The 576,716-nt window shown below is 40.8% G+C and overlaps 4 protein-coding genes, 2 long non-coding RNA genes and 3 other non-coding genes across 19 annotated transcripts; 5 read left to right on the top strand and 4 right to left on the bottom strand.

Annotated features, from left to right (window-relative positions):
• The first annotated feature begins 28,899 nt into the window (after positions 1-28,899).
• On the top strand, positions 28,900-56,109 carry LOC122235907. Its single transcript, XR_006214027.1, has 3 exons — positions 28,900-29,048; positions 44,356-44,418; positions 55,956-56,109. It is a non-coding gene; the product is annotated as an uncharacterized LOC122235907 (long non-coding RNA).
• TRNAR-UCG lies at positions 33,303-33,387 on the bottom strand. The gene has a single exon. It is a non-coding gene; the product is annotated as a tRNA-Arg (tRNA).
• On the top strand, positions 51,714-51,817 carry LOC122236082. Its single transcript, XR_006214281.1, has one exon. It is a non-coding gene; the product is annotated as a U6 spliceosomal RNA (small nuclear RNA).
• Positions 56,110-104,972: 48,863 nt separating the features above from the next.
• On the top strand, positions 104,973-105,079 carry LOC122236089. The gene has a single exon (XR_006214288.1). It is a non-coding gene; the product is annotated as a U6 spliceosomal RNA (small nuclear RNA).
• Positions 105,080-164,105: 59,026 nt separating this feature from the next.
• On the bottom strand, positions 164,106-173,602 carry TEX35 (testis expressed 35). Of its 6 annotated transcripts, none has more exons than XM_042976505.1 (9): positions 173,453-173,602; positions 172,588-172,692; positions 171,987-172,055; positions 171,069-171,125; positions 170,319-170,378; positions 165,456-165,517; positions 165,030-165,222; positions 164,619-164,662; positions 164,106-164,369 (listed from the first exon to the last, which is right to left on the bottom strand). In XM_042976505.1, exons 1-9 carry the CDS (start codon positions 173,489-173,491, stop codon positions 164,282-164,284), a joined length of 717 nt encoding a protein of 238 aa, XP_042832439.1. In that variant the 5' UTR covers positions 173,492-173,602; the 3' UTR covers positions 164,106-164,281. The 6 variants fall into 6 exon arrangements, with proteins under 6 accessions (XP_042832439.1, XP_042832441.1, XP_042832438.1 ...); XM_042976507.1 differs by having other exon boundaries at positions 172,642-172,692; XM_042976504.1 differs by having other exon boundaries at positions 172,534-172,692; positions 173,453-173,600.
• Positions 173,603-178,716: 5,114 nt separating this feature from the next.
• LOC122235917 lies at positions 178,717-181,707 on the bottom strand. Its single transcript, XR_006214036.1, has 3 exons — positions 181,503-181,707; positions 180,751-180,911; positions 178,717-178,997 (listed from the first exon to the last, which is right to left on the bottom strand). It is a non-coding gene; the product is annotated as an uncharacterized LOC122235917 (long non-coding RNA).
• Positions 181,708-183,270: 1,563 nt separating this feature from the next.
• Positions 183,271-184,913, top strand: LOC102949467 (60S ribosomal protein L29-like). The gene is made up of 2 exons (XM_042975703.1): positions 183,271-183,334; positions 184,294-184,913. The coding sequence occupies exons 1-2, from the start codon at positions 183,271-183,273 to the stop codon at positions 184,911-184,913; spliced, it is 684 nt and encodes a 227-aa protein (XP_042831637.1).
• Positions 184,914-188,491: 3,578 nt separating this feature from the next.
• Positions 188,492-204,810, top strand: CLEC20A (C-type lectin domain containing 20A). Its single transcript, XM_042975702.1, has 8 exons — positions 188,492-188,531; positions 191,541-191,906; positions 193,428-193,493; positions 195,372-195,737; positions 196,852-196,944; positions 201,634-201,753; positions 202,535-202,620; positions 204,451-204,810. Exons 1-8 carry the CDS (start codon positions 188,492-188,494, stop codon positions 204,529-204,531), a joined length of 1,218 nt encoding a protein of 405 aa, XP_042831636.1. The 3' UTR covers positions 204,532-204,810.
• A 4,989-nt stretch (positions 204,811-209,799) lies between these two features.
• RASAL2 (RAS protein activator like 2) lies at positions 209,800-559,061 on the bottom strand. 6 transcript variants are annotated; one of them, XM_042976554.1, is made up of 19 exons: positions 558,773-559,061; positions 419,116-419,214; positions 382,765-382,892; positions 367,490-367,616; positions 292,327-292,433; positions 268,230-268,339; positions 248,370-248,523; positions 246,509-246,607; positions 245,185-245,739; positions 241,789-241,933; positions 233,794-233,938; positions 232,889-233,125; positions 231,047-231,248; positions 228,732-228,931; positions 227,090-227,951; positions 220,148-220,282; positions 218,103-218,305; positions 216,409-216,496; positions 209,800-211,012 (listed from the first exon to the last, which is right to left on the bottom strand). In XM_042976554.1, exons 1-19 carry the CDS (start codon positions 558,972-558,974, stop codon positions 210,848-210,850), a joined length of 3,963 nt encoding a protein of 1,320 aa, XP_042832488.1. In that variant the 5' UTR covers positions 558,975-559,061; the 3' UTR covers positions 209,800-210,847. The 6 variants fall into 6 exon arrangements, with proteins under 6 accessions (XP_042832488.1, XP_015399287.2, XP_042832490.1 ...); XM_015543801.2 differs by lacking the exon at positions 419,116-419,214; XM_042976556.1 differs by lacking the exon at positions 419,116-419,214 and having other exon boundaries at positions 228,732-228,910.
• Positions 559,062-576,716: the final 17,655 nt, after the last annotated feature.

The raw sequence follows: 576,716 nt of genomic DNA, 5'->3' as shown, positions 1-576,716 counted from the left end.
ACGTGTTTAATTTAAGAATAGTCTTCTCTAGAATTTGGTTATAGAAGCTTGTTCAGGAGTCCCAGGGTAAAACGGCTTTCAAAAACCGAAATACTTTTACAATAATGGGAAAAGTTAAACAGAAAAAAATGGCATTAGGTTGAATTCCTCATTTTATCCACCCAAGTATATTAAAAAATATAACGCAGGAGATAATTTTCTACCATAGTAGCGCAGTTATAGAGTTGGTTATCACATTACAGATGGGAAAAGCTTACTGCAGAAGCCACTGTGTCCACTTTTCTGGAGAGATGCAATTCTATCTGCGGTTTCACATTCCAGAAAGAAATATTCTTACTCCTTCCAGAAATTAGTAACATAAGCATCTTAAAGCACTTTTGTTAGAACAACCAATACATTTTATGTAATTTTTACTGTATTTAATTGAGACTTCATTTAGCAAGACAGATTTTCTTCATTATGACTTAATCCTGCATACACAAATTTGAAACTCACTGTTGAATACTGGCAATTATATCTGTCTTTAAAAGTCACTGTATCTATAACACAGTCATTATTTAAGAGTATTCCACTTGAGAAAGTACATTGGTGGCAAAATTAGTTACAGATGGATTTTCAAAGTGTGACTCCAGTTAGAAAACGTGACTTTAGGGGTGCCTGGGTGGCTCAGTCGGTTGAGCGTCCGACTCCTGATTTCAGTTCAGGTCATGATTCCAGGGTCGTGGGATCAAGCCCCGTGTTAGGCTTGTGCTGAGTGTGAAGCCTGCTTAAGATTCTCTCTCTCTCTCTCTCTCTCTCTCTCTCTCTGCTTCCCTCCCCTACTCAAGCTCTCTCTCTCTCTCTCAAAAAAAAAAAAAAAAGAAAGAAAGAAAAGAAAAAAGAAAATACGACTTCAAAAATAAGAAGAGCCTGATACGTTACTTTTCAAAAAATTGTTTTAAATTTACTGATATGTGCCATAATATAAACATAACCAGCATCCACACTGAAACTAAAATAAAACCACTTCAAAAACTAATGGGCTTTAGGGCTGAGTTATATCTAAACATAAATATTGCTTCTGTTTCCTTATGTTTCAGTATTCTTCTTTCCTTTCAACATTATTAATTTTGAAATATAACCACAAGAGGGGCAGGGCTTCTGATAGATTAAAAACATATTTATTGACCACCTTCTAACCTCGGTAAACTGAATATACATGTTTATAAAATTACAATTTATAAAATTACAATAAAGAATGAAAAGAATGGAAGAGGAGATGATAACAAATAAAAAATTTTGGAAGATAGAAAAGATAAATAGATTTAACCAAGCAGAGAAAAGTAAAATTAACTATTGAGGGGAAAGACAAACACAAGTCAGCTGATTCCCACATCAGAATTCTGGAAAGTTGAAGAACGGAGACACTGGGACTGAGAAAAGTGAGGATGAAAAATGTCTTCTAAAATGGAAAGGGGCGCCTGGGCGGCGCAGTGGGTAAAGCATCTGACTCCGGGTTTTGGCTCAGGTCATGATCGGGTTTGTGAGATCCAGCCCCCTGTCAGGCTCTGTGCTGACAGCACGGAACCTGCTTGGGATCCTCTCTCACCCTCTCTCTCTGTTGCTCCTCCTCCCCACTCTCCCTCTCAAAATAAATAAATAAACATTAAGTTAAAAAAAAATGGAATTGGAGAAAAGTCTGCATAAAAACAGTTGGTTGGACACAGAGCTCCTATCCCCACCGCAAGCTTCCATCTCTTCCCAACACCCCAGAGGGAGAATGGACTTTGGTGTTTTGGGTTTGTTTTTTTGAGATAGAGAGGGCACAACTGAGCGAGGGACAGAGGGAGGGGAGAGAGAGAGAAAGAAGCAGGGCTCACCCAGAGCAGGGCTCAAGCTCACCCCATGCGGGACTTGAACTCACGAACCGTGAGATCATGACCTGAGCTGAAGTCAGATGCTTAACAACTGAGCCACCAAGGCGTCCCGGACTTTTGTTCTATGGAGAATGAAACTAGAAAGATTGAGGAGAGTTATCTGACTTTTAATATGAACAGTCAGTCAAGGACACCAAACATTTTAGGTAAGTCTCTAAAATGAAAGGCAGAAGCAACGGGAAATTTTTTAAAAGCTTAATCAATATGTATAGCAAGATATAATATTGCATTTGTTAAATAAGACTAGGATACCATGAAAAAGTTACAATTTGTAAGAGAAAAGGCTGTTACAAATTAAAAATATTACAGCCAGTATAAAGATGTTAGCAGGAGGTTGGAAGACAAAATTGAGGAAATTCCCCAGCAAGTAAAAGACTCTAGACCTAACCATATCATAACTCTATACTGACCTAAAAGTGTGGGCAAACCAGTGCTATTTGAAACTACTGCTTGGAGGAAAACTGGTACAATTTCTACAGGGGGAAGTTTGGCAGTTTCTTTCAAAATTAAATATATATATAATATATATATATTATATATATATATATTATATATAATATATATATATTATATATTATATATATATATATAATATATATATATAATATATAATATATATATTCCCTTTAATCCAGAAATTCCATTTCTAGGAATTTTATCCTACAGATAAACTCATTTGTATATAAAAAGATGTATGTATATTCAAGGATAGTAATCGCAGAGGCTGGATATATATTAAATGTCATCAGGTGGAAACTGGTCCAAAAAAATTACATTACATCCATACAATAGAATACTACAGAGCCATGAAAAAAATGAGATCATTCTAGATGTACTCAGATGGAATGACTTCTAAAGTATACTGAAAAAAGCATGATGTGGAGCTGTATGTTTATCCACAGTCCAGTAGGATATATCAGAAGGATGCTGGTGGCTAGGGGTACTGTTGAAAGAGAGACTAACTTTACGCTGTTTGCCTTTTTGGGTCTTTTAAATTTTATATCTGTTTTTTTTTTTAATGTTTATTTATTTTTGAGACAGAGAGAGAGAGAGAGAGAGAGAGAGAGAGAGAGAAAGCACAAACAGGGGAGGGGCAGAGAGAGAGGGAGACACAGAATCTGAAGCAGGTCCCAGGCTCTGAGCTGTCAGCACAGAGCCCAACTCGGGGCTTGGACCCAAGGTCCATGAGATTATGACCTGAACTGAAGTCAGATGCTTAACCAACTGAGCCACCCAGGTGCCCCCAAATTTTATATCTGTTTTTAAAATTTGTTTTTAATGTTTATTTACTTTTTGAGGAGAAAGAGACAGAGAGACAGAATGTGAGTGGGGGAGGAGCAGAGAGAGACAGGGAGACACAGAATCCAAAGCAGGCCCCAGGCTCTGAGCTGTCAGCACAGAGCCTGACGCAGGTCTCGAACTCATGAACCATGAGATCAATACCTCAGCTGAAGTCAGACACTTAACCAACCAACTGAGCCACCCAGGCGCCCCTATATCTGTTTTTTGAAAATTACTTTTTACCCTACTGAGACTACGCCTCCATTTATTGTTATCACAAATCTTAATATCCAATCAAAATACATTTTGTAACTCTCCTCTGACTCATTCCTGAATCCATTAGCATTTTTTTGGTTGAAATGCCCTAAATTAGATCCTGTACTACAATAAACAATGCTCTTGAATATAACATTTTATTATAATCAATGACTATACACCCTTTCCTATTTTTGGTTTTCAATTATAGGGCAATGCTGATGGCATATGATATTCTTTCATATTCATAGTGTGTGTGTACCTCTTAACCCATGCTTCTGCCGTCACCCATACCCTCCGCTAAAATGTGACCTCGAGTGACAATGAACCAGAAAATGTTCCTCCCCTGACAACCAGGAGTGAAGACCTAGGCCAGGCTGAACCTTGTGCTTCTCCCAGGAATTTGGAATAAGTTCACAGAAACATTCAATTGGCCTCGGGAGACAAACTGCCAAGTTGTGTAGCACTGAATGTCTGGCCGAACACACACAAGTAAGCAAGGAAAGAAAGCCGGTCTCCAGAACGGAGTACAAAAATGATGAGGACAAGGACAGAAGCCACATGAGAGAGAACTCCTGACTTCACAATACAGGCCCATTGGCCTTGCTTCCCTTTATGATCTGGTGGTTGTCTGCCATATCTGCTTCCTAAGCCACTGGGAGTCTTCTCTACTTCGTATACCTACCATTTCCCAGGTAAAATATGAACAATGAAACGTAGACTATTTTCAAGCCTTCTTACTCACAACTAATCTTTTATTAATACTTCTCAGTGTTTATCTTGGTATAAGTAACATACTGGGGAACTGGGAGTTAGTCACCATTCTCCCAGTAAACCACAATCAACAACTCAACTCTCTATATCCAGTTTCTTTCACTCTAAAAATAGGATGATAGGGGTGCCTGGATGGCTCAGTCGGTTAAGCATCCGACTTTGGCTCAGGTCACGATCTCGTGGTTCGTGAGTTCGGGCCTGTGTCGAGCTCTGTGCTGACAGCTCAGGGCCTGGAGCCTGCTTTGGGTTTTGTGTCTCCCTCTCTCTCTGTGCCTCCCCCGACTCGCACTCTGTCTCTCTCTCTCTCAAAAGTAAATAAACATTAAAAATAAATAAACAAATAAATAAAAATAGGATAACACTATTCACCCTACCTTCTTCATATCATTTTTCTGAAGATTAAATAACATTATAAAGCCCAAAAATAAAAAAGCTTTTTTATTTTTTTATGTTTTTAAATGTCAGCTATTATAAGGAATATTGTCATGTGTTAAAATGTTAGTTTTTTTAAGATTTTTTTTTTGAGAGAGAGAGAGCATAAGTGGGGGAGAGTGGCAGAGGAGGAGAGAGAAAGAAAGAGAAAGAGAGAGAGAGAGAGAGAGAGAGAGAGAATTTCAAGCAGGTTCCATGCTCAGCACAGAGCCCAATGTGGGGTTCAATCCCACAACCCTGGGATCATGGCCTGAGCCAAAATCAAGTCAGACCCTCAACCAACTGAGCCACCCAGGCACCCCTAAAATGTTAATTTCTGAGCATTTCTCCCAAACACTGAAGTTGATTTAAATGTTTGGCTCTAGCTTACAGTCATAGTATCTCCATTTTTTCCCTTTGTTTACAAATTGCTGCCCAGGGTCATCAGGTCAATGCTTAGGTTAGGTTGTGTTTATCTTGTTCCAGACTTGTGCCCTGGCACCGTCTTTCAGATGTCTTCTAATGCTCTGCTTCACCAGCCCCTCTTTGCCTTGCCCTCCCCATGTCAAGGTCAGGCTCCTGGAAAGTGAACTGTGTCTGTGTTGCCTGGAAAAGGAATTCAGACAAATTTACCCGGGCAGCATCTAACCAACACATCTATTCTTTTCAAAGCTATCTACGTGATAAACCCATGTCAGGTTTGAAACTCACATTATAAAATTTCACTCTCCTGTTAAATCCCTGCTGTACCAGGGAGGCAGCCACCTGGTGGTATCCAAAAATTTAATCATCCTTCAATCTCCATCTTTCTTCAGAAGGGACAAAAGCCCTACCCTGTTCTTATAAACATGAGCTCTTACCTAACTTCTTTTCCTTTGATATTTATTTCAATTTGATGTTACTTGCATACATCTATTTCCCATTACTCAAGCTATCAGTGTGATTTTCTCAGGCTTCATGTAACTCCCTAGGGACAACCAAACAGGTTGTCAATGAAATACGAATGAAGGTTTCAAATGAAACCTTAGGTTTCAAATGAAATATGAATCCTATTCAATTAACCATATAAAATGTGTTACATAATCAGAAAACAGAAGTCAAATCTAAAAATAGTATTCAACATCTAGGACAAGAGTTGGAGACAAAAAGTCAGGAAGAAGATGAAATCTTCAGGTAAAGAATTTGACTCCTAAGATAGTAGTATTTGTTTTCTACAGAGAGCCTTCCAACATAACCCATCCTATAGTGGGATTTATAAGAAACTTCCGTTTCCTCCCTGAATGTTATCAGGAAGAAAGTAAAAATGTAGCCAATGTAAAAATGAACCATAAACTTGAAAATTTTAACATGTTAAAAAATCTCTGTTCCTAAAAAAGAAATGTGTTACAAGAGGGAAAAAAAAATGGAAGAAGAGGAGTGGAGAAAGTAATTGTCCAGACACATAAATGCTCATGTAGTTAAAACAGAAATATTCTTAAAGTAGAAAATGTCAGTCTATCTGACTCGCACCAGGCAATCTCTTGCTCTATAATTCACTCCCCAAATGAGTCTTTCTACCAGTAGTGATGAGGGGCAGAGGTGCAGAGAGAAGAATGAGGGGCTGCATTGATGAAAGTTCGGTAGTTTAGCTAGGGAATTTAGAAAATTCTCATTCTGATTCATCTCTTGCCCATTTGGTAGTGTATCCTTAGCCTCTGTATCCTGACTCAATTTCTCATCCCGCAAAGCCCAGGCAGGCCTACTCCTAATACCAATTACAGCCCCAGGAGGCCCTTCCAAGAACAACAAGATCTCCCTCATAGTCATTACATCTGGTATCTGGGTTCCAATGTGCTCCAGACTAACCCAATTTTCTTTTCTTCTCTTTTCTTTTCTTTTCTTTTCTTTTCTTTTCTTTCCTTTCCTTTCCTTTCCTTTCCTCTTTTTTCTTTTCTTCCTCTTTCTTTCTTTCTTTTTTTCTTTCTTTCTTCCTTTCCTCTTTCTTTCATGTACTTAATAGAACTTCTGGAAACCATTGTGTTACCAACTGGCAATGCCTTTTCTATGGCACTTACTACCTTGTATTTTGTTAATATTTAACTTCTTTTAAGAAGACTTTAAGCTCTTTGAGGATGAGATCTGCAAATGTACAGTCCTTCCTTACCAATATCCCAGTGTTTTGCATAGAGAAGGTTATCATTAGTTATATAATGAATCAAGATGAACAATGACAATGGACAAGTCGCTTTTCCAAAGCCTTTGAATTAAAATTTTTGTAGTAAGCCAGAAACTCCTCTAAAATCCCTGTCATCACTCACTTTCTCTTTTACCACCTTTCTTAGTTACTTAACTTTTATTAGTGATACAATGGTGTTTACCACAAGTACAAGAAATGCTTTTATGCTGTAATTTTTCCTAAGATATATTACAAGCAGCTTCTTTCTCTTCCCAGCTGGTTTCTAAATCTCTTGAAAGTGGGGACCGTGCCTTCAATCTCATAACACCATTCATACATCATTCTGTGCACAATATTGATCAATGTTGACCAAGTGCTTTCCACAGACCAGGTACTTCCTAAGCACTTTAATCATTTAATCATTTAACCCTGATGGCAGCCCTACAGAACAGGTGGCTCAGGTGACACAGCTAGAAAGTGACAGCACCAGGATTTGGTTCAAGGCAGTCTTGTTATAGGCACATGGTCTTGACCACTCCACTTTACTGCCTCCTATATAGAAAGCATTACAGTGGCTTCTTGAACAACTGGTTTAATCTAAAATGTTTATTAAAGGCGTGAGTTTTGGTAAACAACACTTTGTAATATGGTCAGGAAGCAGAGATGTTTCTTCTCCATTGGCTGTAACCTTTATATTACGAACACATCCCCTTTCCTATTAACATGCGATTCTGTTTTTCATGGAAATCTCACACTACCACCAAGTTATCCATAACACCACAGCCTTTTTAAACTATGGTTATTTCTGACACTAGTGTACCTCTCAGAATACCAAACCCAAAGTTCCTAGCTGCCTCACACAGGAAAGCAACATAAAACTTAACCTGAAGCTGAGTCTCAGCTCTGCCCCTTACCAACTATGGGACCTCAGGCAAGTCACTGAAATCCTCTCAGCTTCAGCTTCTTACCAGAAACAAAAATTATTTTCTAATAAAATCTCCCCAAGAGAGTTGCCATGAAGTTCAGAGATGATGTAGGAAAGGTGGCTAGCACAGCATTTGGCCCATAATAAAAGCTCAGTTAACATAGTTGTTATTAATCTCTTAGCAATTCACATAATTATTGTTGCATGAGAAAATCAACATAGAGGTATTCTTAAGGATCTGCCCTCTCACTAAGCCTATTGGTGCTGTTATTTCCTTGTGCTGTTGTTAAAACTGATCAGATTATTAATCTCATTGATGTTTATGACCCATTAATCAGTGAGTCAGTTCTCTTTGGATGGAACCACATATCATTGCCTTAGCTCCCTGTCTCACCAGAGAATTTACTGGGAGGTGGCTCACATTTCACCTCTCATGGTTAATCCCACAGCTGTCAAGGAGAGCAGCGTACAATGATATCATTGATCTTGGGGGATTTCTTTCAAATAAGAATAAATAAAAATCTCCCAATCACTCTTCTAATGCATAGTTGCTTATAACGGTGTCTCCCACCTGCTAAATTCCTGGAAATTCAGGGAAGATTGTAAAAACTAATCTTTATCAATGAGGAATCCTTATGATCCAGGTTGTCGTTGCAGCAACTAAAAGGAAAAGGAAAACAAATGATACTTACTAGTCTAAAATCAGGCAGTGTAGAGTAATAGAATCTTGGATTTGGAGGAGACATGAGGATCTCCCCATCTTCCTCCCCTCTTCCACCTCCTCCCACCCGATATTTGGATTCTATTACAAAGAATGCAGGTGGTCATCTAGCCTCTGCCAGAAATGTGGACGTCTAGCGACTTGAACTCTCGTCCTGAGCTGTGTCGCTAGTCCAGACAACTCAGCCACCACAAGCCCCAGTTGCTTCTATTGTGAAACACTGACTCTCTCTCTGACCTGCTGCAACTCCTGCCCTGGCCCCCACCCCATGAAACCGGCAGCCCCCAACTTACACATGGATCCTCTTCCAAAAGATCACTCAAGCCTGTTATTTGGAACTCAGAAAAGATTTCCTGTTGAAACATTATAAATGATGGTTGGGATCTCGGGTTTGTCCACAACACTCTTATTTCATTCATACTGTAGTTAAATCATGACACCAGCCCAAGAGTAAGAGGGAGGAAAAAGAATTTCTGCCCCCTTTTCTAGACACAAGTCAAACTAGACAAGGCTCTGAAAAGTGTGCTATTTATTTTGGCACACTCACTTCCTTTCGTTTCTTCTCTTCCATTTTCTAATATACTTTATTCTAGTGGCCCAAAGACTGCAACTATAGCATCTCATGCAGGCTTACTTCACTCTGCAAAGTCCTTAATGTTTTTTATCCTCTCCATCCCCCCTGTAACTCCTCCCCCTTCCCCGTATTCCTAGCTCCTGCGCATCTAGTCGTCAACCTCTCGCCTTCTCTTCCCTTAATGAAGCATCTACAGCCAGACAACGGAGAATAAGATTTGATTTAAATAATGCGTGAACACCTAAGCACAATAAAGAGCCAACACTTATACAGTGCTTTCCCGTGTGCCTAGCACTATACTTTTTTTTTAATGTTAATTCTTTTTTGAGAGACAGAGAGTGAGTGGGGGAGGGGCAGAGAGAGAGGGAAACACAGAATCCAAAATAGGTCCAGGCTCTGAGCTGTTAGCACAGAGCCCAACGCAGGGCTTGAACTCACGGACCACGAGATCATGACCTGAGCTGAAGTCAGATGCTTAACCGACTGAGGCACCCAGGCGCCCCCCCATAGCGCTATTCTCAGCATGCATCAACTCTTTAGACCCCCAACAATCCTGGGAAAGAGGTGCTATTATTTGCACTCCACAAATGAGGAAATTGAGGCACAGAGAGGTTAAATAACTTGCCCAAGGTCAGTATGCTATAGTCAGTGATGGAGTTGGGTTTTGAATCCAGGCAGTCTAATACTGAAGACTGTGCTCTCATCCCAACCTTCCCAGGGGGGATTGATATCTAAATATGGAGTGCTTCTTAACCCAAATTAATCTCTACATTTCGAGCAGCATAACAGACAAGAGAAAATATTCAAGCAGTGAAGGAGAACACTTCAAGCAATGTGTTGGAGAACACATTCTGGGACAGGCAGACATCAAGCCAGGGTGGCAAATGCTGACGTAGGTGATGAAAATGAATGAAATGGTGAATTCAAAATGGCGACTTAGATTGTATTCTTTACACACAAGCACAACCTGTAGGAATGGTCTTCTCATCCACAGAGAAAAAGCCTCACTCCTGTTTTTTTGTTTTTTGGTTTTTTTGGTTCTCCCTTTCTACCTTCCTCTTCCTAATGTTGGTACAGATAGAGATACTAGAAATAGTTGACATTTCTCATAACATACTTCTAAGAAAGAAGGCAGTATCCTTGTGATGATAAATGGCCGTCAGCCCTGGTCCATGGTGTGCAAGGCTCTCCCTATGGGAGCTGGAGAGTACACGTTTCTTGTAAAGAGGCAGCCCTTCTCAGCCCCAGGTGAAGTTTAGTTTGCAGGGAGGCAAGCAGTTTGACTCCAGAATCTAGGCTCTCAACTGCTTTGTTACACTGCCTGGGTTCAAGGAACACCTGGATCACGTTTTTAATGCACCTTATTGTAGTATATTCATTCTCATGGTGAATGGTTGCATCTATGAATAAATTAGAAAGATGTCTCTGCTTATCAGGACTCCTTCAGTTCCAAGTGCTCTAAACCGAACTCAAATGGTCTTTAAAATATACCCATGTGTGTGGGGATGTGAGACCCCAATGTCGAACCTGAACTAAAGCTAGAGGCTTAAGCAATATCATCAGGCCTCCCCTCCTCACCTCCCAGCACTTCTGTTGGTGTGTGGACCTTGTCTACTCCTACACATGAGAAGGCAGTACTCCAGATGCACATCTTTCCAGCTCCACAGATCTAGCTTTAGTTGAAAAGTCCCAGGAAGGACTTGGATTGGACCACCTTAGGTTGTGTATCCTGACCCAATCGCTTCCCTGGGGGAGTCGGATTACTTTGATTAGCCAGGGCTAGTTTATTTACTAGGCACCATGATAGAGGGAGAGTGGGTGACAGAGTACTATGATTCACAGCCCTGCCAAACTCTGATAAAGTACGAAGGGACAGTTCTCCAAATAAAGGGTGGTTCTGGGCAATCAAAAACTATAGCTGCCCACTATAATGTTCAATGTTATGTCTAGCTTGAAAATTAGGGAAATTAGGGGTGCCTGGTTGGCTCAGTCAGTTAAGCGACTGACTTTGGCTCAGGTCATGATTTCACGGTTTGTAAGTCGAGCCCCGCATCGGGCTCTGTGCTGACAGTTCTGAGCCTGGAGCCTGCTTCAGATTCTGTGTCTCCCTCTCTCTCTACCGTTCCTCCACTCACGCTCACTCTGTCTCTTTCTGAAAAATAAATAAACATTAAAAAACAAAAGAAAAATAGGGAAATTAGAAAGGCAAAAATTAGCTTACATTGGATAACTCAAAAAATCAAAACTAGCTTTATTTAGCGTACATTTAATTAATGAATGTCTTCGAGATTATGATGTCTAAAAAAATGAAAAATTCAGTCAATCCTATAGATGTTTCTAAATGTTTAATTATTTTGCTGTTTTATGAAAAATATGGATAATTAACCAACTCTTTTCTTTATTTTTTATCTTGATGTTTTATTATGTTTTATCTGGATGCTATATAAATTCAGTTGAATGCCATTTAGAATCTAGAACACATAACCCTGTTTTTTTAAATCATGTAGTATTAGATTTTTTCTTTTTTTTAAGCTTATTTATTTATCTTGAGAGAAAGATACAGGAGGGGCAGAGAGAGAGGGAGAGAGAAAGAATCCCAAGCAGGCTCCACACCATCAGCACAGAGCCCCATGTCAGGCTGGAACTCATGAACTGTGAGATCATGACCTGAGCTGAAACCAAGAGTCGAATGCTTAACCAACTGAACCACCCTGGTGCCCCAAGAGTAGGTTGTAATAAGTGATTTAGTGTCTTACCATAACATGTTTACTCTCAGCAAGTTAGAGCTAAACTAAAGAACAAAGATGAGATAAAAATGGAGAAATTGTATTGCCATTACATTTCTATAACTGAGTTGAACGAAGAACTAAAAACAAGATATGCTCGGGGTGCCTGGGTCACTCAGTCAGTTGAGCATCTGACTCTTGGTTTCTGCTCAGGTCATGATCTTGCAGGCTCATGCAATAGAGCCCCATGTCAGGCTCTGTGCCGACAGCTCAGAGCCTGCTTGGGAATTTCTCTCTCCCTCTTTCTGCCCTTTCCCTGCTTGCGCGCGCTCTCTCAAAATAAATACATAAAAATTAAAAAAATAAAATAAAAGCAAGATATACTCTATTTAAAAGTTAGAAAAGCATTTAAGTCTTTGTATATCTTCACCATCCTGTCCTACTGTATTCAATTGGTAATTGGTACAAAGCAATACAAAGATGTCAAGGGAATTTTCTCTTCAAAGTTAATGCCTTTGCCTCCTTCTCTTTTGGATATTTACTATCAGCATATTGTGTTAAATCCCCAAATTCCCAGATGTAACATGGTGCATGAATGTAAAATGAGCATTAATTTTGTATTGTTAAGACAGATTTATTTCCTTCCTTGTTATTTCCCTATCATGAGGCAAGCCCTGGTGCTAAGCAGGTTGTAATCCCTACAACCACTCTGTGAAAAAGAGACCATTTACAGGTGAGGAAACTGGGGTATTCATTTAATCCTCAAAGTAATCCTCTGAGGTAAATATCATTTAAAACTTTTTAAATTTATTTTTGAGACAGAGCACGAGTGGGAGAGAGAAGCAGGCTCCAGGCTCCAGGCTCCAGGCTGTCAGCACAGAGCCCTATGTGAGGCTCGAACTCACAGGCCACAAGATCATGACCTGAGCCGAAGTCAGATGCTTAACCGACTGAGTCACCCAGGCGTCCCTGAGGTAAATATCACTTTAATCCTCTTACTTCTGATGAGGAAACTGAGGCATAGAAAGGTTTTAAAAATTACCCGAGTTCACAGAGCTAATTAGCAGTCTAGCTCTTGGGCTTATGCTCTTAGTCACTATTCCGCATCTCCTCCAATTGCTTAATGGTTAGTCTATTACCAAGCATACAATCTAGGGCTAATGACAGTTCATGCTTAACCAGAAAATACGCACTAAACCTCATTCTTAGTCAAATTCTTCTCTATAGATCTAAAGTTACCATGACACTTTTCCCATATTTCTCTCTTTTTGGAAAAAAGGTGGAAATAACTGGTAGTAACTATCATATACTATTTTCAAGTAAAATACACCAAGAGGCTCCTGAGTGGCTCAGTGAGTTGAGCGTCTGACTCTTGATTTCCACTCAGGTCATGATCCCAGGGTTGTGGGATCAAGCCCCACATTGGTCTCCATGCTGAGCATGGAGCCTGGTTGATATTCTCTTTCTCTCCCCATCTGCCCCCTCCCCCACTTGCACACTGTCTCTCTCCCCCCCTGCCCTGAAATACATAAATAAATACATAAATAATACTTCAGTTGTATGAAATGCGTCTTCAAAATGTACTTCAACACTTCACAGTTTCATTTAAAACAATGAGAGTTATTAACCTATTTAAACCATTTCCCAGTTTGAGATCAATACTGTTTCTGACTTCAAGCTTTACCCTTATCAGAACTCTGTGTAAAACACAGAGGCAGAAAGACCCGTGATGTTTGATTAATCATTAAGGAGGCTTCCTTCACAAACAGCACAGTGCATTCCCAAGACCCATCTCTAAAAATAAAGTAAAATAAAATAAAATAAAATACATCAAGATCTGTGTGCACATTTCTCAAAAAGAAAAGTTTCACAACATTACAATAAAAGAACATGAAATGCTCACTTTTTCTTACAAGAAAGTCCCTGTCCTGCCTTGTGCCCATGTCCTATTTAATGCGACAAGAACAGAGAGGGACCTGCCCACCAGGTAGGTCATTTGAACCTACCTCCAAATGAAAGAGAATTATAACTGGACCTCTCCACAGCCAATCATTTTTGCCCCAAGGAAAAGGTCCTCACCCACCCACCCTTCAAAGCAGAGACCTGTGTGTGAGCAGAACTTTCTTTGCCTGCATGAATCCCTTTCCAAAAAGTAGATGTGGGACCTCTGGTTCTGCCTGCATATATGAGAAAGAGGGACGGGGCAGGGGAGGGAGAAATTCGCACATGCAGAAGCTAAAACCATTGTCACATTGTAGAATTTGTTTAGACCTCTGTGTGACTGTTTGCACTACCCGGAATGACAGTTGGTTTCAGGGAAGCCTCCTTAATGATTAATCAAACATCGTGGATCTTTCTGCCTTTTTAGTTTTACACAGAGTTCTGATAAGGGTAAAGCTTGAAGTTAGAAACAGTATTGATCTCATACTGGGAAATGGTTTAAATTCAAAATATTTGAAGCAGCATATAGGTAAACAATTCTCATTGGGTTTTTTTTTAACGTTTATTTATTTTTGAGACAGAGAGAGACAGAGCATGAACGGGGGAGGGGCAGAGAGAGAGAGGGAGACACAGAATCGGAAGCAGGCTCCAGGCTCCTAGCCATCAGGCCAGAGCCCGACGCGGGGCTCGAACTCACAGACCGTGAGATCGTGACCTGAGTTGAAGTCAGACGCTTAACCGACTGAGCCACCCAGGCGCCCCAATTCTCATTGTTTTAAATGAAACTGTAATGTGTTAAAGCACAACATTCTAAGGACTCGTTTAATACAACTGAAGTGTAAACTTTATATGTGATTTGTTTTTAAATTGGCATGCTTTTCTGATAAGCACACAAATGTATTTCAAGTAGTATATAATCATACCCAAATACATATCAAATATGGTATATCCAAAGCATACCATAAAATCAATTCCAATTTTATCCTTACCTGATTTTAGTTTAAAAAAAAAAAAATATATATATATATATCCTTTTTCTTATTAGCAAGAAATGAATTTTTTAACCTAATGATGCCAATATGACAATAATACATATCAACTTAAATATGTGCAAAATAATACATACTTTTCAAAATTTTCATATGATGTACACAGCTATAAAGTTTGAGGATCATTGTTCTACAAAATTAAATCCCAACCTTTCATAATCTGACCCCCAGCTGTCTTCCTAATTGCAATCCTTGGCTATATTTTGCTGTGAGTTTTTAAGAGTCCTGAGTAAGAGAAATTCATTTTTAATTTATTTTTATTTTTTTATTTATATATATTTTTTTAATATAAAATTTATTGTCAAATTGGTTTCCATACAACACCCAGTGCCCATCCCAACAGGTGCCCTCCTCAATACCCATCACCCACCCTCCCCTCCCTCCCACCTCCCATCAACCCTCAGTTTATTCTCAGTTTTTAAGAGTCTCTTATGGTTTGCCTCCCTCCATCTCTAACTTTGTTTTTCTTCTTCCCCTCCCGCATGGTCTTCTGGTAAGTTTCTCAGGATCCACATAAGAGTGAAAACATATGGTATCTGTCTTTCTCTGTGTGACTTATCTCACTTAGCATAACACTCTCCAGTTCCATCCACGTTGCTACAAAGGGCCATATTTCATTCTTTCTCATTGCCAAGTAGTATTCCATTGTATATATAAATCACAACTTTTTTATCCATTCATCAGTTGATGGACATTTAGGCTCTTTCCACAATTTGGCTATTGTTGAAAGTGCTGCTATAAACATTGGGGTCCAAGTGTCCCTATGCATCAGCACTCCTGTATCCCTTGGGTAAATTCCTAGCAGTGCTATTGCTAGGTCATAGGGTAGATCTATTTTTAATTTTTTGAGGAACCTCTACACTGTTTTCCAAGGTGGCTGCACCAGTTTGCATTCCCACCAACAGTGCAAGAGGGTTCCCATTTCTCCACATCCTCTCCAGCATCTATAGTCTCCTGATTTGTTAATTTTAGCCATTCTGACTGGCATGAGGTGATATCTCAGTGTGGTTTGAGAAATTCTTTTTTTAAAAACCTCATCCTTTGACATATAGTTTGAATGCAAAACAGCAAAGTGAAAAGAGAAGACCTTAAAAGAAGATGGAGAGAAAAAAAAATCTTCAAAGGAATAAAAATTAGATTTTCAGTAAAAGTAGAAGTCAGAAAGTGGTAAAATAATATCTTTGATGAATTGAGAGAAAACAATCAACCAAAAACTATAAGGTTACCAAAAAGTATCTTTCAAGAATTAAGAGGGGTGCCTGGGTGGCTCAGTCGGTTCAGGAGCCGACTTCGGCTCAGGTCATGATCTTGCGGTTTGTGAGTTCGAGCCCCACACGGAGCTCTCTGCTGTCAGTGTGGACCCCGATTTGGATCCTCTGTCTTCCTCTCTCTCTACCCCTCCCCCACTTACACTCTGTCTCTCTCTCTCTCAAAAATAAACAATAAAAAAAGTTAAAAAGAAAGAATTAAGAGAGTTTGCTAATTTACTGAAGGAAATTCTAAAGAATATATTTCAAGCAGAAACAACATAATCTCCAATGGAAAGTCTGAGATGCAAGAAGGGATGAAGAGCAAAAAAAAGTGGTGACATATATGTATTATATATTATTATATCATATTATACTACATTATATTATGTATATAATAAAACATATATAAAATTATATATAAAACAATAACATTGTCTTAGGTTAAAAATTATTATAAAATAAAAGCACATCTGCAGTAGCATATAAGTCAAAAAGTGATTAGGAATAGAATGCTGAAAGTTTCTTATATTATTTGAGAGGAAAATAAAGGTATTGATAAATGTTAGACCTTGATAAGTTAAGGATGCAGGCTAAAATTTCTTCACCAAAAGAATGAAAATAGAGTATATAACTTTCTTTTTTTAAAGTATTTTTTTTTAACATTTATTTATTTTTGAGATAGGGGGAGACAGCATGAACGGGGGAGGGTCAGAGAGAGAGGGAGACACAGAATCTGAAACAGGCTCCAGGCTCTGAGCTGTCAGCACAGAGCCCGACGCGGGGCTTGAACTCACGGACCGCGAGATCATGACCTGAGCCGAAGTCAGACGCTTAACCGACTGAGCCACCCAGGTGCCCCAGAGTATATAACTTTCAAACTATCATAGGCAAAGATGAATGGAATAAGAAAAATATATTCAGTCAGTCCAAAAGAAGGCAAGAAAAGACAGCAAAACAAAAACAAAAACCAAGCAGGGGGGAAGGGACAGAACAAATAGCACTAAATAAGAGAGTAGGGGAAAAAAAGCCAAATATGGTCATAATTAAGATATGTAAATGTATTATACTTACTCGTATTTTATAGGTCTCATTCTCTTTGTACAGTCCAACTAAATTACTAATGGTTATCAAAGAGATTGCTAGAAAACTCTCACACATTTGGAAATTAAGAAACATACTTTGAAGTAGCTCAGGATTAAAGAAGAATAATAGTAAAAATTAGAAAATATTTATAATTGAATCATAATGAATGATAAATGAATCATAATAAATCATAATAAACTCAGAGAAAAGAAGAAAGTTTGAAAGTTAATGAGTTAAATCCAAGTTAATAGCATACCCAAGTTAATAGCATAAATCCAAAATAAGTAGAAAGAAGAAATGATTCAGTTGAGAACAGATATTAATGGGAAAAAATGTTAGATAAAGTCAACAAAGTCCAAGTTGATTTTTGAGAAAACGAGTAAAATCGACAGAATTCTGGTAGACTGACCAAGGAAAAAGATAAAGAGCATTAATAAACATTAGAAACGAAAGGGGCCATGTTATAGATGTTAAGACATAGACATAAAAGGTAGATCACACCATGAGCAGTTACATGCCAATTAAATTGAAAACTTGGGTGAAATGGAAAAATTCCTAGAAAAGTGTAACCTAACAAAACTCCCTCAAGAAGATATTGATGACAACAACAACAAAACCCTGACTCTCAACAAAGTAGGTGTAGAGAGAACATACCTTGACATAATAAAGACCATATGTGACAAACCCACAGCTAACATACTCAGTGGTGAAAAAAAAAGGAGAGCTTTTCCTCTAAGATCGGGAACAAGACAAGGACAGCCACTCTCACCACTTTTATTCAACATAGTACTGGAAGCCTTAGCCTTAGCAATCAGACAAGAAAAACAAGTAAAAGGCACCCAAGTTGGTAAGGAGGGAGTAAAACTTTCACTATTTGCAGGTGATATGATCCTATATATAGAAAACCCTAGAGAATCCACCAAAAGCCTACTAGAACTGACAGGCAAATTTAGTAATGTCACAGGATACAAAATTAATATACAGAAATTGGTTGCATTTCTACACACTAATAATGAAGTAGAAGAAAGAGAAATTAAGGAAACAACCCCATTTACAATTGCACCAAAAATGATGAAATACTTAGGAATAAATTTAACCAAGGAGAAAAAACAAAACAAAAACAAACAACTCCCTCAAACTGAGTATACTCTTAAAAAGAACTTAATTTCTTAAAAACACTCTTAAAAGTGTTTAAAATATTCCACAAAACCAAACCAAAACATTTACCACAATCACTACCCCTACTGGTTTTGCTGCCATTTCTACCAACCATTCAAGAAACACACTATTCCAATCTTTAAAAACTTATTCCAGAGTATAGAGAAAGAGAGAAATTCTCTAACTTATACTATTTGTATAATATAACCTTGGAATCAAAACAAGTTAGGACACAGCAAGAAACAAAAATTAGAACTCACATGTTGGAGGGGCACCTGGGTGGCTCAGTTGGTTAAGCGTCCAACTTTGGCTCAAGTCATGATCTCAGGTTTCATGAGTTCGAGCCCCGCGTTGGGCTCTGCGCTGACAGCCCAGAGTCTGGAGCCTGCTTTGGATTCTGTGTCTCCCTCTCTGCTCCTCCCCCACTTACGCTGTCATTCTCTCTTCGTCTCTCTAAAAAATAAACATTAAAAAAAAAACACTCATACATTAGAATTAAAATTTAAAAAAAATTAGAACTCAGTCTGTTTTAAAAAAAATTTTTTTTTTAACGTTTATTTATTTTTGAGGGAGAGACAGAGCATGAACAGGGGAGGGGCAGAGAGAGAGGGAGACACAGAATCTGGAACAGGCTCCAGGCTCTGAGCTGTCAGCACAGAGCCCGATGTGGGGCTCGAACTCATGGACCGTGAGATCATGACCTGAGCCGAAGTCGGACGCTTAACCGACCGAGCCACCTAGGCGCCCCATGAACTCAGTCTTAATTTTAGATGTAAAGACACAAATACTAAGCAAAATATTTATAACTATATCTGGCAGGTTGGATTTATCCTTGAAATATAAGGTAGTGTAACATTAGAAAATCAACTAATATAATTCACCACATTAACAGATTAAAGGAGAAGAGTTGTATGATTATTCTAAAAGATGAACGAACAAAAAGATTTGGCTAAAATACAGTGTCTCTTAATGATCACAATTCTTAGCAAATCATGAAAAGATGGGTCACTTGGCAGGTTGGAAAAACATGGCCATATACTATTTTGCTGCTCCTGCTCTCGGGAAGTCTATCTTCCTTCCCTCTGAAATGGGGCTTTCCTAATGAGTTGCTCTGACCAACTTTAAGAGGCATGTGGCTTAACTTTTATCCCCTTGGAAGCCCTGAGCTTCCATACAGGGAAGTCAGGCGCTTCTGCTGGATAGGCCTGCCAAAGAGAGAGGTTTTGGAAGAGGTAAGACCATGAGGAACAAGAGACTCCTGTACTCCAGCCATCTCAGCTGTAGTATGCCACCTTACATCTTGTCCAGATGTCAGCCAGCTGTCTCTGCTGATAGTACATAGAATGAGACGTGAGCTGTCCCAGCTGAACCTCACAGCCAACCCACAGAATCATGGAAACTAATAAAATACTTGTCGTTTTGAGCCATTATGTTTTTGAACGATGTGTTACACGGAAATAAACATCTGATATAATTCTCACCAAAAAGCGATAGCAATTGTCATATCTAATGGTGAAATACTGAAAACATTCTTTTTGAAGATCAGGGCAAGACCAGGGGTGCCTCTATCACTTCTGTTTATACTCTTTAACATCACAGGGGGGATCCTGACTGGAACAATGAGATTAAAAAATGAAGAAAATTAAATTAGAAAGATTGGAAAGAAATTAAGCAGTAAATATTGCAAAGAATCTACAGATAAAATTAAAAATTAATTAATAAGAATGTTTAACAAGGTTGATGGGCAAAAAATGGTATTACTACTATATGCCAGAAATAGGCAGAGAAAGTAAAAAAAAAAAAAATTAAGTTTATTTATTTATTTTTGACAGAGAGAGAGCAGGGGAGGGGCAGAGAGAGAGAGGGAGAGAGAGAGTCTCAGGCAGGCTCCACACTGTCAGTGCAGAGCCCCACTCGGGGCTCGATCCCACGACCCTGAGATCATGACCTGAGCCAAAATCAAGTGTTAGACCTTTAACCAACTGAGCCAACCAGGCGTCCCATATTCAATGCAATTTCAATCAAAATTGTTATACGGTTCTTGTTTTCTTTTTTAGTTTGAATAGGTAAATTAAAAATATATATGGAAAGAATGCATGGCTGGCTCAGTAGGTGGAACATGAGTTTGAGCCCCACACTGGGCGAGGAGCCTACCTCATACATACATGCATACATACATACATACATACAGGAAACAACGGGCCAAGAATAGCTTGAAGAAAAGCAAGGTTGGGAGTGAATTGGGGGTAAATGCCTTACAAGATTTCACATTGACTACAAAGCTGTAGTAATTGTGTGGTATTAGTTCAGGAAGAGCCAAAATGACCAATAAAACAGAATAAAGAACCTATAAACAGACTCACACGGATGTGAAAAGTTGAGTTAGGCCTACACTGTCAGCATAGGTCATGGGGAGATGACCAACAAGGGGCTGGGAAAAGGGTTTACCCACAGGAAAATAGCTAATTTGGACCTCTATCTTATTCCATATCCTCTAAATCAATTCCAGGGGGATTAAACACACAAAAGTATAAGGCAAACTATAAAACTTAAAAAGAAATTAATGCAGGAGAGTATCTTCATGATCTCAGGGTAGGGAAGGATTTCTTGAACAAGATTTAGAAAACATAACACCCCCCCCCCCAGAAAAAAAGAAAGAAAACATAAACCCAAAAGATTAATATATTTAACTGCATTTAAATAGAGAACATCTCCAAACTGGTCAGTAAAGACAAGCCATAAAGGTGGAGAAGATATTTGTAAAAATATAACTGGCAGATGATTCATAACCAGACAGAAGATAACTCTCACAAAGAAGAAACACACCATTCAATAGAAAAATGAAGAAAACGGGTCCTAATGGTCATTTCACAGAAGAAACTTACGAAAGGATGCTCAACCTCTTTAGTAATCAGGAAATGCAAATTAAGATCATAATGTGATACCACTGCATAACCAGTGATAACTAGAATGATAAGTGTATTGAGCATGGGAAGAAACTCAGACACCACTGATAAACATATAAATCAGTATAATTTTTGAAAATGATTAGTATTATCTAATCAAAGATAAAGGGGCACATAGCCCATAAGCTAGCAATTCCATTGCTAGATAAATATCTTAGAGAAACTTACACATGTGTGCCAGGAGATTTGTACAAGTCACAGAGCCAAAGAGCAAGGCATAGATGAATACCTACTTATGATCCCATTTATATAGAGATCAAACATATACAAAACCAAACAACCTAGTGTTTAAGGACAACATTTGTGATAAAACCATAAAGGAAGGCAAAGCAATGCTATTTACAAAATTCAAGATAGTCCTTTCTGCTGAGGGGGGAAGGGGAGGGGATTGATTTGTGTTCTAGAAGTATGAGTATCTGACATACAGCTATATATTTTTATATTATATTATATTATATTATATTATATTATATTATATTATTTTTAATCTACTCAATATTTACTAAAGACTTTGTCAAGGGCACCTAGGTGGCTCAGTCGGTTGAATGCCCAATTCTTGATTTTGGCTCGGGTCATGATCCCAGGGTCGAGGGATCAATCCCTGTTTCAGGCTCCACACTGAGCACGGAGCCTGCTTAAGATTCTCTCCCTCTGCCCTTCTCCCCTGCTCGCTTTCTCTCTCTCTCTCTCTCTCTCTCTCTCTCTCTCTCTCTCTCTCTCAAAATAAAAATTAACAACAACAACAAAGACTTTTTGCAGTGTTCAAAAAATCCTCACATTTAATCAGGATGACCTCAGGGAGGCATGACTGGAATGCCATTGTCACCAACAAAGCCTAAACTAACTGACTGGACTGGAGTCTGTAAAAAGAAGGCCCTTTAGAAAGGCCTCTAGAAACCTGGCGAGCAAGAATTTGTGTCTGTCAGTTCCAGCCCCCTCCACATGCACTCAGACACGTACACCTTCCTCTATGCTCCCCTCCCCCACACTTTATTCCCATAATACTTTCACTCCTCCCTGGACACCGTGCTCCATTCATACTGATCTGTCTTCTCAGTATTTTTCACTTCTCCCCAATTTGAGCAGACGACTGTCGGGCCTTTTCATGCTTCCTGGTCCTGGGGATGTTCACCAGACAAAATCTAGCAGATAATGTGACGTCAAAGGCTCCTCCTGTATTGAGTAAAAATCTCAAGTCCTTCGAAGAGCGTATATGGGATGTCCTGGAGAAAAGGGGGAGAGGGCAAAATGCACCAGGAAAGGGGAGCCAGGGGCCCTTCACGCTGCTTGGCAACAGACTCCGGGGAAGTATCAGCAGGGGCTGGCTGCACGTTGTGTTTTCAGAGACAGAACCTGGGCACCGGGGTCCCAGCCTCGCAAAGGTTCCTGGACTTGAGCGCTGGGTGTGCGGAAACAGAACGGTGCCGGTCTGAAGGTGGCCAGCCCTTAAGAGATCAGAGGCTGGGTGCATAAGAGTGGCAGCGGTGACTCTGATGCGCAGGAACTGAGAGACCCTCTGCCATTTTCCAGGCACCGGGAAAGCCTCTCTACATCCGGACAGTTCTGGTAAGAAAACGGCTGGCGTTGGAATTTCCAACCAACCTGCAGTAGTATGGAGACTCAGGGCTGCAATTCAAGTTGGTCTAAAGAAAAGAACTCGATACTTGTTGCATTTCTGAGGCTGTGGGCTGGGAGTCACACTTCCTCTGTGAAGATCTTATCTACTTTCTATAAAGACTGCAACAATGTACCATCTTTGCTGGTTTGCGCCTGAGTCCGCTTCCACTAGAATACAGGCTTGTCCAAGGCAAAGATTGTGTGCAGCTCGTCTCTGCATTCCTGGATCCTAATATGCAGTTGGGCAAATGCCAGCTGCTCAATCAGGAGCAGATCCAAGTTCTGCGGGGCCTGAAACTCTTTAAGAAAAAGAAGACAACAGCGTGCATACGAAACCAGCTACAAAGGCAAATTTTTATTTTGAATGAGAAAATAAATCACCACAAATACAGGTTTTGATGAAAAAATGTTTATTTCATTTTTTTTTAGGGTTCCCTTATGGTACATTTTTTAAGAGATGGTAAATGCCACTCACTCACGAAATTCAGAAAGAAACAACATGCTACCTTCTTGAATTGCCCAGAATACTTCTATAATGCTATTTTTCCTGCACGTTGAAACCTGGATAATCTGTATGGGATAATGATTTTGCTTTATCATTTTATGTAGAGAGAATAGGAGGATAATTCAGTCCCCCACCTTGGTTGATTAGTAAAATTTTAATGTTAATAATTGGGATGCATAAAATATTCAACTTTCCACACAGATGTATTCAGAATTTATAACATTACCCTGCAAACACATGGATTCCGATAAGTTCTGTTTTGCCCCACTGCGATCAAGAACAAAAAAAGCATGACATGTTTACAATCGTATGTTCTGCATAATTAAGTCTATTCCATTTTGAATAGGCGTTAGTGACAATTAAATTTTCTACTTACAATTTCACTTGCGTGAAGACTGGGAGAATTTTTCATGGATTTGCTTCTGAGGTTTGAAACCTCCTTTCTCTCGCACTCTCCACATACTTTCGATGCACTAGGACATGTTCATGTTGTAATGTGACTCCCAGTTCGGTGCTGTCGTGTCTCATTGCGGGACAAGCCAGCCCACTGGGCTGTAGAAGTGTTCCCAGAAGCTATTGTGACACAGGGAAGCCAGCGATGACTACACTATCTCCAGAAGCGACTGCGAACCACTAAACCCAAACAAAAATATATCCCCAAGTCAATTGCCCCTTTGCCAGATCCTAATAATGCCTGCGACAACTCCAGTGCTACTCTCCTCAAGACATGTGCCTGAGAAGTAGGACCGCAGAGAGATCAAGTCTTAACTGAATGCATTGAAAATACCTACTTTCACAAAAATATTACAAAAATGTATGAATGTGTGAACATATTATGAAGGTCCCTCTCACAGTCTTGAGAGAGGCCTTTGCAAGTGAGGGGCCTGGAAACTCAAGCTTTCATAGTCTTAGTAAATTTGCTTGATAAATGTTTGCTGAATGAATAAATGCGGCAAATGTGAGACCCTGGCATTCTAGGAATCTCTCTTGTGGAGCAGGAATTGTCCATCTTATTCAGGGTCCGAGTATGCTACCTTTCATTTACTCCATGCTCATCAACTTCTGATGGGAAGTTTTTCCCCAGATGCCTTGATTCAAGGGAGGTGTTGCCTGCACAGCAGAGCTGAGTCGTCCATGTGGTTAGGATGTCAGTCTCTTGGGAGTTTGACTTGTGTAGCTGGGTCCTGAGACACCGACACCTCGGAGGGCCTTGACAAGATTGAGTTTTATAACACAGAATGGGGGAGGGAGGTACCCCAGTGCACGACCGCTTGCAAACCTTTGTCACAAGCAGCCAAGTTGGACTTTCCCAGGGAGAGGCATCCCCGTCAAGCACACCTCAAAACTGTCGCTCTGGTGACTGGTAATGTGCAATAACATTCACATTGGGGGAGAATTATTCGTTGATATATATTAACTGGATAAATACAGACGAGATTTTAAAATAGGGGATTACTCTTTTCTACTACCTTTCTAAACTTAAAAAAAAGTTAATGCTGTTTTCATAATAACTTAAATGATTTGGGGGGCGCCTGGGTGGCTCAGTTGGTTAAGCATCTGACTCAGGCCATGATCTCACAGTTCGTGGATTCGAGCCCTGGGTGGGGCTCTTGGGCTGACAGCTCAGAGCCTGGAGCCTGTTTCAGATTCTGTGTCTCCCTCTCTCTGCCCCTCCCCTGCTCACCCTCTCTCTCTCTTTGTCAGCATAGAGCCCAATATGGGGCTCACACCCACAAACTGTGAGATTATGACCTGAGCAGAAGTTGGACGCCCAACCAACTTAGGCACCCAGGTGGGACCCCAAAATTTTTTTAAATGATTTTAAAAAAAAATGCATGCCAGTATGTGGGATTAGGAAAGAATTGTTTTGCATCTGTGAGACAGGTAGTTCTTAGACCCTCCAGCACTAAGGCAGCAAAGAGGAGAAACCCCTTAACAGTTGTGCTAGAAATGCAGGGACACATCATTACTTTAAGACCATGCTTAGATTCTTCACTCCCTCAAGTTGCAGGTGCTTTGGGGGAAGTGGAGAAGGGGGGAGAGAAAAGGACTGAGGTAGGATTTACCATTTAACAACTGACTCCATTCTTATGGAAATTGTAGGGTTGACAGCCGAGAGATTGTTGAATCCAGTCCCTCCATTGTACAGATAGGAAACCTAGGACCAAGGGTACATTCATTATTCAAGCAAGGTCACACAACTAGTGATAGATGTGGGGACTCTGGAGTGGGCTTAGGATATTCTTTTTAGGCCTAAGAAATTCCGAATCACAGACGCTGTAAAGGAAGGTATATAGTGAGCCAGCCGCTGTCTCAGATTGTTTGCTGAAGGAGCGTCAGATCCCCACAGCCTAAGCCAAATCAACAGCTGGTAACAGTTGGAGGCAACTGTCAGTTCTTAGAGTTTTGAGCTCCCAAAAATCTTGCAATTAATAATATTAGGGAATGATTGTTCCTCCTGGTCCCATCCATCATTCATTGGGAGGTGACTGGGACAACCACCTGTCACATACAAACTCCTTCCTAGCCAGAGGAGAAACTAGAGTTGTAAAGGGCATAAAACCAGTATCAACCAACTGCAAGTTGGTATTTGAAAGAAAGTTTTCACGGGAGGTCGACCTTGTCTTTTTAAAAAAAAGAAATAGGAAAGGAAGAGAAGAAAGCATTGCAAACTAAGATAAAAAAAAAAAATCTCAAGTACATATCTCCAGGGAAAAGATGTGACAGAAAAAGGGATAATAGACTATCTCTGGAAGGATTAGTAAGGAACTGATAATTGCCTCCTGGGAGGGGTACCAACTGTTGGGGATTTAGGCGTGGGAGAGACTTCACACTGTACAACCTTTCGCACATTTAGGCTTTGGAGTCATGTAAATTTTTAATTTATCCCTTTTTAAAAAGAAAGTAACAAGGGAGTCTCCCTCAAAATTATAGCAGTTTTAATACAATCTCTATGAAACCAGGATCTGATCAGTGGAAAAAAATCCAGCCTTACCCAGGGCCTTTTGTAGACATCCAGATGGTGTGGCCAAGGGCGTGCCACCTCAAGCCTTATTTTGGAGCAGCTGCCTTTGACCGTGGCATCATTTTTTAACATGAGGCCAATGCACGTTCCTCATTCATTTCTAATATTTCTTGTTGTAACTATTAAACACTCCCTGAAACTAAATATTTCCTTTTTTGGAGAAGGATTAAGTATCAACTCTCATTTGAACAGCTATGATCAGGCTATCTAATTCAATGTAACAAAGTTCCTGCCCTGCTGACTGTTCACGCAAGCACGGTTTTGCTCATATTTGTTGGTATATATGGAGGCAACAGTAAATATTTTATATATGCATATATGTATACATATAATTTTTTTTAAAAATGCATATATATATGTTTACATATGTACACTTTAAAAAAAATTTTTTTTAACGTTTATTTATTTTTGAGACAGAGAGAGACAGAGCATGAACGGGGGAGGGGCAGAGAGAGAGGGAGACACAGAATCGGAAGCAGGCTCCAGGCTCTGAGCCGTCAGCCCAGAGCCCGACGCGGGGCTCGAACTCACGGACCGTGAGATCGTGACCTGAGCCGAAGTCGGACGCTTAACCGACTGAGCCACCCAGGCGCCCCTACATATGTACACTTTTTAAGAAAAAGACTTCAGAGGCATAACATTATAAGGAGTCAGATCTACAGAGATGGCGTCAAACAGGATGTGAGGTAATCAATGTAGCTTGCAAGATGTAGCAATAGAGACAGGTGGGCAGCATAGAAAACACACAGCATTCGAGATACAGTATAGCATAACAATTTATTATTTAAAAAAATTTTTTTTAACATTTATTTATTTTTGAGACAGAGAGAGAGCACGAACAGGGGAGGGTCAGAGAAAGAGGGAGACACAGAATCCGAAACAGGCTCCAGGCTCTGAGCGGTCAGCACAGAGCCCGACGCAGGGCTCAAACCCACCGACCTCGAGATCGTGACCTGAGCCGAAGTCGGACGCTCAACCGACTGAACCACCCAGGCGCCCCATAGCATAACAATTTAAAGCATGGACTCTGGAGCAAGGCAACCTACAAATCCGGCATTACCACCTAATTAACCACACAACCTTTAGCAAGTTATTTACTCCCTTTGTGGCTTAGTGTTACCGTCTATAAAATGGAGCTAGTAATAACAAAAATCTCAAAGATATGTTATAAAGATTAGATTAGTTAATACAAGAGTCTGGAATAGCGATTGGCCGCCTGGTAAGCACCACCACATATAAGTATTAGCTATTGTCATTCTGCAAAGAAAAATCTGGCAATGTGAACCTATGCCATGGTCCTTCTGGCCCCTAAATAGGTATTATCACCCACAGGATGATGTTTGACCAAGGATGCCAGGATGTATTTGATCAGGGTCTCGTCATGCCCTTTGTGAAATAGTCCTCAAGCCAATCCACTTTTCAGGGCACCTGGGTGTCTCAGTTGGTTAAGCATCCTGCTCTTGATACTGGTCATGATTCCAGGGTCGGGCTCTGCACTGAGCGTGGAGCCTGCTTGAGATTCTCTTCTCTCTCTCCCTCTGCCCCTCCCCCCTCAAAAAGAAACAAACAAGCAAACAAACAGAAGACAATCTACTTTTAATTCCCTATGCACTCAGCAGTGGTCTTGATTACTAATCTAGCTTCCCGGGTATCTGTCCATAGGAGAGGAGGTGTGGTATGCTGAATGAGATGCAGGTCACCTGTACCGTGCTAAAAAAGTTAGTATCCATATAAAAATTAATGCATTGACATTCTGGTTTACAAGTCCATCTCCCATGTGAGTATTTCACTGAGGGTGCATTTCCAGGGTCCATTCTGAAAGTCCGGTTTGTGGACCCTCCCAAACGAGGCCCAGAATCTGGACCTTTGTGAAACGACCAAGGAAATGTCACCTCGGAGGCCTCTTGGGGATCAATCAGCTGCTTCCTTCCTCAGTGAGACCCCTGATGCTGCTACCTCATTGTAGGCAGCAATCATTCACCATGGTTGGAAAACATTGTGGTCACTCTGCTTGGCAAAATGCTATTTCTTATACCATATTTATGTAGAGTAATTATATTTGAAAACCTGCAGTTTGTTAAATATATATGACAAAATTGCACTAAGAAACGAGTTGGTGATTCTGTTCTTGAAACCTAAAGCAAAAGCAGATGAGAGTGAGCCTTTCTGTAGGAAAGGAATAGAAAGTATATTCTTTGTGCTGTTGTTGTTGTTTCTGACTTTTTATTTAGATTCCACATATAAGTGATCCCATGCAGCATTTATTTTCCTCTGGCTTATTTCACTTAGCACAATGCCCTCAAAGCCTATCCATGTGGTTGCAAATGGCAGGGTGTCCTTCTTAGAAAGTGTATTCTGAAATTCTCTTTTCACCTACAGGGTCCTGGGGGTTCAGTTTTGTGTTATATTTTGGTAAATGGTTTGGTTAAATATCACCAGATATTTTTCTGGTGAGAGTCATTGGAATTGGAATGCTCAAAGTCCTAAAGCAGCCTCAGATTCAGACATAATAATCCAGGCTTCCGAGAGGCTCTCTGTGACCTGCACTGGTCGGTGTCCATCCAGAATGGTGGGTTTTTCCCTGGGAACCTGGTAAGAGGGTTCATTGGGAAACTGGACTTTGTCCAAGGAAGGCGACCATGGGAAAGAGCCATCTCACACCTGTCAGTCAGGAGACTCTAGCTGCTCATCTCTTCAAACAGGACCTCTGAATTAGGTAGGACATGGGCTAGTTAACCGTAAGTAACAAGTGCTCTGTGTTTGAGGTAGAGTGATTCAAAGGAGATTTGGGGAGGTACTTATAAAAGAGTGATAAGGATTTAAGGCATTCAAAAGGAAATGTTGCTTGTTTTTTAAGTTTATTTATTTATTCTGAGAGAGGGAGAGCACTCAAGAGAGAGAGTGAGTGGGGGAGGGGCAGAGAGAGAGGGAAAGAGTATCTCAAGCAGGCTCCGTGATCCCCTGAAACTGTGACCTGAGCTGAAATCAAGAATCGGATGCTTAACCAACTGAGCCACCCAGGTGCCCTGGAAATGTTGTTTGTTAATGGAACAAAAGAACTGTGTACCCACCCACCCCCCCCCCACCCTCCCTGCTTCCCTTAAAACTAGTGCAGTGATGGCAGATGGAATGAGTAATGAGGTAAGGAGAAAAATGGAATTTACTTGAGTGGAGGTGAAGGTCAGTCCAGTCAAAGAGCACCTTGACCCAGACCACAAATGTGGAAGTGAGCAGAACATACAGGGGAGGCAACAGCATTCACTGAGATGGCCAAGGTCCCTCTGACCTCTAAAAGGGCTGGTTTGACTGAATATTAGTTAGTTCTTCCATTTACACACGAATAATTAAATGTATCTCTTGTCTGTTCTGGTCTATTGTCGAAAGAACAGAAAGACACTGTTTAACCTTCTCAAAGTATTTCACAGATGTGTCTGTTCCTCATATAGTAACGAAATAGGAGGTGTCATTTAATATTTCTAGTGTGATCAGAATCATTAGCAAACAAATGAAATATACTAAATTTGCTCTTTCATAGAATACAAGAGTAGTCAAGATGAGATTGGGTCTTGTCCAGTCTAGTAATATATTGACTCTAAAAAAATAATAAATACCATTTATTGAACACCTACTCTATTCCACATTACGCTCAGCACTCAATACACAACTCATTTATGAAGATTTCAGAACGACCCTACAAAGTTGTTAGTATTATCTCCATTTCACAAATGAAAAAAATGAGATCTGGAAAGGTTAAGTAACTTGCTCAAAATCACACAGCTAATAAGTAATTGGGACTAGTTGTATCTGAGTAATCGTATCCCCTGTCTACACAGCCCTGGCTTTACATATATGAGCATGTATACGTGTGTGTGTGTGTGTGTGTGTGTGTGTGTGTGTGTGTGTACAAAGAGCATGTTCATGACACCATGTGGTTAAATATCACGCATGTGTACAGAGCAATCTTGAAATAAAAATTTTAATTTTCTTTCTGTATTTGTTACTCTCAGAAACAAACAAATCTATTCAGAGGAAAAGATCATTACAAAGAAGTAAACATGCCTATCCGATTTTCAGAGGAGCCAAACTCTAAGTTCTTTGGTGCTTAGGTTTATGGGCTGCAAAACAGCCTTATTTTTTCCCCTTTTGTTGTGGCTTTGTTTTTGAATGAGTTGTATAGCAATGACACATTTGATTGTTATTTCTTAGGCTTGTTTTGAAATGTGTATTGAAGCCTTGTGAACTTTGCAGTTCCTATGGTCACACATTTTTTCTTAATGACTGCTAAATGATGTGTTTTTTCCAAAACTCACATGGGAGTATGACCTTCTCCAGCCAGCAGGTCTTAATTTCCACAAAAAAATTCCTTTATCTTTACACTAAGCTAGATATTCATTTTCCTAGTTTCCCTTTCAATTTAGCAATTTAGCAATTCAATTTAGTCCTCAGGAGGACACGGTGGGGGGGGGGGGGGTCGGGTGATTTTTTTCTACTATCGGTTCTTCCGAGGGGCCAGCCTTCATCATCTTAAGCCCACCCCCTTCCCCATGCCTACCCTCATTATCCTCTTATGACATCGTGATGGTTTCTTCTCACAGCTTACGACTGTTTCCTTTATCTGTTTATTGACGGTCGTGCCCACGGGATATAAGCTGGTAGAGGGCAGAGACCTGTCTTCCCCACTGTTGTGTTCCCAGCAACTTAGCACACTGCAGAGGCAGAGGAGCCTCTGAATAAACATTTGATGGCTGACTGAAAGAATGGATGGCTATCTCCAGATCCTAGCAGTGCCTACCACATGATAGTTGCCCCATGAATCTTTTTTCATAATGAATGAATGTGGCCCGAGGTGGTTAAGGAAAAAAGCAGGGTTTGATCTGATCCCATAGAGGTGCATTCCGTGTTTTGTCTGTCCAGAACAGACATTTCTGGGGGACTGCTGTTTACAACCCTGTGGGGCTGTTGATCGTGAAGTGCTTCAGAGGAAAAGCACATGGGCCCAAACTGAGTCCATCACTGTTGTCTATTCCTCTGCACACACTGATCGTCCCTGGATAGGCACAAGGTCCCAGCCAGGTCAATCAGCGTCTTTTTACCCATATTTTTAAAACTCGAACTCCTCTTTCCACTGGTCAGAAAGCTGCAGGATTTGCACCCAAGGCAGCTATTCTCCCGCTGTGGAAGCTGGCTTGAGAGGATGATGCAAACAGGCAGGGATTCAAAGGCCGGAGAAGGCAAGAGAGCCCTGACGGCCAAGGTCCAGCTGACACATCCTTTCCAAGGCTTAACTGTTTAGCTTCAGATCTGTGAGCCGATCCAGTGTTCTCTCATAAATAATCCCCACTAAACAACAACACTCTTGAGCAGCTAGACGGAGTCTGAGAATCCCAAATACACATATTTGAGTAGGTAGACAGGAGTGGGGAGGGGCTTCCGGACAAAAGTGCAGAGGTTAGCTTAAATATGATTTTTTTTTAGGAAAGTTCATAACTAAACACTTACATGATAGATATTTATGATCTTCAGCCAATACATACTGCTGCTCCCTCTAGTATGATCCTGTCTTATATAGTTAGCTTTAGCCATTAAAGTAGGAAGTGAAATGTGTCAACATGAGGAAATACTTTGGATACAAAGTTAAATGGAGAAAGATGCATATGAGTAAATATATAGCAAGAGTACAACCAGAAAACACACTGATGCAGTGAAATTACAACAAACTTTAGAGTCACGCTTTGGGGCGCCTGGGTGGCTCAGTCGGTTAAGTGGCCGACTTCAGCTCAGGTCATGATCTCACGGTCCGTGAGTTCGAGCCCCACGTCAGGCTCTGGGCTGATGGCTCAGAGCCTGGAGCCTGCTTCCAATTCTGTGTGTCCCTCTCTCTCTACCCCTCCCCCGTTCATGCTCTGTCTCTCTCTGTCTCAAAAATAAATAAACGTTAAAAAAAAAAAAATTTAGAGTCACGCTTTGATTTGAAGTCAGACTCAGTTTCCTAGAAGCCAGATGTTGGGCACATTGCTTAACACTTTGAGACTTTGATTTTCTTATCTGTAAACCAGGGATAATATCCCCGAGTATTGTTGCTAGATCAAATGAAAAAAGTATGTAAAACCCTTAACACAGTGTCTGGCATTAAATAAATGTTACTTTTTTTTTTTATGTTAAAAATAACAAAACTCACTGCATTAAAAATTTTAACGCAGGAGAAGAAACACATCTAAATGTTACCAGGACTTGTGCTTAGATTTGTTGATTCATTCAACAAATATTTATGCTGACAGTGGACAGGGACGAGGAATACAAAAATGAGGAAAAGGGAAACTTGTCCTCATGGAACTCAAATTCCTCTGGAGGGATACAGACGATACACAAATAAGTAAATTAAATAGTAGATCTACACCTACTCCTACTAGTAGAAATGCTACACACTGAGTGCCCTGTATTTGTGTGTCAAGGTGGAGGTACAACAATTTGCAGCAATTTTAAACCCACTGTCCTGAAAAGCCTCACTGAGACTGTGATATTTAAGCAAAGACTTAAGGGTGAAGAAGGACAGTAGGACTATGGATGATTTTCCTTTTTTCCCTTATAATCTGTTTTTCTCATTTAAAAAAAAAAAATGTTTATTTACTTTAGAGATAGACAGAGACAGAATGCAAGTGAGTTAGGGGCAGAGAGAGAGGGAGACACAGAATTCGAAGCAGGATCCAGGCTCTGAGCTGTCAGCGCAGAGCCCGACACGGGGCTCGAACTCATGAGCTGTGAGATCATGACCTGAGCCGAAGTCAGAGGCTTAACAGACTGAGCCACCCAGGCGCCCCCTTTCTCATTAAAAAAAAATTTTTTTTAATGTTTATTTTATTTATTTTTGAGAGACAGAGAGAGACAGAATGAGTGGGAGAGGGCAGAGAGAGAGAAAGAGAGGGAGAACCAGAATATGAAGCAGGCTCCAGGCTCTGAGTTGTCAGCACAGAGCCTGACGTGGGGCTCGAACCCACAAGCCACGAGATCATGACCTGAGCCGAAGTCAGACACTCAACCGACTGAGCCACCCAGGCGTCCCTCTCATTTTTAAAATGAGTATTTGGAAACTGATTTTTAAATTAAAAAATTGTAAATGGAAACTAAAATTGGAATCTTGCTAAAAGCATTAATTATTATACCTAATATACCTATGGTATTTTAGCTTTAGAAAATGTGTTTTCTGGGGCACCTGGGTGGCTCAGCTGCTTAAGTGTCTGACTTCGGCTCAGGTCATGATCTCACAGCTTGTGAGTTCGAGTCCTGTGTTGGGTTCTGTGCTGATGGCTCAGAGCCTGGAGCCTGCTTCAGATTCTGTGTCTCCCTCTCTCTCTGCCCCTCCCCTACTCTCTCTCTCTCTCTCTCTCTCTCAAAAAGAAACATTAAAAAAAAAGAAAATGTATTTCCTTATCATTTATTCTCAAAATACCATAAGACTGCTAGAAGGCAAGTAATATTTTTTAGCCCTGTTTTACAAAAGAAAATGAACTTCTGTAAGATCATTTAATTAATACATGTTAGAATGAATTCATGAAATTCATACCGTCACGCTCCAGTCCCACACTCTCTGATAAATGTATATTTCTTACAGCCCATATACACAGGATCATCCATCTTCTCCTAAAATTGACCTATTCATCTATACCTTCAGAGGCACGGGTCAATAACTTCTATCAACCGCTATTTATTGTGATCACGGCGTTGGGAACTGCAACAATATAATAGTCCCGTAACACATAAGGGAATATATGCACAGTTTTGCGTGGGGTTGTATTACTGAATCAGCCATATAGCAATGACCTATGTGTGTTATTTAGTACGATACTTTGTAAAATGTTACCCTAATTTTTAAAATAGATTTAAAGTTTATTTATTTTTAGAGAGAATGTGAGTGGGAGGGGCAGAGAGAGAGGGAGAAACAGGGAATCCCAAGCAGGCTCTGCACTGACAGTGTGGAGCCCGAAGCGGGGCTTGAACTCACAAACCATGAGATCATGACCCAAGCTGAAACCAAGAGTTGGACACTTAACTGACTGAGCCACCTAGGCGTCCTAATGTTACCTTTATTCTAAATGTTCTTTGCAAAATTGTTTTGCCTGGAACGAAAATTCTCAATGAAACACTGTTAACTTTGATCAAGGGTACGTTCTGGAATCATTTACATAAAGCCATTGTGCTCATTGACACTTTTCACCAAGAACGAAAATTGGAAAAGTTGCCTTCAGCTTGTTAGGAATGAGGAGGTGAGTTGAATATTCCATTCTTCTAAGAGCCTGATCTCATCGGTAGGTTTCATCCTGACTTCCTTTTGCAAACTTTCTGCCCACTTCCATAACAGTTTTAGCTCAAACCCAGCATTTGTATTGCAACTCAGAATCAAAACATACAATTAAACTAAATACAGTAGTGACATTCTAACTAAAATGTATAGTTATAATAAAATATAGTTATTAAAATATTGGCTTAGAGTTTGATATAATGAGCTGTATAGTCTTTCAATAGAGCACACTTTTTTCTATTTGTTAGAATACAGAAAAATGTGTCTGAGTCTTAGAATCAGTAGTATTACAATACGGTAAGAATGGCTTTTTATACCTGTACTTCAAAAAAGAAGAGAAAAAGAGAGTGGAGAGGGTAAATTACTTAGCTGAGAATCAAATCATTTGCCTAAGAAGACTTAGTGATTTTCTTTTTTCCTTTTCTTTTTTTTTAGTGATTTTCTTTTTTTTTAATTTTTAAGTTTATTTATTTTTGAAAGAGACAGAGACAACATGAGCAGGGGAGGGGCAGAGAGAGACAGAGAAAGAGAGAGAATCTCAAGCAGACTCTGTGCTGTCAGCCCAGAGCCCGATATGGGGCTCGAACTCACAAAACTGTGAGCCCACAACCTGAGCCGAAACCAAGAGTCAGACGCTTAACCAACTGAGCCACCCAGGGGTCCCTGTGATTTTCTAATCCATGTAGGTAGACGTAAATATGACTGTAATTTAAATGAGATAAAATGTGTAAAAACGCTTAAAATAGTACAAAGTAGGTGTCCAATATCTGTTAGTGGCATCTTCATTTGAAGCTACATTTGCACGGGAGACAGAAGATTGTGAATAATGGCAAACATCATAACTGTCTTTTACAAAATCTCGTTTGTTACTATTTCCTCAATTTCCTTAGTTCAATCATTTAGGTGTTAAATTCAATGGAATAGTGTTTTTAATTAAGCACCCAATATATTCATAGCATTATATTTTTGAAGACTTGTATTAACATTCCTCTGAAATCTTTCTTTTCCTTCTAAACATCAGAGAAGAGTCAGGGTTGGGGTGGAGGCTTTTTCAAGTCAGACTCTATCGGTAAAGAGCATCACGTATTTAAATTTGTGTCATGGTCACAACTTGTACAAAAGGGTTCAAATATTTAAAGAGCAAACTAGCTAGTTGGAAGGGCAAAGAAAAAAATAGCTTTGATCCATAGTAGATTTTACCAGGAGCCGTTTGTGCATTCTGTTTTAGAGCCCAGACATTTATCTGCAGAGCAGAAAGCGTTTTGTGAACACTAGTGCAGAGAATTCCCCAGTGCAGATGATTAATGTAGCTCTCTCGTCCCCCGTTCATTCTACTTCGCAGAATGTCCCTGAGCTGTAATTCTTGATCCTGTGCTTGTTAGATTACATCGTGGGCAAAAATGGACTCTTCCCTCCTCTGGGAGGAGGATCCGAGAACAGAAAAGAATGCAACGCTATCCAAAGGGGCGGTTTCTTAACTTCCCTCTCGCCACAGCGCCTAGGTACTCAGCTGAAGAGGGGTGACGGGAACACTGGCAGAAAAATGCAACTTAGTATTTTTTCCTGACTTTCCTTGTGAGAATTGTGGAAAACAATCGCTGGTGGGAAGGAGAGTGAGGGTGTATAGGGCCGGAGAATGCATGGCAGGAAAGGTTATAGACTAAAAGGGGCTGCTATTTCTCGTACTCCCCAGCCCCTCAGAAAAAATGAAAAACTTCAAACTTGAGTCAAGGGGCTTTGAAACTGATCCTCTGTTGGTTCCGGGATGAGGACCTGGTCTGGTCTGATTCCCTAAGTGGAGCGGATCTACTGAAATTATTTCAAATACAGCAGCAATCCAGCATTACCCATGTCAGATGACTTTTTTTTTTTAACTTTATTTTTTGAGAGAGAGAGAGCAGGAAAGAGGGACAGAGAGAGAGAGAGAGAGAGAGAGAGAGAGAGGGAATCTTAAGCATCCACGCTTAGCACAGAGCCAGACACGGAGCGTGATCCATGAACCTGTGATCATGAAATGAGGCGAAACCAAGAGTCGGACGCTCAACCGACTGAGCCACCCAGGCGCCCCTTTTTACTTTTCTTTGAGTGGCAAAATATACGTACCATAACACTTACTGTTTTAGCTAGTTTAGGTGTACAGGTCAGGGGCATTAATTACATTAATTATATTTAGGAGCAGTTTCATCCATTCAACAAATCTTAACTTAATTGCACACGGTGGGGGCAGGCACCCCCATCAGTGAACAACAACAACAAAAGATCCTTGGCTTTATGGGGATTTCTTCATTCTAGCACAGAGAGACAGAAAACATAATAAATAAAGAGACTGTGTGGCATGTTTAGACCATGATAAACGCTGTGGTTAGATTCAAGGTCACAGTGCTCTGAGCATCTGAAGGCTTTTGTGTCCTTCAAATAGCTCAGAGAACTTTGCTCATCTACCTCTTCCCCAAAAGCTCTGCCTCCCATGATTGCTAGTGATTTTGGAGAGTTCGTTGGTTACCTGATTGGGCAATTAATAAAGAATTTGAACTGATCATTTACTAAATATACACAAAACTCTGATGGCAGTCAGGGCTGTCAACAAAAAAGGGCAAAGGTTTCTGCTACCCATTAATAGTGTACTTTTCCCAACAAAACAGTCTTCGCTTTGAGAATCAGTGCCAAGGCGCAGAATTCAGACAGAAAGGCATACTTTCTTCCCTAGTAATGCGATGATTTTTTTTTTTTAAAGAAGAAGTTATCTGGAAATATTTGCATTTTGAAAATTCTTCCTCCTCAAAATCCTGAAGTGGCCAAGGAGGGAGGGAGTGAGAAAGCGGTTTATCGTGCTCTGTGATGACAATGGAAATGGGATCCTGAAATGCTTGCTTTTGCCAAGTGCAAAGATGCCATCTGATCTTTCCTCTAGAATGTTTCTCTGTCTGCCCTTTGCTCACTTACACCTCCCCTCAATGAATGAATGAATGAATGAATAAACAAATAAAATAAAAATGACAATGTTAAGAAAGATGAAGAAAGGCTGAGGAACTGCTGCAGATCAAAGGAGACTAAGGATTGGGGTTCCTGACCATCCCTGTTTGCAGGACTGAGTGGTTTCCTGGGATGGGGGAGTTTCAGCGCTAAGACCAGAAAGTCAGGCGAGCGGGAGTGAACGGTCACCCTCATGAGGAGACATAATAATTGAATGCAATACATGAAATGCATGATCCTGGACTGGATCCAGGGCTGGAGGGGGAAATGATATAAAAGACATTATTGGGACAATTCATAGAATTTGAACAGGGTCTTAAAAAAATGTAGTAAAATACACATAACATAAAATTTACCATTTTAACCATTTGTAGGCGGACAGTTTAATGACATTAAGTACATTCACATGGATAAAGAAATTGTGGTTTATATACACAATGGAGTACTACGTGGCAATGAGAAAGAATGAAATCTGGCCCTTTGTAGCAACGTGGATGGAACTGGAGAGTGTGATGCTAAGTGAAATAAGCCATAGAGAGAAAGACAGATACCATATGGTTTCACTCTTACGTGGATCCTGAGAAACTTAACAAAAACCCATGGGGGAGGGGAAGGAAAAAAAATGTTAGAAAAGGAAGGAGCCAAAACATAAGAGACCCTTAAAAACTGAGAACAAACTGAGGGTTGATGGGGGGTGGGAGGGAGGGGAGGGTAGGTGATGGGCATTGAGGAGGGCACCTTTTGGGATGAGCACTGGGTGTTGTATGGAAACCAATTTGACAATACATTTCATATATTAAAAAAATAAAATAAAATGTTGAATCCTTTAACATCTAAAAAAAAAAAAAAGAAAAAAAAAGTACATTCACAATGCTGTGCAACCATCATCACTATCCATTTCCAGAGTGTTTTCATCTTTTCCAACAGAAATTCTGTCTCCATTAAACAATAGCTCATTTCCCCCTCCCCCCAGCCTCTGGTAACCACCATTCTACTTTCTCTGTGGTTCAGACTACTTTACCTAACTCATATGCGTGGAATCACAGACTTATTTGTCCTTCTGTGACCAGCTTATTTTGTTTAACATGTCCTCAGGGTTCATCCGTGTTATAATATAAATCCGAATTTCATTCCTTCCTAAGGTTAAATAACATTCCGTTGTATGCGTGTACCATATTTTGTTTGTCCATTCACCTATTCACGGACATTTGGGTTGTTTCTACCTCTTGACTGTTGCGAATACACTGCTAAGAACATTGGCATAGAGACATTCATGGGCTTTGGATTGTATTAAAGTATTACATCAATGTAAAACTTCCTGAATTTGATACCTGTAATGTGATGATGTAGGGAAACATCCTTGTTCTAAGGCAATGCACACGGAAGTATTAAGAGGCAAAGGGATATGATATATGCATCCTATTCTCAATTGCTTCCCAAAAAACTAGAGACAAAGGAAATGTGGCAACATGTTTCAAATGGGTGATTCTGGGTAAAGACTATGGGAGTCCTCCCTGCCGCTCTTGCGACTTTTCCCCAACATAAGAGTTTTAAAAACCCATGGGAGAGTAAGGAAGAGAGAAAACCCATTTATGACAACGAGGCTTCGAGGAGAAAGAGGAATCATGAAAAGCTGGCCCTCGCAGAGCCTGAAATGCAAGCAGGGCAGCGGAAGCTGCCGCAGGATTCACCACACCTCAACCGGGTATCTCGTCCCTCTGAGCACAAGTTGGCCACTGCGCCCTTTCCCACTGCTCTGCTGTTACAGGTTCCCAACTACTCTCTGCTTCTTCAACGGCTCCTGAGCCTACCAACTGATTTCTCCATCCTGTCCTGTCTTCCTGGTCTTCAGCTTGCTCAGAGCTTCGGTTCCCTCGTGGCCTCGACTTCCTCCTCTTCTCTGTGCGGTTTGGCTGCTGCCGCTGCTCCGTCTTCCTCCGGTCCAGGCCGCTGTGCTCGGTGTCACGTGGTGCAGAGCTCGGCAATCTTTTCGTAGAAAGAGCTTCAGCTGTGACGTGGAAGCTCGCTGCTTGGGTAGGCCTGTCCAGGCGCCCGGGTGGCTCAGTGGGTTAAACATCGGACTTTGGCCCCGGTCACGATCTTGCGGTTCGTGGGTTCGAGCCCCGCGTCACGCTCTGTGCTGACATTGCGGAGCCTGGAACCTGATTCAGATTGTGTGTCTCCTTCTCTCTCTGCCCCTCTCCCGCTTGTGCTCTGTCTGTCTGTCTCTCTCAAAAATAAATATTAAAAGAAGTTTTTTTTCTAATCTTAAAAAAAAAAATAAATAAAAGACTGTGCCTGGAATACTCTGTGTGGTTTAGGGAGCTGGTACTGGGGGTACAGTGGGGGAGAAAAAGCAAACCATCCAATCTCACCCCAGGTATTATGATTCATGCTTGATTTGTCAAAAAATAGAAACTATGCATAGAAGTTTCAGAGACTTGGAGGGGACAAGATGTCATTGCAGTGCTGGAGAATATTGATTATCAGAAAATCTCCCTCCCTCCCTCTTTCTGTCCCTCCTTCTCTCTCTCTTTTCCACCAAAGTTCATTATGCAAAAGGCACTATAATGGATGTTATGGGGAATCTAAATTGCTTAACACGTGGTCCCTGCCACAAGAAGTGTACAGTTCAGAACAATGCAAAACTAAAGTTTGTGACCCATCAGGATGCATCTGATGTGCATTTTATTTATTTTATTTTATTTTATTTTATTTTATTTTTTAATGTTTTTATTTATCTTTGAGACAGAGAGAGACAAAGCATGAGCAGGGGAGGGGCAGAGAGAGAGGGAGACACAGAATCTGAAACAGGCTCTAGGCTCTGAGCTGGCAGCACAGAGCCCGACGTGGGGCTCGAACTCACAGACCGTGAGATCATGACCCGAGCTGAAGTCGGACAATTAACTGACTGAGCCACCCAGGCGCCCCTGATGTGCATTTAAAAAAAAAGGAATAAAAAGGACAATTATTAGAGTTCATCACTCTTAGTAATGGTAAATATTGTCCAGTGAATTTTTATGTGTATGTACATGTGCACAGGACTATGAAAGGAAACGTATTTCTGCTGTGGATTATAGGAAAACCATCTGCAAGCCACCGATCCAGTTAAACTGAAACCTACAGCTTTGGTGATAACCCATGTGCTGATTCATATCTCTAACCTTGAACTTGTTCCTGAGCTCAGAACAGGGCTGTCCAACTGCCAGTTAGACATCTCAAACTCAACATATCCAAAATTGCCCATATCATCTGCCCCCCCCCCCACCATCTTTCCCTACATTGTCTATTGGTTAATGACATCTGACATCTATCTCTTAAGTCAAGTTTGAAGCCCAGAAGTTCTTTACAGTCTCTCCTTCTCCACCACTTCTTCACATTCAGTTGACCAGTCAGTCTCCTCCTGTCCACCCTCACCAGAGCTCCTTGGTTAGACCCTAAGTAATTTCTTACCTGACTTCTTTCCATACCTTCCTAACTAGTCTCCCTGTCTCCAGTCTTGTTTTCTGATTCTTCCGCAAGTCTGTGTATCACACTGCTGCCTAAATTATCTTCCCCAAATGCCAATATGATATTTTCGTCCCTGGTTGAAAACACATCGATGGTTCCCCAGTGCTTTCAAATTAATGCCCAGCCATCAGAGCTAGAGTCTTTCACTCCTGACTTTTACTCTTGCCTCAAATTGCTTTGTTTCTTCACGTGTGTCTACATCCCACCCCTCTTTCTGGACACAGCTCTGGTGGTACCTGGTCTCATGACCCTCTCTGACTGCCCTTCAAGTCTTCCCTATCATCCTGGGCATGCCAACATCCCGGCACTGATCAAGCCACCTGGTCATTGCTGCTTGGCTGTCTTGATTATGAGCTAGATGACAGCAAGGACGGTCTCATTCATCTCTATGAAACCATCGACTAGCCCATAGCCTGATACGCTCAGCACTGACCACACATTTGTTGAAAGAATGGATGAGGATGAAGTCTCTTACTCGTCTGTCCTTGGACTGTAATGATAGATCAGTGATAACGTTAAAAAATTCTTGCAGATACTGAAGTTTTCAAAAGTCATTAGAAATAGAGGGTAACCCATTGGCCAGATGTGCTTTGTCTAATTCTGATTCGTTCATTCCCTTTTCTGTCGCCCCTTCTCTGTCTGGTTCCTACAACATTAGAAGAAGAGAACATTGCCATCTGCTCATGGGAACATCCAGAAATTCTCCCACCAACAGATCCCTGTTTTTTAACAAAAAGGAGAAGAAAAGACTAGAAAAGGCAGGAAGGCAATGTGGATCATGTTTATTTTATTTCAAACCCTTTTTGTTCTTCTTACTGTCCATGTGTATTGCTATTTAGGCCTTAGGGAGATAGCCCAGATCTGTTGCTGCTTACTCTGGATGTGAACTTGCTTGGAAGCAGGGGGCCTGGCTCAGAGTGACTTTTGAGGGAACTTCCAGTCCAGACTCTACAATACAAGGACATAAAGTCACTGTATACATTGTCCCCCATAGAACTATCTTGATTTTCTTCCTATTCTGGCCACTGAGGACAGAGTAGCAAAGAAGATGTGGCCCCTGTCTGGAGGAGGAAAGGAATTTTTTTTCTTTGTTCCTGTGTATGTTCATGTTTTGCTTGACATAAGTGAGAGCTAGCCATTTCTAAATCATTTGGCAATTTTGTTTCAAAGGCTTACACCTCTTTGAGACTAGGTAGAGCTATTCTTTTTTTTTTTAATTTTTAATTTTTATTTTTTATTTTTTATTTTTTTTAAATTTTTTTTCAACGTTTTTTATTTATTTTTGGGACAGAGAGAGACAGAGCATGAACGGGGGAGGGGCAGAGAGAGAGGGAGACACAGAATCGGAAACAGGCTCCAGGCTCCGAGCCATCAGCCCAGAGCCTGACGCGGGGCTCGAACTCACAGACCGCGAGATCGTGACCTGGCTGAAGTCGGACGCTTAACCGACTGCGCCACCCAGGCGCCCCTTTTTAATTTTTTAAATGTTTTATTTATTTTTTGGGAATGCAAGCTGGTGCAGCCACTCTGGAAAAGGTTCCTCAAAAAACGAAAAATAGAACTACCCTACGACCCAGCAATTGCACTACTAGGCATTTATCCAAGGGATACAGGTGTGCTGTTTCGAAGGGACACATGCACCCCCATGTTTATAGCAGCACTATCAACAATAGCCAAAGTATGGAAAGAGCCCAAATTTCCATCAATAGATGAACGGAGAAAGAAGATGTGAGATATATATATATATATATATATATATATACACACACACACACACACACACACACACACACACACACAATGGAGCATTACTTGGCAATCAAAAAGAATGAAATCTTGCCATTTGCAACTACGTGGATAGAACTAGAGGGTATTATGCAAAGTGAAATTAGTCAGAGAAGGACAAAAATCATATGACTTCACTCCTATGAGGACTTTAAGAGACAAAACAGATGAACATAAGGGAAGGGAAACAAAAGTAATATAAAAACAGGGAGGGGGACAAAACAGAAGAGACTCATAAATATGGAGAACAAACTGAGGGTTACTGGAGGGGTTGTGGGAAGGGGGATGGGCCTAATGGGTAAGGAGCACTAATGAATCTATTCCTGAAATCACTGTTGCACTATATGCTAACTAATTTGGATGTAAATTTTAAAAAATAAAAAATAAAACAAGTTAAAAAAATAACTGTTTTATTTATTTTTGAGAGAGAGACAGAGACAGAGAGTGTGAGTGGGGTAGGGGCAGAGAGAGAGGGAGACACAGAATCCGAAGTAGGCTCCAGGCTCTGAGCTGTCAACACAGAGCCCGTCACTGGGCTCGAGCTCACAACCTGCAAGATCATGACCTGAGCCGAAGTCGGATGCTTAAGTGATTGAGCCCCCCAGGTGCCCTCTAGGTAGAGCTATTCTTAATGCAAAAGTTTGGAGCTCAGTAATGGGAGCTCCAAGTCAATATATTGCTTACCTGAAATAAGCACACTATGAAGGGGAATTTTCTCTGAGGTTCAACTCTTTAAATAGGTAACCCGGGATGATAGTCCCACCTTCACATGTGAGGATTCACCGAGCTCTGATAGGTGAGGCACACACCAGAGAGGAGGTGTGTATGGAGGTTACCCAGTGATGTAACACTCGCTGGATGTAATTCACCCTCATAGTGCCTCAGAAACCACAGGGGACACTGAGGCTGAACCAGAAAGAGGTGGCACAGGATCATTGTCCCTCCTACCCATGGTGATGCTGTGGTGTATGACACAGTAGAGGCACAGTGGAGGGATTTTTTTTTTTAAAGTTTATTTATTTTTGAGACAGAGAGAGAAAGAGCATGAACGGGGGAGGGGCAGAGAGAGGGAGACACAGAATCTGAAACAGGCTCCAGGCTCTGAGCCATCAGCCCAGAGCCCGACGCAGGGCCTGAACTCACGGACCGCAAGATTGTGACCTGAGCTGAAGTTGGACGCCCAACCGACTGAGCCACCCAGGCGCCCCGAGGGATTTTTTTTTTCAAGTGCAGTAAATGCCCCAGTTATAGGCTTGCATATAAAGTGAGTGCTGAAGCATCCTTCAAAGTGTTGCTTTGGAGCTACAGAATGTGCCTTTCTCATCTTTAGGGGAGGTGGAAGGTGGGGAACTGTAACAGGTGTTACCATCTAATTAGTCGCCTGATCCTATTAGAAAAATGACTGGGTCCTTTGGGTTTTGCTGTACTTATCTAGGTCGTTTCCAACTTTTTGTCACAGGAAATCAACTCTCCACCGCTGTTACAAGAAGCAACATCTGGAATAAATATGATTTCTCAAAAGGTCAGTGTGTGCATCTTTAGGGCCAGGCTGCAAAGCATTAATTTAAATCACAACAGACACTGTTCTTAAGGCAGTTACGGTGAAAGTAGGAAGGGATTCACTGGAAATTCTGCTGTGGTCATTTTTTCAGTTATTAAAAACCTGACATTTTCCCAACAGTATCTCCAATGTGTTTTCAGAAACCCTCTCATCCCCCTGCCTTCACACAAGATCCAATACTTCCTGGATTTTATAGCAATAATAAATGACTCCCTGACCACTGAGTATGTGAGGTCTTCCTGGTGGGACAGATTCTCAGATTCTGCCATGACCTCTTAGTTTCTGGGACACATCCCAAGGGCAAAGGGTCTTCTTCCTGGGATTTTTACATAGGCTATGGGGGAAAGCTCGTTGTAGAAGCCTTTATTTTTTCCCAAGGCTTTGTCTGAGTGTCTTACTGGTGACAAACCTCTCCTTTATTCCCCTTCTCAAGCACTACATGAGGCCACATTCATCACTGACAACTTGCCAGCCCCTTGGAAGAAGTCATGTCACCACCAAATAACCTCTCTATGCAACACATCCAACATTTGCCCTGGTCTCACCCTCTCCTACCCATGCAGCCTCAGCCTCCATTTGCATCTGTCATTTGCTCTCTGCCTCTCTTAGGTCAGTTTCTCTGTATTTTCCCATGAGTACTGTGGCCAAGTCTGGACTTCGTTTGGGCTAATTCCCCGCCTGCTGACCCCTTTCTTCTTTTTTCACCTATATAAATTCTTCTAGCCCTTCAAAACCCAAACAGAATCTGTTTTTCCAGTGTTCTAATACTCATTATGCTTCTGGTTCCCAAAACCCTGTTATTGCTAGCCATTGATATTCATTCATCATTCATTCACTTATTTTTGCAATAAATATATACTAAGAACCCACTATTGAATTATCACCATTCTAGAACTCAGGGCACCATGGTGAATTAGACAAGTCTCTGCTGTCTTGGAGTTTTTTATTCTAGTGTGGGAGACAGACAGTAAGCAAATAAATAAATAAGTAACATAACTTCAGACTGGGACAGGTGCTGTGAGGGAGAGAGAAAAGGCTGGGTAAGTGCTGGAGCATGGCTATGTGAGTGGAGGCTGTTTTCCTTACTGTAATCAGGGAAGACCTCTTTGAAGAGGAGACGTTTGCTATTTGAGCAGAAACTTGAATTATGAGGAGAAATCAGCCATGAGCCAAACCAAGAGCAGAGTGCTCCTGGTACAGAGAAAAGGAAGTGAGATTTTGGAGCCAGGAATGTTCTAGAACAATAGGAAGGCTCACGTGAAGCAGAGTGCAGAAGGAAATAAGGATTGAGAGAAGGCAGAGTGAGAAACTGTAGGGTTTTGAGGGCGACAACAATCAAGGGTGACCTCTTAGTGCTAAGTCTGATACTTGGGAAAGCTTGGGGGAGGAAGTGAATACAGATTTGTGTGGGTAGGGGAGCTGACGGGTTTGGAAATGAGAGTTCATTTTTAGACATGTGAAGTTTAAGATCATTTTAGGCATACACGTGTAGACGTTGAGTAGGTAGTTGGGTATATAAAAGTCTGAAACCCAACAAGAGGTCAGGCTAGAGCTACAAAAAGCCAAGGGCCTAGGCAAGATCACCTGAGAAGAGAGGGTAGATTAGAAAAGGCCAGAGCCCTGGGCCCCACCACCAATTGGAGGTCAGGAAGAAGGTTCCAGAAAGGAGACTGAACTCGTGGCCACTGAGATTCTCCATGTATCCAAACACATCCGTGGTACTCTGTGTTATGCTAATAGTGTCCCGTGTGCCGGACTTGTTACGATCATCAAGATTGCAACTTCTTGTGACTGCTCGTGTCTCTCCACGAGAGTGAGGGTAAAGGTCCACAGTGTTTTGCTCATGCCTTCAGTCTTGGCACAGCCCTTGTTTACCACGTATTTTTCTTACTGTTCCAAACTTACAGAGCAGAGTGAATACTGCCAGGCCAGGGGGGAAAACGTAGCTGCTTCCTTTCTCAAGGATTGAATCTGTGAGTTAGTTGAGAATTCTCAGACTTATTTTACTGGCAGTGAACTGATGCACAGACAGGCTAACTAATTTATGCACAGCCCAAACTGAGTCAGTAGCTAGCCTCAGTCCACACTGCAGCGTTCAGGAAAGCGTGGGTTGAGGAACGGCAGGATGGCAGCCGCCTGGTGTTTTAAAATATTGCTAACATCTACAGGTTGTCTACTAAGTGCTTTACCCATAGCAACTCTTAATCCTCTCAGCAACTCCATGCAATAGGCAATATTGTTCCCATTTTACAGATGGGGAAACTGAGGAATGAGAGAGTTTCATAGGTAAATAAAATTGCACATTAGTCTGGATCCTGAATCCATGCTCTTTTTTTTTTTAAAGGTATTTTAATTTTTTAAAAGAGTTCATTCATTTTTGAGAGAGAGAGAGAGCGAGAGCACATGAGCAGGGGAGGGGCAGAGAGAGGGAGACACAGAATATGAAGCAGGCTCGAACTCACGAAGTGTGAGATCATGACCTGGGCCGAAGCTGGACACTTAACCAACTGAGCCACCCAGGCACCCCTTGAACCCATGCTCTTAACAACTGTGCTACACAACGTGGTGAAGCACAATCTCTGTGACTGTGACCCAAGAACAGTCTGTATTTAGGAAGGTCTCTGGGACATTTTAATACAGATGAAATCTTGAAACCTAAGTTTCATGAGATCTCAAGTTTGTTCTTTGAGTTCACGGATATCTTAATATTTGCTCTACGGGGGGCGCCTGAGTGGCTCACTCAGTTGAATGACCTTTTTTTTTTTTTTTAAGTTGATTTATTTATTTTGAGAGAGACAGAGGCAGTGCAAGTGAGGAGGGTCAGAGAGAGAGGGAGAGAGAGAATCTCCACACTGCCAGCGCAGAGCCCAACATGGGGCTCAAACTCACGAAACTGAGAAATCATGACCTGAGCCGAAACCAAGAGTTGAACACTTAGCCGACTGAGCCACCCGGGTGCCCCTGAGTGTCTGACTCTTGCCCTCGGCTCAGGTCATGATCTCAGGGTTTGTGAGTGTGAGCCCTGCGTCAGGCTCTGTGCTGAGCCTGCTTGGGATTCTGTCTCTCCCTCTCTCTGCCCTTCCCTTGCTCGCTATCTCTGTCAAAATAAATAAATAACCTTAAAAAAATATATTTACTCTACTGAATCATTTAATTTTAACATCTCCAAGAATCCATGTTTAATTTGAGTCTCATAAACTGTTCGGAGTAGTATTTTGTTAAATATAGCTAACAGCTTCCTGCATAGTTTATCATTTCCAGAGAGGTAAAGCACATAATTGTACATTGAATCAGCTTTCATTGTCTAACGTGTTGACAATAATTATTTAACAATTTAAAGTCTCAGGCCACAGAAACTGACGCAGGCTACTCTCAACAAGAAAAATGTCTTTCAGCCACTCGCGAAACAGTGAAACTGGTGAAGCCAGACCACTTTCTTGCACCACACACAAAATAAACTCAAAATGGATTAAAGACGTGCATGTGAGACCTGAAATCATAAAACTCCTTAAAGAAAGCATAGGCAGGAAACCCTTGGACATCACCTTTGGCAACGTATTTATGGATATGTTTCCTTAGGCAAGGGAGACAAAGGCAAAAGCAAGCTATTAGGACTACACCAAAATAAAAAATGCTTTTGCACAGCTAGGGAAACCATCAACAAAATGACAAGGCAATCTACTGAATGGGAGAAGATATTTGCAAATGATTTATTCAATAAGGGGTTAATATCCAAAATTCATAAAGAACTTACACAATTCAACACCAAAAAAAAAAAAAAAATTGAAAAATGGACAGAGGACCGGAATGGACATTTTTCCAAAGAAGACATCCAGATGGCCAACAGACACATGAGAAGATGCTCAACATCACTCATCATCAGGGAAATGCAAATCAAAATAACAATGAGAGATCATGTCACATTAGTCAGAATGCCTAGTAGCAAAAGGACAAGAAATAACAAGTGTTAGCAAAGATGTGGAAAAAAAGAGAACGCTGGTGCACTGTTCGTGGGAATGTAAATGGGTGCAACCACTGTGGAAAATGGTGTGGAGGTTCCTGAAAAAATTAAAAACAGAAACACCATACAATCCAGTAATTTTCCTACTGGGCATTTACACAAAGAAAACAAAAACAGTAATTTGAAAAGATATGTGCACCCTTACATTTGCTGCAACATTATTTACAGTAGCCAAGCTATGGAAGCAGCCGAAGCCCATCGATAGATGAATGGATAAAGATGTGTCATGTTTGTAGAATGGAATATTACTCTGCCATAAAAAAGAATGAGATCTTGCCATTTGGGACAACATGGATGGAGCTAGAGGGTATTACGCTGAGTGAAGCAAGTCAGAGAAAGACAAATACCATATGTGTAGAAATACTTATGTGTGGAATCTAACAAAACTAAACAAATGAACAAACAAACAAAAACCAGACTCTTAAATACAGGGAACGAACTGGTAGTTGCTAGAGAGGAGGTGGGCAGGAGGAAGGGCAGAATAGATAGAGGGGAATAAGAGATAGAGACAAACTTCCAGTTATAAAATAAATCATGATGATGAAAAGTACAGCATAGTCAGCAATCCTGGGAATATAATCAATAATATTGTAATAACTTTGAAAGATGAAAATGTGTTGTACGGTGAAAGATAGGGACTATGCTTATAATGGTGAGCATTGAGTAATACACAGAACTGTCGACTCAAGAAGTAATGTAATGTAAGTAATGTAACATTCTGTTAACTGTACTTCAATTAAAAAATAGAATGAAATGTCTTTTCCCCCTTTATTTGTAATTTGACACATTTGTCTGCTCAGACCCATACACAACAACGAATGAATCAGCCCCACAGGCAGGACAACAGCACGAATGACTCCTCCGTGCTAGCTGAGAGGTGGTGGTTATGCCACACTTCCCAGCTCTGAACTTCCCCGCGGAGTAAAGACAAAGGCTTTTGAGGTATGGGATGGCCCGGAGCCCTCAGAGAAGTCAATCCATGCAGTGTTCTCTGACAACCATCTTGATGGTCTCAAGAGCTTATGGGGTGGAAGGGAAATAGAGTCTAGAGTTATTTTAAAAAAAGGAAATGAATCCAGTTCTCAGGTGAAAAGAAAAAACGTGTTAAATACACAAGGCCTTTAGATGCCTGCTGATAACATTCAGCAAACACATTTCTGTTGACAAGGAATTATGTTTTACTGCCACAGATCTCCACCCAGATTGACCCCGGAGTTTGCAACATTTGAACAGTGAGACTGGTTTCACCTGTTTGCAACTGTTAAACTATTAGTCATCAGCTGAGAAGCTGCTTAAGCCAATTTCTCCAACAGTTTATCCTATGTGTATTTTTTTTATCCCACAGTAGAAATCAACAAGGCTACACACCTGTTACATATTGTCAAAGGGGGAAAAATACAACAACGTGGAATCGAAATGAGGCCATTATACCTGGGAGAACTGAAATCTGAGTGCTTTATCTAAAAGGGAAGAAAGAAAAATAAAATGGGAAAGAGGATGGGGAAGAGGGAGGTTACTGGTGGAAGATGGGCATTGGGATGAACGTCTAAGGTTTATGTCTCAGGTGTAGGGTTGTCAGACTTAGGAGGAAAAAAAGAGAAAAGGGAGAAAGAAAAATACAACATGCTAAAATAAATTTCAATTTCAAATAAACAATTAACAACATTTTAGTATAAGACTACCCCATGTGATATCTGAGACGGACCTATACTAAAAAATAGAATCTGAAATTCGAATTTAGCTGAGTGCCCCGTATTTTATCTGGCAATCCTACTTGAGTAGCGTCTTTTCATCTGAATTTTGAGAAAGATCCTTTTAGAAAACAGATGTCTTCAGGAAACTGGGTCATGGATTGAACAGCATAAATACTTGCTAATTATGCTGTGCAGTGTGGTGGGATTATATATTTATTTAATGTAAGTAAACTAGCAATTGTAATGACCGAAACTTAGTTATTTTGATTTGAAAAACCATCCATGTTACTTACCTATCTGGCATGAGTAGGAAAAAACTAAAACACTAAAAAAAAACCAACAACAACAACAAGAAAAAACAAACTAAGAATTATGCAAGAAAACATCCCATCCATTCATTCATTTACACAATCTGCTTCTTTCTCGTCCGTATAGAGGCTTGTTGGTAGACATGTTTTATTCAATGTTATTTTAATGATCAAAATAATAACCGTATATGAACTCCCTGACCTAGTTTCTTCAATAATCCTGCATGGTAATAATTTAAATGTAAAGAGATAGTAGACCCAGCCAAAGACAGAACAAAACCCAAAAGAAAGGGCTGACTTGCCCCCACCTTGCTACCACTACTCACCACCGTCTGTCCAATCCCAATTTGCCCAGGATGGCAATAAACTAGCACAGTAAACAAATGCAGAGTTTGAAACAGTACAGACTTAGAGTCGGGTGCTAAGGATAGGCCGTGGGAAAAGAAGGAAGGCCTAAGCACGAAGAACAAATAAAGCGTGAGTTGAAGAAGTCCAAATGTGGCGGGCTCTGAGGCGGAGAGACCGTAAGGCAAGGTAGGGGGACAGCCAGGGAAGGGGGTCTGCCCCCGCTTGGTGAGAAAAGGGGAGGATGGCAGAGAGATGAGAAGAGAGCAAGTGTGACAATGAGAGTTTGTAGATCCGGATTTGAAGGGCTATCCAATAAAAGGGAATTTATTTTGCCTAGCTCCGGAGAATGAAACTCAGGCCAATAGATACATGTAGCTGGAAAACAGATTGTTACGCCAGTAGGTAAGAGCTTTCTGAGCGATAGAGCTCATCGCTGGTAGAACGGGCATTGTTGGAAATGGGAAGCAGAGGCCGGCTGAGGGGTGGTCAGAGTGGGTGCGGAGTGGACTAGATGCTCCCCAATGCCCCTTGGCACTTGCGGGGTATGTTTTAACCCGGCAGGGTCTTGTGCCTTTCATTAATTGCCATGTCCTCAGCGCCTAGGACAGTGCCTGACACACAGTAGGGTCGCGGTGGATCTGCAGGGTGAGAGGAGAGTGCTTTGCGGAGGAGGTGGTGCCATTTTGAGCCTTGGTCTTGATGTGAAAAGGAAAGGGCAATTTGCTTAAATCAAATCAACACACTGTGAACATCGACATTAGGAAAGGAACAGGCTATCAGGCTGTATTTTGCAAGAGCTGCAAACACATAATCCATGTTTCCCCAGCCTATACCAGCCTGGAGAGGAAAAAGAGAATAAGATAATAGTCAAAAGCAACATATCTCGTGCTCGCTTTCGCAGCACATATACTAAAATTGGAACGATACAGAGATGAGCATGGCCCCTGCGCAAGGATGACACGCAAATTCGTGAAGCGTTCCATATTTTTTCTGTATCACAGAATAAATCATACATTTAATCCAAATAATAAATGGCTGTTTCTAAAGTTGCCCCGTATATATAAAGTAAAAAACAAACAAAAAAAAACAACAACATATCTCGGGGCACCTGGGTGGCTCAGTCGGTTGGGAGTCCGACTTCTGCTCAGGTCATGATCTCGCAGTCTGTGAGTTCGAGCCCCGCGTCAGGCTCTGTGCTGACCGCTCAGAGCCTGGAGCCTGTTTCGGATTCTGTGTCTCCCTCTCTCTCTGCCCCTCCCCTGCTCATGCTCCGTCTCTCTCTGTCTCAAAAATACACAAACATTTAAAAAAGCAACATATCTCTGGTTCTCCCACTCTCTCCTGCCCACAATATTTTCAGCCCTTCAAATTTCTCCCCAGTTGGTTCCTGGAGCCCCCAGGGAACGGCCCTCGTGCCTTCCGAACTCAGGGCTATAGGAGAGTATTTGATTTCACTACTTTTCTGTCCCCTGGCTTGCCGTTTTCTCTGCTGCTTTGTCATACCGTGGTGACGTCTCTGCATTTCTATCCGCTCCAAGGACGCCACAGCTTTCACACACCCCACCAAGGGCTAACAATGCTGTCCCGGCACTTGGCAAATATACCCTGCCCACCACCACCAGTGGAACTGCTCCCGGAGTACACATGCCGAGAGGATGAATGAAAATCCTGAGGGAGGGGACACGGAGTCAGCTGGCAGCAGCAAGAGAAGGAGACGCCAACCACGGAGTCACTGAGCAACCGCCACAGAGAAGCTCCACAGGGTCTGTCTCCAGGCACAACTGTGCCTCGCGCCTCAGGGAAGAACATGGACTCTGAGCCAGGGAGGCTGAAAGCACTCCTTTACTGCTCTGTACCTCTGTTTCCCACATGTAAGGCAGGGACAAGGACAGCACTTTTTTTTTTTTTAATATTTATTTTTCAGAGAGAGAGAGAGAGAGAGAGAGCATGAGCAGGGGAGGGGCAGAGAGAGATTGGGACAGAGGATCTGAAGTGGGTTCTGTGCCGACAGCAGAGATCCCCATGTGGGGCTCGAACTCACAAACCTCGAGATCATGACCTGAGCCGAAGTCAGATGCTCAACGGACTGAGCCACCCTGGTGCCCCTACGATGGTGCTTCTTATAAACTATTGGGAAGACTAAATAAGTGGGGACAGGCAGCGCTCAGCGCTGTCTGGCCCATGTCAGCTGTCAGCATGTGAGAGCCATTATGACCAGAACTGTCGCTGTGTTCTGAAGTTCCCCTCGGCGGCACTGTCCCTGTTTTCCTCATGCTGCACTGTATGTAGCCTTACAATGAACTCTAACTCTTGACATAAACTGAGCAGGTTTCTGAGGATTTGAATGCATAGTCAGGATATAATAATTCAGAATTTTCACCACTGTCATGTGAAAAGCAATAGAGAACCAGATCAACAGATAGCAGGTACCCACAGTTGTCAAAGTCCACCCGCACACAGCTAGCTTTGTCTTGGGGAACCGAGGCAAAAATTCACTAAGTGATGATGAAATACCGGAATATCTGTTCCTGGCTTCAGCAGAAGAGAAGACACAAGTCCTGAATTCACAGATTGTGGGAACAAACTGCGTTCGCGTCTTGCTGTTAGAGGTTATTCAGCCATTGGAAACATTTGTTTTTAACTTTATAAGAAATGTGAACACTTAAATTTTTCTTTACCCTGAGTGGATTCCACATCTTAGCTGACGCTAGCCTTTTGTTACCTAAATGGCCCTCAAAGAGTGGCCTTCAATTTCAAATGTCTCGGGAAGAAATAACTGGTCACAATTATATTTTGGAAGGGTTTTGGAAGTATCTACAGTGCATCGAGGGAGAAATACGTGCTGGCCGATGGAATTTTAAACCTAGCATTCGAGAGGAAGATGAGGGCTATAGATGTATAGACTTGGAAGTCATTAGCTCTACAGATAATGACAAAAACTTGACAGTAATTAAAGCAAGGGGAAAGGGAGACTATTTAAAGTGGAAAGATGGGGTGCCTGGGTCCTAGTCGATTGGGTGTCTGACTTCGGTCCAGGTCACGATTATGGTTCGTGAGTTCAAGCCCAATGTTGGGCTCTGTGCTGACAGCTCAGAGCCTGCCGCCTGCTTGGGATTCTGTGTCTCCCCCTCTCTCTCCCACTCCCCAACTCATGCTCTGTCTCTCTCAAAAATAAATAAACATTAACAAAATGAAAAAAAAAAGTGGAAAGAGAAAAGGACAAAAGTTACTACTCAGGGCCTTTTAAAGAAAACCCATCCATGGTCATCAGATTCACGTGTGGAGCCTGTTGTTCCCGGTCCTACCCTGGATGCACTCAACCTAAACGGTTGAGGCAGGGGTGACCCCAAGAATCTGAATTTTAAAAAAGCACCCCAGGGGCTCCTGGTGGCTCAGTTGGTTGAGCGTCCAACTTTGGCTCAGGTCATGATCTCGCGGTTTGTGAGTTTGAGCCCTGCATCGGGCTCTGTGCTGACAGCTTGGAGCCTGGAGCCTGCTTCGGGTTCTTTCTCCTTCTCTCTCTGCCCCTCCCCACTTGTGCTCTGTCTCTCTGTCTCTCAAAAATAAATAAATGTAAAAAAAATTTTTTTTAAATAAAAGTAAAAAAATTTTAAAAAAGCACCCCAGGGGCGCCTGGGTGGCTCAGTTGGTTAAGCGTCCGACTTCGGCTCAGGTCATGATCTCACGGTTTGTGAGTTTGAGCCCCGCGTCGGGCTCTGTGCTGACAGCTCGGAGCCTGGAGCCTGCTTCGGATTCTGTGTCTCCCTCTCTCTCTGACCCTCCCCCATTCATGCTCTGTCTCTCTCTCAAAAATAAATAAACATAAAAAAAAATTTTAAAAAGCACCCCAGGTGATCCCGAGGCAAATAAAAGTCTTTAAAATTGAGATATAATTGACAGATAACACTATACTAGCATCAGGTATAAAGCATAATGATCTGATATTTGTATATATTGGAAAATGATCACCATAGTAAATCTAGTTAGCATCCATCACCCCACATAGTTACAACTTTCAAATATACTATATAGTGTTATTAACTATCATCACATTACATCCCCATGACTTATTTATCTTCTACCTGGAAGCTTGTGCCTTTGGACCATCTTCACCCATTTCACCTCTGCCTTTGGCAACCACCAATTCGTTCTCTGTGTCTAGGGGCTCGGCTTTTTGTTTCTGGTTTTGCTTTAGATTCCGCATACAAGTGACATCATACTGTATTTGTCTTTGTCTGTCTGACTTACTTCACTTAGCAAATGCCCTCAAGGTCCATCCAGTGCTTTCAAGGTCCATCCAATGCAAACACAAGTTTGAGCTTCACAGAGCCCAGAGTGGGGTAGATGTGCAACAGGCAAAGAAAAAGAGACCAAGAAAAGGAGGCATAACACATTGTCTCCTGGCTGGTGGCTATGAAGAGGTCTATGCCATAGTAGATTCTTCCGGGGATTTCTTGGTGGTGGCTTTTCCCTTAACTTGGGTACTATATAGGCTTTTCCCTAACTTGGTTACTATGGAGCTAGGGAATTCGAGGCTGTGGCAGATTCAGACACTTTGCAGTCAAAGAACATGGTTCATTTAACACAGCAGTGGTAAATTGTCACCTAACATGCCCTGTGCCCAACCTGGCCTTTGTACTTCTAGTCCCGGAGCAACTTCTGTGTCCTCTGCCTACATCTGTGGCCGCATCTGTACAGGCTGGAACCCAAGTGCTGTGGGAGACTGAGGTACCACAAGCCGCAGTTCTCTGATCCCCATGTTGCCTTTCCAGAGACTGGTGAAGGGGGTCACCCTGGACACCAGAGCCGACTAGAAGTTCCAGAGCGCAGCATTAGTGGTGTCCCACGGGGGGTGGTGAGGAATACCCGGAGAGTGTATCTGAAGACGGCAACCTGTGTGCCACCCAAAAGGATCATTCTGGTGCCCAAAGAGCCGCAGCTGGCCCTGTGCACACCCAGAGGTAAGGAGTCGAGTCAAACCAGTTCTAATGGTGTCACTTAGAACACTTCTGGTGGTGCTTTGCAGTCAACCCTGTAAGATATTTTGATGTTTACCGTGACTATTTTATAAGGAACTATTGCTCTAATCCACAGCATTTTTACTTAAGTAGCCAATCTTTCGCTCAGGATGAATCTCAAGGAGTGACAGAACCTGATGCTGCCTAGGAGTGACCAGTGGCCAACATGCAGGAACAGGTGAGATGTCTGGTCACGGTGCATTGTTTCTGCAGGGAAGTCACTGTGGAGCAGCTATGAAGGTCCTGGAATCGCTATAAATGCATAGGGGTCATTTTGGAATAAAAACGTTTATAACTGGATCCCAGCATTGAACAATTGGGGCTGTTAAATCCAACCATACATCACTGAGATAGAATGTGTTTTTCCCCTTCACCTCCCTGAGGGAGCACGTGTAAATCTTAACTGAAGTATAACTGACACTTTCCCTTAGGAAGGAGGGGGAAGTCGGCCTAGGCAGCTTTAATATAACATTTATAAAAGCTATTGTATATATCGTGGAGGTTAGCATCTTAGAATCGTTTTGCCCTCACAGAGAAAAGCACCGAAGGGAGATGATGAAGCATGATGGGTGGGGGGAGGGTGCGTTTATGAACGCGTTACACGCAAATGTTTATGCTTATTTTTCCTGGTTACACATGCTCATTGGAAATAGTTCCAAGATCATAGAAATATAATCCCATCCTCCATAGACAGGCAGAGTTAACGGCTTAAATATTCTTGAAATTTTAGATATACTGTCACAGGGATGATGAAGAGACTACTTTCCATAAAAGGATAGGGAACATACAAAGCCCTGGGAAAACACATTCCCCGTGGGAGGGAAGAGATAAATGCTTGCAATGGGCTGTCTTAACTATCCTCAGAGAGACAAGATGCAAACACAGTCAAAGGCAACAGTGAACAGGGGCGTGACTGCTGTGGGCAGTTAGACTTCATCCTTGCATGCAAACCAGAAGCCAAGAGATTTACCAAGCTCCGACGCAGGCGCATCTGTCCCTTCTTTAAATCCGATTTTCTTACCATCTGTTCCTTTACTCCAGTCTTAGCTGTAAACAAAGTTTATGCACAGCGATGCGTTGTGTTGCCAGGCAGCTCTCTTCTTGCTCCTCTAAAACAAAGTCAGTTCTGGACTGAAAGACCGTGGGCCCCGTTATCATCCATTTTCCCTAACAATCTAAATTGTGACAGTGTTGAAAGTAATTTTAGAAATGGGATTTTTCAACTGCATTTAGTGAACGTGGTGCAACACAGAGCTATCTGGTTTTAAAAATTCTGTAAGCAAACTTCTAAATGCGTGGGGATGATTTAGCTCGCAGAAAAGGATTTCCGCTCCCCTCCGGAACAGTGAGGACATTGTGGGGGACAGGACTGGTGGAGGAAAAACACACAGCGGCTCTGGTGGAGAATATACTCCCTGCTTCCAAGGTTACCGTTTGACATGGGGGGGGGGGTGGGTGGCGTCTGGAGGTGTCAAAGATGACTTAAAGATGTGTATCTAGGATGTGAGGTTGTGGCTTTGAGAATGCACCAGAAGAGCCAACCATCTGGCAGCTGTGGGGAGGGATCAGCTGACCTCTGGCCTCCAGTTCTGGATTTTATAGCTATATAATATTTATAATGCACTCTTCCTGGGAGAAGCTTGGAGCTCTACAAATCTTTGAATGGATTCAGTTAATCCTGTTACTGTCCCATGAGTAATCAGAGAAGTAGAGAAGAGCAAACAGGAAAAAAAAAAATACCACATTTAAAGTGGTCACTGCCATGGCGAAGAAGAAAATAACATTCACCCTGCTAAGCAACAACGGGAAAAGTCAACCTTGTGATTCTTCTTTATTGATTCTCAGAGTCTAGGCAATGGCAGAGGTGGGCGGAATCCACTCAAAGACTATTAATTCAGATCATGCAAGTCACTGTTGATTAAAGGCCCCCCCAGTGGCAGGGGCAGGGATTTGCCTGCTTCGGGGGCCCATGGTGAGGGGACAAGCTTTTGGCCAGTGCAGCTGGGGGACTAGTGACATACTGGAATTGTTAAACAAATAAGGAAATACTCTGAGGATTTCTTGTCGTCAGAAGGGAATTACAAATATGGAAAGGCGAAGTAAATCCTAGAAAAAATCCTATTGTGTTAGATTGGAGATGCAGAGGTCAATGTGAACTCACAGCTGTACGTGAGTTGTATGTCAATAGACATAGCTATTGATATAGGTATAATGAGTATAGATGTTTATGTGTGCGTGCATACATATATATGCACAGACACGCACGCATACATACATGCATACACACATGCAACATGTAGATATATACGTGTATCTCCTAGTTCTAGCTGCTGAGAGCAAAGATATCCTGGTAGCAATCAGCACACCTAGCTTGCAGGGCTTGGTTTCTAAATATTATTCTCCATTTAAAGGAACCGGGGTTCTTAGAGAAATGGTTGACTCCAGGGATGGGTAGGAAAAATAACAGATGAGACAGGAACATCTTATACTACAAAGTAAGGAAATGCTGAAAGAATGATGGGGACATATCAAAAGGACCTAAGAGTTGCCTTAGATGAGCTCCTACTGGCCAAGTCTGGGACTATTTGAGTATCACAATAAATGATAGTTACCAATGTTAATCCTTTGATTAAAATAGGAATCCATGAGTCTACACCGATAAAAATTAAATGAATAAATGGAGGAAAAGGAAAAGGCTATCTTACAATAGAAGTCTTAAGTCCTCTCCTTGCAAAATACTTAGGAATGACTCAGTGGAAAATCCTATAAGCCTGGATGTTTACCGAAAGTAACAAGAAAACAGTAACGGGACAAATTGACGTTATTTGCCTCCTGCTATGATGCAATGAGAAGACCAAGGCGTTGCTTCTGAGGTATTCTTGCTACAAGTGCATAAATCATAAAGAAACATCAAACCCAAACTGTAGGGCATTCAACAAAGTAATTACAGGCTTCAAAAAATGTCAAGCTCATGAAAGAGAAGGAAAAACTGAGGAATTGTTCCAAAATGAAGGAGATTAAGAGAAATGATACCTATAGAGGACCTGCACCACGTATAATTGGGCTGACAGAGGAAATCTGAATGGGAATTGTATGGTAATGTTGAATCCATGTTAATTTTATTATCCTGACGGTTATATTGTATAAAAGAATGTCCTTGTTTATAGCAAATACGCAAATATATATTGAAGGAGGAGTCAGGGAGTATTAAGTCTGCAACTTTTTCTCAAACGGCTCAGAAAAAACTTTAACATGTGTGTCTATAAAGAACAAGGCAGGGGCGCCTGGGTGGCTCAGTTGGTTAAACGTCCAACTTCGGCTCAGGTTATGATCTCATAGTTTGTGGGTTCAAGCCCCGTGTCAGGCTCTGTGCTGACAGCCTGGAGCTTGCTTTAGATTCTGTGTGTGTGTGTGTCTCTCTCTCTGCCCCTCCCCCACTTGGGTGAGTACTCTCTCTCTCTCTCTCTCTCTGTCTCAAAAAACATAAATAGACATTTTTAAAAAAAGAATAAGGCAGATGTGATAAAGTGGTAACAATCGGTAAACTGAGCAAAAGGTATAGGGTATAGTTTTGCTTTTTGCAACATTTCTATTCATTTCAGATGTCAAAATAAGAAATATAAGCAGCAGGAAAAAAAATGCTACTATGGGTTTCCATGTACACAGAGCACAGTGAACCAAATAGAGCCATGTAGATCCAAATGGAATAACAGTGATGCTTAAGGCACCACCCTCGCCTACTGAGACCCAATTCCTGCCCTCACTGAGGAGTGTTAGGGGTGCAGTGAAATGTGGCAGGGAAGGGCGAAGAGGATGGAAGTGTAAGAGAAATGGCAAACAGTCAAAACGGCTACAGAAATTCAAAGGAGGCCGGAGGCTTCACAGAGGAAGTGGTACATGACGAGACCCTAGGTGGGATCGGGGCAGGAGATCGGTGGTCCTGCTTAGCATGTAACCGCAGGATTTAGGCATTTCCGAGAATTCTGACTCAGTTTTCTCTTTGGTCACCTGCAGGCTGGTCTGTTTCTTACCTGTGCACGCTTGTTCCCTAGGCTGCTCCTGCCTAGAATGGGGGCGGTTCATGAGCTCAGAGAATCCACTGCAACCATTTTTCAAGACTAAGCTCATATCCCCTCTTTCGACTTTCTCCGACTGGCTTTCTTCCCTCCAGATAGAAAAGTCCTTTTCTCTTTTGTGCTTCTCCTGTTCTTAGGATGTGTATTGCTGCACATGGGGCTCTTTAGGGCACTGGTGAGTCTGTCCATCCCTCCCACCCTGAGTCTCCTTGATGCTTTGCATCTTTGTATCTCCAGTGTCTCGCCAGAGCGGGGGCTCAATAATTGTTAAAATAATCAAGTTAATTTGAGACTTTCCCAAATGGCGTTTCTTCTGCTCCTTTTTCATTTTTGCTCCTAGGCCAACTAAAGACTTTCTCTATTCAGTGAAAACATTTCATGGACTTTTCAAATTCAAGTACTATGAATCCGTATTTGAGGGAAACTATTTTCTTTTCAACCCTGAGACCATCAGTGAAGGTGGAGGGAGAGATGGACCAGAATGTTGGTAATAGTAACAAGATCTGTCCCACGGGCGACTTAAGTTCTTGATAAATGACTCAGTGACCAACCCCCTTAGAAATATGTGAACTACTCCTTGGGGTTATGTTAGGCGAGGCACCATAATGACCACAGCCGATTGTAGAAACCAACCAAAATTATGTTAACCACTGATGCTTGGGAGCCTCTTACATCAAAGCAGAGTGTTTATATAAGCTGCTATCTGCTAAAGGCCAACAGACCTATCCACAGTATGATTATAATAATAATTAGCATTCGCCAACATTCCTGCAAGCACGCTTCATCCAGACATCATACAAATGTCACCAACTCTGTGTACACAGGCGTCACCCGACCCATCTATGGAATGAGGCAGCCCCGGGGAGCAGAAGGCAGCTGCTACCTCTGAGGCAGTCACGCTGGAGCCCCTGATTCCAGTTATGTGAATGAGGCTCCAGTTACAAAGCCGCACACCTCCTCCCCTTCTCCATGGTGACTGCAGTTTGAGGTTTGAAAGAACATCTTTTGTTGAGTTGATTTATGACCACGTCCTACTATCTACCACGTATGAGATTGCTTGCTGTTCTCAGGGGCGGCCAGTCATCGATCTGCTGCAGAATGCTGAGTGATTTCTGGCTGGAGAAAGTTTCTCCTTGCCACAGTTAACACGTAAGCACGAAAGCTCTCCCTTGTCTGTTGCCCTCTCGAGTTTTAAACATTCCAGTGCTGTTTCGCCCTCGCGGGAGCAGCCGCCTCACCTCACAGGCAAGCTGGCAGCTGTTGGAAGAGTCTGCAGCACCAGATTATTTTAAGGCATCCGTAAAGTGGGTGAAAATGAATTCTAGTGAAAAATCCTTAAAAAAAACACAAAAAACGAGCCAACAATAAAACTTGCAGAAATAAACCAGAATAACATCCAAGCCCTGCAGAACAGCTGGCCCTTCAAACACCTAGAAAGAACCCTTGTGGTGCCCGGAAGTGTTTGCAAGATCCTATCCTGAAAGCCATGTCATGGGCTGTGCTTAGCAGAGAATAACATGTGTCTCCCATTTTCACCTGCTACTCAGCAGTGACGTCGGACCAATAGCAGAACGGCAGGAGGATTGGTGTAATCACAGTGTCTGGTTTCAGTGATCTCACACTGAAAGGGTAAAACAAAAAAGCTCATTGGCATGTGTTGCATAATTTTTAAGTGTGTACTTAGTAGTAAATATCAGCTTGATTTCATAGCTCGTTGTTATGGCCTTAGAGCAAATAAAACACATTTTTATTCCTACACAGAACGGAACATAGCACATTTCTCTGTCTTCTAATACATACACCAGCGCTGCTTAATATGGCTGGGCCAAAGGAAGTGGAGAAGCTTATGACTATTACCACTATATCTGCAGGGTGGTTTCCAATCAGCCCAGGCTCCCCAGGCCCACAGGAGGAGGGCAGTGCTATTACCTCCCATTTACAGATGGGGAAATGAAGGCCCAGAGAAGCGGCATGGCAACCAGTCCGAGAGTGTGGATCTTATGGTCCTAAATGTAGCCCATTGAGTCATGACCTTGCTCCTGGTTGGGGATTATGGTTTTAAAAACAATTGTTCATGTAGCAATTCATTATTATAAATAATCTAATAATTCATGATGAAGGAACTAGAAAACCAAGGCTAGCAACAAGTGTGTGACAGCTTGAAACTTCACCAGCTGTATCCATTGGCCCCAGGCCAGGATACCATCTGACCTTCAAGCTGGCCAAGCACGTGGGTATTTGTCAGTACTCAGAACCAAAAAGAAAAATCGCTGTGATATTTTAGAGATACAGAATTCTGTAAGGGAGGTTAAAAAGGGTGAAGAAAATAAACATGTGGCATGTTTTGAAATGGACTTTTAATTTCTTCTTGGATATGGCTCTTACGGCTTTTAATCAAGTATTTATTGAGCATTTACTTAGGAGTTTAGCCTTGCATACAGATTCTGAAGAATAAGACAAGGTTAAGACATAATTTTTTTTTTTAGTTTATGTATTTATTTTGAGGGAGTGAGAATGAGTGGGGCAAGGGCAGGGAGAGAGAGGGGGATAGAGGATCTGTGGTGACAGCAGAGAGACCAGTGTGGGGCTCAGACTTATGAACCATGAGATCGTGACCTGAGTTAAGCTGGACGCTTAACCAACTGAGCCACTCAGGCACCCCAAGGTTAAGATATAATTTTATTTATATATACATATTCATATTATATATTATATATAATTATTGATTAATTACATTAGTTAATTATAATTAATAATTTTAAGCTCAATGGTTTTCTGTCTAGTTCTGGACACTATGAATACATAAACTGCCATTCAAGCAGTATCAGCAAACTTTATTTATTTATGTATTTTTAGAATTTTTTATTTTATTTTTGAGAGAGAGAGACAGAGACAGAGCGTGAGCAGGGGAGAGGCAGAGAGAGAGGGAGACACAGAATCCAAAGCAGACTCCAGGCTCTGAGCTGTCAGCACAGAGCCCAACGCGGGGCTAGAACCCACGAACCTTGAGATCATGACCTGAGTCAAAGTCAGAGACTTAACGGACTGAGCCACCCAGGCGCTCCAGTATTAGCAAAATTTAACCCACAGGTCAAATCCAGCCAGCCACCTGTTTAGTGCAGAGCATAAGCTAGGAATAGTTTTCACATTTTGAAATGTTTGGAAAAAAAATCAGAACACAAACAATATTTTGTGAGATGGGAAAATTATATGAGATTAAAATTTCAACATCTGCAGATCAGATTTTATTAAAACACAGCCATGCTCATTCACTCACATCTTGTCTCCGGCTGCTTTCATGCTACAGTGGGCAGCCCAGTTGAGTAGTTGTGACAGAAACCATATGGGCCACAAAGCCCAAAATATTTAGTATCTGGTCCTTTTCAGGAAAAGTTTGCTGACCCTGATGTAGAGAATGATCCAATGGTGCTAAGTGGGGTGGTTTGGAACCAGTTGAAGAACCATAGGAAAAGTGACTTTGAGTGGGAATAGAGCTTCAAGGTGGAAGTGCCTGCATGTGGAGATCAATGAATACAGTTATTGAGTATCGTGGTTGGAGGAAAAGGCCAGCTAGATGTGGCTGTCAGCTTAACTTCCCCTCTGACAGCCGTGTGCTCTTGGTGTGTTCTTTAACTTCTGCACCTCAGTTTCCTCAGCTGTTAAATGAAAGTAATAATACCCACCTCTTAGGACTGTCACAAAGCCCATGGTAAGATCTCAGGCACACAGCACCTTACCTGGTACAGAGCTGTTGTCTCATCAATATTAGTTCTTTTTTTTTTCAATTTAACGTTTATTTTGAGAGAGAGACGGAGCACTAGTGGGGCGCAGAGAGAGATGGAGACACAGAATCCGAAGCAGGCTCCAGGCTCTGAGCTGTCAGCACAGAGCCCAACGTGGGGCTCGAATCCATGAACTGTGAGATCATGACCTGAGCCAAAGTCAGACGCTTAACTGACTGAGCCACCCAGGTGCCCCAATATTAGGTATTAATAGTAATGATTGTCATTAGTCCTCACACTTGGGCATCTATTAATAAAAACAAGTCAACATTTCATTCAAAAATTATGTCTTTCAGAGATTATTAGTGAATAAGCTTTTAAAATTTTTCTTTTTTTTTTTTTTTAATTTTTTTTTTCAACATTTTTTATTTATTTTTGGGACAGAGAGAGACAGAGCATGAACGGGGGAGGGGCAGAGAGAGAGGAAGACACAGAATCGGAAACAGGCTCCAGGCTCCGAGCCATCAGCCCAGAGCCTGACGCGGGGCTCGAACTCACGGACCGCGAGATCGTGACCTGGCTGAAGTCAGATGCTTAACCGACTGCGCCACCCAGGCGCCCCTTTAAAATTTTTCTTAATAGATGAATTTGAGCAATTGAGTCCTATGAAATTGCTGAAATAGTGTTATAAAGAATTATAGCATGGGGAACTATTTCCAGTGTGTTCCGTGAAAGTAAGTCGCATGAGGTCAGAAACCCTATTTTGCAACATATCCAGAGCTGAAACCCTGTATTGACTTCTATACTTGATAAATACACACCTGCCCCCACATGCACGCTTTTGCATGCTGTCTTCAGGCTTAATGGATCCCTTGAAGCCCCTCCTTGATTTCCAGGTTAAGAACTCCTGCTTTTGTTGCTCACTCATACTTATAAGCCCACAAGAGATCGATACGTGAGCCAGAATGGTAAATTATTAATTTACGGGGAAGAAATAATGTCAAGTGGACTAAAGTTCTTGCACTGGCCAATCAGCTCATATCGTACTATACAGAAGCTACATGAACAGCCAAAGCACAATTAAAAATGAGTTTGGAATCATAGCAAAGGGAATTCGAGAATGTTCGTAATGGCTCCTGTCGCCAAGCTACAACAGTCTGATGCATCCATTTTCTCTGGAGAGATATCCCCGCCAAGGATTCTGGAACAACTGAGTCCAGGCCGGTCTTTTGTGGACAGTTCTTGATGTTTGTACTCCCTGCTTGCAGACACAATAAAGGGTAAATCCCCCAGTTAGACCCCCCTTTAGACATGCTAATTTCCTCACACTATGCCTGGTTCATACATATATATGTTTTGTCTCTATATACATATTTATGATGACATATATGTGACTAGATAGATAGATAGATAGATAGATAGATAGATAGATATGATTCCGGTTTAGAGTGGGTTTGTCGGGTTGATTTTGCATAATTTCCTTTTCAGGAGGGACATTTGTCTTCAAATTTAGGAATTGCCTTACTGTCCCCGACTTCTTCCCTACCTATAGTCCATGCTGACTACAGAAAAAAGAATTCATCGCTCCTTTCTTCCATCCCTCCCTCTCTTTCTTCCTTCTTCCTCTCTCTTTCTTTCTAATAACTCTTATTTTGAAATAGTTTTAGACTTACAAGAAGTTTCAAAAGTTGTTCTTTTGGTGTCTCCATGTACCTTTCCCCCAGCTTAACCACAGTCAAAGCCAGGGAATTACACTGGTATGGTATTATTAACTCAGGTACAGACTCAGATTTCACTAGGTTTTACATCCACTCTGTGTGTGTATGTGTGTGTAGGGGTGTGTGTGTGTGTGTGTGTGTGTGTGTGTGTGTATGTGTGTGTGTTGTTCTATGGTATTTTAGCACATGTGTAGATTGAGAAACCAATACCACAATCAGAATACCACAAAGAAACTCCCTCATGTTACTTCTTAACAGCCTTTGATTTCCTTTTATAAATACTTTGTTTTCAGGGGTAGAAGTCTTGGTCCAGCAGACTTCTGCTATTTCAGGCACCTGAAGTTCTTATGCAAATGACCTCAAGGGACAACGGCTGTGACCTTACCAACCCCTTTTCTTGGGGCAGGGGCGTGGGGGGTAAATGCATTCAATATTACCAAGGCCTCAATGGCAATTTTTAGGCTCTAGCTGTCGAGTTTCATTTCTGAGTCTCTGAGTATTTTCTGTCATTGAGCAATTTTTTTTTTTGAATGTATATTCTTGCCGTTGTGTAGAAACAGTCTAGTAGACTTTGAAAAAGTTAGGATTTCTGACCAAAATTTCTTTGACTATGGTTGCATGATAAAAAATTTATCAAAATAAAATCCATGAGATGTATTGATGGATACCTTTGCACACCTCTAGACTTGGTTTGCTTCTCTTTAGCAAAGTCAATGGCTCAGTCAGTTAAGTGTCTGACTTTGGCTTAGGTCATGAACTCATGGTTTGTAGGTTCAAGCCACACATCGGGTTCCACGCTGACAACTTGGAGCCCACTTGGGATTCTTTCTCTCCATCTCTCCGCCCCTCCCCTGCTCAAGCTCATGCTTTAAATAAATAAATAAAATAAATAAATAAATAAATAAAACTTGTTTCCTTTGCGCTCTTAAGGTTTCCTATGTGTAAGGACTTCATATTGGCTTTTTACTTCAGTGAGTTCCATGTGGACAAATACAGGGCTAACGTGATCTTTTAGAAAATATCACCTGAGGTTACATGCTTCTGAAATCTACTTTCAGGGAGTTCAGTTTCCTGATGAATCTTCCAAGTAAGTATGCTATTGTTTGCCTCAGAATTTGCATAAGTACTTTTGCGTGGCCATCCCCCGAGATAGTCGAAAACTAAATGGTTACTGGAGTCAGCCTGATGAACTAAGTGTTTCAATAAATAAATAATGACATACGCATGGGCATATTGAGTGTAACCATCATAAATGTCTCTTTAAGGTCACTATGGAGAACAAAGGATCATTCAACCCAGGACAGCATAGCTGAAACATTCTCAAGGACCTAATTAATTCTTAGGATAAAAAACTGCAAGTTGATCAAAGAGTAGAGGATGCGTGTACCATGACTTGAGGAAGCGCAAGGAACTCATAGTTGCCGGTGGGAACGCAAAATGGTAAAAGCCACTTTGGAAAACTGTTTGACAGCTTGCAGTTAAACAAAAAACTACCTGGAAATTCCAGTCCTAGGTATGTACCTAAGAGAAATGAAAACATCTGTCCACACATGGACTTGCACGCACATTTCCACAACAGCACTGTTCACAGCAGTCAAGAGCTGGAAACGACCTTAATGTCCATCGAGCGGTGAAGGGATACATTACATGTGGTATATCCATACAGTGGCCTACCACTCAGAAATAACAGAGGAATAAACTACTGACAAATTACATCATGGATGACCTTCAAAAACATTATACTCAGTGAAGTAAGTGAGAAACAGGAGACTACATCTTATATGATTCCACTTATCTGAAATATCTAGAAAGGGCAAACGTACATGGACAGAGGGTAAATTAGTGATTGCCTGGGGATGGGAACAGGATGAGGGCATAAGGGATCCTCTTGGGGAGATGGAAACACATTGATTTATAGTGATGGTTATAGCACTTGGTAAATTTATTAAAGATAATTGAAAGATGCACTTGAAATGGGTAAGTTTTCTGATATGTAAAGTATACCTTGATAACACTATTTAAAAAAAAAAAAAAGGGAAAGCAACCTACATTTTTCTATTTTTCTGGAAGACAGAGGATCGGCTGTGGGCAAGCGCTCCAGAAAACCCTGCCCTTAATAAGAGATTTTTCAAATCTCAACTGGCTACTTGCTCCTCTCAGGCCTCAGCCATCCTTACTGTGTTTCTCCTTTAAAAGAAGCTCTTCCTCTCTAGTTTCTAGTTTGGGACTAGAAAACTAGTTCTGGTTGGTATTTGAGTGGGTATTTGCTAGCACTTTTGTTGCCTCTTGTACCCTGGGTTTCCCTGAACAGGAAGGGCCATTTCTGCCGACTGCTGGACAATCTTAGTGGGAGCAACAGAAGCTGATTTGTCAGTCCAGGTAGGGTAAATACGGCCTGAGGAAATGGGGCAGGATGGGGTAAAGACCCAAAGAGAGAGTGCGCTGGAGACACAGGGGAGAGGTGAGGTGAGTTCAGCCTACTTGATTCCCCTGGGGAGAAGCCCGGGGCAGGGGCAGAGGTGCACCCAAGCCTGGAGAGAACCCATTCCCTTGAGAAAGCTTGCACTGAGATGGCGAGCTGCCCATCTTAGCCAGGGACTTCTGCTGCTCTGAATGGTCCTATCTCACCCAGGACATGCTCAAGACAGCTGGGCCAGAGGGAGCTGGGTTGACAAGGAAGGTAGGGGGGATGGGGGTTGGGAGCAAGCATTGTGTTGTAGACCAGGAGAGGAACTTGGGAAGAGGAGACAGTTGTCATGCCCATCCAGTGTTCAGCCATAGCTAGGAAGTTATATAGGCTGAATACAGTTAGAGAGCTTGCATTCATACCTGCCATTTATTAACTCTGGGCTCTTCAGCAACTTAGTCTCTACCAGTTATCTATCACTGTGTGTATCTTATGCTATACCATACTGTATTATACTACAGGTAGACCTTGTTCACTTTATTGCATTTCCCAGATACCGCATTTTTTACAAGTTGAAGGTTTGCATTGAGCAAGTCTATTGGCTCCATTTTTCCCAGGAGCACTTGCTCACTTTGTGTCTCTGTGTCACCTTTTGGTAATTCTTAGAATATTCCAAACTTTTTCATTATGATTATATTTGTTATGGTGATCGGTGATTATGACTTGCTGAAAGCTCAGATGATGGTTAGCATTTTTGAGCAATATTTTTTAACTAAGGCATGTACATTTTAATTTTTTTAATTTATTTTTTTTCTTTTTAATGTTTATATGAATGAGAGAGAGAGAGAGATTGAGAGAGAGAGAGAGAAAGAGAGAAAGAGAGACTGCACGAGCAGGGGAGGGGCAGAGAGAGAGGGAGACACAGAATCCGAAGCAGGCTCCAGGCTCTGAGCTGTCAGCACAGAGCCCAGCAGGGGCTCGAACTCAGGAAGGTGAGATCACTACTTGAGCTAAAGTTGGGCACTTAACTGACTGAGCCAGCCAGGCACCCCAAGACATGTACATTCTTAAAGACATAATGCTATTGCATACTTAATAGACTATAATACAGTGTAAATATAACTTTCACATGTACTGAGAATTCATTTGGCTTGCTTTATTACAATATTTGCTTTACTGCATTGGTCTGGAATTGAACTGAAGTATATCCAAGGTATGCTTGTGTTATGTTATTATATAATTATAATTTGCCTTGGGTGGCTGCAGGGTCAGCTGGGGACCATGCTCAGCGGAGATTAGCCACCTTACCCTGTGGTTCTTTTTATTCATTGGTTAGTTCTGGGATATTTTTTTTAATGTTTATTTTTATTTTTGAGAGAGAGAGAGAGAGAGAGAGAGAGAGAAAGAGAGAGAGAGGGAGAGAGAGGGAGGGAGAAGGGCGACACAGAATCCAAAGCAGGCACCAGGCTCTGAGCTGTCAGCACGGAGCCCGACGTGGGGCTCGAACTCACAAACTGTGAGATCATGACTTGAGCCGAAGTCAGACACTTAACCAACCGAGCCACCCACGCACCCCTAGTTCTGGGATTCTTAAATGGCAACTGGGTTCCAAGAAGAGAAGCTCCTATGTGCAAGAATTTATCAAGCCTCTGCTTAAGTCACGTTAGCTGATGGGCCATTGGCCAAAGCAAATCACCTGAGTGAGCAGAGAATCAACACAGGAGGGGCTACACAAGAAAGGAACACTGGGAAGTCTGATTCACATGGTGGCCAGCTGCATGAGTCTATCACACTTCCTAAGCCTATTTCTTCATCTGAAAAATGGAGTTGATAATATTATTTTATTAGGCTTCTCATCCAGAATAAACAATGGATGTAAAGCACATATCATCATGTCTAACATTTAGTAAGTCATCAATGACTATCTGCTTTTATCATGATCACTGATTTGCTATTGCTATTATTCCTATGATATTTGCCCCTCAGCTTTATCAGAGTATAGGGAGATGTGAGAGAGAAAAACCAGGAGAGCCTGCCCTGATGGAGGAAGTCGGGAAAGACTCTCTTGAGAAAATGGTGTTTCAGCTGAGGTCTGGTAGATAACTTAAAAGTTTAGCAGGCTAAAAGAATAGGTAGGAAAGAGCATTCCAGGAGAGGAAACAGCATGTGCAAGGGCCCTGAGGTTGGGAAAAGTCTGTGGCAACTATCACAGCCATGAAGACATATGTTTATACAATGTTAGCATTGCAAACCTACAGGTATTCCCAGGGTGTTTTAAACCAGCCCACCTTCAACATTTGCGGGGCCAAGGGCAAAAGTACCATAGATTAAATGCCTAAGTATTTAAAATGATAAACTTATCTAACAAACTATTGATAAAATATGTTTTATCCTCCTACCTAATCAGATGTACCCTGGCTCACCCTGTTGGGCTTCCCAACCCCAGCTCCATCCTGTACTCTGAGGGTCAAGTGCACAGGCAACTGGAGCCCCCAGATTGCATCTCCCAGCTTCTCCCCAGCAACAAATAGGCATTTCCCAGTTACCCCCAGCACCCCTTAGGGTGTGTTCACCAGCTGTGCGGTCCACTTTCAGGATGGACCTAGGGAGGAGGACTGTAGGCTGTTCAAGGAGAGCATTCTGGGGTCTTGTGTACCCAGAATGTGGTCCAGGAAGGAGGGCACAGTCTCTGAATGGGCACATCCCCTTGGTCCATGGGTTATTTGTCCCATACGGTGGGGCCAATCAAAAGAAGGGTCTGAGGGGCGCTCCTAAAATATAAGGCCTTCACACCTAGAACAACGCTGGCTATGGGAAACCAGGGAAAATAACAGAGGCCAGAGGAGGTGCCGGGGGGGAGAGGGGGGTCAGGGAAGGCTTTCTGGAAGAGGAAATACCTGAGCCCGATATTTTCCAGGAGGGGAAGCATCTGCTGCAAAACTGAAGTACATGACACAATAAATCTAATGTTCTTTGAAATCAAATATGCGATGCTACCACCAAGTGGCAGATGTTTTGGCTTTGGTTAAGAAGGCATTTCTCTTTTAACCCCTTTATTTGGCAAGATTACAAGTGTTCTGATCACCTGTGATTTCAGTTGGGCAGTCTTACTCTACTGGGCTCAAATACAACTTAGCAGAGAGTAGTTAGGGGTCCATGCACTCATTTCTAAGTTGTTATGAGAAAGATGTTCTTCATGAGGGTTTAACTATGAAAAAAATTTTAATGACTCATACAATTAGATTTAATCACAGTAGTTAGTGTGAAAATACCCATTTGCTAAGAGTAGGGAGGGGGAAAATATGATTGAGTGGATGCAGATGGGAATGCAGCAATGTAAGCATCCGCACCGGCGTTTCCCTTGTAGCACGATGCTGACCGGGGGTCCTGAGGCCATCGTTCACCAACACCCCCTCTCATCCCCAAGGTCAGGGTAGCTGTCCTTGACATTTAAGCGCCAGAATACTTGACACATGAAAGGATTTGTTCTAATATTTTTAAAATTTATCAATTGCACTGCGAAAATGAGAATTGTGCATTTATCTGTAGAAGTCCAAGGGTGGGAAAAGTAAGCTATGGTGGCAAGATTAAATGCACTAAAGGGAGCCAGAAACCTTGCATTTTTTTATAGAATGATCTCAGTCATTTGGCCCAGGGGAAAAAGGCAATGTTAGGAATGAACTGCTATTCACCAGCCACAGCCCAGAAGAGAGACGGGGAGAGTCCATGCCTGGAGGGGCGTGGGAGTAAAGGCCTGTGACCCATCGGCCTAATCTAAGTGTCTTTGCAAGAAAAGGACAGCCTCCCAGGGAATTTTTTCCTAAGTCTCTTTGCCCCACCCAAATCCTACCAAGAAAGAAATAATACAAAGCTAGATGAGGCCAAAATATCTGGAATGGAGGAAAAGGAGAGAGGAGAGAAAAATAAGTCTAGAGTTACCACTTTGGAAGACTGGGAGGAAAGCAAAACCATACACTGATATTCCACTTAGGGAGAGTTTATTATTATTATTACCATGTTACCAAGAATGAATTTTTATTGAGTGCTTACTATGTGCTGCAGTGCTAAAGTTTACAAATCTTGGCTCCCTGAGGAATATATACACAGCCTAGGAGGAAAGTGCTGTTATTTTCTCATTTTACCCATGAAGACAGAGGCTGATGGAGGGTGACTTCAGAGTGTAGGGAACTTGACGGATTTGTTTTGGACAGTGAATTTCTGGCGGCATCGGTTCTGAGAGGGAATCCCAGGACTGTCAAAAATCAGAAATCAAACCCAGTGGGTGGAGGTGGGTCAGGCAGGGAGAGACTTTCACTGCATACTTTTTTGTGTCATTTGAGTTTTGAGCCATATGAATGTGTTATCTGTTCAATAAATAAAGATTTTTTTTTTTAACATCAGAAACTGAAGTTGAGGAAAGGTCAGGACTGAAAAAAGTGGCTTTGGGAGCCAGGCGGTGTTGAAGACAAGGGTGTAGACGCGCACAGGCAACCTCCAGGGATAGGAGCCCAGCAGTAAGCAGTGAACTAAGATGAGAGCGATCCCTGTTTGTCACTTCTAATCAGTCAGGAGCAAACTTAATACTCTCTTGGGTCACAGTTTAGATTCTTAACAGATGAAAGTTAAGTTTGGGTTTGTAGAAGTATCTAGGAGGCACTGGGAGATTCTTACCACCTGAGTAATCCAGGAAATATTTATCCTGAAGAGAAGGCTAAGGTAAACTTTTCTAAGCTAGTGATAGAAACTCGCGGGAAAGATGTACAACCCCATTCCTCCTAGATGCAACTGGCTCCAGCATTTTACCAAGAGGCCAAGGCAGATATGCGAACTTAATTATGTATCACTTGGTTTCTTTAATGTTTCCTGAGCTAAGTAGGATTATTAAATGTTTTATATTTAATCTGTACCTATTGCACGCAGAGGTTGCCCAGGAGAACCATTCCTCCAAAGTTCCAGCCCTTCTGGTTCCCTGGCCAGCCCTTTGTCAGCACCAAATAAATGATGAATAAGCTGGGAGCACGGAGGTGCCCTTTTTGAGAAAGGGTTGTGTTTAGTAGGAGACACAAATGAGAAGCACAAAACATTTTGAGATGCTCAAACCTGAGCATCCCTCAGGATCTCATGGAGGGCTTGTTAATGCATGGCTTCCGTCCCCAGAGTTTCAGATTCTGGTCTGGGGCCTGAGAATTTGGATTTCTAACAGCTTTCCAGATGATGCTATTTTATTTCAGCACATGAGGACCATTGAGCTAATACAACCTCTTCAATTGTACAAATCGGAAACTGAGGCCGAGGGGTTTACATAACTCTCCTGGACACCTTAGCTAATGTCGGAGCTAGGATTAGAATCTCAATCTCTCTCTCTCTCTCTCTCTCTCTTTCTCTCTCTCTGTCTCTTTCTCTCATCTTAAAAATTTTTTTAAATGTTTATTTATTTTTGACAGAGAGAAAGACAGAGCGTGAGCAGGGGAGGGGCAGAGAGAGAGGGAGACACAGAATCTGAAGCAGGCTCCAGGCTTTGAGCTGTCAGCACAGAGCCTGATGTGGAGCTCGAACCCATGAACTGCGAGATCATGACCTGAGCCAAAGTTGGACGCTCAACCGACTGAGCCACCCAGGCACCCCTCCCTCATCTTAAAATATTTCAGCACATAGCTCCTAAAAGTAAGAACACTCTTTTCATAACCCCAGGGCAGTTACAATATCAGGAAAATGATATTCAAATAATACTGTAAACTAATTTAATATAAACTAATAGCAGACCTGATGCAAATTTTGTTACTTGTCCCACTAAGTATCCTTTATCTGGGCCAGGATCCAATCCAGAGTCACACAAATTTAGTTGTGATATCTCTTCAGTTTTCTTTAATCTAGAACAATCCCTCAGTCTTTCTTTGTTTTTATAGGAACTTAACACTTCTGAAGAGTACTGGCCAGTTATTTTGAAGAATGTCCCTAGATGTGAGTTTGTCTCATGTTTTCTTTCATGATTCAATCCAAGTTCTGCATTTTTGGCCCAAATGGGGCCATTCATTGATTGATTCACATCAATGTGGATTCACTCATGGATCCTTTGTTATTCTAGAATCCACATCTTTGCCACGTCAGTTTTCTTTTCACGATATGTCTCTGCTGCTTATAATCCTGTTATTCCAGAGATGATTTTATTAGTTTATCACATCGATTCAAAAACCAAACTGAAAAATTTTTCAGACCATTAACTTCAGGATAGCCCTCCTCTTTCTTGCAGTGCAGGCTCCAAGCTAGAGCCAAGGAATATCAGCAGTCTTAAGGATGCCAGAAGTATTGCTCTGGGTCATATTTTCCAGGGTCATTATAATAATTTTTAAAGATTTTGCCTTAAAGTCAAAGCCTTCATTATTCCCTACCCACCTTCAATTCCTCTTAGACCATGTGAGGAATGGGCATAAGGACCATGTTATGGTGCTTGAGCTAAAGGAGGGTACATCCTTAAACTCAGGCAGAGCCAGTCATGGACACACCTAGGACACTATGCAGGAAGGACACTATGTGGGTAGAAACTGCCCTACTTGGCAAGCTCTCTTCCTCTTTGGTCACCCTCCTACTTCATTTTCCCTGGAGTACCTGAAGGAGGGACATATGGTTTGCACTGGTATTTGGTTGTATGAGTCCAAAGGAAAATGCCAACTCGCAAGTAAATATTTGCCATTTGGGATGGCTAATTACACTGTATGATTTAAAAAGAAATGAGCATTTACCCCATCCTCGATTTCACCATCATGTCCTTGTGCAAGAAAAATAAATCAGCTGTATAGCAGAAGCAAGATGTGACTTTTTAAAAAATCTAAACATTTTTTGTTTTTAGAAACAGATATGGCTGACTCAGAGTCACCAAAAAAAAAAAAAAAAAAGAAAGAAGATTTCAATCTGGGTTCTATACACCTCTGTCCTCTAAGATATATTCCAACGGAAAATTCTCTCAGGGTTTTGGCCATTCCCAGAATTCTCTGGGAATACAACATTAGACTGAAGCAGGTTGGGTTGGAATGTCGAATGCAGAGGTTCTCAAACTGTGGTAATACTGTCCCCCAAGGGGCATCTCGCAATTAATGGGCAGGGACCACCATGTTAAATGTCTTGTCATGCATAGGACAGTTCTATACAGCATGAATTGCCCCACCCCAAACGCCAATAATATGCCATGGAGAAAGAATCGAAGAGTTCCCCCAGTGATTTAGAATTAGCCCAAGATTCTAAGCCGCTATAACTGCTCTGTTGAATTGAAGAGTTGGAAACCTAGGTGCTGTTGGCCATGGCCATTATTTACTTAGTGGATTGAGGAATAGAGAGCCTGTCAGTAGCGAGAGAGGGCTGGCACAGGTATATAGGAAGAAACAGGGAAGAGTGACAGAGTGAGACTCCTGCTCATACTCTTATTTGAGCGCCTGGCTCTTATTACAATTCAAGCCTATCTACAATCCTGTTACTTGCAAACAAGATTCTTAACTTTGGAGAGACTAATTGCCATCTTCTGCCACACAGACTGAGCAACAGAGCAAGCTAGTTTGTCAAGGGAAAGAGGAAACAGAAGCAGAGGGAAGAAGAGGTATACCACTGGATACTGCCCAAAGGCTTCAAGGTTCTTGCTCAGTCCCTGAGGCCCAGGTGCCTCTGGACTGGTCAAAGGTGGCCTGAGACGTGGGTCCTAGGAGATGGGTCTCTCTAGAAACTGCATTATGATTGGAAGGGGTGGGTATTTCCAAAAGAGGAGGAGATCTGGGCAGCAAATTGTATGAGTCCACCACACGTCCAGTAGAAGGTCAGCGCAGACTGAGCCTGGAAATCCTTTCCATAGAAAGGACAAGACTGAGTTTGAATTAGGTGAAGCTGTTTAGTGGGACTTGACCGTCAAGGGGTTGCATCTGTGGATTAGGGGTCAGTTAAGAAAATACCCACGAGCTGAAAAACAAAAAACAAGAAAGCCCCTTTCTTTCAAAGGAAAACAAAACCAAAAATACCCCTCACACTCATTGGAAAATATCTTAAAATATTAGCCTTTTCTTCTTAACTAGCTTTTTATCTGCTTTTGGAGGATACTCAAGTTTGTGCTGAAGACGGTAGGTTTCATTTCTGTTACCAAGAAAGTCGGTTTCGTGGTAGATTTCTGTGGGTGGGTGCTTAATTGCATAGCTGTACCCTCTTTAACTGAAGGGGAGATTAGAAAGGGAGAATATAATTCCAAGAACTTTGTTTTTGCTAGCCAGCAAATCATTTAACAATGACCAAGGTATAGCTTCACAAGAGGTAAATGCCATTTTCACCTGCCATTTGCAGGCAGCAAGTACGGACAGATGAAGGAAATGGGGGGGGGGGTGCCACAGTGTTCTGTGGCATGGCTTGGGTGTGAGGTCTGAAATTCTCCTTGCAGGCCTTCCATCCCAATCTTGCTTTTCTTGGATTTCAGAGATGATGCTGGGATTCCCGTGATTGACCACCAACACTTATCACCCAGGATTGTACCCTTGCTCCTTCCCTACCTATCGCTCCCTTAGCAGAGTCCTCTCATACCTATGGCTCGCAACATTGGATTCGCTTCAGAACTGGCTGTTTTTTAAAACATGGATTATTCCAAAAGCGCATCTCAATTTCAGGACTGGAAACACTTTTTAAAACAAGGCGAAGTCAAGTCTTGTGAAATACCCAGCTGATTAACCCCCTACAGCTAACTAAAGGAAGCGATTTCTTTTGTTAAATGTCTCCCTCGACAGCTTCGCCAATTCAGTCCTTCCTGCTGTTTGACCCTTCCAAGCCTGGAAGGCTCTGGACTCCCAGGCCAGAAACAGTACCTGACACACGGGCAGCATCAGCACATGCTACTTGAATTGAATTGAAGCCGAATTGAAGCTCTGAGCCTATTTGTGTCATCAGTTCTCAGAGTCAGCTGGGCTTTGTTTTTTTTTCTATCTGTTATAGGAAAATTGAAGGAGTGTCTTTATCACTAAGGTCTCTTGCAAGTCTAACATCTGTGAGAAAGAAAATGTTTTGTAGTGCAGTTAGTGTTTGGAGCCACGTCTCAAGGCTTATGCTTAACTTTTTGAGCGTTACTTGCACTAGGGTTCCCCACGCCATTCTTTGGTTCGCGTATTACAGGCCACCCGTGGCCCCCTCTCTGATCCTTGAAAAGGCCACACGGTCCTGCCCCTGAGGAATTGTTCTTGCAGTTCCCTCTGTCTGCAAGGCTGGGTGCTTCTCAGCACTCGGGTCAGCTGAAATGCCACCTTTCGAGAGGTATCTCCTGATAACTTAGAGGAAGCATCCAGTCTGACACTCTCCATTACATCGTCCTATTTATTTCTATGTAGTGCTTATCATAATATATAACATACATTTACTGGCTTATCATAACCTTCTCCCCATAAACTATAAGCTCCATAAGGGTAGAGAATTGTCTATATTCTTTTTCACTCTATCTTCAGAACCAGGCTTCCAGGGACCCAGTTATATGTAATGCTTTTTCCAAAATAGAAAAGTCTGCCTGTTCTCTGAGAAGATCCAACCTCTTGGTGGACACCTGGCTTGGTAAGCCAGGCACGGACTGTATTTCAGCCCCTCCTGGCCCTTTGGCCAGGTACCCTGGTTCAGTGAACAGCCTACACAACTGTGCACTATCTCTCCCCAGCACCATACAAAGTGCCTGCAGATAATAGAAACATAATAACTGGATGAATATATCAACCTTATTGAGGTTTAATTTATTTATAATAAAATGCACCATTTTAAGTGTTCAGTTCAATGAATTTTGGCAGATGCAGGTACCCAGATAACCACTACCACAATCAAGATATAGAGATTCCATTACTCCACAAAGTTTCCTCATGTCCTTTTTGCAGTTGTCTCTCTCCCCATGCACCCCCCGCCCCAAGCCCAGCCTCAAGCAATCACTGAATCTTTTAATTTTATTTAGTTGTATCTCACTTCTTTGCAAAAGAATTTTAAAATGGCCTTAAAAGGGAATAAATGTATCAAAATCAATAAAAGAGGGGAAATAAAGAGGAGAAAGCAAGATTAAGAGGAACGAGGCAGATATCCCAACCATAAGGGTCGATAGAGCATCTGTGATTGAACTTGAAGGCTGAGGCTTGGCCCGCAGCGTCCTTATAGCCAAGGCAAAGAGAGAAAAGTGGTACTTCAATTACTCTCTTTTCAGAGGAAGAGCATTTCATTTGTTTCAGGGGAGACGAAGTTTCCCTGAGATATTCCTCAAACCAATCATCAGACACAAGCTTTCGGAGGATGCTCTGAATGGTGTTTTCGAAGAGTTTCACAGCAAACACAGCGGGACTGGTTACTTGTCTTTTTCCTCCTGACAATCTGCAAACATTCTTACAGCAAATATTAAAGTGTCTTTCATAAATGAGATGATCTTCCTGGGTTTTTCAGGAAAGTGGAATAGTAAACAACTCAACCTTATCTTCTCTAGCGAGGTCTGGGACTCAGAAATCTTTTATTGTCCTGATGGGCAGAGTAAAGTTTGCTTTGAAACCCTGGTGGGCAGGTGGGAGGGTTAATGCTCAGTTGTGAAACTTGAAAGAACCTGGCCAGAATCCCTGTCTAGATGAAAGGGTCCCCAGCCCCCGCCCGGAGCTGCGCTGTGAGTGGGGCGTGCGTCTGAGGAAGAGCCAGGGTTTTCTTGAGGAATCAGTGCTGGAGCTGGGCCAGCGTGAGCCGGGGCTGCGTTGAGATGCCAAACTTCTACACAGTAGAACGTTCAAACACTTGAACATGAAAGATATTGTGGGCAAGTGTTGACAGCCTCTTACCGCACACATAGACATTTCTTAGCGATGTCCCTGGGAGTCCGAGTTCTAAGCCATCTCACCCTTGCTTGACGATGAGTTAGAGAGACCCTGAAATGAATACCCTCTTCCCTGCTGGATTCTGAATCAGTTGAGCAATAAGAAAAATGGGTGAGTTAGCTCACTGCCGGCCCCTGTTTACAACAGCCATTTCTCGGGGCGCCTGGGTGGCTCAGTTGGTTACCCGTCTCTTGATTTTGGCCCACATTCTCACAGTTTGTGAGTTTGAGCCCTGCCTCAGGCTCCAGGCTGAGAGTGCAGAGCCTGCTTGGGATTCTCTCTCTCTCCCCCTCTCTCTCAAAAATAAATAAATAAACTTAAACAACAACAACAATAACAAGACCAGCCATTTCTCTGTGGTGTGGCCTCCTCATCTCCAAAATGAAAGGTGGACCAGTTGGCCCCATTAACTTTCTAAAATCCCCTTCACTCCAGTTTTTCAGCTCCTCTTACTCAGCTTTATCTATGCTTTGTCTTTATTTTTTAATGTTTACTTATTTTTGAGAGAGAGAGAGAGAGACAGAGCGTGAGGATGGGAGGGGCAGAGAGAGAGGGAGACACAGAATCTGAAGCAGGTTCCAGGCTCTGAGCTGTCAGCATAGAGCCCCATGCGGGGCTTGAACCCAGGAATCTTGAGACCATGACCTGAGGCAAAGTCAGAGGCTTAACGGACTGAGCCACCCAGGTGCCCCTAGCTATGCTTTGTCTTAAAAGCTACCTCTGAATTCTGTATGAATCCGTGCATTTCTTACAAGAGGGCAACTTCATAGGAGTGACATTCCTCTCTTTGTTTTCAGACCCTGCCGGCTGGACAAAGAGGATGATTCTGTTTTCTCCTTCAGGTGTCAAACCGAAGAAAACAAACAAACACAAAGGATCTCAAATCATAGTGGGTTGTGTATCCCTTACTGTGGTTAAGACTCCGAAAAGTAACCTGAGGTTCTTCATTAGTTTGGTCTGTTTGCTGAGTTCAAGGTCATTTCAGGTTCAGCAGAATGTCATGCTGTTTTTGCAGCCCTTGAACAGCAAGAGAATGCAAAGCACATTTTGTAGTTTGGTTTTCCCCACACAGGGTTCCAAGATAAACGCAATACATATGTTCTGATTCATTCACACTTTACTCACTAAATAACTATTTGATATCTAAGAAGGCTTCAGAGTTTTAACAAAAAAACTCTTCAAAGTATTCTTTCCTTTGAACCCAACACTCATATTTTCCTAAGAATAAGAATGAATAATGACCAGTAGAGTTTGCAGGTATTTGAAACATTGCCCAAATCCCTGTTTTCTCAACTTCAAAACATGTAATATGCATAGTCATAATTTTGAAAAAAAACCCATATATGGTATGTGGGTGTGTGTGTCTGTGAATTATGTGAGTATGTGCCATGAACTGTGCTAGGCACTTTATGTACATTGCCACTACTATTTAAAACGTTTAAAGTTAGGTTTTACTTCTCTCATTTACAGGCAAGAAAGCTGAGGCTCAGAAGTTTTATGACTCGCCCAAGGCCAGAGCTGACAGGTTGCAGTGCTGAACTCTCTCTGTTTGAATCTTCTTAGTTAATTTTGTTCAATTCAGCAAATATTTATCAAAGGCTTCCATGTGCCAGGTGCTGTCCCAAGTCTGAGGAGAAAAACAAGGAAAGACCTTGAGATGCTCTTAGTGAAGGGCTTCTTATTTTTATCCGTCAGCATGTGACTGGAGATGGCAGGTAAATGTGGGCGTTATGAGGTTGTATCAGGTAGGATGTGTTTCTATTCGGTTGTAACAGGAAATCCAACTGAAACTAACTTAAACAATAAGGAGGACACATCATGCCCGGGAAGGCTATTATCACCTAATATCCATTTCCTCTTCTAGAGGAGCAGAGCCTCCAATTTTTAGCTGGGCATATGGCTGTGTAGACTAAAGAAAACATTTCTCAGACACACCTGAAGCTAGGTGTGGCCATATAACTAAGTTATTGCATATAACCAGAAGAGCTATGTGTACTTTCTGGGAAATGGCTTTCCCTTTTGTCCTTCTTGCTGACTGGATTCAGGTCTGATGGGAGAAGCTGGAGCAGCCATCTTGGGCCACAGGGGAAGAGATTCTGTGTTAAAATGGTAGAGCTACCACACCTAAGGCGATATATCCCTGGACTGTCTGCCTGGACTTGTGTGTTGTTGTTAACCTGAGAAAGAAAGAAATCTTGAACTTGTTCAAGCCACTGTTATTTGGAGTTTTCAGTTACTTGCAACTGGGCCTGATCCTAACTCCCATATTTACATAGCTGGAAGTCCTGGAGGAAGGGGTGGACTTCAGTGTTAGTTTGATTTCGCAGCTCAATGAGAGTATCAAGGAATCAGTTTTGTCCAGAACTTGGTTTTGCCTTTGATGTCAGCTGCATCCTAAGGCTGGCTCTCTTTCAGGGGGCAAGATGACAGCTAACAAAAAAATAAATATATGCTTCCTTATCAACTTTCAGAGAGAGAGAGACAGAGAGAGAGAGAGAGAGAGAGAGAGAGATACAGAAGTGCTCTCGTAAAAACAATGAGGTTCCTTTCCCAGAAACCCGCTGACATCATCTTGCTTTTCACTGACCCACATAAGGTCAAATGCAGCCAGGGGAATGCCATGAACTGATCAGTTTAGTTTCTGATGGAACCAATCACCTTGGCAAAAGAATTGGGCTTACACTCATTGCCTACTGCTGGAGGTGGGGTATTTTTTTCTTTTTAAATTTGGGATAACATACTAATTTAGGGTCAATTTAGGGATGTCAGTTCTTGGCATCAATGAATTCAACCTGCAGTTTGTACTGTCTTTGAAGGGCCCCCACAGTTCACGGTGGAAGAGGCAGCATAACACCTTCCTGTGTATTTGCTAAAAGGATTCAGTGAAATGTGTAGCTGTCCTATTTCAGGGAATTTCTCTCAGTGGGCTAGAAGGAGTCGTTTTGCTGGTGAGTCCAAATGGATCCATGCTGTCCCCAGATCAATCCCCTGGAAATGGACAAAGCTGTCAGTACTACCCCCTCCCAGGGGAGGGCTCCTATCTGAGAATTTCTCCTCTAGCTTGCCCCCAGCCCCCTTCCTCCAAGGCTACCTGAAGTACCTATAATTCCTGGAATTCCTATTCCTTGGGAGTAAACCATCTTTTCAGAAAGTCTCCGTTAACCTTGGAGGAGTGACACATTGAATCTCAGCATGGACGTATTGATCAGGTTAATTAGAATCCTCCCCCATCACCACGTCCTCCAACACCAGGGACATGGGGCCAGTGGGCAGTTGGGGTGTTATAGTAGAGAAGACAAAGCTCCTGGTTTCTGGCTACTCAGAGAGGGCAGGTAGGATATCAAAATGGGGGTCCTGAGTCCCTGGCCAAGATAGGAGGTGGGGATAATAAGAAAGATCAGGAAGTGAGGTAATGGAGAAACATGGAAGCCGATTTCAGCGACTTAATAATTTAGCCAAAGGTAACCCTGTGCAATCTATGCTGAGTGACCAATAGTTATCGTTTGATTTTGTGGCTGCACAACGGCTCTATTACTTCCCATCTTGGGTGCCCCGGTGGCTGCCAGAATCTCTGAAGTTTTGTTTCTTGCCCATCCATCTGGCTTGTGGCTTGCCCACACGGCTCAGGACGCAGCCTTGTTAAAATGACAGGACTCCATGAGTCTCCCCAAAATGGAAAAGAGCAACCAGAAGGAGGGCATCCATTCAGTACAGAAATCACATCAGAGAAGGAGCAAAGCCAGAAACACTGGCTCAAAATAGGATCAGGGGGAGCTGAGCACAGTGGAAAGCAAAAGGTCTTCTCCGTTCTTTTCAACCAACTCTAAAAGCGATTCTACAGTAAATATCTTTTTCTGTAGTAAATCCATCCGGGTACTATGTTCCAACAGCCATCCGTTCATTAGCTTGTGTAAGCTTATCACTTATAGCAATTAGATATTCGGTACCTAATCCAAAACTCTCCACACCTTATTCATTCTTCCCTGGGGCCATTTCTGAAGTTCCTCTGAAGGGCTTCATTTCACTCTCACATCAGCACTTCTCCATCCTCCCTGGACCATTCATATGCAAATCACATGGCCAGGGAAGGGTGGTGGTGAGTGATAAAAATGTGGATCTCAGAGCTCCACCCAGAATCTTCTAAACTAGGCTCTCTCTGTGAGCAGGGCCTAGAAATGAATGTTTTAAGACAGCAAGTCATGTGATTTTAATGCAGTCTAAGGTTTAAGCACACTGATTCCTGGAGAGTGCCAACAATAATACCTCGCGGTTGGGGCAACCGGGTGGCTCAGTCTGGTAAGTGTCTGACTCTTGATCTCATCTCAGGTCATGGTCTCAGGGTTCATGGGCTGAGCCCTGTGTTGGGCTCTGCACTGATGGGGTGGAGCCTGCTTGGGATTCTCTCTCTCCCTCTCTCTCTCTGCCCCTCCCCTCCTGTAATAAATTAAAACAAAAACAAAAACAAAAAAACCTTACAGTTTGATGGGACTCTATGCTTTAACAAAGACTTTTGTATATAACATCTCATTTGAGCCTCACCACAAGCCTCGGGAAGAATGTCAGAGCAGGAATGATTATTTCCATCTTATGAAGGGGAGATCACACTTCTGTGCCTTCAAGTAACTTGCACGAGGTCACACACTCATCAGTGGGGTCGCGTGGACTGCAATTCAGGTCTTATAGTACCGAGTTCAGTGCTCCTGCCATTACCCTGAATGGTAACAACATTTTGATTGACTGAATGTCAATCACTGTCTAAAAGAAAACAGTCTGAGCAGCCACGGGAAGAAGCATCCTTTGTGGAAAGAGAAAATAAAACTATAAGAACTTGGAAAATGTCAATAGCCAGCACACTTACGGTCATCAATGGTCTAATCATAATGTTAAATTTGTTCACTACAAGTATCAGAAGATTCATTTTTATTACATATTGAGATTTGGCCTAGTTGACTCAATTAATTGGTCAGGACCGTCGAATTTTCACAATGGTGAACCACGTGATCAGAAATTCCATTAACTGAATGCTAACTACATTCATTTACTTTCAATGATGATGCTGCTGAAGGAACATCCATGTGACTCAAACCTGAGTCAAGGACAGACGAGGAATTATTCATACCTAATGTTCCTTTGTCAGCAATCCATGGTGTCCCAGTTTCATTCTGAAATTTTAGTGGAATTAAATCTGAGAAGCTGAAAAAATTATATCATGAACTGCAATTTGGTTGAGCTCCAACCATTGGGCAATTCAAGGCCACTAATGGGACACACGCGTTGGCGATTAATTCCACAGCCACAGTGTTAGGCAGATGAGTAATCCCTGCTGAACCCCTACACACCTGTGTGATGGTTAACTTTACGTGTCAATTTGACCGGGTCACCCAGGATGCCCACATATCTCGTTAAAACATCATTTCTGGGTGTGTCTGTGAGAGGGTTTCTGGAAGAGATTAGCATTTGAATGAGACTGAGTAAAGCAGATCCCTAGTGTGGTTGTCATCCAGTCTGTGGAGGAACTGTATAGAATGAAAAAAGTGGAAGAAGGGCCCCTTTGCTCTCTGTCTGACGTTGTCTCCTATGACATTGGTCTTCCCCTGCACAGGGACTGGGACTTAACATCATCTGCTCTCTTGGTTGTCGAGCCTTGGGGCTTGGACTGAAACTACGCTGGTTTTCCTGGGTCTCCAGCTTGCAGAGGACAGTGGAATTTCTCACCTTCCTTATTCATGTGAGCCAATTCCTCCCCACCCTGCCATATATAGAAAGAGAGCGAGGCGGGGTGTGTGCGCGCGCGCGCGCGCGTGTGTGTGTGTGTGTGTGTGTGTGTGTGTGTGTGTATGTCTATCTCCTATTGACTCTATTTCTCTGGAGAATCCCGACTAATATACCATGTACCCCCGTGCTCCCGACTTTTCACCTCAAGATCTCTGTGGCTGCATTGTGCGGTCAGATGAGTCACATTTAGCCTTGCTCCCCGCACCAGCTATTGGATTTACAACCTAACGCTAAGGCAACTTTGGGTTATGGGTTGGGCCCCACATGGAACTGCTAGCTTGGCTTTATTTCGTGCCTTTAGGCTCAGCTCCACGTCACAGGCAGCCACTCGCGCTGTGAGGAGCACAAATGGCCGGTTCATCAGGGTCGGAAAGGCCAGGGCCCTTCCCAGCATTGCCTCAGAAAGCAACTCTGGAAAGACACTGCAGAAGCTGAATCAGTCCTTTGTTAACTTGGGCCCTGCGTGAATTTTTATGTCCCATTTGGTGAAAAATGCAGATTAGGCTGCTGGGTTTACATCACTGTAATTAAAACATTTTGCTAACAGTCACTTATGGATTAATTAGAGCCGACCCTGAGTTAGGATGAATCCAGGCCATTTTGGGGCCATCTGAGTAGCATATGTGATGGTAATTCCCTAAGCACCCGTCGGGCTGTATATGTTTTGGTGACCATTCCATCAAATATTCTTTTTTTTTCTAAAAAACTTTTTTGGTGCCCAGAAATCTATCTGTCCACGAGTGGGATAAATATACTAGCTTGTTTTCTAGTTTTCAAAACAGTTTGTGGTTGTTTAATAATTCTTTGAACCATGTGTGTTTGTCAAATGTATGATGCATGTAATGGGTATGAATTGTTCCACTGGGCTTGAGGCGCAAGAAATATCACTTTACTTTTCCAGCTCAATACCTTCTCCCTGGGCCTGGGCATGGATTATTGAGGGAGGGGGGCCTTGCTCTCCCTAGCTTCTCCCTGGGTTGTGCCAGGCACTCAGGATTCACTCAGTCTAGGAGAACGGGGAGAGAGGCCTCTGTCGGTACCCCATTTGGTCACTGCAGGTGCCCCCTGTGCAAGCCCACACACACCTACCTCCCGAAGGCCATCAGGCCCTGGAGCTACATTCCCTCCTCAGCAGGCCAGACAGCCTGACAGTTGCTCCCCAGCTAAGGAGCTTGATATCTGGCCTCGACAACATCCCAGCAGCCACTCCCCATTCAAGGTCCTGCCACCTCCTGAGTGCTGTGCGGGACCCTCTCCTCAGAGAACCCTCAAACCGGAGATCCAACTGCTTTCGGTCATCAAGCCTCTTCCCAATTCTAGACACTTCATGGCTCCCAATCCCACCCCCACCCCACCCCCAGCCTCCTCCTGCCTGGGAACCAGTGCTCCCAAACAAAGGTTTGGTCCTAACACACAAAATGTGTCCCTTGGGAACCAGGAACACAGAAACACCAAGGCTGGCTGCCTTTTCTGATAGGGGTAAAAGGAAAATTCCCTTCAGTCTTTGCTGATGAATTCACAGCAGGAAAGGAAAAAAAAAGCCACCACAAAACCATAAGCCACAAAAAAGGCAAGACACCAGATACTTTCTCAATAATTCATTCCAAGTATGAGTATACATGTATGTATAATTATTCTCCCATTTTTCCTCCAGTTTTGTTTAAATAATGTTTCCTTTTTAAAATCACTATGCTGCTTAGGGGCGCTTGGGTGGCTCAGTTGGTTAAGCCTCTCTCAACTTCGGCTCAGGTCATAATCTCACGGTTCGTGAGTTTGAGCCCCGAGTCGGGCTCTCCGCTGACAGTGCGGAGCCCGTTTGGGATTCTCTCTGTCTCTCTCTCTCTCCCTTTTTTGCCTTCCCCCTGCTCTCACTCACTGTCAAAATAAATAAACTTAAAAAAAAATGTTAAAAAAAATTATTATACTGCTTGTCTCCCCTTCTCTCCCCTAATATATTTTGTCCCTAAGGCTGTTGAACTATTTCTGAAATAGTCATTTTATTCAATTAGTGCCTTCCCCCTCCTCCTGTTTTTATGTCAATATCATACAATTTTCAAAAAGATTTAGTTGTGTGTTTCAAAATCTAACAGGATGCATCAATAAATTAAAAACAAAGATTTTGTTTTTCTTGACCGCTCTTTGGATTAACTTCACATTATTTGCCAAGTTGTATAAATCATTTTAGGGGAACTTAAATTGCATTAAATTCACATACTAATTTAAAATATATTACCTTAAAAAATAAAATATATTATCTTTGTTTCATTTTCTTTTTAGCCAGAAGCAAGGTAGATTTTGCCTCCTTTTCTCTCCCTTTATTTGGCCTATTATGTGTTTCCCATTTCTTTCAATAAGATAATTTTTTTATCCCAAGTTGAGTCAATATTCAAGAATTTATGTTTTTTGTTACTCTTATAGAATGGAATCACTTTTTCTATGTGTGTCACTAGTATAAAGAATAACACCCAATTTTGAGAATTTGCCTTATACTCCCTAGCTCTCCATTCACCTGTTGAGTTTTGTAAGTTTACAATATCATCTCCCAAAGATATTTTAATTATCCCTTTCCTGTGCAGATGTCTCTGTTTGTCACCCTTCTCAGAATGTTGTCAGCACTACAATGCCACATTGTAATGATGGCAGAGAGCACTCTGGCTTTGTTTCTGCTTTGAAGAGATTCTCATTTTGTAGAATACTGGCTTGTAGTTGTGATTTATTCAAAGAAGAAAGTTTAATACAGAAACCCTTCTTGTTAAAATACTTAAGAGTTTTCAAAAGGAATAAATGTTGGGGCACCTGGGTGGCTTAGTCGGTTAAGCATCCAACTTCAGCTCAGGTCATGATCTCATGGTTCGTGGGTTCGAGCCCCTCATCAGGCTCTGTGCTGACAGCTGGAGCCTGGAGCCTGCTTCGGATTTTGTGTCTCCTTCCCTCTCTGCCCCTCCCCTTTTCATTCTCTCTCTCTCAAAAATAAATAAACATTAAAAATTTTTTAAAGGAATAAATATTTATTTGCATTATTTCTTGGTATTTACTGAGATGATGAAGTCACTTTACAAATTTTTCCCGTTAGCATGATGACTTTAAAACCTATTCCTTGAATGGATATGTGCGCAATGTAGTTATACCTGGATTCAGCTCATAACTCAAAGCTAAAAAGCAAAGAAACAAGCACGTAAACCAACCAACCAACCAACTCCGTAGCTCAGAAAGGCTAGACAGACGTACAGTTTATCTGGGAGTATTTATTCCCAGGAGACCCAACAACCAGCAGTCCTTGGAAACGTGCTCTGCTGATCACCCAGACCACTTCTTGGCCCCTCCTGCTCATCCTGTACTTGACTGTCCAGACTGTGGCCAGGCTTCTGCCGGGCTCTGAGAATGCCCCTCTCGGACAGTCTTCCTTGTTTTCAGTGGAGCTTTGCAACCATGATGGATTCTTTTCCATCATTCGATCACAGGGACAAAAATCTGTCCTTGTACTATTAACTATAGTACTATACATATAGTACTATATATATAGTACAGTAACTATAGTACTGCCTTGTACTATTAACTATAGCAATTTATGTCATAAGATGACTTTCATGTCCTACTATAAATAGGGTTGGCTTTCATTACTACATATATACTGACAATGAACAATAAACAGTAGTTTTGGGGTAAGTGGATGCCAGGGGAAATATTATAACCCCAAGTTGCACAATTTTGATTAAAAGAATTGTGTAATTACCTGGTGTATTTTGGACTGTGACCAATATGCTCTGTATTGGTCAATGGTGGAAACTTTTTCTTTGTAAGTATTTTGTGAAAAAATTCTTACACACACACACACACACACACACACACACACACACACACACATCAAGCTGGAACAGATTGACAAAAGTTTTAACCCATAGTCAGTGAAGGTGAGGGCAATATGGCAGCATATATAAATGTATATGCCCTCCTACCCAGTAATTCCAACTATGAGGTAGTTCTTCTTCATACACAATAAAATGTGTGGGCAATGTATAAGGATATAAACATAGTGTACTTACAATATCAAAAAATCTGGAACTCTTAAATATGTCTAAAAAATGGACTGGATAAGTAAGGTATGATACATCCATTCAGTGGAATGCCATACAACTGCCAGAGAATGAGGTAGATCCCCAGGTCTGGATATGAAAATATGACTAAGACATTTTAAGTGAGAAAACAAGGTGGAGAACAGTAGGTACAGTACACCCTCATTTGTGTTTTTTAAAAGTAGATTTAGCTACACTCTATATAGGAAAATTCTGTAAGAATACTATTTAACTAGTTCACCACGAGAATATACAATTACCATGAAAAAGCATAGATCTCACTTAAAAGTAATGCAATTTCATTGGAGAAATTTTGGAAGATACAGAAGGATATAATGATAACAATAAGAATTGCCCAGATAAAAATAAAAATCACCCAAAACAAAGTGATGTTTTTCCTTTTGGCATTTTTTCAATGCATGTGTGTGTATGTGTGTGTGTGTGTATATATATATATATACACATATACATATATATGTGTGTGTGTGTATACACACACTTTATATATGCGCACACTTTAAAAAAGATTAACACCACAATGCTTAAAGTGGTTTTACAATCAACCTTCTCTCTACCAGTTGGTATACTATGAGTATTTTTCCTTATCATTAGTCAATAATGAAAATATTTTTCCTGAAGTATTCATTCCCTTTCTCTAGATCATAGAGATATGGCCTTTCCATTGCTGTGTAGCTTGGTGCCGTAGACTGAGCATAGACTTTAGAATCAAAAGACCTAAATTCAAGTCATGCTTTTGCTGGTTGGTTGCGTCTTGGGCAAGTTACTTAAGTGAATTGAACCACATTTTCATCTTTAGTAACAAGGGTAAAATAAGAGCTAGCCCTACCTAGGTTGTGATATTGTGAGGATGAGATGAAGTATCACAAGTCAAGTGCTTTTTGAGCTGTAAAGTCTGGTAAGAATCCACCCATTGCCCAGCACAGACCCTCAAGGCCCCTCCCTGAGTCTGCTCACTTTACTTTCTCATTACCTGAGTGACTGAGGTCCTCTAGAAGGAGCCCACGTCACGAACAATGAAGACCAGACTCCGTGTGGTGTATGAAGACTCTCAGAGTCTAGACCAAACCCACATTTCTAGCCCCATGTGCTGGTCCTGCCATCCTGGTACCACTCCAGTCCCATCCATGCACTTTCACAGAGAAACATACTCTCCAAAGACCTTGTTGATCTCGTCTTCCCCTAGAATATCCTTTATTTTCCCTATGCCTGGAAAAATCCTACTCATCCTTTAAGGTCCAGGTCTAATGTCAACTTTTCTGTGTAGACTTTCCTGACAGCCAAGACCGAGATAATGGTTTCCTCCTGGGCTGCTGTGGCACTTGGTATTGCTGATCTACACTTGTTTATCACACGGTTCAAGAATCCTTTGATTCTTGGAGCACAATTGTCACTTTTTGGGGTATCTGCCCGTCCATCCCTTGGTTTATCTCCCTTTTCCCAAGACCTGCCTTCTTAATGCAGCAGATTTGGTCACAGCTGACTGGAACAGGGCAAATTCCTGGAATAAGATTCTCTTTTCTGGGACTTTGGAATTGACATTTAGGATGCTAGTCAGTGTTGTTGCAAGTGAGAACATGTACCTTCAGGATTTAAGCCTGCCTTTGTGGAACGGCCAACTTTAGTTCATCTGGGCAAACAGAGGTGGAGAATGTTGTCTGCCAAGAAGAACCAAAAGTAATGAGGAGAGGCCAGAGGCCATGAAATCCCAACAAGAGAGAGGGACATAGAGGAAGTATCTTGGTCCTGGGCAGCTTTCTAATTCAGGGTTGCAGGGCTCCAGAGGCCTGGATACACTTTTAGCAGCTTTGGGCTCCATGAAGTATCCATATGTAAATAAATGTACATCCTTTGACTTAAGGATAATGAATGCATAACTAGATCACCATAACATAATGTGGATGTTCAGTAACAGAGACATAACCACAGTTTTATGGAGCACCAGGAGGTGAGAGAAAGTGCTGAAGTAGGTAGTCGGGAATGGCTTCCTGTAGAAAGTGAAGTTGGACCAGTAGGGAAGTCATGTTGGGCTGGGGGAAATGCCATGAGCCATGGAGTGGTGGTGGTAACTCCAAGCAGCTCAGTGTTGCTGGAGCATAAAGGCATGGCGAGGCCAGCGGTGAGGCCGGCTGGAGGGATCGGCAGGAGCCTGGTCAGGCAGAGTCTCGGGCTCCATGGGAAGTTGGGACTTCATCCTACAGGTCAGTGGTTCTCAACCTTAGTTGCACATTAGAATTTCCTAGGGAATTAAAAAAAGAAATATGGATGCCTTTTCCCAACTGTTCCAATTAAATAAGAATCTCTGGGGGCGGAAGCTGGGCACTGAGCACTTTAAAAAGCTCCCCAGATGATTCTAGTGGGCATACAGCATGGGGACCCTGACAGGAGAGCGTTGAAGGAGTTTAAGCCAGAGATAGACCTGGTTTCAGAAAACTTGTCTTGGTAGTTGGACTGAACATGAGGAGGAAGGCAGAAGACCATCCCCGCGTCGCAGTACGCAGGTGAGAGCCGGAGAGGGCCTGGTGTCGGGCAAAGGCTGTGAGAATGGAGAGGAGGAGGATTTCAGGAGATCAAAGTTTTTAGTTTAAGAAGGGAGAGGAAGGGAAGGTCGTTGGGGCTGACCTGAGGGTCCTAGCTTGGGTAGCGGGAGATGCCTCCCACAGGCAGACAGGAGGAAAGGGTCTGGGGGAGGCTGGCGAACTCTGCCGTGGACATTCGGAACGTGAGGTGGTGCTGGGGCGTGCAGGGAGAGAGCAGGCAAATGGGCAGATTAGCCTCCTGCTGCGGGCCTAGACCAGGTGGGAACTGCACTTTGTCGGCTGATGGAGGCTTGTTTTTTATTTTTACCATTTATTGAGAGGAGCCTCCCCCAAAGTCACTTTTCTAGCTCACAAAGGTGTGATGGGTGCTAAAACGAGGAGTGGGCCCCACCTAGATCACCTCCTGAGATAGGGTGTGATGTGTGTCTCTGAAGTGCCTTGAAGTCAGGTGGCTTCTCAGAGTTCTAAAATTAGCAGAGCAGCTGCGCCTGGTGGGTGGCGAGGCCACGGCTCACTCACTCGGGGAGAACTGGGCCTTCCTGCCGTGGGCTCTGTTTGTGTGAGTAGGTCAGGGATCAAGCAAGAATCTGTTTCTTTGAAGAATTCCCCCAGGAGCCACGTGTCATGCCAGTGTGCTGCAAGAGGACAGAACATGTCTTCTGTTGCCAGGTGTAAGGGAAAGAACAGGAGGGGCACCAGAAAGGAGCCTCATGAGAGGGCGATTGTTCGAGAAAATTCACCGTAGAAACGACACTCTTAAAGACAGGCGAGGAAACAGTTCACACTAGAGGAGTCAGAATTAGGTTTGAAACTGAAAACCTGCTTTGGGGCTCTGCGTTTTTGCACAGACGAGTGCTATGGAAATACTTTCTGGTTGCGGTTTTGAATCTCTAGGGTGGTTCAACCTCTCCAGATTAGGGCTCTGATGCCAGCTCCACCAACAGGAGGCATTTGGGGAGGGGGGCCAAGAGGTGGGTGGAAGTAAAGGAATCTTCTCAGTGCATTTCTTTATTGAAAAGACGTATAGGGGCGCCTGGGTGGCTCAGTCGGTCAGGAGTCCAACTTCGGCTCAGGCCATGATCTCACAGTTTGTGGGTTCGAGCCCCACGTCAGGCTCTGTGCTGACACCTCAGAGCCTGGAGCCTGCTTCAGATTCTGTGTCTCCCTCTCTCTCTGCTCCTCCCCCACTCATGCTTTCTCTGTCTCTCAAATATAAAATAAAACATTAAAAAAAAGAAGTATATACACACATTAAAAATATATATACATATACATATATGTATACACATGTACATATATACATGTATATGTATATATGTAAAACCATGTATGTATATGTGTGTGTATATGTGTGTGTGTGTGTGTGCATATATATATATATATATATATATATATATATATATATATATGTAAAAACCAAACCTCAAAACAGCTAAATGGCTAGGGAGGAGATTGGGAGAGGAAGGGGAGTAAATAACGAAATATTTCATTGTGGTGCCATCATGCTGGACCCTCCCCTCCTTGAGCTTTTGCCTGCTGATATTACACATGCAGAGGAAAGGGAGAAAAAAAATGAGTGACACGGTATAGAACTCACTGCCTAACTAAAGGCTACTGGAAAAATGAACCAGCAACCAGTTGTAGGGGGATTCTAAATCCAGCAGTATCAGGTTATGTAGCGTTTAACTCGGGATGCTTTTTCTACAAATACCACCATAATCCCAGAATAATCCCAGAAGATTTTTAGCAGCAAGATTTTAAGGAGTAATCTCGATTTGTCCTCTGGGTTAATGTCCTTCATTAGCACAAGGAATCCCCTTGCTCTGTCCAGAGAGGTGCCCTGAGCTGTCTCCATAACTACTGGGTATTGGTAGGGACACAGGAGTGGCATTAAAAGGGAGGCGGGGTGTGCGAAAGGAGAGGCAGGTGGGATGTGACGGGAACGCCACCCAAGGAAAACTTTCAGTCCGGGTCTCCTGGATTATTGCAGAGCTGAAGAAAAGAAGCTGCCCAAGGGGCTGTGTCAACTGAGCCAGTGTGTGCCCAGAGGTGGGTTATTCTAGGGCAAGGTGTGTCTGTGCTCCGAAACACTTCCCTTGCTTGGAATATTCTCTTTTGTATTCCTGGTTGTATTTCCTAAGTGAGTCTCTGGCTGAATTAGAGGTGCTTCCACAGTTAGGAGAGCAAAGAACAGCGAGTTCCCCCATGAGGGAGGGCAGCCAGAGTCCTGGCCGGGAGGAAAGCTGCAGGTGGAGGTGAACCCTCGAGGGGAGGGTTGGGAAGAAAAGTTGGTGGCAGCTGGGATTGATGATGCCATCCAACCCCTCCTTTTCCTTTATTCCTTTGATCTTTCCTTTTCCTTAATTTTATTCAATATCCAACATTCAGCCCATTCACTTTACTTTTTTAAAAATTTTTAAAAAATGTTTTTATTTATTTTTGAGAGAGAGAGACAGAGAGACACAGTGGGAGTGGGGGAGAGGCAAAGAGAGAGGGAGACACAGAATCCGAATCAGACTTCAGACTCTGAGCTGTCAGCACTGAGCCCGATGTGGGGCTCAAACTCTCGATCTGTCAGATCATGACCTGAGCTGAAGTTGAACGCTTAACCGACTAAGCCACCCAAGCGCCCCATTTTACTTTTATTTTTATAGTTGGCAAAGACTTTTATAATCCTCCTCCAGTGGCCCAGAGCCTCTTCCAGTGGCACAGAGTGGAATCTGTGTCTCCTTTACATCTTTTTTTAAATGTTTATTTATTTTCTGAAAGATAGAGACAGAGTGTGAGCAGGGGAGGGGCAGAGAGAGAGGGAGACACAGAAGAATCCAAAGCAGGCCCCAGGCTCTGAGCTGTCAGCACAGAGCCCGATGTGGGGCTTGAACCCACAGACTGCCAGATCATGACTCCTGTCAAAGTCGGACACTTAACTGACTGAGCTGTCTCCCTCCCATCTAATGAAATGGGCCAGGGCACCCCCAGAGCAGGGCTCAGGCTCTGAAGCCAGGTATCTCCTCCTACTTCTGAACTTCTCCTCCAGCTCTGGTCTTGGGATCTTGGCTACTTCTCTGTGCCTTCCTTCAGGCCCTTTCTCTTACAGTCAGATTTCGGGGGACAGTGTGTGCCCATGGCTGCTTACTTTTCAAAGCTACCTCTGGACAAGGAGAGAGATTTCCAAATATGCAGCAGACCCTGTGAATCATCTAGGGGAGTTCTTTATTTTTAAGTTTATTTATTTTTGAGAGAGAGAGAGAGAGGTAGGGAGGGAGGGAGGGAGGGAGAAAATGCTTGCCTACACACACGTGGGGGAGGAACAGAGACAGAGGGGGACAGAGGATCCAAAGTGGGTCTGTGCTGACAGCAAAGAGCACCATGCTGGGCTTGAACTCATGAACTGTGAGATCATGACTTGAGCCAAAGTCGGTTGACCAAGCCACCCAGGCGCTCCTTACAGGATTCATTATTGGGGATCCCTACAGAGAACCCCATTGCCCACCTTTATCTGTGCTTGTTTTTAATCTATTCAGATGCAGAGGCTAAAACACAAAACCCAATGTAAGTTCTGAAAGGGGATGTATCAGTGTTCTGCATATATTACCCACAAAGCTCCTTATACCTTGACAACTCGAGGGCAAATCTGAATGTCTTTTCTGGGGCATTTCAGGCTCAGTTTACAAAGCCCCTTGAAGTGGTGGACAAGGATATTTTAGTGACAACTTGCTAAAGGGGGGCCAGAAGTGACTGCAATGGAAGCAGAAGAGACAGACCAGGGAGTCCACCCCCTTCCTGTTCCTATTTGGTTAAACATTGGGAGACACTCTCGGGATCTTCCTTTGTTTCTGCACAAGTGGTAAAGGAAACCAACGTTTATTGAGTACTTGCATGCAACACTTTTTACAAATGTATCTATGTAGTTTAATCTTGGAACAGTTCTGTGAGGACGGTGTCTGTGATTTCATCTTACCGAGAACTCTTTACGAGTCACCGCGAGGCCAAATAACCATGCCAGAAGTCTGAGTGCTGGTGAGCAGTAGACCTGGGATTGCAACCCAGCTCCTCTCATGTCAAGCCCTGTGTGGTTGACACTTGAACATGAGCTTGAACTGTGCAGGTCCGCTTATATGCAGATTTTTTTTTTTTTTTTTACAATACTGTACTGTGTGTTTTCTCTTATAATTTTCTTAACATTTTCTCTTCTCTAGCTTACTTGTGAGAATATAGCATATAATACATATAACAAAAAAATGTGTATTAATTGACTGTTATTGGTAAGGCTTCTGGTCGACAGTAGGCTATTAGGGAAGTTTTGGGGGAGTCAAAACTTATTAAATGTGGATTTTGGGGGTGCCTGGGTGGCTCAGTCGGTTAAGTGTCTGACTCTTGGTTTCAGCTCAGGTCAAGATCTCATGGTTTTGTGGATTCAGGCCCCATGTTGGTCTCTGCGCTGGTATCACAGAGCCTGCTTGAGATTCTCCGTCTCCTTTTCTTTTTCTCTCTCTCGTGTTCTCTTTCAAAATTAACTAAAAAATTAAATTATTTTTAAAAATGCGGAGTTTTGACTGTCATGGGGGTGGAGGTTGGCAGCCCTAACTTCTGAGTTTGTTCAAGGGTCAACTGTGTTTTCTTTGTGCCATGCTACCTTCTGGTGAAGAGCTAAATCCCTACTTAAAAAAAAAAAGTGTATTTATTTATTTTGAGAGAGAGAGCATGCAAGCTGGGGAGAGGCAGAGAAAAGGAAAGACAGAATCCCAAGCAGGTTCCCTGCCATCAGCACAGAGCCCGATGCAGGGCTCGAACACGCAAATTTTAAGATCATGGCTTGAGCCAAGATCAAGAGTCAGGTGCCCAACTGACTGAGCCACTCAGGCACTCCAATCCCTATTGTTATAAAGTTTGAGAGAATGAATGAGGAACTACACATAAAAAAGCTTTGATAGTTGTGTATCAAAATACCTGGAAGTCTTAGATTCTTAAGCATGATGGAAAGAAGATCAAAGGGCATCAGTTAAAACCTGGAAAACTCGGGGCACCTGGGTGGCTCAGTCGGTTAAGCACCTGACTTCAGCTCAGGTCATGATCTCGCGGTTTGTGGGTTCGAGCCCCGTGTCAGGTTCTGTGCTGACAGCTCAGAGCCTGGAGCCTGCTTCACATTCTGGGTCTCCCTCTCTCTCTCTCTGACCCTCCCCTGCTCACACTCTGTGTCTCTCTCCTTCAAATATAAATAAACATTAAAAATAATTAAAAAAAAACCTGGCAAACTCAAAACGCATTGCTCAGGAATCCTCAGAATTAGAAATCGTAAATAGAAACATGGACCTCAGCCTTTTCATACAGAGCCTAAGCGACTACTGAGGCTGTTTTGCTGCAGGCTCCAAATTAGTTAATATGTATAAGCACATTGATGGAGCCTTGCAAAGAGCCTTTAGAGTCATTAAAAATGAAGGGTCATGATGACCACAATTTCAAAGAAGGCTATTAGTAAAGGAAATATGGACTTCTGATTGATTAAAACAGATTTCAAAAAAGAATCCATGACTACTCTACAAGCGTCTCGTGTGAGGGAAAAACACGGCGACGTTAGTTTCCATTTTCTGCAAAGGGAGCTTTATCTCCTTTAATTCAAATCAACCCAACAGTCCTCAGGATTGGGAGGCCTAGATTATTCTCCAGATGTGAGCCCCGCCACGGTATAACCTGTACAGGCTTCAGAAGTCTTAAGAAAGTCACATTATTCCAGAGGAAATATAAGGACTTCCCAGAGGCTCTGGGGATTACCTGTGACTTTGATTGTTCTGTAAAGAAAGTGAGACCTTTGAATTGTAATAGTTCTAGCAATGCAGGAATTTACCTCAAATCAACCTAGATTTGGATAGGTGGACCTCAGTGCCTTTGGTTCTGAAGAGATCTAAACAAAGACAAATTTTCCCTGTCTACTCTGGAAAGATACTCAGTCTACTGGTAGACTCCTCTGATGATCAATGGCATAGAAATAGAGAAAATGCCTTCTTGTCACATGCTAACTCTTTGGGATAAGATGATTTTCCCATCTGACTACGTTTTTCATGTTGATTAACTCCAGGTGTAGAATATGTCAGAGCCCTTCGGACTTTTGGCTGAGAGGCTTGGTGGTTGTAGCTTCCTTCTGGGGGAGAAAGAGGAGGAGTCACAGAATCTGAGAGACCTTGAAGATAATCTATGGTAGGCAGCCTCTAACATACCTCCCAGTGATCCCTGCCTTCTGGTAGTCCTGCCTGTGTTACTGCCCTCCCTTGAGTGTGGGCTAGATTTAGTGACTCAGTTCTGAGGAACAGAATACCTCAAAAGTGTGGGCTGTCACAAAGACTCTGACTTCCATCTTGCTGGCCAACTCTTACTCATGCTAAAGAAAGCCTGCCACCATGCTGTGAGCTGCCCTATGGAGACACCCATGTAGCAAGAATCTGAGGGAGGCCTTTGGCCAATAGCCAGCAAGGAACTGGGGCTCTTAACTCCAACCAAGACTCTTACTCTGGGATTCAGAAGACTGCATCCTGCTGACAACCTCTTGAGTGAGCTAGAAAGCAGCTCTCTCCATGCTGAACCCTGAGAGGACTTCAGCCCCAGCTGACACCTTACGAGCAGCCTCAGAGAGAGACCCTGAGTCCGAGGCCTCGGCTACTGGGTTGCTGACTCACAGAATCTGTGAAATAATAGATATTTGTTGTTTTAAGCTGCTAAGGGGTTGTTACGGCACCTTAGGTAACTCATAGTTCGTCTAATCCAACTTCTGTATTCTTCGTGTTGTTCGAGACCTGGAGAAATCAGGTACTTTGTCTGAAATCCCACAGGCTTAGACCACAAGTCAGACTCACGAATTCCCAGAAGGGGCTCTCACCAATTTATGATGTCCTCCTGCAATTTGGCATTATGGAAACTGGCTTAACATGGCCTTGTTTAAACCCCCCTTAAATGAGCCCCCACTTTTTCCTAAAAGGATATCTCCATTTCCAGCTGGCTAGGAAGAGGACAGGACAGTCTGGGGGGCTGGTCTTGAAGCCGATCTGTTTCTTCCATGGCCCTAGGCAGGTGTCCCTACTCCCAGTCAATCCCCATTTCAAGCACTGGACTTTCTCATCTACTCAGAAAAATTGCCAAATCTTCCCAGATAATAAATTCTAGTATTTTACAGCCTTTCGTCCTGCTACAATTTAGAGTTATCTTGTCCTGCTAATTCTCAGTGGGAATGAGCAGCAGTCTCTCCCCATCCCCATTCTCCTCAAGTCACAGATTCATGCTGCGTGCTGCCTTTAGGTCTAGGCCTTCGGAGGTGAGGAAATGTAGCTCTGGGGGGTAGGGTGGGGGCATGACAGTCCCAGAAGCGTGGATAGGATGGGGTGAGATAAGCCTGGGTGAAGCTGGGAGCAGAGGCTAGGGCTGGGCCAGGGAAGTCTGGGCCGAGCAGATGAGGGGACCAATAGGGAGTCTCTGTTGGGTAGGAGGCAGGTGGAATTGTGCAGTGTGGATAGGAACAATGGTGTAAGGGTCAAAACCAGACTGGGGAGCAAGATAGCTACTGGCCTGAAAAGGGCAAGGCCAAGCAGGGGATCGGGAGCTAAGGCCTCAGACACAGGTTATCGGCATCAGGCAGACCTTGATGATACTTGATACGGGGCCTTGATTCTAAAACAGTTATCTGACCAGGTGGCCTGTTTGCTTCCAGTTACAGCAGGAACCAATGCCGGGGCATGGGCAGTCTTCATTTTCAGCAGCTTTCCACCTCAAACCAAGTGCCCTCACACCAGAGGAAGGAGGAAGCAGGGTCAAGGTTGTTTGCCTTTCATGCTCCACGGATTGGCTCCCCAGTGGCCCTGGGTGTGAGGGCGGGTGCTGGGCAGGGGTGCTGGTGGGTTATGGCATGGTCGATTGTCTATTTTTCAAGTTTCCTGGCATATCTGTGTCTGACAATGACAGGAAAAGAGGGAGGTCTCCTCAGGGTTTGGCTGCGTTAGGACTTGGGGAGCAGAAGTTGGTGGGGCCAAGAGGACAGCTGTTCTTTAAGATTCCAGACAGATCCACAGCAATTTTTGACTCTGGAAATATTAGCAAGCAAGAGAGATGGGCTACGTCTTCCTGCCACCTGGTGCGTCCTCTAGCTAATTTGTAGACCATCTCTAAGCCTCTGGTTCCTAAAATGACCTTTATATGGAATGGAGCAGGGGTCACAAAATGGCAGCCCATACTGGATCCTACCCTCTGATAAACTTTATTTGATCCAGCCCAGTATTTCAAAAAAACAATAAAAAAAAATTGGAGCCACTTAAAAATCAGGATACTTTACTCACATCCAGATTTTTGGCTTCTCTGGCCACATTAAGCCTCATCCCTTATGACATATGACACTGAGGCGGGGGCCTCCTTTAGATGGAGAGAGCACCCCCTCCAGGTCCCGGCTTCCAAGGTGCTCGCTCACACACGACACAAGCATGTGTACTAGAACCCTGCCTGTTTCACTCATCTACCTTATATTCCCAGCCCCTGTGGGCATCGGATATTTTACTCCATAAAACTGAAGGATCAGGCATCATAACACAAAGAACAAAATTCCTACACTTCAAATGCATTTTTGATACCTGGGAAAGGATTTTCATAATCTCCCTAATTACATGTCTGCTCCATTTTATTCTTTCTTCTGTGTTGCACTTTCAAGAGCTCTCATAATAGAAATTGCAAGAGCCAACTGCACTTATATAATTAGCATAATATTGGTCAAGATAAATTAGCTTTGCACAAACATCAAATGAACAGAGGGAATCATTTCTCATTAACTGGAAGAGGTCATACAGTGTCGATTATATGCAGTTTGGTCAAAAGTAATCTTCTCTGATTAAAATAGAAATAAAGTAGCTGAATTATAATAACAGAGCAGCTGCTAAGTCACTATTGATTTCTTCAGGAGACAAGGGAGTAATGATCATTCCTGAGTCTTGTCCAAGAAGAGGCACGGTAAATTTTCCATCCAGTGTCAAATTATTTGCTATTTAAGTGAATATTCCTAAATTTGATAAATTGGATTTTTTGCTTCTGCTCCCCATTGTGTTTTTAACGCGAAACTTGTATGATTGCACTTAACTAGAACTGCACAAAACAAATCCCCACACACAGATGTTCAATGTAGTCTAATTTAATTTAAAAATGTGCTTCTCGAAAAGGTCACTTGGAATGAGTGAATTCCGGTTTCTAGTTTGGCTTAATTGCTATTTTGCTCTGTAATAATACTGAGCAGGTAGTTTCCTTTCTGGAAATCCTCTCTGGGAATCATGGACATAAGTGCCTGAGCTCTACTCTACGTCTGCAACAAAGGCCTTTTTAAAAATAAGGCTGAGGCACAGGGAGAAAGACGATGAGAGCATGTTGCCTGTAAACCCCTTTGAAAGTGTTTAGCGTCACAGTCACGTCCGTCCTCAAGGTACTCCTTTGGCTGCCACAAGCGTTTGTGGTTTGTGGAGAATCGCATGAGGAAAGGTAGTTAACTTTAAAAAAGTAGGTGAATTGAAAAAAAAAAAAACCCTGTAAGTATCAAAGCATAAGAAAATAGATCAATGCAGTATTTCTAATTCGAATGAGGGACTGATTTTCTTTTTTCCTTTTTTTTAATTTTTATTTTTAATTTTTTTAATGTTTATTTATATTTGAGAGAGAGAGACAGAGTGTGAATAGGGGAGGGGCAGCGAGAGAGGGAGACCTAGAATCCGAAGCAGGCTCCAGGCTCTTAGCTGTCAGCACAGAGCCCGCAGTGGGGCTGGAACCCACAGACCGGCAGATCACAACCTGAGCCGAAGTCAGACACTTAACTGACTGAGCCACCCAGGCGCCCCTTGAATGAGGAACTAGTTTTAAAAAGGATTTAACCAGGAACTTACCACTTATTTTGTTATTCGAGCATATACCCTGTGGCAGTCTCTGTGGGTAGGCAGGTTATATATATACCACAGTCTCTGTGGTTATATGGCGTGATTTGGGGGTACCAGCAAAATGATTGCCCCCCAGGAATCTAATCCACGTCCACTTGCTGTGATGGTGGCCTGTATTAATTTCATCGAAAGACAAGTAAGGAGTCTGCTGCGATGCAGGGACCCGGCCTAATAAATATTGATAACTCTCAGTCTGAAGTTCTATTTGATGGCTCCGCTGCCTGCCTGCCATAGGGACGGAGACCTCAGTAAGGGTACATTCCACACTGTGTGTGCGAGATGGACGAGCATAGTGAAAACTCAGCAGCTGCACGTGTGCGAAGACCACCCAGGAGACAGCACGCGTGCCTCCTCTCACGCCTCCACCACACTCATCCCACCCGTGTGCAGGAACTGCCTCTCTAATCTCACCCCAAGCATCTGATTTGTTTCTGTTTCTCATGTGATGCGAATTTAAGGGTTTTTTTTTTTTTTCCTTCTTCCTGTTCAGAAGATATCACTGGATACATGCGCTGTGGGACGTGGGAGACGTTAGAATCCTAGCGCTCATCCCTGCAATTCCTGTTATTTTCCCATTCCAAGCATGAACATTTACCTCCAACAGAGCCAAAGTTGCAATGCTCAGTTCTTTATTGTTTTCTTTTAAATAATTCAGACTTGATGAGAGGTGCAGTTTTTAAAAAAGAAAAAAAAAACTCAAAGTAAACAAGGGGAAGACTTATTATTTTTTTGGAAGACTTATTTTTTTGTTGACTTGTTAGCGGGGGCACTTGCGCTGGTGAGGGGGGAGGACCGAGAACCCAGGGGGCTCCCTGGACAGCATCTAGTGGCCGTCAGCCTGCCTCGCCCCTGGGAGCGAAAGCCGGTCGTAGCTGCAGCAAAAAGGGATGTTTCCTCTTCCTCTTCATTCTTTCCTTCTGAAAACAACCTTTTCCTGACCGAGGACTCAGAGAGGGTGGGGCACATTTTCTCTCCTCTGGCTAGAAAAACAAACACACAGTGCACCCCCAGCTACTCCTTTGTGCTTCGTCACAGCCTCCCTTTTCTGTCTCTCTCAGGGGAGGAAGAAGCGGCTACCCCCAGTGTCCTTGACCATCGGGGTCTCACTTCCCAGCCTAGTCGAGTTTCCAGGATACCAGCCCCCCCCCCAGGCTTGGCAGGGAACCCCACCCCTGTTTAGAGCATGGAATCTTGAACCTTGCGGAGCCCCCAGGACTTGCTCTTTATCACTCTAGGGGCATTTTCTTTGAATGCAATCCAGTCTCTCAGATTCCCACGTTCCAAGAAGCTGCTCTCTGTCCGACAGAACATTCTGTTGCTGTTCGCTGTGAACCAGTCTTATTTTGTTCTTTTCATGAGGGAATGTTTCCATCAGGGGCCTGTGAGTCGAAAAGGCTCGCTGCTCAGAATGAGGGTGGCTTTGTCTCTCCCCACTTCGTGACCTCTGTCAGGAGTTCCTTTGAGGCTCCAGACAAGACATAACAGAGAAGTGCCCAGAGCCGTGCTGATGAAATTTGGAGATTTGCAAAGAAACTACTAGCCAGGCTGCCTGGATGTATTAAAATGTCATCTCTACAGTTTGGCCATGACTAGCTTGTTTAGTTAATGCTAGAGGGGAAAACAGAGTTTGTTCTCAAGGGAGAGAAGCAGACGGAGAAAACAGGCACATGAACAGCTGACAGTGTTCCAGCCGCTTTGTCACAAAGAGCTGAATCCACCATTATTAGAACCAAAAATCATCACCCAATTCGAGTCCCTTGGGAATGATGCTGGGCTGGAGCAGAAGTGGCCGAAGCCCCCTCAATATGGAGGCCAAAAGCTAAATTCTATTCTTTTCACTTGGGTTTTTAGGAAGGGAAGTAGAGCTTCCTAATATTTGTTATACATTAAGTGTCAGGCACTAGGCTTGGTGTTTTTATGCATACTATTTAATTCTTAGAGCCACTTGGAAAATAGGTATTATGACTGCTGGGTGTCTATGAAGTTGATTTATATTTATTTACCTTCACATCCTTACTTGGTCAGGTAGCTGTTCAAATGTCTGCTTTGGGTGATGTTCCCAGGGTCCATGGGATCAAGCCCTGCTTTGGGCTCCGTGCTGAGTGTGGAGCCTGCTTAAGATTCTCTCTCTCCCTCTGCGCCTCCCCCCTCCTCTCATGTGCATGCTCTCTTTCTCTAACGGCAGCAGCAGCAACAACAACGACGAAACCAAATGTCTGCTTTGACAAGCCCTTCCTGAGCCCCCAGTCCATAACCACAACACCTGCCATTCTCTCTCTCATTTGTATGGCCCCTTTGATGTTGTAACCTTCTGCATGAATTCCTCCCAATTCCAATTTGTTAATCCTCTCTGTGCAACTACATTTAGTTTGGAAACTACCCTACAGTCTTTAAAATTTTTCAATGGTTATATTTTTCTTCCTAATTTCTAATTTTATATACACCTGTACTTATTTGTCTGTTTTAATGGCATAATAGATCACTGGCATGTATTTTTTGTAAGGATGTAATGCCTTCGTTGATCTCTTCAAGGATTCTAAATGCAAACATATTTTCAAGTCTTTTTCAAAATTTTTTATTATTTTTTTCTGGAAAAACTCATATTACAGTTATTGATTTTATTGGCTGTTTCTTAGTATTAGTTTTATGAATTTTAAAACTGAGTTTACAGGATCATCATATGTAGGAGTGTTTTCTCCCCTGCCTTTCTTTTTCTCTATGTATTTCTCTATGTATTTCTGAACATGGGGTTCTTGTTTGAGCCTGGTTCTCTTAAAAGGCTAAGCTACACCTCAGGCTTCCTTTCACAAGCCAGGGAAGCCCTGCCCCAGTTTCCGGTTGTGAGCTCTGAGCATGACTCTGGTTCCCGTGCCTCCCACAGAGCTCCTTTCCCCTCTGGCGGGCTTTTATCCGCAGAAGCCAAACTCACAGTTCCTGCTACCTACTTCCAGATCCAGAGCCTCAGATCAGCCCCTCTTTGCTTTGCATTTTGATTCTGTTCCAGGACTGAGGACATATATGTATCTCATTTTTGAGTGTGGCTATGACTTGTAAAATTCTCTTTCTCATGTTCATTATCATTGCTATGTGTCGGATCAGAGGGGGCTTCATAGCATTCACTTACAATGCCATTGAGTCTGGTGACCGGGAATAGGAATTGGGAAACATTGATAGAGGGGCAGAATTGGGAGGCAGTTAGGTTGAGGCAATTAGGTACAGGTTGGAAGAGTAAAGAACCTGAAGAAATGATGAGTCCAAGCATCACTCGTGAGTTGATGTGCAGGAACCCTAGTTATTAAGATGGAAAGAAAAACCATGAAATTTAAAGTTGGGTTGAATGGCCATGACTTCCCAGGTCCTCCTTCTCCTTCCTTCCTCTCAAACTCCCTCTCCTTCACCCCCTTTCATGTTGGTGATCATCCCTAGGGTGACCAGCCATTTTAGTTTGCCTAGGGTGGTTTTGGTTTTAGCACTGAAATCTTGCTTCCTAGGGAAGCCTCAGTCCTAGGAATCCGGGATGGTTGGACACCTTAACTCTGTACCATTCACTTTGTGAGCACTAATAGAAGACCTCTAACACCAAAATTAACTTTACGAAGGGGTGAGCTTGAGAGACAATAATGGGAGGGGTAAGAAACAGAAGTAGGCAATGGGCCTCTGTAGTCTTTGCTTGGGTAGAAGAAGCCACAACCCAAGAAATACCTTTCACTCTGAATTCAGTAGAAATAGAGACTAGAAAGGGATGTTTGAAGTCTGTGATTCTCAGAATTTACTTGCTTGGAGAAATTTGAACCACCAATGCAAATGGTGTTTGTAATTCCTTTTATATTGGATTCAGAAATTACTTGCTTTCACAAAGGAAGATTGTATAAGTATTATTTGATTTGCTTTCTCTGTAGTCTTCTTCAATTCAGTAAGTCATGCTGTCATTTTTAAAGTATGTTGTATTGGATAATATTCCATTCCATTGACTCCATATTTATTATCAGTGATCAGAACCAGACCTCATTTTGTGCTCGCTTCAGCAGCACATATACTAAAATTGGAACGATACAGAGAAGATTAGCCTGGCTCCTGCACAGTGATAACACACAAATTTGTGAAAAAACATACATCATTTCACTCTTTTCCAAGTATATTTACCTTAGAAAAGCACCGGTCAGTTCTACAGCCACCATCACTGCAGCTAAAAATAATGCTGCCAAGGTTGCCCTGGACTGTCAGCAGCAGTCATTGCTAACACAACACTAATTCTGTTCGGGTGGTGGTGGAGGTGGGTGGTGTGTAGCAGCAATATCCCTTGACTTGGGGAATGAATTAAGATTGATAAATCCAATCTACTCATGGTTACACGATTTCTCTTTACAAAATGCTCATTGTTCCATCCTCCTTTGCTGCTAGGAGTAAAGTGTTGCAAGCTGGGACCAATGAGGCATAAAGTGAAAGCTGGCTGGGAATTTTCCAGGAACTGTTTGCTTTTCTAATAAAAGGGACAGACTTGCAGAAAAGCTTGCTGTGATCCCTTTCTCCTCCTTCCCATCTGGAATATGGATGTAATGCCTGGAACTAAGGTAGCCACATGAAGTCTGTGAAGCAATACACATTATGAAAAAAAGCAGCATGCCTATTAAGTCAGAGTGTGAAGGAGAGAGAGAGCCTGAGCCTTTGATGATGTGGTTAGACCATCCCTGAGACCATACCTCTGGACTTCTTGTTTAATAAAAACAAATGTCCTTACCACTTAGGCAGCTGTTGATGCATATCCCTTTACTTGCAACTAAAAATCAATTTCATACTGAAAAGCAAGGTGAATAATGCATAGTGATGACACATGGCCATGGACATGGGATAAAAATCGCCAGACTTGTCATGGTTTTTGGTAGATTTTTTTTTTCATTCCATAGCTCTTTATATACTAAATAGGAAAGCAAGAATACTCTTTTTGTCCCTCCTCAGTGCTCAATGATAATTAAGTTTCAGTATAAACAAAATGTGCTATAATGTGCTCTCACTGCAGTGGCTATGGAGGGATGAGACATGTGATTCTGTATGATGCCACATTAAAATCCTTTTGTGCATCTTAGAAATATAATGTCATCTGTGCCATATTGTTTTAGGGCAAAAGGAAATAGACTGATGGCCAGCAGAGCCTCCAGGGCAATGTTTTTGCTAGGAGGCTAGACTAAACCCCCCACAAGAACAAGACAATTGCTGACAGTGGGCTGGGAGGTGTAGCCATGAACCCACTGCCATCTATAGTGCTCAGCCAATGCTCAAGTGGATAGTGAGCCCAACCCAAGGCAGTCCAAATAGCTTCTCTGTTGGTAGGAGGATAGATCCTACCTTGATCAAAAGGATGGGTAAAAGGGCAAAAAATGAATTATGTGGGGAAATGCTGTAGAACAAGGTAAAGGGAACATCATCCCAAAGGCTCAGAGTAAGAATGAGCCTCTGAAAATGATTTATTGCAAGAACCAGAAGATGTGGGGAAATGGACGGTATCCTTACTACACAGGAAAAAAAAGGAGAAAAAAGTCAGAAAGGAAGAAAAAAAAACCACAATAGAAACCCAAAGAGGGGCACCTGGGTGGTTTAGTCGGTTGAGGGTCCAACTTCGGCTCAGGTCACGATCTTGCAGCTTGTGAGTTTGAGCCCTGTGTTGGGCTCTGTGCTGATGGCTCAGAGCCTGGAGTCTGCTTCAGATTCTGTGTCTCCCTCTCTCTCTGCCCCTCCCCTGCTCATGCTCTGTCTGTCTGTCTGTCTCTCTCAAAAATCAATAAACACTAAAAGAAAGAAAGAAAGAAACCCAAGGAAACAAGTCTATTAAGAATGAACCATTAGATTTTTGAACATCCTTAACCTCTGAGTACCTACTGTGGACCAGCACTACCTTGGGGCTCAGTGATGGCTAAAGCATAGCTCCTGACCACCAGAGGTGCCATGATCCCATTCCAACATAGTAACTTATCACAAATTGAATTATAACAGTAAGCCATGATATCATGAGGTCCTACAGTATTTTAAAACGTTTATTTTCTAGACACACTCACTCTATTTTGGAAATAAATGAAATTACCACCCCTGAGTAAGTAAATAAAGCAGGGAATGCACTGAATGTTTTGTTGAGCTCTGGCTGTTCTATGCAAGATACTTTAAGAACATGCATCATTCTTTAGAAGATCTGTTTCTCCTTACTTATATGGAAGTGATGGACGGTGCCCAGGAAGAGAGGGAATTAGAATAACAAAAGCTGCTGTCTCTGTCCAGCCAGCACGTAGCCCCTGGGTTGAGCCATATGCTCTTCAAGGACTCAGATAAATCTTCACACCAGCACAAGGACATGTCAGGAAAGCTCACTCATTGCATCTGATGTTGATAATGCAATTAGATAGTCCAATCCTGGCCACCGTTCTACTTCCAGCCTCCCCCTGCCCTCCTCTGAAAACCAAAATTAAGCCAACACACTCAGAATGTCCTATCCTGTCTCCCTCACCTCCAAGGAAATATCAGTTCACAGCAGAAGGGTGTAGGGAGAAGGAGACCATCATTTCTCAACTTATTATTTAAGCTCTTCTGACAGGACCTTGCCTGCTGGGCACACTGATGGACCAAAAGATGGAAATGAGCCACAACGTGGACCAATTACAGAACACCGCCATGCCCTGGGCACAGCAACTGGGCAAGGGATCAACATCCAATCCAGTGGGACCAATTGCAGTGTATTTTGGAATTCACAACCTAGGGACCACAGAGCACGGTGCTCATTTTCTCTCTGTGGCAGAGACTAGCAGCTCTGAACTCATCAAGATGGCATCTCCTGCCATGTGGAGGAAGCTGGCCTGCAGTAGAAGGGATGATACCCACACCCAGAGGTGCAGCGTGCTGGATCTGTTTCTACCTATTCCTGGGGTCCAGCCATACCACACCTTCCTGCAGCCAAAATAGTCTTCCAGATACATTTTCCTTTGCATCTATGTGGGTTTAAAGTGGGTTTTGACATTTACAACCAAAAAAAATCTGTCACTGATTGTTATGTTTGTGTGTTTTAGTTTTCCAAAAGAAATTTGTTTTCCGGATTATAAGAATGATACTCATAAAAATTCAAATGTTGGATAATACAGTATATAAAATAAAAATTGCTATAATTCCACCATCTAGACATAACCATTGCCTATTAATATTCTTCCAGGCATTTCTTTCTTTTGAAATACAATTTTACAGGAGTACAATTTTTTAACATACCATTTTACCTAAAAACATGTTTTGGATATTTTTGTGGAACATACTCCTAAAATTTACATTTTGAAAATGGTTGCATAGAATTTTATATTAAACTATTTTTTTAAGTTTATTTATTTGTCGGGGCGGGGGAGGTGCACATGTGTGCACATGAGCAGGAGAAGGGCAGACAGAAAGGGAGAGAAAGAATCTCAAGCAGACTCCTTGCTGTCAGTGCAGAGCCTGAAGCGGGGCTCCATCTCATGAAACACAAGATCATGACCTGAGCCTAAATCAAGAGCCGGGCACTCAATTGACTGAGCCACCCAGGTGACCCTATATTAAACTACTTTATTTTTTTTAATTTTTTTTTTAACGTTTATTTATTTTTGAGATAGAGACAGAGACAGAGCATGAATGGGGGAGGGTCAGAGAGAGGGAGACACAGGATCTGAAACAGGCTCCAGGCCTGTCAGCACAGAGCCCGACACGGGGCTCGAACTCACAGACCGTGAGATCATGACCTGAGCCGAAGTCGGCCGCCCAACCGACTGAGCCACCCAGGCGCCCGTAAACTACTTTAATATAGTAGTTTATATAGTTGGTTGAGCATCCAACACTTTTTTTTTTAATATTTATTTATTCTTGAGAGAAAGAGAGAAAGCATGTATGCTGAGCCACCCAAGCTCCCTAAATGTCTTACTCTTGGTTTCAGCTCAGGTCATGATCCCAGGGTTATGAGATCAAGCCCTGTGTCAGGCTCCATGCTGAGCGTGGAGCCTGCTTAAGATTCTCTCCTCTCCCCCCCCACCTCACCCCTCTCCCCGCTCATGTTCTCTCTCTGTAAAATTAAAAATTGAAAATTAAAAAATTAAACTACTTTAATTAATGTACCCAGTCCCCTTTGTTGAACATTTAGGTTATTTCAAAAGTTCCATTATTATAAAGAACACAACAGTGAACATATTTATAGGTACATTTTGGAGCATTTGATAGATTTCTCACTCTTAATTACTAATACTTTTGTTTTGGCAATCTTTCCCATGGCCTATCAATTTCATGTAGGCCCTCTTGATTCACTCCTTATTTATTCATTCATACTGTCAACATTCACTGAGAATATGTTATGTACTAACCATTGTACTAGATTTTGGGAAAACAGACATGGGTAAGTTTAGGGTTTTATCCTTAAGGAGAAAGAAGAAACTAGCATCTATTGAAATCTGACTCTGTGCTAAGTATTCTATAGATTTATTTCATTAATTTTTCATTAAAAAACAAACACCAACCCTGTGCAGTGTATTATCATTTTTATATAAATGAAGAAAGGAAGTTCAGAGAGATTGAGTAGTTTGTCTAAGGTCACAGTTTGTCAATGCAAAGCTGGGACTCGAATCCAGGTCTGACTTCTTTCTATTACACACAGTTTACTTTTAAAAATTTTTTAACGTTTATTTATTTTTGAGACAGAGAGAGAAAGAGCATGGACGGGGGAGGGGCAGAGAGAGAGGGAGACACAGAATCGGAAGCAGGCTCCAGGCTCCGAGCCATCAGCCCAGAGCGGGACGCGGGGCTCGAACTCACGGACAGCGAGATCATGACCTGAGTCGAAGTCGGACGCTTAACCGACTGAGCCACCCAGGCGTCCCTATTACACACAGTTTAGAGAGAGAGAGATGTGAAAACAAATGACAAAACCAAGCTGTAAGTGCTTTGTAAAATCTGAACAAAAGCCTACATTTGGTCCACCAACCTCAATGATCTGCCAAGGCAGACCTTAGACCTGTCTTTTATCTGTAGCAAGCAGCTTTTTAAGAGTCCAGCTTAAAGGGTCAAAACCAAACCTTAAAGGATTTTCCTGACTCTACACAGCTCCAGGAGGCCCTTGGTAAGCCAGAATATTTGCCAGCTGGGAAGCTGGGGAAGAGAAGAAGGCTGTTTCTAAGCAGTTCCATTTGGAGAAGCTAAAACTAGCAGGTGTAATGCAGGGTTCCTGGGAAGATCAGAACAGTGGTCAGAGAGCAGACAGAGCCATGTGAAAGAAGAGCTTGGAAGAAAGGGACAAACTGTTAGGAGGTCTCAGGACTCAGGCTGGTGAGGATGACCCCCTCAGTGGCCTTATACCATGAAGAAGTGACACCCGGAATAAGCCAGCCTTTGGGATCAGCATAGATGTCACTGGAGCCAGCACATGGAGAAGGCTGGAAGTATTGCTTACCAGGCACGGGGCTGTAACAGCTCATTAAACTTAGGTGGCTTGTGACTTAGAGTCTGCTGAGGGCCTTAGATTTGTCTGGATGAGATCCACAAAGCTGACCCTGTGATGTCAAGCCAGAAAGTACCTCCCCAAATTGACAAGCCTCAGCTGTTTCTTTTCCTACGAGAAGATCTGAAGTGCAGGGCCCGGGCGTGCAGGGAGTTTACCCGGGGTGCCGGTATCTCTACCCCCTCCTTTCTTTGTGTGTATTCCAATTGGGCTCCTTGTCCTGTGGCCGAACCTCCCACTGGGGGCATCATGGCAGAGCGCAGTGACTTTTCAATCTATTTTAAACCTTGAATGGAACGCCAACAGATAAAGCAAATGAAATTGGAGCTGTTCCCACCTGAGCAGGAGTCAAGGATGCAAGACTTCCCTTCCTTCCCAAGGATGTTCTGTGAGGTACACAGTTTAAAAGCCATTGCCATCGCTGGAAGAGTCCTGAATTTAAAGTGAGAGCACCCTGGTTCTAATCCAGGTTCTGCCTCTTAGAGTATAGCTTTTGAGAAGTCATTTAACCGCTCTTAGACCACTGTTTTCATTCGCGAAATGAAGGTAATAAGTTTTGTCTCCTTTGGAGGTTGATGCGAGCAGCAAGTGCAACCGTGTGGGTAAAAGCAGCTGTAAAAAGGCCACGCAAGTGTGAAACGTTCCTTTCCTTGGCTCTCCTTCTATTGCCTGACACTCAAGGGGGGTTTTGCAACTGACTGAGGTGACTTGAGTTGTAACTCCATGTTTCCCGATAGTCACCAGCTGTATGCCAAAGGTATATGGTGTGGGTATTATATTAGATTGGATGCACTTAGTTTTCTGGGCAGAAAGTCAGCCAGTGTTGTTATTTGTACTAGTAGAGCAGGTTCAGGTCACCTGAACTAGTAGGGCAGCATGGTCACCTCTCGAGAGCCATTATGGGTGGAGTAGAAATTGGATTTCGGATGGAAGCAATAATTCCGCCCCACATCCCATACACTAATAGAGCTTAACGGCGCAGTTGCTGGTGCAGAAGAGATTTCTTTCTTCCCTTTGTTTCTGTTTTGACATTTCCTACAGGTTCATAGCCCACCTGATTTAAAGAAGCCATAGAGACTCTTTCTGGAACTCCAGTCTAGCTTTGCTTTTTCTTTTGAGCGATAAGTCCAGCGAAGATGAAGAATAAAAAAGGTGAAAGGGGATAGGCCACTAGCAGAGAATTCTAGCCCTGAGATTCCTGGCAGCAAGATCTTCTCTTCTTGCCAGAGGGGCACTTGGGGCTCTCACGGTTTGGCCTGTCCCCGCCACTCAGATCTGCTCCTTGATGTTCCTCTAAAATGTGGTGATCCCTCGGGGCCAGACTTCAGGACTCTAGGGTTCTCCCAGAGCGTGACGTAAAGAGAGACGTTTCTCTGCCTCCTCCACTCTCTCCCCTCCCGCAGCTCATCTCTGTGTCTTTCCTCCTTGCCAGTGAGACAGCACACACGCTCCGTGTCGCTACTACCCAGTTGTCTTCACTGGAAAAGCGTCCTGTCATTCAGCCTGCAGACGGGTCATATGCACAATACCACCTGGTGGCATCAGTCCCAGGGCGGGAGTGGGGGCGGGGGGGGGGGGTGGATCTTGAGCCCTGGGCCCACCAGCTTTCAAGATGAAGACTTGAGAATTCGTAGGCGAATGGGTGTGAAGTGTGTTTTGTGCCTACACCCAACATTTAACTGTGACCCCTGTCTATGTATCAGAAAAGGACCAGAGAGTGTATGGGATCATCAAACTCTCATTCGGTCAATTGGTTTTAACTTTCTTCCCCACCAGATCTTTTACCAGAGCTATTAATTTCCCCATTTTCCTCCTTTCGTTTTCTCTGTGCAACCTCTATTTAGGGAGCTAATCCACCATGACAAGAACAAAAACCTGGCTGCCAGGGGAAGGGGGAACAGGGGCCCAGATCAGCTACAACCTAGACCGTGGACCACTGCACTGGTCAGACCCCATCTCACAGGTGGGTTCTCACCATCCTCCCTGCCTACAACCCAGATCTCAGACCTCCGAGCGGCCCTGCCCCTCCCAGGCCCACTCACAGGGCAGGGGTGCAGGGAGTGCCGCCCGCCCCCAGGGTTGGAGGAGAGGTGGGAGCTGTAGGACGTACCTCACAAGTGCCTGGCGAGGCTGACCAGGCAGCAGGTTGCGCTTTGCACATGACCATAGCAGGCTCAAGTCAGGATCTGCCTCACACTGGGTGGAGGGCCCCGTTTAGCCAGTCCCCACTATTAAGCTGGGGGCCCGCCCATGCTTTGGCCAGCATGGGGTCCAGCTCACCCTTTGGAATTGCAGGCTGGGCTCCAGGCCACCACTGTGCTGGGGTAAACTCAGGGAAAACTCCAACTGCTCTTTGCCTTCCCCACAACCAAGTCTGAACATCTTAGATTTAAGTCAGGCTAAATTTCTGCTCAGATTATGATCTCACGGTTTGTGGGTTTGAGTCCCGCTTCGGGACTCTGCACTGTCAGTGCAGAGCCTGCTTAGGATTCTGTCTATTTCTCTCTCTATTCCTCCCCTGCTCACACACACTCTCAAAATAAACAAACTTTAAAAGTAAACTGTAAATCAGGCGAAAATGGACTGGTCAAGTCTTGTCTAATCTTCTTGATGCTACCAAGTGGGTCTCCCTCTCCGTTCCCCTCCCCTAGACCGAACACACCACTAGATCCCACAAGAGAGCCCCCAGCCCAGTTCTCTCGGGGTCTTCTGAACCATTTCCACTAACCTGTCTCCTACGATGGTACTTGCTGTGCTCAGCAGCCCTCCGACCTCTGACCCCACGATGGGCCTTCCTTTCTGTGGTCTGGCCTCATCCCCCCTTACAGCCCATGCCCAGCTGCTCTTGCCTTCAGTTTGCTACTTTAGCCAGAGTTTGCATGCCTGTTCGCGTAAGCCTCCTTGAGCCCTGTAGGCCCACAGGTATGCAGGACCCAGGCAGCTGGAGGCACCCAAGAGCCCACAGGGAAAGGAGTTTTGCAGGCTGTGTGTGCCAAACGGGGACGCCTGCGCCCTCAGACTTGTCTTCGCCCACAACAGCTCCGGCCTCCTCTCAGCTGTGGGCTCTGAGCAGACCTCCAAAGTCCAGGGGGTATAGGTCAGGGGTAGAGCACTTGACTGCAAAGTCCAGGGAAGGAGATAAGGGCCATATTTGCCACATCCCAGGGGGCACATGTGTTGTACTAAAGGCATGGTGCCTCCACTGTGTCTTTGAAAGACTACACATTAGACAGAGGACATTTTGTTTAGAAAGATGTGGGGGAGGGGAAGGGTAGTGGTTTTAGGCAGGATGTGAGGCATCCAGTCAGGTGCCTGTATCACTGGTTGTCAGGGATGGATGGAGACTTGCCCACAGCAGTCTCGGTGACCCTGTGGTAGCACTGCGGTAGGGAGGGGACTAGATGAGGTGGAGACTGAGCAGCGCTCAGAACCCCAACTGTACCCTAGGCAGCCTGCCCAGACCTGGGGAGGGAGAACACAATCCCTTTTTTGTTCCTAGAGATTAAGGGCTATGTTCTTGTCAGGAGAACACTATAGATTCTAATGCTTCCAAAGCTGAGAGGCTGGTTCTGACTGGAGTCTGGTCACTGGAATAACAGGTGAACAGGACGAGGGGCTGGAGAGGAGGCAGGCAATGTTTGGGAAACAACTTCCCCAAATGCCACTTGGCCTGTTTTTTTCATAGCTCACTGACACTGTTGACCACCCACAGAGCCGGCCACCATGCTGAGCATGTCAGGTGGTGTTCCAGTGACAACAAGAGACATGGAAGGATCTATCCACAAAGAGTTAAACATCGGATAGGCAAGATGAGATAGGACCTAGGAACATAGAGCAGGATCCACATGAACAAATATAATAATTACACGGGGACAGATAGCAAGGGGATAGATATTCCTCAGCGGCCAGTACAGGCCCATCATCACACAACTACGTGGGCCCTTAGGTCCACTTTGGAGATTGACCCACATTTCTCAGATGTCTGAAACCACTCTGATCTGTTTGAAGCTCTCGTTACCATTTCTGTTCAAATATTGTTTCCAGCGGTTTCCTCTGAGAATCACTTGAGACCACATTCCCTCCAGAGACCAGCTATAAACATCAGGCAAAGTGACTCTATGTAGATGGCAGGCCGGGACCTGAGAGAGGAGGACCAGGAATAAGGTTGCCTCAAAAAAATAGCAAAATGCCTGACCCCTCCAAACCTCTACCCTTAAATCAAGCCAGTCATGCAACGGACTTCATGCCTGAGGGATTGTTTTTGCTTGCTTGCCTGTGTGGAAGGAAACAGGTGCTGTGAAAGATAAGTCATAGGAGACTACTACTGCCTTACTCTGATTAACTGGGAAAAGACCCAGAAAATTTTCTTCGTATAGAAGTTAAAGCTGTAGAGAACGAAATCAGGGTTTCTCAACCTGGGAACTATTGGTATTTACGGCCTGGATAATTCTTTCCAATGGCGGCTGTCCTGTGCTCTATACAACGTTTAGTAGCATCCCTGGCCTCCATTGACTAGCCCCCAACTCCAGCTGTGACAATGGAAAGTGTCTCCAAACACTTTCAAATGTCCCCAGGAAGCGAAATTGCCTGCCAATGAGAGTTACTGCTACTTAGGAAAAGGGTTGGATCCCAGGCAGCCTCACACTGGCTCTGGAAAGGGCTTGACTTCCAAAATGGAAACAAAAGTCACAGGAGGGCTGGTGGAGTTCATAGGGTTCAGTGTGGCTTAAACTCAAATAACATGTGGTGCCTTCAAGAAAAAACTTTCTGAGGATTTCCAGTGTTGATATAAATTACTTTTATAAGACTGATAGCTAAGTGTGTATAAACATGAAACTGGGCATACGTCCCATGGGCTTGTAACTTCAATAGTTACTAAATCAAAACAAATTCACAATTTTGACAAACCAAATAGGAAACCAGTAAGAGGTAACAACGTTAACTTAAGGAGGCAGACGGGGTGATTTTTGTGGAGGAAACTGCCCCTTGCTTTGTTACTCGAGTGCCTAGTCCCTTCTTTGGGTCAGGCATTGTCCCATGACTCAAATCTCACACAACATTGTCCCTTCGAACTGTGAAAACTTTGGTTGTGAGCCTTTCATAAGGTCATTTGGCAAATGCAGACTTTACTCATTAAGGTCACCTATGTTTTCTTCTTATTGGCTCAGGACAAAATGGCACATCTGGCCCCAATATAGTCATAAACCCAGAGTGAAGGTAGCACTGTCAGTTCTAAGGCAGACCTACAGATGCCCCAGATGATGCTCATATTCTTCAGATACTTGTCAAAACGAAAAGAATTTCTATAAAAAAAATTTTTTTTTTTAAGTTTCCACAGAGAACTCCCAAGAATATAGTAGGAGACTCTCAGAGGAGTTCTAATCGGGTCTGATCCTCTTTACAGATGAGGAATGAGGCCCAGAGAATTGCCTAGGGAAACAGCTGCTGAGCATCAGGGCTGGCTGGGAGGGGCCTCTGCTCTGGCGGCCAGTGCTCTCGAGATCTCCTCTCTTCCGGCCTGACTTCCCCGCAGGCGTTACAGAATGCTCTTGTGGAACTATGTAGGAAGAGTTGGCTTACTGTTTCAAATGTTCATTCAGCTGAACTTGCACTTAAATTATTTTTTAATACTTAAAGTTTATTTTTTAATGGCATTACATTGAACTCAGGAGTTTCTTTTTTAAAATCCTGATCTTTTAGCATTTAATGGTACAGTTAGAAAGCATTTTGCGTGGCCAGGTGGGTGTGAACTATAACCTACATACATAAAAGTGCATTAAACATCAGTACCCAGTTCAATGCATAATTATAAAGTGAAAATCAGCGGAACCACAGCCAGGTGAAGAAAGAACACTTCTCGTGTGCAGAAGTCTCAATATTCTTGGTCACAATACTTCCCTTCTCGTCAAAGTATCCACTATCTTGACTTTTGTTATAATTATTTCCGTGCTCGTCTTTATACTTTTACTGTCTCTATATGCACCCCTAAACGACAGAGTTTAGTTCTGCCTGTTTAGGAGCCTTCTGCCAATGAACCCTCGCTCTGTGTATTTGTGTCTTGAGATCTGTAAAATTCACTGATACAGTGGCTGTAGCTCTTATTTAGTCTTTCTATGCTGGGTGGACATTTGGGTTCCAGCTTGGCACTATTCTGAGCAATGTCTCTAAAAACATTTTTGCGTATGTCCCGGTGCATAGAATATACAGCCACCTCTAGGGCATTTTCCCATAATGGCATTTCTTCAACAGGGAATGAAGTGTGCGAATCTTCAACCTCAGTTGATATCGGCAACTACTTTCTAAAATCATTGCTTCAATGCCAACTCCCCCTGGCAGTTGCTCTCATTATTCTTCATTCTAATTAGCACTTATTATTTTCTTAAAAAATTTTTTTAAATGTTTATTTTTGAGAGAGACAGAGACAGAGTGCAAGCAGGGGAGGGACAGAGAGAGAGAGAGGGAGACACAGAATCTGACACAGGCTCCAGGCTCTGAGCTGTCAGCACAAAGCCTGACGCGGGGCTCAAACTCACAAACCGTGAGATCATGACCTGAGCTGAAGTCGGACTTGAAAATTTTAACTGGTCAGTGAAACAAAGCACCCTTTGCCACACTTTTTGTCCACATAAATTTCCTCTTATGTTATGTACCTGTTCCAGCCTTTTGCCATCTTTCTACTGTCAAATTTAAATTTTCTTTTTAAACAAATTTAATCTTCATCAAAATTACATTTGACAGGCAAGGGTACCTGTCTTCCAAGCTACCTGTGCTCACCTGAGAGTTGTATATACTTCGAGGCAAATGGTCGAAGATCTGTAAGCTTAGAAGTAATTGTTTTTCAACTCCAAATCATTGAAAAGATAACAATAGAGGTTCACAGAAAAATAGCCATCAAAATCTTTTTTTCTTGTTTCCATTTTCCAAATCTAACATCCTCTTATTGAATTTTGCCCTCTCTTGGTTCCCTACATTTTCATAGAGAACAAACACTCCCCTACACGTCACAGCCCTTTGTTAAAATCACCAAGTGTAGACGAGGTCATCATTCTCTTCTTTATTTCTCAGTGCTGTGTGTTGAGTGCATTGTTATGAGTTAGCTAAATGTCAGTAATAAAGTGGTGCCTCTATTCTATTTACACCTTTGAAGCTGAGATCATATCAAGTAAAATATGTGTACAGGGCTATAATAGCCATACATATCTAATAAAAAAAATAAGCAGCTCACCCAAGCCTGAGCTCTAGCTTTTGCTCACCTTATCTTCTTTAGACATTTGGCCATGAGCTCACTGGCAAAGACTGAAGCTCATACCATGTACCATTAAATAAATTATTCAGTAATCTGTGATGTCCTTGTAACATGAGAATCCCTTATTAAAAAAGAAATAGCTGCACTGCTTACGGAGGCACGTGCCTACTATTTATAGTCTTTAGAGAAGTTGCTTTGCTAGCAAACCCAATTAGGACTCCCTGGTAATTTACAGAATTGATATTTGTTGCAGAGTTTTTATACTAAGCTATTCATTACCTGCATATGTGGGGGTATGTGATGCACACACCTACACACCCAGAGGGCCACAGAGAAAGCCCAAGCAGGTATGGGTTGTTTGTTAGAACAGTCTCATTTTCCCCTAAACACGTTGGATACTCAGATAGGGACAAAGCAACTAAGGCCACCCACAGATTCAATGATCTGTATTCCTGACAGTATCTAGGCAACTGGGTCTCTACTTTTTTCAAAGTAAACGTTTTAGTCTTCTGCTAAAAATGTCAGATTCCCCTCCCAGACAAATAGGAGCCTGAAACACTGGGCCTTCCCCACCTTACCTCTTTTTTCTCTCTGAGGTACAGGTATGATGGCTTTAAAGCTGGGGTAGGACATGGCCTGCACGGAGTAGAGGAATCAGGGAGGCAGCTTAAGTGAATCCTCATTTCGGAAGGGCTGGAAGAGAAATAGCCAGGTGTCTATTTTTTCATAGTTGAAGTTTTTAATTAGAAAAATATTTTATGGGGCGCCTGGATGGCTCAGTCGGTTAAGCGGCTGACTCTTGCCTTCGGCTCAGGTCATGATCTCAAGGTTTGTGAGACTGAGCCCCGCGTTGGACTCTGTGCTAACAGCTTGGAGCCTGCTTGGGATTCTCGCTCACCCCCTGCCCCTCCCCCGCTCACCCTTGCTCTGTCTCATAAATAAGTAAATATATACCTTTAAAAAAAGAAAACTATTTTATATGTACAGAAACATAATTGGTATGTGGACAAAGCAATTCCCTTTATAATAGGCCCACAAAGGCCGGAATAGTCATTTGACTACGTTATTCATACAGTCAGTATATGTCATGTTAACTTTTGAGTTGACAATTGTTGAAAGGGTTTCAATATTGTACACCAAGTCATGTCTGAAAAGCCGGCACTGATAGAATTTTTAGCATATTGAAAAATGTGTGACCAAATGAGTGAAATGAAATTATGTGAAATACTATTTGAAATTTTTCAGTGCTTCACACAATTGTTCAGTTGTAAATAAGCTCCTAAAAAATAAAAATCTATGAAAGCTGTGCAAGTAATCAATAAAAGTTAAAATATTAAATAGATTTTTAGAATTAGATTTTTCACGAGTGAATGAGATTTCACTGTATACCTATTGAATGGCTAAAGTTTTTTAAAAATGTGATAATACCAATTGCTGGCAAGGATGCAGAGAAACTAGATCACTCACACATTGCTGGTAGATACAATCACTCTGGAGAACATTTGGTAGTTTCTTATAAATCTAAACATGCAATTACCACATGACCCAGCAACTGTACTCTTGGGCACTTATCCCAGAGAAATGAAAACATAGGTTTTATGTTCACACAAAAGCCTGTATATGAATGTTCATAGCAGCTTTATTCCAATTAGTCCCAAACTGGAAACCCAGATATCCTGAATATCCCAGATATTCGCTGGATAAACAGTTAAATCAAATGTCCATCTATACCTGGGAATGCTACTCAGGTAGAAACCACTGATATACAGAAAACCTTGGGTGGATCAGAGGGGAATTAGGCTGAGTGAAAAAAGCTAATCCCAAAAGGTTACATATGTTATGAGATCATTTTTTTAATGTTTATTTTTGAAAGAGTGAGAGAGAGAGAGAGAGCGCTTGCGAGCAAGCGTTGTGGGGGCGGGGGGTCAAAGAGAGAGGGAGACACAGAATCCAAAGCAGGCTCCAGTCTGAGTGGTCAGCCTAGAGCCTGACATGGGCTCCAACCCACAAGCCGGGAGACCAAGACCTGAGCCTAAGTTGGATGCTTAACCCACTGGGTCACCCAGTCTCCCCTTATGAGTTCATTTATAAAACACTCCTGAAAACGACAAAATTATAGCGATGGAGAACAAATCAGTGGTTAGGTTGGGGAGCTGAGCAGGGAGTGGGGAGAGGGAGATGGGTGGGGTTATACAAAACTAACATGAGAGATGGTGATTGATAGGCAAACCGCCACTCATGATAAAATAGAACTAAACGTGCACACACAAATGCATACATGTGAGACAGGGGACCTCTGGGTACGATCCGGGGATTATGCCAGTGTCAATATCCTGGCTGCCATTTGTGCCATAGTTTTGCAAGATGTTATATCACTGGGAGAAACCTGGTGAAGAACACATGGTATCTCCCTGTATTATTTCTTACCACTGCATGTGAATCTATAACTATCTCCAAAAAGTGTTTAATTAAATTTTGAAAATTTAATGAAACCTGATGGTCTAGTGATAGACATCTGTTAACCATGTTATACAGAGAAAGAATTCAGGTATACAGCTAAAGAAAGACCAGTGGGGAAGCCTGAGAAAAAGTTCAAAGTAGAGGACAAAGGCAGAGGCTAGAGCTATTCCTGTGAGTGCGTGTGTGTGTGTGTGTGTGTGTGTGCGCGCGCGCGCGTGCGCCTGACTCTGCACATGCATGTGTGTGAAGGGAAGGTCTCAGCAGAGGTTATTTTTGGAGTGTCAGGGAAGGGTGGGGAGGGCGTGCTTAGCAATAGCGATCTGCTGTGTTCTAGTGGGGAAGCCTCCAAAGGCAAAGGAGAGGACAGGCAGCAGCTTCCCATGGGGTTCAAGGTCCAACCAGGAGTTTTTTAACCTCAGTAACCCAAACACACACTATGAGATAAACCTAGAATTATTCCAATTGCTGGAACCAAATCCTTTTTTTCCCTGTCTTTCCTTCTGATGGATTCAAATCACAGGGAACAGTGGATTATCTTTGGGTGGCTGTGAATGGGGCTGTATTAATCACCACAATCTTCCATTGTGCTTCTGTTTGGTTATCAAACTGCAATTCCATTGAGATGCCCTCAGTGAGTGCATCCTCTGTGAGCACCATGAAAATTCATCCGGTTGAACTGAAAACCTGTTGTGAATTTGCAATTACAATATGACCTTATTGAGATCTCAATGAACTCAGCTTTAGGTAATCCAAGGCAAAGAAAAAAAGAGTTGACAAAGAAAGAAAAGAAATGGGTGGGTCAAGGCAGGCACTGGGATCTGTTCTCTTAGACCTTGAGTGGGTGCAATGGAAGCTTATGACCTGGGCTTACTTTGGGCCTTGGCCCATCCAGAGTGGATGTGAATGGAAAGGACTAATACAAACTCCCGACTAGTTGGAGGGGAGCTGGGAGTCCAGGAGATTGGTGGCAGACAAAATGTACTGTTCAAAATTGTAACTCTCAATACTGATTTCTTTTTTTTATTTTAGAGAGAGAGAGAGCACCGGGGGAGAGAGGGGTGGGGAGGGGCAGAGAAAGAGAATCTTTTAATGTTTACTTATTTTTGAGAGAGAGAGAGAAAGAGAAACAGAGAGAAAGGGAGACACAGAATGTGAAGCAGTTTCCAGGCTCTGAACGTCAGCACAGAGCCCGACGCGGGGCTCAAGCTCATGAACTGTGAGATAATGACCTGAGCTGAAATCGGCCACCCAACCTACTGAATCCAGGAGCTCTTGCGAGAAAGAACCTTAAGCAGGCTCCATGCTCAGCATGGAGTCCAGTGTGGGGCTGGATCCCACAACTCTGGGATCATGACCGGAGCCAAAATCAAGATCAGCCTTTCAACTAACTGAGCTACCCAGGTGCCCCAATACTGATTTCCTTTTTTTTTTTTTAAGTTTATTTATTTTGAGAGAGAGAGAGAGAGAGAGAGAGAGAGAGAGAAAGAGAATGAGTGGGGGAGGGGCAGAGAGAGAGAGAATCCCAAGCAGGCTCTGTGCTGTCAATGCTGAGCCTGATGCAGGGCTTGATCCCACAAACCGTGAGATCATGACCTGAGCCAAAAGCAAGAGTTGGATGCTTAACCGACTGAGCCACCCAGGTGCCCCTTGATTTCTTAATAACAATTCACAGCCTGTGCCTTACTGGTTCCCTAATCCCACTTCAGAAAGCAAGCCACCCAGGAGCCCCAACTGTGTGTCATTTTAATGTACACTCCCTCCAGTTCTGTGGTGGCCTTGAAAACCAAGAGTCTCCAATTGTAGTGAAAACTACAAACCTGCCAACCATGGGAGGGGACAAAACAGGATTAGAACACCTTCAAAACCTCACCCCCAGAGAACTGTCATTATTTCATCTGTTTGATTTCCTGACAGGCCCCACTGACAAAACTCTCTTGATTTGGCCTATCTTGGAGCTCACTCAGTGTGAAAAACCTTTTACCGTGGTAGGTTTGTCAACAACTAGAGGCAACTACATCACTTTACGCCTGAGGTAATGGATAATGGCTGGGGTAAACAGTAGGCTAACCAAAAAGTTTCAAAGGCAAATCTGTAGAATGAAACGTATATAGGGCTTTGAAAAACTCCAACACATTCCTTGGAATCCACAGGGTCATACGCGTATGTAGCATTGCGTGAACATGTGTGTACCAACATACGTGTAATTGGGGTTCCAGAAGAAAAAGAAAGGGTAAAAGACTATCTGAAGAAATAATGGCTGAAAACTTCCCAGAGAGGATGAAAAACATTAACCTACATATCAAGAAGCTCAACGAACCTCAAGCACCTTAACCATATCAAAATCAAACTGTCAAAGGAATAACCAGCATTGGCGAAGATGTGGAGAAAAGGAACCCTCGTGCACTGCTGATAGGAATGCAAAGTGGTGCAGCCGCTATGGAAAACGGTGTGGAGGTTCCTCAAAAAGTTAAAAATAGAACTGTCATATGATCCAGCAATTCCAGTTCTAGGTATTTCTGTGAAGAAAACAGAAACACTAATTTGAAAAGATATGTGCACCACTGTGTTCATTGCAGCATTAATTTTTTTTATGTTTATTTTTGAGAGACAGAGCGAGACAGAGCATGAGTGGGGGAGGAGCAGAGAGAGAGGGAGACACAGAATCTGAAGCAGGCTCCAGGCTCCAAGCTGTCAGCACAGAGCCTGACGCAGGGCTCATTCCACAAACCACAAGATCATGACCTGAGCCGAAGTCAGATGCTTAACCAACTGAGCCACCCAGGTGCCCGGTAACATTATATACAATAGCTAAGCCATGGAAACAATTGAAGCTCCATCAGTGGATCAATGGATAAAGAAGATGTCACACACACACACACACACACACACACACACACACACACACACACACATAATACTAATCAGCCATAAAAGAATGAAACTGTGCCATTTGCAACAACATGGATGGACCTCAAGGGCATTATGCTAAGTGAAGTAAGTCAGAGAAAAACAAATGCTGGATGATCTCACTTTTATGTGGAATCTAAAAAACCCACCAAACAAAAGGAAAACCAGCTCAGAGGTACAGAGGACAGACTGGAGATTGGGGGGTGGGGGTGGGCGGGGTATAGGGCTGGTACAATGAATGACTGAAGGCGGCCACAAGGTACAAACTTCCAGTTATAAACTAAATAAGTCATGGTGATATCACGTGAACCAGGGTGACAATAGTTAATAAAACTGTATTGCATATTTGAAAGTTACTAAGTGTACATTTTTAACATCCTCATTACAAGAAAAAAATTTTTTGTAACTATGTTTGGTGACAGTTATTAATTAGACTTATTGTGGGGATCATTTCACAATGTATACAAATATCAAACCATTATGTTTATACCCGAAACTCATATAATGTTATGTGTCAATTACACCTCAATAAAAAAATAATAATTTGACACAAATGGGAGTAGCATTGCCACCCTTTGAGCATGAGTTTCCAAAAGGAGAAAAAATTACCGTAGCATTAAATGAGACCCAGTTATTGGGGTTTATGTATATTTGCCTATATAATCCTCACAATAAATCTACTATTTATGTATTAGATACTGTAAAAAAACCAGAAATAATAAAATTAAATCATATCACCAGATCATTAAAATAGAGTTAAATTAGTGAGAGTTTAATTAGTTTAATTAGTTTGTGCACATAAAAACAGTTTGCAAACTGGGAGCTTTCAAACCAATGGCAGAATGAGGCTCAGAGGATTATTAGTTTAGAACAGCTTATACAGTGAAAATACAGAGGCTGTTAAGTTTTTATAATGATTGGCTATAGCACTAGAGTTTTCCTAGTGACGGAATTGGTTAAAAGTGGTTACTTTATCCAATTTTGGGGAACAGCTTGAGTTTCACCTATGATTTTCAGAGACATAAAAGCTAAACCAAACTAATCAAATTATGAAAAGCCAAAGGCAAAGCGAAAATCTTGAAAATAACAGGAAAGAATCAACTCATCACATAGAAAGGATCCTCAATAAGACCAGCACTTCAACACTCCAGTTAACAGGCAGATATTGGCAGCATGGATGAAAATAATGAACCTGATACAAATGTATGCTTTATGTAAGGGATACACTGTAGATCCAAAGGCATAGCTGGGTTGGAAGTAAAACAATGGAAAGCAATATACCATGTAAACAGAAGGGAGCTGGGGTAACTATATTAATATCAGACAAAATACTATACTAATTAATTTTACTGTATCATACCAGTAAATGGCAAAATTGTTGCTTGAGAAAAAGAAATTCTATGATAAAATGGTCAATCTCAAAAAAGATAAAACAATTACAAACATCTATGCACTTATAAACTGTCTCAAAATCTAAGCAAATTGACAGAATTGAAATAGATAATTCAAAAACAGGTGAAGACTTCAATATCTCGCTTTCAATAATGAATATAAAAACCAGGCAGAAAGTCAACAAGGAAACCAAACACTTGAATAACACCATAACCCAATGAGACAGAATATATCTATCGAATACTTCACCCAATAACAACTGAATACATATTCCTCAAGTGCACACGGATCTTTCTCCAGGAAAGACCACATGTTTCACTGTAAAACAAGTCTCAATTTTTAAATGATTAAAATCATAGGAAGTACATTCTTCAACCACAAGAGAATGAAATTAGAAACCAAGAACAGAAGGTAATTTGGGAAATTTACAAATATATAGAAATTAAATACATTCCTAAATAACCAATGGGTCAAAAAAAGAAATAACAAAGGACATTAGAATAAAAAGTTTGATATAAATGAAAATAAAACACAATATATCAAATCTTGTGGTTTGCAGCAGAAACTGCTTAGAAGCTGTGAATGCCTATATTAAAAAAGAAGAAAGGTCTCAAATCAATTTGCACCTTAAGAAATTAGAAAAGAAAGAGGTGCCTGGGTGGCTCAGTCGGTTGAGTATTCATTCGACTTCGGCTCAGGTCATGATCTCACGGTTTATGGTTTCGAGCCCCGCGTCAGGCTCTGTACTGACAGCTCAGAGCCTTTAGCCTGCTTTGGATTCTGTGTCTCCCTCTCTCTCTGCACCCCCCTCTCCACTGCCTGCACTTTGTCTCTTTCTCTCAAAATTAAACAAACATTAAAAAAAAATTAGGAAGGAAGAACAAAATCCAAAGCAAGCAGAAGAAAGCAAGCAATAAATATTAGTGTGAAAATAAATGGAATAAAGAGGAAAAATAGAAATCAAGAAAACTAAAAGTTGGGTCTTTGAAAAAAGAAAAAGAATTGACAAACTTTCAGTTACATTGACCAGGAGAAAAGAGAGAACACTCAAATTATTAAAATCAGGGAAGACGAAGGGGTCACACTGACCTCACAGGAATAAAAAGGATTATAACAGAATATTATGAACAATGGTTATATCCACAAATTCGATCACCCAGATGAAACGGACAAATTCCTAGAAAGACACAACCACCAATACTGACTCAAGATGAAATAGAAAATCTGGGGCACCTGGATGATTCAGGCTGTTAAGCATCCAACTCTTGATTTCAGCTCAAGTCATGATCTCACAGTTGCGAGATAGAGCCCTGCATGAGGCTCCTCACTTAGCGTGGAACCTGCTTAAGATTCTCTCTCCCTCTGCCCCGGCTGTGTGTGCATGCTGTCTCTCTCAAAAAAAGAAAAGAAAATCTGACTAGACCTGAGCCAAGAAACTGAATTAGTAATAAAAATTTTCCCTACAAGCCCTGTACTGGATGGCTTCATTGGTGAATTCTACTAAAAGTTTATGAAGGATTGTGTTAATTCTTTATCAACTCTTCCAAAAACACAAGAGGGAATACTTCCTGACTCAATCTAAGAGGATTTTGATACCAAAACTAGACCAAGACATCACAAGAAAAAGCTCTCAACAAAACACCAGCAAACTGAATCCAGCAACATATAAAAAGAGATGATATTAAAGTATATTATATACTATAATAAATGCATAATGCCAGCACATAGTAAGTACTCCATAAGTGTTCATCTCTTTCCTGTTTTCCCATGATGAGTGTGACAGAATTTACTACTGTTCAGCAATCTGGTTTCCCTCTTCTATACACAGTCAATGCTCATTATTTGTGGGTTCTACACTTGAAAATGTGCCTACTTGCTACAATTTATTTGTAATGTCCAAATCAATGCTCACCCTGCCTTCATGGTCATTCGTGGACATGTGCGGAGTGGGGACAAATCTGATTTGTACCCCCCCCCCACACACACACTCCCTGCTGAGGTAAAACAAAGGTGTTGTTTTGCCTTCTTGTTTCAGCTCTTATACTATAGACATGTCCTTTTGGGGGGCTAGTTCATGGCATTTTTTTCACATTTTTGTACTTTTTGTTGGTGATTTCATATTTAAATGGCCCCCAAGTGTAATGTTGAAATGTTTTCTAGTGTTCCTAAGCACAAGAAGGCTGTGATGTGTCTTATGGAGAAAATACGTATTAAATACGCTTCATTTAGGCATGAGTTACAGAGCTGTTAGCCATGACTCAACAATATATACTAAATAAGGTGTTAATAAATAGATGCTCACATAAAACAAGGTCATGTATTGATCACTTGATGAAAATGCTGTATCTAGAGGCTCACAGGAACCTAACCCTGTATTCCCTCCTAGAAGCAATGGCTCAATATTCTCTAATTCGGTATTCTCAATGACTTTATAGTACCTAACTACCACAAATAACAAGAAGAGACTGTACACGTTCCCTGCTGAAATGGATCAAAACACATGGCTACAATAACTACAACTCTTTCCATCAAGAGACTATTTCCCCATTCTTTGAATCTGGGCTGACCTTGTAACTGACCTTGACCAACAGAATGTGGCAGAAGTGTTGTGTGGGTTCTGGAGCTCAGGTTTAAGAGACCTTGTAGCTCTTGCCTTTGTCATTTTGGAACACCGTCCTGAGACTATCGTGTAAGGAAGTCAGTTAAGCCTCCTGGAGGATGGGAAACCATGTGGTGAAGAACCGAGGCACCCCAGCCAACAGCCAGCACCAACTGCCAGACACGTGAATCTAGGACATCAATTCAGCCCATCTGATCCTCCAGCCAAAAACAGCTGTATGAGCAAACCCGGGTAAAACCAGCAAAAGAGTTGCCCAGCCTACTTACAGAAACACGAGAAATGATAAGCTGTGTTGTTAAAAACATAAGTTTGGGTGGTTTGTTTTACAGAAACCAGTAAGAGATACACCTGTCTGCCTAGAGTTCGGTGTGGCCATGGGACTTGTTTATGCAGATGAAATGTGACACATGTCACTTCCAGCTGGAAGCACTGACTTGCTCATCCTTGCTGTTTCCCTGTCGTGGCAATCAGGGAAGTGTGTATTGACAAGCAAGAGCAAGAAATCTGGATGGAATGTTGAGTCAACATGTGAGGACAGTTGCCCTGGATAAGTGCCCAAACCTATAGTGAGCTATAAACTTCAGTTGCATAAATCCTAAGATTGGGGGTCTGTTTTTTACTCTAGCATCTCTCGCTGATCTGACTGATACAGTAGGCATAGCAGGAATAGAGATTTCAACAGATTATGTTCTGTGCAAGATATTTTCCCTAGCTGCCCAAGAATCTCTAGACCCATCTGAGAAAAGGAATTTAGGCTGACAGCTCAATGCAAAGTTAGCTTTCTGGGATTAATTTTAAATATTAATCAACTTCTTTGAATCTTACCGGTTAATTGTACAAAAGACATTCTTGGACCATGCTGGTGCTAATCTGATAGTCCTTTGGAGAACAAAGAGGTGATCCTGAACCAGGTCAGTAGATATAGCATGCACAGGAGAACAGAACACTGGTCAGCTGACCTTGCTGTCTTTGCTGAGCTGTGTCCCATTATCACAGTCAAGTTCACCTTACCGCTCAACTAGCTGGCAACAATTTTCTCATGTGTCAAGTGAAATGAGAAAATGTGCCTTGAAATCTAAATGGTAGCTGATAAAAAAAAAAAAAAAAAAACACAAAAAAACAATGGTCCTCAAAAACAGATAGGTTATTGTCATTTAAGACCTAGTTACCTTCCCTGCCTTTGATCTGTAAATGTACAACCTACACATATGTGTATATGGATAAATATTTGCATCTTCATTTTAAAAAACACATACAGCAAAAACCTAGTCACCTTTAGAGGTGGGGGCCCTGTATGGAGGTAGACACTAAGTTTGCAAACTATAGCACTGCTTTGGTCTGTGCCCCTCCCCAGATTCATATGCTAAATCTTAAGGCCCACCTCGATTGTTTTAGGAGGCGGGGTCTCTGGGAAGGGATTAGGTCATGAGGGTTGGGCCCTCACGACACGGGTTAGTGTCCCTCATAATAAAAGGAGCCCACAGAGCTCCCTAGCCCCTTCCACCATGTGAGGATACAATGAGAAGTTTGTGACCTGGAAGAGGTCTTCATCCGAGCACGCTGGCACCCTGACCTCAGACTTTCAGCCTCTAGAACTATAAGAAATTATCTTCTGTTGTTTACAAGCCACCCAGTCCGTGGCATTTTGTTGTAACAGCTGAAAGGACCAAGGCAAGCACTTGGTGTGTTTCCACACACAACACCCTTAGCTTAACGAGAAGGGACTGTGTTTACAAGCAAGGAAGGCTTTCATGCTGAGAAAGTAGGTATGGGCTTAGGTCCGGCCATCACCATAGAGACAGAAGAGGGATTGGCACGTGAGGCAGAATGGGGCAGAGGAGATAAAATGGTGACTGACAAATTCTGGATACATTTGAAATAATGATGAATGCCATTGTTCCATATCGTGGTCAGTGTTGTTGACTCCTTCAGATTGGTGTCACTCAACATCCGAACTTCTACCACGGGAAAAGCCAGGTGTTTCTGGCTTCCCCTATATTCACCGAGTGGGAATCATTCACTAGTTTTCCTACAGAGCAGTAATAGCTGGGCAACAGCCCCAGCCTCTGTAACAGTCTCCTGCATTTTCCACAGCTGGACTCCGGCCACATCTTCCTTCCTCAGCTACTCTGCAGTTCTGGATTTTGTGAGTCAGAGTTTGGTCTGCTGGCAAGGATTTGACTTGAGCCAAACCAAAAGAAATGGACTTAAATTTGAGTTAAAAGAGGAACGATTTGGAATTGATATAAAGGAGGAATTCTTGATAAACATCTATCTTTAGATTCAGAGACTGATGCCCTGATGACGTAGGCCAGCATTTTGTGACCTGCATGTGACTAGGAGCATTTAGGCTGCCCCTGCTTTAATCCCATGCCCAGCTAGTGCCATCCCACTTCTGACACACACACACACACACACACACACACCCAGCTCCTGAAGCACCAGTTAATAACATAAGTCCAACAGAACCTTTCACAAGGAAACAAAAGGAGTAAATGGAAAACATTTCCATCGCCATTGGCATCTCTGCTTTCTCCCAACGTCCTCTCTCAATCTCCTTTCCTGCCTCCCCTTCCATCACCCCCTACTCACTCCACTCCACCCCCCAGACCTCCTCTCAAAATACCACTGCTTTGCACAGCCCCCTCAACCAGAAACCAGCAGAACAACAGCACAATAAAAGACCTGTAGTTACCCAGCCTGGCCATGATGTCTCAGGGGTGAGAGTGGGGCATAGGTACCCCCATCCCAAGGGGAGCCCCAAAACATGAGGTTGAGTTGACAGATACTGAGACCTTTCTTCTGTTCTCAACTGTGGGGCAGGTCATGGCATCCCAAGGGTCCCCCAACCAGCCAGGAAACGTGGTTTAGGCCTCCACCGAGCTAAGGGCAGGAGGCTGGCCTTGTGGTCTTGGGTTGACCCCTCACAGCTGATGGTTCTATGACTGACTTTCTTGGTGAATTAAAGAAATTGTGTTACCCAGAATACAAGCACCTGGTAGGAGCCAGGACACTTTCCCTGCAGAAGGAAGTCGCTGTGAAAATCAAGAATAAAGGGAGTAAGAACAAGCCAAAACAAATAACAGCAGTGTTTAATAGAAAATGCTTGGAACCAGAAGACACAGTTTCTTGTTTTGCCTGGCCTCAGACTGGCTGTTCTGGGCCTTGGGCAAATCAGTCAGTTTTTCTGAACTTCTGCTTCCTCCACTGGAAGATGGAGATGCCCTTTCTTCTTTGTAGGGGTTACTGGGAGCTAAAAGGAGACGATACATAGGAAAGGACATTAAGGGAGACAAAAGGCTTAGCCATGAAATGAACACGCTGACCTTGCTTCTTTTCAGCCTGATGCAAAGGCTCTAGGACACAGGAACACCAGCTTTTCTCATGCAAGCTCTATGGTTCCCGACATGTTGGTACTCGTGGAAAGCTTACTCATTGTTCAAAAGAAAGCTCCTTTTATTGTGAAATTGCGAAATCCTCGCCCTAGCAAAGCATTATAGCTAACAGATCCCTGATATGAATGTCAAGACTCTCCCTAAAAGAATGTCCAGGAGAGGTGGTTTCAAGGGACAGATGAGCTTGAAGGGGCAGAACAGCTGGCGGTCAGAATGGAGGGAGACCTGCTAGACACAAAGCCGGGCCCAAGGTCAGGAGTCCCAGAAAGAAGCCACAAGTGTCTCAAGAGGGATGGTGTGGTGCTGCAGGAAGAAGGGAAGTAAGAATAACAGCTCGTCACCAGATCACACCAGAGTTTTGAAAGAGCTTATACATTCGTTTGTTTCATTGATTTCCCAAAAGGACCCTATGTTGTATGCATTACGTTGACTCCCATGAAATTGCCATATTGTCTCAGAGGTTAAGTGACTTCCACAAGGTCACACAGTAAGTATTAGAGCATGGCACAGAAATGGGATGCGGTGGTTTGCGAAGTGAGGGTATGTGAATTTTTTCCCCCGCTACTTCTCCAGGACTTTCCTTCTCACTGCCATATGTTACTAAAGACAGATGTGAGTCTAGAGGAAGGAATAAGTTGCAAATGGCATTTGGAGGTCTAATGGGGCCACAATTTCAGAGGCAAGACAAAAGAATAACATCCTCTCAAAAATCCCTGACTCCTCGTTTGTCACCGAGCCCGGCTATGGGCATGTATCTCCCAGGACTGCACCCCCCCCCCCCATCCCCTGGCCTCAGCTGCTGTTCCTCATACTCCTGAGTGAACACTGGGCTTCTGTAAGTGTTTTATCATGCCTAACACAAGGCCAAGTCTGAATAAGTGAAACGTGGGACATGAGATCTGGCTTCACCAGGGACTACTGGAAAGGCTAGGTAACACAGCTCCAAACTGGGGAATGAACGAACGCACCCTGGAGAGAACATCGACAAGAGGACAGGAAAGAGCCAGCACATAAATTCCCTTTCCTTTTCTCACACTCTGAAGTGTGAAGGATCCACTTGGCCCATCTGGAAGACATGCTGTGTAATCAAGCAAAAGGCTGCCTTTCTTGGTGACGCTGCGGCTAGGTTGGTAACACACCCCCTTACATGTGCTTTCCTGCCTGCCTGCCTTTTCTTCTCACTCTGGCTGCTTTCATAACTACTGCATGTGCCAATTAAGCCTTAGCACACAAACTTTGCCCCAGATACTTTTTTCTAGGGAGTTCAGATAACCACTTTGACCCAAATCCCCATTTCCTACCTCATCTGTGGAAGGATCTCATAATCTCCATGAAGTCTTTGGGCCGAAGGCTCAGCACCCCTTCCCTTGGACCCCAGACCCACAGTGAGGGTCAGCAGCCCTTCCGAGGTTACCATTGTGGGCGGAGCCCTAAACCAGGTGCTCTGCATGAACACAAAGCCAGCAGAAGGTAGATTTCTCAGGTGAGCTTCTGGGGCAAAATGGTTCTCTAAGGCCCCTGGTATCACCCATGGGGATCGTCTAAAAGGACAACTCTGTAAGCAAAGAGCGGCGTCAATGTAGAATCTCCAAAATTAGGAAGGCATTTAGATCCAGAAATGATCCCTATCTGTAGAACGGACTAATGTTCCTCCGACTTCGTAACGAACAGATGAAAAAGAAAAGTAACTTTTACACTTTTGTGTGCCCATCTGTTGGGTATGTCATTTGAAAAAAAATCTGGGGTCATGAAGCCCATATGGGGTTGAGGCATTTTTAAATCCCCCCAAACAGGAGGGTTGTGGAAACATCAGGTGCTGTTGTTACCACTGAGTGAGTTCAGGGCCTGGGGTCAGCCACGGTTTCTACTTCTGGCTTCCTCCAAAAATGTCACACTTCGAATGTGGTAACTTTATCAGGCAGGGGCCATGGAGAGGCCGCGTTTGCGGCCAAGGCCCGGCTGTAACTCGAGTGTTCCCAGGGAGGGGCCCTGGCTGGTCCCCCAGCGGGGAGCTGCTGGCAGGGGGCAGAACCGGCCAGAGCCCCAGCAGGAGAGGGAGCGGGCCTCCGCTGCAGGTGTGAGAGCCCACACTCTCCTGGGAAAGCACCGGGCCTGCAGTGCGGCTGCCGCCCCCGCCCCCGCCTCCTTTCCTCCCGCATCCAGCAGGAGGCCATCTTCTCAAACCCCGCTCGCTCCTGTTCCTGGGGTCCATCTCCTCCCCTTCCTCTCTCTGGTGCGGCCTGGTGCCTACAGGCCTCTGCCATCCGTCACGCACAGAGCAGCTCACACCAGTCTCGTGACCTCCAGCTTTGCTTCGCCCTAATCCAGTCTAGGGACAGACAGTCGCCGTGTCAGAATCACGGGGGCGGGGCTAGTGCCGGAGTTTGAAATGCAGATTCTCAGGCCCCGCCCTAGTGAATGAGGCCCCGCGGGGTGGGGCCAGGAACAAGTAGTTTTTAACAAGCTCTCCAGGAGATTCTGCTGCAGGCTAAGCCAACCTGTCCTTGGCTGCCCATCTCACCCCGGCTTTAGGTGCTCGGCTGGGAGACCGGCTGGGGGGGGTGGGTGTGTCTAGACGTGCCAGGTGAGCCGGTGAGAATGGCCCACCTGAGGTCTTACCTGAGGGACCCAGACGCTGCCCGGCCTGGGAAAGAACTCTTGGCAGTGACCATGACAGACTGGACTGTGTGAGGAGGACAAGCCTCAGCGACTGGCTGAGCAAAGGCTGGTAGCTGACACCAAACTGAGGCCCGGCGTGACACCTGGACCGGGCGTCTCACGTGAGGGAGCTTGAGTAAGAGCGGGAAGTGCGAGCGCACCAACGCTAACGCGCATGCGCACACGCGGGGGCGCAGCACTTTCTAGAGGCCCCTTGTGGAGGGCGTCTCTCGCGCTTGGCGGAAGGGTGATCCTAGGCCCGCGAGGACTCCGGGGTTCTGTGACGAGACCAGGCTGGCGGAGGCAAAGACCACATGGAAGGGCAGCGGCGCCTGGGAAGGGACGAGGAGCCTCCCTGCCTTCACGTGAAGCGTGCCCCACCTCCTTCCACGTCTCACCTCCGCGACTGCTTCAGGGTCCTCACCCTGTGTGCCCAGGGGCCACCCTGACCTCAGTCATTCCAGACTGAACCTACCCCCTCCACACACACACACACACACACACACACACACACACACCCACCCCGCAGGGGCTGAGGCTGCGACTTCTGTGGCAGACAAGACAGTACGCGGTGGAAGAACTTGAACCCTTGTGGGAAAACCAGAGCCGGGGCTAGAGGGAGGAGAGCAGCTGTGAAAACCTCCCAACATGCCGCATCCACTACGATAAACTAACGAGGACACCATACACAAATACAGACAATATTTGTGAAATTTGTTCATCTTTATTAATTTCCACTAGAATGCGTAGGATGTGTTCAGGATCTTTCCCTAGGTTTTATTTTATTTTTTAATGTTTATTTTGAGAGCGATCAAGCGCATGTGTGAGTGGGGGAGGGGCAGAGAGAGGGATAGAGAATTCCAAGCAGGCTCCATGCTGTCAGCGCAGAGCCCCAAGTGGGGGCCAGACCCAAGAACACAACCAAACCGTGAGATCATGACCCGAGCCAAAATCAAGAGTTTGAGGTTTAACAGATGAGCTACCCAGGTGACCCCATTCCCTACATTTTAAAGGAAATCCTTGCAAATTAATTTTGCTTTGCTCCATATGTTATACACCCTAAGGCACTGTCCTTGTTTTCTCGTTTCTTTCTTTGTTTAAACATCACTCTGATTTTTTTTTTTTTTTTTTTTTTTACAAAGAATGGTTAGCTGCTGTACTGCTCACAGGTCCCACAGCATCGCCTGGGAAAATGAGTAACTTGGATGTTGGGACAGAAAACATGCAATTGTCCTCCTGCCAGGGTCACGGAGTCCTCCCTGCCTGAGAGCCTTGCACCAAAGCTCATGCCATCTCTGCTTGCCTCCTCTTGGGTCCCACCCACGTTCAGATCCAAGGCCGGAGTCTACCCGTCCTCTCTGTGGCTGTTAGAGCTTCCTCGTCCAAGCCCAGAAGGGGAGGGAGAGCTGCTGGGACCTGGCAGCCCCCCTCCCCCGCCCCACCTCCCAGGCCTCGGGGAGTTGGGGTGTGGCCCTGATGCTGCCCACCCCCTTCTCTGGCTCCCCCGGTGGCAGCATGTAGCTCACCTTCACAGAGAGGGGGGCGAGTGTGCCCTTCTCCAACTCTCACAGAGAAAAGCAGTCCACAGATGGGCTTCAGCCCCCCAGCAGGTCACAGAGCCCACTGTCGGACTCATCTCTTGGCCAAGAAGGTGGAGGCCGTGACTAGTCACCGCTTCATTCATCTCCTTACTCTCCTCTTCCTATAACCCCGTCTAGACAGGGTCATATTGGAAAAATGTAAATTGGTCTTCCCGCTTCCCTGCTTAAGACCTTCTGATGACTTCCCGCTCCTCTGGGAAGGTAATCCAATAAATCCGGCCATGGCTTGGAAGGCCACATGACCTGGCCTCTGTGCCTTCTACTCACTCCCCTTCTACAGTTCAGCTATATTGGCACCTTCTTGCTTGTCCTCAAATTCATCCAGCCCCTTCCTGCCCTGGGGCCTTAGCGCTTGATCTACCTGGAGTGCTCTCCCTATGGAGCTTCCCATGGCTGGCTCCTTTCCTACTAAGAGGTCATGACTTCAGAGACGCCTTCCTAATCACCTATTTAAATAGCTCCCCTGCCTCTTCATCACACCCATTCCCCTTACCTTGCTTTATTTTCTTCATAGCACAGATCACCATCTGCCACTCTCACAATTACATACCTCCTTGTTTGCAGACTAGTCCCTCTGACCAGAATGTCAGCTCCAAGAGGCCAAGGACCTGCAATCCTTGTTCATGGGTGTGTCCCCTGACCCAGCCCAGCACCTGGTACAAAATTCCTGTAAAACAAATGCTTACTGTGAACAAATGAATCCAGACCTTGAAGTGAGGTGGCTTGGGGCGTCTGGGCCATGCAGTGGCACACCCGCCTGTGGGCACTTGGAGCCAGCAGATAACCAGAGCTCCCAGCACATGAGCATCGTTTCCTGGTGACAGTGTGGGAGTCAGCCACCAAAGGCGGGTGTTCTCCTCTGCCCCGCTTCCCATTTTCTTTGTCTCCTTCAAGTTTCCAGATTTCCTCAAATTCTCTGCCTTTCTCAGATCCCTTCTCATTCAAACCACTCTCATTCTTTTGGTTTTATAATACCTATCACACAGGTAAAGCCGTGCCCATGCTTTATTGGCAGTTGAAAAAGCAATTAGATCTTAACCTGCCTTGTAATACACGGGTAGTTTCCTTAGTTGTTGTCAAAAGTTGGAAGTCTTTTTCTTTGGGGCTATTTACAAACCTAGTGCAGTTTCTACTTACATGAATTTGTCCTAAAAAACATCTTGTAAAGTGATACAATGCATTTATACAATTCCTTTGTTAAGCAGCTCTCAAACCACGTAAAATGAGAAGTTCAAAGGAAAATAAGCTGACATTTAGATATTTAACCAATTTTCTTTTGCGTTCCCGTTCATGTTCGTCTGCAATATTATGAATTTCACACACACACACAAAATTCCCCTCCACAGTATCAATTCTTAATTAAGTGAACACCATTGCTATAATTTTCTGATAAATAAAATGAGCATTTCCACACAAATTAGAAATGCCAACTTGTTAATAGCTTCCCTGAGGTTTTGTTACAAAATCATCACTGTTCCGGTCATTGTTCAGGCATAATAAATACTACACTACAATCTGGAAACAAGCATTCTCTTTGGGCAGTCGATTCCCAAGTGTGGATTGGGTGTTCCGTAAGACAGTGAGTTTCCCCCTCATTCCTATTAAAATACATGACAATAGTTCATTGGCTAGAAAAATACTTGATACTATTTTAGTGAAGCTTGCCGAATTTGGATCAGCTGGGAGATGAAGCTGGCCTGAACATAATAAAATTAGAAAATGTACAACCTTAAATACTAGACAGTGAACTTTTAAGGGCACAGAGCACATTGCGCCTGTAGCTGGGTAATTTGGGCAAGGTGCCAAGGGCCTCAGTTTCTTCATCTGTGAAATGGCTGCAATACTAGTATCCGGTACTCCATAGGCCTATGGTGAGGGCCAAACATCTGGAAGGCACTCGACCAAGGGCCCACATGTAATAAACACCTAACAGATGTTCCCTGTTGTTTTTAGGCTTAAAAGGACACTGTAATTATTGCCTGATGAGCACGAAATGCAATTTGCTACCTTTCAACAACTCAGAGTGCTCCCCAAGTCCTTCCAAGAAGAGATCCTGTTCTGTCTTCTTCAAAGAACAGATGACTCATTTATAATTCATGGCACATTCACATACCAACAATTATTGTGCTGAAGTCCTTTAAAGAGCTGATTGCTTAATTAAACCTAACATTCCCCTTGTACTCTTGTTTGTTCTCTGAGTTTTCTTAGTAAATCTTTTAAGTGTGTAGAAGAGAGTGACAGTCCAGGCTAACTGTGTGTACCTGCCCACATTTTAATGGGTGGTGCCTAAAAGGATGAAGTTGTGTGCATTTTAAATCACTATAGCAGCATACAGAACACTTACTACACATAACGCACATTTGTTTGAGACGGAGCCTTGGTACGTTCTCAGTTCAGTGTCAGTTGCCTTTCTCTCCTACCTGCCACCCCCCCGCCCCCTTCTTTGCTTTAAACTCCCTCATTTAACATTACTCTCCACCTTGGAACAATCTTTGAATTCATCACAGGGACCTGTAATTTCCACTTTGTTTTTCTTAAGTTACTTATTCAGAACTTCCCCATGGTTTTCCTTTTAAGCTAGGCATTTCATTTCTTTGGAGACACGTTTCTTGGCTCCAGATGGGTTTTAGCCATAGCAAGATGAGGGTTAAACACAGCATTCAGGGGCTGAGCCAGCCGGGACATACCCAAGCTGCCTCCAACATGTGTGGGACCTGGAGGAAGATCTAATGGCAGCCCGCATTCCTCCTGCTGGGAGACCTCTCCCGCCCCTCCCACTCCAAGCCAAGCCCCAGGCAACTGCTGCCCATTGATCTCATTGCCTCTCTCAGAGCAACAGAGGCTGGAAAGTCCAGTTCAAATGTAGAATTCTTGGCCTCTTTGAAACTCCATACTAGAATGTGGTGGCACCGGGAGGCGGTCCCTGGTGCCCGGTCTGCAGCCCAGCCCTCTTTTCTTCCCAGGGGAGAAGAAAGGCTCTGGGGCCATGAAACCTCTCTCGTACAGGTGTGTGGACACCCAGTTCTGCATCGCAGCAGACTCTGCGAGTGGCTGCCCCTGGCCATTCCATGGACTGGCAACATGGTCCACCCAGGGAAGATACACCTGGGACGCCAGGAAGAGGTCCTGGGTACTGGAAAATGTTCTAGAAGGGAGGGTATGAGCTTATCCCTTGAAAGGGATCTCTTGCCTGGATCTAAAGGCAGTGCTTACTAGCATTATCATTTTCACAGAAGATGTAGCCCCTGACCCCACACTGGGTGCTGGAGAACGAAGTTTAAGCAAATATAAGAATGGATTGTTTTGAACACTGTGGAATATTCTACACATTATAAAAACTTTAGATGAGGTCAAAGACAGGAGAGAGCTTCGATGCTAGCGTCGCTACAAGAGCCTGCCTGGAGAAGGTGGGACCTAAACCGGGTCTCAAACAAAGTAGAGGAGTATCTGTTATAGTTTTAATTATAATTTAGGATGGCCTTCTTCTATGTTATTGTCAGTCTCATCATGTATTTTTCTGGGACCTTTTTAAAAGTTTTTGTCTGGAAAACCATTTGGGCAAGACCTCTGCTTTCCGCCCACCTTATTTCCAAAATGTCCAAAATGTCCAAAATGAAGACATCCTCCTTAAAGACCACCACTCCCTGTCTCGCACTACAATGGTTTCTAAAACGTTTAGATCAACTGTGCCACACTTGAGGGCCAAGATGGTTTCAGATGTTTCAGAAGCAAAATGTCTTGCCCGAGACAGGCTGCTTTGAATTGTGCCAACACTACTCGGGTGCTTTCCTCCCGGCCTTTCAAGTGTGGCCCAGAATTGTCCCCTTGGTCATCTGCTTGGTGTTATGACAAGTAACAAAGCAGAGTGGGAATGCTTTGGTTCTCTCTTTCTCTAAAATGCCATTCTGGGAAGCCCCGAAGATGACTTGAGACATAAATCCCAAGGCTTCGTGCAGCTGTCCTGTGGATACTTGCGCCCCCACCAGCCGGGCTTGTCCTCTGGAATGTGTGTTTGTAACTATGGAGTTTATTCTTTAGTTTAGGGCATGACATGATCATTGGCTTACGCAGCTCCAGAATGAAAGCAGAGGAGGTAGGGACACAGATTTCTTGGGTCTCTAGTAAAAAAGCTGAAATCTCCATCGTGGCTTTTCAACTACGGTGGAAAGAATTTGGATCATGAATCACAACGGGCTTGTTCCCCAAACCTGCCTTCTGTCCCTCACTACATGTATACTTACTGAAGCTCTCAATGTCATAGGCACCCAGGCTGCCCAGGTGGGTGGCACCATATTCAGCAGGGGATTGTGACTTGGGGCCAAGTCACTGGCCTCCCGCAGCCTCCAGTTCCTCATCTGTAAGCGGGCAATCACACAGACACCTCTCAAGGATTCTGGGAAATTTAAAGAAGTGGAAATGGGACACCTGGCACTTGGGTGGTCAAAATAAATCCTTAAGAGTCCCTGTCCTGGAACCCAGCGGCTGCCTGGAAGATCTGGGTGTGCACTTCCCTTTGTGTGGTCCGCCACGGGGTGGGGGGGGGGGGGAGAGGGTCCCCAGACCTCTCTGGGCTGTCCCAGAGCAAGCTCTCTGTGAGTAGCAAATAAAAATGAACCACTGTCTCTGTGGCCGTAGCAGAGATGGTTCCAGCAAGTTCAGCATCCTGCCAATGAAGAAGGAAATGCACTCTCTCCCGAAGCCTCATTAAACATTGGCAAAAACATTGCCAAATTTAACTTCAAGGTATAACTCCTGGAAAGTGACTGCAATGGACCTGCCCAGTCTTCTAGAGGGTTCCAGATGCTTGGGGAGCTCCGTTACGACCCTCCCCCAAATTCTCTCATCCCATGCAGACCCCATCAGTACTCTGAGTGTTGAGAGGACATTCACTTTCCTGAACTCTCATGGACAGTTTTGGCCTTGCCCTGACTCTGTGTAATCAGGCAGCCAGGGTCTCCCAAAGTCAGAGGAAATTCTGAGCAAGGCAGGCCCTATATTTGCTGGGAAGGTAAGAGACTATTTTCCACTTCTCACTTCTCTCTCAAAGCACAGACACAATGGGCCTGTCTGGCCTAGCTCCTGCTTTCTGTCTCTGAAGGCTCCCGGCGCCAGCACTCAGCCTCCCACCTTATTAATGTTCTGTGATGATCCCCTTGTGGTGCCGTGTATCCATCCCACAGGGTTATTAGAGGACAGCAGGGAAGGTGCTGTTGACTCACTGTCACAAACATCATCCCTGGTATTATCAGAGCAATTATAAAATATGCCTCTTAACAATACAATATGAAATGCCCAAACGAAGACTTTCAGTATGATTTATTTGTCGCCCAACCTTCTATTTTTATGATGGAAGGCTGAGCTGAGGAAAAAGAAACCCCAAAGAAGTGCACTTATGTCACATTCTTCCAGTAGATAAAGAAATGTGAGCATTTCCTAATTTATTTCAAATACATACAAACATACATACATAAATCTGCCCCCCTAATTCCACGAAGAGTCTAGAAATTAGTCATTGTGATTGACAGCCCTGATATCTGCAGGTCAGGAAGCTCAGAGAATTGCGGGGGGGGAGGAGTGGGGGTGGTTTAGGCTCAGATCAAAACTCCTCCACTTAAGAAAAGAAAATGGGGGTGCCTGGGTGGCTTGGTCAAGTAAGCGTCCGACTTTGAATGATAATTTTTTTTAACGTTTATTTATTTTTTAGACAGAGAGAGACAGAGCATGAATGGGGGAGAGTCAGAGAGAGAGGGAGACACAGAATCCGAAACAGGCTCCAGGCTCCGAGCTGTCAGCACAGAGCCCGACGTGGGGTTCGAACTCACGGACCGCGAGATCGTGACCTGAGTCGAAGTCGGATGCTTAACCGACTGAGCCACCTAGGCGCCCCAAGCGTCCGACTTTGGCTCAGGTCATGATCTCACAGTTTGTGGGTTCGAGTCCCACGTTGGGCTCGGTGCTGACAGCTCAGACCCTGGAGCCTGCTTTGGATTCTGTGTTTCCCTCTCTCTCTCTGCCCCTCTCTCACTTGCGCACATGCTCTCTCTCTCTCTCTCTCTCTCTCTCTCAAAAATAAATAAACGCTAAGAAAATTAAAAAAGAAGAAAAGAAAATGAAGTGGTTGCAGAATGCAGGTTCTAGAAGACTGGGTACAAAAGGAAAACTTCATTTATCATGGAGTTCATCTCACGCTGCACAAGGGTTTTGAAGCGTCCTAAGAGTTCAGGTTGATGCGAATGAAGAGCTTACCTTCTGAAGAAATCAGGTTCAACATTCCAGGGAGGTCAGAAACACAAACAAACAAAAGGAGGCCTGGGAAAACTGAGGGGCAGAGGAGGAGGGGAAGCCACATTAAGCCGGAGGCCAGGCTCAGAAAGGAAGGTGGGACTGCCGACTCCAAGCTTCTCGTGGTACAGTGGTTCCTAAAAGCTTTGGTGATATTTGTCCAAGTGCGGTCATATTCTCGTCACATTCTAGTGCCTCAGAATCCCTGTGCGGGAAAGGTGGCTTGTTAAACATGCAGACTCCTGGGTCCCATCCTCATCTTCCTGAATTAGAACCTTTAAGAATGTATCTGCATTTGACACAACTAGCCCCCGGCCCAGTTGTCCTGATGTGCTCTCCAGCTACCTATTACACTGTCAGACAAAGAGCGTTCACCAGCCCCCTGCGGGTACCGAAGCATCCTAGGTGTTGGGAGGATGTACCAAAGAAGCAGAAGGTGGTTAGTGCCCCAAGGGGTTTACGCTGGAGGAGTCCGTAAATCCCCAGGTACTTACTTGTTCCAGGTCCACTTGCTTGCTGGCTGGTGTTCACAGGAAGCTCCAGTGCCTCAGCTTCAGCGGTTTCTCTTGTCACAAGCTGAAAATCAAGTTCAAACCGGGCAGATGGTTCATTGCCCAGATGTGGAGGAAGGGTCAGGACGGAAGAGGGCCATTTCCCACAGGACTCTGGGAACTCTGGAGAAAATGCCAAGCAAGGACACCTGGGGGAAAGGGGGGGAAGGGGGGGGAAGGGGCCGGCAGACCAGGACCTTACCTGACAAGGTGTGTGGCGCCACTGCTCCCCACCCCCATTTCCCTCCCTCCACCCCCTACATTCTCACTGCCCCCCCACCCCCATTCCAGGTGTGTGTGGCCAAGCCCGTGGCCTTGAAACCTGCTCTGTGAGATGGGAATCCCCCAGGAGTTTCTTCCAAAGGGAAGGCCTTTGTCAGAGCCCGAGGCCTGGTGAGGCCTCAGAGGCCTGCCCGGGTCCGGACTGGGCACCGGGGTCCAGGGTCGCAGATGGGGATCCCGTGGTCGGTCGGGTGCGCGGGCACCCGGCTCCAGACAAAGTGCGGTGCCTGCGCCTCCCAGTGGGCGCTGCGGGAACTGCACGCCCCCGCGATCGCGGCTCCCTCCCACGGCGGGCTGAACACCCAGACAATTAAGAACAATGCCTGGCGCCGAGCAACGCTCGGTATAATGTTGCTATCATTCTGTGCCAGGAACGAATCCACTTTTAGCAAAAGAAGAAACCGGAATGGTAGTAATGCCAACAGTGCAGACGAAGACGGTAACTTCTACTATTTCAATGGCGCTTTAAATTTCCCCAAGTGTGCATATTCTGGGCCACTGGACTTTTACAGCCGGTGGTAGAATCCAGACTATCACCGGTCGGTGTCTTGGAGTCCCGGGCTGAACATGACTGACGAACATGCATTTATTCACTGAACTGCCCCTTCCCTTTACACTTCAGTCCCTGTCACCTGGACGGAAGCCGCCCAGGGCACTGCACCCTCCCCCGGGGCAGGGCGGCTCGCTATGGGTCTCGGTGCCTTCTCTCTTGGCCTCCGAAAAGCGAAGGGGTATTTTCCGCTTAGCTGTGGGAGCAGAGAAGGGCGCAGAGAGGGGAAGGGGGGCTTGGGGAACTGGAAGGTGTTGTGCCTCGTTGCCTTGAGGGTGATGCTTCAAGCCAGGCGCTAAAAAACACCTGAATCCACCGGGCTTGTCCTCGGGCCCACAGGCTCCTCACGCTGCGTCTGGCTGATGTGGGAGGAGGAAGGTGGTCGTCGGCAGCCAGGGCAGAGCCCCTCCAGCGCACCCGTCCATCCCCAGGCCTGAGGCTACCGTAGGACTGTGCTTGCCTCCCCGCGGGGGTGTAGGGGCTGCACCCAGCACCATTTGTAGACAATCAGGTCCCTGCAAAGAAACGTATGCATGCATGCATGCGTGCTCCCCCACACCAGGCGTTTGTATGGCTCTCTCCAACACTTATTCAAGTGTGCCCACATGCCACGTCCTCAGAGGAATTCCCCTCACCCTGAGCGAACAGCCCCTGATTGCCCCTCCTCTACTCTGGAATTGTTCTAGGCAGAGGGGAGCCAAGGGAGGAAGGGAAGTGGTAGGAGGCCAGGCGTGAGAGGTGGGCGAGGGCCAGAGCGGGCAGGGTCCTGTCCGCTGTAATAAGGGGTGTGATGTATGTTCTGAGTCCGCAAAGGTGGGCTATGATCTGATTTACATTTGTAAAAGATCCTTCTGGCTGCCATGTGGGGGGCGCAGGTGGGTTGAATGGGAATAACAGAAGCAGGGCGGCCCTGTGGGAGGGCGGTGGGAGGGCGCTGTGGCTTGGACAAGGCCAGCAGTGATGGAGAAGGACCACATTTCCGATATGGATTTGAAGGCGGAATGGATGGGAATCTCTGATGGATTGGGACGCGATGTGGAAGGGAAAGGAAGAAAGGCTTATTCTTAGGACTTTGGAGCAACTAGAAGAATGACAATTGCTAATATTCATTGTTAAGCAGACACTCCTCTAAACCCTTGACATCTTTGAAAGCCATTTAAATCTCACAACACTCCTATGAACTATGTATTATTATCCCCATTTTATAGAAGAGGAAATTGAGGCACAGAAAGTTTAATCAATATGCATAAAGTCACACAGCAAGTAGAAAAACTGGGATTTGAACCCAGAGTTTAACAGTTCTCCCTCTTTTATTTAAAAAAATTTTTTAAGGTTTAGTTTTGAGACAGAGAGAGACAGAGCATGAATGGGGGAGGGTCAGCGAGGGGGAGACACAGAATCTGAAGCAGGCTCCAGGCTCCAAGCTGTCAGCACAGAGCCCGACGCTGGGCTGGAACTCACAGATTGTGAGATCATGACCTGAGCCAAAGTCGATGCTTAACTGACTGAACCACCCAGGCGCCCCTCCGTCTTTTATTTTAAATGTTTATTTTGAAAGAGACAGCTCCAGCAGGGGAGGGGCTGGGGGGGGGGGGGAGAGAGAGAGAGAGAGAGAGAGAGAGAGAGAGAGAGAGGGAGAGAGAGAGAGAGAATATCCCAAGCAGGCTCCACGCTCCACGATGTCAGGGCAGGAGCCGAACATGGTGCTTGATCCCAGGAACTGCAAGATCATGACCTGAGCTGAAATCAAGAGTCGCTCAACCGACTGATCCACCCAGACACCCCAAAAGTTCTCCCTCTTTATAAAAAAGAAGAATATCACTAACTGTGATAGGGAAGACTGGGGAAGAATGGAGCTTTTAAGTGTGGGGGGGGGGGTGCAACATGAATCGAGAGTTTCAGCTTAGATGTGTTCAGATGAGATGACTTTTCAACATTCAAGTTAGGGTGTGATTCTGGCTCCGGGTGGCAGGGAGGGAGCACCTGGGTCTGGAGTGTTCACTGCAGCCAAGAGTGAGGACAGCAGGAGGCTAGCAGGTGGGATTAAATGCCTGACTTGAAAGGGTGGGATAGAAAGTGATCTTTCAGAGCATCCTATCAGGCCTCAGGGGCATCAGGAAAGTGCTGCGGAAGTATGGTTCTAGAGCAGTCCTTGTTTTCATCTGAGGATCCCATGAAAGATCTGACCTTGCTCCAGAAAAATTACATGTACACACACATGACGTTTTCTACACAATTTCGGGGTGTTCCTGGGCCCTCAGGAGCCACCCACAGACCATTCTGGCATTACCATCAGGCCTCCCTCCCCCAGCAACAACCAGATGTCACCACATCTGGTAGGGCCTGACGGACCTCTGACAAGTCTCCATACATCACCACCCTCTCCGTCTGCATGAAGTAAAAACCGCACCATTGGAAAAGCAAACTCCCTGGAGGGTGAGGTTTGAGTCATTTTTAAATGTCTGTGTAGAGCGGACCTCCCCAGCCACCCACCAGCCCCCCTCCACCCCCCAGTGCTGCACTTGTAAATGTTTGCTTTGAATGTGGCCCCATGTGGAATAGAAGAATATACTCACACAAAGTCGTTTGCTCTTTCGTTCATCCATAGGTGAGGTTATAATCTGGGTATTTTCTAAGTTTAAAGACAAGACGTGCTCAGGCCACTGTTTCCATCAACAAGATTGCTTCTTGTGGATAGTGCACATCTGATGCTGTGCTTGTCTGTTTCTGCTGCCCCCAACTCCCAGGACCCATCCTCTCTGGGGCTAATCACCCTGTGTGGACCCCGGGACGGGGGAGGCAGGACCCATCAGGCCCCCTGGAAGCTGAAGGCACCAGGCACTTTCTCCCCCACCAACCTTGCTCTCCTGGTCCGGCCACCTGGGGGCTCCGACCTGCCAGGGGAAAGGTACACAGACAGGAGAGAACGTATTTACAGTTATGGCACTCGGCCCAGGGACCACCATGAAGGCAGCGATCCATGTCTGGTGGTGGCTGTCTCAGCAGTGGCGTGGCCTTGGCCTGCCACGGGGCCTGCCCGTGTCCCCAGCGTGGCCCCCCCAGCCTCCCCACTGACAGGCGTCTGTGTGGGTCTCCACGTCCACTCGGTGCGTTCCCTCCCTGCTGACATCACACCAGCCTCCGGGCACTCGCGCTGCGTGGCTGTTGCTGGGCTTTCAGCTGTCGTCTCACCCTGCACAGAGTCACAGGGTGGAGATTCTTCTCCTCCCCGTCCCCGACCTTAGCATTCCCGGCCTGTCCAAGTCTTGGCTCTGAGACCCCTGTCAGATCCCCACCGCTGCCTCTGAATGTTCGTGCCTCTATAAAGAGGAGGGCCACACCCAATCACAGGGGTTGTTAACAGCCACCATCACGTTCCAGGGACAATTTTTCTGCTCTGCAGTGAGGTGTGACAAGCCATCAGACCTCCTCATTGTCCTTGAAGTTTTCACGACTTCACAAGACCAACCAAGACTGGAGTCTGACTCCAAGGGGACTGCAAGCCTCTGAGTCAGAGTCGGGCTGTGAGGCTCCCGGCTTCTCTGGGGTGGGGCCTGGGCTGTGCTCGGGTGATGGCTGGGCCAGGCAAGAGACGTCTCAGCCTCCCGAAAGCAGTGGCTGCCCTCTGGGCCCTCTGTGCTACCCTGGGACATAATCCTTTCCAAGAAGGAGGGACAGCTGGTGCTGCTGACTCACAACCGTGTCCTCTGTGGCTAAGGCACCCCATCACAGTGTCTGAGCGCTGAGCTCACATCTCGTGGCTACTGCCCCACACACAGGCTGGGGAGAGCTTCAGTTCAGTCAGTGAACACTACTCACACCCAGCCCCTTCCATCCTGGTTGGTGAGCGGCCGCTGCCCTGAGCCCCCACCCCCAACACAAATGCCACCCGCCCCTCATTACCCCGGTCTTGTCCCAGGAGACCCCAGACTGCACCCCCGCCCCCCACCACCAATCCAGCCACTAGAGGGTCATGGCCGGCTCAGCCATCACTTCCATGCTCTGCTGGGTATACGTTGTGGGTATCATTCTTGCCTGCCCACAAGCGTTCTCAGAGCCCCTTTGCTGCTGACTTTTCTCCCGTCACCGTGTACCGGCTGCCCAGTCCCACCAGTTCTCAGCACAGTTCTAATATCCAGCCTGTCCCCCTTAGCTGGTTCAAGTCCAGCCTCCTCCAGGAAGCCGTTCTAATTGCATAGTCCTCACAAATCACTTTGCCCTCCCCTGGCCTCCTATGGACCCTGCCTCACCAAAGATGGCTTACTTGAAGTTCTTGGAGGGTCTTAAACTTCTTATCGCTCGTTCGATTGCTTACAAATCCGTGCCTTATTGTCGCCTGGTAGCAGGTGACACGGGGACCTCTGGGGCCACGGTCAGAGGGGGGAAGGTCCCGAGGAGACTAGGTGGCACCCAGTAGGTCTGCCGCAGAAGGAAACTTCTTGAGAGGTCAAGAGAGAAGGACCCCAGGCTGGGGGGTGGGGCATGAGCAATGCTGGGCTGGTAACCTCGGGTGGGGCTGAGGCAAAGGGGTCACGCCTGGAGCAGGAGAGTAGGGTAGAAGGTCAACTTAGTCACAGATCCTGGGTGGGGTAGGAGCCTTGCCTCTGGGCTACATGGGCCTGAAAGCGGCAGTCGAGGGCAAGTGGCACTGAGCTGGGGAAGGCTCTGTCCATCCCACCACCACCGGGCAAGGAGCTTGCAGCGGGGGCCTTGCTCAGAGCCCCAGCTAATGCCCGGGAAGGGCACCTAGGAAACTGGAATCACACAGTGTGTCCCGATTGCTTAGAAACTGCCCTCCCCCACCCCCCCTGCCAGGGATCCGCGGCACAGCAGCTGTTTGCCCTTGGGACGTGACAAGCTGCTGGAACCTGCGCCACCCGAGGAGCCAAGCTCTGGCCCACTCGGATCTCAGCCACAGCCCAGAGACCCCAGGGGAGAAGTGACTCAGGTCGGACAGTGGCTCCTAATGACCTCAAGTGACTCACAGCAAACAGAATGAAGTTGACGCCCAGCGTTTCACTCATCACCTTGCTTCGTCATTTAGCCGGCAGTGAGTGGCTGCCACCATTTCCCAGCTGTGGCTAAGCATGTGCGGAAGATCTAAAGTCCCAAGCGTGCCTGGGACACCGAGAGCCTCAACTCCGGCTGCACCTGGGAGTCACCTAGGGAGCACAGCCTCCTGCTGAGAGCCCCTTTAACGGGGGTGGGGGTGGGGGGGGCAGGTTTCCAGAGCTCCGCAGGTGACTGGAATGTGCAGCCACTGGGGAGACCCAGGCTTCTAACACTCGATCCTGTTAGGGAGAAGGATGCTAACCGGACATCCTGTTTCCCTCGCCAGCTCGTGCTCAACATGTCTGCAGCCTGGCTCGAGCCTTCGGTCAGTGGGCTTCTGGTGTGAACTCAGCTCTGCTCATTCCTGACCCCAAATCTTCTGCAATTATTTCTGTATCCAATTCTTTCTCCCCGATTTCGATACATTTTAGGTTTCTGCGGCATCCTCTGAAGGAAGTGATGACGTTATAAAAACTCTAACTACGGGAAAGTAGGCTGAGAATGAGACAAGAAAGATCGTCTTATTCTTACACAGTTTTGGATCCTTGACCTAAAGTCTGTTTTGTTTTGCTTATACTAAGTTTTCAACACTTTGTTATATATCTTTTGTTTGTGTTTTATTTAAAAAAATTTTTTTTAATGTTTATTATTTTTTTGAGAGAAAGAAAGCCAGCATGATCAGGGAAAGGGCAGAGAGAGGGAGACACAGAAGCGGAAGCAGGCTCCAGGCTCTGAGCTGTCAGCCCAGAGCCCGACGCAGGGCTTGAACTCACGGACTGTGAGATCATGACCTGAGCTGAAATTGGACACTTAGCCAGCTGAGTCACCCAGGCGCCCCTGTTTTAGCTTTTTAAATTTTAGAGACTTTTGAACATACACAAAAGTAGACAGAACAGCATCATGAACTGTCACACACCTGATCGCCAGCCCCCCAGGACAACAATGGCCAAACTGGTCCCATACCCTACCCGCATCAATGTAGTCCATCTTCCATTACTTTGAAGCAAATCCCAGATGCGAGACCGTTTCATCTGTAAAAGTTTTAGTAAATCATTCAACAAGAATTCTTTTTGTAACATAACCACAATTCTATCAGACATCAAAACAAATTAACAGTAATCCCTACTGTTCAAATTTCCCGATGTCTCAAAATGACCATAAACAGATTTAAAAAAATAGTTTGAGTATCACTCAGCCATAAAAAAGAGTGACATCTTGCCATTTGTAACAACCTGGACGGACCTAGAGGGTAGTATGCTAAGTGGAATAAGTCAGACAGGGAAGACAAATACCATATGATTACACTTACATGCAGGATCTAAAAATCAAAACAAACAAAACACCAGAAACAGAGTCTTGAAACATACAGAACAAACTGGTAGTTGCCAGGGGGGGAGAAGGGTGGGCAAAATAGGGAAAGAGGATTAAGAGGTTATAAACTTCCAGTTATAAAATAAATAAGTCACAGAAATGAGAAGTGCAGAAGGGGAATATAGTTAATAATATTGTAATAACGATGTGTGGTGACAGATGGTGACCACACTTACCGTGGTGAGCACAGAGTAATAAATAGAATTCTCGAGTCATTATGTTGTACACCTGAGGCTAAAATAACACTGGATATTAACTATAATTCAATAATAAAAAAATTAAAAATAGTTTGAATCAAGGTCCAAATGAGGTTCACATGTTGAAATTGGTTGCTAAAACTTTTAAGGCTATTTTAATCTATTGTCTTTTTTTTTTTCTTCCTTGAAGTTTGCTGAAGACACAGTGTTGTTTATCCAGGAGATTTGTCCACAATCTACTTTGCTGATGCTCTCCTTATGGTGTAATTTAACATGCTCTGTGCCCCTATTTTCCCTGTAAATTGGCACGATCTAGCACTTAATGAGATTCAGGTTTGGTGTTAGTGATGCTCTATTCTTCCAACAGGAGGCACATGATGTCTGGTCGTCTCTTTCCGTGATATTGGATGCTACAGAGGAGCAGTGCTTGAATCTTTTGGTTCATTAAACATTTTAAAATAGCGATTATCTAATTCCAGCATTTCTCCTTCATAGAAGTATTCCAGCTTATCGGTGAAGGAGGGATGACAGATACAATTACCTATTATTTGACACCCAGGATAATTGCTTGATTTCCCCCCTTTATTTACCATTTTCAAAACAATGAGTTGCTTTCCTAGCATCCTGCAACAGTGAACAAAGTTCTGTTTTGCTTTTTTGAGTATTACTATTAATTCATAAGGTTTTAATACATTTGATGTGTTTCAATTCCTTGTAGTCAGTATTGATACTGATGCTCACGTGGCCCTTTGTTGGCCAGTGGGAGTCCCTTCTATTTGGCTCCTGAATCCTTTAGACAGGAGCTGAGAAGTCTCTTAAATTTTGTACAAACCTCCTCTTGTACATTTTCTGCCCAGATCCAGAATCGGCCATTTGTCCAAGGAGCCCTCATTGCTTTCAGTGGGAAATGGTATTTGGAGATCTCACCCTGAATGTCAGGAGTTTACCTATTCTCCTCTCTGACCAAAGTAACCCCAAATTTTAGTCTGTTCTGGTCTCAAAGTCAGAGTAGGCACTGGCTGTATTCTGATGCCACTGAGCATTCTTAGGGGACAACATGTGTGACCTCTGAATCAACAAGTATTTACCATCAGAGAGTCGGTGGAGACAAAGACAGTCTTGAGGCGCTTAAAATCTCTTTTGTTGGCATCAGGAGTGTGGTGGGGGAAGCCGTGCTTCTCAAATTTGAATGTGCATACAGATTACCTGGGTACCTCATTAAAATGCAGAGTAGGCCTGGGGGGCCTAGATGCTGCAGATCTAACTAGTTCCCGAGTGATGCTGGTCCATGCGCCACACTCTGGCCAGGCTCCAAAAATAACAAGTAGTAAGCGGGGTGTTGGCATTAAATGCCGAAGGAACTCAGAGGAGGGAGGCAAGGAGGCCACCACAGAGGAGGCAGCATTTTGGCTAGTGGCTGGGATTTTTTTTATATATAAGTAGGCTTCACGTCCAGAGTGAAGCCCAGCACAGGGCTTGAACTCACAACCCTGAGATCAAGACCTGAGCCGAGATCAAGACCTGAGCCGAGATCAAGAATATGATGCTTCACTGACTGAGCCACCCAGGTGCCCCTGGGATTTTCTTTTGAATCAGGAGCCAGAACAACAGACTAGTGTGGCACCTTCACTTTCAAGGTAAAGTTAGTATTAAGGCATAACACACACAGGGCAAAGGATACAAATCCCAAGTGTACAGCTTGATCAGTTTTTTGTGATGTAATTCACATTGTAAAACTCACCCTTTTCAAGTGTACAATTGGTTAGTTTATAGCATATTCACAGAGTTGGACAACCACTGCCACTATCTAATTCCAGGACATTTTCATCACTTCTCCAAAGAAGTCCCATATCCGCTTCCCCTCCCTCAGCCCCTGGCAATCACCAATCTATTTTCTAGTTCTGTAGATTTAACTATTCTGGACTTTTCATGTAAATGAAATCATACAAAGCGTAGTCTTTTGTGGCTGTCTTCTTTCACTTGGCATAATGTCTTCAAGGCTCACCAATGTTGTAGCGTGTGTCAGTATTTGATCCCTTTTTACGGCTGAATAATGTTGCATTGTATAGACAGACCACGTTTTTGTTTATCCATTCGTTACCAGCTGATGGACATTTGCGTTGTTTCCATCTTTTAGCCATTATGAATAATGCTGCTATTCGCGCACACGTTTTTGTCTGGGCATGTTTTCAGTTCTTTGGGGTATACACTTGGGAGTAGAATTAATGGCATACAGTAAATCCATGTTAAGTTTTGAGGAACTGACAAACTATTTTCCAAAGCAACTGCACCATCTTTCATTTGCAGCTTGATGAGTACTTTTTTTTTTTTTTTTACGCATAGCACACGCATAGCACAGCACCCAGATCAGTAAGCATAATACTACCAGCACTCGAGGACCCTCCCCCGCGCCTCTTCCCTGTCATCCCCCCATCCTGAAGGTAAACTGCTACTTTGACTTCTGTCCCCACTGATGGCTGGGACTCTGAGGGGTAGAACTGGGGTACCTTCGCTCTGGTGGGAGCGGCATCAGCAAAGGCACAATGAACGAGGCGGGGCAATCCCGGCTTTACATTCCGCGGGGGCAGGTGCCCAGACGGTCCTGTTATCCTACCAAGGCCTGGTGAGCAAACTGGCTTTCTCCCTCCTCACCCCGCTTCCTGCACAAGCAGAGGAGGCCCTTTCAGAAAAACAACAAGCAGGTGGGCTTCTCAATCGGAACCCTCTGGCAGGCCTCGGAGGCAGCTGGGGTGGGGAAGCAATGTGCCCAAGGTTCACCATAAAGGACAACTTCAGCGTGAAGTGCCGCGGTCCAGCCCGCTCCGCGGGCTGTGCAATGGCCTTGTCACAGGCTTCGTCCCGGGCCCCTTTAGTCCTGCTTACCTCCCACCTGCAGGCTCTCTCGGCAAGCGGCAGCCCTGGGCCTGAGCTCCCCGCGCAGCTGAAACAGGACCTGCTCTCCCGCCAGCAGGGAGCTGCGCGTGCGCGGTGGGCAATGGGCAGCCCCGTGTTCCGCCGCGCAGGATGCTGGAGAGCCGGGGCGAGGGGCACCTCCCGCTGGTGGCCCTGGGGATAGCCGAGCCTGCAGCTGCCGTGGCAAGGCCCCGAGGTCCTTTCTCGCCTCCGTGGTTCTCCCGCATCCAGCCCTGTGGCTGATCTTTCCCCCTGAGCTGACTTTCTCCCTCTGGCCTCGTCCCAACACACAGAATCACACATGTGAAGTCACTGTCACGCACACTCAAACTGCTCAGAGAGATTTATCCCTGATCTGCGAATCCTTGACTTGCCAATGACCTTTCCCTACCAGCCCCTCCCCCCCAGAGGCCCCTCCTGCCAGATCCTCTCAGACATTGTGTGGGATACCCCCTCCCCCACCTCTAGGCCTGGCTCCCAAAATAAAAGCCCCAACACAAACAGCCTAGAATTGTCATGACCCTCCAGACCACTGTCTGGGAATTTATCAGTGAAAGATGAATTGGGGTGCTCTTTACAAGATGCGCTCGTCCCTGGGACGAGTGTGTCACACAGGGTGTGTTAACGTAATGGACTGCTGTCCTCCCGACACCCAGCTGAGAAGGGCAGGTGTAGGCGAGGAAGGGTGGACGGGAGTGGAGAATAGAAACTCTGCAGCCCGGCAGCCACTGTGGGCAGGCTGGGCTGGGCGGGGCTGTAGGAAGGAGTTCTGGGCGGGCCCCACACAGCCGTGAGGCTCTGGGGAGATGAGGGTCTACACCTGAGTCAGGGTCTAGAAAAGAAAACGAGAGGGTCCTGAAGACAAACTTTTTAAGGTTTAATATTTGATATACACCAGGCAGGGAGTGAAACCCAACTTCCCTTCCTCTTCCCCAGGGTCCTCTGGTTCCTTCCTACTCTTCTCTCCTTCTTCTATTCCCACACTTTCTCTTCTCTTCCACATTGTCCTTCCTCTATTCCTTTTCTCTACCCCAGAACGGAAAATAGTCTAATTCTATTCTCTCTACACTAAAGACTTCAAAGGTTTTGAGGGCTAGCCTCGGAATCTATTGTGACAGCACCACTTTATGGCAAAATGCAGCGGTCTAGCCCTGTGCCTGGATCATAGTAGGTGCTCAACAAATGCTGGGTAAGCAGGTGAAGGAATGAGTGAAGGTCACTTCTTGTGTGTTCCAAACACTGGATTTGGGGGAGGCCTTTTGAAACTGATTCCTTTACATGGGTTACCACTGGCTTTCCTGTAGGCACAAATCACAAGTATCCGTCGTCTTGCGATCCCACAAAATTACAAAGATGAAGCCAGGGTGGGACCCAGGGTCTAGATACCCTCTCTCCCCACCCATCCGGTGTGATTTCTTTTTCTGCGGCTTTGCAGACTTTCCTTTGGGGAATGTCAGCGGGCAGGGACTGATGGGGCTCTAGCGCCCTCTGCTGGTACATTTTCAAGAGTTGGCTTTTGCAGATGGGTTTGCATACACTTGTTTTTTAACTGCTTGGGCAAGGCTAGGAGTGAGATTTCTGGTTTTATTTCAGGCCTCCTGTTCAGTGAATGTCAAGTCTGAACGTGGCTCCTAGTGACAAAAAAATGAGCGCCAGGGTGGGCTCCCAGACATTAATAATTTAATTGAAAGTAGCTTTTGTTTTATTTTAACAACCTGCCTGGACTAAGAGTCAAGTCTGAATAGCTTCTAGTCTTGGCTCAGCCTTACATCTCTGATGTCGGTGGGTTCTGTCACGTGTGTTCAAGAGACACGGGTCTGGTTTTTCCAAAGTGAACTGGGAGGTTTCCTCCAAGAAAGAGAAGAAACACTGTGCCCAACGGGCCTGGCTCCTGAGCAGAGGCGATACTGAGCGTTCACTAATCCACATGAAACTCTGTCTCTCCCCCAGAGGCCCACGGGGTGACTGTAGAGAGAAGCCAAAGGCTTTGCTATCTGCACCAGACCCTTTTGGTATCTCTCCAGGCTTTGCTATCTGTACCAGACCCTTTTCGGTATCTCTCCAGGACTGCGACAGTGGATACTGAAGAGCTCCTGGGTTGGGGCGTAGTGGGCAGGAAAAACAGCCCACAGGAATACAAAACCCAAGGCCAAACTCACCCAGACCGTAGGCACCCCCTTGGTCAGACTGAGGCCCCCTATTTTCCATACACCTGATAGCATAGATTGGAACACCGCTTTTCAGACTTCAGTGGCATGGAGCTACGTGGGAGGCTGGCAGACCCTGATTCGGTAGGTCTGGGATACAACCTGAGACTCTGGATTTCTAACAAGATGATGCGGATGCCGCTGGGCTGGGGGAACCACCTAGTGAGAAGCAAGAGTGTAGAGGAAATAGGGTCTGACATCAGAATGCTCCGATTCCAATTCCAACTCTCCCACTTATGCCATGATTATTTTCACTGCCTCCTCTCTCCCAGCCTGTTTCGTCCAGCATAAGACAGGGAGAATGGCAGTTTGAATGACTTCATGGAATAGAATGACTTCATAGGGTTGTTGTAAGAACAAAGTGAAACCATGTGGGCAAAGCTCTTGGCACAGAGCCTGAAGTGCCCGGGATACGGTAAACAACTTGGTTTGCACATGTCCTTTTAGCAAGTGTTTATTGACCCCATCTTCTGTGTCCGGGACTGCTGTAGGCCCTGGGAGAGAGCAGGGACAGAAACAAAATCTCTGTTCTCGAGGAGCTCACATTGTAGTAGAAGAAGAAAAACCACAAACAAGTAGAATACATACTATGTAAGTTGGTGCTAAGTATACTGGAGAGAAAAATAAAGCAAGAGTATGGACCATAAGGAATGCTGCGGTTGGGGACATTGTTGTTTGTATGGAATAAGAGGGAACGTGTCACTGAGAAGGTACTTTTGAGGTGAGGGAGCCAGGCATGTGGATAGCTGAGGAAATGGGAGGGAATGTTTGTAAGTGCAAAGGCCCTGGGGCATGTCTTCACTGGTCACTCCTAGGAAATAGAAGGGTCAAAGGTGCCTTCCATCAGAAGAAATTTTAGGAGGTCTCTATTGACCTTGCTTCCATCCTAAAGAGTCTTATTTTTTATTATACAAATTATGCAAGTTCCTTGTAGAAACAGAGATTACAGGTAAGCACAAAGAATGACAGAAAAGTTTGTCATAATCCTTCTATGCAGAGAAAACCACTGCTCTTATTCTTGTGTACATCCTTCTAAGTCTTTTCATTCATGCATGCCTCTACGCACATGTGTGGACGGACATACCTCACACACACATTCTTACCAGCAATGGGATTATACTCTAATACCATTTCATAATTTGCTGTTTTTCAATTAACATTATATCATTAATATCTCTTGATGGCATTAATATATTTCAACAATATACTTTTGTTCTTTTTTTAAGTTTATTTTTTTTGAGAGAGAGAGAGCACAAGTAGGGAGGGGCAGAGAGAGAGGAAGAGAGAGAATTCCAAGCAGGCTCTGCACAGTCGGTGCAGAGCCTGATGCAGGGCTCAAACTCATGAAACGGGAGATCACCACCTGAGCCAACATCGGATCCTTAACTAAGCCACCCAGGTGCCCCAACTATATTATTCTTTTTTTTTTTAATGTTTTATTTTTGAGAGAGAGAGAGAAAGAGAGAAAGAGACAGAGTGCGAGCAGGGCAGGGGCAGAGAGAGAAGGAGACAGCAGGCTCCAGGCTCCGAGCTGCCGGCACAGAGCCCACTGCGGGGCTCAAACCCACAAAGTGTGAGATCATGACCTGAACCGAAATCGGGCACTCAACCGACTGAGCCATGCAGGCACCCCATGTTATTCTTAATTTCAGTAGAGCATTCCACTTTATGAGTGCGCCGTAATTTCTTTAACTAGTTGGTATCCATTTATATTGTTTCTGATTTTTTTCTTAAAATTTTTTTTTAACTTTTTTTTAAATTTATTTTTGAGACAGAGAGAGACAGAGCATGAACGGGGGAGGGGCAGAGAGAGAGGGAGACACAGAATCGGAAGCAGGCTCCAGGCTCCAAGCCATCAGCCCAGAGCCCGACGCGGGGCTCGAACTCACAGACTGCAAGATCGTGACCTGAGCTGAAGTCGGACGCTCAACCGACTGAGCCACCCAGGCGCCCCATATTGTTTCTGATTTTTAAGTACATATTATAACTGACTCCATAGGGCGCCTGGGCTCAGTTGGTGTAGCGTATGACTCTTGGTTTTGGCTCAGGTCATGATCCCAGGGTCACGGGACTGAGCCCCCGCATTGGGCTTCTCACTGAGCATGGAGCCTGCTTAAGATTCTCTTTCTCTCTCTCTCCCTCTGCTCATCAACTCTGCTCATGTTCTCTCCGAGAATAAAATAAATGTTAAAAAAAAATAGAATAAGTGACTCCATGATACCCTTGTAGTTAAATCTTGGCACCCTTCCCTATTTTTTTCCTCTTGTCTTTTAAGGCTTCTGATATGTGTCACCAGATTGCCCCTCAGAAATATCATGCCACGTAGACTGTCACTGGAGTTGCTCATCTCCCCACAGACTCATCACTCATAAAAAACACAACAGAACAGAGCCCTTCTTGGCCACCCCTTTGGGAAGCTGATATCCATATTAAAGTGGCACGTGGGCAGAACTGCCATTAAACATCCTTCCATTGCCTGCTGAGGGCGCGCTTCTCCACCTTCTGGGTTTCCTACTGTTGGAATCAGGGTCTGGCATTCGCTCGTTCTTTCATCTCAATTCTGAAGATTGAACGTGCTTTGTTGTGTTTGTTTTAACACGGAGAGAAGTACCAAAGAGTCACCTTGATCACAAACGTAGGAGGACAGATCACCTCTGAAATACTGGGGGGGAGGGGGTGCAGGGAGGCTCTAGGAGCCCCTGGGGCCAGTCAGGGTGGCCCGCTTAGGAAAGCAGGTGGGTAGCCAACCTGCACGGAAATGGGCATAACCAGACCTGGTGAGTCGGAGAGAGACTGCTCTGAGCTCCCAACTGTGGCGGTAGCAGTCAGCGCCGAGCTGGGCCCCACGGCAGGGGTGGGAACGGACGACACGGCCTGGCCTCCTCCTGGGCCCGGCCCCGCCCACCTAATTGCCACCCCATGTCTCAGCCACGGGCCTCTCTGGTGACTGCTCCAGTCGGGGCCTGGGGCCGCGCACCTGTTACCTGTGGGAGTCACACGCTGAGGTTACAGGCCTGACAGGCTGTGTCACAAGGACCTGCCTGTTCTTTCCTCTGGAGGAGCCCGTCCCAACCCCTTACCGTTCTTATATTTCCCTATTGTTTGGCCTCCTAATATACACATCCTTCCTCCTCTCAAAACAGGGTAAGTCATTTGTTTATTTTTTAAATAAATGTAGATCCACATTCATCGTGACCGGAGTCAGTCAAGGTAGCAGGAAACTGGGACTGGGAATTGAAGGCCTTTGAACCTAGGAAAGGCCATTCTGCCGTCACTGTTGTCATTGTCCCTGCAGTTTTTACTGAAAAATTAACTTCTCCTGGGTGACTCAGTCAGTTAAGCATCTGACTCTTGATTTCGGCTCCGGTTATGATCTCACAGTTTGTGAGTTCGAGCCCCGCGTCTGGCTCAGTGCTGACAACAAGGAGCCTGTTTGGGATTCTCTCTCTCCCTCTCCCTATCTCTCAAAATAAATTAAAAAAAAATTTTTTTAAGTTTACTTATTTTTGAGAGAGAGAGACAGAGCACAAGCAGGGGAGGGGCAGAGAGAGAGGGAGACACAGAATCCGAAGCAGGCTCCAGGCTCTGAGCCGTCAACCCAGCCCGACGCGGGGCTCGAACCCACGAACCATGAGATCATGACCTGAGCCAAAGTCGGATGCTTAACCGACTGAGCCACCCAGGCACCTCCCTCAAAATAAATTAAAAAAAAAAAAAACTTAAAAAAATTAACCTTCTACCTATACTCTGATGTAACCCTCACAATGCCCCTGTTAGAGGGGCATCCCAGATGAGACCGTGAGTCTCAGAGAGGGGAAGTGACGGACCCGCAGCCACACCACTGATGCTATCCAGATCTCGTTGACCCCAAGAGCTCTGCTCCTTCTTCCTCACCCCGTCACCCTTGCGAGTGCAACAGGCCCCAGGGAGCCACAGAGCAAAGGGAGCAGAGAGCACTGGACCCCGAGTCAGAAAACTGGGGTGTGGCCCTGGCTTTGCTACAAACTGGCTGTGTGGCTGAGGGCACCTTGCTGCACCTCTCTGGGCCTCAGAGTTCCCACAGTAAGTGGAAGAGATTGGCGCGGATGATCTCTGAGACTGCTAACCGCGGCGGGGGTGGGGGGGGCTAGTTCTGTGGTAACAGGAGACCACTCTGCTGTCACAGCAAAGGGCACCGCGGTCCAAGAGCCCCGGGGGCTATCGCAAAGCTAAAGCGGTGGCTCTGGCAGCCCCTCTTTGGGACCGCATGGCTCTCCCCTTCCCTCAGCTTCTCTGTTGCTTCGCTTTCTGCAAACTGCTTGTCTTTTTCTACAGACCGGCTTTTTCTGCTTCTTGGGCCAACATGCCGGATGCCTCTCCAGCCCCCAGTTAGAAGTCCTCAGTTCTGGGGGCCACTGGAGTCTCCCCCAATTCCCAGATTCGCAGAGAAAGGGCTCTGGCTGGGCAAGTGGAGCTGGAGATCTACCTTGGTCTGATCAACTGGGACCTATTGCACAAAGAAGAGGTTGGGGAGATGCCCCCAAGTTGGGGACAGGAACAGCATCTTTGGGAGAAGAGATGAAGTATAATGACGCTTCAGGTGAGGTGACATTGAGACCTCCAGAGAAAGCACAAGCTCACCAGCAAACCTGGTCCATGTGTGGTGTCAGCAGGAATGACAGCTTGGGCTCCCAGAAGGTCCATTCCCAAGGGCAGATGTGACAGCTGTTTGACAGCCGGGCAAACATGTCCCCTCAGCACACACTGTTGTCCTTCTGCTGCCTCTGCATTGGGTGACATGGAAATGCGGCAGAGGGGAGCTTGGGAAGAGTCAGGGGACAGGGACTGCAGGGCCACCGTCACCAGTCCCCGGGACTTGATCGGCACTGCAGATCATTTGCACAGAGAAGACTCAGCACTTCCGTTACTCCTGGAAGCCCTGTTTCCCTGACGACCTTGCTTTAGTTCTTAAAACTGGCATCTGCTTAGGTTTGAAAACACATTGAGGGGAATTTGGCTGCAAAAGTCAAGTCTCAAGAGGGAACCTTCCCTGTCTTATGAGCCAAACTGAACACAGGGCACAGTCACATAAGTATAGTTCCCGACATGACCTGGGATGGAAATCTGGAGGGAGAGTCCAAAGAGTTCTCTCGGCACCTGCCCAGAGCCTGCTCAGTCTTGGGGGGATCCATGCAGGAGAAGCCCCCCACTGGGGTCATAGGGCCAAGGCTGCAAGTCCTGGAGGGGGTTAAGAAGCCAGCTCAGCCTATGCAGCAAAAGTTGAGGTGACAAACATTTCCTAAGAACCTGACAAGTGCAGGGCTCTGACCTCCATGCTGGGGACGAAGATGAATGAAGACCACATAAGCGCTGGCTCCAGAAACCGACAAACTGCAGGGAGAGGAGACATGCAGGCTGGAACCAGTAAGCAGGTGGGAAAGGTCTCTGAGTGGCTGAGCAGCCTGGTCACTGGGTCCTTGAGGAGCTGAGTGGGGCAGGTCCAGAAGGGACGGCGGGGGCTCATGGAGGTGGGAGAATGAGGTGAGCAAAGGCAGAGGGTGTGAGAGTGGGATGTGCAGGGCCCATGTGGGATCTAGAGTATAGGCTTACAGATGGGAAGGGGGGAGAAAAGTTCAGACACCTAAGATCAGATCAGAAATGCACGGTCAAGGGGCACCTGGGTGGTTCAGTCGGTTGAGCATCTGACTTCAGCTCAGTTCACGATCTCATGTTTCATGGGTTTGAGCCCTGTGTCGGGCTCTGTTCTGACAGCTCAGGCCTGGAGGCTGCTTCGGATTCTGTGTGCTCTCTGTCTCAAAAATAAATAGTAAACATTAATTTTTTTTTTAACAAAATGCAAGGTCTAGAACAACAAGTTGAGGAGTCTGGATATTAATCCCATGAGTAGTGGGCACTGAAGATTTTTGAGCAAGGGACAGTGTTGGAGTAGAAAGCAGTGGCTAAGGACCAAATATCTGGAAATGGTATCCGCACAACGCATTCCAGGTTGGAAGAAACTAGTGGGTCAGAAGCTACTGTAAGTGGTTTAGAATCCAGATGCTAAGAGCCTGGGTTAGAGTATGTATGGGAATTGGAGGATTCTAGAATGGACATTGGAAATGTTAGAAAGATTGCTTTTGGGAATTGGTAGCTCATTTACTATGGGAGGGAGAGAGAGAGAGACAAAGTGTTAAGACTTGAATGACTGAGTGGCACCAATGTCAGAAACAGGGAATGCTAGCCACACGTCCACACACCTGTCACGTGGCCGGGGGTTGGGTAACAAATGAATGCTGGAGTCCCTGCCCCGAAGAAGCCCACACTCTTCTCTCATCCTTAGCTCTCAGAGAAGGTCCTGAGAGCCATCAAAGATATATCATGGAGGGAGTGATCGAGAGCAGGGTAAAGAGGAAAGAAGCCACTGCCCGCCTGTCATAGGGTCTTTGCCCATGTTCTCAGAAATCCTAAAACCGCCAAAAGAGCTTTGGGAAAATAAGCCACAGACATGACTTCTCAGGTAGGGGTTCTGAGCTCTACGGCATGTGAGATTTCCCCCTGGGAAGTCGAGACAGGGTGCCAGGCAGACAGGTAGATGGAAGGGTGGAAGACAACCCTGGTGGGAGAAAAGGTCCATCCCTTGTCTAGAGATCCTCCTGTGCCCCAGGTTCCAGGACACTGAGCAAGGACAAGGACCCCTGTCAGGAAGTCAGGCAGAGAAGGGATTTGGGTGCAGAAGTGAGGATTCTGATTTTGGCTATACTGAGTTTGACACAATGGCCAGGGCTTAGACAGGTAGATCTGAGCTTTGGTGAGAGGTCAGGGCTCAAGTTCAAGCCTTGAGGTTTTCTTCAGTCTAATAAAGCAAATATTTTTTGTTGTCGTTGGGGAAAAAAAGAGGGCGTAAGGTGACCTGCAGGGCACCAGGGATCAGAGAAGGTGTTTACAGACAGGGCAAATGCACAGAGGGCAATGGGGAAAATTGCTTTTACTTAGCCTGTTTAGAGAATCATCTGGGCCACCACTAGGAGAATGGGTAAGTAAATTATGGTGTATTCACAAAATGAAAACCGCAGAGCAATTACAAAATAATGAACAATTGCTACTCACACAACGGTATGCATGAGTTACACAGACATAATTTTGAGCAAAAGAAATAAGAAAATACCTATAGGATTCCATCTATAAATCAAGTTCAAAGACAGGCAAAATAACTTGTGCGGATAAAGATCAGAATAGTGGTAACCTGGGAGCAGGCTGGGTATGGATGGGACAAAGGTGCTGGAGATGTTCTAGAATAATGTCAGTGATGTATACAGATATAAAAATTCATCGAATTGTACATAACCATACGCTTTATGCCTCAATTTTTGAAGTCATTAAAAAATGAACAGGAGGCGGGCGCCTGGGTGGCTCAGTCGGTTCCGACTTCGGCTCAGGTCATGATCTCGTGGTTTGTGGGTTTGAGCCCCGCATCAGGCTCTGTACTGACAGCTCAGAGCCTGGAGCCTATTTCCAATTCTGTGTCTCCTCCTCTCTCTCTGCCCCGCCCCCCCCCCCACCCCGCTCATGCTCTGTCTCTCAATAATAAATAAACGTTAAAAAATAAAAAAAAAAATGAACAGGAGGTATGCACGTGTATGATCATTGCTAACAAATCATCTCAAAACCTAGCAACTTAAACCAACAAGCATTTATTATGTCGCAGTTTCCGCGGGTCAGGAATTTGGAACTGGGTGGTTCTGGCTCAGGGTCTTTTCATAAGGTTGCAGTCAAGATGTTGGTGGGGGCCGCTGCCACCTGAAGGCTCTAGGGCTGCAGCTGACCTCCCCCGTAGCTATTGGCAGCAGGTCTCAGTGCCTTGCCCTGTGGCCCATTCCAGAAGACCACTTGGACATCATTACTACATGACTGCGAGCTTCACCCAGGCTGGGTATCCAAGAGACAGCAAGATGAAGCCACCGGGTCTTTTATGATTGAGTCTTGGAAGTAACACACCGTCACTTCCGCCATATTCTGTTCATTGGGAGTGAGTCACTATGTCCAGCCCTCACTTGAGGGGAGAGGAATTAGGCTCCTCTTGAAAGAGTATCAGAGGATTTGTGGGCCTATTATGACAGCACAGAACTACACAATGCAGTGTTCCCAAGCGTTTGAAGGTTTGGAGGTCAAGGGACAGGGTCTCTGGAGTCCCTTGTGTTGGCAGAATAGCAGCCCCCAAAGATGTGCGTGTTCTAATCCCTAGAACCTGTGAATACGTTATGTTACACAGCAAAGGGGAAGTAAGGTTGTTCATTAGCTGACTTTAACTTATTACTTTAAGGTAATTATTATCCTTATGATTATGATTAGGCAGGCCCAGCATAATCACAAGGGGCCTGAAAAGTGGAAGAGAAGGCAGAAGACGAATCAGGGTCAGAGTGATACGGAATGAGAGAGACGCAGCTGGCCATTGCTGGCTTTGAACATGGAAGGGGCCATGTGCCAAAGGATGCAGGCAGCCCGTAGGAGCCGGAAAAGACAAGCATATTCTCCCCTGGAGCCTCCAGAAGGAATGCAGGCGTGCCAACACCTTGAGGTTAGCCCCGGGAGACCCATTTTGGACCCATCTTGTGTTGTCTCAAGCCATTAACTGTGTGGTAATCTGTTACTGCAGCAGGAAATGGACACGCTCTACATATGCCCTTCTCCTTTTTCCCATTTCTAACTCATTTCTGCTTTCATCACACGCTATAGTTACTGTCCTTGTTGTCATATGGTCTATATTTTTTAATATACATGTTTACTATGTTTAATACACTATGTTTACTTACTAGCTATAAGCTCCTTGAGGGCAAGTCCTAGGCTTTGTTTTGGTTTTTGTTTGTTTGTTAAATATAAGTCAGGAGCCCAACACATCACTCATTACTACGTAGCCATTAACAACTTGGTCAATTATTCACTAGACTGGCTAAAAGTCTAAGCAGCCAGCTTAGCAAAGAGATGAAACAAGAAAGCTGGTGTGAGGGGCCCTCCGGGTGGCTCAGCTGGTTAACCATCTGAACCTGGCTCAGGTCACGATCTTGTGGTTCGTGGGTTTGGGCCCTACATCAGGCTCAGTGCTGACAGCTCAGAGCCTAGAGCCTACTTCGGATTCTGTCTCCCTGTCTTTCTGCCCATCCCCCTGCCTCCTCCAGCTCATGCTCTCTCTTTCAAAAATAAATAAACATTTAAAAAAAGAAGAAAGCAAGCTGGTGTTAAATAAAATACGGAATCCTATTAATTCCTCCTCCATTAAACTAAACCCCAAAAATCACACTCATGACAGGAGAGTTTACTGAGATACTATTTTCTCTGTATCTTTCTTTACTCTCATTTCAAGCTAGTGGCCAAGGGAGGGGATTTGGGGCAGGACAAAGAGGGGAGCAGGTGAAGGTCACTGGCTCCTTTTGAGCCTTTGTGAAGACCTAAGGACTCTGAAGGGATAGGTCTCCTTTTGGGTTGGGGGACAGGAGACCTTCAGGAGGGTAGGAGGGTGGATCCCGAGAGCCCACAAAGGGGACCAAGTTCCTATGAGCAGTGGGGCCCTAGGCTCTGCTCCATGACAAAACCTCAGAGGGAAGCAGAGCAGGCTAGACCCTGGGCTTGGGGTCCCCCACTCACCCAAGACTCTTGGGTCCCACACACACACCACACACACAGTGCAGGAGCTAAGAACACAGGGGGCACAGGTATGTAGGACACTGGAGGTCTCTCCTGCACCCCACAGAATGGCAGCTGTTACCTTTGTGGCCTCCCCCCTCTCTTTTGACCTGAGACCTTTGCAGAACTAGGCAGAGGAAGGGAGGTGGGGGGGGCGGGGGGCGGAGATGACCCTGAGAATGACCAAGATAGAATTTCCCACTAATCCAACAGGAAGCAGGAAGAGGGCTTGGTGTCTGAAATATGGGGATTTAGAAACAAAAAAGTGACATTCTTGCACAATGAAGTCTGGGGCTGATATTCCAAATGACGATACGTGCTTTGGCTTTAAAGTGAGGGTTTTAATCTCCGGGTGGGAGGAGGCCTGGGGCGGGGTGGCGTGTCAGAGGGCCAGCTCAAGGAGTGGAGAGGAAGGGCCGGGGCTGCCGGTGGGCTCTGTGGTGGCTCTAGGTTGGAAGCACACCTTCCCCCGCATAGGGCTTGAAGCACAGATAAATCAGAAAGCAGCTCCAGATGCCAAGGATGAAAAGGGTGCCCAGGAATGGCATGGAAGTTTTCTGCTAGAGGACGAGAAAGGCAGGAACCTGAGGCAGGGTCAGCGAGCTGCTGGCGAGGCTCCCCTCCCCGCAGGAGCCTCTGGGCTGCAGCCTCCAGGCTGGGAGACCCGGGCCCTCCGGCCTCATGCCATGTCCTCTATGACGGAGTGGATGAGGTCGGGGGGCAGCGTCTCACCACCGTCGGGGGGACTGGAGGCAAATGCAGCCTGAGCACACTGCCTCTGGGAGGATGGGGCACCCGACTGGGACAAGGACTTCTCGAATGGGTCTACCTACCCCTGACTGTAGTTGTTCTTTTGGGCACACAACAAACATCTTTCCTGTAGAGGGAAAAAGAAACGGCACAAGAAAGATCATTTTCCCCTGGTCCAAGATGGCCGCCTGCTAGGCACCTCATGGGGTCTTGCTATAGGAAAGGGCGGAGCAAGATGTTGGCGCTTGGCAGTGGGCACCTCCAGGGTTGAGGTTCACTTGGTCACGGCTTAGGACTCTCCCCAGGCTTAGAGGACAAGCCCCCGGAGGGGGCTCTGGGCTAGGGAGGCATCTGGGGCCAGCAGAGGGGTGGAACCCTTCCCTTTAGAGCAGGAGGTAAGGGAGTGAGAGGGCCTAGGACGGTCAGGGCAGGGCAGGAGCCTGGAGGGGCACACCAGCGTGGGGGGGGGGGGGGGGGAGTCAGGCTTCACTTACGCAGCAGGTCCTGCCTTGATGAAGGGAATCCAGTGGGTCCATTTTTGGTTTCTGAAGTGCCATCATCTTCTCGTGGAGAGTGAGTGGCATTCCATCAGCTCCATCCACTTTCTTGAGCCGGAGCTGTGGGTCTGTGTCCGTCTTTGCCGTCAGCCTGAACTCCCGCTGCTCCTCTGGACCTCTTCTAAGGGGACTGGGGGAGGGAGTTAGGGAGGGGCAGAGCTGGGAGGACGATTTCCAACACGACAGGGAGATAACCACAGTGTGGGCGGCCACGGAGGGCCCCGACATCCAAGCCATTGGGGGAAGAGAAAGCAAGACAGGTCCTTGAAGAGTCTGAGGGTCCTCTGAGCCCGAGGACGCTTAGCAAAGTGAAGGGAGGAGATGCCTCAGGGACGAAGAGAGACGGGTGCAGGTCACACTTACTGGCTGCTCTTGTGCATATTTATTAAAACATCCATCTTCTCATCCATATCCTTCTGCATTTCCTTCAGGAGAAAAGTCAAAGCTTAGCCTTATCATCCTGAAGGGCGTCTGAAATCCTTTCTTCTTGCCTCTAGCTGCCAACCACTCAGAGATCACCTCAGCGTCTTCCTTTCTCGGGAATCCTCACCGGCCTTGGGTGACACGTGCCACCTCTCCCTTTCCCCGCCCCCATTCCAGGATGAGGCCAAAGCACAGGCAGGGTCATTAGGGGCTTATCCAAAGTTTCCAGATGAGTCAGAGGACAGGAAGGCTTTGACCTGATCCCACACCTGGATGAGACCCTTATGCCCTGGCTCTGGCTCAAGGCCTATGAAGTGATGGAGGCAAGAAGACGAATCTTGTGACCCTCCCCCGCAAAGGCACTTTTGGCTCCAGTGTTTTGACCCCTGCTGTGCACCCAGATTCTGCACATGCACGTTTGCTTCATCTTTTACCCAATTTCTGGCAGAAATGGTCAGCATAAAATAAAACTGACATTACTTCAACTGGTCCCTCACATTTATTATTTACTAAGAACTGAAAGAATAGTAAAATCTTCTTGGCGAGTTAAGATCTGTAAAGTTTGATCCAGAGACATGGGAATAGAAATAGTGGTCATCAAAGAATGTCTAAGATGACAGATATCATCGTCAACGGTATCTGTTATGGACAAACACAAGGTTGGCTTGAACATTATAAAATACCCATGAAAAATAAATTGCTTCAAGGAAAATAATTCTAATAAAAAATGAAAGATTTGGCAACAGTTTACTGAAGTGTGGTAGAAAACTGATCAAGGAATTATACTGTATGGGTGGAGATGATTTCAAAAAATAGCTTCTTGAAAAGCATTTTTTTTATGTTTATTTTTGAGAGAGAGAATGCGTGAGCAGTATGGGCAGAGAGAGGGGAATGGAAAGTCTGAAGGGGGCTCTGCACTGACACCACAGAGCCTGATGCCGGACCCGAACTCACAAACCATGAGATCATGAGGTAGGACGCTTAACCAACCTAGCCACCAAGGCGCCACCCCCCCCCCCACCTTCTTGAAAAGTATTTTTAAGTGGTGGTATACATTTTGGATAAGACATCTGTATTCATAAATAGAGTGAAAATATCCTTGATGTGAAAAATGCCCCCTGGTTTCGAAAAATCAGAGTCCAAATGTCCCTTATTCTTAGAAGTGTCACTGTTACTTCAAACTCATGTCCTGAAGTGATCTCCTCATTTTCTCTTCTAAATCTGTTTGCCAACTGTCCTTGTCACCGTCACCACTTTCTTCTAACTGTCCAGATTGCCTGTTGGGGTCATGGACACTTGCTTCTCCTTCATTCTCTATGTTGAGTCGATCATCAAAAATGTTATTTTTCCTTCGGTGCATCTTTCAGATTTACCATTTCCCTTCTCTTCCTACACCTAGTCCAGCATTCCTCATCTTGAGTGGGAACGTGGCTTCCTGCCTGATATTCTAGCTCCAGACAGCCCCCAACCCTGCTCTCCCGGCTCCCCCCACCCCCGAGCCCACCTTGCAAACAGCTGCCTGCTCAGCCTTTCTGAAGTGCTGCTTCTAGCATGTTCTTTGATTAAGAATCTCCAGAGGCCTCTTACTGCTTACACAACCAAGTCCCAATCTGTCCGCCTGTCTTTCAAAAGCCTTCATTATCTACCGCCTTTGTGCCCATTCCATTTTATTTCTCACAGTTTTCCCGGATGATCCCACTTTTATGACTGATCTCCCCACTGACCATGATACACTTCACGTTCATCCTGCTTCCATGCTGTGTGCAAGCTGTTCCCGTGCCCAAAATAGCCTCCTTTGTGCCTTTCCATACCCAGTCCTGCCCACTAACAAAACACTTACTGTGTTTGCATTTTAATATAGAGATAATACATGCCCTTTGTAGAAAATTTGGACAATATAGAGGAATAGAAAAGTAAATTAATCTCATCACCTCGCCATAACTGTTATTAACCCCTTTGGTGTATTTCTTTCCAGTCTTTTTTCTAAATATTTACTTTGCTATTTTCCCCCACTTAACTGAGATCAGCCTATATAGATTGCTTGTATCTTGCTTTTCATTATATGCATACTTCTCATTATAAGCATTCTTTTTTTTTAAATAAGCTTTTTATATCAAAATAACTTGGGACTTACTGAGAATTGCAAAGATAGTACAAAGAGTTCCCATATGCCTTTCATTTCATTAAGTTTCCCCTTAATGTTAACATCTAACCCAATCATGGCATTGCTCTTAATTTAAAAAAATTTTTAAGTTTATTTATTTTTGAGAGAGAGATAGAGTGAATGAAGGAGGGGCAGAGACAGAGAGAGAGAGAGAGAGAGAGAGAATCCCAAGAGGGCTCCATAGTGTCAGCGTGCAGCCTGATATGGGGTTTCAACTCACGAACCACGAGATCACGACCTGAGCCGAAACCAAGAGTCAGATGTTTAACTGACTGAGCCACCCAGGTGCCCCAATTTTTTTAAAGTAAGCTCCATGCCCAGTGTGGGCCTTGAACTCATAACCTCTTGATCAAGAGTCACATGTCTACCAACTGAGCCAGCCAGGTGTGCCTATAAACATTTTCTCCAGTAGTTCCTAGTTTTCATTCTGTGGATATACCATAATTTATTTGGCTATTCTTCTACTGTTGAAAATTGTGGTTTCCAAATTTTTGCTATTATATACAATGATCCTGCGATGAATATCTTTTTACAGATACTCATGCTAGTATTTCTGATTATTTTTATAGGCTAAATTCTGGGAAATGGAATTAATAGGTCAAGTGGTTTGATATTTTTTGATTTCTATTTTCTAATTCCTTTCCAGTTTTGCACAAGCCTATACTCTGATCAGCAGCATAAGAGCATTCCTGCCCTGTTCTATAACTGTCATAAATTAAAAGTTCATCTATTTGAATGTGACAATGACTTAAGTATTGTTCCCATTTGGCATTTCATTGATTATTCACGAGGTAAACCTTTTAAATATATTCACTGCATTTTAGTTGTATTCTCTTTTGTGGATTGTTTCCTCATACCCTTTGCCCATTTTCCTATTTGGTTCTTACTGATTTGTGTGAGATTTGTAAGTTATAGATTAAAAAAAACTTTTATCAATGTTTATCATATTTGTGGAAAATTATTTCCTTCAAACTGTTTGCTTCTTAATTCTGTATATGGTGCTTTGCTGTTACCATTTTTAAATTTTTTCTATTGTTAAATATATCAATATTTCCTTAGTGATTTCTTCCATTGTACATCTTTTTAGACCATACAGTTAAATATTCATATATAACTTATTCTTATTGGTTTTTATTATTTAAATTCACTCTATGCACCATTTCAGTTTTTACAGTGTTAACTAAGTTTTTCTTCATATAATCACAGTTCTTAATATATAATCCTTTCCTTCTCACTAACATTTAAAAAATCATCCTTATTGTCTTTGAAATTGTATAGAGCTGTGCTGCCCAACCTTCGGCATACAATGGAATCACCTGGTGATCTTTAAAAACTACTCATGCCTGGACCTCATCATCTCAAGAGGTTTTGATTTCATTGTTATGGGGTGCAGCTGGGTACAAGGTCAAAGCCACAGTACAGGTGACTGCAATGTACAGCCAAGGTTGGTAACTACAGCTACTTAAGATCTGGTTCTTATCCAGGGGAAAGCTCAGAATCACTTTGAGAGTTTGAAGCAACTGTGGCCCAGCCTGGAGATTTTTATTCAGTTCATCTGGACCAGGCCTGGGTATACAGATGTTTAAAATCCTGGCAAGTGATTCTTAGCGTGTCCCTGGCACAGAGGTGGTGACAAGTTTATCTACCCTGGTTTTGTTCATGCGGCTGGTTATCTAGACAAGATTATTGTGGCTTTATGTGAACTTTATATATCTGGTAGGGGTAGTACCCCTTCATAACTCTTAAAAATGTAAAGCTATCTGCTTTTGCCTATTTATGCTTCTACATCAGTGGTTCTCAAATTTTCACTTAGGAAATGTGAGAAAAATTCAAGGGTCCAAGCCTCCTCCAAAAAGGATCTGGGCCCTATTTTCTTTATTTGTGCTCCAGGCAATTCTAAAACACATCAAGGTTTGAGAACCACTATTCTTTTTTTTTTTTTTTTGAAATTTATTGTCAAATTGGTTTCCATACAACACCCAGTGCTCATCCCAAAAGGTGCCCTCCTCAGTACCCATCTCCCACCCCCCATCAACCCTCAGTTTGAGAACCACTGTTCTAAACATTTTCTTTAATGTTTATTTATTATTGAGAGAGAGAGACAGCGCAAGCAAGGGAGGAGCAGAAACAGAGGGAGACACAGAATCCAAAACAGGCTCCAGGCTCTGAGCTGTCAGCACAGAGCCCGACACGGGGCTTGAACCCACAAACCATGAGATCGTGACCTGAACTGAAGTCGGACGCTTAACTGACTGAGCCACCCAGGCACCCTGAGAACCACTATTCTAGAGTCTAGGTGGTCCTCTTAGTAATTGCTGAGTTCAAAACTAATCTTACTGGGCTTTTGGTTAGATATGCATTTAGCTTCCCATGTAGCCTTCAGAGCTCACCGTAAGAGTCACTTTCTCTGTAAGTATTTAGTTACCCCGGCCCACATTCGTGACTCATTTCTCCAGACTCCTGATTAACTAACAGCCAATTGTCCTGTAGCTCGGCACTTACTTGTTATTTAATTCTCTCTTGCCATAGAGTTTGGGTCTTCTGCTAGATTGTAAGTGACTTCAGGGCAGGGTCTGGCATCGCCTTCCATAATTCCCAGTGCCGTAATGGCCCATGGAAGGCACTCAGCAAATGCTTACCTTCATAATCTCCACGAATTCCTGGAGTTTATCAAAATCCTTGTCCATTATGCCCTTTATCTGTTGAAGAAGAAAAGCGTGGCAAGTATTACTGAAGGCAGAGTCCCTCTGGGGCATTTTAAACAAAGGGCAGCAGCTCCTTCTTGGATAAAACTCAAGGAACAGACTTGTAGTGGCCAATTAAAGCCACTTTCTTCCCAAGGAGTCTATGAAGGGACTAGGGTGCATGTACCATTAAGTGACCACCACCAGGGGCCTTGGGGTGGCTTAGATCTGGGTACGGCAACGCTTCAACGTGGAGCTCAGACCATAGCTTCAATTACACCTTCTTTCTTCAGCATTCCCTCCCTTCCTACAAATGCCACCAGTGGTTCCAGCAAAGAAGCAAGAAGAGAGTTTCTGCTCTGCTGCTTGTCCCCGGAAGAGGAGGGAGGAGAATGGAATTGGTCCCTGACTTCTCCCACATCCTGGTCAGCTCCTCTCACTCTGTCACGAGGGCTATATCTCCCTAACCCTCAATGTGATGCCTTAGAGAGTTCTTGTCATTCAAAACCTGGGCTTAAGCATCAGACAGACAAGACATCGATACTCTCAGCTGCTCGGCACTGAAACACTGGAGGAGATGGGGCTGAGTTGGGCTGATGCGTTTTCCACGCAATTCCGGATTGCCCTCGCTATTCAAGGTTGGCCACTGCATTTTCCTGGAAGCTCCCCTTTTCCTCCATATCCTGGAGAGTCTCATCCTGTTACCTGTTTGATCTCATCCATTTTTTCCTTGAGCTCTTCCTTCACCTCCCTGAGTTCAGTCTGAGGAAATAAAATAGGGAAGAGAAGGAGTAAGGAAAGGTCTAGGAAGGGAAACTGTCAAAAGGAAGTAAGGAAAGACCATGGGGCATTGCTAATAAGGAGGAACAGAGAAATACCTCCCATTAGGGAGGAAAGAAAGGATGCTATTGAGAAAAGGGGGGAGCAGGCCGTACAGACATCACGTGCCTCCCGCTATGATGCCCTGAAGGGGACACCTTCACTTCTGTGATGTGACCCCCAAAAATGCACAGCCGCATCTAGTCACCAGGAAGGACCAGGCCACCCACATGAAGGGTCGGTCTACAAGATAAATGACCTATAATCCTCATAAATGACAATGTCCCAGAAACCAAAGGTTGAAGTGGAATTCCAGACGAAAGGAAACTAAAGAGGCAGGGAACCCAGCTGCCATGTGTGGTCCTGGATTGGATCCCACACAAAAAGAGTTGTCTTTTTCTTTTGTCGTGAAAGACATTAGTGGAATAATTGATACAATTAGAATAAGGACTGAATCAATGTTCATGTCCTGGTTTTGATATTTTGCTCATTGTAATGTGTAAGAGATTGTTCTTGTTTTCAGGCAATATGCACTGAAATTTCAGAGAAATGTGCTCTCAGATGATTCAGGAAACATACCTTATATGTATGTGTGTGTGTGTGAATACATGCGGAGAGAGAGAGAGGGAGGGAGGGAGGGAGGGAGGGAGGGAGGGAGGGAGAATTGTAAAATGCCAACATTTGGGAGATCTGAGTGAAGGGTATAGAATTCATTGTACAATTTTGTGGTCCCGGAGCCTAGTCACAGATGCCAGCAGCGAACCCACCATGGAAGCGGCCGGCGGCCTGGGCTGCCCCACCTACCCTTAGCTCCTGTGTCCCTCCTGGTTTGGTAAACAGCCCTTCTTGTTTAATTCCCTTGTAGTCATACATCTGTTGGTCGAAAACAGAAACACAGAATGGTGGACGTCACAGGTGTGGGTGGATGAGGCAGGAGAGATCCCCCCTGAGTTTCTGTTCCTCCTTTCAGGCTAGGACAGGGGTGAGAGCTGGCGACCCCGCCTCCACCGTCTCCCCTCTGAGCTCCTCACGCCACCGCCCTCCTGGCCCGCTGAACGGCCAAGGCCCTTCCTGCCTCAGGGACTTGGAATGTGCTCCTTCCTTCGCCCACACTGCTCTTCCTCAGGCTTCCGGTCGGCCCTCGGCCCTCGTCTGGTGCTTCAGCTACCAGCCCAGCCTGGGGCCTTTCCCGACCACCTGGTGGGCAGCAGCTACCCAGTTAGCCCTCCCTATTTCAATTCTCCGCATTGCAGGTAACACTGCCGAATTTTCCTTGTTTCTGTATCAGATTATTCCAAGCGGGAACTTTTGCGAGCAGAGTTTGTCTCTCTCTCAGTGTATCCCCCAGCACCTGGGACAGGTCTTGGCCACCAGGAACAGCGAACGACCCCTGACTCCAAGTCACCTCCCCACGGGTCTCAGGCCTGGCTGCCGGCATGGCCTCAAAAGAGCTTCTTACTTTGGTCGGCTCGGGCTTCAGTTCCAGGCACATTGCCTTGTAGTTCTTGGTCTGTAGAGACAGGAGTTTGGCAGTCCTCCTGTCAGGCACCAGGATTGGAGGGATAACACCAGCCCTCTCAAGAGCCCCCCTACCCAATCCTGCCCGTCCACCTGCACCTGAGCTCGGGCCCATGTACGCCCCCTCCCCTCAGCACCCGATTCAAGACAACCCAAACTCTGTCGGGTTATCTTTCTTTTCTGAACACGCACCTGCCCAGTCAGCAGGTAGCCCTCCCCCCCGCTGGGGGGCCTGAGCAGGGAGAGCATTTGAAGATAACTTTATGGAAGCCGTGGATTAGTTCAGGCTTTGGAGACAGATTGACTTGCAATCTGATCTCGGCCTGCTTCCCTCCTAGCTGTGTCACCCGGGCAAATTATTTATTCCCCCTGAGCCTCCCTTCCTCGTCTGCAAATTGGGGGCACTCATCGCATTATCTAATAAGGTGCTTGTGTGCCTTAGATGTGCCCGTGGATGCAGGCCTGGTACCGGCCCGGCCCGGAGGCGTGGCTCTGGGGGTGGTTGGAGGTGGTGAGGGTTATTACATCGCTCCTCATCCCAAAGGAAGTCAGCAGAGGCCTCCTTCCTTCCCACCCCGAGGCCAGGGATGAATCCCATCCTCCCTCCGGGCTCAGAGGCCACTTCACTCTCAGAACAGAGAAAGAGCAGAGCATTCACCAGAATTCTCTGTATCCCCCCACCCGCACCCTACACCTCCATTCAGTGAGGACTCAAAGAGGCCCCACATTGTCCAGCAGCGTTTGTCCTTTACCAGGTTTGATTTCTTCAGTTCTGCCCTCTTGGCCGACATGATGGCGGAGGCCAGAGTGTTAACTTCCCAACCTCCCCACCACGGGCCCCTGTGACCAGGCCACCGTCCTGTGCAGATTATAGGCCAAGGTGAGGGAGGATGACTGCCTCTCTGTGTGCAGAACTGCTGAGGTCACAATGCCCTGGTCCCACATCCTGGCCCGGAGTATCACTACAGCTTTGAGCCTCGGGTGCCTCAGCCACTGAGCTGAGGGACAGGTCGGGTTCCAAAGCCATGAGGTTTCCCTCCTGCAAGGGGGAAGGGGGTCACCTGCAAAATCGCCCTCTGGGAGGACCTGGCCTGTTATGGCCTTAGCGGAAGGCACGCCTCACCAGAAGCAAGGATTCTGTCTCCTCCCCGAGCAGGACTTACCGACCAGGAGGTGTCTGCCCCGAACATCTAGCTCTCCTCCGAGACTGTGCACAAGGTCTGTCGCACTTTCCCCACGTGGACAGACCCTTCCTTGGGTCTGAAGCTGCCTTGGGTTGAGATGCCTTGAAGTCCCTCTTGTTCAAGGTGCATGTACTGTACCAACCTGGGGTCCTCTATGCTGGGGGGCTGAGGGGTTGCTGATCTTTGAAGGATGGCTTCTGACACCCTGGCCTGACCGCACAGATGGCCCAGTCCCCTCTCTGCCCTGTACCACACAGTCTCTTCTGTCATTCTGGAAGACGGTTGCAGCAAGAAGCAAAATGTGGACAGTGCTGAGAAGACTCCTGGGGTGGGGAGGACACAGAGGCCATTCTGAAGGGGGTTATAATTTGTGTCTAAAGAGTCAGAGGATCGTGGCCTCCTGTGGGACCTAAAATCATTCAGAATCCAGCTGGCGAGCCTAATTTCGCTTTCCTTGGAATTCGTGGGCATTTTACCTCCTTCCCTCTCGTTTCAACTCCTAGTTGCTATCAGAAAGGCCAACATGGAAATTCTGAGGCCAGCTAGCCCAGGAGTACAGGAAGGGATGGAAACTGCACGGGAAGCATGTGCCTGCAGCACCTCACCCCCCCACCCCCATTCTGTCCCTCGCAGAGGCTGTGAGCTCTAGAACCTTCCCGGGAGCCGCGGCAGTATTTCCGATGCATTTCTGAGGGGGTTACTTCATGGCCTCCAACCTGGTGATGGTCGTCCCTCTTATTGTATCACAGCCAAAGGAAAAAGTGTCTATCACTCTGTTTAGTTGGGGAGAGGAGTGATGAACTTTCCAGGCCTCTTTCCCAGCTAGTAAGTGAAGGCTGGAATGTCAGGGTCCCGTGACCCCTGTACTCAGTCCTTGCAGATCCGCTGGCCACAGAGCAGGAGGGCCCTTTCTCCGCCCTTTCTATGTTTCCAAAGACCCGACAGGCTTGGGCAGGGGACTACAGGGAAGATGACACTCCCTCTCAACGTTCACCAGCCCTGAGGAAGCGGGCACCGACTCCTCTTGGTTTTGGCTTGAGATCCTCCTGGACCTACAGCAAAGCTTCCTTCTCTTGGCTGAGCGGTCACTAAATGAGCCCCCTTCCAGCCACGCATTTCACAGGAGCCCAGTGGCCCGTGTATCAGGAAATTGGGTCTAAAAGAAATCAGGGTCTCGCTGTAAAGCCGCTTTATACACTATACACGTACAACTATCATCATTTGAACAGATGATAACAACCGACCCACGGCTCCAGGCTTGCGCCTCCTCACAGCATTCACTAGTCATGCGGCCAGATACGCCACTGTTGTCATCAGTGTGTTCGGGAAGGGCTGAGGAAACCCGTTTGGTGAACCTGAATAAACGAGTCTCATGTTACTGTCTCCTCCTCGGAGATTCTGCAGTTGTGCGCGGCGTTAGCTCGAAGCGGTATGGCGACATGGATAGTGCCGTGGCAGAACTTGGTTATACGCCAGCCCTGGGCTGTTTTTACCTGAGGGACGCCGCACCCGCTTTTTCTGCCCCCCCTTCATGGTGAAACCCACTGGGATGAGGGCAAGGAACAGAAAGCCCACAGGCGTTCCAATGGGGTTTGGTGGAAAAGGGATATTCACAACGGAGAGAAAGAAGCAGTCACGTGTCTCTTTTCTCCAAGGGGATGTCATTTGAATTTCCTTTTCCTTACAAAGGTCCTGGTTTTTCAGTTTCACCAAGGCAATGTTGTAAGGGAGGCTGCTGGGGGAGGAGGATTTAAAAATGGCCGGGGCGGGGGTGGGGGTGGGGTGGTCTCATGGCGGCTCAGTCAGTTAAGCGTGGGACTCTTGGTTTCCACTCAGGTCATGATCTCGCAGTTTGTGGGGCTCTGTGCTAACAGTGCTTGGGATGCTCTCTCTCCCCTCTTTCTCTGCCCCTACTCCGCACACGCTCTCTCTCTCTCTCTCTCTCAAAATAAACTTTAAAAACAAACAAAAAATGGCCTTGGGCCTCTGACTTCATGGCCTCTTGTAATTCCAGGGGTGACCCAGTGTTCTAAAATCCTTTGATGAGGACAGAATAGTTCATAAAGGTATCCGGAATCCTGACGGCTGTGGTCTCCAGTCAACCTCAGACCAACAGGGTTCAACACAGATGACCCGGATAATTCACTCCGAAACACCCTGCGGACGTACTGTAGGGTCTGGCTGCTGCCTTCAGCCAGAGGGCTCTCTGGTTCCAAGCCCCCAGTGAACCTCTCACATAAAATTTTTAGAGCTTTACTGTGATTAGTTATTGCATTGTCCTACTAGACTGATTCATAGATGCCTCAGAACACTCTACACTGTGTCAGGGTAGATTTCTCATGGACACATCGGTTACTCTGCAATTTCTGGGCATTTCTGCAAATACTGTACCAGACTTTGGCTAGAATCACAACCCTATTATATTGTTCCTGTGAAAAAATTACATCTAGTTTCTGCCATGAACTTCTAGTACCTCTATTTCAGGAACAAAACAGGATATTCTGAACAGGTAATTGTAAATCTCCAGGTAATTCAAGACAGCTCCTGATAAGTAAAAAGTCAGAGCAAATGTATTGTATGAGGACTTTCAGGCTTCTTCCTCCTGTGAATTCACCAGGACAGGGACACACTTGCCAGGGCCTTCCAGGACCCAGGGGAACCTGTCACTATTCCCACAGCCAATGTCATAGAACAGCCTGCTGTGTGAGATAAAGTGAGAACCACCAGGCATCAGAGGCTCCCCTGCTCCTGCTAAATACGGCTCCTGGGGCCTCTTTACTTGGCTGGTGTCCCTCTACTCTCTTTGGATGGAGTCCAAACAGTGGATGGCAATTATATTCCTACCTGTTTTGGCGTCCCTGCTTAAAGATTCTCTGTGGTTGTTCTCCCAGTCCCTTAAAGCCTCCTCTCTACCTCTGACACCTCCAAATCCCCATCCATCATCGACGCCATACATCTGAGTGGCACAATGGCTTCTCTGGATTGGTCTTTTGGGGACTATGCATGGTATACATGGGAGATCACAAACGGCGGGGATGTGGGTCAGTCCTGAGAGCAGCCAGCACCACTCTTGCTCCCACTTTTTTGGCTAGAATGCAACCACACGTCCACACCTACCTGCAAAGGAGGCTGGGACACGTGGCTGAGTATCCCCCAAGAGGAAATAAGCGTAAGGAGCAGATGGCCGATCTCTGCCACACCTTCCTGATGGATCTCATCCTTCCCGTTTCATTCTGACAAGTCCCCTCATAAGAAAACTTAAGTTCACGTTCTTCTGTTTTTTGTGCAAGGGAGGAAGCTGATGAGATCAAAAGGGAAGACTACGTGAGACACTGGAGCCGGGTCTCCCACCTAATGTGGGCTGGCAGAGCTGGAGTTCAGGTTAAGGGCTCACCTCTTCTCATCTGAACAGCCAACAGGCTAGGATGTTGAGACAGAGGTTGTAATAATGATCCCGCTTATCCAAGATTTACAGTGTAATAATCCCAGTCGATCCCGGATCCATTCTGCAAATCTCCCTCCCCTCCTGCGGGTACTGGAATAGGAGTCTGCTCTGAAGTTTCACTTGCTGTTCTAAGCCCTCTCAGCAGCACTGGGGCCCAAGCAGGTTGCCTCATCTCTGCCAGCACCTTCCCTGGAGGATGAGTCTCACTGTTGTCCTCTTTGCTGAGAGTCCATAACCTGCTGCAGATGACCCTCTCAGTCTAGCCCCATGAAGCCACCTGCACATGACTCCTGCATGGGGACACCTATTGCTGGGCCCCACCAACAGACATGGACAATAGCCTTGATTGGACCAAAGTTTTCCTTCACTTAGAGACATCGGACCCTGGTTGGCCTTCTGCGGGGCCTGGCTGTTGCCTTTTTCACACCTGGTTTACATTCTGCTCTTTCCCAGGACCCTAATGTCCCCAGGGTCATTAGCATGTCAGAGCTGGGTCTGTGTGAAGAATGCTCCGGAAGGTGTGAATCTTCTTCCTTGGGTAGGAGTTCCAGGGCTTGGGCCAGAAAATGGGGATCTCTGACCTGGAGCTACAGGTGGTGATCAAAGCAAGGAAGCTGCTAGAGTCAAGAGTCACACGGAGAGGTCAATGAGCTAGAGAAGTCTTCCCGTCTCCAAACAGGGGAGCCAGAGGCAGATTATCAGAGCCACCGTGGAGAAGGGAGAGAACCATTCCTGGCGGAGGCAGAGCCAGCCTGCGGGGCTCTCACGGGTGGCCGAGGTGTGAGGGAAACCTCAGCGCATCTAAAGACTAAGAACTGGGCAGTTTCCCTGAGGTGCTCCTTCCTTTCTTGTCATAGGAGTGCGCTCCATGCAGGGCTGTGGATTTTTCCTTTTGGCAAAAGGCACTGGTAGGAAGCTAGCCTTTGTCTAGCTCCCAGTCCTCCAGTGAGGAAATGCCCACGCTGAAGCATCTCGTCTGCTGTGGGGGTGGAGCCAAGGCACGGCTCTGAAGGAGCCAGTTCTGTGACGTGGGTCTCAACTCTGCTCCTGGAACTGAGTGTTCACGCTCTTGCTAACCCTCCCAACAATTAAACCAGTTCACGTGGGTTCTCTTTGCAACTAAACCTGACTGACAGAGTTGGTCATACATTTCTGCTAACTGCAGATCTTTGGGAACTCACATGCGTGTGGTGGTAACTCCTGGGTGGTGACCCACAGGGGCGTTTCCTGTGGAAATGTCGAGTACTTCTATTTGGTGACATCCCATAGACTGTCAAAGTTGGTAATTTTAATTAGTGGCCATGGGAAAAGGGGGTGTGAAACCCAGTCCTTCATGGGTCTTTTTTATAATGAAGACTTCCGCTTGGCTTTTTTTGGTAGACAAACATCAGACAGACACTTTTTATAGCATCAAGACACCTAGGCGGGCCTTTTACTCACAAGAGGTAGATGGCGTGTCACGCTATTATGTTGGTTCTTCAGGGACTGCTTTTTCCAGAATCTTTGTTCAGCTGCTCGGGAAGCATCTCCAAGCCCACCTGCCTTCCTCCTGTAGGCCGTCTGCAACCCCAGCTCTTCTCACCACAGGGCTCTGGGGATGTTCCTGGGCCATGTGACTGACGAACACTCTGAGAAGCACCTTCTGGGGCCCTGAGCTCCTACCTGAAGCTGAGGAAGGGAGGCATTAGGTGACATTACTCCTCTGGGCGGCAACAGAGGACGGGAGGCGTTAAGTGACATTATTCTGGGCGGCAACAGTCGTGTGAAAATCATGGCTCACGGAAAGACAACTTGGATGGAGTCAAACACTGAAGCAAGCCACACTTCTTTCCTGAGCCCCCTAAATACGAGTGTTCACTTATGTTTATCTAATTATTGATCAAAACAAAGCAATCCCCTTCCTTCCCCTACCTCGAAAAACCAGGGCCACAGCAACCCATCCAGAGGACAGTGAACTCCAGGGCCTGCCTGGGTCGCAACCCCACACCTCACTGGCAGACTGTGCTTCTTCGGGCTCAGGGCCAGGCTGGGTCCGAGCGAGAACCACTGACTCACTGCGCAGGCATTTCCACACGGAGTCCCCTGTTTCTTCACACGCTCGCTGAGCCCTGTGTGTCAGGCACTCTGCTAGGCACCAGGGGCACAGAAGAAACTGAGATGTGGTGCTGGCCCCTGGGAACTCATCACTGATGGGGCTGACAGAAGCAGCAGAACCGCACTTACACTGCGGTCTGTAGATCCAGGTCTGGAGGGGGCCCAGAGGAGAGGCACAACCCAGTTCTTGGGGCTGGTTCTCTGCCATGCTCTTCTGGACTCCAGTCCTGGCCTTGTGAGTTTCCCAGTACCCCAGCTCCTCTAGAGTCAGGTTCTTCTCTACATGCAAGCACAGGATCCAGGCCGGGCCATGTTACCCACCGTGTGCCAGACTTTGCAAACGCCAACACCTGCCTGTACCTCTGAAGATGACCTCCTCCCTCTACTCATCGGTGGGACCACCCCGGTGGGAAAGGTCATCAAAAAGATGTGGCCACCAACCGACCCGTGAGCCGGACCCTGGCACTTGGAGGCTCCTCACCTCCTCGGCCCTGTCCTTGGAACGTGGTTTCCGCTTGCCTTTCTTGCTCTCGGAGGCCGTGTCACAAGGATATAGCCTTGAGATGGCGACGTGGCGTTGAAAACGCCTTCAGGGTGTATGTGACTAGACCCTGCGAAGGCCTCTTTATAAACTTTGCAGGTATGGCCAGCAGGTACAGGGATCCATTCGTCTTGCTGCTGCCTGAGACAAGCCTCATATGTAAGTCCCCTTTGCTTATTAAAGCTGCCACCCACCATCCCGGAATGACTGCCTCTTTCTTCAGTCTCTCTCTGCCCTCAGAGCACAGGGGCCAATTTCAGATTGCACCCAGGAAGCTCCCAGGAGGGTTACGACCAACACACGCCCTCCATGCTGGGCCCTAGATGGGGTTCACCTGTCTCTGCCATATCAAATGGGTCTCCCAGCATAGAGGGCCTAGCCTGTCCCAGCAGGTGCATTGCATACCAAATCAGCTTTCTCTGCTCCATCTGGCCCAAGTTCACCTCTACCCGGCCTTGTCACTATATATAGCGGTTTGGACTGGACCAAAATCTGTACACCCTCTAACAGTGTAAAACAAAGTGTCCTCTGAGCTCTATGTGTCAAGTTGATATTTCACCACGTCAGACTGTGTGCAGGTAACACATTCTCGGAGGTCTGTGGGTTCCTGCCTCAGCAAATAATGGGATATTCATAAATGTAACAGCCCTTAGGTTTTGTACATAAATCCCCCTCAGCAATCAGGACGCAGAGAATTAGACACCAGAAGTCCTCACGAAGGAGACTTTGCTGTGCTGGTCTGATACCAAGGAGAGGCTTCTTGCTGATTCTACTCGGTAGCCTTACCTGACCTCTTTCCTGCTGTGGCCGTGCCAGAACCCTCAGGACATTCTTTGGACCTTCTCTTTTGTCCTCCACTTGGTTACGTGTATTAGCCAGAGTTCTCCAGAGGAAGAATTCTTTCTTAGGCTTCTTTCTCCTCAGGCCTTCAACAGATGGGATGGGGCCTGCCCACATTAGGGAGGACACTCAGCTTTGTTCAGCCCACCAACTCAAATATTAATCTTATCTGAAAACATCCTCACAGACACCAAATATCTGGGCACCCCATGGCCCCATCAAGCTGACACATAAAATGAACTACCATGTTACCTGTCTCTCCTGCCTTCCTGACCCATCACTTCACCTGGAGCACAGCTCATTTTCTTCCTTTGGTCGTGGCACCCGTGGCCTGAGTTCCAGATAACTGACCTCAGGCTTGCCCTCAGGCACCTTCCCTCCAGAACTTCCTTTTCAGGGCAGGCCAGGCCGGAGGCCCAGGGTTCTCCAGCCCTTCCCACCCAGACGCTGGCCTCCGGATGTTTTGATACCAGAGACTGCCTGCCTTCCTGCCTTCCTGCCTTCCTGCCTTCCTTCCTTCCTTCCTCCCTTCCTCCCTCCCTTCCTCCCTTCCCCCCTCCCTCCCTGAGGTCCTTGCCTAGAGCTTTCTTCCATGCCACCACCATGCCTGGTGATATCAAGGCAAAGTGTTCCAGGAAGTCATTGCTTTCTCTCTGCTCAGCTTTATGGATTGACCCATTCCGACGCCCTCTACTCACTCATAGTGCTTTGTGCCCTGGAAACCATCCAGTAGGTCGGGTATTTGTCGATACCTTCCCATCCCCCATTCTTCCAGGAGAGAACGCTCTGCTTTTTCAAATTCCTGCAGCAGCCCTGGGGCCACGGCTACACACCCCCGTGTTTTGGCCCCCATCTGAGCTCCTTCTAGACCCTCCCTCAAGGGTGCAAATCCAGATCCTAGCTTCTGCCGTCCCCCGCGTCTCGCCCGCCTGTTGCACAGCTCGGTTAATGGCAAACAGGGGTGAGGATTAGCCGCAGCTGCATGGCCTCGTGTCCCTGCGGAAGGGCGGGGCGGCGCATGCGTGGACCTTGGTCTGTCCTATTGGGAAGGAGGGGCTTTGGGCCTGTGCGCCTGGATTCTCCGGTTCAGTGATTTCCTGGCGGCCCTGCCAGTGTTTTACTTGCAGGTTGAACTAGGGTCAAGAGTTCACCTACAGAGACGGGGAATCACTGTAGTAAGACGGGTCGTGACTTAACCAAACATTTTGGATGGGTTTATTTTCTTTTCCGTTCACACAACGATCCTAAGATGTAGGGATCATTGGGGGCACCCGAACGGCTCAGTTGGTTGAGCGGCCGACTTCAGCTCAGGTCATGATCTCGCAGTTGGTGAGTTCGAGCCCGGAGTCAGGCTCTTTGCGGTCAGCAGAGTCGGCGTCGGATCCTCTGTCTCCCTCTCTCTGCCCCTCCCCTGCTCGAATTCTATCAAAACTAAATAAACTTAAAAACAAAACAAGTAGGCATTATTGTTGTTTCCATCTTACAGACGAGGAAGCTGTTTAACGCAAACATTGAATCATTTTTCTGCAGTCACAGACCGAGGTGGGGGAGTCATGAAATGAACCCAGGCAGCCTGGCTACACAGTCAGCACGTTTAACCTCCTTCCCAGATGTAGGAACATCTCTTTGAGTCTCTGCTTTCCGTTCTTTTGGGTATACGCCCAGAAGTGGAATTGCTGAATTATATGGTAGTTCTGTTTTTAATGTTTTGAGGAACCTCCATACTATTTTCCATAGTGGCGACACCAATTTGCACTCCCATCAATAGTGTACAAAGATTCCCTTTTCTCCACATCCACGCCAACGCTTATTTTCTTTCGTTGTTGTTGTTGTTGTTATAGTTCCCATTCTAATGAGTGTATATTGGAAGCTCATTACAGTTTTGATTTACATTTCCCTAGTGATTCGTGATGTTGAGCATCTTTTTTTTCATTTATTAGCTGAAATATTTACTTTTAAAGGAATGCAGTAGGATTTTGCCTTTCTTTTCAGATTAGTTACTAAAACAGCACTTAACTGGAAGAAATAAGTGAAAAATGCATTCAGTGGTAGTTCAGAGTCCAAGGGTTCTTCTTCCTCTTAGGCACCAGGAAGAATGTTTCTTTAGGACACAGGAAGCAGGACTGGATGTCCGTTACTGCGTACAGGCCTGTAGGGGGCGCCCAAGAGCAGAGCACCCTGGGTGCTTCTTCCCAAGGGGTCCAAGTGTCCAGTGAAGGAAGGCTCCAGGGTCTTACCCCAGGTGCCCTATTGCTTTCCCCAGATGTGTAGGGATTATAGGGGCTAGCTGTAGCAGAACATTTCCTTCAAGCAGAAATGGCTCCACAAAGCACAATTCACTTCAGCGAGTCATGTCCACATCCGTAAAATCACCAACAGTTAATGATTCATTTATTCACTTATTCAATAAATATGTGTACCAACTGCCCGTTTGCCAGGCACTGAGACCTATGTTTGCAACAGAAGATGATCGAAGTGGATTTGGGTTACGACCTGAATAAATGCTTCAGAACAGAGAACAGGAACGAAGGTCAAGAGCCTCTCTCCCCAGAGCCCCACCTTCAGCGTGGCCAGTGGTGAGCGAGTAGACTTCAGAGATGTCCCTTTATTAAATGGAATACCGCTTACGGCTCTGCAGTATCGACCAAATGAACAAGGTGCAGCGGGAGCTTCGAGTCAAGTGGTCGTGACGGACGGTTCTCAGCCCAGACAGCTGACTGAGGCTTCTCAGAGGGCAGATGTGCTGCCTCTGTATCACCATCAGTCAGGCTGAGCCTTCAGCTCAAAATGCATCTCCACAGGGGAGAGAACAACTTTCCCCTCTCTTAAGGGAAAGGGAACATTAACTAAGCATCGTCTCTGGGTCTGGGACAGTGTTAGGTGCTTTATATGTATGGCGGAGCAACGTTTTCAGCTATTAATTTGTGCCTCTCTTCTAGTGCCCTGGGCAGGATAAGGACCTCAGAGAGGAGCAGCTGGGTGGGTACCGGTCTCTGGGACCATGCTCTGTTGCTGGGGTGGCTCAGCCAAGGGGGCGGGAAGTTGGCAGACCTCAGATTATCCAGGCAAACGGAGATCTCAGTGGTAAGTGGTGCACACAGGGCACAGTGTGAGACTCAGGCTTTGTTCTTCTCCCACTGTGTGTGTGTGTGTGTGCGTGTGTGTGCGTGTGTGTGCGTGCATGTGTGTGTGTTGTGGGAGCAGCCCTGAAAATAGATGAGGCTAAACTTCTTCCTTACCTGGCAGGGTGAGAGCTCAGAGTCAAAATTAAGTTGATTTACATGTTGCCACGGTAGCAGAGTACCTGGAAGTTTCCTGTGCTGTGGCAGGTGTGGAAATGACAGAAGCACCCTGGAAGAGAGTTAGCAGTTTCCTAATAGCACCCACTCAACATATCTCACCATGCCATCCAGCAGGCCCACCCCTGGGCACCCACCTAGAGGGAGTAGGAACATACAACGAGTCTTTCTCTTTCTCTTCTGGTCCAAGGTGCTTTGGGAGCCGCTGGCTTCGGTGTAGACACGGCCAAGTCCAAGAACCACGCCACGCACAACCAGTTGCGAAAACGGCACAGAAATGGCACCAAGAAACCCCAGTCCCAAAAATATGAATCTCTTAGGGGTAGAGAACTCAAGTTCCTGAAGAACATGCGCTTTGCCGAGAAGCACAGCAAGAAGCGCCCGAAGAAGACGCAGGCCAACAATGCCAAGACCATGAGTGCACGTGTGGAGGCCTTCAAGGCCCTCGTCAAGCCCAATATCCCAAAGACTGGTAGCCACAAATTCAATCAACTTGCCTGCACCGCTCACCCCAAGCTCGGGAGACATGCTCGCGCCCTCGTGGCCAAGGGTCTCAGGCTCTGCTGGCCAAAGTCCGAGGCTGAGACTCAAACCGAGGCCCAGGCTGCAGCTGTGACCCCAGCTCCAGCTCCTGCTGTGGCTCGGGTTCCCATAGGCGCCGCCCGCCACGAAGTCTCCAGTGTAGAGGCTTCTGTCTGCCAGAGTGAGGATGGAAGGACCAAGTGTGATCCCTGGGCGTCTGTCTGCATGGGGATGGTGTCCTCCTGTGCTGTTTGTGCAGATAAGCCTGTGGCAGGAGCTGTCAAATAATAATAATAATAATAATAATAATAATAATAATAATAATAATAAAAGAGAACACATATCCACACGAAGACTTGTTCTCGAATGTTCACAGAGGCTTGTGCATGATAACCTCACGCTGGAATAAACAAATCGTGCTATGTTTCTGCCACGGGACAGCACTCAGCCGTAAAGAGGAGGGAGGAACGGACGCTCATGACAACTCGCTGAATCTGACAGACACTGTGCTGAGTGAAATTCCATTCAAACGAAATGCTAGGAAGCAAATCTATAGCGACAGAAAGCAGATGGGTGGCTGCCTGGAGCTGGGGAGGGGGCAGGGATTGCCGCAAGGGGCAGGAGGGAGCATTCTGGGGGTTGGTGACGTTCCGGAGGCCAAACGTGGCAGCGGTTCCACTGGTGTATACGCGCCACAAACCCATCAAACCGTAGTCTCCAGATGGGTGCATTCTATCGTGCGTGGACCTTAGGACACTTAGGCTGACTCAGAGACGGTCAAGAGGCATGGCTTTATCGCTCACGAGAGATTGTGCAGTGTGTTGAACCCACTACGAAGATTATTTCACTTAGTCCTCAAAGTACTGTCGTAGGAGAGCCACGATTACCCTCCTTGTCAAGGAATTAGCAACGCTGGTAAGGAATTGTTCAGGAAAACCACCCCCAGTCCTCCTGTGTGTCTCCCTCACTCTGACGCCATGGCCACACTCACAAGGCCTCTGGGCAGGGGGAGTCCCCACAACGAGCAATTCTGTGACACCAGCTCGGGCAGCGGAGGGGCAGGGGAGGCTCCTACAATTCGACTCAGCTCTGACACTGTGCACCTGCAGACAGCGTGGGATCTCATGCTTAAGGGCCCCATCCTAGAAGACCATGCCCCCAGCCCCTGCTTCGGACGCCAGCCACGAGTCCAGGTTGTTATCCGTACTTCTGACCAACCAGCTATGGAAGGGAGGTTTCCACAACCCCCCTTCAGGCTCAGTTAGTTTGCTAGAGGGGCTCCGAGAAAGAAACAGTTTACTTATTAGATCGCTCTGAGAAAGAAACAGTTTACTTACCAGATCGCTCGCTAGTTTGTTACAAAAGGATGTAAAAGCCGGATAGAAGAGAGGCTAGAAGAGATGCACGGGAGCTTCTGTGTCTTCTCCAAGTACATCACTCGACTCACCAACCCGGGAGCTCTTGGATCCCCGTACTTTGGGGATCTTTATGGAAGTTAGATTATGTAGGCATGATCAGTCATTAACCCTGGAGAGGGCACGGGGCTGACAGTTCCAAGCTTTTCATCATAGGTCGGACGTTCTGATGACCAACTCCCATTCCATCCAGGAGCCCACCCAGAGTCACCTTGTTAGAACAAAAGTCACCCCTGTCACCAGGAAATTATAAGGGGTTTAGAAGCTTTGTGCCAAGAAACAGCAGAGACCGATATACATTTTTTTTTTCTTTTTACATATTTTTCTATTATCTGACAGGACTCAAGGCTTAGGGAAAACCACCTGAGTTGTGCTGGGCTGGGGCACTGTGGCCACAAAGTGCATCTCTAACAAAGACCCTAGACAGCCATTAGCAGCTCACTTGGTAGGAGAACACCTGCCTGCTCTCCGGGGTGCGGGGATCCTGTCCGAGTAGTAAAGCAAGGGTGGGCAATGCGGCTTCCACTTCGGGGGTACAGATCTGGCTGGTTTGGGAGAAAAGAGGGGCACCTGGGTGGCTCTGTCGGTTAAGCATCTGACTCTTGATCTCAGCTCAAATCTTGATCTCAGAGTCGTGAATTCAAGCCCCGCGTTGGGCTCTGCGCTGGGCATGCAGCCTACTTTAAAAAAATAAAGAGAAAAGGTGTATATTGATTGTGGGAAAGTGAAGGTTATGAGCCTGTACCTAAGGGTGTGTTGGATCCAGGTGCAAATGCATTCCTACTCTGGGGGGTGGGGAAAGGAGCTATGGGGAATTTCATGAACCCCATCGCTTCCTACAACTGTTTGTCCCTGGGGCGCTTAGGAAGCCTGATGCTCCGTATGTCTCTGTTCCTTTTGTCCCGTCACAGCCCAGTGAAGCTCATGACCCGGGGAGTGGGGCTGTCATCCCTCGGTCATCACCAGCCCGCGGTGCCCGGCTGAAGCCTCCTCGTTCGTTCGTGGATTCGGGCCCTTGGTGTACCAGACAGAGTGCTGGGTGGGCGTGGGACTCCAAAAGAAAAAAAAACCAAACACCAAATCCTCCTAAGACAAACCATAACGTTGCGTCTCTATTGAGAGGTTTTGCTGTGCTTGTGATGGACGAGCGCCTTGTGACTATGGCACAGCTCCTGCCATCTGGGAGCTCTGGGTTTACCAGAGGAAACAGAGGCAAATGGCATTTGGACCCGGAGCACCAGGGGCAGCCTCAGGGAGATGCTGTGCCTGGCCCCAGGGCGGCAGAGGCCCCCCCACACTCACTGTACTTCCTGGGGGTGTCCCTAGGTGCCCACTGGGAAGCCCCGGGTGCCTTGCTGGGCCCTTGCATCAGGAGACCTGAGGACACCTGGGCGAATGGCCGAGCTGCCCAGTGGGAGGGTTGGCACAGTCTAGGCCGGACTGCCAGGCTCTCTTTTCTCCCTGGAGAGCGGCCCTGAGGGGCCCTGGCGCAAATGAGTTCTGCTACTGGGGTGAAGTCATCGGGGGCGGGCACTGCACAAGAGAATATTGTGGCAGGACGTTAGTGCTGAAGCATTAATCCTTTTTTCCTCTTTCCCTTTGCCCTTTCAGTCACAGGGGCTGTTTGCCCTTCCCTCTGGGAAGGGTGTGAAGGGGTAGAGCCCAGAAAAGAAACTTCCAGACTCTGGTTTCCCAAAGCTTAGTCCTTAAGGGAATGGAGAGAGTTCTGGACAACAAACAGGATGTTGAGAGGGAGGGAGGAGGTGGGGGGAGAGAGAGAGAGAGAGAGAGGGCTCTTCTTGGTTCCCCGGAAACAGTGCTTTGGGCTCTGGTCTGTGCTTCCTCAGGGAACCAGAGCCCAGACCGGGGGTGGGCGGGGGTTGGGGGGGGCTCTGACGACACTGAAATAGGGCTTCCTGAGGGTCCATCGCCTCCACCCCATGCTTTCCCGTGACCTGAGCTTCAACTGCTATCCTGCTACTTCCCACCATGTAGTTAAGTAAGCTATTTCACTTCTCCCAGCCACAACCTTCCTACCTGTAAAATGGGGATCCTGAAGTCTCCCCCTGGTGCTGTGGTTGCTGAGGGTGAGCAGGGAGGATAGTCCAGCAAAGGCTGGGCCACACACTCTAGTTCCTTCTCCCCTCCCCTGCCCTCCCCTCCTTTCCCCTTCCTTCCCCTCCCCTCTCTTTGCTCTTTGACCACCTGGTCCCTGCTGCTTCCCTGAAACGTGCAGAACAGGGATAGTTTCTGCTGAGTTCTGGGTGCATCCCAGCACCCCACACAGTGGCTGGCTCGCAGTAGGCACTGAGTATTTGTTTAGTAAAATCTGTCAATTTTGGTAGGAAGAGGAGGAGAGTGGAGAGCAAGGAATAAAAACCCAGAAGACCAGGCTCTGCCTCTGCCAGAGGTGAGGACTCTTCCCTCCACCGCCCGCCCTGTGCCGCCACCATGCTCGTCCGGGGGCTCCCCGTGTCCCTCTGTGTCGCAGGTAAGGCCGCCCCCGCCTGTCCCTGGGATGAAGGCAGGAGGGCACCGGGCTCCGTGCGTGCCCAGGGCTGGGGTCTGATGGAAGAAGGGGCACCTTTCCCCCGAGGTTCCCAGAGTTTGAGGTTGAAGGGGAGACGAAGTGGAAAAAAATGAATGCTTTTCAGCTGTCAGCTCAGGCGTGGTGAGGGAAGCCTCAGCCTCAGCCCCTGGTTGGGGTCCCCTCACTCCTTCCCCCTGCAAACCCTAGGCCCAGGCCCAGAACTAGAGTTCACTGCCCTACATATAATGTCACTCATTCATTTCTTCACTTATGCATCCAACCAGTAAATATTTACTAAGTGCCTGGTCAGTGCCAGTCAGACGTGGTCCCTGACCTCACTGAGCTTACGTTGTAATGGGGGGAAAAGACATTTGGCAAGAAGATAGCAAACAAGATTATTAGACGATGTGACCAGTGCAGTGAAAGAGAGAAGTGGGGTGACAAGAAGGAAGAGTCACAGGGAGCGATCGGCAAGGCAGGGGATTCTTCAGATCACGTGGGTAGCAAGGTTTCCCTGAACAGGGAGATTTGGGCTGGACCTAAGGAGTAAATGAAATACTGCAAAGAATAAAGGCAGGAAAGGGAGCCGGGGCACAGGGAAGAGCCTGTGTGTATGAGGAACACACGCAGGAGGCTGTGGTGGCCTTGAGAAAAGTAGGCCCAGGACTCCAGGGTTCGCGGGGTGTGGTAAGGAGCCGTGGTCACCGGTGGGAGTCCCCAGGACATGAGGATCGGGGGTCCCCTTGTGATGGGGTGGGGTTAGGGAGTAGAAGCAGAGGGACCCTCTGGGGCCAGTGCTGTCAGCTGCAGAGGGAAAATGGTGGCTTGGGCCAGGGTGGCAGTGGGTGTGGAAAGACCCGGAAAGTTCAAGAAAGTTCCAGATCTGAGGAATGACAGGATTTGCAATGCAATTGGATGCCAAGAATGAGAGACAGGGAGGGACCAGCGATGACCCCTGGGCTGGGACTGGAGATGCTGGTGTGAGTGGTGCCATTCGATGAGCTGGGAGGCCCAGGACAGAGCCCACAGGTAGGGTGGACCTATATGTGTGACTGACGCACAGTGGGACACAAACAGGGAGCCCAGCACCAGAGGCTGGAGTCGGGGACGCGTCAGGACACAGTGTTTACAGCCAGGGTTCCTCAAACTGCGAGTTGTGAGCCACTGGGTGCGAAAGCAATTCAGTGGGCCACAGCCAGTGACTTAAAAAAATTAAACAGAATAGAGTAAAAAATATCAAAGTGAATCACACATCATAAGAGTGATTTTTTTTTTCCTTTTCCCCTTCTCTGATGCAGGGATCCTCCAGCTTTTCTCAGCGACAGGCAGCATCTTGGACTCTGGTGGGTGTGACAAGCTTCGCCCTGTTTGGCAAGAGCCTCATCAGCCCTCTCCCTGTCCTCCTGATTGTACACATTCCGGCCACTGTGTGCGCCCAGTTCTTCAGTCTTATTGTCCTCTCCTAGGGCATCTGGCGTGAGGCCGATCCCTTAAGGCCTAGGACCACCCCCCTGCCCCCACCATCCTGGCACCAGACCCTTTATCCCCCTCCACCCCTGCAGGGCCTCACGGGGCAGAGTAGCCCTTGACCAGCTGTTTGTGAGGACCCCACAAGGGCATGGAGTCAGGAAGGAAGGAAGCCAACATTGAGATCTCGGGGCTTCGGGTTGGCTCTTGGGAGATGTGTGACCTGCTCATTAGTTCCTTCCTTCCTTCCTTCCTTCCTTCCTTCCTTCCTTCCTTCCTTCCTTCATTTCTTCCCTCCTCTCCCTCCCTCCCTTCCTTCCTCCCTTCCTTCCTCTCTTCCTTCCTCCCCCTCCCTTCATCTTTTCCTTCCTTCCTCCCTCCCTCCCTCTCTTCCTTCCTTCCCCCCTTTCCCTTCCTTCCTTCCTTCCTTCCTTCCTTCCTTCCTTCCTTCCTTCCTCTCTTCCTCCCTCCCTCCCTTTCCCTCTCTTCCTTCCTCCCTCTGTTCCTTCTTCCCCCCTCCCTTCATCTTTTCTTCCCTCCCTCCCTCCCTCCCTCCCTCTCTTCCTTCCTTTCTCCCTCCTTCCTCCCTCCCTTCCTTTCTTGTTTCTTCCCCCCTTTCCCTTCCTTCCTTCCTTCCTTCCTTCCTTCCTTCCTTCCTTCCTTCCTCCATTCATTTCCTTCTGATGTGCTGGACACTGGGGATATAAGGATGAATGAATAAAGCTCATTCTTTGCTCCCAAGTTGCTTGCACCTGGTGGTGGAGACAAACAAAAAGGTCCTTTCCCTAGGGGTTTTATAAAATTCTGATGCCAGCCCAGCAAATGCAGATCCTTGCTGCGGGGTGGGCCTGCACATCAGTGTATTCAGAAAACTCCCCAGGTGGTTTTCATGTGCAGCCCTTGTTCTGAGCCCTGCCTACAACAGGGTGGTCCCCTGCTATGATTCAGGGCCTGGCCCTGGAAACTCCTCCCATGGTCCTTGTGTCCTGGCTCTGTCCCTTCCCGCTGGGTGGCCTTGGTCAAGTCCCTTAACTCTCTGGGACTGGGTTTCCTCATTTGCAAAACAGGCATGGTGATGTCCCTCCTGGGGAGTTACTGGAAAGATTCCATGAGCTGCAGGCACACCGAGCCGTGAGGGCTCAGTCAACACGGGATATTGTTACTAAGCACTAACAAAGGGGCACTGAGCAAATGGGAAGGGTGTAGAGGATGGGGCAGAGGGCTGAGCAGTTAGTTGGGCAAAGGCAAGTGGGGAGAGAAGGACCCTGGAGGACGAGGGACTGGGGGGAGCAGGGGGTGGGGAGTGGCCAGTCCCTCCAGGCCCAGAGCGCAGCTTGTGCAAAGGCCCAGAGGCACAGCTGTGTGCGAGGGGAGAGCCCGCGGTAAGGGGTGGAGCAGGGGAAAAGAGAGGCCTGGGAGGCTCCCTGTGTTGAGGCCGGAAGCTCTTTGGGGACCAGGGGTGGGTTGGGGGCAGCCATGCGCCAACGGCCTCTCCTGTCTCAGCCCTGCGGCTGCTGAACAGTGGCAAGACGTTCTCGAGGGTGGAGGCGACGCTGAGCTGGTCTGAGGCCCTGCGGTACTGCCGGCGGCACCACACGGACCTGGCCGACCTGCAGAGCATGAACAGCGTGAGCAGCATAAGCTCCCTCTACTCCCTCACGAGCAGCACCGAGGCGTGGATCGGCCTCTTCTTCGACGTGCGCGTGCGCGGCCTGAGCTGGTCCAGCGGCTCCACCTTCGCGGCGCCCGTGTGGAGCTCGCTGCCGGTGTTCGCCGAGGGCGTCTGCGCCACTCTGTACTCCGTATCCGTCTTCCCCAACCTCGGGGCCGCCTCGTGCACGGCGCAGAAGCCCTTCATCTGCTACTACGGTGTGTGTTCGTGTGTTCCAGTCCGGTCCTGCGCCCGCTCTTCCTCCGGGGTGGCTTCTCCCGAGCAGGTGGGGGGTGGGGGGTGGGGTGGGGGGCGGGCCCTCTCACGTCCTTTCCAGGACGAGGACGACCCGCTGTTCTCTTCACCCCGCTGCTACACGCGTCTCTGCAGCCTTGGTTTCTATCTCCTCTGTCCCTCATTTCTCCGACTCCGTCAGAGAAACAAGTGCCAATCAGCGTGGAGAGAAGGTAAAATCTGGGCTGTCCCCTCCAGCCGGTTAGGGATTTGGGAGAAGAGGAAAAAGAAAGGGAGGAAAAAGGAAAAGCGGGTGGGGGATCCGCTTGCATCTACGCAGCAAAGGCAGCGGAATTCAGCGTTGCTCTTCCCACAGAGCACAGGTCCGGTTTTACCTCTCATGGTGGCAGGGAGAGTAGTGGATGGGAACCAACCCCTTCGGACATCCCTGCAGGAAATCGGCGGTGCTCAAGGGCCCCGTCCTGACCCCATCTTGGCCCCATCCTGCCCCTGCTGGTCCCTCTCTGCCCATGCCACCGTCCCGGGGGGATCACACAGGGGGATAGTTACAGACCAGAGGGCACTTTTCTGGTCAAAAGCGCCAACTTCTGCTTTTCTGTGTCAGCCGAAGCCCAGCCCAACTCTGTGTCACCCAAACCCCTCAAACAGGGGCACGGAGCACAGCCGGACACCTCCCCTGTTTTCCGCGACGCGGCGCCTGTCATGGGGCCTTGAAATACAGCCCACGGGGGCGAGGCTTGACCTTCAGATTCCCAAGCCAGTAGAGACGGTCAGGAGTGCTGGATGTGCAGGGGTGGGAGCCCCTCAAAGAAAGGGCCCTGGGCGCAGGCTCTCCCCTCCTCCCTCTGGTGTCCTTGGGCTCCACTGAGGCACGTCCTGACTCCACAAGTCCACCTCCCTGGTCTTTGGGGGGGGGGGTCTGCCCTGCCCCCACAGTCAGTTCTCAACACAGAATGAGCTCTTAAAAATACAAACCAGGTCACTCTGCTCCAACACATTCAATAGGTGGCTTAGCACTTAGGGTCATGTCCCTTTTGAGGCCGACCAGGCCCTGCCTGACCTTTTTGGCCTCATCTCCTCTCCCTGCCCCTGGCCACACTGGCGCTCTGCTCCTCAGACACACGCTGCCCTTTCCCACTTAGGGGCTTGGCCTTTGCTCTGCCTGGGGATCTCCTTCTACCACTTTGCAAAGCTGGCTCCTTCATATTCTCTTCAAAAGCCAGGATCCTGTTTGTCTAATTTCTGCTATTTTCCCCAGGCCTAGAACAGTGTCTGCCACAAAACAGGGGCTTTCTCTGTCTCTCAATCTCCCTCTTTCTCGTCCTGTATATATTTCTCACCCTGTATATATTTCTTGAATAAATGTCACAGGGATGGAGAAAGCTGTTTACCCTGGAGCCCAAGGCTTCTCCTGGCTTCCGCTTGGTTCCCGGTGCCTGCAGAGGTTCCCTCCCCGTGACGCGTGCTCTGTTTCTGTTTTCCAGACCCTGCTGTGGGGCACCGCACCCCCACAGAGCCCGCTCTCAGCCCAACCACCTCTCCAAAGCCAGGTACGCACCTGGGAGCTCTGCCTGCCCTCTGACTTGTCCACCTGGGCTGGCGGGCAGGGTCATGCCACCTGTGTCCCCTCTGCTCCTCCCTACCCTTGGCCTGGCTGAGGGATCCTCTGGCTTTGCTGTCCCCGGGCTGAACCCCATGGAGAGAATCAGTCCAGTTTTATTATTCAGAGGAACCCAGACAGGGAAGTGACTTGCTCAAGGTCTCCAACCAGAGAGGGGCCGTTAATGGCCCAGGCTGCATCCCAGCTCTGGTGAGGCCCCCGCTTCCGTGGTGGGTGAGGGGGACTTCCCTTCTGATATTCCTGCCCTGGAATCTTCTGTTTTTAATTGTTTTTTAAGTTTATTGATTGATTTTGAGAGAGACAGAGAGAGCGAGCAGGGGAGGGGCAGAGAGGGAGAGAGAGAGGGAGAGAGAGAATCCCAAGCAGGTTCCACACCGTCAGAGCCCGACGCAGGGCTGGAACTCATGAAACTCGAGATCACGACCTGAGCTGAAACTAAGAGTCGGATGCTTAACCAACAGAGCCACCCAGGTGCCCCCTGCTGTATATTTCTTTAAACTTTCTTCACATCGGGTATAAAGAATCCATGACAAAGGGAATGCACTCCCCACTCCCTCTGCTTTATAGAGACGGTTTTCCGCACGCTACGAAATACGGAGCTGTAGAGTGAAGATGGCCGGGCGTCCAAGGTGGACCTCGTCTGAATCTCATCTTGCCATTTAATACGGCATGAGTTTGGGCACATCATCACCAACACGGGCCCCCGCTTTCCCACCTGTATGATGAGGTTGATAGCATCTACCTCTCAGGATTATAATGAGGATTTAAAAAGATGACGTCTGCCACATGCATAGCTCGGGGCTGGGGAGTCCTCGCTGCATAGAGGATAGCTTTAAAAAATCAGTTTAGATAGGGAAAATGAGGGAAACATCAGGCAAATCTTGCCGGGCTTAGGTGAACCAGGATGTGTCAGAGTTTGGGAGGCCCTGTTTGAATCTGAGGATGTGGCTCTCTGTTCTGCAAATAGAGGTGTTTCCTTCATCGGGTCTCTGGAATCAGTCCCTCAGGATCTGGCACCACATCCTTTCCCGGCTCCCAGTGTTTAGAATCAGATGCGTGGGCTTGTGTGTTACAGATGAGACAGGCCTGGCAAGGGGCGGTCATGGGGGGTTGGCCCAGGCCAGCCTCCCGCAGAGACGGGGGAGGGAGGGTGCGGGCTATGGGAGGCCGGCATCCCGGGCTGTCTGAGCCCCGCTGGAAGTCGGGCCCACTGGGATGGGCACGCTCTGTCTTTTCCCTGGCTCTCCAGATATGATGGATATCACCCCCTCTCTCTCTCCTGCCTTAGCCCTGGAGCCTCCTGAGAGCCAGCACCATAGTTAGAGCTGCTGGAAATCACAGATGAGGCTGCCTCTAAAGTAGGATTGTCCCATTTTCCTCCTCCCCTCCCCATAAAGGGTCACTACCTTTTAATCAAGTGCTAATTATTTGCACGCATGGTGCGAAACCAGTTGCATACATGGTTTCATTTAGGCCTTTAAATTAGTCTAGGTGCTATTATCCCCATTGCGCAGATGAAGAAATGGAAACTCAGACTTAGCTTGTAAGGACTTTAGCCACCAGCAGGGCTCTTCATCCCCACCTTTCCTAATTTGCATTCTCTCTGCTGCTGCCATGATAGCCCATCCATTCTCCCAATGTGGTGTTTAGTCTGCCTATAAAATGGTGGGTTTCCTCAAATCCAACACCCAGGGACTGGGACAAAGGCCCGAGTCAGACCCGAGCTCTGTTCCAGGGGAGCAGTGAGGCTTGGTCTGTCAGAGATCCAGGACCTCAGGCCTGCGGTCTCCCTGTTTTTTGCCCCCAGCTGTGGTCCAGATTGGCCGACAGACCTTCATGCGATTCGACCAAGAAATGACCTGGCCGGAGGCCCTGCGGTATTGCCACAGCCACCACACGGACCTGGCCGACCTGCAGATGGTGACCGACGAGGCGGGCAAGGAGGCCTTGAAGTCCATCACGAGTGAGACCGAAGCCTGGATCGGCCTCTACTTCAACTCGACCTCTGGGTCTCTGAGCTGGTCGAGCAACCTGGGTGCCAGCATCCCCACCTGGCTTCAAGTGCCCGAGCTGGGGACGGGACTGTGTGCGGGGCTCCGCACCTACGCGCGCTACTCCCCCCGAGTGTATTCGTTGGCCTGCTCTTCCCTGAGACCCTTCATCTGCTTCTATGGTGTGTGACAGTCTGTCCCCACGGGCCCTGGGCTTACCGAGGATAGAACGGGATGGGACATGGGTTTATTGAGCAGCAGGAGACGCTGAGGTTGGACCCAAGGAAGAACCTCTAGACCCTGAGGGTAAGAGGAGCTTCTGAGGGAGCCTGAAAGAAGGAGTGGAGCCCATCGAGCCTCAGGGCATTAGCAGTTAGCAACGGTGATTAGTTTTTGGGCAATGCAGAGGTTCAAAGCATGGACTTGGGAATCTCACACGGGCTTTACCATTTGCTAGAAATGAGGCGCGTGGCATCTCTGAGCCTCCTTTTCCTCTCCTGGAAAATATATTTAACAAATGGCTTCGGAGACTGAATGAGAATGTATAGAACAAACCTAGCAGAGCCCCTGGCACAGAGTAGGCGCCCAGCAGATGTTAGCGGTTGTCAGTGTTGTTGAACTCTAAGTGCACGTGAACCAGAGGCCTGCCTGGCTATTCTGGATCTTGTGTAGAGTGTGTCCTCAGCAACAGGTGCGTCCTGCCTTATCCTTTTCTTCTCTTTTTTTTTTTCTTTCTTTCCTGCCTTCTTCCCTCTCTCTCCCCTCCCTTCTTCTTTTCCAGTCTTCTTTACTTTTTGTAACAGCTTTATGGCATATAGTCCACATACCTTAAGAATCACCCTTCTTAAGTGTCTAACTCAGTGGCTATTAGTAGTCACAGGGGTGTCCAAGCGTCACCACTAATTTTAGGACATTTTGTCACCCCGAAAGGAACTCCTTGTCCTCGAGCAGTCACTCCCCAATCTCCCTCACCCTCAGCCCTGACAGCCGCTAATCCACTTTCTGTGATCTGCCTGTTCTTGGCTGTTTCTTTTGGTGGTTTGGATTTGATGAGAATTGGGATCCTTATCTACCAAGGAAGAATGATGGTCCCTCCCTTGCAGGGCTCCTCTGAGGATTAAAGACCCGGCAAGCCCCCCCCCCGCCGCAGCCGGCACACGCACATGCACGCATGCACACTGAGCTGGCTGAGATGGGCAGCTGGTGGGGCTGCCGGCAGGCCTTAGGGGAGGCAGACCTGGGGGCGCTCTGTGCCAGGTCGGCCCTGTCCTCACCACTCTCCTTCCTTACTCACAGACCCTTCCGTTGGGCACCGGGAGCCCACAGCTCTCCAGCCATCCTTTCACGCTCCCTCCTCAGAAGTGGCCGTGGAGACAATGCACAGGCCAAGTACGTGCCTGTTTTCGGTTCTGTGTGGGTGCTTTGGACCTGTCCTTGGCTGGGTCCCAAGGTCTCGGGGTCTGAGAGCTGGAGAGGTCACCTGCATGCCCCGTGGGATCCGCCCAGAAGAGGATTTTCCAGCCCACCCCCATCCCCTGCAGGGCCAGCTGGGGTTGGAGAAGGGGGACTCAGTTGCCATCAACCTCCCCCTTTGACCTGGGCCACTAACTTGCAGTTCCAGGGTGGGAGGCTCAGGAGAAGCTGTGTGCACCCCCAGTGAGGTGATGAGGGCCAGCCTGGGAGACGGAGGGGAAGACTCTGGGCAGTGCTCCTGAGAAGTCATCAGAGAGGCCTTTGAGGTTTAGCATCCAGAGGGGGAACCACAAGAGAGGTGCCTGTCGAATCCATTGTGATTCTGGGCTCCTCTGGGTGGAGAAAAGATTCCAGATGAGTTGTTGGGACTATGTGTGGGGACATGTTGGGAAACACAGTGATTGCCCTCCTACAGCATTTTTAAATTCCTGAAACATCTTCATAGCTATTACCTGATTTTGCTTTCCAAGAGTTCTGAAGCTAAGTAGGGTAGTTGAGGGCAGAATCACGGTTCTTCTGGCTTTCTTGCAGTTTCCTATATCTGACAAAGGTATTCTTGCCTTTTCTGAGGACACAGAGAAGTTAGGGAACTTGCTGATGGTTGCACAGAGCTTTATTTATTCTGGGGACACAAAGAAAAATCAGGGGCCGCTCTCAAGGAGCCCAAGGTGTTGATAGTTGGTGTTGTGTGTATAGGCACAGGCATAATGGGGACATATATCTCAGTCCCTGTAATCATCTGGGTTTTCTGGAGGAAGTGATTTCTGTTTGTGTTTTGGACCACGAGAAGGAATTAGCTTGTAAAAGGGAGCGGGGGGAGTGCAGGTAGGAGCTGCAGGTGGGGTGCGGTGCTTAGCGTTGAGCGGGGACACCCTGATCCTACAAGGAGAACTCCCTGTGAGCTGCGAAGGAACCTGGCCCTCACCCTGACGGCAACAGCGCCAGGGCCTGGGCCTGTGGTCAGATTCGGTAGAGAAACTGGGTACCATCCTGTCCTCTGCTTCCCACGTGAGGTCTAACCTGGCCCCTGTCTGGCCGCCCCAGGCCGGGCGCAGCCCGGTCGGCACTGGGAGCGCAGGTTCAGGCGTGGAAGAACCGCAGGGCCCCGGGAGCCGCGCGCCCCGCGCGCCCCGCCTCGGCCGCTGGACGCCACCCGTCGGGGTCCTTGTCCCACGGCTCGGGCCTGGTGGGGATCCCGGGCGCGGGGCGCCCCTCGCGAGCCTTCTCTCCTGCCGCCGGGACCAGCGCCCGGCGCGGCTCCCGCAGCGAGTCAGCCCCGGGCCTGCCGAGTGCGCCCCCCGCGCGTCCCGCTCCCGAGAGCCCCGCGGCTCCCCAGCCAGGGGGACGACTGCCCCGCGGCCTCCGGCCCAGCCTGCGCGCCCCGGGGACTCCTTACCCCGCGAGGAAGGGGCCGGGACCCTGCTGGTAACTGTCCAGAGCGCGACCTTGGCCCCACGGCCCGGGCCTCCCCGCCGAGCGCGGCTCGCCCTCCGGGGACGCTGTCTATCCCCCCCGGGGAGGGGGGGGCGGGGAGCCGGGCCCGCTCTGGCCGCCACTTCGAGCCCTGCCACCGTCCACGCGTCCCCGGAGGTCCCCGTTACCGAAGGCAAGTCCGCGACTCCGCGGGAGGCAGCAGCGGGCCCCGTGCCCGGCTCCACCCTCCGTTCCCCCAGGTCGGCCCCAGACAGCGGCTCCCGGCTTCCAGGGAGCTTCCCGGGGACAGAAGAGAGCGCCTGGGGACGTTCCGCTCACCGCGCTCCCGGAGCGGGCAGCCCCCAGCCGGCCGCACGCGGGGGGGGACGCCTGGGAGACGGCTAAGTGAAACAGGTGCCCGCCCGAGTCGCCGCGGGTTGGGGACGCCACACCAGCCAGGCCCCGGCCCCCGGCAGCTCCTCTGCGGTGACAGAGCCTGAGGCCGCATGCCCAGGCTGCAGGCCAGGAGGTTGAGGGCGGGGTCGTGTGCTGGGCCATAGTCTCCCTGCCCTGGCTGCATTCCTGTCCACTCTACGGGTGCAGCCAGAGCCAGGGCACCTGCTCAGCCTCACTGGGTAATAATTTAAGGTGGGGGGGGGGGGGGCGCGAATCCAGGGGAGAAACAGGCTATTTGGGCTGTAGGAGTCTGATAGCCAAGGGTTGGAATGTTGACCCTACTACTGACAGTGTGGCCTTAGGCAAGTTTCCTAACTTCTCAGAACTTCATTTTTTCTCATCTTTGAAGTCAAGAAAAATACCAATGTCATGAGCTATGGTCCAGTGCCTGGCATCTGACAGATGCTCAATAAATGGCAGTTATACTACTCTAATCTCAATTCACTAGTGAAATGTTTAGTGATTCATTCCATCTCCCGCCTCTGTCCTTACTCGACAGACGCGGCTGGCCTCGTTCTCATTTTATTAATTATAAATGATTATGAATGATCAGATTATGAATTATTGAGATTGTGGAATCTCACAGGGCAGGGGCTGTCTTGTGCCTCTTTGTATCTTTCCCAGGCCTTGAACAGTGATTTACACGTTGGTGGATGATTGAATTCAACAGTCACTTCCTGAATGCTGGTTTTGAACAAGGCATTGAACTGAGGATACCAAGGAAAGCAGGACCTGTTTCCTGTTTTTAAAAGAGCTTAGTCTAATAGGGACTAATAGAGACAACAGTCTGATAAGTGCTGAGCCAGAAGTGTGACCTGAGGGCCTTGGCAGGAAAGTGACTCATTCATTTTGCCTGGAAAGGTGGCGGTAATTGGACAAAAAGTTCATGGAGGATTTTAGGCAGCAAACACTAGAACATTCTTCCTGGCAGAGGGAACAGCACAGCAAAAACGAGTAGGTGTGAAAACGTGTGGTTTGGGAATGAAAGCAGTCTGATGTGACCAGAGTGTAGGTCACGTATTTGGGGAGGGAGTGACAAAGGAAGAGGGAAAGAGGGACAAATTCTGAAGGACTTGACCTTGCGGCAGGTGGAGGCATCGGAGGTTTTCAGCAAGCGAGCAAAACGCTCAGAGCCGTAGTTGATAGAAGCAAGGTGGCTATAATGACAGGGGACAATGCTTGTCGTGACAGGGCGTTAAAGGGGCAAAGCGCGGTTCAACATTATACATGTAGTGCACTCAACGGCACACGGAAGGGAAACCCCCACCTGTGTTTAGCAAAAAAAGACTGGACGGAAATGTGTAGAAATGTTGACAGTGGTTATAGTCGGGTGATGAGACTATGCGTGTTTCTCCCATTCTGTGTGTCTGGATTGTACAAAGTGATTCATTTCACCAGAGGAATGTGCAGTGCTTCGGGCGGGGAAAGAAGCGGGCATTTGGACAGGAGGCCGACCAGGAGAGGAGGGGCAGGAAGGGCACGTGTGGGGCCAGCAGCGTGAGGAGGGGCGCGAGGGAATTGGTTTTAGGCTGTTTGCAAGTGACGTTAACTGAAGAAATACAGATGCAAACACATTTTTAAAAAAAGCTCAGCTTTGTTCACTGAATCACAGAAATCCAAACTAAAAGCGAGATGAATTTTTAAAACGACTTTTTTACTTACCAGCCGGGCAAAGATTGGAAGGGGTGAAGGTGTTGATGAGAAAGTGGAAAAATCAGCGATCCTAGGCACTGGATGGGAGAGCAGACTGGAGCGGCCCTTCTGGCGGCGTGTCTGTTCTGAGATGGAAACACCCTCTCAGACAGAAGCCCTGTTTTGGGGAATTAAGAAATAATAGTACGAGGTGCACACTTACATATGCGTCCTCCACACAGGGCTCTTTTATTGCAGCATTATTACAGTGAGAAGTCGGAGGCAATCTAATGTCCATTGAAAGCAGATGGGTTAAGTAAGTTATGGTACATTCAATGAAATACTATGCAGCGTTTAAAGAGAGTAAGGTAGATCTTTATGCATTCAAATTATAAAACCCAAGTGTGTGAAGAATATTCTATAGCAAACTGTTAACAGTGGTTGCCCCTGGGTCAGGGGAGGGGATACTTTTATTTAAATATTTTACAATAATATACCACAAAAACAATATGATCGTTCCATATTTGGAAAAAAAAAACAAAAAAGACCTTTGCAAGGCACCGACAGGGGTTTGGTGACTGGACAGGAGAGGGAGTCAGAGAGCAGCTGAGGACCCTGGGGTCTCTGGGCCTCAGGAGACGGGCAGCCACATAGGGGAGAGGAGGTTGTTGGGGGGAGGCTGAGCTTGGTTTTGGAATACCTTGAGTCTGAAGTGCTGCTTCTTGATGGCGACGTTAGGGGTCCCTGACTGCCAACGGTGGAGGCTCCGGGAAGCCGGCAGAGCCATGAGGGCATCGGGCCCCTGGGGTGTGAAAGAAAACATCTGCCCCTGGGAAGAGTTCTCATAATACTGCCCAGGCCCCACAAGTCCTGCTGTCAGGGACGCTCTCTGGGGGACGATGGCGTAACAACCGAGGGGCTGGGTGTGTGAGCCTGTGGGGGCGGGTCAAGATCTGGCCCGGACGGTCGGTCTCTGCAGCGGCTGTGTGCAGAGCAGTCGGTGGCTCTCCGTGCCCGTCTTCTAGCTCAGGGGCAGCCACCAATCTCAGACCACCCTGCTCCCGGCCGTATTTGCAATGACTCCTTTATTTCCCCCTCCTATAGCTGTGACCACTGAAGGAGGTGGCAGTGCTATGAGAGAGACAGCCGCCGCCACTCAGGCCCAACGCGTGAGCTCACCCGAACACCCAGAGTCTAAAGGCAAAACTCCAGCGCCAGCATCAGGTAACTGCCTCTGGTCACCAAGGACCCGCTCCGAACAGCGGAGCAGTTAAATCCGGACGGCCGCTCCTTAGCACAGGGCACCTGAGACCTTTTTGTGAGACAGCATCAAGTGCAGGGAAGGGAACCGGAACAAAAGGAACAAGGGCGAGGAGCCTGGAGTTAGCGACCTGACTACTGTTAAAGCTCGGGGAGCAAGTATCCTCCCTTCAGAACCTCCTCTTCCTCAGCTGCAGAAGAGGTGCAGTAAAAACTACCCTGCCTCCATCACGGGGTTGTTGCGAGCCAACGATGAGGTAATTATGCAGTGGGGCGTCATAAACTATAAAATGCTCTACAGATACAGGGTAGCCCTGTCACGAGGCTGCATGTAGTTCCCAGGAAGATGACAGCGGCTCGTGGCCCAAGGCTGAGCGTGTTTATTGGCTCAGAGAACCTACTTAGAGCTTTCCGGGGTAGTGTTGGCCTTTAAAATGTGGGCCCAGGGATAGGTGAGTATTTCCAGCGCGGTGTGGAGTATCTGCTTAATGGATTTGTTAAAAGGAAGGGGGGAAATACAGGAGAGACAGAGAAGGGGAGGACTGCCTGGCCGCGGCCACTGGCTGGTTAGTCCTAATTGTGGCTGAGCATCCTCCAGCCCAGCAGTTTCTTTCCTCTTCCTTTTTGAAATCCTACATCTCTGTGCAGCATCTGTGGTGTCCAGTGGGCAGTCCTGTTGAGAACTTCAAGCGTCTGACGACAATAGGCTACTTTTCTCTGAACCAGGCAGCCCTTTCTTTTTCAGGGCAGGTCTTTGGAATCCTGAAAGCAGATTTTACCATCCCAGCTCTCCTGGACCCAGAAGATGTGAAAGACCAATTTTTGAGTGAGGTGAGACTTCAGACCACCCCTGCTTTTGGTCAGATGGCTTGACAATGCAAGGCGACACTGTCAAAACCAATAAACCTGGAGAAAAAGCTTGGAAACATTAGCTCCTCTGTTCCCACTGCTGTTCCCATGCTGGCTCATGGTGACAGGTTGGTGCCTGTGCTGAGACTTTTTCAGATCTTTTTCTTCTCTCTGTAACATGTTTCTTGAGCTGTTTGTTTGTTTGTTTTAAATGAAGACAGCATAATCAGAAGGACCTGTATTGGGGTCTGGCTTTCTACTTGTTAGTCGTGCGACCTGGGGCTGGGGCAAGTAATTTAATCTTTCTGAATATCAGTTTTCTCACGAATTAGGGCCAACGAAACCTAATTCATATGGTTGGTATTAAGTGAAATATTCCAGATAAAGTGCTTAGCAAATTAGCACATAGTAAGTGCTCAATAAACACAAACATTAGCTATTATTACCAGCATCACTGTTGCTCATCCGAATATATATTTGTTCCAGGCTCCCCACCCTGCCCAGTCCTCTGTTCTTTTAAAGTATTATGAGATGGGACATTGTGAAGAGGAAGAAGTGTTCCTAAATACTGCAGCAAAAGCTTGAAACACGTTTTTCAATTATACCAGAGAATGATCGTTAAGATGTCAGAGTTAGAGAGTTCCTTTCAGGTCATCTAACCAAATCCTGATGTTACAAGAAATGAGACTGGCATTTATCTGGTAGCTCACTGCAATTTACTCACAGGCCAAAGAAATAGCACCTGGCAACTCATTCTAAAACCTCACAAACTCGTTTCTAGAAAGAACGGTGGTGTGCGCATGCGTGCGCACGTGTGTGTTTGCGCGCGTGCACAGGCCCGTCCGGGGCCCTGGGGAGGAACGAGCGAGCCCTCCGTGCATTTCGCTGTTGAAAGAGGAACAGGTGCAAATGATGGAAATGTTGCAATTGGACATCGGATCGTTATTTTAGAAGTTCAGTAAGACTGCAGTGCTGAGTACTGGGTTTCCAAAAGTCAAGGACTCTTTTTTCTTTGGGTGTGGAAGGGAACCAAACCAGAAACCATCTTCCTTCTCTGCAAAAGTAAAGCCAATAATGGGAAAATTGGGGTCAAAACGGGGAATTCCGCCTTCTGGCCACCTCTGTTGGAATGTATCTGTTCCCTATTAATGGGGACAATTTCTGCCTCACAGCTTTAAAGGGTGGAAATGGTGGCAACCATGTGTGTGTCGGAAGGTAGAGTATATAGCATTAGTTTTAGCCGCATTTTAAATTGCAAACAGAAGGCAAGGAAACACACCTGCAGCCAGCTTGTCCCCATTCCAGGGACAGGGACAGAGAGACATTGCAACAGACGCACCCAGTGCTCAGGGCTCAATATGCACTAGTGGTTGTTAACCCCAGCTGAAGTTACGGCCTGGGGAAGCGGGCGGGGAAGCCCAACCCCAGTCCCTAGAGAGATCAGTGACCCGGTCGGTGGTGGAGCTCAAGAGGCATCTTTTCTGATTTCAAAGTTCAGTAGTGATTCTGATAAATGGGACTGAGAAGCACCGGTAGGTCATTTGTTTCAGCCCCATTTGTCATCAGACTCTCTGGAACCCCCCTTGGAGGGGGTGGGCAGTGGTGGTGGAGGCGGTGGTCCTCGTGTCCTAACACAATTGATTCATGTACTTTCCCGTTGGGGTAGGTGCGATCCTTCACAGAGACTGGTGGGGGGCGGGGGGCGTAGGTAAGAAAAAGAAAGGGTATGGCTGGTCACAAAGGGCATAGCGGTGGGCAGTTTAGGCCGGGAGGTCACAAGACAGCAACGGCAGTTTCTGTTTGCTGTTTCAGATCCGAGAAGTCTTAAAGCTTACGTTAGGTCACGAGCAATTCAGACTGAAATGGGTTGGCTTTGAAGTGAACAAAAAATAGCCCATGTCGGCAGACCTGGAGCCTTCTCACACCATCTTGTCTGGATTTTGAGTGACTTTTGGTCTATGATGCTAGCAGATGAGAACACACGTTTGTTCCAGGCGCTCAGAAATAACTCCGGATATACGAAGAGGTGACTACACAGCTACACCTGTGAGGAAAAACTGGCATCCCTGGATTTTATAGGGTGCAGGAGGTAAGCAGAGGAAGATGGAGGCATCTGGGAACAGTAACCTTGAGAATGACAACCAAACAGGAACCCAAACCCCAACAAGACGACACCAGTCCTGAAACAAACCGCATTCATCTCCCTGGAGAAGAAAGAGAGGACAGTGGTGGCTGAGAAGCTGAGGGAGGCCACACTTCCGGAGAAGTGGAGGGCACTTTCCTCACTAGCCACCCGAGCTGTTACAGAGACCTCAGGCTGTCCGGAGTGAGGAGCTCTCCGAGGGCATCCTTGCAATACGACACATTAATGGTGGGTTTGTCCTCCTCCATCCGAACACTCTTTGCCTGTCCGGTGGGAAGTTCTCCAACACGTTGTCCTCAATGCTAAGACAGAACTTCAGAAGAATGTTCCCGTAAGCACGTCCTTTCTGGTTTTTCGCCAGGTGTTCTAATCATCCAGATACATGCTCGAAGTAAGGTGGTAACATGTCAAATACAGTGGCAACTTTAGTCTGAAATGTTTAAAGTTAAAGTTTATTTGTATTCTTTGTAGGAATAGCAATAAAAGACCTCAAACGTATCTATATCTGTACATGTACAAGAACCATCAAAAATTATTCACAAAACAAAAATAAATCTTCTTTAGAACAAACCCAGGTAATGAAATGCAGATATGGATCTCACGTATGGAATAATCTAAGTGCTACCGGCACAAAAATATGGCTTTAAAAGTAAAATAAAATCTTGGGTTTTGTTTTTCTAAGGTGTATTTCTCTTTCTTGAAATAAAAAATAAATTATTTAGAGCTATCATTGTAAAATAGTCATGTGCATTAACACATTCTTATTAAGGCCCTGGAGATGAAGAACAAAATCAAATTTAGAAGGTAAAACTCACAGGTGTGATTCAGGTCAGTGTGCTGTGCCGTCTGCTCGAGTTAGTTTTAATGCAACTAGGAAATATCTAAGCACCAGTCAAAACTCAACCTTTAGTATTTATCTCAGAAAACTTTTCTGCAGGATGGTGGTCATTGAGTCAATTAGCACTTAACCTTTTGGTGAACTGGGAATTCAGAATTTTCCCTTGGGAGTTTAGAAGTGACCTAAGTACAATATTTAGACATAAACCTTTGTACTCCCTCCTACAGACGATGGAGGCCCCCAAAACACAGCTTCTGTGGAAATCTTTCTACAACAACAGATAAATCTGGCTCTAGGTCCCAAACCAAATCATTTCCTAGTGAAGTATGAGAGCATCTGAATGAAAAATAGGAAATGAATAGGAAATTACGATGCATGCTGAGATATGGGCAAATGACCACTTTGCTTTCCTGGGGTGACACCAGATTTGCCAAGTCTTGCCGGGTTGGTTCCTCAAATACCTGAAGATAAACTGATTAGGAACCAAGGCTGCTTCTTTCTGGATCCTACTCTCAGATCGATCAGTGACATTCAACTTTCTTTCCATCCCTCCCCGTGGTATGAATGACGATATCTACGTCAAACCAGATCAATTTCAAGTCAGTTGAACTTACATACACACGTAACACATACCGTACGTTTCAAAGAGGAACGAACCACGGTTATAACGTGTAACAAATGAGAGCAGAAAATCTACAAAGCTCAAGAAATTCTGAGAATCACTGCTCCGTAAGTGATTAACATTCAGAAAATGGAAGCCCTAGGAATTGTGTGTTTTGGGTTGGGGGTGTGTGTGTTGTCTACAGAGATTGCCTTTCTTATCCATGTATTTTAAGATCAGGCAAAGGATATCAGTTCTGTTCCCTTGAACCTTTGGGCTACCGAAAGGCTGCTATACATGAGTCCCCTTCTGCATCATGTGTGTTCCTCACGCTCTTTCACTCTTCATAAGATACTTATTCTGTCTCATGCAAATTTCATCGCTTTTGTCCTTGCTAAACTCAAGAGCATTCATAATTGGGTCACGACAAGAGGATGCTTCTAAAACTAATAACACTCACTCAGACACGGAAAGAGATTCTACTTAAAAATTCAACACCCAACTTATCTTGCTTTTAAAAGACTAGTAACATAGGTTCTTTCAATTGACACATTGATGAAAACAAAGTATCCCAAATTCTTGGCCCTTGGGTAGGGGTGGGAAGGCAGCTCTTTACCGCTGGGGCAAGCAGGAGGTCTCACACCGGACTTGAGAAGGGGAAGGGGAATGGAGAAGAAAGTCCCTTTGGTTTCCACACTCCGTAGGAGGAGGTGGCCCCCATGGGTGTATCTGACGACGCACTGAAGCTGTGGCACGGGCTCGGGAGCCGCTGGGCCAGGCCCAGTGACAAGTCTAGTCTGGGCTCAAGGTCACATGGGACTTGGGCAATCCTAAAGAGGGTTCCTTCCCCAAGTTCAGTCCCACGACCAGCTTTCTCAGGAACTCCAAACTGAACATGACTAGAACTTAACCTAGATGGAAAGCAAAGCAAATACTAACGCAAACTCATTTGATGGCCACTGTCTTGCTCTGGGACTTCCAGAGAAGAACTGCTCCCAACCTGGGGTACCTCTGAGGACACAGTGAGAGCCAGGGGCCGAAAGAACCACAGATCCGTAAACAAAGGCTGAGGCCGACTAAGATCTGGAAAGCTTTACTTCTAAAGTCCAGCTAATTCTCAAGGTCGTACACCAGTCAGAGACTCCTGCTTTTTCTTTCCCTGTCCAACACCATCACGGGGAAAGGTGGAAGCCATCCAGAGAAAGCTACTTAGGACCAACTCAATACTGAGTGAAAACAACAAAAGCCTAGAGCAGCCTGATTAGCTCATTTTCCCACATTTTCCTTACCAACAGGCTGCCCCAGGCTCCAACGGTACCTTGGTGAGAGTGCCTGGACCACAGTGAGTGCTCAAGTGTTTGTTGTAGTTACCTAGGTGTCATCTCCTGGGGCCGTGGGGGCACATTGCGGAGACGTGGGGCATGTGGAGACTGGGGTATACGGTGACTTGATGGGAATGTAACTCTTTCTGCTGCTTCGGCCCAGGGAGCCTGTTGCTCCAGGGACGTAAAAAGGGAGTGTGAAAGCTCTTTCCTTAATTCCTAAACCCACACTGTCCGTGTTAATAGCCAAGTCCGGCTGTCAGCTAGACAAGCACTTGGCAAGCACGTCACCTGAACTCCAAATTCCATTCAACCATGGTCCACGCCGCACCCTGCAATGTGGTGACGTGGGGGTGGAAGGCAGAGTGGAAGACACTGCTATCTCATTCCACCCACGCCCTCCTCCCAGTAGAGCAGAGGTATGTAGTTATTCGGGCCGAAGAAAGCCGATGAAGCAATACCTCCGTAAAAATGATCTGCTATTTGCTGCAGTCATCCATACCTACGTAGAAGGTCTTTCAGAATAAGTTCCACAGATTGCAGCTTCTCAGAAGAAATACTCAGAAAAATATTTGGATAGGAATAGGCTCAAAGGATAATCTGAAACTTAACATCTGGTAATAAATCTGAACTTCTAGCTGACTTCCAACTTTTGTTTCTTACTCTTTTTCTCTTCATTCAAGACAACCTGGCAATAGAGGGCTGCATAATTTTTCCAAACGCTTTGGGCATTTAATCTTCCCAAGTAGGCAGCCCTCTAAGGAGCTCCCACAATGCCAACAAGAAATATGCACCATCAAAAGCACATCTGATTTTTCTGTGTCGCCCCCAGCCCTCCAGTACAGGTAAGCTTATCCGCCCTCTGTAAGCCTTAACCAACACTTCAGAGCTTCCACACCTCAATGCAAGACATCACCCAAGTTACATACTTAAGGCCACTGAAACTGACAATTCTTTTACCAGGCTTTCTGCAGCACAGTCGAAGGCTTTTATAAAGAAAGGATGAAACACGGCTAGAGCTGAGAATAGCCATGAACAAGGCCACCTACGTTTACATCCCTCCTGCCAACAAAGGGTACGTCTTCAGAGTTAGTGAGATTTTTTTTTTTCCTATGAAAATAAGTGATTTTGACCACAGTGTGCCTGCCCTAGGCTTAGAGGGAGGAGGTGAGACTATATAAAATAACTATCAGGGGTCGAGAAGATAACCAGGTGCCAAAGTGTGGGGACATGAAAACCGCAGATCAGATAAGCGCATGAGCAGCCTGCCTTCCATCTCTGACCAGCAGAAACGGGACGATTGTGAAGGGAAGTGTTTTCAAAGGCTGTGGGTTGGGGGCGGGGTGGGGGGTGTGTGTGGTAAGGCTGCTGAGACGCAAGCTCCAGCACAGAGATCCGCCTGGGCCCCGGGGGCTGTGCTCAAGAGGTCCGGATGCGAGCCTGGGGCACCGTGAAAGGGAGGCTATTCACAGACGTGGAGTCTGGGCTTCACCCAAGAGAAGACACGATACATGTTCTCTTGTTTCCTTATAATATTCTGTTATGTAGAAATACTCCATGCATATGGCTCCCTCACGACTTTTGTTTTTTTAATCTTCCTCTCCTTTTTTCCTTTTGAAAAATTTCCTTACAGTTAATAATTTGAAATAAACATCACTAACTTATTTAGGAACTGTTGCTTTCTCAGTATAAAGAACTGCTTAGATCTTGCTTAACGAGATTCAAAAACCCTTTTACATTATATCTGACAGCGGAGAAGGCATGAACTTTCCTATTTGTGCAGTTATATGTACATATGTGTGAGTATATATGTATATATATTTGTATACATAATGTCCATTTTAAGACGTCACAGTCCATACTTCTGATAATCAAGTTTGCATTCAAGATGACATTTCACACCTCGGGAAAAAAGGGAAGTAAATGAGCTTCCACGACGGTTTCTGTCCCACAATGAAGCCAAGGATGACAAATCGGTACAACAGAGTCATTATTGCCACATCTACGAAGAACACGGGAGAACAGCTGGAGCGCGTGGTCCTTGCGCTTTTCGTTTTCTTATTGTATAGGAGTTATCCTGACTTGTGTGAGAGGGCGATGCTTTGGGTCTGGATTTCCTTTCCAAATTTCAGTGAGGGAATTAGAAGAAGCCATTTAAGAGCTAACGACTGAGATAAAATTACCCTGCCCAGAGATTTGCTAGTACAATGGATAAAATCTTTATCCCAAACCAAAATGAAGTTACAAATAGAAAAGCTGTTTTTTCGTTTTTGTCTTTTAATAGGAAATAGTCAGAGATTCCTGCTATGGTATGATTAGCCCTTTTCTGTGTGGAAGAAAGGGTGTTTCTTTTGGATGGCTTATGGACAGCATATTTGGACAACCTCTCCAGAGGAGAGTAAACCCTGTTGTGATGACTGCTCCCACCATGGGGAGGAGAGGGCAGTGGGTGGTGCAGATGGAGACAGTATGCAGAGACACGAATATTTATAGTTCTGTAAACTCTAAAGAGGAAAAAAAGAACACCCTTTATTACAACTGGGGTTAAAAAAAAGCCCCCTATCTAAAATGGAAAATTCCCATCTGCTCTAGGCAGAAGGAAATAAACATCAACAGGAGTTCAATAGAAATCACTCCTAAAGTCCGGTTTTGATGCCACAGCTCTTATCTGTGTTTTCCGAGACCTCGCATTCCCAAATCAGATTAGCCGTCCGTCCGGAACCAGTCTTGGGTTGGCCAATGGGATAAATTGTTTTTGTTTGGTTCTTGGTATTTGCATGTTCTCCTACAGGACAAGGGGGCCAGAGTGGGGTTTTTAGACTGGCAGGGGAATCCCTGAAAAATCCATTCTGACGATATCCTATGTCTATCAGATAGACACTTGGTCTCTACCTACTGAGCCCCTGGGCTCATTTCTCACTCACACATCGTTCCTACTTTTTCCTCCTCTAACAACTGCAGTGCTTTCAACAAGAGGAAAACAATAATAAAAATAGTAATAATTAAAAAGGTAATCTACATTATTAACTTCCTTTTGGTATATTACAGTGGTATTTTCTGTACATGGCCCAGAACTAAATTCCCTATGTACACAAGAGACATGGGGGGAAAGCGTCGACCTTGGAAGGCTTAGCCTTCTGCCCTGAAAGACAAGGTTCCTTCTTCATTCAAGAGTTTCTCGCCATCTGCTGTTTTGAAGTAGCAACATTCTGTAAACCTGGCGGGGTTGGGGAAAGGACTGGGGACAGGAGAGCGGGGAGATTTCCTTCTGTCTCCTCCCACAGTCTGTCTATTCACAGAGCCCGTCAGCAGCTGCTGTTTTTGAATTCACCATTCTCCGTGATGGAAAGCTTGGTGGGGTTGGTGGGGGAGATGCCATTGCGGACCTGCACACTGTATCGCTCCTTCACTTGGGTCAGTGCGCTCATCAGTCTGGTGTTGGCCGAATCCAGGGACACGATCCGTTTTTCCTGCAACACACGAATCGGGGCTTTATTCGGGCTACATGCAGGACATCACGGCGTGATACTCCACTCAATGACTGTTCTAGTACTTTCTATCAAACAGCAGTACGCATGATGCTTCCCAGACAAATGGAACGTCTCTGCCTCTTTCTGCACACTACTCAGGTTCAGCTTCCCTGAGCCCAATGGGTCTGTGTTCATTTTCTCTCGTTTTTTCCTTTCAGCACAGCAGGACTGGTTATTAATAATCCCTTGGGACACCGGGACGATGTGAAAACGACACCATGTGTTACTGCAGACGGTGCAACAGGGTGTCAGGCCGCCTTAAGGTATTCAGTGCTTTGGGCCAAAATTAAAACAAGGAAATTAGGTGGCAAGGAAAGAAGCACCAGAGGTTTCATTTCACAGAGGAGAAGTGCTGTGTGCTCTACGGAGCTCGGCCCCCAAAGAGGGCACACCAGTCACATTTGGAAAGAATTCACGTTGTGCTCAAAATTAAAACGATACATGGTGGCAGTTTATAGTCACCAACAAAGTGAGGACACAACAGCAAGAGGAGAAAAAGCAGCCAGAAGCTCAGACTGAGGGGTCGTTTGAATATGGGAAGGGAGATGTGGCCGAAGGGAATGCCGGAAACATAACACATGGAAACAAACAGAGGACACAAGCTCCTAGACTCATTCCAGCTCAGAGTTACTCCAGGAAAGCTTCCCAATAAGGAGACTGCTTCCATTTTACTTTTGAGTCTCTGGGGGAAAAATGCCTTAGAACCAATATTTTGGAACCAAAGATTGTTGACTATATACACTTATATAAAAAAAAAAAAAAAAAAAAAAAACAAGGGGGGAAAAAGGGCCAAAACACCCCCAAAATATGGTAATCTAAAGGAAAGCAGGCTCATCTATGTTTAAAGAAAAAAAAAATCACCCCATCAAAATATTATCAGTCTCCCAAAGATTAGGAGAGAAACCCTAATCTTAGTTTCAGCAGGTGGGTAAATGAGCCCAGAACCTTTCCAACATGAAGTTGTCATTTTCCAGAAAAGGGGTTAAGGCTGAGAAGGGTGATCTTTACCTACGTCCATGAAATTAAAAAGAAAAAACGTGTGAGGAACGACCCCCCAAAGCCAAAAGGAGCTTTCCTATCCCGGCAGTGTCCGAATCTACCCCGGGGAAGGGGAAGTACGGTAAGGCCTTCGCTGCAAGGTGCAGGGAGGATCAGAGAAGACGGGAGGGCTGAGGGTGGGACACTGCTCCCTGCGCTCCCGCAGCAGGTACCAGGGCCAGCGGGGGTGCCGAATGTCCACCTGGGGGAAGGGACAACAGCATCAAGTTATGTCCCCCTTTCATCTCCTGTTTTGGGGGTGGGGCAGCTGGGCTAAATGGTTTCAAAAGCATGAAAAAATGAAAACCTTGTTATTATCATTTAAAAAAAAGTGTCCTCCTTTTCCCTGATGGAGATCTCAGGTGGTAAGACACATAAAATCAGCATTATTAGGTCAGCATTCATCTAGTGTAAGATTCTTTTTATTCTGGGCGGGTAACTCATTTTCAGGGTGGGCCAAACTCAAAGAAAGAAAGATCTGTGAGGCTTAAAAAATAGTAATTAAAAAAACAAACAAACCATAGTCCATGGAGTTTCTGGGATAACAAGTACAGATCTTTAACAAGCCAGAGGGGGCACCTGGGTGGCTCAGTTGGTTGAGTGTCTGGCTTGATCTCAGCTCAGGTGGTGAACTCAGGGTCGTGAGTTCAAGCCCCATGTTGGGCTCCATGCTCGGTGTGGAGCCTACTTAAAAAAAAAAAAAAAAAAAAAAAAAAAAAAGCCAGTAGGTAAGGACTGGCCAGGGGTTACCAGGAAGTAAAGAGTGGGGACCAAATATGACATTTCCCTCTGATGGTTAAGAATCATCTCTGAACAAAATAACTGGTCAAGAATATCTTGAAATGATTAAAAAAGAAATTTCAGTATTAAATTATAAGGCCCAAATACTAAGGAACGTAGGATTCTTCAGGTTTACCCCCAAATATATGTCTTTTTAATTCGTAAAAAGTTATTTGATCCTTAAAGGGTCAAAAAGAAGGCTAAGAAGGGTTGCAATTATTTATTTCCTACAAGAGTAACAGCTGAAGCCAGATAAAACCCCCTGCTGAAAAGCTGAAAGTTTCCAAGTGGACAAATTCCCTTTTGTCGTTCCCCCCACTGCCAACTTCTCAAAATAAAACAAAAAGTAAAAGAAAAAGAATCAAATCGGGACTTTTGAAAGTCAAGCGCAGTTGGCAAAGATGCTCTGACGTTTCGATTCCGCCTGGCTTGAAAGGCAAAGCAGTCTAGTCCACGCCTGGCGGGAAGGATTTCCAGTGCGGGGAGTGCAGGAGCTGGAATGCGTAGGAGGCCAGTGTGCTGGGCCAGGGCTGGGACTGCTCGGCTAGAGCACGGACCGGGTTTACTTGCCTGTTTGAATAATCTCATCTCCATTTATGACCTGTAATTTAACACAGCGGAGATATCACTTTGCAACCGTAACTAGGCAGCTGCTCGCTTCTCAGAGGGGAAGCCCTTCTCTGTTCTCCATCTGAGCCACGTGGAGAGATCCTGGGGTGGGGGTGAAAGTGGCACAGTCCCTAGTGTGACGTTTGAGAAATGGTCCCCTCAGTTCCATCACCAGGATCCCCACGGCCGTGCCACAGGGTCCAAGACAGGTGATTCTGCCCTCACCAGAGGAACGCACATCCTCTCGCAGTGCCCATTAGGAAGTGGCTGAGCCAGGTCAGGCCTCACAGCATAAACTCTAGGGGACGGAGAGACTGAATTCGGGGACAAGTCTTGCCTCTGGGGGCGCAGGACCGTGGACAGATGAAAACCAGCTCACTGGGCACCAGGCCTTTAGCGCTTTGGGAAATGCTGGGATCAGCTCTAATAGAAGGAAGGCAACCGTATTCAGTTCAGAAATATTTTCCACTGCCAGTGGCACCAAGCAAGATGCCAGGGACATAAAAGTATGGGCTACCTCACTGGGAAGCTTTCACCCAAACGTGTGTGCATTCCATTCAATGCAGCCAGAAAGGCTGCTCTGCCCCATCAAACACGTGAGATGTAAGGAAAGGATCTGATATAAAAGGTCTTTCAATACAAAGGATGCCAAAAGAGGTTCAAAGTCTTCTGCTATAATCAGAATTTAATGTGTCAGTAAGACAACAACTGGAACTGGAGGTTACACTTTTTAAAAAAGAAATTAGCTTTAGTGTTTATGACTTGTGCTATACGTGATACACTGGTTTTCAAAATGTGGTCTGGTGGGTTCTCCAAGTATTCTTCAGGGATCCACGGTGGGCCTCTGGTAGAAAGCTTATTGTACGGTAACGCCTATGTTCGAAAAAGTAATTTGCTATTTTAGCCACCCTCAGGGTGATTTAATCCCTGAGCTGAGAATGGTCCTTGTTGATGGTGGTCAACATGAGCGGTTGGGAACTGATCTACGGAAGGTCCCCTTGGTTCGACCAAAATAGGCCACGGAATGAAAGCATTTGAAAACCACTGTCTTCAGGTATGGCCCCCAAATATCTGGGTTAGCCAGTCCACAAGCCGACACTGACTGATGCCCCAAGGATCACATTTCCCCCATTGCTGAACAGTGATGCCCTCCTGGCTAACTTCGAGAAGGTCCTTACTGTCCAGAGCTTTCGAGGCCTGAGAGATCCTATTCCCTTCCTTGTTGTCACCGTCCATGCCTAGGGCTCTTGCTTCACACCCCATCGTCTTGTCCTCGATGTCAATATAGGGGACAGGAGTGGGTAGCAATCTTTGTGTACGGAGCCATGATCGTAACAGACCCAAGCTTCCTCTGCTAAAGACTGACACAGTTTTAGACCAGCTGGAATTATGAAAATGATCTGTTTCATCTCATCAGAACCAAAATCTCTCCTGGTGTGGTTATTAATAGAACTCTTCCTGGATTATTTTGTCAAACTGAAAATCCAAAACTGAAAACTTATTAACAGTAGTTTGCCTGACTAAACGGCCTTCTGTATCCGGGCCGTTTCTCTGAGGCTCTGGGATGAATTTGTATAGTATGCATGGCAAAATGGCCTTGTCTCTACTACCCTTCCCTCGCCCACCTTGGGGACACCTAGAGAGGTTGGAAAAAAAAAAAAAAAAGGACCAAGCCAGATGATTACAGCAGAGCTCTCTTCTGATTCTTATGAGGTCCAAATATCCAGAAACTACAGAGTCCGAACTATCCCAAGAAATCCGCCGACAAGTGTAGCAAGGCTCACATTGGCCTCCAAGCTGCGTGTGGAGCATGGGGTCCAGGAAGTCTCCTTTCAGGGCTCTGCTTTCAGCCCCACTCCCAACTCCTTTGAAAAATAAACCCCATGCCACATGAATCCTGTTAGGAAACTAGACAGAGGGTGTTACGTGCATGCTTAAGAATCCCCGGGGCTCTCACATAGACGCCCCCTGGCTGATACGCAGAGAAGGGAATAGAACGTGAAGTCCTTGCTCCCATTTTTATTTCATAGCTTAGGGATAGGATGAGGTCGTTAAGGGTGAAAAATGCAAACCCGTGTGGGTTGGCTGTCTTCAGGAAGGCGATACCCTCTGCGGTTAGACCATCCGCTATCAGAACCGCACCTGTCTTTTGTTATCCGTTTGGCTCTAAGAAATACAACCATATTGTGCATTGATGAAATGAAATGAAATCATCAGTGTTTCCTGCCTCTTGGATTTTGCTCTGATCACTGGTGTGCCCCTGTGAGGTGCTCTTGGCAGTCATCAGGCCATTAGAGTCACAGGTGTACGTCACAGTGAGCGGAGGCCCAGGTTCTGATTTCATCAGGACTAAAAGGCTCTCTAAGCGCAGCGCCAACAAAGAAGGGCAGCCAAGCAAATCCCAAGCGTCGCTGCCAAACCCTGAACTGAAAGAGCAGCAAGGAAAGGTACCTTCCACGACCCCGTCCTTCCCCTACAGTTCCACTGGTACGTGGGGCTAGAGGTCGATGGCGCAGTGGACGTGACTAACAAGACCGTGAACATCACAGCCAAGCAATGGTCAGTGGAGGTCACAAGCCAGACACATGCAGTGTGCTTTTCACAGTTACCCCCTCGGAGAATGCCCTCCTTTCCACGAGGAAAGGAGTAGACCCCATCATGCACTAGGTTGAGATCTGTCAAGCAACTGCACTAAGCACGCTAATACTTTGCTGGGTCGACACACTTATCACCAGTGAAAGAAAGGAAAAGTAATACTTAGGAACTCTTAATCTTTAAAAGGTAATGCGGAGCACTTTCCAATGACCCATTTTCCAGTACGTGCCTTGGCATTTCCAAAAGGTCAGAAGCCAGGAAATTCAACAGTTACTACAAACAAGTCCTTTACACTACATTCAAGGTCTGCTTACCTGTGCATCAATTATTTTTTGCTTTGCATCAATAACGGCTTGCATCTCAGCGTGGTCCTTCTTCAGTTCCTCTTCCACAGCCATGAGCCTAGAATGTGCAGCGAGGAGACATGGACGTCAGAGAGAAGCCAGCTAACGTAGGGCGCAAGAAACCCACACTCAGCGGAGTCCAGATTCCACTCCTTCCCAGTAAGAGGCCCGGAATCACGCTTGCTTTCTTCTCTCCCGCCTTGGAAGAAGACATTCAAGGCTGACTTCTCTCCCTGTGACCAGATCCGTGAATTTTCACCTCCTCTGGAACAGTATCATCATTTCTTCCCTCTCCTCTGCCGGATCCTTCCCTCAGCACAGATTATTTCATCGCAAACTTTCAAACCAACCAACAAAAAGCTAACAACCCTCTCTTAATCTCAAGTTCCCCTGTAACAGCTGTCCCTTCTCTCCCCTGCTCAGCAGAGTTTCTCAAAGAGTGTGCGATGCTCAGTAGGCCGACTTTCTCTCTCAAACGCCACTCATACCTTAACCCACTGACACTCAACTCCATGAAACTGCTCCACGACTGATAATTCCCTCCAGGCTTGTGAAACAACAAACCTTTTCTGTCTTTGATTTGATTGACCTCTCCGCAGCACTGGGCAGTACTGAAGCACAGTGGTTAGGAGCGTGGACTCTGGAGCCTGACTGCCTGGCTTCAAATCCTGGTTGCCCTGCTAAATGACCTTGGGCAAGTGCCTTAACGGATTTGGTGCCTGTTCCTTTATGTGTAAAATGAAAATAATATCTGCCTCAGAGGCTGGCATTCAATACATTTTTATTAACTGATTAAGCCAATTATTATTTATAAAGTACTTAAGAAGAATGCCTGGGGGCGCATGGGTGGCTCAGTTGGTTAAGCGTCTGACTTCGTCTCAGGTCATGATCTCGTGGTTCGTGGGTTCGAGCCCCACATCGGGCTCTGTTCTGACAGCTCAGAGCCTGGAGCCTGCTTGAGATTCTGTGTCGCCCTCTCTCTCTCTGCCTCCTCCCTGCTTGTGCTCTGTCTCTGTCTGTCTCTCTCAAGATAAATAGACATTTAAAAAAAAAAAAAAAAAAGGGACAGCCGGGTGGCTCAGTCGGATAAGTGTCTGACTTTGGCTCAAGTCATGATCTCACGGTTTGTGGGTTTGAGCCCCGCGTCTGGCTCTGTGCTGACAGCTCAGAGCCTGGAGCCTGCTTCGGATTCTGTGTCTCTCTCTCTCTTTCTCTGTCCCTCCCCTGCCTGTGGTCTCTCTCTCTCTCTCTCTCTCTTTCTCTCTCAAAAATAAACATTAAAAATATTAAAAATGTAAAACAAACAAACAAACAAACAAAAAAAGAAGAGTGCCTGGCCCGCGGTAGGTAGGTGCTTCGTGTTGGGTACAACCGACCCCTCCCCTCCATGTCCCTGGACATCCTTGGCACCGTCTCTTAGTTCTCTGGCCCCAAAGATATCCAGCGACACCCCCTTCCATGTCTCTGGACTCGGGAAAAACTAAGTCACTCTTGGACATTGAGTCGCTCCATTTCCGTTTTTTCTTTCCTAATTGTTACGACGAAAGAGAGGCAGACTACCTCTGTCTTCAAAGGACGTGTACTAAGGCCTCACGCTTGGCAAACGCGTCCCGGCCGTTTGTGCCCCCGAGCGGCCCACACCCTCCACCCGGCGACCGCCCGACCTGCTGATGATGCTTTTCATCTGGCTGTCCTTCTCCTCCTGCTGCCTGCGCAGGCGCTCCTCGCTGTCCTCCAGCCGCGCCTTGTACTCCTGCAGCAGCTTCTGCATCTGCTGCTCCTGCACCAGCAAGCGGCGCTCATACTCCTCCAGCCGCCGGCTGGACACTCGCAGGCGCTCCTTCAGCTTCGTGATTTCCTGCTCGTACTGGCGCAGGGAAGAGGCGCCAAACACACGGAGGGAAAGACTGCAGTTAACACGGGTTTTAGAAAGCAACGTAGCCGGACGCTGTCTGGGCTGCCACTCCCCGGGCCGCGAGTACTCTTTCAAATGATCAAAAGGCGCAACTGGGAAAGGAGCTCCGTCCTCCCTTCCCCTAGCGTCACATTTTGCATCTTCACTTGGCCCCTCAGATCTACACATTTATGTATCTCTTTCCACATTAAACTACCCGTTGCTACAAGCCACGTCCAATCTGTAACAAATGGGGGCAGGAGAAAAAAAAAAAAAAAAAGAACCAGTACATAGAAGCCTGACGAATCACTTAAAATAAGCCAAAAGCCGGCTGTCTGCCAGAGGAGCGGTTTCTGGATCACCACCTGCACCCTAGGATCTCCGACATAGCCTGGCTCAGCAGACCGTCATGACTTCACTCTACCAGAATCAGCCCTTCAGAGAACAGGCAACATTTCTACAATGTTACGCTACTGAATCAATAAACAGAATCGGAAACAGCAAAGTAAGCTGTTGCCGCTCTCTCCCCGACTGTCGACTGTCGACTGTCGGAGTATAAAATATTCAGGTCACAAGCACTAAGCCAAAGGCCTACACACTCTCCAGGGCTGACGAATACTGAATCTTGGCCCATTTTCATGATGTGGTTCATCTGCTCAATTTGGTACTGCTTCCTGGAACTCGTTTGTCTGTTTTCTCACTAACGCTTTATATAAATTTATGTAAACTAAAGCTTTATATTACAAACTATCATTCAGTTGGTTACATGGCCCCTTTCTATACTGATATTGCAGTGGCTGGGGTCTGAGTATACTGGAACGTCACATCTCTAGGTGAAGTGAGACGCATAGGATTTCTCGTATATGGTCTACCTCAATTCATGATAAATCCCTACGGTGCTGTGTAAGATGCAATCTATTTTCACATAATATCAATTTAATGGACGATCAAGCAGTTAGCTTCTGCTTACCCAACCTCACGATCCTAAACTGTATTTGTTAATCCAGAGGTCAAAGATGACAGTTTTAATGACAGTATGAAAAGGGAGACTGCATCAATAAGCATATTTTAGGATTCTGTGTGTCATTTTCGGATTTTAACATCATGCTGATAAGTAACCAGTTGTGTGGTTGTTAATGAAATGAGAGAATGCCACACATGGGTCAAGGTTCTTGATGATCCCTTCTTCCCGTGTCAACTTTTCCTCAAAACAAAACAGAAATAATAGATAATGTCCGCTTAAAAATCAATATAAAACTGGAAGTTCTTTATCCAGAAAAAGCAAAAAGAAGAAGGAAAAAAAAAAGACAAAATCATTAACAAGACATGGAAAGGAAGTCTGGTCCAAGGGTAATTTTGGCCTTGGTTGAAGACTAGCAACAGGTTTATAGAAACACTAAATATTCACCTACAATGATAAGAAATGAACAGTAGAATGTTTTGCAAATTAAGTTAACCTACATAAGTTAACCTACATAACCTACATAAAAGCCTTGGTTGAAGACTAGCAACAGGTTTATAGAAACACTAAATATTCACCTACAATGATAAGAAATGAACAGTAGAATGTTTTGCAAATTAAGTTAACCTACATAAAAGGAAAATGAAATCTCCCACCCCAGGCTGCCGGACATTTGCTGCAGATTTTTGCACACGGACACTACTGAACTGTCATACAGATACGGATATGATGGATAACATAAGATATGGAGTTGACACTGTTGGGGGTGAAGAGCTCAAGTTCGTGGCTAGACAACCCCTCGGATGGGCTCTCACTGTGGGGCCAGCAAGTTAGTAAAGATGGGCGAGTCCTACCTTCTCAGCATGCTTGGATTCATCTTGATTTTGCTCAGTTTCTTCCACATCCTCTTCATATTGTCCATTGTTCAGAACCCAGGCTGCTGTCCTCTCTACTGGGGACATTGTGGCAGAGTCCACAGGTGATTGAACCTGCATCAGAAACACTTATTAGCATCTCCCCAAACAGCTCGTCCACTAGTTAGGTTTCACAAAGGGTGTTCCTCTTGGAGGTCATAACAGTGATCTAATAAATGCTCTCAGTTCTAAGTAATATTTTATTAATGACAAGGCTGGAGGTGAAGAATAAGAATATCTCCTTGTAGAAGAATACACTATTCTGAATAGAAATTCCTATGCATCACATCCAAGAAAAGAGAGCCACAGCCTTAAAATTGTTCATTACTCCAGTGGTTCAATTACCAATGAAATTACAATGATGACAGAATGAGAGAAAAGGCATGACTCAATGGTTGGCTGCTCAGCTGAGGAAATGGCTGTTTAACCCAGAGACGAACAAACTCACAAGGTACCCATTTATGTATCAGAATGCCAAATCCTTAATTTTCACATTAATCATTTAGAGAAAGAGAAAAAACAAGTGATGTTGGTCATTTTTACAGAGCGTGGACTTCTTAATGAGTTAACACCACTCAGAAGTCTATATTTTAGACCAGACAGTTTCTTGAAGAATACAGGATCAAAACAAAAGATATTGGATTCGTTTAAGGGATATTTCAATCCAGTTAGGATAGCCAGATAAAGTGCCCTTTTCCAATACTGATACACTAGAGTGATAGGAATTCTGATCTTAAGTAGCTACTCTGCCATTTAAACAGTCCCTTAATCTCTTCAATACTCTTTTCTTAATCTCACCGATTAGATATTACCACCATCACCATCACCACCCATCCTAGTATCTCATAGGGAGTTGTAGGGATTGAGTCATATAATGTATGTGAAGTTCTTTGCAAACTACAGAGTACTACAGAGCTTGGATATTATCATACTGATGTTTAGAAAACTAGCATTGGATACTACAATTTATATTAGCTTACTTAACGTTAGTACTTTCTCTACAATGCTAGAAATATAAAACGAATTCTTTTTCTCCAGTATGCTTGAGAGAGAAAGAGAACAAGGGAGGCAGGAAGGGAGAGAGAGAGATAGTGCGGGAACAAAGCACTATCATATGTGAGTCAGCTCTGTATGGGAGAGAAAATTCCCTTCAGTTATGGGATTATGGAGCATTGGTCCTCAAAATAGAAACCTATTTTAATTCTAAAAAGGCTATCTACCTTAAGATTATCTTTATGTCATTCTGAAGTAGAATCCAGTTAAACTCTAAATCGACAGCTATTTTAAAAGAACGGGTATTTTGATGACTTTGCAATTTAGAAAGACTAGATGAAAAATACTGGCTGCAGAGACTAAAAGGTTATCAAAGACAGGTTGGGATAAACTGCAAAATACACAAAACAAGTAATATGAGGGTGTTTCTTAAAGGTTTGAAGCAGAACCTGGTCTGGCTGATTTACAAAGAGATTACAGATGTACATCAGTAAAAAGCGGCATCACGCCTGATGCACACATAAGCAGTTGTTAATGGACTTCGAGCTAGAAGTTCCTCCTTTAAAATCAATTTCTCCACTGTGTCAAGGAGCATGTAAACATGTCTCCATCTCCACTCTGGTATGTAGGTTATGTTTCTTATACTTCATTCATTTATCACTTTATTATTTTTGTCATAACATTTCACTGATATATTATTAATCATCTTTTTAAAAAGACCTTTTCCAGTTAGCTAAGTCCTTATGCTAAACAATAATATCAGTAAAATCATGACTTTGAGGTTATATATTTATAAATATTATTAATATTGATAGTCATATATTTTTCTAATATGTGTTAAAATAATTAATTACATGAGTAATTAAACAGACATCATGTATACTTAAATAATTTTGAGCATCACACTTTAGAAATACTGGCCTATAGGACAGAGGACAGAGTATCATCTATAGTGGAAGGTAGTAATTATCCACATGAAAAATTATTATAAGAAGCAAATGAGTCCACATGGAAAAGCATTTTGTAAATGGCAAGGTACTTTACACACACATGCACACACACACATTAGTTCTCCCCCTGCTGGACTTTAAAAGCAGAGCACAATAAACTGCTTCACCATTGGCAGAGAAAAATAGTTTTACAAGAGGTTTAGGGTTTTTTTTTTGTTTTTTTTGTTTTTTTTTTTGATATATATACACCTGAAAGGCAAAAGAATGCGGTTATGGGTTTGAAAAAATTAATAGAAAGCCAATATTTAAAGGAGACAAATGCCTTTTTAATTTCATGATCTTATCACTTTAGCACACAGGGCAGAGAAAAGCTGCTTTTCTGTGAAACCAGGATTTTCTATTCAGTAGCAGTTTGAGATAAAGCAGGTACTAAAACTAATAACAACTTTACTGTTTGGAATTTGTTACTTCAAGGCAGCTAATTCAATAGCTTTCCGTTTTATCTAGTTAACAAGATGTTGCTTGAATGAACTTTCTTTCCCTGTAACTTGTTATGGGCTATCTATTTATTGGGTGCCTATACACGCACACTAAAGATATTCCTAGAACACACTAAGGAGCGATCTCAGCCCCTAAAAGGGTATTAAAACAACGACTCCTTAGCACAATCTAGGCTTTGACTAGTTGTAAAACGAGCTTGGCTCATTCCACTGGTGATGGTGGTACTACCATATCTTCAGAAAGACTAAGAATGTCCAATGAATTTTAAGAGATTGTATGATAGAAATGGGCATTTAGGTCTATTCCTATTGTACTGGTTAATTCTGATTTTCAACCACTTCCTAATATATCCAAGCACTCTGCATAGCAGTAGGTGGTCAATAAGTGTTGAAAAGAATATTAACTATTCCTTGTATTCATAGTAAAACATTTAAAGAACAGAAAAGTAATATTGAACACATCAAAAATAGAGGTGGTTTTTTGGTTTCTTTATTTTAAAAACTATATACCGTCTCTTACATTTTTTTCTATTGGTCTCGTGTGCGCTGGTCTTATTTCCCAATTAGATCATCAATCCTTGAGGCAGGGTACCATATTATATATAGCATTCTTTGAATGGTAGTGACTATGTAATTGCATAATAGATGCTCAATAAAATATTATTCACTTATGAATACTCTGGTTCTCTTTAGAATTCATTACTAAAGTATAATGTATTACTAAGAGAAAGCTAATGTATGTATGTCTTTTCCTCTAATCCTTTGGAAGTGCATCAAAGGCTTTTTCTTCAATGATTGTTGCATCTCCTTTACAAGCTGGCAAAGATAGCAAAATTTATTACCTCTAGTTTATAGTCAAAGAGATTGGGAAAAGATGTTGGTAAGTGCTTCAAATCCCATTTTGCTTAGCTATAGCCTTAGGAAGAGTATTTGTATCCACTGACTTTCAACAGCGGATCATTAAAGAAAATGAAGGATGAAAAAGACAAAAAGAAAAGCAGCAGGATTTCCTACCAGGACTGTCCCCCCTTTGAGATACAGCTGTATAGGGTTTCTCTGGGGAAAAATACCAATGCTTTAGGGCAAAAGGGCCTGAGATGGCAGTTTCTCCGAGCCTATAATTAGTCATAGCCTGGCTATGCTGAGGACAATGAACAGGCCAGTTCCCTGTCCCTTGCTAGTATTTACTAGATATAAATAAGACTCGTTGGTTTCAGCTTCTCCAAAGTCTGCACCAGTCAGGTTCAGTCAGGTTCTCATAATGAATAGCACTTCTGCGGTCTACACCAAAGAAAGGGCTGACTAAACAAGTATACTCTGAGGGTTCTTGAAGAGGTTGGTTAGGAGAGGGTTCAACATATCTGAGTGTGAAAGCTGGAGCATCATTCCAACAGGCTTGTCAGATACCTATTTTAAAAGTCTCTTCAAATTTGAATTTTTGAGGTTATGTAACACGCTATATCTGAACACATACATTATACATACAGTCTATTATACACAGGGAGTACACAATACATGGAAAACAAAACGGACAGGGAAATGAGAGGGGGGAATCCAAAGAGAGGCTGAGAAGGGTAAAAAAAAATTGAAGGCAGCTTCCCGAAAAAAAGAAATCTCTTCTCTGTAGATTGTTTCACTAGGATTTTGTTTCCTTCCTACTCAGTACGTACATGGAGAAGACCAAAGCTAGTAAGCCTGCCAACAATGGCCGCTCCTTTGTGCTAAGATACAGATGGAATTTGCATGGGACAAAGCCGCTGATAATTACACACGCCTACAGAACAATCCCCACAAAGAGATCCTCTAGTTTTTGGGAGAGAAGAATTCCCCAACACAATTTGCAATTACAATATGTAAAGGAATTTGCCAAAAATGCGCTGATTATGTAGAAATTCAGAGGCTTCACGGGAGAGGAGAAAAGCAAGAAACAGAAAGATAAGGAATAGAAAATAACAACATAAGTTTGAAAGAATAAACCATCTGCATAGAAAGAGCGAGTGTAGAAAAACCAGAAACTTGAGCAATAAAAATAGGGTGATTTATGCTTTAACTGATACGATGGTGGCACTACCAGCGAAGGCATAAACAGAGGTGAATATTTAAAGCCGTGTGAGGCCACTTCATGGTGTCTGTGCCTCATGTGCCAATATAACACAGGCATACCCCAGTTCATTCATGGCTGTGGCACAAAACGTTTTTAAGTTGGTTGTTGGGAGACCATATCCATTTCCTACCTCCCATCTACCCAAGACAGCCTTCTCTTCACCCAGAGAAACTGTACTAACTGCTTGTGTGACAGGTGCTACATTTGCTTATACCTGAGCATTATAAATGATACCTGGTTCCAGATGATCACTCAGAAGGCTATTTAATTTAAAATATTTATAAACCATCAGTCTGAGTCACACACCCTGACAACTGAGGACTATATCAAATCGGGGAAGGGGTTAGCATTCCTTTTTTCTGTCCAGGGCTGGGCCCGAGCCAGCTTTTGAAAAGCAGGTTGGAGGGCCCTTTCCGTTGTCCTGTCCCTCTCTGCCAATCTGAGATTCTTCTCATGTTCAGGGCCCCCATGCTGCATTTAGACCCCTGAGTGGATGTCTGCCTCCACCCAGCACTCCATCTCCAAAATTCCTTATCTTTCTTTTCTCCTCTCAGTAAACACTTCATTTCTCTGAAAGTGGTTGGCCTCAACTAGAAGCTAGCATAAAAGCAACATGTGGATAAGACCACAATAAGGTAAGAAGGACTGCCTTCCAACAAACAGATTAAGAGAATATATATGACACAATTTGACATACTTATGAAAGATATAGCGACGCATAAGCATTTTCATTGTATCTACTCTTCTTTCCTTCTCTTTAGATGAAAATGCTTATTAAATCAAACGAGTTGGTGAAATTTGGGGAAATATAAGCCAAATAAAAATGAAAAATTTAAGACTGAAGGAAAACTTTATTTCTCTGGAAAGAAGGACCTACCGGGAAGCTCTGCCTAGGAAGCTGGCTGCGGGAAGCAACTTAAGTTAGTCGTACTTTTCAACTCTGCCTTTACCTCTGTATCCCAGGATTCTGTCAATGTTCTAATTTTGTTATTTTTTTTTAAACAGTAACGATCAAGCTAGGGGCAAGGGCTCTGATCACAGCAGAGTAGCGGCAGAAACAGCCAAATCGGTAAATGCCTACCTATAAAGAGCAAATATATTAAAAAGATACATTGGGGTTTTATGGCAGTCTCCTCTGACCAGTGGTCTCGCTGACAAAAGGATGTGGCATAGAACTCTTCCAATCACAAAGCTCCCTAGTACTCATATAGTATGATCAGGTTTCAAAGAAAGGTCAGCAAATACAAAGTTGAAAAATCTTTTTTAGATGAAAGATTAAATATATACCTACACATGATTTCCTCAGGTTATTAGTTTGTTTCAAAAAGCAAAATATGTATCGGTGCCTGAAAATGTATTCGGTAGGGAAGACACGAGTGATCAAATTCTCGGGAAAACTTTTTATTTGTCAAGAAAGAAGTCCAGGAGTCTTAAGACTGGGTATGACACTAGCTGGGCTTACCCATGCAAATAGAAATAGAAGGGATTCGGAAATGTTTACAGCACTGTCAACCGCCTGTGTTTCTATCTTTTTACCTCTCTCCTTTACCTTGTCTTTATAGGTGCTCAGTTGTTTATTTTTCTAGTCATTTCCAGGAAAAGGCACAGGGGACTTATAATTTCCAGAGGGAGGTGGGGGATGGAATAGAGAGCAGTTACATTAAATGTTTGACTCGGAACGCGAAAGTTTATTCTGGAAACTGTAGGGGAAAAAAATTGAGGATTCAGGGTCCGGATTCCCAAAATATATTATGGTTCACCTGGCCTATAGGTTTCACAGTGTATGTGTTCTAATTATTCATGCAACACCGATCTGTTCCCAGTGCACACATAGGTAGTGGCTCAGCTGCTCGAAGGGAAGGAAAAGCTCTTTGTGTGGTTGATAGTCTCCTGAGGGTAATGAGTCAAGCTACTTTCTGCAGCCTCACCTAAGCAGAAGCCTCCCAGACCTTGCATTTCCTCTCTCCATCTAAAAGTTGGAGAAAACGGGGCTCCTGGGTGGCTCAGTCGGTTAAGGGTCTGACACCGGCTCAGGTCATGATCTCATGGTTCGTGAGTTCAAGCCCTACATCAGGGCTCCACACTTATGGTACAGAGCCTGCTTGGGATTCTCTCTCTCCTTCTCTGGTCCTTTTTGTACGCATGCGCGCACGCGCACACACACACACACATTCTCTTTCAAGATAAATAAACAAGCACTAAAAAAACGTTGCAGAACATATTTTTAAGTGGAAACGTTGCTAGAAATTGGATTTCCTAATGATTTATATACAAAGAACCAGGGAAACAGTTGGATAAGTGGAAGCCACACCCCTCCAGCTCTCCCCCCTACTACCTGCTGTGTTTGTTGTCTCTGGATCGCTCTCACTTTGGGAACAGGGCTCTCTCTGGAGGAGGAAGACTGCTGCCGGGACCGGCTCCCATTCTGCACAGGTTCGGCCATGAGGGCTGCAGAGGCCACCGACATGCTCCCCGTGCTACGTAAGGAAGCACTATGTGGCAGGGATGGCGGGGCTTTGGCTCGGGCACCTAACCCAGCCTGGTCCATTTTCCGGATCTGGGCCTGCCCGGTACTATTCTGCCGTGGCAGAGCAAGAGGTATGTGTCTGTCTGGCACAGTATGCCGCCTGGAGAAATCCTCGCTCTGGGTGCTGCGTTTGGTGAAATCTTCCATGCTGCTATTGCTGGGCCCGCTGAGTTTGAAATCCTCACTGTTACTTTGGCTTCTGGAACTGGCAGTGCTTAGGTTCTCCAAACTGGAATCCACAGAGGCCTTTGGCATTGCCGGAATTGGGTTATTGAGGTGATAGACAGGGTTCTGGAATGACAAGGGCTGGAGGCTGCCTGGCTGGTTCAAGGCCGGGTGCAGGGGCCTTCTCACTTGGGGTGCGCTCTGGGGAGTGCTCTGGGTTTCCCGCAGTTGTTTGATGCTGGCCACCTGGGTTATGGAAAGCTGGCTTCCAGTTAAGCGCATAGGCACATCGAGCATGACAGGCGCATGCTCCACCTGAGCAGCGTGAGTGTCCTGAAGGTCCATGAGGGAGATGCTCCGACCGTTAGGAAGGCTACTTTCCTTCTCATCCTTTTCAGAGTAAGTCATGCTCTGGGAGGACGCTTGCTGCACCAGCAGTAATGTTTTCCCTCTGAAGTAGCTATCAGTGTTGTCCTGGCTTGGAGATTTTAGTTTATGCAAATCACTGTGGAAAAGGAGAGGACCCTTAATTACTCCTGGGGCAAATTCAAAACAGTTTTTTTCAACCCAGGCATATGAACATTCCAAAGGCTCACAGTCCCAATGTGGACACTTACATTGGTTTCTAAACCCAGATTTCATCGTTACAATTCTTTAAAATCCAAAATTTTTAGTTTCTCTCCAAAGGTGGGGAATAACGCTGTGCTTACCTCTCCATCATTGTCTTCAGTTTCTGCTAGAATTCTAGTCATATCCTAGTTAGGCTTTAAACCCTCCCAAATATTCTGATTCACAGTTAATTACTTCTGTCTAAACCTTCAAGAGGAGGAAGCAGGGCTGAGGTACAACCAAAGGGTCACTGCTAAAGGCCCAAGTCTTGCCAATCCAGAAAAGAGGGTCAGTGTGAGCATCAACGTTGTATCTGCCTATCCGGCTGACACCGCCAGCCATAAAGTGATTTTAACAGAGGTTCTCCAGAGTTTTGAGTGCTACAATATATGGAAATAGAAATTTCAAAGCCCTTAATCTTCCATTAAGCCGGACCTAGATTTTTAAACAATGTTTGCTGAACATATTATAACTCTACAATATCACTGTAGAAAATAAGAATCCTAGATCCTGTGTATTATTAGGACAAACAATTGGATTTATCTCAGGTCAGATGTTTTTTCCAACTGATCATGACTTTCAAGTTATAAATTCAACAAATAAATAGATTTCTGCCAAGTCTCTAAACATCACCTCTCTCTGAGACAACGGTTTATTTAAATTCTCTGTTTCATACCTGTCAGTGGGGTCTTCGAATATTTTCTGCAGCCCAGAGGAGAGGCTTCCACTGACATTTGGACTGGAGTTATGCTCAGTGAAGCGTCTTAGTTGCTGTTGTATTGGTGTAGGATTAGTCAGAGACTTGGTAATATCAGCAAGAACTCGAGGGAGAGGTCCCAATTTTGCCACGGTCGCCTGTAGGAAGGAATTTTCACCCTAATTGGATAATAAGCATTGCGACATCCACCAAGGATTGTTTTTGGGACAACGATGCCCATTGATGGAGGGGTGTAGGTTGGAGGGAAGGGTAGGTGTTTGCATATGGGAGTGGCAGGTTCATAATGCATTGTTATGGAGCAGCAGAACCATGGCGTCGAGATGAATGGAGGAGGCGAAACAAGGTGCAGCAGACATCGAGGAAAGAAAGGAAATAGAAATTAGGATTATGCAAATAAAAATTAAAAGACATGCTCAAAACAACCAAACTATTGCCATTCCAACTAAAATAGGCATGCAAAGCAAACTAAATCCTTGGAAGGCTAGTAGATCAAGGTGGGGGAGGGTAGGGGAAGAACCAAACACCTTCTAACCAAAGGACTTCGAGACCAGAGGATCGGCTAGTGTGATGAAACTTCCAAAGAAAAGACATCATGTGAGAAAAGAAATGCATGCCAACATACAGGAAGGTGTTGCATTCAGGGGTCTGGAGCACTGCAGGGAACACAGATGATATACTGCCATCTACTATCCCATTTCCTTTAGGGAACTCTGACCTATTGTCAACTGGGTTTGCATCAGCAAGACAATCTTTTTTTTAAACAGCAAAAGCAGGTAAACTCTGTGAGATATGTCTAGATTTACCCCTGGTTTCCAGGACTAAACACAGATTAAAAAGGACAAAGCATGTTTACATAGCAAAGCCTGTTGAAAGGACCTCAGCCCAAAATCAACCAGGCCTATTTCACAGGATTACTGTATCCGCATCCCACCGATGCAGTTATTCAACAAAGAGTAACTTTTTAGTATTGGATTTATCCATCTCAATCATTTTTTTCTTTGGGGGAATTCTTATTCTTATGGAGTTCTTTGGGACCCTTCAACTCTAGGCCAGTTCTACAAGACTGCCTCTGGGTCTCCTTTGTCTTCTCAACAACCAAGTCTCTTCAACTCTGCTCCAATGGGTAGAATGGGCACTCAAACGCCACCTCAAGAATAGCCTTTACCTGCTCAACTTTCTTGAGCCATGATTTGTATTCAAGGAATTTACCTCAGCATAGCTGCAACTCAAAATCTAGCTAGTATTCCTACAAGTGAAGAAGGGGCCCTCAAGAATAAGAGTTTACTATTTTACAAATGGTAGGACACCCTACCATTTACATTGCCTCAGGAAAGCGGTCTTTATTAATAGGTTTTACTCCCCTCCCCCATTTTATCGGTACAACATTTTTAAGGATAATAGGAAAGTGGAGGAAAACAAATACATTCTTATCACAAAAAAATAACTTTGCTTTTGAAGTTATTCTAACATACCACCACACCTATTTATGAAGTACCTGTAGCAAACAAAAACATCAATAAATAATTATTGTGATAAACCTAGCCAGAGTCTAAGAGTACTTTCCATTATAAATTCGATTCCTCTTTGAAAAATTCCAGAAGGAAGCAAATGATTGGCATGGTATGTATTTAGTTACTAATATGGTATATAACAAGATTCTGAGCTTATACTCAGAAAATAAATGATGAAAAATAGTATTTTCTGTTTTTAAAATTCACATCTGTAGAGAAAGAAAACATCAGGATTTTCAGATCCCATGCAACTCCGTAGTACTAATAGTTACATTGAACCTTCTGACTTGCAGAATAAAAAAAAAACTCATGAGTTAAACCACTTAAACATAATAGTCTCAATATTTTTCCAAGTCCACACTTTTGTTAGGATTATTATGAGGTTTTATCTCATCCTGCTTATACATGAATAAACCTGCGTATGGCAATATTTGATGTTAGTTTCCAGGCAAGGTTTTAGACATGCTATATATAATGTTATATACATATATGTATGTATTTATAGAAATATATACTCCATTAATTCAGCTAATTTCTTAAAAATATATGTGAATAATCTCATGGCTTTCTAGAAGTTCCTGGTTTGGAGGGCACGCATTTGATGCAGAATTGATAGCTATTTACTCCCAGACTTCTAGCACAAAAGGTCGTTTTCGACTAGCAGGAAGCGTGAAGGCTGTCACTCTGTGGATACTTTCCAGAATCCAGGTACATTAACGTTCTCTATCTCCCATCTCCCATTATGCTTCCAGCCTACTTTACCTTATCAAGTTGGGAAACTACTTCCCACAGTAAGGAATGCAAAACTGAAAGCTCTCGGCCCAGATCAATGTAACCATCAAAGCCTGGTGTGTTCGAGATGGTGTCCGGATTAGAGATCTCCAAAAGAAAGCGCTTCATTCCACCCCATTCATGTTCTAAAAAATCATTCATGAATGCCATGTATTCTTCTTTGTTACCAAATCTGAAGTAGAGGGAGAGAAAATGAGAAAGGACATATTCAGGAAAAGAGATGTCTGAGTTGACTTTACACTGAGCTTTAAATTTTTTATTTTTATTTTGGGGAGGTAAGTGACTAATTTATAATCTGCTAAGTGATAAATGCTAAAACATACTTTCCTAATACTGATGTAACAATCAAATACTTTGCATAGCCTTCTAGTCTCTGTTGGCGAAAGCTAACTCTCTTTTTTCTGGTATCTAGAGCTCTCTGTAAATAACCTTCGTTTGCCTACCACATGCTCATCGGTACAAACCTTCAATATTGCTAGCTTCTTCAGAGTCTCCTGAATATATGCCGCTTCTCCAAGCCTGTGTGCACTGCATGCTATTTATTTTTGCTAGAGAAGAACCTCTCTTCTTTGCCCATCTAAATTCTAGGTATCTTCAGCCCAGAAAATTTCTTTCAAAATAAGCTAGAAGTAATTTTTAGCAGAATTAGCTCAAATATGGGTAAATATGTCTATTTCTGTGCTGCTGTAAATATAGGGTACACAAAGTTAAAATAGTACACTTCCAAAAGGCCAATATTTACACTAGAAAACAATCTGCCTCATTGAAGTTCCACTTTCTTCCTTCAATACGCTGCTAATAGAGAATCTTGTCTTTTTTGGAAACAATGAAAAGTGGCAAGAAAAGAGTGTGAGTGGACACACTCTACCACCCAAACATAGCTGCTGTTTACATGTGAGTGCATTTCCTCCCCAATGGTTTTCTAACTCCCTTTTAAAAAAATTTTAAACCTATATAAAAGTTGAAAGAATATACAACAAACAACCATATGCCATTCCTCTACATTAACCCACTGCGAACATTTTGCCAAGTTTGCTTTCACTTTCTCTCTACATACTTTTTTTTTTTTTTTTTTTTTTTTGCTGAACCATTTTAAACTAAGTTGCAGACATAAACTCTAAATACATTAGCACTCATTTCTTCAGAATAAGGAACATCTCTTACATAAACCAATGCTATTATCACGCTAAAACTTTTAAATCATCTTATATATAGTCCACATTTAATTGTCCCAAAATGACTTATAGATTTTTTTTTTTCCCAGTTCAGATCCAGTTAAGATTCAAGCATTGCAATCTTTTAAAATCTAGAATAGTCCCTCTCGATCTTTTCAATTTTTCATGACATTGACTTTTTTCTTTGAAGGGGCCAGGCCAATTGTCTTAGATAATGTAACCACTGAGTTTGTCAGATGGTTTCTCCTAACGTTTTATACTTTAGTTTTTGTATTAACATATTTCTGGAATAACAGCATATGTATCTTCTAGTATCCTTTTTCTTTTTTGCTAAAGTTTTGAATAGCACTTTCCATATAGTATAATTGTATCTGCATCATTTTCCATATTATTGGACATTTTTGGTGAACACTGTAGTGGCTGCAAATATTCTACTGAATGCATGTACCATAGGTTACCGAACCATTCCTCTGTAAAGTGAATATTAAGCTGTTTCTCCTTTCTTCTATGTTGAATACCACCATAACGAAAATCTTGTAATACGAGTGATGAGGCTCCCCACCCCCATCCAAATTTTAGGTGTCACGTATTTTTTTTAAACAATGTTTTTAAAAGTGCTTATAGCAGTGACACCTACTTGGCAAAGTTAGCCAGGTTCTGAATGACCTTGGCAATTAGAGTCAGAGTCCGAGACGTGCGGTCATCAGGATACTCTTGCATCAGGTTGAAAAGACTGGGAGACATAATGGCTGGGCACAGAAAACGCAGAAATAACGAGGCACTGATGAGCCGCTCGCTGATGTCCTGTTTGCCACGGTTCAGGCACTGCTGCTTCCATGACGCAAACACTTCTTTCAACTCACGAGGGAAAACACTGGGGAAGGAAAAAAGATCAAAACCTCTAAATACAAAAGTACCATAACCCAAGAAGACACAAGTGATCCCATCTGGCCCAACACACCTGCTCTAGAGCCAGGCTAAGAGGAGAGCCTAGTGGAGAGAATTCTGCCTGATTCATGGCTTCGAGTTGGTGGAAAATTCACGGAAGCCCAGATGGAGACTGGAAACCCACAGCCATAAAACTCAGGGATTAGTGTAAATTTAGTTTTGCAACGTAGGAAAATGGCATGAGGCTCCTGACTGAACCATCTGGTTTAACAGAGCTTACCATAATCTCTCTAAAGAGCGTTCTTCAAAACTTCCAAAATCTCACCAATTGCAGGGGTTGGAACGATGATCAAAAATCATTAACACAACTGTCTAACACGGGTAAACACTTCAGAAAGCCATTGAAATACTTTGGGAATTAGAGGACGTGGTGCTCCTATTCTGGGGAAATATTATATTTATGTAGATAGTTCACAGGTGCTTCTGCTTACAGTGGAGATTTGGACTTCAGAGGGGACTACATTAGGGAAACTTTCCATCTTCCCCCTAAGTCCTTTCTCTGGGTGGGAGATACTACAGTTGACACTGTGATGACCTTTACATGGAAAAACTGAAGTTCCGCGAGCAGAGGCTGAGGCACTGACACCTGCTCACCAGTACGAGTTGATGATCTTGCAGAAAGCCAGCTCACAGCACATTTTCAGGTTGCTCTGATGCTCTATCAGTTCACTAGAGGAACACCTGCTGGGCTCCACCTCACAGTTCTCATCTGACTCGTACAGAGCTTTGATGAACTCCCCTGTTTGAAGAGAGAAGGTGACAGGTAGTGTAACTATGAACAGCGTCTTCCTGAACAGAATAAAAGGATTTAGGATTTCTGTCCTAAAATGTATAACGGGAATTTCTTTCTGAGACCTGACATGGAGGGCATGAAGGATTGTTGCTGCTTTAGACCCCAAGGGTTACCACCTCCCATATATGATGTTTATCTTCCTCATCTTGGAAGCAGAAAAACTGCAATTGCTAACCTCACCATCGTGGTATTTATAAAAATAATAATAATGATCATACTTTCAACAATGATACAGCTTTAAATCTTTTACCTGAAACCACAAATTCTTTATTTTTGAGGTGGGGGGGCAGAGAGAGAGGGAGACACAGAATCTGAAGCAGGATCCAGGCTCTGATGTCAGCACAGAGGCTGACGCGGGGCTCGAACTCACGGACCGCGAGATCATGACCTGAGCCAAAGTCAGAGGCTTAATGTCTGACTGAGCCACCCAAGTGCTCCACAAATATATTTAATTAGCAGGGACTCGTTATTTGTTATAAGGCTGCTCTACCAGGATGAATAATGTTGTTATTATTTTAGAAGAAAAAAGAACCCACGCTTGACTGAATACCCACCTAAGGTGTTAGTGCTAATGCTGGTGTCAAACATAGATTTGAGGTAAGGGTCTCTAGGCTTACCTCTTGTAAAGGGGATAGTCATTCAACATAGTAGAAAAAATGTAGCAGACATTTCTTCACAGAAGCTTAGAAGCACTGTTTATATATCCCATCCTCTATAGGATATGCCCAATATTCCCTGAACGAACAAATCCTTTCCTTACTTGTTTATCCTCCACTATACACCATACCTTGTGTATGTTCTAGTGTTCTGTGTTTCACAATGTTTTGTGCTCTTTGTTCACATGTCTGTCTCACGTTCACACCTCTAGGATGAATACCCTTGGAGGTCAGGGCCAGCTTCTATTCATGTTTGAATCTCCAGCCTACCAAATAGCTCTCAAAGCATTGCAGATGTTCAATAAATATTTATCAGAAATGATAGCATGTATTCTTGTTTTTTTTTTTAATGTTTATTTTCAAGAGAGAAAGAGTGTGAGCAGGGGAGGGGCAAAAGGAGAGGGAGACAGAGGATCCAAAGAGGGCCTGGCACTGACAGCAGTGAGCTCGATGTGGGGCTCAAACTCATGAACTGCAAGATCATGACCAGAGACAAAGTCTGACACTCAACCGACTGAGCCACCCAGACACCCTTATTCTTGGGTTTTTACAGGTCTTTATGACAAAGGAGTAGATCGTGCAAAGATCCTTTCAAATCTGCTCATATCATTCAAAGTTCAGGCTAGTTATAATAGATTTCATGGACATGAACAAAAACTTCTGCAAAATTAATTAGCAGTAGCATCATGAGGAGTATTTTCTATCAAAAGGGTAAGTAGTGAGGCAAGTGAAGATTTAAAAAGTAGCTATAATAGAGGATGGGAAATGATTATTTGGAAGAAAATGTTTGGAGAATAGGAAATTAGTAGATGGAAAAAGTAAACGCTTTGGAATCAGACAGACCTAAGGTCAAATCACTTAATTACTGGGGAGCCTTGAGAAGTCATTTAACTAAAAGTCTGAGTTTCAGCTGCCTTATTAATAAAATGGCGTCAATAACTCCCACCCTTACAGACCTGTGGTGAGGATCAGAAATAATGCATGAATAGAAAAGTATCCAATATGGTGCATGGCACTTAGTAGGGGCTCTAGACATGCAATTTAAAAATAATTTTTCATAAAGTGAAAACACCCAAAAATATTGATAAATTCTCGCAAGATTTGTATGTGACATGTTCTCAATGTCCCCTATACTATGTGCTTCCACACAATTTACCTCATTTAAAGAACACCTAAATTTACTCTACTACAAAGCTGTAATCATCCAGATAGTATGGTATTGGCACAAAACCAGACACATAGACCAATGGAATAGAGAACCCAGAATTGGACCCACAAATGGGTGGCCAACTAATTTTTGACAAAACAGGAAAGAGTATCGAATGGGAAAAAGACAGTCATTAGCAAATGGTGCTGGGAGAACTGGATAGCAACATGAAGAAGAATGAAACTAGACCACTTTCTTACACCATACACAAAAATAAACTCAAAATGGACGAAAGAGCTAAATGTGAGACAGGAAACCATCAAAACGCTAGAGGAGAAAACAGGCAACAACCACTTTGACCTCAGCTGCAGCAATTTCTTGCTTGACACGTTTCCAAAGGCAAGGGAAATAAAAGCAAAAATGAACTACTGGGACCGCATCAAGATAAAAAGCTTCTGCACTGCAAAGGAAACAATCAACAAAACTAAAAGGCAACCGATGGAATGGGAAAAAATATCTGCAAATGACATATCGGATAAAGGGTTAATATCCAAAATCTATAAAGAATTTACCAAACTCAACACCCGAAAAACAAATAATCCAGTGAAGAAATGGGCAGAAGACACGAATAGACACTTTTCTAAAGAAAACATCTAGACGGCCAACAGACACATGAAAAGATGCCCAACATCACTTATCATCAGGGAAATACAAATCAAAACCACACTGAGATACCACTTCACACCCGTCCGAATGGCTAACATTAACAACTCAGGCAACAACAGATGCTGGCGAGGATGTGGAGAAACGGGAACCCTCTTGCACTGTTGGTGGGAATACAAACTGGTGCAGCCGCTCTGGAAAACAGTGTGGAGGTTCCTTAAAAAATGAAAATAGATCTACCCTATGACCCAGCAATAGCACTGCTAGGAATTTACCTGAAGGATACAGGAGTGCTGATGCATAGGGGCATATGTACCCCAATGTTTATAGCAGTGCTTTCAACAGTAGCCAAATTCTGGAAAGAGCCTAAATGTCCATCAACTGATGAAAGGATAAAGATGACGTGGTTTAGCTGTACAATGGAATACTACTTGGCAATAAGAAAGAATGAAATCCTGCCATTTGCAGCAACATGGATGGAACTGGAGAGTATTATGTTAAGTGAGGTAAGTCAGTCAGAGAAAGACAGATATCATATGTTTTCACTCATATGTGGAACTTGAGAAACTTAACGGAAGACCATGGGGGAAGGGAAGGGGAAAAAAATAGTTTCAAACAGAGAGGGTGGGAGGCAAGCCATAAGAGACTCTTAAATACAGAGAACAATCTGACAGTTGGGAGGTGGGAGAGAGGGGAAAATGGGTGATGGGCATTGAAGAGGGCACTTGTTGGGATGAGCACTGAGTGTTTTACGTAAGTGTTGAATCACGGGAATCTACCCCCAAAACCAAGAGCACACTATATACACTGTATGTTAGCCAAGTTGACAATAAATTATATTAAAAAAGAGCAGCTAAATTTAAAACTAAGTCATCAATGTCAAATATTCCACATAAAAGTTGGCCCACCTCTAAATTTATACCATTAATATTCTGTTTAGTGAGTTCTTTGAGGCTATATCTAGTTTAGGGAAACAATACTAATATTAATGAATCATTGATAAACTTTAAGAATTATTTTTTACTCTCCAAGAAAAGAGCCAAATAAATAATACAAGGGTCCAGAAGTAAATCAGTTGTCTAGGGGTGCCTGGGTGGCTCAGTTGGTTGAGCGTTTGATCCTCAGTTTCAGCTCAGGTCATGATCTCACATTTCATGAGTTCGAGCCCCACATCGGGCCCTAAGCTGACATCACGGAGCCTGCTTGGGTTTCTCTCTCCTCTGTCTCTGCCCCTCCCCTGCTTGTGCTGTCTCTGTCTCTCTCAAAGTAAATAAACTTAAAACAAAATTTATATAAATCAATTGTCTAAAGATTTTTTTTACCTGATTATGATATATTTAAAGTCCTCCCAAACTGAGAAAATTATTTTCACCTTTGAAACTATAACCTGTCTGATAATGTGGAAAACACCACACTGAAAGGCAAACCTTTTATAGATCTGCACCTAGAAGCTGCTTACCTGATCAAAAATTATTGAGATAGATTCAGTAATCCATTTGCATTTGCTCACTTGTCTTTGAAAAAGATCAGAGCCAAAGGGGTACTTACTACATTGTTTAAATGTGACTTTGTACCTAGAACGTTCTATGGTGTATTTTCTATGTAAATCATTAACTCATTACTATCTAGCATCCAAATTGTGTATAAATAAGTCAGTAGGTATGGTCATATCATTGCTAAAATAAAATTTGCCTCTGTCACCAAGGGTGGAAATCAGGGGCTTTTCTGTATCTCATAGATGGTATTTCTGTGTGTCACAGGGTATCAACATGCAATCTGATTTTAGTCAGAAAGGTAACAGGTGTTAACAGGTGGAAGCTTTAAGTCAAGTCTAACTAAGCCACCTCAGTTATGTCTGTGCAGTACATAATAATGCCTTAATCAAGATAAATACATATTGTATAACATGACTGGTAACTTTTAACTAAGTTTTCTGAGAATTCTTCAGGCAGTCTGGAAAGAACATCTATTTTTTTGCCCAAAGGGTATGAAATATAACTGAACTTTAATTATTCTGAGTGCTCAGCTGTCCTTATTAATTTAATTTCTTGGTTTACGGAGACTTCACTGTGAAGCCTTTTTCTTTGATACTTACTGAAGGATTAGAGGCTCCTGCCATAGTAAGTACAGTCTTGTATGACAAAAATAATTCAATCTTTATAAGGTAACTGAAAATATTTTGCAGTTCTTCAGGATTACTATTTGAAAATTCACTTATTACTATATCAAACCATATAAAATAAGTCTGAATTTACACTGGCTCCAAGACAGATACTCTGTAAGTTGTTTTCAAAAGGAAGTTTCTGTTATAAAAGTAAAATATAGCAGAAAAATCGGCCATTGAGAGTCTAAGATATAAAGGCTAACTAGAACTGTGGGCAGTTAAGTGGGAAGAAGACAGGAGAATCTCTGCCCTGAAGAAGCTTACCAATTAATTTTGTTTACGCGCTTGGAAGCGGCAGCCATTTTCACTACCCTGGTCCCTGCTCTTGGAATAGAGATCTTTGTGGGGTTATGTGAATTTGTTCCCATGCTCACTGAATTTTCATGTCTCATTTAGCCCATCAACTAATTATTCACAATCCTATCAAAGTACTTGCATCTACTTTTCACTTTGGAAATTATTTATTTGGAAATCCTGTATAGTACACTGAATGGCAGAATACAGATATTTGATTTTTAAGAGGTAGGTGGTCTACACATAATTTACCCCTATGTCCATATAATGGAGACTACGTATGGTTGAGATGCTTCATCATTGCCTTTTATAAGGCAATACAAATCACTGAAGGAAGCCATGAGATATACTTTCTGATATGACTGTAAAAAACTCTTTATGTGAGACTATGAATCTCTGTAACTTTCGTATCAATGAAAATCCATATTCACTATTCTTGTAAATTCCCACTAGATCTTAAACTAAAGCACATAACTTAGAGAAAAAAATACGAAGACAGGATGCAGGAAGAGAAATAATTTACTTCTGCAGAGTAGGAACTAATGGCTACTATAGTGAGTCTACTTCTTGTAAGCACAATGGTCCTATTTTTTGAGCATTCACATGTTACCCTGTACAACCCAGTTCCTGTCCTCCTGATGGCAGTCCCAGCCACCACTAGTGAAGTTACCGAATGCAATAGCCATTTTTTCTTTCTTAACCTCTACCTTCCTCAATCTCTTGAGGATGTTGATGCTTTCATTTCTTTTGGTGTCTAGGACTCAGGATTTTCCTGGTTTTCCTGCTTTGTGTGCATGTGCGCACGCGTGCTTTTTCTTTGTGATCACTTTCCTGATTCCTCCTCTTCCTTCCATCTATATCACAAGCCTAGGTGCACTGTAAGACCTGTCTCTGGCCCAGTCTCTTTCTGCTCTTGTAATCTTGTAGCTTCATTTATCCCTCCACATGGGTAACTCGGTCCTAAATTTCCAGGAGACACCTAGGCAAATGTCTTGAGATTTCTTACCTAGAACCCCTGGGGATTTCCTATTAGAACTTCAAATTGAATACCCATGAAGTGGAAATATCATTTTCCATCTTTCAAGCCTACTACTTCTGTGTTCTTTACCTCTGTTGAGAACCTCATCATCCTTCTCGTAACCAAGGCCCAATAGTCATTGTAATAACTGGTCTCCACCCCCAACCCTGGCATATTCTCACAAGCTGAAGTTGCCAGGTCCCATCAGCTCAACTTCTTGAATATTTCTCAGATCCACCTTACCTCTTACTCTTGGTGATCACATCAATCAGAGGCTCTTGGCTTCTTACCCTCCTTCTTACAATGGCTTCTTCACTGGTCTCTGTTTTCAGTTGCTTTCTTCACCAACCCATTTTAATCACTTTGTTAAAGTGATTCTATTGAAAACAGCCTGCTCAAAACCTGCAGTGGCTCACCAGTGATGACTGTTAAAATCTAAACCCCTCAGCTTGGCATTCAACGCTCTCAACAATTTGGTTCTAATTGTTTTTCTTCTTTGTTGTTGTTGACTTGTCTTTTTCATTTCATTTTTTAGCTAATTGCTTTTATTTCATACGTGCCTGGCTCTCTCATACTGCTATGCCTTTTTATCAGTATGGTTCTTTCCCTATGCCAATCCCTACCACTTCCCTTGTCCAATATCTGTTTTTATTTAACCTTTCTGCCTTTCAAGCTACACACACATTGTTTATGTATCTTACATGGGAAATTCCATAATCCCATCAGCTAGAATAATTTCTTTAATTCTTTGAAAAAGCACAGGATCTCTCGCACTCTCTCTCTCTCTCTCTCTCTTTGGCTATAGGGATACCTTATCTTTCTTATCTCCCTATCTTATAAAATCCTTGAGGGCAAAAATCTATCCATTCATTCAACATAACTGTCTAACCTTCATAATCACATGTGACTACTGAGCACTTGAAATGTGGCTAGTGCAAACTGGAATGTGTAATAAATGCAAAATACACACTAAAGTTTAAAGAGCTAGTATGAAAAAAAGTAAAATACCTCACTAGTAACTTTTATTTTGATAGCTTGTTAAATAGTATTTGGATATAATGGGTTAACTATAATATCAATAAAATTAATTTTGCCTGTTTCTCCTTACTCTTTTAAAAACACTGTGACCACTAAGAAATTTAAATTACATACGACTCACATTATGTTTCCATACGATGGTGCTGCTCTACATTCTGTGGGAAGTACTGGGGATATGGAGATAAAAGAAATTGTTCTTCAAGAAACTCACATCTGCCTTATCATGATGTATATCACCCAGCCCAGTGCCTTACTCTAGAGGTTAACAGCTTGAATTTCAAGACTAGATCTGGAATTCTAGGTGAGTAGCCTAGTCAGCAAGAACTACTGACTGGGCAAAATTTAGTAATTGTTAAAAATTCTGGAGATCTTGAAGGCAAAACTTGGGAGCTGTGGGAACTGGTAAGAGTTTTTTCACTTTCAATGCATGATAACAAATGTTAACACTTTCAAGAATTACATAACCTATTTATATCATAATGTAAATAACCAACACTTTGGGGGAAACGGGTGCCCCCAGATCTAGTAGTGACATTACTCATAGTGTGTATCTCAGCATCAGGAACTTGAGCGCCTGGAAGTAGCAGCATATACTGATGGGCTTTCTCTTTCTGTACATTGATTGTAATAAACCAATGTGCAATAAACCAGGACTACTGGTGAGTAGTGCAGAGGCTTACAGCTGAAACTCAAACTTTAACACTCTAGTCAGCTAGGATTTAGTAACCTGCTGAATTTGAGTTCAATCTGTTTGTCCTCCGAGGGTGAAAAAACAAAATTGAAAGGCAAAGAAAGCAATGTTTTGCTTCTCCATACCCAATGCGTCATGAAGATACTGTTGTCCCACCAACTTGAGGTATTCCTCAATGGATTTGGTGGCAATGGTGTTCTCTCTGAAGATCAAGACATCATGCTCTCCACAGCGATCCACCTCAGACATCACCAAGTCGGTCAGAAAATCCTGGTGGAATAATGTTCAGTCAGGCACAAAGCAACCGAATAAATAATATATGTTAGAAGAAACCGATGAAATATCAGACATCCTGGAAATGCTACTTTAACACTAAAGGTGCCTGATTCATTTGTAAGAAAAAGAGTTAGCCAGGGTAAAAGCTTAGGTACCACTAGCTCTAAGTTTAAAATTCCTTCAAAGGTTTTCCATTACACTTTAGATAAAGGCCATACTTTTGCATGTGGCCTACGAGTCTCTACATTTTCTGGCTTCTGTCTGCCTTCCCAACCTCCTCGTATACCATTCTCTGCATTCTGTCCCAGTTTCAATGGGCTTTTTTTTTTTTTTTTTTTTTTTTTTTTTTTTTTTAAGGCATTGAATATATCAAGACCTTTTTAACACAAGATGCTATTTACCACAAAGCTTCTGGAAATGCTGTTCTCAGTTCTGCTTCACTCCCACCCTTGTTCCTGCCCCCAGGGGCATGGAGGTAATTCCTCAAATCCTTTGGATCCTAGTGTGTACATAATTTCCTCAATGAAGCCTTCTCTGACCAGCATCAGTCAGGTCCTGTATTCCCCATTCTTGTAGTGCCTATGTCTTTTTTTTTCCTCTGTACTTCTGACTGTAATCACACATTTATTTCTGTAAGTACTCAATTATTATCTGTTTTCCCCAGAAGACTATAAACCCCATGAGGCCAAAGACAGTGTGTATTTTTAGTCATCTCTAGATTTTCAGCATTTAATAGTTTCTGGTACATATTAGGTGTTCAATATATAATAGTTACAAATTGGTCCACAGTGTCAACACGGAATTTCTTAAACTTAGCACTTCAACTCATTTTCTAGGCTGATTACCTACCTATCTACCTACCTACCTACCTACCTACCTATCTCCATCCATCTGTCCATCCATCCAGGAAAAAGGCATAAGGAGAAATAAAGCCCTTAAGAAATAACTGCTCCTTTTCCCAACAGTCCTAAAAATTAACTTGATGGGGGCACCTGAGTGGCTCAGTCCATTAAGCATCTGACTCTTGATTTCGTCTTAAGTCATGAGCTCACAGTTTGTGAGATCGAGCCCCATGTCGGGCTCTGGGCTGATAGCGCAGAGGCTGCTTGGGATTCTCTCTCTTCTTCTGTCTCTGCCCCTCCCTCTCTCTCTCTCAAAATAAGTAAATAAACTAAAAAAAAATTAACTTGATGTAAAATTCAATGTTTACTGTTGTTCAGTTTAAATGTAACAACATCATGTATTTGTGATATATATGTATATATACATACAATGGATGTAATATATCCATTGTATATTTCAAAGTCTCCAAAACCAAAAACAAAGGAAATATGCTGACTTACTTTTATTTTAAATTTAAGCATTTTGAACATTAATGGGATTTACTCTGGGGAAGCTAAACAAAGTGAGGGGTCACTATTAAAACTCATATACTAAGGAACAGGTGGAAAGTTATCGGGGTGAAGGTAACTTTCTTTATCTTGATTGTTGTGGTTTCCCGGGGTACATAATATGCAAAACTCATTGTATTTTCCACTTAAAATGGGTGTATTATATGTAAACTGTATCTCAATAAGGTTGTTGAAAAATATCCTACATACATATCCTTGAACCTCAAGTAATAGAAGAGCAGAATGAACAAATCCGTACAATTTCAAAGATGAGACTCAAAATTTCAATGACACCTGACCCCAAACCTGTAAGCTATTTGTAACACTAGAAAACTTAAAATTATTATCACAAAATTCAACTACAAAAATGATAATCAGTAGGAAGTCAGTTAGATAAGGGACTATTAATTGGATATATGGATATATTCTGATTTATATCAAGAAATCTTAAAAGTATTTAATTTTATTGTTTGGTTCTAAATAAATTATTCTAGCTGTGAAATCTTCTACATCTAAAATACGGTTTTACCATAATCCATTTGCAGACAACATAATGGAGACTCAGGCTAGTGAATATGGCTCATAGAGATGGTAATTATCATAGTTCAGGCTGATCACGGAGTCTATCAGTTGGGTGGGTTTCTTCATATAATTAGTATATTCCTTTTTTTTTCATCTTCCTCAATTTTTACTTCTATCCAGGATGAAGTTAGATAAAACTATCATGAAACATGGAATGCTACTTGGCAATGAGAGAGAATGAAATATGACCTTTTGTAGCAACGTGGATAGAACTGGAGAGTGTTATGCTAAGTGAAATAAGTCATACAGAGAACGACAGATACCATATGTTTTCACTCTTATGCGGATCCTGAGAAACTTAACAGAAGACCATGGGGGAGGGAAAGGAAAAAAAAAGGAGGGAGAGAGCCAAACCATAAGAGACTCTTAAAAGCTGAGAATAAACTGAGGGTTGATGGGGGGTGGAAGGGAGGAGAGGGTGGGTGATGGGCATTGAGGAGGGCACCTATTGGGATGAGCACTGGGTGTTGTATGGAAACCAATTTGACAATAAATTTCATATTAAAAAAAAACTGTCATCAAACAGCTACCAGTTAAATAATATCCCTTGGAAATACCAAGGGATTTTAATTCCCTGAAGACTCTTGCTGATGCCCACTATGCTTCTGGAATTCCTACTTCTGTGACTAGGGAATAGAGTCATCAGTTAATCTTAACTTAAAACATAGTTAGGTGGGGTGCCTGGGTGGCTCAGTTGGTTAAGCATCTGACTTTGGCTTAGGTCATGATCTTGCAATTCATGAGTTTGAGCCCCACGTCGGGGTCTGTTCTGACAGCTCAGAGCCTGGAGCCTACTTCGGATCCTGTGTCTCCCTCTCTCTCTGCCTCTTCCTCGCTCGCACTTTGTACCTCTCTCTCTCAAAAATAAATAAACATTAAAAAAAATATATAGTGAGGAGCAAAACCATCATATAGCACACTCTGGAACTAAAGATAATCTTGAACACACTGTGAGATTAGCACACCAATTCTACCATTTGTTCTGTCAGATAATAAGGAGCTAGCCCTGGTATCTATGTTTCGCGCAAATGGATTTTAAATAAATATCTGTTGGTGTCTCCATGTTACTTCTTTGTTTTATAATCCCCATCTTTTCTGCATGTGACAACTACTAATAGGTTTCCTTCCTACTTTTTTATTTTTTTATTTTTTTTTACTGATAGCAAAGCATACTTCTCCAATTTGAATCTCTATACCAAACATAGTATGGTTATTTGTTCATAAAATGTAGGGAAGAGATTTTGGGTAATGTAACCCTCCTTTTCCACTTACCTTGGCTCTGCCGGTACTTTGAAGAATGTGTACTAAGGCACAAGCCAACTCCTCTTTATTTCTCACACTAATTACTGGTTCAAGGACAGAGCACAGCATGGTGTAGTTGCTGGTGACAAATTCTGCAAATTCTTTGTATTGCTCCATAGGCAGAATGGTGATAGTTTGGAACCGCGATTTAATCCGAATAGAAGGTCCGCCTGTCTTTCCTTTGTTGGGCGTAGGGGTACTCACTGGGTACCACTTTTCTACAAACTGGCGACCAGTCACACTGGCAGTGGGAATGTTGACTAGCCCGACATAATTATTCTTGTCTTTTTTTTTCTTTTTTTCCACATCTTTATAAATGTGAACTGTGATGCTATGAAGAGGTGGAAGGCTGTAGAATTCAAAATGTTCGCCCCAGAAAATATTATCTGCTTTGGTCTTGCTGGTTGTACGAGCAAAGAGGGTATCATCAAGGCACAGTTCACAGAAATATTTCTTTTTAGGGGCAAGGTCCTTGGCTTCAATGATCCATAAACGAAGAACATTTTCAGCTCGTCTGCAATTGTCCTATAAAAAAATAACGAGTTCGAGTTTGAAAGCTGAAATCCCAGAAGAACAACATTTTCCTTTACAGGAGGTGATACTGACTATATACTTTATTAAGGGTGGTCATTAAATAATGAAAGGGATTGCTATCTCTTTGTTCAGGATAATAGCAAACTCTAAACAAGAAGATATCAGAATCTTAGCCTTATGTACTCAATTTACTTGGGTTAAAAAAATATCATGTGAGTTCTAATATAGCCAGCCTAGTGGCAACTGGCCTAGTTTCTGCAAATAAAAAAAGAAGCAGTTCAGAAACTAGTGTTCTAGTCCCATTTCTGTCGTGCACCAGCTTCGGACATGGGCATGTCACATAACTTCAGAGTCATTTTTTTTTTTAATGTTTATTTATTTTTGAGAGAGAGAGAGACAGAGCATGAGAGGGGATGGGGCAGAGAGAGAGGGAGACACAGAATCTGAAGCAGGCTCCAGGCTCTGATGTCAGCACAAAGCCCGACGTGCGGCTTGAACTCACAAATAGTGAGATCATGACCTGAGCCGAAATCAGACACTTAACCGACTGAGCCACCCAAGCGCCCCAACTTCGGAGTCTTCTTACCCATATTGGTAAAATCACAATAATATCTGCAATAAGATTATTTTGAGTATAACGTGCGTAAAAGTAAATGTGCTTTAAAAGCACTATAAAAATTAAGGTATGATTGCTGCATTTACCTTCTACCAACTTACTGATTACAGTTATACATTTTTAGACACTCAAAGCCACTATTACCTTATTTGGTTGAACTGTCCTACGAAGGTTTTCCATCCACTTATCTCTCTCTGAAGCGGAGTTACAGCTGAAGCATTTACTTCCACTTAAGTAGGTAACCTTCAACATAAAAGATTAGAGAAAAGGAAACATAGGGCTTGCAGGCTGTGTTTTCATCATTCTATCATTTAAAAGTTTAGGAATATGCTATGAACCCAAATCATAATTCAGAAAACAGAAATGATATTTGGTAGTTCTGCGATGTCTATATTCTACACCTACATCTGCTTTTTGTTCTCGTATGTAGGTAGCATCCATATGCATTTCCAGGTAGGAGAACAAAGGCCATTGAGAATTTAGGTCAGGAACTTAAAACTGGCCTTCAGTTCAGAAACATCAAAATTAAAAACCTTCAGGCCACATCTTCAACACTTGTCAACAAATATGCTCGATTCTGAGTTAACAAAACAATAGCTGAAAACACAAGAGAGCCTCTAAAACAGCTTGTCAAATCTCTCAGGACTGCCTTCACTATAATATTACAAAACAGGCACTAAGTGAAAGTAAAAAGAGTTAGCACTGTTGAATTACTGTCTTTGGAACCCATTTCTTACTGACCACTGTTATCATTTTCCTTTAAAAATGAACTATGCTATCTATATACCTCAGCACCTAACACTGGGCCTGGTGTACTGAGTTCCACAAATACAAAAAAATTCAATTGACTTCTGTAAAAAAGAACACCAATAAATGACCTGTTCAAATTGTTGAAGTGTGCTCACATATTAACTCAATCTAAGGTTATAACCCAGTGAAATCAGATCAGATTATGTGTACTGTTCAATATGGTAGTGAGCACCTGAAATGTAGCTAGTCCAAAATGAGATGTACTGTAAATGTAAAATACACATCAGCTTTTGAAGACTTAACTTTAAAAAAAAAAAGATGTAAAAAAGCTTATTGATAATTTTATATTAGTGACATGTTAAAACGATGATATTTGGGCTTAATAAAATTTTGGATTACATTTTTGGCTTGCATTATATTTCGTTGGGCTAGGGCAGGTCCAAAAGAACAGGAATCAAACACCTTTCAACTTCCACGCCATCTATCATAAGATTCATCACTAGTTACTTAGTAAGTTCATGTTAATTAATCAAATCGTAACCCTAACAATTATACACACACACACACACACACACACACACACACACACACACACACACACAGAGTTTTAAATTTTAAATTGCAAATGGCCAACAGTTTAGTTTAGGAGGGATTTTACATTTAGTTTGGGAGGGACAAATTACCTTATACAAAGTGATAGTCATAATTTGCTGGTGAAGGGCAATTAATTTATCCATTCAAGAATTTAGGCACCTGCAATGTGCCAGGGACTGGGCTATATGCAGGGGATTATAAAAATAAATAAGACATAGTCTCAGATCTCAAACCAACCATATTATGGTCAGAAAATTATGGTCTTGGTCAATCTCCTCAAAGAATCACTCAAGTTGGGGGCTTACATTTTTAGGAGAAAGATAACATACTGGGTGATATCTTTATCAAAGACTGAAAAATTAAAATACTAGCTTAGTTATTGTTAGGCTTGTGACCTCTGCCAAGAATATACTAAGATCGCATTTATTTTGAAGGCAGACTAGGCCAAAAGGAATGAGAAGCCATAATTAATAACTTTAATGACCAATGTAATTAGATTAATAGATTCCCAACCTTTTTCCTATAAGTAGGTAATTTTCAGCAACTGAGAGTCACTTAATGATGATCAAATCATCAATACCATAGTAATGAAATCACAAAATTACTGGAGAGAAAATCCGTTTGGTGTTTAATCACTCTTCCTTCTTTCTATGCTTTTTACCTCAAAGCAGAAATCTTGTCCAAGGATGCTACTATGCAGTGGTTTCACTGACACGGGCTCTCCTCTGCCAAGATCCAGACACTCAACTGCACTGCAAGGGCTCAGCAAGGACTCATGGGAACGTGACTCTTTCAGTTTAGGCAGACCACGAGCCCTAAAAGTAGAAAAAGATATTTTAGATAGCGTACTACATGGCCAACAGGAAAATGAAAGATGAATGCGTGGGAGGTGAAAACGAATGCATAAATGCTTCAGGGAAAAATAAATAAGCAGCAATGGACAGTTAATCCACAATAATAATAGTAACCATATTCACATGGCACATATCAGCCACATATACATTTGGGTATGCACACACATACACACTTGTTTTTCAATAAAGCACAAAAACATACTGTAATTTCATACCATTATCGAGGGAGTTCAAGAAGCTCCACTACCCATGTTGTTTTTATTCTCATGCCTATCTTGGAGAAATACATACTACTCAACTGGCTTATGTATTCTTTTTTCATGCAAAAGTATTATCAAAAGACATGTTTCATTTCTTTTCTTTCTTTCTTCTTCTTCTTCTTCTTCTTTTTTTTTTCCACGCTACAGCTTGAACCTCTTCTATCCTTGACAAAACAGTAGTGGCTGAATCCTCATTCTGTTTCTTGCTGCTTTGGCAGAATAAACACACTCATACACAGTCAAAGCCAAACTTTTCAGCACAAGACCCTGCCTTTCAAAAGATCTGATTTCCATCTCAATATGGAATTCTTTTCTGGCAAGCATTTGGTCATATCCATGCTTTACTGTATAAACATGAATAAAGAATAAAATGCCTTGAAGAAACCTCCCACCCTCAAAAGAAATGTTCAAACACTCATACAGAAGAACAAATCTTTGTCAACACCATTCAGGCATCCTGGCTGATTCTGTTTCTTGGTTGTTTAAAGACGAATGCTGTGAATGATTCTGGCCATGACAGTAGCTAGTCCCTCGCTGCCTTCTCTTTGGAAGAATTAATGAAGTCAAGCAATAAAAGCGAAATATTCTTGGATCCAGAACTGGAAAGCCAAGCAGTTTTACTCAATAATTACAGAATTTATTGACTAAAACACCCAGAACTAAATACATATATTTAAGTAGAAGTAACCCAGTCAAAAAGAAATGCCTGTGTAAAGACATTTGTTTTTGTAAAACAGTAAATAAGGAGCTTTGTTTATTTCCTTGAAATGGCTATGTTAACATTATTCTAACATTGTTTAATCAAACTCCATATAGTAAGAATCATCCTAAGCAGTAAGAATTTGAGTCCATTCTTAGGTCCACACACATAAAAAAAAATAACAACTGCCATTTAATGTTTATAAAGAAAAACATGTGCTCTGATACTCAGCAGCCTTTCTAAGGTCAAAAAGTCAATATTTATATTTCCCATTGATAAAACGTACACAAAACACGTACAAAAGGGACAAATGCCACTTACTGTTTTGTACATAAAAATATAACAAGGTAACATTTATTTCCTTTTGTTCTATTGGATAAAACAATAACTTATATACTACAAACACAGCCATCAACTATAAATAACTAAAGGCTAAAAAAATTTATTTTAATAGAGTTACCATATAACCATTCCCAGTACATTTCATAGGGAGCCGATTAACAGGATACTGCAACGTTTTTTAAAAACACGTATAAAACAGTAATCCCAGCCCATGTTTCCCAGGAGAAGTTGTTTGGAAGGGAACAGTCTCTCATGCTCTGGGAATGAGCCTCCCGATAGGAGAGATTAAGGTATATTTTAAATAGAAGGCGATATGACAAAAGGCTTGCTTTTATTTTGAAAGCTCTCAAGGAAAATATTCTAAAACATAAACTAATTTTATTTTAAACAAAATAAACGCCTACCTACATGAAGCAATTGTACAGCCACCTGGCAGTGCAACCCCAAATCATAGCGGGGCTACGTGTCACGGTGTAGCAAGTCACTTTCTGAACTATGTCTTCGTTTAGAAGACAAGAACCAACAGGAGAGAGGTTCCCTGCTGCCTTCTGTTACTGATAACATCTCTGGATAAACGCTTTCCAGGTGTCAAGGCTTTCAAGGCTCCAACAGAAGTAGAACAGAAACACAAACAAGGGAACAAGAAGTCATCTTCCCGAACAGGCAGCAGGATAGGTAATATTCCTTCTTCTCTTGCTCAGGCTGCATCCGGCCCCTCAGGTAACACAAACAAGGTTCTGGGCTCCAGGCTGGGCCTGTTGCCATGGTGCTCCACCTATCCGGAGAGTAGGGCTGGGAGGCAGCAGGGAGAGGCTGTGGTTTGAAGGACTCAGGAGCTCGCTCTGCGAATATGACCATCTTAAGACAGAAAGGAAGGAACAGCAACGTCCCTGCTCATTTCCATTAACAGTTTCTCAAAGTGAAAAGCTGTAGGAAAAAAACCATAGGCAACTGTGGGGGCGGAGGAGAATCTCTTAACTCAGGGGCGAATCTCAGCTTTAGCTTGCTTCTCTGTGATTCCCTGCCCTCAGCAGAAGGCATTTGCTACATCCCACCTTGCAAGCACAACCTTCCTCGCACCTCTGTTCTACTTCCTTTGCAGTGTTCACCCTAGTTTAATGTTCCTAGGTATTATCTTATATTAACTTATCTGGATTACACCGTTTTTTTTAAAAGAGAAAATCGGATGAAATTCCTATTCACTGTATTTCCAATGCTAAACGGATTTCATTTCGAAACCCAGGTTTAACTTCCAAATGCAGCCATCAACAGATATTACAACCAAGACGTCTGGAATTAGAATTCAAAACTCCTCCCACTTATTGAAATTTCATCATTAATACTTAGTTCAGAATCCCCTATTGTTCAGCATGTATGTACGTGTGTGCACACCCACACACCCATGAAGTGAACACCAAAGTCACTAGCATGCTCTACATTACTACTCAATAAATAAACAAGCCCTTCCTGTATTGGGAAAAAGTATCTCTGAGAAGAGAGAATTCCCAGGGAAGCAGGATTACAGTAAACAGGAAGGTCAAGCAGCCTGGGAATGGCTTGAGGTTGGGGAGAGGTATTATCTGGGCAGATATTTCTATGTAACAGCATTAGGAACTCAAGTCCCCTCTAAATCATGTTTACCTCCTCCTGTATCTTCATGTGAATTGATTTTGCTTAGATCTGCTTACTAGAGAGTTTTATCAGCTCTGTTTGTATGGCACTACAGTTTACTTTTCTAATGTAAAGTAGAATGTGGATTTATTGAGAGAATAATATGAGTTTAAAACAGTTTTTTCCAGTCCAGTCTGCCAATGACCTTCACCAAGGAACCTAGCCTTGAAAGTGGACCTTGTGAATCCCTTGACTCCTAGGCAGGGTTCTCTTCTCAGCACCTGCACCTCTAACTCCAACCCCCACCATCCCAAACATTATGCAAGAATAATTCAGGGTGCCAATATAATTGTTTCCTGGCTTAATTGGGAAACTGCTTTCCAGAAGCAATTTTACTTCCAATTAAGGAATACCATATTCTTTACATTTTATTTTAAGGCCAGCAGACCACCTTGATTTCTATGTAAATTCCAAGGCCTCTAGCAACATAATAGGTAAGGGTTAAAAATCTAATTGCTTTGCTGATGAAGATTACCTGCTGCTTCTGACCTATTTAAGAGATAAACTACAAGGTAAGACAAGCTTTCCATTTCTCACCACAGCGATTGAGCATTCCAGTGCTGTAACCCACAGCCCTACCTAAAATCAGCCTTTAAAAGACAAAAGTGAAGGGTTGGGGGACGGGGAGCCAATACCCACACCACTGGATACACGGATGGGAAAAAAATGGAGTCAAAGAACTCTGATTAGTGCGATGTTAAGTAAAACACAGCTGGATTTTTCTCAGCTTCACATTCAAAGTCTTTTAAAAGCTGTATTTCCCCCGAAGTGCTATTGGTGCTTGGATGTGCTAGCTCAAATCTGCCACGTGTTTACAGATTCAGTTCCAAATCATCCCGGAAACTTTTAATTAAAAATGCTTATTGCCACACAAAATCCTGCACTCCAGTGCAGGTGAATTTCTGCTGGGCTTGGCAGTTATGATTCCAGACTGCTTCGCTGAATTCTTGAAGAAACAGCTCAGCCATAGGGTGGGTGCGGCCATACACGCTTGCATTCACCAGTATGTACTCCTAAGGCACTTTACCCTGTTTGAGAACAAAATTCAGTACCCCAGGACTCTACCAACAAATGTGCATAGGGTCCAATAAGCTTTTTAAAATTGCAGCTCAGATCTCACTTGGGGAAAAACATTGCTTTACTTGTTCCCTGCATTTTACTGTTTTTCAACCTGGTAGATCTTTGGAAAGTGCAGACCTTTTCCTGTACTATAATTTTAAAGGTTTCCTTCCCTGGATTAAACAACAACAGCAACAACAAAGACATTAGAATTCACTCACCAGAATTTCTACTTGTGGGCTCAAAAAATTGTCCTTCCTGAGAACCCTGACGGCACCAGCTGTACTGGTTTATCTGCTGCAATTAAAGCCAGTCCTTACTGCTTCAATTACTCCCTGATTTTTATGTTAGCTTTAAAAAGTATACCACACAACCACTCATGCAAAAAGCTATTTATGGACACGTAACATATATTGCTGGTCTTTCCTCTCCCTGCTCTCAGCCTCTAAACAGGACGGTCTAATGAGCCCAATTGCTAATGGTAAAATAGGATATTTGTCAGCCTGAGCTGTCATTTAAATTAACCAACTCATGGTAAGGAAGTTTATTATCATAGACAAAAATGACATTCAACCTATTTTGGTACACAGACATGTATACATGCAATGAAAGAAGGCACCAAAGGAAGACAAGATTATAAATATTAAAACATGTTTAGGAGGGCAGGAAACTCAACCAGCGTCTAATATGACAAACACTAGGAACAATCTCTTCAACAAAAATTGTGTCGTATGGTAATATACCTGTTACTTTTTTTTTGTCCTTAAATTGCAAATGGAATAAGATCTACTAGTGCTAATTGAATTAAATATAAGCACAACTATATCAAAATTTTAAAACCCCAAGAAATGATCCAGAGAAAGGGGAACCCTCTTACACGGTTGGTGGGAATGCAAACTGGTGCAGCCACTCTGGAAAAGAGAATAGAGATTCCCCAAAAAGTTAAAAATAGAACTACCCTCCAATCCAGCAATGGCACTACTAGGTATTTATCCAAAGGATACAAAAATACTGATTTGAAGGGATATATGCACCCTAATGTTTATAGTAGCATTATCAACAATAGCCAAATTATGGAAAGAGTCCAAATATCCATCGATTGATGAGTAGATAAAGAACATGTGGTATATATATATATATACAATGGAATATTACTCAGCCATAAGAAGAATGAAATCTTGTCATTTGCAATAACATAGATGGAGCTAGAGTGTATTATGCTAAGCAAAATAAGTCAGTCAGAGAAAGACAAATACTGTATCATTTCACTCATATGTGGAATTTAAGAAACAGATGAACATGGGGAAAAAGAGAGAGGCAAACCATAAAACAGATTCTTAACTATAGAGAAATGATGGTTACCAGAGGGGAAATGGGTGAGTTGGGGGGGGGGGTTGTTAAACAGGTGATGGATATTAAGGAGGGCGCTTGTCGTGTTGAGCACTGGGTGTTTTCTACAAGCTTCAGGTTTCTATGAGACTAGATGTTTGCTACAGACTGAATGTTTGCGATCTCCACCCAAATTTATGTTGAAATGATAAACTCTAGGGTGATAGTATTTGGAGGTGTGACCTTTGGGAGGTGATTACATAATGAAGGTGGAGCCCTCATGAATGGATTTATAACCTTATGAAATAGACCCAGGACAGATCCACAGCCCATTCCCCCACATGAGGATGCAGTGAAAAGTTGGGACTTTTGAATCAGAAAGCAGGTCCTCACCGGACACTGAATCTGCCAGAGGTTTGATCTTGAACTTCCCAGCCTCCAGAACTGTGAGAAATAAATTTGTTTCTTAGAAACTGCCTAGTCTACGGTGTTCTGTTCTAGCAGCCTGACTGGACTGACACACTGTGACTACTGCAAGACAACATGCAGATCAAGAAAAGGTCCTGAGAAAATAACTCAAGGTATGTGAACACCTAAATCTATAAAACTGACAAAAGAGACTGAAGAATTTAAAAGACTGAAGGAAAACCGGAAGAGTCAAGCATCATAAAAGCCCAGGGAACAGAGCTCCCAAGAAGGGTGGACTGTCCATTACTGCAGATCGGTGTGTTAAAATATTAATAGTAGCCACTGGATACATGGACTGAGAGATAATTGAGACTTCGGTAAGAGTGATTTCAGCCACGAGGACAAAAATGAGATTGCCGTGATAATGAATGGGACGTGAGAGAGTGGAGACTAACTCGTGAAGTCTAACAGTGGAGAGGCGGCAACAGGAAATAGCCAGAGGGAGACATGAGGCTGAAATGTGGTTGAAGGTTGTTTTTTTTTTTTCCTAATTAATCATTTTCTTCCCCTTAAACAATGAAGAAATAAATGGTAATAATTCCAAAAGCTCAGAAGGATAGAGGGTGAAGAATATAAATATAGGTACCTTCCTCAATCTCCTGTAGAAAATCCTAACAATTGACAATAATAATAAACTGTAATAAAATATTAATAATTTTTGTGACCCCTTCTAAAAATTTTTATACAAAGACAACCAAATGTATACATGTACATTACACATACACACATATATGTGTATACACACATACACGCACACACACAAATGGGATTCTACCATACTTTTTTTTCCTTAAGAGTGTATTTTGGACTTCTGGCCATATTGGAACACATAGATATAATTTGCCTCTTGTTACTAACCATATGAAATTCCCTTACGTGGGCCTATGGTAGATCAGTAGTCCCTGATGATCAGGTAAGTTTTTTCTTCTTTTCTTTCTTTTTCTCTGACTACCACCCAGTTTCAAAAAGTATCTTAGTATACATATCTTTATGCACATGTGCGTGTACTTATGGCTTAAATTTCCAGATGTGAAACTGCTAGATCAGAGAACACACACATTTAAAATTTTGATTCTGGTAAATTATGCTACAGAAAACATGGCATCAACGTAAACTCCTACCAGAGGTGCGTGTTTCTCTACCCTATCACCAAAATGGGATAGGGCTGAACTTGGAAAACTTTTGCCAGGATAACTGGTGAGGAATGGCACTTCATCACTGCCCTTGCACGCACTTCTTTAATTACGAGATTGAGACATCTTAATGTTTACTGGCAATCTCAATTCTCTTTTCTGTGAGTTACAAACTGCTATTTCGTGTTCCTAAACTTTTTCTCTGAATACATAAGTGGCACTTTGTATGTTAAGTAAATTCGTACTCTTCCTGTCATATTTATAATTAGTCCTCCCAGTTTATGCTTAGAAAGGATTCTTCAATTCCAAGATCATAAGAAAGCCAGCTGTATTAGTACGCCTGGGTAGTTCAATTGGTTGAGCATCCAACTTTTCGGCTCAGGTCATGATCTCACGGCTCGTGGGTTCCAGCCCTGCATCGGGCTCTGTGCTGACAGCTCAGAGCCTGGAGCCTGCTTTGGATTCTGTGTCTCCCTGTCTCTCTGTCCCTCTCCCGCTCGCACTCGGTCTCTCTCAAAAATAAATGGGTGGGGCGGACATGAAAGGAGTATAAAGGGAGCTGGATTTTTTTTTTTTAATGTTTATTTACTTTTTCAGAGAGAGAGAGAAAACAAGCTGCGGAGGGGCAGAGAGAGAGGGAGAGAGAAATCCCAAGCAGGCTCTGCACTGTCAATGTCAAGCCTGGCATGGGGCTCGAACTCACGAACTGTGAGCCGAAACCTAAGAGCCAGACGTTTAACTGACTGAGCCACCCAGGCACCCCAGGGAGCTAGCTTTTTATTTCAACAAATTGTGGAAATATTATGACCACAAACTGACACATTTGTTATCACTGCGTGCTATTTTACTTTCACTAAAAGCTATTCTTTTGAGTATGTTTGTGTGTATGTATATATGTGTGATTTTTACCTTTCATTTTTCCTTCTCTCTCAATCATTTCCTCAGCAAGTTAGGATTCCTATGGACACGTGCAACAGAGAGTATAAGGGAAAAGGCACTCAACTAGGAGCCAAAAGCTCTATATATTTATGTCACTTCAAATCACTCGCTAGCTACATGTGATGTGGAACAAATAGTTCATTCTTTCTGAAACTTAGTTACCTCATTTGTAAAATGTGGATAATGATTTCTCTTCCTATACCTCATACAGTTATGGAGAATCAAATGTAATCACCTATGATTGCACAAACATCTCACAGACTACAGCACCGTACAAATGGGGCTATCATTGCCGACATGGGGCTTTTTCACAGCGATGAGTTCATCTTATGTAAAGTATTCATTTGGCTGAGATCAAGACAGTTAGTCTTCAAAATATTGTTTGCTGGAAGAATATGAAGACAGAAGGAAAAAATATACACAAACAACTTTTCTTTTTTAATAGAAGCATTCTAATGAATTTTAAAATGCTATCATGATACAATTGGATTGGATTTGAGTTCATAAAACTAAGGGATCCTTAATTGGCCCATAGCAGTAAACACTGGTAAGAGAAACTATAATCTACAGCTAGACTTATTAATTAACAACCTGAAATCCAGTCATTTCTGAGGAATTGTCATGTCTCCAAGTATACCATATTGAAAAAGATTATTCTTCTTCTATTATCTACAATTTGTTTGGACTCTTCGGTTTCAGGCCAACAAACATTAAGTTCCTTAATAAGACAGGCACTGTGCTGGGGGAAGAGGGCACAAAGGATGTTTGTACTCTTGAGGAGTTTCCAGGCTGCTGCACTAAGCAGAAATATGAAAAGATAAATACAGTAGAAAGTAGTAGTCCTATAACAGTCCCAAAAGTTTGGCCATTAGTGGGTACATGGGGTAGGTGCCTAGTTTAGGATGATATATGGGAAGAACAGGGCAAAGAAGTCCAAAGGCGTAGGATTCCTGATTTGGGTGCTGTTGGCATGAGTATGAATTAGAACATGTTCTGAGTTATGACAAAGGACAGGGTGTAGGAACAGGAAATGGTATTTGGGATAGAGAGGGCGGCAAGATCAAAAGCACAGAAATACATAACAGTATGGTAAGTAAATGACAGACTTTTCATTGGAGTGGTAGGAGACAATGCTGAGAGTCAGGCATGGACAGGGCCATGTTGCACTTTGTGTGTTAGGCCAAAGACCACAGATGAATAAAAGTATTATATACATGTGATGAGATATTAGAATTGAGGTTTCAATTGAGACACAGACATAAAACAGATCTGTACGCTGAAGTCAAATACCAGACAAACTGTAGAACTTTACAAAGGAAATGTTTTGGAACCAGTTCTATGACCTTGATCCTCTCAGAACAAGACTATAAAAAGTGGTCAGAGTAAGGAGAAGGGAAAGGATTTTGCAAGAGAGAATTTTTGAGAAAGCTGTGAGGCTCATCACCCTGCCTCCCACAAGGGTAGTCGATGCATACAGGGTGGCGTTTGATTCCATCTGGGACATCTAGATGATGAGAAATGACTAGCCGTTGGTGGCAGAACCCAAGAGGGCTGATGATTTTGGATTAGCCTGCACTCCTAGAGGTCTGTCAGGGCAAAGGATGTATGGATGTTTCCTGTGGACCAGAGGACTGGAAGGGTGAAGAGACCAGAAGAACAAGAATTCCCTCCTCAAAGTTCTGAAAGGAGTTTTAGGCAACACGTAAGATAGACGAGTACCTGCTAACCTCAAGGAAACCATAGGCAAGAGCGACTCAAAGACAAGACACCTGTGAAGAATTCCCCCAAGTACCCCATGATGGAGCGGTCAGCTTTGAATACTGGCCAGGCTCAGACAGCATTATGGAAGGTTAATAAGATAGTACTAGAACTTTCTTAGCCCCCTTTGCCTTCCTGTCTCCTCTTGCCCAGAGCCTGGAGGGCACCTAAAACCATGGTAAATAAGCTGGAAGAGAAGAGCAGATGAGGAGAGAAGTAAGTAATTTATAATATTTCCTTCTCCAAAGGAAGGCAGACTCCCTGTAACCGGCTTGGCTGGGAGAAGTATGAAGTTCTGATTAGTATCTGGGACTGAACACCAGTAAGTTCTGAGTCAAGACCTTCTATTTAAAGCAACCAAAGATTAAATAAACGGATTAGCAACATAAATATAAAAGCTCAAAATCATTAACACTTCTAGAAGGAAACGTAGGTGAAAATCTCTTGGGACGTAAACAACCCTGTAAACATTGCTGCTGGGAGTGTAAAATGGTTACAAACACCCTGGAAAATAGTTTGGCAGTTTCGCATATACTTAAACATGTGCTTACCATCCCACCCAGCAATTGCAGTCTTGTGCATTTACACCAGTGAAAACTTATGCATACATGGCTTTTCTTCATGCGCACCTAAATGTTCTTCAGTGGGTGAATGTGCCCATGAACTCTGGTACATCCATACGATGGAATACTACTCAGCAATAACAAGGAACGAACTACTGCTAGATGCAACAACTTGGATGGACTTCAAGGGCATTCTATGCACTAAAAAAAGGCAATCTTAATTGGTTATATGCTATATGATTCCATTTATATAACATTCTTGAAATAGCAAAACTATAGAGCTGGAAAACAAATTAGTGGTTGCTAGAGGGCAGGGATGGGTGTGGGGAAGCGGGTATGACTGTAAAAAGGTACCAGAGGGAGTTCTTTTCTGGTAATGAAACAATGCTGTATCTTGATTGTGGTGGTGATTACACAAATCTATACGTAGGATTAAATTGCAAAGAACTGTAAACACACACAAATGAGTGCGTATAAAAATTGGTGAAAATTAAATGAAGTCTGTAGTCCACTTAATAGTACTGTACCAAGATCAACGATCTGGTTTTGATATTATGGTACAGTTATAAGATATTGCTATTGGGGAAAGCTGGGGGAAGGGTTTGTAAAACTCCATATACTATTTTTACAATTTCTGGTGAGTATATAAATTCAAAGTAAAAAGTTAAAAAAAAATGGTTCTAAAAAGGAGAGACTCAAGAAGCTCAGCATATCGTTCCAAAGTCCCCGCTACAAATGAACACCACACTCAGCTTTTAGCTGTCTCCTGAAAATGAACAAGCAGTCTGCTTTAAAACCTCGCTTTGTCAGTGAGCCTCAGAATTGAGGACATTACTGCGAAAGTTTTCATTTGAGGGATGTTTGGAGGGGTTAGGAAAATTCTTCTCCATGTGTGTATCTTTACCTCAAGACTGGTCAATGTAAGCAGCCCTTTCAGAGCGAGGCTGGCAGCCCGGTGGGCAGTCAGAGCCCTGCAATGCCTGATAAGGCAGTATGACCACTGTTCTTCAGCATTTCCCACTTTTTTAAACTTTCTAAAATGCATGTGAAAGGTATAAATATCAGTCTTCTCCTGTCCCAACACCCTCCCACATGACATGGCTTTAATTTGAAAATGTTGCCAATATTGATTCTAGGAAATCACTTTACTGGCTTTTATCTGATTAGATGGCTTTGGAACTATGATGACTTTGTGACATCCTATTGATTTTGCCGCTAAAATGGTCCTCCCGTCGTGTCTTTGCTTCTTCGTTCCCAGTGTCACTATCCTCCTTACAGCCTCCATTACTTCTTACAATAGCTTTTTGCTAACTGGTTTCCCAAACTTAGTCTCTGCAAACCAAGTCATTTGAAATTCCATTCCTGGATTAATCTATACATAGCACAATTAGGTCACTTCCTTGCTCAAAAATGTTTAAAGGCTCCCCAGTGCTTATACAATAAAATCCAAACTTCTCAGTATGACATTCAAGGACTTCCCTGTATATGGAATGTTAGGTTGAGAATAATTTCCACCCAGAATTTTGAAGACCTTTCTCCACTGACTTCTGGTTTTCAACATTTCTATTGAGAAATACAATGCAATCCACCCACTCCTCCTCTTCATGTAACCTATTTTTTCTTTCCAGAAGCTTTTAAGATTTTTTAAGTCTTGGTGATCTGATATTTCTTGATGATGTGAATTGATGTGTGTGTGTGTGTGTGTGTGTGTGTATGTGTGTGTGCGCGCGCGTGCGTGTGCGTGTGTTGGGGGGGGTCTCTTATCTTTTTTTATTCACTGTGCAACAAATTTGGTGGTCTTTGTAACCTGCACATTAATGCTTGTGCAAAAACATTTTTTTAAATGTGTTTGAGAGTGACGGAGACAGTGTGAGCAGGGGAGGGGCATGGAGAGAGGGAGAGAGAGACAGAATCCCAGGCGGGCTCCATGCTGCTGCCTCAGGGCCAGACACTGGGCTCAAACCCACAAAACTGGGAGATCACGACCTGAACTGAAACCCAGAGCAGGACGCTCAACTGACTGAGCCACCCAGGTACCCCACCTGGACATTTATGTTTTCTGGTTTTGAGAAATTTTCTTGTGTTATTTCTTTAACAATTTCCTCCCCCCAAAATTTTCTATGTTCTCTTTTACTAGCATCTTCTGGGTTGATTTTTTCAATTTCTGTCCCACTTTCTGGGAGAGTGACTTGACTTGAGATTCTATATTTTTAATTTCCAAGCTCTCTTTCTTGTTCCTTTGATGTTCCTTTTCTTATAACATCTTGTTAATGTTTCATAGATGTACACTCTTATCTTCTGAAAACATTATGCTTTAAAGGTGTTTTTGGCTCTGTGCAGAACAGGCTCTGTTCTGTTTCTTCTGGGTTATTTTTTTTCTCCCTCCTATTTGTTTGTTTTGCTCTCTTTCATGTTGGAGACTTTCCTCCAATATCTGGAGATTCTCGGTGATCTGTTTATATTTAATAGCAAAGCACTGAACAGCATAATGGCAGCTTTGCACACTGGAGCAGATAGACTAATGAGGTTCACCGTAGAGTATTTCCTGGTCAGCTGCTTTTTTTTCTTTTTTCTTTTTTTGATAATTTAACGTCTTTATTGAGATATGATTCACATACCATAAAATCTATCATTTAACGTATATAGTTTTCAGTATATTCAGATTTATGCAATTATCACCACAATCTACACTTAAAACACTTTCATCACTCCAGAAAGAAGCCTCACGTCCATCAGTGGTCATTCCTCATTCATCCCTTCCCCCACCTTATATCCCCAGCCTCTGGCAACCACTAATCTACTGTCTCCATAGATTTGCTTATTCTGGGCATTTCATAAATGGAATCCTACAATACATGGTCTTTTGTGATGGTCTTTTTTACTCAGCATAAGGTTTTCAAGATTTATCCATGTTGTAGCATGTACCAGTACGTCATTCCTTTTTATGATTGAATAATCCATTTGGCCCTTGAACAACCCAGGTTTGAATTATGCTGGTCCACTTATAAGTGGATTTTTTTTTCAGTAAATACAGTAAATACATTTATAGTACAGGACTGTAAATATACTGTCTCTTCCTTAGGATTGTAACATTTTCTTTTTTCTAGTTTACTTTATTGTAAGAATAGAGTATATGATATATGCAACATACAAAATACGTTAATTGACTGTTTATGTTACCAATAAGGAATCTGACCAACAGCAGGCTATTAGCAGTTAAGTTTTGGGGGAGTCAAAAATTATATATGGATTTTCAACTGTGCAAGGTTGGGGGGAGGTGGTCAGCACACCTAACTCCTGTGTTGAGTTCAAGGGTAAACGGTAATGCATTGTATGGATACATCATGTTTTGTATATTCATTCATCAGTTGGTGGACATTTGGGTCATTACCACTTTATGGCTATTATAAATAATGTTGCCACGAACACTCCACGTACAAGTTTTTGTGGTGACATATGTTTTCATTTTTCCTGGATATACTCATGAGTGGAATTATCAGAGAGGATTGTAATAGGGGAACACAAATGTTGTTATCTGCAGGTTTTTTTTTTTTTTCTTTTTACCTGGATTGGTTCAGTTTCTCACATTTGCTATGTGATAAATGTAACCCTGACTGTTGGCCTTCTAGAGCTGGGTGAGAGCTGAATCATTCCAGACTTCTGGAGGCGGGTGAGTAAATCAGTCTCCTTCTTTTATTAGAGACGGTTTTCCTGATGTCTATTTCTCCCTCCTTCCTGAATAACAGACTCTTGCATTTTTGGGGACAATGATGTATCAGGTATAACATTTCTCAGCCTCTCTTGCAGAAAGAGATGGCAATGAGACACAAACAGCAGTCACTGGATGGGATTTCAGGAAAACTGCTTTAAAGGGTATTAACTTAGCTGGAAGACAGGTGCCCTTTTATGATGCCTAAAACATGGATGCTATGGCTGAAGCTTCAGTAGTTACAATGTACCCATAAAGAGAGCTTTGAAGACCCTGGGGATGGCAAAGGAAAAAGCTCACGAACAGCCCTGGTCCCTTAGCCCTGGACGGCCCACCTTCAGATTCTTTTAGGTGAGGAAGAAGTAATTTCACCCATTTAAGCCATTACTATTTTGAGTATCTGTTAACCACGAGCTGATCTGAATCCTAAGTGATACAATTTTAGGATTTCATTCTGTCGGCAACTACACCTGGTCTTCCCCGAATTTTAAGTCACCTGTCACTGTTTTCTCCTTGTCCCATCAAAGATGGAGTTCCTGTTTCTGTTTCTTATAGTGAGTAATTTTTAAGACAAAAAAGCCAGCAGCTTTTTACCTACCAACTTCAAAACTGGAATTTTACCTGTCCAATCTTATTTCCTTCCTTTCCAATTTACACACCATCAACTAATCAATATTTCTCTTCAAGCTCCATAATTTCCTACTGTCTGCTTTTGCTCATTATTTCCATTCTGAGAAAAGCTCTCTCCCTGTGTCTAAGTTCAAATTATACGTGTTCCACTCATAGGCCACTGCCCTGTAAAGTCGTTCCTGAATATCCAGCAGAAGTAGTCTCACCTCACCTGTACCATTTCCTCCTGGATATTTACTTCTTTTATTGGACTTTCCTGAGGTTGGGGGCCATGTCTTTAGATCTCTACATTCCTTTGTAGCACACAGCTTTCTAATGTGTACCTAACGGTCACATATCACGGATGTTACTATATACCAAGAGATTTGGTTTTTAGGGGCACCTGGGTGGCTCAGTTGGCTAAGCGTCTGATTTCAGCTCAGGTCATGATCTCCTGGTTCCAGAGTTCAAGCCCTGTGTTAGACTTCTATGCTGACAGCTTAGAACCTGGAACCTTAGATTTTCTGTCTCCCTCTCTCTCTGCCCCTCCCCCACTTGTGTTTTCTCTCTCTCTTTCTCTCTCTCTCCCCCGAGAATAAACATTAAAAAAAAGAAGAAATTTAGCTTTTAGAAATATTGTCAAAGCTTCACTTTTTATACCTGTGCCCCACAACTTCACAAAGGAAATTCTTAGTTTAAGGATTATTAGAAATTGATCCAAAAAGCAACACTGATACCAAATTCGACCACAGCCTTACAGCAGTGTTTGTAACTAGTATATCATTGGCGAGATGAGCCTGGGGCCATGAGGATCTTTTAGATCAAGTCTGCATGTTAAAATACCCTATGGTATTTTACAGAGAAAAGCTTACTTGTCATATGTAGGAAAACTCATTTAAAACGGTGTCTCTGCCATCTTAAAGTAGTAACTTAGACCTCGTGAGAATAATTTTATCTTCTTAAAATGCTATGAGTACAGATAAGTTTTGTGGTAATCAAAAACCTTGAAGAATTCAACATATCTTGATCACTACTACATTATTCTCTGATACCTGTAGATAGAATCTCTCTTCCTTTTGAAAAGGGGGTGGAGAGATAAAGTGATTTGCACAGCATCGTAATGAGAAATGTAATGAGAAACAGATCCCTGGCTTTTTCACTGTTCTGGTCAAATTTGGCCAGGTAAGCCACAAAGAAAAAGATGGGCATGTTAGACCAAATGAAGATCTAAAACTTCTATATAATTTAGGGACATGATTTTTAAAAGATAAACAGACCAGAGGAAAAATTTTAGCAACATGCATAATAGTGGCTTATGATCCCTAGCAAAAAAAAAAAAAAAAAAAAAAAAAAAGGACAAAATGGTACAGTAGAAAAATGAGCAAAGCAATAAATAAACAAGTCATAGAATAAGTGAAAAGATATTCATTCAACTTATTAGACATTAGGCAGACACAAAACAAAAAACTACATCCCCCTTCACTCACTTTTTTTTGAGAAGCAGTATAGCATAAAGTTTAAGACTGTGGACTCTAGAGACAGACTTCTTGGATTCGAAACATAGTTCTGCCATTTTCTAACCTTGTGCAATTTCATAATTTCTCTGTGCCTCAGTTTTCTCATCTTCATAATGAGGTCATTACAGTAACTACCTCATGGGATGGCTGTGATGATCAAATGAGTTAGCTTATGTAAAATGCTTAGAACAGGGTCTTAGCACATTGTAAATACCATGTAGGTGTTTATGATGACTATTTATTCCATCATATCGACTCAATGTACAATGCTGTTTAAAAGATAAAAGTAATCCTGATCTGTTGGTGGAAATGATAATTGCTATAGCTTTTTTGAAGGACAATTTGATTACGTGCATCTACTCTACCTGGTAGTTCTACTTCAGAAATCGGACTTAATCACATAAGGATAAAAAACGTATATGTTCAAAGATGTCCATTACATCTCTATTTTGTGCCCCACGGAGGGAAACAGTTAAAATATCCACACAGAAGTGAAATATATGTTACAAAAAACGAGCATACGAAGAAGACGGCTGTTAAAATAATGTAGATTTACATGTACTGACACAAAAGTTGTCCAAAATATACTGAAAAGTTAATCACAAAAAAATGTGTAATATGATCCCATCGCATATGAAAATAAGTAAAACATATATATGTATTTTTAAAAAAATTTTTAAAGTTTATTTGAGAGAGAGAGAGAGAGAGAGAGAGAGCAAGCACACATGAGTGGGAGTGGGGCAGAGTGAGAGAGGAGGAGAGAGAAAATCCCCAGCAGACTCTGCACTGTCAGCCCTGCATGGGGCCGGAACCCATGAACCGCGAGACCATGACCTGAGCCGAAATCAGGAGCTGAATGCCCAACTGACTGAGCTACCCAGGTGCTCCATGTGTATGGATTTTTAAAGTGGTTTGAAAGTATACAAACTGCTAATGAGGTTATTTATAGGGGGCGCTGGGGAAGGTGAAGGGCGACTTCAGCTTTTTGATCTGTATTTATGTACTAACACTTTTTAAAAGAAAGACATGTATTTTACTGCACAATTTAAAAACTGAAAAAAAGGCTGGTTACTAGGTTTGCCTAGAGTTTCTATGGATTTGATATAAGAACAGAAATGCTCTGCTACTGAGATTTAGACACTATATACCATTTTGGATGAAATGGCCGGACTTTGGCAATTGATGAACACAACCCATGAAAACCAGGGTCTTTGAAAGAATCTTTGGTCACACCTATAAGGGCACCAATTCAAAGAACTCATAGAAGAAGTGAAAAGATAATATCTGGTACCTCAGTTGTATTTACCTGCATCTCCAGATGATCTGAAGACAAAAGAGCCTGTTTTTGTTTTTTTCTTAAACTGTAATACATCCAAACTCTAGTGAGTATATCACTATATGGGAAAAATAAAGTTTTTGAAAAATTTCTGTTTGGGAAACTTTTATAATTCAAGTGGATTTGAAAAATACAAATATTTGAGATTAATGAGCACCTTTTTATATTATGCTGTATTTGAGACACAAAGATACTACCACTGACTGAAGCAGGACAGCGAGGCAGGCCCACATGATGGATTTAGGTCACTGGAAAGGCTGAAGTACACTAGCTGTATAACAGCAGGATCAGAGACTTTAGGAGAATACAATCTCTTAGTAACTCAACCCAAGCATTCTTTTAGGTTACCTAAAGCAAAATGGAATGGGAGGGAACACTGTGAAATTAAAGTGAAATTTAGTGCGAGTTTACAAAATAAAGTGCGCCTATAAAAAAATCTCTCATCTCCCATGTATATGCATAATGCTGCAGAGTTTAAGGCAGTGGCTACTGGATGGGGGGTATTTTAGAGGCCGCATGACATCGCTGTTCTTAAAAGCCAATATTCTGAAAAAAAAAAAAAGTCACTCAATTTTCTTGAGACTTATTTAGAAAACGTTTTTAATTCTTAGAATGATGGAAGTTGTAAAATAATACGAAGAAAAAAATAGGAAAAGCAAAAATCAGCTTTTTTTTGGTTACCTTAAAACAAAGAGGTGTGAAGGAGATGATTAACAATGCAATTACACAGTAAATTGGACAGAGTTGCAAATTTCACAGAGTAACTCTAAAGGGGTTCGGGGATAAGAAGAGCTGATATAGCAGTAGTCTCTCATCAAGTCAGGATGGGGGACAACTTACTTCATCTATAAAAAAGAAGAGTAATTTTCTGCCTGGTAAATCTATAATCTGCCATTACAGAGACTGTAATCTTTATTTGTAATGTGGGTAACTGAAAATAATGGACTTAGTGAAAGGAAAAAAAACCAGTATACATTAAGAGTATCAAATACAAAAGGCAGACATACTCCACTCCTTACTAGCTGTGTGACCTTGGGCAAGTTTCTCAATCTCTTTTGCCTTAGTTCCTCATGTGTAAAATGAGGATAATAAAAGTATCTAAGGTTATATTACATGAGAGACTACATTAAAAATGCTTGGCATGTAGTAGGCATTCGATAAATGTAAGTGATGGTGGTGATGTGTCAGGATACAGCAAGCACCATTTCCTAAATTTTGAACAATGTGCCCTGGTGCACATTCAGTGATTTTATTTATTTATTTATTTATTTATTTTTAATTTTTTTTTTTTTTAACGTTTATTTATTTTTGAGACAGAGAGAGACAGAGCATGAACAGGGGAGGGGCAGAGAGAGAGGGAGACACAGAATCGGAAGCAGGCTCCAGGCCCTGAGCTGTCAGCACAGAGCCCGACGCGGGGCTCGAACTCATGGACCATGAGATCATGACCTGAGCCGAAGTCGGACGCTTAACCAACCGAGCCACCCAGGTGCCCCTCACATTCAATCATTTTAGAAGGTTGTTGTCCCTAGTGAGCTACGCATTTGAGGGTTACTCAAGCTGACAGTCCTAAGAATCAAAATATTCCTTTTCATTCAGGTCTTCTAGGTGTGACTGCAAACCAAGACAACTGGTTCCATATGCTGTACACAAAGAACAATGCAGCAGGGAACAGCACGGACTTGAGCCAAATTGCTCAAGTTCAAATACCATTTTTGCTTTTTACTGAGCTCTATGACCTTGGGCAAGATTACTTAATCTCTCTGTGCCTCAGATTCTTCATCTACAAAGTGGTGATAAGAATATCTTACAGGGTTACTATAAAGATTGAACAAGATAATGTATATAAAGTGGCTGGTTCAGTGCTCAGAACATGTTTGCTACTGTCACCATCATCATCCCTATCGTCCGTCATTTTACAAAAGAATGATACATCTCCAACCACTAGAATTTGATTCTACAGAAACAGCATTTCAATTCATTCTTAATTTCCAATATTATAAGATTCTTAAACTGGCTGGGCATTTGAGTCAACGCTTTGTAAATTGCCTCAATATGAGCAAGACAAAAAACAAAGAAACAAAAAACAACAAACAAAAAAACCCCTGCAGACAAAATGAGTCAATTGTAGTATTAGATCTTTCCAATTGTCATTGATGTAAAGTTAGAGAAGGCCAAAAATGCCTTATCAAAACCCACTGTAGAACTGCTTTTTCCGTTTAAAAACAAAAAAAACACACTGCTTTTCCTGCTTCAAGCAAGTTAACTTCCTACCTGTCATCTGTGTTACGAAGGGATGGAAGCCGAAAGCTCGTGTTTCTGTCAAGCTTTGATTGGCTTTTGGTCCTCTTGATGGAGCCTTTCAGGCGCTTGCTGAAGAACCCCTAGAACGAAAAGGCAGAAAGTGATGGGAGAGAAAACCATAATAGCGCCTTGCTGTCTTCTTACTGCTTTGTACCGCTTTTGAAAAGAACGTTATAATGGAGACCAAAAAAATTTAATGCCCTATAAAATGCCCATTTTATAATGGAGACCAAAAAAATAATCCAGCTTTTAATTTTTTAATTTATAAATAATAGTTGCTTGAAACTACCTGGTAATGGGACAAATTTTTTTTTTCTTCTAGGCTAACTGGGATAATTAAACTTTTTGATAACACTTAACTTCTTGTCTCTTGGTTTCTATACCAGCTATGGTAGAGAAACATGTAATTTTGATAACAGATTTTTAAAAACAAAACAAGGTAACAGAAAAATATACTCCTTTCTATGAGGCAATTCAATAGAAAAGGCATCTGGTAATTAATTTCCTGAACTAAATTAAGAGAAAACAGGAAACGAGAATAGCATATGCAAGAGCCCTGAGGTGAGAAGGTACTTAGGACATTAAAGGAATTTTAAAGACTATGCTGATAGTGAGAAGAAGCTTTATACTAAGAGCTGCCAAAAAACCTCCAAAACCAAAAATAAAACACCAAACCAACACCAAAACCAACACCAACCAAACCAACACCAAAACCAAAAATCAAACCAAAAAAAAAAAAAAGAGTTATGTAATTAGTACAAGGTAATATGTTGGTGGTCTCAAAAGTTGTTAAAATTTGGTCTATGTCACCTTGAATATGTTATTTGTAAACTTAAGTTTCAAATGTAGGTAAACTATCTTCAAATGAAATGTGAAATACTTCATAAATGAAATGTCATTTATGAAACCGTTGAAACATCTAGACTTCAGGAGAACAAAGCACTTTATAGTTTTTGACCACTGCCTCCCTCCTGCCACTTTCACCAAACTATCTAGAGCTCCTTGAGTATTTTCCTAGTCTTAGCACCTACTAAACAATCAGCAGCCAATAAAAGTGTGTTGAATAATAGAACAAATGCACGCATGAATGAGGATAGCCACTACTTTCAAGTAATAATTCTATTGTTGGCAGATGAAAGGACATCTTATGTCTTGAGAAAAAGTTGTAATTCAAAGAAAAGTATGTTAATGCTGGGAAAATGACTCTAATCACCTTGAGATGAATACCGTCCTGTAGGGGTTATGTGCAGTAAACATTTCCATCAGGAAGAAAAAGAAATACGGGGTCAAGATCAGCACGCCAAATCTTTTATACTCTTTTAGTTATCACCAAAGCCTACTGTTTTGGCTGAAGACTGTATTAATCAAGATATTCGGGATTACGTTTATCTAATACACTCACAATCTAAGTAGTATGAGACGTGTAACATGTCTATCTATGAGCAGGTCAACTAACAGAGATGGGGGCTTGGCTCTGTGCTGCTGTCACTCAGGGACTTAGGCTAAGGCAGGCTCCTTCTCTGTGCATCTATACCTGCTTCAGGAGGATAAAGGAAATGTGACAAATTATGTACTAGTTCTTAAAGCTTCATGTCACTTCTGGTCTCATTTCATTGGACAAAAAAGTCACATGACCGCACCTAATTTTTGTGGGGAAAGGATCTATAATTGTATCACGTATCCAGAAAGAAAACTGGAAATATTTGGTGAATAGTAATGTGGACTACCACAGCGGTTACCCACGCCAAGTATTTTGCAAACACACAGGCATTGGTCCTTCCATTAGAGAAAAATGGAAACAAACTTATTTGAATCAGAAGTAAAACCATTTAGCTGCCTGAAAAAAACACTTAGACGTTATTTCTTGTTATTCTTGTAGCCCAAAGAATAAGGGTGAAAATTCCCTAGGCAGTTTTTTATTATAGGAGCATAGAGGTTGACTGGAAGACAGAAAACAAGAAAACAAAAAAATTTTTTAAGTACTATATATATTTTTTTAAGATTTTATTTTTAAGTGCATGCTGTACTGAGTCAGCTGGGGCCCCCGGAAGCACTATATTTCTTAGGGACGGGCATTTGTCTAGTCTTCTGTACAATCTTAGCATTGTAGTTAGGGAAAGTCACTGTCATTTGTTCTCCAAGGCAAAGGCTTTACTTACTACTTATCATGATTTAATCAAGATGAGTCACCACATTTGCTCAGAAATGTGGTCTGCAAAAAGGACCTAGAGTTTATAGGATTCTATTAGGATTGTGTATGGTTGATTCAAAAGCCACTGGCCTAAGTTGGGATTTGGCTCAAGGACCTGCCCAAATGCCATATGTAAATATATTTCTAACAAAAATACAGTTAGGCAGTTGAGTGAGAATATATACTAGCAGATGTTTGCTTACACGGTACTTTATCTTTTTGTGCCACTTACTATACAATACTTCTTGTTTTAATCCATTTATTTAGTAAATATTTGTTTTATGTCTATTTGTCATAAAGTACCATACCAAGTATTGTAAGGGAATCAAAGACAAAATAAACACAAACTCTGTCCCCAAAGAGCTTATAGTTTAATATGGGATTTGGAAACTATATATATATGTAAATATATATGACACAATTAGGGAGGTAAGTGTTCTCAATGTCTGGCATATTTAATCAACAAAATAAAAATTAACTATCATATTTCTTTGAATTTAGGACACCAATGATTGTTAAGTCACACTATTATTTTACGTACACTAAGAAAAAAGCTGACAATTAAACTATAACATGATGCCTAATCTCTTAGGACTTTTATTTTGTATCAAGAAAGTTTTTCAAAGACTTACTTAGGCAGGTTTTTATCATATAGTGCATAGTGTATACATAAAAAGAATAAATGCAAAATAAACTAGCTTCTTCATTCTTCTGAACTACTTTTTGACTTAGAGTAGTTGTTCATGTTTTTCCACAGAATATTATCATGTAGTCTTTCAAGAATGTTGATGACAAACAGAGTGTCTTAGAAGAATAACTTACAGAGATGTTAAAATGTGAGAAAATACACATCTTAGAATTGATAATATGGTATTATGTTAGAGAGGTACATAGGAAACAATTTCAGGATTTCAGAGAAAGAAGAGGTTATATCTTCCAGAGAAATAAGGAGAAGTTATATAGAAGAAGTGCAATATGCTAGGTCCTGATGAGTAGACAGGATCTGGGTTTGGGGGTTGCTGAGGAGCAAGGCAGCACCACAGGAGAAAGGGCTACAGAAAAATGGACCATGTAAAGAGCTGGCAAAGAACAAAACGGGTGCCCCTTAGGTAGACTCAGTCTGGCCAGTATATGATTAGGAGTAGTGAGAAATAAGGTTGGAAAGGTGGATCGTCCACCTATTAATGCATAATTATCGCTCCCATTGGCCCTTAAACTTTCGAGGGAAGGGGTAATGCTATACCTATCTTAACATCTGCCACAGTGTCTAAACTGTAGTAAGCACTCAATATACATGTGAAATTATGGTTGTTCTGGGAATACAGGTAAGGGAAATTTTAAGACAGCCCAGAGTGGTCAGTAATATTTCATTCTGTTTTTATCTCCTTGATATAACTGAAACATGGTTTTCACTGAAAATATTGTTTAGCTTAGGCTATAAAGGTTGGTCTGGTGTCAGTCCATTCAGCCAGGTGGTCTCCCACATGTTCAGGGAGATCACATAGTTGAATGGATGCCACTAAAAACTCGCCATCTCCATACTAGTCCCAGCTTCTACTATGCCCTTGTCTTGGACCAACTACGCAGTGAGCCAGCCTTCCAATGACACTACCCCTCCTAGGAAACCTCAGAGTGTATGGCATGCACACTTGCCCACTGCCCCTTCTGAGCGATTCCTTAGGCACAGATCACTATCCTTTGCACCAAGCAGTTCTTCGGCCTGACTATAGCTAACCGGACCAAGGATGGACACCTGACCTAAAGGTACCAAGAGGGGGCCGGGTAAGAGTTTTGCCTTAGGTATCACCTGGTAGCTACTAAATACCCTAGGCTGATTCCTGGTCATTCCCTGCTTCGTACTTTACCCTCCAGCAACCCTAGAAGCCTGTAATTCTCTACACTCACCATGCATCGCTGCTACGGCTCATATCTCTCCCTCTTCCCTGGCTAAGTCATCCTTTCAGACTCAGCTAAGGCATGAGATCTCCCAGCGTGTCTTTTTTGACATGTACCACCTGGCTCTAGATGAGGTGGCCATTCTCTGTGCTTCAGAGGAATCCAATTACATACAGCGAGCCTTACATTTAGCACACGGCATGCCCACTTATGTGTCAACAGCCCTCCTTCTAAACGCTGAACTCCTCAGGGCAGGGACTACACAATCTTTGCCTTCCCAGGGCAGGTCCGATACCAGGCATTTGGCAGGGGTTCAATAAATATCAACAGAACTGAAATAAAATGGGCAGTGAAAGGAGTAAAAGCCATTGTGGAGTTTTCGATACAACTGCCACTGCAGAAAGAGCGGGCAACTCTGAATCAAAGTGTGGCTTCAAATTCTAGCTCCAATTTCTCCTATTGAGTGACTTTGAGTAAGTTGCAACTTCCAAGTTTCAGATTTCTTACCTGTCAAACGAGGAATAAAAAAACCCTCTTCCTAGGGCCATTCCAGAGAATAAGATGACTGAATGGAAAAGCACTTTTAAAATAATGGAAAATGGGTACCTATAAGTGTTAACTTCATCTGAGTCTAGGGAGAGAGACTACTGGGTAGGCTAGGTGGAATCATGGCTTTTCCTCTTAGAAACTACCACATCACAGGAAGGGAAGGAAACTAGAAAGAAGTTCCACAAATGGCAGGGATTTGGGCCGTTTTGTTCAGTGGCAGATGCCAGTACCTACAGGGATACCTGGTACATCCTAAGTGCTCAATTAACATTCGTTGACCGAACGAATTTACTGAAGGCTTCCTGGATATGAAGCACTGCTAAGTGCTTTCTAGTAGTTCCAATACTGTTCAGTCGGTGCAATGACCCCACAAAATAGGTATTCAGCAGCTTGCTTTAGGTAACACAGTTTATAGATGAGGAGTCAGGATTTAAACCCAGTATTCTGCTAACATGTAAAAAGTTTCATTCATTCACATACTTACTGAGCACCGTTTATTGGCCACATGCTTGAGGCACCTGAGCTCGATCAGTGAACAAAACAAACAAAAATCTTTGCCTTCATTAAGCTTCATACATTAGTGGAAGGAGACAGACAATAAACAAAGGACATAAGAAATTAGTAAAAGACAAGGGCTACAGAAAAATAGAGCCACGTAAAGAGCTGGGAATATAAAGTGGTCATGATAGGCCTTATGGAGAAAGATTACACTGACTAAAGATTTGACGGGGGAGAGCCTCAGATCTCAGGAGGGAAAAGCATTCCAGGCAACAGGAATGGGATGGGCAAAGGCTTTAAGGCAGAAGAACTCACGGTATGAGGAGAGCCAAGAAGTCAGCGCGGCTGGAGAGGAGGAAGTGGAATGGGAGGGACTGTGGGAAATGAGGAAACAGAGGGAGCAGTGCTGGTCCCAGTCGTGAGGTGGATGGGCAGATCCTGCAGGCCACTGTAAGGACCTTACTTTTTTTTTTTTTTTTTTTACTGTTTATTTATTTTTGAGAGAGAAATGAGCGTGACCCCGGGAGGTGCAGAGAGAGAGAGGGAGACAGAGAGGATCCAAGGCGCACTCTGTTCTGACAGCAGACAGCCTGGTGCGGGGCTCAAACTCACAAACCGCGGGCTCATGACCTGAGCTGCAGTCAGATGTTCAACCGACTGAGCCACCCAGCACCCCAGAACCCCGGGACCTTACCTTTTACTCTGATTTCTAAGGAAAGCAACAATGAGAGACAAGACCCATCAAAGCAGTCGCAAATAAGCAACCATTTGTTTTTCTGAGAGGACTAACTTTACCTATGAAAACAGAAATGTGTAGTGATTTAACATGGTTTTGAGCAAGAATGTGTGCCATGTGAACAGTTCATTTTCTTCACCAACAGCAGATCACCTACCCAGAACTGGTATACACAGAAGGTGTCTGACTTCTCCCAGGTCAAACAGCTGCCAGGAGGCAGAGTACAACCTCAAGCCCAGGCAGCCTGAGTCTGGAACCCTGGCTTTTTAACCTCTATGCTACCCTGACTCTCCACATTCTTATTCCTCTTCAAGATACTTCGGGCACTAGGATATAATGCATTTATTTTTTTTTATTTAAAAAAAATTTTTTTTTAACCTTTATTTATTTTTGAGACAGAGAGAGACAGAGCATGAATGGGGGAGGGTCAGAGAGAGGGAGATACAGAATCTGAAACAGGCTCCAGGCTCCGAGCTGTCAGCACAGAGCCCGACGCGGGGCTCGAACTCACGGACCGCGAGATCATGACCTGAGCCGAAGTCGGACGCTTAACCGACTGAGCCACCCAGGCGCCCTGGATATAATGCATTTATAATGCACATTCTCCGTGGGTGCTATATTTAATTTCTACACGTATCTTATTACAGAATCATATACCACAAAAAGGAAGAAATGCACTATGACAATTCAAAAATATGAGGGGAAAAAAGAAAACAAAACTCCCACCAATGTGACATCAGACTTAGAAAAATTTGCCCCTAGGGCTCCTATCTATATAATTAAACTGACATGAAATGGAAACCCTATTGAAATTACTTTTAAATATAACTGACTCTATGGTCACTGAGAGAAAAAAATGCAAATATGAAATTTACAGAGAGATGGATGTCGAGAGGAAAATGCTTCTCTCTTTCACGTTAAGTTAGGACGTCTATGTCTCATGTGAACGTGAAGAGTACGTGATGCTCCTACAAGCTTACTTTAAAATCCAATAGCATAAATGGAAACAAAGGAAAAGACTACAAATAAACTGATTTCATCCTTACCTGAAAACACACTACTAAAACCCTCAAAACAAATCCTACCTGTCCAATCCTCTTCTGAAACACTGTTGCTACCAGCTACAACTCTGAAAAACAGTAAAAAGCTTACTTCAACACCTACATTGTCAGACAGCAACTGATAACGACTACCGTGATGTACTTTAATTAGCCGGTACTCACTCTTTTCTGCCAAAATAAGGCTTACACTTAGCAACTGCCCAGGGAAAGGAAAAGCCAAACGTTGCCTTTCTCTGGAGCTTGGTGTGAGGAGAATGATAAAAGGTGTTCACCACCTACAAACTGGAGTAACCCCCGAAGACCGGACTTGGCTGTCAGGGCCCGACTGTAACTGAAATAAAGTTGCTGCTATGCAACCGCTCCCAGAAGCCTCTGTGGCGGTAACGGGAGCCGGGCCGTGCCGTTCCCTGAAGACGTGGAGAAGTGGAGGCAGAGAAGCACGCCATCACCTTCCCCACAAACACACGGTGACGCGCAGCAGGAGCCTGCTCTCATCCTGCGTGAGACTGTTTCTTATCAGTGGCCACACGAGGGATTAAGGAAATCTAGGCGACTGAAGCACTTTTAATAGCAGTTCCTTAAAATATTACATGACGCACAGCAAGAAAATGCCACCTTGTCAACTAGAAAGGACCCAGGCGAGAACTGTTCTCATTCTGGCTTTTAAAGTTTTCGTTTAATTAGTAAATGCATTCCTGTGTATTTCTGTGCTTTAGCAGTTCACGGTATTATGGATTGCAATGACCTGACAAGGGCTATGTCCTATATCAATTACTCCCTTCCTTCCCCTTTTAACGTAACTGAGGAACCTACAGATGCTCAGAAAATGTTCACGAGAATCCAGTTGTAGACAATTCACAGGAGAAAGGAAAAGGAAGGGTAACTGAAAGCGTTAACCTCCACTTTCCAGCCATCATATTTTACTTCCTTAGCGTATCTTCCAGTTATTGGAAGTCCAAGGAGGGAGGGAAACTCTAGGTAACAAGAGTAACAACAGAACAACAAACAGTTGCAAAGTGCTTTGTAGTTAAACAGTTTCAGTGTGGGTAATTTCCCCCCTAGTAGGGATTTGGGGTTGGTTTGTTGGTTTGTTTTGCAAATTAAATCATCAAAGGGAAAAAGAAAAGGTCCTATAATAAATTACAATTGTTTTTCTAGCACAGAGCTGATGATAAATCAGAATTTCTGGGCGTGGGGCACAGTGATCTGCATTTTTGACAAGCATCCAATGATTCTCTTTTATTAAACAAAGTAAAACATTTATTATGAAACTTTAAAAAAAACCAAAAGCGCATACATTACACACATACCCATTAATCAGATCTAACCCACATTAACATATTGATATATTATTAGATTGTATTAAAGTATAAAAGTAAATACATATGTTATATGACATGTTTTAAAAAATTATTATAATATGATATAACATATTGATATATTAACATTTGTTGGGGGGGGGGGCAAATACCTTTTCTATCCCTAGTAATATTCTTTGTCTTAGGAGATTCATTTTCATATGATAAAACAATGTTATATCAGATTTCTTTTGATCATTACCTTCCTGTTAAATTTTTTCAAACTTTCTACTTTCAACTTTTATATGTTATATTTTAAATATATCTTAAAAAAAAAAAACCATTAGGTCTATTGGGGTATAATTTACGAAAGGATAACTCACCATATTTAGGTGTATAACTCGATGAGTTTTGACAAATGTATCCTACTGCAAACGAGATACAGATTTTTACCACCTGAAACGTTTCTTCAGGCCGCTTCACAGTCCATCCCTTCCTCCCACCTCAGCCCCTAGAAACCACTGGTCTGATTTGCCCCTACAGTTTTATCTTTCCCTTCATGCTCTATCAATGGAATTATGCAGTATGGAGCTTTCTTTCACTTAGCATACTGTTTTGGAAATCTATCCATGTTACTGCATGTAGTCCATTCCTTTTTATTCCACATATGGATATACCAAAATATGTTTATCCATTTGCCAACTGATGGGCATCTGGGTTGTTTTCAGGTTGGATCTATTAAGAATAAATCTGCTAAAAAATATGTGAACAAGTCTTTACGGGGACATACGGTTTGGGAACCATGGAGTTAAAAGCTTGGTTGGAAATTCACAAATAAATAACATGGAGAAATGGCAACTTTTTAAAAGGATAACAGGTGAGGTGGCCTGGCGGAGGGAACTTGAGAAGGAAAGGAATTCCTGATGTTTTTCCTTTCTATTTAAAATAATTTTAGATTGACAGGAAATTTGGAAAAATAGTACGGAGAGTTTTCTCTTACCCAGCTTCCCCCAATGTTAACATCTTACCTAACCATAGTAAAATTATGAAAACTAGGAAATGAACATAGGGTAGCATGCTGACAAATTACCTAATTCTAATTTCACCAGTTTTTCCACTGTATTCATTTTCTATTGCCACTGTAACAAATTATCACAACATGGTGGCTTCAACAGTACAAATCTATTATCTTACAGCCATGTAGGTCAGAAGTCCAACATGGGTCTCACCTGGCTAAAGTCAAGGTGTCTGCAGGGCTGCACTCCTTTCTCAAGACCTGGAAGAGAATCTGTTTCTGGCCTCTTGCAGCCTCTAAAAGGCCTCCCACACTCCTTGGTTCATGGTTCTCTTCCTCTATCTTCAAGGCCAGCAATGCTGCATTTTTATGAAAGATTCTGTTTTTAAGGCCTTGAGATTAGATTGAACCCGCCTGGATAATCTCAGGTACTTTTCTCACCTCAAGGTCTTTAGCCTTAATCACATCTCAAAAGTCTCTTTTGCCATGTAAAATAGCATATTCACAGATTCTGTGTATTAACACATGGACATCTTGGGGGCCATTGTTTTACCTTCCTTCCACACGTGGCGTATGTCATTACTTTCTTATGAGTAGGCATTTAGGTTGTTCCCAATATTTTGCAATTATAAACAATGCTGCCAAGAATACCTTGTGCCTATGAATTTTTATGCTGATGGAGGTAAATCTTCGGTAGACTGCTTGAAGTGGGGCTGCTGGGTCAAAGGGTGAGTACATAGTAGCTTTGCCAAAATCCCCTCTAGAAGGGTTGTACTAGTTTGGATTCCCATCACTAATGTATGAGAGTGTCTGTGTCCCATGATCTCACCAACTAAATCTGATGTCATACTGTACAGTTTTTGCTCACCTAAAGGTGAAATAGCCTCAAAATATTGTTCTAACTTGAATCTCTCTGATTATAAGTGAGTTTGAACATTTTTCAATATGTTCAGGACAATTTTTATAGTGCTTGAGAATCATCTGTTCATACTTTGTTTTTCTTCAGTTCTTTTATTGAGTTTTGGGTCATTTGTCCCTCAATTTTTAATAGTCCTTTATATGTTGTGAATATTTTCTTTCAGTCAGCTGGTTGTCTTTTAAGTTTCTTATGATGTTAATAAATCATAAGACAATTAAAAAAAACATGTTTGCCTCTGTAACCATTACAGTAAAGTAACCATTACAGAAAGTTTTTCCTACATTAAGGTCAAAGAAGAATTTATCAATGTCTGCTAGTACTTATATGGTTTATTTATTTAATTTTACATTTAGATCCCTAATCCATTTGGAGTTCATGCTTATGTGAGGTGTGAAATACACATCTAATTTATCTTTTTTTTTTGCAAATGGCCACTCAGTTGTCCCTACACTCTTTATTTCAAATGCCAACTTCTCAGGAAACCATCCCTGATTTCTCTAATAGGAGTTAGTCCCTCGCCTCTGATTATCTAAGCTCTTTTGTTTATATGACTGTTTTCCTCTGTCTTGACCAATAATTAGTTCTATTCCTATGTTATATCCCCTACTGAGTCCTAACTCCTGAAAGCAAACATTATTGAGCTCATCTTTGTGTTTCTTCAATGCTTAGCATACAGTGAGTTAACTTAATATATACTTGTGGAATCCTAATGATTAACCTGAATTATTAAGAAAAGTTCAATACACTTAAGAAGGTACGGAAAATACCTAATGCATTCAAGGGAAAAAACTCCTCAAAATTATTTAAATTAAACTAAGTTTGTGTTTCAAGAGGAAAAGTTTTGTATCTGGAATATTCACTTCTGTAGAATACCTCAGTTCCTGCTAATGAGATGTATGTTGATTTTCTTATGACTGGCAGAGACTGCTGATCTTAAGTTCACAGAGTATGCATATAAGAAAAATGGCTTTAAGGGATAAAATAATGAGAAATGATAGGTCAAAACTAAGAAAGAGAACATTCTCCCGAAGTGAGGTCTATTAGTCTATTGGACAGTCTCCCAGAGGTTATCATGGAAGCCTGAAAAAGCATCAGATAATAGAATGTGAGAGATACTTTTTCATTGTCAGGGGAGATGGACTAGATGAATTTAATTGAAGTTTTCTATCTCTCATTTCTAGGACTCTAAGAATAAAAGCATCGCAGAGAGAGGGGGGCTTTGGAGCCTAGGAGTCATTTAAAAAAATAAAATTCTTACTGCCTCTGGTAAAACAAAATGCACCTACAACCCATATTATGGAAATGGTGGTAAGCAAAAGATACAAGTAAAACAATATAATTATTCTTTACTAATGTCGATCACGATGACTTTTTAAAAAATATATAAAATAAAATGGGGGAAAGGAAGGAGAAATAAATCAAGGAAAGGATTTTATTAGGCATATTTATATAACTTCTAGAGGCTATTTCCTAACTATACTGCTTCTAATACTGCAAATATTTGTTTTTATTATAAATTTAGGCCCCAAATATTAACATATTGATCCTTAGTATATAGTACCTTTTATCCTGCAACTTTCAAGGATCTTAAAATATCTGTGTAATATTTCATTATCATAAAAAAGGCATCAGAGGCCTTAGAGTAGGTCAAACAATTTGCTCTGGGTCACACAAGTGAGACACTAACTGAACATACCTTAAAAAAATAAAGCTCTTATCACTCCTTTGCCTGTTTTAGATACAAGCTCCTAAATGCTAATATGAACTCCTTGTACTGATGCCCTGGAAGAATTACACAGGCAGGGGACACCGGCCCTAAATCATATGGTCAGAGGATTTTTCAACTGTGGGCACCCGATTTTAATGGACAAGAGCCCCTGAGTGACAGTGGTCTCAGTGACTGCATGAGATATGAGCCCTGGTAGCTAAGGACAGATCATCAGGTTTTGGCCTTCACTTCTGCTGGAGCTATTGTCTGTTTTTCATTTAACTTAAAAAAATTTTTTTTGACGTTTATTAGAGAGACAGAGCACAAGTGGGGGAGGGGCAGAGAGAGAATGAGACACAGAATCCAAAGCAGGCTCCAGGCTCTGAGCTGTCAGCACAGAGCCTGATGTGGGGCTTGAACCCACAAACCATGAGATCATGACCTGAGCCAAAGTCGGATGCTCAACTGACTGAGCCACCCAGGCGCCCCTCATTTAACTTTGAAAGAGTTGAGAGTAGAACACATTCCTACATATCCAATTATTCCTTGAGTAAGAAGCCAACCAAGATAGTCCCCATGTTATTCTGTCATTAATCTCACAGGACTCCCATTAAAAGAAAATTACTTCCTTCTACTCACTACATTCTTCCCTTAATTATGTTTTATTTAACAGATTAGTGTAGACCCTTAAAAAAAAAAAACAGTATACAACCTTGACTAATATTAAACCATCAATGATGAAGATGCTATGGCTTAAGAGGTTAACGTCTTTGCAATGGGCATATCTTGGGTAATCATGAATGTCACCTATATATTCAGTGAGTTTTCATAAACAGGTTAGGAAACAGAAAAGGCCTGTGCTGGAATTATAAGATTAACAAGATACAGTCCTGACCCTTCTTGAAGAGTGGTTTCTAAATTGCCTTGACTATGTATCAAATGAGTAAAATATCGTTGGTATGTGTTCCTAAAATTGTTTACTTGTAAAACATAAGAACGTTCTAATGTATGATTATAAAACATTCAATAACATAAAAATTTAAGGAGTGTAATTTTAAAAATTAAATATTTATTATTTTCTTTCTGCAACTCAGATGGATCATATTAAGCACCCTACAAGATATATACATCCTATTCTGGAGACCACCACCCAGAATATCACAGATCAGGGAAGGCAACCATGCCAATAATGAGGCTACAATATACCAGTATCAATCCTATAACAAATAAATGCACACATCTATGGAAGAACAGAGAAAGTCAAGGCTGATGTTGCCTAGAAGAGGTAGTGAGACACTGGAGCTGAATTTTAAAGGATGAGAATACTTTCAGGAAACACAGAAGTTGGCCTTGTTAGGCAGAAGTGTGCAAAGATACCTGAGAAAGCTTGTTTGGGAACTTTTAAGTTTGGTTTAAAAAAAAAAAAAAAAGGACACTAAGAGAACCCTGTAAGTTTGGAGGCTGAGAGATGTGGGGGTGGGGATGGTGATATTGGGTATTAGGAAATGAAACTGGAAGGGCAGCCAAAAACTTGATAACGAAAGGTTCTCTGTGCCAAGCGAACTTTGGTTTTTATCATCCTGTAAAACACAAATCAAACTCAAAAGCTTTCAGCGGGTGACTGATGCTTTTTGATGGAAAAGCCAGCTCTGTCTGGAAATATTTAAATGAGGGGGAGAGGGAAGGAAGAGAAAGAGGAGAGTGGAAAGAACCTGCTGTGCAAGCCAAATAAAATGTACAAAATTTGGTCATGTCCATGGGCATGGGATGACAGAGAATTACTAAAAGACTCTGAGCAAGGGAGAGTCAAGTAATGATCAGGGTTAGAGCAGCAGTGTTAAGGCTAAAGTGGGTGACAGAGGTGTTGGATGCCAGGAGATGAGTTAAAGTCTTTCCTGTACTAGATGAAACTGGCTACATGGTTGGAGGGGCTCAGTGCAAAATACGTGGGCCCTTGTTTGAAAGGCAGGAACACAGGCCATTAAAGGTACTAAAACAGAAAACTTTCCTTTCTTGAGCAGTCTTTCTCCCTATCTGCTATGATGTTTTTCATTTGCTATTTAGTGTCATGCTCCCTCAGGCACCGGGGCAAGTGCAGACCTTCACAGGTGCCGGGGGCCCCAGCCCATGACTCACTATGTAGGTGGCCCACTGGCTGCCAGGTTGCCTCTCCCCAGCCAACAAAGCCATGTACCATGCCCGGGCCCAGTGTAGGGAAGTTGAGCCAGGCTTCTTCCCTGTTCACAGCTGCCTCTGCAATTCACTAGGTATCTGGGTTGGGGGTGGCCAAGAGGCTCACTCCAACTGAGTTGTGGCCTTCGGCCGCCTGCCAGATACTGGTGAAGCTGACCAAACAGGGGAAGGACGCCCCTGCCTGGAGGTGCCATGGGGTGCCCAGCCCAACTCCTATCTTTTTATGCTTGCGTAAAGGCCCATGCCAGGGTCAGAGAGTGAAAGCTAGGGCTGGGTGAGGTGGATGCAGGGAGGCTGGTAGGAGTTCTGGGGGTGGGGAAGTGGGTGGAAGAGAATCCATCCCAGGGAAGCAACGGCAGGTGGTGACGGGCCTTGGCTCCCAAGTCCCAGTACGTGCTTCACTGTCCCAGGGGCCCCACTTACAGAACACAAATCCAAAGATGGATCAATAAGAATCTTAAGATGGTGACCACAGAACATTAAAGTCTATGCAAGGGGCCTTTCTGAGTGCACTGCGCTTGTCTCATGCTCATGAGGCAGGTCCTGGTATTGGTTCAGGGGAAGGATAACAAGCACTGATAACTCAAGTAAGTAGCAGCGGGGCTGGAAGATGGATGGATGAATCTGAGGAGAGGAGAAGATAGGGTAACTGAATTTGGGAGGAAAGAAAATACTACGGTTGCGGGAACTGAAGAAATCTGTAGTACTACAAAGCTAGAAATTCGGGAGGAATATAGTTTTGGGGGAAAACGTAAGTGTTTGGGGGGCACACAGTATGGGGCAAGCTAAATTTAAATTACTATGGGACATCAGAACTGTTAATAGAATACAGAGGACTGTTTAGAAAAATATTCTCCAAGAAAACAACATCATTATTTCCTGATTTGTTGATCATTAATTGCATTGCTATACAAAAAGTCATTAAAAGGTCCTTCTAATATAAACACCTCGGCATTATCCCATTAAACAGACCCACATATAAAACATCACAGAAAAATACAGAGGCAAAGGCGGACTACATACAAAATGAAAAAAATCAAGGAGTTTATTCAATAACCATGAACTTATGGAAGAGATTATAAAGTACACTATATAAGATATGAATAACCCTTAAGATGTAAAAGTTTGCAAAAATTAAAAAATATCTACATGTATATATATGATTGCCATAATTTTTTTCTTTTAAAACCATATGTCGTGCTTCATATTTCTATATCCTTAAGTAAAAATGTATGAAGCTATATAAGCTTCTTTATCGCATGCAAAATTATGGTAGTTTGCATAAAAATGCAAATATGCAAAGTATCACTAATGAGCACCAAAAAAACAAAAACAAAAAACAAAAAAAACACCACACACCCACTTGAAGAAAATAAGCAGCCAATATATAATGAAATGCATTTTTTTGTCTTTTTTCCTCCCCAAAATATATTTCACTCAACCCAATATACCCAAAATACTATCATTTCAACTTGTAATCAATATTAACAAGTATTCAGATACTGTCTATACTTTTTTTCTCAACTTTTTTTAATAGCTTTATTGAAATATAATTCACACACCATCAAACTCATTACAGTGCAAAATTTAGTGGCTGTTGTATATTCAAAACGTTGTGTAACAGTCACCACAGTCTAATTCCAGAATACTACCATCACTCCCCAAAAACATCCCATACATATGAGTAGTCATTCTTGGCTCAACCCTTGGCAACCACTAATCTAGCTTCTCTCTCTATGGATTTACCTACGCTGGCCATTTCACCTAAGTAGAACCATATAATACGTGGCCTGTTGTGTCTGGGTTCATTCACTTAGCATGTTTCCAAGGTTCTTCCATGTTGTAGCATGTATCAGGACTTCACTCCTTTTCGTGGTTGAACAATACTGCTGTATTGTGAGACCCCATTTTGTATATCCATCCTTTTTCAGCTGATGGACATTTGGGTTGTGTCTACTTTTAGGCTGTTACAAATAATGTTGCTATGAACATTCACGTATAAGGTTTTGTATAAACACATTTTCAATTTTCTCGTATATATACCTGGAAGTAGAATTGCTAGGTCATGTGGTAACACTACGTTTAACCTTTTGAGAAACTATCAAACTGTTTACAAAGTGGCTGTGCCATTTTACATTCCTTTCCACCATATAGTGTACTAATTTTTCCACATTCTTGTCAATGCTTATTATGTTCTCTCTTTTTGAATACAGTCACCCTAGTATGTATGAAGTGGTATCTCACTATGGTTTCGACTTGCATTTCCCTAATGACTAATGATGGTGAGCATCTTTTCATGTGAATTTTGGCCATTTGTATATCTTCTTTGGAGAAATGTCTATTAAAATCCTTCTGGAGTCTTTTAATAGCTACAACAGTCTGACAAAAAATTTTGTAGTGATATTATAATCAAATAATAACCTGGGAATAAAGTTATTTTCAAATGAAATTAGTAGAGGCTTAATATAAAATAAACATTTAAAACTCCAGTGGAATGGTACTGGCATTGGTTCTAGAATTAATGGGCGTGACAGCAGGAAGGCACTCAAGGGTGTTACTGTTTACCAGCAATGCTTGTAGCCTGCAGAGTATAGGTATAGCCAAGAAGTACAAAAACACCTTTCGGTACAGCTAACACTAGCAAAATTGAGAAGTTGGCAAGGTTTCATTTCTATATCTCTAGCTTCCTAACTTCTGTGAAAGAGGAAAGCATCTAATACCAGTTATACTTAGCGGTTAATTACATGTTCTTTAAGTGGGCATTAGCCCTTGTGGTATTCTATCCATAAGAACGAGCTGTGAGTTCATCGCATTCTCTCTCTCAAGTGGCCCTCTTCTCCTGGGCAAGAGACACTGGAAACTCCACTAGTTAACACTGCTGCAAATATGTTTATGAATAACCATAGACAGAGGAGAGTCTCCATCATGCTTTGATTCTTTCAAGTTTAGAATCTTGGCCATATTCCCTGCCATTCTGGTTCCCTCTTCCTCTGGGTATTTGCTGTCTCCTTTCTATCTCCCTTAAGGGATTGTATCTAACCTTATTCCTTTTTTTTGTTTCTCTGCTTCAAATGTTATAGTTTCTAGGGTATTTATTATTAAAAACTTTAAAATTTATACCCCTCCTGATTACAAAGTGATTTAAAGGTACAGTTAATATTTAACACCCTCAGGCTATAATTTTTCTTTTCTGGCATTCTTATGTTTATTATATTATTTTTACCTCTGGTAATACTATTTTGATAGACATAATATGAATATATTCATGTATTATATATATATATATATATATATATATATATATATATATATATATATATATATATAAAAATATACTCTCTATTAAAAAGAGGTACCACTGCAGGGTGATCCTACTTTGGATTTTAACTCCACACAGATGGTCAGTAAAGGGAAGAAGAGAAGTTGGATACAGAATCTTTAAGTAGCAGAAGACAGAACTTTAAGTGCCCAGGAATGCAACTGCAATGAGGAATACAAAAATTGCAATGGCACTGTACCATGGCTACTATGAATTAAAATGGATTATTTCACCCCTGAGACTGAGATTCTTAGGCTGGCCAGAGGTCACTATTTTGTATTTTGTACATTTATACTTGTCGTTCAAATGGACTGTGTCAAACACTTGGAAGGGCAACTAATATACAATGCAGCAATTTGTAAGCAATGGCAGGCCACTGAAAAAATATCACTTATTAGTTTCTTATGCCAGACCTAAAGGTACAAAAAAAATAAATGATGTCCACAGAAAAGACATGAACTAAAATGGGTTCCTAATATGCGGTGCCTGGGTGGCTCAGTTGGTTGAGCATCTGACTCTTGATTTCAGCTCAGGTCATGATCCCAGGTCCCTGGGAGAGAGACTCGTGTCGGGCTCCATGCTGAGCATGGAGTCTGCTTAAGATTCTCTCTCTCTCTCCTTCCCTCCTTCCCTCTCTCTCCCCTCTGCCCCTCTCCCCAACTTGTGTTCTCTTTAAAATAAGAAAAAAAATTGGTTCCTAACATATTAACTAATCATTTAGACAAATAGTTCTCAACCCTGGGTATATCATCTGGGAGTTTAAAAAAAAAAATACAGAATACTTGGTTCTAGTTCAGAGATTTTGGTTTAACTGGTTTGAGGTGGAGCTCAGGCATTAGGTTTTGTTTGGGGAGGGGGGGTGGATGTTCCTTAGGTGATATTTAGGAATAGCCAGAGTTGAAAACCACTGGTTTTGACAATGAACACTATCTGATCTTTTTTTTTTTCTCCCAATTTTTATGTATTTTTTGGAGAGACAGACAGAGAGAACAGGCGTGGGGCAGAGAGAGAGAGGACACAGTATCTGAAGCAGGCTCCGGGCTCTGAGCTGTTAGCACAGAGCCCAGTGTGGGGCTCAAACCCATGAACCGCAAGATCATGACCTGAGCCAAAGTCAGACGCTTAACTGACTGAGCCACCCAGACACCCCTATCTGATCTTTATCAAGTGGGCATGAAGCTCTGTCTCTTTGTTTAACTTGGAAAAACAAAAATCTTATTAAGGATCTTCTTGAGGATTCTATTCAAAACAGAGACCAATACCAACTGAGCCTGACATCTTGATACTTAAGAAAGGATGTAACATTTCTTTTTACACAAGAATTTAACTCCATCTACATTTATTATTCTAAAGCTTTACTTTTTTTAAAAAACTATGCCAAGTTTTCATCTTTTGGCAATCTTTTGTATCTACTCTATCTGATTGGGAATGCTCAGGTGTCACTGTCACAGGAACAAGAAAGGTTACAAAGGAACAGTCAGCTACTGCCTTAGTTCAACTATGCTTTCTGGTTGTCTTGGCATAAATTTTAGTGCCTGAATTCTTTCAGAGCCAAGCTCAAAGCTAATACAAACGAAGCAGCTGCGACTGCATTGTGTTACATTTACATGGAAGGCCAACTCAGACCATTGTGTTATGGAAATGAGAACACTAAGCCAAGCACCTGGCCCGGAACACAAGCCGCTTTCTTTTAGCCAAAGCTAAATGGATGGCATCGTCTAAGGAGAAGTGATATAAAAATCATAAATATCAATAGTCACTTTATAAATAGAACATTAAAGAAAGAAGCCGGTTCCAAACACTCAGGCAATGGGAAACAAATATATACAATTACAAGGCATGATCATTTTTCCTTTCTGAATTAAAGTACCTGGATAACTCATTAGTTTACTCGTTTCTTCCTAATTACCCCTGTAAATATTATTTGAATATAGTTTTAACAATGTATAAACCATACAATGGATGTTTTATTTAAAGGAAAGCACAAATGTGACAAATGTAAAAAGTCTAGCAATATGATAAAGAAACAAGTGAAAAATAGCATCTTTAAAAAGAGGCAAAAACGACTCAAATAACTAAAAGTGTTCCTGAAGAAGCTGATAGTCAAAACTCAGATCTGCAAAAACACTGTGAGCTTACACATATATGTGACACGTAAAGGGCTCAAAGAAACATCCACAGAAACAAAACATTAAATAAAGGTTTCTATCTAGTTACACTTCCCAGTGTAAGTAGACACAGAATACACGATATACATAAAATACCAAAAAGCCCTGAATTCCAAATATATATTAAAATCTCTTTTGGTTGAAGAAAAACATGTAACTCTTTTGCACAGGTACACGCATTTACTCCAAACGATCGCTTGGTGATTATTAAAAGGTTTAGTAATCCATTTGACTGAGATATCATGAGTAATACTAAGAGAGTAAACGTGAGACACTCCCTTGACTCTGGTCACTCAGTAAGTCATGAATGCCTTATCCATTAAACAGTTATTTGTGGAGTGCTTACTGTGTGCAAGGTACTGTGTTAGGCACTGAGGTAGCTACAAAGATGAGAGGAGATATTTATTGTCTAATGAGGGACATGGACCTAGAAACAAACAACTGCAGTTGGAATTAAGGTAAAGAAACATGGAATGAACAGAAGAAACAGGAAAAGTATCCTGCAGATCACTGCTTCTCCTTATGCCTATGATTAGATAAAAGTACAAATGCACTGAAAATTCCTAAACACCAAGACCTTGCCTTACCTATAGATTCAGTGGCCACCTAAGTTCCCTCTTATGTTTATTTTTACTTTTCAGCTTATTTCAACTTATTGACTCGTTTGTCTACCACGGGCATAAAGATGGCTTAGACTAAGTAAGAAGTACACATGAATAGACTGTTGTACTGGCTATCCATTCTAAGATTATAAAAATATACATTTTGGGGAATGGGAAAGATATACAAAGGTTTTGGGTTTCCCTAATTTGGGCTCATTGCAATCTTTACTCCCTGGCTCCTTTCTACCACATCCAGCAGCAGTCAGCAGGATACAAGTGACTCTTACCCCCTTGCTTCTCCTGATCTCTCAAAAGCTAACCACTACTCTACAGCTGATAGCCTGGGGTGGGTGCAGGGCTGGCCTTCTCTTGAATGGCAGGCAGTCCCTTACTTGTCGCCCTGAGTTATGATGCCGATAGCAAGGGGAAAAAGAGTCACTTGGGGAAGAGTCAAGAAATTTACCAATACTTAAACAGTATTTACACAAATGGAGCTGGGAAGAAAGCCCTTTTGGAGAGTCCATGGCTAGCTCCTTTCTGGTTTAGCTTTTGAGCCAAGATAAATATTTCAGAAAACAAATCTCTAGCGCTTTAATGGCCAGCCAAATTTAGTTAAGTTTGACAAACAAACATTCCCAGTCTTGCCCCAACCTACCTCCCCATCCTCTCTCTTGCCATTTTGGCCTACACGCCTTTTGGTTCCTGCTCACTGAACCCTTATATCCCCTGCAAGCCTCAGTCACTTTATGAAGTGTGTCTTTCTAAACTGCTCTTGCCTCTGCCTGGGATACTCTTCTTCCCGTCAATTATTTTCATTCAGCCTTTGAAACAGCTCGAATACTGGCTCCCCGGAAAAGCCTTTGCTCACACAATGCATTGTTAAAAATCTGTGTCACCATGCTTATCTACCTCCTTATGAATCTGGTCATTTTTCTGTCTCTTACTACTAGACTTTAAATTCTCTGGGAGTGGAAAATTCTGTTGTGTTCATTTCTGTGTCCCTAGGACCTAGTGCCAAGAAAGTATCAATAATTGGTGAATCACTAATACTTTGCCCAAAGCAACCATTCGGGAAGTGTGTCACTGTCAATAATTTCAGTCAAGGCTTTTGCTAAAAACTACTTATCTGCCCTCAGTATTTGCTTGAAAATGGAGCCGGGAAGAGTAAGCCCTTTGGAGGGTCCACCTGATAAGTTGTGAACCTGCTGTTTACACCACAGGAAAGACACATGAATCCTAGGATCACAAGCACTTGTGCTTAAATCTCACTTTTGCCCCTTCAGAAAGTTAACATGGATCACTTCCATGGAAACAATCATGCTAATAGCATGGGATACTGTATTAGTAACTTAGTTAAGTATCTCAAAGTTTGGTTCCTTCTTACACTGCTTTCTCACATGCAGACTCCACTGTGATATTAATTACAAAAGCATTCTGTGTTGATCTGAAAGCTAGACACAATTCTAATTGGCACTACATTTAAGTCAGTCACATTAGTTATTGGTATTATAAGGAGACTGTGAATTTCCAGATATCTGAGTACCGCATTGCCTCTTTTAGACAGCATATTTTGATTTCTTTTAAGAGAATATAAATTATTTATCCAGAGCCATCATGGAATAAGGCATTTCACAAACCATATTTTTCTGGATAACAAGTTTTATAAGCAATAGATATTTTCAAGATTTAAAATATTCTCAATGGATATATATCACAATATTGCACAGTGACACTTTAAAAAGAAAACCGGCATGACAAATATAATTTCACTTTTTCTTAATGATTCAGGATCATTATTATCAATGTCAATTACTTCACTATTCTCCATGTGTCCTGTAATTCAATGGTACTCCTGTAGTTCAATGGCAACACTGGGCTATTTGCCTTTATAATAAGTGGATTCAGGTTGTTTTTATGAGTCCTTGCTTTTCATTTCCTCTGCCTCCTCCCCCCAACTCACTTCATTTTTTCAAAAATTACAATCAATGTGTTCTGATGGTTATTTTTCAAATAACTGCCTAGGTAAGAACTTACGAATAGTTAAATTCTCCTAGAGAGCTAAGTGCATGGGCTTTGGAACTACAGTTTGCCAGTCAGAGGCTCCTTCTTTCCTTCAATATTTCTTAATCTGTGAGATGGCTGAGGTTGTCAGAAGAGTAACAGCTGAATAAATGGTCTGTAAAGGAGTGCTCACCATCATGTATGTGCATCATTGGTTTATTACTTTTACTCAAGAGTAATTAGTATTATTATTAAGGTAAACCTCAAATTAGCTATCAACTGTTTAAATACAAATGAAAATTATTGTTCTTAATTAATTCAAACTTAAAAAGCCCAGTCATGAACTTCAGATTCAATAGAAGTACTTGAATGTTATAGAAGGATATTTTTCTTCAGTTATTGACTTTAAAAAAAAAAAAATTAAGAATTAACCATTCTATTTTAGCAGGCTTGTATGAAAATTACAAATTCTAATTCAATCCTTTTCACCAAACACTGTGTATGGATAGTCAGTTTCACTATATTTGATTTCTGTTTCATCAGGAAAACAAGAAGGGGAGGGAAGAGAAAAAAAAAAATGCCCTTTTCATTCATTAAAAAAACCCAAACATTTAAGTGGGAAGCTATGTCTATGGAAGAAAGAAATTTAGTAAAAGGAATGAAATCTGATATTTTATCATTCCATCATAATATTGTTAGAATATTAATCCAATCTTGCTTGTGATCTTTAAAAATGAGAGAATCTGTAAACATTTGGAAGGTGTCACACAGTAACAGATACTCAAAAACTCTACAAGACACTGAGAGACAATAAAGGGAAATCTTGCTCTTCAGAGTTAATCCAAAATAAAACATTCATGTTGGTTGACTTATAAATGAATACCAGCTTATATATCTCAAAATATCATTTCAACCTACAGAGTTTTCCCAACTTAAAAAAATAAAAAGTAGTGGAATATATAAATAAGGAATACAACATATTAACTTAGCTGAATTAAAAGAAAATCATCTTTTTTTCCCCCAATAGAAAAGTCTACTTCTACTTTATAGTGTTTTCCATTGTACCTACAATAATGGCCAGCTTCATGATAGTTACTCTTTTCAAGTTTAAAAACAATAAGTTTTACTGAAATGATAGAATTAGGCAGTGTATTTCTTATTAAATAAGCAAAGAAAATGGATGGATTAAAATCTGGGTTACTGAGAGTTATATCAAGAAGGTACAAAACAGAACTGCAAGTGTTGGTCAGCTGACCTGATCGCTTCTAGCCTTCTGATCTCAGCATTCAATATTTAATACTGACTCTTAGTACTGCCTAGTCAGTTTAAGGAATATTTCTTCCAGGGTATTTCTTAAGCACTTAGATGGTCATCCAAAAGATGGCTTAAGCAAAGCACAGGCCAGGTCTCAGGAATAGAACTCACAATCGTCTAATTCTCCGATAATCTGCTCTGCAACTTTATGAGTCTCATCATTCACTGTTTATGCTCTAGCTCAAGGAAAACAAAACAAAACAAAACAAAACGAAAAACACCAAAAACCAAAAAACTCTTCCCATTTGTAAAAAAAAAAAAAAAAAAAAAAAAAAAAAAAAAAAAAAAAATGCTACCAGCATCTTTACAGAATGGTAACAGATTTTCACTAGTAACTTCATAAAAGGGCATCCGGCAAAGATTTGTACTCTGTAGGTCAGAGGAATTTGAATTTAATAATTATTCCCTAAAATGTAATAAACCTTCTACTCAAAGTGGTGGACATTAACCACAGTTGATCTACATAAGTTGATAACTGTGTCCTTTAACTTCAGTATTATAAAGAAATTCTTGAGCAAAATGTGTGGATTCCTTAGTAACTGTCTCTAAGAAGAAAGGAGAGAAAAGTAAAATATCTTTTAGAGAGGAGGAGCACTTACTGGTACTTTGAAGGGTGAGGTATTTACAGTGTCCATGGAGTTGGGTTTCTCTGATGTACTGGTCCCTGAGATACTCCGTCTGCGGGGGGACCTTTCTGCCGGCACCTCTGGAAAAGAAGAAAGAAACATCATTAAGAAACCGAAATTTAGGATCTTTGACTACAATGTAAAATTATTGGGGGTTTTCTCCCCCACAAAAAATCAGTTTCCTTTAAAGGCATATTACATTCTATCTCCACATGATTTCTCTGTTTCTCTCTGTGGTATTCGAACTATCAAGACACTAGGGAGACCTGGTCACAGTTAAGAATCCGCTTTAGCATGACAGATTATAATTTTATCTGTGCACACATAAAAAGTATTTTCACATTTTCTGAGCTATGTTTAAGATCTATAAATTCACTTGATATTCACATCTCACAGTGCATGAATATACTTCTCTATTTGTCAGCAACATAGGAGTTAACAGAATCCAAAGACAATTTTGGCATTCTTGTGAACAAAATATAGTCTTGTGTTGTACATGATTCGATGGTGTCTGCACAAAGGTCAAAGTTCAGTTCTGTGAAGATAAGATGATTCACCAGACTGCAACCAAAGGGGCATGAGGCGACTGAAAGCTGCTGCTAGGATAAAATAACATATATGCCTATGCAGATATAAAAATAGATCAGCTTCTCCTTGTGCTGGCAATATGACCTTACTAAGATCTTACTCTGTATTCCTAAATCTGTTCAAACTGACCTAACAAGCTTCGGATTTTGCAGATGATGTGATATTTTCTAATTTAATTACTGTACATTATATTAAGGTTACATTTAAACATTTTTTTCATAGAGTGATATAAATATATGCATATATATATGCACATACACACGCACACAGATGATAGATATACACATATTATACCTTTATCACAACTGCTTCCCATCTCCACGTCAACTGACAGACATATAGGAATCCAGCTTCTCAGATAACATTAGATAATCTCAACATGGACAAGGAAAAAAAACACATCCTAAAAAAAGTACTCTGTATTATCTTCCAGATCTTAAAAAATAAGGAGTAAATCGTGACTCCGGAGACTGACATTTTGATTCCTGCTGTTCTCCCTTTAAAAGATAGATGCAGTTTAAACTTCCATTTCTGGCCTCCTGGCCCCTGGGATCCGTGCTACTTCTACTTAAGAGAAAGCGTTTTTTCTCTCGCTCCCTCCCTGTGTCTTGCTCTTCCCCCTCCCTCCCTACAGCTTGCAGAGAGAGCAAGCGAGAAAGAAACACACAGGACTGCAGCTATTCAATCAATCGTTCCGACTGCACATCCTCATTAGTTACTTTCAGGCTATTAGCAGACGCCCAACCACTGCCTCCCCTCACTTACAGAAAATTTCACTGTATTACACTAATCCGCAGCAAGAAAAAAACATTTACTGAAATTTATATTCAGCTAGTGCCAAAAGGACACCATTTTACACAGACCTAGTAATGCACACAAATCAATCCCTCCTATGAAAATCCAATCGGAAGTGCTTACCCTATTACCATCTTTGCATGCTGGACACTGATTTTCTTTCCACAACTAAACATATCTTCTGTGTGACATCTTGACCAGTAAGACATAAGCCAAACTGCAACATTGCTAATGACAGAGGTTGCCAACATAGCGTCTTATATGCCTGCAGTACAAGAAAGTCCCACGCTATCACTGTTTTAAAATTATGAGCAATAACTGTTAAGTCTCTCAACTTCTCTCTGACCATCAGTGGTTAAATGAGCCTTAATGCACAAAGCCATTTTCAGAATTAGGCACACATGACTTCTAAAAAATGGCAGTACAATTAGCTAAAATTCACGGCAATGGCACAAAGCACCAAATTTAAACAAACCAGCTTTGCAAAGCACTCCGAACAACAAGACCTTCAGACTTTAGGAACGTGACTTTAAAGAATGATTATCCAAGTTAGGCATTTCTAATATATGGGGAGCAGGCTGGTGGGGAGAGGGTCTGGTGAAGACACAAGAAAATCTCATCTTTCCTCTGATAATAACCTATAATTAGAAGATACATGAGATTAAATATTACAATATATTTTAATCTCTGAATAATTGATGGAGAAACCAAACTTGGAGGAAAATAAGTTCCATTAGCAAGACTAAAATGATCCAGTAAACAGTTTTCCTTAATTTCCAATGTTCTGGATAAGGAAAAAAATGGAAACATTTCCTCATTTTCTTTCAAACACCTAATTATAGTTTTCAGGCATATGAACTCATTAAATAAATATATTTCAGTGCTTTTAACAATGTGAAATTATATTGGCTAAAATGAGCAACCGCATGTTAAATTCTAACAAATATGTTACTTGTTGTACTTCTCTTCCTCTTTTAGATTCTCTTTCTGTACCTTGAGAAAAATCACAACTCTGGTGTGGCTTAGAGAATATTACTAGGTTCAAAAAGAGGAAATTAAATTTTTCTTGAAGTTTGAACAATTGGCATTGATGAGGGAAAAGAAAGGGAAAAGGAAGGAAATAAGCTGCATGAGCCAATGAGAAGAAGTCTACACTCCCTGACTTTCTCAGTCCCCACAACAAGGCAACTTATCTGCAGATGCAAAAAAAGGCCCTTGAATACCCAAGTTCTTTCATTTTCAGAAGATTCGGAACTGTTTCAAAGTGGAGCAAAGGAACATATACCCAAGCACCAGTGGCCGTTCAGAGCCATGGTGGCAGCTTCAGCAAGGGCCGAATTAACAACTCACTGGATTAGTCACAGGCAGGCCTGCATATTAAACTGGCCCAGCTACCTTGAACTTGAAATCTCCAAGCAGAAAGGAAAGCTGCTACTATCCCCCTAAAGCCACCTTTCTGCTGAGTTAGAAGGAAAATCTATACCGGTTCCAGTAGACCAAAATTAGATGGCTCTCTCCCCTGCCCCCACTCACGTTACAGACGCCTGCATTATTTTCACCTGCTATAAGAATTAGTGTTCCTTCATAGTCATAATATTTAATTACAGTTATTTTAAAATATGCTCACTCTCTAAGACTGAGTCAGAGACTTATAATATTGTTTCAGTTAAGGTCTGAAACCATTGTATTCACTTTCTCATCCTCTAAAGATATTTTCCACCTGCAGATTGAAAGGCACAAAAAGTTATAAAATAGAAAAGCCTGGTTAATTTTTAAATTTATCTCTTCATTTCCTTTGCCACTGGGTATGAACCAAGATGAAGTGACAACTTAAAATGATGACAGACAACCTCCAACGTAGCTCCGCAGGGAACATTATTGAACAAAGCGAACGACTGGGTGCTCTCCCAACTATCTGTGTGATTCTGTGTAAGCCATTTCATCTTTTCTGCTGGATGATTATAGGGGCAAAGGCACTTTTGGTGAAGGATGTGCTTGTTCAACAGACAGAAGTCAACGTCTGTCTTTAGAACCTAATAGTTGTACTGTTCATGACTTTAATTCACTTATCGAGAAGAAATATCAGAAAGCATTTCAAGGAAGACAAAAAAGCAGGACAGTGTAAAGGAGATGAAGAGGTGTAGTAATTTCACTATAGTAATTACAGTGAATGGGTGGGGCTGCGTTGAGAAGATGAGGTGAGGAAGTCGGCCTTGTAGGTTGATTAGGGAAGAACACTGCGGGCAGGGGGGAGCCAATACAAAGCTCCTGGAGTAAAGTGCAGCATGGAGGCCAGCGCTAAGGGACCAGTAAGTAGCAGCAGAAAGCCTGAGACTATGGAGGTGTGCTCAGACCATGTAGGCTCTGTAGGCCTGTATGTGCAGACTTCAGGTTTTTACTGTGAAATGAAAAACCACCTGGTCAAACACATTTCACCAAAAGGTATAATAAATCACAGAGAAACCCTATGGAGAGATACACTTACTGGCACTTTCTTAGGTATTTTCTTTTCAGGAGTTTGAATAATGAATGTGATTGAAATAATTCTGGAATATTGTATGTTTGGAAAGAGAGTAAAGGGAAATGTTTATCATATTAACTGAGGGTTAGGTTCCAAAAGCCCCTGAAAATATCCTAAATGACAAAGGTATCTGTTGTATCTCTTATCATTATGGCCAAATATCTATAAGCATCAAGTACATTTACTTTTTTTTTTTAATTTTTTAATGTTTATTTATTTTTGTGAGAGACAGAGCATGAGCAGGGAAGAGCAGAGTGAGGGGGAGACAGACTCCGAAGCAGGCTCCAGGCTCTGAGCTGTCAGAACAGAGCTCAACACGGGGCTTGAACTCACGAACTGTGAGATCATGACCTGAGCCCAAGTCGGACGTTCACTGACTGAGCCACCCAAGCGCTCCTACATTTACCTTTTTTTTCAGTCATATTTAACCAAAGTTTGTTTGCCATCATGTCATACATGCACACACTTAACATAAATACCAGGGCTCAGGTGTCATGAATTCTGATACTGTGTGTCACTCTTAGAATAAGTTACCATCGTTAAGAAATGGTTCAAAATAATTTCTTTGAAGAGAAAAAGATGTACTATAAAAGTTATTTAGGCACCTCTTTTGTGACTACTTTGTCTAAGGCAGAAGTATTTTTATGATAATTTTAGCTAATATTGAGTGTTTTGTGCGAAGTGCTGGGTCTGGTATCTATCTGCCTTAATCTTTGGGCCCCTGAGGTGGTAACAATTATTATTCTCTTGGATGAGTGTGGGGCCAAATTTAAAAGAAAATAATAGTTACCAATGTGAAAGTAATTTCAGAAAATTCAACAGGAAAAATAACCAAAATGTAGAAAGATACTTATAAAGTTTTAATTTGTTGGACAATGATGTAAGGAACCAAAATACCCTTCTCACAGCAAAAGTCTCTAGTTATGACAGATCAGAAAAACATTACATGTTCACAGATGCAGTCGGTGTGGCATATATCGTGTGCCTGAATACTTCAGATGAAGGGCTACCCGGGTCAATTCTAGTAATTTTGTGCACAGAATTATCAAACATGAATGAACAGGGAGGCTCTGTCCATTACAATTATTCACAGGCCCCTTTAATATTTTGGGTATTATATTTAGGAAACAAGTGTTCCAATATTATTCTAGTCTAGAAAGGGGAACTTTTTAGTTCACTTCAAAAACCTTTTTAAAAATCAGTAACATTTCAATCAAGCCTGACAGAAAGTTACACACCAAACTGTGTGTACGCATTCACGTCACTGAAGTTTCAGGGTGCTGCTGCGAATAAGCCCACTCCACTACCGTCTATTTGCCCTGATATTGTGTAAATGATGACAATAAATAAGATAGGATATGTCAGTGGCTCAAGTTATTAATGAATAAGATAAGCAAAGAACTTCTCTCTTCATGCTGGGAATTCGAAATTAGAACTCCTTTCCCACAGGAGCAGAAGGGAAAAAGAGGAAGGAAAGAAGACTATCAGACAATGGGTCTGTATGTATTCGGTCAAGAAGGACCTCAAAACAAATGGCAAAAGGTGAAAGAGGAAAGGCTTCAGGAGAATGAGATTTTGTGCTTCGTTGGAAGACTCCTAAAGGCAATGGGACCTTAAAGATTCAGTTGGAGAACAATGTTGTAAAGGAAAAGTGACAAGAACAAAGAGAAGAAAATTACATACTGCGTTTATATGGTTGCTAACACCGTAGCACCTGGGCGTTTATAGACTTCATCCACCTGCTTTTCAGTAGGACATTTTCTGCTGTATCCCAGTTTTACAGCTTTAAAGCCTATGTACAGGACAGTCACTACCATTCAGCTGCTCTGAAATACAAATCCCCAGAGCCACTTTAATTTATCCAATTTGTATCACTTAGACTGCAGGACTTCACTCAAACAAGCCGACCTTTCAAGTTTGCATGCCCTTGACACTGACTTCAATCCAAACCAATTGGTGCTAAGTACACAAACGTGGTGAATTCTCAGGAAGTAAAGCCATTCAGTCTCCCCACCTTTTCTTTACTTCAACAAATTTATTCTCTATTATTATTATTGTTATTTTAAAAATTCCTTCTTATTAATATAATAGGAGAATATATTGATTTCTCTCTGGTCAAGGAGTTTGGACACCGACAAGTACTTCACTTCTTCAACTTAGGACTTCACATGATGATAGTGGATGGGATAGCAGAGAATAGCTTTAGTGCAAACAGCCGTCTCAACCAGAAAGGCTAAGAAAACAGCTCATGGATGTCTACATGGTAGCTTAAGATTCAAACACAAAGCAGATCTCTGGTTCTTAGTGATAACCACCAAGGATCTTAATAATAATGATAAAAACATAACGAACATACCTGCAACACCAAACTATCATTTATTATTCCTTATTACATGCCACGTGTTTTATAGGAGTTATCTCTTCCATCATTACAACAATTCTCTGGAACTATCGCCTCCATTTACAGATAAGAAAACAAGAAAAGATTCTATTACTCTATGTTTGCACAGCTGGTAAAGGGTAGAATCAGGATTGGAACTCACACAGTCTGGATCTATAGTCTGTACTTTTAATTACTATATGTTACCCTATTCTCCTTGTGTTTTGTATAATATGCTGTAATGGAGAAGAAATAAGATAAATAATCATGGAGACCCCAATTTTCCTACTTCTTCCTAAAAATAACTCAAAGGGCTTTAACAACATACACACAATTCTTCATATATTAAAGAGAGGTAAATCACTTAGCATTGTATTATTGTGGTGAGCATTGAGTAATGTACAGAATCACTGAAACTATAATGACACTGTTAATTATATTTCAATAAAAAAAATAATGCGTTATCACATTGCATTCCACTTAACCAGTGATTTGCCAGCCTGGCTGTGAATTCAAATCAGCTGTAGAGCTTTTATTTCATTATTATTATTTTTTTTAATGTTTATTTTGAGAGAGAGAGAGCGTGCAAGACAGTGTGAGTGGGTGAAGGGCAGAAAGAGAGAGAATCCTAAGCAGTCTCCACCCTGTCAGCACAGAGCCCGATACGGGGCTTGATCTCAAGAACCGTGAGATCATGACCTGAGCTGAAATCAAGAGCCAGACGCTTAACTGTCTCAGCCACCCAGGTGCCCCAGCTGTAGATCTTTTAATCAAAACACAGATGCCCTTTATCCAAGGGATACAGGTGTACTGTTTCAAAGGGACACATGCACCCCCATGTTTACAGCAGCACTATCAACAATAGCCAAAGTATGGAAAGAGCCCAAATGTCCATCAATGGATGAATGGATAAAGAAGACGTGGTATACATATACAACAGAGTATTATTCGGCAATCAAAAACAATGAGATCTTGCCATTTGCAACTATGTGGATGGAACTGGAGGGTGTTATGCCAAGTGAAATTAGTCAGAGAAAGATAAAAATCATATGACTTCACTCCTATGAGGACTTTAAGAGACAAAACAGATGAACATAAGGGAAGGGAAACAAAAATAATATAAAAACAGGGAGGGGGACAAAACAGAAGAGACTCATAAATATGGAGAACAAACTGAGGGTTACTGGAGGGGTTGTGGGAGGGGGGATGGGACTAATGGGTAAGGAGCACTAAGGAATCTATTCCTGAAATCACTGTTGCACTATATGCTAACTAATTTGGATGTAAATTTTAATAAATAAATAAATAAATAAATTAAATAAATAAATAAATAAATAAATACATACATACATACATACATACATACATACATACACAGATGCCCAGCTCAGACCCACTGAATTACAACCTTTGGGGAAGGGGAGAGTACAGCCTAGGCATAAATATTACAAAAAGTTTCCTAGGTAAATCTGATATGCATTTCTTTTTTAAAATTGAGGTATTATAGGGGCGCCTGGGTGCCTCAGTCAGTTAAGTGTCTGACTTCGGCTCAGGTCATGATCTCACCACCGTTCATGGGTTCGAGCCCCACGTCAGGCTCTGTGCTGACAGCTTGCTTAGAGCCTGGATCCTGCTTTGGATTCTGTGTCTCCTCTCTCTGCCCCTCCCCTGCTCACGCTCTCTCTCTCTCTCTCTCTCTCTCTCTCAAAACTAAATAACTGTAGAAAAAAATTTTTTTAACTGAGGGATTATAACGGACATACAGATTGATACTGGTTTCAGATGTACAACCTAATAATTTGATATTTGTATATATTGTGAATGATCACAATAACTCTAACATTTGTCACCACACATATAGAAATTAAAATAAAAAAAAAAGAATTAAATCATTCTCTTAGAGGGGTAAGTTAGTGCAAAAAAGCCCACCAAAGAAAATGCTCAATCCTGGAACACTGTTGCTAATAAGAATATTCTAGTCAAGAAACAGGTGAGGAAATGGGGTAAAGAGGGAGAAAGGGGTCTTGCTTAATGGAATGGTGAAAAATGTGAACAAATCAGGAAACAACCTATAAAAACATCTAATACTGATTGCTTGAATTAAAAAGTGATAAAAAGTCCTCCAAAAAATAACCTGACCTTAGTGGGAGGGATGAATACATAGAGCACAGAGGATTTTTAGGGCAGTGAAAAAACTCTGCGTGGTACTGTAATGATGGATACATGTCATTATACAGTTGTCCAAACCCAAAGAATATACAATATCAAAAATGAACCCTAATGTAAATTACAGACCTTGGGTGATTATGATGTGTTAATGCAGATTCATCAACTATAACAAATGTTACTATTCTGGTGGGGGACACTGGTAATGGGAGAGGTTGTGCATGAGGGGGAAGGGGGCTGCACAGTCCCTGTACCTTCCTCTTAATTTTGCTATGAACCTAAAACTGCTCTTAAAAAAATGAAGTGTTAAAAAAACAAGACCAAACCCTGTCCCTCTAAAGTACACCTCTGAAGTACACCTAAGTGGACAAATAAGTACTCAGGCCAATTCTATGAGACAAAAATAGATAAATAGCATGAAGATCTTAGGTTTTACAAAGAATAATCTTTAAGAAAACATTGTTCAGCATAAAATGATGTTTTTGAGCATTTCGGTCGAGTTATTTGTAAAACTTAATCTCACAACTTCATTTTGGTGAATAATATTTTATGTTCAACTCTGGAAGACACTGTCTTCTAACTTACAGAGATGTAAGAACTGTAAACTTTTTCTATAACTGACTTAATATGTTCTCACTATTAGTATTTTTCATAAATAATTGTGGGTAAAATCTTTGATTTATTCATACCACGATTTCAGTATTCACCTTTAAAAACCTAAAAAGATTTGGTCCTTGATTATGCCAGGGACTTTTAAGACTAGTTTGGGTTTTGTTCCAAAAACAGGCATTAATAGAAAGTACTGAAGTACTGAAAACACAAATATTTGGCCTCTAATACACAGATGAGAACTTATTCATGTACTAAGGGCCAAATATGCATATAGCACTGTACAAAAAAAATGTTTACATTGGATATCAATTCTTAGTGAAGGTATCAGAAGACGGAGAAGCCTATGATGTTGATTTGTACCCCCATCTGCCACCAACGTTGTCAAATCTCTTTTCAAAATGTCTGTTGGCTTCATTTTGTCCATTTTATTTCCACTACCATCTATCACCCTGGTCTTGGACTTTTTATCTTCTCATGCAGATCATGGCAGGACTCTCCTAACTGATCTCACTGACTCCTGTCTTTTTCTGCTGAAAGCTATCCTGCTCGCCATTACCAGATTAGTTTCCCTAAAACATTACTTTCTTGATGTAATTGCCTTCCTAGAGATCTTAAGATAGTCAGGTTGAAAAAAACCACCTGGCATCACCTTTCACAGTCCCTCTTTTCTGCCAGCACCTTCCAACAAATTGCCTTAGACAGATGATCTTTGATCTCAAACTGGTCATATTCATTCCCTATGTCTGATTTTGCTAATGGTTTTCACCTATCTGCCAAATCTTAGGTGACCTTCAATACCAATGTCAGTTCAACTACTTTCACAAAACCAGTTCTAATTATTGACATTTCTTTGATTTCCAATTAATACATTTGTAGAAGTTCATATTACTTGATCATATGTTCTTTAGTTTCAGGTACCAAATTACATTCCTGCCCAATACAGTATTCTGCAAGTGATGTCTTGAACAAGGTTTAAATAATTTAAGATTTGAGTAATAGTGATCTTGCCTCAATTTTTAAACAAATTTTAGTAAATAGAATTCTCTCAATTTTAAATATGCAATGTTCTCATAAACCATTTACACTAAATTTTGCTTGTCTGCAAGGAGTACTAAAACAAAATAAAATAATTAGTAACAAATAAATTTGAACAACTAAAAAATAGTTCAGTATAGTCTGACAACCTTTTTTTCTCCTTTAATAAACATATCGGGTGATATAGAATTGCCCTTTTTTTGTATGTTAAAGTGGTAAAAAATTATTTCATATACAAAGTCATATGGTTCAACTTAATATATAGTAAAATTATTAATCAGTTTTCTAGTTATTTTAATTCACATATGGAATTAAAGTGAACCATATAGTCAAGTTTAAGAGTCACTGTCTTTTTATGTACAGTATATTAATTTGAATCTTCATCTATAATTGAGATTTTGATAAATAAACTACATGAAAGCTTAGGCTTAAAAGTTTTGAGATGTTTCCTAGGAATCATTCTTTTTGAAAATTCACATATCTCCAGGTTTCCTTAAGAAGCACATTTAAACATAATAAGGTTTAAATCTTGATTTCTTCTTATTCATTTCCATTTTCTTTAGATATCTGTTCAGCTTGATTTTCTTAAATTTTTTATTTGTACATCTCCATCAGGAAAATTTTGAAAGAACTTTTTTTTTCTTTCTCTAAGAAAATCCTCTAAATAAAGGATGTAAGAGTTAAACACAAAGGGAAACTTGACCACCTGTGGGACTCAATAGGGATTCAACTGCCACGTTTAGGGTTTAGCAGGGCTCCTAGGATTTTTAGTTTCTTCTTCAATTTAGATACCAGAATATCAATTAATTCATTTATGATGAAAAACTGAATTGTCACTGATTGAAAATATTAATGTAAGTGTAATCCAGCAATTAGTCTTTTTCGGAAGTCAAGCTACATAAGAAATCAAACCACAATTGGTGATAATTTTAAGACACTGATTCAATTTCTTTCATGGTTATAAGTTGCAAGCCTACTTATATTTTCTGTTTCTTCTATAGTCAATTTTAAAAAATTGTATCTTTCTTTAAATGCCCAATTTCTCTAAATTTTCAAATATCATAAAGTTGTTCATGATAGATTCCTTCCTATTTTTCAAGTCTCTGATTTTCTGTAATAGGGTTTCATTTTTCATTTCTTAAGTTTATTTATTTAACGGGGGGGTGGGGAGAGGGAGAGGGAGGGAGGGAGGGAGGGAGGGAGGGAGAGAGAGAGAGAGAGAGAGAGAGAGAGAGAGAATATCCCAAGTAGGCTCCACGCTGCCAGCACTGAGCCCAACATGGGGCTCAAACGCATGAACCGTGAAATCATAACCTCAGCCAAAAATCAAGAGTCAGACCTTTAACCAACCAAGTCACCCACGCACCCCGCTTTTTAAATTTCTAACATTGTTTCTTTGTGCTTTCTCTTTGTCTTAATCAAATCTTGACAGTTTTATCTATTTTCATTGAACTTTTTAATAAAACAACTCTTGGCTTTATTGATTCTATGACGTTTATTTCTGTCTTCCATTTCATTATCATTTGCTATTATTTTCATCATTTCTCTCCCTAAACTTTCTTTGGAGATATATTATATATATATATATATATATATATATATATATATATATATATATATATAATTTATATATATATATAAAATTTCTAACTTGTTGAGACAAATGGTTAATTAGCTCATTAGTTTTCAGCCTTTCTCAATATAAAAAGTTAAGTCTGTAAATTTCACTTAATAATTACTTCACAGTATCCTACAGGTCTTGATATGTACCATTTTCAGGATGTTCACTTCTAACCATTTTACAATTTTCATTATTATTTCTTCATTGACAAAAGAGTCATAGAAAGGTAACTTTAAAAGTTTCCAAAGCAAAGATTTTTAAAGTAAATTCTTGTTACTAATTTCTATCTTAGTTCAACCAGGATCAAGAGAATGCATTCTGTGTGATATAAAGACTTTGAAATTTGTTGAGATTTATTTATGGTCCAGTCTATGGACAGTTTTCATGAAGATTCCATATGTGTATGATAAGACTATATAATTGTTGGATTCAGGATTCTATATATGTCCATTAACTTAAGTTTATTATGTTTTTTTTTTTAATGTTTATTTATTTTTGAGACAGACAGAGACACAGCATGAGCAGGGAAGGGGCAGAGAGAGAGGGACACACAGAATGTGAAGCAGGCTCCAGGCTCTGAGCTGTCAGCACAGAGCCCGACGCGGGGCTCGAACTCACAAACTGTGAGATCGTGACCTGAGCCGAAGTCGGACGCTTAACCGACTGAGCCACCCAGGCACCCCAAGTTTATTATGTTTTTGATGTCTTCTATAGCTTTACTAATTTTTATAGATAAGACTGTAGATTAATCTCCTTATATTTCTGTCAATTTTTGCCTTATAAATTGAGACTGTTATTGGGTGCATGTAAGATTGTTATATCTTTCTAATAATTTCTATATTTTATCATTATGTAGTAACCTCCTTTATTCCTAATAATGGTTTTGACATAAAGTTCGATTTCATCTCATTTTCATGGCTATGCTAGCTTTCTTTTATTTGCCAAAGATATCTTCCCAAACCTTTTACTTTTAATCCTCCTGGGTCTTTATGTCTTTCTCATTCACAACACTAAAAAAGATATCGAGTCTGGCAATTAACACTGTGTTTTCTGATATAGTTGGATTTTATTTTTACCATCTGTGTTTTTGTTTTAACTGTTTAGTTATTTGTTTTGGAGGACAGAGAGAGAGAATGAGAGAGAGAGAGAGAGAATGAGGGTGGGAGGGAGGGAGGGAGGGAGAGAGAGAGAGAGAGAGGGAGGGAGGGAGAGAGAGAGAGAAAGGGAGAGGAAGGGAGACAGAGAGAGAGAGATGGGGGGAGGAAGAGTGGGAGGGAGAAACAGAATCCCAAGCAAGCTCTGCACTGTCAGTGCTGAGCCCGACATGGGGCTTGAATCCATGAGATTCACGGATTCCATGAGATCATGACCTGAGCTGAAATCAAGAGTCAGATGCTTCACTGACTGAGCCACCCAGGCACCCCACCATCTTACTGTGTTTTCTTTTCACCTTTTTTTTAATGCTTTTTTTCTGATTTTTGGTCTGTTCAGACCAAGGTTTAAAAATCCTTGGTCAAGGATTAAAAATTTATTTTCTTTTCTACTGCTTTTGAAATCATGCACTTTATTTCCATTTTTTTAATAGCTGTCCTTAACATTTCAACACATGTACTTAAAGCCTAATGTCAATCTTGATTTCTATCCTTTTCTTGAATAATTCAATGATCTTAAAAAACTTCAGTTCCAATTACCCCCTTTCTATCTGACATATTTTTGTTGTCCACTATTTTAGTTTTACCTTATCAGAACTGTAGTTATAAATTCTCATGGGATTTTTATCTTCTTCTCTCCCTGACTAATCCAGTCTAAGATAAAAAAGATTTGTCAGTTTTTGCCAATGAGCAAATTTTTCTCTTATTTTCAGTCATCAAGGGACCCAGTCCTATAGGGAACAATGGTATGAGGATTTCTAATTTTTTTTTAAGGCTTATTTATTCAAGCTTAAAATAAATAAGCTTAAAAGTCTTATTTATTTAAGCAATCTCCATACCCAGTGTGGGGCTTGAACTCACAACTCTGAGATCAAGGGTTGCATACTCCTCAGACTGAGCCAGCCAGGAGTCCTGAGGCTTTCAGTTCTAATTCCTCACTTCATTTGGACCCTAGGCCCATCTCCTATCTTGTGGCTCTTAACTCTTAACATTCTGGGATTCTAAGACTGGCAAATGCCCCCAGGACAATTTACCACTTGTATTTTTAGTTTTCTTTTTTCTCTTCCAAGGGATTTCCTTTCCTTCCTAAGAATAGAGTTCAACCATTTAGCTTAAAAACATCTGTTTCATTAATGTGACATTTCTAGTTGTTTCTGTATTATTTTTCAAGGTGTCTGCCATTTTGCTAGAATTGAATATACTTTCTCCTTGATGTTAGGTGTAATCTTAGTTATAAGTTACCAACATGAAATAGTTAACCATAGTCAGTAGAATCACTTAGAAACATGAAAATGTTTACATTTTGTCAAAATGATATTCTTTTATAGAATTATTCTATCACTTAACTTCACTTAATGAAAAAAAAATCACTTAAATTCAGTTTAGAACATGTAAAGTAGTACAGAATATTTGAGTATTTTGCTTCTTATTCTAGAATTTGGAAAACACAATTACAGCCTACTGAATAATAATTGCAAATGCTACCAATGTACCTTAAATGGTACTTGCAGATATGAGAATAGAGAACAGTGGAGAAAAGGAGGGAAAAGGATAGTTCTGACAGAATGAGTTGGCTAATTGTGAAAATGGCTGAATCTCAAACTTTTGGGTATCTGAATAGCATTCATTCACTCATTCACTCAAAACAAGTATTTATTAAGCACCTCTTCAGTGCTATTCTGGAAGATGCCAAGATATTAAGTGAAGGACCCTACTATGCAGAAACGGGAGTGCTAGGTGGGTACACAAATAACTAACTACAATCTAAGACTGAGTAAGTTAAATGCCATAAAATTAATACACTAGCAGTTACCTCCCTCATCTTCTCTACTTTCCACTACTAAATCTCTACAAGCATCTTTGATTCCTGTAGGAGTTTCTCCTTTCAAAAGGTTAATCCTGTGCCCTTAATCCCACACTCACCCTCAAACTCATAAAGGATTTTGTTCCCTCAGTCTCCTCTCTTACCGGTTTAATATCTTGCTCTTTCCTATACCAAATATATGTATATATGTACAAGTCTCTCCAGTTTTTAAAAAGGTACTTTTCCTTTTTATTAGTCCCATATTTCTCCAGGCAAGAGATGGAACCTATGGCTTTCACTGTCTCATCATCTGCTGTCTTTCTCTATATTATAAAATCTGGCTTCTTTTCCCTCAGTTCTAATGAATGAAACAGAACTGACAATTTCACAAGTTATTAATCAAAAGTCTCATTACCAAATCCAGTGGTCTTTTTTGTCTTCTGTAACCACTAACATAGTTGACCTTCTTCTGTCTTAGGACTTATAATACACACCGTCCAGGCTTTCCTCCTGCCATTAGGATCATGCTCTCTGTATCGCCTCTTCCTCTCTACCCACCCCCCGCCCCACTACTGGTGTTCTTCAAGCTTCAGTCCCTGACCTCTGTTTTTTCTTGACAGTTTGTTGATAGTAGATCACTTACAGATGCTTAGAGCTTCAACTATCTGTCTTCTCTAGATGGCTCCCAAATGTTGCTCTCCACCTGTGACTTCATTTCCAAGAACTATATTTCTGAGGGCGTACTAGTCACCTCAAAGTCAATATAGCTAAACAGAACTCATCTTCTGTCCTCAAAATCTGGCTCCCTTTCCCAACATTTCTATTTCTGTTAATATTACCACCATCTTCCTAAATTCAAAAAGTCTTTGATTTATTTTGCTCCCCATTCCTCCAGTCTGTCAGCAACTCTGTTGATAGATTGTTTGTAATCTCTCCATCTTTTCATCTTATTCATATTAGCTGTACAAATATTCATCTGGACCTGGAGTGTGCTGGGGGTGGAAAAGACAGAGGGTTGGGCTCCTGCTGTGGAGGCATTCACATCTAGTTTTAACAACAAATAAGCCAAGCACTAATTACTAATTATAGGGCGTTAAGTGTTAAAAGAGAGGTGCTTATTTCGTATCTGGACTTCTCTGATAGCTTTCAAACAGGTGTAACTGCTTCCGGTCTCATCCCCCTACAAGACACTTCCACATATGTCTTTCTAAGAAACTATTTTGGTCACATTTTTTTCTTCCTCATTAATCCTTAATTCTTCCCAACTACTTTCAGGATAAAATTGTTACTCATTAGATTGTCAGGAAAGGTCCTACCCAGTGATCCACCACACATCCTTCAAGTATTACCTCTCATTGCTTCTGTACATGAACTTCCCGTTCCTTTCAAATCAGTTTGTTCATTAGATGTGAACATAATTTAATATTCCTCATGACACTCCTTTCATACAGAAAACTCCATTTCTATAAAAACCTACTCTATGCTTTCAGATTCAGATTAAATCCTATCTCTGTAAAGCAATTTTCAGGGTTTCTAATTGAAAATGATGTCTCCCTTCTTCAAATCCCCAAGGCAATTTTTGCTAAGATAAATCATTTCATAATCAGGTACTGCTTTATTTTATTTTCTCCGTTGTTGTCTTGAATTATCATTAAATCTTTCTCCCTTAATTGTACACAGTTCACGGTTTCTCCCCAAATTCTATGTTTCTCGCAAGCAGGTTTATCGTACACTTCTTCGTATCCAGCCACAGTACCTAGCACAGGATCTTGTTCGTGAGTAAGATCTGAAGCACGGACAGAGTTATGGAAATTTCAGTTTGGATGAAGGGACACGGCCGATGAGAGAAACAGCAAGTGCAAAGGTAGGAAAGGGCAGCATTTGCCTGAGATGTAGGAAGTTAATCAATTTGGTGGAATGAAAGTCCTCTTGGCCCCTCCCCAAAGGAATACTGGAATGCCAGATAGAAGGGCCAGAATAAGTTCCAGATCACAGTGTTTTGACTTCATCTGATAGGTGAGGAGAGAGCCATGGAAGGCTTTTGAATAGAATAACGCACAGCAATTTTATGAAGCTTCATCAAACCAGCACTGCACTAAATCAACAGGAAGGCCTGAACATCAGTTACGTGGCTTCTGTTCAAAAGTGAAGTAGTAAAGTCTAACCAATACAAAGTTCTTTCATCTTCTCTCCTAAAGCGAAACCTGCCATAAATCCTTAGGGAAAGAAACCATAGTTTGACAGGTTCTCTGACACAACGACTCTTTTGGTTCCATTAATTCTAGATTCATCATAAAGTAGATTCGGGTTTCTCATTGTTCTCTTGGCATCTTCACTGGGAAAAGCATGTTCTAGTTCATGGTAACTACAGTAGCAAATGATATCACAAGAGCTTTGCTTAATCCTCAAGCTATTACAAGTTGTATTGAGATAGCTTTCCTCCTAGTTCCTCTGGAAGAATTTAGTAAATTCCCATTTACCCACAGATGGAGGTGTTTGCTACCCATGGTCAGGAGAGAGATTCAATCTCCCAAATAAGACGTGCTGACATCCAGGGCTCACTGCCGCCACAGTGGAGCAGGGGTACATAGCTATCTACTCTCTCAACAACTAAACTTGTTGTAGCTCTTGAGCAGAATCAAGACTGATTTATCTGTGTCTTGTCTATTACGAATGCTAAGGTTTCCTTCCATTAGGTGGACAGTTTGCAAGAATTTGCATGTTTCTTCTAAGTGTGTTCTAACATCCTTTGTCTTTATCACTTCCACTTGTGAAAAAAGAGTATAATTCATTAACTCTCCTAAACAGAGGATGGGAGTGGGGGCAGGAGGGGACATACACTGTAGACCCTTTTAATTGCCCAACTCTATTTATTTGATTAAATTCTTTTTAGGTATAGAGGAGTAATGGCCAAAAAAGAAAATAAATTAATCTTGAGGTTAGATAATTAGAATACAGAAAAATATCATTCAAGAGCGAAGGAAAATACTTAGTGTTGACTATACCTTCCTTTCCCATGATGCAGTAGGGTCTAAGTGGTTGGTTTTACTCAGGGTTATTTGTGTTTGCTTTTCTTCACTGATGTTTCTCTAGGTATGTGGACGGGTGGGGAATGGGAAGCAGGTAGGATAGGACAGGCTTCAGAGAATTGAGGAGTTAGGAGGTACACATATTTCTTAAAGTCACCCAAATACCCAAGACAAGTGAGGCTGTGATAAACAAATTAAGAGTAGGATTAATATCGAAATATATATCTCTGAGTCTTTATAGAATTAGGAAAGATCTGATCAGGATGACTCTTTACATCTAAACCTCATGAAAAAAAAGAAATCATTTATAGAATGTTAAGATTGACAACATAATTGAATTAAATAAAACAGAAACTTATGCTAAATACAATAAATTTTTTTTTTTAAAAAGATAGAGATATCTTTTGGAATGGCAGAAGAGTATTTCTAAGGTCATAAGCAATACTCATGAGGCACAGATCAGAAAACTATAAATTTTGTCCACTTATAATAAAGGTATATTTATATTTAGCAAAACATATGAGACAAATCAAATGTATAGAAAAACAGATAAAGTTGAAGGCAATTATTAATCTAACAAAAGTATTCACAAATAGGATTTGTGTAAGTATCAAGCTCTCCTATTACACTGATGACACAATTGGATTTATAACCTAACTTTATGAATTTGTTTATGATATCAATAATTCCACGATCAATAATTGCCTTCCTTAGAAATTTATTAGAAAACATCCATAAGTGGGAAGTTTAAGTAATAGCTGTATTTTATATACTCAGTAGAAATCTGATATATGAACATTACAAGTATTTCACACCTTGCATAAAAGCTACTTCTCAATCCATATGTTGGCTTTTCTTGCACACAAAGCCCACTGCCACTCTTCCAAGGCAAGCCTCAGCATCACAGTACTGAGAGGTATAGTAAAACAATAACATATTTCGGCTAGTAGAAGTTGTCTAAATACCACGAACAGCTGACCGGATGACACAGTAAGCTTTGCACGGAGCTAGCACTCTTTGTTAAAGCAAAGCAAACTGTCTGCTATTTCTCATAGGCAATGTTGGTGACATTCTTTCTACAAACATCAGCAAACCTTGAACAGCAAACAACTTAAACATATCCTTTTAATTCCTACCCCCTTTAAAATATACAAAGTGGATTTTAGAAAATCTGGGGTCTTACTCCCCAAAGTAAGAGAAGTTCAGACAACAAACGGTTAAAAGAACAAGCGGAGCCCTACCGTACCCAGAAATGACAGAAGGCTCTTCTCCTCTTCGGTGCTACTATCCAACCACTCGGCCACATCACCGGGGGAAAGGAGACTCATTCTCCAGCCAGAAAACTTTTCCATACAGAGCACAATTACTGAATGATGGAGTGGGAAAAGAAAGATACAAAGACTGAATTCTTGGGGGTCCGACACTTAAATTGCTGGCTAGGCTGTAATGATGAAAGAGCAAATGTGATCCTCCCTCCACTCTGAATTCTGTCTCTGTGACATCAATCTAATACAACGGGGGGGAGGGGGAAGGAAATAGAGAGGGTTAAAAGAGGGTGACAGAAGAGAAGGGAAGGGAGATTTGTCCTTCTGTCTCTTAGTGTTAAGCTTTAGCCTGAAAGAGAAGCCAGGATAAAATTGAATAATGATTTGTGTTTAATGACAGGAGAAAGCAAAGGAAAATAAAGAATAAAGACACTCAAAGGAAAAGAAACAGGTTCCTACACTGAAGCAGCTTAGATAACCAGACAGCACAATAGCTAATCAGTTAAGTAAAGCATATCATCAAACAAAAACAAAGGCAAAAGAACAAATTCAGCATTTTGTTTTGTTCCGAGAAGAAAGGTTTTCAAATTTCCTTTCAGTCAACCAGAGAGAACTGCAGCCCCCTAACCCCTTCCTGCTTTAGCTATTTCAACAGCATCTCAGCCCCCTTTGCGAAGATTTCCTGCGAGCAAAGGCAGGTTGATAAATCTGTGAATAGGAAGCTCTCATCCCTCCTTTCTTCTCCTCCTCCTCCGTTCCTCCCCCCACCTCGCATGGCGACGGCATTGATCGACAATAATGGAATCTGTAACTGACTGCCAACAGCAACATTAAGGATATTACAAGTCCACTTCATAAGAATTCGAGCCGGTGGTCGGAACTTGGGGGCAACTCTGGGCTTCTAGTCAATAGCTCTGTCTTTCTTAGCGAGAAAGAAAAGAGGGGTGGAGAGCGCGGGGGGGGGGGGGCGGGGAGAGAGGGAGAATAGGAAAGAAGGCTGAAATCTGAAAGAAAGAAGTCAGAGAAGTAAGCTTGTTGGGCTATAGGTTCAGAGACCCATCAATGTAGCAAACGACTGTCCTTCAACTCCTGTCACACTGTCATTGTGAAGGAGTCCGAAACAGATGGATTTTTAAATATGATTTACATTACATACTTACATGCTTGGATTTAAGGTCAGTTCACAGGCTTACACCTTATTAATACGCAGAGAAAAATCAAACAGTAGAGATATTTTCAGAGACCCATAAATCACTAACATCCCTGTTTTCTGTAGATTGATCAGGCGTGCTATGAGAAAACAACTCTTAAAAAGCTAAGAGTCTTCCCCTGCATTAGCAAAATATTAGCTCTGTTCCCAATAATCTATTTTCTTTCTGTTCTAGCAGTCTGCCTTCAGTGAGAGAATTCTCACTGCTTAAGAGTTACTATCTCAGTATATCCTGAATCCAGACTCTCCTCTCCATGTTGACTTCATTATTCTTCATCTGGACTCTAGTCAACTCGGTAAGATTCTTGTTTTATATATTAACCTTTATAAACCCAGTGGCTAAAGTAGTGCCTGGCACTTAGAAGGAGTTCACTTATTTACTGAAGTTTTGTTTAGCTGCTCTAAAAGTTTTAATAGCTTCAAGATTGGCAGGAAATATCAGGCTGAGTATTTTAGGATCTCTTTTCTTTTTTTTTTTTAATTTTTTAATGTTCATTTACTTTTGAGAGAGAGAGACAGACAGACAGATCATGAGCAGGGAATGGGCAGAGAGAGAGGGAGACACAGAATCCGAAGCAGGCTCCAGGCTCTGAGCTGTCAGCACAGAGCCCGATGCATGGCTGGAACTCACCAACTGCGAGATCATGACCTGAGCTGAAGTCTGACTCTTAACCTACTGAGCCACCCAGGTGCCTCCTTTTTTCTTTTTTAATGTTTATTTTTGACACAGAGAGAGAAAGAGACAGAGCATGAGCCAGGATCTCTTTTTAAAATTAGTCATTTTGACAGATAGTTACTTAAAAGTAGTTATAGCAATAGTACCAACTGAGGAGATACAAAATCTAGGGGCGCCTGGGTGGCTCAGTTGGTTCAGCGTCCAACTTTGCCTCAGGTCGTGATCTCATGGTTAGTGGGTTCGATCCCCACGTCCAGCTCTGTGCTGACAGCTCACAGCCTGGAGCCTGCTTCATATTCTGTGTCTCCCTCTCTCTCTGTCCATCCCCCCACTCATGCACTGTCCCTCAAAAATGAATAAACATTAAAAATATATTTAAATAAGGGGCGCCTGGGTGGCTCAGTCGGTTGAGCGGCCGACTTCGGCTCAGGTCGTGATCTCGCGGTCTGTGAGTTCGAGCCCCGCGTCGGGCTCTGTGCTGACAGCTCAGAGCCTGGAGCCTGTTTCAGATTCTGTGTCTCCCTCTCTCTGACCCTCCCCTGTTCATGCTCTGTCTCTCTCTGTCTCAAAAATAAATAAACGTTAAAAAAAATTAAAAAATATATATATATATATATTTAAATAAATCCATACTTTGTTACTCAAAATAACTACATAAAATTGAAAAATATTGACAAATATGTAGAAAAAACATTTTCTCAAAATCCACAGTCTATGCTTGCTTAGTATTTAAGCATGAATTGATAATCCCTTTGTAAGAACTTTAGGACACGCCAGAATATCTGGAGCTCCAAAGTTGAAACCATTGGCCTAGAGCATCAAGTTCAAACAACTTGGTGTGATGTGGCTCCTGCTTCCTTCCTGGTAGCGGCTCCCCCATACTCTCCTGGACTTAGCTATGCTGTGCTATCTACCTCGCTTCCAAGTCTTTGCATGTTCCAAAGCAAAGTAATCACAATTCATCTGTTTTGTTCGTTGGTATATCCCCACTCTCTAGAGCACTACCTGGCACACAGTAGGTGCTCAAACATCTTTGTTCATTGACTTTGGTACCTCCAGTGAGGTATCATTCTTTCTACCATGTATACCTGACTATATTGAACTGATCCATTAGGACTCAGTTCAAATATTACATCTCCAGGTCTTTCCTGACACCTTAAGGCAGAGTTAATAGCTTTCTTACCTATACTTTCATTGTTATTGCTCCTATTACTTTATTGAAATTATCTGTCTACATAGTGATTTCTTCCACTATGCCTTGTGCATTTTAAAGGCGAAAACTGTGCTCTAGTAATCTAAACAAAATGTTTTAATGTCTAGCACACAGTGGATAATTCATAAGTGTTTATTGAATGACTTACTGGTGAAAGTGAAATTGTGATTCTATATACCAAAGTACTAAAGAATTCCATGTATTCCTGATAAAAGGATCTACACCACCAGTCTCCAAATCAACAACCAAAAATAAAACATGGTAAAAGAAAAAATGAATCTTTTATTTTATGTATTATAGCGAAGAAAAGTCAGTATAGGCACAAAGGTATCACCAAAATGATCCGGTACGAGAAACTTGCCTTCTCTAAACAGAGAGTTAGCAAATGAGGCACCCCAAGGAAAAGCTCTAGATTGAAATTTTGTCATAATATAAAAGGCACCGAATTGTTTTTCCTTGTTTATAGCCAGAACATAGCATGAATTAGACCTGCTTACATAAAAATTTCCTTAAAAATAAAGCAATAAAACTTACTTCAAGATGTAAACATTCTATAGTGGGCTGTACATTTTGTTAAAATATGAGTCAAGGCACCAAAATACTGTGAGTAGGGCTGTTAGAAATAATGCTTGACAATAATCTTCTCAACAAATGAACCAATCACATATATTTTGGTGGTTACTGTGTTCTTCACATGGAGTAAATATAAGCATGTACTTACTATTGACATTTGTTTTGATTTCATTCGTTATTTTCCAAAAAATACTGAAAGCTTATGGAAAGTGCTTGGTGACTGGGCATTTCTATTTGAGGGCATTTACATTTCCTTGTAAATGCGTGTATGTGATACGTGTGTGTGTGTGTGTGTGTGTGTGTGTGTGTGTGTGTGTGACTTACTGGGCTGCAACTACTAATACGGCGTTTTTAGGCACTTCATTAAGTGCTCTACATACAATATCTCATTTGAAATTCTTAAACAACAACCAGGTGGGATAGGTATTATCTTCATTTCACCGATGAGAAAACCATAGATCAGGAAACTTGTCTACCTACCGACCTTTGTCTAAGGTAATAGGTAGGGATGCAAACGAAATTTGAATGTCTGGATGTTTGGCCAAATTCCCTACCATACTATTATACACCCTACCAGGGCTGATCTATTGAAGGGCCAGCAAAGGTTTTCTGTAGAGGGTCGGCTAGTAAATATTTCATGCTTTGGGGGCCATATAGTCTCTGTCACAACTATTTTAATTCCACCACTGTAGCAAGAAAGCAGTCATAGGCAATATGTAGATGAATGGGCATGGCTGTATGCCAGTACAACCTTATGTACAATACAGAAAAAAAAAAAAAGGGCCCTGGGCCATGGTTTACTGACCCCTGATTCAGGCCCACGCTGTCAATTCAGTCAGCCTTTTCTGACTCCCTAACGTATTTGTGGATCTCTGGCAGGTCTTCATGATTGAAAAATAAATAAAATAACTATTTGCCTGGGTCAAATAAAGTTTTCATTTTAAGAACGGTATAATTGTCTTTATTATTTTAAGACACTAGAAACCAGTTATTTCTTTCCTCCTACTTCCTTAATCTCATAGTCCTAGAGAAAACTTAAGTTTCAGTTGAGCAATGGGTATAAAAAATGTAGCCCCCTCTTCAATTATGTACAGTCCTGATTTTTGCTACAGCTACCTTTTTTATAGCTATCAGCTTTCAGACTCACTCATTTGACAGCATCAGTGACAGTATGTGCCAAGCACTGTTTTAAGCCTTGGGATACAGTTGTGAATAAGAGACAAAACCTCTGCCCTCAGAGAGCTTACATTCTTGGGGGAAGAGAAAGCAATACACAAGATAAAAAGGTTAAGATATATACTGTGTTAGGGTGAAGAGTGCTAAGGATAAGAATAAAGCAAGAAAGGGGTGTAGGTAATGTTGGAGAGCTTTACAATTTTAGAGGGTAGTCAGGCAAGGTATCTCTGAGAGACCGACTTTTGAGTAAAGGGTTCCTGGGTTTTTGGGAAGAGGGTAAAAACAGTAAAAAAAAAAAAAAAAAAAAAAAAAAAAAAAAAAAGATCTGGAAGCGGCAACAGTCAGGAAATCACTGCAGGTAAACTGGATTGACTCAGGGGGGAAAGAAAAAGGAAAATGAGGTCTGTGAAGAAACAGGAAGCCAGATCGTGTGAAGTTACAAGGTCTTTGGCTCTTATCCTTAGTAGATAGGAAGACATTATGAAGCAGAAGTGATTTGTTAGGCTTGTTTTTTAAAAAATATGAGCTTTATTGAAATAGAGGTCCCGTACCATAAAATTCACTCTTTTAAAGTAGTTTAAAATATAGTCACAAAGTTGTGCAAATATCACGACAGTTTAATTGCAGAACATTTTCATCACCTCAGAAAGAAACCTGGCTCTCATTAGCACCTGGTTCTCCTTCCTCTCAACTGCTGAGTCCTTAGGAACTGCTAATCTAAGTTTTGTCTTTATGAATCTTCCTGTTCTAGACATTTCCTATACATGAAATCATACACTATGTGGCCTTCTGTACCTGATTTGATTTAATTTAATTTAACCTATGCTGTAGCATGTATCAGTACTTCATTCTTTTCAATGGCCAACTAGTATTCCACCAATGGACATTTGGGTTATTTCTACTTTACAGTATTACAAATATAGGCATTCCTCGGATATATTGTGGGTCTGGCTCCAGACCACTGCAATAAAGTGAGTATCTCAATAAAGCTAGTCAGATTAATTTTTTGATTTCCCATTGCGTATAAAAGTTATGTTTACAGAATACTGTACTTGATGAAGTGTGCAAGGGCATGAAGTCTAAAAAAACAATGTATATACCTTAACTTAAAAATATTTTATTGCTAAATAATGCAAGCCATCATCTGAGCTTTCAGTGTATTGTGATCTTTTGCTGGTGGAGGGTCTTGCCTCAGTGTTGGCGGCTGCTGACTGATCAGCGTGGTGGCTGAGGAAGGTTGAGGTGGCTGTGGCAATTTCTTAAAATACTAACAAGCTTTGCTGCATCAATAGACTCTTGCATGTTAATTTCTCTGTAACATGAGATGCTGTTTGATAGCATTTGGCCCACAGAACTTTTGTGAAAATTGGAGTCAGTCCTCTCAGATCCTGCCACTGCTTTATCAACAAGGTTAGGTAATATTCTAAATCCTTGGTTGTCATTTGAACAATCTTCATAGTATTTTCCCCGGGAGAGTCAGGGCCTTCTTCTGGATAAGGTTTGGCTTAAGGGAAAGTTGTGGCTGGTTTGATCTTCTATCTAGAGCATTCAAACGTTCTCCATATTTGCAATAAGGCTGTTTCAACTTTCTTATCATTTGTGTATTCATTGGAGTAGCACTTTTAATTTCCTTCGAGAACACTTCCTTTATATTCACAACTTGGCTAACTGGTACAAGAGACCTAGCTTTGGGCATGTCTTGGCTTTCAACGTGCCTTCCTCACTATACTTAATAATTTCTAGCTTTTGATTTAAAGTGAGAGACATGTGACCCTTCTTTTTACTTGAACACTTGGAGGTCACTGCAGGGTTATTAATTGGCCTAATTTCAATATTGCTGTGTCTCAGGAAATAGGGAGGCCCGAAGAGGAGAGAGGGAGGGAATGGTAGGTTAGTGGAGCAGTCAGAATACACACAACATTCATTAAGTTTGCGATGTTTTTTTAAATACCTTTTAAATGTTTATTTATGTATTTTGAGAGAGAGCGCGCATATATGCACAAGCAGGGGAGGGACAGAAAGAGAGGGAGAGAGAGAGAATCCCGAGCAGGCTCCGCACCGTCAGCACAGAGCCTGATGTGGGACTGGATCTCACAAACCATGAGATCATGACCAGAGCTGAGATCGAGAGTCAGATGCTTAACCGACTGAACCACCCAGGCTCCCCGATTAAGTTTGCTGTCTTATATGGGTGTGGGTTTGTGGCACCTCAAAACAATGACTGTAGTAACATCAAAGATCACTGATCACAGATCAGCAGACCAAACATAATAATAATGAAAAAGGCTGAAATATTTCGAAAATTAACAAAATGTAGCAAGAGCCACAAAGTAAGCAAATGCTATTGGAAAATGACAAAAATGGGCTTGCTTAACATAGGGGTTGCCCCTACACCTTAAATTTGTTAAAAAATACAGTCTCTGCAAATTGCAACGAGGTGAAAAGCAATAAAACGAGGTATCCCTGTAGTGCTGCCATAAACATTCCTGTACAACTTTTTCTGTGTAAGCCTTGTAGTTTAAAAGGATATCCAAATAAGATGTATTATATAATCAGCTTTTTCTGTACCAAGAATTTTAAAATGCTACAGCAGAAGAGAGTTATTTTCCAATTTTACAAGCACCAGTTTTCCTCCTAATTCCTCTGGGATTTCCATCCTTTTTGAAGAAACCAAAACTACTGACTCAGTCTCTTTTTTCCTGCTCTACTATTCTTGCACACAGGAAAAGATTAATACTAGATACCCAGGAACGAACAAAGGCAGGTAATATAGGACAATAGGTCTTTTCCTAAACTGATAACTAAAATTGGTAAAGTTGATGGATTTCGGTGAGGGGGTGTGTAATTTTTACATTTTGATATGGTTTCAAATTTACAAAAATGGTACAAGAAGAGCACAAGGAATTCCTACATACCTGTGTCCAGATTCATCATCTGTTCACATTTTGCTACCTTTGCTTGATTATCCTCTGTGTAATTATTTATGTAAATATTTTACATTATTTACATTATTACATTATTTATATGCATAAAAATATGCATTTTTTAAACCATTTGAGAAAGCTGGAGACATTATGCTCTTTACCACCAACAGCTTCAGTTTCTATTTTCTAAAACAAAGGACATTCTCTTATATACCCCAGAACAATTATCAAAATTAGGAAATTTAATACTGATGTTGGTTGATTTTTTAAGGATAAAATTAAATATTGTGCAAAATCCACTCTATGTGCAAAATTCATATATAAATTCTATTTCGGTATCACACCAAGTCCTTTATTTGAAAAACAAATTGTCTTCAAGGAATGGTTACTAAGATATCACAAGTACTGATTGCAAGTATAATTCAAAGTTATAGTCCATATCATATTAAAATAATGTCTATCAAATTTTTGAAGGGTTACTAAACTTATTAGCATTCAATATACTATTGTGATAAAGGACTGAAAGTAAGAATAACTAGTTTTCAAGAAGGGCAAGTGAAGGACAAGTAAAGTGATCGATTGCATTTCCATCTTGATACTCCTTTGGATATGCACAACTGTTGCCTCAAAAAAGCTTAAAGTAAATGCCAAACTATGGTTTTTGCCTTATATTGTGGTGAGGAGATATGTTACTGAAACAGAAACAGAGTTAAATCTAATGAAATTTACAGTTTAACACTTTAAATAGTATCCCAAATATATATATCTCAACCATTTACATATAAATTATATAACAATACGTGCACTCACACATTATTTTCATTTGCCATGTTACCTTACAATTTTAGAGTTGAAGAAACTAACAAAGCTTGGGTAAGTTTTCTTTCATTTGGATTTAGGAAGCAATACTTTTGATATGTGCAGTCATTGAATAATAAGGTTATTATTATTAGAAGCATTTCTATTATGTGACTATATAAAACATATAACAAGGTACTTTGATGTCTTCTACTGAAAAGGGGTATCAAAATGTAAAGTAGTAAAAACAAAAAAGGTAAGGTAGTAAAACAATTACAAAACAGATGCTCAAAAGTAATGTGCCAAGGACTAATGGCAATTCTGTTTAGGGAAGTGAATGACTATCTAGAATTAAAGATTATCAGATTTCTTAAACACTTCATTTTCTGAGAAAACAAAGGTTTAGAGAAGCAACAAAGTTCACACAGCCAGTAAGGGGTTGGGGGTAGGGTTCTAAGACTTAGATATTTCTGTTTCAGAGCTGACATCCCTACCACATTCTATTTTTTTTTAATGTTTATTTACCTTTGAGAGAGACAGACAGAGCGTGAGTGGGGGAGGGGCAGAGAGAGAGGGAGACACAGAATCGGAAACAGGCTCTAGGCCCTGGGTTGTCAGCACAGCGCCCAATGCAGGGCTCGAACCCAGGAACCGTGAGTTCATGACCTGAGCTGAAGTCGGACACTTAACCACCTGAGCCACCCAGGGGCCCCAACCACATTCTAAATAGAGTCTGTTTCTATAAAATTTTTAGATATTTTGAAAGATGTTTGAAGTGTGAAGGTGAACAGTCATTAAGTGGAAAGGAAAACTGTTTTATTTGCTCAATGATCTAAGATACTGTGACACGGTTAAATAAATTGTGTAGAAATCCAAAGATCCCTAAAAATCAGGAGGCCAGACTGGCCCCCCCTCCCACCCCAGTCTTTAAAGTGAAGGTATGAAAAGATCAGCTTGAATTTCTTTCATTCCTTTCCACCAATGAAAGATTCTGATGGCCTGATTGTGTTTTACAAATATCTCCTAACAAAAGGATTTCGCTGAACATTAGTGCAATGCTTGGCACACAGTAAGGGCTCATTATTTGTTAAACGAATGAATAAATGAAAATATTTTCCCATGCCCGCTCAGGATATCTGACATGGTTATTTGACCCAACAGGCATTTTAATGAGGCTGTTTAATGCTGTGCTTGACAAATTTGCTATTGCTGATTTTACAATGGAGAAACCATGTCAATTTTAAAAAAAATTTTTAAACACTTTATTTATTTTTGAGAGACAGAGCATGAATGGGGGGAGGGGGAGAGAGAGAGGGAGACAGAATCTGAAGCAGGCTCCAGGCTCTGAGCTGTCAGCACAGAGCCCAATGTGGGGCTCGAACTCACGAACTGTGAGATCATGACCTGAGCCGAAGTCGGTTGTTTAACTGAATGAGCCACTCAGGCTCCCCAAACCAAGTCAATTTTTATCCATCATTTTAAGTAATGTCTTTAAAGTCAGAGAATGTAACACGTTTAGAGAAGAAAATACAAAGCTTGGTGGTTTTAAGATAAAATTTAACTTTGGACATGCAGTGGCCAGTAGACATTAACACACACTAATAATTATGGAGAATGTGTATGTTACTACAAAAATACTTTGGCAACTCAAAAGAAAAATATCAAATGGCTTCACTTGTATTTTTTTTTTAAGTTTGTTTATTTTGAAAGAGAGAGAGAGAAAAAGAGAGAGAGCGCACACGTGCATGAGTTGGGGAGGAACCAAGAGAGGAAGAGAGAGAATCCTAAGCAGGCTGTGCATCATCAGCACAGAGCTGGACATGTGGGAACCCATGAACCATGAAATCATGACCTGAGCAAAACCAAGAGTTGCACACTTAACCAACTGAATCACCCAGGTGCTCCCACACCTATTTTTTTACATTAAAAATCCTAACTATCAAGAATTTTCAGTACATTTATTCTCACCTAGATTGCTAAAACACCATACATAAATCTGCCCAGAAAACATCCCTCACTGAAAAAACAAACACTACCCTCAACATTTTAATTTCTTTTTTGTTAGCATTTGAGTATGCTACAAATTGGGCTTTAGCATAATAATAAATTGGAACAAAACAGTTGAATCAATAGATACATAAAACGTGCTCCAATTGATTTTAAATGAGTTTAAATGACAGAACTTCTATAATATTATCTATCTACCTGGAAACTTTATTCACACAAAAGTGGAACACACAAAATTTGTGTAATATAAAGATGAATCAGAAAACAGCTTGTTCTCAAGAAGCTTGCAGTCTATACTTCTCTGATAGTTTACCCTTATCAATAAAAAATGTAACCTCACACATCTAGTACACGTACATTTATTTATAAGTTATATATGTGGGTAATACATGTACTACAACTATGTAGTAAATGTTAGTGAAGTGTATTTTTTTTTATTTTGGATAAAAAAATAAAGGAATAAAAAAAAGCTCGCGTTTTCTTCTCACCCCCAATGGACTGCCTTCTGCATTATGCTGGGATGCACCCAGTTTGGAGAGATAATAAATATGGGGCACACTTCAGTGGCCTTCGCAGATATCCTGGAATGATGACAGCATCCTGCCTTCAGAACTGAAGTATGGCCTTAAGAATTCTTCTAAACACAGTACTCTGTCAGTTACTATTGAGTTAATCAGAGTCAGCATACAAATTGAAACACATTTGCCATCTGTAGTCCGTATCAATTTAACACTTTTACAGAAGCAAGATAGGCAGTCCACTGTTTAAGTCACATTCAGTGACGCATTTAAGCATACTGGGCTTGTTTTCTGGATACCTCTTTATTGACAAGCCAGTTAAAAATGCTATATTTACTGAGAGATGCCCTCAGCCCCACCAACTATTGTCAGATTTGAACATCTCTCCAGATTTAAGGAGATGAAGGAACCTTAGAGTCTTTCTCATTTAAACTAAACTGATCCCTAGTCAAGAGTCATTAAAAGAAAAAAGTGTAGGTACAATTTGGAAGGGTAAAGGAATACTTTATTACTTGAAGGAATTCTATGTTATAATTGTCTGGACAATCTATTCACTATAGTAGATTTGTGTACAGACTGGCATGATTCTTCCCCTCCCTTTCTTCCAAAAAGAATGTTGAGCAAGGTATTTCTTATTGCCCCTAAATTTTAAATAAACTCAAAGTGGATTAAGTATCCCCGATTTCAAAAAAAAGTGGAAGACAACAGGAGCCAGATTCTTCCTCAGGGCTTACTAGGAGAAGCCTCTCTCTACCACGTCAGTTTCTCAGTCTTTACAGGCAGGGGAAGAATTCAAAGATTACCTTCCAAAATGTGCTATTCTAGAAAGGAATGCATTTCCTACCTATCTTTCTCCCACATCCTAAAAAAGAAACACCAAAGAACCACTGATAAAGACTGGGGGTGTCTGGCTAGCAATTCACTCCAGGTTAGAAAGCCGAAGCAATGTATTAACTAGAGAAAGGCAAGGGAGAGGAGAAAGAGAATGATGGGGTGAATTGTGTCTCCCCAAAATTCATATGCAGAACTCCTTATCCCCAGGACCTTAGAATGTGACATTATTTGGACATAGGGCATTGCAGTTGTGATTGGTTAAGAAGAGGTCATTAGAGTGGATCCTAATCTAGTATTAGTGGTATCCTTATAAAATCAAGAAGTTTGAACACAGAAGCACTCATACAGGGAGGACAGCATGTGAAGATGATGGCACAGATCAGGGTGACGCTTCCACGAGCCAAGGAAGGTCAAAGATGGCCAAGTAATCACCAGAAACTATGCGAGAGACCTGGAAAAGATTCTCTCTCACAGCCGTCAGAAGGAAGCCACACTGTGGATACCTGGATCTTGGACGTCCAGTCTCCGGAAGTGTGAGGCAAAACATTTCTGGTGTTTAAGCCACCTCGTTTAGTACTTTGTACAGCAACCCTAGCAAATACGCTGACCAAGATACAGCCGAGGGGCAGCCTGGAGCCCTGTGATGATATGTCCAACTAAGTAAAAACTTGTGTCCCTTTTCCCCAGTCCCCCCCTTCCCAGCTCCAACACCACAGAAATTAGAATTAGAAAAGGGAGGGGGGAGGTGAGAGGAGTGAAAGAATCAGCTGGGCATCTCCCACTCCAAGCTCCGGTGGTGGTAGGTGGTGGGTGGTAGGGGAGTTAATTCAGACAGGAGATAGAATTTTAAATTGAAGTGGACTCAATGGACTGTTTCATTACCGAAAGTAACCAAAAATAACCATTGGCTCCCCATGGTATCATTAGAGATCAGCTTTCTAGCAGTGATAACACAGTGGGGGGCAAAGACTTGGGAAAACAAAACCACCCCCCTTCACCTCCTCTAGGCTTATGCTCAGAGGCAGACTCAGGGGCTGTGGGGCCTGAAGGTTGTTCCATTTGTGGGGCTATCTTTAAGAAAAGCAACACCAAATCACAAACACAAATCTCTCTTTTCTTGTTTTCTCTCCTTCATTAAGGTCCCATATGCTGGTAAGATCTGGGGAGGCCCGGGGCGGCAGAGACTGCCATAAGACAGAGAGAAGTTACTTCAACAGCAGCCAGGTTGTCAAAGGTTTATCAAAATCCTACTGTCATTTATAAGAGTCATTCACAGTTCACCTAAAGACATCATCTTTCAGGTATGGTACAAAATCTGTGGTGATAAGTCACTATCTTGCTATCCTTTAATGCATTCTTACGTTTCAGCAGTGGTGCATTTAGTCAGGGTCTGCTATATGTTACTGGTAGGAGGTCCTAGTCAATGTGGTTAGACAAGACAAGCAATAGGAACATCTGAAAGAAGGGATATAGATATCTGCAAGAAAAAAAATTAACGATAAATTCTTGCAGAAAAGAAGATGTATTCCTAAGTGAGGATGGCAGCAGGGGACAAGAGAATCAATTGAAAAACAATAAAAGGATTTAGTAAGATAATTAAAACAAAGATGAATGTACAGAAACTGAGTTTTTCTAATTACCAATTGGAAAAATTAATGAGAAAAAGATCCATTAAAAAAACAATAAAAGCTATAAACTATGAAACTATAAGCTTAATAAGAAAAATTTAAGATGAATACAGAAAAAATATAAAGCTTTATACATGATAGGGTGCTGTTAGACCATGGTGGAGGGAAAAAGGTTGTTCAATAAATATAGCAAGAAAAGGTTATCAGTATGAAAAAAGTATAAAAGTATGAAGATCAACTTCTGGTAGATTAAGGACTTGAATGTCAAGAGCAAAAATTCTAAACTTCTAATAAAAAATATCTTGAGACTGTGGGGTGGGAAATGATTTTGTAAATAAAAAACAAAAAATATTGGCTATAAAATAAATATTGGTGGGTTTATCTATATAAAGTTATTAATATATATTCAAAAAATTTTAATGTTTATTCATTTTTAGAGAGAGGAGGGGCAGAGAGAGAGGGAGACACAGAATCTGAAGCAGGCTCCAGGCTCTTGAGTTGTCAGCACAGAGGCCGACACGGGGCTCGAACTCATGAACCATGAGATCATGACCTGAGCTAAAGTTGGATGCTTAACTGACTGAGCCACCCAGGTGCCCTATAAAATTATAAACTTTTGTTCATCTAATGACCTTAAAAAAAGAAAGTGAAAAGACTAGTTATGAATTGAGAATGTAGGGGTGCCTGGCTGGCTAAATTGGAAGACCATGCGACTCTTGATCTCAGGACCATGAGTTCAAGCCCCAAGTTGGGCATAGAGATTACCAAAAAGTAACTATTTTAAATGTAAAAATAATTGAGAAATAGTCATAATACAACTGTTAAAGGGCTACTATCAAGAACCTATGAACAATGCAGTGAGAAGAAGCCTTAAAATCATGAAGCCTTATGTTTTTGGCCAAGATCACCCATTAATTGGGAGACCTTGCATTGATTAGATCATTTGGTGTTTATGTTTCTCTTTTATATCAGGAAACTTTTTAAATAAACATTTTTATGATCCAAAAAAAGGACCATATAAAGAACTCCTATATAATTTATAGAAAGAGCACAACAATTCAATGGAAAAATGGGCAAGAGATAAAAATAATTTCACAAAAGCATAGCCACAGACTTACAAAAAAAAAATTGCTCAGTATTGCTAGTAATCAGATTAAGCAAATCAATGGTTTTCACTACACGACAAAAATTTAAAATTCTGACAATACCAAATATCAAGCAGAATGTGGATTCCTCAAGGTTTCACATAAATTGTTCGTGGTAAAACAGTTTGGCATTATTTGCTAAAATTGACCATTTAGGACACCCTAAGACCCAGAAATTCTACTCCTGGAAATACAGCAAAGAGGAACTCCTGCAAATGGATAAAAGAAAGTACAGGAATGTTAACAGTGGCACTGATACCAATAGTAAAATTCTGTTTAACAAACCAAATACACTTCAGTGATAGGCTGAGCCCCAATATGAAGCTTTACTTTAACTCTAAATTTGTTTGGAATATTCAAACAATGTAAAAATCATGCAGTACTCAAATAAATGAACTATAGCAACACCATGGAAAGATATTAGTAATACAATATTTAAATGAAAAAATAAGTCCAAAAAGAATATATTAAAAATTTTCCCTTTTATATAAAGTTAAAAACAACTAGAACTTAGAAATGTATATGAAGGTTAATTCTCCCCCAAGTAATCCACACACACACATTTTGAAAGGAAGAACTAATTAGAGGGAATTTGCCATATCCATAAGAGAAGCACAGGAAAACCTACAGTCACTAAAACATCATGACACTGATGCAGGAATAAAACAGTAGATCTGTGGACCGCAAAAATAGCCCAGAGAAAGCCACATAGGTATTTAGCTGGTAATAAAGAATACCTTTCAAATCAGTGTGGAAAGAACAGACCATTCAGTACAAGGTGTTGAGATGACTATGAGTTCTGAAAAAAAATCTCATTTCACAAAACCAGAAATAAATTCCAGATAAAGAACCTAATCTTAAATTGAGAAATGCCTTTTTAAGCATCTCACAAAAGCCAGAAGTTACAGTGGGAAAGAGAAGTAGACTGAAAATCATAAAAATTAAAACCTTCAAATAGCAAAAAAAAAAAAAAAAAAAAAAGACATCCTGAATAAATTTGTAAGGCTATTTAACAGCATCTATCAAAATATGAAATGCAAGCTACCTTTGATTCTTTTTCTAAGAACCAATTCTACAGAAATATCAGTACAAATAATAAACACAGATATGTGTATAGATATAGATATCTATATATATACACACATGTGTGTGCGTGTGTATATATATATAAAGATGTTTAACACAAAGTTGGTAATGGCAAAAACTAAAAACACTGAGTGTTCATAAGGAGGGAAACAGATAAGTCTACAATGAAATAATATGCAGCCTTGAAAAATCTAGGTATAAATGTAATGAAATGAAATGTTTTCATCATATTCTTTTCATTTAAAATATAATGTCCTACAGAAAACAGCATAAACATAAGAAGTTTAATGAATTATAATGCCACCAAAGCAAGAATTAGAACATTGCTAGCAACTTGTAATACCCTATAGATCTCAAATATCCTATACTGATCCCAACCCCCTCCCCCTACAGATAATGACAACTCTGACTTCTATGGTAAATATTATTTGCTTCTATTTACAGTTTTTTTAAATATTTATTTATTTTTGAGAGAGAGAGAGAGAGAGAGAGAGAGAGAGAGCGAGCATGAGCAGGGGAAGAACAGAGAGAGAGAGGCAGACATAGACTCCAAAGCAGGCTCCAGGTTCTGAGCTGTCAGCACAGAGCCCAATGCAGGGCTCAAACCCACAAAAGTGAGTTCATGACCTGAGCCGAAGTTGGATGCCCAACCGATTGAGCCACCCAGGCGCCCCTCTATTTACAGTTTTAAAACTCAAATGTGCATCCCTCAATACATAGTTTTGTCTTCCTCTTTTCTTCAATTTTACATAAATGGTATAAAACAACAGGCATATTTTGGGGTTTGGTTTCTTTTACTCTGTATTTTCAAGACTTGTTAGTATCATTGTGTGTCTCTATAGTTTCTTCATTTTAATTACTGTATTCCATTGCATGACTATCTTAAAAAAGATTTACTGATTTTGTTTCCAGGTTGTATCCAGTTTGAGGCTATTACAGATGTTTGCTTCGTCTTGTATATGCATCACCATGTACATAAGCATGTATTTTTGTTGGGTTAGCACTGTTTTCAGTTTTACAGATAATGCCAAATTGTTTTCTAAAGAAACTGTATAAATTTTCACTCCCACTAGCAACGTAAGAGTTCCCATTGTTCTAGATCTTTGACACCTTTGGTTTTATCAGGCTTTAAATTTCAGCCAACCCAGAAGTCACATGGTGGGTATTCTGTCATAGTTTTAACTTGAGTTCCCTTGATTATTAATCAGGCTGAGCACCTCTTCCCATGTATATGATCATTTGGTCATCTTTTTTTGTGAAGTGCCTAATCAAGTCTTTTGCCCGTTTTTCTATTGGGCTTGGTCTTTCTTATTAATTTGTAAGAGGGCTTGATTTATTTTGTTACAATCAATTTCTTTGCTGGTTCATGTAGCTTGACTTTTTGCTTTCTCAGCAGTGTCTCCTGATGAACTTAAGTCCTTAATATAGTAACATTTAACACTTGTTTTTTTTAATTTTTAAATGTTCATTTACTTTTGAGAAAGAGAGACAGAGTGCAAGCAGGGGAGGGACAGAGAGAGAGAGAGAGAGGAAGACACAGAATCGGAAGCAGGCTCCAGGGTCTGAGCCATCAGCACAGAGCCCAATGCGGGGCTTGAACCCACAAACCATGGGATCATGACCTGAGCTGAAGTCAGACACTGAACTGACTGAGCCACCCAGGTGCCCCTACTTTTTTCTTCTTTATAGTTAGTGTTTTTTCTGACTTAAAAATTATTTCTCTATTCTAAAACTATAAATATGTTATGATACATTTAAGTGTTATTTTGTCTTTTATATTTAGGTCTACAATCTACATGGATTTAGTTTTGTGTAAGATGTAAAGATGGAATCTACTTTCATTTCTTTTTCCATAGAGACATCCAGTTCATCCAGTACCATTTACTGAAAAGACCCTAATTTCCCCACCACTCTGCAGTTCTAATTTTATCAGAAATAAAATTTACATATATGCATAGATCTGTTTCTGAACTCTTTATTCTCTTCTATTGGTCCATTTCTAACACCAATCCCACTTTGTCTCAATTGCTCTTGCTATAGCTTTTTAAAAGTCTGGAGAAATGACAGAGCAAGTCCTCCCAGCTTTATTTCTTTTAAAGCTTTTGGTTATCTTTGGGCCTTTGCAGAGCCATATAAACTTTACAATCCATTTGCAAAACTAAAACCTCTTGTGAAATTTTTACCAGGACTTCATTGAATGACTAAAGGAATATGGCAGAAAATTAATATCCTACAACCTAGTATTCTGATTCCAGAAACCTTGATAGTTCTATAATTTTTTTTTAAAATTTTTTTAATGTTTATTTATTTTTGAGACAGAGAGAGACAGAGCATGAACAGGGGAGGGTCAGAGAGAGAGGGAGACACAGAATCCGAAGCAGGCTCCAGGCTCTGAGCTGTCAGCACAGAGCCCGACGCAGGGCTCGAACTCACGGACCATGAGATCATGACCTGAGCCGAAGTCGGACGCTTAACCGACTGAGCCACCCAGGCGCCCTGATAGTTCCATAATTTTTTAAATAAAGTTTTACACTTGGATTTTTAGATATTTTGCACATCTTTTGTTAAATATACTTCTAAGTAATGATATTTTATGTCACCGTAAACAGTACCTTTTTTAAAAAAAAAATTCACTTTCAGTTTGTTGTTTGTATATAGAGATACAATTGCTTTTTGTTTATGGATTTTGTATCTAGCAATCTTGCTAAACTCAGTATTTTTGTTTGTTTTCCTAAACACATCATCAGCAAATTATAAATATTTTGTGTCTTCCCCATCCTTATATATTTTCTTGCCCTACTGTACTAACTGGGACCTCCAGTAAATGTGAAATAGCAGTGGTAAGAGTGGACCTCCTGGCCTTGATCTTCATCTGAAAGGCTTTTAACCACTAAGTATGATGTTTGCTAACTGGTTTTGTAGATATCCTTTATTAAAATAAGGACGTTCTTTTCTATTCCTGTTTTGCTAAGAGTTCATATGAATGGTTGTTAAATTTTATCAAATGTGGTTTTTGCACCAATTGAGATGATTTAAAGGTTTTTCTCCTTCAGTCTGTTAATAGTGAATTATATCATTTTTAAATATTAAATGAAATTTGCATTGGTATTATAAACCCAAATTTGTCATAAAGTATGATTCCACTTGCCAATATTTTGTTTAGGATTTTGGCGTCTATGCTAATGAATAAGACTACCCTATAACTGCCCTTTTATGTAATGTTGTTGCTAGGTGGTATAAAAGTGATGCTAGCCTTATAAAATTAGATGATGCATATGGTCTCTCTTCTTTTTAGAAAAAATCGTGTACTTTGAAATGATATCTTTCTTAAATGTTTGCTAGAATACTTAAGCAAAGTCTTCTAGGCTTAGATTTTTTTTGTGGAGAAGATCTTGATTACAGATTCAATTTCTGTAATAGTTATGGAGTATTCAGATAGTCTATTACTTCTTGTGTCAGTTTCAGTGAGTTGTATTTTCCTGCAAGTTTTACTATTTCAACTGATATTAAAATTCATTTTTATAAAGGTGTTCATAATATCTTATAAATCCTTTTATTGTATATAAGATCAAGAGCAATGTACTCTTTTCCCTTCCTGATAATAATTATATTTTTCATGATCAGTTTTGCCAGATTTGTCAATTTTAGGTCTTTTCAATTAACTCGCTCTTTGTTGATTTTTTTCTACTGCATGTTTTCTTTTTAATTTTTTTTAATGTTTATTAATTTTTGAGAGACAGAGAGAGACAGACTGTGCACGGGGGAGGGGTGGAGACAGAGGGAGACACACAATCTGAAGCAGGCTCCAGGCTCTGTGCTGACAGCTTAGAGCCTGACATGGGGCTTGAACCCATGAACCATGAGATCATGACCTGAACCAAAGCCACCCAGGAGCCCTTTCCTGCTGCATGTCTGATTTAATTCCTACTTTTTATCCTTTTTTCCTTCCTTTTATTTTCTTTATTATGGTGTTATTTTTCTAACTTCAAGTTCTATTGTAGTTAAATCATACTAGTTTTGATATGTAATATTTCATCATCATTCAGTTGAAAATATTTTATAACTTCCATTACAATTTCTTTGTTGATCTGTGGGTTATTTAGAAGCACCTTTCTGAAGTTTTTAAGGAAGACAGCTTAAAATATATATGTTTGTCCCACTTGGTTGTTTTCAGTGGATTATTCAGAAACCCTTGCCCACTATTACTAGAAACAGCCTACAGTATATTCTAAAGTGAAAAATGCAAGTGGAACTACAATATGTATTGTTTGATTCTGTAGAAAATAAAACACAGAAAAAATAGAATCTGGAAGTATAAATTTTAATTGTTAATTGTGGTTACATGTGCAGAAAATAACAGAATTCCTGGAGTATAGGGGAAGGAAGAACTTTTACACCTGGGCTCGGTTTAAATTTTTTACAAGCAGCGGCAGCTATTACTTACAATAGCCAAGATATGGAAGCCATCTAAGTGTCCATTCATAGATGAATGTATAAAGAAGATGTGACATATATACGTACTCCTTCTATTTCCATGAAACATCGTTTTTCCATCCCTTCACTTGCAGTCTATAAGTGTCATTAGATTTGAAGTGGTGTCTTGTAGGCAGCATATAGATGGGTCTTGGTTTTTTAAATCCATTCAGCTGCCCTGTGTCTTTTGATTGGAACATTTGGTCCATTTGTACTTAAAGGAATTATCGATAGGTCTGTACTTAGTGCCATTTTGTCCATTGTTTTCTGGTTGTTTTTGTAGTTCTTCTCAGTTCTTACCTTCTTCTCTTGCTTGCTTCCCTTGTGATTTGATGACTTTCTTTACTATTATGTTTGGATTCCTTTTTATTTTGTGTGTATTTATTATGGTTTTTGATTTGTGGTTACCATGAGGTTCATACACAACATCGTATGTATATATCCAGCAGTCTATGTTAAGTTGATGGTTGCTTAAGTTCAAACATATTCTAAAAGCACATTTTTACTCCTCCCCTCCACATTTTATGCATGTCACATTATACATCTTTTTATTTCATGTTTCCCTTAACTAATTTTAACAGATACCACTGATTTTAGTGCTTTTGTCTTTTAACCTTCATATTAGCTTAAAAGTCTGATCTACTTACTACCTTTTCTATAGATTTGCTTTTACCAGTGAAATTTTGTCCCTTCTTGGTTAGGGGTCTTTCCTTTTTGCTTAAAGTCATTTTCACATTTCTTGTAAGGCAAGTTTAGTGGTGATGAACTCCTTTAACTTTTGTTTGTCTGAGAAACTATTTGTCCTTCAATTCTGAATAATAACCTTGCTGGGTAGCATATTTTCAGTTGTAAGTTTCTTCTTTTCAGCACTCTGTATATATCATGCCACTTCCTTTTGGCCCACAGAGTTTCTGTTGAAAAAATCAAGTGATAGCCTTATGGGCTTGTACGTAACTATTTGCTTTCCTCTTGCTGTTTTTAAGATTCTTTTGTACAAAACTATTTGCTTTTATCTTGCTGCTCTTAAGATTCTCTCTTTAATTTTGGACATTTTCATCATTATTTGTATTGGCTTGAACCTCCTTAGGTTCATCTTGTTTGGGGATCTCTGTGCTTCCTGGACCTGGATTCCTCTTTCCTTCCCCAGGTTAGGGAAGTTTTCAGCTATTATTTCTTCAAATAGGTTTTCTGCCCCATTTTCTCTCTCTTTTCTACTTCTGAGAACCCTATAAAGCAAATGTCAGCGTGCTTGATGCTATCTCCAAGAGGAGATAATCCTTTAACCTAATCCTCATTTTTTTTTAAGTTTGTTTATTTATTTATGAAAGAGAGAGAGAGAGGGAGAGAGAGAGAGGGAGAGAGAGAGAGAGAGAGAGAGAGAGATCCCAAGCAGGCTCCACATCACCAGCGTGAATCCTAACGCGGGGCTCAAACTCACAAACCATAAGATCGTGACCTGAGCCGGAGTCGGATGCTTAACTGACTGAGCCACCGAGGCGCCCCACCTATCCTCATTTTTAAAAATTCTTTCTTATTGTTGTTTAATTTGGGTCATCTCCACTATCCTATCTTCCAGACTGCTGATTCTCTCAAGTCTGTTTTTCATTTCAGTTATTTTATTCTTCAGCTCTGAGAGTATTTTCTCTCTTTGATGAACTTCTCACTGAGTTCATCCTTTCCTCTCTCAATTTCAGTAAGAATCTTTATGAGCATTACTTTGAACCCCTTATCCGACAAATTGCTTACCTCAATTTTGATTATTTTTCTGAGGTTTTGTCTTCTTTCTTCCTTTAGAACATATTCCTCTCTTTATTTTATCTGATTCTCTGTATTTATTTCTATGTATTAGGCAGATCAGCTATGTCTACTGGTCTTAATACTAGCGGCCTTAGGTAGAAGGCATCCTGCCCCTTAATCATCAGAGCGACACATTCTGAGGGTGTCCCTTGTATGGGCTGCAGAAGCCCTCTTGTGACTGGACCATGACAGCTATGGGTGTGCTGGGGTGCAGGGCTAGCCCCTGGTACAGCTGGTGTGTTGATGGGTGGAGTTGGTCCCCACCCCCCACTGGGAAGGAGCAGTGTTAGAGAAGCATCAGTTCTGGCTGCGGCTGCCTGCTGTGTGGTGGGGAGGTAGTCACTTTGGAGGAACACCAGGCCCAACTGAGGCTGCCTGCTGGGTGTAGGAGGGTTAGGCACATTGCAGGCAGGCTGGGTGGGGCAGGTCCACAGGGAAATGCCAGAGTGGGGTGAGTTGTGCTGGCAAAGTAGGTGAAGACCCTGGGACAGAACTGACTCCTGCCAGCATCCAGCTGGCGAGGCTAAAAAAGGGTGAGAAAAATGGTGCCCACCAGCATTTCTATTCCTGGGGCAAGTTCCTAGAGATCCTTTACCCTTCAACACTTGCACTAAAATTAGTCAATAAATCTTCATGTTGAACCCAGGTGCTTTTCCAACTGCTACCTCTGTGCTGGGTCTTGAACCAAGCAATGTAATGTGCTGGCCCTTTAAGAGTGGAGTCTCAAGTTTCTTAGAGCTAAGTGTTCTGGAGTTAAACTCCACTAATTTTCAAAGGCAAATATTGTGTGAGCTCATTTTCCTGCAGATTCCCAGAGTTGGGGTGCCCAATATGGGCTTTTATCCCCTCGGTTCTCAGGGAGGACACTCCTGCCTGTGGTATTCCTCCAACTTATGGGTCATCATGCCAGGGGTTTGCTTCCTGACTGTGTCTCTGCCCCTCCTCCCATTCCCAACGTGGCTCTTCTTTATTCTGAAGCTGTGGACGAGCTATTCGGCTAGTCCTCAGGTCATTTTCAGAGTGAGCTGCATTGTATGTAGTGGAATCCTTGGAGTCTCCATGGGAGGAAGTGAGCTCAAGATCCTCCCGTCTACCATCTTCCCCCTTATTATAAAATACTTTTATAATTGAGGTATTACACATGAAAATTAGTATTTTATATGGTATGCTCAGAGCTTGCCAAAAGCCTATGATTTGCATAGTGCAATTTTTTAAAATTTTTTGTTTTAATGTTTATTCATTTCTGAGAGACAGCCAGAGTATGAATGGAGGAGGGGCAGGAGAGAGGGAGGCACAGAATCTGAATCGGGCTCTGGGCTCCGAGCTGTCCGCACAGTTGCATAGTGCAATTTTATTTTGAAGATGCACATGCAAGCCTGGTCTCTCAGATGCCCTCCCCATAGAACCCTTTAAATGACCCAAAATGTAAAGTCCTTGGATGCACACACCAACTAGACGACTTTCAATATGAAAATAAATATGGCATCATTACTCATCTCCTACATAAACAAAAGAGACTTTCAAAGAATATCACACCAACATCTTACAAGTTTGCTCAAAGTTTTTTGTTTTGTTTTTTGGATTTTTTAAAATCAAAATGAAGGAATTATAGAAATGTCTTTTCTCAAATCCTTTACTGATGTATATGATACGCTCAGAAAAGTATAAAAATAATGAGTATACAGGTCAATAAATTTTCTCAAATGGAACTCATCCCAATAAGCAGCAGTGGGATTAAACAAAACAAGACAAAGCAGAACACTGCCAGCAACAAGACACCTCCTTTATGCACCCTTTTCGGCCATTACCCCATACAGATAATCACTATGCTGATTTCCATCACCTCAGATACATGTGGACCGTATGTAAGTATCACACTGTGTATATATACTTGAGACTAACTTTTTATGCTCAGCATACATTTGTGAGATTTACTCTGCTGCATGAAGCAGTAGCTTGTTCTTTGTCAACGCTGTATAGAATTCCATTGTGTAAGCAAACCATTCTATCCATTCCATTGCTGATGAACATTTGGGTAGTTTCTGATTTTTAGTTGTTATGAATGGTGCTGTTGTGAACATTTTTGTGCAGGTTTTTTTGGTGACCCTATTTATGCATTCTATTGGCACATAAATAAGAGTGGAATTGCTGAATCATGGAGCATTGTTTAGCTTTACTAGATATTGTCGTCTAGTGCTCCAAAGTAGTTGTGTACATTTATATTTCCATCGGCAGTATAAAAATTCCTTTTGTTCTGGAGTCTCATCAACATTTGGTATTTTCTATTTTTCTCATTTTAGACACTTGACATTCCATTTTGGTTTAAATGTGCATTTCCCTGAGAACTAATAAAACTGAGCACCTTTTCGTATATGGAATGGCCATCTGGATCACTTCTTCTGCAAAACTGGCGTTCAAGTCTTGCCTTTTTCTCATTGATGTGTAGGAGTTTGTTATATATAATGAGTGGGTAATAAAATTTTTAGATTTCTCTTTTCAAACAAAATAAATGAATAAACAAATGAAAAGCAAAATCAGACCTATAAATACAGAGAGCAAACCCACGGTTGCCAGAGCGGAGGGGAGAAGGGAGGATGAAATGGGCAAAGGACAGTGGGAGAAGGAGGCCGCCAATTATGGAATGAGTAAGCCACAGGAATAACGGGCACAGCATAGGGAATATAGTCAATGATATTGTAATAGTGATGTCAGGACAGACGGTAGTTACACTTGTGGTAGGCATAGCACAACACAGAGAAGGTTCATCGCTATGTTGTACACCCGAAACTAATGTAATATTGTGTGTCAACTATACTGAAATAAAATAATAAAATTTCTCGTTTCAGACTGTCAGAGAAAAACATAACATAAGCAACATCTGGACTAAACCTGAAGAGCCTTACAACAGCTTCCATTCTCCTTTAATGTGGGTTTGACAAGGGAAAAAGAAATAAAAAGTCCGTCTTTAAATATTTAATTCAAGAACCAGCAGAATGAAAATGGGTTTATAATTTCTGACACTGGGAGAAACCTAGTGGGACGCCGTCATAAATTATTGTACTTTTGTAGTAATGAAATAGTCATACCCTTGAAGCTCACTATTTCTTGTTAATTAAAATTTCATTGTCAAATACATTTTACAGTTTGCTCACAGGAACATATGTTTCCGAAAAAAAACCTGGTAAATAATTAGTTGGATTTTCTTTTTAAAGGACGAGACAAAAGCCTGGTTTCTGGTTTTTAAATACCTTCCTATTTAAAAACAAAACAAAAGCGCACCCTGCCTCTCTGCCCCACCAAAAACAACCTTGAAATCAAGTAATATCATCAAGGGTTGACCAAAACAGTTCTACTGAGGCACAGGGGACAAATAAATCTAGTTCCACTAGACTTCTGCCTTTTTCATTACAATAAATTCCCTCTGCATAGTATATGTTGGTTTTGTATAAGCTAAAAAATGTTTCCAAGAGAGACGGGTTGTCATTCCTGTAATGACAGCAGTAACTCCTAGGATTTCTTCTTTACACCACGTTTTTGGTTTTGTTAGTAATAATGGTTGACACCATGTTCAACTGAAAACAAACAACTTTTAAAAAAATTTACCTTTAAAAGCTGATCATCAGTCAAGTATAAATACTGAGTGCTGCGTTTATAAGGGAAGGAAATGAATAAAACTAAAATTACTAAAAACCTGTTTCAAAATTTTAGCAATTGTAGCTACTATGCAAATACTTATGATCAAAATGATAATACTGGCAAACCACTGTGATGGTTCCCTGAACTTTAAGTGGAGGCAAAATGCTTCAAGGAAAATCTCATGATGTATGTAAGCAAATTATATAGAAGATAAAATAGACTTCAATTCATTAAAAATCTTCTTAAATTTCAGCTGTGTAATGGAGACTCACAAAAATCAGACCAAATACTATGTGATGCTGTTCCTCTAACCACATGCAGAAAGCAATTAAATAACCTATTACCTTTTCTTTGAGTGATTATTTCCCATACTTTGAGAAAATGCCAGTAACAAATATTATATAACCATATAGAGCAAACTCTTAGAAATGAGCTCTTTACAACGAACTCTTGCTACACAAAAGATGATTATCATTCCCTGTTAACAGACTTATTACATTTTGTCCTGTTCTTTGACTAAGCAAACCCATTTCTTTCTATATATTCACACTGGCTAATTTTGTTTGTTTGTTTGTTTTGGGGGGGCTCTTCTTGCACTCACTTTGACACATCATTCTTTAAAGGGGGGGGCAGAAAATAAATTATTTTATATTCTGGCAAAAGGAGTTATTGAAGAAGAGACGCAAACACCTTACCTTCTCCTACGTGACTCAAAAGACAAGAAATCAAATCAACTACACATGGCCTGTTTGGAGTATAATTTAACAAAAAAGTTACAAACCAGAATATTAAAGAGCAGAAGAATATCCAGTTTTTCTCCTCTTCATATTAACTAAAGGTAGTATCCATGAATAGTTAACTATGTAACAGTGCTGTTAAAATCTTTCAAAGGTACTCCATAGTCTTTGGAATTAGATGCAAGACATCAGAGTTAGCAACTCGTCCAACAGGTTGACTGCGTGACACCTGATCCTGAATGACCCTTGCCTGATCCTGGCATCTTAAGTTGCTTACTTTAGAAATCCTGTCAAGAAAGAGCAAGCAGGACCAGGTAGTTTCTTCTTCAAAGAACAGGACTGCTGTAACTTAAAATAACTTTTCAAGTTGCTGCTTCAGCAATTCATTTATTCCTAAAATACCGTAAACCTGAGAATGACGGAAATACAGACTCTCTACAGAGTCAAATTATTGATAAGAACTCACTGGCTCTCTCTCCAGTGTTTAACTTCATAGTACTCCTAATTCAACTGAATGGTAAAGTCTGAGTAGGCACAAGAAGGACACTAGAAAAGATAAAGACCTTCATCTGAATTTTAATGACTGATTCAGTAAATCTCTCTCCTACTTGTCAAGTATGTACAAAGAAAGTATTATCACTGGCAATGCTTAAGGCTTCCAAACACAAGCTGAGATCATACCCATAATTAAATGTGGAATCTGGTAGACTGAATCCCAATGAGCACACACAAAAAAATAAATAAATAAAATAAAGAAGAAGAAGAAGAAGAAGAAGAAGAAGAAGAAAAAGACAACTATAACAGAAGTCATATTGCTGAGTCATGACTCATTTTTTTAATCACGGTTCACTAGTAAACAACAGAACATAACCATTTTGTTTCCCTCTCTGCACTAAGAACTACATATTTTAAGGAAGTTTATGTAACTCAAGTGTAAGAATCTGGTGAACTTGATTTCACAATAGTCACCTGTTTCTTTATTAAAACTGATATACAGGGAACTAAAAACAAGAACCACCAGGAACAACGACTAGAGAGCACGAGAACATAAAAGAACAGAAGAGAAAAAGAAAGAACAAAACCAGAGTGTAACACTTTTTCTCTCCAGAGGTTAGTGAAGGTCAAGAATGAGGCAGAAGGGGAAATCCACCCATGTTGTATACATAAAAGGATTCCCAGAGTTTTGAGTGAATTATCAGGTAACTTTTATGAGTGGAGAATTAATTTGACGACTTAGAGCATTTTGCGTGTCCAGCCTCAAGCCCTTGCTCTTGGTCTGTCTTTTGCCTTCACTTTTGTCTGAAAAGATTTCATTCTTAAGGTTTTAACTGGGATACAAAACACAAAATTATACCTAAGAGGTAGAAAGAAACTATAGTGAAAAAGGAGAAAGATCAAGTCCTTTGAAAGAGACAAAAGTTTTAATCACCCAGAGCCAATCTTGTAAATCAAATTATGACAAATGTCATAGCTATGTTACAGGGCTCTTTGAGAATTTAGTATAGGAACTGTATTTCTATGGAGACAGAGATATATATTTCACGAAAAAAACATTTTAAAGAAATCAGTATCAAGGAAAAACCATGAAGAATGAAAATGAGTCTGCCTTCAAGAAAACACTGGTCCAAAGAGAATTATTTCACATCCATATGAGAGTTTCTTTTCTCATGCTACTCATTTCACTTCACCCATTCGACTTCCATTTAGATATTATCTTTAGTCATAAAATGGGCACCTTATGACTGCTTTTCTTTAACACAGAAAGTATAAACATGCATAATCTTACAGCTGTATTCAGAGAAAAAGGAATATGTGTTTCTTTCTAATATTTTCTCTTTCTAAGGCATGGTAGTGAGTTTTAGAATGGTTAGTTTGGTTAATAAAATAGTTTCTTTCAAGTTAGGTCAGTAAAATACCAGCACTAGATTAATGACCTCTGACTGTTTCTGACATGGAGAAATATACTCAGGCCAAATGTCCATCTTAGTATCTGTCTGTCTGTCTGTCTGTCTGTCTCTCTCTCTCTCTCTCTCTCACACACACACACACACACACACACACACACACACACACACACACACACACACATACACACAATACACACACATATCATGGCAACCCTTTCACATACTCCACGAAGCATAAAAGACCAGAGACGAATCCCAGCCATGTGTAATACCACACGGGCACGGCTAACTGGGTAGAGCATTATGTCCTCATGTTCACAGTCATCAAGTCCTCTTATAAACAGTGTGCTTAAATAATGGATCCTGCACTAAGACAAACCGTCTCTTGTTTCCCACTGGGTGGGACTTTGTAATTTGGTTTCCGATAGCCGAGAGCGGTAATGAAACCATTCCTTACAACTTACTGCTCATCCCACACAGACTTGTAAATCACCACACAGGCCCAGTCAAAAACTGGAATGAGCAGGTCAGGCTGTAACACAAAAGGGCCACATCCTTGCACTGTGCTTACAGCCAAATGGAGCGAACTTGTTCCCAGGAGCTGTTAAGAGCCATGACAGATCCTTTTGACAGCGGCTATCTCTACTATTTAGCTCACTAGGATAGTGTGGCCTCTCTCAACCCCACAATGGTCTGCACAAAAATGGAAAGGGCAGCAACCTTTTTTAGAGACTAAATGAAAATGTATGAAGACAGATGTTCACTGTCTGTGGTGACTCTCGAGATTCTCCACTTAAGTTATCCTCTAACACACAATTCATGAAGTGAAGTAACAGAGGACCCTTTTAAATGGAGAGAAACAGAGCTGGGCCTTGGATAAGAAAGCGATCGGTCCAAACTGTTAGATAATTTAAAACTGTTGTCTCACATTTAAAAAAATAAACACAGGAAAGGCAGTGAACATGGAACGATTTTTTGCCTCTAGTAATAGATACAAGTAAAAAAATTAGATACAACCTTTACTAACTTAAAGTATACAGGAAATTGCTAAGTCCTAAAGTCTTTAAGAGATACTGAAGTCAATTTGAAAGAGTTTCAATTTCATATACAAATATTCAGAATATGCCACAGCTATGTAACTGCGTATATAACAACATGTAAATCATAGCCATTTTCCTTAACTGAAAGCCATTTTTTTCTGATACTTTGTTATATATTTTTGATCAAGAGCATGATATTAGCATTGATTTGATGACATCCAGCCCCCAATATCTCCTTCCCACAAGATTTTAATCTAGGTTTATGATGATGCATTTGTCTATTCATGCAGTAATTTATGGCACTTGAGGCCGACAGATACAGCACAGATAAAATATAAAACCTAACTGTAACTGGTACCATGATAACAACAGTAAACTGAAAATCAGGAGATAGGGGTTTTCATTTCAATTCTGTTTCTAGATCTGTGATCTTGAGCAAGCACTAAATCCCCTAGACCTCAATGTTCTTACTGAAAATGTAGAGATTGGCCTATAGATGATCTCTAAAATCTCTTTCAGATTTAATTTTCAGTGGGCTAACTGGTTGAAGACTCTAACTTGTCATCTATTGGCAAAAGATATTAAAAGTCTACCCTGGACAGAAAGAACAAGCCAAGTTCTCGTTTGAATGCTCTACTGTTATGTACGGATCTAACCTGTTGAACTTTCTGAATGACACATTTATTTACGTGCTTCTGAGACTCAAGCAAGACTGTTAAGTTCTTATTGATGGTCAATATATTTTGTCTTCCTCAGAGAGAAATGAGTTGCATCCATTTCCAGTCATCTTAACATCTCATAAAGAATTCTGGGTAAGATCCAGAATAAGAGTCCACTTCAAATTATTAAAAGAACAAGTAAATGCTGCATTGTTAATACTTTGCTATGATCGTTGCCCTTTTAATTAATCTTAGTTTCTCAAATGGCTTGTCTTGTGCTGATTTTTGTACTGGCATGCCGAGAGCCTCAACACAATATTCCTGTGAACTGACAGGAATGAAAGCCCACCTATTTCTTTAAAGCCAATAATCATAAAGGTTAGCAGCCACTGCATCTGTGTAATAAAAATAAATCTCCACATTCCCTTTAAATATATCCAAACTTAATTTCAGACTCAGACAGACTCGAGGAGCTCTTACCTGGGGTCTGCATTCTGCGAAGTTTCTGGGTGTTGCTAACATGATCCTTCCGGCATGCCAGTCAGAAACTCAAAACACTTGTATCCTGTCCTCGCCCATGCTCGCACTGGCTGGCGTTCCTGCTCTCTCTCTCTTTTGCTCTCGCTCTGTGCCTCAGACGGTTTGGAATGCAGAAAAGCCAGAGCCAACACCAGTCAAACTTAATCCTTTTTTTCTTTTCCCCAGTTCTTTTGCTACAGAGCACTCAACAATAGGCACCCTTCCTTACTCACTGCACCTCTTCTGGCAGCACTGGGTGCAGGCAATCTACTTCAGGAGAAGCAATGGACGTGCCAAGCTAGGAAATACATTTTTTTCTGTCCCAAGGGGCAGTAAGGTGGATGTGTGCATCTCTGCATGTTAAAAAAGAGACTTCTTTTTTAAAAATCAATCTATTTCAAAATCTGTCATATTTTAGGGAAATGAAAAATAATACAAATTTCAGAGATTTTTATTTTGAATGTTTTTATGATGAATTAAAACATGAACCTTTCAAAGTACAAAAACCGGGTAAATATCTTAGAACTAATGTAGTGTACATAGAAGTATATATCTGCTAATGCACATATTACTATATTAAATTCACTCTGTAGATCACCCTAACACAGCAGAAGTATTTCAAATTTAGAAAAGAAAAATTGTATATCCCTAAAACCCTTCATTCAGCTCTTAAGCTAGTACTTTACTTTAAAAATAAAGAAAAAAGTAATTGTATAAACTGAGTGGCTCTTAACTACTTAAGTCAACTAGATGTGATGAAATTATAGATGATATCACTGTTCTTAGTCATCATTTCAACTTATTTTGAAGTCCGACATACATCTAGGGTTTTTCCCCGCTATGTTCCAAAAAAATGGAAGGCAGGTCAATGATGTAATCTTAATAATTGGTATGATGACCTAACACATTATGCAGCTGCTCAGTTGCTGAGGTTAACAGGTCACGATTGATCAATTAAAATATTCACAGTTTGAATCGCTGAGCAGATCCTACCTGCCACTCCAGACAGGAACAGGACAGATATGAGAAGAGCACAGTATCAATCTGTTATCTACCACTAAACAAACAGCTCACAGAAAGACATATACTCCATCTAGCTATATTTATATATATTTTTAGACGTAATATATCACTTGCGATCTAGATATACATATGTACTCAGAGATATGCATATTATAAATATACATAGGTTGTGTGAAATATGTATGGTCCTTTTTTCTCCCTAAATCTCAAAAAGACTTAAATTTATTTATTATTTATTTTTTATGTTTATTTACCTTGAGAGAGCGAGCGAGCACGAGCAGGATAGGGACAGAGAGAGGGGGGAGAGAGAGAACCCCAAGCAAGCTCCACACTGACAGCCCAGGGCCTGACGCAGGGCTCAAACTCACAAACAGTGACACCATGACACGAGCTGAAACCAAGAGTCGGACGCTTAATTGACTGAGCCACCCAGGCGCCCCAAAGACTTAAATTTAAAGTCTACTTTAACACCATCTAATTTGGTTTTGGTTATCTAGTCTCATCTTCCTTGAAGAATCATTAATGTCTTAAGATTGCATTTTCCTCTGCCTATACTTTTGGTTTCCTGTTTCTACTTCAGATGAACTACTCCTTTAAACCCTAGTGCTACTCAGGTAAGACTCACAGAGAAAGGCATAAACAAAAGGTATACAGAAAGGAACAAACTATGGCTCTGACGAGGAGGACTTTCAGACCACAGATTCCCACCTCGCCCTGTATGACAACACACCGACAACCTGCACCCTCTTCTCCCCAAAGGTAACACAACGTTATCAGTATTGACTGTCATTTATAATCGACCTTAATCTTGTGCAAGGTTCTCTGAAATTATTTTTACTTGTTATTTCTATGAATATTTCTAAGAAATAGATCGTTATTTCCATAATTCGACTCGAGAGTTAGAACTAAGGACAGTGAGGTCTAAGTTACGAGGCAGAGAGATTTCAGGTCAATAAAAACAAGCCAGAGCCCTTGGAAATAGCTTTCTGCAAGGGCTCCCTGTGACAAGAGACAGTGAATCCCAACTCTTCCCACACAGGTGACTGTCCATTCGATGAACAGACCACAGTGCAGTAGTTCTCAGACTGTGCTACTGAACAACGCTACTGTTCTGATGAGAAAACAGAATAACAGCAATCTTTTCCCAAATGACAGAAAAAGTTCACCTACACAATGTTCTCAAGCGTGAGGTTTTTCTTCTTAAACATATTTTTAAATGTTAGAACCTGCTACTGTTAATTAACCTTAAAGAAGCCTAGCATGATTTCAAATTCAGATCAATAATGACATTTTCAGATACCTGACGGTTAATTATAACAACACATTATTGTGTCCTGCAAAAAGCACTTTTTTATACCTGATTAAATCTGAGAACCACTGTTGACAACAGGAAATTGGTCCACTCTTATTTATCCTTCAACCAGATTTAAAATTCTTTTCTTTTTTTTTAAATTTTTTTTTTAACGTTTATTTATTTTTGAGACAGAGAGAGAGCATGAATGAGGAGGGTCAGAGAGAGGGAGACACAGAATCCCAAACAGGCTCCAGGCTCTGAGCTGTCAGCACAGAGCCCGACGCGGGACTCGAACTCACAGACCGCGAGATCATGACCTGAGCCGAAGTCGGTCACTCAACCGACTGAGCCACCCAGGTGCCCCTAAAATTATTTTCTTTACCTTATTTCCTACTCAGAGTTGATCACATTCTCCCCTGTACTTTTTTTTTATGCCTTGCACTATTTTTTCTCTTCATAGCCCTCACCATTACCTAACATTATATTATGTACTGATGTTCAATGCTCTTTCCCCATTGGAATGTGAGGTAGATAGGGAGTGGTGGGGGTGGGGGTGGGGAGTGGAGGCTTTGTCTTATTTTTGGCTTACTCACAGAGCTTAGAACAAGGTCTGGCATTAGCAGGTACTTAAGGAATGAAAGACGGATGGATGGACAGATGGATGAAAGGATATATCTCACTTATCAAACCTGTTATAAGTATCTAAAGTCAGGAGGACTTTGCAGTATCTTGAGGACAGGGAGCACACGCACACCTACCTACCTTCTGATGCCAGAGCCTAGCACTATATATGTCATGTGCTGAAACAAGAACGTAAGGGAATATATCTCAGGCTTGTATGCTTTCAAGTGACTTCGTGAAGCCAGAAGAATTATATATCAAGGGAAGACAGTCATTTCATCATTTAGCTAATTAGAACCTACTCGCACTGGGTAGAATCCTGATCTGTGGAAGTTGCTTGTTGGAGTAATTTTCACCTTCTGTGAACCCACGGCCATGTGTTGTGCTACTACGGAGGCTAACCGCACATAATTACAAATGACACGCACATCAGTTTTACTTCTTACCAAACAAGTTAACAAGTAAACAAACAAAAAAATCCCTGTTAATACTTATCTTCTCCTCTTCCAAGCACAAACACGTGCCGGCAGCAGGCAAGCTGAGGTATACACCAGCCTATATGTGTGTGCTCCCTCCTTTGAACAGCAGGTGATCAGAGACACAGCTGCTTCTAACCATAAACCCAAATTCTATTAAGGTCTCCCCACAAACCAGACTGGCATTCTGATATTGTGGTCTTCCCACTGCATTCTTTCCACAGTTCATTTTAGAAAAGGAAATCATTGTCTATAATTGGAACAACAAACACTAAGGTCACCCACTTTTTCAGAAGTGCTTCTGAAATTCTAATTTTTATTTCAGTTTATTTGTACAGGACGGGCCCACAACAAGCACACATACATATACCCTTCCCTTCTGATAAAAAAGCATTATAAAGACTTGAAGGCCTATTAGTCGTAGGGTTTAGCAAAGTACTTGTAAGTGTTTAGAAAAGGCAGATACCACGAAGTGACCAGTAAGACAGCCACACAATGTTTCCCAGACTTCTGGCTAAGCAGGAGAGCTCTACCTTGCTCTTCTAGCCACGACAGCTTAGTGCCCTGCATTTCCTTACCTGAAATGGCAACTGGCAGAGAGGAAGCGTTGGAGGGAGCAGGTAAAATCAAAGATCAGTCGGCTTCCTAATACCCAGGCACTCATATGAATAGGACCCCACTTCGAAGAAAAATAAGCTAAGCTCAAGTGGAAAAGTACAAGCAAATCTTTTTCTAGTTTTCTTTCATCATATGGGTAAGAATATGTTACAGGTACAAAAGTAACACTTCTATTTCTATGAAAAAAAAACCATTAATAAACAACAAAGAACAACTAAAAGCATCTGGGGATAGAGTTGGATATTAATGGCTAATATCTCCCAATGTGCTCAGAGAGCCAAGGATGCGCCTGCGATATTGTCTCTCTTCATTTAAAAAGACAGCTTCAATTGTACTTCCAAAAGGCTTTCAAAAACTCATTTTCTTCAGGGGCTTCAAAACATAAATACAATTATCTGTGAGGCCTGTTGATTTCCTGTGAAGCTAATCCGCTATCACAACTGAGGTACTATTGGTCCACCTTCCCTGTATACTGCACATATTAGTTTCCAGAAAATATAGTCAGTAGCATTTCTGTCTTAGTTTTAAAGAAAATTCGCAAATCCACTTAGAGAAGGCATAGACGTTATGGTACAGTCATCTTTAGCATACCACTAACACAACACTTGCATGTACTACGTAATTTAAAATACTACTGCATGCCTCAGGTTCATTCAGTTTCACTCAATTTCCATTATTCCCTTACAACTAACTACAGCAAGCTAAAATCTAGTAGAACTCCAAGAGGTAAGTCAAAAACACATCAAAAAAAAAAAAAAAAAAAAAAAAACAAGGAAAAAATTAGAAGATTCTAACAGCAGTTTCACAAGAAAAAGAATTCTTTTTTTTCTAATGTGTATTTATTTATTTTGGGGAGAGCAAGAGAGAGAGAGAGCACAAGTGGGAGGGGTTGCGGGGGAGAGAGAATCCTAACCAGGCTCCATGCTGTCAGCACAGAGCTCAATGTGGGGCTTGATCCCATGAATCGAGAGACCAGGACCTGACGTGAAATCAAGAGTCAAATACTTAACCAATTGAGCCACCCAGGCGCCCACTAGGAAAAAGAATTTTAAGGTAAACGACCTATTTTTTTTTTATTTAAAATAATAATAATAAAAAAATAAAATTTAAAAAAAGCAGTGGGGGCGGGGGGCGTCTGGGTGGCTCAGTCAGTTAAGCGTCCGACTTCGGCTCAGGTCACAATCTCATGGTCCGTGAGTTTGCGCCCCACGTCAGGCCCTATGTTGACAGCTCAGAACCTGGAGCTTGCTTCAGATTCTGTGTCTCCCTCTCTCCGCCCCTCCTCGCTTGTACTTTGTCTCTCCCAAAAATAAATAAACATTAAAAAAATTATTTAATAAGTAAATGCTATTATTTTGCCCATTTTACATATGAAGAAATGGAGACACAGACAGGCTTGAGTGAGTAACCTGCCCGAGGTCACAAACTGGTAGAACCAGAATCCACACTTCATTTGGCTCTGGAGTGCTTTCTCTTAACCACTATGGTATATTGAACTGAACTACTTCTCCAAATTTACCTTAAGTGGCATTTTGGGGTTGTTATTTTTCCTCTTTGTGGCTCTCTGTATTCTTCCAAATTTTCTATAATGTTATCAATTTTATAAAAAAGCTTGTATATTGTTCCAGATTAGGTTTATCACCAGCTGTGGCTCTTTTCTTCACAGTATATGAATCCAGAGATCATGAAACATACATCTATTGGAATGATACACTGAATTTCTTTCTACTTGTGCTTTTTCATTTATTTCAGCAAGTGGACACAGCTATATTACCCACACGCTGAGCAGCAGCTCCTGGCTTGAGAATGGTAACTTTGAGTGATAACGTGGAATGTTTTCTGAACATCTGGCTCCTAGAATATGGGGGAAAGAAGTGAATAGAAGACAGAAGAGAATAAGTGAGGAGAGGAAAAGAGAGATATTCTCAATCACTTGGCCCCTGATTGTGTGTTCTCAGGAAATATCCAGCCAATCTTGGAATCCGATTCAAGAGAATGAGGGGCCCCTCTTCTCAGTTGTATGGCTATTCTTTTTCCCTTGTACACACACAGACAGACACACACACACACACACACATACACACACACGCAAGGTCTATACTATAAGAAATGAATTAGAGGGATACCTGGGTGGCTCAGTCGGTTAAGTATCTGACTTTTGATTTCAGCTCAGGTCATGATCTCACGGTTCATGAGTTCGAGCCCCAAATGGGGCTCTGTGCTGACAGTGGGGAGCCTGCTTGGGATTTTCTCTCTCTCCCTCTCTCTGTCCCTACCCGGCTTGCTCTCTCTTGCTCTCTCTCTCAAAATAAATAAGTAAACTTAAAAAGAGAAGAAATGAATTACATATTCTTTCAGAAAAGGCATAACCAAATAGTATAAAAGGTGCCAGAATTATAGCATGAGGCATGTAATCAATTCATGATCAATTCCAAAACAGTGACCCTGCAGAAAACCCACAATGCAGTTCAGCAGTACAAATACCACATGCAAGGATTTACCCTTTGCTTTGAAACAAGCCAAATTCCTCTATCACAAGGGATAATGTATTTTCTCTTGGCAATAAAATCTGATATCTAAATTTATTACTGTTGAAGCTAAAGACAAAAAAAGTGTTCACTACCAATAAAAAACTTGAAAATCTTCTATGAGAGATTTGTTTCAGTGACACAGCAATAAATTCCAATAAAAACAAAGATCTTAGTTTCTGGCATATTCAAGATTTAGGATTATTGTGGCCATACTATTCTTTAAAAATTTTTTTTAAGTTTATTTATTTATTTTAAGAGAGAGAGAGCATGAGCAAGGGAGGGGCAGAGAGTGAGAGAGGGACAGAGAGGATCCCAAGCAGGCCCCACGCTGTTAGCACAGAGCCCTACATGGGGATGGATTCCATGAACTGCAAGATCATGATCTGGGCCGACATCAAGAGTCAGATGCTTAAGTGACTGAGCCACCCCCTGTGGCAATACTATTCTTTAACCTACTTTCAAATGTGGTTACTACTAACAGATAAACCTGCCCCAGGATACAGTAAGCTTAAAGAACAAATGCCTTGGATTTTAACTAATTTAAAATGAAATAATGTATTTAACAAGCTGGTCTTAAAATGTCGTATTGACAGGCAACAAAAGTAAGTGGAAAAATAGCTATATTTCAGGGAAGTCTAATATTTGAATGGTATTTTATGGGTGACAAAACTTGAGAGATACAAGAGAGATTAATGAATTTGCTAAGGAAACAGTCATTGGTAACTAAGGGCAGAATCACACTCTCAGTATTACATCTCTCAGGAGGCCATCCAGACAAATAAGAACAGGGACATCTACACATGGGGACTGGAGACATCCCTTTCCCCCTCCTGTTAGAAAATAAATACAACGGTTTCCATCTCATTGGCAAGAGAAAGTCAGGCCACAGCAGTGATTTTTAAAATACAGTTTTATCCTTGGAGAAGTTCTAGCTTGAATTTGTGAAGTTTGATTATTATGGACCACCCTGTAACCTATAACATCAGTTGCTGCATAATTAAAATTATCACCTACAAACCTTCCAAATTTCTTAAAACTTTCATGATGCCCATTTCAAATTTTACATCATACCCATACATGTAAACATGAAATTTAAAAGAATACGATGGATTGGAAAATGCTGAAAATATATTGTGCTTTGTTGTTCAATGTTTAATTGTACTCAATACTTACTAAGTGCTATGAGTGCCAAACATGCTGTTGTTTGGTAAAGAAGTTCTCTAAATGATGCATGAAGTTGCATCTTTAATAGCAAGAATTTCATTCATCACCGGATGCTCCCTCAGCCAGCTACATGATTGCCATTCTGGGACTACACCAATATTCTGGGGATTCCCTTTGTCATCTTTTCGTCCTTCTGGATTTACCTCTTCTATTACTTGACAGATACTTTAACTTGGAATACAATTTCAGTTTAGAAGTCATGTGCACTTGGAGCTTTACGGGATTAGTTCTTTATAAGAGAGACCGCCACCCATGCCCTCTTTCTGCCATGGGAGGGTACGAGAAGTGGGCAGTCGGCAACCCGTAAGAGGGCCATCCACAGACACCAAGCCTTGGACTTGCCGGCCTCCAGAACCGTGAGAAATAAACGGTTGCTGTTTAAGCCACCCAGTCTACAGTTTTCTGCTGGAGCAGCCTGAACTCAGGCAGGTCACTATACCTGAATGTATTATTTAGGCATGAATACATCAGAGCAGTTAAATTCATTGCTAAGCCTTGGAAAAGCTTATGAAAATTAAGTGTAATTCTAATTTACTAATCCAAGTAACACAGTTAAATTGCAAAAGCTCATCTTTCACCTATAACCCTACGCTGTATCACTGACGTTAAAGCTTTTTAGAAGAGGCCAGACTAGGTGCGCCTTAGTGGCTCCTGCAGTTAAGCAACCGACTCTTGATTTGGGCTTCAAGTCATGATCTCAAGGTTTGGTTCGTGGGATGGAGCCCCACATCGGGATTCCCTCTGTCTCTCTCTCTCTGCCCCTCCCCAGCTGGCACTCTCTCTTTCTCAAAATAAATAAATAGATTAAAAAAAAAAAAAAAAAAAGGCCGAATTTTCTCCTCGCTCCTATCGTGCCTGCAGTTTCTTTTTTGGGAGGCTTATCTAGAACTCTCTAGCTTTCGGTGGCTACCCAAGGCTATTTTTATCTAATTGTAATGTGTACTGCCAATGATATCCTGATATATTTTTTACATGTAGTTTTTTCTCTCCTCTTCCTTTCACTCACACTCACTCTCTCCCCAGATCACCTGCTCATTATATACATCCTCACACATACATCGTAACACTTCTCTTTGATTCCTACTTTTGAAAATTAATTACAAAAGGTTTGCTTAAATATGTTTTTGACTCTTTGATGGCACTACTCTGATTAAAGAGGGGAAAAAAATCTAAGGCCTTTAATTGAAAAAATGAACGGAGATAAAATAATAATCTTTATCACCAGCTCTCTAATTCAGTCTTTTACTTCCTATCTTCTGAATTTGTATTCTTTACTCATTTCTACCTTGAATTTTTACCATTATTCTCTACTCTCCAGAGTTGGAAAGAACATGCCAAACAGACAAGATACGAATCATTTTGTAAGCAGATGGAAAAAATGAAAAGGATGGGGATTTCTCATTGCGTTATATTAACTATCAATTAAAATGGGGGAAAAGTTAACATTCAAATTTCTGAACATAACAGGAAAGAAAATAGGCTGTAAATTTCAGAGAAAAGTAAGTAATCAAACCAATCCCGTGAGCACAATGCCTTAATGAGAATCTCCAGGGCTTCTTTTCTTCTTGAGCACTGTTACTATAGAAATCACAGGACAGGTGGGTGTCAGGAAGGTCTTAACAAAACATTCTTCATCCCCAAAGGCAGCTCCAGTCTGTTTTGGACACAAACCCAACTAGATTTTCCACCAATCTGATTCACAAATCCTTCTGTTTGAAACATAAACTAAAAAGGCTTTGGTAAATAGCTTAGCCAATCTGGACTACCAGAAAGAGAGAGAGAGAGAGAGAGAGGGAGGGAGGGAGGGAGGGAGAGAGAGAGAGAAAGGAAGGAAGGAAGGAAGGAAGGAAGGAAGGAAGGAAGGAAGGAAGGAAGGAAGAAACGGGGGCAGTGGATGGAGAGCACAAGTGAGGGACCAACTAAAGAAAGTAAGCAATGTTTAGCTAATTTTGCTCAGTGTATCTGAATCACATATTTTCCTTTTGGAAAAGGTTCTAGGGCAGCCAAGGACCTAGACCAAGTCTCAAAAATAAATCTCAAGATACAGTGTAAACAACTCCATCCTCATTTTTCTACCTCCATTATATAACAGAATGGTGAATTATGACCATACTTTAGAAGGAAGGAATTTGCCAAACTGTGCAAGTAAAAGAAAAAAACAAATGAGTAAAGTCATGAGATATAGAGACAGGATGTTTCCTAACATGTCACACCTCAAATTTCTTTACTGGGTTTATTTAAACCTGTCCAAGCAAACTGAGAAATATAACACCTACTCTCTATCTCACTGGTTCCAGGATTGTGTAAGAGTCAGAGAGAACTGAAGTTTGTCTCAAATTAGAATTTACGTTGTTGGTCCCAAATTCCTCTTTCAAAGCCTAATAAAAATCCCATCTGATAAGGAAGCTGAGGCTCAAGGTTAATGATGAGAAGAGATGGAATCTGAATCCACGTTAGGGCAACTTCAAAATCTGTACCATCTCCACTGCCCCACAACGGCCTCTGCTAAAGGCAGTCCTTCCAGGAAGAACAGAAGAGTTCTAGTCATTCCTAAAGCAATAAACCCTCTTGTCTGTGAATGAGCTGCTAAATTTGCTCATGTGATTTTGATATACTACCTAATCACTTAATAACTAAACGCCAACAATAGCACACACGTTTATGCTATCAACCTCAAATGCAGCAGAAGGATTAAAAAGGTCATTTTCTTCCATTCAGGGAATTTATTTTCTATTACCATTCTGCACAGAAACAGAAACTATCTCTTACAAGCTATTTGCTACTAGCAAAATCTTAAAAGTAAGCACAGACACCTTGCTCACTAATACAACTGCGGTCATGGTATCAACAAGCAGCACAGGCTGCAAGCTCACGTCTGACCTTGGCAAACAGTCAAGCCCAACACTGGGACTTGTTCACCTGGACAGTGGCAGTTACCGGCTTCGCACGTCTCAGAACCAAGTTGTGGATGTAATGACTGCGTAGAGTCCCCGTGGCTGCACAACGATATTTAGAATTCTCCAAATGCATTTGTAAAGTACTTCTATGAAGTGGATATGGTTTTCCCTACAGGGGCAAAAAACACACTTCCCACATCTAAGATCATTTTTCACTTTGAAGCGCTTCACTTGAAAAAAATCAGGCAAGGGTTTCTCCAATGTGTCTCACATCAGTCATTCACTCAACAAACACACACTAAGCCTACAACAATGCACAAAACCACCGGCTAGTTTCTGTGGTGACACCAATATGGAGGAGAAACAGTCCCGTCATCTAAGAGGTTCTGACCTAGTAAAGAAGATACGTAGCAACAACTTGCTGAAAACGTAAGGACTTACATTCAGTTTCAGAGGGACAAAAAGAGCTGTTTATTGGACATAAATGCTGGTGGATTCTGATTGGTGGAATGAAGAAAAAGATTGCCAAGCCCCAGGATTATCATACAAGAGGTGGGTGGAGTAGAAGAGCACAAGACATTCCAGGTGGATGGCTCAATGTGAGCAGAAGCCCATGTGCATGACAATACCTGGGAAGCTGAAGCAGCCCACGAGGCTAGAACCCAGATGTCGGTGGTGGGTAAAGAAAGACAGTGTTGGAGAGCCAAGCCTGGGTCAGAATACAGAGGATGTTTAGTGCCAGTGCACATTTGGGCCTCATCCCGTAGGTAATGGAGATCCAGTAAAGGTGTTTAAGAAAGGTTTCAACAAACATGATTCAATTAGTGCTTTAAGAAGATAATGCCGGGGAAGAGTCCTGGGTGGTTCAGTCAGTTAAGCATGGGACTTCGGGTCAGATCATGATCTCACAGTTCGTGGGTTGGGGACCCACGTTGGGTTCTGTGCTGACAGCTCAGAGCCTGGAGCCTGCTTCAGATTCTCTGTCTCCCTCTCTCTGCCCCTCCCCTGCTTGCACTCTGTCTCTCAACAATGAATAAATGTTAAAAAAAAAATATTTTTAATAATAATAAAAAAGAAGATAATGCTGGGGTGCCTGGGTAGCTCAGTCGAGCGTTCAACTTCAGCTCAAATCATGACCTCACGGTTCATGGGCTTGAGCCCCACATGGGCTCACTGCTGTCAGCACAGAGCCCGCTTCAGATCCTCTGTCCCATTCTCTCTCTGCACCACGCCCCCCTCCCACTTGCACTCTCTCAAAAATAAATAAAAACATTTTTCAAAAAAAGGAGAAAATGTCAAACAGTGAAATGAGTAATCTAGAAGGAAAAAAGAAGAATTAAGAAGAGACAGAGGGTAATTACTAAGATACTCAGGTGGAAACAAATGGGCAACATAAAGTTAGAAGGACTAGAAGGACGGTGGTTCTGCAGTCACATGAGAACAAGGTTCTGGGGAGGCAAGAGAGGGAACGAAGAGGGGAACTATAGACAGATAATGGCTTCAGTGGCGAACATTCTGGTAAAGAGGTGACATCATCTACAGAGAATGGACAAGGCAAGTGAAGCAGGTATCTGCACTTCAGATATTCGCACGTACAAGCGGGAGAGAGTAAGGTACAGTGAGGAAAATAACAAACAAAAGTTATACAAGTCAAGAAAGGGGAGCAAAGGGGCACCTGGGCAGCTCAGTTGGTTGAGTGTCCAACTTTGCCTCAGGTCATGATCTCGCGGTTTGTGAGTTCGAGCCCCACATGGGCTCGCTGCAGTCAGCGTGGAGCCTGCTTCGGATCCTCTGTCTCTCCCCTGCTCGCTCACTCACTCTCTCTCTCAAAAATAAATAAAAACATTTAAAAAAAAAAAAAAGAAAGAAAAGAAAGGGTAGCATGAACGTGGGTAGAAGAGCCAATCATTACAGACTAAAGAGAGGGGCTAAAGCCGACTGCAGTGGTGGAATTTATTATCACACTTCTGATACGGGGGCAAATTTCAGTAACAGATAAAGCCAGATATCAAGGTACAGAAAAAACAATTAGGCAGTGAGCACAGATAAACTACTTTTTAGAAAAGGTTGATGAAAAACTGACATAGCCCTAGAGTGACCTAACTTTTATATTCAGTTCTAGAACCAGCTAATATATTAAAAACTTAGAATGTGCCTGTTACTTGAGAAGGATGCTAACTCCATCAGTGGAGGACAACAACTGGCAGCGACTGGGATGCTTTCTGGTCTGGTTTTAACTTTTCTGGCTCCTAAACGGAGTCGATTTTATGAATTAGTTACAAAGTGGAAGGAAGCTGGTTTTAGTCATAAAGTATTACCTATGACGCCTATCACCTCAAATCAAATAGGATGGTATAACTAGTATTGAATAAGCATGGAAACTTGCTTTAGTTCACAGAAAAATACTATACATGCTGGACCTCAGCAAAAAACAAACAAACAAACAAAAAAACCCCCAGTATTGTGGAAATACTAAAAAGTAATTTTCCCAATATTTAGGGGGGCAAAAACAAAATCTTAACATGAGGCTAACAGTAGAACAGTAGAAAGTCATCTGGATTCATAAAATAGAGGTTTGAAATAACACAGCTGTCCAATAACTCTGCAGTTCATATTCCCTTTATTTAGTTTCTGTATTGGTTGCTGGCAAATCTGTAATCTGAAGTGAGAAGCTGGGGGCATGTTAAGAGCTGGAAGAGGATTACTTTGTTAGGCTAATAAAATTTATGAGGCTCGTTGCTAATACTACTTGGAAAACTGTGAAATAAAGCAAAATAAAATTACTTATAAGCAATTTTTCTTACTAACAGTCTCTGAATTTTCATTATCTAACATTATAAGAAATATAATATTCCTAAGGTCAAACAAACAAACAAACAAACACATTTTCCGATCTTCTCACAGGGGAAAAGGGTCTCTACAGGAGATCTGTGTAGAACAAATTCTATATTTTACTATCCTGGTCTTTGAGTTTTAAATTTGCCCAAAGCAATATAAACAAAAATGATACATTAAATCATAGGCACAGCATTTACGATCCACAGAAAACTTGTTCCCCAGCATTACTTCAGTTAAGTTTTATTTAACTAAGAGGTAAAGAGAAGAAATATCCTTTTTAACATTCCTGAAAAAATCCAATAGAGGTTACTTTTATAATCTATTAGATTATAATCATCTAACATAAAAATGTCAAAAAGCTTCTAGTCTTCTTTAATCAGAGTCAATTTCTCTTGTTTACTGCAGATAAATAAAAACGAACCTGTTATAATGGTCAGTTTAACGCCCCGCTACAAATTCATGACGGGTGAGTGAGATGAAATCCAGCTGATTTCACAGCAGTGTATTTTAGTAATGCGAAACTCGTTGATTGGTACCAATATAACATACCCTTCCAGTTAACTGTCCTGGATTTTAATTCATTTTTAACTCATTTTCCCTGTTTTTGAAATTCAACATAAAGAACTAAAATGTACCGGGGGCGCCTGGGTGGCTCAGTCGATTGAGCGTCTGACTTCAGCTCAGGTCATGATCTTGCAGTTCGTGGGTTCGAGCCCTGTGTCGGGCTCTGTGCTAACAGCTAGCTCAGAGCCTGGAACCTGTCTTTGGATTCTGTTTCTCCCTCTCTCTCTGCCCCTAACCCACTCGCATCCTATCTCTGTCTTTCTCAAAAATAAATAAACATTAAAAAAAAAAAAAAAAAGAACTGAAATGTCCCTTTAGGAAGGTAGGTTTCTTCTTTCCATTTCCCCCTCCCCTGCTCTATCCTAATTATTAAAGTTACAAGTATTTCCACCATTATTACTCTTTAAGAATATCAACCTTCATTTGATTAAAAGGTGAAAGGTTAAAAAAGGGTCAGATAGTGACGAGTTCGTCTCCCTCACATTCTGACCAGGTCTCCAGTTTTCTCCTCAGAAGTATCCACTGCTAAGGGCTTCTTCTGCATAGTTCTAGAGTTATGCCCCTGCGCACGCACGCACACACACACACACAGCACGCACACACTCATATACACTCACACATGCTTATATGCACATGGCACTTTTTACATAAATCAAAGTATAATATACACACACATTTCTGCACTTGCCTCCCACCTTGCCCCGCCCCCTAACAATGTATCTTGGAAATTGCTTCAAATTACTACACGTGGAACTACTTTCTGATAGATGCGTGCATAGAGGTATATCATGCAGATTTAGCAGAATTCATTGAAATCATCTCCTATGGATGGATATTTTGGTTGGTCTGCTCTTGTGTTATTATAAGCAATGGTGCAATTGCAATGACTATGTGAGTAGAGGTGTGGGACAAATTCTTAAGAGGTTAGATTGCATTTTTGCCAAAATGTATCCTGCCGAGGCTGCCCTCTACAGAAACAATTTGGCATTAATGGACTAGAATGTTTGTTTCTTCCTATCCATCCAAAACAAACATATTCATACTTGCTAATCTCATAGGTAAAATTGTGGCAGCCCATTGTGACTTTAATTTGCTTTTATTGATTAGAAATGAGGAATAGTACCTTTTCCTTGTGTTTAAATGGCATATTAATTTTCTTTTTTGTTAACTGTATATGCCTTCCCCTGTTTTTTAAATTTTTATGTTAATAAAACAATATATGCACATAGTTTAGGGTCTCCTAGTTTTATGAGACTTGTTAATACAAACAGCAATCCCCTCTTCTAACACTTTTCCTTCCCCAGGAACAACAACTTTCATCTTTCTTAGCCAATTCTTTTGGGAGTTACCATCAAATCTTAAATAAAATAGCTGTACTGATATTTACAGTTTTTTTCCCCCATTTTAGACATTATCTTTTGATTTTCCACTATGAAGATGAGAAGTTGATTCTTTCCTCCTACCCCAGCAGGTACCCTGACACCTCCTACCTTCTCATGGTCCCTATTTGGTTCCATAGTAATTTTGGTAAGGAAAAGCAATACTGGGACTACGTATGTAGTCAGTGCAGCCACACAGTGAACCTGATGCATAACACAGCACCGTGGTCAAGAGCAGAGTTCCTGAAGGCAGACTGCCTGGGTTCAAATCCTACCTTTGCCATTGACCAGCTGCTTAGGTATTTAGACAAGTTACTTATCCTCACTATGCCTCACTTTCCTTACATGTAAAACAGTACCTTGTGGATTTACAAAGATTAAAAAATTAACATATACAAAGTACCTAACATGTAGAAGGTGCTATACAAGCATTCTCTGTGCACTGAACTACATTTTTGTCTCCTAAAGCTGTTGCCTGATTATTCATTTATTTAAATTTCTATGTGCTTATTATTAATTCAATCCCAAATTTGCTTCAATCCTCAATTCGTTGTTTCAATTCATTCTACTGTATCAATTTTGTCTTCTTGGAGAAGTCTTCACGATAGCCTTTTGACCGCTGCGGTCTGAACTGCTTGTCCTCATTCTATAGACACTATGGAGTTGTCACCCTCCGTTCTCTCTAGCACATTCTCCTGAGGGGCCCTTTGTCTTCTCCCCTCGTGTTGGATCTCCCAGCCTTTATCCCACATCCTGCTCACTCTTGGGGAAGAACAGGTTTCATTAGCTCTAGGAGAAATGATGTGTAGGAGGTAAATTTTTTGTTTAAATCTTGATGTCTGAAAATGTCTATTTAAAATTTTTTTTTTAACGTTTATTTATTTTTGAGACAGAGAGAGACAGAGCATGAACGGGGGAGGGTCAGAGAGAGGGAGACACAGGCTCCAGGCTCTGAGCTGTCAGCACAGAGCCCGACACGGGGCTCGAACTCACGGACCGCGAGATCATGACCTGAGCCGAAGTCGGCCGCTTAACCGACTGAGCCACCCAGGCGCCCCTGAAAATGTCTATTTTATTCTCATGTGTAATTAGTGGCTAATAGCTAAACATAGAATTCCAAATTGGAAGTAATTTTCCTTCAGAAGTTTGAGGGCATTCCTCATTTTTTCCTAGCTTCTGATGTTGCTGATATGAAGCCTCATGCCATTCTGATTTCTGATCCTAAATATGTAATCTGTCCTTTCTTTGCAAATTTATAAGACTGTCTCTATGTCACCAAAAACAAATTGAAATTTCCCAAAAATGTGCTTTTCCATAGGCACTTGGTAAGCTCTTTCAATCTGGAAACTCCTATTTGTAGTTATGAGAAATTTTCTTGAATTATTTTGCTAATGATTTCCTTTCCTTCCTCACTGTTTTGACTGGCACTCTATTTTATCTTTTTTTTCCCCCCTCTACTTTCTGGGCTATATCCTCATTTTAATTTTCCAATCCTTCTATTGAGTTTTATTTCTGTGACAATTTTTTTTTAGCACATGGCAACTCTTTGGCTTTGTATAACACTCAGTTCTTGTCTCATGTACGCAATATTTTATCTGTCTGATAACGATGTTTTTCTTTAAGTTTTCTATTCCCTGCCTGTCTCTGTTCCTCCGGGTTTCTTTTTATCTTTTGTTTGTTTTGGTTTCTCTCTTTCATGCTAGAGGCTTTTCTTCAGATCTCTACTAGTCTTGGGAATGTTAGTATCTTGAGATCTTTCCTCCTGAGTGGGTTAAACACCCCAAATAATATTCTTCTTGTCTCCTGCCTGGAGGGTAAAGGCAAGTGAGGAAAGATAAGCCCAGCATTCAGTCTGCAGATGTTCACTTAGTTTCCTTGTATTTGGTAAAGTGTTCTGTGCTCTCAATTTTGCCTGGTGTGCCCCAATACACCAATAGTTTCTTTCCTCCAGAGAATTAACCTGCAGTCTTAGAATAGAATACAGGTAGGGGTGGAAAAAGCAATTGTTTAGTGGACTGGGGAAGAGGAAAAGATAGGGGATCTACTATAAAAGATATGCTCCTGTCATCAATTCCTAAGTGACTTAAAGATTCTGTAGTAAAAATCAGGTTCCTTCTTAGCTTTCTTCACTGACAGTCTAAGATTTGGCTTTCCCAAGGCAGCTAGGTTATGTACCATGCTCCATTTGCTTTTCAGCTTTTAATTTATTATTGTTATTGTTGTTATTATTATTTTGTGGGCTTGCTTTCTTCTTTCTCATTCTCCGTATCCTTGAAGGACCATGTCTTTAAAAGAAAATCCCCTTACTATATAGTTATAGTGGGGTTTCTGGAAGGAATAGATGCTCAGGTTCAAACCACCTTTTTTCTCCCTAGAAGTCCAGGCTGAATCTAAAAACCATTCCTGATTCTTTAAGCCATGCATTCCTCCTTCCCACTCTACTCTCCAAACACCATAGTGATGTGCTATGACTAACACTGCATTAGGACTAGTCAGTCAAAAGGGGCCCCTCACGTGGGCATCACATTTTAGAGGACTCTACTCTGGTGCTCTCGGGCAAGGATCTCCTAAGAGCTCGAAGGTACAGGCTGGGTGGTACCGAGCTGTATGTTTGTGGGGCCTCTCATGATATGGGACCAAATCTGAAAATTCTAGCCTGCAATTCCAGACTGTTACAAAATGTGTTACAAATATACAGTCAAGGTTGAAGCCTAGAACATATTTTATTTAGATGTATTTTTAAAAAAAGTTTGTTAGACTAACTTAAATATTAAGACATAGAATACAGCTTTGTAATAAATCTGGCAAGCAGCTGGCCTACAGCTCCATGTTGACTTCCTTCACGGTGTCTCCTTCCCCAGGTCTTCCGGTTTTACAACAACCCTGACAACAACCCTGACGATAGCCTGTACAAAAGACCTACACGAGTCAGGAAAGGAAGACTTCGTTTAGGAACTTTACTGCCATCTGCTGGAAACTTTATGAAATAGCTACAAATCAAAGACAAATGACACACGGCACTGGTCAGGCAATTGCAACCTTGGCGCCACCTTTCACAGCATCAAACAAATCTCAAGGGGGCCAGGATGAGGATGGGGAGGAAGATAAAAGAGCAAATCGGGAATCCAAACTCGCATTTACAAGTTAGAAAGAACTGAGATCTGGCGCCTTGACTTAGAACTGAGAACCGATTTCCTCAGAGAAGACACTGCTAGTCTACACCTAGGTCAAATCAATCAACCAGTCAATCTAGCTCATAAGAGTAAAATAAAAATGGGGTTTGGGAGGTTAGCTTGAGAACTTAAGGACTAGTTTTTCTTTCATTTGTACTAGTGTTGAGTTCTAAATAACTTCAAAAAGAAATTTAGGAATGTGTTCAAAAGTAACTGACGGTTTGAAATTCAGTAGACTAACAAATGCAAGCTACTTCTTTCTAAGGGACAAACCTAATTGAGCCCGGTAGTCAAGTCAGTTCTGTTACAGGGCTTGCTTTGAAAACGTGAATATTACAACACAAGTAACATAATAGGGCACGATCTGTTATGTGAATTTTTTTGGCTTGCTTATGCGTGATTTCATCTGTGAGAAACACCACGTGAACAAAGAACACGGCACCCAGCTGAACCAAGCCATGTACGAAAACACAACATGCTCACACGCATGCATAACTCAACACCTGCCAGCCACCTCACTTCACTGCACATGCTACGAGCCACACTCATCCGTATCTTGTGTCATGATGTCTTCTATTCAATTTCAAAAAAACGTGTCATAGTAGACACACAAACTAGTCCGATGCCCACGACCACAAAGTAAATTTCCCAGATTTTTTCAAGGTAAAGTACTATATTTATTGTAGTATTTATGTATTTCGCAACCATTTAACACTTGTAAAAATGTGCTACCATTTTCACTTCCTGTTCTTTTTTGTCATTGACCAAGTTTTTGAATACAGTGCCCTCAATCCCCTTTTCGCCATAAGACTTGTGATTTTTATTGTGCAATACTGCATAGCTCTGTGATTTTTAGAAACACATGTCACATTACAGAATTGACTGTACGTGGCTATTTTAACCTAGATTCAAGCCCATTCTGCTAGAATATTATCAGTATTAGCACGTGTATCTTACAGAGTCTTACAGATCTCAAAGAATTATATATATTGGCTCATGGTTTTTAAGAAAACTCAAAACTACCCAACAAACAGCTTCAAAGGACATTATTCCAGGGTTTTCTACTTTAATTATCCATAATAGTTTTGATAATCCTTGAGTTCACTTGACCTGTCCTCAAATAACTTATGTATCACTGAAATCTAGAAATTAAAGAATACAGGGCACCTGGGCGGCTCAGTCACTTGAACTTCTGATTTCAGCTCAGGTCATGATCTCATGGTTCATGAGTTCAAGCCCTGCATGAGGCTCTCTGCTGTTAGCAGGGAGCCTGCTTTGGATCTTCTCTCCCTCCCCCGCCCTCCCATTTTCTCTCCCTCTCTCTCTCTCTCTCTTTCTGTCAAAATAAATAAATAAACTTAAAAAAAGAGAAATTATAGAACACAAGTATAAAGGTCAGATATTCTGCAGCTGACTTAGCATGAGCTTACGTATTAGATGATGGTGAAATGGTCTTAGTTTACATATTAGGACACTTCAAAGAAAACCATGGGCTGCCATTATCCATTGGACTCTACTTTTAGAGCTAAAAACATCAGGCTACTGATTCTTTTTCATAACTTTTGATCATTTGTATATTTTTCCCTAAAGTGCAAGATCTGCCTCTATTGGTTTTGTATACATATATAAAAATATTATCAATTTATCACTTATTATATTATGCCCTATTATATATTATATACATATAATATATATAAATGTTTAATATTAGTCAACTTATGTTACTTTAAAGCACAAGATCTGCTTCTGTTGATTTTATAAATATATATATGCTATTTAATATTATATAAATTATATATTTCATATATGTTTAATATTAGCTGATCTAAATATTGAATATTATCATACATAGGAATTACTTAGAATTTTTTATTCCATTACTTGAAAAATGGAAGGAATTTTTTGGTAATATAAAATCTTCATTACTCACATATCCTTCTTTCAATATTATTATTACCACTCTGTATATTTATAGAAGATTTTAGCACCTTGAAAATACCTCGTAAGTTACCTAGATACTTCTTATGTCTTGCAAATAAAGAGAGAGTCATTATTAGCTTATACATAGAGTTAGGCCTGAGGCTACTTTAACAGAGAAGGTCAGGGTTAAAGCTAAGGTTTGAACAATCAGTATCCTCTGATAATTTTGATTAAAAGAGTTAACTTTTATAATAATTTTATAAATGACTTGGAGAGGATATTCTGCTTTAATAGTAATTTTCTTCAAAGTTTCCTAAATTTTTATCACTTAGGTTAATAAACTTAGCACTCCGTAGACAGAAGGTTGGCTGTTCCACAAAGATTTTTCAATTTGGTTCCTTTCTTTGGTGAAGCATGTTAAATTTTTTGACTCCTTCATTTACATAAACATTAAAATTTTGGACAGCTAACTTTGCCCCTACAAGATTTTTCATACATTCTTTCCCAAAGTTTGGTACTATGTATCAAAGACATACTATGTTAAATTATAATTATAGGTATATTTATCAAATGCTTCTGGGTTTTGAGGACTTCATGATAGTGAAACAGACTTACTTATCACAGGCACAGGTTTTTAAAAATCCAGAGATTCTGTAAGTAAGACCATAGGGTAACTATAAGCTTTTATCATAATATAACAAAATAGAGGCATGAGGCTCTGCAGCTTTCAGTCACCACTTGTAAGGCTTTGAGTCTGTCAGAGAAATGCTACAAACAGAACGGACAGAGTTCCCGATTCACTGCTGTGCCCCCCACCAGCCAGGCAGTAGACAACATGCAGGGATAGACAACTTCCTTCCATAGATGTACACTTCACAAAAACGCTGTCTCCCACTCAGCTTTCCCCTTCCCCCTACTTCACACTGTTCTTATCTGATGGTATTTGAAAATACCATCTGATGGCTTTCTAAAGTTGAATTCATGTAGGTTACCTTTAATATTGAAAATGAGTCTTGAAAATCAAATATTTACTAGTTCTAGCTCATGCGGTTGATTTACACACCTCCCGATATTGTCAGTATGCAAAGACCCTACTGTCAGAAGAAATAATTTCCTTCTGAAAATTCAGCAAATCATTGCTTTGCATTGTTTGAATTTGAAAACTCCTTTTTTGATGAATAAATTAAAATCTGGATATTGTCACCAGGGGTAAGTAGTTTTTCCTAGGTTTTCTAAATCTGGAGATGGGTGCTTTAGACGTGATGTTCATATGCCTTAAGAAAACGTCACGGTTTCAGTGGGCAAGAATTTGGTGTATCAAAGCCTGACTCAAATGCCAGTGTACATATACATTTTAGTATCTTGGGTGATCTGTAAAGTGCTGAATGTGAGAGTCGGAGAAGTACCGAGTGAGAAGTACTTTCTCTGCTGGCCACTTCCCACTCTGCTGTTCCATACCCCATGCACACTTTTTTTTTGCTAAGTTTTTGACATCTGTTAGGTTCTCATCAGCGTAAATGTGCTCATGTTAAACTAGGTGTGAGACACAAATATGGGCCTTCCCATCCTTTTACATTCACAAGTTTTTTAACCAGTCTGAAATCTGTGACGTACAGTAAGCTGGAAGCCACCATAAATTCTTCACAGACCCTGTACATTCAGAGAGCTCCTTTCTGTCCTACATTCTCTGCAGTAGAGTAAAAAGCACATGTTTTCCATGAGTGGGCATTTCTCCATAGATGACGACCTCATACCTGAAGTCAAAATGTATACCATGATTTTACATGGTATCTGCACAAACTGATCAGTGTTTGGGATTCCTCTACTGGAGGAGAATAAAGAGAATCTAGAGTTTGCCAAGTGTAAGAACCATGTAAAACCAGAAGGGTTTCCCCATTCACACCTGACTCAGCTGCCTTATTTGGAGGCAAAATTCTGGATTTTCATTCTTCCTTTCTGGTCTGTCCTTTGCCAGGGCCTCCTCATCTTCCTAACCTCTAAGTGTTGTTCCAGGGCTGAGTCTTGGACTTCTCTCTTCTACCTACACCCATTTCCCTGGTGATTTCATTTAACTTCATGGTTGTGAATACCATCTATTTGCTAAAGGTCTACAATTTCCTTCTTTTTTTTCTTTTTTTTTTTTTTACACTTACTTATTTATTTTGGGGGTGGGGTGGGGCAGAGAGAGAGGGACAGCAAGAATCCTAAGCAGAGTCTACGATGTCAGCACAGAGCCTGATGCGGTGCTCAGTTGCACAAACCGTGAGATTATAATCTGAGCCAAAATCAAGAGTCAGACCCTTAACCAACTGAGCCACCCAGGTGCCCCCAAAGGACTACATTTCTGTGTCCAATCCGTACCTCCCTCTCTTGATTTCCAGACTCACATATTTCCACTTGGGTGTCTAACAAGACTCTCAAACTCAGTACGTCCAAAATTGAACTCCCAGTCAATCCCACTTTCAAGTGGGTTTCTCCCAGTCTTTCCCATTAAAAAAAATAATAACCTGATTCCTCTAGCTGCTCTAACCAAAATCCTTCACTCTTCTGTTTCTTACTTCCCATATCCAATCCAACAAGCAGATTCGGTTGGAAGTCAAGGGTTCCCCATCTCACAGAGTAGAAGCCAACGCCCTTATGATGACCCACAAGACCATCGTGACCTGCTTGCCAAAGGGCTGAGTGATGTCATCTCCTACCACTCTCCCCCTGTTCATCCGTGTCAGCCTCACTGGCACGTGTGCTGCTCCTACAACAGCCCAAGCATAGTCCTGCATTATGCCAGCCATTCCTCTGGGTGGAACCTCTCACCGTCAAGTATCTATATGCTTAACAGTCATTATTTTATCAGATCTGTACTCAAATGTCACTCAACAAGAGGCATTCCTTGGTCACCTTAGCTAAAATTACACTTCCTTGCCATTCCTACCCCCATTCCCTACTTTATTTTTTTCTTTGTACTTATCACCATCTAGCACAGTAGATAGTCCACTTATTACTCTTGCTTAGTGTCTGTCACTCCTCAATAGAATGTAAGCTCCACAAAAGGACACATTTTTGCCTAATTTTTCACTGCTATATTTTGAGGGCCTAGACCAGCACCTGGCACATAGTTTTCACTCAGTAACTATTCGCTGCATAAATGAAAGGTTTTTAAAAAACAAAAAATAAAAGCCACACAATATAATATGCCACAGTAATAACAGGTACTGTGATTAGTCATCAATAATCTATCTTCTTAACTACATAAGAATCTTCTAAAGGCAGAAATCTTATCTTACATCTTTTTTCATTCTTAGTGATTGGCACAGAATGTTACATATACAGCAATCACTCAGTTAACTATTTGACAGCAGAAAATTTTGCCTAAAGACAAATCACTAGGAGACAAAAACAGAACAGAATAATTATCTAATTCAACATTAAACAGAAAGGTAAGGAAGAATGACTGTAAAAGTAGCCTTTTCCCCTCTGGTGCTTATAAGCAATAGCTTTCAGTGCTAATTGAGGACATCCACTCTGAAAATGATTACGGACGCCATGAGTCTAGATGGCTACCATACTTGTAGTCAAGGGCAGAGGTAGAAGGTTGGCTCTGGACTAGACACCTTGGCCACTCATCTGAGTTTATCTTTGGGATCAGAACCTGGAATGGTGGAGACTTTTTAAGAATTATTATATAGTTTTCTCTTCTATAAAATTGTAATAACATTTGAGACTATGATTACACTTCTTCAATATTAAGTGACTTTTGTAGGTCAAAGCTTGAACAGCCAAAGGTTCATGGAGAAATGGCAAAGACAGTCATCAACATAACATTACAAATAACGACAGCAAGAGGCTGAAGAAGGTGACGCTGAGCCAGTCCAAGCCACATAGGACCTGTACGTGAAATATAAATAAACTATAAAATGGTTACACCCAGACAGGTTTGCAATGTAATTTAGGCTCACATTTAAACTGGTTTGAACACATGCTAAAGAAGTACAGTGGAAATAAGATGAAAGGAAATCTTGATTTCTTCAAGTGTGACTCCTTGAAGAAAAGTGTTTGCTCACCTAATTTTTAGAAAAGCAACAACTGTTATAGGATTAAAAAAAAAAATAACGATAAATAAAGGATCCAGATTCTGAGCAAGAATTCTGAGTTCCATGTAGAAAATGAAGGGAAATGAAGAAAAAGGCAAAAACAAACCAAAAAACCAAATCCTGATTTTCAAAAATACACCAAAATCACAGAATTATCCATATTACACAACATAGAGACAAGAAATGATTCTGTATATCTACCCATCAAATGCCTATGACTTAATGTCTAGGTTCACTAAGCAAATAATAATACAACAATACAAAGCACCAAAGCATTCCCTACTTTTCACATTCTTTTGTTATTTTATATCATCTTAATTATGTTTCCTTAGAATCACCTGACCTGTCTAATAATCTACATATCTACTGGTAAGCACACAAAACATCAAACAGAATACACTTGGTAGGAAACAGGGCAAGAGTTTTGATATTGACAGTAATTCTTTTGTGCACAACAACTCAAGCGGGTTTCTTTTTTCCATTTCTCCCTACTGTCACCCACTCCAACCATGAATATAACTTACGTGGGACATGTAAAATTAGCTCAGCTAAATTAGCCTGATCCAACATTACATAAGGCAACATCAGTAGCTGTGTGAACAGGACACAAACCACTCAACACCAAGGTTCCACACAATACTGGCTCCCCAATGAATCTCAGTGCTTCAACAAGATCACTTAATGCTCTTTCAAAATTTGAAGCCAAGGAGTAAACTCAGAAACAACGTTCTGCCTAGGCCTGTGGTCCTAGCACTCAGATAAATTTTAGCTCTGTAAAATAACTTTGTTGCCACTTGGTAGCAAAAAACAGAACTTTCTATTGACCGCTAACTCTGTGTGAACATACTGTATTTCAACACGCTCACTGAACAGGAAAAGCTGGATGTTTTGTGTTATTCTAACACTCAATAACAAGCCCATAAACTACCGGATAAAAGCTGGGAATGGTTTCCTTTTACTAGCTTACCCAGTTTAGTGGCGCCCTCTGGTGGGTACTCAGGAAACTGGCCCTCGGAAGGGACACTGACGGTTCTCCTCAGGCATCGCCCTTTGGTGGAATCTGTCTGCTGCTCCTGTCCTCCCTCCACAGGTATCTAGTTAACCAAAAGACAAAAGACGTGAAACTCAATAGTGAACTTGCCATAGCTACCTTCACACTGAATATTTTTAGCTAATAAAGATAGGAGTTCATAATCATTAGAGCAAAGTAGGCAAAATGTAGAAAGCAAGTATTTACAACTGTAAGACATTACCCACCCCTTGTGAGGAAGTTTTTCTTTAAAAAGGAACCTGAAAGATCAGGAAAGGTGAGTATGTAAATGAGCTTTACCTGAAGTATGCACAAGTCATATCCAGGTGTGTACCTGTTTTGGGTGCTCAGAAAACAAAACACCCACACAAAGACTCTTTTATAATCAGAAACTGGTTCACAAGCTCCAATTCTTCTGACCAATGCTCAATAAGGTAAACAGAAATAAAAGCCGGCCAGGAAGAATTAGCTCCAAAACTCAATTTAAAGAAGGTTTTGTTAGATAAAAATAGTAAAATCACCAGATTTTCTTCAATTTTGCAATTAAACATTTAGAGACAGTTAATAAAATACATTTCACTGGAAAGTTGCATAGATACCTATATCAAATGGCATATTTTCTTCTAAAAGTGAGATTCATTATTAAAACCCTAAAAATTTTCTTTCTGGCCTAATTTCAGGGATCTATCAAGTGTTGTTTGCATATGTGGAATAAGAACTATGAATGGTACAAAAGATCTCTAATACCAATAACTGTTTTAAAACGTACTCACAGGTCATCATTGTAGAGTTACAGGATGACTCTAAGTCCCCCTGCCCCCTGTTTTTGGTAATATGCTAAAAGACCAAATCATTTTTGTTTACTGGCAGAGGGCAAAAGCTTTTTCACAAAGATATTTTACCAGGAACCTTTATCAGAATCAACAATAATATTGGTAACATCTTAAATAGTTTGGCAAAACACGTCAGTAATTGAGCACAGTTTCTAATTTTGTCTGGCTCCAATACTGAAATTTCAACAAAATTCAGTAATAATGATTAGCATTGAGCTCTTACTTTGTGCAAAGCTAAGGAATTTACCTGTGTGACATTATGAGGGAGACATTATCATCATCCCTTTTTACAGGTGAGGAATAATTTATTTCTCCAAATGATTACAGTGGACACATCAACTGATCCAGCCAAGTCGGGATAGATACAGGCTTAACTTTATATGCTTAACTTTATATGCCTTCTGCCTCACCTCGGTAACCCAACTCCTCTGCCTGGGGTCAAAGGGATGACAGCAAGGGAAACTCTCTGTGTTACTGAGGATCTGAAGAGCAAAGTCCTAATGTCTTCACAGGAACTAAAAGAATGAACACTCTTTAAAGGACCCCAAATTCCCCATTTCCTCATGACCATAAAACTATGGCTAGTGCTTGCACATCGGGAAACCACAAGGCAGAATTAAGAAAAATTCTAAAAAAATAAGGGGAGACCAAATAATTTCATCAATAAGGACATGAGCTCTTCCAAAAGTCCAAAGTCCTCTGTAATATAAGACTTTACGGACAGTAATCTAAATCATCCATCCATCCCTTTCAGGATGGAAATTAATTATCTCTACTTAAATAATTAAAAGAGTAGCAGTACCAAGAAGTCAGATAACTTCCTCTGAGTGAGAAAGGCAAAGATGTGTCCTCTACCTGCCTTCAAAGCAGGATAGAGTGGGGAAACATAGTTTGAGTCTTTGAACGAAGAGATGAACATAAATAAACACAACTATTTTTGTTCTAGCTCTAAAAATACTTGTTACCTGAAATAATGAAGGCCTAAGCCTCACAGAAAAAAGACAGTAGTTGTTTTTATATTTTAGGAAGGAATGACCCATTACGATCTTTTCTGTAGAAATTTATAAAGGCCATATCCAGGAAAAAGAAAGAAATGGCTTCTACTATCATATACTTTGTCTCTAACGTAACTAAGGAAGAGAAATATAAAATATATCAAACTTCTTATACGGGCCTAAAATTCACTCACACAACTATTTTCTCAAAGTTTTCATACAGAGTCTTCATTTCCCACTCTTGAAACTTAAACTATGATTGAAAATTCCATTCAAAGGACTGATGTGGGAAACAGAGGCGAAAGAAAAAGCATCAAATGTCCTTACAACTTACAGTCCATTGGGGCACCCGAGTGGCTCTGCCAGGTAAGCGTCGGACTCTTGATTTTGCCTCAGGTCATGATCTCATGGTGTATGATGGAGCCCCACGTGGAGCCTGCTTGCGATTCTCTCCCTTCCTCTCTCTCTCTGCCCCTTCCCCACTCTCTCTCCTTTTCCGTCTCCAAATAAATAAATAAACTTAAACAAAACAAAACAACTTACAGTCCACTGAGACAGGCAGAGTGACATTCCTTTAGAAACTCAGCTGCCTCGATGATGACACTTTGCTAAGGGGCAAAACGCAATCTTAGCTTAGCATTATACCAACTTCTAGGATCCCGTAAGGCTACTTTAACATACAAAAATTCCTTTGGAAACTTCCTTTATCTCCACCCCCCAAGATATAGGTTGGCAATCATCCTCTAAGCACTCGGCCCACTGATACACAACCGAAGGGTCTCGTGACTGAGCTTTTACTAAACGGTCATAAATGACCTTTTCCTAACAACAGCCGGTCCCTCAGGATCCTCGAAACCTTGTTTCCAAAATACTTGGAGGCTTGTGCTGTCCCGAACCCACTCCCAACCTGAAGGTATATAATCAGTCACCCGTGGCAACCCCAGTGCAGCTTTCTACCCAGAGGTCCTGTCCCCAGGCTTTAACAAAACCGCCTTTTTGCACCTAAGACCTCTCAACAATTCTTTATTGGCCGTAGGCTCCAAACCCCAACATTTCCACATCAGTATCACTCTGAAAGGTTAGGGCATTTTTACCTCTCATTCAGGATTTGAGGGAGAATAGTGTTGACTTTTATTCTAAACCTGCATATCTTAACAATATTTTACTTTTACAGCACTATTGATTGATCCTTACCTAAAATAATTTTTAAAACATATTGATCTACCCTTTGAAAATTAGAGGGATCGTATTCCAAGTATCTTCAAATGAACTAAGCTGGAGTTCACAAGTCTCAGAACACAGCCAGAGAGATCAGTTTTACAAAGTCAATTTTAGGAAAGCAATTCTGTCCTTTCTGACTTGCCCTAATTTAGTTCACGAGTTCACACTTGCTTGTTTGCACTGAATTAGTCCTTAAATATTATAGCTCTTCCTAGTTCCAAAAAAATTAGAGGACTTTTTCTTTTCACCTCTTTGTCCTTATACTGTGCTTCTGAGTGCTCTGTTTCCTCAGGGGAGGCAGGTGGGTGGGTAAGTGCTTTCATTCATTCCATTTTACAAAGAGAAAGGAGAACACAGTAAGGAGTAAATGGCTTCTCGGGTATCTAAGATATGTTAATAACAAAGTCAAACTGAATCTCTGACTCTCAGTCCTCTTTGTTAGTTCCAAATCATCCATGGCAATGAAGAGCAACATGGGACAAACAAATCAGGTTACTTAGAAAACATTATATATGTAACATATACCTCTATGTTTTCTGCCAAATCACCTTTCATTTTGTTTAGAATTACATAGGAATTAATTTCCATTTCAGTCAGAGTACACACACATTAATAGTCAAGTACAGGAAACCAAGATAATGCTAACAGCAAAAGAAAGCATTTCTGGGGCACATGATTCCAAGTTTATCTGTCGTATAGGGCTTCTGCATAAGCTTTTCCACCAGGAAAAGATTCTGCTAAAAGAGTGCTTTAATACTACTACCTTATAGAGTAAGTGCAAACTCCCTAAGGCAGTATACCAGGCTTCCCACAATCTGGCCACTGTCTGAGTGTCCAGCTTCGTGCAGCTTTTACATTCTAGGAATACCAAATTGCTTGCACTTCCCTAATATATTCCCTATTTTGTAGTTCAGCGCCTTTGCTTAGTTGGTTCTCTCAGCCTGAAATATCTTTCCTTACTTTCTTATCTACACCTGCCAAGCAAACTCCTAGTCACCCTAAGGCTTAGGACAGGCATTACCTCCTCCAGAAATCCTCCCTTCTACCAAGTCCCTAAGAGGAGGGTAAGGTACACCTCCTCAAGGTTCCTCCAACAGCATCTTCTGGCTCTGTCACCGCACCTATTACACTGAATTATAATTATGCATTTGAACGACTAATTCTGTAAGCTGTAAGTCAACAGCTTGTACCTTACCAGTCAATGGCCAAGCCCTATAATAGCTCCAGCCCACAAATGAATGAATGAATATTTGATACCTAGAGACGGGGGCCACATCAGGCAAAGGAAAAAACTGGCCAAGAAATTGTAAACATACAACTTTTGTTTTGTTTTGGAACAGGAAGAAGGCCAATTTAGCTAGAGCCTCTAGAAGTGTGGTAGAACACAGAAAACCAAAATTTATTATGATTGCATTGAGAGGGGTTTAATACCAGGTCATGCATAATTCAGGAAGCAGTGGGAAACTATTCCAGCTTTTAGACCAGAGGAATGGTAGTTTCTTTATGGGTCTGTCTTCTTCCTACTTCTCCCTCCAAGACATTCCACAGATTAATATTCATAACACACAGCTTTGATCATATCCCTTTCTTTCTTAAGCTTCCTTTGGTAATTACCCATTGCCAATAGCATTTTAATGACACAGATTACAGTCCTTTAGAGTAAATGAATTTCTTTCTTTCATTCTACCCCCATTTACTTGTGCTATTTATCAAATGATATTTAAAAATTGGGGCCCGTGGGTGGCTCAGTCAGTTAAGTGTCTGACTCTGGCTCAGGTCATGATCTCACGGTTTGTGGGTACCCCGTGTGGGGTACTGTGCTGACAGCTCAGAGCCTGAAGCCTGCTTCAGATTCTGTGTCTCCCTCTCTTTCTGCTCCTCTCCTGCTCACATTCTGGTCTCTCTCTCAAAAATTAATAAACATTAAAAAAACTTTAAAAACTTATTTGTCTTATTTCCACCACTGAATTTGATATGGGGGAGAAAGAGGAAGGAACTGTGTTTTATTCTTTGTAACTCCTAACCAATGAATGCATATATAGGGGCACATTATGTATTTGCTGAATAACCTGAAAATGATTCTGAATGAAATATGCCATGGGTAGTTTACCAGAGGACAAATAATAGTTGATTTTTTAGCTTTTTTTTTTTTTTTTTGCTGTTTGCACAAAGCCTTAAGTGTTATTTTCATCAATATATCTGAGTGTAAATATTGCTTTTCAAAAGCAGTAAAGATATTCTAAAACATTTTAAAATTGCATTATTACTACCTTGCTGCTTATATGCTAGCTCCTAGCTTTAAAAATTCCAAATACAGAAAGTAGAAACTGAATAATAGGAATTATTTTTCCTAATGACTTGGTTTTGCCGAAAGAAAGAAATCACAAATTCGGCTTTCTTCTGTATTTTTATACTGGCTGTACCTTGAAGGGTTCACGATTGTCCTCTCTGCCACTTCCCTCAGCTCCCTAATCTCTCGTTTACTTGGCCTTATCTCTTGGAGCAAAATGGAATTCAAATGGCCTCCTACGCCCTCTTTGAACTGGGGTGGTGCCAAGCCAGCTGGGGCCTTTTCTGGCATCCGGGCAGGGAAGTATATTTCATAACACATCAGCAGCGTCTGTTTGGCACAATTTGCATGAAGCAATTTACTGAACCAACGAGTCATTTCTCAAGGTGATACTCCTGGCAGAATTCTCTTTCAGCATTCTTCCCAGACCTACCCTTCTGTTATAGTCTCAAATTGGTAAGGAGTGTGTTTAACACTCTTCCCATGTATATCCCCCAAGCAGACGTGTTCCCGTTTCTGACAGGAAACATGCAGAGTTAAGAGAGAGCACTAAAAGATCCCACACACTGAATACATGAGTGGTACTAGACTAATATAATCCTCCCACATTCCAGCAGTGCCTGGCCTAGGATTCAGTTTAAATCCTTATGGAACCTCTTAATTATCTTTTGAACACAGCAGTAAACACCCTGGTGATTAGTTGATTAAGGTTTTAAACAGCATCTTTAGATAATTTTAGCAGAAAATTCCTTAAACTCCTTGTTTCAATGAATTCTAAATCTTCAATTTGAAATTCCAAGGAGAAGTGTTATACTTCTCATGGTAGTGTGGGTGAAAGGTAGAAGAGTGACAGCATACTCTGGTCCTTCCACAAAAAAAAATGGGTTTCTAATCTTTTCCTGTAATGAAATTAACAACATATTAAGTTTATCATTTAAGTAGCAGGTACAGCAATGGCTTTACATTTTCTTTTGGGAGAGACTTAATCCAGTTTTTTCAACTTAATGGTAGAACATACCTGTCTCGGAGCATTAAACTGTTTCTGTATCTGCTTTGTATATTCATTATCCCTTCATCATCCCTGATCCAGTCTATGGCAGTAATCTTCACTCATTTATTTCCTTCCAATCCCTTTCAATCTACTTTCCACATGATCAACAGAGTTACTTTTTTTTTTCTTTATTTTAATTTTTTGAGAGAGAGAGAGAGAGAGAGAGAGAGAGAGAGAGAGAGAGAGAGAATGTGAGTGGGGGAGGGACTAACTGAGAAGGAAAGACAGAATCTTATGCAGACTCGATGCTCAGCATGGAGCCCAACACAGGGCTCAATCTTAGGATGCTGAGATCATGACCTGATCCGGAATCAAGAGTCAGATGCTCGGGGCGCCTGGGTGGCTCAGTCGGTTAAGCATCCGACTTCAGCTCAGGTCACGATCTCATGGTCCGTGAGTTCGAGCCCCGCATCGGGCTCTGGGCTGATGGCTCAGAGCCTGGAGCCTGCTTCTGATTCTGTGTCTCCCTCTCTCTCTGCCCCTCCCCCGTTCATGCTCTGTCTCTCTCTGTCTCAAAAATAAAATAAACGTTAAAAAAAAAAAAAAAAGAGTCAGATGCTTAACTGACTGAGCCACCCAGACGCCCCCTAGAGTTCCTTTACTAAGAAGCAAATTTGATGATGTCATTGCCCTGTTAAATACCTTTCTGTGGTCTAAATCATTTCCAGAATAACATACAAATTCTTTAGCATGGCCTAAAAGGCACTTTACTGTTCAGTTCTTGCTAGCTATCAGCTATTTTTTTTCCTCTTGTAAACTTGATTCCAAGAATTCTGAACATTTTGCAGTTTGCCAAAGAGATATGTTTCTTGAGTTTGTATCCTCATACGTACTTGGAATATCCTTCCCTCCTTCTCCTCCAGCTGAGCTTCTATTTGTCCCTAAAGACATGGCCCAATCATAAATTTTTCTGTAAAATCTTTCTTGGCATTCTTACTTTCACATCACAACCCACCCAGGCAATATGTCAGTTAATCTTTCCCTTATGGTTATAATTTTTGGAAAAAAAAATTTATTGAGGTGAAATTCACTTAACCTAAAATTAACTATTTTAAAATGAATAATTCAATGACATTTATCACATTCAAATGTTGTACGACCATCACTTCTGTCAAGTTCCAAATGACTATAGCTTTCAATTTACCTTGATGTGACCAATAAGACTACATCTTTGCAACCACAATACTGCTCAATAAATAAAAATTAATCAAATATTCAACAATGGAAAAGCAGCTTATGGATTATTTTGTTCCTTTTTTATTATCCAGTTTTAGAAAAAATATGGAATTAAGTCTCATGTTCTGGGCAGATTTATAATACAAAACGAAAAGATAGAAAAGAAGGTTCATCTCCTCTCAAATTTATATTAAGGAAACGGATATTCAGAATCAAAGTTTATAATTTACCTTTTAAAAAATTTATTGGACAAATATTTATTGAGAATTTACGTCTATGTCATGAACTGTTCTAAGCACTGAATAATACAGCATTGAATACAAAATCCCTGCCCTAAAGCTTATGCTTTCATAGGGCAAGAGATACGTAAATATAACAAATTATAAGGCATTTTAGAAGGTGGTAAAGGCTATGAAGGAAAAAAAATCAGAGCCAGGTTAATCAGACCAAAGTTTTGGGTGGAGATAGGAGGAGCAGTTGCAATTTTAAATAGGTTGGTCAGGGTAGGTCTTGTTGAGCAGGTGACAGTAAGTGAAGACTTAAAGGAGTTGAGAGAGTGAATCATTTACTATCAGAGGGATATCAAGGCCTTGAGGCAAGAATATGCTGATATGCTCTAGAATCATAACAATGCCAGAACGACTGGAGTGAGCTGCGCAAGTCTATGGCCTCTGAAACTTAGAAGAATGGACTTATCATTAACAGAGAGGGGGATGGCCTTTGGCAGGTTTGGGAGGGGAAATTAGGGACCCACTGTGAGGCACGTTAGAGTTGACTATTACATATCCAAGTAGGTGTGTATGGGCAGATGGATATGTGGGTCTAGAGAAGACAGAAGTATAGTCTTGAGATAGAAAACTCGTAAGATTGGAGGAGAGTCCTAAAAAAAGTGAGGCCCAAGGACTGAACTCTGCAGCACTCCTCTGTTAAGATTTAAAGAGAAGAAGAGAAATCTGCACAGATGACTCAGAAGGAACTGACAGAGAGGCAGGAAGAAAAGTAGGAGAGCATGAGAAGCCAGGTGGAGAAAGTGGTTCTAGAAGGAAGGAGCAAATCAACTGTAGGAAATGTCACTGACAGATTGAGTAGTATGAGAACTGAGAACTGACGACTGGATTTAGTGATGTGGGGGTCACCAGTGAGCTTAAGAGAGCAATTTTGGCAGAGGGGTGTAAGAATCTGATGGAGGAGGTTTAAGAGACAATAAAAGGAGAGGAATTAGAGGCAATGGGTTTAAAAGTTTTCAAGAATTTTTGCTGTGAAGGGAAGCAGAGAACGAGGTGGTAATTGGAGCTAGAAGTGAGGTTAATACAGGCTTATTTTTGCTTTTAAAATGGGAAAAATAATAGCATACTGATGGGGAATGATCCAGTAGACAGCAAAAAATTCAAGCTGTAAAAGAAGCAGGGGAGGATTGCCAGTGATTCCTCCTGGAATAGGCAAGAAGGAATGGAACGTGTGCACCTGGAGGGGCTGACCACGGTTGAAGTGTAGTTCAACCACAGTCAAAGGAGACAAATACAGGCATCGGTGGTGGATGGGCAGACACAGTACATGCTAATGAAGTGTGCATAAATTCTCTGCTGGGTGCTTGAGTTTTTCTCGGTGAAATAAGCAGCAAAGTAACCAGCTATAAGAGGGTAATAGAGAAAGGATTAGAACAGAGGAGGTGTGAAAAAAATCACTTTAGAGGTCATTTTGGATTGTGCTACTCAAAAGTGCGGTCCAAGGTCTTATGCTGTTCTGCAAACTGTTTGTTACTGGTTTGCAATAAATAATTTAACAGCACAGAAACAGAAGTGTGCCTCGTGTGATCAATGGGTTTGTTTCATTGTACAGCAACACTTTCCATGAACATGCATAATTTTCATAATTTCTTCTTTTCTTATGATTATTCGGCACATATTTGTTGAATCGTGATTTCATTTTAGTTAAATCTAATTAAAAATTCGGGCTTATGTTTTTTATGTCTTTTTAAAATGTCATTTTTCTTAACTATTCACTTCATTGTATTTTGTTCACAGTCAAGTGGAGAAAAAACTAGTCCTTCACCACACACAGACTGAGAAGAACTAGTCCAGGAGAGCTGGACAAAATTAAGCTAAGACATGTTTTGGGATTGCCAAGCAGCTAAATTAGGGGTTTACATGAGGATTGCAACCATTAGTTTAAAGAGTGTCAGTATGATGGAGTGGTCTTGTCCAGGCACGTTACATTGCGTGGAATCAGGGCAGGATAGATGAGGGGCAGGATTTAACTGAGTCATCACCATTACCAAAAGAGCATGATAATGTAAGAGAAGGGCAAGGGAATAGTATGCAAGGGGTGATTAGAATGGCTATGAAAATGAGGCAGACTGAAGAGGGGAGATTGGACATTAGAGGTATGAGGGGCAGAAAAGCTTACAGCATCAATGGAAAATAGGTTCCAAAAGGACTGAAGGATTGTTAGAATAAGTAATGAGCTAGGAAGACAGAAGGTGATGATTAGAGTGTAAAACACATGGAACTGAGAGTAAGAAGAAATTACAGCAATGAGGTGGGGTAGAGGAAAATATTCTTGGAGGAAAGGAGGTCAAGGAACTGAGAACCAGTGTGTTAGAAGCATCTCTGAAGATTTAATCCACAAATTAAGGCTGAAGTAGTGTTGCAGATAATGAGCCAGGTGCTCAAATCAACAAAAAATGAGAAGTAATGACTAGGGGTTGGAACATGACTATAAGAGGAGACTCAGGATTTGGACTTTTTAGGGAGGGAGGACAGGAATCAGTCATAAAAGAGGAAGGACACCTAGTACAGGCACTGAGGTATGAGGGCTGTGGGAAGAAAAACAGCCAGCCCTTGATAGGACTTCACAGAAGACGGTGTGTTCAGAGAAGTTACAGGTTCTCATGAAACCAAGAAGTTAAGGGATGCCTACTAAGAACTGGTAGAAGAAACAGCTGATTTTGCTGATGACGGATTGTGAGTTGCAGAGGGTATAGCGATAGGGTTTTAAGAGGTGGGAAAAGATGAGTAGAAGGCAGGGACAGAAAGGAGAAAGGGGGATTTGCAGACACATGCAGAGTGTGGGAGATGAGGGGTTCCCCAATGTCCGGGGCTATTCTTGATGACTGGCATAAAAAGGAATACAGTACATAAGATACTGTTGTAGAAAATTATTCCTCATGAACGGTTATTTTATGAGACAAAAGGGGGCCCAGGCCTGGAATACTCAACTGATCAGTAATCTCTCATCAGTGGATTTTATCTTGGTTCTAGATGTGGCATGTATCTATGCTCTACCTTATGTTCTCTCTATCCTTATGCCATTTAATTTCTTACAGTACACTCTAAATTGAATAAAAGTTAGGTAAGGGCAGAAAGACAGCAAATGATCTGTGTATCATATCACACTGATGTGGCTGATTATTATTAACAACTCTGATAAATGGCTGCTGACAAAGTAGGTTGACTAAAACGAACATTTTCAATTATCTGTGTATTCAGAGTGGATAACTAGAAATCTTCTATACTAATATTCATTCTACCACTTTTTATTATATGTTTCTATGAACATGGCAACTTGTACTAGACTATCCTAGAAAAGGCTGACCTTTATTATTTCAATAAAATTTAATAATATTAAAATACTGGAAAAAGGTTATGGGTATGGAGATGGTAACAAAAACAAAGGATATTTTTCAATGGCTGGAGAAAAAGAATAAGCAAGGGCTTCAGAGAGAGCATATTAGCTAGGCCCTCACAAGTAAGAACTGTTTATTAAAATAAAAGAAACTAAAATTCTTTTGTTATTCCCTTGGTTTTACTATATTAAAGACAGTTGACTAAGAGAAGGGATAGAAAAGAAAAGAGAGGAGGAGAGAAGAGAAAAGGGAGATAGGGATCCGCAGCTGAGAACTAAGAAATGTATTTGCTGTTCACTGCTTCCCCCGAACTCATTTTTTGGGAATGATGACCTACTAAATTGATATTCTACCTACAGCTTTTTAGATATTTACATGTATTTTGGGCAATTAATCTTTGCCCTTTGTTGAATCAGATCTTTTCTTCTTCCCTCCCGTTATCTCTCTTCTTTGTCAAGATCATATTCACTCATTTTTTTACGTCGTGGAGGTGGAGAGTGAAACCATTTTATGGACCTACCAAACCAGAATGATATCAACTATCTGAAAAATCACCAATAAGCAAATGAGTTATTTGGATGTGGAAGGATGTGTACATTTTAACGGTCTGAGTAAAGAAGCAAATGGTATATGATAAGTTCAAGGGCTTTTTAATTTGGCGGGAGAGAAAGTTCACCTAGAACCTGATGCCTATGCTAGTTACATTCCATCAGCCCCTCCAGATGCACTCTCTGCCCTTCTCTCCCTCTCTGTGTGTTTCAGAAAGCAAACCTCAACAAAACACATGAAGAGCAATATTTTTCCCTCTGGCTTCAAGTTAGATTTGGCCAGTAGGTAACAACTGACAAGAAACCAGAAGGCAGGAAAAGTGCTGGAATGTTTATTCCCCTTTGCTTCCTCCTTGCTGGCTGCTGCTGTTCAGGTAGAAGTTGTGCTCTTTTGTGTAGCACCACAGCCACTGTCATAGCCCCCACATGCAACCGTTCTTTGGTTTCCAGAAGCACTGCTCTCTCCCTTTGCCCTGGAAGTCTAGGGTCATAACTGCTTTCTGCTGTTACTACTTCATGGCGCTTCACACTCTTTGGGGGGGTCCCTTATGCTGCCCACATCTCTGTCAATAGACCCTTTATTAACCTCTTTCAATTAGTCCCCTGACAGTGCCATTTATTACCTGCTAGTTGCTACACTGACATCACTTCCAGTAGCCTTTCTGGGTGATTTTGGGGGCCAGGTCTACACAATCCCAACTGTCATCATTCCAAATTTCTCAACTCAATATCTATTTCACAATTCCTTAGTGAAAATCCACCCTCATCTTGTTGAACTCGCTTCTTCATGATGACTGTAATCATTATGACGCGGGCAGCCCTTTAGACTTACAGGCATACCGCAGAGCCATTTCAGGTTCTGTTCCAGACCAATGCAACAAAACGAGACAAATGAATTTTTTGGTTTGCCCACAGATATATGTTATGTTTACATTATACTCTATTAAATGTGCAATAGCATTATATCTAAAAACCAACGTACATACCTTAATTTTAAGATACTTTATTAGCAAATAATGCTAGCCATCATCTGAGCTTTCAGTGAGTCGTAATCTTTTGGCTGGTGGAGGATCTTGCCTCCACGTGGATGGCTGCTGCCAATCAGGACGGTGGTGGCCAAAGGATGGGGTGACTGCGGCAATTTCTTAAAATAAGACAGCAATGCAATTTGCCACATCAACGGACTCTTCCTTTCTCTACAGACTTCTCCTTGGCATTTGGTGCCGTTGGATAGCTTTTTACCCACAGTAGAACCTCTTTTAAAATTGGGGTCAGTGCTTTCAGACACCGCCGTTGCTTTATCCACTAAGTCTATGTAATACTCTCAGTCCTTTGTAGTCATTTCAACCATCTTCACGGCATCTTCCCCCAGGAGTAGATTTCACCGCAAGAAACCACTGTCTTTGCTCACCCCTAAGAAGCAGCTCTTCATCCGCTCAAGTTTTGTCATGAGATTGCAGTAATGCAGTCCCATCTTCAGGCTCCGCTTCCAGGTCAAGTTCTCTTGCTATTTCTGTGATATCCACAGTTGCTTCCTCTCAAGTCTTGAATCCCTCAGAGTCATCCATGAGGGTTGGACTCACCTTGTCCCAAACTCCTGTTAATGTGGGCATTTTGACCTCTTCCCATGAATCACAAATGCTCTTTTTATTTTTTTTTGAGAGAGAGCGAGAGGGCACAAGTGAGCGAGCGGCAGAGAGAGAGAGAGGCAAAGAAGCGGAGCTCACCAGGGGCTTGGAAATCACAAGTGTTCTCATTGGCATCTAGAATGGTGAATCTTTTCCAGAAGGTTTTCAATTTACTTTACACAGATCCATCTTTGGCAGGTGCAGCCTTATGAAATGTATTCCTTCCTTCCTTCCTCCTTCTCTTGCTTACTTCCTCCCTCCCTCCCGCCCGCCCTCCCTCCCTCCCTCCCTCCCTCCCTTCCTTATGAAATGTATTCCTAAAGAAGAAGACTTGAAGGTTGAAATGACTCCATGATCCATGGGCTGCAGAATGAATGCTGTGTTAGCATGAAAGCAACATGAATCTTGCCGTACATCCCCATCAGGCCTCTGGGCGACCAGGTGCGTTGTCAGCGAGCAGTCACATTCTGAAAGGAAACTTCTTTCCTGAGCAGGTCTCAACAGCGGGCTTAAAATATTCAGGAAGCCATGTTGTAAACCGATGTGCTGTCACCTAGGCTTGTTGTTCCGTTTCTAGAGCACAGCCAGAGTGGATATAGCATGATTCTTATGGGCCCTAGGGTTTTCAGAATGGTGAACAGGCATTGGCTTCAACTTCAAGTCACCAACTGCATGAGCCCCTACCGAGAGAGTCAGCCTGTCCTTGCAAGCTCTGAGGCCAGGATCGACTTCTCTCTGCCCATGAAAGTGCCAGCCTTCTTTGTAGCCTTCTTCCCATAGAAGGCTGTTCCCTCCACACTGAAAAGCTGCCGTGTGCTGCAGCCACCTTCAGGAACGATCCTGGCTAGACCTTCTGGATAACCCGCTGCGGCTTTTGCATCAGCGCTTGCTGCTTCGCCTTGTACTTTTATGTTTTGGAGGTGGCTTCTTGCCTGCCTTAAGCCTCATCAACCAACCTCTGCTCGCTTCCAACTTTTCTTCTGCAGCCGCCTCACCTCTCTCAGCCTTCGCAGCCTTGGTGTGGAATAGACTCTGGCTGAAGGGAATGTAACGGCTGGTTTGACCCTCTGTGCAGACCACGGAAACTTTCTCTGTATCAGCAATAAGGCTGTTTTGCTTTTTTATCACGTGTGCGTGCCCTGGAGTAGCACGCTTAATTTCCTCCAACGACTTTTCTTTTGCACTCATAACTTGGTGAACTCTTTGGGGCACAAGGCCTAGCTTTCAGCGTCATTTGGCATTCAACATGCCTTCCTCACTAGGCTTAAGCATTTCTACCTTTTCATTTAAAGTGTGAGATATGCGAGTCTTCCTCTCACTTGAACACCTAGAGGTCACTGTTGGGTTATTAACTGGCCTATTTCAATATTGTCATGTCTCAGGGAAAAGACTCCAGAGAAGAGGGAGAGGGATGGGAACAGCCAGTCCAGTCGATGGAGCAGTCAGAATACACACACTTACCAATTAAATTCACCATCTTATGTGGGTGTAGTTCATGGTGCCTTAAAACGATTACAATAGTAATCTCAAAGATCACCGATTACAGATCACCATAACAAATATAATAATAATGAAAACGTTTGAATGATCATTACCAAAATGCGACAGAGAAGCAAGAAATGAGCAAATGCTGTTGGAGATATGGCGCCGACAGCCTTGCTCAAGACAGGATTGCCACAAATCCCCATTTTTAAAACATGCTACTGCTAAGTGCATTACAGCAAAGCTCCATAAAAGGAGTTTTGCCCGTTTCCATAAATGCCACATATCAAGTGCAAATAAAAAACAGATTTCGGGAATTTGGCCAGAAGGAGAAGCGGCTTTGCTCAGTGACACCCATCTCACCTCCTTCTCCTTGTTGAGCAGCACCAGCTGGCTGTCCGTGAGGATGCAGTACCTCCGCTCCCACGTTGTCGTTTCAGTGTAGGGTGACTGGCCGCAAGACAGACGATGGGTGGGTGGCCCCTTCACATCTGGGTGACAAACATGAAAAACAAAAGTGAGAATGCATTATCATGCTGACTTAGGTAGACCAGGATCTCAAATGTAAGATTCTCCAAAATCATATTAAAAAGAGTTTCAAACATGAACCTAAATGGTAAGTTGAAAACTTCACTTCCTCTTAGTAAAAACTGTTCTACACAGACGGGAAAATAGGCCGTTTAGTCTGCAGGAAAGAAGACTGAAACACTAGGAGGATTTGTTAGCACGAACTTGACACAGTAATGACCATGGTACATGTACTACAACAATGGGAAGTTGCTTCAGAGCTAAACTAACATCATTCAAAATGGGGGGGTGACTTAGAGAAGAACAAAAGACAGAACCTCTAATCTTTAGGAAGAAATGGTGTCGCATGTACACTTTGAGAGTACTGCTGACCCCACTCAAGAGAATGAAATTATTAACCGCCAGTGTCTTCAAAATGGCTTTATTTCTAGTCACGCATGAGAATTAAAAAAATATTTAAACTATAGCATCATATTACCACTAGAGGCCAGTAAGATCTTAAAAACACAGAAAGCAGTTTCTGCAAGGAAAGATCTAAACATATTACCATCATGTCTCTTACAGGTGGAGGTACATATCAGAGCTAAATGTCTAACTCTTCTCAAATGTCTCATTTCCCTATTAAATACCAAGTGGTTATGATTACTTCGTTACTTTAAAATTCTTTGATACAAACTGTTCACTCATTTGGGCTGCTATACAACATGGAACACATCTTAATCAAAAGTACACATTAGATCCATTAAATAAGGCTTTACGGCAGTTGAATATTAAAAGTTCTTTAGCCAACGAAGGACTAATTCCTGTCAGGATTATACTGAAGAGATCATTTTAAATGCATTATTTATTACTAGTCAGTTGTTTTCCCAGAGGAGCATCTCAAACTGGAGAAATTAGAAAACAAACACCCATGAGGGCAGGAGAGTTGTAAATCAAAAATAAACGCATTTTATCTATTACACAAGCGTTTTCATTAGTATTACTGTCTACAGACTTTTAGGGTTTTTTAAATGTTTATTTAGTTTTGAAAAAGAGACAGAGCAGGGGAGGTGAAGAGAGGGAGTACAGAGGATCTGAAGAAGGCTCTGCACTGACAGCAGAGAGCCTAATGTGGGGCTCGAACCCACGAACCACAAGATCATGACCTGAGCCAAAGTCGGATGCTTAAGCAACAGAGCTACAGGGGCCCCAAGATTTTTTTTAAGAGAGAGAGCTGGAGCCAGGGAGAGGAGAAGGAGGGAACAGAGAGAGAGAGAGAGAGAGAGAGAGAGAGACAGAGACAGAGACAGAGGGACACAGAGAATCTTAAGCAGGCTCCACATTCAGCGCAGAGGCACCATGGGACTTGATCCCACGACCCAGGAACATGACCAGAGCCAAATCAAGGGTCAGACGCTCAACCAACTGAGCCACCCAGGAGCCCCAGACTTTTAGTTTTTTCAATCACAGTCTGACAGGTATGGCTTCAAGGAGATACAAATAATGTCCTAGGTATCTTATACTAGAATCACCCAAATATGCAATGGTATAGCTGGAGTTCTGTCGGAAATAAACAAGGCAGGACTAGGGCACTTAGATGTATGGCTTTTTTTGCACTGTCTTGTGTGACCAATATTATCTTCAGTGCTCCTTCTGGCTTAACTTCCTTTGCTTTCTAAAAATCTATTTAAATGTGTTGCTCTGCATATGTAGGCAAGCTTATCAGCTACCCTCCAAATAATTCACAGAACCCACGTTACTTACTAGGGCTCAGCTGGAGATGTTACTAAATCTTAGCTCACTGCCTCTCCTCTTCTGTGTCTATCTCCCCTGCGCTATGCACAGCAGTATTTGCTACACATCTAGCTTCTCCGTTCCACAAACTCTCTCTTCCCCGCCCTCAACTCCTCCCCTTGTGTTCTAACAGAGCATCGAAAATTATTTTTATTTTTTTTGAAAATTATTCTAAAGTTTTCTTTATACTTCAACATTTCCTGAATTTATCACAAAAAGCTTGAAAGAAGCTGACTCTTAATCCTCTTTGACACATATGGAAGATTCTTGCCTGTACTTAAAAACCATGTCAAAGCTGATTTTCTTCACGATTTGGACAAACAAATGGGTTAGATTTTTACCACAATGTAGGCCTATTTTTAGAGTCAAGTACCAACTCCACTTCAACACAGAGGGATGCACCTACTTTATGTGGAAATGTGGTGGTTTTGTGGCCTAGACAAGTTTTCATTCAAATGACTAACCTTCTTACGTAAGTTAGTCGTGGGTGACCTACTGCCCACTGTAATTTAATTTGAACAGCAATTTTGTGATCTATACTAAGCAAGAAGACGTTGATAGACTCCATAAAAATTAGAATACAGGACACTATATTTATAGCATAACGCAGGTTTCCTGACAAAATATAAATCTGGATCAGAACTGAAATTAAGAAAACCTACATTCCCTTCCCTGTGTCATCCTGAGTAATTCTCTTAAAGTCTCACTGTCTGATGTTCTCCCTTTCTCCAATCTTGGGCTTTGCTCCTAGTTTCTTCATGGTACTGTGAAACAAGACAATGTTTCACACAGTATTTTGGGACCCCAAACTATTCCTCCCCAGTGTGACAGGTAGAATGAAGTAGGGAGTAATGTCGCCCTATCTAAAATGTTCTGTCTGTCTGAATGATGAGACTGGTTAATGCTGTTATAAATTTTGTAGTTGCACATTTATTATTTAATACCCACTTTTTAAAAAACAATCACATTGTAAAACTGTATACCAAGGAATAAAACAAGAAAGAAGTTAGAATAAGTGATTTGGGGGGGTTCTTTTTAGCCTTCTGAATTAAGGTTTAAAAGGCATTTAAATAACAAGATAAAATAAGATTTTAAAATAACCTATAGATTTAATTTGTTCAGTTTATCATGTCCTCTTTTCCATGGTTAAATGAAGATTTAACAGTAAAACCTATCTACTAAGACTATATTACCACAGGACAAGCTCACCTTACCAATACGACCCACCAACCAACCAATCTCTCTTTCTCTCTCTCCCTCTCTTTCCCTCCCCGCCCCCACCCCCACCCCTGGCTCTAGTAACATACTTCTAACTTCTGACTTCCAATTATATTTAGTGTCTAAAGTTCACCAGAGAAAAGGATAACATAGAATTACAAATAAGAATCTTAATAGCAAGGCTGGAAATAATTTTGCTTTGCAGTGCCCCTGTCCTATAAGAATACTAAGGGCACTGGATGCTGGATTTATTATAAAAACTGAATAATTTCAGAAGCATTAAAAAGCATCTGAGTTTACTCAATGGGTCTTTTTGAAAAGTACTTCTCTAAACGGGCTATTGTCTTGTGGACTAGTAACTCTTAAATTTTTTTTATCTCAAGATCCCTTTAAACTCTTAAAATTATTAAAGACTTCAAAGAATTTTTTATATGAGCCATATTTAATATTTACCATATTAGATATTAAAACTAAGAAATATATAAAATATGTATTCGTTAAATGATAAGACACCTGCATATTAATATAAATAACACATTTTTAATGAAATGTAACCATTTTCCAAAACAAAATACGTGAGAGCAGTGACCTTGTTTTAAGTTTTGCAAATCTTTTTTAAAGTCTGGCTGAATGGGAGACAGCTGGATTCTTATATCTGTTACAGCATTCAATATATTTATGTTGCTTTGGTTGAAATATATGAAGAAACTGAATCACGCAGATATGCAGTTGGAAGGAAAGAGTTGTTGTTTTTTTAATTTTTTAAATGTTTATTTATTTTTGAGAGAGCGTGAGCGGGGGAGGAGCAGAGAGAGAGAGGGAGACACAGAATCTGAAGCAGGCTCCAGGCTCCGAGCTGTCAGCACAGAGCCCGACATGGGGCTCAAATTCACAAACCGCAAGATCATGACCTGGGCTGAAGTCGGACGCTTAATGCACTGAGCCACCCAGGCGCCCCAGGGTAGAGTATTTCAATAGCATTTTTAGATAAATGTGGATCATCTTTTTTAATACTAATCCAAAACCTGACAAGAGGATGCTTCTTAACAGTGAGTGAAATGTGGAATGTGACACCACAGCAATGAACTTTTCATGCTCGGCTATGTTAAAAATCATTGGTGTACCTTACCCTTTGAATGGATTTTCAATCCATATGTATGAGTTTTTAACATTATGCACTGATCATTTCCAAAACATTGGTTCATTTAGTTTTGCAGATCTTCCAAATTATGACACCTTCCATCATGTAATATGAAAAAATCACATTCATTAATCTTCAGAAAAGTCCTGACTTTATCATAGAAGTCTTTTCTGGGAAGCTATCAAGCATTTTTCGTCTTGGATTTTATCATTAGCAATAAATACTGTTGGTTTTTTCCCTCTAAATGAAAGGTTTCTGTCTTTCTTTTTCCAGAAATTATCTGTCAAATAACCAACACAAAAGAACTATAGTTCGTCTTGCAGTTGTGTTTCAGGTAAAAATGGTGTTCAATGAAAACCAGTGGCAAGTTCAGCTTTCAACCCAACTTGTGCAGAACGCCCTCGGTTTGATAACCATCGTACTTCAGCCGGCAGCTCGTGAGCGCTTCCCGCGTCATCAGACAGAATGTTTAAAAAATGTGAACTCTAGCATTGAGATTTAACAAAATTAAGGACTTTCACTGAGTTCTCAAGGACTTCCCAGCCGTTTTCCCCCTACTATGCGGCAGAGGAGAATGCAGTGACTCCTAATCCACTTTGGTGCGGCCGCTTTGATTCCTGCGACTGCATTGGTGGTTTTACTCAAAATTGCCTCTACATCATCAATGTAAAAGTCAACAGAGTCATTTTTTTGTTTTTGTTTTGTTTTTTAAGGTAATTTGACTGTGAAAATAGTTTTACCCTAACAGATCAGGGGGATCCTCGGGGTTCCGCAGACCATACTTTAAAAACCACTGCTTAGACAACAGGAAGCAGATTGAGGATTCTGCGGAAGCCTGGCAATAGCTTGCTAGGATGAAGTAAGTAGAAAACAAACCTCAGGTCTTATATAATGGATGGGAGACTAATGTAACAGCCTGGCAAGGGATAATTGGGGTCATAGACTGGTGAAATAGAAAGGGATCATGTGAACCTGATTTTGAAATAGGAATTTAGCAGAGAAGTCCAAAACAAAGTTTTTCAAAACAGGAATAAGAACATTTAAAGGGAAGCTTTTGAATTGGAGTTGAATTAGAAGGATTCAATTAATCCATTATATCCAAATCACTTAAAAATGACATTGAAAATATCAGATTACTTTGTCTACCTGTCAATCTATGCATCAAACCCTGGGCTTCTTCAAGCGATGATATAAACTTATTAACTATCTGGCAAGGAAACAATTTTCTTGTGTGTAATCCTTCCTCATAATCCTTCCTTATAAGTAGAGAAGGGAGCTTCATAGCCTGTCCCATCACTTGACAAAGATGAACAAAAATGATACAACTGAGCTGGAAATTCTATTAGATACAGTCTACAACTAGCCTCACTGTGATTTTCTCTAAGAGGGTAAGCATCTTCTGGTCTCTTCCAGACTTACAAAGAAAGCATCTCAAAAGACTTACAGTAGGAAAGTAAATAAAGGGATCTGCCTTGAGGCAGAAGTAGGGGTTAAGGCGAATGGAAAAGAACAAGTCCATGACCCAAATATGGAGAATGTCAGAGAGAAAACTGCTGTGGGAAATTTTACTTTTGTATCATACAGCTCCTTAAAGTTCATCTGAGTTGCTTTTGGATCACATCATTTACTAGTCACTTGTTCTTTTAAAATTCCAACATTGTTAGTTAAATGCAATTGAAATTGGTAAAATCTGAAACCTGTTTACTGCCATCCAAAGAAAGCTTTACAGAGTATTCTATAGGGACACTTTTCGAGCTAACACAGTCCCTAGTGTTTCATTCAATCTCAATAGACTGACTGATTTCTTAGTACCAACTTAAAGATAGAATTAAAGATAGAATTCTTTCATTGATTCTTAGTACCAACTTAAAAAAATTAAATTAAATTAAAATAAAATAAAATAAAACATAGCTTTGGGAAATCTATCTATAGGTGAGATTTTAATACATTAAAAGAGAAGCACATTTCTAGCATGGAGTTGTTGTAAACCTCAGAGGTCTGAACTGCTTGGAAAGATCTATATTTTCATGTGTGTGTGTTTATTTCCATGCCAGATCCAACCCAGATTAATGGCAAGTTCTTCCCAACATTCAAATTTCAATTATCAGACTTATTTCCTTTCTGAATTTGATTAGAATTCAAAGTCAACGTATATACATTACTTTATAAAGTCTTAGAACTGGAGTGGCCACTTTCTTATAGAAGTAAAAATGTATCTAAATAATTGGAAAACAGAGCTATGTTACTTAAGCTAGCTAAGAATATGTCAACTTCCCTAACTACACAAAGGGCTATTTTTCTCTTCACCAAAATGTTCAAAATAGTTTTGACAGAAGTTCAAGTATCATTTATATCCACAGGCCAACTAACAAGCTATATTTTTTAAAGATGGTTCTTTATTTTTCTAATAAATAATAAAACCCTTGCCATGCCATACAGCTTTAAAAACGTGGTATCTTGTTGGCTATCTTCTGCAGGCAATTTCTGCTGCAAGAGAAGAAATGTTAGAGTTGCCACGTGATGATGATTTTAATCATAATCGTAACATCTGTAACATGCTGTTCAGCAGCCCGCTGATGTTGGAAATATATGACGAAATCATTTTATAAATGTGTTAATGCTATCTGTTCAGGACTTAGTGTGGCTGCCATCAATTATTGCATCAATATATTTTAAGTCACTCTCTTTCATGCTTAAAGTATTGAAAGGAAACACAAAACCAACCAGAACATTAAGATAGTGTTTGATTTTATTTATTTTGTCCCCTCATTACATTTCCACCCTCCATATTCCTTCAAAATGTCAGAAAATAAGCAAATTCCAGACTTCCAGAATAAGCAAACAAAATTTTTCTTAGAATAACTATCCAGACATTAAATTATTGGCTATGAACTCTGCTTTGTCCTGACATGCAGTGAGCCCTTGGGCTGGCAAATTACATTACAGTGCATACAAATCAATGGCCCCAGTAGATTTAAATATAGTCACGCTCACCTTGGTGAGTAATAAGGATACCAAGTAATAAATGATTCAACATGTTTAAGATATAAAATCATACTAGGTCAGAACTGTTTGCCTTTATGGAAATACACTTTAGTCTTCATCATAAATTCACTGTAAGACCATAACTGTTTATCGAAACAAATTCATGTTGTGTCTTTTATTCTTAGCTAACGATTTTAGTTTCCTTCTCAATTATGAAGGCTTAATTGCCACTACTTGATCACTGGTGTCAAATCAGTAAACCCCCTATGCTCACCATCACCCATTTTTTTAATCTTTTGGTTTTGAGAGAGAGAGTGCGCACGCACAAGCGGGGGAGGTGCAGAGAGAAGGAGGACAGAGGACCCAAAGCGGGCTCTGCGCTAACAGCAGCAAGCCTAATGCAGGGCGCCAACTCACGAACCCCAAGATCATGACCTGAGCTGAAGTCAGACAGACGCTCAACCAACTGAGCCACCCAGGCACCCCGCACCATCACCCTTTTTAAGAGAAAGGGAAGGCAGGTAGGAGACAGCACATGACACTCTCTGGTGAGTAACTTCCTTTAGACTAAGATTTGCAAAGGGTCCCCTTGCTGCCTCCCTCTCAGTCTCTCAGCAGCACCAGGGCCTAAGCACAGGTTTTCTACCTCTGTTCCATCACAGGGCAGAGTTACCTGTAATAAGTATTAAAATGTAATAAGTTCCTGGAAGGCCTGACATTTATAGTAGACAATCAGATGTTTGATAAAGGTTAACACTTCCCTTTTTAGAAGAACTTTTTTTTCTTTTCTTTTCTTTTTTTTTTTTTCTTTTCTTTTCTTTTTTTTTTTTTCTTTTCTTTTTTTTTTTTTCTTTTCTTTTTTTTTTTTTTTACAGAGAGAGAGGACAAGCAGGGGAGAGGGAAAGGGGGAGGGAGAGAGAGATTGAGAATCTTAAGCAGGCTCCACGCTAGCCCCAGAGCCTGACGCAGGGTTCGATCCCATGACCCTGGGATCATAACCTGAGCTGAAATCAAGAGTTGGATGCTCAACCGACCGAGCCACCCAGGTGCCCCAGAAAAACAAATCTGAATTGGATAATATTACCTAAGTATTAGAAGATGACCGGGATGGGAAGCAAGTCCTATGATGGTTCCCCCTTGCTTCTCCCTTCCACATCGCTAATACAGTCTGCACTACACTTGATCACGTGTGCCATGCAAATGCAAGCAGAGCAGATTATATGGTTTTCTTCTGCTTTTCAGACACGCATTAGAAGGAATAAGTCCCATAATTCCCACACAGGGCCAAGTACTGCTTAAATAACTCTACGGCGTGGGTAACTGAATGGAAAGTTGTGAATGAAGCCACATTCAGATGACAGACGGCAGCCAATCACGGTTTGTACTTCACCCCCAATAGGACCACTTACATCTACAGTTCATACCCTCACTTAAACAGAAAAATATAAAATACTCAAAATAATTCACTCATATAATAATCCTTAGAAGAAGAAAAAGGTCTATATGCAAGTTTTCCGTAAACAGTCAAGTATTGTGCAAATTTAAGAAAAGTGCAAATTTTAAGAAAATACTAGCCTGCCCCACAGAACATAACCATGGTGTTATATAAATGATCAAAACTCACGATCCTTTTTGTGTCTCATATTCATATTACTGGTAGAAAAATGAACTATACTAAGAATTAATCTCAAACACCATGTAATACCCATTCCTTCTGTTATATTTAGTACCTCTTCTTGTATTAATATACCCCCATGCTTCCCTCCTTTTGAACTGAATCTTGTCACTTTCCTTTAGCAGCAGCTGTTGTGGGCAGAGAATTAGAGCTTTAAAAGGAATGTGATTCTTAGTGGAGAAGGAAAAACAGAGTAAATAGTTTACCACTATTGAGAGATCAGTTTCTGAGGTTTTAGCGATTGGTTATACAACCAAACTGTAACATTATCTCTCCATCTAAAGGAGCAAAAGAAGGCAGACTGCATTAAAAATAAAACCTATCAAGAGTTTGGCAGCATTAAAAAATTTTAATAGCTCTACCTCTCTCCACAGTATCAACTGAAATAGAATTACAGAGCTAAATATGCATCTCTTCTGAATTGTGACCTGTTTGAGTCACAAATCACTGAGCTTACAGTGAAAACTATCAAGGAGATAATATAGGCTTCTCTAAAGAATCCTATCAGTCACTCACTGCTAAGTCGACAACCCAATTCATCAGCTCAGTCCTGACGCAACTTAGCTGACTTACATAAGACATGCAAAACCTTTCTTTTTATCAAAAACCACTGACCTCAAATCAGTAGAAGGGAACAAATACAAGACTATAAAGCAGTAAAAGGAAGAATGGGTCTAGACTTCTCCAATGGGACATGGGAATTTGGAAGACAATGGAATAATGCCTTTAAATTTCTGACAGAAAATTATTTCCAACCTAAATTATTCACTTGGCCAAATAATCAAGTCTGAGGATAAAATAAAAATATTTTTAGATACTCAAGGCCTCAAACTTTGGGGAGTGTCTTAGTCTACACGGGCTGCCATAACAAAATACCACAGACTACGTGGCTTAAGCAACAGAAATTTATTTTCCCACAGGTGTGGACGCTGGGAAATCCAAGATCAAGGCACAAGCTGATGTGGTTGCTGGTGAGAGCATTCTTCTGGACTTGCAGATGGTTGCTTTCTTGTTGTGTCCTAACAAGATGGAGAGAAAGAAGTATCTCTTACTCCTTCTATAAAGGCACCAGTTCTGTCAGATTAGGGACAGCCTTTATGACCCCATCTAACCTTTACTACCTCCTTACACTCCCATCTCCAAGATATAGTCCCATCAAATGATTTGGGGGTGGGGGAGGGGACACAAACACTCAATCCATAACAGAGTAACCAAGAAAATCACACACTGTATTTCTACAACAGGTGTTCCAAGCTTAGGAGACAAGCAAAGAGTATCCCAAAATGATGATGAAGAGAACTAGGAGGCAATCCTGACTGGAACAGTGTGAACAAAGAGACTGACATGCTGAAGATGTAACACCATGCTTTTTGCTACTGAGCCAGTTTTTAAACTACTGGAGCATGTGCTTGAATGAAACGAGGTAAATGGAAAGAGACAAAGCCTTAAGATCCAGGAAACAGAGCTTCCACCTTAAGAAAAAGGCAAGGAGAATTCTAAGGATGACAGCAAAGCAAACACCTAGGATACCAACTATTTAGGGAACGATCCTAAATATAAGAAGACTAGGGGGCCTCCAAGATGGATGTCATCAAGAAAAAAGAAAATGAAATAAAATAAAGCTGGATTTGATAAATTACCTGATATTACTGGCCTTGAGTAAAACTGTACTACAAGAGAGGCACCTGGGTGGCTCAGTCAGTTAAGCATCTGACTTCAGCTAAGGTGTTGATCTCGCGGTTTGTGAGTTTGAGCCCCACATTGGGCTCTGTGCTGACAGCTCGGAGCCTGGACCCTGCTTCAGATTCTGTGTCTCCCTCTCTCTCTGCCCCCTGCTCATACTCTATCTCTCAAAGATAAATAAGTGTTAAAAAAATAAAAATACTGTACTACAAGACTATAGGAAAGCATGGGAAGAATAATAGGTACAAAGAAACCTACACAAATGGGAAAAAAATGGCAATTATTAACCTCAAAAAAACAAAAAGCAAAAAAGAAAGGAAATGTAATAATGACATTCAACCAAACCCAGTTTAGGCATAATAATGTAAAACAGTGAATCCATATTATAAAAATAAGTATATAATTACAGTAAGGCAGTTGGGATAATTATATATGACAGCTAAATCATCATCCGTCATAACAATCAATAAAAAAGCTTGAGAACTGTTAAATAAAAAAAAAGCATATATTCATGTTATTAGAATTAAGGAGGTATGTAAATGCCCGAATAAAAAATTAGAAGAGCCAAGGTTCTGGCCTCAGAAAAAGGGTGAGGTGAGGAAAACCAACATACTCTGTTAAGAAAAAGGCTGACAACCTAATCAAACAATGGGCAAAAGACCTCACCATTTACTTCATAAAAAAGAATATCCAAATGTCCATCTAACATGTAAAATGGTGCTCAACTTCATTAATCATCAGGGAAATGCAAATGAAAACCACAGTGAGAGATTACTACTACACACCCACCAGAATGGCAAAAACGAAAAGATACGAAGTTTTGCCGAGGGTGGGAAACAACTGCAGGTGGGAGTGTGAAGTGGTACCATCACTTTGGAAAACTGTTTGACAATATTTACAAAACCCAGACATACACATAGCCAGCAACTCTACTCCCAGATATATACCCAATGGAAATATACATTTTTTTTTTCCAAAAAGCATATAGAAGACTGCACACAGTGGCACTATTCATAATAGCTAAAACTAGAAATAACCTGAAATGCCCACCAATAGCAGAATGGATACGTGAATTGTGGTAATTCATAAATGGAGTATTATCTACCAGTGAGGTTGAAAGCACTACAACCACATGGAACAGCATGTATGAAGCTCACAAATACAATATCGAGCAAAAGAAGTCAGACAAAAGATATATAACTTTGCTTACATAAAGTTTAAAAATAGGTAAAATTTCCCTGTAATATTAATGCTGATCATAGTTACTCTTTGAATGTGCAGTGACTGGGAAAGGACACATGGTAGACTTCTGGGCTGCTATTAATGTTCCGTTTCTTCAGCACGGTGCAAGTTACTCAAGTTTGTCACCTTAATGCAAATTCATTGAACTATATATGAAGCTATAGGATCTGTGCACTTCTTTCTGTCAGTATATTTCAATAAAAATTATACTTTTTTTTAAAGTAAGCTCTTCGCCCAACGTGGGGTTTGAACTCACAACCCCGAAATCAAGAGTCATATGCTCTACCAACTGAACCAGCCAAGTGCCTCAATAAAAATTATACTGTAAAAACATTCCAGGGGTATCTGGGTGGCTCAGTCAGTTAAGCGCCCTACTCTTGATTTTGGCTCAAGTCATGATCTCATGGTTCATGGGTTTGAGCCCCACAATGGGCTCTACACGGAGAGCATGGAGCCTGCTTGAGATTCTCCTTCTTTTTCTGCCCTTCCCCCACTCACACTCAGTCTCTCTCAAAATAAATAAATAGGCTTAAAGAAAAGAAAAAAAAAAAAGATTCCAGGTCTGACTCTTCATTTCAGCTCAGGTCATGATCTCACAGTTCATGGGATGGAGCCCTGTGTTGGGCTCTGTGCTGACAGCACAGAGCCCGCTTGGGATTCTTTCTTTCTCCCTCTGTCCCTCCCCATGTTCTCACATATGCATGTATACTCTCTAAACAAACAAACAAACCTAAAAAAAAATCTATTAAAAAAAAAAAAGATTCCAGGGGCACCTGGGTGGCTCAGTCGGTTGAGCATCCGACTTCGGCTCAGGTCATGATCTCGCACTTGACGACTTCGAGCCCTGCGTCAGGCTCTGTACTGATGGCTTGGAGCTTGGCGCCTGGAGCCTGTTTCGGATTCTGTGTCTCCCTCTCTCTCTGCCCCTACCCCACTCATGCTCTGTCTCTCTCTGTCTCATGAATAAATAAACATTAAAAAAAATATATTCCAGTTCTACCATTTATAAGTTGTCTGACCTTGGATAAATTACTCAACCTAAGTAAATTTCAATTTCTTCATCTTTAAAATAGGGATGACAAAAAATAATAAATAAATAAATAAATAAATAAATAAATAAAATAGGGATGACAAAACACCAAATCTCGGGGAATTTTTTGAGGTGCAAATGAGATAACACACATCAAATGCTTAACAAAGTACCTCACACATACTAAGCACACAAGTTTGTTATTGTGATTAGCCATCTAGACACTAAAAGTGGGGAGAAAATCATTACATATAGTCCCATTTTGAATGAATTTGACTTACATGAAACATGACTATGTAGTCATGACTATGTAGTCAGATAACTAGATTCAAATCTGCCACTTACTATTGCCATGATTTGGGGCAAATGAAGTAACCTGAGACTTCACTTTCTCAATTATAAAAGGGAATAAGATGATGGCTGTGGATGTGTATGTGTGTATGTTTAGAGAACATTTTTAAATTAGATTAAAAGCAAAAGACAGTTCCAAACAAAGTGTTTAAGACTATATAAGTCTCTATATTTTCATGCATGCATATGTGTAGGTGTGAATGCATGAGTTATTTAAAAATATGAAGATAAGTGATGGAGAAAACCCCTAAAGAAGTTACAAGGGGATGCCTCTATGGAACAGAAACTAACTGAGACATTGGGTAGAGAATATAACTGCTCTTTTCATTTCAATCCTTGTAGTATACATTTGTAATTACGTGCATCTATTAATGTGACTTAAGACTAAATTATAAAGTGATATTATTCACCTTAAAAATATACAGCTAAGTCCTACCAAATTAGAAAATGGTTGAAGAGAGGCTCCAAACTAAGCTGATCAATATCAAGCTCACGGACAAAAAATTTTAAAAAAGAAAACAAAGTTTAAAGCACTTCACATTGATAATTCAACTTCTCTATCATGAGAAGAGTGTGGGTGGCACAGCAACGCTAACTTTGAGTCCACAGATGCTTAACTTCCTCTAGTATTAGTTAGAGAACCACCTGTTACTAGGCAGCCACCTATTTTTAACTAGTTCAAGTCTACTTTAAAACCCTTGGAATAAGAAAAGAAATGCTGGCTATCAGGCTTTTTGTTTGTTTTATAAATATCTAAGTAGCATTTGGAACACTGGGTTGAAACTTATACTTCTCGTATGGCTCTCTAAGGTTTTAATTTCCCCCTTAAGATAAGTAATACAGTACTTGAGTAGACAGGAAGGTGATACTAAGTCAGCCCTGGTACATACTGACCTCTCCTATGCTCCTTCTACAGAAGCTGCTTAACATAACTCACTCCTGATTTTCAGCATATATGAATTGATTACAAAGATCTGAGGCTATCAAAGCACAGGAACTTGGCAGAGTAAGACTCAGAGTCATGGCAGGACCCATGTTCCAACTTAGGATATTTGACCGAGTCAACACATTAGAAAAAGATAAGAACAATTTCTCAATTTCTGGCACACAGAGAAGTGCTCATAGCCCTCATTATTATTATTGTTATTGAAAGGCATCATGTTAAGAATACAAAATCTGGAGTCAGACTGCCTGAAAAGGAATCGCTGCTCTACTGCTTACCAGCTGTGAGACTTTAATCAAGATACTTAACCTCTTGGGGCCCCAGTTTCCTCATCTTTAAAATGGGAACATTATGATCTCTACCTCACAGGGATGTGGTAAGGATTAAATGAGAAATGTTCAGCATTTAGAACAGGGCCTGTCATATATTAAGCCTTCAATAAACATTAACTCTTATTATTGTTTATACTGCCCACATCTGAAATAATGGGTTAGTTTCTTATTCCAATTCAAAACTACTGATGCTAAAAATATTGTAATAAAATATCAGAGGAAAAAACCTCATTTAAACTGTGAATGATCTTCAGAACTGTATGATGTATGTCAATAAATCACTCTTGGAAATACTCTGGGGGAAAATAATCTGCACAGGTTTGCCTTAATAAAAGGAAAATTCCATTGGAAAGGGCCTTGTATACCACTGTGTCATGAATCCACACGTCGTTCTTGATGCAAACAGAAACAATGATAAGCAGCCGTGAATATAAGGACAGAAACACATTCTTTTATTTAAGCTGGTCTGGCAACTTAATGTAAATCATTTAGGTCCTTCCACTAATTACTTTGCATATTTTAAAAAAAAGAGACGCAGAAAGACAAGAGGAAATCAAATAATCTTTTTAATGGCACTGTTTTAATCTAACCAATTAGTTCAAATACTCCCAGCTCTGTAAGCCTCTTACAAGTGCATAGCTGATGGCTAAACTTGAGAAGAGCAATTAATCCTCATCCGTTTTTTTACAAGTTTTAGTTAGTACAAAAATGTGTATATACTTCTCAGATGCAATCACAAGAATGCAAAACAATGAGAAATTTGGTGGGTGATATTTTTTGCTTTTTTAAAAAAGTTGAATTCAAACTCAAAAGATTAAGCAATAGAGAGTAGATTGTCACTACTTCTCAAAATTATAGCCTGAGAGAAATCTCTCTCTTTCTCTCTCTCTCTCCCCCTCTCCCTTTCCACCCGCCCCCCCCCCACCTCCCTCTTTGCTCTCTTGCTTGCTCACTGGCGCGCATGGGTGGGTGTGCGCGCGGGTGCGGGCGCGCGCGCGCGCGCGCGCACGCACACACACACACACACACACACACACACACACACACACACACACAATTAAGCCTCAATTCCTATGGGTATTCAGGTGCTTTTCCTAAACTGTCAGAAGTCCTCTGTAGGCCCACAAACAAGAGATCCATTGTGTGGATCTGTAAATTGTATGACATCATCGAAACACAAGCACCAATTGGTATCACAAACAGTTTGTGTTGCCAAGGATACCAGGAACTTTAAATACCCTGCAGTTGTACAAAGCCCAGGAGCAAGACCTTTGAACAATACCAGGAGCCTGCCCACTTTCTCTCTTTTAGTCACTGTTTCCAGCAGTGAAAGGACACTGATTTTGCTCCAGTAATTCTTCCAAATAATATAGTCAGGAACGTTCCTCAATCATTCAATTATTCATTTTGATATTCTCAACATAATGACAGCAAAAAAGAGGATTAAGAATTTACGTAGTCCTATTAATGGACTCTCAAAAGGCTAGGCTGGAGTCCTTTAAGGAAACTTCACATTAGAGATTTTTAAAATGCAATGCACATAAACACTTCTGATTAAGCCCTACAGTAATGTTCCTCTGTGTTATGGAGTACCCTTTTAGTAACAAAATAATTTCTTCCTTGTGTGCCTCTCCTGGAAAAGTTACTTTTCCTTACTTAATGTAAGCTTTGAACTTACATATGAATTTAGTACGTAAACTTGTTTATTCTAGCTAGAGTAGCTACTGCAAGGAAGAAACACAGGCTAAGTGTGAGGTATTATGATTAACTATATTATTGCTAAAAGTAAAACAAATTTACAATCCTTCATAAAAAGTCTCTTTAAAAAAGGTTGTACTTAGGGCTAAATTGTCACCAAAGGTCTGTGGCTAAGCTCATCTCTAATATCTATCTATCCACAGTTAGACCTATTTATATTATATTTATTTATATCAACTTTATTTGTGGGATATTTTAGATAAATTACATGTGCCACTGAGATTTTGGACAGTTCCAGAGTTCTTATTTTTCTATTTAGGAGACAGATATTTTAACTAATTATTTCTCAAAATGCAAGCTGGAAATGGACAAGGAAAATAGAAAGAACTCACAGAGACTGCAATTACAGAGTCCCAAGAGCTATCTGACGATAATGGCAGCAGCAGGGAGCACGGAGCTAAATGAATGGAAAGCCACACCTTGTGGCTTCTCTCTTTATATTACCTACTTCACATTCAGATTGTTACAATGCGAGGATTACAAGGCAAAGAAAGTCTTTCTTTAGCTGTTTTTTGTATATTTTTTAAATACCATCTTTCATTACAAACTCCTTGGAGTGAAAGCGGTATTAGATGCTTACTTATTTTAATTCAAGTTATTAAGTACTGAGTACATTTCAGGGAACTTACACATTGCTTGATACTTTTGAAAATATATATTATTGTTTTAACCCAGAGAAAAGTCAGAATCCCAGTGAAGAAAGAAATGATTTACATTGTGGCTTATCTAACCTAAAAAAAATTTAATAAACAGTAATGAATTAAATAGTGTGTGTAAAGAGTCAGTTGCAAGCCCCTCAAAAAAACAGAAGAGAAGTATAAAATGTTAAGGTTTTGTTTTTGTTTTTTTACTTTAGAAAACCATTGTGGGCTTTATATAAGTCCCTACAAGCTTCCAAAAGTAACAAATATGGCCTTGTCATGAGTGCCCATATGAAATAAAACTAAATGTGATTTATTATAAGCAAAATATCTTTAACCATATCTTATGATCATGGTCTACTGAATAAAGCAATTCACTTGCATATAACTACTATGCAGAGATATGTATCCTGGGAAAGATACGTATCCTGGCAAAACTCAACTTAGTGAACTGGAAGGCACAGCAGCCATGATCTGGTTATTTGTTCTAATTACTGCTCTGGAAAATGGTATTTCAAACTTTTTGTTGTTTGTTTCAAAATTGTACTAGTGCTTCACTAAATTTAACAGATACTTTTCTCTACCCTTCCCCATTGTCATATGGACACTTTAAAAACAACAACAAAAAGTAATTCTTTAAGTAGAAGCATCACATCTTTTTGTAAAAGTGCATAATTTCATCAACTAAAAACCAGTTTCACTGTAAATGATGGTGCTTTCATAGGGTCAAATCTGGTCAAAAGGAAATAAGGCGAAAGCAGATGGGGAAAAAGTTTGGAACAGCTAAGAAGCTATTCCCAAACTCCTTTAAGTCCATCCTTCTTCCCATTATAGCAAAGCAGAGAGAAGGAAACGTGGGAAAAACCGCCAGCAGCCTGATAATGCAGGGCAAATGGAAGAAGCCATGTCCTCCCAAGCATAGGACATAAAGAAATGCAGAATATTCCTTCTAGACGTTAGGCAGATTGACTCCTTCCCTAGCACTGCAGACCAAGGACCAAACTATCTGTTTTCATAACCAGGCCAGGAACAGTCTCATGAAGATCATCTAGAATAAGATGAGGAAGCATATAAACCTAATTTCTAGTGGTTTACTATATATATATATATATATATATATATATATATATATATATATATATATATACACATATATATAGGTAAATTCTCAGCCCTACAATAACTTGAATAGAAAAATGGCATACACATTAAACTTCTTGATGAAGTAGAACTTGGTGCAATGATAAATATGAGGGATACATAATCAGTATCCAAAATGATGATGAAAAAATGTGCCAAAATGATTAGGCTATAATTCGATGGGGAGTACATCATTTGTATTATCATATATACTATAACAGTCTGAGTTTGATTTTTATATAGTATCATATCATATAAATGTACCTAAACTAGTTGAATGAATTTCCTGATGGTGAAAATATAGGTTGGACCAACCTTTCAATTTTATACATAATTTTACGACAAATACCATACCCAAACTTTCTATGTATCTCTGATTGTTTCTTAGAATAAACTATAAGAAAGGCAAGTACTGAATCACAGGTTTGCATTTAAGACTCTTACGCATATTTTTCCAAACATATTTTTCAAAAAGTGTGTGTACAAATTTATATTCCTTAGTGCAAAAAATGTAAAGGACAATGTATATTATGAAATCTACCAATTAAAAAAAATTTTTTTTTCAACGTTTATTTATTTTTGGGACAGAGAGAGACAGAGCATGAACGGGGGAGGGACAGAGAGAGAGGGAGACACAGAATCGGAAACAGGCTCCAGCCTCTGAGCCATCAGCCCAGAGCCTGACGCGGGGCTCGAACTCACGGACCGTGAGATGGTGACCTGGCTGAAGTCGGACGCTTAACCGACTGCGCCACCCAGGCGCCCCGAAATCTACCAATTTTAAAAACTTTTATGTAGATTGCAGTTAATTAACACACAATGTAGTATTAGTTTCAGATGTGCAATTTAGTGATTCAATACTTCCATCCAACACCCAGCGTTCATCACAACTGCCCTCCTTAATCCTCATCACCTATTTCACCCGTTCCCCACCTACTTCCCCTCTGATTTAGTTTTTAGTTTGTTTTTTTAGTTTGGTATAGTTTGTTCTCTATAGTTAAGAGTCTGTTTCTTGGTTTGCCTTTCTTTTCTTTTTCTCCCCTATGCTTGTTTTGTTTTGTAAATTCTACATATGAGTGAAATCATATGATATTTGTCTTTCTCTATTTCAGATGGAATTATACTAACTCCATCCACATTGTTGTAAACGGCAATATTTCTTTTTTTTTTTATGTCTGAGAAATATTCCACTGTGTATCTGGAATAAATCTATCAATTTTCTTTTATTTTTTTAGAGAGAGAACAAGTGCAACTGCCTGTGAGTGGGGGAGGGGCAGAGGGATAGCAAGTTGGGGGGGGGGGGGACAGAGAGACAGAGAGAGACACTGACAGACCAAGAGAGAATCTTAAGCAGGCTCTGTATTCAGTGTAGAGACAAACACTGGCCTCAATCCCATGACTCCAGGATCATGACCTGAACCAAAATCAAGAGTCAAATGCTCAACCGAATGAGTCACACAGGTGCCCTTAAATCTTTCAATTTCAAAGGTGAAAGAATGTATGTCAAATATTTATTGACTACTTCCATATAATCAAATAAGTGTGCTAGACATTAGGGAGAAAAAGTGCAGAGCCCACAGTGAGACAAATACATAAGCAGACACTAGCAATACAATGTGATACACACAAAAAAGAACAAGAAATAAGGTGCTGTGGGTAGACAGAAGAGGTATGGTTGTTAAATTTAACAACTGTAGGTATCCAGAGATGGAACAGGTGGTACACCACCACAACTTGACTGCAAAGTTCTTATAAATGATGACATGACTCTCAAGAAACGGTGTTTTCTGTGATCATCGGTAAATTGCAAATCACCTAAAGAATTTTTTTAGTTGTATGGGTATATCTCATTTATTGGGCTTACCTTCATTGTGATTAACAAATAACTGCATTTTTTATAAATTGACGATTTGTGGCAATGGCAAGTCTATTGATATCACTGTTCTAATAGCATTTAATCACCTTGTGTCACATTTTGGTAAATCTCACAATATTTCAAACTTTTTGTTATTTTATTTGTTTGGTGATCTTTGATCAGTGATCTCTGAGGGTAATATTATAACTGTGGGTACACCATGAACCATTCCCATCTAAAACTGAGCTTAATTGATACATATTGTTTATGTTCTGACTGCTCTATGACCCGGCCATTCACTTGTCTCTGTCCCTCTCCTAGGGCCTCCCTATTCCCTAAGACACAACAATAGTGAGCCCAGTTAATAACCCAACAGTGACCTCTAGGTGTTCAAGTGAGAGGAAGACTCGCATATCTCACACTTTAAATGAAAAGGTAGAAATGCTTAAGCCTAGTGAGGAAGGCATGTTGAATGCCAAATGACGCTGAAAGCTAGGCCTTGTGCCCCAAAGAGTTGGCCAAGTTATGAATGCAAAGGAAAAGTCGTTGGAGGAAATTAAGCGTGCTACTCCAGGGCACGCACACGTGATAAGAAAGCGAAACAGCCTTATTGCTGATACAGAGAAAGTTTCCGTGGTCTGCACAGAGGGTCAAACCAGCCGTTACATTCCCTTCAGCCAGAGTCTATTCCACACCAAGGCTGCGAAGGCTGAGAGAGGTGAGGCGGCTGCAGAAGAAAAGTTGGAAGCGAGCAGAGGTTGGTTGATGAGGCTTAAGGCAGGCAAGAAGCCACCTCCAAAACATAAAAGTACAAGGCGAAGCAGCAAGCGCTGATGCAAAAGCCGCAGCGGGTTATCCAGAAGGTCTAGCCAGGATCGTTCCTGAAGGTGGCTGCAGCACACGGCAGCTTTTCAGTGTGGAGGGAACAGCCTTCTATGGGAAGAAGGCTACAAAGAAGGCTGGCACTTTCATGGGCAGAGAGAAGTCGATCCTGGCCTCAGAGCTTGCAAGGACAGGCTGACTCTCTCGGTAGGGGCTCATGCAGTTGGTGACTTGAAGTTGAAGCCAATGCCTGTTCACCATTCTGAAAACCCTAGGGCCCATAAGAATCATGCTATATCCACTCTGGCTGTGCTCTAGAAACGGAACAACAAGCCTAGGTGACAGCACATCGGTTTACAACATGGCTTCCTGAATATTTTAAGCCCGCTGTTGAGACCTGCTCAGGAAAGAAGTTTCCTTTCAGAATGTGACTGCTCGCTGACAACGCACCTGGTCGCCCAGAGGCCTGATGGGGATGTACGGCAAGATTCATGTTGCTTTCATGCTAACACAGCATTCATTCTGCAGCCCATGGATCATGGAGTCATTTCAACCTTCAAGTCTTCTTCTTTAGGAATACATTTCATAAGGAAGGGAGGGAGGGAGGGAGGGAGGGAGGGCGGGCGGGAGGGAGGGAGGAAGTAAGCAAGAGAAGGAGGAAGGAAGGAAGGAATACATTTCATAAGGCTGCACCTGCCAAAGATGGATCTGTGTAAAGTAAATTGAAAACCTTCTGGAAAAGATTCACCATTCTAGATGCCAATGAGAACACTTGTGATTTCCAAGCCCCTGGTGAGCTCCGCTTCTTTGCCTCTCTCTCTCTCTGCCGCTCGCTCACTTGTGCCCTCTCGCTCTCTCTCAAAAAAAAATAAAAAGAGCATTTGTGATTCATGGGAAGAGGTCAAAATGCCCACATTAACAGGAGTTTGGGACAAGGTGAGTCCAACCCTCATGGATGACTCTGAGGGATTCAAGACTTGAGAGGAAGCAACTGTGGATATCACAGAAATAGCAAGAGAACTTGACCTGGAAGCGGAGCCTGAAGATGGGACTGCATTACTGCAATCTCATGACAAAACTTGAGCGGATGAAGAGCTGCTTCTTAGGGGTGAGCAAAGACAGTGGTTTCTTGCGGTGAAATCTACTCCTGGGGGAAGATGCCGTGAAGATGGTTGAAATGACTACAAAGGACTGAGAGTATTACATAGACTTAGTGGATAAAGCAACGGCGGTGTCTGAAAGCACTGACCCCAATTTTAAAAGAGGTTCTACTGTGGGTAAAAAGCTATCCAACGGCACCAAATGCCACAGAGAAGTCTGTAGAGAAAGGAAGAGTCCGTTGATGTGGCAAATTGCATTGCTGTCTTATTTTAAGAAATTGCCGCAGTCACCCCATCCTTTGGCCACCACCGTCCTGATTGGCAGCAGCCATCCACGTGGAGGCAAGATCCTCCACCAGCCAAAAGATTACGACTCACTGAAAGCTCAGATGATGGCTAGCATTATTTGCTAATAAAGTATCTTAAAATTAAGGTATGTACGTTGGTTTTTTTTTAGACAGAATGCTATTGTAACAGACCACAGTATAATGTAAACATAACTTATATGCTTTGGGAAACTAAAAATTTATGTGACTTGCTAGACTGTGGTGATCCCACAAAACCACTGAGGTACATCTGTACTTGCATACCTTAAAAGTATATTGTAAAATCACACATATAAATGTAAGCCCATTGGCCAATCTTTTGATTTAGAGCCAAGCATTCTTTTGTAATATGAATAGTGTGATTCATAGTTCTACGTGGTATTTTTGCATAAACCACATCCATTATAACCCAACTATTATTTCCAATTATTGTATTTTTCTTTACTTACTGAAAAACTTAAAGACACTGCTGAAATAACTGCAGTACAGAGTCCTCCTAGATTACTTTCCCTTATTTTAGGGGCGACTCACCAGACTAAAAGCAATTATTCACAAGCAACTGCCTTTAAATGAGCCCTCCCAAAATATTAAAATTTAACTTAATGGAATCAACTTTTTGTACCCATATTTCATCAATTTATAAATCATTAAAAATAACGTAGTTACAAAAACCGGAACAAACTGGCAGGTTTGGAAGCAAACAGCACTGATTCCTGGTAAGCTTCCAATCTCAGGGAAGGGTACAGAAGGGAGTGGGCTTGTTGGACAGCAGCCCTCCAGCCCCAAATGTCCAGCACGCTCACAGCAACAGTCAGAAGGTTTCACAGAAGAAATGTGGAGCGTTGTGCAACTAAGAGTCTTTTATAAGATATTTTAGACATTTCACTAAAGTTGCTCATTTAGGATATACAAAGACTCTTGAGATATTGAAATACAATAATGTGAAATAATTTTACTTGTGAGTTTGTTTTTTCTTTTTAAGACTCAAAAAAAAAAAAAGCATTGTGTGAATCACTCATCTAAATGATTTTAAAAGCCGATAGCAAAAGTCATAATGTTAATCATAATGAAAACTTTAAATGAACATAATGTCACATCTTAAAATTCAAGCAACCTTAATCAAAATTAAGATGAAGGAAATGGATTTTAAAATCATAAAATCTACCATTACATTTCTCCTTTTCCTAAAACTGGAGAAGAAAGAAAAAAGGCAAACTTTACTATCATACCTATTTTCTAAAGAACAGTTGTCTTTATTTTTCTGAGTTTATTTATTGGGGAGGGGGAGGGGGAGGGGGAGGGGGAGGGAGAATATCCCAAGCCGACTTGCCTCTGTCAGCACAGAGCCCGACAAAGAGCTCAAACTCAGGAACCATGAGATCATGACCTGAGCTGAATTCAAGAGTTGGCAGCTTAATCCACTGAGCCACCCACGGGCCCCAGTGGTCTTTCATACATCTTTGTTTGGTTTACTATCATGTCATCTTTCATATTCAGGCTTAAATACCTACCTGACAAATGATGTTTTTCATGTCACTAACACAACTTGATTTATACTGAGCAGAAGTCTTAATGAGAACTCTAAAAATGTAGCAGAAGATTGTAGGGGAAGATAAAGCTAGAAACATGTTCAGACAAGACAAAAGACACCAAATGTTCTTGGATCTCCAAATGTGCTAAAACAACTATTATCAAATTTATTTTTAAAATAACAAAATTGATGTCTATTATGAAAGCAAAACAAACCTCACAATTTAGGCAATTTGTAAGAACACTAAGTCTAAAATAGAAGATTTTTTCTTCAGTAACTCAAACTGCTAAGGCTGTTCATGAATATACTTCACACTCTAAAGTCTAAAAAACAATATAATGGTTATAAAACAAACACTATCTGTGATATCAAAACATGTATAATTTACCTGGGAAGACAGACATTTCTCTGTTACAGCTTTTTTGAAATACAATTCACACAGAATAAAGTTCACCCATTTAAAGTGTACAATCCAATGGTTTACAGTATATTCTTGGATCTGTGCAATTATGGTCTTTGTTGATTTTAGAACATTTTCATCACCTCAGAAAGGAGTTGTGTCATGTTTTAACTATCACTCTCAAATCTCATTCCCCTCAGCCCTAAGAAACAACTAATCTACCTTCTGTCTCCATGTATTTCCCTATTCTAAATATTTGATATGAACAGAATCGTATCATCTGTGGGCTTTCTTCTGTTACATTTTATTTTTTGTTATTTGTTTTTTTAATGTTTATTTCTGAGAGCGAGAGAGAGAGCGAGAGCGAGCGCGAGAGAGAGAGAGCGCACGCGCGCGCGCGCGCGCGCGCGCGCGTGCGCCACAGTGGGGGAGGGGCAGACAGCGAGGGAGACAGATTGTGAGGCAGGCTCCAGGCTCTGAGCTGTCAGCAGGGAGCCTGACTCGGGCTCAAACTCAGGAACTGCGGGATCATGACCTGAGCTCAAGTCAAGATGCTTAACCAACTGAGCCACCCAGGCACCCCCTGTGTAACATTTTAAAAACTCCTTCATGTTGCAACATGCATTAGTACACCACTGTGTGGATCTACCACTTTGAGTTACCCATGCATCGGTTAATACACACTAGAGTTTTTCCAACTTTCACTCCTATCAACAATGCTACTGTAAACATCTGTGAACAAGTTTTTATGTTGACCTATATTTTCATTTATCTCAATTGAGGAGTTATCTAGAAGTCTAACTGTTGAGTTATATGGTTATTCTATGTTTAACTGAGGAACCGCCAGGTCATTTTCCAAAGCACCTGTACCATTTTACATCTTCACCGGCAATTTATGAAGGTTCCAATCTCTCTATATCCTCACCAATATTTATCATATCTGGCTTCTTTTTTTATTCCAGCCATTCTAATATATATGAAGCAGTATTTCATTGTGGAATTTTTTTCCACTTTAATGAATTATAGTTGACAAATAAAATTGTCATATATTTAAAGTGTACAACATGATGATTTGATAAATGTGTCACAGTAAAAGGATTCCATCACCTCCCATATTTACCTTCCTTCAATGAGAACACTTGAATTCTATTCTCTTAGAAAATTTCAATTATACAATATTATCACCCATAGTTACCATGTTATACACATTAGATCCTCAGCCCTTATTCATATTACAATTGCAAGTTTATACACTTTTACCAACCTCTCCCTATTTTCCTCAATGCTAACCCCTAACAACCGTAATTCTACTCTGTGTTTCTAGGTCTTCACTTTGTCTGTTGTTTTAAATTAGATTCCACATATAAGTGATATCATGTAACATTTGTCTTTCTCTGTCTGACTTATTTCACTTAACATAATTCCCTCCCGGTTTCTCCAAATTGCAAATGGCAAGATTTCCTTCTTTTTTAGAGTTGAAATATATTCCATTATAAATATTTTATAAATCACATATATAATATACATACATATATATATATATATATATATATATATATATATATACACAAACACATATATACTTATTTCTTTATCCATTCATCTGTAGCAGGTATTTGTGTTCTTTCCATACCCTTGCTATTATGAATAACAGCCCCAGTGAACATGGGAGTACAGATATATTTCAATTGGATATACACCCAGAAGTGAGATTGCTAGATCATATGGTAGTTCTATTAAAAAAAAAAAAAACAAACTTGGGGTGCCTGGGTGGCTCAATCGGTTGGGCAGCCGACTTCGGCCCAGGTCATGATCTCGCGGTCCGTGAGTTCGAGCCCCGTCAGCTGTGCTGACAGCTCAGAGCCTGGAGCCTGTTTCGGATTCTGTGTCTCCCTCTCTGACCCTCCCCCATGCATGCTCTGTCTCTCTCTGTCTCAAATAAATAAACGTTAAAAAAATTAAAAACAAAAACAAAAAAAACTTTTTTGTTTATTTATTTTTGAGAGGCAGAATGTGAGCAGGGGAGGGTCAGAAAGAGAGGGAGACACAGAATTCGAAGCAGCCTCCAGACTGTGTCAGCACAGAGCCTGATAAGGAGCTCGAACTCACGAAGTGTGAGATCATGACCTGAGTTGAAGGTGGACGCTTAACCGACTGAGCCACCCAGGTGCCCTGGTAGTTCTATTTTTAAATTCTTCAGGAACCTCCATACAGTTTTCCACAGTGACTGTACACGTTTATATTCCCAAGGGTTAGCTTCTACCCATATGCTCAGCATTTGTTATCTTTTACCTTTTTGTTACTAGCCATCATAAAAAGGGTGACTATCTCATTTTAGTTTCGATTTATACCTCCCTGAATTTTAGTAACTCTTGTAATTTTTCATGTAACTCTTGGCTTTTGTATGTCTTCTGTGAAAAATGTCTATTCAAACCCTTTGACCATTTTTTCATAGATTTTTTTTTTTGGGGGGGGCTATTGAATTGTATGAGTTCCTCGTATAGTTTGGGTGTTAACCCTTTATTGGATATATCATTTGCAAATATCTTCTCCTATTCCATAGGCTGCCGTTTCATTTTATTGATTGGTTTCCTTTGCTGAGTAACTTTTTTGTTTGATGTAGTCCCACTTTTTAATTTTTGCATTTGTTGCCTTTGCTTTTGGTGTCAAATCAAAAAAAAAAAAAAAAAACAAAACAAAACAAAAAAACAGACAAATGTCAACGAGCTCTCCCTCTATGTTTTCTACTAAAATTTTTATAGTTTCAAGTCTATGTCACGTTTTAACCAATTTCAAATTGATTTTTCTGTATGATGTAAGATAGGAATTCAGTTTCATTCTTTTACATGTCAAGATCCAGTTATCCCAGCACCACTTATTCAAGAGGGTATCCTTGCCCCATTATATATTCTTGGTTCCTCGGTCAAAAATTAAAAGACCATATATGCATAGGTTTATTTCTGGGTTCTCTAGTCTGTTCCATTCATGTGTGTCTGATGTTATGCCAATGCCATACTATTTTGATTACTATAGCTTTCTAATATAGTTTGAAATCAGAGAGTTTGACTCTTCCAGTTTTGGCATTCTTTTTGAAGACTGCTTTGGATTTTCAGAGTCTTCTGGGGTTCCACATGAATTTTAGGATTGTTTTCCTGTTTGTGTGAAAAAATTCATTGATATTTTGATAGGGATTGCATTAAGTGTGTAGACTGCTTTGGGTAACATAGACATTTCAATAATATTTGTTCTTCCCATCCATGAGCATGGAATGCTTTTCCATTTGTTTGTGCCTTATTCAAATTCTATCATCATTGTCTTTTATTTTTCAGTGCAGTTATCTTTCATCAGCTTGGTTAAATTTATTCCTAAGTATTTTCTTTCTGATGCTATTGTAGATGCTATTGTAAATGAGATTGTTTTCTTAATATCTCTTTCCAATAGTTCTTCGTTAGCATATAAAACTGCAACTGATTTTTGTACATCTATTTGTACGCTGGAACTTGACTGAATTCACTTATTAGTTCTAGCAGTTTTCTGATGTAGTCTTCAAGGTTTTCTATATATAAGATCATATCATCTACAAAAATAATTTTACTTCCTCCTTTCCAACTCGGATGCCTTTTATTTCTTTTTCTTGTCTAACTGCTCTGGCTAACATTTCCAGTACTGTGTTGAATAAGAGTGATGAGAGTGGGCATCCTTGTCCTGCTCTTAATCTCACAGGGAGATAATTTAGCTTTTCACCATTGAGTATGTTTCTCTTTCTGCTGCTTCATTATTGGTGTATAGAAATGCAACAGATTCTGTACATTTTGTATCCTGTGACATTACTGAATTTGTGTATCAGTTCTAGCAACTTCTTACTAGGTATGTTGCCTGAGACAAGGGAAACAAAAGCAAAAATAAACTATAGGGACTTCATCAAAATAAAAAGCTTCTGCACAGCAAACAAACAATCAACAAAACTAAAAGGCAACCTATGGAATGGGAGAAGATACGTGCAAATGACGTATCTGAGAAAGGGTCAGTACCCAAAATACATAAAGAACTTATAGAACTCAACACCCCCAAAAATCAAATAATTCAGTTTAAAAATTGGCAGAAAGCATGAATAAACATTTTTCCAAAGAATACATACAGAAGGCCAACGGACACATGAAAAGATGCTCAATGTCACTAATCATCAGGGAAATGCAAATAAAAACTACAATGAGATATCACCTCACACCTGTCAGAATGGCTAAAATTAACAACACAGGAAATAACAGATGTTGGCAAGGATGTGGAAAAAGGGGAACCCTCTTATACTGTTGGTGGGAATACAAATGGGCACAGCCACTCTGGAAAACAGAAGGAAGGTTACTCAAAAAGTTAAAAATAGAACTACCTTATGACTCAGCAATTGCACTACTTAGGATTTGCCCAAAGAATACAAAAATACAATTCAAACATGCACCCTGATGTTTACAGCAGCATTATTAACGACAGCCAAATTATGGAAAGAGCCCAACTGTCCATTAACTAATAAATGGATAAAGAAGGTGTGGTATGCATGCATGTATGTATGTGGGATATTACTCAGCCATAAAAAAGAATAAAATATTGCCCTTTACAACAATGTGGATGGAGCTACAGAGTATTATGCTAAGAGAAATAGTCAGAGAAAGACAAATACCATATGATTCCACTCATATGTGTAATTTAAGAAACAGAACAAACAATCACAGGGAAAGAAAACGACAGGTAAACCAAGAAACAGACCCGTAAATATAGAAAACAAACTGATGGTTACCAGAGGGGAAGTGGGTGGGGAAACGGTTAAACAGGTAATGAGGGTTGAGTGCGCTTGTGATGAGCACTGGGTGTTGTATTTAAGTGTTGAATCACTAAATTGTACACCTAAAAATAATATTACACTGTATGTTAACTACTGGAATTTAAATAAAAACAAAAGACTTGCTTTGCACACTTACATATTATTTATCCTAAGAATATTCTACAGACACTATAGAAGAATGTACATTCTGCGGCTGTAAGATGGAATGGTCTCTACTTGTCTGTTGAACCCATCTGGTCTAATGGGTAGTTTAAGTCCACTATTTTCTTATTGATTTTCTATCTGGATAATCTATGTATTTTTGAAAGTGAGATTCTGAATTCCCCTACTATTATTATATTATTGTCATTTCTCCCTTCAGATCTACCAATATTTGCTTAATGTATTTAGACATTCTAATGTTGGAGGCATACATCTTTACAACTGATATATTCTCTTGATAAATTGACCCCTTTGTCATCATATAATGAGCTTTTTGTTTCCTGTTACCATTTTTGGTGCACAGTCTATCATCTGATATAAGCACAGATACCCCACTTGCTTTTGGTTTTCATTTGCATAGAATACGTTTTTTCCATCCTTTCACTTTAAGTATATGTGTGCACTTAAAGTTGAGGTCAGACTCTTGTAGGAAAGGTATAGTTAGGTTTTGTTTTATCTATTCAGCTACTCTATAATCTTTGGATGTGAGAATTTACTCCATTTATATTTAAAACAATTATTGTAAGATATGGACTTAGTATTGTAATTTTGTTAATTGTTTTCTGGCTATTATGAAATTCCTTTGTTCCTCTCTTCCTCTCTTCCATTGTGATTTGATTTCTTTCTTTCTTTCTTTCTTTCTTTCTTTCTTTCTTTTAATAATTTTTTAAACTGTTTATTTTGGGGGGGGGGGGCACGGGAGCAAGGAGAAGAGAGCGAGGGAGACACAGAATCTGAAGCAGGCTCCAGGCTCGGAGCTGTCAGCACAGAGCCCGAAGCGGGGCTCAAACCCACAAACTGCGAAATCATGACCTGAGCCAAAGTTGGACATTTAACTGACTGAGCCACCCAGGTGCCCCAATTTGTTCATTTTCTGTAGCGGTATGCTTTGATTCCTTTCTCTCTCTTTTCTGTGTCTATAACAAATTTTTGCTTTGTGGTTACCATGACGCTTACATAATATTTTGATAGTTATAACAGTCTATTTTAAACTGATGAAAATTTAACCTGGAATGAATACTAAAGCTCTATAGGTTTACATTTTATATTTTTGATGTCATAATTTACATCTTATACTATGTATCCATTAACAAATTATTGCAGTTTTAGTTATCTTTAAACTTTTGTCTTTTAACTTTTAAACTAGAAGTTACGGTAGTTATGCTTTAGTTCATGAGTGATTTTACCCATTGTCATCACAATATTCTGAATTTAACTACATATTCACCTCTAACAGTGAGTTTTATACTATCATATATTTTCACATTACTAGTGGTTTTTTTTGTTTTTTTTTTTCAGCTTGAAGCCAGTCCAGTAGTGATAAATGCCTTCAGTTTCCCCACAACCCCACCCTGGTATGGAAACCCTTTATTTCTCCTACAGTTCTGAAGAACAACTTTGCTGGGTAGAATGTTCTTGACGGTGTTTTTCTTTTAGCACTTAGAATGTATCACCCCACATCCTCTGGCTGGCAAGGTTTCTGCTGAAAATCTTATGATGGTTCCACTGTATGTAACAAATTGCTTTCCTCTTGCTGCTTTTAAAATTTTCCTCTTTAATTTTTGACAATTTAATTATAATGTGTTTTGGTTTGAGTCTCTTCAGATTTATTTTTTGGAACTCTCTAGGCTTCCTGGATCTGGATATCTGTTTCTTTCCCCCGATTAAGGAAATTTTCAGCCATTATTTCTTTGAATAAGCTTTCTGTCATCTCCTTCTGGGACTTCTATAATGCATTTATTGGTCCACTTAATGGATTCTCTTAGGTCCCTTAATGTATATTCTTCTTTTTCATTCGTTCTTCCACTATCCTTCAAATTTGCTGATGCTTTCTTCTGTTTGATCTAGTCTGATGCTGAATCTTTATCAGTTATTTTTCAGCTTTATGATTTGTTTGGTATTTTTAGTGATTTGAAAGCCCATCCCTCAGGTAGCAGCTGTAAAAGTTGAGGTGGACCTGCTCCTTCCAGGTAGAAGCTGGAGACCTGGATTTTGAGTAAGAGTGAGAGTAGGAGAAGGCAGGGACAATACTCAAAGGAGCTCTTTTGGGCTCCCAGGAAGATCATAGTCAGCACCTAGATGCATGCTAATTAGAAGCTCTACCCTCAGGCAGCAGCTTATAAAGTATACAGTCAAATTCCTTCTAGGACAAGACTGTGAGAGGGGTGTTTTTGCCTGCTCCCTTTGTGCTGATCCCCAGGGCAACAGCCACGATGTGTACTCATACACACATTAGTAACTACTTTGTTTGCTATAACCCTATGGGGCTCATGAACAAGCTCCGTTGGCTTTCACAGCTAGGTGATTTGGGGGCCTGTCTCTCAGGTGGCAGCTTTAAAAGTTGGAGCAGCAGATATGTGATTCAAACCCTTCACTCCTCAGGGAGAGGCTGGGGTTTGAGGGCTCCCTCCTGATTGTATGGTGCTGTGATGGGGATGGGATCTATAGCAAGAGAATGTCTCAGCCTTTCCTAACTTTTTTGATGTGGGTGGTTTTTTGTTTTTTTTTGTGTTTTTTTTTTTTGTTTGTTTGTTTGTTTGATCAGTTGCCCCATCTGTAAGAGTCATTCAGCTAGTTGTTGTGTTTCTCTCAGAAGGAACTGCTCCACATAGAGCAGTGTATTTGGTGTGTCTGTGGCAGGAGGGAAATCCAGAAGCTTTCTATATCACCATCTTGGTGACATCTCTCTTAGTGGTTTTGATTTGCATTTCCTTGATGACTTTTTGGTGTTGTGCTAGTGTTTGTTCAAATATCTTTGCATGTGTTTATTGGCCATTACTGTATCTTCCCTAGGGAAATGTCTATTCCTTTGCCCATTTTTACAACTGAGTTTTCTTTTTATTTTTGAAATGTAAGTATTCTTTATACATTCTGATAAAACACCCAGAGAAGATATTTGATTTGCAAATATTTTCTCCGATTCTCTAGGGTTATCTTTTCCACTCTCTCTCAGTAGTATCCTTCAATGCACCAAAGTTTTAACTTTTGATTAAGCTCAAATTTTCTATTTTTTCTTTTCTTGTTCATGCTTTTAGTGTCTTATCAAGGAATCCTTTGCTACAGCCAAAGTAATGAAGATATATGTCCATATTATTTTTAAGAGTACTATAGTTTTACCTCTTACATGTAGGTCTTTGATCGATTTTGAGTGCGTATCTTCTGTGAGGTAACAGTCCAACCTTAATTTTTGCATGTGCCTATCAAGCTGTCCCAGTACCAATACTATTCTTCCTCCCACTAAAGTGTCCTGGCACACTTGTTAAAAATCAGTTGCTCTTACACAGACATATGGTTTATCTCTGGACTCTCCATTTTATTTCATGGATATATTTATTTATATTTATATATATATATAAAATTCTATTTCATGGATGTGTGTGTGTGTGTGTGTGTGAAGAAATACCACACTGTCTGATTACTGTTGTTTTGTTAGAAGTTGTTAAAGTGGGAAGTGCTGAGTCCTGCTTCACTCTTTTTCATTTTCAACATTGTTTTTGCATGTTCTGGTTCCCTTGCAATTCCATATTAATTTTAGAATTAGCTTATCATTCCTACAAAGAAGTCACCTGGGATTCTGCTAGAGATTGCACTGCATCTATAGATCAGTGCCATCTATAGAACTATAGAACATCTATAGAACTACAACCATCTCAGTATTAAGTCTTCTAATTCACGAGCATGACATTTTTTCATTTAGATATTCTTTAATTTCCTCCAATAATATTCTTGAATTTTCAGAATAAAAGTTCTGTACTTCTTTTGTTAAATTCCTTCCTACATATTTTATTCTTTTTTGATGCTGTTGTGAAAAAAACTGCTTTCCTAATTTCATTTTTAGATTACCCATTCCAAGTGAATGAAAATACCACATACTTGAACATGTCATTTTAAAATAGAGAAAGTTTTACTTTTTTCTTTCCAATCCGGATGCCTTTATTTCTTTCTGTTGCCTAACTGCCCTGGCTTGGACTTCCCGTGAATGTCAAGAAAAAATGAGGTCACACTGGAATAAGGCTCATGTTCTTATAAAGGGGAGGGAGATCCGAAGACACAGAAAAGACACACAGAGAGGAAGACCATACGATGATGGAGAAAGAGACTGTAGTGATGAAGCTAAAACAAGGACTGCCACTAACACAAAGCTAGGAGAAAGTCATGGAACAGATTTACCCTCAAAGCCTTCAAAAGGAACCAACCCTTCTGACACCTAGATTTCAGAATCCTGACCTCCTGAAATGTGAGAAAAAAAATTTGCTGTTTCAAGCCACCTGGTTTGTGGTAATTTTGTTACATTAGCCATAGGAAATTAATACATAGGCTATTATGATCATCCAGGCAAGGGAGATGGTCATTTGGAACCAACATGGTGGCAGAAGAAGTAAAGAAAGGTCATAATAAATATTTAAGTGGTTAAAATAAAACGAAACAAGACTTGATGATGAATTAGATTTGATTAACAGAAAGGGAAAATTAGGTGCTAAAGAAGAACCCTGTTTATAGATTAACAAATTAGATGGTAGACTGTGATTTCATAGTTTCTTGCCATGTAATCCTTTTCCAACAATTATAAACTTTTTGCCTTTAATCTCTGTCTAAAATTCCTTCTTCAGTTTTCTGGGCCAAAGCCTGTATTCTAATCTTAATAACTAATAGACTATTTCATTCATCTTATTTGGTAGCACTTCGGAGATCTGTAACTGAAGCAAAAAGATAGGTAAGGCCTGATTGCCGGTCCCAAAACATATCGAAAAGTACCCTTGAAAACAAAATAAAACTTGTCTTTAATTACCTAATCTTCATGCAACTATAAACATTAAAATACAGAGTTTACATTTTATTTACATGTTATTGTTCATATAGCCCTTTCACTGGGGTACGATATTCCTAGCATAACATTCTCTTCCCAATAAGTGAACAGCAAGATCCCAAAGTAAATTATTTGAATATTCATAACCAATACCTAGATTTTTTATTATTTCTTTACATTTAAAATGCAACACGTCATAGGTTTAGGATATAATTTTTGACCTAATTTTATTTTCAAATTTGTACTTCTTTCAATGCCTCAGAATTACTTTCATAATAAAAATTATTCAGGGGTGCCTGGGTGGCTCAGTCAGAAAAGCGTCTACTGATTTCAGCTCAGGTCAGGATCTCACAGTTGTGGTATGGAGCCCAGCATCAGGCTCCACACTGACAGCGCAGACCTGCATGGGGTTCTCTCTCTCCTTCTCTCTTTGCTCCTCCCCTGCTGGCACTCTCTCTCTCAAAATAAATAAACATTAAAAAAAAAAAGAAGAAGAAGAAGAAATAAAAGAATTATTCAGACTAAATCATAATCTCAAAGTAAATTATATGGAAATTATCTGAAGAAAAAAAACCCTGAGATTAATTTTTAGATTACATGAGTTTTCAAGCACTTTATTCTCTTGAATAACAAAACTTTTTTTCCTTTATTAAAAAAATTATAAATTAGCATTGATTCTGGACCCCAATGAGAAACCAATTTGGTACATTTGAAACTTTTTTTTTTGTACATGTGATTTCTGATCTGACCATTTGACTCTGAATCTAATAAAAACATTTAGCTATTTAGGTGCCAGGCACCTGGGGTGGCTCAGACAGTTAAGGATTCGACTTCAGCTCAGGTCATGATCTCACAATTTGTGGGTTCGAGCCGTATGTCAGGCTCTGTGCTGACAGCTCAGAGCCTAAAGCCTGCTTTGGAATTCTGTCTCCCTCTTGCTGCCCCTCCCCCACTCACACTCTGTCAACCCCCCCCCCCCAAATTTTTTTTAATTATTCAACCATTCCTTGTCACCACTTTCTTCCTTTTTGGTTTCTTTAAAGAGAATCAAAACTACATTTTAATTAAAACTAAGTAGAAAAATCAGGAATTATGAATCAGTATCTATAATTTACACATACTGATTTTTACGTATATTTCTAATATAATGTGGCATCAAAGATGTACATTTTTTAAATGATGAAAAGGGGATGCCTGGGTGGCTTAGTCAGTTAAGTGGCTGACTCCAGCTCAGGTCATGATCTTACAGTTCATGAGTTTGAGCCCCGCATCAGGCTCTCTGCTGTCAAGCACATGGAGCCTGCTTCAGATTCTCTGTCCCCCACTCTCTCTCTCCCTGTTCTGCTTGTGCTCTCTCTCTCAAAAATAAAAATTTTTAAAAAATTCAGAAAACACAAAAGAAAATGTTCTAACAGAAGTATCAACACTTCCACATTATATATATATACACACACACATATATATATATGTGTATATATATATGTATATATATATATGTATATATATATATATATATATATAGTAACTTTGGACTACTAGTTATGCTGATTAAAAACTGTATATATATTTAATGAGAACGTTAATGTCAATGCAGAGATGAATAAAGCCATAAACTTATATAGCATCTTTTTCCCCACAAATCTCAAAGCATTTTCAAAAATTTTCTTTACCATCTTCCATGAAGGAAGCAGACGGCAAGATCCACCTAGGTCTGGACGGCAAGAATTAAACACAAAAAGGTTAAGGAATTTCCCAAAGAGACCAGTGCGTGAATCAGGAGCAAAACAGAAATAGAACCCCATAATGACTCTTAATTTCACATTAAAGCTACAAGCTCTTTTTTTTTTTTTTTAATGTTTATTTTTGAAAGAGAAAGACATAGCACGAGAGGGGGAGAGGCAGAGACAGACGGAGTCACAGAATCCGAAATAGACTCCAGTCTCTGAGCTGTCAGCACAGAGCCCGATGCAGGGCTCGAACTCATGACCTGCGAGATCATGACTGGAGCTTAAGTTGGACTTTAACCTACTGAGCCACCCAGGCGTTCCAACGAGCCCTCACTTTTAACCATTATCATTAACCTAGGATTTTATAAACAACAACAGTAATGATAGCACCAATAAACTAAGTGCTGGCCACTGACTGACTCTATGAAGAGCTTTACACGCATAATCTCATTTAAACCACCCGGCAGTCCTGTGAGGTTGGTACTATCATTACTCCGATATCACATATAAAGAATCTGAGGCTCAGAGAATTTGAGTAAATTGATCACAGTCACACTGTTAGTAAAGTCAGGATTGGAATCAAAGTAGTTTGAATCTATAGCCCACAGTCAGATGCTACATCTGAGCCCGAAAATTTGGAGTCTCATTAAACTCGATTTTGTACTTACTGGCAGCTTGGCCCAGGCAGAATGACCACTTGTCCCAGATCACACCTGTTGTCCCTAAGTAACTGTCAGTGGTGCCCCTTGAGATCTTCACCAGCCTCTCTGTTTAAATTACAAATTACAAGGTCATCTTGATGCTAGGCATGTTTTCTCTTCTCTTGACTTTATTTTACTGAAGTGCCCTTTGATTAGAGGACTTCTAAGGCTTTTTTCTATTGCAAAATAATGTTAACAGTTTATAAAGTATAAGGACACAGGTATCTAGGAAGGCTTTTACTTAGATAAACATTCACTATAATCCTCACAGTTGTAAATTTTTATACAGAATTAAAGTTTATCAAACAAAACTGACCCCTTAGAAAAATCAATCATCACTTGAACACTACCGATCCCTGAACATTTGTTGTTCACTGCCGAATAGCGTATGAGCACAAGATAACTGCAGAGTTAAATTGCTAGTCTTCCAAGTGAGATAGAATTTCATAAAGCTAGTGAGATCTATGTTGGAAAAGAGCTCAGATCCCATGTAAAAGTCATGATAAGTAAGGGTAATAGAAGAGTTATATTTTAACAACTGCAGAAAATTGACATGGATGACGACAAACTAGTCTCTCTAAAGAAAACATGAGTAACAAAGGATTAAGAAAAAGTCGTGGACCAGACAAGATGGTATGGGCTCAGTTCTTCCTATTGCTCCTGCTAAAACTATAAACTTTCGAACTTCAAAAGGCAGCCACAGAGCTCTGAAAGTGGAAATAAGGCTGACATGCTAAGGGCCCTAGCACTGGAGGAACAAAGTGGCAGGGCATCTTATAGCCCCTAGTTCAAGAGAAGAAGGTGACCCAGGCCTTGGTCCAAACCTAGCAACAGAAAGCGGCCTCGGGAGACTCATTTCTTTTGACAACACGAGGCAAGCCTGACAGCATTGGTAAGAGAGCATCGATAGTGAGGCCTGCCGAGCAGCCAAGAGTAACACTCCCCTTCCCCTCCAGACATGCGATTCCTCTTCCCCATGGCGACACACTGGCAAGAGGATGCCACCACAACATGGGCCCAGCCTGGGAACTGTTTTCTATCTCCTACAGGCAGAGGGATCTTGCCACAGTGGCCCAGCCTGGAAAGCCTCTTTGTCTCCAGGGGCTGGAAACAACTTTCCCCCTCGTAGGGGCATAGATGGCTTATTCTGGGGAAGTTCATTTCAATCCCTCACCCAGCACCAGCAGGGACCATTAGAAGTCCAGATAAATGGAGCAGACCGAACAGTATTGCAACGAATGTGAAATTTAAATTGCCAATGGAACCATACCCTTTAACAGAAAGCCTGTAGCTACTTGCTAACCTAAATAGGGTAACTGCCTGCTAAAATAAAAGATTTAAACAGGACCTAGTTTCCTAACACAATAGCTCAATGTTCAAGATCCAACAAAAAAATCTGCCATGTAATACCAAGAAAAAGGAATATCACGAACTTGAATGTGACAATCAACCAAGATGACTCAGATGTTTAAATTATCTGAGAAGGAATTTAAAGCAGCCATCATAAAGTGCTTCACAAACAACTGGAAATTCTCTTGGAACAAATTAAGAAAATAGAAAATCACAGCAAAGAAACAGAAGTTATAAAAAAAAAACTATACACAAAGAACTGAAAAATGAAATAATATTAATAAAAAGCTCACTGGAGCAGCAAGAATGGAGATGAAAGAAGACAGATTCAGTAAACTTGAAGACAGATCAACAGAATTTACTAAATATGAGCAACAGAGGTACAACAGACTGAAAAAACAAATTTACAAGATCAAAGACCTGCAGGACACTATTAAAAGATCCAACATTCATATCATTGGGGTCCCAGGAGAGGAGAAATAGAATAAGAATGAAAGAGCATTTGAACAATTAATGGCTGAAGACCTCCCAGCAGGGTAAGCAAAAGACCCAAGACCACCCTTCAAGAAGCTGAGTGGACCCACATACGATACACCCAAAGAAATCCAAGATTTCTGAGAACTAGACAAAGAATAAATCTTAAAAGCGGTTCCCCAGTTGGAACACTAATTCAAATTCCAGTGGATTTCTCACTTGAAACTTTTTTTTAAATGTCTTATTTATTTTTAAGACAGAGAGAGAGCATGAGTGGGGATGGGGATGGGGATGGGGCAGAGACAGAGGGAGACACAGAATCGGAAGCAGGCTCCAGGCTCTGAGCTGTCAGCACAGAGCCCAACGCGGGGCTCAAGCTCATGAACTGTGAGATCATGACCTGAGCCGAAGTTGGATGCTCAACTGACTGAGCCACCTGGGCACCCCTATCACTTGAAACTATAGAGGCCTGGAGCAAGTGGGACAAAATTTTTCAAGTGCCGAAAGAAGGAAAGTGTTAACTGCAGATTTTGTCCCTGGTAAAACTACCCTTGAAAAATAAAGGGAAAATAAAAACATTCTCAGATGAAGGAAAATTAACACAATTTTTCACTAACGGACCTACCCTTAAAGAACAGGAAGGGGGAGTTCTTCCAACTTAAAGAAAATGAGAAAAGGAAGAATTTTAGAGAATCAACAAGGTAGAAAACTGGAAAGAGCAAAAATATAGGGACATATTATAGTCTATCCTTCTCATGAGTTTTATATATATTTATTGATTGAAGCAAAAATTACAATACCATCTGATACTCAAGACAATGATATTTTACACTGGGAAAGGTAAAGGGACCTCGATGGAAGAAAAGGTTTCTATACTCATTCCCTCAAAGCGGTAAAATGTTGAAACCAGCAAGGTGTGATGTCACATACGAATATTGTAATAGCTCTAGAGCAATCACTAAGAAAACTATACAAACTCACACACTTGAAGACGCTGTGAGCAAATTAAGAAACAAACCTGTGGTTGAAATAGGTACATTCTCTATCCTGGAGCTCTGGAAAGTTCTCCTCGAGTGAGTGGCCAGTTGAATTGAGGAAAAAGCTCAAGGTTAAACACCATCGCAAGAGAACACAGCATCTTCATTTGGGAAGAACTTTACAGACTAAGCAGTCCAACTATAGCTTCTACTTCTCTGCATATGTGTATGTTTGGCGGGGGAGGCAAAAATTCATCTGTATTATCATCTGCAAACAGCTAGCCAAATGAAGGGTAAGTAAAGTCATACAAGATACTGCACTGACATTGGTAGGTGGCTTGCCATCCTTTGCTCACTTTTCCCATTGTAACCCTTGCCGTATCTCTGGCAGAGGAAGGCAAAGTATTAGGTATAAGTTCCTAATTCTTATCCATGATCAAGATTCAACTTATTCTAGTTAAATTAAGGTGCAGATAGAAGAATAGTAGTAGATTGGTAGAAGATTTAGGTCTAACTCAGGGTCTCCCATCTCTCATTCCAAAGCCACAGCTGCCTTAAAAAAGGAAAAGAGGTTTTCTTTCTGGAAATAGATTCATCCTCACTTATAAAGTTTTCCTCCCCATACATAAAATAAACTTATTACTTTCTCCACAATGTACCTATTAGCAAATAACACATGTGAAAGGGTCTGAAAACTACAAAGAACCCCCCAAATATGCAATAATTTTGCCACTTATTTTATAACATAGCTTGGAGATCTTTTGATATCTGAACATAGCATTTCATTCTTTAATAGAGTTACTCAGCACTCTGTATTTTACCCCAAGTACAGACACAATTTACATTAATAATACTTATTTAGGATATATGTGTACTAAAAACATAGCACTCCAGAGGGAAGCATGATTATCAAAACCAAATATTCAGATATATTCATAAACTCATCCTATTTTATTTTATTTATGAATTATAAACTACTTACTCTTTCCCCAGAATTCTACCTCGTGCTTTATGTCTTACACTTCTACTTTAAAACTATGTTGTTAAGGGGCGCCTGGGTGGCTCAGTCAGTTGAGCGGCCGACTTCAGCTCAGGTCATGATCTCCCGGTTCGTGTGTTCAAGCCCCGTGTCAGGCTCTGTGCTGACAGCTCAGAGTCTGGAACCTGCTTCGGATTCTGTGTGTCCCTCTCTCTCTGTCCCTCCCCTGCTCTTGCTCTGTCTCTGTCTCTCAAGAATAAATAAATGTTAAAAAAAAATTTTTTTTTTTAAAAACTATGTTGTTAAATTAGAACAATGCAGCAATAGAATATAACAGAAGGGCCTAGTTTTCCAATAAATTGAAATAGGTATAAATTTTAAAAAGGAGCCCTGAAAGAATAGATTCTTCTAATGACTATATATGTATAATCACACATATATATCACACATACAACATACACATATAGCAACAAAGTAACTGCGCAGCAAAAGTAAAACGTGAAGGATGTCATCCCGCATTCGCACAATTTTGTTTGGAAAAAATATTCCAAACAAAATTTCACGTTTAGTTCTTGGTTTATTTTAATAATTAGTGCATAGTTGCAATTATAACCCAAATCTTGTTTAAAATGAAAAGTGTATTTCCATAAATTCCCATCTCATGATTTTCAAGGTAAATTCCCAATCATCCACTACTCCCCCCCTCCATTCACACATACATACATTATTTAATATGAAATTCTCGCAACTGCTTTAAGTTATTTAAAGTGGTATTTTTCTAATATTTTTACTCTTGGATAAAAGGTCTCTCTGCATCTAATATTTGAAATAATCTAATGCTGACAAAGAAAACTGACTAAAAATAACAAAAATGGTCCTATTAATAATAGGGCTTCAATGAATATTCCTCACTGTTTAAAAGAAATGTAATGAACATTAGGCTTCTGAAGAAATGGGATTCAGATGAAAATATTAAATTCCCTTTGGCTGAACAAAATGATATATTTAGAATTCAACAGAGAACAGGAACAGGAAAGCATTATTCAAAGGAATACAACCCCAAATTAGAGATTAACAGCAATATCTGAAGCATAAGTGTCAATACAATAAATTGGAATAAAGACTAGAGAAGATTAATAAACCAGCTACAATCATGATTTCTACTGGCAACCAACCCCTGGTCACTGTGGACAACAGGTATTCATAAAACATTGTTTGAAAAGCCACGCCCTACAGTTATGAGCACCAGGTGTTGTATGTGATGAAACACTAATTCCTACATGTGAAACTAATATTATACTGTATGTTAACTAACTAGAATTTATTTTTTTCTCCTTACTTTCCTGCTCTACAAATTTATTTTTTTCTTCTAAATATAATTTATTGTCAAGTTAGCTAATATACAGTGTATACACTAACTGGAATTTAAATGAAACTTGGAAGAAGGGGGAAAAAAAGAAAAGAAAAGCCATGCCTTATGGTTAATTCATAGGACAAAAAGCAACTCAACAAATTACTATTAAATATAAAAGAATCAAATCTATAAATTTGAGTTAATTTCAATACTTTATATCTTATTATAAACTAAGCCAGGGGCCAAAATGTTAAGAAATATTTAGAAACTTTTAAATTGAAAACAATTTTTAAATGCCATCCAGCTGTTTTTAGTAAACTAGAAAGAGACCTTTATTGCCTTATTTTAAGGGCAGAACACTTCCATCCAACTCAAAGACCAGTAATATTACAAGAAGACGTATTGTTTAAAACTCCTGGCTTAGGATGCTGTCAAGTGGATGGAGGTAAATAAAACATTAATACTAGAATATCAGTGCCTAGCCTCCACACATTAGAATCATCACACAATCTTAAAAATGTTCCTTACTCTAAGATTCTGGCAAGTACTACTGTGAAATGGATGAATTCCATTTGGTAGAGTTTTCAGTAGTCCCTTGGACAGAGAGAGTAATGTCTAAACACTTTGAATAAAAAATGTTCATTATAAGTTGCTTAAAATACCATCACTACTACTTGGGAATGTTAATCATGCCTTTCTCAAAGAAAGCTTGAAGAATGGCATCACTAAATACTCATGACCAGCTATCATCTTACATATATCATCTTACATATACTGTCAGTAATTTGTTGTATATTATTCTGCCAGTAGTATAAAATCTTCACTAGTATTTACAGTGTATCTATAGTATATAAAACATTGTACTGAGTACTAAACATATACCAGGCATAGGCTCTCCCTCTCTTTAAAAAAAAAAAAAAAAAAAAAAAAAAAGCTTAGGTCTGGGAATAAACCCACAAATGCTGACAGCAACTCATATGTTCTAACCACCAGATACCACTTTTCTCCAGAACAACAAACCACACACATAACATTCAAAATACCCTTTATTTTGGCCAAGGTTATGGTTATATACTGTGCTAAGTTATAATTGAATTGGTATCCCTTAAGCCTCAAACTATTTTGACATTTTGGTGGCAGTATCTCAAAAAATGGACAAAACACAAGATTTCTGTTTTGTGAAGATAAGTGAATAAATAATCATCATCAAATCCGTATATTGGAAACTAAGAGACAAACTAAGGATATATCAATGAGAAAATTCACATGAGAATGACAGGAAAAAATGCCTGTGGTTTACTGACTAAAGCTCAGTCACTAAGAACCTGTATACTCATATGGATATGGTTTCATAATCATAGATTCAGAGACATTACTCATCTCACTCTTCTCTTTGCTTCCTCACAAAGATATACCAGCCTTGAGCATGAGAAATTGACTAACAACTGCCTCAGGCATATAAAAATATGACAATCATCCTGGCAATGAAGACAAATCGCCATGTTCATTAATCAAGCTACCAGTGGGAAATGCTAGATCACACTGAACTTAAAAACCCAGGTGTAGGAAGTTGTTAACTACGTATTCAATTAAGACTAAAATCTTATAAATATCTTCACAAACATTTATTGAATGAACACAAAGATATAAAACATGAATCAAATAGCAAGACTATAACATGTTTAGATAACAAGTGGAAAACCGAATGTGACTTAAAGTCTCAAAACACCACATCCTTATTTTAGACGTAGTATAGGTCCTTTACAAAATAGAAGGGTAAATACCCAAGTGAAACACAGACCCATGTAAAGACCTGTTTGTGAGCATTCATAGCAGTATAATAGCCAAAAAGTGTAACAAGCCAATGTCTACCAACTGATGAATATATAAACAAAATGTGGTATATCCATATCATGGAATAATATTTGGCTATAAAAGGAAATGAAGTACTGACAGTTGCTACAACATAGATTAACCTTGAAAAAATTATGCTAATTAAGAGGCCATACACAAAAGGCCACATATAATAAGATTCCATTATATGAAATCTTTAGGCACATCTATAGAGACAGAAAGCACATTAGTGGTTACCTATGGCTGTGGCAGGGGAGTGGGCAATGGGGAAGTGCTGCTAATAAGTACAGTTTCTTTTTGTTGTTGTAAGATTTATTGCAGTATGGTTGCACAACACTTTGAATATACTAAAAACAACTAAATTGTGCAAAAGGGACAATATTGTGATTCCACATGAGTGAGACACCTAGAATAGTCAAATTCACAGAGACAGAAAGTAATGGTTACAAGGGGCTGGGGAGAGAGATGAGAGGGGAGTTACTGTTCAATGGATACAGAGTTTCAGGTTGGGAAGATGAAATACTCTGAGATGGATGGTGATGATGGTTGTACAGCAATGTGAATATACTTATTCTACTGAAACTACACTTAAAAAGATTAAAATGGTAAATTTTATGATAGGTATACGTTGCTACCATTGAAAAGTTCAGTTGAGTCATATACTTTGAGTAAATTGTATGGTATGTAAATTATATCTCAGTAAAGCTTTAAATAAAAATAAATAAGGTAGGGGTGTGTGTGTGGGCGTGTGTGTGTATAAAAGAAGGAACAGTAAGCCTGCCACCACAATAGGTAAACTCCTAATCTATAATCATAAAAGTTGAGTGGCTTTGCTAATAGATTCTGGTTCGCCTGGAATAAGATGGCCAGATGTGCCAAGATCAGGGTGCTAACCTTGACAACTTCACTACCCCCACACTACAACTCCCACCTGAATGACTTCATCCATTCCTGTGGCTTCAGTGTCTATGTGCTCATGATTCCCAAATGTCTATCTTCATATGAAAACTGATCTCTACTCTTCAACTGCTGCCCCATTATTCCTCAGTGCTCACTGGACAAATGCTCCCAGGTTCTTGAAGACCCTCTCAAACATCATATGCTCAAAAGAGGGCCATGAAATGGAGAGGTAAGAACAAGGGCTTGAAGTTACAGAAACCTAGGAGCTACAGAAACCTAGACAGCTGGGCAGTCTTAGAGAAGTACCCAAACCCTTCTGATTCTCTAATTCCTTACTTTTAAAAGAAAAATAACTCCAACTACCTCACAGGATTTTTCAGAGGATTAAACCAGATAAATGCATATAAAGTACTCAGAGGTTGAAAACCAAGCATATAGAAATTACTAAACACATGTTCACTGCCTTTTCCCCTTTGAAATGTTCCACTTCTTTATTCTCAAATTCAGTTAAAGGTACCACCATTTTCCAAATCTATAAACCTTGAACCCTTATTTGCCTTCTGCCTTACTCTAGAAATTCTGTCACAATCTACCTCAGAAAGGTCTTTTTACTGGAACCTCTACCCTCATTTATTATTTTTTGTTTTTTAAATATAATTTATTGTCAAGTTAGCTAACATACAGTGCAAACAGTGTGCTCTTGGCTTCAGGAGTAGATTCCCATGATTCATCACTTATGTACGACACCCAGTGTTCGTCCCAACAAGTGCCCTCCTCAATGCCCATCACCCATTTTCCCCTCTCCCTTGCCCCCCCCCCATCAACTTTCAGTTTGTTCTCTGTATTTAAGAGTCTCTTATACCCTCATTTTACACTTATTTTTAATTCAGGCTTTTATCACACCTTACTTAAACTCTGGCACAATTTGATTGTATCTCTCCATCATCAGCCCATCATCCATGCTATCGTTAAAGCGTCTTCCTAAAAAATCAAACTTATATCCCTACTTTAAAATCTCTGTTACGTTTGAAATCCAAAATCGTGAGCCTGGTACTCAGCACGGAATTCTTCAAACACTAACTCATTTTCCTTTGGAGTCACATGTACTCATATTTCCACCCTCTACACAGTTCACTTTGTGAACTTCTCACCATTCTCTGGATGTACTTTTGACACTCACATTGTTCCCTGGGTCTAAATTACCCCCTAATTCTTTAACTTGGGAGACTTCTATTAACCCAAACCTATTTCAAATGACACATTGTCAGGGATTATTTGTATTATTTATCTGTTCACATATCTGCCTCCTCTCCATGTTGTAAACTACCAAAACATGGATAATGGGCTATGTTCATTCTGTATCATCCTTGGTTGCTGGTGATGAAGGGGGATCTTCAATACTGAAGATCCAGATCCATTACATTAAGACAGTTTTGCTCCAAGATAAATGCCAGAGACACCTAGTGTCTAGTGTAAATCACACCATAAAGTTTCAGCCAGTGAAATAACTTATTGATCACAATATTTAAAAACAAATCCTTTTTGTTTTGTTATTGTTTGCTTGCCTTCTTAAGACTTCACTAGAAAACCATGACCAACTGAAAAACAAGGGATTATTAATTTTTATAAGCTTGAGAAGTAAAAAAAATGACCCAGTTGCAACATATATCAAAAAAGATTAGTTGAGGAGAGTCTGGGTGGCTCAGTCAGTCGGTAAGTGTCCGACTTTGGCTCAGGTCATGATCTCACGGGTCGTGAGTTCGAGCCCCTTGTCGGGCTCTGTGCTGACAGCTTGGAGCCTGGAGCCTGCTTCGGATTCTGTGTCTCCCTCTCTCTCTATGCCCCTCCCCCTGCTCGCACCCACTCGCACTTGCGCTCTCTCTCTCAAAAATAAACATTTAAAAAAATATTAGTTGGATAACTAGGCAAGTTTTAGAGTGGTTGAGAATTCTACTGGTTTTTAGCCCAGGCTCTAACATCAGAATCTCCGATTTTGGTAACTGAGATTAATAACAAATTCTAAAGCTGAGAGACAGGTACAAGCTTGTGGCATCAGGCCCCTAAGCAGACCACCAGATTACATACCTTTGAAGAAATAAATTCCATCCTAGGTTAGGGGTGGCTCTGCACTCAGATTATTAGGCATAGTCTAGAAAAACTACTCTATGGTTGATGTCATCATTAACTACCACTGACCACACTGGGTTGAATCCTTTGCACCTAATACCTCAATGAAGAATGTCTTCTGATTATCTCAGGATTTGGTAATGAAAGGCTCTCCCACTCAAATTTCTAGAAATTTAGCAAGAAAAAAGATACTGGCAGCCAGAAGGTGAGACAGCAGCTAAGTAATCTTTTTTAGGAATGGACTAGAATATTTCCATTTATTTATAGGGAAATAAATAAATAGGCTAAGAAATTTTATTACTTCGGATACTGGCTCTCTCTTATACATTTATTTCTCAGTTTACTGACTTGGTGAATATAAGTTAAATAACTTTGTTTTAGCTGAGAAGTCAAACCAGCCAGTTATTTGTTAAGGAAAGTCTTCCCACATAAAGCACATATTTTTTTCATTTTATTTGTCAGATTGCTCAGAAATTGCAAAACCACATGGAAAGAGTGAAATCTGATCATTTAAACATGAGACAAAAAGGACAAGAAAATTTTACTTTTAAGAATAGCTTCACTGGAGACTTTGATACAAATTCAATGAGGGAAGTAAACTAAAATATTCAAGTTAGTTTGTTTTTTTCTTTTTTTTATTGTGATTGTACCTAATAATTAGCTTGAATTTTATGTTAACTGGATTTACTTAAATCTGAGGCAAAAATAATTACAAATTTTGTTAGCATTGGAGGTAACTTAGCACATACTAATGAACTAAAAATCCAGGTGAAAATAATTTTAAAAACATAACACAGTAAATGAAACAAGCAGAAAAAGTTGTCAATAATAGTGAATGTAAAATTTTAAATCATTTTAAAGTAAAATTGCTAAATAATAAAGGCACCATGAATGAATTCACTACAGATTATTTCTAAAGTGTTACTTATATCCTAAAATTTAGAAGAGGATTACATTTTATTCAATGGGCTAAAAACATACACAGTTTTGATCTCAAAATCACGTGATAATAAGACCCCAAAAAATTACTGCATAATCTCAGAGGTAGGAGCATAGTTACAGATGACTTATCAAAACAAAACAAAAGTGATCTAAATAAAAAGTGCTAGCATACCTCAGCAAAAAACACCTTAAAATAATTGTGTACCATACATAGGTTATTCCAGACACTTCAATGTTAGCAAAATAATAGAAATATGAATGATAAAAAAAAATACATCTCAACAGATGCCAATTTAATACAACTCAGTATTCAACTTTAATACTCTAAAATATTAAATATAAAATTTCTTAATGGGAGAAGCAGCATATTTAAAACTAAAGTCAAAAATCCTATTTTGTGTAATACTGGTTATTAACTCCAAAGATTTAAATAATAATAGGTGTTACCAATGGTATGTTAAATTTAACAGCTGCCACCTCTGAAACACTACCACACACCCCCATTACCACTGTTTGATCTGCAACATTTCCGAGGTACTAACAGCCCCACCATGGTGGTTAATTTGAAGGTATCAATGCAGTGTCACTACTGGGCCACTGGCAATAAATACACAACAATCGACCGGCTTCTGCAAGCTGGCCTCAGTGCATCCCTGGGCAGTAACTTCTACTGAGCTCTCACTACTTGACAAGCACTGTGCTATGGACTTTACACAGCCCATTTCATCTAATCGTCACAACAACCTACTAAGCAGATATTACTTCATCTTACAAATGAGTAAGCTGAGGCTCAGAGACATAAAGTAATCTGCCCAAGGTCCCATTACTAATGAGTGGTAGAGCCAGAATTTGAAAATATTTTTAATCATTTTAATGGTCATGCTTCATTCTGACCCATTGTTATAAATGGATCACGCATGACCTGGTTTTTAAGTTACCTAACGCATCCGTTCATCTACTTATTTGTGGCATTACCATAAATATCGGTGAAACCATAATTTGATCCCTAATGAAAACAATGCCAGTAACTTCCATCGACCCATGCAACACTTCCCTCCCTATCCCCTTCGTTCTCCCCAGCAAAGGTAAATCCTAAAGATGGTGTTAATCATTCTCTTAAAGACAGGTTTATTCCCAGGTATATCTGAAGAAAACTTCCGATTCTTAACAACTACCTTATGTTGTTTTGTAATACTCTTTCAATACAGGTATTATCCCTATTTTAAATATGAGGAAGATAACCTCAGAGAGGTCAAACATAACATACCAAGAATTACACGCAAATAGATGACATATAAAGAGTTTGGAAACAGGTCTTCATGTCTCCAAAGACTAATCTTCTTTCCCCTAAAATATTCTGCTTCTAAAATAAGGGATGCTGATTTTAAATATCAGATGAACAATCAGTAATAAACTAGAGCTCAGTACAAAAATCAACATACTTTTTATCATCTTTAAAATTAACTAAAATATGCAATAAAAACAGAGCTCAATCACAAGTATAATAAAATGTGTGAAGGTTAATTTTTTCTTTTATTAAAAACATTTGCAAAGTCCCAATGGAAAAATTAAAGAAGTCATGAACAAATGGAAGTGTACATACACACAACACTGCTCTTAGTTGGGAGGTCTACATATCGTAAAAAAAATTGCAGGGACACCTGGGTGGCTCAGTCGGTTAAGCGGCCGACTTCGGCTCAGGTCATGATCTCGCGGTCCGTGAGTTCGAGCCCCGCGTCGGGCTCTGTGCTGACAGCTCAGAGCCTGGAGCCTGTTTCAGATTCTGTGTCTCCCCCTCTCTCTGCCCCTCCCCTGTTCATGCTCTGTCTCTCTCTGTCTCAAAAATAAATAAACGTTAAAAAAAAAAATTGCAAAGTTTCTTCTATTAACAGTTCTACTAACTGCTTCCACTAAGCAGTTAGTAAATACAAAGCTAAAATAAAGTACTCACAGAATTTGAGAACACATTTAGAAAATATCACTTAGAAAAAACTGGTTATCTTAATAAATGTTTTATAAATGTAAAATGAGGATTGAAACATTCTTAAGTCTACTCCAAGGAGACTCCAGGATGTGTCCTCATGAACAGATGATTTTTATTTTAAAGTGACTACAAGGTAGTCAAAGCACGTGACACATACTATCTCATTTAATCCTTGTTACAACTGCACAGCATCTATATTACAGCTCTAGTTTCATTTTTTAAGTTTTTAATTTTTATGCCAATAAACATACAGTGCTATATAAGTATTCACTATATTGTTTAGTGGTTCAACAATTCTAGATTTACTCAGAGGCCATCATAAGTGTACTTTATAATCCCCATCACCTATTTCACTCATCTCCCCCATTCCACCTCCCCTCTAGTAACCATCAATTTGTTCTCTACAGTTAAGAGTATATTTCTTGGTTTGTCTCTCTCTCCTTTATTTTTTCCTTTGCTTGTTTTTGTGTGTGTGTGTGTGTGTTTCTTAAATTCCACATTATGAGTGAAATCATATGGTATTTGTCTCTCAATTATTTTGCTTAGCATTAAACTCTCTAGCTCCATCCATGTTGTTGCACATGGCAAGATTTCATTCTTCTTTATGGTTTATGGCTTCATTCTTCTTTATTCCATTGTGTGTAGGGACATACACATAAAGAAGACGTGTGTGTATATATGTATGTATGCACAACATACATTTGTCCATTGGGGACAGTTGTACTTTCTTATAAAGAAAATAGAACTGGAGACGTTATGTCTACTTCGCAACTAAAAAGACAGCCAGAATTTAACCCCAGATCTAACTCCAACATAAGGACTAAGCAGCCTATTACATAGCTATCATCTACCCGTTTGGTACCTGAAAAAAAATTTAAATTTTCATTGCTTGATTAAAACTAAAATCCTTAGGGATTATGACCCGTTCTAAAGGTCTTCCTTATATTTTTGTCTGAAAAATTTTATACAGCTTTTTTTTACTTTTATAATTAGAGAAAAGTTTATTTCATTTTGTAGGGTAAAAAAAAAAAAACCTTATTGACTATAGAAATAGAAAAATCTGTGAAATAAGAGAAATTCTAGGAAAGTTTTTTAAATTTTTTTTTGAGAGAGAGAGAGAAGGTAGGGGAGGGGCACACAGAAAGGGAGACACAGAAACCTAAGCAGGTTCCAGGCTCTGAGCTGTCAGCACAAAGCCCAATGTGGGGCTCCAACCCATGGACCGTGAGATCATGACTTGAGCTGAAGTCGGACACCCAACCAACTGAGCCAGCCAGGTGCCCCAGGAAAATATTTTTAAACAGAAATAGAGACACTCAGAAGATTTTAAACATATGTTGAAATCACGCAGAAAGGAATAATTTGGTATATATTAATATGCAAATATTAATACTGAAAATATATATAGCTAAAATAGCTAATTAATAGCAAATATTAATAGCTAATACTATAGGTGGGTAGGTGTTACACAAAATTGCTGAAATGCAGCAATCCTTAGGAGATGTCAGAAAGGGAACATAGTTCTCTGTGTTTTGCACAGACATCTCTTTTAATTCATAAGTAAATAAAAGGTCCAATTGTAGAGAACATCTGAAACACTGTATAAATTCTTATACTAACTAATCCTCACCACTATTTATTAGATGTATATCTTATGAAATTACAGTATTTTTAGTTTTTCTAATTTGGTTAATGATTCCCTAGAATAAGTGAGGAAGCTGTTAGTTACTTGATAAAATAATGTGCTATATATTCTAAGCACTAAGAACAGTGTCTCAGGAACTCCATAAACCTTTGTTGAGTTAGTGTATAAGGTCCTTCCCAGTAGGTTTATGAAAAACTTTTTAAAAATTGAATGAGCATATTAAAAGAAAATTACCCAGAAAAAAAAATAAAGTCTTCTAATTCCCAAGTTAGGAGGTCTTTAAAAACATAACACTGGAGAGAGGATAGTCTTATTACTGTAACATCATAAATAATGTCAGTTTAACAAGACATAAACTATAACCAGAAAGAAGAACTACATAGGGTAAATTTAATTTCCTTTCCTACCTTTTTTTTTTAAAGCTTTCATTCCTATCTCTACCTATTGACAGAGGAAGAAAAAGAATTTAGGAATGAAATTGCCTCCCAGTAACTTAGAATTTACATCCCATGCACATTTACAATAACAGTTTTTTCTAAGTTTCACACAGCTAGTAAGTAGCAACTATGTAGGCCCTATGACAGTCTGCTGATTTGATATGCTATAATGGGTTTGTGGTTATTCCTCTCTTATTGAGTGTTTCAATTTACTTCCACTACTGCAAACATGGAAACTCCATTCTTAGACATGAGCCCAAAGCAGTTGGAATTACAATTAGACATAAAAAGTACAAGTTACATTTTAACATTGTATCATTTGACCTACATATTATCTGACCTACATCAGACAAAGGAATATTTATTGCACAACTGGAGGGTTGAGCATGGAATATCACTGAAGCCTTTCAGCTTCTCCCTCCTAAATTGGTTAGAGACCCTGAGAATGACATATTTCACTGCTTTAAGCATGAGGGTAATTACAGTCAGCTATGGCACAAGAAATTATTCCTTGTTTATGCTCAGAACAAGTTCAGGTGCACAGGGTTTAAGAGTAGAACATTGCAGGGGCGCCTGGGTGGCTCAGTTGGTTGAGGGTCCGACTTCGGCTCAGGTCATGATCTCCCAGTTTGGGAGTTCGAGCCCAGCGTCGGGCTCTGTACTGACAGCTCGGAGCCTGGAGCCTGCTTCGGATTCTGTGTCTCCTTCTCTCTCTGCCCATCCCCCACTTGTGCTCGCTCAAAAAATAAATAAATGTAAAAAAAATTTTTTTAAAGACTAGAACATTGCAATTTACTTACATTTGTCAAGTACAACACTCAACAATCAGGTATCCTCCTTCTCTCCCTATTTTTTTAACTTTTTAAAATGTTTATTTATTTTTGAGAGAAAGAGAGAGAGAGAGAGAGAAAGAGAGAGAGAGAGAGAGAGAGAGAGAGAGAGAGAGATGAGGGGAAGGGCAGAGAGAGAGAGGGAGACACAGAATCTGAAGCGGGCTCCAGGCTTTGAACTGTCAGCACAGAGCTCAATGCGGGGCTCAAACCCATGAACCGTGAGATCACGACCTGAGCCGAAGTCAGACACTCATCTGACTGAGCCACCCAGGTGCCCCTCTCCTCCCTATTTTTTTAAAAAACTATATCCGTGTAATTTCACTTTCTTAACAGAAACAAGATCTAATATATATTGAACAAATGCTATGTGCCAAATGCTTTAAATACATTTAAATGCTTTAAATACACACTACATTACTTAATGCCTCTCACCTCTTGCAGTTCATATTGAATAAGAAAAGTAACAAACACTAGTGAGTTTCAAATTAAGAAATATATTTATTTCCTTAACACAGTCTTAAAGATATCTATGGTTTAATATTCCATACCTTGCTATGATACCACAATAGCAGCTCTGATCAGAACAATTTTCATTTATATGCCATCTGTGAATAAATAATATACATAGCATTTTCAAATTTTATCACTTGTGAGGAAGGAATTACCATTCCACAAAAGTGTAAAAAGAGACTCAGTGAGTAAATTTCACAGAAGATAACTGGCATAGATGGAAGTAGAATTCAGGTCTCTTGGGCCAGTCATACTCTCTCTTGTGGGGAATAAGCAAGGCTGGAAGGTTCACGATTACAGAAAGTTAGAAAACCACTGACACAGACTCTACGCTGGGTAGAAGCTTGGGCCACGGAGAAAAAGAGATCTCTAGACAAGAACTGGCAACAATCTTTGTATTAAATAGCACATTTCAGGTTTAAGAGCTTGAATCTTCACTGGTAAAGCATGTAGGGGACATCACAGTTAACTGTTTAATAAAAATTGCTGATCTATCTGACTGGAGAGAATACTGGGTAGGGTTCTTTAATTATTTGACTTGAAATCCCTTATTAACAGCACCTTAAACTCTGTTTATGCATAATTATTCTGTGATTATAAGTGATAAAGAGTATTAGGAAATATATTAGGAATATAATAAATACGGAATACTTTGTATCTCCTTAAGTAAACCATAAATGTATAAAAAGTAGGGACAGTCTTTGAGCACATGACACACAGCAGGCAGTCGACAGCTTGGCAAATTTACTAGAAACCGAAAGTTAACTACAAAAGCCCAAAATCTTTATGAAGACAAAAAACAAACAAACAAAAAACAAACAAAAAAAAAAAAACAAAAAAAAAACCCCAAACCCTCAAAATCCTCTAGCCTTCTTTCATCAACTGCACACATATTAACCCTTGAGAAGCACCTATTCTAAGAATTTATTACAAACTCTTAATTCCCTTTGACACGCCTTTACATCATCCTGTCATCACCTAACAAGGAAACACACGTACTGGCATCCAAGGAAACCCAACAACCTAGTCTTTCAAAAATTTTAATGGAATGTTAATACAGGTACAGCAACAAGATTTTACTCTTGGTAATTATTTATAAGCCAAGGGTAAGAAGCAAACAGATAAACTTAACAGTATCATTAAAACTCACTAAGCAAAAGAAAATCTAGGGAGGACAAGGTTTAGGAGGAATAATGAATTACTGTCACACCTATATTTGGAAAATTACTTAATTTTTCACTGATATGGCACCCTTTTGCACTCTTCATCTTCATTTTAAAAGAAATTAGACTGTACTCCAACAACAAAATTCCTCAACAATTCCCATAATTTCCTAAAGAGTTTAAATTTTCACGATATGGTCAACCTTATAGGAAAGATAAGCTAAAGTTTTCTAATAGTAAGAGCTTGTCCAAAAATGGCCTCAACTGGATGGAGATACTATCAGAGTCAGTGCTGAGGTTTCCAAAAACAACAAACAAACAAGTATGGGTCATGACACACAACTGAAATAGTTCAGCAGATAAGGTCAATCATTTCCAAGGCAATCAGATAAAACTTTGAGTTCTTTTTTTTGAATTTAACAATGCTACCATCAATAGAAAACATTTTTAAATTTAAACAAGTCCTAAATGAGATTAAAAAAAAACAGCAAAAAACTGATGATTCTTTTGTATGAAATGAATCAAACACAAACTTCTCCACTGTCATCTGAACAAGTTGAAGATCTGCATCTCTTGCTTCCATATTCAAATTGTGTATTTTCATGACATAAGCAAATCATAATTCCAACCTAATAAAAGCTGTCAATACAGTTCTGCTCTAAATAGTTCTAATATCTGTCAGTTTTTATGAAGGGATAATAATAGAAATTCTGTTTAATTCTCAACTTTCTCATGAGGAAATTATTTGATTTCTCCTCTAAATTGCATTTAACTTGCAAAAGTAGATCAATGGAGATTTAAAAAAAGGGGTTACAAAAAAAAAAAAAAAAACCGGAACAAAACAAAAACCTTTTATACAGGCTCCATAGCGGAATTTAAGAGTATAACATAAAAAATTCCTTAATTTAACCAAATCCATTTTTTACTTTTATTTACCATCATTCATTGAAAGAGGATTTCTGTAGTAGTGTTTATCACTTTTAAAAATTATATTAAATTTGCTTCATAATGAGCAAATAGAATGGCTTATCTTATTATAAAACACAAGTAATTAAAATTTCAATAGTAATTAAAATTGAGCCGTCCCTTCCTTTTCAACCCTTATTCATCACAATATACCTTCTCTTACTGGCTCATTGGTTGATTCTCCTCTTAAACTCAGCATCCTGGAGAAGCCATTGGAAAGAGTAGAAAAAATGCCACGGATGAAATATCCCTGCTGCTCAGACTCCTCTGACCTCACTGAAGTCGGCCACGGTCTACCAAATCTGATACTGCAGCGGGGTTCTGGCTCTGAAATAGATCTGGTGAATGGAACCCGAAGTGACCGGGTGTTGACCAGGTTCAGCTCCTCTGTTGATGTTCCAAGGACCTCATTAGCAGAGGAAGAGGCATTATTACCAACCATCTTTGGCACGACCTTGTGTTGTGCTTCATCCACGTCTCCTTTATTAGTCTGCCATCTCTCCCTTTTGCCCCCTTTCCACCTAAAGCTGGGATGTGTTTGCCACCGATAAGCACCCAGTGGCTTTCCTAGGTTGGAAACAGCATGTTCATTTTTCTTCCTCTTGCTTTTCACTGGACCACGCCAAGGATAATTCTTTAAGCTTGTTCCTATCTCTGAATTTGCATGAGCAGGTTCTGACAAAGATCTTCGATAGCTTGGAGGACAAGGTGATGTTTGTCTCTTAAAGATGCTCATCTTCCACGACTCCATTTTTAAACAACTTCTCTAAACTTTAAGTTTCCTCCACTCTGCAGTCTTTGCAGTTGAACCACACTTGTCCGTGCAGTCCAAAATATTCAACTGCTTAAGCAGCTTTCTTTGTGTGGCTTTGAACCACAGCAGATGTTGCTGCTTAAGAGCTGGTGTCATGTTATTACCCCATTTTCCCAGATCTCCGAAATTTCAGCAGCACCCAAAAATCTCTTGCCTGAAGCAAATTATCCTCAGAGTGAAGCAAAAGTAAAGATTTCCAGAAGATCATCTCGCTTGCTGCAGTAGGTGACATTTCTGTACTAAGTTTTCAGGAAATGATTTTAAAGAAAATAAGAAGTGAAATAAGAGCAACAAAAAACCCACAAACACCTTTCTGGACCAATAGCAGTTAAGTGTTCACCATGCAAATGACAGTGGGTTAAAAACAGATTGTGAAAGTACTCAAGCTGACATCCACACTGTAAGGAAGAGGAAAGAAAACTTGCCTCAAAGCCTGCCCTTTAAGTGGCAACTCTTCAGAATAGTTTTTAAAGTCTGTAGTTCAGAAATTTAATTTCAAGAAAATCACTGCTATTTATACCACATCTTCTCTCAAAATTAATGTTGATTGTCAACCAATAGGTAGAGGCATATACTGTTTTGTTCAAGGAGGCGCTACAAGGAGGAAAGATGAAAAAAAGAATGCCAAAATTCAAAGCCATTTTAAATATAAATAAATATACTAGAGAGAATTTTAAAAGCATAAATGAACAGAAAAGAGAACAGGGATCAAGGATATTTGCTATGAATTATAGCAAAGTAAAAGCAAAGTCTTGAGGTAGTCTCTTGTGGGAAATAGAACATAGGAACATACATACTTAAATGATTTCTAGAAGGGGAAAGTTTGCTTTGTCAATTTAATTGGGATAAGTTGTCTGGAAAAAATATTCCTTGTTTAAACAAAGAAATTCCTTTACTCTTCTCTGTGCTGCTTACAACTTAAAAAAAAAAAAAGCTGACTATTTAAAATTTTGTTAAAGCAAGTACCTTATAGTGAACCAAGATCATGAATGCCAAGTTTCTGGCTGGTTAATTTTTTTTTTTCAAATGTCTGCTCCTGAAAATAGGGGTTTCAAATGGAAAACCTGACAGACTTTAGACCACCAATAAAAGATTTATAACATGGCAATCAAATCACTTTGCAAGTTGTAGAAAAAAATAATCTCATCTGGAAAACTAAAAAAACTATTCATGCAGTTGTAGAACATGTACAATGAAGAACAGTTCTCACACAAAGTCTCATTGCTGTAGAAATAGTTAATTTAGTACCATATCTATTCTTTTTTTTTTTAAGTTTATTTATTTTGAGAGAGAGAGTGAGCACGAGTGGAGGGGAGGGGAAGAGAGAGAATCCCAAACAGGCTCTATACTCTCAGCTTGGAGCCCAATGTGGAGCTCGAACTCACAAACCATGAGATTATGACCTGCGCCGAAGCCAAGAGCCAAACGCTTAACCGACTGAGCCACCCAGGTGCCTTGTATGCTATCTATTCTTTTAAACATCTTAAAATGTTCTAGGGGTGCTTGGGTGGTTCAGTCAGTTGAGCACCTGACTCTTGGTTTTAGCTCAGGTCATGATCTCATGGTTTCATGGGATACAGCCCCGCAACAAGCTCTGCACTGACAGTGTGGATGGAGCCTCCTTGGGATACACTCTCTCCCTATCTCTCTGCCTCTCCCCCACTCACACCATCTCTGTCTCTCTCAAATAAATAAATTTTATATATATATATATACACACACACACACACACACACACACACACACACACATATGTGTGTGTGTGTATATATTTAAATGTTCTAGTTATTTCCATTATCATAAGGCAATAATCTCATTTTTGTTTATGCAGTCTCTAAATTTACACATTTCTATATTAAAGAAATGATGAAGTACTTGGCTTTCCCAAAAGCATAACAAATCAAAGTGTCTTACAATCATAACATTTTCCCCTGTTTAAAAGCAAAAACAAAAAACAGAAATCTGACTTTGCATAGAGAAACACAATAAACATTAAGCTGTAATCTCTATTTATGGCATATCACACTTTCTACAAAAATTAATCTGCAATGAAAATAAACCTAAATGCAAAATATAAAACTATAAAGCTTATAAAATAAACCATAAGAGAATATATTTGCAAATTGAGGGTAGACAAAGATTTTTTAGAACACAAAAAGCATTAACCATAATAGGAAAATATTAATAAATATAAGTCCATGAAAATCAAAAGCTTATGTTCAGTAGAAGATATATTAAGAAAATCAATAAGCAAGTCAAAAAATGGGAGAAAATATTCACCATACAAATACCTCACTATTTGTACCACAATATATAAAGAACTACAACTAATGAGTAAAACAGAAACCTAATATTTAAAAATAGGCCAAAACAGTTGGACAAACCCTTCACAAAGAAAGCTGTGTGGAAAAAAAAAAAAAAAAAAAAAGAAAGAAAGAAAGAAGAAAGTTGTATGAATGGTCAATAGGCATATAAAAAAGTACTCAATCTCATCAGTAGTTAGAGAAATATGAATTAAAGCTATAATGAGACATCACTCACATCCAAAGAATGGCTAACATTTAAAGGGCTAATAACACAGGTGTTGGTGAGGATGTGGAGCAACCAGAAATCTCATAATTGGGGATGGGAACATAAAATGGTACAATTACTAGGAGACAAATTTGAAATTTTCTTTATAAAGATACACATACATCTACCCTATGACCCAGTGGTTACACTCATAGGCATTTACTCAAGAGAAATGAAAATATACACACTTGTACCTGAATGTTCACAGCAGCTTTATTTAAAACAGCCACAAACTGGAAATGCCCATTGCAGTAGAATGAATAAACAAATTGTGGTATTTTCATACAATGATATACTACTCAACCAGAAAAAGAATGAACTATTAATTAAAAAAAAAAAAAATGTGGACGAATATCCCAGATACTATGCCAACAAAAGGAAATGGACACAAAAGGGTACATACTGTATAACTCCATTTCTATGGAGTTCTAAAACAGGACAAACTAATCTATAATGGAAAAAAAAGCCAGAAAAGTAGTTGTCAATGATGAAGGACACTATTACAGGAAAGGGGCACCAAGAAGCCTTCTGTCACAGAGATAGGAATATAGGTTTATGTTTTTATCAAAACTCACCCAAGTGTTCACTTAAGATTTATGCACTTTTCCATAATTAAATTTTACCTTAAAAAATTGTAAGCAATATCAAACTCCAGTTAGTAGGTATGCTTAGTCAGTGTTATGAGTTAGCAATTCTGAAATCATTTTCTGTGTATTTGAGGCTTAAGGAAAGAAGTAAACATGCCAAAGAGAATGAATGAATGGATGGATGAATGAATGAATGAATGCATACATACATACAAATACTGGAACTAACATTATGTGCCTCCTGAAATGTTGAACTGTGAAGGATACATACTCATGTATTATTCTTGCAAAAATACTTGACCTAAGTCTAACCTAGTCACAAGCAATATCACATAAATTCAAATTAAAAATCTACAAAATAACTTTTTTTTTCAGTTTCAGCCACATTTTGTTTCTCACACAAAAAAGGGATCTGAAGAAAGTTATGCCATTCATTAAGATCTGCACAGGTGGGTGTTAAAATAGTCTGCTTCAAAAATGTCAAGGTTAAGAAAATAAAAAAAAACAGCTATGAAACTGCTATAATTTAAAGGAGACTAAAGAAAGACAACTAAAAGCAATGCATGATCTGGACTGGATCCTGGGGAAAAAATAGCTATAAAGGACATTATTGAGACAAATGACGAAAGTAGAATATGGATTATGGATTAGATAACAGAATCATATCAACATTAAATTTCCTGATTTTGATAGCTTTACTATGATTACAAAAGAGAATGTTCTTATTCTTAGGAAATTCGCACAGTATTTAGGGACACAGGGGAGGGGCATGATGTTTCCAACTTACTTTCAAATGATTCAAGAAAAAAACTATGCATAGAAAAGTAGATACATTATGATAAAACAAATGGGGCAAGCATACACAATTATTGAATCTAGGTAAATGATATACGGGAGTTTCTTGCACTCTAGCAAATTTTCTATAGGTTTGAAATTACATCAAAATAAAATATTAAACAAGTAAAATTTGGGGCACCTGGGTGGCTCAGTTGGTTAAGTGTCTGACTGTTGGTTTCCGCTCAGGTCATGATCTCACAGTTCGTGAGTTTAAGCCCTACATTGGGGTCCTCACTGATGGTGCGGGGGCTGCTTTGGATTCTCTCTCACCCTCTCTCTCTGCCCCTCCCCTGCTCGCTCTGTCTGTCTCTCTTCTCTCAAAAATAAATAAATAAACTTAAAAAGGAAAAGCAAGTGAAATTTATAAAATTTCACAACTATTTCCTTTCAGCCTGTAATATAGATATTTTCATTCATAACACTGTAATGGTGTCTGTTTCAGAGTATCTTTCGACTAATGTAAAGAAATATCTAGTTCCACAGGTTTTATGGGAGAGGGAAGTCGATCAAGATTAGCCCCTATTAAGACACTTCAGTGGAAAATTAAATTAAGAGTATAACTTTGAGAAAAGTTGTACAGGAGTAGAACTTGAGCTCTGTAATCGACCTCGTGAAATTCCGAGACTCAATGTTAAATGAGGAAATTCTTTTATACACTAAATAGGTAAGGTAAAAATAATTATCACAGTTCCTAAACTCATCAACTTAATCCTTCTAAGGAAGTGCCACAATTCTTCTTACTATAAACTTCCCTATTCAAGGAATATGGAACTGGAAAATATTAAATAACACAGAAAAAGATGCAGGAGAAATCAGAAAGCAAAAGAGCAACAGACTGAGGAAGTGACAGTCTCTAGGAAGAACAGTTAAAGAAATGAAGAAGACTCATCTCTCTCACAACTGCTAAAGTTTGAGTCGAAAAATGCTTCAGTCATCTTTTATCATTATGAAAGCCTAATATTATTTGTTACTTATTTCTCCAAGTTTTATCTTTCATCTGAATTTAAGACAATAACTTGCCACTCCACATTTTCTGAGTTTTCTCAAAATATACATAATGAATTCAGGAATTTTTAAGAAAATATTCACAGGATTTATAGTCTTTTAAAATTAGAAACAATGATACTCACTGAACTACCACATTCATTATAAATCCTACTATAACAATTGGCTGCTGATTGAAGGGTCAGTACAGGAATGTTTCTGCGACCTCAAGCTTCAATCAACTACTTTAAAATTTCCACAGGGGCACCTGGGCGGCTCAGTCAGTTGAGTGTCCTACTCTTGATTTCAGCTCAGGTCATGACCCCAGGGTGGTGGGATCGACCTCCATGCTGGGCTCCATACACAGCCTGCTCAAGATTCTCTCTCTCTCAGGGTGCCTGGGTGGTTCAGTCAGCTGGTAACTGAATATTAATTTTGGCTCAGGTCATGATCTCAGGGTTTTGAGTTTGAGCCCTGCATTGGGCTCTGTGTTGACAGCAGGCGCCTGCTTGGGATTGTCTCCCTCTCTGCCCCTCCCCCGCTTGCTCTCTAGCTCTCTCTCAAAATAAACAAAAGTAAACTTAAAAAAAGATGCTCTCTCTCATAAATAAACTTCAAGAAAAATTAGGGGCACCTGGGTAGCTCAGGCAGTTAAGTGTCAGACTCTTGGTTTCAACTTGGGTCATGATCTCACCATTCATGAGTTGGAGCCCCATATTGGGTTCCATACTCACAGCACACACTGCTTGGGATTCTCTCTCTGTGTCGGTCTCTGTCTCTCTCTGCCCCTCCCTGAGTGGTGCACTCGCGCACACGCTCTCTCATAATAAATAAACAAACTTAAAGATTCACTCTCTGTCTGCCCCTGTTTCGTGCTCACATACTCTCTCCTCTCCCTAAAATAAGATAAAAAAAAAAGAAAAAAGTTTCACAATAATAATTTGTAATATTTAAAGCATAGCTTTAAGAACCATTCTGGTTGCTAAATCAAAAGAAACATCTGAATTCCCTAAATGAGTATGCAAGTACTTACATTTGCATAGAGTAAGATGTCACATTGTAATTGCACACCTACCATATATCAGGCACTGTATTAGGACTATAGGAACAAAAAAGAACAGGACAGACACGGTTGCTTCCCTCTTGGAACTGCCAGTTGCTCAGGAAAGGCTTACATAAGGACGGGAAAAGTATACAAGGTGTTAGAGAAGTTACTAAGAGGATTTTTACCAAGTCTAAGGCACAAGGATAGAACCAACTTCTTTTGAGTTTCTCTTGATCTTGAGACGCTGTGATTACATTCAATTCTGCTATAATGTAACATGCATTCCTAAAAATAACCACACTATACAAAATTGTACAATAAAACTACAGGGCTTATGGGGAAGATGGGGCTGGGGAGCCACACTCAGGAACTGTAACAATGACACGTAAGAAAGATAAGAAGCTAATAAAAACTGTAGACCATTTTATACATGTTAAATGGTCAAGAAACACCTAAATGCTAAAATAAATATGGCAGTTACTTTGAAAAAAAAAACTTTAAGTTTGCCTGTGGGAATGGGAGTCAGAAGGGTGCAGCCTCTGCTTTTTCGCGAAGTAGAGAAAGGAGGATTATCTGAAATCTGAAAGAGAGCTGGGGCACCCTGGGGGATGGATGTGGCTTACAACACAGTGGAGGACTGAGGTAGCTGCTAGTTGGTTGAAATGTATGCTTTCTGAGTATCTCCTATTCGACACAGTTTAACTGGATACAGTTTTCTGCACTTAGCTAGTTTCTCAGACAAATGCCACATAAGCAAACATAAAATTCACACAATACTCAAATTGTTCCTTAATATCAATCACATGGTACAAATCCTGGTTTTGAAGACAAGCATGATAACAGAACTGACTGTATTTTCTCTTCTCTTCCATATACAATTGATCACTAAACAACAATAAGGCCCACTTATACATGGTTTTATTTTTATATAAATACAGTACAGTTCATGTATTTTCCTTATGATTTTCTTAACATTTTCTTTTCTCTAGCTTATTTTTTATTGTAAGAATACAGTATAAAACGCATACATAAAATATGTTATCAGTAAGGCTTCTAGTCAACAGCAAGCTATTACTAGTTATGTTTCGGGGCAGTCAAAAATTATATGTGGATTTTTGACTGCACAGGGGTCAGTGCCCCTAACCCCTGCATTGTTCAAGGGTCAACTGTTAAAAGCAGGCAAAAACCAGCAGGAGACCTTACTGCTGGAAAGCAGAATAGCAGCAGAGAAGTGGCTTTTTTTTTTTTTTAAGTATAATTAACATACAGTATTACAGTAGTTTCAGGGGTACAATCACTCAACAATTCTATATATTATTCAGTGCTCATCACAGTTAACTGTACTCTTAATCTCCTTTACTTCATGAATCCCCCTACCCACCTCCACTCTGGCAACCACTAATTTGTTCTCCATATTTGAGAGTCTGGTTTTTGTCTTTTTTTTGTTTGTTCATTTGTTTCTTAAATTCCACATATAAATGAAATCATAAGATATTCATCTTTCTCTGGCTTTTTTAACTTGGTGTAATAGCCTCTAGGTCCATCCGTATTATTGCACGTGGCAATTTCTCATTCTTTTTCATGACTAATATTTCATTGTGTGTGTGTGTGTGTGTGTGCGTGCACGCGCGCGTGTGTGGACACACACATATGCACATGTGTATCACTTCTTTATCCATTCAACTATCCATGAATACTTGGGTTGCTTCCAAATCTTGGCTATTGTATACAGTGCTGTAATAAAATAGAGGTGCATATATCTTTTCAAATTAGTGTTTTCATTTTCCTTGTGTAGATACTCATAGTGGGATTACTGGATCATATGATATTTCTATTTCTAATTTTTTGAGGAACCTCCATACTGCTTTCACAGTGGCTGCCCCAATTTGCATTCCCATCAACAGTACACAAGGGTTTCTTTTTCTCCACATCCTTATCAACACACATTATTTCTTCTGTTTTTGAGTCTAACCATCCTGACAGGTATAAGGTGATATCTCATTGTGGTTTTGATTTGCATTTCCCTGATGACTGGTGGTGTTGAGCATCTTTTCATGTGTCTGTTGGTCAGATGCATGTCTTATTTGGAAAAATGTCTATTCAGTCCCATGCCCATTTTAAATAAGATTATTTGTGGTTTGAGTTCTGTAAATTCTTTATACATTTGAGATATTAACCCCTTATTGGATACATTATCATTTGCAAATATCTTCTCCCAATCAGTAGGTTGCCTTGTCATTTTGTTAATGATTTATTTGCTGTGCAAAAGCTTTTTACTTAGGTGTAGTCTCAATAGTTGATTTTTGCTTTTGTTTCCCTTGCCTGAGAAGACATATCTAGAAAAATGTTGCTAAGGCCGATACCCAACTGCCTATGTTTTTCTTCTAGGAGTTTTATGGCTTCAGCCCTTGCATTTAGGTCTTTAGCCCATTTTGAGTTTATTTTTGTGTATGATGTAAAAAAGTGGTTCAGTTCATTCTTCTGCATATAGCTGTCCAATTTTCTCAACACCATATATTGAAGAGACTGTCTTTTCCTCAATGTATATTCTTGCCTCCTTGGTTGCTATTTTCTTTTATTTTTTTAACAACAAAACCTACTGTTATTTTTGTTATTAACAGAGATTTTCATTTTTATACTATTAATTTTTGTAATATATGAAATTTTATAATGAGCATGTATATTGTGCTCCTTCTGAAAGTAGAAATTTACATATAATACATATAACTTTTTAAATTTTATATTAAAAATTTATATACTTATACATAAAATCTACCCACAGCAAAAATAAAAGCCTTAACATTAACCCTCAGAATCTAAATTAGAGAACAGAGAACTAGAAAAGTCATTGCAGATCAACTTAACCAACTCTTTCAAACAATTAGATAAAGGCAGGGCATAGAGATTTGTCCACAGCTACCTAGTTAACAGAAAACAAACAAACAAGCAAGCAAATAACCCACATGTATCCCAATTCCCAGTTCAAGATTCCATAACCTCCTTAAATTAGCATTTTCCAAATTAGCATTTCCAAGAACACAGTTGAAAATTTTAGGCTTCAAGAGTGTAGGTGTGACATTAAGTCCAGTTATTCTACTGTTATTTAGTTTAAATGCTAAAATTCTTTCTTTTTTAAAGTTTAAGATAGGCTATCATCTTCTCATTAAAATGTCCTTTCAGATTTACTTCAGCTAAGGGAAGCAAACAGATGAAAAGGCAAAACTTGAGCTTTCTCAGTTTGCAAACAGTCTGCCACTGTTTCCTATCTTAAGACATACCCTTTCTATACGGAAATTCTATCCTATATATCCCACATGCTCTTGTGTAATAGAAGACGTGACATATGCTACAATTAACAAAGAGTTCTGGAGTTCTGTTACTAGAACAAGACAGCACATACCTCCTTAGATCAACTCATGAAAAACTTTAAAAATAGGAGTCATTTCTCTTAACTAGAAGAAGACATCTTTCAAAAATGCAAAGTCTTTGTTTATACAAAGCTAAGTAATTAATAACAAACATCCCTTTCCCATCTCCTATCACTGGAGCACATCTGCTTCCCGATGAAACACTTCCTGTGGCAAAAACTACCTCCCTTCTAAGCAGAACTCAAAGATACACCTGACACGGACATTACTGCTTCTGGTTGAAGAGACAAAGATGTGTCTGGAGAGGCCAAATGAAGATTACTTTTAACTGACAAGTGTTGGAATCAATGGTCATTTAAAATAAGGAAGCATTTTCAAATAGAAACAAAAACATTGATGATTCCTAAAGCCATTATTAAAGTCTTTTTTAAAAAATAAAAAATAAAAACACTGGTTTTCTCCAACCCCTCTAATCACACCTTCTTTGCCTCCTTTGAGGTTCATTCTTCTCTAGTCTAAATGTTGGGAGTTTTTCAAAGCTGGGTCCTTAGCGCCCCCTCTCCATTTTCTCACCACACACATCATCATTCACAGGTACCACATCAACTTACACCCAGTTCAGACCTTGTCTCCACTGAGCAACATACTCATATATTCAATTTGATTTTTGTGCCAATCTCAAATTCAAAATGTTTAAAACCTAACTCATGGTCTTTTCTTTAAAATCTGGTCTCATTACAATGTTCCTTATCCTAATAAAAGACACCACATCCATTCAGCTGTAGAAGCCCAAACCTCACTCATCTTCCTCTCTGACCACTCAACATGCAATCCATGAGTCTTGCTGATTTTCCCTTATAAGTATTCTCTAATCTATCTACTTCTTGCCATTTCCCTAAATTAACTACTATATTTCTCACCTGGGTTACAACAGCATCCTAAACTCACCTAACTACCTCTACTACAGCCCATGTAAACCATTATTCTTACTGTACTCAGAATAATCTTCTCAAAATACAAATTTATGGCATCTTGTTTAAAACCTTTCAGTGGGGGTGCCTGGTGGCTCAGTTGGTTAAGCATCTGATTTTGGTTCAGGTCATGATCTCACGGTTTGTGAGTTAGAGCCTGCCATTGGGTGAGCTCAAGCCCCGCTTTGGGCTCTGTCCTCACAGTGTGGGCCCTGCGTAGGATTCTCTCTCTCCCTCTCTCTCTGCCCCTAGCTTACTTGCACCTTCTCTCACTCAAAAATCAAACAAACAACAAAAAACCTTTCAATGGCTTCCCCCTACTTTTCTAAAAGCAATGCAAAACAAGCCAAAATTCCTTAACATACTGTGGTGTACCTACCCCACCCCTTCAGCTTCCTTCTTAAAGACAAACTTACTTAAATCCTTCCAGCCCTTTCTACCAGCCACGTTCCCTCCCACCCACAGGGTTCTTGCTCACATTGCTCCCTCTGGAAGGATCTTCTTCCCATCACCACCTCCCTACGTATGCTTCTGGATTGCAGTTCAAGGGTTACCTCATGAAGGGGTCCTCTCCTGACCCATTACAGGCCTTCACAGCCTCATGCATTTCTCTATTACAACTGCAGCTGTATTTGGACATTTCCTTGTGAGGTTATTAATCAATGCCTGTTTCACTCACAAGGCTATAATCTCCATGCCTGTTTTTATGACCCACAGTGACCCCACTGCTTGGCAATGGTGGGCACACAATAAATGTTTGTTAAATCAACTAATAAAACCTGAGAAAGATCTAAAATAAAAGTACCTAACTTCATAATTCCACCAATCCAGAGCCAAGATGACGCTGGTTTGTTCCAAGGTTGTAGAAGCAGAAATGATGAGAAATGGATACTTAGTGTATTTTATTGATGGATTGACGGTGAGTGTGTATGCTATAGACCAAATGTTTGTGTTCCTCCAAATTTATATGTTAAAATCCTAACTAACCCTCAGTGTGATGGCATTTGAAGATGGACTTTGGGAGATGATTAGGTCATAAGGGTAGAACCATTTAATAATGATATTGTTGATGCATGCTGTATTTGCCAACTAAAATGTTTTAAAAAAATTAAAAAATAAAAAAAAATTTTAATTAAAAATAAAAAAGTACCTAACTTTAGACTGGTAGCACTTATGTAACATTATCTCTGAAACCATGAAGATCACACTGAAATATATACCATGAGGAGAAGGGGCAGAGTAGGGAGAGAAAACAGTCACATACACTCCAGATAGTTGTTTTCCTTGAATCAGTTAGTTATTTGTTTCTTCAAGGATATGGATAGAGGGAAGTATTAAAGGAGGGAAATAAGAATAATGTAAAATGGGAGGAAGGCAAGAAAGAGACATGAAATACTTAATTGTTAAGAAATTTTTTCCCAGAAATATAAATTTAGTTAAGGCAGAAAGTATTATCTTTTTTTAGTGTGTATTTAGTTTTGAGAGAGAATGAAAGAATGAAAGAATGAAAGAAAGAAAGAGAATGAAAGAATGAAAGAACGAGCTGGGGAGGGGCAGAGAGAGGGAGACACAGAATCTGAAGCAGGCTCCAGGCTCTGAGCTGTCAGCACAGAGCCTGACATGGGGCTCGAACTCCCGAACCGTGAGATCATGACCTGAGCTGAAGTCAGACACTTAACTGACTGAGCCACCCAGGCATCCCAAAAATATTATCTTAAGCCTCAGGTATGCAGAAGGCAATATAGGTTGTTAATTACAAGGAAACAAAGAGCACATCTTTTTCAGAAAGAACATTTCAATCTAAGCAGAGAAGTGATAAATCAAGTACCTATGTCAGCTGCTGAGATAGATGAAAGAAAAAGTTTAAGGAAACAGAGAAAGGTTATAGAATTTCTAAATAGACTTAAATTAAGTTTTATGAAGCATAAATGTCATAAATGTCCTCAGCTTTTCAGGACAGCACTATTTAATTTTCCATCTTCTCAATATAGAGGACTCACAAAATTATAAACGAAAGTAATTTATTTTACTGTTGTAAGACTTTTCCAACAAATAAATTTTCAGTCAGAAATAAAGGGCAAAAAAGAGGATTTGTGACATTTATTGTGTTCTTTAACATCCACTTAATACATGACCTGTGTTTATCCTATGACCATATTTAAAGGGCATTTACACAGCTGGCAGGTGGAGTTAAAACGCAACAGAAGATTATCAGTTGATGTTTGTGAAGGAGAATCAATAAAGGTAATAACCACATGAATCTACACTGACTTATGTCATGGCAGAATCATTTGAAATTGTTGAGGCAGATTCCCTCAAAATGATCCAGATTCAAATCTATTTTTTTCATTGATTCCTGTTTAGCTACAGAAACTTGATCCTACTAAGGGCCTTTATTCTCTTAAAAAATAATTTCCCTGATTCTCAAGTTGTGACTCAGTCTGGCTGTGTCTATCCGCCTTCTGCCAGGGATCAGCTTCTCTGTGGGAACTGGAAATGTGTGCATACCCAAGAAGTGATGCAAGATCCGAACTTTCCCCAAGGGCAGTGCCAGCATCCCAGGACTTACACGTCTGTGCTTCCTTCTCTCCTAAACCAGCCTCTAAGAGATGGAATGCAAAAGAAATAGTTGTGCAGCCTCACAGAAGGAAGTACTGAAAATACACTCCCTTATCTGCTTAGTCACACTTTCAAGGTAGAAGACTGTAGGCCTCTAAATTCCTTCTCATTTTCATCCCCCTGTAGATTCACTTCTAGCTTTGGAGGCTAAATTTGTCCATTTATTGACTGGTTGCTTAAGTTGGATAAATATAATCTATATTTCTATCTATCTCTGAAGTATTGGTTTTATTAAAGAAAATATTAAACCCACTTCAATATAGATATGTCATCGATAACAGCTATCCTAAACCCATCCCAGACTAAGAAACATAAAAAGGCACTGACAAGCATTCTGTAAACACTTCGAATTGTGAAATAATTTATGTATGTTTTAAAAATTTCTTCTTCATTCATGCTTCTATAACACTATCTAATGCATTTTCCTTTGTATTTTATGTATTTCCTATGTAGTTTTATGTATTTCTGACTTGTTCACAAGATTTTAAACTCCTCGTGTGCAAGCTCCTTTGTATTCTCCAAGGTGCCTAGCAGAGTACTCAGTAGGCTATTGTCGAATATGTATTGAATTCATTGAAGGAGTGTGATAGGATATCAGATCTTTACAGCTGGAGGGTCAAGGAGAAGAAAGAAGTAGAGCACAAAGTTACCTTCAAATTCTTGGGGCACTAGCTTTCAACCCATTCCCCATCCTAACACCTATCTCCTTTGCCAAGAATTATTTAAAGTACTGTTTCTAGCAAGGTAGCTGAAGTGGTTTGAGTCTTTGTTTTATTTGCACCCATGAGCTTTTTTCCCCCATCTGTGATACACTTAAGAAATGTGTGTGTGTTCATTTGTCTTTTTGTCAAGGGTTAATTTTTATAAGAACTTAATTCACTTAAGTCTAGCTTTTGACACTAAGAAACTGGCCCCTCTTCTTTCCACAAAATGAAGTTTTCCCTCATCCAGTATGTGTTGATATTTACAGCCTCAGGATTTTGCTGCAATTTACTCATTCATTTATTTCATTCATTAAGCAGATTGTTTTCATATTGTCTGCTATATGCCACATATCCTAGGTCCCCAGCTCTTAAAGACTGCTTTTACAATTTCTTTTAATGAGGGACATTAAAAAAAATAATGGGTGGCTCCGTTGGTTAAGTGCCTGACTTCAGCTCGGGTCATGATCTCAGGGTTCATGAGTTTGAGCCCTGAGTCAGGCTCTGTCTCCCTCTCTCTCTGCCCCTCCCCCGCTTGCACTCCATCTCTCTCTCCTTCAAAAATAAATGAACGTTAAAAAAACATTTAATTAAAAAATAAATTTTAAAAATAAATAAATAAAATAAACTTTAAAAAAACAATTTCTTTTAATGAAATAAGTATATTAAAATAATAACTGATATAATGGAGGCCCTTTGGATGAAGTGAGAACACAGAGCATGGATTACCCATGGCACCGTGAGGAAGTTAAGGAAAATTTTGCAGAGAAGGTAGTATTTCAACTGAGAGTAGGCAGGAATTTATACTTAGTGAACCCAAAGATGTAAACAATAGAAAGGGAAATCTTATTTCAAATAATTTCTATTGAAATCAGCACTACTCAAAGCTTGATTCTCAAACCCCTGGTAGTCCACAAACGATTTGCTATAAGGCTGAGTCAAGATGAATACAAAAAGAGAGAGTATTTAAAAACCTTCACAGAAATGTGATAGAGCAAGTTTATCTCTGGTGAATCTAGTAATAAAAGAATACAGCTCATTTCTCTAGTTATTCATCTTTATATTTGCTAAAGCATTGGTTCCCAACAGACTGAAAATTTTTAAACACACACACAGAGAGTTTGAGTAGTGCTACTATCAAAATGCATCTAATTCTGACTGTAACTCTCAACTTGTTTCCTATTATAAGCTGCTTTTTCGATCTAGAGAGAACTCCGAGAGGCTTATCCCCTGACTTCAGGAAGAACCTCATGTATCAATTAGATGATTCATTTTAATTAAGGATCAACCTAACAATTCAGTTATGGGAGGAACAGCTGGTTCACATTCTTTAGCACATGTTATTAGAAGTAGAAGCAACTGGATGGTGGCAGAATACTGTTTTACTTAATTTTTCTAGTATTTGAGGTCACTAATCCTTGCCACTCTTTTGGGAGATAGGCCTCTTTGGAAATCATCTTTATTTAAAATTTTTTTGAGAGAAAGCAAGCAAGTCATGGAGGGAGGGGGAGACAGGGAGGGAAACAGGGAGGGAGGGACAGAGGGAGACAGAGAGAGAGAATCTTAGAGAATCTTAAGTAGGCCCCACACTCAGTGCAGAGCCTGATGCAGGGCTCGATCCCACAGCCCTAAGACCATGACCTGAACCAAAATCAAAATCTGGACTTGTATATGCAAGTACATATACAAATAAGACATGTTTGATTCAGATACAAACTCAAATAAGGACAGATCTTCACTATCTAAAAATGTATGCTCTAAAATGGAAAACTCATAGTGAATGCTTATTCTTCTTTATTCTTTATTATCCTATAACTAGGATTGCTGTTTTTCATCCAGAGGTTGAAATCCAAATGAAGTTGAATATGTATAGGATCATGTACCAGAGACACATAAACTCAGAAATAAAAACTCAAGTTAGACCATAGATCACATACTCTTTATTCTTTACTTTGCAAAACAGTTTATTCTAGCCAATAATGGATTCTCTTCTGTCAATCTTATCAGAAACTGCTTTATTTTTAGATTTGAATAATCAGGATACCAATTTAATTTATAAAATATCAAAAGGTATGTCAGGGGCACCTGGGTGGCTCAGTCGGTTAAGCGGCCGACTTCGGCTCGGGTCATGATTTCGCGGTCCGTGAGTTCGAGCCCCGTGTCAGGCTCTGTGCTGACAACTCGGAGCCTGGAGCCTGTTTCGGATTCTGTGTCTCCCTCTCTCTGACCTCCCCCGTTCATGCTCTGTCTCTCTCTGTCTCAAAAATAAACAAACATAAAAAAAAAAAAAAAAGGTATGGTAGGATACAAATGCATAAAAATACATAAGGTAGGACTTAATGAACATAGTTAGGTAATCTCAGGAGTGTGGAACCACAAACAAATATTTAAGATATGACTATGCAGGGTTTCATATATTTTGCTACCTCTTTTCCTCTAATTCAGAATATTCTTTTGGTTTTCCAAAATTCTGGATATCTATAAGTACTTTCAGTTCTTTTGGTACCTATTTTTGACTTACTAGAAAAATATAGATGTACACATAGGAAAGCCAAGTAGTCTACAGTGAGATGAAAAACAAAAGAAACAGGCTAGACTCGTTTCTTTGTTATCTGTCCACCAAAGAAGAGGAAATACAGTCTGTAGCAAGATTTCTCAAATTCATTTTAGACCTGACAATTTTTTGTGTTTGTTACAGTGTGATTTGGGAACAACTGTCTGTGAACTGAGTGATGTTTAGCAGCACCCCTGGCCTCTACCCACGAGATATCAGAAGCACATCCCATTCCCTAGTCATCACCATCAAAAACGCTTCCAGACACTGTCCTCAATTGAGAACCACTTGTCAACAGTATAGAATAATAGATTCAAACTTTTTTTTTCCCCAACACATACCATCAGTTAAAAAAAAAAAATAATTCTGATCATACATCTCTATCTAGGTATATTTATGTATAAGTTACATACAGGGACTATTGTACTAATATATATCGTAAAATATAAATAAATTTAAACAGAATGAGATAAAAATATATAGAAGTGCTAATACACTTATAACCTGAATTCCAGAGGATTATCTTGTGTACCTCTGGGGATATACATACCATACTTTTCAGACAATTGGTAGAGATTCTATTCATAGATGCAACTGCTTCTTTTATTGGCTCAATTATTGAATTATAGTAAGACTCTGAGACCATTGGGTTATGACATATTCATGCCATTAATAAACTGAATGTAACTCTAAAGTACAAAGAGATATTTCGATCTTTGTTGAAAAGTGAAAATTCTGAAGGTTCCAAGAAAATATATTAAATTCTTTATACTGTAAAGAAACCTGATCTTGAGACCAATGACTCCACATGAATTCTCTGGTTAATTATGGTCTTTCCTTCTCCTTTCTGGCTCAAAAAATGACAGACAGATGTCAGTACTCATACCAGTTCCCAAAAAGTTCCACAAGCCTTATTTTCAAACTGACTCCACTACTGGACAAGCAATTAGTTATTTTATCCTCACATGACAATCAATATTTATTAAAAAATATTTTGGGTATATCTACCAAGGAACGTAAGAACTATATGGCTATTGCTGAATATCCCCAACTTATGCCATAATAACAGTGGTTTCAGAGAGTATTATGAATGGTTCACTAATAGTAACTCATGGTTGGCAATAATGTAGTTGATATCTGTGTAATTGCTCTAGATATTACAAAGGTGACACAAATTAATATTTGAATTGGACAACAATAACTGCCATGGTTACTTGCCTTTATTTTAGATGCTTCTAAGCCTTAATTTTGTAAGTGCCACATTCATTGGCACCACATTAAGAAACTTAGTGGTCCCATCTATGAGTCACTGAATCAAAACAAAAGAAACATCTAAGGGATAGCAATCAATTTGGGGTAGTATAAATTTGAGAAATTAGGTACTTTTAGTGACACAGTTCTTCACCCTAGAACAATACAATTTAGTTCACATGTAGTCTAATATACAGATATTTATAAACATGGAGTATAATTTACCTATTAAATAGTAATAGGCTATAAATGTTTATTGAATTAAAAATAGAATCAGAAGGTAAGTTAAAGGATTTTACTATTTCTCGGTTTTATTTAAACATGTTTTGTGGTAGGAAATATTTTAAATAATGTGTGAAATCAAATTACTTTCAGGGTAGACTTTTTTGTGACATAATTAATATTCTGCTAAAAATGGAGCTATAGTCATTCATTTCCTGCCATGACCAAGTAACTGATACTGAAATTGCTGTCCTGCTATAAACAATTAGATAACCAGACAAAATGTGTGGCACAAGATTTTTCAGATATTGTAAAACAGGAAGCACACTAGAAGGAAAACATGTCAGATAAACCTTATGATAATCCTGGATTTTAAGCTAGAGGCACTTTCTCAATATTGGCACATGGACAGAGACACAGGCAGAACACAATGGTCTCACTGAATTTGAAGAGAGAGTAGTGGGAGTTCAGGGGGACTGAGGCTGATGGAATTTGCAGGGTAAAGTGCTACAGAAAAGGAAATTACACAAAGAGATCCAGAAATCTGCATGAGGATCTGTTTGAGTTATTGGCTGCATAATTAAGTTGCATATGAGTAGAATTAAACTTCATGACTACTAGAAAACTGCTGAAGAGCTAGAAGTTGAAAAATCTTCACAGCTCCCTCAGGACTGGAAGACATCTGAGATTCCTCAAATAAAGAAGAAACCTTGTTTAATACCCAAAGCACTTTTTAGATATCTTCAAAAGGTAACATATTGGTGGTAGAATTAAATTAGCCCAAGAAAAAAGGCTACTTTAGACCCATCCATATACAGCTTTAAGTCAAGCCTCAAAACTAACAGCTGATTCTCAAGAAATGTAAACTCAATCATAATTAAAGACAACAAAAAGCAAAAAAAAAAAACCCTAATAATGTAAAATTCACAATGTCCAAAATCCAATAAAAAATGTCTATTCATATTATGAAGTAGGAAAATGTGAAAGCAAAAACAGTAGAAAAATTAATCAGTAGATAACTATGCCAGAAATGAAGCAGATGATAAACTTGGCAGCCAAAGACTATAAAAAGTTATTATAAATGTTTAAGGATTTAAAGGAAGATGGGATAATAAAAAAAGAAATGGAAGATATTTTTTTAAGAACAAAATGGAATTTATATAACTGAAAAATACAGTATCTGAAATAAAAATGTTATGTAATGGACAGAAGAGCAGATTACATTTCATAAAAGAAAATGCAAGTGAACATGAAGACATAGCAATTCAAAATATAAAATTAAAAAGCAGAAGTTGAACAGGGAGGCTGAAAATAATGACCAGTAGTCTGTGGAACCATATTAAGCAATTCCTGAAGGAGAGGATAAAATGGGAGGGAAAAGAAATAAAGTTGAAAAAATAGGCTGAAATTTTTTAAGTTTCTAACTAAAAATCCATAAAACCAACAACAAATCCTAAACAGGATAAACTCAAGGAAACCACATCAAGACTCATAATGATTAAACTGCTAAAAAAATAGTTATGAAGAGAAAAATAATAAAGCCAGCCAGAGGGTTGGGGGACATAACAGGAAGAGGAATAAATATGAGAATGACTGTTGATTACTCATCAAAAGGAATCAAGCTTCTGGGGCACCTGCATGGCTCAGTTGGTTGAGCGTCTTTGATCTTAGCTCAGGTCTTGATCTCAGGGTTATGAGTTCAAGCCCTGAGTTGGCTTCAAGATAATGGAATGACATTTTTATGAACAAGAAAACAGAAACAAAAACAAACCCTGATATACTAAGTTCTATGTTTACCAATAAACTCTTCAAAAATGAAGGTAAAAAAAGAAATTTGTGGAAAGAAAACAAATGCTGAGTGAATTCATGTCACTAGATCTCACTGAAGCCTAAAACAAGTAGAGAAAAATAAAATTAAAACAGAAATCAATGGAATTGAGAACAGGAAAAAAGTAGAAAAAAATCATCAAAACCAAAAACTAGTTCTTTGAAAGGAACGATTCAATAGATTTGATTATCTATTCAAGATAATCAAAAGTGAGACAAAAGACACAAGTTATCAATTTCAGAAAAAAAAAGAGAAGTCATAACTACTGATCACATGAGCACTATAAGAATAATAAATGAATATTACAAACAACTCTTTGTCCGCAAAAACAACAAATGAAACATTTCTTGAAAGACATAATTTACCAAAACTCACAGAAAACATAATAATCTTAATAGCCTTATATTAGGAAAATTGAAGAAATAATTAAGAATCTTCTAAAAACAAAGAACCAGGCCCAGATACTTTCAATATTGAATTCTACCAAACATACAAGAAACAAATAATGCTAATTCTCCATAATCTCTTTAAGAAAGCAGAAGCAGAAGGGCGCCTGGGTGGCTCAGTCAGTTAAGCATCTGACTTGGGCTCAGGTCATGATCCTACGGTTTGTGAGTTCGAGCCCCGCATCAGGCTCTGTGCTGACAGCTCAGAGCCTAAAGCCTGCTTCGGATTCTGTCTCCTTCTCTCTCTGCCCCTCCCCCACTTGTGCTCTGTCTCTCAAAAATAAATGTAAAAAAAAATAATAAAGCAAGAAAGCAAGCAGAAGCAGAGAAACCACTTTCTGACTTATTCTATAAAGCCAGCATTACACTAATTCCAAAATCAGAGACATTATAAGAATGAAAAACTATAGAACAATCTCTCTCATAAACATAGGCATAAAAATCCTCAACAAAATATGGGGTCAAATCCAGCAATACATAAAAAGAACAGACACCATAAGCAAATGGGATTCCAAGCATGTAAAACTATTTCAACATCTGAAAATTAATTAATGAAACCTGTCATACAAACAGGACAAAGAAGAAAAATCATACAATCATATCAACCGAGGACAAAAAAAAAAAAATTTGTAAAAATATCCAATACTCGGGGAGCCTGTGTGGCTCAGTCGGTTGAGCGGCTGACTTCAACTCAGATCATAATCTCGCAGGTCTTGAGTTTGAGCCCCATGTCAGGCTCTGTGCTAACAGCTCAGAGCCTGGAGCCTACTTTGGATTCTGTGTCTCCCTCTCTCTCTCTCCCTCTCCCCCATTCACACTGTCTCTCTCTCTCTCAAAAATAAACATAATTTTTTTAAAAAATGCAATACTCATTCATGAATTAAAAAGCAAACCTTCAGCAAATTTACTCAACTTCATAAAATATATCAAGCTAACATCCTGTCTAATGTGGGAGACTGGACACTTTCTCCCTAAGATGGGAAATAAGGCAAGGATGTGCTTTCTTACCATTCCTGTCAACATCCTATTAGAAGTCTTAACTAGTGCACTAAAACAAGAAAATATATAAAAGCCATCTAGACTGGAAAGAGAGAAAGAAAACTGCATTTATTTACAGATGACATGAACGTCTGTGAAGAAAAATGCAGAGTACACAAAAAAACTGGAACCGATAAGGAGGTATAACAAGGTCACAGTAGACAAAGTTAATAAACAAAAGTCACTGTTTCCCCATGTATCAACAGTGAACAACTGAAATTGGAAATTTCTTTAAAAATGCTATTTACAGTAGCATCTCCCTTCCACCTAAAAAAGAAAAGAAAAATAGTTAGGAATAAATCTAACAAAATAGGTACAGAATCTGTATGCAAAAACTACAAAATACCTATGAAAGAAATCTAAGATCTAAATAAATGGAAAGATATTCCATGTTAATGAATTGGAAGACTCATTATTAGACAAGTGTTAATTCTCCAAATTTTATCTATATATTCAATCCTATTCCAGTCATATTCCTAGGAAGTTACTTTGCAGATGGATATCAACAAACTATTTCTAAAGTTTGTACGAAATGGAAAAAAGATTAAGAATATCCAACATAATACTGAAAAAAGAACAAAGGTGGAGGTTCACATTGCCAGATCTTAAGACTTACTATAAAGCTACAGAAATCAAGACAGCATGTTACTGGCAAAAGAATAGACAAACATATCAATAGAACAGAATAGAGAGCCCGGAAACAGACCCACGCATATATAGTTAACTGATTTTTTACAAAAGCCAAAAGGCAATTCAATGAAGAAAGGACAGTCTCTCAACAAATGGGGCTACAACAGTGGATGCCTATATGTAAAAAAATGAACTTAGACACAGGTCTAACATCTTTCACCAAAATTAACTAAAGATGGAACATTCTAAACGCAAATGCAAAACTACAAAACTTCTACAAGAAAACATAAGAAAAATTATACATGCCCTGGTGTTTGATGTTCAGTTTTTATTTTTTTAAATATTTATTCATTTTTGAGAGAGAGAGAGAGAGAGAGTGAGAGAGCGAGCGAGAGAGAGAGAGAGAGCAAGTGAGTGCAAGCAGGGTAGGGGCAGAGAGAGGAGACAGAATCCCAAGCAGGCTCTGCACTGCTGGCACAGAGCCCATTGCAGGGCTCGAACCCACAAACTGTGAGATCATGACCTGAGCTGAAATGAATACTTGGACACTTTAACTGACTGAGCCACCCTTAACACCCTGGGGATGTTAAATTTTTTGATACAACACTAAAAGCACACGATCTGTGAAAGAAAAAAAGTAGGACTTTATTAAAATTAAAAACTGCTTTGCAAAAAGGCACTTCTAACAAAAGAGAAGCCAGAAACTTGCAGAAATATTTATAAAACACATATCTGATAAAAAAAAAAAAAAAGACTTATACTCAGGGGCACTTAGGTGGTTCAGTCGGTTAAGTGTCCGACTTCAGCTCAGGTCATGATCCCACGTTCCTGGGTGTCTGCATGGCACCCGCTCAAAATACTGCTTAAAATCCTCCGTCTCCTTCTCCCTCTGCCCCTCACCCACTCACTAGCTCTCAAAAATAAACAAACATTAAAAAAAACACACTTTTACTCAGAATACACAAACAACCTTTAAAACCCAACAGTAAGAAAATAAATAACCCAGTTAAAAAATGGGCAAAAGATCTGAACAGACACCTCACTGAAGAAAATATACAAATAGCAAATATGTATATGAAAAGATGATCAACAATACCTGCAATTGAAATTCAAATGAAAACAACAATAAATATCACTACACACCTATTAGAATAGTTAAAATCCAAAATAGTGATAATACCAATTGCTGGTGAGGGGCAGAGCAACAAGAACTTTCATTCATTGCTGGTAAGGATGAAAATGGTATAAACACTGTGAAATACACTTTGGCGATTTCTTACAAAGCTAAACATAGTCTTAATATGACTCAGCAATCATGCCCTTAGGTATTTAAAAAATTGTCTGAAAACTTATGTCCACATAAAAACCTGTACATGGATGTTTATAGCAGTCTTATTTATAATCCCCCAAAACTAGAAACAATCAAAAGTCCTTCAGTAGGTAGTAGCTATTCAACTGAAGGAAGAGAAAGAAATGAGAGAAGCGCCTGGGTGGCTCAGTCAGTTAAGCATCCGACTTTGGCTTGGGTCATGATCCTGTGGTGCATGGATTTGAGCCTGGCACTGGGCTCTGTGCTGACAGCTCAGAGCCTGCTTCAAATTCTGTGTCTCCCTCTCTCTCTGCCCCTGCCCGGCTCGTACTCTGGCTGTCTGGCTCATTCTCTCTCTCTCTTTCTCTCTCTCTCTCTCTCTCTCTCTCAAAAAAAAATACTTAAAAAAATTATTTAAAAAAAAGAAAAGAATGAGCTATCAAGCCACACAAAGACATAAATTTTAAATGCACATTAAGTCAACAAAAACAATTGGAGAATTCTACATAATCTATTATTTCAATTGTATGACATTCTGGAAAACAAAACTATAGTGATGATAAACAGATCAATCGCCCAGAAATACAGACAACAGGGGTGTTGAATAGCTGAAGTAAGTACAGGAAATTTTGTTAAGCAGAACCCTTCTGTATAATACTGTAATGGTCAATACACAATACTATAGATTTCTCAAAACCCATAACAGTTTACAGCATCAACAAGCACACCTTAAAGGATACATATTAAAAATCAACCATTTAGGCAGTTGGGGGTTCTCAGGATTAAATGCAGAATGTGATAAAGCAATCTACTTCTAATATGAATGTGTGAAAACAGTCTCACTGAAGCAAGGGGGTGGAGAAGTGGAGAGGAAACAGATGCCCCTAAGTAACTTTGGAAGTTTTCAAGTCTATAAGATTAAAAGAAATTACATATACACACTGTACTTAGCAAATAAAGTTGTTTCCCACAGGGATCTAGATTAACAATTGAGACTTCTATACGTGTATATCAGAATTGAACAAGTAAGTAAATGGGCATCAGGTTGTGGAGCAACGTTTCTCAGGATTAGAGTGAAAGTTTCCAGATAAGCCATGGAAGGGAGAATGATGTCTGCAGTGTAAGAGTGGGACACATCAGCATGAACTCATGTTTCAGCTTATAAAGATGCAGACGATTACATTTAAAAATATTTACTGATATGTGTATATACACAGGTTAGTATATAAGCATCTATTTCCTTGCTCTGTCCACTGAGAGGGCCTAGAAGTGACAGTACCCCAGTACAAACAAACACACACAGTGCCCAGATCTTGAGTCCTAATACCATTCTCCAATGAAAGGAACCAGGGCTCTTTGGAGAAATGGCTAATTCTAAGACAGAGGTAGGAAATATATAAGATGGGTCTGGAGCATCTCTTTTAATGCCAGAAAGTAAAGAAAGTGTTCAAACAGAAACACAGTCGTGAGGTAGGTCAAAAAGACAAGAAGCCAACTGAAAGAGCCTCCAATGGCCAAAGTTAGAATAATGTGAGGAAGAAAAAATATAAAGTAGTACTGACTTAAAACCCAAGTAAGAAATAAATATCCATGGATTTACAGTGATATAAATAAATAAAGGAAGGAGGGGGAAGAGAGGCAAGTAAGAAACAAAAATCTCCCAAGCAAAACAATTTCAAATAATTTATGTAGACACTCCATCTTCAAGGAGATGGAACATAACTCATTACTCCTTAAGTATGCTGACCACTGGACCTCTTTCCAAAGAGTACAGCATAGAAATATAGGAAAACAGTAATTTTACAGTGGAGAAACTTAACAAACACTACCTAAGCCAGGTGATCAAGGTCAACACCAAAGGCTTTATTACATCATGTTCTTAAACACATGCCTGAAATAATAACAATATTGGATGAAAACATAGCTAAAGAACTTCTTGGCATTGGTCAGGTAATGCTTTGGGGAATATTACATCAAAAGCACAGGCAACAAAAGCAAAAATATTGACAAATGGGATTACAGCAAACTAAAAAGCTTTCACACAGCAAAGAAACAATCAATAGAGTGAAAAGGCAGCATACAAATGGAAGAAAATATTTGCAAACCATATTTTCTACTAAGGGGTTAATATCCAAAATGCACAAGGAACTCCAACAATTCTGTAGCAAAAACCAAATAACCTTATATAAAAAAGGGACAAAGGCCCTGAATAAACATTTCTTAAAAAAAAAAAAAAGACATACAAAAGGTGAAAAGATACAGAAAAGGATGTTCAACCTCACTAATCATTGAGGAAATGCAAATCAAAATCACAATGAGATATCATCTACACCTGTTAAAAAGCTATTATCAAAAAACACAAGAGATAACAAGTCTTGGTGAAGATGTAGAAAAAGGGAACCCTTGTGCACAGATGGTGGGAATGTAAATTGATACAACCATATGGAAAACAGAATAGAAATTCCTCAAAAAATGAAAAATAGAACTACCATATGATCCAGCAATCTCACCTCTGGGTATGTATATTGAAAGGAAATGAAATCTGGATCATGAAGAGATATCTGCTCCCCCATGTTCACTGTAGCATTATTCACAGTAGCCAAGATATGGAAACAACCTAAATGTCAATGATAAATGGATTTCAAAAAAATACATGAGACACACACACACACACACACTTGCAACATGGATAAACCCAGAAGACATTATATAAAAAATAAAATAAAACACAGAAAGTCAAATATTGAATGATCTCTCTTATATGTGGAATCTAAAATAGTTAAGTTCATAGAAACACGGTAGAATGGTGGTTGCCAAAGATCAGAGATTGGGAGAAATGAGATACTGGTCAACAAGTACATTATATAAAAAATAAAATAAAACACAGAAAGTCAAAAATTGAATGATCTCTCTTATATGTGGAATCTAAAATAGTTAAGTTCATAGAAACACGGTAGAATGGTGGTTGCCAAAGATCAGAGATTGGGAGAAATGAGATACTGGTCAACAAGTACAAAGGTTCAGTTATACAAATAAATAAGTTCTGGAGATCAAATGTACAATATAGTGACTGTGGTTAACAATACTGTTTTCTGGAGTGCCTGGCTGGCTCAATCAGAAAAGCATGTGACTCTTGACCTCAGGGTCTGGGTTTGAGCCCCACACTGGATGTAGAGATTACAAAAAAAAAAAAAAAAAAATTAAATAAACTTAAAAAAAAATACTGTCTTTCTATACTTGATATTTGCTAGGAAGGTAGATCTTAGGTGTTGTCAACACACAGGTAAAAGTGTAACCGTGCAAGGTGATAGATAGGTTACTTAGTTTTGTTTCACAATGTATATACTATATCAAAACCTCAACCTGTTGCCAACTGGGTGGAGCACCATGCCCCCATGCACCACTCCACCATGGCCCACAAAAGCTGGCTAGCACACGCAACCCAAATAAAGGATGCCCCTTGAATGCCTGGCTCCAGTGGCCAAGACAAATTGAATTTCTGGGCCCTAAAGGTCTGAAAAAATCGGGGCAACAGTACTTGACAGGCTACTACTACCAAGGCACTGCACAGACAGCACTTACACACACACCTACTATCCCTGTGCAAAAGGCCCATTTTCTCAACCTGGAGCTTCAGCGTGAGGGGCAGGCTTTAGGTATACCACGTAGGTATACCGAAGGTATACCACTTAGGTCACCGAAGTCTTTTCATGGAACGCAGGCCAGGCGATACCATCTTCAAGCTCTCACTTGGCCTCACTACCGCTCACTAGTACCTCACAGACAGAACCTCATACACTTGTCTGGAGCCCCACCTTTTTCAACTGTCACTAAGGGGACACCTCCAGACTGTTTGGTTTGGAGACCAGCAGGGTCTATGATTGCAGTCCCATAGAACTGTATATACTTACAAACTCTAAAAGCTGCTGCCTGAAGGTCAGCCTGACCCTAAGTCAGCCTGAAACTAGGTGGTGAGATCCTTCCCTCTAAAGCAGGTCTTGGCACACCCTCAACAACTAAGACCGATCAAGAAAAAAGGTCAGGATGTGTATACAATCACAAAGGCTCAAGAGACAACTAGGAGTTATGGCAAGACTAAATGATAAGGTCTATTTCCTACAAAAGGCCACTCAGGCAAGACTGAGAGAGAGCTGTTTCTAGCCTACCACACAGAAACAAACAGAGACTCAAGCAAAATGAGAAGAGAGAGAAATACATTGCAAATGACAGAATAAGATAAAACCTCAGAAAAAAAACTAATGAAACTGAAATAAGTAATTTACCTGATAAAGAATTGTAAGTAACAGACATAAAGATGCTCACCGAACTCGGGAGAAAAATGAATGAACACAGCAAGAGCTTCAACAAAAAGACAGAAAATAGAAAGTACCAAAAAGAAATCTCAGAACTGAAGAATACAGTGAACTAAAAAAAATACGCTGGAGGGGTTCAACAGAAGAGTAGATGAAGCAGAAGATAGAACCAGTGAGTTGGAAGGCAGGGCAGTGGAACTCGCCCAAAAAGAGCAGGGGAGGTAAAAGTGAAGATAGTTTAACAGACCTATGGAACAACATTAAGTGGAACAGCATTTGCATTATAGGGTCCCAAAAAAGAAGAGAAAGGGGTAGAAAACTTATTTTAAGTAATATTGGCTGAAAATTTCCCTAACTTGTGAAAGGACACAGACATCAGGATCCTCAAAGCCCAGAAACTTTCAAAAAAAGATGAACTCAAAGAGACCCATACAAAAAAAAAATTATAATAAAAATGTCAAAAGTTAAGGATAAAGAGAGAATCTTAAAAGTAGCGGGAGAAAAGCAATTTGTTCTGTACGAGAAAACTCCCATAAGACTATCAGACTTCTCAGCAGAAAATTTGTAGGCCAGAAGGGAGTGACATGATCTATTGAAAGTGTTAAAAAGAAAAAACCCCACCAAGAATACTCAATCCTCTACCTGGCAAGGTTATCATTCAGAATTGAAAGAGAGAGAAAGAGCTTTCCAGGCAAACAAAAGTTAAAGGAGTTCATTACCACTAAACTAGACATACAAGAAATGTTAAAAGGTATGCTTTAAGCAGAAAAGGCACTAATTACCAACAAAAAAAATATGAAAATAAAAATCTCACTGGTAAAGGTAAATATACAGTAAAGGTAGTGGATTAATCACTTAAAAAGCTACTATTAGCATTAAAAAACCAAAGTGGTAAAAATAACTGTAATTACAATAATTACTCAAGGGATATACAAAATAAGATGTAAAATGTGGCATCAAAAATCATAAATGAGCTGTTATATATGAGCATCATTGTAATCACAGAGCAAAATCCATGGTAGACACACAAAAGATAAAAAGAGGCAAATCTAAGCATAACACTATATAAAGCCATCAAACCACAAAGGATGAAACCAAGAGAAGAAAGGAATGGAGAGAAACCACTAAAAGACAAGAAAAACACAATTAACAAAATGGCAAGAAGTACATACCTATCAATAATTACTTGAAGTGTAAGGGCTAAAATCTCCAATCAAAAGACAGAATGGCTGAATGGATAAAAACAAGACCCATCTATGTACTGTCTACAAGAGACTTATAACAGAAATAAGGATACACACAGACTGAAAGTGAAGGAATGATAAATGATGTTTCATGCAAATAGAAACCAAAAGAAATTTATATGTGTGTGTGTGTGTGTATGTGTGTATATATATACACACATACACACACACACACATACACACACACATACATATATATATATATATATATATATATATATATATACACACACACACACACACATATATATATAAAATATACTAGCAATACTGATGTCAGACAAAGTAGATTTTAAAACAAAGACTGAAGCACACCTGGGTGTCTCAGTCAGTTAAGTGTCCAACTTTGGCTCAGGTCATGATCTCATGGTTTGTGGGTTCAGCCCCGCATCGGGCTCTGTGTTGAACGCTTGCTCAGAGCCTGGAGCCTGCTTTGGATTCTGTGTCTCCTTCTCTCTCTGCCCCTCCTCTGCTCATGCTCTGTCTCACTCTGTCTCTCAAAAATAAATAAATGTAAAAAAAAACAAAAAATTCAAACAAAGACTGTAGCGGCACTTGGGTGACTTGCTTGGTTAAGTGTCCAACTCTTGATTTCAGCTCAGGTCATGACCTCATGGCTGGGAAGTCTAGCCACACACTGGGCTCCACACTGACCATGCAAAGCCTACTTGGAATTCTCTCCCTCTCCCTCCACTGCTCACACTTGCTTGCTCTCTCTCAAAATAAATAAACTTTAAATAAATGAATGAATGAATGAAACAAAGACTGTAATAAAAAACAAAGATGGTCATTACATACTAATGAAGGGGTCAATCCAGCAAAAGAAAATATAACATTTATAAATATATATGCACCAAACATAGAAGCACATAAATACATAAAGCAAATACTAACAGACCGAAGGGGAGAAATTGACAACAATAATAGTAAGAACTTTACTCCCCATTTACATCAATGGATACATCATCCAAATAGAAAATTAAAAGGAAACATCAAGCAGATGAACTTAATAGATATATACAGAACATTCCATCCAAAACCAGCAGAATATACATTCTTCTCAATTACACATGTTAACATTTTCCAGGACAGGTCATATGTTAGGCCACAAAAAAATTCTCAATAAATTTAAGACTGAAATCATATCAAGCATCTTTTCTAACCACAATGGTATGAAATCAGATATTAATTACAAGAAAACTGGAGACATCACAAATATGTGAAGATTAAACAATACACTACTAAATGACCAGTGGGTCATTGAAAAAAATTAAACAAGAAATAAAAAAAATACCTTGAGACAAAGAAAATCGAAATACAGCATACAAAAATCTATGAAATGCAGCAAAAGCAGTTCTAAGAGGCAAGGCCATAGTAATACAGACCTACCTTTAGAAACAAACAAACAAACAAATCTCTGGGGCACCAGTGTGGCTCAGTTGGTTAAACGACCAACTCTTAATTTCAGGTCAAGTCATGATCTCACAATCGTGAGATGGAGGCTTGCATCAGGCTCCTCACTAGGCATGGAGCCTGCTTAAGATCCTCTCCCTCCCTCTCCCCACTTTGGCCCTCAGAAGGAAGGAAGGGAGGGAGGGAGGGAATCTTAAATAAACAATCTAACATTCCACCTAGAGGACCTAGGAAAAGAAAAAAAAAAAAAAAAAGCCCAAAATTAGAAGAAAGGAAATAATAGAGATCAGAGCAGAAATAAATGAAACAGAGACTAAAAAGACAATAGAAAAGACCAATGAAACTGAGAGCTTGTCATTTGAAACGATTAAAAAATCTTACATTTAGCTATACTCCCTAAGAAAAAGAGAGGACGTGCGCACACACATATACACACACACGTACACACACACACACACACACACACACACACACACACACACACACACACCAGAAATGGAAAAAGAGAAATTACAACAGATAGCCAAAGAAATACAAAGAATCATAAGAGACTACTATGAATAATTCTATGCCAAAAACTGGACAACCTAGAAGAAATGAATACATTTCTAGAAACACAATCTTCCAAAACTGAATCACGAGGAAATAGAAAATCTGAATAAATCGATTTCTAGGAAGGAGATTGAATCATATTCAAAAAATTCCCAACAAACAGAATTTCATGACCAGACAGCTTCACTGGTAGACTGTAACACATATTCAAAGATTTAATACCTCTCTTTCTAAAATTCTTCTAAAAACTGAAGATGAGGGAATACTTCCAAATTCATTTTACAAGCCCAGCATTAGCTTGGTACCAAAACCAAACAGAGCAACCACACAAAAGAAGAAAATTACAGGCCAATATTAATTATGAACATAAATACAAAATCTTGAATAAAATATTGGCAAATGAATCCAACAAAATATTAAAACCAGGTGGGACTTGGGGTGCCTGGGTGGCTCCGTTGGTTGGGCAGCCGACTTCGGCTCAGGTCGTGATCTCACGGAATGTGAGTTCGAGCCCCGCGTCGGGCTCTGTGCTGACAGCTCAGAGCCTAGAGCCTGCTTCAGATTCTGTGTCTCCCTCTCTCTCTTGCCCTCCCCTGTTCATGCTCTGTCTCTCCCTGTCTCAAAAATTAGAAAAAAAAAAAAAAATCAGATGGGATTTACTCTGGGAATGCAAGGATGGTTCAGCATGCACAAATCAATGTGATATACTATATTAGTAAAATAAATGGTAAAATTCCTGATCATCTCAACAGATGCAGAAAAAGCACTTTACAATTTCAACACCTATTTATGATAAACAAAGTGGGTATAGACAGAACATACATCAACATGATAATAAACGCTAACATCACACTCATTGGAAAAACACTGAAAGCTCTTCCCTTCAGATCAGGAACAAGGATGCCCACTCTTACCACTTTTTTTTTTTTTTTTTAATATATGAAATTTATTGTCAAATTGGTTTCCATACAACACCCACTGCTCATCCCAAAAGGTGCCCTCCTCAAAACCCATCACCCACCCTCCCCTCCCTCCCACCCCCCATCAACCCTCAGTTTGTTCTCAGTTTTTAACAGTCTCTTATGCTTTGGTTCTCTCCCACTCTAACCTCTTTTTTTTTTTTTCTTCCCCTCCCCCATGGGTTTCTGTTAAGTTTCTCAGGATCCACATAAGAGTGAAACCATATTCTTACCACTTTTTTAATACAGTTTTGAAAGACCTAGCCAGAGAGATTAGGCAAGAAAAAGAAAGAAAAAGCATTCAAATTAGAAAAGAAGAATTCAAATTATCTTTGTGTGCAAATTATATAAATTTATAAATAGAAACCTCTAAGCACTCCACCAAAAAACTGTTAGACCTAATATAATATGCATGCAGATAAAAAAATGGGCAGGGCAAAAAAATCTTTTTTTTGTTTTTGTTGCTTTTTGTTTTTGTTGTTTTGTTTTGTTTTTGTTTTGTTGTTTTTGTTTTTGTTTTGATTCATTGCAGGGCAAAAAAATCTTTCGTGTTTTTATAGACTACCAATGAACTATCAGAAGGAGATATTAAGAAAACAATCCCCTTTAAAATTCCATAAAAAAGAATAAAATACCTAGACATAAATTTAACTAGAGGTGAAAGACCTGTACAGTGAAAAAAACTGAAGATGATACAAATGAATGGGAAAATATTCTGTGCCCATGGACTGGAAGACTTAATATGGTTTAAATGTCCACTGCACCCAAAGTAATCCACAGAGTCAATGTAATCTCTATCAAAATTCTGATGGCATTTTATGCAGAAATGTAAGAAACAATGCTAAAATTTGTATGAAATCACAAAAGGTCCTGAATAGCCAAAGCAATTCTGAGAATGAAAAACAAAGCTGGAGACATCATCTCCCTGATTTCAAACTATACTACATAGCTATAGTAATCAAAACAGTGTGGTAATAGCACAAAAGCGAACACACATATCAACAGCACAGAACAGAAAGCCCAAAAATAAACCAGGGCACCTGGGTGGCTCAGTCAGTTAAGCATCTGACTTCAGCTCAGGTCATGATCTCGTGGCTCATGAGTTCGAGCCCCACATCAGACTCTGTGCTAACAGCTCAGAGCCTGGAGCCTGCTTCAGGTTCTGTGTCTCCCTCTCTCTCTGCCCCTCCCCTGCTCACGTTCTGTCTCTCTCTCTCTCAAAAATAACTAAACATTTAAAAGAAAAAGCCCAAAAATAAACAAACACAAATATGGTCAGTTAATTTATGACAAAGAAGGCAAAAATTTACCATGGGGAAAGGACAGCCTTCTCAATAAATGGTGCTGGAGAAACTGGACAGCTACATGCAAAAGAAAGAAAATGGACCATTATCTTACACCATACATAAAACTAACTCAAAATGGATAAAGACTTGAACGTAAGACCAAAAACTATAAAACTCCTAGATGAAAACATAGGTGTACGCTCCTGGACATTAGTCAGCAATATCTTTTTGGATCTGACTCCAGAAGCAATAGCAACAAAAGCAAAAAGAAAGACATGGGCTGAGGTGCCTGACTGACTCAGGGGAGCATGCGACTCTTGATCTTGGGGTTGTGTGGGTATAGAGATGACTTAAAAAATAAAAATCTAAAATAAATAAATAAACAAATGGGACTACATTAAACTGAAAAAGCTTCTGCACAGTGAAGGAAACCATCAACAAAGTAAAAAGACAACCTACTGAATGGGAGAAGATATTTGCAAATCATATAACCAATAAGGGATTAATATCCAAAATACGTAAATAACTCATACAATTCAGTAACAACAAAATCCAATTAAAACATGGGCAGAGGATCTGAACAGACATTTTTCTAAAGAAGATATAGAGACAGCCAACTGGCACATGAAAAGATGCTCAACATCGCTAATCATCAAGGAGATGCAAATCAAAACCACACTGAGATATCACCTGATATATGCCAGATTGTCTATTTTCAAAAAGACAAAAATTAACAAGTGTTGGCAAGGATGTGGAGGAAGGGATCCCTCATGCACTGTTCATAGGAATGTAAACTGGGGCAGCCACTGGACAAAACTGTACAGAAAATACTAAAAATAAAACTACCATGTGATCCAGTAATTCCATCTCTAGGTATTTATCCTAAGAAATAAAAACACTAATTTGAAAAGATATATGTATCCCCTTAGTCACTATAGCATTGTGGCTAAAGAAGTCGAATAAATGGAAAAATAAATGGATAAAGAAAATGTGCATGTGTATATGTGTGTGTATGTGCACACACATATGTATACAGACATAGTAGAACACTATTCGTCCACAACAAAGACTGAAATCTTGCCACTTGCAACAACACAGATGTACCTTGAGAGTATTTTGTTAAGTGAAATAAGTAGACAGGAAAAAACAAGTATCAAATGATTTCACTTATATCTGGAATCTAAAAAAAAAAAAGAGTGAATAAAACTCCTAGACACAGAGAAGAAACTGATGGTTGCCAGAGTGGGAGAAAATAAGTTATAAAATAAGTAAGCCAAGGGAACCTAATGTACAGCAGGGGTTCTGCAGTCAGTAATATTGTATTGCAAATCTGCCAGATGCTAAGAAAGTAAAATCTTAAAATTCTCATCCCAAGAAAAAAAATGTAGATGTGTATGGTAACAGATGCTAAATAGATTAACTGTAGTGATCATTTGGCAATATATACAAATGTCAAATTATTATGTTGTATATCTGAAACTAGTATCACTATCTCAATTAAAAAAATCAAGCTGTATATTTTTTAAAAATCCAATTTTTGTCAGTAAAAAAATAAATAAATAACCCCAGTATTATGTAGATAGTATGTATCCTGTAAATACTGTAATGAAAATACCACTTTTTCTCTGTGTCTTTCTCTAAAGGAACCCCTAACCCCAACCTAATCATGTGAAAAACAACATACAAATTCCAGCTGAGGTACTCCTTAAAACTCTTAGGGTCATCAGAAACAAGGAAAGCCTGAGAAACTGTCAGATGACTAAACTGTTTAGATAGATGACTAAATGTAACGGTGGTATCCTGGATAGGATCCTGAAACAGAAAAGATATATTAGGCAAACACTAAGGAAATACAGATAAAGTATGAGCTTTAGTTAATAATGATGTATCAATACTAACTGGTTCATTAATTGTGATGAATGTGCATTAGTAATATAAAATGTTACTAGGAAAAAATAGGTATGGAGTATACAGGAACTCTGGTATCTTTGCAATTCTCTAAATCTAAAACTAGTGTATCATTAAAAGTTTATTTAAAGAAATCACAAAAAACATTAGTAATACAAAAAGTTGGTTCTTTGAAGAGATTAATAACATTTTTAAAATCTTTTTTTAAGTTTATTGATTCTGAAAGGGTGCATGCCGGAGCGGGAAGAGGCAGAGAGAGGGGTTGGGGGAGAGAGAATCCCAAGCAGGCTCTGTGCTGTCAGCACAGAGCCCATCACAGGGCTCGACCCCAGAACCCTAAGACCATGACCCGAGCCCATCAAGAGTCGGGTACTTAACTCATGGAGCCCAGGCACCCCTAATATAATTTTAAACCTCTACATAGATACTCAAGAAAAAAGATACACATTATCAATACTACAAATGAAATGGGGACATACCTATAGTCTATACACTTAAAAAACAGAAAATTATGAATGAATAACCGTATGTCATTAAATTCATCTTAAAAGGGAATGCCTATTTGATTATGAATTTCTTGTCTGATATGAAAACCGGCCGGCAGAATTAAATTTCAGTGGTTTCTTTTCTGCAGTTTCAATTGGTTTCTTTGGTTATGAGCTATGGTTATTTAAAACAGAGTAATCTACACTTCTTTTTTTATAAAGTCAGGATTACTTTAGTATTTTTCTGTATACAAACATTTTTGACACTTGTAGTTGTAAAACTAATTAAAAGTTATAGTTAGGGTAGCAATGGTGCCCTCTTTTCCTCTTCTTCCAGTGTCATGTTTTTGGTACCAGATAATTTTGCAAGAGTGAGGAAAAGAAAGATTTCTAAAATTAACAATGTGTTGTCTTTCTTGTTGAGCATTATTGTTACTTGGCTCAACTCAGACTTAATATGTTTTATGAAAGAAGCTAAATACCATTTAGATAACTCAGACTATTTCAGTAAAATATATGGCTTTTATGTGATTGGTTATAAATGTATGGAAAAACTTTTCATCTGACACCTTATATATCTCAAAGCAAACATAATAATAGGATTTTATTGTAGGCAGAGCATCCAGATTAATAAATATTTCAGAATCAGCCTGAAAAATGCAAGTGAATGGATATTCATTGTAGATATGCTTTGAAGTTTTCTCTCTCCTTGTTACTTACAAAAATAAGCAATTTTGAATGCGGAATGCATGATAGCATATTTGGTTTTCTTTTTTGTCTCCAGAAAAATTGTGGTTATTTTCTTTGTCATATGAATAAGAGATTGTTACTTATTATCCGCATTAACTACTTTGTTGGACTGTTTTTGTTCCCAGTGATGTGGTCATTGATTGAAGCTGGTGTGAATCATAGTGGTAAGAATACATCATCAGTTATAGGAAGGGGGTTGTCTAAAGACAAACCCACTTGAGATGTGGTAGCCATTATTATTTCTGTATGCCGTGCATCTGCTGAGAGTGACAAAACCACAGCAGAGTGCTGCCTATTTTGATAAAACCTGAGTTATCACTTTAGTAAGACTTCTATTTTTCTCTCCCCACCTCCAACGTGGTTTGAATTGGTTGATTTCAATTTTTGATCTTAACGCTCCTTTCTTCCTCCTTCCCTCACTCCCCCTTTACTTTTTCTTCCCCTCTCTGTCCCCTCCAGTTCTTTCTGTCCTCCTCAAGATAAAAGAGCAGTACTCTCCTATTTTTTATCCAGAAAGGAAAAAGGGTATCGCAGAAAGAACACAGTGTTTAGAAGTAAACTGATCTGAGTGTGAATTTTGGTTTTTTCAAAGTGGTCACTTTGTTTTGAAGAGTCTCAATCAGTGGGATGCTAGCTCCAGCTCATACTGCTGAAGAGCCCACTGTGTCCAACTCTTCCCCAGTCCCCTGCACTGACTCCATTTGAAGTCAGTTGGTACCTTGAAACCAGCCATGATGGGAGCATTTATACCACAGAAATGAGCAAATGCTACAGATCAGAAACTTTTTTTTTTTTTTTTTAAACCCAAGGAGCCAGTTGTGAAACATTCACCAACACCTCACTGAGCTCAGTTTCCACATATCTCAAACAGGACCAGTAACACCAACCTTGAAAATTTGTTGTAGCAATTTCAAATAATTGAAGTAAAATGCCTAGCGAGATGCCAGATACACAAAAGACACAGTGTGTGGTATATACAAACCTGTTACAGTATTACAAATAGAGTCTGGCTATATGAAACCTCTATTAGCCATGAGATCAATAATATAAAAGTCTAATAAGGCAGTTGAATTTGATTTTAGTAGGGTTGTTGGGCCCTTTAAAATTTATATATGGAAAAAGTAGCACAGTATTCCATACAATAGCCCATATAATTGCTAATGTGAACAATTTATTTGGCATCTTTTCCCAAGTTCCCTCTTAATTACCATCTCCTGTGTTCAAGTTGTTAGCCACCACTAAACATCCTATAAATGCAGCTTTGTGAGAAGTGAGTTGCAAGGACTTAGAAAGCCACAAGACCTGTGATGAAGTGCCATAAAGGGTAAAGCCATAAACAGAGGCAATTTAGTAACTATAATTAAGCATCTAAAGAACTCTTTGGTGACCACCTGTTCACCATTTCTTCTGACAGCTGCACCAGTCCTTCGGCTTCCATTGGAAAAAGAGAAATTTAGATTGAATGTGGCAAAAACAACCTCAAAAGTTATTTTTATGTTCAACAAGAGCTTTTCCTCTCTCTCATGGAAAGCATATGAACAGAGTCTATGTGTGTGTATATATACATAAGTGTGCTATTATCCTAGATGAGGAAGGGAACAGTAATGTGACCAGTAATCTCGGACTGTAACCTCTACTTCTGGGCCTTGTGTCTGAGGATTTCACAAATTCGTTTTACCGAAGGCTTCAGAAATTTGAGCAAAACCGCTTGCCTATAATTTATGCATAATACACTGGCTTGCAACCCTTCATTTAAAAAGATTACTTGAAGGCCTCCAAAGTGTCTCAGAGTAAAAAATGTTTACGAATCTGTCTAGATTCATAAGCTCTTTTCTCTCCCTTCGCCAAATAATGATTTCAATGGCTTTTTGCTTTAGCTCTTATAAAGAGATACTCGGTCTTCATTTCTGATTATCACTGCATTGCAAACATCACACAAGAAAAATAAATTATTAAAATAACTTTTTATTTTTATATACTTTAGGTGGTTGGTACCCCCATTTTCTACTCAGTCCTATATGCCCTCAGTTATTGATTATTTGTACTGAAATTTTTTATTACCATCTAACGTATATATGTTTGCCATGGTGTGTTAAGAAGCCCTCAAATTCCTTTACCACTGACACAAGTCTCAAGATCACTAATGCTCTAAAACCCAAAAATCAGTTTAACAAGCAACACTGAACACAAAATTTGAGGACTGTAATCACAAGAGAGATAATAAAACCCTTCAATATAAGATTCAAGTTTTAGCTACAATACTTTGAAACTTTGTGGAAATAACGAACATCAAAACTAGACTATGTTTTTCTAGTCAAAAACGTAAGTGTAGTATACGACATTATTCATTATTGATTTCAAACTGTACTTAGAAAATACTTTAGAATTAGTCATGTCCTGGGGTCATTTATATTGGTTATTTAGACCACAGCTGTAGGCCTGTTCCCCGCCCGCCTCTCTAAATCACCTAACACCACTCCTCCATGTACCCTCCACAGCCAACATTATTTGCTTTCTTTAGTTTTTCTAATACACCATTCTTCATGCTACAGGGCCCTTCCCATGCTGGTCCCTCAAAATGGAATCTTCTCCCAGTGCCCCCTCCACTATACACCCAACTCAAATATCGCTTTCTCAGAGAAGACTTCCCTTAGCTCTCAGTGAAGGTCATGTTCCTTTCCTTGACAGCAATTACCAGTTTATAGTTATACATCCGTTGTCTGTGTGACCAAACTTTAGGCTCCACAAGAGCAGAGACCTTGTCTATTCCTCCTCACCATTATAACCTCAAGATACAGCATGGTCTTTGGCACATAGTAGGTGACTGAGCGAATGCATGGCATACACAAATCACCACAAAATAAGCTTCAAGATATATGCAACATTAGATGTAATTCAAGATCACAGCATAATTACAAAATCCCAAATAACACTGATCTGGATAAAGTAAAAGTTAAGAAGACTGTATTAAATATAAGATCATAAAATAAAAAAATCTCAGGCAGTATCACACCCTGTACTCATGACACTCTTTTCTCAACTACTCTTGTTACCCACTGTTCCTTTGAAAACTGAAGAAAATAGGTGACGGAGATTCTGGAGATAGCAAATTTAGACTGACTTCTGTCCAAAGGTCTACACTAATAGGGGCGCCTGGGTGGCTCAGTCGGGTGAGCGTCCAACTTCGGCTCAGGTCATGATCTCACGTTCATGAGTTCGAGCCCCAGGTTGGGCTCTGTGCTGGCAGCTCAGGGCCTGGAGCCCGCTTCGGATTCTGATTCTGTTTCTCTCTCTCTCTCTCTCTCTCTCTCTCTCTCTCTCTCTCTCCCCCTCCCCTGCTCATGCTCTGTCTCTCAGAAATAAATAAGGATTAAAAAAATTTTTTGAAGGTCTGCACTAATAGAATCTAAGGTCCAAACAGACCTTAAAATTGCAACTAATGTATATGGTTTAATATTATATGGTTACTAACTCTGATGAGTTGGTATTGGTTATCTAAAGTACACGTGAGGAAGCTAAGCTCTGGGAAAAGAGAGCTGTGAGGGGGTATTACTGAAACATCAGCCAGGAGTGTGGCAGCCCCAGAGAGTAGTGGCGTCAGTGTAATGTATTTGCCCATCCTGGTTAAATGGCATGAATATATTTAGGAGAGAATTAAACATTTTAAAGTATTTTGTGAATCACATTAAAATGTGTTCATCTGAATGTATAACTAAACTAAATGCCAGTAGGGGAAAATATCATATGCAAAAGGACAGGGTACTGAACGGTAAAAAGATGATGTGTTGAGAGGCTATTAGCTACCTATATTACTGACTATCTGGACAAAAACAATGGGTTAAGAGGCAAAGAGGCCTCGACCACATAACTAGCTCCGACAAGTTTCCTGGACTTGGACAGTTTTTAAACATTGAATTTTCTACCCTGAAAATACCCCCTCTCTTTCTACACCATGTGGAAATGGAAGGTTTTGACACAGTAAATTTTTAAAACATTTGAACTAAATGGGAAAAAAATTATAAAATATAATGTGCTATCACCACCATTATGTTGTTTGAAAAGTGAAAATTCAGAAATGTTATCACATTACATTCTCACCGTCTTTAAATCAGAAGAAAATTACTAACTGAGCATAATTACTCTCTAACAAGGATCAAAGTGTAATAATGGTCTGGCAAAATAAACTGCATTAATCAAATAATTTCATTATCATTAAATAATTATAGCTATTATTATTCACGTGTAATTTATTTCAAAAGAATGCCAATACTAAGGGCACCTGGCTGGCTCAGTCGGTAGAGCATGTGACTCTTAATCTCAGGGTCATGATTTCGAGCCCCATGTTGGGTGTAGGAATTACTTTAAAAAAAAAAAATTTAAGAATGCCAATAGTTACTATAAATATAAAATATGATAAAATATAAGGTAAAGATAAATATATTCAGCTGGTGAAAAGGTGACACACACATGCATTCACACACACACGCGTGCTTGTGTGTGCACAGAACATTTTTGGATGCCTACAGTGGCCGACAGTGGATAGCTCTGGGACACAGACATAGGAAGCTGGGGGGCCAGGGTAGGAAGTGAAGTCCCCTGTTATCATATACTCTTGTAGGTGTTAAAAAGCCTTCTATACTCATATGTGACTTTTCTCCCAACAAAGTTAAAAGATGTTTTTCAAGGTTAAATGAGTGGGATCAAATGGGAATAATTAATCATTCCTATAACTTATCTCAAAGGAAAAATATACATGTTAAAATCACAGAAGCGAAAGGGGCCTAACGTCATTCTCTTTAATTTTATTAAATAGAAAACGTAAACAATTAAGAAAATTATGATCTCTCAAAGTTAAAAGTCAAGTCAGTGACATTAGCTCTAAAATCTAAAACCTTCTTATTCTCAATAATGTGCCATGTGATTCTCACTCTGTTATCTTCATTCCAGAAGTGTCAAAACCACAGAACAGTAAAATTTTCCTTAAAGCTTCCTGTAATTCTACGTAAGCAATATACAACAATCAGGATTTGACAACAATTTTTACTGATTTGAAAACAGGCAACTCAGAGGCTGAAATCTGGCAAGGATGATTATTTTTTAAAGCAAGCTCAGGAAGCAGCTGAATTTAGCTCAAGAAGGAACTAGCTGCTGCCTGCAATTGTCCTTGGAAAGCAAACGCCAAAGTCAAAGGGTTCATGCATGAACTCTTTACACTGCTTAAATCTAGAGGCAGAAGCAGGAAACTAATTAGCCTCTCATTTATTATCTTTTTAGGCCTTCTTGACTGACCTAATTGTAACTCATCTCAATGCAATCTAAGCATTTAGGGAATTTGGTCTAGAAACAGTTCAGCTTCATCTAACCTATGGAATTCATAACTCAGGTGCCACACTGATAAAAGAAGTCCCTGTTAACTCTTCTTTCTCCATGATACCCTCACTTGAAAGGATACGTATGTTAGGAAAGGATATGTTTCGTCTCAGCAATAATTGATGACTACTCTTAGAATTTTCCAGCTTAACATAGTGGGAACTATATTATCAGGCAAATATTAATCTTGGATGGCAAATAAAAAAGAAATATAAAGAATAATAGAAGAAGGGTTCCTGGGTGGCTCAGTCGGTTGAGCGTCCGACTTTAGCTCAGGTCATGATCTCTCGGTTTGTGGGTTTGAGCCCCGTGTTGGGCTCTGTGCTGACAGCTCAGACTGGAGCCTGCTTCAGATTCTATGTCTTCCTCTCGCCCTGCCCCTTCCCTGCTCGCACTGTGTTTGTCTCTCTCAAAAATAAATAAACATTAAAAAAAAAAAAGAATATTAGAAGAAAGAATCTCAAAACCAACTCCCAAATAACAGTAAGACACACAGGTAGGAGGAGATACCATATGACCTAAATTAAGCATTTAAAGAGAGGTCTAAGAATATTACTGACATTTTCCAAGAGGAGAAAAAAATTATATATACTAATGTTGTTTTCTTATCACACGTGTTAATTAGGGGACAAAGATTTTTCTTGAAACTCCCTGGAATAAGTAACAAGCAAAAGGAAGAAGCTGTATCAACTAAGTAAAATTTGTCCCAATGCACTGCCTCTCTTAAAAGTAATTTCCACAGAGTATCAACTATGGCCACCCATACAGAAATAACTGGATGGGAGAGCAGAGTTAAAAAGTCATTGTTAAAATTTTCTTTTTTAAAACGCTGGAATTGGTTATAAAATAAAATACTCTTTTTTAAAAAAGCTTGTTTGTCATATGATATCCTGGAAAGCTTTACACAATCATTAAAATCCCTCTCCTGGAAGGTGACAGGATAAAGACTCAATGACAATACGTGAGCTTTCCTCTGAGTTCTAATGTCATGGTTTCAAGAAAGCTAAATTTTCAAAAACTGAGGATTTTCCTCAGTTACAGCATTTTAATCCCTACCTCTTCTGGTCAGAAAGGAAAGAAGTAGTGGTAAGGGTAAGGAAGGCTACTCCAATCTCAGCCAAACTCAAGAGAGTTAAACCGTGTCCCAAGGTTCACACAAAAGATAATGGACTCCTTCCACACTTGTTAGACTCCACCATAACCTCAGGGACTCCATTAAAGATTTACTTAAAACTATGGACCATCTGCCCCAAAAGGAAATACACACAAAGTGTATAATTTCAGGGAGTGTCCAAACCCCAGATTAGGACACTTTGCCCTAAAAAAAAAAAAAAAGCAGATTTATACACTTTCAGCCAATGCAAATGTAATATTTTATTCTATGATGGCCTTTTATATTTCACTTATTCTATGTATTCTATGGTTAAGATCACCATTTCCAGAAACAGGAATACAAAGAATGGGCTACACATGTCTTGCTAGAGACATATTGGACTATTAGCTCTATTTTCTCATTGACCATTCCCTTAGGGCAGTGGTTCAAAAAAGGGGTTATGCACCCCAAGAAGGCACCCTGGAAATTTGTGAGGGTGTTTTTGGTTACCTCAGTGATTAGAGGTTGCTGAGCTTTAGAGTTCTCTCCTGCCCCCAGCCCTGGAGAGGGAGGATAAAGAAAGGCACGTGTATGTTAGACATCTTAGAATGCATGGATATTCCCATGCAGTGAAGGATGTCCTACTGGACATTCATGTGGGTGAAAAACAATTCAAAATTGTTTAAGCCTAAAACTTAAATCTGTTCTACACGTAAATGAAAGGTATTTTTGCACAATTTTAATATACAATGAATTTCTAGGAATGCAATTACCAAATAAATAAAGATTATATTTTGATTTGTTTAAACTTCACCTTGGAAAATCATGTACCAAATGGCAACACTACTTGTGGTATTTTATTTATTTTATTTTTTAATTTAATTTGTATTTATTTTGTAAGTAAGCTCCAGGCCCAACTCACAACCCTGAAGTCGAGAGTCACAGGCTCTACCAACTAAGCCAGCCAGGCACTCCTATTCATGGTATTTTAACTGCCAATGAAACACAACTTTACCAATCTGCATTTAAGAATGCTGTAATCCTGGTGATTCTATACACAGATGCAAGCATCCGAGTACCTTACGTCTTCTAATGTAGTCGTGCTTGTGCACTTACATATTGAAATACATATTTTTTATTCTAAATTATTTTCCTTACTATTTCTCATTTATATTACTTAGGGCATTATAACTACTTTTATATGTAAGGTAAATCTATAAATGTATACTATACAAATATATAGATATATTTAATCTATACTTATACACAAATTGTGTGTGTGTGTGTGTGTGTATGAATTTTGTTTCAAGATAAGAGAACATCATAAAATATTTGCTATAACAAGTGGACCATGAGTCTCACAGGGTTGAGAATCACTGATCTAAGAAGAACGATACTAAATTTCAGTGGAAAACCTGACAAACTTCTTTTTAAAACAGCATTTAATACCATTAAATGGTAGTGTGTAGGATTAATTTGTTGGGTGTTTTTAAATGTATCTCATTATGATAGAGGCTGGGGTTATAGGTAGCTTCTCTTAGACCCCGACTATCTCTACAGGTTATCGAGGCCATACTCAGAAATGGCCATTCCTCTCACCTTAACCTTTGGCAGACTACTACCAGGACCAATTTAAAGGTGTAACTGATTCTGTGAAATTGGAGGGGGAAAATGGATTAAATGGCATAAAGAACTTGCAAATACATGAAAGAGACATCTCTCTCATCTCTTACCAATTTTTCATTGACAACCTCTCCAAACAGGAGATAATAGTTTCTCCAAACAATAGTTTCAAATTTAGTTAGGCCTTGCTCAGGTTCAAGGTTTGAAAAGACTGTCATGAATGAATGTAAGGAAGAGAAGAATGAAAACAGAGGAAAAGAAAGGAAAAGGGAAAAAGAAAAAGAAGCTTGCTCGTGTTGGTAAGGCAAACATATGAAAAATAGAGCATGACAAAGACTATGCAAGAACATATAAAATCTATATGCCTATAAACTTAATTATTCAAAAAATGTCAGGCATAATAAATCCTTTGTAAAAGCATTGAATAATAGAACCAAGTAAGAGGGCAAAATTATGTACATAGTTATTCATATTTCCATAAGAGACCATGAAAACAGAAAGCAATTCACGGCTCAGGAGGGTTACTGCTCTCTGAAATCTCCCCCTCATGGGGCCAAAACTTCATAAAACATCTCCAGATGAGCCATCTGATTAAAATAGCTTATGTTTTGGTTAAAATAGCTTATATTAAGTACTGGGCAAAGAACTTTTACTACACAAACTATTGATAACCTGTTCTCTATCATAAGATCTCAACTACACCAACCTGTTCACCCCAACTCCACAGGTAAAATATTGTCTGTGTGGACAAAACACCACTTTCAAATAGTCAATCCTGTTTCCTTCAAAACTATTAACTGCTCAGATTCATATAAATTTCCCAGGCTAACATTCTAGGCAAACCATCAGGTACCAATTATTATTTTCATTCTTCTGTAGAGAAAGCTGTTCAGATAATATGAGTTTTGCAGGTTTTACTAATGTTTCCTTAGCCTTTACTTTGTGAGCAAAAAATCGGTTAGCGATTCAACTGCCTGAGCTCCACAGTAATGATATCTCTCAACACAAAACCACTACCAGTGTGAAAATTACGAGTGAACAAGAACAATGTGCTGATAGAACAGATTACTTGAAAAGGCCTATGTGTTGTTCCTCATCTTTTCGACTCTTCAGGATTAGAAACTGAATTTGGATGGCCCACACATATAAATTTGAATAAAGATACCCCCATACTCTCAGACACTATCGGTGTAGAGCGGTGTATAAATTTACTGACTGCTGATATAATTATTAATTTATTAAGGACATAAAGACAAACAAAATTGTGCTGAAAAAGAGCATGTGCCAAGAAATTTAGCCAAAAATGAATTCACCACCCCAAAGTGTCCTAAGATAAAGTATCATAAAAAGTAAGTTAGAAATAATGAACACTTAAATCAACAAAACAAAGAGCTGATAATTTTAAACAGGAAAACACTCAGGCTGGTATGTATGTGCATATGTGCGTGCCTGCGTGCTTGTAAGTGTGTGTGTGTGTGTGTGTGTGTGTGTGTGTGTGTGTGTGTGTTTAACTGTAAACAAATGCAGATGCATGAACGATTAACATCTGAAACCTGAAGATCTGAAAAAGAGCTAAAGATAGATCAGAATTCCTGAATAAATAAGATATGCGAAAAGGGCATGAAATATGAATGAGCAGCATGTCTTTCCAAGAAAAAAGCCAACAAAATCAGCTTCAGACGTGAACACGGAAGGACCAACTGTAAGAAAAAGAAGTGCCAAAGAAAAGTATGCTGTAAAACAGGAGAGAACATTTTAAATAGTTGCACATGTGAATGAATATTAAAAATATTTTAATCCTCCTAAGAAGTGTGTTTCTAATTAGACATTCCCTTTTCTGATTATGGACTTTATTGCAATGGCAGAATCAACTATGACTTGGCCCTTCCCACAATAGCAGCTGTTAGATTTAACTTAGCAGCTTCCTCTTTTATGCTCCCACTAAAACATGTGTATACTATATATGTAGACTTAACATACTTCTTCTAGGGAAAGACCACAGAATTTCTCTATCTCAACTTAGTTTGTTGCTTGGGCAATTGATTATATATTTTCCTCTTTTAAAATAGAGAGAGGAAATCCTTTAGTCTGTTTCACAAATGTTTAGTTTTCTGGTCAACATTTTATTCACTGTAAAATACAGGTCAAGAATCCCCTTTCAAATGTCTTGGAATCTTTCTTAGCCAACAAAGTAACAGAGAATGTTGCCTACTTTCAATTGATCTATTCAGAAACGAGGAACAGTTGAAACTAAACAAGAAAAGACCAATCTAAAAAATCAGGTGTGGAGGATGGTGCAGGAAAAAGTCACACATTAAGGATTTTAAGAGTGGAAATAAATGTATTCACAATCACGTTAGCCAAACTACTCATCTATTTTAAACCTTCCATTCTTCCATGACGTGTATTTCTTTAAAATACAAAGTGGAATGTTAAGAAGGCAGCACCCTGGCAAGCATAAACCCTCTAGTAATTTTTTACAAGTTGCTTTCTGGAAAGGCCCACCCACCTAACTCCATCCCCTTTTTAAAAGTGTTCTGTCCCATAATTAAAGACTATAGCCGCAACTGTTCTCTACATTCGGAACTCAGCATATGGTTGCAAACCCTAAAAGGCTAATTTCAATAATAAATAGAACGGGTAGGAAAAGGCACACACTTGAAAAATTGTAAAAAGAAATCTTCAACTAACAGGTCTGACATAAGCAGGACCAATAAGACTTCCGCATATCTCTCAGGTTGTACCTCCTCCAAGGGTAAAAGATAAAGATTAGCTCTTAGACCTATCCGTAGTTAGCATCCTCATTAAATACCCGCAAAGGAAGGCAGTTAGTGTCACCTGTAAAGATTTAAAGAAACACCTTTCAAAAGTGAAGTCATCCAAGCATATATATATATATATATATATATGAACCCACTACAAAACCAAGCAAGCTCTTACCTAAAAGATACATAAAAGAAATGAACACTTCACCAAAATAAAATCTTCTAAAAAGAACTGTCACCAAAGAACCCTTGGGGTTTTTCTAAACTACAAACAGAATTTGCCAATCATAGAGGGAAGAAAAAGCAACCATTACAATTAAAAAGACTTAAAGACATTCAAATATACTGAAAAGATATCAGATTTTTTTCTTTAAGTATTCACTGGTTTAAAATAACAGAGGGAGTCATAAAAATGTCAAAAAATTGATAAACGGCACATTTTTACCGGCAGGTAGGCAAGTGTATATATCAATGTTGCAAGTAATTTTAAGGTTGAAGTTTATATTCTTTATTGATTACTGCCCCCAATAGAAGATGATAACTAAGGATAGTTTCATTGGTTTTTCTTCATCGTCTCAGAATTCTTAAATGCTAAATGAAAAAGTTTTTCAGCTAAAAGAAAAAATTTATAGAGACACAATTAACTTCAATATTATCATACATGTTCAAAAATATATTTAGCCTTTGGTTTCCAAATATGAGCTGTACACTTGACCAACTCTAAAACTCCACACATTTAGGAGCAATAATGACTAGAAATGACTTTAAAAAGAAAAGAATGACTATAAAATGACCATAAAATGTGACCCGCTACCCACTTCTGTGATGCTACATACAACTCCACTGACCGCTGTGAGGCTGAACGTAAGCTTGTAGGCAAAAATGTCAGAAATACAGAGCCCAGCGTGTATTGCACTAGCCTCCAGAGTTAGCAGTACTATTGTTGAGACCTTGAAGGCCACATTTAAGATAAAGCATACCACACAGTTCCAAATTTTAAAATGAGACATGAAAGTGGGAGTGGAGAATATCCTACTCAAAACAGGAATGCCCTCTCAGAGATCAGCAGTGAAAACTTCTGATTACAAATCAGCCTTTTATAAAGTACTCTGTCTCTAGAAATTAAGCTAAAGGCATGAAAAGACAGACTTCTGGGAATAATCTTTCTGATCAATTTTCTCCTCGGAGGTACACCTATATCTACATATAATATAGATGTAAGGTTTTGCCAGTAATAAGACAGTCTATGTTCTGGTCTGTCATAGGATCTAAAATAAGACTAATCTTAGCTATTTGTGTGCTATCTCTGATTTCCACTTTAATAAATGTGTTTGTTACCAAGAAACAGACTCTTAATTACAGAGAACAAACTGATGGTTACCAGAGGGGAGATGGTGGGGGGATGGGTGAAATAGGCGATGGGGATGAAGGAGTGCCCTGGGCATGATGAGCACCAGATGATGTACGGAATTGTTGAATCACTATATTGTACACCTGAAACTAAACAGAATTATGTATGTAACTAACTGGAAATAAAATAAAAACCTTACAAAATTAAAATTAAAAAATTGTGGTTGTTAAAACCACACAGGATTGAGGCACCTGGCCAGCTCAGTTGGTAGAGCATGCAACTCTTGATCCCGTGAGTTCAAGCCCCACGTTGGGTATAGAGATTACTTAATAAAATCCTTGGGGAAAAAAAACAAAAACAAAAACAAAAATAAAAGTGCACAGGATTTTATGAAGACTAGAACATATGCAGGTGGGTGCTTAAGGAATTTTCTGCCCAATATGCCAGAAGCAGGATGCCATCTGCTTGTGCCATGAATCAACCTAACCCTCAGCAGTCTCCAAAGTTGACAGGAAAATCTGGTTGTTTAGTTAACATTGAAAACACACTCTAAATCCAAGATGAACTGTTATTTTCTGAAATGATCTTAGACACGGTTAAAAACTTGTTTTCTCCTTTAAAAGCAGCTGTCTACTTTTTTAAAAATTGAACTATGAAAACCACTGATTTCAAAAGTACTCTGAAGTAACTGAAAATTGAAACTAAAAAGTGACCTCCATACACTGACTTCTTAAATTTCCTCTCTGAATAAATGTATTAATAATGAAATAATTTACCTCTGTATCTTTTAAAACTATCAGAATCTTTTGGCCATATGGATCATAGTAGGTACCTATTGATATTAATTCCATGAGGATAGCTGTCATCTCATGAAAAACTTTACCTCAAAATTGCTATTTGGATAACATGCCTAGCTAGAATTTGTTGAAGCACATTAATTTGAAAATCCATAACATGGGGCGCCTAGGTAGCTCGGCTGGTTAAGTGTCTGACTGTTGATTTCGGCTCAGGTCATGATCTCAGGACTCCTGAGATCAAGCTCCATGTCAGGCTATGTGCAGACAGCTAGGAGCCTGCTTGGGATTCTCTCTCTCCTCTCTTTGCCTCTCCCCACCCTCTGTCTTTCTCTCAAAATTAATAAATAACTTTAAAAAATCCATAACATGATCACAATGATACTAGCACACAGCTATTATTTTCACACTTTGCAACACTTAAATTGATCACAAGTACATGAGCCATTAAAAATGATTCCTCCTAAGTCCCCTGTTTCTAGCACCTTTAGGAAACAAGGTTTTATTTTAAGAAGTTGAAAATGACGAACTTGGCTTTGGTGACATCAGGGAATACTTATGGGAAACTGGATTTGTCAACAACTGCAATGGAGATGGGTAACATGGGTTTGGTGAACTGTGTGTGAGCATGCATGTGTGCACACATACATAAAGAAGAGAAAACGGTTGTGAATGCAATTCCACTCTTACACTCATTTGTAACTAAGCCTTGAAAGTGCATCAGGCCAAGCATTAGGTTGATGTTTTTCATGGCTAAGATACTAGCAAGCAAAGCAAGAGACATGAATTCTCTCTGGGACTCAGCTTCTTCATTAGGAAGGTCTAGTTTTGTTTCTAAGGTCCCTTTCAGTTCTAAAAAATCAAACATTCATTGAATATCAATTATGAGGAACATAAAGATGAACATAACATAGTTCTGGCCCTAAGACTGATTTGATGAAAAACTTAATCACCGTGTGCACTACTCCTAAATAATTGTATACATATGCGCGCGCACACACACACACACACACACACACACACACAAATGAAATGTCTAAAGAACAAAAGCATGTGTTGTGAAAAAAACTTAAAACTTTGGTTTTGTGAAATAGAAAAATAATCAAAAATTGACCACATCATCACTCCACCAAAACAAATCATCTATTAACCAAAGGACTGCCCAAGAACAAGCTTTCAATACCACACTCAATAACCAGCCATATATATTTTGTTCCCTTTAAAAAAGAAAAAAAAAATCCCTCACTCATAGAGGAAAATGACATCAACAAATTTAACGACAGTTTATTTTCACGAAACTATTGAGAACAAGTATGGGGGATATGGTTAAAATACCACACACACCCACACCCACACACCATAATGTTTAACATATCAAGAAAACAGAAATAAACCCATACATTTATAAACAAATGATTCTGACATGGGTGCCAAGATAACTTAATATGGAAAGAATAATCTCTTCAAAAAATGGTGAATAACAGGATATCCACATACAAAAGTATGAAGATGGACTTTATACATCACACCATACACAAAAGTTGGTTCAAAAGGTATCTTTATCTATTCTGGATACTAGCTCCTTATCAGTATATTGATATGATTTGAAAATATTTTTTGAAGCCAAAATTTCAACAACAAAAATAGTTTACCAACTTTTAGAAGAAAACATAGGCATAATTCTGTGTGACATTGGATTAGACAAGAGTTTCTTTGATGTGACACAAATATAGGAATAAACAGGACTTCATCAAAATTAAAAATACGTGTGCCTCAAGAGACATCATCAATAAAGTGAAAAGACAACCTGAGAATGGGGGAAAATATTTTCAAATCATATCTCTGATAAGGTCTAATATTCAGAATATATATAAAAAATTCTTACAAATCAACAATTAAAAATTGGAAAAAGGTTTGAATAGACATTTCTCCAAAGAAGTTATACAATGTTCTACAAGCAGAGAGAAAAGCTATCATTAATCACGAAGGAAATACAAATCAAAACCACAAAAAGATGCCACTTCAAACCCACTACAATGAGTAGAATTAAAAAGGTAGACAGTAACAATTTGTTGACAGAATATGGAAAAACTGGAATCTCCATTCATCACCAGTCAAGATGTAAAATTGTACATTTTGGCAAAATGCCAAAATTAAGCATAAAAGTTACCACATGACCCAGAGATTTCACTCCTAAGTATGTACCCAAGAAGACTGAAAACATGTCAACAACAAAATTGTTCATGAATGTTCATATCAGCATTATTCATAAGTCAAAAAGTGTAAACAACCTATATGTCCATCAACTGATCAATGTGATACATTCATATAATGAATATTATTCAGTCATAAAATGGAATGAAGTACTAATACTATATAACATGGATGAACCTTGAAAACATTATGTTGAGTAAAATGAGTCAACCACAAAAGCCCAAATATATGATTCCATATGTGTAGAATAGGCAACTCTATAAAGACAGAAAGTAAATTAGTGATTACCAGAGAAGGGGAAGGGAAAACGGGCAGTGATTACTAATGCATTGGGGAGTTTTCTCTTTGGGGTAATGAATGTTCTGGAATTAGATGATAGTGATGGTTGCACAAGTTACTATGCAATACTAAATCCACTCAACTGTAGTACCTTTAAAAAATTTTTTAATGTTTATTTTTGACAGAGAGAGACAGAGACAGAGAGTGAGTGAGTGAGTACAAACGGGGGAGAGGGCAGAGACAGAGAGGGAGACACAGAATCCCAAGCAAGCTCCGGGCTCTGAGTTGTCAGCACAGAGCGCGACGCAGGGCCTGAACTCGTGAACTGTGAAATCATGACCTGAGCCAAAGTCAGAAGCTCAACCAATTGAGCCACCCAGGTGCCCCTTAACTGTGCATTTTTAAAGGGTATGCGAATTTCACTCAACTTTTTAAATTATTTGAGAACAAAAAAAGTAATGCCCTTGAGATCTTTGTGGATGAAAAGAGAAAGAAAAAAAGAAAAAATCTTTAAAAATAGACATTTGGGGCAATGCTCACCTGTGTGGAACAAAAAGGAAAAAAAATGGCGAGAGAAGCAATCAGAGAGTATGTGGAATTTATTCTATCCAAAAGAACACACAGTCAGCAGTGTCAAATTCTTTGGGGAACTGATTCTGAATGATGAATATGCTTAATACAATGAGTCTTACCCAGTTTAATAAAGAAGCCTGGTTACTACTCCAACTTCTTTCTCTATTTAGGGCCAATTCTGCACATTATCTTCTTCAAAATGTTCCATAAGTCAGGCTCTTCACTGTCTGACCTTTCCTTCATTAGATGGGATTAGTAAATGTTTACTCAATAAACATAATATAAATGGAATTCCTTTATTACCAACCTGATTCTGATCTCATTTCATGAATTTAGTTATTAAAAGAAAATCTGTTCTCTTGACCAGCTTATAAGGTAATTATTTAATTACTTTATTGCTTTAAGTTATGTTTCATTTTTCCTCTGCAAAAGTCCTACTGTGCTTTTTAATACCACAGAACAATTTTCTCAGACAATGACTGGAAATTTACAAGTTCTAATCATTTTGATTTTTGCTTCGGACACACTCATCCAAAATGGTATTCTGTGGGGGATAAAGAAGTGTACTTGTGATTAGCACCAGGTATTGTTACAGAAGTGATGAATCACTATGCTGGATACCTGAAAGTAATACTACACTGTATTTTAACTGGAATTTAAATAAAAACTTTAAAAATGGTATTTAATGGAATATATGCATAAGGGCAAAAAAAGGAAAGATTTTCTTATTCTTTAAATAATTGTCTAACAAGTGAACGCAGTTTAGAAAAGAACTGGTGCCTGGGTAAATCAGTTTGTTTGGAGCCACTGTCCTTGCATCACTTTGTTCTGTTGAATTTTACTTTCCAGGGCATCTGAAAGCTACTAGGCTGTAAGGAGACTGTCTGGTCAGCCAAGACAAAGCTCTTGGCACTACTCTGAAATAAGATATGCCAGATCTACCCTTCCGTATTAGGTGACTGGCCTAGTTAGAGGATGTATATACATGACAGTCTGAGAGACAGCATCAATACGGTGTCATCGTCTCACGAGTAATGTTTCCTGTAGTGATGATACATCTGCATGCTAAATAAAAAGATTAAAATATGAGTGATAAAGAATTCAAAAATAAAACCCAAGATATAGAGTGTGATACCAATTTGCACAATTTAGTTTGAAACACCAAACAGCACAGGCTTAAACTTCCACTCTTTTAAAACTATATTTTAGATTCCAAGATTTTTTTTTTAAATTTTTTAAATGTTTACTTATTTTTGAGAGAGACAGAGCGTGAGGGGGGTAGGGGCAGAGGGCAAGGGAGACACAGAATCTGAAGCAGGCTCCAGGCTCTGTCAGCACAGAGCCGGACGTGGGGCTCGAATTCACGAACCACGAGATCATGACCTGAACAGAAGTCGGCTGCTCAACCAACTGAGCCACCCAGGTGCCCAAGAAACATTCCTGTTACAATACTTCTTAACACGTGCATGTTGTTACATGCCCTATGATCTCAGAAATACTAAAATGAAGTTGATACCTGTTAAAAGAAGCACCAAGTAAATTTTAAGGGAGAAATCTATCCACATATTTAAACAAAGAACTTAAGGACTTGAATTATAAGGGGAGAAAACATGGAGGATCAAAGTAACAAGTGTTATTAATATTTTGAGAAAGCTACCATGATACTAATGGTTCCTCTGTTAACTCTGTTATAATAAAAATCACTACCATTTGTGGGGTGCTTACTATGTGCTACACGCAACATATAAATTGTTTCATTTAATACTTACAAATAATACCATTTTCCCCATTTTACAAATGAGGTAAATAAGACTTGGTAACTTTGTCCAAAGACAGACACAAAGTAGAAGACAGAGCAGGGTTTTGAATCCAAGTTGGTCTAACTCCAAAAATTATTCCTTCCATATGCTATAGTATGCTACCTTCTGTTCTTCTGCAGCAAGGTTACAAACCCAAAAGCCAACAGAAGCCCTGCAATTAGAATAAAGTGTCTGCAGTGAGTTAAAAAAGAATGGAGAATAGGGAGTTTTCCAACCAAGCCTACACCTACCTATCTAACCTGGCCTCTTGATACACGCTGTGCAAGCATAACAAAGCAGCCAAATAAAGTATGTCCACTGGCCACTAACCTGCTGGACCCATGTTAAAAAAAAAAAAAAAAAAAAGTCACCATCTGGAAATCAGCAGAAGATAAAAAACAATCCTAGTAAGAAAGTATTTTGAAAAAATTAGTGATTTTCATATTAGATGTATAGGACTAAAACTAGCCATCATTGAACATGTAAATAAAACATTGACTTCTTTTGCGAAGTCCTTTACTTTTGAACCTTATATAAAACCTTATAGCAATAATGAACTTTGTAGCAAAGCAGTATTTAATATTGGCAGTCCCCTTTCATATATATAGCATTTCCAAAGATGTATTTGAAGGCTGAAGTATACAAATCTAAAAATAGACAGATATGGTATAATGGTGGTTATGTTCCCAGAATACTAAAAGACATAATCAAATCCCTAATTAAGGCTTTGAGGGCACTACCTATTATCTGAACACCACTCTTATCCCAAACCAACAACTCAGGGAGCAGCAGATAACCCTCATAGGCACCTCAACCTTCTGTTCCCCTATTTCTCTCTCCCACAGGCCCATAGCCCTTCCACTGAGCAAGCCTCACTCCTCACAAGAACAAAAACTGGGTGGTAAAATGGCAGAGGGGTAACAGAAAGGGAAAGGCAGGACATGGGAGAATCCCAAACAGATGGGCACCACCAGGAGCAAACAAATTCTAAACTATGGCTGTGTGGTGATTCAGAGAAGCTCCTGGCAATCTAGGATAGCTGGGAGGTTCCCTCCATGAGGCAGGACACAGTAAAAATATTTAGACCACTGTCAGCCCAAATGCCTAAGCTAAAAAACACTGTCAATGATCTGGGGCAAGAAATGCCACAATGCAATAGTTCAAAATTATCAAGACTCGGGAAACAGAACAGGGAAGATTCAATCCTATGTGCAGGAGTTCAGGAAGTCAGTATAACGTTCAAAAACAGGATTTTTATGAAAGTCAAGACCCACCATATATGTACTTTCATTTTAAATACACAAAGGAGGCTACCCATATATAATACCCACATTATAAAAACAGTAGGTATTAATGAATAGATATTTAGGCTAAACAGAATTGCCGATTTATGGATGAAATACTACACTGGTCTAGGCATTCCTAAAATGACACTGTCTAGTATCTTGCATGTAATCACATTTTTAAGCTGTTCTCACATTACATTGTACTTAGTATTATCCATCTATATATCACTGTACCAGGTTTTTAACACTGACCCTTATTGTTTCTTTTTTTAAATAGTATTTATCAGAAAGTCTAGTAATGTAAGATGCTTTTGGCTCATTTTCTCATCTCTACCTACTCTGCTAAATGCTACCCATGCAAAAATCCATCACTCACTCTTCTATACAAAATTGTTGAGCAGCTCTAAAGAAGTCTAATACTTAGCTGACACTACTAATTTAGTCACTCTAATTTCATGTATATTTCTTCCAAATAAGAAAGTATGGGGGCCCCTAGGTGGCTCAGTTGGTTAGACGTCCGACTTCGGCTCAGGTCACAATCACAATCTCACAGTCTGTGAGTTTGAGCCCTGCACTGGGCTAACAGCTCAGAGCCTGGAGCCTGCTCTGGATTCTGTGTCTCCCTCTCTCTGCCTCTCCCCCACTCACGCTCTGTCTCTCTCTGTCTCTCTGTCTCAAAAATAAACAAACATTAAAAAATATATTTTAAAAAAGTATGTATTTGAGCACAGCTGACATTATGACAAGAAAAATAAAAAACCATACATCTCCCCTAATCCCACCCACAACTGAACTCCTATAACCTCCAAAATTTCTAACACTCATATCATATTCTATATTTATTACTTACAAAAAAAATCCACTAAACTAACACATTACTCGCATGCATTCTAGAACTGATATAATGAGAATAGGGAAGAGGGTAGAAATCACAATTATTGCTTACCTAGAGATGAGTGATTTTTATAATGTACAAGATGAAAATTAAAGGTAAATGAGGGAAAATTCTGAAAACAAACAATAAATTAAATCACTATTGTTCCTAAATCAATAGCTTTATTTCTTTGCATTTATGTATGTGCTTTCAGCAGCAAATAGTGAATAATTTGGTGGCTCCATTTCAGCATTTAATCTGCCTCAAATTTAAACTTCTAGTTAAAAATTGGGGGGCTGCAAGCTTCTGTCACAAGGTAGTAATTACGAGCTCCCAGCTGTGAAGTAAGTATTACCTGAACAGAACTTCTTAAAATACTCTTTATAATTAAATACCTAGTAATCGTTAAACAAGGCAAGAAATATAAGGTTTATGGGGAGAAAAACAATCAAACACTCTTTTACAACAGGTTTCTGGAAACTATGAACTCAACTGGCAGATTACTAATTACCGGAAAGGAAAAGGGATGTTGGTTCCAAGAATCTCTGAAAACAATTTAGATACAGATGTAACAGGACCTAACTAAATTGCTCCTTGCACAGAAGAGAGGTACAACATTCTTGACAAAGTCCTGTAGGTTACACCCACAGTCTGTTGAAAGATAGTCATCAATGGTAAAGTCATTCATGGGGGCTTGAAGCAGAACTGAGAGAGGAAGTCCAACATATTCAGCATTTTCTCTAAAGAGAAAGAAAAAAATAGGCTGGCAACATGCCAGCAAGCCAGCAAGATCTGTCTCCTGTGTTCAAAAGATGTAGGAGGCTGCTTGAGAACTGACTAAAAAAATCCCCTGGAAGACAGTAACAGATTTTTTTAAAAAGTAAAATGTAAATTATAACAATAGGATGTCATCAACACACTTGGAATCATTTTTTTTCCCTCTGGTTTATCACGTACTGAATGAGCTATAGTCTTTAATGGGGGGGGGGGGGAACTTCCTCAAAATGTCTCAAATTTTAAAAATAAAGGGTAAGTTTATTAGAAGAAATATATATAAATTATAATTAAGAAATTTGTTGAAAGACAAAGCACATAACCCGATGACCATGACTCAGAACTGTGTAGTTTACATCAGAACAGTATGCATGCCTTGAAATACGCTAAAGACCTCTGGGCCAGTGAAGAATATAGAATCAGGAACCTGTTTCCTGGTACTATATCAAGATTATCTGAATCCTTGTTTATAGTTTATAGAACTGGATTTTAGTGTAGAAAATGGAATCAATGACAGAACCAAAGTGAATGACTATTTCTGTTACCAATATAATCAATCACCTCAGCTCAAAATCTGAAGTTCCTGGGTGCGTGGGGGGCTCAGTCGGTTAAGCGCTGACTTCAGCTTGGGTCATGATCTCCCGATTTGTGGATTCGAGCCTTGCATTCAGCTCTGTGCTGACATCTCGGAGCCTGGAGCCTGCTTCAGGTTCTGTGCGTGTCTCTATCTCTGCCCCTCCCGTGCTTGTGTGCATGCTCTCAAAAATAAACAGACTTAAAAAAAAAAAAAAAAAAGCCAAAGTTCCTTTTCCTTTTATACCTTAGAATTATTCAAAACTAATAAGAAGTCTCTCAAAATGTTTACCTAATTAGTACAGCCTCAGGGCACCTGGCTGGCTCAGTCAGAGGAACATGAGACCCTTGATCTCAGGGTCATGAGTTCAAGCCCCACGCTGGGTAGAGATTACTTAAACAAATATTTAAAAATAATAATAATTAGCATAGCCTTAAAAAATTTCCCTCAAATGCTGATCAGTTTTGTGGTAGGTTTAATTTGTATCCACAAATTCTTTGATACACCTCCTTCCAGGAAGTGGAACTTGATTCTCTCCCCTTTGAATGTGGGCTGGACTTAGTGAGTTGCTTCTACTGAACAGACTATAGAAAGAGAAAATAAAAACTTTGCAGTATTGAAACCTGGCATACATCACCTTACCAAGTGATCAAAGTTAACATCACCAGTAATAAGTCATGTTCCATGTACCCCTTGATATGACAAAATCAGAAAGGCTCATCACACATTTGTGGTACTCTTCCCTAAAATGCATAAGCCCAGTCTAATCATAAGAAGACATCAACCCAATGTGGGGCACCTGGGTGGCTCAGTCAATTGAGCAGCTGACTTCAACTCAGGTCATGATCTTACGATTCATGGGTTCAAGCCCTGCATCAGGCTCTGTGCTAACAGCTCGAAGCCCGGAGCCTGCTTCAGATTCTGTGTCTCCCTCTCTCTCTCTGCCCTCCCCTGCTCGTCCTCTGTCTCTCTCTCTCTCTCCCTCTCTCTCTCTCTCTCAAAAAAAATAAACATTAAAACAACAAATTAAAAAAAAAAAAAAAAGAAGACACCAACCCAACCCAAACTGACAGATATTCTACAAAATATCTAACTGGTACTCTTCAGAAGTATCGAGGTCATAAAAATAGAAGGAAAGCCTAAGAAAGCATCACAGATTAGGAGAGACCAAGGAGACATGACAATGAAATGCAACATAGTTTCCTGGATTGGATCTTGGACAAGAAAAGGGATATTAATGGAAAAACTGTTGAAATCTGAATAAAGCCTGCAGTTAATAGTATTGTATTGATGTTAATTTCTTCATTTTGATCTACGGTTATGTAAGATGTTAACATTAGGAGAAGCTAGGAAAAAGAAATATGGGAACTCAGTGTACTATTTTTACAACTCTTATGTAAATCTATAATTATTTCAATATAAGGGTTATTTTTTTTTCAACACTTAACCATATCTTCCCTTACTTGTAGAGAGTTGCCACTCTAGCTCATAGGCCTGATCACTATGATTTTCCAGATTCCCATGTCTTTAGGATCTGCCCTTTCCAATTTATCTGACATATACAGAAGGATCAATCTTAACAATTTCTATCATCTCCCTACTCAAAACCACAGACTTTCCTACTCAAAACTGTAAAAGATTCCTCAGTGCCTCAGTATTACTTATCACTAAGCTTATCACTAAGGGACATGTACAAATCAGCCACACCCTGCTTACCTAAACTTACATCTCTACTGGAGACATTTATTCTTTATCTTTAACCATATACCAATGGCATTTAAATTTTTTTTTAATTTGGCAATAATAGTGGGCAATCTGGGCAATAATGAGAGATTTAAAAGAAAGAAGTATGGATTTTGCTTTTAGAAGATTTCTTTAGAATAAGATACTCTTCTTAAGTACATGATAGTTATACATTTTCTATTTTTATCTTATTTCCCCTCACTTTACTGAACTATTTTAGTAATTTTAATAGGTTTCTTTCAACAGACTTTTTTGATTTTCCAAATATTTAATCATATCTTCTATAATAAAACACAATTTTATATTCCCAACATTTATAGATCTACTTCTGACAATGGTTAAGAGTTCTGTTTTTACATGAAAGTACTAATTCTCAATGATTACAAATAATATTATAAAACGGCACAGTAAACACACAGCTGACCTAGAAAGGAACAAGTGATAATAGAAACCTGAATCTAAGGTTTCATCACACCCTAAGAAGCCTCCCTGGAAACTTTACTCTTCACTTTGCCAAGAAATTGTTTCAGTCCATTTTAATGGACGAATATCTTCTAACTACCTAACTTTAAAAATATTTTAACTGGGGGCGACTGGGTGGCTGAGTCAATTAAGCATCTGATTCTTGATCTCAGCTCAGGTCTTGATCTCAGAGCCATGGGTCCATGCCCCACATTTGGCTCCATGCTGGGCATGAAGCATACTTAAAAATATGTATATTTTTTAACTAAATCCAGCAAGTTATTTCATGGGTATTGACGAATGGATGCTAAATTTTATTTAGGAAGGCAAAAGAACCAGAACAGTCAACACAATACTGAAGGAGAAGAACAAAGTTGGAGGACCGATGCTGCCTGATCTTGCCTTCAAGATTCACTATCATCTACAATAATCACGATAGTGTGGTACTGGAAAAACAGGTCAATAGAATAGAATAGAGAGCCCAGAAATAGACCCATATAAATATAATCAACTGATCTTTGACAAAGGAGCAAAGGCAGTGTAATGGAGAAAAGACAGTCTCTCCAAAAAAAGACGTAAGAACAACTGGACATCCACAAGCAAAAATGAAATCTAGACATAGACCTTACATCCTTCACAAAAATTCACTCAAAACAGATCACAGACCTAAATGTAAAACACAAAACTATAAAACTCCTAGGAGATAACATAGGAGAAAATATAGATGACCTCGGATATGGTGATGCCTATTTAGGTACAATATCAAATACATAAACTATGAAAGAAATAACTGATAAACTATATTTCATTAAAATTTTAAACTTCTGCTTTGCGAAAGACAATTATCAAGAGAATTAGAAGACAAGGGGCGCTGGGTGGCTCAGTCAGCTGAGCCTCCGACTCTTGATTTTGGTTCAGGTCATGATCTCATGGTTTGTGGAATCAAGCCCCACATTGGGCTCTATACTGACAGCATGGAGCCTGCTCGGGTTTCTCTCTCCCTCTCTCTCTGCCCCTCACCTGCTCACACTTTTTCACTCTCTCTCAAAAGAAATAAAAATAAACTTAAAAAAAAAAGAAAAGAATTAGAAGAGAGGCCACAGCCTATGAGAAAATACTTGTAAAAGAAACCTCTGATAAGGGACTGTTATCTGAAATACACAAAGAACTCCTTAAAAGTCAACAATAAGAAAACCTGAAAAACAGGAGGGGACAAAGCCCTTAAAAGACATCTCACCAAAGAAGGTATATGAATGGCAAATAATCATGTGAAAAGATCCCCCACATCATGCACCATCAGGAAAATGCAAATTAAAACAAGGAGTTACCACTACACACCTACTAGAATGGCCAAAATCTGGAACTCCCAACAACCCCAAATGCTAGTGAGGATGTGAAGCAAAAGGAACTCTGCTCATACATTGGTGGTAAGAACGCAAAATGGTACAGCCACTTTGGAAGAGCTTGGTGCTTTCAAACAAAACTAAACATACTCTGACCATAAGCAAGCAATTGCACTCCTTGCTATTTACCCAAAAGAGTTGAAAAGTTATGTTCACCCAAAAACCTTCCAGGGGATGTTTAAGCAGCTTAATTCCTAATTGCCAAAACTTGGGAGTATCCACAATGTCCTTCTGTAGGTGAATGTATAAACTGTGGTGCATTCAGACAACAGAATGTTATTCAGCACTAAAAAGAAATGAACCATCAACCCATGAAAAGACATGAAATAAACTTAAATGCATAATTCTAAGTGAAAGAAGCCAATCTGAAAAGGCTATGTACTATATAATTCCAACTATATAATATTCTGGAAAAGGCAAAATTATGAAGACAAAAATCAGTGGTTGTAGTGGGGGAGAGGGATGAATAGGCAGATCACAGAATTTTTAGGGCAGTGAAAATGCTCCGTATGATATTAAAATAAAGGATTTAGGTCATTGTATACTTCTCCAAACCCGTAGAATGTACACCACCAAGAGTGAACCCTAAGGTAGACTGTACACTTAGAGCAATTATGATATGTCAATGTAGATTCATCCTTGGTAAAAATGTACCATTCTGGTTGAGTGATGCTGATGATGGGGGAGGCTATGCATGTGTGGGGGCAGGTGGTGTATGAGAAATCTCTGCACACCCCTGTTAATTTTTGGTCAACTTAAAACCGCTCTTAAAAAAATACTTCGGGCACCTGCATGGCTCAGCCAGTTGAGCCTCCAACTCTTGATTTCGGCTCAGGTCATGATCTCGCAGTTCATGGATCAAGCCCCACATAGGGCTCTGCACTGACAGCATAGAATCTGCTTGGGATTCTTTCTCCTTCTGTCTACCCCTCCCCCACTCACACTCGCTCTTGCTCTCTCTCTCGTTCAAAATAAATAAGCATTAAAAAAAATTCTTTTAAAATTCTTTTAAAATTCTTTTAAGTTTATTTATTTAGAGAGAGAGACACACAGAGAGACAGCAAGGGAGGGGCAGAGAGAGAGAGGGAGAGAATCCCAAGCAAACTCCACACCGTTAGTACTAAATCCAATGTGGGTCTCAAACTCACAAACTGCAAGATCATGACCTGAGCCAAAATCAAATCAAGAGTTGGGACGCTTAACCGAATGAACCACCCAGGCACCCCTAAAAAAAAAGTCTTAATGGGCCACCTGGGTGGCTCAGTTAGTTAAGTGCCCAACTCTCGACTTCAGCTCAGGTCATGATCTCATAGTTCAAGCCCCAGGTAGGGCTCTGTGCTGACCACAGGAAGCCTCTTGAGATTCTCTGTCTCCCTCTCTCTCCACCCCTGCCCCAGGCTCACATGTGTGTTCTTTCTCTCTCCCTCTCTCTCAAAAATAAATATTTTAAAAAATAAATAAGGAAACTAAAAAATTTCTTTAAAAAATCTAATTATATTTATATATACATACACACACACACTACACACACACACACACCCCTGATTCTTTATAACGATTTCAATTTCTTACTTTGCTTCCCTTTCTCTCATTTCATTTGACCTTATGAGCCAGTTAAACCCAAGTATTCATGTTGCCTTTGCAAAAGACAAATACCTCTTCTTACATCTTATCCTTTGTCTCAGTGCTACAGATGAGGGAACGGGCACCGATGGGAGTCAAGCAAACTGGGGTATGGGCAAGACTCTACTTAGAACCACAAAAACTTCTCCAAGTCTTAGATTCTTCATCTCTAAAAGGAAGTTTATGGAGTAAATGACCTCCCAATTCCTCTTAGCTCTGACTTTTTACAGTCCTCAGTAACAGATACAATTAAATGTGAAGGGATTCTGGGAAAATGGTAATGAAGGCTGCAAAGTTTTCAATTTCCCTAAATTTACCCATAAAAACAGAACTAGGATACCTAAGCCAATGATTTAGGAACGATATTTATAACAAGACTAGATATTCCTATGAACCCCAAAATATAAGAAAACAAGGAAATGACACAATAGCTACGAGATATGTATAATCAAAAGTTCTGTCAACACACTGACCTTAAAGTATAATGGCACATATTTTCATGAATATCTAAGAACCCAGGGAATACTGTTTGCCTGAGCCCTTCCTGAAAACATACTATAAAATGGCACTATCAAGTAAAAATGTCTGCAATGATGGGAATGTTCTCTTTCTATGCTATGCTCCCCAAAATAATAATCACTAGCCACGTATAATTATTAAGCACTTGCAATGTTGGCCAGTATACCAAGGAACTAAATTTTTATCTTATTTTCATTAATTTAAATAGCTATGTGGTCAGTTTTTGATGGTACAGCTATAGAAAGAGGGTTAGATAACTAATAGAACTGACATGCCATAAGGATAGGCAAAGTATTCTAGATAATAAATGAAGAAGATAGGAGAGAATCAAAATGAATGAGTGAATGAATGAATGATTATGGATCTACCAATGACTGATAACATTCCCCAAAGAGAGACAATCATACACTATGTGCCTCCTTATTAAAGCACATAATAACTTAAGAAGTGGTTTTATAACATTCTCCAAAGAAGATATACAAATGGCCAATAAGGGCATGTGAAGATGCTCAATATCATTAGTCATTTGAGAAATGCAAATTAAAACAATATCCTATCATATCTCACCCACTAGGATAGCTATAACCAAAAAATCACACATTAACAAGTGTTGCTGATGGATATGGAAAAGTTGGAAACTTAATACGTTACTGATAGGAATGTAAAATGGTACAGCCATTCTGGAAAACAGTTTGGCAGATTTTTAAAAAGTTAATTATAGAATAGTAACATTACCAGCAATTCCACTCCTAGATACCTAAAGAATTGAAAACATATGTCTACACAAAAACTTGTATATAAAAGATCATAACAGCATTATTCTTTTGTTTTCTTTTTTCCAGTTTTATTGTGATACAATTGGCATATAGTACAGTATTAGCCCAGGTGTACAATACAATGACTTGATAAATGTATATATTGCTAAAGGATTACCATAATAAGTTTAGTTAACATCAGTAACCTCGTATAGTTACAATTTTTCTTCTTGTGATGAGAACTTTCAAGATCTACTCTCTTAGCAACTTCCAAATATACAACACGATTATTGTTAACTACAGTCACCATGCTGCACATGACATTCCAGAACTTATTTATCTTATAAGTTAAAGTTTTTACAGTTGACCACCTACACCCACTCCCACCCCCAATCTCCCCAAACCTGCCCGTGGCAACCTGTTCTCTATCTTCAGTTTATTTTTCATTCTATATAAAATGTGAGATCATACAATATTTGTCTTTCTCTACTGGCTTTGTTTCACTTAGCATAATGCCCTCAAGGTCCATTCATGTGGTCACAAATATCAGGATTAAGTTCTTTTTTATTGCTGAATAATAATTCCACAGTATGTATACTATATATACACACATATCACATTAGATTGTTTCCACATCTTGGCTATTCTAAATAATGCTGCAATGAATATGGGGATGCAGATATTTTTTCGAGATAGTGACTTCGTTTCTTTTGGGTATATTCCCAGAAGTGGGATTGCTGGATCATATGGTGGTTCTATTTTTAATTTTTTGAGGAAACTCCATAATGTTCTCTATACTGGCTGCACCTATTTACCTGCCCACCAACATTGTACAAGGATTCTCTTTTCTCCACATCCGACACCCATTATCTCTTTTGTCTTTTTGATGTAGCCATTTAACAAGTTAATGAGGCAATGAGGTAATACCTCATTGTGGTGTTGGTTTGCATTTCCCTAATGATTAGTGATGGTATAACCTCGAGTGAGATTAAAAGGGGCTCATTATAAACAAGGCACTCCTGATACTCAGGAAACTGCAAGGGTCCTAGGAGCTCTGTGCCAGGAACTGGGGACACTGCTTCATGTATAAAACAGATAATGTACAAATGGCCTTTCATTCAGCCCCCATAATCCTAAAATCAGGCAAACAAAAAACACTAACATACAACTCCCAAAAAGCACCATCACAATCTAGGAACAGCTTTACATATAAACTTCACATAGTTTGAACCTTGGATAGAATAACACATGTTTAAAAAAAAGAAAAAAAAATCAGAAAGCTACAGGTCTTTATAAATGTTGAGCTCATTCAAAACGGTGTTTATGGGGCGCCCGGGTGTCTCAGTCACCTAAGCATCCAATTCTTTTTTCAACGTTTTTTATTTATTTTTGGGACAGAGAGAGACAGAGCATGAACGGGGGAGGGGCAGAGAGAGAGGGAGACACAGAATCGGAAACAGGCTCCAGGCTCCGAGCCATCAGCCCAGAGCCTGACGCGGGGCTCGAACTCACGGACGGCGAGATCGTGACCTGGCTGAAGTCGGACGCTTAACCGACTGCGCCACCCAGGCGCCCCATCCAATTCTTGATTTCAGCTCAGGTTAGGATTTTGTGGTTCATGGGTTCAAGCCCTGCATTGGACTCTGTGCTGACAGTGCTGAGCCTGCTTTGGATTCTTTCTGTCCCTCTCTCTCTCTCTGCCCCTCCCCTGCTCGCTCACTTGCTCACTCTCTCCCCCTCTTCTCAAAATAAATAAATAAACTTTAAAAAACAAAACAAAACCTGTTCATTGCACTACTATAGTAAGAACACTGGAACTGTATTCAGGAGACGTGGATTACTGTACTGGCTTTTCTTACAGGAGGTTTGGTCAAACTATTTATCTCCTCTGGACCTGAATTTCCTTCTTTGAAATATAAAAATTGAACTGTAATGAGGACCCTGAAAACTTTACACTTTTATGCTTACTTCCTCATGTGTTATAGCAAGAATCCTCAACCTATAGAGATCGACATTTAAATGTTGAAACTCTATCTTTAAGCCAACGGTACCTGCCAGATCCACTGATTACAAAAATTTCCAATGAAAGAGGTATCTCTCCTTCCCTACTCACAGATTTTTTACAAACCTTACTTCTTTTTCTACTCCCCTACTCCCAAAAGTTCAGGTAAATGTATCTATGAATTGAGAAATCCTAAACTATAGTTTAAAACAATGAGGAGGAGGAGGATATAATATTGAATTGCACACAACAAGTTCTAAACATATTCACAGTCAAGTTTTAAAAGTATTCAATGTTTTGGGGAGCCTGGGTGACTCAGTTGGTTGAGCGGCTGGCTCTTGGTTTTGGCTCAGGTCATGATCTCACAGTTCGTGTGTTTGAGCCCAAACGTCTCGCTCCACGCTGACAGAGTGAAGCTTGCTTAGAATTCTCTCTCTCTTCTCTGCCCCTTCCCTGCTCATTGCTCTCTCTCTCTCTCTCTCTCTCAAAATAAATAAATAAACTTTAAAAAAAATGTTTAGGGGCACCTGGGTGGCTCTGTCAGTTAAGCATCAGATTTCAGCTCAGGTCATGATCTCGCGGTCCGTTGTTCGAGCACCGGGTCAGGCTCTATGCTGACAGCCGGGGCCTGGAGCCTGCTTCAGATTCTTTGTCTCCCTCTCTCTCTCTCTGCCCCTTCCCCACTCATTCATTCATTCATTCTCTCTCTCTCTCTCTCTCAAAAATAAATGTTAAAAAAAAATGTTTAAAAGTGTTCAATGTTTCTATACCACAATGTTTGAATTTAATCAATTCCACAATTACCACAATATTTGAGTGTATAATATATAATATAACAGCAGGTAATATTTTATCCTTTATGGAGAAGACACCAGTGGATTCTTATTTTGGCTTAAAAAACACAAAACAGTTAAGTCCAGTATGCTGTAATTTTTTTTTTTTTGTAATTTCTTAATGTAAGCAGACAACTAAACAAGCTTTTAATTCTTAAAAAATCTTTTAAAATCTATAGAAGAGGAAAAGTTTGAGGAGCAAGCTCATATAAAAAGCTGATAAGGAGTTAATTTATAATTCTAACTAAAATGGGACAATACTAAATTATTGTCCTAAGATAGGACAATACTTTTACAAATGGGAAAATTACAAGTTGAGCCATCTAAAGCAGAAACCAACACAAAAGATTAACTCACAATGCTTATACATTTGGCATTGTGGTAGTTTCCAAATCCAGTCCAGTAACAGCCATTCCTAGTCTGTTTCCATTAGCTAATGGGGGAGGATAACCAATGGTCAGACAAGAGATAATTACATAACAGAGTGATCTTATTTGCATGCTAAATGTAATTTATTCTAAGTGCAACAGAAAATCATTCAGACTGCACTGTTTGATCAAATCTGCCTTTCATTTAGGAAGGTGGTGGAAGGAAAGGTGATGGGAAAGTATCTGAGTCAAACACAGTTTTCATTCCAGACAAAGAAAGAAAAGCATCCTTTTTAAAGTAACTATTACAAGGGAGCCTGGGGGGGTTCAGTCAGTTAAGCATCTGACTCTAGATTTCAGCTCAGGTCATGATCTCATGGTTTGTGAGTTTGAGCCCCATGTTGGGTTCTGCATGGACCTCACAGAGCCTGCTTGGGATTCTCTCTCTTTCCCTCTCTCTCTGCCCTCCTCTGATTGCTTTCTCTCTCTCAAAATAAATAAACTTAAAAAAATAAAATAAAGTGACTATTACATTGTTCCGATGTGGTTCACAGACAGAACATGGAATCTCCAACTGCATACACAAAAAGTTTGGCAAAAGGTAAATTAATGACTGCAGTAAAGTATGAGAAAAGCCAAAGACCACAAACACTATAAAGCAAACAGATAATTAAGAGATGATGAGCAAAAGGAGAGGCTGCCATGGTTGAAGAGGCAGTGATAGGAATAGAGAGGTGAAGGAAAAAAAAAATGAGTTAAAACCATAACAATTTTAGAATTTCTTATATTGACAATGTGTATAACAACCAGGCACAAAAAAAACAAAAAACAAAAAACAATGTTACAGCACATGTTTTACTTAATTGGATTTTGGCAAGTTCTTTAAGAGGTTAAAACTCCTACAAGTACCTAGTATGTTCCCTTATATATAGCAAACACTTAAAAAATATCTAAGAACATAAACTCTTCCTATCTTATTATCATAAGAAACCTCTGAAAGGCTCCTTATGTACCCAGCACGTAAATTAATGAATAGTTTAGAGATGGCTTAGGTCTTAGAATAATCCAGCTCAACAAGGACATTTTTTACACTGGTTTAGATTATTCACATGGCATAATCCTCCTTAATAAAATACTTTTAATCATCTATACTTGAAAGAAGGAAGGAAGGGAAGGCAAAAAAAAAAAGAGGAGGGGGGTAGAAAGAGAGAGAGGAAGAACCTGTCACAGTAGTTGAGGATTGCTTTTTCTTTTTTTCCAGATCAGAGAAAGAGAAGGTAGGTGGAAAATTACAGTAAAAGAAGATGAAATTTTCAGAATTACAAAGGCAATCTCCAAGATTACCTAAATAAACCCATGTATTTACATGGTGATATTCATGTAAGCTTTAGGTGGCCAGGAACAACTAACTCTCCATATTTCTAAACTCTACACTAGTTAACAGTAAACAATGAAACAGAGGAACCACATTAAACCTGTGGATTATGTTTTTAATAACATTATTGTGTTAAAATTCACCACTTAAGAGAAAGTAACTAAATGGCTTTCCTTCAGACAATTTAAGGTGTATATAGGAAATGTGTCCTTGAAGGGTCAAAATTAAAAGTCAAAGCAGTTTACTCAGGCTTACCTTTTTCTGCCACTTCTTTTCTCTAATCCCTCACTCTAGGTTTTATACCACTTTTTAAAAAATGAGTTAAGAAAAAAAAAGGGGGGGTGCTTGGGTGGCTCAGTTGGTTAAGCATCTGGTTAAACATCCAACTCTTGATTTTGGCCCAGGTTTGTGGGATCGAGCCCCGCACTGGGCTGTATACTAACAAAACAGAGACTGCTTGGGATTCTCTCTCTCCCTCTTTCCCTGCCTCTTGCCTGCTCATGCTCTGTCTCTCAACATAAACTTTAAAACTTTAAAAAAATGAGTGGAAAAAAAAAGAACACTAGAAAAATCAGTTACTTCAGTGTAGATGATTATCATAAACAAACAACTCATCATTTTGTGATAAGGCTGAAAAATGAAATCCATATTACTTCAGGAGTAAAGTCGCTCAGTAAGGTGAGCTCTCTGGTACACAGGCATACAACCTAGTTCTATTACTGCCTCTCAGGCCACCAGAGAAAGAACATATTGCCTTGTATAATCTCATTTATTTGTTAAGAGTCTGTGTGTTCATATATATTTTAATGGTTTGTTCATATGTACTTACCCATTTTACTGCTCATATAAACTAAGGTAAGGAGAGTCAAATGGAAGGTAAAAATGAAGACAATTAAAATATCTAATCCTAATATAAAAGTCAAAATAAAATAATTTGAATTATTTGCCATAAATACCTACTTTTGCATAACCAATTTAAAGGAAGATTACGGCTGTAATTTGCAACTTTATAAATAATCCAAGTTGCATGAAATTGATGAACCAATCTTAAACCAGTTGGAAACAGCCAAAGGCTACTGCTAAAAGGAAGCATTTTATGCTATTAAATAACTTTGGCATTCTTACCAAGCCTTTATATAGACATCTCTACCCACAGATTAGCCTGACAGACACCATGCTGAGACTAGTTTGATGTGGGAAAGGTTACTGCCATCCATCACTGTGAAAATTAATAGCTTTATAATAGCTGAAGAAATAAAGGTATGGCACAGCAACCTTGTAGCAAGTATAATTTGCTACCAAAAAAGCGTAGGCAAAATCCATTCATAACATTCCCTTCCCATGGCCACCTACAAGTTAATTCATTATTCAAATGCCAAAGACAGCAGCAGGCACACATACTCAGCCAATAAGTCACCATTATAAAAACTGCATAAACATTTCCAGCTCAATCATCTAAGAATAATAGAATGAGACAGAAACATGTTTCCCAGGCATCTTGGCTATAAAACTTGCAACAGCTTTGAAAACAACATGATTACAGGCAAAAATGGGCCTACCTAATATTTTTTGAGTGTCTCATAGAATAATTTTTATATGCCAAGTTTTCTCTCATTTTCTTTTTGAACATCAGAAAACAAAGAATGCAATCTGAGTAGAACTGGTAAGCATTAAAAAGCTAAATAAAGCTTGCAGGGCTACACCTATGTCAATTTGCAAAGGATAATTTCAGAACCCCATGAGGACTCCAGGACTTGAGAGTGAGGAGTAAAATTAAGTCTTCTCTATAGTGAAAAATCAAAGTATGATTTGTCTTATTTCCCAGAAGTATCTTTTAAAGTCCTCTCAATATAAGTCCATGCAACTGTCCATGTTCTTTCCAATAAGGAATTCATCAGAAAGATGACTAAAATTAACTGCATAGTGGAAATAGTCAACTAAATTTTCAGAGTTACCTACTACATCTCAGTGGAAACAAAAACTACTCTTTCTCACTATGGTAGAGAATGCTACTTTCCTACACGATATGCACTCTCCCTTCCCTCCTTAATAATGGGACCCCATTGGGATGCCTGGGTGGCTTAGTCGGTTAAGCAGCCCACTTTGGTTCAGGTCGTGATCCCATGGTTCTTGAGTTAAAGCCCGCATCAGGCTCTGTGCTGACATCTCAAAGCCTGCTTCAGATTCTGCACCTCCCTCTCTCACTCTGCCCCTCCCCCACTCACATTCTCTCTCTCTCTCTCTCTCTCTCTCTCTCTCTCTCTCTCTCTCAAGAATAAACAAACATTAACGATTTTTTTTTTAAAAAAAGTTAAAAAAATAATGGGATCCCATAAACATGTTGAATTACTATGTTGTATACCTGAAACCAATGTAACCATTGTGTGTCAACTACCCTCAAATAAGAAAGAATTCAGGGGCGCCTGAGTGGCTCAGTCAGTTGAGCGTCCGACTTCGGCTCAGGTCATGATCTCACGGCTTGTAAGTTCGAGCCCCACATCAGGCTCTGTGCTGTCAGCTCAGAGCCTGGAGCTTGCTTCGGCTTCTGTGTCTCCCTCTCTCTCTGCCCCTAACCCACTCACATTCTGTCTCTGTCTCTCTCAAAAATAAACAAAAATTTTTTTAAAAAATTAAAAATTTTTAAATAATGGAACTCCAATTTTATGTGGGGCTTCAATACACCTAGGTTAGTTCCCCAGTTTCCATTATAGCTAGATGTGACCATGTATCTGAGTTCTGGCTCATGCGACTAAGTGGAAGTGTTGTGTGGGACTTCCTAGGGAGGTTGCTTTTTTGTAATTGACTAAAGTGAAAGATGGCCCTTCCCTCTTCCTCTTTGCTGCTACCTGAAATACTGGCACAACGGCTGAACTACAGTCACAGTGGTCCATAAGATCACCTTAAGGATGCTTCTTGAAAGACAAAAAATGTTTAGCTATTAAAATAGTTGATGGCCCTCCACAGGGCCACAGCACATAAACAAATGCACATTATATCTATGACATTAAAATTTCAGAATGGGATCTGCAAGGCTTCTTGAGACTTTGCTTTTCCAGTCCAACATACGAAAAGCTCAGACAAACAATAACTGCTAAAAATTTGATGCAAATAAGATGTTTTTTGATAGGTAAACATATAAACAACGGGGTTACATCCATACAGTGGAGTGTTATTCAGCCACAAAAAGAAGTGAGCTACCAAGCCACTAAAAGACACGGAGGAACCCTACATGCATATTTTGTAAGTGAAAGAAGCCAGTCTGAAAAAGCTACATATGTTTGATTTCAACCATACAGTATTCTGAAAAAGGCAAAACTTTAGAGGCAGTAAAAAGGTCAATAATTGCCATCAATCATGGAGAGAGGGGTTGGGAGGAGGGAAAAGAGGTTGACCAGTGAGCATTTTTAGGGTAGTAAAGCTATTCTGTATAACAGTATAATGGTGGATACATGACACGAGGCATCTTTCAAAACCCACAAAACTGTACAAGCGAAACCTAACGTAAATTTGAGTTAATGATAATGTATCAATATTGGCTCATCAACGGTAACAAACGTACCATACTAATGATAAGAAATTGTACAGGTTTTGGGGGTGGGGGTAAATGAGAACTCTCCGTACTTTCTGCATAATTTTTCTATAAACCTTAACAACAAAAAAATTTTAAAGGGGTGACTAGGGAGTAGGGGTGGCAGGGAATGAGGAAGTCAATGAAGAAAAGGCTAAGCAGCACTGATCTAGTCTGAAGAGAGGCTGCAGCTATTTGAGTTTTAAACTTCAATCAGCTTTCAGAGGTTTTAGGATAATGCAGAACTGGGTTCAAATCCTGACATTTACTAATAAGGTGACAAGCTCCTTAACTTCTGTCAGCACTGTAAAATGGAGGTAAAAATACCACCTTTACACACAGGATACTTAAAAAATATGTTATGTACAGCAAAGTAAATATATGTGCGCATATAAAGTGCTCAGGCTTTGACACCGAGGAGCTCAGTCAAGGTACTCTTCTACTGTTTGACCATGAACACCCAAATCTCTATATATTTCATTCCCATAAAAGATAATAAGGCATCTAGACTATTTTGCTACTACTTTAATTTACCCAAAGAAAATCACTCTGAAAATAAATCCACATTAAAAAAACCAAAAACAAAAAACAAAAACCGGGATGCCTGGCTGGTTCAGTCAGAAGAGAATTCAACTCTTCATCTCGGGGTTGTGAGTTCAAGCCCCAAGCTGGATGTAGAGATTGCTAAAAAAATAAATAAATAAACTTAAAAAAAATAAATTTAAAAAACTTATGAGAATTGGTAACTTTGTAATGACAATTATGACATGCAGCTCACATGATTCTGTGAATAGTATAGTACAAACCAAACCAAAATAATAACTTCTCTGTATTTTTCCCCTATCACAGGCAACTTTCCTACTTAATAAAAAACCAAAGAATATTTTTTCTATAACTGTGTATCAAATTGATCATTAGACTGAAGAAAGGAATGATGGTAAAGTGTTACTTCTAAAAATTCAAAAGCTCTTGTTTTTCTATTTTTAGATTTCTATTTTTAAGTCAGAAGCAATACATGTATCAGGAAAGGGGCCAGTAAAAAAAAGCTTAAAGAGATAATCAGATAATGACTAATAATAGTAACACTCTATTAGATTTAGTTTGGATCATCTAAAAATCACAATCAGAACAAAAATTTTAACGCTCAATTTTTCACAAACACGGTCCTCTAAGGAAAAAAGTTCCCTTATTCCCATCAGAAAGAGAAAGAAATCTTAATAGAAAATTTGTACCACTAAAGATTGACAAACTTCCAGAATGTAAGAATCCATCAGATATTTTCTTAAAATCTATTCCCTAATATCAAAATCAGAAAAAGAAACAGCTTGGGGGAGACTGGGTGGCTCAGTCAATTAAGCATCTGACCCTTGATTTCAGCTCAGGTCAAGATCTCACTGTGAGTTTGAGCACAGTCGGGCTCTCAGCTGACAGCAAGGAGCTTGCTTAAGATTCTCTCTTTTTCTCTCTGTCCCTCCCCTGCTCACAAGCATTCTCTCTCTCTCTCTCTCTCCCTCCCTCCCTCCCTCAAATATAAATAAACACTAAAAAAAAAGAAAAATAGCCAAAACTTTCATTTCTTGTATGAAGTATGAATCATAAAGTCTTCTGCTTATTATATATAACTTTTGTCACTTTCATTTACCTCTTTTGCCCAGTAATCTTCTCTCCTTTGTATCTATTATACATGTATAACACCAAGGAATTTAGTTTTCTATTTCAAAATATCCAATGGATGTATGGAAACCAATTTGACAATAAATTTCATATATTAAAAAAATAAAAAGAAAAGAAAAAATAAAACAAAAAAAATTTAAAAAAAAATATCCAGCTCAAGGAAATGGATAAATAAATAAATAAATAAATAAAATATCCAATGGAAAATACTGGTGTTCCACAGATAAAAGGTATTACATAATCTTAAAATTATAAATAAATCAGCCAAACACTGTTGTTATATTTCTAATAGATATTAAAAATAGCTTACACCTATACAGCATTTACTAGGTATCAGGTTCTAAGTACTTTACATGTATTAACTAATTTGATCCTTGAAAGAGCTCTTTGAGGTAAGTACTATCATCAAATCCATGAGGGTGGCTAGATGCTATGATCTTATCAGAAAGTATCAAGAAAAGATTTTCATTTAATTTCATCTCCATTATAATCTAGCTGACAGTAAGACACAGCAGTCACAAAAATACATCCTAATTTCAAGGCACCTGGAATGTGGGAAAAATTTTGCTTACAGCTCAGAATCAAAGGAAAGAGGTCATTTCCACCCCATTTTAAAGATGAAGCTAAGAAATAAAAAGGTCATGCAACTTGCTCAAGGTTATATGGCTCTTGGGTACAATCTTACAACCACTACCCACTCTAAAAAAGAAGACCAGCACAATGACATCTATGATGCATTAAAATCAGTTCTAATTTGTGACCCTATTCTACAAAGTATTTTGTAAAAGACTTCTACATTGAGAAATATCCAAATGAGGCATAGAAGAACCACCATTCTGGTAGCAATGTACAAGAGTATATTTTATCTCTCATCTGACAATATCAGGGAACTTGAAGGGAATTAGCAAACGACTATAGAATGATTATTAATTCCCGGGGCACCCGGGTGGCTCAGTCAGTTAAGCGTCCAACTTCGGCCAAGGTCATGATCTCGCGGTTCGTGGGTTCAAGCCCCGCGTGGGTTCGAGCCCCGCTGTCAGCTCAGAGCCTATTAGAAATATAACAACACTGTTTGGCTGATTTATTTATAATTTTAAGATTATGTAATACCTTTTATCTGTGGAACACAAGTATTTTCCATTGGATAGTTCGAAAAAGAAAACTAAATTCCTGAGCTGCCAGCTCAGAGCCTGAAGCCTGCTTCAGATTCTCTGTGTCCCCCCCCCCTCTGCCCCTCCCCAGCTGGCACTCTGTTTCTCTCTCTCTCTCCTCTCAAAAATAAACATTAAAAAAAAAAAAAAAAAAGAATGATTATCAATTCCTATTCTCCCCTTTGGTGGTCAAAAGATCTTCAGATTCCAAACAGATTTCTCCCCGTGCAGTCAAATGCAGACATCAATCACCATTTTTCTATTCTTACAATAGTTAAAATACTTAACTGACATATCTAAAAATATTTAAACTTAATTTTAACTTTGTCATTCATGTGGGAAATTTGTGAAAAATAGAAGAGTGACAGAAATTTAGATTAACCAGTCAATAAGTAAATTTTCTCTCAGTTGAGTGTTGCCAATGACTTTGTTCCCCTAGGACTTCATTTGGTAACTTACTTAAAGGACATAACAAGTAAATGAAATGTGTGATACTAGTCCGATACTGGTTTGGACAAATCAGTTGCAAAGAAAACTCTGGGACGAACTGGCTCATGAGACGAGATGAAATTTTATTGAACTGTAGAGGGAGTCGGTCGGGAAAAAAAGCAAGTTAGCATTAAGTTTTCATACAAAGGCAAGCTCTAAGTGGTAGGAATTAACTTTTGCTTAATATTTAAATAAAATATAAAGTGTATATAATTTTCAACAGTGTACTTGGACTGCTTCTGTAATAATATTTTTTAAGGATGGGAACAGAAGGAAATGAAACAGAAGAGAAGGAAAGAGGAAATAAAGGGGAAGAAAACAAAGAAGAAGGACAGAGGAGGAAAGGCAGGGGAAGGAAAAAGGAAAAGGGGAAGGGAAAGAAAGGGAAGGGAAAAGAAGGAAAGTAGGACATACATGGCTTCAGAATTAGACCTGGGTTCAATTCTTGACTGTACTATTTAAGAGATGTGTGGCTATGGGCAAGTTACTTAAATTCTTTAAACCTCAGTTTCTAGAGAGTATCACCTGTGTTATAAAAATGTTTATAGGTGAGCCTCAGTGGCTCAAGTCAGTTAAACATCTGACTCTTGATATCAGCTCATGAGATCAGGTCATGATCTCATGGTTCCTGGGATTGAGCCCCCAAGTGGGGGGCTCTGTGCTGACAGCGTAGAACCTGCTCGGGATTCTCTCTCGCCTCTCTCTGCCCCTTCCCTGGCTCATGCACTCCTGTGCGTGCGCGTTCTGTCTCTCTCTCAAAATAACTAAACTTTTTTTTTTTTTAATGTTTAAAATGTTTATAAGGATTCAGGATGCCTGGGTGGCTCAGTCAGTTAAACATCTGACTTCAGCTCAGGTCACGATCTCATGGTTCGTGAGTTCAAGCCCAGAGCCCTGCTTCGGTGAACACAAGCCCCAATTAGGGTGAGCCCTGCTTCTCTCTGTCCCTCGTGGGATTCTCATTCCCTCTCTCTCTCTCTCTCCCATCCTCCCTCTCTCCCTCTCTCCCCACCCCCCCTGTTTTTTGCTCACTTGCACACTCTCTCTCTCTCTCAAAAAAAAAATACATTTATAAGGATTCAATGAAATAATAAGGTACCTAATATACACTATCTAACACACTAAGAATTCATTAAATATTAGTCATCTTGGAGCACCTGGGTGGCTCAGTTGGCTAAGCAACTGACTTTGGCTCAGGTCATGATCTCGTGGTTCGTGAGTTTGAGCCCCACATTGGGTTCTGTGCTGACAGCTCAGAGCCTGCCTCGGTCCTCTGCCCCCTCTTTCTGCCCCTCCACTGCTTATGCTCTGTCCCTCTCAAAAATAAACATTAAAAAAGAATATATATTAATCATCTTTATCCACTTCCTTCTCCATAACTAACAGAAAGTAGGAAAACACATCCGGCCTCCTGTCCTGAGTGCTTCTGGAAAGTGCAGAGTGGAAGAGAAGTGAGAGCATCTCTGTCTCCACAGGGTCTTTGGCAATCCACATGAGCAGAAATGGTGAATAAAAATGGTACTTACTCTAGACAAATTATGTATTTTTATGTAGTTTAAAAAGTCATTATTCAGTATTGGTTTAATCAAATCATCCAAGTCACAGGCATGATTTTTTGGCCACAAATCATTTCACAAAATCCCTAACTCTGCTGTTGACTATTCTGAAAGTCAAAATAGATGACTATTTTAAAGTGTCAGTCAACATCTAAGGCTGACTCTTCCAAAAAGCTCCTCCTTGTCAGTATGAGGCTTTTTATTCTGTGAAATAAAATTCCCATACTTTTAAAGTCACTTAAAAGTTAAGAGGTCAAAAAACTATTCCCCCATATAATTCCCTACTACATACTCCAGATGATAGATGCACAGAAATAGAATGTTGCTATAGTATGAAGAGGAAAAAAGGGGGTCGGAGTGTAAGTACCTTAAAAGTATTCCAGAAAATCTGCTTGCCAACAATAAAATCCCCATAGTAAAACAACAGAGGGAGACAGCAGAACTCACTTCAAATGCTCAATCCCTAACTTCCGTAGCAGTAACTGGAAGAAAGAAGAACAGAGGGGGAAAGAACTGTTAATTCTCAGAGGACAAGCAGAACTGCCTCCACCCCTGTAGTTATTTGAAAGTTCTTACTGAGAAAGGATCGTAGCTCTACACAGATCTCCTCTAAAAAAGTTTATTCACTGGATTTTGAAAAAAGAAAAAAAAATCTTGAAACCAAGTAAAAAAAAAACAAAAAAAAAAAAGAAAAAGAAACCAAGTACAAACATTAGATTCTCAGGTTCTGAATAACAAAAGAAAAATCATCCCCTTCTCTGGGATTAAATGCAGCCTGCTGTCTCAAAATTTGGGAAGTCATTGTCATGGCCCTACAAGATTTAAACTCTCCAATGGTTTCCACTAAACTCAGAATTATATACAAAAACATTCTGCCACAACCTCAAAGGGCCTTGAGATCTGGCTCCTCTCAGCCTCTGCAGTCTCATTCCCACTATGCGCAGGCACAAAGCTTTGATTCCTTCTTTAAACTGTCAAGCTTGTCTTCACCTATGGGTTTGCACGATATTTCCACTGCCTGGATAGGGCTGGATCACTAGGTCTTAGTTTAAATGTATCTCCTCAAGGAAACCTTTCACTGCCTTATCTTTTCATTCTTTACGGGAAAGGAGTAAAATTAAGGTAACTAAGATTTACTGTGTATCTAAGAAACACTGGGCAAGCTTTCACGTGACTTCCACTGAATCTTTACAGCCCAGAGATAGATATTATTCTTATAAATGAGGAAAGCAGATGCAAAGATTGAATACTGGTCCAAGGTCACATAGGTAATATATAACAAAGCAAAGATTCGAGCCCAAAGTTGTCAAATCCCAAACCCACAATCTTTCTGCTACACTATACTGCCTCTCCGTTTAAACAGAAACCATTTTACTGGGAGGAAATGCTTAATTAAATAGAAAGCCACAAAAAGGACTGTAGTTATTATGTAAAGATCTATAAACTGGCAGTCTGGGTAATTAACTCTGTATTCAGAAGCTTCATCTGGTATCTGTATTTCTTTTATATTGGCAATTAGCTAACTAGGATCATTAAAGGAACAACAGCTATTTCTCCTGAGACTCAAAGATTTCATAAGGTATATTCAAAATGCGCTTTCTCTTCTATGCTTTATACATTTGTTATAACTGGTAAATTAAGTAGTTAAATTACAGAATTTCTGAGTTTACTCCAAGGAGTTCAGCTAATACATACTCAAAAAATGGCAGTTTTTTGGTTTCCTTTTTTTTTTTTAATGAAAAGGCAAGATTTTTAACACTCTTCAATTAAGGTTAATAAATTGGAACAATAATAAGGCAAAATTAATTTGAAAAAGCAATACCCAAGTACTCTGGAAACATATCATATTTTATCTTGGTTTCTTGCTGTTTACATATATGCCTAACTTTCTCAACCAGGGCTATAAAATTCCAAAAGGCAGGGTCTTTGACCTACACATATCCATAATACCTTGCTATGGAAGACTCAAAATATTTTTTAATGCCAATTATTAGAAAAAAGAAATCAATTTGCTTTTATATCCCCTGTGTTAGGTTTTAAATATGTCCACAAACTCTTTAGTGTTCCTCCCATTGAAACATGAAGTCTAAGTCCCCTCCCCTCAAGGGAGAGTTGACTTAGTGACCTCCTTCTATGGAAAAAAATAAGGCCTAAGTGACAGTATATGATTTCAAAGTCGAGGTCATAAAGGGCACTGTAGCTTCATGCTTGCTCCCTCTTTTGGATTTTTCAATATAGGGTAAACTAGCAGCCACAACCTGAGAACACTCAAACAGCTTACAGAAAGATGCACACGGGTAGGGACTAAGGCTTCCTGCCAATAATCAGGGAAGAAGTAAAGTCTCCTAAGAACAGCCCTATGAGTGAGCCATCTTCCTGCCCCAAATGAGCCTTCAGATGACTACAGCCAGGCCAACATCTTGTCTACAATGTCATCATGACACAGTGAGTCAGGATAGCCCTGCTAACTGGCTCCTGAATTTCTGGCCCACAAACCTGTGGGAGGTAATAAATGATCACTGTTGTTTTAAACTGCTAAGTTTTTTTTGGGGGGGGGGGTCTGTTATACAGCAATAGATAAAGAATTAAGAAATCTCTCAATTATTAAATGCCTCACATTGTTTCTCATGAACATCTGTCTCAACCTTTTCCCTTTCCCGACAAGCATCAGCATCTTGAGGATCAAGATAGCTATTTAGAACAAATCCCACCACATGATCCTGTCATACCTCTCCCTGATCTGACAATCACTGATAAATAACATAATTATCTGAAAATAGAGTACCCTTTAGATGCTGAGTAAAGTAAGCAAGATAAGAGCTTTTGCCAGACTCAGACAGAACCCGGGCTCTCCTTGGATTTCCAAACTGGGATGACTTATCTAAACCTCAGGGGGAATTCCTTCCTCCTACTTTCTCTTTCACATGAGTCCTATGAACAGACTTTCATGGCAGGGCAAGAGCCCCACACAGAATTTTTATGGAAACTCTAACATACTAAAGTGCCTAATTCCACATAAGACAAATTTTCAAAGTTTTGTTAGACAGTAAGTTACAAAACTCAAATCACTACCCCTCCCACTAACATCTGCCACCCCATTAAAACAAAACAAAGCAATAGGAAGCATTTTCTGGTCACGCTTTTTTGAGACTAAGAAAAGAATCTCTCACACATGCGACATTCGAGTGTGTCCCGCTGTCCATAGAGTTGCTGGGTTTACTTACGGCTGATAATCACGGAAAGGCAGGTAAAGGTGTTCACTTTCACGTTTAGGTCCACCTGGGCTAATCCTCAGGCAAGTTTACTGCTGGGCTGAAGTAAGGAGAGGAAGAGAAGGGGTGCAGTAAAGGAAGGATGACAGTAGACAATACACTGAGCTCTAACACACCAAACTCATCCTTACTTACCCTTATTTATCTCATGGGTTTCACTTCCCTGCCCCAATCAAACTCTTGTAAAGGGATCATTTAAATTTCCAAATTGCAAAAGGTGAATGAAAGCAACATAAAAGATGTACAAATCACAACGTTATACCACTCATCCTCCAAACCTCAAATAAAATCCATCCTGCTATTCAAATTCTATCTACAAGCTAACCACCCCGAGAGATTTCTCCCCCACTTTAAACAAGTATCATGCATCAGTTCATCATTGGGAAACTGCTTCTACCACGGTATTGAATTGTCGCTTAAAGTTATTGTTATTTTTAAAGCATTTATTTATACTGTGAAACAAGCTCACTGCAAAAATTTCAGAATACAAAAAGCTATATTCTCTTACATCCAGACCTTAGTTCTATTTGCCAGAGCTAATGGTCATCAGCAGTTTCTTGTGTATCCATTCAATTGGAAATTATTTACTTTTCAAATGCTTGTATTCTATTTCCTTTTGACGGCATAAGCCATACTTAATATGTATTTGTATCCCACCCAACACACTGCACATAGCAAAAAATAAATATTTGTAGATTTAACTGTGACTACAAAGTACCTGCTGTTCATTTATTTCTAGAATTAACAATTCCAATAAACAAACTTTGCTTGTTTACAAACATCTCATGTAACTTGAAATGAATAAATCTACAAAAATTAGGGATGCTTGGGTGGCTTAGTCGGTTAAGTGCCTGACTTCAGCTCAGGTCATGATCTCGCCGTGTGAGTTCGAGCCCCGTGTTGGGCTCTGTGCTGACAGAGGCCCCGTGTTGGACTCAAAGCCTGGAGTCTGTTTCAGATTCTGTGTCCTTCTCTCTCTCCCTGCCCCTCCCCCACTCACGCTCTGTCTCTCAAAAATAAATGTTAAAAATTTTTTTTTTAATCCTGTCATAGCACTAAGATAAATAGAACAAAAAACAAAAATATAAGATACAATTTAAATACAGTAATAAAGTCTTTGATCCTTCTGGAAAAAATCTTAAGTGTTCTATATGACATCTTAAAACAGTAACAATGTGCATATCTGAAGGTAAATTATACAATAATTTACGTTATCATCACTCATGACCTATTTACTTTCCTGTTAGAAACACTAACAAGCTTGTGTTTCTAATCTTCAAGCCTATAGAAGATTATAAAGAAATAAGAACAGGGACGAAAACAGGGATGCTATGGTGATAGTAGTAAGTTTGGGGGTTTTTGCCCTGCGCAGATTTTTATTAAATCACTTTGGCAAACATTCAGAATTTAGATGCAAACATTCATAGGTGGCATCCAGTTGTTTAAAATGACCCAGTCGGAGGGGTGCTTGGGTGGCTCAGTCAGTTAAGCATCTGACTCTTGATTTCAGTTCAGGTCATGATCTCACAGTTCATTAGTTCAAGCCCCACATCATGCTCTGTGCTGACAGTGTGGAGCCTGCTTGAGATTCTCTCTCTGTCTCTCTGCCCCTCTTTCATGCTCTGTCTCAAAAACAAACATTAAAAAATAAAATAAAATTTAAAAAATAAAATAAAAATAAAATAAAATAAAATAACCCAGTGGAGGGGTGTTTGGATGGCTCAGTTGGTTAAGCGTCTAACTCTTGATTCTGGCTCAGGTCATGATCTCATAGTCTTGAGATTGAGCCACACATCAGGCTCTGAGCTGGGTGTGGAGCCTGTTTGAGATTCTCTCTCTCCCTCTCCCTCTGTTCCTTCCCTGCCCAAGTTCACGCTCTCAAAAGAAACAAAGAAAGAAAGAAAGAAAGAAAGAAAGAAAGAAAGAAAGAAAGAAAGAAAGAAAGAAAGAGAGAGAGAGAGAGAGAGAGAGAGAGACAAGACCTGACCCAGTAGATTGTTCTAAATTAGGTAGAATATAAAATTTGGCTGTTAACACAGAGGCCTAAGATGGCTTAACCAAGACAGAGGTGTGTTTCTTTAACTCCTACAAGTCCTCATGTAGATGGTCCAGGGCTGGTGTGGTGGGCTCCATGGGGTTGCGAACCAGGTTCCAGGAAGGCTTGTTTCTGAGTCCTTGATCCAGCCACAGTAGTGAGTTCAGTGGGTTATTTTTTTTTTTTTTAAACCTCAAAATGAGGAAAGAATAATTAGAAGAGCAGATATAAAGACTCAGAAAAAGAACAGCCAAATCAATATTTTAAAATAGAGATGGACAGTCTTACAATGTCAAAACCCACCGAGGGCATTCTAGCAGCCTGCGATAGTTGATTTTTATAAAGACGCCAGGGTAATGCAGCCTAGTGATTAAGAGTTCAAGCTATGTGGTTAGACTGCCCAAAATTTACAGTAGCATTCTGCCATTCACAATTCTTGTGACACTGAGCAGATTAAAATTATTTTACTTCCCTAGGGACAACTTGCCTAATCCTTAGTCTAAAGATCCTATTATCTAATTTGTGAGCTGATGAGGAAATAAGATAACTGATATAAAATGTTCAGCTTAATACCGTGTTTCTGGAAAACCACCACCACCACCACCCCCCAATAATTATAAAGATAATGTTAAATTCAGCATGGTATATAGTTTCTAAGAGGGCAAGAAAATGAATTTGAATATTCCCATCCAAAAACGTTTGCTGTTAAAACAGTCTTGCCACTTAATGGGTTACATTCATATTATCTGTAGATTATACAAATTCATCTAATAACCTAACAAACCAAATTACGAGTATTTTTTAAGTGTAAGGAAGGAAGGAAAGGAGGAAGGAAAGAAGAAATGTGTGACAAAAAAAGCAAAGTCAGAAGACCGAGATTAATATTTGATTATATCTGGCCAATAAAGTAAAGAAAAAAATCTTTAGCCTCCAAAGGTAACATCCCAAGACTGGAACCAAATCAAATATACTGGATCTGACATACAGCTTTTTGGTATTTCCCATATGATAAACTATTCAAATTGGTAATATTACAGTCAAGATAGTATTCAATATTTGACTTATACAAAATATACAAAAATTAAGAATAAATTCTCTCACACAGAGATGATATGGTTAAAGTTACATAGGATGTTTTTAGGGGAAAAAATATTCTTTCACACACCAAAATAGGCGGTACCCAGGGGAATATTTAAAAGCAACTTAGCATAAAACAGAAAATTAAGCATTTTTCTTTGGACTTTCGTCCTCTGAAAGTTGTATGATCTGCCAATTATCAATCACATATTACTTGCATTTGAAATTTGGGTAGAAGTCAATACCAGAAGGCCAAAATGACAACAGAACAAAGATGTAAAGGTTTTTTTTTATAAATCATGTTTAACATGAGCTGTAATTGAAAATGTGCTGTACTTGTTTTACCAACCACTCTCCTGAATTTGGATATAATATGGAAAAGACCTGTTCTATATTTGAAATGAAGATTTTCCTTCTACAATTATGCAAATGTCCATATCCTATAAAAAGTGAAGGACTGTAATATTGGCACTTATGTTAATTCTAAAATACAAATCTCTCTAGGTAAGTCTTGATATTTTATTTAAATTACTACCGGGGCACCTGGGTGATTCAGTCAGTTGAGTGTCCGACTTTGGCTCAGGTCATGATGTCACGGTTCAAGAGTTCGAGCCCTGTGTCAGGCTTGCTACTGACAGTGCAGAGCCTGCTTCGGACCCTCTGTCTCTCTCCCTCTGCCCCTCCCCCACTTGTTCGTTTTTTCTCTCTCTCAAAAGTAAATAAAACTTTTAAAAATTTAATTATTACAACATACTGTGCTGGTACAAAAGGGGGAAAAAAACATGTTTCAATATGCATACAACCTATCAAAAATTCACAAATAGTCTTACTTAATGGTCAATTGTTTTCAACAAAGACGCCAAGACCGTTTGGTTAAAAAAGGTTTTTCTCATGGGGTGCCTGGGTGGCTCAGTAGGTTGAGCGACCGACTTCGGCTCAGGTCATGATCTCACGGTTTGTGAGTTCGAGCCCCACGTCGGGCTCTGTGCTGACAGCTCGGAGCCTGGAGCCTGCTTCAGATTCTGTGTCTCCCTCTCTCCCTCTGCCCCTCCCCCACTCATGCTCTGTCTCTGTCTCAGAAATAAATAAACATTAAAAAAAAATTAAAAAAAAAAAAAAGGGTTTTCTTTTAACAAATGGTGACAGGATAATTGGATATCCAAAAAAAAGAATGTAGATTTTTCTCGTACTACACACAAAAATTTCATTAAAAATGGATCACAAGGGTGCCTACGTGGGTCAGTCAGTTGAGCAACCAGCTCTTGATTTCAGCTCAGGTCATGATCCCAGGGGTCGTGGGATCAAACCCGGCCTGGGCTCCATGCTGAGCATGGAGCCTGCTTGGAATTCTCTCTCCCTCTGTCCCTCTGCCCACCTCGCGCACTCTCTCTTAAAAAAAAAAAAAAAAGAGGTACGGATTCAAGGCCATGGATGAACTCTGAAAACATTATAGTGACAGAAACCAACCACATATTATATGATTCTATTTAAATAAAATGTCTAGAAAATGCACATTCAGACAGTCAGAAAGTGGATCAAAGGTTGTACAGAAATGGGAGCAGGAATTAACTGCAAACAGATACAAGGGAACTTTTGGGGGTAGGTGGGAAATGTTCTAAAATTGGACTGAATAGCAGCACAATTCTATAAATTTACTAAAAATCAATGAATTGTATAATTACAAGCTAATTTTATAGAAAGTAAATTACATCTCAATAAAGCTATTTAACAAAAAAGACATACAAACAAAAACAAAAACAAAAACAAAAAAGGAATAGAGCATTACATTCCAAATGACATAAAATGATTCTCTTAGTATTATAATGTTACCAGTTTGAGATACTAAGTAACATAATCCTCACAACAAACTATTGGGTAGATTTCTGTTTTGGTTTTTTTTTCCTAAATGTTTATTTAGTTTTTTTTTGGGGGGGGGGCAGAGAGAGAGGGAGACAGAGGATCCAAAGTGGGCTCTGTGCTGATAGCAGTGAGCCCAACATGGGGCTCAAACTCAGGAACCATGAGATCATGACCTGAGTGGAAGTTAGACACCTAACTAACTGAGCCACGCAGGTGCCCCTCCCAGATAGATTTCTATTATTATTTCCATATCACAGACCAGGAAACTGAGATAGGGAGATTAAAAAACTTGTTATTCCGTTAATAGACTGAAGAACCAGGGTTGGAACTCTAGTGTGTCTGACTTCAAAGAACAAAAATTGATAGGTATTCCATTTGTTTATAATACAATAAGCATTTTCTATACAGATCAATTTTTGGAATCCTGAGGTTTTTCAAAGGGAAGGAAATTCTTTAGATCACTGAAGAGATATTATAAATACCTAGGTAGTGTTATAGGAAGAACACTTCATCAGGGTGAGAAGGCCCGAATGATAAATCTCATGTAAAAATGAAGGAACTAAACTAAACTATCTCTAAATCCCTTTCAATTTTGTTCACAAAATGAAACGTCTTCCAAAGAAAACAGGCATTTTTACCCCTGGTTTTTCATAGTTTTAGTAATGGAGCCACTCTTAATGTTTTCTATGCTTTAATGAGTAGGGTAGAGGCTCTGCTCTCTATCTAGCCCTCTATTCCACGAGTCATTCATTGCAAACTTCTGTATTTTCTTGTTAAGTAAACTCTATCCCCAACATGGGGCTCGAGCTTACGACCCCAAAATCAAGAGTCTCATGCTCTACTGATTGAGCCAGCCAGGTGGCCCGCAAACTTCTAGAATTCAACTGAAATTGTATACAGCTGTCTTGATCAGAGATTGAAGGAGAAAATGTATCTATGGGCTAGGGGAGCACAAGCATGAAACGTCTAGATTCTACAGTAAGTATTGAGGGGGCAGGGGGGAAGCATACTAAAGGCCTTTTGTACAAAGATGACCACTGTATTTCCAACCTAAAAGTCACAAGGTTACAAAATACAACGTTCATCTCATTTCCTCTTTAAGTCTTAAGTTTCATTTCTATCATGTACGTATTTCAACATAAATTCCAAAGAGATGGGTACTTCCCAAGTAATCTATCCTTGAAATTTAAAAAATCACAGAAGTGCCATCAATGACACAAAAGAATGCTATATCATTTTTACTGTTTAGGGGATGGAAACGTTAATGCTGTTCTTGTTATTCTCACAGAAAATAGGGGGACTACCACTTCTTTGTGCTTTCAAATACTTCCATTTTTTTCATGCTGCCTAATTTTTAAGAGGCTATATATCTCACTAAAATTTAAGAATAATTCAAAGCCAAAAGAAAACACTGACCTTAAACATACTTAAATATACTGACATCAAGTACTGGATAAAAGTGATTGTTAGAATGAAGCTGCTTTTAAAACACGAATAACCTTTGGTAAGTCTCTATCTTCAAATCACTATACCCTCCTATCTGTGACATATTCTGAAATTAATAAAATTAATCAAAGAGTAGTGGCCTCAACCTACAATCTGTGGGTCACAATCTGACCGAGGGGAAAAGAAGCTATAAAGTGAAGACCAAAGAATGAAAAACACTGCTAATCTTCGAGCTGCTTCCAGTGGATGTTTGCTTCCCTTGTACTGAAGGCCGGGCCTCCATTGAACCACTGAGTCAGTTTTACTCAGACGGTCATGAGGAAGCAGACGGCACCATGACAGCATGCTGTGTAATGCATGACACACAGTTTCTGAGCACAGACCTGAAGCATTAAAACGTTAACAAAAGTCATTTATGGGGATTGAATGAATGCAGCTGCTCCCTTCTTCTCTTCCATTTCCCATTATCTCCCATGGATTACAAAGAAGGACAACTTTCAAGGGGTAATGTAAGTAGAAATCCCTTAAAAAGGCAGCTAGGTTATAAAATATACTTACGTTTAAAGCTTTCCTACATTTTTACTTAAATAAACCAAAAACAAATGAGAGAAATTTAATAAACAATTCAACATAGCTACACGTACACGGCTAAATTCTTTTAAAATGAAAACATCGTGCCTCAAAGAATGGTGTTTCCTCCACTCCTACTCATACAGAGTGCATATGCACAGTGCACAGCCCAGTCCGGCTGCTCGACGCTACCACACATTACTGCTGCAATCCAGAACCCTGACTCTGCACTGCCGTGCCTCTCTGCTCGACTAAATTGCACCCAACTGCCTACTTACAGCATCTGTTTACAGTCTACAACCTTGAAAGAAAAAAATATATATATGTATGTATATATATCTGCATGAGGTTGAGACTTGTCACCTCAACTAGGCTCTCAGGTTATTTGAGAGCAGAAACCATGTCTTCCACTTTCTAGTATAGAGTACAGATGAAGAGCATAGGGTCTGGAGCCATACTACCTGGATTCCTTTCCAACCTCCATCATTTGCTTTGTGACCTTGACAAAGGTACTTACCTTCCCTATGCCTCAGCTTTCTCATCTGCAAAACGACGGTAACAGCATATGGTTGTTGTAAAAATTACACAAGTTATTCGCCCAGTCGGTTGAGCATCTGACTCTTGATTTGGGCTCCGGTCACGATCTCACGGTTCATGGGTATGAGCCCCGCGCATCAGGCTCCATCCACACTGACAGTACAGAGCCTGCTTGGATTCTCTCTCTCTCTCCCTCTCCCTCCTCACTCATGCTCTCTCTCAAAATAAGTAAAACTTTAAAAAACAGTATGAGTTATAAATTCCAAATTTCTAAAAAAGTATCTTGCACCCAGTATGCACAACAAAATACTAGTTGTTATAATTATCTGCATCCCCTACAGTACCTAGCACCAAGCCCCGCTCCTTTAGTAGGTGTTCAAGTATCCGCCAACTGGATAAAAAATGTACTACTGTATCAGCAGTACAATTTCTCTTACCACACCATAAAATTTATGAACAATGAAATCTCTCCTGTTCAAGAATACCTTCTTGGGGGGCCTGGTTGGCTCAGTTAGTGGAGCGTGCAACTCTTAATCTCAAGGTTGTGGGTGCCAGTCCCATGTTGGAGGTAGAGATTACGTAAAATCTTTTTTTTTTTTTTAGGACTACCTTCTTTAATTCTTCAAACTGTCAGTCTAAAATGTAGCATCCCTACTTTCCAATCTAGTGCTAGAGTACTTTTCTTATATAGTTTTTAATAGCAAACTACTATAATAGAAAATGCTAAATATGTTGTTACATTTTTGCTGTGGTAGGGAGATTACGCTTGACCCTATCCAGTATCTCTGTGGCTCCAACTCACAAGACGATATAGTTCCAAAGAACTTAAACTCATGGGATGTTTGCAAAGAATGACTAGTCACAGGAAAACTTTGCACGAGGGGTGGGAGAGATGTGAGAAAAATCATTTGATAATAGAATTAGAATCACAGTGAGTAAGACGATACCCCCAAGTGAAGAGGATGGGGATCTACGTATGCTGGGAGAGTGTGAGGAGGAGGAATTGGAAAATAACCACCGAAGCACAGAACAGATTCTTCAGTTGTTTGTTCTGCATCTGTTCACCAGTCCTAGCTACTAAGTATGAGAGAGCAGGAAACCTAGGGCAATCCAATTTTAAGCTGGTTAAAATATCACATACATTATCAGAATATGGAAGAGTTTATATATATTCTTGTGAAAAATAGTTTAAGTTCTTAACCTCAAAAACAAAACAAAATGAGATACTTGCAGAGACATTTTTCATTATGTCATGAAGAACCAAGAACCAAAAACCTTGTGGTATTAAAACCACAATGAGTTACACTTCACACTCAATAGAAGGCGATTATCAAAAGAACAGAGGTAATAAATGTGGGCAAAGTTGTAGAGAATCAGAACTCCCGTGTACTGCTGGTGAGAATGTCAAGTGGTGCAGCCACTGTGGAAAACAATATGGAGGTTCCTCAAGAAATTAAACACAGAATTCATATACGATCCAGCAATTCCACTTCCGGGTAGAGACCCAAATGAACCGAACGCTAGGACTCCAATAGATATGTGAACACCAATGTTCACAGCAGCATGATTCACAACAGTCAAAATGTGGAAGCAAGCCAAGTGTCCACTGGCAGATGACTGGATAAACAAATGTGGTCTATACATACATGGGAATATTATCCAGTTTTTAAAAGCCACCCAGGGACGCTTGGGTGGCTCAGTCGGTTAAACATCCAACTCTTGATCTCAGCTCAGTCATGATCTCACAGTTTGTGAATTTGAGCCCTGCGTCAGGCTGTGCACTGACAGTATGGAGCCTGCTTGGTATTCATTCATTCATTCTCTCTCTCTCTCTCTCTCTCTCTCTCTCTCTCCCTCCCTCCCTCCCTCCCTCTCTCTCCCTCCATCGCTCACTCTCAATAAATGAAGAAAAAAAAAAAGGAGGGACACTGACACATGCTACAATGAGGATGAACCTTGAAGGCATTATGCTAAGTGAAATAAGTCAGTCCACAGAAGGACAAATACTGTATGATTCCATTGATAAGAGGTACCTAGAACACTCAAATTCGTAAGCACAGAAAGTAGAATTGTGGTTGCCAGAAAGGATAGGAAATTATTGTTTAATGATACAAGGTTTCATTTTAAGAAGATGGAAAGGTTCTGTGGTGTATGCTGGTGATTGTTGTACAATTACGTGAATGTACGTAATGACACTGAACTGTACATCTAAAACGGTTAAAATGACTAATTTTATGTTACGTATATTTTACTATATTTTATTTTACTATTTAAAGTAACTTAAACATTTCTGCTTCCATAAGAAGTATTCTTAGTATTCAATCTGTAAGACAATAACTGACCATCTAATTTTGTACTACTTTGCTCAAATAGAACAGAGTTTTTAAAAAATCACACTTCTAGTTTTGTCCTCCAAAGTTATATTTTATTTCTAAAGACAAAGGATTGAGTTCATCAGGGTAATACCATAGGAATAACCAAAGAGAGAGCAATAAGTTGAAAAGTGGGCTATCATAATATAAACAGTTCTTTGGGAACATACAAATCGTGGTAACCAGACACAGGTGGCACTTTCCACACAGTATGAGCTCAAAAGTAATCTCCTATATATACCGACCTAGCAAATGTAACATCAAAAGCATGATAATGCATTGTACTGCAAGTAAAATTATTGTTTTCAAATACCTTCTATTTCTACTTAACAAAATCATTTTCTACCACTTCAACGCCAGGAAAGAAAATAAGGTAAAACCTGTGTTAACCACTGTGAGCATAAAACTGGGTGAAATTGCAATAACAGCTGGCTGTTGTTTTCTTCATCCATCGAAAGCATTGGGGTACTGAATTTTCTACAAGATTTATGAAAAACCCCTTCCTAGTTATTAGATTCCTAAATGACCCAAGTTAATAAGTATATTTTCTACATTGCTTATGAAGAGACATCATCTGAATGCCTTATGGCGGGGGGGGGGGGGGGGGGGAACCCCTAGGGAAAACTTTTAGATAAGGTAGTAAGAATACAGTTCCAGGGGCGCCTGGGTGGCGCAGTCGGTTAAGCGTCCAACTTCAGCCAGGTCACGATCTCGCAGTCCGTGAGTTCGAGCCCCGCGTCAGGCTCTGGGCCAATGGCTCGGAGCCTGAAGCCTGTTTCCGATTCTGTGTCTCCCTCTCTCTCTGCCCCTCCCCCGTTCATGCTCTGTCTCTCTCTGTCCCAAAAATAAATAAAAAACGTTGAAAAAAAAAATTAAAAAAAAAAAAAGAATACAGTTCCAACAATCTTCACTAATCATTTAAATTTCCCTTGATAAAAAGCAAAACTAATCTGAAATGTGGCACACATAAATGCATAATGCCACAGGACTTGGCTAAAATGTTACATACCCAGTAAAGAGGAAAGAAGGCTGAAGGATGCATTTGGGGTGATCAGAACTTAACATACTTTTTCTAATTAACATTTGGGCATATATTCCCCCAGGATATTTCTATGAAGGCAGGCGATAACTTCTCAAAGACTAAAACATAACATTCTAAACTCCAGGTTTTCCTTCTCTCTATAGCACTTCCTTAACACTGAATTAAAATGATGTTGCATGAATAGAAATGAGTTTATGGAGGAAGGAGATTCCATGACTAGAAATACTTCCACTTTCAAAAAAAGTCAACCCACTTCAATAAAGGTAATTCAAATTTCTTAAGAAGAAAAAGTCAAATCAGCTGATCAAAGCTGGTCATAAAATGAAAGAGAACCACTCCGCAAAGGGGAGAGGGCAGTTCTAAAAGAGGCTATCGTCGTATTATGCTGCGTACATCTAATAAGCTATCATACATAAAATAGAAATAACCTATTTTCTTACCCAACATTTTGCCAAAACTGTTGAAAGAAAACTTGTTTGATCAAAGAATCTGCAAAATAAACACCCTAATAAAGAATAACCTAACAATAATATCACAATCAACCCAGCTACTCATTTACAAAAACATCTACCTCCTGTCCACTGAACTCTTATTTGCAGAAAATACGGTCTATAAACTAAATCACATTTTAGAAAACTTGTTTGGTTAAGGCAGAGCTTCTCAATCTAGGCACTACTGACATTTTAGGTAGGACAGTTATTTGTTGTAGAGGCTGTACTGGGCACTGTAGAATGTGCAGCAATATTCTGACCTCACCCACTAGACACTATGGGCTCCCGTCCCTCCACTCCTGATGTGACAACCAAAAACGTCTCCAGACATGGACAAATTTCCCGGGGAGGAGGGGCAAAATTATCCCAGCTTAAGAACCACTGCTGTGAGGATTGAACAGCCTTGACAGTAACTCAGACTTTCCTTTTCCTCTACTCGTAATTTAAAAAATATTAACTACCTCTCCTTCCAACGGTTCTCAAATTTTATACCCAAAGCCCTTGAGTGCCCAGAAAGTGCTTGAGGAGCACCCATGGGGTATAACCTGAGCAGGTCCAATTTCATTTTTTTCTGGATTTCTGGGTATTTTCTTGGGGGGGAGGGGAATTGAAAATCATGACATAGGTAAACATATCACAATACTAAATTTCATATAGCACTAAAGGAAAAAATCTCGTATTTTTTTCCCCTCCTTTCTCTTTTTACATTTTAAATCAAGGCCAATTTTGGAAAAACAGAGAGGTGGAAGAACACTAGGAATGAGAGCACATTAGCAAAAGCAAGTTGAATGTGCAGCTTATTTGTATTTCTTCAGCCCAATAGAAATCGAAATGTAGTCTTTAGAAGACTTACAGTACTTTCTACCTTGCTTAAACAAGTATCAGATATTCAAAGCCCTGAATCATAAAAGTTGAAGTCCAGGGGCGCCTGGGTGGCTCAGTCGGTTAAGCGGCCGACTTCAGCTCAGGTCATGATCTCGCGGTCCGTGAGTTCAAGCCCCGCGTCGGGCTCTGTGCTGACAGCTCAGAGCCTGGAGCCTGTTTCAGATTCTGTGTCTCCCTCTCTCTCTGACCCTCCCCCATTCATGCTGTGTCTCTCTCTGTCTCAAAAATAAATAAATAAACGTTAAAAAAAATTTTTTTTTAAGTTGAAGTCCAAGTTGCATCCTCAGGAGAAACCAATAAATGAAATTAACACTGAAATTTTACTTTAGTTTTGTTTTAAACCTCTAAAAAGTCTATTTGATTCTTTTTCTCCCCTAGGTGAGAAAAAATTATCAAATTTTTTCCAGTCTTACTGAGAAATAATTGACATATATCACTATATAAGTTTAAGGTATACAGTATATTTGGTTCTTAAATTGAAAATAGATACTTGTTCCCACCTCAAAGATCTCCTAATTTAACCATTTTAAACAGAAAAGCAATATGTATAACATATTGAATCTTCTGGGGGGGGGGGGGGAAGGCTCCAAATTTTAATGTGCAACAAATTACTTGGGAAATATATATTGTTAAAACATATTCTGCTTGATGGAAGATGGAGGTAGGAAGGGTCCAGTGACCTGCATTTTAAAAAGCATTCCTGGTCATTCTTGTGTACATGATCTGAAAAACTCATTTTTCATAGCACTAGTTCACATGTTAAATTTGGCACCAATGTTATATGTTATAAAATTCTAGCATTCTCTATTCACAGACTATACCACACTTGGTTTATTACCTCTAGCCCCTGGTCAACTCAACTAAGATCTAAAAATAAAAATAAATTCTAAATACTATGCAATTAAAGGGTCTAGAGTAATGTGTCAGCAAAGAAATATAAATATTACAGATTCATTTTATGATGAATAACCAGACTATAAAATCTGACAAACCTGTATCGTTAATTCTTCCCTCATGTAAAAACTACACTATCTCAGCTATCATTTTATATAAGATATACCAAAAAATAAATAAAACTTCACTGGTTACAAAAGTCCTAGTTCTCCAGTAACGGTTTTTCATGCACCACAACTATACCTTCCTCTAACAAACAGTACAGTCACATCATGAATCAGTCATTTTGATTCATTTTGCTCCTGGATACACATTAAGATGACGTGCTAGGATGTAAACAGAAAAATGACTTCTCGGGTCATTTTTGACATCCAATCATTTTTACTGCATTCCTACTACAGTCTTCATTCCTGAGAACCTGAAAATATTATTTAAGTAAATGACCATGTCAATTTCATTTTCTCCATTTTTGACTTAAGCATAGTTAAAGCAGACAGCATCATTTTCTTTTTGACTTAATGCGCCTCCCAAAATACTCAATTTTTTCAACTCTGATGTCGGTTTTTAGAAAACTAATGAACAGTTCCATACTTATCTATTTTTTCTCATACCAGACAAAAATAGGATTGCTGATAAAGCACAATAACGTTTTCACACTTCACCTAACATTCCAAACCCATTCAGTTCAACATTTCATGAGTATCAGACTGGTATATTTCATGAGTATCAGACTGGTATATTTAGTCATTGATATTTTCCCATAGATTCCATGCTCCTGTAAGAAGTGCCCTTTGTTTTCAAGACAGAATACCATTAAAAAAATGAGGCAGTCCTAGAGCCAGGCTTAGATTTTATTTATTTATTTCTTAAGGTTTATATTTTTATTTTGAGAGAGAGAAAGCACAAGTGAAGAAGGAGCAGAGAGAGAGGGAGAATCCCAAGCAGGCTCCACACTGTCAGCACAGAGCCCGATGCAGAGCTCGAACTCAGGAGCGTTAGATCTTGACGTGAGCCTAAGACAGACAATTAACAGACTGAGCCACCCAGGCGCCCCCAGCCTTAGCCTTTAAAGACCATCTATCTCCAAAAGCTTCCAAAGAAACCCAGAAATGAAAAACAGTATTAGGAAGACTAAAACCAAAAATAGGGTAAGGCTAATGAAAAATGCTAATGCTAAAAGAGCAGGGTTGGGTGTTTTACTTGTTCTTGTTTGTTTGTTTTAAGCTATGTACTCAGAAACATGAACAAAGCAGAGAAAGGTTTAGGGTTTGGGGGGAAAGAGGGTAATGACAACAAATGACAAAGAGAAAGCAAAATTACTTGATTTCTATTAGAAAGTAGATCCAACACTGGATTGGGGTCTCTAACTTTGGGCAAGTCACACCCTGTTTTAGGCCCAATTTCCTCATCTTTTTTTTTTTTTTAACATTTATTTATTTTTGAGACAGAGACAGAGCATGAATGGGGGAGGGGCAGAGAGAGGGAGACACAGAATCGGAAGCAGGCTCCAGGCTCTGAGCCATCAGCCCAGAGCCCAACGCGGGGCTCGAACTCACGGACCACGAGATCATGACCTGAGCCGAAGTCGGAAGCTTAACCGACTGAGCCACCCAGGCGCCCCTCAACTTCCTCATCTTTAACCCCATCTATTTCACAATTGTTATGAGGAACACGAAGGGAATGTATATCACACATGTACAAGAGCTACACAAATATAAATTTTTAATCCTTTAGTGAACAGAATACATTTTTTATAAAGGAACATTAAGGGAAAATTGGAAAAAGATTTAAAAATGTATTAAAAACTTTGGAAGGTAATATTATATAAAGAAAATATTGGGGCGCCTGGGTGGCTCAGTCGGTTGAGCATCTGACTTTGGCTCAGGTCATGATCTCATAGCTCGTGAGTTCAAGCCCCGCATCGGGCTCTGTGCTGGCAGCTCCGAGCCTGGAGCCTGCTTCGGATTCTGTGTCTCCCTCTCTCTCTTGCCCCTAACCCACTCGCATTCTGTCTCTGTCTCTCTCAAAAATAAATAAACATTAAAAAAAAAAATTAAAAAAAAAAAAAGAAAATATTGTACTGATTTTCAAAAAGCAGTTAGGGATAGGTCTTAGGAACTAGAGACCAGTAAGCCTTACGACACTCACTTGGAAAAACTTGAAAATGTATCATGAAACAGATGACTGGTGAAAACTTGAGGAAAAGGAGGTTATATCCTGCTGATTCTCTATAACACATTAAAAGAACTTGAAAGAATCATATTGTCATATTCCAAATCTTAATTGGGCTTTATTTATAAGATTTTGATATTTCCTTCATTAAAGGTATATTTTCTTTTTATTTTTAAACACAAGTTAATCTGTTTTAAAATGCAGGTTTATTAATTATTTGGAAGACACATTTAAGGGTTCTTTTAACTAACATAAGAAAACATCATACGATACTTAAACAGAATGGGTTACAGTTCAGTTCACCTCAGAAACTGAACCTGATTGAGACCCATAAAGTTACTCAGGTCAAATCATCACAGATTATGATTTAAGCAGTATCAGTTACTTTATTTCTCAAAGATTTCCAATTAACTCTACTAAAGAAAGTAAAAAAGGAGTAGTTTGATCTTTGAAAACACAACATAGTTTCATTCCAAGGTCTTCAAAAGTATACTTTAATATACGGCATGGCTCTGCAAAATGAGAATAATACTTATCTTACCTCTAACAGGACTGCTGCAAGATCAGATTGAGGCATATTATGTGTGAATATGTTTTGAACAATTATTAAGTCCTATACAAACACTGGCATTGTATTAGCCTATGCTTAGCTCATCAAATGCAGACTGATGAGTTAAATCAATAATTATAAAAATTAACATATTTTGTTAAGAAACCTTAAGAAAAAGTATTCATATTTACTGTAGTTGTAAAAAAAAAAAAAAGTAAAGCTTAATAATTGTTAATGATCTAATTTTTTTTTATGTTTATTTATTTTTGAGAGAGACAGCACAAGTGGGAGAGGGGCAGAGAGAGAGGGAAACACAGAATCTGAAGCAGGCTCCAGGCTCTGAACTGTCAGCACAGAGCCTGAAGCAGGGCTCACACTCATAAACTGTGAGATCATGACCTGAGCCAGTCAGCTACTCAACCGACTGAGCCACCCAGGCACCCTTAATAATTGCTAATGATTGAAATAATGGAGTCATGAAAGATCTTTCTACCATTATATTATCCTAGTGATGTAGTATCATCTTGTACGTAGATACTCTAATGTACACACGAGTTTTAACTTACTGAAATAGTATACTCCTTCACTGAATCCACAGGTTCCTAAGGCCATAGTATGTGTTCATGTAAGAAACAGTTACTGTTAGTTGTGAAACTATCAAAATAAACAAAGCTCCCTTTCAATACACAGTTTTCAGTATAATAGAGGAAGTAAAACATACACAAATAAGTAGAATATGAGTTAGATGATAAAAAGTTTCATAACAGAAATATAAACAAAGTTTAACAGAATTTCAAAGAAGGCAAAAATTTATTTCTAGCTATAGGGAAAAGCAGATAAATAAATGTCAGATAAGACTTCAAGAAAGAAGTCATATCTGTGCAGGGTCCTAAAGAATGAATAGGAGGGGCGTCTGGGTGACTCAGCCAGTTAAGCATCCAACTTGGGCTCAGGTCATGATCTCGCGGTTCGTGGGTTCGAGCCCTGCATCGGGCTCTCTGCTCTGTGCTGACAGCTCAGAGGCTGGAGCCTGCTTCAGATTCTGTGTCTCCCTCTCTTTGCCCCTCCCCTACTTGTGCTCTGTCTCTCAAAAATAAATAAACGTTAAAAAAAAAATTTTTTTTAATAAAGGATGAATAGGATTTGAAAACATCCCTGAATAAAACACACATTTCTCAGAAAGAAAAATGCTTCCAGTTCACGGGGGGGGGGGGGGGACACAAACTATCTTAGTAAATAGTACCAACATCCCTCCAGTCTTTCTACCCCATTAAACTAGAAGTTAGCCTTCACACATCTCCCCATTTCTCCCCTTACCGAGCATCCCATAGCTAATCCTTCACCAAATCTTAACCATTTTAACCTCCTACATATCTCCCAAGTCTGTTTACTTCTCTCTCCTCCATCATCATCTCCGTAGCCCAAATTACCATTATCTCTTGCCCAAAGTACGATAACCTTCTCACTAGTGTCTGATGCATACCAATCTATACACTGTAGCCAGAGAGATTTTTCCTAAAGCAAATACACCAGACATCATGTTCCAGGCCCAAATCCTTGACACATGGCTACTTCTTTAGTCTCAACTTATACCATGTGCCCCTTAACTATGATCCAGCCACTCTGGTTTTTATTCAGTTTCTCAAACTCACCAGGCTAACACCAGGACCTTTGCACATGCAATCTTCTCCATCTGGAATTTCACCCACTCCTGACACTCTTCACCTAATTAACTCCTATTTACCCTTTAGATCTTAATTACTTCCTCAAGAAAGTCTTCTCTATTCTCCCAAACTGCATTAGGTCATTTAGTTACACACGCTTAGGACAGACACTATGTACTTTCATATACAGTATTCGTTAGACTGTAATTTTATATTTATTTTGTGTTTCATTAATAATGACTTCCCTGACTAAACTCTAACCACCATTAGGATAGGGCCCATAAGTAATTTTGCCTTAGGTTCAGCCTGTCAACATACATGTGTTCCTAAGTCAATTTGTTTTCTCTTCAGTCAAAATATCTAAGGCGAACCAACAAGCAGAGAGGTCCCTGCCCTGCCTCAGTGACAGCATGTATTCTGTGAGCTAAGTGCAGCCCTTTCACCAGCTCCCCACACCCTTGCTCCCCATTATGTAGTTAGCAAAAATTGCTGTTTTTAAACCTAATAGTTAGCATGATTTAGTAGCTTAATTGCTTGCTAATAAGAAGCTTAGGAAGTTTAGTCTAAACCTAGAAAAATTTACTTTGCTTGCCAAAAATCAGCACCTTCAAAGAAGGGAAGAAAATGCTTCAGTGATTTATTCAGGTCAAATAAGCATTCCCAACTTCCACTCCACCATTTACCGGAAGAGATGTGCTGTGAAATTTGTAGTCAGGGCTATGCCATTAACAGTTTGCGGTATATTTGAAGGAATTTAGAGTAGCACATGAAGGTTTCAGTTGTACTGAATTAGGTAGCTATGTGAGTGAGAGGAAGGAGACGTGGTGATCGCCTTGGAGATCTAAAGTAAAAGGCACTAAAGAATCCCAATTGCCAGACTTCCACTAGCTCTGAGATCATATAGCCCTGAGGATATGCAAACACCAGATTTGAAATTGCAGGAAAAAAAGAATACTACTGATTTGCCCCCCGCTGTGCTGTTATTCAGGCCCAAACCAGATATAGAAGGACATGTGCTATCAGCCAAGATGGATTAATAAGGACAAGATTCATCCTTCTGCCTGGAGCAACTAAAATTACTTTATCATATTTAAATCTCTTTGAAAGGTAACTGACTACTTAAAGCAAAACAATGTATTATTGTGGACTTTAGAAGTAAACGCAAGACAACAATAGCACAAAGGCCAGAAAGTGAGAAATGGGAGTATAATGTTAGAAGGCTCTTACACTATACTTGAAGGTAGACTGTTATAAGCTAAAAGAAGGATACTATAAAGTAATCAATAAACACAAAAAGCTAAAAGGAAGAATTACAAAAAACACACAATACAAAAAGCGTTACAAGAGAAAAGAACAGATAGGACAAATAAAAAATAAATAGTAGGATAGATTTAAACTCATCCATTCGATTTAAACCCAAGCAATCACATTAAATATAAATAATTAATCACACTAAATATAAATAGTCTAAAAACCCCAGTTGCAAGACTAGATAAAAGATCAAGACCCAGGGGGTGCCTGGGTGGCTCAGTTGGTTGAGCATTCAACTCTTGATTTCAGCTCAGGTCATGATCCCAGGGTCGTGGGATAGAGCCCCACATCAGGCTCCATACAGAGTGTGGAGCCTGCTTAAGATTCTCTCCCTCTCTCTCTCTCTCTCTCTCTCCCTCCCTCCCTCCCTCCCTCTGCCACTCTCCCTGCTTGCACTCTCACTCTAAAAAAAAAAAAAAAAAAGGGAACAGAAATCAGTGAAATATGAAAGAAAGAAAGAAAGAAAGAAAGAAAGAAAGAAAAGAAAGAAAAAGAAAGAGGAAAAGAAATTTAAAAAGACAATGAAACCAAAAGCTAATTCTCAGATCAATAAAATTTATAAACTTAAACCAGACTGATGGGGGATAAAATAGGGAAGACACAAATTTATAATATCAGGAGTATGAGAGATAACATTGTTAGAGATTCTACAGATATTAAAATAAGGAAATACTATGAACAATTTGATGCTGATATATTTGACAAGTGAGACAAAACTGACAAAATCCTACAAAGACACAAACCATAAAAGCTCATCAAGAAGAAATGAGTAACATAAGTGGCCTTTTATCTATAAAAGAAATTGGACTTGAAGTGAAAATTTTCCCACAAAAAAAAGTCCACATGGCTTCTCTGATGAATTGTACCAAATGTACAAGGAATTATCAATTCCATACAAACTCTTACAAAAACTAAAAATGAAATACCTTACAATGCATACTATGATTTCAGCACACTCTGAAACCAGTCAGGGGCATATCAAAAGAAAACCACAAACCAATATTCTTCATTGAATGTAGATGCAAAATTGTTCAATATGATTTTAGCAAATCAAATCAAACAAATCAAGCAATATATAAAAATGATAATAACACATGATCAAGTATGGTTTATTCCAAGATGGCAAGTTGGTTTAAGGCTCAAAAATCAATGTAATTAATATCAACAGACTAAAAAAGAAAAAAAACATATGATCATCTTAAAAAATGCAGAAAATGCTTTGACAAAATTCAACATCCATTCCTGATTAAAACAAACAAACAAACAAACAAACAAAAAACCCTCTCAGGAAACTATGAATAATGTCTTCAAATTGGTAAAGGGCATCTACAGGAAAACAAAACAACCTAAAGCTAACATCACAGACTGAAAATTTTTCTCCTAAAATCAGGAAGGATGTCTGTCCTATCACTTCTATTAAGCATTATCCTGGAAGTTCTAGTCAATGTAATCAGGCAATAAAAAATAGTAAAAGGCATCATTGGAAAAAAAGTAAAACTTCTTTATATGCAGCCAATATATACGATTCTCTATATAGAATACTTAGTCTACAAAAAAAATCCACTAGAAATAACAAATGAGTTTAGCAAGTCTGCAGAATACAGGATGAAATGCAAAAATCTATTGTAGTTCTATATACCAGCAACAAATAATTGCATTAAACAATGTTTAAATCACTCCATCTATAATACCAAAATGATGAAATACTTATGGGTAAATTTAACAAAAAATGTGCAAGACCTGTACACTGAAAACTCTGTAAAGAGAAATTAAAGACAAAATACAAAGAGAGATGTAGTGTGTTCCTAAGCTGAAAGACTTGATATTGTCAAGATATTAATTTTCCCCCAAAGTGATCTACAGATTCAACACAACCTCAATCAAAATCCTCCAACAGGCTAAGTGTAAAATTTATATGAGCATGCAAATGACCTAGACTAGCCAAAATAACTTTTAAAAAGAAAAGCAAAAACAAAAGAAAAACAAAGAGGATTTACACTCAAAATTTATTATAAAACGATAGTAATGAGCGCACTAGGTGGCTCAGTCGGTTAAGTGTCCAACTCTTGATTTGGCTCAGGTCGTGATCACATGATTGGTGAACTCAAGCCCCACATCAGACTGCACTGATAGCGTGGAGCCTGCTTAAGATTCTTTCTCCCCCTCTCTCTGCACCCCAGCCCTTGCTTGTGCACTTGCTCTCTCTGAAAATACTCTTAAAAAAAAAACAAAAACTATAGTAATCAAAATAGTATGCTTATGATTCAACATAGACAACAGAACAAATGAGTATAATAGAGTCCAGATATAGACCCACATATATTTGATTTTCAACAAAGAGGCAAAGGCATTTGGGTGCAGAAAGAATAGCCTCTTCAACAAATAGTGCTGGAACAATTAGATATCCACATTTTTTTCATTAATTTTTTGCAAAATCTTTATTTTGCACCATACAAAAATAAAATCAAAACAAATCACAGACCTCAAATTATAAAACGTTTATTTATTTATTTTTAGTGTTTATTTTTGAGACAGAGAGAGACAGAGCATGAGTGGGGGAGGGGCAGAGAGAGAAGGAGACACAGAATCTGAAGCAGGCTCCAGGCTCTGAGCTGTCAGCATGGAACCCGATGTGGGGCTTGAACTCATGAACCACGAGATCATGACCTGAGCTGAAGTCGAAGGCTTAACCGAATGAGCCACCCAGGAGCTCCATAAAACTTTTAGAAGAAAACATAGGAGAAAATCTTTGTGATCTTGAGCTAGACAAAGATTTCTTTTTTCTTTTTAAATTTATTTATTTATTTACTGATTTTTAGTAACTCTACATCTAACATGGTGCTCAAACTCATGACCCTGAGATCAAGAGTCACGTGCTCTTCCAACTGAGCCAGCCAGCCACCTCAAAGATTTCTGAAATAAAATACCCAAAGCACAACCCATAAAAGAAAAAGAAAAAAAATCAATACCATCAAAATTAAGAACTTCTATTCTTTGAAGTCACTGTTAGGAGTATGATAAGGGAAGTCACAGACTGGGAATAAACAACAATAAATCACATACCTGATTAATGCTTTACATGCAGAATATATTAAGAATTCATACAACTTGGGGCGCCTGGGTGGCTCAGTCGGCTGAACCTCCGGCTTCAGCTCAGGTCACCATCTCACGGTTCATGAGTTCAAGCCCTGCGTTGGGCTCTCTGGAGCCTGCTTCAGATTCTGTGTCTCCCTCTCTCTCTCTGACCCTCCCCCATTCATGCTCTGTCTCTCTCTGTCTCAAAAATAAATAAACATTAAAAAAAAAAAGAATTCATACAACTCAATAAAACAAACCCAATTAAAAAAATTTTCAATGTTTATTTATTTTTGAGAGAGGGACAGAGCATGAGCAGGAGAGGGGCAGAGAGAGAGAGAGAGAGAGAGAGAGAGAGAGAGAGACAGACAGAATCCAGAGCAGGCTCCAGGCTCTGAGCTGTCAGTACAGGGCCCAACACAGGGCTCGAACTCACAAACCACGAGATCATGACCTGAGCCAAAGTCAGACACTTAACCAACTGAGCCACCCAAGTGCCCTAAAACAAACCCAATTTTAAAATGGACAAAAGAGTTGACACTTCACTAAAAAGATAGAAGAACATCTGATAAGCACATGAAAAGATGCTCAACATATTAGTCATCAGGAAAAATGCAAATTAAAACCACAATTGGTATCACTACATATTTCTTAGAATAGCTAAAATCTCAAAGACTGACCATCCCGAGTGATGGTAAGGCAGGCAAACTGGAACTGTACAAGCACTTAAGAAAACAGTTTAGTAGTTTCTTAAAATGTTAAACATACACCTATGTGACCCAGTAATTCCACTCTTTAATACTTGCTCAAGAAAAATAAACGCATACATCTATACAAAGACTTTTACACAAATGGTCTCAGAAGTTTTGTCATAGCCAAAAACATGGCAACAACCCAAATGTTCATCAAAAGTGAACTAATCAATAATTGTGGAATAACCAACAGAATTCAATACTGCTCAGGAATACAAAGGAATTAACCACTGATACATGAAATAACATGGATACATCTCAAAATGTGCTGGAGCGCCTGGGTGACTCAGTCAGCTGAGCGTCGGACTTCAGCGCAGGTCATGATCCCACAGTTCGCGGTTTCGAGCCCCATTATCAGGCTCTCTGTTGACAGCTCAGAGCCTGGGGCCTGGAGCCTGCTTTGGATTCTATGTCTCCCTCTCTCTCTCTCTGCCCCTCCGCTGATCACAATCTATCTCTCTCGCTCTCTCAAAAATAAACATTAAAAAAATTTTTTTAAATAAGAATCCCAAAATGTGCTGAAAGAAGCTAGACTAGAAATAAGTATATACTGTATGATTCCATTTATTCAAAATTCGTAAAAACCTAAACTAATCTTTAAAGACAAAAAGCACAGTAGTGATTGTCGGTGACATGGTAGGAGGGATGGGGCAGTCAGGTTACAAAGGGATGCAAGGAAACTTTTTAGAGGAAAAGAGGAATAGAAATTTTCTTGATTGGGGTGATGGTTTCACAGTTATTAACATATTTCAACCTATCAAAGTGTATTTTAAATGTGTATAGTTTATTGCACGTCAAATATATCGTATTAACTCATTTTTTTAAAGATGTATGAACTGATCAGAATTTAAGACTATACCTCACTACACCTTGCTACATTGTACATAACTTAAGGAATCACAGATTTTGAAGAACTGCAATCTATTAGTAGGAAAAAAGTTAAATTTCAGAACAGATTCACACACTTTACTGCATATGAATCATCCTTTAAGTCTCTGAGTCCTTGAAATACACACCTTAGGATAGATAGCATATGTAGCACAAGGATAGCCAGGTTTAAGAGGAACTAACTAAGGAGAAAGCAAGTAAGACCCAGCAAGAGGCCACTGTTCCTGGCTTTTAGAGAAGGACATGTGAATTCTATAAATATTCTAAAATGTCTGTTATTTGGCCAAGGTCTGATCAATGTTTGGCTTTACCTGGTTCTATGAAAGTGGATCCCCTTTTTAGAATTAATGATATTAAAGTGGAGAGCCACTTGAAATGTAAATCCTAGAATAAGTAAAGCTATGCTCCAGGTGAATACAACTCATGGCTCTTAAGATTGTGTGGTCTCTTAAATTTCAGCATTCTCAGTGGCTTCATCAACAGAAATAAGAGGTCTAGAAAGGCATGCTTTTATTTAAAAAACAAAAAACTATTTTCCTATTTTGTACTACTGCTAAAAATGCATAAATTTTAGATAGCTAACAGACTTAATCTTTATTAAATATAGAAATATCACACTACTCACCCACATACAGTTTTCTCATGTTGTCTACAGTTAATAAAACTTGGACAACTCTACAAAGATATTCAGTAACATCATGACACTCAAAGCATATCCAGCAGATCAAATGTCATTATTTTATAGTTACGGTGCTATATAAAACACATAGGTAAACTACAGGTTCAAGGTTCAAATTAACAAACATCACACTAAATGCTTTTTATAAAAAGGGTTTGAATTTTTTTTTTTCATGTTTATTTATTTTTGAGAGAGAGACAGAGAGAGAGTACAAGCTGGGGAGGGGCAGAGAGAGAAAGAGGGAGACACAGAATCCAAAACAAGCTCCAGGCTCTGAGCTGTCAGCGCAGAGCCCATCGTGGGACTCAAATCAATGAACTGTGAGATCATGACCTGAGCTAGAGTCGGTCGCTTAACGGACTGAGCCACCCAGGCGTCCCTAAGAGTTTGAATTTTTTATCGGTGAGAAGCCAAATTATATAATAGTCAAGAACATAACTCAAGAGCAAACTGCCTGGATTCAAATCCCACATCAGCAACGTACTTGCTATGTCCCATGAGCAAGTTCCTTTAGATCGCTATGCCTCTGATTCCTCGTCTACAAAATTAGGGTAACAGTATTTACCTCATAGGGTATCCATGAAGAGTAAATAAATTCATAAGCATAAAGCACCCAGAACTGTGCCTCGCTCATAATAAGCACCCAGGATGTTTCACTTTGTCATCATTGTTGTTGCTATAATCATGCTCATGATTGTCACTGTTACTAGAGTTATGATTAATATATAGGATAATTATGACATATAAAATAAGGATTTGAAAAGATATTTTTCCCAAAAAATATTAAAAATGGCCAAAAAACACATGAAAAGATGCCCAACACCACAAATCATTAGGGAAATGCAAATCAAAATCACAACAAGATACCACTTCACACCTCGTAGAATGGCTAAAATCACAAAGAATGGAAAACAACAGTAAGTAAGTGTGGGCAAGGATGTGGAGAATTGGAACCCTTGGGCATTGCAGACAGCAATGTAAAAGGGTACAGATAATGTGGAAAACTTTGGCCGTTTCTCAAAAGGTTAAAGAGAACTCCCACCTGGTGCCTGGTGGCTCAGTTGGCGAAGCGATGGACCCTTGATTTCAGCTCATGTCAGAGCCTCGCATCGGGCTCTGTGCTGAGTGGAGTCTGCTTAAAATTCTCTTTCTTCCTTTCTCTCTGCACCCCCTCCTCGCCCCCCACTCCAATAAATATATATAAAAATATATATATTTTAATATTTAAACAGAACAACCTTATATATATTTTAATATTTAAACAGAACAACCTTAAAATCCAACAATTCTACTTCTAGGTATGTATCCCAAAGAACTGACAGTGAGTTCTCAATAAGATATTTGCATGCCAGTGTTCACAGCAACCTTTTTTTTTTTTTTTAATGTTTATTTTTGAGACAGAAAGAGACAGTGTGCGAGCAGGGGAAGGGCAGAGAGAGAGGGAGACATAGAATCCGAAGCAGGCTCCAGGCTCTGAACTGTCAACACAGAGCCCCACACGGGGCTCGAACTCACAGACTGTGAGATCATGACCTGAGCCAAAGTTGAATGCTTAACCAACTGAGCCACCCAGGAGCCCCCGCAGCATTGTTTACAATAGCTAAGAAGTGGAAACAACGCAGTATCCATCAACAGATGAAGGAACAAACAAAATGTGGTATATACATACAAGGGAATATTATTTGGCCATTAAAAATAATGAAATTTTGATAGAGGCTACAAGGACGATACGTGCACTTTGTGAAATACGTCCAACACAGAAGGACAAATATTGTGTGATTCTACCTATATGTATTACCTACAATAGGCAAATTCATAGAGACAGGAAGAAGAATAGAGATTACCAGAAACCAGTGGGAGGGGAAAAGGGACAGTTATTGTTTACTGGGTCTGGAGTGTTTCTTAGGGATAATGAAAAAAGTTTGAATACAGATAGTGGTGAGGGTTACACAACACTGTGACTGCATATTTTTTTAAAGATTTTATTTTTAAGTAACCTCTACACCCAATATGGGGCTCAAACTCACAACCCCAAGATCAAGAGTCCCATGCTCCACAGATTGAGCCCAGCCATGTGCCCCATGACTATATTTGAACTGTATGCTTATAAATGGTTAAAATGAAATTTAGTATATATATTTTACCACACAAACACAAAAAAAGAACCTACTGGTTATTCAAGCATTTTCACTTTTATTCCTGCAGTTCCCCGATGAAGAACTCAATATCCATTTAAAAAAAATTTTTTTTTTTATTATTTATTTTTGAGAGAGAGCGAGAGAGAGAGAGAGCAAGAGAGAGCAAGCGAGCGAGCATGAGCAGGGGAGGAGCGGAGAAAGAGGGAGACACAGAATCCGAAGCAGACTCCAGGCTCTGAGCTGTCAGCAGAGCCTGGCATGGGACTCGAGCTCACAAACTGTGAGATCATGACCTGAGCTGAAGTCCGACACTCAACTGACTGAGCCATCCAGGCACCCCTGGATATCCATTCTTAACAACATGGCTCTGAAAGACGCAGAGAAGCGAAGACCTACTGCTAAATCCTAAAACAATTTAGAAAAGCATTAAAATGCTACTTTAAACAGCTTGTGATACATTTTAATACAAACATATTAAATTGGAAACAATAACTATGAATGGAGATAATAAAGATAGGGTAATCTTTCAAAAAAAAAAAAAGAAAAAAGAAAAAAAAAAGTACTGGATTGGAACTCAGATTCCAACCTTACCCAGATTCTAATCTTACTTCATGAAGAATATTTAAAGCATTAACTTTTTCATGATTATTTCCCCAATAAAATGGAGAAAGCTTAACCATGTTTCATAAATTTGTTGAAAGAAAAAAAAAAAACAGGATATTTGAGACTATAGGGGTAAAAAAGCAATTTTGCAAAAACATAATTTTATACAATATGGTTACAACTAAATGGAATAACATTACTGATTACATAAAAGAAACATGATTGCCAATTAAGCTACAGGAAAAGAAAGATTGTCAGCCAATAGATATAACATAGTAACGCCTCTTCAACGAGACACTCTGACATCACAATCAAGGTGTATACCAAAGACACAACCTAAAGTGAAAATAACTAAAAATTTCCACTTAAACTGATTTACTTTGCACTTGCAAAAGAATGACTTAGGACTTCCAGGGGCTCCTGGGTGACTCAGTTGGTTAAGTGTCCAACTTCAGGTAAGGTGGTGATCTCACAGCTTGTGAGTTCAAGCCTAGCATCCGGCTTTGTGCTGACAGCTCGGAGCCTGGAGCCTGGAGCCTGGAGCCTGGAGCCTGGAGCCTGGAGCCTGTTTTGGATTCTGTGTCTCCCTCTTTCTCTGCCCCTCCCCTACTCGTACTCTGTCTCTCTCTCATTTTCAAAAATAAACATTAAAAAAATTTTTTTTTAAAGAATGACTTAGCAAAAACAAAACAGCAAGAAATATAGCCATATCAAATCTTCTGGATTACCTATTTCAGTAGGAATCACCACAGATGATGCTATTCTTTCTTAACCATGTTATCAAGCTAGATTAAAAAATAAACATATAAATCTTCATTTCTATAAAAAGGAAAACTATCAAGTCTTTATGAAACCAGAAAATACTGAAGGTAGAGTCTTTTCTTAGATAGTGAAACATGTCTTTCATTAATGGTTACTGTACAGGCCATCTTTTTGTTGCTACAGACTACTCACCAACTACCTGGACAAAACTAGTCCATTTCAAAACAGGAACATGCACTAGAAAGGCCTTGGGTTTCCTCACTCAGAGTCATCTTGAAACTTACAAATACACAGAAAATTGTGCACAGCGAAGCCTAAGGGAATCATAAGCACAAGATATTTACATATTATATCCTGTCCAAATCTAATTCAAACAAAATTTCCTGTAAGTACACAATATTAACTGGATACATTTCACTCTCGAACTGCTCGATACCATTGTTAAAAGTTCAATTACTTTGTTCCTTTCTAAATTTGCTCCTTTCTGATTTAGTAAGGCAAGCTTATGGTTATATATTATATGCTAAACGAAACAGCTAACTGATAAAAGAATTTGAGTATGATTCCAACTATATAGAATTCTGAAAAAGGCAAAACTATGGAGGCAGTGAAAATAGCAATTGCCATCAGGTTGCCACAGGTTAGGGGGTAAGGGACATGGAGAGATGAATAAACAGAACACAGAGGATAAAGGGCAGTAAAAATATTCTGTATGAGGGGCACCTGGCTGGCCCAGTGGGTAGAGCATGCAACCCTTGAACTTGGGGTTGTGAGTTCAAGCCCTGTGTTGGATGTAGAGATTACGGTGAAAAAAAAAACATATTAAAAAAAAAGAGGAAGAAAATATTCTGTGTGACACTATAATAATGGATACATGTCATACATTTGTCCAAACCTATAGAATGTACACACCAAGAGTGAATTCTAACATGAACTATACCAGCTTCAGGTTATTTCAGCTGGAGAGTATAACATTGTATAAATAAAGCCACAGTCATGGATTTGACCCTTAACCAGACCAACTGCTTTGACTCTATACTCATGTCCTTCCCTCCTTCATTTGGAAATACGCCATTAATGAAAAGGAATACCACTGGAAAAACAACTCTATTTTTGAAAGGCAGTGTTGTTAGCATTAGAACCCTCAGGACTTTTAATATGTGCTAAATAATGCTTAAGACACTACATGAAATCTATGTAAAAATACTTCAATATGGTGAAAGTAGCAGTACAGAAGTAGGATTTAAATGATGAGCCAAAGGGCATCTGGGTGGTTCAGCTGGTTAAGCGCCGGGCTCCTGATTTCAGCTCAGGTCATGATCTCATGGTTTGTAAGTTCAAGCCCTATATTGGGCTCTGCACTGACAGCGTTGGAGCCTGCTTGGGATTCTCTCTCTCTCTCTCTCTCTCTCTCTCTCTCTCTTTCTCTGTCTCTGCCGCTCCTCTACTTGTGCGTGTGCTCTCTCTCTCTCTCAAAACAAATAAATATGAAAAAAAATTTTAAAAAATAAAATAAATTATGAGCCATAATTTTATACATTTGTGGTAGGAATTGCCTTTAGGAAGGTCACACCAATTTGGCACTAACCTCTCAGGATTTTAAAAACATACTCTTTAGGGGTCGCCCAGATGGTTCAGTGGGTTAAGTGTCCGACTTCGGCTCAGGTCATGATCTCATGGTTCATGGGTTTGAGCCCCACATTAGACTCTGTGCTGACAGTTCAGAGCCTGGAGCCTGCTTCAGATTCTGTCTCTCTCTCTCTCTCTCTCTCTGCCCCTCCCCCATGCATGATCTCTCTCTCTCTCTCTCTCTCTCAAAAATAAACATTTTTAAAAATTTTTAATAAAATAAAAACATACTCTTCTAGGAATTCAGCCCAAGGAAATAGTGAGAAGTTCAATTTTAGCACTTGTACACAAAAACAATCAGTAGACTATTAATACAAAAATTTGGGAAATTGTTGATGTCTAAAATAGAATAGTTAAATAAGTTATGTTGAATTAGACTCATTAACCAATTACATTTTCATATTATAAAGGTTCAGTAATAAAACAGCATGATACTGACATATCAATATAGATAGACCAATAGAACAGAGTAGAAAATCTTGAAAGAAACCAAAATACAAATGGCAATCTACTGAAGGATAGAGAAATCATCTTAAATCAGTGGAGAAAAGATGGATTATTGAACAAATGGTATTAGGACAACTGGAAAACCATCTTTCTAAAAATGAAATTGTATCTATATCTCATACCTTATGGCAGAATGAATTCCAAATGGATCAAAGATTTAAATGTAAAAAATGAAAGCAAAGAAGTACTGGACAAATCGTGGAAGAATTATTTTATAACCTCAGACTAGGAAAGGCCATACTAACTGTAACATAAAATCACAAAGCCATAAAAGAAAAGACTGATACATTCAAATGCATAAAAATTATTTTCTCATGGGGGGGGGGGCAGACAAATGAAAATATTGGCAACTCATCACAGATAAAAACCTCCTTATTTAAGAGTTCCTACAAATCACTAGGAAAAAGACCCAATAACCAGTAAAAATGGGCAAAAGATATGTACAATGCACAGAAAAGGATATTTTTAAATGCCTCTGTGAGATAATCAATGTAAGAGATAGAAAAAATTAAACTATTTTTATCATTTAGATTGTCAGAATCAAAAATTCTTGATAATTCCCTACGTGTAGAGAGATGGGCACTCTCATCCACTGCTGGTGAAATATAAATAGTTACAACCTGTAAGAAGAGCAATTTGGGATTATCTTTCAAAATTATAAGTATACATATCTTTGATAATGATTCTGTTAATTTTTTTTACAAAAATATTCATACTCGGGGCGCCTGGGTGGCGCAGTCGGTTAAGCGTCCGACTTCAGCCAGGTCACGATCTCGCGGTCCGTGAGTTCGAGCCCCGCGTCAGGCTCTGGGCTGATGGCTCAGAGCCTGGAGCCTGTTTCTGATTCTGTGTCTCCCTCTCTCTCTGCCCCTCCCCCGTTCATGCTCTGTCTCTCTCTGTCCCAAAAATAAATTAAAAACGTTGAAAAAAAAAAATTAAAAAAAAAAAAATATTCATACACAAGCAAAATGATTTATATTCAAGATTATTCCCTGCACTATCACTTGTACCAGCAAATCTAGGGACTGGTTAAATAAATTGTGATTCATTCAGGCATTACACAGCCACAAAAAGAATGAGGAGCTGCTTTATACACTGACAGGAAACAATATCAAAAATATATTGATAAGTGTGTATAGAGAGGGAATGTGAGACAGGAATAATACAAGGTGCAGATAAATTCCTCTAACGGGTTATCATTTGTGTCAAAAAAGGAGAAGAAAGCATACGCACAGTAAAAACTATGATGATATCAATTCAAATATAAAGCAATTAACAGCTGGCTCCAGACCCCAGAACTCCCAGCCAACTTCCTTTGTCCAGTCCGTTCATTAACCTCGGAAAAAAACATGACCTTGCATTTTTGTCAACGAAATTTTTTTGGACCCCAATCTTGGCAGAGTTTCTACATACCTATTTATCTGTTTCTCTGTGCAGGGAATAGGTATGTAAGGATATACAAGAATTTCAAACATTTATTGATTGTGCGAACAATGATTGCCTGCCAGATGGTAAGTGAAGGGTGGGGAGGAGGGGTTAGAGAGACCTCACAGAATATCCTTTTATATCTTCCAAATATTGAAAGAAGGAAATGTTATACCTTTTTATTTTTCCTAATGTTTGTTTATTTTTGAGAGCAAGTGGGACAGGGGCAGAGAGAGAGGGAGACAGAGGATCTGAAGTGGGCTCTGTGCTGTCAGCACAGAGCCTGATGTGGGGCTCAAACTCACAAACCGTGAGATCATGACCTGAGCTGATGTCAGACGCTTAACCGAATGAGCCACCCAGGCACCTGTTATACTTATTTTTTAAATAAAATTTAAAAACAGGGGAGCCTGGGTGGCTCAGTTGGTTAAGCGGCCAACTTTGGCTCAGGTCATGATCTCATGGTTCGTGGGTTCGAGCCCCGCGTCTGGCTCTGTGCTGACAACTTGGAGCCTGGAGCCTGCTTCGGATTCTGTGTCTCCCTCTCTCTCTCCCCCTCCCCTGCTTGTGCGCGCTCTCTCTCTCTCTCTCTCTCTCTCTCTCTCTCTCTAAGGTAAATATTAAAAAAATTAAATAAAATTTAAAAACAAAAATATGTTTGAAAAAACTTTAAACATTTTCAAAAACCTAAGAAATCACAGTTAGAAAAGAGGCAAGATTTACAATATACGCGACATGAGGGGCACCTGGGTGGCTCAATTGATTAAGCATGAGACTCCTGATTTTGACTCAGGTAGTGGGTTCGAAGTCCACATGGTGCTTTGCACTGACAGTGCAGAGCCTGCTTGGGATTCTCTCTCTCCCTTTCTCTCTGCCCCTCCCCTGCTTGTTCTCTCTCTCCCAAAATAAATAAATAAACTCTAAAAAATATATATGTGGGGCTCCTGGGTGGCTCAGTTAAGCATCCTACTTTGGCTCAGGTCATGATCTCGTGGTTTATGGGTTCAAGGCCCGTGTTGAGTTCTGTGCTAACAGCTCAGAGCCTGGAGCCTTCTGTGTCTCACTCTCTGCTCTTCCCCCACTCATTCTCTCTCTCTCTCTCAAAACAAAACAAATATTTAAAAATAAATATTAAAAAAATATATATGCAATATGATACCAAACATATTTTAAAAAGTACATTTTTACACAGAAAAGACTGGGATAAAATACAACAGAATATTAAAAGAACAGTTATCTCTAAAAGGTATAATTACAGGTAACTTTAATTTTCTTTGCATTTTCCTACAACTCAAATTCTTTACATTAAGCACTATTATATTCATAATAAGAAAAAAGGTATTAAATTTTTAATGATATGAATCAAAGAGGTCAGAAATTAAAAGGTAGAAAGTTATTAGGTATTACCCAGGGTTCTAAGTATCATAAATGAAACATGCAAATTTCCTTGAAACATTACTTGCAACTGCAAAATAAAGAATTTATGGATGGGGCACCTGGCTGGCTTAGCCAGTAGAGTATCCAACTCTTGATCTTAGGATTGTGAGTTCAAGCCCCACATTGGGTATGTATGGAGCCTAATTAAAAAAAAAAAGTTTAAAGAATTTATGGACAAAAAATTTAGAGATGAAACATATCTAAACATTCCTCTGCTCTACCTCTAACAATCACTATGAGATTATTCTCATCCTCCTACTTTCTGAATGTTTTGTCCATTTTTGTTTTCTGTTACCTAGGTAATGGTACTTCCAGCATTTCCCTTAAAGACTGTGAAACTAACAATCTGGTATTTCTCACTGTCGAGTTTTCCTGACCTTCAGCTTTGAAAGGCCATCTCCCTAAGGGAAAGCAGTAAGATCTAGAAGCTAAAACAAGAGGCTGAGGAATCTGAGGTTAGAGTTCTAATCCTGACAAACTGTGGAATTTGTCTCCAATTTTGGGAATAAGCTAAACTTCCTGAGCCAGTTTCCTTAATGAGGTAACCTAAAGGATTGTTTTGAAAAATATTTAGGACTATCAAGTTTCTTTTTAACTTCCCACACTATTCTTTTGAATTTTGTTCTCTTGCCTTATGTTAAACATTTTCCTTTGTAAATGTTTGCTCTCCCAAACAGTATCTGCAAGTATTACCAATTTTTTAGACTCAGGAGTCAGTTAAGAGGGACTTTTAGAAATCCTACTGAAAATGACACGATGGGAACGTGAGCAACGTTGAAGACAAATTATGGAGGAATAAGAATGCAATCAGGATCTAAACTGGATTCTTAGGAGCAAAGGAGACTTGGGCAACTAATTAATGTCACCAACACTTGGTCAGGGAAGGCAAAACTCAGACTCCTAACATCGGAACCCTGCTGTAGAGATAAGGAAGATGCTAAGCTGTGCAGCACGACCTAGCAAAGGAAGTTCTGTCATGCCTTCAAGGATTCAGTTTTTATTTTTGTTTACAGTAGACTCACTAACACTACCAACTGCACATCTTTTCCTCTGCCACCTTCATAGTGGATATTTCTTGATGGCTACCTTATCATTAGAAAATAAGCTACATTAGATTTGTAAAGCGTTCTCTACCTATAGGTCTTGCGAAGCACTTGATAGCCTTTGGGAAGAAAGGTGTCTTTACAAACATCAGAGAGCAATTATCCCTCTGCCAACACAAGGTGAAGCAATTTCAGCAGTGCCCTCAGCACACTTCCAACTCCTCCTCCTGGTTTACAAGACCAAACACCTCTCTAGTTACTTAAAAGTTATTCCAATAGGGAGGGACAGGGAACAGACAACTAAATTTTTTCTGGATTAACTCAGGCATTAGTTGAATGTTTTTTTTGTGGTTCACCTACTTTAAAAGGTGATCAAATCACTCTGTGCTACTGAAGAGAGCAACTGCAAAGAACAATTACATAAATCCTCGGGTTCAACTTACCTCATCCTTCTTTCTAATGAAAGAAAGCATTAGAAACCACTGCCTTGCCACCACTTCCTTAGGAATCTCAGTAAAACTTGCTCTGTCATGTGAATTCCTTTTTTTCTTAGCAAATCAATATATTTCATTCAACATGAGACACAATTGTACATCATTTTGTAAAATGTGCTGAATTTTATGATGTAGAAAAGATAAAGGCAATCCTTATAACGATTCTCCAAAAAAAAAAAAATAAGTGAACTATTCCCAAACAGGTGCATTCTAGAACTTTGTATTATTTGTCAGAAAATGTACACATATCCTCAACTCCATACCCATAATTCCTAAATCCAAAAAGCTCTGAAAATGCTTTCTTCATAATTTCTTCAGCAGTAAAATGTGACCTTCACCCTACATAACACTATTTATAGTCTTATACCATACTTAGTGTGGATTTTTACTTACTTAACAACAGAGGTATTAACATGACTGATTCCTGGATACTGCTACAGACTCAATTAAGGGGTTTATGTCATTATATGTACACCGTATTTTCTAAAATAAAAAAAAATTTTGTGAATTTTGAAACACTGTAGTCCAAATGGTTATGGAAAAGAGATGATAAATGTATATAGTTCTATTCTTCAAAAATACTGTCATTCTTTGAAAATGAAATAGCAATAAACCAACATGACAGAGAGTAGAAAAGTACTAAGCTACAATAAAGGAAATTGTCCATGTCTGTAAATATTAACAGAATATACAATTTATTTTATTTTTTAAATTTTTTTAATGTTTATTTCTGAGAAAGAGTGATGGAATGCAAGCAGGGGAGGGGCAGAGAGAGAGGGAGACACAGAATCCGAAGCAGGCTCCAGGCTCTGAGCTGTCAGCACAGAGCCCAACACAGGGCTCAAACCCACAAACTGTGAGATCATGACTTGAGCCAAAGTTGGACGCTCAACCAACTGAGCCACCCAAGTGCCCCAGACAGAATATACAATTTAAGTGAGATTTACAAGTTTTCTCTCAAAGGAAAAAAGGGAGAAGCATAAACAGTATATGCCTAAGCATTCTTGATCATTCTCTCTTACTTCAATGAACAATTTTCTACTCCTAATGTACATAAAATTTATTTGGAAATCATGGTAAATTAATGTGTCAACATTCAAAGCTAATACCACATCCTAAGTATTGAACTCAAACTTAAAATCCCAAGAATTGGTAAAATATTTATAATTATAAAAGTTCAATTTACAGTATTTGAGGAAATTAGAACACTTAAGTAACATGAACATGTTTGGGGATGTATTGGGTACACATTCAGTGATTTTATTCAAACAATCAATTAGCTACAGCACACAAAACTTGGTTGAACAAATTCATTCATCCACACATTAATACAACACAGAAGTCATGCAGGGGGTACATAGTTAAGACATGTAAGAATAAGTGATTCACTGAGAATATTCAAAGTTAATTATGTTGAGAACATTCTGTATAAAACCAGTGAGTTGGTCACATCTAATTCATACTGGACCAAAATGAAACAACTTCCTGGACTTGTTAACGGGTTGCAATGTTTTAAGCAAAGACAGACATATTCTCTAAAAATGCAATGAAACATATCTCATCCTTTGTCTTCATTCATGAAACATAAGCAAAATTATTTACTATAAACAGGCAAAACTTCTGCCTCCCCCCTCAACTCCTATCTAGTCCATGAGAAATTCCTGCCAAATTCTCATTGTCACATTTCTAGAATTATACGGGATACGATGCAGTATGATTAAGTCTCTCTTCTTCTGCTTGCTGAAATAGTACAAGCCTTTAGAAAATCTCCAGCAGATCCCTATCAGTCATCAATAAATAATGAGCTACATACTAGCTTAATGGTAAGCAATGATATTGATATTATTCATTCTATTAAGTGAATACGTTAGATAGTCCTGCTCATACTATTAAAATCAAAACTATGGTTTCTTGGTGAGCACTTTAGTGTGGTAACTGTATTTTCCCTCTAGTTATCGGAGAACACATCTGTACATACACGTGCAGACCTGTTGTGCTGATGGGGGTAAAGCTCCAATGCATGTGCTACTGGAGACTGGTATCTTCAGTTGCTCCCAGTGACCTGCACTCGCCATCCATTCATGGTAAAGTAGTTAATTTTAATGTTCTCATTGTTTACCAGAAAGCACAGACAGGGAGGCTGGCTTTGCCGCTCCCGTTTCCTTTTGCTAGGCTGCTGTGCTTTTTCAGCCAATTGACTTTGCTTTGAGGCTATAAATATCTGAAAAATGTTCTGCATTTGATGCTCTTGGATTCTGCATCCATATTTAGCTGTTTGTGGCATGCCTTTGTTTAAGCTACTCTGCCACCCATAACAGTCAGTCAGTCAGGTTGGGATATGGATGGTCATAGGACAGATGGATCGACATTCAACAGACACTGACTATGAGCAAGGTACCAATCTGCTAGACACAGTGACGATGAAGGGGCTGGCAAGATAGGAATACAAAGACAAACTAGACAGACTTCCTGGTGTCAAATATTTTATAGTCTTGACAGGGCATGGGCACAATTTATTATAACACTATAATAAACAAATGAAACATTTTATAACTAAAAGGAAATGAAGGATAGGGCAGCATAAATATGTTCTCTTAGTTATGTCTCAAAGACATGCATTTGTGTTCTAAATATACATCTACCTATTATAAGGCTCTGACATATTCCAGACAAAGTTTTCCAATCCTGGCAATACACAAAACTCCAAATAGACGTATCATTAACAAAATAGTCAACAGCAAACTTAAAACAGTGCCTAGTCTTCAAATTTCATGAGGCAAACTAATAAAATATTGTTTTCAAAAGTTTCTGTTAAGGCATTAGGTGGGGGCGGGGAGGGGGGATTGTTACTGCCATTTGTTTGTTTGTTTGCATATTGATTTCAAACATAAGTATACTACAGAGGATGTGAACCATAGCCAGAAGCCAGGAGCACTTAATACAGCTCCTTCCTTACTTTGCACTTTTAAAATCCACATGCCTATCTCAGGTTAGGGCTCAAAACTAGATGAGCTACACCTGAGCAAGACCTTCCTATCTTGCCAAACACTTCAAACAAATATACATCTGCCCTCAACATTCCTGCTTTACAAAACTAAGTTCATTGACCTTTTGATAAAAGTGCTCCCCAGAAGCCTGTGACAATCATGATTTAAACTTATTAAGGGCTTTCTTGATGCCCGTCCCCAAGAGTCAGACTGGAATTGGTAGGCCAAGTTGTAGGTAAAATAATAGGGCAGGCCACAGAATCAGACAACTGTAAGACTAAAACGGACCACAGATACCAATTACTCCAGATTCTACATTTTATGTAGAAACCTAGAGCCACGAAGTTAAAATTACTTACCCAAAGTTAGACAACCAATTTGTGGCAAAGACAGATTGAAAACCCCAGTTCTCAATCCCCAGTTGTATACTCTAGACTGGATTCCCAGTTTCTGAATTTCTTTTAAAAACATCAGACCAAACTCGTTCATCTCCTTAAATTGTGTAGAAGAACGCAAATGCTCCAAAACAATCAGGATTTTGAACACGTAAGACAAACAAGTAAACAAAACAAAATGAACTAGGGTTTTCCAAGTCGATTTTCTACATGCTATTATTTTCACTTCAAAGCTTTTCGAAGTTATGCAACAGACAACTTAAAAACTAGCTAAGGACACAGAAAAGCCAAGAATCATTCCGATAGTTTTGGGATATTTATATCAAACTCAAGACAACAAAGTACTATCCAGGATGAGCTGCCTTAAGGGAGGGATAGTAGTACTAAACAGTAAATAAAAACAACCTCTAGGGGCGCCTGGGTGGCTCAGTCGGTTGATCGTCCGACTTCGGCTCAGGTCATGATCTCACAGCTTGTGAGTTCAAGCCCCGCGTCAGGTTCTGTGCTGACAGCTCGGAGCCCTGGAGCCTACTTCAGATTCTGTGCCTCCCTCTCTCTCTCTGCCCCAACCCACTTACATTCTGCCTCTGTCTCTCTCAAAAATAAATAAACAATAAAAATAAAAACAACCTCTAGTTAATCAATAGGAAAGACAAAAATGTTACAATGCAGTGGAAAGTCTGCAAGTTGACACTGAAATGCCCAGTACATACGTGTGTGAGAAGAGAATATATGTTTATATACACATACTTAAGAATACACATACAAACATACATACGCGTATATATGTATACACACACACCCTCACAAATCTACCCCTTTAAAAGGATAACAAAAACATGCACATATTCTTATGGGATACATGCAAAGTACAGTAATTCATGCTAGGTCTAGAATATCCAGACAGAATACTTTTAGACACTGAAATACTAAATTATCATACACACATATTCTTGCAGTAACGGGGCCCTAACTCTAATTTTACATAAAAACCAATGTGCCAAAGAAGCAAGGATAGAAAAGGATAGAATGGGAAAATGGTGTAACTACAATATACTCGAATTCAAGCTCATCTTCAGATCCTCATCAACACAACCTTTGTTACAAACTATCGGATAAGTGGGATCAGCAGGTGGATGGAAAATCAGGTACTAAAGTTTTTAATCTGCTGAGAATGAACTGGGTGACCCTGCATCATCTCCTGCTTCTTTGCTTTAATTCTTTCAGTTACTTAGAATAACATCAAAAACCACTTATAAACATCATACAAAATATAAAGTGGCACATACATAAATCCTCAAGAATTGGTTATAAGAACTCCAAGATTCTTAGGACTAAAAGGGCCATTAAGAGATTATTTAATCCAATTCACCCCTTTTACAGATGAAGAATCAGAGGTTAAAAAAAAAAGTAACTTTATCTACCTCAAATCTCATAGCCACTTAGTGGCAGAATCAAGAACAAAACTCAAATTCTGGACTCCTAGTTCTGAGATCTTTCTGATGGGGATGGACTTGAAGTCTTGAAATGAACTGAACTATCCACAGAGATAACTTCTAAGTCTGGATCACTCCTGAGTAGTAAACACATATCCTCTTCAGAAGGATGAAGAAAGAAAAGCGTAATGTACTTGATCACTACAGGTGCAGATGCACGTGACTGGAGGATGACATCTTAACGCTGTGTTTGACTCCAGGTGCTTCAAATTTGCCCTCTTGCATTCAGCCACATTACTAACGTCGTGTTCACGTGAGCTAAGTGAGAAACATCTTGACATTTCAAGATTTTGGAAAGGCACAGCTGAGTCCTGAATATCACCAGGCTATAAATCCTTGGGCTCTGAGTTCTCAAAGCCAGCTTGGTTTTGATGCCGCCACAAGGCTCCCCCTAATAGAATCTCATCGTTCAGTTTTAATTAAAGAGGTGGTTACTAGGAATGCAGAGAGGGAAAGTTTTAGTGTGTTCATCACTTTTAACTTGCTGAGTAGCAACCCAGTCACTTTACAAAGAGAATCCGAAACAATAGTGCAATCTGACACAATCCACACCCCTTGGACTAAGTGGTTGCCTTTGGGCGAGTGAGGTTCAGAAAGAGGTTAGAGATGAATGAGTCTGTTCCCACCCAATAAATATTTTTTGGTTATTCTACTTTATTTTCTTATCCACTGCTAAGCTATTTCATGGTATCTTGGCTTCCAGCCTTGCCCCCCTCAAGAAACAGACATGAAACTCTGTTCACTTGATTCCATGGTGTGTTCCATCAGACTTCGGTTGACAGTTCCCTTGAAGTTATCACCTGAGAACTAAGTCTGCATAGCCCAACTCCACCTTAAACTCCCTGCAGGTGCCTGAGAAAGGTCCATAGACCGTCCTGAAAGGACACCTCTCTCCCGAGTGCCAGTCTGGAGAAACTTGTTAGAAACGCACGCCGCAACAAAAAAGGGATGTGCGAGACTGACCCACGATGGATGGGGGCTGAGGCCAGGACTGGAGCCTAGGGATGAATTTCGGCGCGAGCAAAGACAAGAAACACCAGCCTCTAGGGTGGCCTGCGGTCCTTACCGTACACCCGGACCCAGCTCTGTTGCTGGCACACGGACTCCAGCAGGATCCGATCCAACATGCCTCCAGCCACGGCCCCGCCGACTGGGACAACCGCTTCCAGCTCCTCCGGAGGCAGCGGCGAGTCGGACTCCAGCCCGGGGAACATCTCCGGCCAGGACAGCGCCTCCGCGGCTCCTCCGGACGACGGGGAGAGCTCCATGGTGCCCCGGAGGGACAAGGCGGCGGCGGGGCGGGCGCGCGGCTCCGCGCCCTGCCTGCGGGAAGGGGAGGAAGAGAGCGCAGCGGCGGGGGGCAAGCACCCGAGCGGCAGCCGGCACCGACGCGGCTCACCTCCTTCCCCGCCGCCCACTGCCCGCGGCTCGGGCGCTGCAGCCCACCTGCAGCCAGCGGGCGGGACCCAGGCCGGGAGGCGGATCCAGCGTGGCCCCGGCCGGGGGTGGGTCCGGGCTCAGGTGTGGGTCCCTCCCGGGAGGGGACGTGGAAGGACCCGGGAGGGGTGGCTCGCCCGCCAGCCCCCGCGGAGCCGCCTCGCTCAGCCCTCGCCGGCGTCTCTCGCGGCCAGACCGCGCTACGGCTGGGGATGCAGTGGGGCCGGGCAGGGCAGGGCTGGGGGCGTCGCCGCCAGGGGCCGCCCCCTCTGACCGGCTCCCGCCGCCGCCGCCGCCGCCTCAGAGGCTCGGAGGGTCCGCTCCCTCGGGGAAGGGGGGCGGTGGCCCCGGGTTCTCGCCCGCCAGTCCTCGGCCCCCACCCCAGGAATGAGCCGGCCCGCCCCCTAACTCTCAGGCCACGGCTCGCGCCGCGGCTCCGGCTCCGGCTCCGCCACCGATCCCACAAGCCCGGCAGCCGCGGCGGTGGCGGCGGCAGGCGGCATCCCAGGGTGATAGGCCGGAGCAATCGAGGGCCGAGGGCCCGGCCGCGTGTGCAATCGAGTAACGAAGCGGAGGAGGAACTGCCACCGAAGGCAGGAAAAATCGGACACCGAGCTATTCATCCGGCCGGTCCCGCCTTCTTGCCAAAGACCCTCTCTGCGCCCGGCCGCCCGGCTGCGCGCGGTGCGGGTCCCGCCAGCTGCCGCGGAAAGTGGGGACGGCGCGGGGAGGCGGGGAAGAAGAGGGGTGCGGGAAATTTAAAAAGAGAGGAAAAGAGCTTCCCTTCCCCTCTTCCCACCCCTTTCCCTTCGTGTAGTTATTTCTGTATTCATTTATTTGGACCGACATTTCTTTCTTACTGGAGGAAGAGATTAGAGAGGCTGCTTTATTTTACAGTTGCCGTTGGGGGAACGCCTCCTTCCTTCCCAGAGACGAGACTTGGCAACGGGGTCTGGATTGTGGGATCCGCGCTCTGCGCCCTGTCCGCGCCGAAGCTGGACTTGTCATCAGTTTAGAATAGCAGGGTTAAGAAGTGTGGTGTGGATGGATGGACGGGCCTCACAAGAAATGCTCAAAAGCCCAGTATTAACCAAACATGTTTCTCTTTTTTTGCCTTTGATCTTTGTGCAATACGTTGGCTTTCTCCCCCCCCCCCCCCTTCTAATGATGTCACATGCGTTTTATTTTTGGTCTGTTTGGAGACCGTCTCCTTTGACCTTGGCTTTAATTTTCTGCCCACCCAAGGCGGTATTCACTGGTTCAGGTTAAAGAGATTGCTGGCAAAGTAGTAATAATTTTTAAATCGAAAAGTAACAACCAGTGCCGTGCACGTAGTAGGTCTCCAACAATGTTTCTTGAACATGCTGCTCAAAATGGAGCAGGAGTTCCACAAGTATATGTTTTTTGTTGTTGTTGTTGTTGTTTAACACATTGTGAGAGGGCATTTTCCCTCCCATTTCTTCCTACTTTGCACAAAGACTGGTCTACAACGGGATATTTTTGTTTTCTGGTCTTGTGGTATCTTGGTATGTTGTTTGGGCTTATCAAGAGCTATGAGGATGCATTTTGTAATTTTCTCCAAACTGTTTAGGGAAATAGTATTTCAAAGCAGGAAGTGACCTAGGAGATAAGCTCATTCTGCCTCTCCTTTAATGGTTGAGGAAACTGAGGAACAGCCAGGTTAGCTGGCAAATCAACCACCACTACAAATAGGTCTGCAATGATACTGCTCATTTCAACTTTGTTCCCTCAAGAACCTTTTGTGATTAAATTTGCTGATGCATGCTTTGGTGATGTATTGGAGGGATCATTTCCACTATCCAAAACCCTGATTTCGTACTGACTCCACAGTCAGATTTGCAAGTCTAAATCATTGTATTCTTCAGTCTTGAGTGGACATGGGAAGGTATTGAAGCTAGGAGATTACAGGGCCCAGCACTAAACAGTGCTAGAGCATTTTCGTTTATACTAAATTACTGCTGAAGTCATGCTAACAAGTCAGAGAGTAAGTGGATAATGGGCATCAGGTGTACAAATTTGAGCACTCTTTATTAGTCAATATGTAAGGAATTTATTTAGCCAAGAAATTATCTCAAAGCAGCATTAGGAGTGGTGTATGAAACATTCACAGTTCCCCCCTCCCCCCATCTTATTCTCTTGGTGGCGTCATCCATTGTTGAGCTGAAGAAAAAGCTTCTGCCCCCTCAGTAATCCTACTTCTTCTAGACTCTACAAATCCCAGTCCCTGCTTCACCTCCCCATCCTGACCCCAGACTAGCCGCAGTGATTACCTAATTGCCTAAGTAATAGTATGTCTGGAATTTATCTAATGTTTATAACTTAAAGAGAAAATACTTCGCAACCTGAACAATAGGTCTGTGAGATAAGCAGAACCAATATTTTTTAAATCTCCATTTAGTCAATGAAAAAAACTGAAACATAGAATTCTATTAAGCAACCTGCCTAAAAGTAACATAGCTGGTTATGTTACTAGTCTCCTAAATTTTTAATTCATTAATGGATCTGGATTCCTTAAGGTTTTTGTTATTTTCCCACCCTTTGGTGGGTAGAGTTGTACTAACAGTTGTGGAGCCAAAAGCAAATATCCCATGGTTTTTGCAAACTATTATCACTTAAGAAAATTATTGAAGAAAAAACAAACACAAGTGACAAACTAATTTGCATAGCAGGAAAGCAGTTAATCCTACTTAGATTTATACCAGTCAGTATCTCCCTGGTGTAATCCCAGATCTTAATGTGAACATAAATCCTTGGCTGATAAAGTCTTAGTTTACATTGTAGTTTGCAAACAGGCCTTTGTGTGTGAACTACAATAGAGCTAAAGTCTCATTTCCCAGCCTGCACTGCCCCCTCCTCCTTTCCTCCCTCTAGAGTTTCAGACACTAAGCTCTCAGAGGTGATCTACATATTTATTGTCGTTGGAATTCAACTCCAAGAATCAAACCCAAGCCCCAGGACAAGTGGGAACTAAAAACTGGGGAACTGCGAAGGAGAAAAACTAATAAATTCCCCCAAGTAATAGGCTGAGATTTTCAAAAGAAAGAGGCCTTGGTTTCTGAGAACACATTCCCAATCCAGGTTTCCTCTCTCTATCCTAATGTAGAGCATACCTGTGAAAGCTTTCCTAAACTGAAATGACATAAAGCAATGAAGCACATACCATTAATTTATATGGAAATTTTTTTTCAGTTTATTTATTTTGAGAGAGAGAGAGAGCACGAGTGGGGTAGGGGCAGAGAGAGAGGGAGGGAGAGAGAGAGAATCCCAAGCAGGCTCCACACTGTTAGTGTAGAGTTTGATGCGGGGCTCGAACTCACGAACCATGCGATCATGACCTGAGCCGAAGTCAGATGCTTAACCGACTGAGCCACCCAGGAGCCCCTATATGGGAAATTTTTTTGAGCATTCCCAGACCTAAAAAATAACCTATTTTAGGCTTTTCTGATACCTTAGAGCCCCTCTTGCTAACAGATGCACAAAATAAATCAAGATAAGCATAGATGCTCACAGACACAGTTCAAAGCTATGGTGGCTTGATGCTGAGATGCTAGTGTAGTTTCAGGGGAAGGAGCGTGGGGGCGCTACTCTCACTGGTCAGGATGCCCGCTGTCTGTTTAATGGGCTGTCACTGCAAACACTGAATGTTATTTTTCTGTTCGCCTTTTTTCATACAGTGAAAATCCTCTTTGGATTTTTTGGGTTAGTGAAAACAGGTACTAAGATAGATCTTTCGTAAAAGTCACATAATGTGAATTTTCAAAAGATGCCTGTATTGAGAGATGAGGATTTGGAATCTTGACTATCACAAACTGAGGACTAAGTACGCGTCCAATTTTCTCCTCTGTTCACCTGTCAGAAAACACACACATATAAGTGGTTCCCTCATCACACGTGCTCTTAACTATTGTAGTCAGTCCCTTTTAGGCTCTCTAGACACCACTTCTAAGCAGCTAATCCCCCAAGCAGTAATGCAGCATTTAAAGTGTGGTTCACCAGCTGCTCCCTTTCAATATTCTCTTTCCCCTTGGACACAATGAGGCAGCGCTCTTCTGATTATACTCTGTAACGCCGACCGTGCCCAGTTCATCATAAGGGAAGAATTTAGACATTTGTCAAGATCCTTGTCTGTCTTGCTCCTGCATCAGTCTGCAATTCCCTGTGGATCTATTTATTCACTTCTGTGGTTTCAACTCACACTTGGATAATGTGGACTTTAACACATCCACCCCCAGCCCCATCCACAGGACTGAGGTCCAGTCAGGAGTTTCTAAATGTTGGATACCTCCAAGATATGCTTTCCTGTACTTCAGACTCAGTGCATGGAAAGTGAACTCTGCCCCTCTTTCCCCTGCGCAAACACCCTTCCCTTCTTGACTTTCCCTTTTTTTTTTTTTTCCTAACGTTTATTCATTTTTGAGAGAGAAAGAGCATGAACCGGGGAGGTACTGAGAGAGAAGGGGACAGAGGATCTGAAGCAGGCTCCGTGCTGACAGCAGAGAGCCCGAGAAAGGGCTCAAACTCATAAACTGTGAGACTATGACCTGAGCGGAAGTCCGAAACTTAACCGACTGAGCCACCCAGGAGCCCTTGAATTTCCTTTTCGTGTCAGTGGAACTAGTAGGTTCTACCTCAGACTTGCTTAAACATGGAGTTACCTTTGAATCTTCTCCTCCACCCTAGCTAGCATAAATCCAACCCCTGCTTTCCATTCCTAGCGACACCATTCTAGCTCAGGCCTGGTTAGCTTTCACCATGCCAAAAGCATTAGCTTTTTAGTTGTCCTCCTTCCCCCGAGGCCTTTCTACCCCCAGTTTATCCTGTATTCTGCAGTAAGTGAATTATCCTAAAGCACAGTTCATACCAGGTCACATCCAAGTTCAAAAAAACAGCTCCCTGCTACCTGTTAAGTAAAATGTATGTTCTGCCGAGATTAAAAGGGCCTACCAAATAGTCCCAAGTCACCATTGCTTCCTGACCCATTGCCTGCATCCAGCCAGCACAAATGTCCCAGGATACCCCAAATACATTCAGCACTTTCCTTGTTCCTTGCTTCTCCTTGTTTCTTGTATCAGTAATGTCCTTTCCTCTACCTCTGCCTGCTAAAAACTTGCCAACCTTCAAGCTCCCCTTCCCCCTGCCAAGTAAATGCCAGTGTCCTCCTCCAGCAAGTCATTTCCTATCCTCCAACCTGGCAATGATCTCTGCCCCTCTGAGTTCCCATGGCATTTGTTCCTGTCTGTCTGCTGGCACCACTCATGTATATATTGTGGTAGAGTCCTCTGTGCAACTCTAATATCTGCTTTTAGGTCATAAGCATCTAGAGGGCAGAGGGCTTGCATTATTCATGTTCATCCCCCACAGTGTCTTTCACATATCAGCCCCTCAATGAAACCAGAAGCCAGGAAGCGAGAAATTAAACTGAAAAAGAAAACCCGGCTGGATTCATAAATGTTTGGGGCAAAAGACACTTTAAAAAATCAATTTGGGGCACCTGGGTGGCTCTGTCGGTTGAGCATCCAACTCTTGATTTCGGCTCAGGTCATGATCTCACAGTTTGTGAGTTCAAGCCCCTTCATGGGGCTCTGGGCGGACCTTGCTGAGCCTACTTGGGATTCTCTGTGTACATCTTTCTCTGCCCCTCCCCTGCTCTCACGCGTGAGTGCATGCACGCTCCCCCCCCTCTCAAAAATAATGGAAAAACATTTTTTTAAATAAAGTAAAATCAAATAAATCAATTCAATGAACCCAGCCATGCAACCCCCATTCTCCCCTCCTGCCTTCATTAAAAAAAATAAACATACCCAGACCCAGGAGTATGACATGGCTTGCCCAAGGTCACACAACTAGTGACAGAGAAAGGGTCAGAATGCAGAGCTCCTGAATCCCAACGCATCAACCCCAACAACAGATCATTTGCTTCCTGCTCTCCTCTGTCCTCTGAATGGATAATTTTCTTGTTGATAAAGTTTTTCTCAGCAAAGTAATTTTATTCTTTTACGTATTATTTAAGCTTAAAGCATTTGTGCCATATTCCTGGCCCCACATATAATTTTAGCAAAATTATACTTTTTTTTTTTTTTTCTAAACCAAAGGACCAAACAGAGACATCAGAGAAACATCTGGTCTGATTCATCAGGGTAGCAGCAACATTTCTATTTATACATGAGCACAGCCCTATCTTTGTAGCTCTCAGCTGTTCCTCATTGCTCACTATGTTCCCCTTTTCAACCTTGTCTGTCCCTCATCAAGAGAGCATCCTGCATCCTGAGTCTTAAACAGAAGCTAATGCAATAAAGGAAATGGATTCCCTATTCCCTAGAAGAGGTCTGTATTTAAAAGGAACAATTTCTCCACTTTCTTATTGTCTTTGTTCAAGAGCATAGGACAGCAAGCCTCAAGTATTTGGGTGACTGCTATTTGCTTCATGGCATTTTGGGTACAAAGAAGTTGGATTTAAAAAAACAAGCTATGGCATGAATTGTTTGGAAACAGGTCAGGTAGAAAGAATATTTTAAATGGGGAAACTGAGGGTGATGTAGAGAACATAAGGAATACTGACTCTCCTCCAGCAATATTTGATGGTGGTATAAATTAGAAATTGTCTGATCTTAGGCATTCATCAGTACCAAGAAAAGCTTAGAAATCGTCCTGAGTTTTGTGAGTGCTTTTTATACCTGACTCATGTCTCTGAAAATGTCACTGTTTGTACCAACCAATGACAATATCATTTGGGAAAGCAGTTGAACAGACCAGAGACAAACAGACCTCCACCAGTCATTTCTTCTTGGCAAACACAAGAATGCAAAAAGAATAAAAACACTCAGATGGAACCCACAAGGGCGGCTGACATCAGGGCCTAATTAAAACCTTTAGAGGTCCTAAGCACTGAAAATAATCAGGTGCCCACCTCACCCCATGTAATTAAAAAAAACTTTTTTACAAAATGTTAGAAAGAGCAACAAAATCCTGATTTATTTTTCCATGATGACCACTACAGAACTTGTTTTAGAGACGGCAAATACCAAACTCTTAAAAATGCTGTACGTGTTTTCTGTGTGTTCCTATGTCTGCCAGTGTTCTAAACCCCACATCTTTTGAGTAATCCGGCCCTGTCTAAAATACACAGTACAACTATCTATTAACTAACACAATCTATGAAGGGGGTAATCTTTAGCAAATCAATTTTTGTGTGTCTCTAGTAAGTATAGAAACACTAAGTTACTTCACCCTAGCCAAAGAAAATGATCACTTCCTTAGCTTTGTGGTTCTAAAGAGTCCTCAAAAGATGCAATTAAAAAAAAAAAAAAAAAGCCAAATGATTCTAGAGGAGAGATTTTTTAAAGTGATTCTACTGTCCTCATACTACCCTGAGAGCAATATTGTAATTGATCAACATGTAGAGGTTACACTTGCCCATTTTCATTTTGCCTCTGGTATAATCAAGGTGCCAGAGCCTATTTAAGACTCTTGTGAGCAAAGACAAATCAATAATCGCCAGAGCCTATTTAAGACTCTTGTGAGCAAAGACAAATCAATCCAAAATATATTCCTAGTTGCCCATCATCTCAATATGGATAAAGATGACTATCATAGCTTCTGAATGTCTCGCCATTATTTGTCAGGGTTGATTGCTAGTATTAAGAATAAGAAATACGGAAAGTTTTGTTTTGTTTTGTTTTGTTTTGTTTTGTTTTGTTTTGTTTTGTTTTGTTGTCACTTTCCCATTGGCCCCTAACAGGACATCCTTAGCAGGACAACTAGGCAGGATCTAGAAGTTTAGAAGCTAGTAGTCAGAAAGTGGGCTTTGGGAATTCAAGATTGCTGAGGTGCGATGTCTGAGTGATGACATAATATGGAAGGTGGTCCCGGGAAGTAGATAACTCAAGTACAGCGGAGGACAAGATCACTAGGGTTAAGGAGGTACAAAAATAGGAAGCTAAGATATTGAACTCTTAGGATGGTGGTAGGAAGTGAGATAAAGAGGACAACTGTAAGTTTAGCCTCAAAAGCTTTGGGGAATGAGGGGCGCCTGGCTGGCTCAGTCGGCAGAGCAAGTGACACTTGATCTTGAGGTTGTGAGTTCAAACCCCATGTTGGGTGTAGAGATTACTTAAAAATAAAATCTTTAAAAAAAAAGCAAGCAAAAAAAAGCTTTGGGGGATGAAAGGAAACAACCAGGAGGTTGGTTAGCGGCAGGAAGGGGGAGAGGGTAGAGCTCATCCTTAAGAGAAGGATGAGCTTTTACAAGACAGTCAAAGAGTGATGGTCTGGAAGTAGCATTGGGAGGCCAGCCAAATGCCAACTGCTGCCTCTTGACTTTTTCAATGTAACAGCAGAACAGAGAGAAAAAACAGCCTCAACTAGGGGAATTTGCAGGGTACATCCTAGCTTTGAAGAAGACTCCTTCATTCAAGGCAAGAAGTGGAGAGTAAACTTCCAAGAAGAAATATTACGAATGTATTTTATTTACAATAGAATAATGGTCCCTGATGGCTCAGTGGAAAGGGTCATGAAGGGGTTTATAGCAATACACGCAAGAGATGAGAAAGGGGCTTCATAGCAATAAGCTGGAGAAGTTAGAAAGTTCTAAACCATCAAGGGGAGAAGGGTAAAAGAGAGGATAGGTGACTAGAAGCATTTTCCTTTCAACCGGCGACTAAGGATTATGAGGATGAGAGAGAGATGGGCTTCAAGTATTATACTTTGGTGCATGGTTTTTTTTTGCCCCGTTTAGATACAGGTTCTGTGAGAGATGTGGGGCACATGACTGGCTCAGTTGGTACAGCATGCAACTCTTGATCTTGGGGTTATGGGTTCGAACCTCACATTGGGTGTGGAGATTACTTAAAAATAAAATTAAAAAAAAAAACCCACAGAGATGTGGTGACAGCTGCAACAGGAGAGGCCATAAGTCATGTCTTCCGAGCTATGTCTCTGTCTGAGATGATAGCGACAAGTCTAGTTACAACAAGGTTTCTTTCTAAGTTTGTGAATCAGCAAAGGGGCCATTTCTCCATTTTGTGAGAATTCAAACCTGTCAATCTCTTTGTTTTATTCCTTGACTGTTTTAGTCCCAAGTCCTGCCTGGGACTAATGATTGACATCCAAAGTACTCACGCCAATCTCTTCCATTCCCGTGCACCCTACACATGCTATAGATTCAAGCTCAACTGAGCCCTCAGACTCTGTCGATCCCTTAGCTTGTCTGTGGTCAGTTCCATCCCTGTTCTGTTTAGTAAATACACCCGAGCTTTGTCTCTCTCCGCAAGACCTAGTCAACACCCAGCTCTCATTCCCAACAAATGTTTCTGTCTCCCCTTTAAAGGAGAAAAATGGAGGCCACTGAGCAAGAAATCCTTCAAAATCCCCACCCTACCACCATCTTTTCTTTTCGGCCAGAGGATCAGCAGCCTCTCATCTTTTTCAAAAGCCAAACTCTCTCACCAATTTCAGGGCTTAAGCAATTCTTTTCTCTATTTTTTCTGTCAACCACACTTTTTATTTCTTTTAAAAAATTTTTTTTTGAGGTTTTAATTTTATTATTGAGAGAGACAGAAACAGAGTGGGAGCTGGGGACGGGCAGAGAGAGGGAGACACAGAATCAGAAGCAGGCTCCAGGCTCTGAGCTGTCAGCACAGCCTGACGTGGGGCTCGAATCAACAAACCACAAGATCATGACATGAGCCGGACGATTAACCGACTGAGCCACACAGGCGCCCCTAAAAATTTTTGTTAATGTTTATTTATTTTTGAGAAAGAGAGAGACTGAGTATGGGGGGGGGGAGGGGGCGGAGGGACAGGGAAACACAGAATCCAAAGCAGGCTCCAGGCTGTGACTGTGAGCCATCAACAGAGAGCCTGACGTGGGGCTTGAACTCACAAACCCCGAGATCACGACCTGAGCCGAAGTCGGACACTTAACTGACTGAGTCACCACGTGGTGCAACCATGCTTTTTCAACACTGCCTCCTTTCTTCAATTTACATGTTAATCTCTCCCATCTAACCAAAAAGCTCCCCAAAAATGAACTGCACTAATATCTGCAATTTTCCTTAAAATGCATCCCCAAAATAAGATGGGCTGGTGGATGGATAGAGAGATACATGATAAACCAAATATAGCAAAATTCTCTTTGTACAATGTACATGGTGAGTACATAGATGTTCACTGTACAGTTCTTTCAACTCATCTGTATGTTTAAAAATTTGTCATAATAGGGGCGTCCGTGTGGCTCAGTTGATTAAGCATCCAGCTTCCGCTCAGGTCATGATCTCACAGTTCCTACGTTCAAGCCCCGCAATGGACTCTGTGCTGACAGCTCGGAGCCTGGAGCCTGCTTCGGATTCTGTCTCCCTCTCTCTCTGTCCCTTCCCCACTCATGCTCTCTCTTTCTCTCTCTTTCTCTCAAAAGTAAATAAGCATTAAATTTTTTTTAAATTAAATAAATAAATATTTTTAATAATAAAAATGTTGGGAGGGGCCTCCTCAAATCATCATCCAATCTTTCTTCCTCCTTTTTCCATTGGAACTTTTTTTAAATTTTTTAAAAAAATTTTTAAATGTTTTTTATTTATTTTTGAGACAGAGAGAGACAGAGCATGAACGGGGGAGGGTCAAAGAGAGAGGGAGACACAGAATCTGAGGAGTCAGCACAGAGCCCAATGCAGGGCTTGAACTCAGGAACTGTGAGATGATGACCTAAGTCAAAGTTGGACGCTTAACCGACTGAGCCACCCGGGCGCCCCTGGAACTTTTTGAAAAAGTAGATTACACTCACTGTTTCCACCACCTCTTCACCTCCCAGTTACTATTTTTAATTGAGATCTTTAAAAAAGAGATAAAATGGGGGGCGCCTGGGTGGCTCAGTCCGTTGAGCGTCCAACTCGGCTCAGGTCATGATCTCGTGGTTTATGGGTTCCAGCCCCGCGTCAGGCTCTGTGCTGCCAGCTTGGAGCCTGGAGCCTGCTTCCGATTCTGTGTCTCCCTCTCTCTCGCCCCTCCCCTGCTCACACTGTCTCTCTCTCTCTCTCTGTCTGACAAAAATGAATAAATATTAAAAAAAGAGATAAAATGTAAATACAGCTGACATCCCCTTTACACCCCATCCAATCCCTTTCTCTCCAGGCCACCATTAATATGCTGTGACTGTTCTAACGGTAGTATGTATCCGTCCCATGCATGCACATAGTGTTGGGAAATCCTTTGATGAGTTTTTCTATTGGATTTTTGATTTGTCTTCCTGAAATTGTTATATACATAACATATCCTGGAATTTCTTTTTGGATTCAGTATTGTGTTTTTAAGATTTATCTATGTTCCTGCTCATGGATCTAGTCCATCCATTTTAACTGTTGAGTAGTTTTGGGTTTTTTCATTTGTTTGTTTGTTTTTGTTTTATCTTTTTATTTGTCATCTTCAATTTCTTTAATCGATGTTTTATAGTTTTCTTTTTTTAATATGAAATTTGTTGTCAAATTGGTTTCCATACAACTAGTTTTGTATCATTAAATAGTCCACTATTAATTTGCACATTCCACTATTGATGGTTGTTTCCAATATTTTACGATTGCAAACAATAAAGCAGTGACCGTCCTTAAAGCAACTTTCCTGTGTGTATGTATAAGTGTTTCTCTAGATATATGTCCAGAAATTGAATTACTATATTGTAGGGCACACACTTATTCCATGCTGCAAAATATTGGCAAATTGCTTTCCATGATTATTGTGTCAACTTATTTTTCCATCAGCGGAGTATGAGAGTGTCTTTTCTTCACATCCTTGGCAATATTTGTTTAGCATTATCAGATTTTTAAATTTTGCCATTCTCATATGTATGAAAAGCAATCCAATTTTACATTTTGCATTTTCCTCTAGAGAGGTTAAGCATCTTTTCATATGCTATTGGCGATTTGGGTTTCACGTCTATGAATTGCCTGTTCACATTCCTTGATGATTTTTTTTTCCTATTGCATTTGGTCTTTTCTTATTGATTTTTTAAAGTTCTCTCTCTATATTTGCTGTGCCCTAATCTTCTGTCAGTTATTTGAATTGCAAAGATTTTCTCCTAGTCTTATCTTTTAACATTGTTTATGGTATTTTTTACTGAAATAGAAATTTTAATTTTGATTTATCATCATTTTTTGTTTATGGTATAAGTTTTTCGTGTCTTAAGAAAGCCTTCCCTGCTTGGAAATAATGAATATATTTTCCTCTATTATCTTCTGAAAGCTTTATTATTCTGCCTATCATATTGAAGTCTTTACTCCACTTGGTATTTATGTGCACAGTGAGAAGGATCTAATTTTTCCTTTTGTGGATCATCGATTGACCCAGCACCAGTTATTGAATGGTCCAGCTTTTGCACTTTGCTTTGTACTTTCACTTCTCGTATGTGTTATTCGCAAGCCTGCATTTATCTGTTTATCATCTAGTACCACACCGTTAATTTCTACTCCTTCTTTTTTTCTTATTCAAAAGTGCCTTGCTTATTCTTTAAAAAAAAAAGTTCAGTTATTTATTTTCAGAGAGAGAGTATGTGTGTGTGTGTGTGAGTAGAGAGGAGGAGAGGGAAAAGGAGAGAGGGAGAGGGAGACAAAGAATCCCAAGCAGGCTCCACACTGTCAGCACAGAGACTGACGTGGGGCTCAATCTCATGAGATCATGACCTAGCTGAAATCAAGAGTTGGACACTTAACCGACTCAGCCACCCAGGTGCTCCAGCCTTGCCACTTCTTGGCATGAAGTCTTCCATGTGCATTTTGGAATTGACTGGCTAGATTCCACAAAGAACCCTGTTGGTATTCTGACTGTAAATTTAACAAAATTCTTTTACATTAAGGAGAATTGCCTCTGTATAATATTGAGTTTTCTCTTCAAGAACATGGTCTATCTCTTCTATTTTATATCCAACAAAAGTTTATGATTTCTGACCTATAGGTATTAGACATTTTTGTTAGATTTATTTCTGAGTATATTATGGCTTTTCTTGCAACTATAATTTAGGGATTACTATTATTACGTTTTCTAGTCGGCTATTGCTGATGTATAAAAACACTATTGGTGGGGCACCTGGGTGGCTCAGTCGGTTAAGCGGCCGACTTTGGCTCAGGTCACGATCTTGCCGTCCGTGAGTTCGAGCCCCGCGTCGGGCTCTGGGCTGATGGCTCAGAGCCTGGAGCCTGCTTCCAATTCTGTGTCTCCCTCTCTCTCTGCCCCTCCCCTGTTCATGCTCTGTCTCTCTCTGTCTCAAAAATAAATAAACGTTAAAAACACTATTGGTTTTTGAACGTGGATTTTATGTGCCCATTTACCTTGAAGCACTTAAAAGTATTGATTACACGTCAAAAGATCGTCTGGAATGCTCTGTGTAGATAATCATATTAGTTTCATGTAATGATTATTTTGTTTCTCCCTCTCCAACCCCTGTTTTGTTTTTTGGTTTTTGTTTTCTTGTTTAACTACATTGGTTTGGACTTCCAGGACAATGTGGAACGGAAGCAATAGCCATGCCTCGTTCCTGACTTTAAAGGCAACATTTTCAGGGTGTCTGGGTGGCTCAGTCAGTTGAGTGATTCTTGGTTTTGGCTCAGGTCATGATCCAGGGTTGTGGGACCAAGCCCCGCATGGGGCTCTGCACTGAGCGTGGAGCCTGTTTAAGATTCTCTGTCTCTCCCTCTGCCCCTCTCCCCTGTTAGTGCTCACTCATGCGCTCCCTCTCTCTCTTAAAAAAAAAAAGGCAACATTTTCATTATTTCACCATTAAGTATGATGTTCACTGGAGGTTTTTGATATTAAAGATTTTCTCATCTATTTCTAATTTTCTAAAAAGGATATTAAAAATCATGAAGTGAGGGGCACCTGCCTGGCTCAGTTGGAAGAGCATGGGACTCTTGATCTCAGGGTTATAAGTTCAAGCCCCACAATGGGGTGTAGAGATTACTTTTTAAATATTTAAATACTTAAATATTTATTTATTTATTTATTTATGAGAACAAACAAGACTGGCAGCATGGAGCCTGCTTGGGATTCTTTGTCTTTCTCCTTCTCTCTCTTTCTGCCCTTCCCCTGCTCATGCTTTCTCTCTCTCTCTCTCTCTCTCTCTCTCTGTCTCAAAATAAATAAATAAGCATTTAAAAATTAAAAAAAAAAAAAAGACTTGGACACCCAATTAACAAGCCACCCAGACACCCCTAAATAAGTACAATTAAAAAAAAGATGAAGGGGCACCTGGGTGGCTCAGTCGGTTGAGCATCCGACTTCGGCTCAGGTCATGATCTCGCGGTCCGTGAGTTCAAGCCCCGCGTCGGGCTCTGTGCTGACAGCTCAGAGCCTGGAGCCTGCTTCAGATTCTGTGTCTCCCTCTCTTTCTGCCCACTCCCCCCACCCCCACTCATGCTCTGTCTCTCTCTCTGTCAAAAATAAATTAACATTAAAAAATGAAAAAAAAAATGAAATGATGGGGCTCCTGGGTGGCTCAGTTGGTTAAATGTCTGACTTTGGCTCAGGTCATGATCTCACGGTTTGTGAGTTCGAGCCCAGCATGGGGCTCTGTGCTGATACACAGGCTTTGTCTCTCTCTCTTTCTCAAGAATAACTAAACATTAAAAAAATTTTTTTGAAGATAAAAATTTAAAGTGAGTGTTAAATTTTATTAAATATTTCTTTTTGTATTTATTAAAATGATCATTTAGCTTTCTCCCCTAATTGGATAACATAGTGAATTACATTAATAGATTTCAAAAAATAAAGTATAGTTTGATTTCTGAGATTAAACCCTGCTTGAGTATACTGTATTTTCAATGAGTTGTAAATACTTTATTTAGGTTTTGTGTATCTATATTCATACATGGAACTAGCCAATAATTTGTCCTCATCTGCTGTCCTCATCAGCTTTGAGTATTCTTCCTGGATATTTATCGGGGTTGCCTCTCTACTCACTCTTTAACCCATTACCATTTTATGACAACAGCTCTCGAAATGATACCTAAGTGGATACATTCAAAGTATTTTCCTCTAGCCTATGTTGCAATGCCTCTGTTACATGTAACACAATTTATCTCTTCCTTATTAAAATTTGCTGTTTATTTTAATGACATCACACTCTCCTTGTTGTCTCACACATCTCTGAACACTTCTTCTGTCCTTTCTCTGTGGATCTGTTTTCTTCCTGGAACCATCCTTGGCCAGCACGCCTCTCAGTGCACAGGTGTTCCCTAACTGACCTGAGGTATCCTCAGTGTTTCAACTCCCACCTGGACAGAGACGAGTTCCAATGTTGTGCCTCCATCTCGGCTCTCCCTCCCCTCAGTTCTAGTTTGTGCTGGCTCATTCTGGCTTGTCCCAAGGACAGCCGGGACTTGGCATGTTTACAGTAGAACTCTTCATCTTCTCCATTAAACTACTTTCTTCTCTTGTAGATACCATCTTAGCTCATGACCTTGTGATCCGTATTTGTCATCCGAGAGAGAATTTTCTCTGCTTCATTTCTCAAATATAATCAATTACCATGCCTTTACAATTTAACTTCCTAAACATTCTCTTCTTTGTTCCCTTCCCTGTTCCCTTCTCTCCATCTTCACTTTCCATGCCTCAGATAGGGCTCTTTTCATCTTTTACCTAGACTAGAACAGCAGTTCGCTAACAAATCTCCTTTGTTTTGTCTGTTTCAAACGTAGGTACAACCAAAGATGCTACGATAACCCCTTTCTACAGTCACTGAAGTAACTTACTTGAAACTCTAATCTTGTCATGTCATTCTTTGGCCTTAAAACCCTGTAGTATTTCTCCACTGCAGACAGGATGATCTACACTTTTTAACATAGCATTCAGAGCCCATCATTGTCTAGCCCTTACCTTTTTCTCTAGCTTCACTTACATCTTAATCTTGTCTCCAGCAATTGAAAACTTCTTGGAGTTCCCTATGTAGCCTATGCATTTTTTTTCCTTCCATGCCTTTGCCAATGGTGTCTCTTCTAGAAGGCACATCTCCACTTTCACTCACCTCTCCTACTCCAACCCCAAAACTAATTTCCCTCCCCATCTCTACCTGACTAACTTCACGTCCTTTGAGGTCCAATTTGGCTGCCAGCTCATGCAAAATGCCATCCCTGAGACACCTAGGTGGCTCGGTTGAGAGTCTGACTTCGGCTCAGGTCATGATCTCGCAGTTCATGAGTTCGAGCCCCGCGTCAGGCTCTGTGCTGACAGCTCAGAGACTGGAGCCTGCTTTGAGGTCTATGGCTCCCTTTCTCTCTGCCCCTCCCCTGCTCATACTCTGTCTCTCTCAAAAATAAATAAACATCAGGGGCGCCTGGGAGGCTCAGTCGGTTGAGCGTCCGACTTCAGCTCAGGTCACGATCTCACGGACCGTGAGTTCGAGCCCCGCGTCGGGCTCTGGGCTGATGGCTCAGAGCCTGGAGCCTGCTTCCAGTTCTGTGTCTCCCTCTCTCTCTGCCCCTCCCCCGTTCATGCTCTGTCTCTTTCTGTCTCAAAAATAAATAAACGTTTAAAAAAAAAATTAAAAATAAATAAATAAATAAATAAACATTAAAAGTAATGTGTAAAAAATGGAATCCCTAACCCTGACCCCTCTGGCAGGCTTCACTGGGTCCCTTTCTTCAATGATCTCATAAATGCCGTGATTATTACTATGTCTTGCACTTACCATATTGCATTATAAATATTTGTTTGTACATCCCCACTGGATTATGAATTCATCAACAAAAGTACTTGGGTTTTATTCATATTTAAAGTTCAAGAACCTAGTAGAGTATCTGGCACATAAATATTTGTTGAGTTCAATGAATAAATGATTTCGTTGAGTTGAATACACTCTTTACAGAAACATTTTGGTTTTCTACCTATTGCTAAAATTTAGTTTTCATTAGACTTCTCCCACCACATAGACTCCATAAACTTATTTTCTTTTTGCTCTAGGAATAAAAAAAAATTAAAAAAAAAAAACAAAAAAAAAAAACAGTGACCTATCAGTGTGGTTAACATGATCCAGATTGGCGAATGGAACCATAGGGGAAAATAGAAACAAATAAAGCAAGATAGGATGATGAAAGGGGAGGATCCAAATTGGAACACGCAATACCTATCATTCCTAATGAGGATTTTCCCTAATACTAGGGTAAGGAGTGACTAATATTTATTAGCTGAATCACAAGAGTCAGGAGTTCTTGGATTATTTGTGAAGTGATATCACCTTGAGATTTACATAAAGCTATCTGGAAACCCTGTCGCATGTTTTATGGGAAAGCCAGTGCTCGCCCCAAAACTCTCTGCAGTTTTTTCTGAGCTTTCCGTTCTCTTGGTAACCTCGGGGTTTGGTTCCTGGCTTCTGCAGAATTCCCCTTCTTCACTCTGCATCTTGCAGCTGTTCTTTTATTTTCATTTGGCACCGGCCCAAGGGTAGGTTACAGTCTCTCCTCCTAAATTTCCCACCTTCCATTCATGAAAGGCAGCTGTGTGTAGTAGACTCTTCCGGGAGATGCGAAGATCGTGTGTGCCGTAGACGGGAGGCACTTGGCAAATATGCATCGCTCTTC

This window comes from Panthera tigris, chromosome F3, assembly GCF_018350195.1.
Source record: "Panthera tigris isolate Pti1 chromosome F3, P.tigris_Pti1_mat1.1, whole genome shotgun sequence".
Classification (NCBI taxonomy): domain Eukaryota; kingdom Metazoa; phylum Chordata; class Mammalia; order Carnivora; family Felidae; genus Panthera; species Panthera tigris.
Note: the sequence above shows the minus strand (reverse complement) of the source record. Positions and strands in the feature narration are given on the sequence as shown.

Bases quoted from the DNA above. Each gene is read 5' to 3' on its own strand.
- TEX35 (XM_042976504.1), bottom strand. From the start codon at position 173,491: ATGTCGGCCAAGAGGGCAGAACTGAAGAAATCAAACCTG. The intron at 165,518-170,318 runs GTAAGCATTTGC...TTTCTCCTGAAG, and splicing joins AATTCGTGGAGATTATGAAG to GAAATGCAGAAGGATATGGA. The intron at 164,370-164,618 runs GTAGGTAGACCC...ACCCTGCCTCAG, and splicing joins AAGAACAACTACAGTCAGGG to GTTCCTGCCTTTCTCGTCCT.
- LOC102949467 (XM_042975703.1), top strand. From the start codon at position 183,271: ATGATCGAAGTGGATTTGGGTTACGACCTGAATAAATGCTTCAGAACA. The intron at 183,335-184,293 runs GTCAAGAGCCTC...TTCTGGTCCAAG, and splicing joins AACAGAGAACAGGAACGAAG to GTGCTTTGGGAGCCGCTGGC.
- CLEC20A (XM_042975702.1), top strand. From the start codon at position 188,492: ATGCTCGTCCGGGGGCTCCCCGTGTCCCTCTGTGTCGCAG. The intron at 188,532-191,540 runs GTAAGGCCGCCC...CTCCTGTCTCAG, and splicing joins CGTGTCCCTCTGTGTCGCAG to CCCTGCGGCTGCTGAACAGT. The intron at 196,945-201,633 runs GTACGTGCCTGT...CCCCTCCTATAG, and splicing joins GGAGACAATGCACAGGCCAA to CTGTGACCACTGAAGGAGGT.
- RASAL2 (XM_015543797.2), bottom strand. From the start codon at position 438,394: ATGGAGTCGTGGAAGATGAGCATCTTTAAGAGACAAACATCACCTTGT. The intron at 292,434-367,489 runs GTAAGCTAGTAA...CTTCTTTTCCAG, and splicing joins AGAGGGCGCCACTAAACTGG to AGGTGCCGGCAGAAAGGTCC. The intron at 231,249-232,888 runs GTAGGTGTCACT...CCTCTACTTCAG, and splicing joins AACCTGGCTAACTTTGCCAA to ATTTGGTAACAAAGAAGAAT.